General features: G+C 48.6%; 20 protein-coding genes and 3 non-coding genes across 29 annotated transcripts; 11 read left to right on the top strand and 12 right to left on the bottom strand.

Annotated features, from left to right (window-relative positions):
- Positions 1-5,952: 5,952 nt before the first annotated feature.
- COPS7B (COP9 signalosome subunit 7B) lies at positions 5,953-15,563 on the bottom strand. Of its 2 annotated transcripts, none has more exons than XM_058812259.1 (7): positions 15,491-15,563; positions 13,445-13,620; positions 12,197-12,272; positions 10,578-10,666; positions 9,790-9,992; positions 8,436-8,541; positions 5,953-7,155 (listed from the first exon to the last, which is right to left on the bottom strand). In XM_058812259.1, exons 2-7 carry the CDS (start codon positions 13,604-13,606, stop codon positions 6,997-6,999), a joined length of 795 nt encoding a protein of 264 aa, XP_058668242.1. In that variant the 5' UTR covers positions 13,607-13,620; positions 15,491-15,563; the 3' UTR covers positions 5,953-6,996. The 2 variants fall into 2 exon arrangements, with proteins under 2 accessions (XP_058668242.1, XP_058668243.1); XM_058812260.1 differs by lacking the exon at positions 15,491-15,563 and adding an exon at positions 12,651-12,804 and having other exon boundaries at positions 13,445-13,483.
- Positions 15,564-20,134: 4,571 nt separating this feature from the next.
- Positions 20,135-54,671, top strand: PDE6D (phosphodiesterase 6D). The gene is made up of 5 exons (XM_058812307.1): positions 20,135-20,325; positions 47,463-47,551; positions 50,716-50,841; positions 51,627-51,732; positions 54,051-54,671. Exons 1-5 carry the CDS (start codon positions 20,276-20,278, stop codon positions 54,130-54,132), a joined length of 453 nt encoding a protein of 150 aa, XP_058668290.1. The 5' UTR covers positions 20,135-20,275; the 3' UTR covers positions 54,133-54,671.
- A 10,509-nt stretch (positions 54,672-65,180) lies between these two features.
- PTMA (prothymosin alpha) lies at positions 65,181-74,188 on the bottom strand. 4 transcript variants are annotated; one of them, XM_058812010.1, is made up of 5 exons: positions 73,953-74,188; positions 69,873-69,944; positions 69,095-69,191; positions 66,508-66,581; positions 65,181-66,052 (listed from the first exon to the last, which is right to left on the bottom strand). In XM_058812010.1, the coding sequence occupies exons 1-5, from the start codon at positions 73,995-73,997 to the stop codon at positions 66,005-66,007; spliced, it is 336 nt and encodes a 111-aa protein (XP_058667993.1). In that variant the 5' UTR covers positions 73,998-74,188; the 3' UTR covers positions 65,181-66,004. The 4 variants fall into 4 exon arrangements, with proteins under 4 accessions (XP_058667993.1, XP_058667995.1, XP_058667994.1 ...); XM_058812012.1 differs by having other exon boundaries at positions 69,101-69,191; XM_058812011.1 differs by having other exon boundaries at positions 69,095-69,188; positions 73,953-74,109.
- A 62,090-nt stretch (positions 74,189-136,278) lies between these two features.
- NMUR1 (neuromedin U receptor 1) lies at positions 136,279-139,401 on the top strand. Its single transcript, XM_058812568.1, has 3 exons — positions 136,279-136,452; positions 136,893-137,789; positions 139,010-139,401. Exons 2-3 carry the CDS (start codon positions 136,895-136,897, stop codon positions 139,399-139,401), a joined length of 1,287 nt encoding a protein of 428 aa, XP_058668551.1. The 5' UTR covers positions 136,279-136,452; positions 136,893-136,894.
- Positions 139,402-157,427: 18,026 nt separating this feature from the next.
- On the top strand, positions 157,428-164,874 carry NCL (nucleolin). The gene is made up of 15 exons (XM_058812082.1): positions 157,428-157,657; positions 158,355-158,462; positions 159,047-159,317; positions 159,645-159,800; positions 160,176-160,367; positions 160,508-160,591; positions 160,839-160,974; positions 161,210-161,346; positions 161,685-161,811; positions 162,027-162,160; positions 162,506-162,629; positions 162,736-162,881; positions 163,364-163,490; positions 163,937-164,157; positions 164,395-164,874. Exons 1-15 carry the CDS (start codon positions 157,640-157,642, stop codon positions 164,475-164,477), a joined length of 2,064 nt encoding a protein of 687 aa, XP_058668065.1. The 5' UTR covers positions 157,428-157,639; the 3' UTR covers positions 164,478-164,874.
- On the top strand, positions 160,690-160,759 carry LOC131562805 (small nucleolar RNA SNORD82). Its single transcript, XR_009275210.1, has one exon. It is a non-coding gene; the product is annotated as a small nucleolar RNA SNORD82 (small nucleolar RNA).
- Positions 162,980-163,056, top strand: LOC131562807 (small nucleolar RNA SNORD20). Its single transcript, XR_009275212.1, has one exon. It is a non-coding gene; the product is annotated as a small nucleolar RNA SNORD20 (small nucleolar RNA).
- On the top strand, positions 163,674-163,814 carry LOC131562802 (small nucleolar RNA SNORA75). Its single transcript, XR_009275208.1, has one exon. It is a non-coding gene; the product is annotated as a small nucleolar RNA SNORA75 (small nucleolar RNA).
- A 4,158-nt stretch (positions 164,875-169,032) lies between the features above and the next one.
- On the bottom strand, positions 169,033-174,504 carry B3GNT7 (UDP-GlcNAc:betaGal beta-1,3-N-acetylglucosaminyltransferase 7). Its single transcript, XM_058812463.1, has 2 exons — positions 174,358-174,504; positions 169,033-170,233 (listed from the first exon to the last, which is right to left on the bottom strand). Exons 1-2 carry the CDS (start codon positions 174,366-174,368, stop codon positions 169,033-169,035), a joined length of 1,212 nt encoding a protein of 403 aa, XP_058668446.1. The 5' UTR covers positions 174,369-174,504.
- A 17,133-nt stretch (positions 174,505-191,637) lies between these two features.
- ARMC9 (armadillo repeat containing 9) lies at positions 191,638-250,683 on the bottom strand. Its single transcript, XM_058812041.1, has 26 exons — positions 250,476-250,683; positions 249,839-249,926; positions 249,204-249,323; positions 248,553-248,723; positions 247,385-247,540; positions 245,613-245,705; positions 244,960-244,984; positions 240,081-240,238; positions 238,160-238,258; positions 231,693-231,728; positions 226,599-226,633; positions 225,353-225,464; positions 224,339-224,431; positions 223,087-223,177; positions 222,056-222,179; positions 220,405-220,544; positions 219,544-219,620; positions 218,578-218,652; positions 217,435-217,525; positions 216,062-216,120; positions 211,333-211,437; positions 210,167-210,282; positions 205,789-205,913; positions 202,294-202,417; positions 198,709-198,878; positions 191,638-194,689 (listed from the first exon to the last, which is right to left on the bottom strand). The coding sequence occupies exons 2-26, from the start codon at positions 249,887-249,889 to the stop codon at positions 194,667-194,669; spliced, it is 2,469 nt and encodes an 822-aa protein (XP_058668024.1). The 5' UTR covers positions 249,890-249,926; positions 250,476-250,683; the 3' UTR covers positions 191,638-194,666.
- Positions 250,684-255,651: 4,968 nt separating this feature from the next.
- On the bottom strand, positions 255,652-321,720 carry PSMD1 (proteasome 26S subunit, non-ATPase 1). Its single transcript, XM_058812635.1, has 25 exons — positions 321,593-321,720; positions 319,511-319,554; positions 318,446-318,519; positions 318,030-318,199; positions 316,987-317,192; positions 315,605-315,748; positions 314,648-314,874; positions 313,191-313,254; positions 311,732-311,860; positions 310,631-310,719; positions 309,937-310,015; positions 309,448-309,621; positions 308,482-308,593; positions 307,677-307,873; positions 306,991-307,086; positions 306,425-306,489; positions 278,686-278,800; positions 276,723-276,839; positions 268,562-268,664; positions 264,448-264,617; positions 263,243-263,335; positions 262,131-262,223; positions 259,097-259,243; positions 257,115-257,269; positions 255,652-256,312 (listed from the first exon to the last, which is right to left on the bottom strand). The coding sequence occupies exons 1-24, from the start codon at positions 321,606-321,608 to the stop codon at positions 257,123-257,125; spliced, it is 2,871 nt and encodes a 956-aa protein (XP_058668618.1). The 5' UTR covers positions 321,609-321,720; the 3' UTR covers positions 255,652-256,312; positions 257,115-257,122.
- Positions 287,438-296,935, top strand: HTR2B (5-hydroxytryptamine receptor 2B). Its single transcript, XM_058812636.1, has 3 exons — positions 287,438-287,747; positions 293,798-293,998; positions 296,055-296,935. Exons 1-3 carry the CDS (start codon positions 287,438-287,440, stop codon positions 296,933-296,935), a joined length of 1,392 nt encoding a protein of 463 aa, XP_058668619.1.
- Positions 321,721-324,298: 2,578 nt separating the features above from the next.
- Positions 324,299-329,022, bottom strand: C11H2orf72 (chromosome 11 C2orf72 homolog). Its single transcript, XM_058812551.1, has 3 exons — positions 328,494-329,022; positions 325,966-326,082; positions 324,299-324,750 (listed from the first exon to the last, which is right to left on the bottom strand). The coding sequence occupies exons 1-3, from the start codon at positions 329,020-329,022 to the stop codon at positions 324,659-324,661; spliced, it is 738 nt and encodes a 245-aa protein (XP_058668534.1). The 3' UTR covers positions 324,299-324,658.
- Positions 329,023-337,199: 8,177 nt separating this feature from the next.
- Positions 337,200-341,076, bottom strand: RPL35A (ribosomal protein L35a). The gene is made up of 5 exons (XM_058812407.1): positions 340,934-341,076; positions 340,562-340,604; positions 339,052-339,204; positions 338,070-338,214; positions 337,200-337,258 (listed from the first exon to the last, which is right to left on the bottom strand). The coding sequence occupies exons 2-5, from the start codon at positions 340,570-340,572 to the stop codon at positions 337,235-337,237; spliced, it is 333 nt and encodes a 110-aa protein (XP_058668390.1). The 5' UTR covers positions 340,573-340,604; positions 340,934-341,076; the 3' UTR covers positions 337,200-337,234.
- A 116-nt stretch (positions 341,077-341,192) lies between these two features.
- IQCG (IQ motif containing G) lies at positions 341,193-362,366 on the top strand. Its single transcript, XM_058812563.1, has 10 exons — positions 341,193-341,242; positions 345,056-345,203; positions 348,605-348,810; positions 349,845-349,973; positions 351,888-351,969; positions 357,954-358,115; positions 358,708-358,782; positions 360,243-360,374; positions 361,552-361,653; positions 362,129-362,366. The coding sequence occupies exons 1-10, from the start codon at positions 341,220-341,222 to the stop codon at positions 362,264-362,266; spliced, it is 1,197 nt and encodes a 398-aa protein (XP_058668546.1). The 5' UTR covers positions 341,193-341,219; the 3' UTR covers positions 362,267-362,366.
- Positions 362,367-367,296: 4,930 nt separating this feature from the next.
- Positions 367,297-424,223, bottom strand: LRCH3 (leucine rich repeats and calponin homology domain containing 3). Its single transcript, XM_058812207.1, has 23 exons — positions 424,010-424,223; positions 399,913-400,057; positions 399,431-399,557; positions 398,798-398,903; positions 398,477-398,613; positions 397,406-397,515; positions 393,163-393,256; positions 392,174-392,294; positions 389,576-389,724; positions 388,163-388,239; positions 385,413-385,505; positions 384,949-385,000; positions 384,678-384,818; positions 383,397-383,444; positions 382,348-382,401; positions 379,255-379,335; positions 377,902-377,973; positions 376,991-377,039; positions 376,382-376,495; positions 375,669-375,787; positions 374,050-374,187; positions 371,884-371,961; positions 367,297-369,613 (listed from the first exon to the last, which is right to left on the bottom strand). The coding sequence occupies exons 1-23, from the start codon at positions 424,218-424,220 to the stop codon at positions 369,413-369,415; spliced, it is 2,517 nt and encodes an 838-aa protein (XP_058668190.1). The 5' UTR covers positions 424,221-424,223; the 3' UTR covers positions 367,297-369,412.
- Positions 424,224-425,277: 1,054 nt separating this feature from the next.
- FYTTD1 (forty-two-three domain containing 1) lies at positions 425,278-439,375 on the bottom strand. The gene is made up of 9 exons (XM_058812004.1): positions 439,242-439,375; positions 436,129-436,260; positions 433,025-433,170; positions 432,154-432,266; positions 431,103-431,199; positions 430,145-430,206; positions 429,223-429,297; positions 428,290-428,416; positions 425,278-427,220 (listed from the first exon to the last, which is right to left on the bottom strand). Exons 1-9 carry the CDS (start codon positions 439,342-439,344, stop codon positions 427,125-427,127), a joined length of 951 nt encoding a protein of 316 aa, XP_058667987.1. The 5' UTR covers positions 439,345-439,375; the 3' UTR covers positions 425,278-427,124.
- Positions 439,376-443,328: 3,953 nt separating this feature from the next.
- RUBCN (rubicon autophagy regulator) lies at positions 443,329-469,023 on the top strand. Its single transcript, XM_058812163.1, has 22 exons — positions 443,329-443,385; positions 449,496-449,649; positions 451,445-451,528; positions 452,474-452,633; positions 452,807-452,913; positions 453,460-453,600; positions 453,801-453,957; positions 454,176-454,727; positions 457,181-457,276; positions 457,449-457,564; positions 458,067-458,268; positions 458,628-458,729; positions 459,499-459,573; positions 462,182-462,242; positions 462,803-462,935; positions 463,262-463,407; positions 463,708-463,772; positions 464,289-464,527; positions 464,930-464,991; positions 465,176-465,329; positions 465,700-465,793; positions 466,561-469,023. The coding sequence occupies exons 1-22, from the start codon at positions 443,348-443,350 to the stop codon at positions 466,722-466,724; spliced, it is 3,102 nt and encodes a 1,033-aa protein (XP_058668146.1). The 5' UTR covers positions 443,329-443,347; the 3' UTR covers positions 466,725-469,023.
- A 433-nt stretch (positions 469,024-469,456) lies between these two features.
- On the bottom strand, positions 469,457-472,967 carry LOC131562650 (deoxyribodipyrimidine photo-lyase-like). Its single transcript, XM_058812474.1, has 10 exons — positions 472,929-472,967; positions 472,499-472,761; positions 472,191-472,336; positions 471,868-472,050; positions 471,562-471,720; positions 471,039-471,237; positions 470,797-470,949; positions 470,422-470,543; positions 470,162-470,321; positions 469,457-469,985 (listed from the first exon to the last, which is right to left on the bottom strand). The coding sequence occupies exons 2-10, from the start codon at positions 472,728-472,730 to the stop codon at positions 469,834-469,836; spliced, it is 1,506 nt and encodes a 501-aa protein (XP_058668457.1). The 5' UTR covers positions 472,731-472,761; positions 472,929-472,967; the 3' UTR covers positions 469,457-469,833.
- Positions 472,968-473,139: 172 nt separating this feature from the next.
- LOC131562691 (mucin-2-like) lies at positions 473,140-479,595 on the top strand. The gene is made up of 6 exons (XM_058812524.1): positions 473,140-473,373; positions 474,523-475,218; positions 477,804-478,187; positions 478,404-478,523; positions 478,824-478,909; positions 479,126-479,595. Exons 1-6 carry the CDS (start codon positions 473,307-473,309, stop codon positions 479,198-479,200), a joined length of 1,428 nt encoding a protein of 475 aa, XP_058668507.1. The 5' UTR covers positions 473,140-473,306; the 3' UTR covers positions 479,201-479,595.
- Positions 479,596-483,659: 4,064 nt separating this feature from the next.
- Positions 483,660-496,491, top strand: LOC131562576 (mucin-4-like). 2 transcript variants are annotated; one of them, XM_058812388.1, is made up of 12 exons: positions 483,660-483,831; positions 485,701-490,038; positions 491,302-491,441; positions 491,732-491,896; positions 492,193-492,348; positions 492,838-492,968; positions 493,837-493,925; positions 494,323-494,506; positions 494,924-495,072; positions 495,270-495,389; positions 495,694-495,735; positions 495,859-496,491. In XM_058812388.1, exons 1-12 carry the CDS (start codon positions 483,771-483,773, stop codon positions 495,873-495,875), a joined length of 5,592 nt encoding a protein of 1,863 aa, XP_058668371.1. In that variant the 5' UTR covers positions 483,660-483,770; the 3' UTR covers positions 495,876-496,491. The 2 variants fall into 2 exon arrangements, with proteins under 2 accessions (XP_058668371.1, XP_058668372.1); XM_058812389.1 differs by lacking the exons at positions 483,660-483,831; positions 485,701-490,038 and adding an exon at positions 490,086-490,662.
- A 696-nt stretch (positions 496,492-497,187) lies between these two features.
- On the bottom strand, positions 497,188-511,057 carry MUC4 (mucin 4, cell surface associated). The gene is made up of 30 exons (XM_058811859.1): positions 510,940-511,057; positions 510,574-510,780; positions 508,209-510,332; positions 507,213-507,791; positions 506,760-506,899; positions 506,401-506,565; positions 506,167-506,322; positions 505,913-506,043; positions 505,592-505,680; positions 505,119-505,295; positions 504,881-505,024; positions 504,664-504,783; positions 504,259-504,461; positions 503,473-503,551; positions 503,057-503,227; positions 502,780-502,881; positions 502,339-502,575; positions 501,818-501,952; positions 501,550-501,728; positions 501,261-501,420; positions 501,084-501,182; positions 500,340-500,522; positions 500,174-500,247; positions 499,791-499,855; positions 499,304-499,506; positions 498,907-499,075; positions 498,644-498,823; positions 497,805-497,842; positions 497,630-497,721; positions 497,188-497,418 (listed from the first exon to the last, which is right to left on the bottom strand). The coding sequence occupies exons 1-30, from the start codon at positions 511,055-511,057 to the stop codon at positions 497,362-497,364; spliced, it is 6,576 nt and encodes a 2,191-aa protein (XP_058667842.1). The 3' UTR covers positions 497,188-497,361.
- A 1,890-nt stretch (positions 511,058-512,947) lies between these two features.
- Positions 512,948-553,384, bottom strand: TNK2 (tyrosine kinase non receptor 2). 2 transcript variants are annotated; one of them, XM_058812422.1, is made up of 34 exons: positions 553,240-553,384; positions 549,923-549,993; positions 547,716-547,929; positions 546,906-547,125; positions 546,574-546,717; positions 545,721-545,814; positions 545,225-545,347; positions 543,918-544,010; positions 543,635-543,774; positions 543,106-543,275; positions 542,683-542,802; positions 541,970-542,055; positions 541,793-541,856; positions 541,388-541,455; positions 540,966-541,033; positions 540,502-540,583; positions 539,640-539,864; positions 539,040-539,180; positions 538,567-538,773; positions 523,876-524,053; positions 523,661-523,731; positions 522,263-522,475; positions 522,020-522,172; positions 521,547-521,824; positions 521,345-521,471; positions 521,107-521,253; positions 520,662-520,756; positions 517,685-517,879; positions 516,159-516,250; positions 515,601-515,645; positions 514,069-515,384; positions 513,564-513,659; positions 513,347-513,474; positions 512,948-513,240 (listed from the first exon to the last, which is right to left on the bottom strand). In XM_058812422.1, exons 2-34 carry the CDS (start codon positions 549,953-549,955, stop codon positions 513,234-513,236), a joined length of 5,433 nt encoding a protein of 1,810 aa, XP_058668405.1. In that variant the 5' UTR covers positions 549,956-549,993; positions 553,240-553,384; the 3' UTR covers positions 512,948-513,233. The 2 variants fall into 2 exon arrangements, with proteins under 2 accessions (XP_058668405.1, XP_058668406.1); XM_058812423.1 differs by lacking the exons at positions 538,567-538,773; positions 539,040-539,180; positions 539,640-539,864; ... (14 more) ...; positions 549,923-549,993; positions 553,240-553,384 and adding an exon at positions 533,249-533,597.
- Positions 553,385-564,691: the final 11,307 nt, after the last annotated feature.

Raw genomic sequence — 564,691 nt, 5'->3', positions numbered from 1 at the left:
TCATGAGACCTACACATTTCCTGCACCACCAGCTGGATGAGCAGTAGCCAATTTAGCTTCCAAATGGGAACACTTGTGATGTGATGTAGGAACAGCCTTGATTTCTCCTCTCCAGGAGCAATTCCTAGCAGGAGTTGAGCCATCAGCCCCCAGCCTGAAAAGGCACACAGCTCTCTAGTGGAAAAGGAAAAAGAGCTCTCTCCAGTGCTGCAGTACAAGTGCCTGGCAAAGCCCAAACAGGCTGGAGCAGACCTTGGAGCACTCACAACAGGGACACTGTTACCTTCTCATGTGTGGGAAACCTGTTCTGTTCCCCCAGCCCATATTCCACGCTTTTCCCTGGTACCATTCATGCAATTCTTCCCAGGTACTTATTGCTGAAGGGCTACAAAGCCCAGCTCTGGTGAGAGCAAATCCCAAAGCAATGAAGAAAAAGAGATGCCCAGAGTCCCAGAGCAGGAGAGCAAAGGAATTTTCCATCTGGAAAGGGACTTGAGGCATGGAGCAGGGACTGCCAGGGGCAGCAACAAACATGCCCCTGCCACTTGCTCCAGGACTTCTCCAAGCATGGGCTGCTTCCCTCAGAATGCAGAAAAACAAAAGGGAAGGGATCACAGGGCAACTTCCAGAGGGAGCCTGCACCTGACACAAGCGTGAGTTAAAAACAAGAAGGGAATTGGATCCAGGCCCCTTCCTGTCAGTCAGCAACTAACCTTGTCAGGAGGGATGGCAGCACTAACTGAATCAGGCAATTCATTAGGTTGGGGCACACAGCAAAAGCCCACGCTCCCTGGAGCAGAACTACAGTGAAAATCCAGGGTAATGAGTTGCAAACTGCCTTTGTAAATGACACTTCTGCAGCGACTCTGGCAGGATGGAAAAAGAGCTAATAGGAAAATCATTAGGTGGCATCCCTTTGATATTGTTGAAAACTGCACAGGCTATTTTTCCTGCCCCCTCCATAATTAACCTGGTACATTACCCATAATAGTCCAGGCTGAGAGTCCCACAACGGACCACCTTATCTGCATCAGGGGAAAAGAAAGGTATGCTACTTAAAAGGAAGACGACTCCTGGAAAAGCTTAAAAGGTGCTTAGATTTCCCCCCTACTGCACACACTCATCTTCTTCAACTCCATCAGCAACCAAGCTCTGCCCAGCCAGACCAAAACCCTGTCACAGTCAGCAGGAAGGAGCAAGGCTGTCCTGGGAAATGCAGCTGCAGAGGAACTGATCTGCCCAAGGTTGCTCTCTGCAGCTGCAGCAGGAAGAGGACACAGTTCTGTGCTTTGCCCCTTATTTACAACACTGTCCTTGGCCTTGATTTCCTTTGTGCTAAGCCAGGCTACAGCCTGTGCCTCCTGAGATGCAGAACAGCTCTGAGGAGCAATGCCTACCCACCTGGCCTGTCTGCCAGCAAGGAGAGGTGTCATCTCAGAGTCGTGATGTAAAAGGTACAGCACCACAGCTGGCAGGTGATCCTGAAGGAGCTGGTGCTCTCTAACAGCTGTGAAGGTGACAATGAAACACCGAGACGTTACTGACTGCATCAGCACAGAGCAGCCTTAGGACTGTGCTAATCATGAGACACTGAGTGAACCACGAGGGCTAGCGAGATAAACAGCATCTTTGGGAAGAATCTGAAGGGCAAGAGAACACTACTTCCAAACCTCATACCCATGAAAATACAGCCTATGGTCAGACAAGCTCCAAATACCACAAAGAGGCTGATCCCTGATGGAGCAAGGCTCTGCTTACCCACCCCAATCAGCTCTTCTGGAAACACAGAGCCTTCATGTGTGACTAGGGCATTTCAAAAACACCCTAATGATACAGATCCCAAAGGCTCTTTGGAGATCAGGAGATGTGGAAGTGTGTGCATCTTCTACTAGAATTAGAGCAAGCAAGGACTACTGGCACAAATTATTTTGTGCTTTGCGGGGAAGCATGTATTTCAGGATTGTTAAATGACCTTATGGCATCCCATTATTGCCTGGAATTTCCAGTGTGTAAGTATGCACATTCACTAGAGCAGGGACATGTCTTCTTATCAACAAGAAAAAACTGTGGTCAAGCTACCACACTCAGGCAGTGGGGCATGTCATGAGATGTGCACACTGCACAAAGGAGCCTCCGTGCCTGTGGATTCACTGCCAGGGAGCAAAGTGCTGCCCTGCCCATTCCTTTGCCTGGCTGACCAATGGGAGAGGGGAGTAGCACCCCGGGGATGCTGAGAGGCAGGGTCAGCCCAGCCTGGGGGGTAAACACACACTCTCTTTACAGTCACTTACCTCTGGGAGCTCTGAGGGAGGGCCAAACTTGAGGAACTATCAGCAAAATGTCAACAGTCCCTGAGAGACACGGACCTTCTTCATGGAGCAGAATGAAACAATGACATATTCCTAAAAACTCTGCTGAGAAATTCGATCACACTGTCAGGCTAAAATTCCAAATTAACAGTACAAGCTTGAGGTTACAAGGAGGAACTGAGATCTCTCTAAACTTTAATTTACCTTTCTTGATGCCCCTGGGTTACTCTCTTTCAGATTACACAAAAATATGCTATGCAGACTCAGGTTTTGGTTCCCTTGCATTAGGTCAGGTGTTATAGAGGACTTAGTGGGGTGGAAAAAAAACAACAGGAAACTTTGTGACCAGGTGCCTGAGATAGGGCTATCTGGGTCTATTGTGTTTGTTGGGCAGGCTCTTAATTTCCCCATTATTTAGAATAATAAAGAGCAAGGTTGTTTTTCTGCATTGCAGTTTGCAACAGGCTCAGACCAAAAATAGTAATCCCCAGCACAACAGCCCCATGAATGCACAAGTTTGGGCTGCTTTATTGTGCAGGGGTGGGCTGTGTGTGGTTTCTAGCTTAGCTGAACTCATATAACCCTGTACAGAACTGAAAGTTTAGGAAAAGTCTGGTTTGCCCATGCAATTTATGTTCTAATACAGCTATCAGAGATAAGGGCACTGTTTCTTCTGTCTTCCCTGAAGTGAGTAAGCACAAGTCTGCTTGGCATACAGGGACCAATGCATTTTGCCCTCATAGGATAAGAACACTAAAACCAAAACCACCCTCTGGGGTCTGCATCCTTTTACATTCTTTCAGGAACTGAAAGATGTTCAGCAAAATTCACTTTGCAGGGCTGGTGGAAAAATTGCCACTTCTTTTGACCACTGTCTTCTGTAAGGAACAAAAGCTTCACTTTCTGCCCAAAAGCTTCACTCTGGAGAGCAGCTCTGCAGGTCCTACTCCTTTACATGATCCATGGAGAGAGACCTGCAAGCCTGAGAGCAGCTCCACAAGCATCCATAAGATTTCTTAGGGCTGCACAAGATTGATTGCAGATCAGGTCTCAAATCTGAAGACAGAAGGATCTGTCAGAATCACTGATTTTCCCTCCTGCTCTCAACACAAGAGTAAGTTAGCATTCAACTTAGCTAAGAAGGTGAGGAGGGAAGTAAAAGAAGAAGAGATTTTAATCCAAAACTTTTTTTTTCTTCTTTTAGAGACTGACATCAGTACTGCTTTATTGTGTTCCAGAACTGTCTGATGTTAGCTGGTATCAAGCGAGTCTCGGCAGGAGTGCCAGGGACATTTGTTAGCATGAGGCACAGCTTTAGGGCCAGGGCAGCCTACCAGCACTGCAATCAGCTGAGATCCTCTCTTCCATTTTCCAGCTCACTGCTCAATTCCATATTAAACAAGCACTAGTACAAGTGGAGCTGCAGAACACAAAGCTAGACAATAAAGCCCTGAAGAGCAGAGGGAAGGCAGTTTCCATCCACTTTCTTTCCCTCTGGGTGGAAAAGGCAAACAGAAGTTCAATAGCTCAGTCTGTCCTGCTGCAATCTCTGCAGCTGGAGCATCCCATTGCTGCCATAAACCAAAGCAGGGCAGGATGCTCACCCTGCACCAGGGAGCAGCTCCAGCAGGGCTCAGACAAGCTGTGTTGGCTGCCTCCAGCAGGCACAGGCAATCCATGGGAGTTTGCATCAAATCTGCCTCTGCTTCCCCCTCCCTCTCGTCCCCATAGCAGTTCAGCTCCCTGGGCACTCCCCACATTCAGCCCCTAATTCACACAACTCTGCTCTGAGTTGCTGCCTCTCCTGTAGTCAACAGGACTCAACACAGTCTTTGTCTGTTGTTGTTCTCAAAGAGCACAGCACCTCCTGCATCCTTTCCCGTTAACAACTCTGCCTTCTGCTTCATTTCTGGAATAGCTTCTAACTCTTTCCTTCAAGCCAGATTCATTAACCAGCTGCTGCAGAGCTGTTTGCCTCCCCCAGGTACTCTGTGCATGTCATTTGTTAATGACTCATCTCAGCCTGGGCTCATTGCAGACATGCCCCTCCTTTTGCAGCACCAAGCCCTTTGCTGGCACACTAGGAAAGCCAAGCATGCAAACAGCTCCATCCCCTCCAACACACCAGTCCCTTCCCTGTCCTCTGTCACCAAAAGACATGGTACAGCTCTTTATTCAAAGTGCTATTTCCTCTCTTGCTGCTTTGCTGATCAAAGGCAATGTGAACCAAAGTGTAAATAAGATCCTCACCCCCAGCCAGACTTTGAAATCAGCAAAACCACAAGAACAAACTCAAAAACTTCCAACCACAAAAGAAGCTTCAGTAAACTAATGTGACTCCTGAAATTGGCAGGGAATAAATATCAAGGGCACCAAACTCACATCTACCTCCCCAGCAGACTGTGGCTTGATGAGGAGCTAAAATGATTCCCAAAGGCATTTGTATTCCCCCTGCCACTTTGCAGGACTGATATGGAAAAATGGAAAGAGGACCATAGAGCCTCACTGCTCAAATCCAGTGAGGAAATGGACGACCAGCACATGGCAGCTGTCCACACAGCAGGCTAGAAACAGACACAGTCCATCTCCATCACAGACTTGGGAACACAAGCTCCACCTGCACCTCCTGAGATGATGTCAGCTGAACACTGTGAGAAGCTGAGACAGGAGCTAATCCTGCCACTGCTTGGGAAACAGTTCCATTGAGTTACTGGTGAAGGCTTCATGCTCTGGGCTTATCCACTTAACATCCTTGTTGCATTTCTAGGGGGAGAGAGAGCTGGTAAAGAATCAGAAGCCTGACCAGAATCAGAAGTGTCTGGGATTTGACTCAGAGGAAGCTGGAGGGAGAGTATTTTGATCCTCCTCTCCAGACTGAAAGCTGGTGTGCCTGCACTGCAGGAGAAGAAAAGGAGAAGGATTTATTTTCACAAGTGAGCAAGTCCTGTGACTGAGGACTGCAAACACACAGATGGCAGAGAGTCCTGGTAGCAATAAGAGGAAGGCACATGCATTGCACGAGCAAATGCAGGTGACAGCTGGCTGCAGGACTGGAGCATTGTCACACTCCTCTGCTTAAACAGCTCCCCTGCCTGCCCAGGAAAAGAGCTTCTCTTTACAGAAGTGAAATGTAGGAGCCAAACTACAAAGCAGCACTCTGCTAGATGCAAAGGAAGGAACTGACTGGCCTAAGAGCACAACTCTGAACCTTCCACAACCAGGCATCAAAGCTGTTTAGGCTCAGGACACAGGGCTCAGCTACCAGCTTTGCCACACATCCTTCTGCACAAACCTGGACAAAGATGAACGACTGACAAAACGTGAAGAGGCTTCCCTGTCTCCCAGATGCATCAGAGAGATCAGTCAGACTTCAGTCAACATACACCAAGAATCAAATATGCTCAAGTGAACAAGTGCCATTGGACAACAAGCCTAAAACAGCCTCCAAGTCAAGACTCCAGACTCTGACATTAAATCACCATCCAGACTCTGACATTAAATCACCATTTTTAATTTTTTTTCTAAAATGTACTTTTTTATGAATTGCTGTTCCAATGCTTCCCCCTTAAAAAAACCCCACACCGTGCCAAACTAGGTGCAAATCACCTGAAGTTAGTTTGTAACAAATAAAAAAAAAAACCCCACAAAACAAAGGCTGAAATGCTTTAGAATTACAACAATGTACAAAAAAAACCCCAAAAAAAGGAGGAAAATACAACCTGAAAGTGTTCAAAATTCAGAAAGACTCATCAAGTCCATTGCTTCAGCAAGGGGATGCTGCTGCGACCCCTGCCAGTGGGTCCTGGGCCACCAGCCTGCCTCCATGCCAAACAGGCTCCTCTCCCACTGCCAGCATCCAAGGAAGAGAGAATGCATTACCCTTTGAAGGTATCAATGGGGGAAACAACTCACAAGCAGCTCTGGGAGGTCACATCACATTCAGGAGGAATAGTTTCTAGCATGCCCCTAACCACCTGCAAGGTCTGTGTGAAAGAGCAGCCTGCTTCCTCCTTATTGTACTGATGCCTCAGAGATGCAGAACAGTGCTTTACATCTGTGAGAGATTAAAGGGCTTAGTAAGGGCAGTAAACAGACAGTTAAGTAAACAGCCCAGCACTGGAACTCATCTTCACAGAGCGAGGTAGTGTGAATTTCACCCCAGTTTAAAATAGACAGGGGTAGTGGAAAGGCTGAAGGCTTCCATGTAAAGCAGTTCCTGGCCTAGAAACCTTCCTGTGCTCCCTTTGGGAATGAAAAGATCTGTGCTGATGGCTTCCTCACTCCCAGCCTGGCTTTGGTAGCCACACTTCAATGGGATTCACATGCTTGCTAGAGAAGCTCTCCCATGATCTGATTCAGTAGAGCAGCTTCCTCAAGGTTAAGCAGCAATGAACTGGCTGGGAGGGAGCAAAACGGCCCACAGATATTTTGGTTTTTTCCTGCCCCTTTTGGTTAGTCCCTCTCTTTAAAAGTCCCTCTTGACAGGACCACAGCAGGGACACCCTGAAAACTCATAGGAGCTGCACAGTGTAACTTAGCCAGGTGCTGCTAACTGGGAGCTATTCAAACAGGGCTTTTACTTGCCAGCTGGGAAGGGACTGGCCCAGAACCCACTGAAAAAGGAGACGCAGGCCCTTTTCGCTCCTCCTGTTGTCATTCCTGACTGAATGACATTAGATGGCATGTTCTAGTGACGGCTGGAGACCAGCCCTTTGACTTTGGACATCTTCTTTGTGGGCTGCCTTTGTTCTGTGTGTGGAGGGCACTCTCGCTCTACCAGCTGCTGTTCCATCTCCTGTGCCGACGACGAGGCTGTAGCTTTTAATGTTTTCTTTATGTTTGTGACCTGGCCAAGAAGAGACAGTGAATCAGCACCTGCTTCTTCCTCCCCTCACAGCAGACACTCTGTTTGTTCATAAACATATTGAAAAACCCCTGGAGTATAAGAATGGAGATTATAGAAGAGACTCTCCCAGCAGTAACATGCTCTCCATTTGAGTTTAATAAAGGTAATGTTTCATCCTCATTTACAGACAGAGCTGATAGTATTTCCAGTCTGGAATAACTAGGGATTACTTTTTTCCTAAGAGACAGTGGTACAATATTGTACCACCCTTCTATCTGGCTGGAGAGACGTACTACTGCCTTGGTGGAGAAGGAGCTACCCTACCATTCTGTCAGCCAGAAGCAGGAAGGGGAAAGGAGACCATGAAGGAAAAATTTACTCTCAGGACAGAACTCAAAAAGCAAAAATGCCATTTGGCCTACCTGACTACCTGAGACACAGGTATTTGCTCAGAAGCAGGAAAAGAAATGGGTTTTGTGGGAAGTGGCAGTAATGTTTCTGCTACTCTGGCTGAAAAGGAGAGATACAGCACTAAGCACCATCCTTGATTCCCTGGAACTCTGCAGGACTCACCACAAATACAGTGAGCAAACCTTCAAAAAACCCCCAAGGTTTGGAAGTCAGGTGTGCCAACTCCAAGCCAAAGGCATGTGGCAAACCAAAAGTGCTATGGATACGGATAAGGCCTCCAAGCAGGTGCAAACATAAACCCGCAGGGCTGATAATCTCTGATGCAGCGCCATCCCCGCCTCCCCAGCGGCCGGGGCCGAGGTTCAGGGCCGGAGCGCGGACTCGTGCTGCCACCTAGCGGCGGGAGCGCGCAGGGCCGGCCAGACGCGGGGGAGCCGCCGCGGGCACCTCCTCCAAGAGCAGTTCAGACTCCGGAGATTTTTAACTACACTTCCACGTTTTACAGAGAAGTGGCTTTTACCCCCTGCCTGCCTTGTACGAAGGGAATAGAGTTGCAATGAAGATTTGTGGTAAAATCATAGTTTTCCTAATGAATCAATACAGGAAACCACAATTAGTGCAGTCACCTAGCCTAAATTTATAAAAATTTATCAATAAAAGGTCCACCCTGCTGGATGCCTGATGTTTGTGGTCATACTAGCACTCAGAAGCAGATGTGTTTTCTTTCTACCCCATGCCTGATTTGCATGATTGTCAGCCTTCTTCTGAGAGCTGTGACCATCAACCAGGTGTTTATTATAGAGTTTATTTCCTTCAGCAAGCAAACATTTATCCAACAGCATAGAGGCCTGAGATGACTCTGTACCCACCTCCATCTCTACCTGCTGCTGAGTTCGGTGGTGGTTCTCTTTGTACTGGTTGGCTCTAAGTACTTGCTGCTCAATTCCTAAAAGAACTGCTTCACAGCCATCACACCTGCAAGATACAAATTATGTCAAACAGTGTTTACAAATTCTCCCTGGAGCAGCTCAATCAGGCAATCTGAAAAGTCACGCTCATCTAAAAGTTTAAGAGATTATTAAATTTATACTTCCTGCTTAGAGTTGCAAAAAGCTGGCAAGAAAAAGCTTTGCTGTGTACTTGATGCATTTCTCAGCACTCTCTAGAGAGTGTTACCCTTACCATCAGAGAGTACCTGCAGGTTCAATGCACTTTCACTTTCCTTTTCAGAGAGAATTACAGCTTAAACAGGATGCAACACAGTATTCAAACACAAAATTTTAAATTATAGAAAAAAGTAATATTGATATAATCCTCCTGCCTGTTAAGTGTTCAAATGACAAGAGCACTCAGCATGGAACTCGGAACTGGAAAAGACAAAAAGGGAATTGGCAGTGGGTTCACTGTTACCTTCCAAACAATCCTGCAAGGTCCTGGAAGCTGTCAGAGCCCTCCCACCGTGATGGGACTGAGGGAGTTGGAGCAGAGAAGCAAAAAACCTGCCCCCACCACAGGACAGCATATTTGCCCAGCAGTTTAATTACTTTTTATGCACTCATTACCATAGCAACTAGGAAGCAATTCCCAGTCAGCTCAGGACCTGCAATGGGCTCCACAGTCTATGCAGGAATGTCTTTAGGTGGGAAGGGAATCCTACACAAAGATGAGAAACAGCTTCCTGGCAAAGGTACAAAGAGATAATGCCACAGTCCCACTACAGCTGCAGACAGGCTGCATTTGCAGGAGCAAAGAGAAGACAAAGCCACCTGAAACTTCAAACTTGAAGAAAGAAACATCCCATCCAAAGAGCTGTGATTCTTGAGAATTTGCCCACATAGTTCTCAAAAGAGTGAAAAAGGCTGAAAAGTAACAGCTCTGCCCTCATTATTAAGTGCTGCAGCTCCCACCACAGAACCATGAGTCCAGTTTGGCACCTCGTTCTGCAAAGTCCTTGACTCATCACTGGGGCTCTGCCATGTAAAAGCTACAGTGAGAGCAGAAGCTCACAGTGTGGTAGAGTTTGGCTTGATACATAATACAAACTGAATCCCAGATGGGATCTTGGAAAACTTGCCCAACAGACTCCTCCTCCAGGTGCCTACTTATAGCACAAGACTCCTGATTAATGGAACATGGTGAAATTGAGCCAGCACTTGAAACTGTGAGGGGGAAAACAGGACAAGCTATGTACAAGAAATAAGGAGGGTGGAGAGACTGCCTCACCATTCCTGGAGTGTTTTGACAATGTTACTGATGTCCTTCTTCTGAATGTCTCTGCCAATACAAAAATCCACCTCTAACACCTGGTTTCGCTGATCCAACTTCCCCTGGATAATATCTGTGTAAACTGCTTCAATAATGAGATCTTCCAGCTCCCTCAGATTCCTCATATCCAGGTCCTTCAGCAACACAGAATAGGGAATGCACTAAAAACAGCAAGATCAAGAGTAAGTTAACAGTCCTAGAGCAAAATTAATGGCTAAGTCTCAAAAGGTTGAGACTCAAATGTTTATTGTATCCTACACTTTGACCTACAGGTGCAGCAGTGACTGATCATGGCAGAACAAATGCTTGCCAGGCTGTGAAATATTCTGACACAACTTTGGTAATTCCTGAAGCTTTGGTATAGTATAGCACATTCTAGAAGAAAAAAGGTAAATGGGATTGTAGAAGAAATTAAGAGTGTTGCATAATTTTCTCCATAACAAAAAGTCAGTGTTTTAAAGAATCATTCTCCATCTCCAGCAGTGAAAAAAGCCATACAAAGTTCCCAGACTTTCCTCACCAATCTGCATGTCAGTTCAGACACCCCCACACTTCACCCATGGAAGTCCACTAAGTCAATATCCCAAATGCACAAGGAGAGAACACTGTACCCTACATGTACCTTCACAGTACAGAATTTTTTGTGAGTACCCATGCAGTCTGATACAACTTCAGTGCTCTGGAATGGATGCCATTTTCTAAAACAAAACCAAGAGACAACAGCTGTCAAACCCCACACGCTTTACCTTCATTCGGGAAGCCAGGCTCACGATCGTCAAGTGCTTCAGCTTGTTTTTCTGAGTCACTGTTAATTCAGGCAGGTTATCTTTGTTTGCTGTTAATGTCAAAAAAAACAAGATTCAGGACTTCACTTTGAAAATTGCATAATCCAGGCTGCAGAACTCCAGGCTAGTTATGCTACACTACACCCTGAAATACTGAACACCTCCAGCTAATGTGGGTGCTGGCTGGTGAGCAGAACGTGCTGCTGCAGAAAAACTGGCACAAACAGGGAGAGAAGGGGAAAAGTTAAGAACAACTTGGCAATTCCATTCTTATCTGCTTCTTTAGTAATTCTGGTTCTGGAATTATAAGGTAATTCATAACTGGTGCCCTGCTGAAACAGTTGGTCAATGGCTTTGTTGCTACCAAGTCATTTTTGTTTCATTAACAAGCTGACAGAAAAAAAATCTTCCCCCTTTGCTGATGTGGTTGCAAATACAGCTGGTTTTATTTTTCTGAAGAGCTGCAGAATCTAAACTGCAAAGTACCAAGCTGAGGAAGAGAGCAGAAATCATTAATCTAGATGGCCACACTGTCACTGTATTATATCCATGTGCCTCATGAATATTTAAAAAGAGAAAGGAAACTGGCAGCCCTCCAAAGCCAAGAAACTCTTTAAAACATCTACTTTAATGGAAATTAGTGTTTCAGGGCCACTCAAGTTCTCCCATCCATCCCACCTCATCCAATGCTCTTCATTTTGACTGCTTTTCCCCCTTCCTCTTTCTTCACTAGAAAAGGAAGAATGAACTGTGCTGTCACACAGTGACACAAGAGCATGGACAGCAAGCACATCCTCTAATCAGTCACAGAATTCATGAGGCTCATGTTGCTCCACAGACACTGGAATTTCCAGTCCTTGCACTTACAGATGCCACTGCTCCTTACAGGAACTAGATAGCTCATCCACCACCCTGAGAAACAGCACTATGACAGAATTATTTGTCACACTCTGTAATGGTGTGGATGAGGCTGCTACCCACAAATGAAGCATTAAATTGTAGCAGAATGGAAGCATAAGCACTAGAGATAAAAGCACATTTCAACAGATACAAAGATGATTCACACATAGTCTTTCTAAAGCTGTATAAAAGTCATTATTTCAACTTGTATTCTAGCTAAGAAATTATTCACTTTGTTTCAGCAATGCCGTCACAGAATAAAAGGTTATCTCACAAACCATATAGGTTTTTATAAATAATGCAGAACAATTTTGTCTAAGTTTTCTGCGGTTTCCATAACTGGTATTATCTAAATTTCCATAGAGATGTCTGAAATTTCCCTCTTCAGAGGTAAGTGGCCTGTGAGTGAATTCTGCTGCAGATGAATTCAACCCAGCACTGCAGTCCCATCCAAAGCAGCAGCACCCCGGAGTCTCTAACCCTTCCTTTCATTTTTAGCAAGGAAAAAGCACACATGACCCAGACCCCCTACAGACAATTCTCCTCCTAAGCAACTCCTGTTCCTGGATGCTTTCACCCAGCCACACTACACCAGGCATGTAAGGAAGCCAAGAATTGCCTCTGACAGTCCTAAAGGGCAGCCCAGTCCCAGCCTCACCAAAGGGGCAGCAGTCTCTTACCCACATAGTCCCGGTAGGTTCCGTATGCAAACAGGTTCAGCAGCTGGAAATAAGCAGCATTAGAGCCCTCAGCAAGCTGGATGGGGAGAAAAGAAACATCACATAAAATGGGCAACACAACCCTGAAAGGCACCTTCTCCAGAGAATGGCTGAAGTCTGCACAGGACTTAAGCAGAAAAGCAATTATAATCCCAAGCTGGACCCTTCCCTCTTAAGGCCTCAAGAGCAGCAAATTTCAGGAGTTTTAGAGTCAAGGTGATCCAGCCATTTCTATGCACTGGAACTTAACTCCAGTTTGGACTGTCAATGCTTTGTGTGGCAACTTGGGAGGTAAAAGAAAAAAGCAAATCTTAACCCAGCTGACAACCTACAGGGCCACTCCTCTTATCAGGTGATAAGCAAGCAGGTGATGGTGATGGCTGGTGAGGATCCTGTGAAAGCTGGGACAGTTTACCTGCAGAGCCACCACAGCTTCAAGCAAAGCAAGCTGGGACACTGCACTGGAGTGAACTTGGAGGTAACAGCTCCTCTCTTGCTGCAAACACTTCACTGGAATAATGGCAGCACCAAGCAGTGATTTTTATTGATTGGGTTTTTAATACCATTACCTGCACACAAACCCAGGAAAAAGCCAGCATTTGTCATTTGATACTGAATAACCATTGAGGTGCTTTTGTGCATATTTAAGGGCCTGTTTGGAAAGCCAAACTTGCTGTGCACTGTGTTACTCCAGCTGCAGAGACACTCAGCTTAGATTCCTTCATTGTAGAAGAGGCAGGGGCTGGCAAAGCACTCTCAGCAAGAGCTCTGGAACTTGCTTTCCACCTTGGTTTGCAATGGTTTGGATTTGGTTACCACCCAGGCCTGATACACTAGACATCTGTTCACAAAGACTTTTGGAGAGCACTGAAGTTCTGCTTTCCAGGACAGTAAAGAAGTAGAAAGGGATTTTTTCCTTGTTGGCTGCCAAAGTGCCTTCTTAAAACTCCTACTGTGCTGCTGCCAGGTTTTTGCTGTGCTAGCAATTGCCTTAAGGTAGCAAAGCTTTCTATAGGTGTTCTTTAACACCTAACATATAAAGGCAAAAGCAAGGTCAGTCTCTTATTCAAAAACATCTCTCAACCCAGGTAAATTGCAACAGGCCTTCCTGGCACAGAAATTTCATCCACAGGCTGCCTGTGGAAACTTCTGGAGATCCCTTATGCCAGTAGTGCAGAAGGGGAAATAGAATAAAAACTCAACTCTTACCTCTTTCACATTTGTTAACTCCAACAGCTCTCCAAAGACATAAACCCCAGGAGCTTCCAGCACTTGATTTATAAGAGCAGTCAGAGCTGAGCCACTTGTTCCTTTGGCTAGTAAAATGAACTGCTCTAGAAGATTGCAGGATGGCTTCTGTTCTCCTGCCATTCTAGGTTTTCAATCTGTCAGTAAAAGAACATAATATTAACACATCCTTTCTCCTCTGCCGGGCTCTGCCTGCCAGGGGATCAGGAGAAGCTCAGCACAGCAACATTTCAGCTGCCAGCCTTTTCTTCAGCATTCAGGGGGCAGGCCAAAACCCAGCAGGTTCAACTGCTGATTTAGCTGGGGAGCAAGGATGAGTCCTACAATTTCTAAGCAAAATTTCTGTCTGAGCAGTTCCCTAAAACTTATAACACAAGAGTTTAGATTTCATGCTGTTTTCAGACTTTTTCTTCTAGTGATGCTGCCAAACAATGCCAACTGTAAAGATGCTTATTGCTACACTTGACTGACTTCCTCCTTCCTCATCCTCCAAAGCAGCAACGAACAGAACTCCCTGTGAGGGACTGATGCACTCTGCATGCCCACACACCCACCTTTTCCCTTGACTCTGCCTATTGATACAGTGTGAATTCCACAGAATTCCCATTGCTTCCTGAGCCCAAAAGGCAAAAACAACTGTGAGGGGCCTGTAAGCAGCTCCCCTGTCTGCACTGGGCAGTTCAAGTGTTTGGGGTTAACTGGGAAGCTTCAGTGACAAAAATTTCCTTTCTACAAAGGCTCTATTTTAGTCCCTGTAAAGAGAATCTTTGTCTTCTGCTGCTGCCTGACATTTCTGGTGTGCATGCTGTCTCCCAGCACCAACATGATGCTTTTGAAATGTAAACCACTATTTATTAACAAGTTTCACAAAATGAGCTGTTTGTTTATAAACAACCAAGACAAAACTTCCCAAGCATGTTATTCAGAGACCAAACAAAGCACTGAGCAGATAAGGGAGGTTTTGTGTTCTGTTTGTATGGGATAATTATCAAGCAGAGGGCACAACCTTGATGAAACCCAAACAGCAGAGAACCTGTCTGGCTCTGTGTGACCCACGTGGGCTGGGCCCACACCCACCCTTGTGGGGGCAGCACAGTCACACGGGGGCTTTGCTGTTCCACCAGGCCTAACCAAATTAAGGCTTGTGAAGGCATCACAGCTTCCTGTGTTAGTCAACTTCTAAAAATACACTTCACTTTGTTCTATTGCACCTGCAGGTACAAACGGTCTGAGCTTTAGAGGGCAGCCTTTAACACTCTCCACACTGAGACATCTCAGCCCCCCAAGTCTCTCTGGGGTTGTCTCCACCAGGGGCACACGTGCAGCCTGGCTGAACAGCACCTCAGCTCTGCCAGAAATCCCTGCACTACACAACAGTCAGTCTGCCTGCCTGACACATCAGCGTGCTCCCTCTGCTCACAGAGAGGACAATTTCCTCACGAGACAATATGGATTGACTGTGCTGGGAATGAGATTCAGATTTCACAGTTCTTTTGTCCTCCCTCATAGGTGATCAGACCACACGCTGGTGGGTGAGGTTACAAAAGACTGCCTGGCTGTATCCATGCCCTAGTAGGGAAGAGATGCCAATTCTCTGCCCCTTTCCAAATAAATGTTCAAACAACTGCAGTGTTATTGCAAGCTGTGTGCACACCCGTGTCACAGGGAACACCTCGCTGCTTCCAAAGCCCATTCACCCCGGGGAGAAGTGACTGAAATACAGCACACCCTCCAACGTAGCTGTCCAAAGGCTACAACAACCCAAGCAGAGGGACAAGCCGGGCTTCTCTCGCGGCCAGGCCTTTCTCAGGTAGCTCAAGGAGTTTCAGGGCGGGAAGCGGCCCGCAGACCCTGCAGCAGGAGGGCGGGGGTTTCCCGGCCCTGCCGTTCTCCAGACCCCTGGCAGAGCCCTCGGGCCCCACCGGGCCCCGCCGCAGGGTGTAATTTACCGGGGGTCCCCCACGGCCGCCCCTGTTCCCGGGAGGCCTCTCCCAGCCCCGGCATTACCTCTCCGCTCCCGGCCTCCCGTCCCGCCGCTCCCGGCGCCGAACCCGCCGCGCCTCACGCCGCCATGATGGCGGCGCCGGTGTCCGCGCGCGGCTCCTTCCCCCCGGAACGCGCGGGCCGCGCCGAACGTTCCGGCCCATCCCGGCGGCCGCGAGCAGCGGGGACCGCGGCCCGGCATCCCCGGGGGACCGGGATGGGGACCGGGATGGCGGTGCTGGCACCGACACGGCCGTGCTCCAGCAGCCACGGAGCAAACTTCATGAGCTTATGCTGCAACAGCTGCTCCGCTGCGTCCCAGCAGCTGTTCCAGCATAAGCAATAAAATTCCTGCATCTCTTTTAGGGGACGCGAGGTCCTGTGGCAGCATCACAGGGGTTTGCACCCCAAAATAACCTGTGCAAAGGGCTGCTGTTGTAAGGCCACTTCGCTATTAGAAGTGGGGCCATTATTAGATTGGATGGAACAGACTCCCCAGGGAAGTGATCACAGCCCCAAGGCTGGCAGAGCCCAAGGAGTGTTTGGACAGCACCCTCAGGCACAACGTGGGATTCCTGGGGCTGTCCTGGGCAAGGACAGGAGTTGGGCTCGATGACCCTTGTGAGTCCCTTCCCACTCAGGATATTCTATGATTCTACCAGCTGAGCCTCTCAGGCCAGTCCTCCTGGGAAATGGCAAGAGATGGAGTGAAGATAGAACTGATTTTGAACTCCATAGAAAAATGGTCCATACAAATATAAACCAAAGGGCAGAGCTCTGGCTGTGACACGGGGGTGCAGGGAGGGAACTGGAAGGGTTAAGATCCTCCCCAGGGGAGAAATCAGGAGCCAAAAGATGCTTGAAAGGGTATCACAATAAGGGTGGAAACAAAAGGGAATTGGGGACTGTTAACCTCCCCAAGGTTTGTAGGCTCATCCATGCCATGTTGTGAACAAAATGTTAAAAATCCTTCAGCTGAGAGCAAAGTGCTTCTGCCTTTCAGTCAGCAAGTCCCTGAAGATCATCAAATCATGGACCAGCATGGTCAGGAGGGGGGAACTTTCAAGGAATGAACATCAGAAACTATTAGGGAAACTGATGGGGCTTAGCCTGTGTCTCAGAGCCATCTCCAGCAGGTCCCTGGGGTCCCATCACCCAGCAGAGAAGGGGTGTCAGACAAGGGCAGAGATGCAGGTGTTGGAATGCTGTTGTGACACTCTGGGCTTCAGAGCAAATTGGATGTAAAAAACCAAGCCCTGCACAACAAGGGAACTCAGCCAGGGCTATAACAAGCCAGCCAGTAATTTACTTAAGCCACACTTAGCCCTCATCTGCACAGGGAGGGAGAATTACCTCTTTAATCACATCCTAACCAGGCCCATGGTTCATCCTGCAGACAGACTGGAACAGTTGCCTTGGACAAGCAATGTGTGGCCTCCTTTTTCCCAACACTCACCACAGCTCGAATTCCAGGCTGAAACAGAAATGGAAATATATGATTGTGAGCTATTTTCCATGGATTCTGCAACCTTTTTCCAGAGCCTGAGGGTAAAAATCATCTGTTAGCCCCATGTAGGTCAGCCAGGAGTCCCTGTCCTGATACCTCCCAACTGCTGCCAGCCAGCCTGGCTGACCTGGACTTTGGAGGACAGCATCAGCTAAGCTCAGCTTTTGGGATGGATTTTTGTTTTTAAGAGGAAAAATATCAGGATGTCCAGCTGTCTCAGTCCCTTTTAAACAGCTATTGCAACCTCTTGCTCCACCCACACAGCTCTGTGTGTGCCAGGAGATGTTAATCCATTTTATCTTTTAATGTTGGCATTATCTCTTGACTCACCCCACCTCTTCCCCTTGTGATTCTGCAGTCCAGGTCCCTTTTAGGCAGCACATAATTCATTATTTCCCTGCACTGCCACAGTAATGTCCCCATACAGTGGGGTCCTGGACCCCCAGAGTCTGAGGACACCTGAGCTCCCCAAGGAGAGGGCCAACAGTGAAAACACTTCTGTGTTTCTTGTATTTTCCCTTGTATTTCATTGCTCACCTTGTGGGCTTCCACGACCCTTCATCCATTCATCCCCATTCCCTGCAGCTGCCAGCACACAACTCCAGAGCATGGTGAGGGGGAGCTCCCAGGCCCTGCTGAAAAGTTTCCAACCTCTCTTTATTTCCCAGGATGCAGGGACTAAGCTGCTTGCTGGACTCTCATCTCAGCCAGGCAAGGAGTGATGTCTGGCTGGCTGCAGATGTGAAGTTGTACAACCTCTCCCATCAGGTGTGGGGAGGGATGAAGCCCCAGCTGGGGCTCTGAACTATCTCCCAGTTACTCTGCTCTGCAGAAACACCAAAGGAACTCCTTTACCTGCACCTTGAGAACAGCTGCTGCAGAAGCAGAGAGCAGGCTGGAGGCATCTTCTCACCTGCAGTGGTAGCTCAGAAGCTGCCACACCTGCCAGAGATGTGAAGGAAAGGTTTTCAGTTCCAAGTGGCACCAAAAGACAGAGGGATTTGCAGCAACTTTCTTGCAAGGAGGTTTTTAAGATGATGTGCTCAAGAGTGTTGTTTGTATTAATGCAGCCCAAGGACTGTGATAGATCCCAGGGTTTTGTCACCCTGAGTTGTGCTGCCACGTGTTCCACAGCTGCCTGGCCCTGCACTAGTGACAGGAGCCTCACACTTCAGCTGTGAGCTCTTCTGTGATGTTCAGGAGCTCCTGAATGAGAGGCCTGTGCCTCCCAGCACAGCAAGGTGACCTTGGGAATTCTGAGACTTGGCCAGGAAATGCAAAGGCTCCAACTTGAAACTCCACAAACATCCCTATCCCTGTGCTAGAGAAGCCCTTCAAAGCTGCAAGAGTTCCCTTCTATGAGATCCACTTGGTCTCTGGCTCCTTCATCTCTGAGGAACCTGAACAAAGACAGGATAGAGTTTCTTATGACTTCTGTAAACCAGCATGTCCTACTTCCACCTGGCAGGCTCATTTCCTACATACAACCAATTGTTTCTGCCTTTTCCAGGTCTGCTTTTGTCTTGCTTGCCTTTTCTCCTTGTCACTCTTTTCTCCTCAGTGATCTTTAGTCCCTCCTGTTTAGAAAGCATGCAATTCCACAGCCTAGCTAAAACCCAGGATGGACTCTTAACAAAATATAGACATATATTGGCACAGCTCACCCCTGGCACTCTGCCCAGACTCAAAATGACCCCTCCATACACTTAAACTGATAGTGGGAAATTGAGCATGGATCACATACATCAGGAAAAGAAATGCTGCCTATTTTTATTATTAAGATCTCTTGTCAGTGATGCTGGCAGTGGCCTTGCCCTTATGCATTAAATGGAGCCTTTATTAACACTCAGTCTCCACTTTTGCACAGTGGGTGATTTGGAGGCAAGTGGAGCCATGAGTGAGTGCATTGATGGCACCCTGACTGTTCACTGGTCCTCGTTTGAGGACTGGGTTACAACTGCTGGCTTTATTTTATCCATGACTTAATGCTTTTATCAGTTGCACTCAGATTGTTAAGAGAAGGGTTAATTAGCTCAAGTTAAAGAGCAGACTGGCTCCTGAAATGTGCTAACAAATCTGAGACTTTCCCCTCCACAATCAACTCTGCTACACAAACATAAAGGCTATAAAGATTATTAGAGGGCTGGAGCACCTCTCTGATGAGGAAAGACTGAAAGAATTTCCATTGTTCAGCCTGGAGAAGGTTCCAGGGTGACATCATGCAGGCCTTTCTGTACCTGAAGGCGTCCTACAAGAAAGCTGGAGAGGGACTTTTAACAAGGCAATAGAGTTCTAGTGATAGAACAAGGGGCATGGCTTCAAAATGACAGAAGGCAGATATAGGTTAGATATTCGGATGGAATTCTTTCCTGTGAGGATGCTTAGGCACTGACAGGTTGCCTGGCAAAGCTGTGGATGGCCCATCCCTGGATGTGTTCAAGGCCAGTCTGGATGGTCTTTAAGTCCCTTTCAACTCCAACTGATCTGTGATTCAAATTTCTGCAGCACAAAGAAGGCTGCCTTTGTTCCAGGGGTAGCACACTATTTATCTTTAACCTGCTCCACAATGCTGGTGCTGTTGGCTCCGGCCTCGGAACACGCAGAACCTCAGAACGGCGAGGTTTGGGAGGGAGCTCTGGCGATCAGCCAGTCCAACCCCTGCCAAGGCAGGGTCACTTGGAGCAGATGACACAGAACTGGTCCAGGTGGGCTCTGAAGGTCTCCGGCAGAAGCCGCTCTGGGGCTGAGCACCCGGGTCCCCACATCACCCGAGCTCACGGGCGGAGCTCCGCGAGCAGCCCCAGAGACGGAACCTCGGGACCCCCACTGCTCGGGAGAAGCGCCAGCCCAGCTCCAGCGGCTCGGGGCCGCTCGGCCGCCGCTGACGAGGCCCGGGGCGGCTTCTCACCCCCTCGATTGCTCCCCGCTGAGGCCTCCCGGCCCGGGGACCGCCCGCTCCCCCTGCCCGGTCATCCTGCGGCGCCTCCATCGCGGCCACGTCAGGCCCAACCGAACAGTCTCGGCGACCGCTGCGCACCCACCCTTGAATGAGGGAGAGCGTTGCCTGATTGGTCAGTAGCGCTGTCATTCCTGCGCCAGAAGGCGGGGCGAGGAGGGGACGGCAGCGGCTGATTGGTCGGCGCTGCGGCGGGCGGCCACTGGCGGCCGCTGGGGTTGGTTGCGCCGGGCAGTGGCGGGTGCGCGGGAGGGAGGGGCGGGGGGTCCTGAGGCTCCGCTGTCACCGCCGCGCTCCCGCCAGGCCCGGCCCAGCCCCGTCCGCCCGCCCGCGGCGCGGCAGGACCATGTCGGCCACGGACGAGCGGGCCAAGGAGATCCTCCGCGGCTTCAAGCTGTATCCTCCGTGCGGGGGCCGTGAGGCGGCGCGGGGGGCGCGGGAATCGCCGCCCCGCTGTGGCGAGGCCCCTGGGGCGGGAGGGGGGTTGTCATGGCAACGCGGGTCTCCATGGCGTCCTTACCCCGGCGGTGGCGGGAGGGTCCCTCGGGGCTGGCACCGGCCCTGCGCCGGCCGGGGCGGGGGCACGGGGAGGGAGGCCCGTCACGCCGGGCCGGGGTCCCGTCCCTGCCCTGCGGGTGAGGGGTCCCCGCGGGCAAAGCCCTCAGCCGGGTGGCGGCGACCACCGCCCCTGCGGCCCCTGCCCGGCGCTGGGAGCGGCTGGGCCGGGGGCGGCGGCCCGGGCAGCAGGAGCCCCCCGCCCGCAGCGAGGACAGCTTACAGAGGGCAGGTGAAGTAGCTCTGCGCCAGGAGGATCTGATCCCCTTCCCTCCGGCCTGCGCTTAAGCACCTCTGCTTGGAAAGGAAATACCTGGTGCTCAGGTCCAGGAGCTGCTAAACACCTTGTTCCTTGTCATACCGTGAGGTACTGGCACATGTCTTGGTCGTGCAGTGTCTTTTATTGCTGACGTATTCTGCGTGTAAATGCCTTTCTGTGCAGCTCGTTTAAAAACTTTTCATGTTGTGGCTTTCCAAAAGCACTTCTGATTTTATGCCTGTGGTACCTGGATGTGAAGTTAAAGCTGATGAAATGAGATAGATCTGAGCTCGGAAGAGAGGCGAGAGCCTTTGTGCACCAATTCCAACCCAGCATTTCAGCAAAGTAGAGAAAGACTCGACCTAAAGGCCCACGTTCAAACTAAGGGTGTGAGAAATAGTGTAGCTTTATTTTACATGTGGAATATTTTACTGAAGTAAATTCTTCTAAGCTTAGAAGGCAATTGCAAGCTTGCTGTCTTGCCCTTTAGACATCAGAATATTGTGAGTTGGTTTATATTTCTCTTTTTATAATAAAAAGGACAGAAGTGAAGGAAATATCCTCTTGATCAAAACCTATTATTTCTAAACAGGGTGGTGGGGCTTTTTGTTCTGTGAGATGTTCATAATCTCTATGCCAGCTGTAGCAGGATCTGATTTTCTAGGTTGGATTTAGACAGATAGCTTTTGTCAAACTATAAGCAGATGTTTTTCTTAACTTTTTTATAGAATCATTGCAGTCTCCCCCAGCTGTTAGTACTGCATCTGGTTCCTTTGCCTCTGTGCTGGCACTATTGACAGTTCTTTGTATCTATGAAGATGTAGAATTTTAGCTGTCAAAACATAAATTAAAAACCTTTTGTGCTGGCAATTAGAAGAATAAGCTTCTGACAAGACCGGACTAAGCTGTTGGTAGAAGTGAGGAGTGCCTTGACAGTTAAGCCTAGGGAGCAAACTTTTAAGTGCTTTTTGCATGTGTTTGTACATAGTCTTTATTGGATAGCAGAATTTACATAAAGGTCTTTGTCCAACTCTGAATGAAATAATATTTTTGTTGTTTGCTGTCTTAAAGAGAAAATGCTTTTTGCTCTTTGAGAGGAAGGATGTCAGACAACAAACTATGATCTCAAGCAGCCATAGCATGGACAGAAATTTTATTAGAAGCACTCTGCAGTCTGTGTTGAAGTCCTCAAGTCTAGTCTTCCTTTTTTGTCCTTGAAAAAAAAAAAAAAAAAGTTAATTTACTTCTGGCAGGACAGCTTAAGTCAAAATCTGGACCACACTTCTCCAAAAACATGCTAGAGTACCTTGATAGCTGCCACAGGGGCTGTGTGGTGCAAAGTCTGACAAACAGGAAAGTCTGGAGAAGCATTTCATAACTGAAACTCTTAGCAAGTTGAAATAGTTGAGAAACATCTCTGTTGCCTTTAGTAAACCAGAAGAGAGGCTGAGCAGACATTCCTCATTTGTGAGGAAGCCTTGAGACACCACACCATCCCCACAGGAAACTGCTCATGCCCAGCTGTGACCACGCTCCCTGCAAGGGAGACATCAGCTCCATTTCCCTTCCCTGTCCAAGGGCAGGGTCTGTTCCAGGGACAGTTGCAGTTTAGAGATGCTTTATCTCCCAGCCACCCTATTGTACTCATTTCATTAACAGAAAGGAAGAGAGAAATGTGTTCTGAAAAACTGTTCAGTTTATACTTTGAGCACCTGAAAACTTTCTCCTCTGCTCCCACAAGGGAGGGAGTTGAGCTCCACCACCTTAAGCACATCTGCAGCCTTGGCACTTCAAACTGAACTTGCTTTTAGCACAAGAGAGGAGCATGGCATTGCCCCCAGGGGCAGTGTGCAAGGGATTCCTTGGGAGGCAGGAACAGTTGCTAGGGCCAGAAGCATCACTGAGGAGAAGCAGGCTTCCAAAATAATCCCTGATTTTAACACAACAGCAGACACTCTAGCTAGAAGTCCAGTTCACATTGAGTAATCAGAGTTTCCTCCAACAATTGTGTTTACTTGTGGTTCCTGAAAAGGAGTTAATTACAAGCTTTCCAACTCATTGGGGCATGCTGGATGATTGGGGCATGTGGAAATTAAATTATAGACTCAATCCACCCTCTAATTTCAATTGAAAGATAGGTTTTCCTTCCTCTATGACACCAGTGCAGAAACATGTTGTGACTAATGTCCCAAAATCCAAGCCAGGAACATTTATTCCCTCTTCTCATGGATTTTACTATTTTAAAAATATTAAAACCAAGGGAAATATATTTGATGCTTGCAGGAAAATGAGAATATTATACGTTATTGGACTTATCCTAAGAATTTCTGTGGCACCAGTGAATATTGAACATTAACAGTCCAATAAATATGCGGCAGAAAAATTTTGAAAGCAGACAACAAACAGAGCTCGTCACTTGTTCAGGGACAATATTTGCTAACAGAGCTTGTAAGTGTATTTATCAACAAACTGCTCTGAAGGCACTGCTGTTCTGAACAGCAGTTGTTACACCCAACACAATAGCTACAGGTAGTTTAGTGCTGTGAAAATGCACTTGTTTGGCTACAAGCAGCATCAGTCCAGTTGGTGACTGAAGATCCATTTGTGAGAAGTATTAGCCAAGTCTTATTTCTGCAAGTATTTATGCCCCTCTGGTCCTGTGATCTCAAATGTATGAAATTCAATTATGCCTTGTATTTTTTTTCTCTGGAAGATGGGAGAGTTACTCTGTCAAGCTACAGAAGGGCATTTTACTTGGCCCTCACTCAGCCTTTCAACACATTCTTCAGATCTTGTTCTGTCATTTTATCTTCAGTGTGTACTATTAAATGCATACATTTAGCATCCTTTATCAAAAGAAAGTAACACCAGTGATGTACTTCCCCAGCAGTTAAAGTTCAGGATTGTTTTATTTTGATGGCTCCCCTTTAACCATTTGTGGGTTGCCTCTTTACCTTTGTTCTGAGATCAACTAGCACAGAATTATTTTTTCAAAATGTGGTAGAATAAGGACCCTGTAGATAGTTAGTTACTCTGTTTAGTTTGGTTTGGTTTGCCAGCATTTGGAAAGCATCCATGCTGTAGATTAGAAATGTCCAGTCATGGTTTGCAGCAGCAGATTCACATCCAGCTCTTGAGGGACCTCAGTCCAACTTCCTGAAGCAGTTCTTTCTGTGAGGTTTCAGTCAGAGCAGAAAGGAGGAGAAAACCCCAATGAGTTGGTTGATTCTCACAGGATTGTTAAAGTGCCATGTCTTGCCTCTCCACACAGGAGTAAGGACATCTTTCTATCTTAAATCTTACAAGTCAAACAAGATATCACCTTTTATTTGCTTCTGTACAGAGAAGTCATATCAAAATCTCTGTAGGATTAATTGTCCTGTGGCTGTTTATCAGTTTAGGATATGTTTTTCCATGAACTTCATTTTAAGGCTGTGTAGTGGCCTGTTCTTCAGAAGTCTCCTGAAACAAGGCAATACAGTGAACATAAGCAAGAAGAGAATATTAACTGACAGTATTAACTCCAGAACAATTACAGAGTTATGAAACTGAGTTTGTGGTCAGTGTAAATATACACCTGTAGCTCAAGCACTCCAAACTTGCAGGCAAAACTCTCATGTCAAAGCCTGGCCTACTTTCCTACAGTCCTCAAGTTCCCTGTGCAGCATCTTCCCAGCTCCCAGAGCTTTTTCCAGCTTTATTCTCACCATTGTTTTTCTTCCTAGGAAGTCTTTCTCTTTGAAAGATGGGTAGAGCTGTAGTGAAAATACAGTTACACTAGAATCACTAGGAATATCTATGAGCTTTTATATTATTCTGCAGACAGGGAAACTTCCAACTTCATCCTGGTCTGCTGTACACACAGGAACTGAAGTTAATGACAGTCTTGTCCATCAGTTCCTAGAACAGTCACTGTTCACTGAATAGTTTGATGCAGCATTCCAAAGTTGAGCAATCTAATTAGAAGCAACATTGAAATAAGTTTCCAGTTTCATTGTTAGGCTGGTAGGTGTTAGGCAGGTTATTCATTTGAATTTCTTACCTGCTCCTGTGTTTACAAAACTAACAAGGGAGCAGCTTTAATTGGCTTAAAGATTCCCTTTGGTTTTGAGGTTTCCTTTGTGCTTCCTCAATTCTCACTTTGTATAAATTCCTTGCATTGGAATAGAAAGACAAACCATCAATTTCATGGGTTAAAAGGAGACACTGGCCAGCCAGAGATGGAGCAGGAGTTGCCAGAAGCTGGGACATGTACTCTGTGGAAACCCAAAGCAGAACTCACATGTAGCTTGCTCTAATGCAATTTTAAAACACCCTGGAAACCATGAGTTTGTTCCCTCTCATCCATATTTCTGGTTTTTTGAACCCTCTTACTTTCTACAGAACTTAAAGTACTTTACAAGCAAGAGTTGTCCACATTCCCAGTTAGTCTGACTGGAACAAATTCCCACCCTGGCAGCATTGAGAGATCTTTGTTTCAGAGACCAGAGTTTCACCCAGAAGCTTTAGGCTGGTTGTAGTTGGTAGTTGAATGTCATGGTAGCCAAGGTACCTTTATCATATCAGAATTATTTCCAGCATTTGCAGAAGTTCTACACTATGCAATGATCTCTAATTCTGGCATACTGGACACAGAGTCATCATGTTTCTTATGACTGAGTCATGAGGCACATCTGCAAATAAAGCAAGAGCAATTTTACCAGGTTTGGTTTTGCCTGATTCCTGAGTGAACACCAAAAACTTCATGTCCTCCCCTTGTTAACTCTCATTGAAAAAAGTGTAAATATTTAACTGTGCCTAACCTGTGATTTGCATTAACTTGATATCTGAGCTACAGTCAGTTGTCTACTTGTCACATTTAATGCAGTCCCTGTGTAGTGTTGGAAGTGGGGGTTTGTGCCCATGACAGTGGGAGGGACATCACAGGATACAAATGAGCTGCCAGGTGCCACAGAGAACATGTCTGGCATCAACTTCAAAGTGGAGGTTGACACTGGAGTTCAGGTTTTTCTTTTTAATCTTCAATATTGCTTTAGCACTTTGTAGTTACAAATTTATACCTAAGATTTATCCTTTGATCTCTCCAAAGCCTACCCATCCAGCATTTTACTGGAATTATGGTTTCAGTATTTTTAATTGCTTGCTTAGTGCCAACCTAATGAAGTACTTAAAATAATGCAGGTGTCATTAGCAAAATTATTTTCCCTTGTTTCCTTTGTATCATATTAAGATATCAGTTACTCTTTGCATCTTTGGAAGTCGTTGGTGCCTTATTCTTCAGCTGTTGTTACAGTATTTGAATTTCCACAGAGCAGAAGATAGTAATTTAATCCATCAAGTGAGAACTGGTAGAGCTTCTTTCCCCCCACCCCCTGCATTTTCACAGCCAACATACAGGATAAAAGCCAAGCTTACACACATACAGAGAAGTAGGGGAGATATCCAAAAATCCTCAAATTAAACAGATAATGTTCAGAGGAGGGTTTTTTAATATAGATATCTGATGTGGTTCTTGTGTCTCTGGCAAAAAGAGTTTTCTCTTACCTAAAGCAGCCTTAGTGTGGAAGCTGATTTGACTTGTTCTAAGGTGTTTATCTCTGAATTTAGGCTGATCCCAGAAATAAAGTTGAGTCAAAATTTTACTTGAAATTTGTAAGATAGAGGCTACTATATATCTTACATTTATGTAAAAAAGCCTCTTCTGTTTCTCTAAGCTGGGAAGTTAAGGCAACTTCAAATTTGAGCTCAGAGTCTGTTAAAGATAAACCAGTGCTTTGCTTACATCCAACAGTCAATGTTTGTGTAGAAATAGGAGGTTGCTGCATTCCCAGGTACAGGGAACAAGCAGAAAGCATCATGATCTATTAAGGTCCACATGGCAACATTGAATTTTGTCCTTTTTTCCCTGCATATTAGTATCACAGAGTTTATAAAATTTAGTTATTTAAAAGGTGATTTTTGCACATCTGTTGCTCTCACATCTTAAGGAGCACATCATATGTTTATTCTAGATATGCAATAAACTGCAGTAGCCAGCACAAAATGTGTAAAGCTTTTCTCAAGTGCTGCCTTTTTGTGCTGAGAATAATCATAATCAGGAGCCCTCACAGAAGCAGGTTTGTCATCTGTGTAGCCTCACTCCCTGAGCAGTTTGAGGGAGTATCCCCATGCACTCATTGGGCATTGCTGTGAGGTTCCAAAGCCATTCAGCCTCATGCCCAAGCAGACACTGCAGGACTATTGGGAGGCTCTGTCCAGAAGACACCTGACAGCAACCAGGGTTCTCATAGGAACCAGATCTCAACTGCACATTGCTAAATTCTAGTTGGCAGCGAGGATTTTCAGCTGTGATTATGAACTCAAGATTCCATTGTCATATTTCTCCTGAGCAGAGTTCTCATTGTGACAGAAATGTTATGTGTAGAGAAGACTTAAGGGAAACAGTATCAGATTAATTCAGTCATGAGTGAGTCTTTGAGTTGATTGTGTTCATGACTAGAATTTCAGGCAACATTCTTCTGGAAGAATGGCAGGCTTAGGTAAAAGGAGGAAGGAAAATACATTGGTTTTTTATTTCAGTCAGCATTTGGGATAGCAGTGCACATAAGAATATTACTAAATTTATCCTGTATTGAAAGAATTGTCTAATTAGGAGCAATAGTTTTCCATTAGAGATTGAGAGTGCAGGGCCTTATACTCAGTAATTCTACAGAGGACTGTTTATATGGGTTGGTCTGTATGCTACACTGTACCTAAGCTTCAGCTACTCTGTAGCAAGTCAGAAGCTTATTTGGTCCTTGGGACAGCTAATTATATCCATCTTTTCTTATTTATCAGGAAAGCAGGGAAGATCATACACTTTACTCACCAGTGAAAGCAGATTGCCTGCAGGCCTCTTTCCTCCTCTTCACATGACCTAATTTAAGCCTTTTGAGAAGGAAGGCTACACATTCTGGGAATCAAGAGTTCATCTGATGTTTTAAGTGTCAGAAACTTCTGATCAGGGACAGCCTGCTGAGGAAGAAGAGAGTTAATGTCAGGTCACTTTGGTTTGGAAGATCAAAGGAAATTGTATTTCAGGAGGCAGTGGAAAAGCTGGCTATTTGCATGACTTTAAATAAAAATTTATGTTTGGGAAAATTCTTAGAGAAACCCTCACTAAGGGGGACCCAGTTTTGATTCAAGTATTGGCATGAACTGTTGCTAACTCTGCTTAAGGGAGTTCTGCAACACCCTCAACTGCTCTTGAAGGAAGTTTTGCAGAGAGAGAAGGTAGAGGAACAACCATTGTCCCCATTAATGTACTGCCATGTGGTGAAATGCCAACCCATCTGGAAACTGGACACCAAGAAATACCTACCAGCTTTAGCACAGGTGTACCTTCTGAAGGTACTTTAGACATTTCACTTCCAGTTTAACTCTTTAAAGTAGATTTGAGTGCATTAGAATACTGGCCTGTCAGAGTCCAGCTTAAGATTTCACTGTTTCTCTAGTAAAGTTACTTTCTTTCCCAGAAGCTGCAATAAAGAGGGGAAAAGTCCTTCTGTTTGTTACTTTGCTTGAACCTTAGTTCAAGCCTTAAAGTGAAATTTAAAAACAGCTCAGTCCAGGAAGTGGCATCCTGCTTCTGAGCAAAGAGACATCCAAAAATACCTGCTCTTGCATTCTTCCTGCCCCATGCTTCTGTCACAGCAGCTGTACAGAGCCTGGGTTGCCATCCCCAGCCACTTGTTGCCTCATTTTCAGAGTCACCAGCCAGGCTGCTCAGATGAGCCCTGCAGCTTCCTGCATGGAGGCTTTAAACAACCTCAGCAACAGGCTGAGGAGCAGGAGCTGTGCTGATGGCAGTTCTACCAACTGCTCAGCTGTTCAGCTTGAGGGAGAAATGAAGCAGCAGCTGGGAAGGGCTGTAAGCAGAGTCCTCTCCAGGCACTGCTGCTGCTGGGTGTTATCCCCACAGGCTCAGATCAGATCACTCAGTGCAGCCTCGTGCTGGGTTCTCCAGCTCTCAGCACCACCTTACCTGAGGAGGCTTCTCACACACCATTTTAGTTATCCAGCACCAATTCTAAAAACCTAGCTTACCATTATTTTAGTTTTAATTTCATTTAAGAGAAATGCATTTGAGGTGACCTCAGTAAGGTAGTTATTTTCTCTTTGCCCTTGACCTGTGCAAGAAATCCTTAGCATTACTGTGCTGTGTGAGCAGTTCCTGCCTGGTCACCAGGCAAAGTCACAAGCAGGGTCTGGAACCATGCAGCAAGTGCCATTAGAGGCTCTATTCTGTGCAGCTCTCAATGGACCAGACAGAGGAAAACATTGGCTAAAAGCCCCATGCAGCCTTGGAGAGCAAATGCTTGTTGTTTTTAAATGCTCTTTCCAGGAAGAGACAGAGAAGCCAGTACATTTCTCAATCCCATTTGGGCTGCTCATTTATGGAACCCTCATTAATCCACAAGGCATTGTTACAGTTGTATTGTTGCCATTAAAACACAGTATTTAAACAGCTCCAGAAAGGAATTCTTCTTTGTGTTTTCTCCCATAATTCCTTCAAAGGGAACTGCATTATTCTACTGCCACATTGACCTGAAGGGTTGGCTTCACAAGAAGGAAAAAACACTGGTTCCCTGGTTTTCCAAGCATCTTCCATTCTACCACTAGAATGTTCCTTTCCTCTCACCACTGGCAATCCCTCCATGACCACCTTCTCCCCATCCACACAAATGACAGGGGAGGCATTAACCAGCTGTAGCACAAACCTCTGCTGCTGATTCCTCCAGCCATGCTTTAAGGTTTTCTTTAAGGTTCTCTTTCTCATATAACTACAGCCCTGCCCGTGGCCAGCTGAAAAAGTTTCACAGTTCGTGATGGTCTCTTGCGTTTGTTTGCACTGATAAAACAGTACCTTGTTTTCCTGCTTAGTAACATTGTCTACATCATCCCTAGTGTTGCCTGTTCTGAAATAGTAAATGCAGTGAATGAGGCAGTAGAATGAATGGAGAGGTGCAAATTCAAATAAAAAAGGACTATATTTTAATGTAGGCACACCTGTAAAGAGTGCAGATAATGGCAGTTCTCCAGCTTTTTCTGTCTAACTTCTCCATATTAGCATTCGCCTTAACATGAATGCTAATGAATGAATGCTTATGAAGTCCACACTTTGAAACGCCAAAATAATATTTCATAAACATGACATTTGTATTCTCTGTAAGTCTAGCTTTCCAATAAGTAAATTTTTATTTTCTTGTTATTAATACCTATATTGAAAGAATCAGCTTGTGAATTACAGCTGATTGTATTTATACATTCTGTCCTTTTTCACAGCAGAAATAAGATATTCCATTGCTTTAGCTGAAAAATATATTAATATATTTTTACTGAAATTGCAAAAATCTGATTTAATGTATTCTCAAAATTTAACATACAGCAACAAGCATGTTAAAATAATAAAATTTAAACCTTAGTATAAACATGACTGTAGATTTTATTGACAGTGAAAGCTGTAAGAGCTGCTTGGAAGCAGAATAGAGTAATAGAGGTCATTGCCTTTTTCGTTGTTTCAGTGGAAGTTTCATTACTCTGTCTCCACAATAATGTTGTTTTTTCCTTTTTTCTGAATTCCAATGCATGCTAAAATAGAGATGCTGGTTTGGGCACAGACCCTCCATCTTCCAGATCATGGTGGTCCTGGTGACATGCTCAGAGGTTCACATCAGTGTAGGTCATGTTACTGGAGCTGTAGAAGTTGATCAAAGTACAGCATTCAGAACAAAATAATTTTGGAGAGGAGGTATTTTACCTCCTCTCAGCTGATTTGAAGCTGAATTGTTTCCTTGTACTTTCCCTGTTTTGCTGTAGTGCTTTTCCAAATAACTCTCTCTCTTTTCAGACTGCCATACTGTTGAACACTGTAAAATGTTGGGATGGTTAAATTGTCAAATCACTAGTCCACACTGCCAATTGAAGCTCTTCTCATATTCTGGACATTCCTAAAAAAGCACAGTGGTTCTGATATGAAGTCCTTGTTTTTTGGAAAGTTCTGCTTCAATCTGTATAAATCCCCATTTATTCTTCCTCTTTACATCCACTTTGAGCAGCCTCTGGTCCATTTACAAGGTTAGTTTCCTCCTGCAACTGCCAATCATTCCCTCCTGACTATATTTTCATTTTGCTTTCATTCTCTACATGGTCTGTACGCTCTTAAGTTTTCCTCCCTTCCTCAGAAGAGACAAGATAATGAACTTGTTTTCCTTGAATAATCATAGTCCTGTCAGTTTTAAGTGAAAAACCAAAAATTGTTTGAGCTGTATTTGCAGCATGGGATCCTGCCACATAGTACTCCAGAGGTAAAACCACTTTAGTGTCTCAGATCCATGACTTTTCTTTCTCTTACACATTAAATTATTATATCTGATTCTCACTTTGGTCTTGTCCTCTGAGTCTAGAGGGCCACTGACATCCACCTAAGTATTCACATCCTTACTGACTCCCTCAGCTTGGTATTGAGGTGTTCATAATCATTTGCTGCCCATTTGTGCCTGGAAAAACAGGGTAACTGGCAGTGAGGGTGCTGTTTTGTTTAGTCAACTCTTCTGGCTGTGAGGGTTGTACAGTTTGCAAGGCCAAAGCCTGCCCACTTCTCATGCAGACACAGTCCAAGTTAAAAAAACAACAATCAAAACTGAAGTATTTGTAGCTCCAGTGACATTCAGGCCAATACTCTCCACAGAGACTGTATATCCAAGGAACCATTTGAGCTAATGCCAGGAAAAGTGTGGCTTGTTCCTCTGCTGTGCTGTGTCAGCAAATAGGAGATTGGCATTTGTCATTGTGGACTTCATGAAAGTGCTTGTTGTAGCTGTTTCTCTGGCTGATTTGAATTTTTATTTTGTTTATTAGATGTAGAGTGTGAGTACCAGGGCTAAATGCTGTTTTATAAAAAATCTCAATAAGATTAAATCCCCTTGCCATTCTGTAATTAATTTCAAGGATATTGTGTTGTTTTCCCAGAGAATTTGTGGTGGTCTCTAGATGCATTCCTGGTTACAGAACAATTCTGGACTGAAACAGTGAGGGATGTGCTCTGTGTGACATACTGTGGGGCAGTTAAAGGTTGCAGAGATTCAAAAAAAGCATGAAGTGCTTTGAGTAAACCACCTTTAGGAGAACTGAGTGACTTCTGCTCTGCCAGCTCCAGCATCACATTCCTGCCTGCACAGGTTCCACTGGGCACAGCTGGGAGACTGAACAAAGCAGCAGTTCTGTGCTCAGCCAGTATTGCTTCTGCTGCAATAGTTAGTTTTCACTCCTGTCATTAACAGAAACCCTTCCAGACTAATTACCAGATGTACTGCAGCAGTAGCACTTGTCCCCTGAAGGCTGCAATTGGCATTTGCTTTCAAAGCTGTGTAAAGAGGATCTTTTTGGGATACCGTTCATTTTTGTCTTTTTCCAGCATTGCTTGTGAGAAAGGGCAAATGAGCCCACCTGGAAAAGGAAGTTCAGTTGTCTGACCTATTTTTGAGTAGCACACAGAGCTGTAATCTCACCTTGAGGGAATACACACCATCTTTATGCCAACTGGCTTGGGCAATATGGAATTTGCTGGTGCCAGGAGTTCTTGAACAGATGTAGCTCCACAGTGTAAATGTACTGCACTGGATAAAGCACTGTCTGTACTTTTCTTCCCAGTGTCAAAGAAAAAGTGCCAATGTTGGAAAAAGCTCTACTCTAGGCAAAACCACATTGTTCATATGCTTAAAATTTACCCCAGTTTAACCATTTCTGCTTGATTTCCCCCCTGTAGATACCTTTATCCCAGTTCCAAGTCACTTCAAAGCTTTGGAATTGGATTCTCTTGGTGGAGAATAAAAACATTCAGGCAAAGGTTAAATAAGGGATGGTCAGCTCAACTCTAAATTCACTTTGTGCATTAATCTGGATTGACTCGACTGGAGTGACAAATTCCCTGTTAATTCAACTGCCAGAGAAAGGTACTGTTTAAAAATTAACATTGTGTTCAAAAGGTGATCAGTAAGGGGAGTTCAGACAGAATCAGTGTGGGAATGTGAGAGAAATCCAGTGCTTGACCTTCTGTTCCTGCTTTCTCCTGAGAGTGCCAGCAAGAATCTCTTTAAGTGCTCCCTTTACAGCTGATTTTGGTGGTGTGAACACCTGCCTTTTAACAATTAGGATAAAACTCACAGGCTCATTTCCTGGAAGGCAGGAGCTATCAGACCTAATGACTGCAGGCTTTATTGATCTGATGGGGAGGATTTGGAGTGCTGACACACAGCCTGAAGTTTCCATGGCCCAATAAAAATCTCTGGGTCCCTGAAGTCCTTTGCACAAATGAATTCTTCCTCTTTTACAGACCTCTCTGAAATTGAGACCTGTCTGTCTGAAGACTGAGCTACAGATTTTCCCTAAATGTTTTTACAAAGTCTTTTTCAATAGTGATTTTTTTGCTTTGTTCTGTATAGGTGGAAACACTACTTGACAGCAACACTGAAATCTCCCCTGGCCTAGTTTCTGTCCTCAGCAGCACAACTTAAAGCACACTCTCAAACACAGTTTTATTTCTGCTCTTTCCTGATTCCCTGGAAGACCAAACAAAAGCAACTTTATATCAGAAATGTAAAAAGTCAAGGGCAGAACTCTCTCTGTAGGGACAACTCTCTGTCCTTCCTATGAAAGACACCATTGAACACCTCTTGGTAGGAAGATGCCTCCTTTCATGTACCAAACATTCACCAGTTATATAAGATTGCTGGAGAACAGCAGAGTGTCATTTGAATCCCTTAAAATGATGGCTCTTGAGGACTTCTGTGGTAGCTGCAGTTGCTTATATATCCTGTGCATGGAGGGGTGTTTTAAGGACAGCTCAGAACGGGATCTCTCCCCAGTAACAGTGCAATGTTCTTGTAGCCTCTTCCAGCCTTTGAGCAGTTAACATGAAGTAAGAAGTCTTTCAAATGTACAAAATCCTTGATTCTGCCCTGGCCAGTCTTTTGCTGAATAATATTTTTAAAAATCACAATTCCTCCTGGTTGCTAAATTTGATGTTCAAGGACCTCTGTCAGAGTCCTTGCCAATGCAGCTCTAACTGTTGAATTGTCATGTCTTATACACTAAATCTGGGGGATTGTTTGCTTGGGTTTTGTTTCATGAAGACTGAGAAAAAGAATTCCATTAAAAGATGGAATATGTATTTGTTCTTTGTGGAATATTTTTTGCCAACAGAAATTACAATCAAATTCTTGAGTAAACAGTATCCACCTGAGAGGTAACCAAGCTAGCAGGGCTGTTGACTGCTGACACACTAATCACCTACTTAATGTTAATATGCAGCAGTACAGGAATGATTAATAGGAGGCTTTACAAGCATAGGTGTCTGGGTAGTGCATGCATCCTGTGTGTGTGCAGGACGTGCTGCTGATCTCTGGCATGGGCTGCAGGCCAGAGGAGCAGCAGGAAGAGCCTGATGCTGCTGACCTGCTGGACATGCAGTGGTGCTGCTGTACTGTGCCTTTTTTATCCTTGGAAATGGAACAAATAAAGGCTCTTTACAAAGAGGAAGCCTGGTTGAGTTGCTTGGAATTCAGGCACAAAGAATCCAGAAGAATTTTTGCACTATTGAGAATGGCAGCCTGGTAAAATAGTGGGTTTTGAAATAGAACTCTTTTGGATTAATAAGGGAAGCCTTTATGCAAAGTATTACTGTAATTGCAGCTCATGTTCTGATTGCCTTATCAGGGGAGATGCATCCTCAATGGCATCTTTGTTTGTCTTACAATGAAAAGAGATAGAAAATAAGCAATTAAAGCAGACTTATTGAAATACCATAAATCTGAGCATTCAGCTATGCACTTCTAGCTAAGATTGTTGGTTAGTTTTTGTATTTAAAAAAAAATAATAAATTATTGCTGTGGTCTGTACTTGCTTTGTAGTATGGCCAGACTACTGACAAAGAAAAATTTTCTTTTTTTGTTTCAGCTGTGATCTTTTCTCTCTTCCTGCTTCTCACCCTAAAGCAGTCTTTATAAATGTGCACATAGAAATTTGAGGTTAATTAACTGTTGTATATTTGGGATCCTTGTTACTGCAATGAACCTTGTAAAGAAATACTACAGAATCTGACAGTGGTAATTTTGAAAATAGATGGACTTCACTCTGATTGTGTATCAGCTGATATTTGAGTAATGAATAGTGTATTTTTATTGCACTTTATGAAAATGAACAACAAACCCCTTGCTCGCTGTTTTGTGGTCTAGTGCCACCTAGACATGGGCAAGTCCAACATTAAATTTATTTCTTCCAGGAACAGAAGATTCCCAGGGAAAATTCAGCAGACATCTTTTATATAGTGATAAACAAATATATTTTCAGAAAAAAATGGCCTGGGTTTATCCTGTAATATCTCATAAGAGCAGTCTAATATTAGTAGAAGATTAATATTGTTCAGTCATTTAAATGTGAAATCTTTATGGCATAGATTTTGAGTTAAATCTCAAAGACTCTTGCTTTCTAGTTGTGTGTGTGTGTCTGTGTGTTGCTTAATCTCCCTGGCCAGTGCAGGGGATGTTGTGATCTCCTCGTTAAAGACGTCACACTGAGAAGATTGGAGTAGAGGAATAAATAGAACAAGTGCTAGAAAGCCAAGCAGCTCATCCTGGTTGAACTAAAATGCACTCCACACAAACCATCTTCCCCATAGATTTGTTTCTCCTAACTAAAACTCAGTTCCCATTTTGTACAGTATGAAACCAGCTCATTTGAGGCTCTGCTATGTTGCATGGGTTTCTGAAATGTTGCTTCACCTAACTGTGCTACTCAGTAGCCAGTATGTTTTACAGGTTACTCCTCTGGTGGAGAAAGCAGACAAGGGCAATAGCTCCCAGAGGGCAGAGAGGCTCAGAATTGGGCTGGTGAGGTTCAGTACAGAGCTTGAGCACTTAAAGGTCTGCTGTATCTGAGCTGGCTGTGTGCAGCCCCATCTCATTATCATTAGCCTGTTTTCCTGACCTGTGCACCAAAATTAATCTGGGCAGGGGCTGCCAGACCTGTCCAGGCTGACTCTGTCTCTCCAGGTGCCAGGGGTGCAGTCAGAGTGTGTGTCCCTGAGACAGGTCTGCTGCTTCTCCTTGGAGCTGGCCTGTGTGGAGCAGCAGGGCTCTCAGATGTTCAGACGCCCTTCAAAAGTGACAGGTAGATAGCTAAGAATTGAAGGATGTCCCACTGAAATGTTTTAATTGTTTGTGATAATAAATTGCATTAAAAGAATTGTGCATTGCACAAGAATAAGTGGAAAATGAATCCTTGCCCATGCTCAGCAGGATCTGGTGAGGCTGGAACTACTGGCAAGTTTTTCAAGCAAAGTTAGGTTAGGAAAAGCTTGCTGCTGGAAATTACTGCTTTTTTCCAGAAGTTTTTTTATTCCAGCACTGTGCTTAGTCTTTGTCCTCCTCTGATCCCAATAGATTCTGAAAGAATATAATGAAAAAAGGAAACAAGGCAGGATGCAACAGCATGGACATTTCCACACAGTCACTGCTTGCAATCCAGCTCTGGGAAACTTTGGTGGATGTGGAAACAACAAATCCCAAAGTGTAATTCCCTTACAGTGCAAGGGAATATCTCAGTGTCACAGGGCCATCTGTGGATCCTTGTAGAGCTGCTTGGACATTTGTTCTGAAAGCACAGCTGCCTAGCACGGAGTTTATTTTTAGTATTTTAACCAAACAGCTTCAAGAGTTGGAAATTTCTCTAAAATTTAATTACTCAGCCACTGTCATTCTGTGTTCAAGGAGTCTGACTTGAGGCTGACAATGGAGTAACACTGTTTGGACTTACTTAACCAAAATGTGTTTACATTGGTTCCTCTCTAGGAGTTCTTTAGACTCATAGTCCTCTCTGGATGTCATTCTGTGCAAAATTGATGATCTCTTTGTACAAAATGGAGCCTGCCTGTCCCTGCCAGCAGTGAACAGCCACAGAATTTGTCCCAAGACTTTGTCCTTTCAGATTTACTGCTGGCTGCCTTTTGCAAAATTGTGCTGCAGTTCCTGGAGCTGGCATTTGTGAGGACAATTTGAATACAGGGAAAAGTGCTGTGTTTCCACCCATTCACTGGGCCCTCTTTTACACCTCATGAGCTGTGGAAGGAAACCTTGTCTGTTAAAGCACGTTAGAAACTTTGTATCAGGGGCATCACTAGTTTTTAGAGTAGTGATTTTTAAGCTTATGTGGCTGCTTGCCTTAAATCAGCAAAAAGAACTTGTGGTGCTGAGCGTGACGTATACGCTGAATTCATTGGAGCACTTTGAGTTCATAATATACTTGAGTGTCCAGACTTAGAAAAGAAAAAGGAAAGAAATTTTTCATAGGAGCTCTAGTTGAATTAATATGAACTAAGGCAGGAACAAATGCTATATTTTCCCCCGTGACTTTCCTGTTTTGTATTTCTGGTGTTTATTTAAGTTGTCTTAAAAAAAATATATTATTGATAATATTATTGATAAGTTTCAAAGGCTTACACATGTTTCTAGTTAGAACCATTTTGCTTCTGTTGGTCAGAGGCAATACAGCCATTTTGCTGTCCTGCTTTAATATGGCATTTTAGACACTTAAAAATCCTTCTAATTCTGCAAGCAGTCTTCTTTATTTCCTTCCTTCTCCCCACTTCCATTAGTAATCCTTGGCAGTGATTCAGAACCACCCTGCATTTGAGATAAGGGTGACTGAGAAACCAACAAAAGCAAGAGAAACAGAGTGAAGGAAACCACTGGCACCCACCCCACAGCATGATGGCAGCAATCTGTGCTCCTGCAGCACTCCAAGGTACAAGAAGAGTTTCCATCAGCCAGCAGGCACAGTTCCTGGCTGCCTAAAGAGAGAGGCAGTATTGTCTGTTGAAGCACAAGTCTTGAAGCCAAACACCTCCTGAGATGTCTTTGCTCCTCTCTTACTGATTCCTTGTGTGGCTGTGGGCAAGTCTCCATGCTCATTTCCCAGTCTCTGCAGCAGGCACTTATTAAAAAGCTACTTTGAGAACATGAGTTGAAGTTTTTGAAGCACAGTGTAGTACTAGGTAAGGTTGAAGTTATTGATCAGTGAGCTGTGCTGTATTACCTGTTCAGTGGGGTGTCCTGTCTCTCCTGTTAATTGCTGAGGTTTGCCTCTTGTCTGGGGTGGCACTTGCTAGATGACAGTGACAATGACAATGTGAAGCTGTGCACACTGATAGCACAGCTCACGCCAAAGCCAAATCTCTCACCAATTTCCAATCTGCATATCTGTTCTTAGGAGTACATGATATATTGGTGTCTCCAGTAAATTACATATTCTTTTCTAATATGTGGAACTGATAAATCTGGACTATCAGAAGCAGTCTTTGGAGCTCAATAGGCTGGTGTGCTGGAGAGCTCTGTATGAAGAGATGAAGGAGAAAAATGAAGGTGAAATGAAGGAGAGAAAAAAGAAATTAAAGACCAATGAGGGGGAAAAAAAAGCACATAGTCCCTACATAAGCACAGGCAGTTGGAAATCATGGAGGCTTTTTGTGTTGTCAGTTGCTTATTTTACCAGGGGACACTTTCAGCCCAGGATGCTGCTTGGAGTTGGATGGATGACGGGAGCAGCAGGGGGACCTGCTGATGCTCAGCTTTGCCATTCTCAATAAACATCACTTTGCTCAATAGAGAAGTTATTGCAGAGGCCTTCAAGGAACAAAGGCATTGACTGGCCACAAGCAGTGCTGATAAAACTGCCTCTTTAGAGCCTTTTAGGTTTGCTTTTTCTCCACTTTTCACACAAGGCTACAGGTCATTCAAGTGAAACTGTATGAAAATGCCAGCTAAGCAGCCATGTTTATCCCTTTTAAAAATTTGGTCAAAGAAGTCATTGTTCCTCTGCTCAGGTCTGTGCCCTTTCAATATGAAGAAGTGTGAAGATCCTTTTAGACATAAAAAATCCAATCCTCCAGTGTTGCAAAAATGACATGAAATCAATCCAAGCTTTCTTTTATAAGCTAGCCAATATATTGCATATTTTAAAGCAGCTGAATAATTGTATAAAATAAAGAGGCATATTGAAGTTTAAAATGCCTCATTCCATTAAAGCTGATTTTGTTGCATGACTGTCGTGACATTGGCTCTGCAAAGAACAATAGTCCATAACAATTTGCAGGGAGATAAATTCCTGTGAGGGTGTCTAGCTGCAACCTTATCTATGAAAATGAAGTTAAGCACCAGAACCCCTTGATAGATTGTTTCCATGAAACTCCCTCTCATTCACTTATTGCTGAGAACCTTGAAATGTTACCATAATAGTTTAGCTGGGAAGAAATTTTTGTTTTGAAGTAGTTAAGACAAAATAAAGTTATTTCAATTGCTGAATCACTTTCAGTGTTCACTTGCAGAGAGGAAAATTGTTTGATGTGCTAAAATTAAAAAGTGGACAAACAGATTCCAATTTTTGGGGGTTTAAAGAATTTAACATAATTTTAAGCATTCTGGATGTGGCTCCTCAGTCTGTTCTGTAACCTGTCTTACCTTTTGATGTAGGCCAGGCATCTTCTCTAAGAAGTTCCAGTGTTTTAATTGTATTTTTAGTTTCTCTTGTATACATGGTGTCTCTGTTAGCTTTCTCTGTACTTACATTCAGTTTTGTTCTGAGCTACAAGGAACCCACTTTAAAATTATGTTCTGATAAAGCCCTATGGATTTTAAAGGTCACATTCTTTTCTTGGATGAATACATCATTCCCATTGACTCACCTGCTGTTCTTAAAAACTCGGAGTATTACTGATGACATTAATTATGTTAATATTCAAAGGGTTCTTAGCACAAGCTCAGGCTTTTCTAACATGCTAATTTGTGAGATGTATTTAAAATGCAGGGAAGATGGGAGGAGTTGGGTGTTACTGCACTGGAAAAGAGAAAACAATTTTCTTTGTGCAGTTCCTGGTCCTGCAAGGAATTATGAGTTTTTCCAAGTTATTGATTGTTTTACTATCTAGACTGTAAAGCAATCTCCAAATGTGATCACATGTTGTTTTTCCTGCTGAGGCATTGGTAAAGGAATTCTGTCAAGGCTATTGAGATAAGCCAAAGAAAAGCTTAAAAAACACAGGCAGCAGAAAACAGCAGAAAGCCTCTACATTGCTTCAGCTGCTTTTGTTTTGGCACTGTTTTCTGGTTCTAGGAACCATTTTAACTTCTGTCTCTAGAGGAAACAAAGCACATTTTTAATAGTATCAAACAGATCAGGCACAGAAGGCAGCTTGCTTGCTCTGACAGGGGAATCTGCCCCCCAAGACAGTGATGTGTGTATAGATTTAATTTGGAGCTTTCCCCCACTTTGAACAACATTATATTCATTGTACCACAAGTATATTTTGGGTTTTACTTAAATTTTTTTGTTGGGGATATCAAATCTTAGGGTATTGGGTTTGGGTTGGGATTAGAAGTGGTTTGGTCTCCCTGGATTGAGTTTAGTTCCCAGAGAAGTGCCTGGCATGCTCTCCAAGAGCCTTTTCTTGCAGGCTTTGCTGGTGTGCCAGGGTAACAGGGCAGTCCCTCCACCTGCTGCAGGTAGGAGCTGTTCAGGAGTGTCACACGTTGTTGCTTTTGTCTGAAGAAATCAAAAGTTACTTGCAAATGCCTAAATCAGTTTCTGTTGCTCAGCAGTGACAAAAATTGCTGGAGTTTCTAAGAGTTAAGCTTCTTCAAACTAGACTTGTCTGAACTTCATCTGACTCATCCTGAAGCAATAGTGTCTACATCCCTGATCAGCTGCTTGCAAACCACTATAATTTATTCCTTTTTCCCTTTTTCCCTCCTGATGACCCTTAGCTTCATCTTCAGTAGGTCTGTGACTCTTTCCTTTATATTGTACATCCATTTGTTTCTTGCTCCTTTGGTTTTAGAGAGAGAGGCAGAGTAAGTGAAATGGAAGTTTGGCTTGGTTGGCAATTCTTGTGGGTATTACCAAAGAAACAAAACATTCTCTCACTCTGCCTGCCCATGCTGGACACTTCTCCTCCCAGAGTCTAGCAGCTCTCCATCTTCATTGTTTTATTACATGTACCTGCTTTTGTTAAGACTACTATAAGTGTCACTAATTCTGATTTAAATATTTAAGATTTGGGGAGATTTCACTGAATTTTTTCAGACAGTTAATTGCCAACAGTGAAAATTAAACATTAATTTAAATTTCAACTCTGCCTTATTTTGCTACCTGATGTCACTAGGATGCTGTGGCGTAGAGATGAATGTTAGTTGTTAATTTTGATGAAAGTGTTGAATAATATTTTTGTCTTTCAACCTAAAGTGTTTGAAAACACAGATTTTTAACTGGATAAAATTTTTATTAGCAAATGCTGGAAGTAGGTTTACTTCATTTCCAGTGTTTGTAGAGGTAAACAGGTTCTGTACTTGTCTATTGGCATCCCATTGCAGCTGATCTGGTTGTGAACAGACCTAGGCTGCATTTTTGTTGCAGACTTCTGCATTGTGCCTCAACATGAGCCCTGCTAAATTGAAATGAATTCAGAGATTCAAGCAGGAAATACTTGGTGTGGACATAGCTCAGCTTCAAGATGGTCACCCAAGGTGCAGGGAGGATGTGACAGAGCAGGGAGCACTGGAGCTCCACTGCCCCGTGGGAATGGTCAGAGCTCTGTCTGCTTTACACAATAGAAGGGAGCAATAATAATTTCTACTCTCTTAGCATGATCTGTTGCAGCCAAGGTAAGGTTGGCATGGTGTGCAGTAACTTGTGTAACTGTCTTTCCAATATGGGCCAAGAGCAGCTTAATCCAGAGCTGTCTGATGGATGTTAGATGGAAATTCATGGTGTGATACCAGATCTGTGCACAGACACACAAAGATGTAAGGCAGAAAGTTTAAAGGGAAGTACAAAGTATACAAGTATATGGTATTGTGTTGATCTTTTCGCTGTGATGCTGTAGCTGTTAAATATATCCCTCTGATTACATAATTTGCTGTGAAATTCCTTTGTTGGTTGCTGAGGATTTTTGCTGCATTTTGTCATGTGGTTCACATTAATCTGTGGATCTCCCTGGCTTCTGTTGTACAGCAATTTGTTTTGTACAGGAGACTTTAAAAGCAGGCTCTTTTACAGCAAGTGAAGGAGTGCCAGGAGTGCTTTGAAGGGATAATTGGCTTCCTTCCATTTAAGGATTTAATATAGCACCTTTCCAGCACCTCCCATCATTTTGTGAGCACAGTAACCTGTATCTTGTGCATCACTCTAGGAAAGTTGGTTTATAATAGATGAGTTTTTTAAAAGTTCTGCCCCTGTAAGAACTGTCACAGCATGTTTTCTGTCTAATCAGGAACTCAGCAAAGTGTGCTGCTTTCTGAAAGCAGAAGTTGACAGTACTATACTCCAAGGCTCCAGTAATGCTTGAGGAATAACTTCCAGTTTTTGTGTTTTGGTATTCCTGTACACAGAATGGATGGATGCTCATTCAGTAGATAGGATATTGCTCTGAGTTTCATCCTTAGGCTGGGAGGAACACTGCCAGCCTGTGTTCTTGTGGCTTATTAAACAGCAGACAGCAGCATTTCTCATGAGTGTGAACAGAGTGAATTCAAGGACCTGAATCAGCAGAACATCTGTGCATATGCTTAAATTGAAGCACACAATTAGGAGTTCTGTGGAAGAGTGATTTGGGAATTGTAATAAAAAGTGGGAGTAGAGATGGCATAAATTACAGCATGAATGGCATGAGTGGAGGAGAAGTGAGTGTAAGGCCATTTAGGTGATCTGCTTTGTAGTCCTGTGGTTTGGTAGTTACTTTGCATAATTTATATTGGTCCTTATTACTCAAACTGGATTGAAACAAGTGAGATGAAAATGTACTTCTGGGAAAATATATCTGATATAAATATAATCCCTAAAGTCTGATCTTTACTTCCCTGTAAGGTAACCTGCTTTCCCATGCCATGGCTGCCTGGTTGTGTCTGCTGTTCACAACAGACCATGTAAAATCAGGAGTGAAGGTTGGTGAGTCCTGATCAGAAGCTTTTCTGGGTCTGCAGCAGAGATTGTTGTCTGAATTGTTCAGGGCTTTCAGCTCCACCTTCTCCCAGAGGACAGGTCTCATTAACATGCTATTGTTGAGATGTTGTTTGCACCTGGCAGGTAGGGAACTGTTTTAATGTTGCATTTCATGTGGAAAAGAAAAAAAAAGCTGGCAGGGATGATGAAAGACCTTCCTTCTAGGAGTGGTTATGAACATTAGCCTTGTTTTTATTATGAAATGTAAGAGTACAGCAGTTCCTGAGGTTTTAGAATGGTGTAGACATAGACAGCAAGGAATAAAATGAAAAATTGATCATTTTAACAAGAGAAACAATATATACTGTTAGGCACTGCCTTTGAGATATTCAAGAAGTGCTAAAAATTACAACATACAAATAATAGTCAGGGAGATGGAGGCAGAACTTCTTTTAACTCCATACTACTTTAATGAGAAATTTTGTTCGTACTCATTCTCTTCCTCAAGGCTACTCTTAATTACAAGTGTGGTAATGCAAGACAATCTTTTGCAATGCTAATACACTGAAAGATAAAGGATGTACATTTTGATTTGTTTGAACCAAGTGATCTCTCTGACAGATATAAAAAAGAAAGAACTCCTGACATCAGAGGTATTAAAGAAAGCAAAATTTGAATTTAGAAATGCACAAACCATTTCCCTTCATCAGGCTAAGCAAAACAGGTCTGTGAGGGAGCTACTTCATGTAATGTATATAAAGCAAGTCAAGTTCCAGCTACTACAAAGCTTTTATGTAAGGCTTTGCTGACCCAATAGGTGGTGGAATATAAATAGATCAACATACACTCTTCCTTCTGCTGTTCTACCTAATCCTTTCTTGCCTTCAGGATTGAAGAGTATTTGATCTATTGAGTCTTAAATCAGATATCATTTCCAAAAAAACCCCACCCCAAGCCTCCAAAATACAAATGAATGAAAATGTAATGGTGTAAGATGAGAAACTGTATTACGAATACACTAATGTTTTTCCTTCCCCCCCATACAAACTTCACACAGCTGGAACTGCCTGGATTCCTACTTGCTGTTAGCCCTGTTAAATGGCTTTGCATGAACCTCTTCAAAAAGAGTAATTGTATCAGACCAATATGAATTTTCCTTCTCCTTTTCAATAATGCTTAAAATGCCCTGCTCATTCTGCCTGCAGGTCTCCACTGCTGCTCAGGAGGTGGAGCACTCTTTATTTTTAGTAACAATGTCTCTCCTGCTGGGGTGGAAGAATCTTAAACCAATTAAACACATTAGAAGATAATAGTGTGTGGGGGTTTGGTTCAAGATCTCAATTTTCTTCACTCTGGGGTATGTGTGTTACTAGCCTTCCTATCCAAGCTGACAGAAATAGTGTTGATAAGCTGCTAACTAGGTAAGCAGTGCAGCTGCTGCTTTGTCAGGTATTCCTGTGTCAAGAAATCACTTGTGATGGGGTTTGCCTCTTTTTTTTTTAATTTCATTAGAGTTTTATACTTTATCTCAGTTTTGACTAAAACTTTTTTCAGATGCCTGCTTATTTTTAAACATTTATTATTTTTAAAATAACTAACCTCTTGTCCCTGAAGTGTTTTGTTTTTTTTCCAATAGAAAGAGATTGTGTGTGTGTCTGTGCTTTTAAGATCTGATTATTTGTTCTTCCCTTTTAATAATGTTTAGTTACTGGGAAAAAACTTGTAAACTGGCTAGTGTATTCTGAACCCTTCAAATATGTCTGGGTCCACAAATTTTTCCTCTTTGTATACACTCTGACTAGCAGGTTGATTTTGTTTCTTCATTTGCAGAAGTTGGAGAAGCATGCCCTGAACCAGCACAGGGACTTGTCAAAGTCAGAAAGCCTTTGACTACACTGACATTAAACCTTTATTTATTTGATAAGGAATTTACACAGGCTAGCAATGTTCAAGTTGTTTAAATACAAGATATTTTCTAGGAACTGTGGCATGCATTGCTGATGCATGGTCTCATCAGCAGGGGTAGAGCCTTGAGCTTTTTATTTATTCTTCCTCTTGAATTTGACAGTCATAATACAAAGCATGGGACAGGCTGTCCTGCATGGATTTCCTTTTACAGTGGAACATCCATAAACAAAATAAAGCCAGATAGCACTTTAGAGATGTCCAACACCCCAAATGTTAACATACATTTTAAATGTTAACATTGTTCAGCTCAGCAGCATAATTTGTATCACCTTTCTTGGACTGGACTGAGACAATCCTGATAGGAAGAAGTTACAGAGGTCAGTAGTGTACAGTGGTGTTTTCTCTCACCAGAAATAGCAGGTCACTAACACTATAACTGTGTATTTCAAGTAAGGATCATAATTAAGTTTCAGGCTACTTCTCACTGAAGGGCGCTTTTAATACTTTTGAAACTGGTGAATGTGATTTTAGAGTGCTCCAAAAATTGACAAGGGAAGAGGGATGGGAAGGCAAGGCAAGTCATGGCAAGGAAAAGGAATGGCCCATTAGTTAGAGTACTGAGAGGCTGGCTCAGTTCCTTTACAGTGCTGGCTTTGCTGTCCTGGTCAGTGTTTCATTTCCAGTTCAGAGGAACTCAGCTGGTGCTCAGTTTGGCACCACACAGCCTGTGGCCAAACCTGGGAGCTCATAACTCTGACTGATATTGATAGTGAACAAACAGCAAATAAATACTTGTGAGAGGACCATTTTTTAAAGGTAGTACAAGTTTTTGATAATCAAGTGCCCAATTTATTAAATTACTGTTCAGCTAATAGTTAAGAGTGTTTGTGTGGCAGAATGTTGGGAAGATAAATGAGTGTGTCAGTGAGATGCTCAGATTGTCCCATTTGTTATTTTCCCCTTGTACCTGGCATTTGATAGATGGCACACTGCTTTCTATGCAAATAGCCTCACCCTGGCTAATTTGTATGTCTGTGTGGGGGAAGATGTATGGAAAAATCGTGGATTTTTTTGGCATTTGAAATTACTCTTGGGGCAGTTCCATCCTGCATGTTGTGTTGGCTGAGGACTTGGAGTTTTTCAGCCAGCACCACATGAAATGCCCAGCTCTGCTGCACATTCTTCTTCCCATTCTGCTGTTCATTTTCTCTCTCTGACTTCCCTGCCAGTCCCTGTATCCCTTGGGTTGCTGGCTGGGGAGAGCTGCACTTTGCAGCTTCCTGCTAGGATATGGAGGTGCCAAATGGAGCCCTCAGAGGATGCTTTTCATCTTCTGCCCCTTTCTCATTTGCCTTAATCCCAGAACAAGTGGTAGATACATTGTGTTTGGAACAAGCCTAGAAGGACATGAGCAGGCTGCCCTGTGTTCCCTCTTTCCATTCTCTAAGCTTTATGTGAACAGACCCTGTGCACACATTTTCTTTGTCTTTTCAGTGGGGCGTGGAAAGTCTGACCAGCCTTCAGCAAGGGAAAGAATCCTCACATCTCTGCTGAAGCAGCCATCTTCCCTTCCCCTCCTCCACACACAGAATTTTAAAACAAATGTTCGTCTGTGATGCAAAATTTGCTAAAGCATCTGTTTCTTCCTGGGAGCTCTGGAAAAATGTGATCAGTGTGATGAGTTTGTGTGAGTCTGCCTGGAAACTGTGTGTGTTAGAGGATGAGTTCAATATGCAAATCTCCAACAGCTCCTATTTATACCCATGTCAGGGCCCATATTGTCCCTCTTCTGTCTGCAGCTCCCCAGGCAGTTCCCTGAGCAGTTGTTGTAGGCAGTCCTGACTGAGAAGGGTGTGCTGCCATAAAGCAGCCAAAGGCAGCTCCTGGAAAGGCTCTGGTTTGTGTGGGCTCACCCCACAGATCCTGCTCTGTTCAGCCTCTGGTGTTGAACTGGTGAATCCTCAGAGCGACCCTGAGGAGCTGCAGAGCAGGAGGGCCTGAGGCCTGTGGATGGCTGTGTCCCTGTTCAGGATGGCATCATGCAGGTGTGCAGGCTCCTTGTTCTGAGCTGTCAGTGGCTGAGTTACCCTGGGACAGAGATTTTGCAAAGGTGTACTTAAGATCATTATTAACTGTCCCTTTGGAAATATGAATATTTCCTACTTGCCTATAGATTTATTGACTGATTCACTGATCAGGCTGGCACAGCCTCACTTGCTGAGAGTGAAAAGAGAAGATCTCTCTTTGCTTAGCACTCAGCAGCTGAAGAATTCCCATGAATGGCAGTTACGAGGTCAACAGCAATAGAACTACCCTTGATACTAATATTTTGTAAGCTAAGAAAACAAGCTGGATTGGATGCTATTCTTTTTCTCATGTTATGTAGAAAGGACTCCTTTTCCTAGCCATTTTCAAATACTAGAGAAGAGCAATTGTTTGTGTAACAATCTGTTATTGTTAGCAATGTTCTTGCTTCTCCACAGCACAGTGACACTGCCTTTATCCTTTAGAAGCAGTGGAAAATGATAAATGAGGTTAACAAGCTCCAGTCTAAAGTGAAAACGAAATCTGTGGCTATATAACTCTTGTTGCATTCATTCTGGTCAGGGGTTGGTTTGTTTATTTATTCTCAAGGAAAAAGCATCTCTTTTCCTTGGCCTCTTGAGAATGAGAAACCATGACTGAAACTCAGCTGGAGTAGCCTATTTCAGAGCTCAGCAAAGAATACTACCCACAGCATTTAGGGATAGAGATAGCTTGTTTTCCTTATTTGCTTCCCAATCAGAAATTGGATGAACCTTCGGGATGCAGAAACAGGGAAAATCCTCTGGCAAGGAACAGAAGATCTGTCTGTCCCTGGAGTGGAGCATGAAGGTACTGTGTGACTGCATTGTGCATTTGGACTGGGTGGTGCTGCATGTCTGGGTCACCTGAGTTGCAAACATAGCCCTGCTTTGAAGGACAGATGTCACTTTTGTCACTTGGGCAAATCATATCACCCCACTGTGCCTCAGATTTTCATTGCAAATAAAACAAGAACTGTCATCTCCATCAGAGGAACTTGGGGAATTAATTAAAACATCCTCTGGCCTGAGATTAATGCCCATTGTACAAGGAATAGTTAAGATCCTATCTGGTACACAGTTCACTCATCCATCTAGAAGATGGATGCCTGCAAACTGGCAGATGCAGAGGAGAGCTATTAGGAGAAGCCACTGAAAAGATTACTGATGGGAGGATGCTCTTCCTTGGGAGAAGAGGCAAAAAAAGCAGTTCTTGTATGTCTTAGCTAGAAAAGAAATCTGAGGTAGATGGGTCATGCTTAATAAATAGGCTGAGAAGGGGGGAGACATCCAACAAAGCAGGGTAATCTGATGGTGAATTAAAAGGTGTGGGGAAATGCAGTTCTGCTACAGTCCTGCAGCAGAAGCAGTGAGGACAAACAGAATAATTGCTCTAAAATTAAATCCATATGTGTCCTAAAATCATTCTATAGTACTGGTGTGTGTGTATGTTCTGTGGCCATTCAGGGCAAATCACAGTCTAGACACAGCAAATGAAGAACCAAATACATAGCAGAGTGAATAAAATACATTTTCTTTAAACAGGACTTCTATTTGCTTTTTAAACATGACTTCTATTTTATTTAAGTACAAGTTTCTTTATAAAATGAACTCTTAAGTTTCAAATCATGGTACTGTATTACTACCTTAATTTACTATCACCACTCAGATGAAATAAAAACAATATTAATGTGGTATTAGATTGCTGCCAAAGTCTGAGCATTAAACTGCCTTAAGTAGTAAAAAACACAGCCTGAACACCTGAAACTAGAATTAATCATCTAAACCAGCATCTGACAGCAGGAGCTTTTCCTGTCATCTCTGTTCAGTGACAGGGCATTTGAAACTGGGAGGCAATTTGGAAGATGCAAATCTGTAAAGTTTGGTTTCTTCCAATATACAAGCAAATCTTGGGCTAAGCCACTGAGGTGTAGCTCTTACAGAATCCCCACAGCCAGCTTTCATTCAAGACATACAAATTGTCCTTTCATTATCTAAGAAAAGGTGTAGTTTAAAATGTAAAATCAGTTTGGCTAAGATAACTTGCTTTCTTCAATGTCCCAAATATTTAAGGTAACTTTATTTAAATGAAATGAAAACATAATTATATGAATATTTAAATTGAATTTCAGTTTCTAACTAAATGGTTGGACCCAAAATTACCTGTAAGTAAATAAGATATGTGTCATTCAACACTTTCTAATCTAATCATCATTAAGCATCTGACTAAATGTATGTTAACCATGGAAGTGCCTAAATAAATGTGCAGGTATAGTACATACTCAAGTTAACAAAAAGCACTAGTAAATTTAGGATTAAGTCTATGCTTATCTGCATCCCAGTATGTTTTAAAATGGATTTAACTGATGAGAATCAAACTCCCTTCTTTTCTATTTTAATTGAAAAAAAAAGAGAGAAATAAAAGTAAAATGAGCTTAAAATAAATAATTGCAATTAAAATTTTTTCTTGATGGTATAAATGTAAATTAAAATGTCTTAAATCAGATGTTTAAAGACAACACAGTCCTACTTTTATTAAAAGTAACTATTTATTGGTAGTTTTACAATGTTAAAGCAAACATTCTCAGCACTCTGTCTTCGGGATGAAAGAAATGAAATTACTAAATCGCAGAAGAGTTTTAACGAGTCATTTTACACTTAACTGCAAAGGGATGTTTATCCACAATGGTGTAGTCTGTACTGGTGAGGGCAGTAAAGGATGGTGCCATGCAGGTTTCCATGGTGCAAAAAATCCCATTAAAATAATTAGAGAACTTTTACATTTAAAACTCTTGCCTTACACTTCTAATTTTCTTTTTAATATTTTTTTTTAATTTTAGGGTTTTTTTTAATCAGGCTGTGTACTTCTCCTTGGGGTAGGATGTTGGCTTACATTCCCTAAGCCTCCAGCTCTGGAGATTGATGTTGTATCAAGGTCTTACTCCATAGAACTGTTCTACATTAGATAGATTTGCCTGGGGTTTGGGAGACTCCTGCATTTATTAAACACCAGCCTGCTCCCTGCTCATGGATGTCTTAATGTGCCGTCCATTTTGGAAGAGTTTGGCTCATAAAGCACATGCCAGCTGTCTTCCCTCCCCTCTTTATTTCTAAAAAAATTCACGTGAAACATTCTCTAATATGCAGGAAGGAATTATGCACAATCACACCACTGAAGTGTGACAGGCTTGGGAGATTTTTACTGATTTGCCTTCCCCCTCATGCTCTCCTGATCAGGACCCTAAATCAGTGCTCTCTAGCTGTCCCTTCTCTTACTCCTCCACCTCTAAAAAAAAATTAATCTTGTGAAATATCTACCAGGTACAGTTTGCCACTTGCTCTTGGTGTCTCAGCCATTGCAAGAGCCCAGAAACCTGGACTGTCAAATTGCTCTCTTGAACCTTCCAGTGTGGTTCTGGCTTTACAGCCTGGGCAGGTCCCAGCATTAAGGGAATGGCATTTACTTCCCAGAGCTCTGAGATGGCTCAGGAAGTGCTGCTGGGCTGAGAAACACACATTTGTGGTTTGCTCTGGGGATGCACAGTCTGAAAGGGAAGGAAAAGTGAGAAGGGCTAAGGAGCTTGGTGTGCTAAGCAGCCCTTTGGCTGCCAGTCATCTTCAGCACAATTCTTAAAGCAAAAATTAAAGTTGCATCATATATTTTCAACTTGAAAAATTACTAGTAACAAACAACTAAGAACCAGGAGTCTGGTTCTGAGAGATCAGTTTTGTATCCCTGGTTCTGTCATAAATTTCATTCTTGGCTGTGGGCAGGGTACTTAAGGTATTTGCATCTTGGATTTCACTCTTGCAAATGTAAAAACAAATGTAAAAACAAAGTCCTTTGTGTTTGTATTTTTCCTGCTGCTATGATCTTGTATTAGTCCTAATCATTATTTCCAAGTATAGAATAATAGTACCTGCAGAAGCTGGATTTTATTGTGTCCAAATAATGCTTCTTTATCTGTTTCACAGCTCGAGTTCCTAAAAAAATCCTGAAATGTAAAGCAGTATCCCGGGAGTTAAACTTTTCCTCAGCAGAACAAATGGAAAAATTCCGTCTGGAACAGAAAGTTTATTTCAAAGGGCAGTGTCTAGAAGGTATGGATGTGCTCTGTGTGCTGCAGCACAGGGACTGACCCCCAGCAGGGCGGGGATTAGAGAGACTAAAATGGGTTGAATGTGGTGATTTTAATTTTTCAGAGTAGCTCTGAAGCACTCATCTTGTCAGGACTAATGGGCCACAGTATTAAGGATGGCATTTCATAAGTGTATTAACACTTTGTTATGTAAGCAAAAAAGCTGGGTAATCATGCCTGAGGGCATAAATCCACCCCAGGCTGCCTGAGGCAAGGAAACAGGCTATTTCAAAGTCAGCTATTACAGGAATTCCTGGGTGTTCCTCAGAGTGCCAGGCTGGAGCCTCTGGTTTGCCTGGTTTCAGCAGTGCCAGTGACCCCACAACTGCACCTCTGACCCCCCTCAGTGCAGTGCTGCTCTTAGTCTGGGCAGGAGGGGCAGATAAAACACTGAGCTCCGCGTCTTTTGGGCAACCACCTGCAACTTAACCTCAGCTGGATCCCAGGATGTCTGCAGGAGGAGGAGGGTGGTTTCCTGTTCCCAATTAGGTGTGTCAGAAATTTTCACCCAATGCCACGGAAGTGGTGTGACCTTATCAGTGCCATCAGCTATTTTAGAAAGGGAGGATCTGCTCTGAGAGGAGGGTTCAGTGCAGTTTAAGCTGTACAAAGTAATTTAAATGTAAAATGTTGGCAGCCCAGCACGACAGTTTAGGGAGTTCCCCAGCCTATCAGGTGAAAAGGGCCATTTGTGAATTTCCTTCTTTCAAATGCCTCTGGATCTCTTTTTTTTCTTTTACTTTGCAGAATGGTTCTTTGAATTTGGTTTTGTGATTCCTAACTCCACAAACACTTGGCAGTCCTTGATAGAGGCAGCACCTGAATCACAGATGATGCCAGCTAACGTTTTAACGTGAGTGCCTTGGGCTTGCAGAGGCTGAGAGCAGGCAGAGCAAAAGCAGTGCATGGCATTTCCTTGGTGGGCAGGAGAAGAGGGAGCTGCTACCAACTCTGAAACACCTCACTACTCTTAGTCGTTGAGACATAAAAGGGGTTAAGCCAACCTCATTACCTTCCTTCCCACAGGTCCAATTTGCATTAATATAGCAATAAAGGTTTGGAGAAAGTGAAACTGATTCTTTAATAAAGTTGCTTAATTTTTTTGGAAGGTGAATCGTGAAAGGATTTTAAAATGTTTTACAACTTAATGCCTGTTATATCCAGGGAAGAAAAAACCCAGCAGATTTTTGGGCCATTTTTAAATCAGCTATTGATCATTGATTCTTGCCCAAAGTAGTTCAGTTGATGCGATATATCACCTGTAGCAGCTGCTCTGGTGTTTGTTTCATCACTGTAATACTTTGCTGAGCTTTGGGTCTTTAACATTGGCCTGTACAGATTTAGTGTATAGGCATACATACACATTTATGTACACTGTGCACAGAGTTGTATCTGGGGCTAAAGTACTTTAACAGGTAGGAGTCAGTCATTTTACAGTCACCTGCAGGAAGATTCACACAGCCTCCCCACAAAGTCTGCTTCTGGCTCTGTGTGCACAAGGGCTCCTGAGCAGGGCAGGGATGCCTCAGATGTGTGACAGTGACACGTGGTGTGGGCTCCAGCTTGGGGGGATGATGGAAAAGGCTCCTGGAGGGAGGCCTTGGGAAGGGTAACCATCCTCCCTGCAGTGCTGGATGGGTGCTGGCAAGCACACAAGGAGAGCAGTGCCAGACACAGAAGGGTTTGGGAACCCTGCTGCCAGCAGGAGGCAGGCAGGGAGCAGCAAGGTCACTGTGTCCTCTGGAAGATCTCCCTCTCCAGCATTTTCCCTCTCATTCCCTGTCTGGAGCAAAGCCAGTCACACAGAGAAGGCACTGGGATGGGAGCTACCATCACTGATTGCCATTCACAGCACGTTTCAAAGAGAATGGGCTTGGAGGAGAGCACCAGTGTTCCAACAGTGCTCCTGGCACAGCCTGCTCAGAACCTTGGAGGTGCTGCACACACCTCAGCTCCCAGAGCTGGGCACTGTCAGTACAGGAGGAGCCAGATTTGGGAACCAGAATAAAGAAACAAAGACATCTGACAAGTTGCTTTTGATCATCTCAGGAATTCAAGATGTTTTCAGGACTGGGAATCAAGAGAAGTTAGTTTTCAAATGACCTTGAGTATTTTCCAATGTCCCATTTGTTCCCTGCAGTGGGGAGCCCAGATCTCTCTCTCCTGTTTATAGAGGTATCCTAAAGTCATTCTTGAGGCTTTTCAGTAGAATGCCCCAGCCCAAAGAAATCCAAAGGGAAACTTGTGGCCCAAAGAAGTCATTTTACAGCTGCCAAGATTTGGAGACCCCCCCTCATTTTTTAATATTCCCAAAGACCTCAGGTTTGTCTTGGTGTTTCCAAACCAGGAGAGAATGGAGATGTGATCCTTGGTGCTAACCAAGGCACTGTGCATGAAGAGTTCCCAAGATGAGCAAGTATCAGATTGAGGACATTACCTGACATTTTCAGTTCAAGCATTGTCCACACCACAACAAAACCTTACACTCTTAGCAGGTCCAGTGTTACAGACACCAAGAGCCACAGTGGAGGTAGAACTGCTGCTTTGCTTTTCAAGGTCCAGGTTGTTTAGATAAGGTCAGATCACACTGCTTAGGTGTCCAGGTGTTATAATGGTCCCAGAGTTCTAATTTTATGTACCAAAATCTCAGAAGTCAGCAAGTTAAATCTCCAGAGCTTCTTTCACACCCAAATCCACATTTCCATTGCTGTATAAAATATGCTTGTGCCTTTGCATTTAAGCACTTCTTCAGGGAAATGACATGTTGGTTGATGTAGCTTGCTCAGCACTAGAGGACAGAGAAGGAGAATAAAAAAAGAATTCCCATTGGTTTTCACAATTCCTGCAGGAGGCAGGGTCCTAAAGGTGCTGGGACTGCTGGTTTATTTTTAGCAGTGGGAGTGAGCAGGAGTTTGCTGTCTGAGCACTCTGCAGGGTGAGCAGTACCTGAGTACTCAGAGTGCTCGGACAGGGGAGGGATGGGTGGAACATTCCACACAGGAATGTGTTTGGAAGATCCCTGAATCCTGACCAACCCTGACCAGTGCTCCAAACCAGAGAAATGAGGTTGTGGGGTGGTCAGGGTGTGAGCCCAGGCTTGTGAGAGCGTGGAGAGGAGCAATCACTGTCCATGCATCCTTCTAACACCTTTCTCCTCCTTTCCTCCTGCAGTGGTAATGTTATTATAGAAACCAAATTCTATGATGACGATCTTCTCGTAAGCACTTCCAGAGTGAGACTTTTCTACGTTTGAGATGGGGCTTTTTGGAGCTGTTTTAGTTTTCCTCCATACAGTTCTTGGTGCAGAACCCCCCCGACTATCCAGTGGAAGACACTCCTGTAGGCAGTGACCCTGGGGACCAGCTCAGCGTGGGTTGTGACCTTTGCCCATCAGTTCTTTTGCTTTCTTCTCTGACAAGACCAGACCAAATCCTCAGAGACGGGGCCAGCTGCATAGCGATGCCCTCAGGAAGAGAGGCTGTCTCTGAACACAGGCAAACGGTGGTCATGCAGAACAATACTGTAAATTTGTGTTAGTCTCATCCTTTCTACTTCTCTGGACCCTGGTGTAATCTCCCATTTCCACTCACACCAAACTCTCAATGCTTTTATTTTGGGGTTAAGTTAACCTTTTCATTTTTCTCATGTTGTAGATTTTTATCCTTTCGCTGGATTTCTGTGTAACTGGTCCACACATCCTCTTACCCCAAACTTGTAAAATAGACTGTGATATCACCTAATGTAATTAAAACAAATTTCTCAATTAAAACATTCCTACCGTCCAAAGAAGGGAAGAAATGTCAGTTCTGTGTGTTTTCCTTTCTGTTACAAAAATGTACCTCAGCAGGCACAAACTCCCATCACTCAAGCCAGCAGCAGAACAGGGCTTTCCACTGCTCTGCCCCTTCCACAACCCCCCCTCTCTGTGCTCTTCCTCCAGCTGGCTTCATCAGAAAGGTGTCCTGACTTCTCTGACCAAGGCTTCTCCTTGGCCTCCCCTCTGTTAATCCCTTGGGGCCAATTGTCCCCTTGTCACCAGTTTCTCAAGCAGCACTGCACACTATTGTGCTTTTCCAAGTGCCTGGGGACACTCAAGCCCTTCTGGAAAACTCAGGTTCCCCTGAGCCCACAGCACCACTCCCGTGCTGGGCTGGGCTCCCTGGAGCTCCACTGACACCAACACTCCCCACGTGGGGAGGCTTCAGTGACAGCAGCACTTTTTCTGTGACACATTTCTCCAGCCCTGCTGCCACTTTTCCCTGCAGTTTGTAATCAGCTCTTGCACGTGGACATTGTGGGAAGGGGCATCTCCAGCTGCTGCTCCTGAACATCACAGGCAGCTGTGTAATCACTCAGTGCCTTGGTCAGCCTGTCCTGTTGCTGGGCTGGAGATCCTCAGAGCCACAGGGAAATGAAAGGCATCATTTCACATCCTGGATTCAGCCACTGGGTGTGTGTGGGAGGGATACAGAGTAAATATTGTTTAGGGGATTTGAAGTTGGACCATTAATCCCCATTAGCCATGACAGCAACTCTCACTAGACCTCACTGAAGGATCCCAGCCTGGAGCACCTGCAGGGCAGTGTCTTGTCAGCACTGTGACCATCCCAGGCCAGCCTTCAAACAGAGACACCAACCAAAACTGCACCCAGCACAAACCACAGCCCCTGAGCGTGGGACTCTGTCCAAGGGGAGACACAAAGGTATCCAAAAAGGAAAAGTGAAAAAGGTTGAGGGTCTTGAGAGCAGCTGTCTGTGTTGTAGGGCAGACACCCTGCTAGACGCACAGAGGAGGGGTCCAGCAGAGACAGGGAGCAGGCACCACCTCTGCCAAGCTCAGCTACAACCAAGGACTGACCCAGAGCACAGGGACAGATGCTCCCAGTGGGTCTGAGTCTACCCTGCTGCCTTTTCCTTCTCGTATCCTGGGCAGCATCCAAGGCAGCACAGCCAGCAGGTCAAGGGAGATGATTTTCCCCCTCTACCCCACTCTTGTGAGACCCTACCTGGAGTGTTGCATCCAGCCCTGAGGTGTCAGTACAGGAAAGACATGGACCTGATGGAGGAGGTCCAGAGAAGGCCCCAAAAATGATCAGAGGGAAGGGTGGGCTTGCTAGTGAAGATAGGCTGAGACAGCTGTGGTTGTTCAGCCTGGAGAAGGCTCCAGAGAGACCTTTCTGCAGCCTTCCAGTACTTGTAGGGGACTGTAAGAGACAGGAACAGATTCTTTAGTAGGGCCCATAGCTATAGGACAAGGGGTGATGGCTTTAAAGGAGGGTCAGTTTAGAATAGATATAAGGAAGGAATTTTTTAGGGTGAGAGTGGTAAAACACGGGAACAGGTTGCCCCATTTCAGGTCAAGTCAGAGCATCAGCACCTGACCCGGTTCTGATCAGGTGCTGATCCACTGATCCTGACCTGGTTCAGATGTCCCTGCTCCTGGCAGGGGGGTTGGACTAGGTGACCTTTAAAAGTCCTTTCCAACCCACATCATTCTGTGAGACAAACTGGGAATTCCCACACCCACTTACCCTCCCCGGCTCCCTGCGGGGCCGCTCACGCTGGAGGCTCCGCGGGGCTCCAAGCGGCCACCGACCCGCGTGGCCGAGGCTCCCGCCGGGCGAGCAGCGCTGGAAGAGGGTCCAGGAGGGACGCGGGGCCTGAGACGGCCCGGGGGGGCCTCCGGAGCCCCTTCCCCCCGCGCCCGCCCTGCCCGGGCTGGCCCAGTCTGCCCAGCTCGCCCAGTTTGCCCGGCCGGAGCCGGCGGGCCCCGCTATGGTGGGTCACTGCCGCCCTCCAGTGGCTCCGTGCGGAACAGCCGGAGCAGCTCACCCGCTCCTGGTCCCGAACCGCCTCTCCCGGGCCGGGCCGGGCAGGGCCGCAGGGCAGGGTGACACTGGGAATGAGCAGCCACCACCCAAACCCAGGCAAAGGGCCCCAGGGTGTCCCGAGCAGGAGCCCGTTCTTGGCCCAGGCACCCTGCCCTGTGGGGCTGATGGGATTTGGCAGTCGTGGGAGAAGGGGCAAGAGACACGGGCATGTCCCGTGCCCAGGGCCCAAGCATGGCACAGTCAGATCTTGGCTCCCTTGCATGGGACAGCAAAGGTGCCAGTGAAGGGAAAAGTGGGGCTAGAAAGCGAGAGAGGGGAGCAGGAAGTCAGGGATGCATATGTCACCACTGCCACCAACCACTCATGTCCCTGTGGCAGCTCTGGCTGCAACCTGAGGGCATCCTCATGCCACCCTCTGCAAAGTCTGGGGGTCACAAGTGAGTGCAAGGACCAACACAGTGATTCCCTCTCTTACTTACCAAATCAGTTCCCATCTGGAAGTTCACAGGCTTGGCAGGCAGCTCTGGGCCACAAAGTACCCCCATGCCATCTACACAAGCAGGGCTCTGCATGAGGGAAAAGCTCCGTGGTGGAAGAGAGGCAACTTTGGCAAGGACAGGACCTGGCTAAGGCCCCTGAGGAGTCTCTCACTAGGCAGGGCCTTGCCCAAAGCTCAGGCCACTCACAGAGCCCTGGCTCGCTTGGAGCTGCTGCCTCAGGTGCCTGCTGGAGCCTTTGGCACGGCCCGGCCGGGTGTGGCAGCCACTGCTGCTGTGGTGACTCGCGGCCGGCAGCCGCGGCCTTCCCGGGGTGTTCAGCCTCGATGGCTCCCACAGCAGGCACTGGTGCCTCCCAGCCGGGGCATTTCTTTCTAGAGCCTCGGGGAGAGAACGTGCTCCTGCCAACTGGAAATCGCCGCAGGGGTCTCGACCCCACCTCGAGAGGGCCGTGAGCCGCCCTGGCAGCCTTGGAAACCCGGCGGTGAGAGCAGAGCCCGGCACGCAGTCAGGGCCCACGGAGGCACATCAGGAACTGGAGAGAGCTGAGCACAGTTCGGGGGGCTGGCACACAGACATTGGGGTGAAGCTCCATCCTCACCACCCTCCAGCCATGGCTTGGCCTGGGAGCACTCCAAGCTGGGCTGTTGCTCAGCAGCGAGGGAGGAGGGTGATGCACAAAAGCCTTTTGGCTTCATGGGAGTTCCCTGCATAGTTCTGGGGTCCATCACACCATAAGGGTCCCTGAAGCACGGCTGATGGCAATGGGACCACCCCACGATAGGCTGCAGGGCTGGCTGTGGAGCAGGGCCCTGCACTGGGTGTGAGTGACCCTTCCCTGTGTGCTGCCATCAAGGTGAGGAGAACTGGGCCGGCTCTCCACGGCACTCACCAGGCTCTCACACCCCCAGCGCCCATGGCCAGCAGCTCTCCAGGCTGTCACTCACCCTGAGGGCTGCTCTGGGAGCCCTCAGCTGCCTGCCCGCCCGGCAAAGCCACCGGGCCTCCTGGCCCGTGCCCCAAATCTGCCCCGCCCAAACAAGGCTCAGGCGGGGCGGCAGAGCCATCCTAATGCGCTTAATGAGCTGATTCATGAGAGCTGCTGCCGAACAAAAGGCGCACAAACAGCCCAGGGCCACGTTATGTTCGGTGTCTGCTTTGCTACTCTTACCTTCCCGCAGGTGCCGGTGGCGCGGGCAGAGCAAGGGGACAGCGGGCACAGAGCGGTGACAACGGGGTCAGCAACATCTCGTCCCATCGCACCCAGTGCCATCCAGTTCAGCAGCACTGGGAGGAGACAGGAGGCCTAGGGAAGGTCTGAGTCCTCTGCTCCTTTTTGGGAGCACAGATCCCACCCCTGAGTTGCCAAATCAGAGTAGGCAGAGCCCCAGGCAGGCACTCATCCACTCAGACACAGGGATTTCACTGCCAAGTGACCTGAGCACAGTTCCATCTCTCTCCAATGACAGGAGGAGGGCAGCTGGAGCAAATACAGGATTCAAAGCACCCTTTTTTTCAGTGCAAGGTGGCAATTCCTCCTGCCCTAGGGAGCCTCTGCCCACCAGCCCTCAGTGCTACAGGACCTGGCTGCAATCCCTGTTGGGCTCAGCAGCTGCCTCACCCCACTGCAGGTCAGGTCTGACAGCCACATCTGCAGTGCTCCAAGAGAGGGGCCAACCATCACCACAGCCCCTTTGGAAGAGCATTCCATTCTTATGGCATCCAGCTCTGAGCCAAAATCCTTCTTGCACCACCCCCCCCACACCAGAATCCTGCCTGCTCCCCCAGCACCTCAGTGCCAGGCAGGGTGTGGAGAGTGGCAGGCACCCAGAAGGAGTGACAGGCTGAGACAAGCAGGGGACACAGAGCAAGGGGATGAGAGGACCCTGTAATGGTGCTGGGATCCTGGTGTCCCCAAAGCCAGGCTGGAAAGGTCTGACATTGCCCTGCATGTGGGAAAGGGGAACAGTGACAAGCTGTGGGAAGGAATCACAGTCTCACCAGGTATGGAAGATGGGCCCCAAGAAACTGCAGGGGATGCAGGAGCGACATGAAGGCCCCGAGGGTGAGGCACTGACAGAGCTGGAGCCACCTGGCTGATAGAGAAGCAAGTGTTCCAAGGAGAGGGCAGAGGCCCAATTTCCATGGGAGGAGGTGGCAAACCCGGCAGCTGAGCCCAGATACATTTGGCTCAGGAACTGGGAACGTCTGCGCCCCTCGACGTTTACCGGAATCCTTGCAGGAAATTCCCTGGCACAGAGCAGGAGCTCAGGGGAGGCAGTTCCGGCTGCCCCGGGCCAGCAGCCACGCTGTGCCGCCTGTTCATCCCCGTCACCACCAACCTGGCCGGCTCTCCTGGCAGGTTGGCCTTGGCAGCGCCACCCAGGGCGGGGGACAGCCACGGCGGCTCCGGGGGCAGCGGGGCCGTGCCCATCCCGCAGCGCTAGATGGAGCTGCGAGACAGCGCTGATGCTGCCGCTGCTGCCGGGCCGGGAGAGCGCTGCGGCCGCGGTCACCGCCTCGCCCGGAGCCGGGAGAGCCCCCGAGGTGCTGGCGGGACACCCGGGATGGGACGTGCCACCAGCCGTGCCCCACGACAGGAGCGACCGCACCTCTGGGCTGGACACGGAGTTCCCGCGGCCAGCCCGGAGCTGGGATGAGGTGTCCCAGCATCTCCACAGGCACCGACACCTCCGTGCCTCACGCCTGCCCTCATCCCTCCTTCGACCACGTTCCTGCCAAGCTGGGGATGTGCAAGTCCCCAGACAGGCCGGTGGGGCTCCCCAAGGCCACACACAGTCCCCTGCCTTTGCTGGGAACCGACCAGCTCTGAGGGGTGCCCACGGCCATCCCACGGAGCTGCACAGAGTGCAGGAAGCACCTGCTCCAGTCCCTGCTTGGTGTCCCATGCTCATCTCTTCCCATGGCAGAGTCCCACAGTCCTGCCCTGCCTGCTGCTCTCTTCCCCAGACGCTGCTCCAGAGCTGCAGCCTTGTTCCACAGCCCATCCTGGGGATGGAGCTTTGGGCTGGGGGTGTCCCCAGGGAAGCAGCACATCCTCACCCTGGGAGTGGGGATAAGGGGGATTTGCCCCAAACCAGCCAGCCCCTGTAATTGCTGCGGTTTGGTTCAACCAGAATTGGCTCTGCAGCCTGCACTGCTCCATCCCTGCAGGGGCTGCACCCCACAGCAGCTGCTCTGAGCCCTTGTGAGCCCTCAGGGCCTCGCTTGGTGTCCAGCCCCATGCAGGACCACACTCCCTGCCACTCCAGCCAGGGTATTTAGAGCCACATCCCTCCTCTGCCTGTAGATCCTGTGCCTGGAGGACCCACATCCCACCCAACAGCCAGGCAGAGCCCCTCATCTTCAGGCCTCTGTCTGAATGGGAAAGGACACATGTAAAGATTCATCCCTGTGGGTTCTCCAAGAGCAAATCAGCCTGTGCTTTCTCAACCCCCAGCTGTTCCACTTGCACTGTGCTTTCTTAGAAAAGGAATGCAGGATCCTCTCCAGGTCCACATCTGCTCTGAAGGACAGCACTGGACACTTACTCCAAGGTCTCCTCCTGGCCCACACCCAGCACAGCACTGTGGAGTGGGTCTGAGCCCACCAACCCCTGCCTGTCCACCACCCCTCCCTCTGGGGCTCCCCAGCCAGCCCTGAACAGGAGCCACAGCCCTCAGCAGGGTTTGCAAAGCTGAGGGGCTGTCTCAGCCTTTTGGAGAGGACCAGCTCAGCCAGAGAAGGTGGAGCAGCCATGGGCACAAGGATGGAGGATTCACAGGATCTGCACAGGAGGAGCTCCAGGCAGCCCAGCTCTGCTCCCTCTCCAAGGCTCCCACCCCCAGAGGGGGAAAGGATTGAGTTGGTGGCCCCAAGAAGATCTGGCAGTGGGGGCCAACATCCAGCTGGGTTTCAGAGCTCAAGGACCTCTACTGGGCTGGGGACAGCCTGGTCCCTCCAACAGCCACCTCAGGGCTCAGGGACAGAGCTGCCCTGGCTCACTGAAGGGGACAGGCTGTGGGGACACAGCAGCCAGGGATGAGACAGCAATGAGATGTCCCACTTCTGCTCTCCAGCCTGGGCTGGTCTTTCCTGCCCACACCAGACAGCTCTTAAGGCAAGTGCACAAACATTCCTGAGCCATTGAGGAGGCACATACAGTCATACCAGGCATGACTGGCCAAGGCCCTGGGCTTCCACAGCCCACTCCTGAGGGGTCTATTCCAATGGGACACCTCACATCCTGAGCCAGGTGGCAATTGCTCCACCACAGGAACAGCTCTTTGTGCCTATTCTCAACAGCAACCACTCAAAATTGCTTCTGTGTTTGTGAGTTTGAGGAATCACACCTGGGAGGCAGTTTCACTCGTCAGTCTCTTAAGCTGATGCCAATTATTTGCCCAGACACAAACTGCAGCAGTAACCAACCCCAGCCTGTGTCTTGCCTGCAGTCCAAGCCCTGCATCCTCCACAGGCAGGTTCTCTACCGAGCCCCCAAGGTGCTCCAAATTTCATGAGGGTTGTCAAGATGGAACAAGAAGTTTTGGATGAGGCTAACCAAAAGCTACAGCTGGTGCAGGACAACAAACCCACCATGGGCAGGTCAGGATGGAGGCAGCTGTGCCAGGCCAGGCTCAGTCCAGCTGTCCACAGGGCATGGGCTCAGCCCCAGTGGTTCTGCTGGCCATGACCCATGGCAGGACACCTCCTCTGGAGTGATGTGCATCAGGCCAACCATGTGGGAGCTGCTCTCAGTCCACCTGGTTGTTGAGCCACACAAAATGGCTTCAGCTGAGGTCTGGAGACAGCAGAATCCTCAGAAGGGCTGCCCTTGGTTTCAGTGGCCACTGGAGCACATGGGCACAGCCTGGGTCCCTCCTGGTGCATACGAGGCTCTCCTGACGCTCCCTCCTGCAGCTCTCCCGATAGTTCCTGTGGGAGCCACCTCACCCATCTTCAGAGGTAAGCATCCACCTGAGGACAGCTCCATCCACTTGCCTCCACAGTCTCCAGGAGCAGCGTGATCAGCAGCTCAGCAGGGTTCAGATCCCTCACAACCAACACGAGGTGTCTGCAGGTGACGGGCGGCACTGGCACTTGTGCCCTGCAGGTCCCAGCTGAACGTGTGACCTGTGACACCTCTGGGTGAGGGCCCCAGCACTGCTCCCGCCTGAAGGCACACCATGGCTGCGGGCTCTTCACCTTCTGCCCTGCGTCATCAGCCCCCACAGAGCCCAGCTCGGGCCTCCAGGCAGAGCTGGGATCATCTCCTGAACATTGAGGCAGGTGGGACTCTCCAGCTCTCAGTGGGCAGACCCTGGCACAAGGCTGACTCCTCAGGAAAACATCTCCAAGATCTTCACAGGCACCTTCAGCTGGCACGACTCCTGCAAGCCTTCTCCTGCTGGGGGGACCTGCTGCTCCTGGCCCCTGTCCCAAGACATTACCCAGGCGGGCAGTCCCTCGAGCATTTTGGATTCACTCAGCCCCCGTGGCATTGGGCACCACAAAACCACCGCGTTCCACCTACATCCTCCCAGGACCCTACAGGTGGGAGCCTTTTCCAAAACGACCACAGGTCCCCCATCCTGGAATGACCCCGACTGCTGGGACAGCCCGGAGCTGAAGGGCTTTTATAGCTCCTGGCAGGGTGTGGCTGCCCCTGATTAGCCAGGCCAGAGGCAGGCAGCAGCTTCTGATTGGCTCAATGCAGCCCCCCTCGCACTGTGATTGGTGGGTGGCTGCTGCAGGGGTGAGGCAGCAGCAGAGACAAGTGGCAGCACGTGGTTGGCTGTGGCATAGTGCTAGGTGGCAGCACATGATTGGTCAGATCAGAGTGTTGCTTGGTTGTGATTGGTGGAGACAGCATGAGTGAGGAAGGGCCAGGTGGCAGCACAGGATTGGCTAGTGGGCTGAGCTGCCACGTGGGGATTGGCTGGGGCTGGGATGCCTGCGAGGATCCGTGCACGGAGCTGTGCCTCAGCTCAGCCCTGCCCTGGCACTGCCAGAGCACCCCCAGGCCATGGGGCAGCAGGGGCAGCCAGAGCCACTGGGGTTGAGCCACGAGGGGTGGAGATGGGGTGCAGAAACACCAGGGCACGTGGGGGGAGGAACTGGGGTTTGCCCTCTCCATCCCCGCTGGCTGCAGGGCTCACAGCTGCCGGGTGTAGGGCAGGGGCTGTGGGGCTGGGAGTCACTCTGACCTGCCCCCACACCCCTGGCTGCTCCATGCGCTACCCGACATTAGTGTGCCCACCTGGGAGGCTGGGGCAGTCTCCAGTTTTACCCCACACCAAAATGGACCCTATGACCCAAGACCACCAGGGTTTTGTGGGGCTGCAGAGCAGACAAGTCCTTCTGTGCAATGGGGACTGTAAGGCCACTGCTCCCCCTCTCCACCCCTGGGCCCTCACACCAGTTTTGTGTGTGCAGAGTCCCCACATTTCAGGGACACCTGGAGCCAGCTCTTCTCTACGCAGCTGCAGAAGCTTATTTGAATAATTTGCCTTGCAAATCTACAAGTACCAGCTTGAGTCTTGCACCGTGAGCACTCATCCCCTCACGATGCAGGAGCCACACATGGGGCAGCCGTGGTGAGGACCCGAGGATGTGGACGCGACTCCCAGCACTGCACACCAAAGCCCGACCCAGCAGCACGGTGACATGAGCAGCACCGTTTGTCACTCCCAGAATGTCCCATTCCATGGGAGGACTGGAATACCAAACCTAGTGCTGCCTCCAGCCCTGCCACAGCTCCCCTCACCCCGCAGGGCTGGAAGGGGCCTGTGCATAGAGGCAGTAAATCTGATAAGCAATCAGGCAGCACCACCATTCACTGGATAATTAAGGTGTAAGTGCAGAGGAAATGACCTGGCTGCTCCTGGTGATCAGGAGAGGCTGTGACCCTTGCAGCCAGTGCATTAAATGCACACTGGTTCCTCTTTTAAAAAATAAAAAAGAAACTAAAAGATGAATCATGTCCCAGCATCTGAACACTGACTGCTGGGCTTGCAGCGTGAGAGGAGGAAATGAGACCATCTGGTGAGGCTCTGGCACAGCCTGGATCAGCAGGGAAAGGGGACTCCCTGGAGCCAGGGCGAGGGTTTGGGAGCACAGATACAGAGCAGGTTCTTGCAAACGAACTCCACACACCTGGCAGAGCAGGCTGAGCTTTTCCAAGCTCCAACACCCTGGAGGAGGGAGGAAAAATGAGTTGGAGGAAGGTTAGGAGCAAAGCAGCAGAGGCTAAGGCTTAAGGCCATTTTGGTATGTTAGAGCACACAGACAACCCTGACCTATCTACCCCGAGTCCCACTACCAAAACCTTGAACTTGGCACCCCAGAAATTGCTGGGTGACCAGTGCAGGCTGGAGCATCTCCCAGGACCAGCTCTATCTGAATCCAATCCCTGCTGACACTGACTCCTGCCCCACTGCCAGCAATACTCAAGCCCCAAGGGAGGGAAGGCATTTACGTGGCCGGAGCTCTCCCCACCCCACAACCAGGGGTCCATCACCTGCAGCAGATACTGCAAGGAAGGATTTTGGGGATGGGTTTCTCATCCCCACTACACAAGGCAAACAATCCCCAACAAATTTGGCTGCAGACAGAATTGCTGAGCAAACCAGACCCAGGCCCCCACACTCCCTGTCCACGTTTCCCAATCTAACCCATCCCTACCCTCTTGCCAAGGGCAGCCAGAGCATGCAGGATCATGCAGAGGCCATGCTGGGGACACTGGTGCAGCTCTCCACAGGAATACAGCCATGGAAAGACCCTGCCTCCCCTACCACCACAGCCACAAGGGGACAGCACAGCCCCCAGACTTCCCCATCAACACTCTGCAGCCCTCTCTCTCTTCCCAGCCCACGTCCAAAGCAAAGAAAGAAAGGAGATAAAGAAGGGAAGAAAGAAATAAAAAACTAAAACAAATAAAAACTAAAACAAAAAGCAGCAGTTGGGAGGCAGCCTTGTTAGGACAACTCAGCAAAATAAAATTCCGGTTTATTGTTGGACAACATTGTTTCACACATACATCAAACAGGCCAAAAAAAAAAGAAGAAAAAATAAAAATAAACAGCAACTTCATAGACAGAAAAAAAAAGAAAACCTTTTTATCTTTGGCCTTGCCACCTCATACAAACCACGATCTATGTTACAGCTAAAGTACATACACAAAAAAAGTTACTGGAATGCTCAAATAAGATTGTAATTTTTTTTTTTTTTTTGCATTTTTGTCTTTTTTAATTTTTTTTACAAGGTTTTGCTTTATTCTCCTTTGAGATAATGGTTTGGGCCTGGTCACACCACAAGTAAAGTCAGAGATAGGTAACAAGAGAGATATACACTTCAAAGCCCCCCTTTTGGTCAATCCGAGATCACTTAAAAATGGCGGACCTCCTAACAATATGTACAAAAATATAAAATGTAAATAAAAAATACAAACAAATTCTCCTTTAAAGTACTTTTAAGAAAGAAAGCAGGGCCTTGAAGTTTTGGTGCTCGGGGGGGAGAGGGTTTGTGGGGAAGGGGGGTTTTCTCTCCCCGCTAACGGGCGAATCATTTCCATGTTCGTTGAGTGGCAGCGCCGCGCCGGGGGGCGGGGACGGGGTTCACTCTACTTGGTGAGGATGACCACGGCGGAGGGGGGAGGAAGGGCTGTGTGAGGGAAAGGGGGCTGCAACAGGGGTCCCCAGGGGAGACCCAAGGGTGAAGAGGACGCGCTGGCCTTTTTTGTTGGTTTGTTTTCCTCCTTATTAAAAAAAAAAAAAAAAAAAAAAAAAAAAATTGCTGCCTAGTCATCTTCATCGGTTTTCTGCTTCTTGGGATCGACGTCGTCATCCTAGGGGGAAAGCAAAGCTGTCAGGAGAGGGGATGGGGACTGGGGCTGCTGGTGGCAGGCAGGAGTCACCCCCAGGCAGGGAGTGAGGCTGGGGAGTTTGGGGTCCCTCTCCTGCCTCAGGGACAAGGTCTGAGCACCACAAGTGTTTCCCTCCCTCAGGCAAAATCCTCTCTTCTCAGGGAGCCCCTGAGTGCCCCCACCCAGGCCTGCCATGAGCATTCCAGGTCTCCCCAGCCCAGGGCCAGGGCTCGGCTGGGCGGGAGCAGACACCCCCCCTAACCAGGCCAGTGTATAAACAGAACTGGGCTGTGTCCCTGGAGAGACATGGGGAGCACACAGGCAAAGCATTCCAGCCCCAGAGTTAAGCCCAGCCCCTCTAGCCCCACTGACACTCTCCCCCATCCCAAGCCCTCTGGGGACATGTGTGGCTCTAAGGGGCTGCCTACTCTTCCCACCTCATCATCCTCAGCTGCCCGTTTGCCTGTGGCTCCCTCAGCTTCGTCATCGTCATCACCATCCTCTTCCTCACCTGCATGGAGTACAAAGGGAGGAAATGTGAGACCCTCTGGGAGAGCTCCAGTACCACCTCAAATATCTCCCCTCTGGGTTTAATCCTGGCACACCCCCACACTGTGATGGCATGCCCCCATCTACCCAGGTGGCACAGACTCTGCTCAGGACAAGAGGTGACAGAGGACACTGTGGCTTTCTGGTAGGTCAGGTCATTTGGGGGATGCCCAAAGGGAAAATAAGGATTGGCAGCCTCAAGTTTGGTTCACACTGCATTTGTATCACAGACAGTGAGATGGCAAAACCACCACCTACCGTAAGTGCCGAAATCACGGCAAAACGGTGGAAAAAAAGAGCGAGGAAAAAACTCTTTCTAGTGGCTGCTCTGCCTAACCACTCCAGATTACTTCTGCTTCCCTTCGCAGCTATTAGTCCATCTTTAATGAGTTAAGAGAGCCAGAACGCATTAGTTCTGAGTCAGAACACTTTCTAATTATCAGAACAGCAAACAAATGCTTCCAACTTATCTTACAGCCAGCCAGGAGGATGAGCAGTGAGCTCTGGGCTTTGACCCACTTTGAGCTCAAATAGGCCAGTGGATCAGAACAACGGAGTCAATCACCTTTGGCCAGTTTTGGGGGCTCAGGGGCAAGCCCAGAGGCGGAACAGCTTCTCAGCTGCCGAGACAAGTCTCTTGTGTAACAGGAGACCCTACTATAACTTAGAGAGTTAAGGCCAGTAAGCTGGCTTTAAACCACCGCCATGAGCCACACGTATGGCCAGCCTGGACAGCCGGGGGGATTAAGGTCAGCCCATCCTCCCCTCTCCTCTCCTGACGTGTGCCCAGCTGCGGTGTGGCCCATGCAGCAGGAAGGGCCAAGATTAGCTCCCAGCGATGGATCAACACCCCAGCAGCCATCACATGCACTGGGCTGGCCGGCAGGTCAGGTGACAGTGCCAAGCTGATTGGGAGCATTTTTAGTTCTTTGAGCTGCTTTAAGCAAAGCAAATAATGAGATGGGATGGAGAGATGCGAGAGGAAAATATACCCTCAAGCTCTCCTCTGCTGTCAAACCCCAGGAGTCTGGCTGCAAGTCTTGGCTAAAAAAGCTGATGCAAGCTGGACTTGCTGCCTTTAAATCTCTCTCCTGCAGTGCTCAGGTGCAGCTCTCAGGCAGGGATCGCCCAAGGGCAGCAAGCATGGACAGAGCCCGTGCCAGCAGTCAGAGCCTTTGCCGGATCCCCGCGAGGCACCGGGTGCCAAATCGTGCCTGTGCTCGGTGAGCTGGGAAAGCAGGGCTGGCACTGCGGGACCAAAGCTCCCCGGGTTTGTCACAGCAGTATCCAAGCAACACTTCCACCCCACACACGCGCCTGCAGCACACGCATCCTCCTCCCTGCTCCTGCCCAAGGGAAGGGAGAGCCAAGTGTGCCCCATCTCACCCACCCTAAAGTAATGCTGGGGGTAAATGGGCTCAGGACAGCACACAGCTGTGCTGCATCTGTCCTCAGGGGTTAAAGCCACAAGGTAAAGAGGATCATAATTCCCAGTTGTTCCTAGTGAGCCAATTCCTACTGAAGGGCACAGCAGGCTGCTCAGACGAGTGCTACCCCAAAGGAGGTGGCTTTCCCAGCTCACACTTTCAGAATGAGCACTGGTTTAATGGTCATTAAATTTTCAGCCCTGTCCCTATCCCCCAAAACAAGCCAGCAGGTTAGTAGGTCAGCACGTAAACCAAAAATTCACAGGGGATTAACCTAGTAACAGATAATCAGGGGCCCTGAGTTCATCTCAGCATAACAAGAAAGGTTTTCTCCCAGCCTTAACAAGTGATAAAAATAAACAATGTTATTCATCCAAGCAGATCTTGGGAAAAAAATAATAGCAGGGAGGGTGAGAAGTGATTCGGCAAGTCACTGCTGCCAGAACCCATTTCTAGGCTGGGTCAGGTCAGGAAGACACAGGACACTGCAGCCATAGAAAATTCAAAGCAAGGCTATCTACTCCAGATGGAGGATCAGGTAAGAGCCACAGGTTCCTCTGCTCATTTCCACATGGCATCCAGCCTGGGAAAGAGGGCTGTACGGGCCTCTCAGGAGGCTGCTCCATGAACAAGCAGGGTGACACACCCTCTGTGCCTGGGCCAAGGCAAGGCCACCCAGGGCTGTCCCTGTCCCAGTGGCCAGTGCTGGTGTGTGCAGCAGTGACTGCGCTCCCAGGAGTCAAGGGCAGACTTTACTACTCGCACGGAAGGCTAATGCGCTTATTGAGCGCCGTGGTAAGGTGCCGTCTGGCCCGAGGGAGGGAGGAAGGAATCTGCCCTCAACCTGCTGGAAGGGATTCAAGGCTGACTTCACTCCCAGCAGCGGCGGCCCAGGCAAGCAAGGAAGGAGCGAGCCTGGCTGGCGGGAGCGCTCTGCCCACAGCCACGAGGGGGAGATGCTGCTCTCTGCTCGCCTTCGCTTGCCGGGAGCCTGCTGTCCAGAGCAGGACACCGCCGTGGGATGGGGCTGGGGAACAAACAAAGTTACCATCACCCTCTTCCTCCTCGTCCTCTTCTTCACCGCCTTCCTCCTCCTCTTCGTCTACTTCGTTGTCAGCCTCCTGCTCTCCGTTTTCTTCGTTCTCCTTGGCAAGACAAAACATCACTTAAAAAAATGCACCGGGAAAGGGAGAAGGTGGAAGTGACATTCAGCACAATGGGTGTTCCCACCTTTCCTGCCGACAGCAAAGCACCAGCCCACCGGAGCCCTGGGCGCACATCCCACCCTCTGTCTGCCTCCACACAACCCAGACTGCCCAGGCACAAAGGATCAAGCCCACAGTAACTTGTGGCTGGCTGCAGCTTTGAGACAAAGCCTGTAATGGCTCTCATGACACATTGAAATGTGGCACAGTGATTTCCCCCCAGCACCTCAAAAGAGGAAACCAACCAGTTTACTTGTACATGATGTATTTCCCAGCTGAACTGGTTGTAACATTGTAAATCCTAGTGGGTTTTAAGTTTTTTTTCCTCTTTATCCTTGCCTAGGGAAGGGTTGGTACTGGACAGCCTCACACAGCTGTCAGGGAGGGAATCCAAGCCCAGCCCTTCTCTTCTGCACACACATGAACAGCCCACAGGCTGGGAGTGTCCACATAACGTGAAGCACCAAAGGCTGAAGGGCTTTGCAGGGCTCAGGGCTGCCGTTCACAGGGATCCCCTCTCAACAGTGCTAGGGACAAACTTGGAGCAAAAGCAAGAAGAGGAGAAGAAAAAAGCCGTTAGTGTACAGACTGCCTCTCCCAGCAGATTGCAGCCATACTCACAGCATTGCCGTTGGCTGGTGCATCTCTGCCATTTTCTGTTTCTTCAACAACTTCCTTCTTCTCTTTTAGATCCTGGAAGGAGCAGAAAAGCAGAGAAGTCACCCCGATTCCAGGTGTCTGGGTCAGAGAAGCTGCAGATCAGGTGTGAAAAACACAGTCTGAGAGCAAGAGCAGGCGCTGGTTTCTCTTCATACAGATTTGTTCTGTGATTTGGTCGCCACGTTCTGGCTCCTCCTTGGGAACGGGAAAACACGGGGGCGAATCTCAATCCAAGTCAGCCTTGCCAGAGCAGCCCTCTAAAAAAGAGACTGCTCTGTTTCACCTCTGAGCTCCCAAACAGACAGAGCTGGCTGCCTGCATATATGCTCAACAGCAGCAGAGCTGGCCGATTGCCCATCTTAGCACAGTCCACACAAGCTCCTGCAATGCCACGGAGAGCCGGCAGCCCTGTCCAGAGGATGGGCACCCACGGCTGCTCAGAGCCTCCCCAGCAGGAACAGATCCCAGGCACTCATCAGCAGAGGCTGTGCTCCCTGCCCAGCGAAAATCATACGGCAAACATTACATGCCTGGTCTTTCTCACAGCAGCAGAGAGGAGGCTCCAGCATCCAGCTCACAGCCTGAAGTGTAACAGGATGGGGTGGGGGAAGAAGTCTATTTTTACACTGCTCCAAGAGCCGTGCCTGGCTAGTTTGGTTCAAGCCTCCACCGCGAGCAGAGCGGGAGCTCGTGTGTTTTTGCTATTGATCACTGTCAAAATGTCATGCCAAGTCGCTCAGCAAACAGGCTGAAAGGATCCAACTTTATGTTCCCGCATTAAGAACACTTGGATTTAACACTGGCATCTCTGCTTGCATCCTCCTCCCCTTCTGTTCCTCCATCAGCTGGAGCGAGATCCTTCAGCACAGTGAGCGCTACCCCAGCCAAGGAAAGCAGGGAGGCCCTTCCCCAGGGCCAGCAGCACAGCCACAGCGGCTTCAGCAGCGACCACGAGGTGTTTAAAAGTTGCTGGAAGCTCCTGCTCCACTGCGGTGGCTTCTCCCCCTCCTGCCCACCCTCTGCAGCTGGCGGTGCCGCGGGCACCGTCACCCCCGGCAGGGAGCCGCGGCCTGGCGGGAACACGGAGGGAAGAGCACAGCCCTGGCCCTGCTAGGGCGATCACTGCTCCCTTCTGGGAGGGTTTCTACAGCCCTGCAGACTGCGCTGGGGAGGCAGCACAGGCATTTTAGACCACCAGGTTACTTAAATAGATGCCATTTCCAGAGGCACCCACAGACTGCCAGTGCATGGAGGAAAGACTTTCCCTGGAAGAAAGCTTTAGGGGGGACAACACCTGTTGATCAAACCTCACCTAAACAAACCAACCCATGAGTCTGGAGTAAAACAAACATGCAAGATCCCTCCTCCTTTCACTGCTTACATACAAATCCCAGGCCACCTCCTCCACACTGCCCAGTTCCACTACAGTTTTACACTGTCAGTGGCTTCCACTGCCCTGTTCCCTGGAGACTGATCACAACCATTTGGCCTCTTATGCATCACTGGGCTACAGCTGCTGCATCACACCAGGCACATGGGCAACAAAGCAGTACCCAAGTTAAACACAGAACAAGTCAAGCAGTCAGAATTTCCACCTCTCAATGTGCCCAACAGTCCCTTTAAAAACAGTTGTTCACAAAATGCAAGCAATTCTCCCAGTGAAGGAACAACTCATTCTTGGGCATTTCAGCTGGACAGATCTACAGCCCTGACCTTTCCTGCATCACTGAAAATGCTCTCAGCTTAACCACCATCACGATGCCAGGTCATGAAATTTGTGCTAGCAACAGGGTTGCAGAGAGCATCAGATTCCCCCTCTTCCCTCCCCAGTCCAACACAAACAGATATGTGCAGGAGTGTCCAGACCAAGGGCTGGTGCAGGCAGCAGGGCTGCTCCGGCGCCAAGACTGAGACACAGCCTCTAATTATAGGTGTGTCAGGGCTGTTTGTCTGTGGAATGAATAGCAGCGGTGTAGAGGCACATACCAGCGGCCCGGAAAGCTCTACCTTGTCCCCGGCCCTGCCCTGGGCAGGATCCCTGTGGGAAGCGGGGGACATCAGGGCCGCAGCCCGCGCCTCCCGCCGCCAGGGGGCTCCCCCGCGCCGCCACGCGCGCGGCCGCCATTCAAACCGCGCGCCACTCTCCGCGTCCCGCTGATTGGCCGGCGGCCAGCGCGGCGCCCCGCGGGCTGCCGGGAGCTGTAGTCCCGGCGGGGGCGGCGCGGCGGACTCCGGCTCCCAGGCCCGCACGTGGTGGGCGCCCCGCGGCACCGGCCGGGGGCGGCGCCGAGGCGGGGCGGGAACCCCCTCCCCCTCCATCCCCGCCTCCCGGGAGCGTTCCGGACGGCGAGGCGGGACGAGAGCGAGCGGCCCCGGTGCCTCCGCGCTTCTCTGAGGTGTGGGGGGGTCACCTTGCCGCCGTGCGCGCCTCCCCCCGCCCTGCAGCGAGGACCCTTGTCCGCTCCCAGGAGAGTGAGCCAGAGACGAGGCCCCTTCCCGCACGCGGTAAAAAGGGCAGAGGAAGGTTAACGGCAAACTTGGCCCCGTTCCCCCGGGGAAGGATGGGGATCGACCCGCCTCGCCGCTTCCCGGCAGCGGGAGAGCCGGAGGCGGCGGGGACCAAGCCGCGGCCCCGGAACGGAGGCTGGGCAGGCGGGATGGGGGCATGGCTGCGGGAGCGGGAAACAGAAGTGAAATCGAAATCTGCCAGAAACGGCGTTTTGTTGGTTGTTTTTTATAAACCCTCCTCCCGGTCGGATTTTTTTTTTTCCCCTCCAGTCGCGCTTCCCCCGGGAGCGGCGCGACCCCGGGCCAGCCGGGGCGCAGGGTGAGGAGGTTACCGGGCACGTCCCCCGCCGCCTTCCCACGCACTGGCCCGGCTCGGTCCCCTCGCAACTTTTCCGGCCGTGGCCCCGGGCTCAACGGGGCGCACCGCGGCCGCTCGGGGAGCGCAGTCCCCGCGGGGGACGCTCCGCCGCGGCTCGCAGACAAAGGCGTGCGCCGGGAGCCGCAGCGGGGACTCCCGGGAGAGCCTCTCCCGGCTGGTACCGGCGCTCCCCAGCCGCTTCCCATCGTTTCCAGCAGCGTCTCGCAAACTTATCCTGGTTGCGAGGAGCTCGGGCCAGGGCCGGCACCCTCAGCCCCGCCGCCCTAGCGCATCGGGGCATCTCCTTCTGTGGAGGTGCCCCCATCGGGGTAACTCCAAAAATAACAAAACCCCCCCCGGGACAACTTCGGATCACCCCCTACTCCCCCTCACCTCCGAAATAGTAACTCCCAATACGGGGCACTACCTAAACCGCAAATCCCCCCCCCCCCCCTGTCCTTCCGGGGGGTAACGCCAAAGAAACAACTGTCCCCCCCCACACTCCAGGGGTAACACCGCCACAGCAGACGCCCCTCCCGCATCAACCGGGCGCAACTCCGAAATAGCAACCACCCGCCCACCCCGCTTTTCGGCAGCAACTCCACAACAGACACTGCCCCCCCCCCACCCGTGCATGTTCCGGAGCGCTTCCCCCCACATCCCCCCGCAGGGACGGGGCCGAGCGGAACACAAGTTTGACGGGGCTGTCAAGCTCCCGCACCGCGGATTGAATGAGCGAGCGCTGCCGGGTGCCGAGGCACCGCCGTGCGTTTACCCCCCCCGGCTCCTCGAGCCCCTCCGCAGCGGGATGACCAGCTACTGTCCCAAGGAAAGGCGGGAGGGAGCGGGACGTGGAGCGGCGGGGCTCGGCAGCACCGGCAAAGGCGGCGAGCACGTTTCCCGCACGCTGTAGACAAAGGAACGGCGCTGGCAGCCCCGCACGGCGAGCGCGGCGGCACCGGCTCCGCACCGCGCCTCCAACTTCAACGCGAAGGACGGAGGGGGAAGGGGGAGAAATGAGGGGGCGGGACGGGCAGGGGAAAAAAAAAAAAATTCCGATGAAAAAACATAAAAAGGAAAAAAAAAGCCAGAAATCGCACGGAAAAAAATTTTAAATGGGGGGGGGGGAGGGGGAAAAAGCTGTGGAGCAGAGCGCGAGGCGGCGGGTCCCTCACCTTGGCGGAGATTTCAGCGCTGGTGTCCACGGCCGCGTCGGACATGGCGGGGGCGTGCGGGGCTGTGTCGCGCGGGGCTGCGGCGGCGCGGGCGGGCGGGCAGAACAATGCCAAGATGGCTTTGCGCGAGCCAGTGGGAACTCACGCGGCGCCGTCGGCCCTCTTATAGAGCCGGGGGGCGGCGCGCGCGCTGCCCCGCGCCGCGCCCCATTGGCCGCGCGCGCCGCGGCCGCCGGGCGCCCATTGGCCGCGGTGCAAACAATGGGGCACGGCCGCTTAAAGGAGCCGGCGAGCGCCGCCACTGCGGCGATGAGTTGTGCTCGGTCTCAGCGCGGCGGGCGCAGAGAGGAGCAGAGCCACGCCCCCCCCGCGCTACCTCCGCCCCCGCCACCTCCGCCCCGCCCCTCCCGCCGTGTGAGGCGGCGGGCGGGAGTGAGGGGGGGGAAGCTCCCGCCGCGCCTGCGGAGGGGCGGAGGGGAAATAATAAGAGTTAAAAATAAGAATAATAACAGTAATGCGGGAGAGCCGGCGCTGCCCTCCCCCAGCCGCGCTCCTACGGGGCCGGCGGTGGTCCCGGGGCAGCCCCGTCCCTTCGGTACCCCGCTAGCCCCCCTCGCTCCCTGCGTTTTCGGCGCCCCGCGGAAACTTTGGCCACAACAACCGCGGCCGCCTCTGGGGGGAGCGGGGAGGGGCGGCCCGCCCAGCCTGCCGCGCAGAAATGCGGGATTCCCACCCGTTTGCTTATTCTACAGTAAAAAAACGTACCAAGCTGTTGCTACTCCCCCCCCCCCGCCCCCTCCCAACCTTCTGCGAGTTCACGGTTTAAAGCGCACCAGGAGCTACCCTACGCTCCCCATCCGCAGCTCCCCGTTATATACGGCCGTGCCCCTCGCGCCGCGCCCGCGGGCACCGCGACCGCATCGGTCCCCCCTCACACCGCGGGGTAACAGGGCACCGACGCAACGAGCGAGGGGGCTCAGCCACACTCAAGATGGCGCCGAGAGCCCTTCGTGGGGCAACCACACGGTGTTACCATCCCCTGGGAGCCGCTCCGCCGCCCACAACGGCCCCGGGGGTGAGACAGAGCCGCGCGTAAATGGTCCCCGGTGTGGAAAGCGCGAATCAAGGGGTGAAGGAGTGGGAAAAACGCCCCTCCATATGGAGCACAGCGGGCCTGCCACACTCAACATGGCCGCCAGACCGAGGCAGAACTTGTCCTCGGAGGGCGGGATATAGGCATCGAACGGTGTGGATTGGTCAGCAGCGCCAGGCGAACGCTGTACTGACGCTTTGCGGCTTCCTATTAGCTGAGTTGCCTGTCTGTCTACGGCCAAGTGGTTTTGAAAACCCGGAGGCGGCTCGGGGCGGAGCTGTGGAGCGGAGTTGACGCCGGCCGGCTGGGGGCCCGGAGTGGGGGCTCCCGCGGGCGGTGGCCGCTGATCCTGGCTACTAGGGGCCGCGCTGACCCGGGATTCTTCTCTCTACGGCTTCAGGAGAGCTGTGGAGAAGCCATGGTAGTCCCCACACCGCCTGGCACCAGGCGTCGCGGCACGAGGCGTCATGGCGCCGGGGTCCGTTGCCCCATCCCCACACGCGCCCGGCGGCTGGACACAGACACGGGGCCCCGTTTCCAGGACAAAATGTCCCTCCCACTCAGCGCGGTAGCACCGCAAACAGGCTGGTGTGTGCCTGGGCGCACCATGCAGCGCTTTTCTCCTCAGCCTCTGCATCCTGCCCCTCGTGGGAGCAGCACTGAGGAGATGGTGGCGTGGGGACGGGGATCAGGGCCGCGGGGCGGGAGCGGGAAGCACCGGCACGGCCGAGCCCTCACGGCGGCCGCTGACCCTCGGAGTGACCTCGTACCGGGGCCAGCCACTCCCTGCCCTGGCCGTCCCCCGGCCCCAGGGGCTGTGACCCCACCAGCAACTCTCACGTTGGATCACGGGCGCTGTCGACACAGCAGTGCCCCGCTCACGAAGGTCGGGCACTGCTGGCGTTTTGTCAGCAGGGACCTTTTGGGACGATGGATTTCTCGCGTTGGGACCTTTTGGGGATGATGGATTCCCCACGTCGGATGTCCCGCTCTGACCTGGCGGCAGGACTGGGCGTGAGCAGGGCGAGAGCTTCTCCATGCACTCAGGGGAAGGAGAGGGCTGTGGAAACCGGGATTTCTGGTTGCTTCTGGCTACGCCTCCCGCTTGGAGTGTTCGAGACAAGGGCAGCTGCTATTCCCGGAGACAGGACTCAGTGGGTTTGGGGCAGGTTGCTCGCAGTGCTGGAGGCTGGAGCGCCCTCTGCCACAGCCCAGCCGGGAGCTGCCGGCGAGTCTCGAAATGTGTCCGAAAGAGGAAAGAGAAAAAAAACCACCCAAGCTCAGATCCCTCAAAAAATCACTTCTGCTATAGCTTGTCTTTCATGCGTGCCTTCTGCTCAAACTAGGGATGTTCCTTCGGGCTTGGGGTTCCCACGTTTCAGGAAGAGTTAAAAAAAGAAAATGAGATGTGGGATATTTCAGGAAGAAAATTCGGAATTTAGGAATCCTCAAGGGATGGTCACACCAGGATCTCACAGAGGACAGGGGGCGGGGGGGTGGTGGTGGGAGGGCTGGAGATAAAAAAAAACACCCAAGCCTGCAGTGGTAACAAAACTGCCTTAAACCACTCCGCGTCGGAAATCCATGTATAGCCCTTGGTGCCGTCCCTCTGTGCAGCGGGATAACCGGCTGGCGAGTGCCTGTGAGCGTAAGGCAGGGACAAGCAGGCTCAGCTCGGCGCTTTATGCCTCAGTAGTCCAAAAAGAAGCAACAGGAACTGTAGCCTGTAAAAGGCAGCTGCTGCTTTACCTCCTCTCCACCCCTCCGGACTGCCGGAGGAGCGGCTCCTCAGGGAGAAGAGACAGGAGGAGGAGGGTGGAAAGGGACTTTGCAAAAGTGCCCGAGCATCGGGGACAGAAGTTTCCAGGGCTGAGCTCTCTGCCTGGGACCTCGCTCCGTCTGCGGCAGGCGATTGCTCTGGCAAATGAGCCGAGGTGCCGGAGGAGGAGGTAGGACTTTTCCCTCCTCACCGGCCGTTTCCCTAGCTCAGCAAGTAGCAGCCTCTCTAATCCCCGGCGAAGATCATGCTGCTCGGGCGATTATTTCATCGCGGCAAGCTGCTCCTCGGAGGAAATTCTCATTACGCTCTTCGGAGAGGCAAGGGAGGGGCGACTGTCACTCAGCTGCTCTGGAAAAAACAGGGATGAGCCTGCAGCATCCCCGGGCTCCGGCGCACGAGACGTGGTAGTGTTTCTAGGTCAGGCTGGTGATGCGGGACGTGAAGCCGGCAGAGATGACATCCTGGCTGTGTCACCTTCTGTTCGTCGGGCAGGGGTTGCACACGGGGGCCAGGTTTTCTCTGGAACAGCAGTACTGGGGGGTGGGGAGGAGTGGGGGTGTGAAGGGCGATGGGGAGGTGGGAAGGAGCTTCATGTGCACTCACAGGTGGGAGGGGAGATGTGTAGAGAACTGGAATCAGCTCATGGTTCCAAAAAGTGTCTTTGAGAGACCGTGGGGTCAAGGCTGAGACCTGGCTGCTGGAGCCAGAGACTGTTTGAGAGCACCGGCTGCCCCAGCCCAGGGAAGGGCTGATGAGGCCGCCCTGCTCCCCGTGTCCCGGGCTGCTGCTCCTCTGTCCATCCCCAGGAACCACGTAAACAGGCAGGAGCAGGGCCCTGTGGCACACTTTAATTAAGGGATGGAGACTGACTTTGCCTTTCCCCAGAGGATTGCAAAAGGCCCAGGCGGGCCCCACACTGCAGCTCACGGCCATCCCTGCTCCAACACGCGCTCTGCCCCCCATGTTACAACATAGGGCTCTGACTCACCCCTGTTCCCAGCCCGCTGCTTCCAGGCCTGTAGACATCGCAGGGATCCCTCAGATGGATGTAGGGAGTCTGTCTCCTCTGCACTCCACTGGATGGAGCTGGATGTGGAAGGCAGGACATGGCACAGTCCTTGGGCCTCTGCATAGAGCCCCAGAGTGAGGACAGTATTCTGGAGGAGCCATCCCCTGTTACTGGAGGGTGTGGGAAAGGGAGTGTGACCTCTCCAGATCTTCTGACACCAGCAGGCAATGACACCATGGTCCCTTGATGCTCACTGGCTTCTCTGTGGCTCTGGGAAGCCACTGCCCTATCTGGCTGAGATGTGGGGCCAAGGCAGTCCCTTTTCTGCTGCACATGGGTGCTGTCAGGAGCCAGGGCCAGGTGGAGTGGGGCAATATACCTCAGCACTGCTGCTAATCCTGCACCTGGCTATAGGAAGAGTGGGGACATGGTGGGGGGACCAGGGAAGCCTCCAGGTTGGGATGCTGGCTGTTCCAGGGAGCCCACAACATCAGGAATGGATCCAGCATCTCCTCCTGGCTGCCAAGGGCCAGCACTGCTGATGTCGTGACCCAGGCACCAGTACTCACATCCCTGTCTTTCCTTGGCTGTGTTTGGAACAACCTCAACTCATCCCTGACAGACAGCCAGAGCCCCATGGCAAGGTTTAAAGGCAGGAAAGCTAATTATTGCCTTTCTCTCAAGGGACGGGTGAGCAGGCCATTGGGGCAACATGCTCCTTGGGCCAGGGGAACAGACCTATGTTCTAGGGTGTGGGCTCTGTGAAGCTGGAAATCAGTTGCTTCTCTCTCATTAATGTTTTCTGGTTTTCCCCTGGTTTGAAGGCTGGTTGTGGCTACGAGCTGTGGATCAGACCCAGAGAAGGGCCTATGGCATGGAGTTTACACACCCACATCCTGCCCCAGGCCTGGGCCTTCGGCCAGAGACGAGGTTTCGCTCCTCAGGGCTCCCATCCCACTGCTCAAATAATGCATGGAAGAGATTTAAAAGGAGAGAGGAAGGTGGGAGGAAGGAGGCGAGTCAAGATTCTCTTCCCTCCCTCCCTCTTCTCAGCACTTTACAAACACGGGATCTTTGCAATGTCTGCTGGAGGAGGGACAACACCTCCTGCACGTGCCCAAGGCTGGGTATGTGTTTGGGCAGGGATTGCCCCATGGCGTTAACCAGCCCCAGGCACGTGACCCTGCTTGTGCCCTACTCTCTGTCCCCCTTCCTCATGCTGTCCTCAGCAGGACACCACCCAGCGCCACCCCACAGAAGTCCCCACCCAGTCAGGGCCACCTGTCTGCCCCAAGCTGGCCCTGAAGTGTCAATGGCTACCATCCTGCAGGGACAGCTGTGGAGAGCCAGCACTCCCTCGTCTCATCCCTCCTTGGTGCCTTAGCACACCTGGGAGAAGACGGACACCAAATGCGCACGCACACACTCAAAAACCAACCCCAAATCTGGATCAGTATCAGAGAGAATTAATTACTGGCTCATGCATATTCAGATTAGAAACTCAGCTGAACCTGGCGGCGCCTTGGGCGGCCCTGCAAAGGAGAATTCCTCTGGAGAGATATAAATCACCGCTCCCTTCTATTGCTTTCCCCATGGAGCGCTACCTCCTGGGGAAGAACTGAACCTTGATTTCCTTTTTTCCCCTCCTTCTTCTTCGTTTTCAATCTGCGCGGGGCCCCTGTAATTACAATGGGCTGCTTTAGGGCTTGAGTTATTTATTGGGTAACAGGGACACACCTACCCGGCTCCAGCCGCCCGCCTGCCCGCGTGTCACAGCTTGTCCTGCCTACCCAGCTGCGCCTGCCGTGCCGTGCCGTGCTGTGCCGTGCTATGCTGTGCTGTGCTGTGCCATGCCGTGCCGTGCTGCTTTAGCTTGACGCAGCAGCAGCAAATGGGGACCACCAGCCTTATGTAATCCACTAAAGGCACATTGGTGGTGTAGCCCCTGCGAGCAGGATGAGAGTCACACTCTTGCTTATTGCAAAACGCTGTCTTGCACGCACGTTTGGGATGCCACTGGAGCTCACATCACTTGTGAAATCCTTGGCCCTATTTTATAGGTGGGTAAAGTGAGGCATGGAGCAGGGAGGTGCTTTCCTCTGGGTCATCCCCAGGGATCAGAAAAAGAACCCATCCCTCTAACCAGTGGGTTGATGGGAAAGAAGGTCCAGCTCAAGACTGGCTGGTGGGACCTGTCCCCTGTGGCTCTGCTTTGCTTCCCAGTGGGAATCCTCTGCCCAGCCCCTGCTCTGCATCCCCCTGCCCAAGCCCTTTCCCCCCGTAAGCAGGCCTGTGCGCTCAGAGACGACGAGTACTCGGGGCTAGAGACCACATGGCTGGAGGGAATTAAATAATTGATGGACCAGAAGTCTTAAGCAGATACCGAATCACCAGGGGCAGCATTCGAGAGGCAAAGCAGAGCCCCGGACAAGACCCTTCTCTCTGATGTCATGCCAACATATCTCATTCCTGCCTGGGGCTCCTGGTGGGCTGAAGATGTGGGGTGCTGGGGATAGGAGTGATCCTCCACTCATCTCCCAGCTTGCCCTGGTGCTGCTGGAGCTCTGGAGGGACTGGCCACCTTCCAGCGCAGCAGGGAGGAGCCAGGGAAGGGAGGCTGCTGCTTTCAGGCTGAAACCCTCCTGCTTGGGGTGGTTCCCATTGAACAACACCTTTGGAAAGAGTGGGCTGAGCAGGGAAGAGGAAAGAAGTCTGCCAAATCAAGGTGGGTGCTTGGCTCTTCCCTGTACAAGAACGTGGGGCCAGATAGCAGCAAGCTCCACTCCAGTGAAAGGGAGAGCTCTCCTGTCACAGCTGAGCTGTGGCCTCCTTGCTGTGGGAGCATGGAAAATGGCTTAAAAAATTACAGGCAAAAAGCAACTGGATAAGTTCAGCAGAGAAATTGGAAGAAGTTAAATCCAGTGGTCCCATTTTCTGTTTTGGAGGTCCCTCACTGCCAAAGCCCCAGTGTCTGGGAGAGGGTCACTGCCCAACAGTCCCTCTCCTGCTTCCTGCCCTCAGCCTCATGGCAGAGGTGCTGGTGACCCACTGCTGGCCCAGCCACGATGGACATCAGTGGGTCACAAGGTGAAAGGACTCCACATGCAATAGCCATGGATCCCAGGCATCAGCCCTACAGGGTGCAGTGGCAAGAGGAACAGGTTTTCCCACCCAAAGCACTGATCAGGAGCTGCAATGGGATTTGCCAGCTGCAGCATGAAGCATCTCTCTGCATTAGACATATTTGTCGATATTTTATCCACCAATAAAAGCAGTGCATGACCAAATTGAATATTTAATTTAATATACGCTAACCAGGAGCTGGTTGGCATTGCACCCAATGGAAAATATTTGCCTGCCCTCTCATTTTTAGCAGATTTTTCATAAAAAGTTGTTGCTTTTTTTGCTTGCAATTTTTTTTTTCCCTTTAGGTAATAACAATATGATCTGAAAATAATAATTTTTATTTACCAGCTCAGGATTTTAATGAACAAGCTGTTTCAATAACCATTTGGACAACTATTGGAAAAAAAAAAAAGGGGAGAGAAGAATGCATTTGAAATCCTCAAAATAGCTCCCCCCTCCACCAACTTCAGTAATTTACAGAAGAGCAGTTCCTTAATTTTTTTTCCCCCAGCATACTAGATGAAACATTTGAGAGTGTTTGAAGCTGGCAAGAACTGCATTTCTAGCTACTGATGTCATGAAAATATAAATTGGCAGATTTTCCACGCTGGGTCAATGTGTAGTGATAAGCACAATGCCATACCTTTAGGAGCAGTGTTTGTTGGTAAACAGAGGGGAGCAGCCCATAATGTCCATAGTCAATAACACACAGCCAGTGTGCAGTGCCAGGGTGGCTGTCAGAGCCATAAATTGATGATCTTCCTGGTAGAGCCTGGGCCATCCTGGGCTGTCACTGTCGAGCCTGTTGTGAGGAAAATACACAATGTGGAGAATCACAATGAATAATTTAAGAGAATGTCCTTGTTCGACGTTCTTCAACTGCCCATTGACTCATTTCTGCTGCTCCCGTTTCAAGCAACTGGAGGAATCCTTCCTATTTTCCATGCCAAATATAGCAGTTTTTCCAGAAATGCTCAAACACACAAGCCAGGAAGTTTCCCTTCTCTGGGTGAGTCACTGGAAGTTCAGGCTGCATTTTCATGATTGCTTCAAGCCGATCGAAATCTGTGCTGCTGCCAAAGGAGCCGTCCAGCCCTGCCGGTGTGCGGCCTCCCTCACTGCTTGTGCAACAAGAGGAAATCAGGGGATGGACTCTGCCTTTTTTCCTTTTTTTTATTTTATTTTCAGCCAGTTTATTTGGCCCACTTGTCTCATGGCTGTGCAGGCTTTAGGGGAGTTTGTCTGGTCTGGGAGATATAAGAATGCTTCTTACACCAGTGGCTAAAAGCAAAGGGGATATGGGGGAAAAGCCATGCCCATGGGGTCACAGTGTCACTCAGCTCAGCTGCAGAGCTTATGGGGTCTGTGTTCACGCTCCTAGCCCCAGGATGGGAACACAGGGAAGATCCCTGCCAAGAGATTTTCTTAGGTGGCATTTCTGGGATTCTAGACAAGGATTGGGGACATGGTGAGAAATCTGTATCTCAGGACTGTCCCCCACTTGTTAAGGATGCTCAGGAATCCTACTTCAGTGGAGACACCTGTGACAGGCAGGATTTTGGAGAGAAGAGATATTTTAGAAGGATCATTCTCTTCCTACTTCTTTCCTTTACATCTTCCTGCATCCCTTAGCATTTATTTTAGCAACCGTCCACATTGGTTTCCAAAGAAAAGGAGCCTTTCTCCCATTTTTGCTGCTCATTCCTTTCAAATTGCTGTGAACCCATGGGACCAATTTTAAACAAATTTGGTGGTGATGTGAGGTGGAGATTCTAGATCTTCTTGCAATGTCCTGGAAACAAGTGGCTCAGCAGATGGGGGACACTCACTAGAACCCACTCCAAGGGACCTGCCAGTGCAGATGCACTGTGTTCTATTAGTCAGCAGAGAATCCTCACCCAACACCATGTCTGAAGCATGGCTTTGAAACTGCAATGTCCCCAGTGCTGCCCAGGGGTGCACCTCAGCTTCACTGGGTCCCCTCCTGCTCACTCCTTAGTGGGTGTGGGACAAGCATTGATCTTGCAACACCGTGCCCTGGGCTTTTGGGTGTACAGTTCATTTATTGGGGCTCCCATGAGGGTAAACAAGCCTGGTTTGTGTTTCCAGTGCTCTTGGGAGCTGCAGCTTTTGTGGCTGGGGGATCCCCATGGCTCCGTGGCTGCTTTTAAGGAAGAGTAACTGAGGCCAGGAAGTGTCTTGCCAGGTGGTGTGGGTTTGCTACAAAGGAACTCGCATCTCTGGTGGGATATTTTTGGAGATCAGCAAAGCAGAACAGGTTGCAAATCTCTGCTCTAGAAACCAGCATTATTTTTTTCTTCCTCACAATGTTTGTGCTGTTGTTTTTTAGAGATGGTGCTCACCTCTTTGCAGAGAAGCCTTGCTAACAGGCAATTCCTCTTCCTGCTTTGGAAAGGCATCTCTGCTTGCCTCTGGTTTCTCCCTCCCTCCTCTGATGGAGCCTCATGACCAGAGTTTGCTCTCACTGGCCCTGATCCAGGCAGGCACTTACACAGGTCACTGCTGCAACTCGAAAGCCAGTGGATCACTCCAAGGCTGCCCTGGGGACTGACAGGTTTTCCTGCTCTATCTCCTGAAGAAGCTGGGGAAGGAAGGGAGTGTCCAAGCTAGGCCAGAGCTGGCTCTGGTGTGTGTCTCTGGGTGAGCTGTTGGAAGTGCTGGGGTAGTTACTGGCTACCCTATGTGGCACTGCTGTCCCCAGGCACTGGCACTGCAGGGTAGCAAAGCCACCAGCATGGGACATGGCAGCTCCTGGCCAGTCCAGGCTGGGAGGGTGCCCACAGACAGCAGCAGACAACTGGGCAGCACCAGGGTTGGATGTCACATCTCCATCATGGACTGCTGGCTGCTACTAAGGAAAATTCTTCCTTCTAATGGCTTTGCTTCCTATCTTCCTTATTTCTGCCAGGGAAGACTGGAGCCAGGACTCCTTGCTATGAAAGCCTCCAGGCAGGACCCTCCTCCAGGCAGGTGCCACCATCCCTGCTTGCCCTCCTCCTCCCCAGGGTCCCGAGGGGATATGATGAAGGACAGCCACCATTAAACTGTGACTCCCTTGGGTCCCTACAGCTTCTGCCCCACCTTGTGTGTACCTCCCCATGCAGAGCCTGGCAGGCTTTGGGACACTGATAGTCCCTCCCCATGTCCAGGTGACTCAGGGGATGGGGACAGAGTTTGAGGAGGACAGTGCTCACCTGCAGCAGCTCAGCCCAAGCACTTTGGCCGCCCTGGTGCAATGGGGATCCTGGCTTCTTCTGTCCCACAGTGGGGGCCTGGCTGAGGTGCATGAAGCACTCAGGCTGGACACCCAAAATCCACAGCTGAGAGCTGCCACAGGCTGGGCCGTGGGTGCTGCAGGATGCAGCAGACATGAGGCAGCCAAGCCCCTGTGGATCTGCTGTTTATCTCCACTCACACACCCTTGGTCAGGCTCTGGAAGTGTAAATCATCCTGGCTCTCCCCAGAGATGCCATGTCCACTCTGGCTGGGACAATGGGGTCCCCACCAGTGCTTTCTGCACCCCACACATCCTGCAGCAAGCATGCCCTAACTGAGGTCTGCTCCTTCAGCACAGCCAGGACTCTGCTCCCATTCCCCACTGAACTGCACAGGCTTTGCCCCAGGATGTGAATTTGGGTGCTGGAATTTATCCGCGGCTGTTTTGGCTGTGGTTGAACTCCACCTCCGGGCAATGACATGTTGTTTCCATAGTAGCTAATGGACTGGAGATGGAAGGGGGAAACACATAGCTGCGCTAAAAAGGGACTCGTGAGTAATGTGGTTTCTCCCAGCGCAGAGTAGGAACAACTTTCTAGCACTCGAGGAGCCCCTCCTTCGCCCCTCCTTCGCCCCTCCTTCGCCGGCGCCTGTGAAGTGTCAAGAGGAGAGAGGGGGTGTGTGTGTGTGTGTGTGTGTGTGTGTGTGTGTGTGTGTGTGTGTGTGTGTGTGTCTGTGTGTGTGTGTGTGTGTCTGTGTGTGTGTGTCTGTGTGTGTGTCTGTGTGTGTGTCTGTGTGTGTGTCTGTGTGTGTGTGTGTGTGTGTGTGTCTGTGTGTGTGTGTCTGTGTGTGTCTGTGTGTCTGTGTGTGTGTGTGGTGTGTCTGTGTGTGTGTGTGTGTCTGTGTGTGTGTGTCTGTGTGTGTCTGTGTCTGTGTGTGTGTGTGTGTGTGTGTGCAGAGCCGTGCATGGGCAGGAGGACAAGGGGGTTCTTGTGGGTGCCTCTGGGGCTTGGGGGCCACATGGCGGCTGTGCAGGGGCAGCCTGTGCGAGGAGAGGGGACACATGGCAAGCGTAAGAGCCTGTGGGGAGGGTGCAGCACAAATGCTGGGGACACATAAGGAAAGCACGTGTCTGTGAGGGTGTCCACACCCTGTTGTGTGCAGAGGGCAGTTCCTGGAGGAAGGCGGGAGCAGCCTGGGGCAGCCTGGCATGGTGGTGATCTGCTGGAGCTGAGGCTGTCACAGGCAGCAGTGTGGCTGTGGTGAGCCAGACCGTGGGTGTGTGAGGGCCCTGCTCACCCATGGGATAATAAAGAGTGACAAGGACAAAATCTGGAAGATGCAAAGTGGCAGTGGGAGAGATCAGGACTCTTTGTCTCTGCTGCACCCGTTTTACAGGCACTGGTGGGTCTTGGTGTAGAGCAGGGGGTCAGTCCTGGCTCTGCTGCCAACCCACTGACAGCCTTCCACCATCCCTGAGTCCAATACCTCTCCAGGAGCAGGGAGAACTGGATTTTCCTCTGTGCCACAGCCCTGGGCTTCCCCCTGGCCAGTCGGGCACAGAACCATGGGGCCTCCACCCTTTGACATTTCCATGGACCAGATCTACCCTTGGCAGGAACACCTCCACGTGCAAACAGAGGGCAGGTCCTGGGGACATCCTTGTGCCCATCTGTGGCTGGCAGCCCTGCCAGATCCCTGCACCCTGGCTGCTGTTCCAGCATTTTTCTTCCCCTTGCACGTTCCCCAGCTTGTTCGGTTGTGTAGCTCCCGCCGTGTCCGGCTCTTTGTGTTGTTTGCTGTTAAGTAAATCACTGGCAGCTCCCCAGAGTGCTGGGTAATGGCAGGATAATTCCCAGCAAGACCCTGGTAATTCACTTGAAGGAAAGCAGAGCAGAGGAAAACAGCACTATTAGCCATTATCCTGGCCTCTCAAAGGCCTCCTCGCCTGCAGAAACGCCGCATGGTGCAGCAGGCATGCCTGCCACAGCTCCCAGACACTGTGGGCCGTGGGAGGGCCAGCAGCAGCAGAGAATGCCAGGATTCAGCTTTCCTTTGCCATCCTGGATGAGCTGATGAAATGTAGTTGAGTGCCTCCACCTGCCATGGCTACAAGGAGGCTGATGTCAGTCCTGGGAGAAGCACCGCAAGGACAGGAGTCAGGTGATGCAGAAGTGCCCATCAGATGGTGCAGACCACAGGATGCTCCAGCTTTGGGTCTCCCACCAAGAGCACAGGATGCATGGCTGAAGTTGCAGGAGTGGCCCTTCAGCCAGGAGTCACCAGGCACCTGCCTTGCTGCTGGCCGGGGCCCGGTAGCCAGAATATGGGGGAAGACAGTCACAGTACTCTGGCTTCCATAGCCCCTGGCAGCTTCTCTGGAGCTGGCGGGGCTTTGCCACCTGCATCAGCAAAGAGCATGTCCCTTCCAGATGGCCTCAGCACCTTTCACACCTCCCTGTTGTTGGAAACCCCCGATCCTGGCTGGGGTTCAGTGGAAACCAAGAGCATGGCTTCTGCTGGGGCCTTGCCAGTGGTAGCTCAAGCACCAACCCTGCCCCACTCTGCACCCACAGGATCCGCATCCATGTGCACATGTTCACCAGGGCTCTCCAAAAAGCTCCAGCAGTGTTTCTGAGTTGCACAGGCAGGTGTGTGGCACAGTGGGGGCAGACCCTCCAAAGAGCCTGGAGGAGGCCTCGAGGTGACAGGCTCCCTGCAGAAGCCACTTGCTTCCTTCCAGCTCTGCAAAGGGGCACTGAGCTCCTCTGCAGACCTGCCCCTGAAGTGGCTGTCGGCATTTCTGTGAGAGGCCTCTGTTTGCAGAACTGCTGACTTCCCCCTGAGCCTCCCAGCAGCGGGAGGGAGCCTGGAGCCGCTGGCTGCCCCTGCCTGGCTCCCCCAGCAGCAGCGGGAGGGCGAAGTGAGCTCCTGCCCCACCCAAACCCACGCTCGGAGCCCTTGGCATGCGCACACAGCCAGGCACCCACACACCGAGGAATGCACACAAAGGTGCACCAGGCTGATCTGCGTGCATGCAGGTTTTCCCATTGGCTGGCTCGAGAGCAAAGTCCTGGCTTTGCCGGCAGCAATAAAGGCTTCCAGGCCAGGTTAGTCGTAAAAGTAGTAAACTTTAAGGGGAAAGGCTTTTCTGGCTGTTTCTGCAGTGCTGCTTGCCGCTGTTGCCTGACAAAGGCTTTCCCTCTGTTCACTTTATGCACATTTGGTGCTCATTAAGCGTGTGGGGCTGCAGCTCCAAGCGCATGGGGCAGCTCTGCTCCCAAGCACTACAGACTGACCCACCCCCACCTTGCACTCCTGCTCCCATCCAGGTTCCCCTGCCTGGCAGCCAAGTGGGATCTGAGAGACCTTCCCCAATGTGCTATGGCTTTGGTTTCATTCCCATGTGCTCACCAGGAGTGGCAAGTCCATGGAGTCATGTTTGATAGTCCAAATCTGCCCATGTTTCCCAGCAATGCCCCTTGCTCTGTGCATGTGTGGCAGGAAATGAATGACCACAGAAACAGAGACAGTTTCAGGGAGATTGGGAGCAGCCTGTCCCTCTTGGAGAAGTTGGTTGCAGCATTTGGACTGTCTCCCGAAGAGGTCCCAGAAGAGGCATAATGGTTGTCCTCAAATGTTGACTATACACACATCATGGAGCACCCAAAGACAAGGAGAGCTTGAACTCACTTCTGTAAAGATATCAGAAGTATATCCTATCAAGTCAAGAGCTTGCATCCATTTCAAAGATTCAACAATCATTTCCAGATCAGCATTGAGGGCAAAGCATTGACCCTTATCAGCCTCTGTGACCTCCAACCCAGAGATGCTGTATGGAAAGCATAGGACATACTGGAGATAAATATGGCAAAGCTGTGTGCTCTCTCCTGTCTCCTCAGGGCAAAACTCCCTATGCCCAGAGTGCTGTGCTTTGAGGGCAGCCAGAAATGATGGTGGGAAATGAAGGAGATGCCAGAGATGTGGCCATGTCCAGAAGGGCAAGATGAAATCTGCCAGCTGGAGCAAAGCTTTATGAGGTATGGATCAAGGTGAGAACAGAAGATGAGATTTTACTACTCCTCAGACACCCATCCATTACTGGGATGCCTGCTATCATCAAGCAGGAGGGAGAACCACCATCAGTGCACAGTTCATCCTCCCACCTTTTACCCATCTCATCGGGTTAGTGACGTTCCACCAAGTAACAAGGAAAATGAGGCTCTCTGTGTCCAGAGGTACCTCTCAGTTGGTGAGATATCTCAAGACAACCTTTTGGGTTGCATCTGAGAGGACAATGCTGGCATAGCTGCCGTAAGGCACAGAACAGCACATTCTAATGGAATTTCCCTTCAGGACCATGACCAGCCTCGGGCTGAGGTTGAGGATTTGATTGGGAGCAAGTTCTCCAAGTTGTGACCTCCAAGGAAGGCTCTGTTTGGTCTTTTGGGTTGGTGACAGTTCCAGACACGTGTCAAAGATTTATGTTATCAGAGAGCCTCCCAGGCCTTTGGTGACTCTGGGCTGGGGTTAGCCACACTTTGGCTCTCTGCCCTTCACTGCTTTACACACATATCAAGGGATCCCTTGAAGGCAGAGAGGAGGGCAGGCTGGATGAGCTGTCTCTCCAACCCTGATATCAGGGAGCCAATTTGCTCACCTCAGGGTCTTGGTGAAGCAGGTGGAGTGCATTGCTTTTGGGAGGATTAGACCAGAAAAAATGGCCACCCCTCCCATGTGGCTTCCTTTACACCGCAGGCCCTTGTATTTTGCCCACTTACTGCTGCAATGGATGCCAAAGCAAACACCTCTTCCAGGAGGGAACCAAGTTTTGATCTGAAGATAAACCCATAGAGTCTCATTAGCTGGTTGGTTCTGGTGATTAATCATGCATCTTGTGGAGGAAGCCTAATAATTTCTCATGTGAGTTTACCCTGGCTTTAGAATTTGGCCTTTGGTTTGTTGCCTATATGAAAGCATTTAGCATTGAAATGGAGATAATTAGGTTCCTGAGGGAATTTTAATTTAAAAAACTTTAACTCCTAGTTAAGGGTTTTGTCAGCATAAAGAAAAGGGTCAAAGGACCCCAGATGAAGAAGATGGTGCACAATTTTGTTAATGGAGCAATAAAATGATGAATCTCTTGATGTGTAAAGGTGCTAGATTAAAATGGGCGTAGAAGGAGCAATAAGAATATTTTAGCATTGCCTGTTCTCATAAGACGTTAACAAAGTCAGGCTGTATGAACATCACCTTCCTTAAGACACTTGTGAGATCAAGCACCGATAACGATACGCAAAGTGGCCCTAATGCTTCGGCTAACGAGGAACTGATAGGAGTGTGAAGTTAGCCAGCAGAGCGAGGTATCCGAGGTATGTGCTGTGGGATACCTGCTCGGAGTAGGCTGAGATGAATATGTACGTTTGGATTGCTGTAGGGGATCAAAGGGCGTGTCTGAGGGTTTTGTTTCCCAGGGTGAGGTCTCCAAAACCTGTGGTGGATCTTTTCTCTGCCAAGCCAGAGAGATTGGGAACATGATGAGAAAAGGCTGGAGGTTTAACTTTGATAGAACGCACCCCTCATGTCGGCAGCAGGCTGAGGAGTTTGTCTTGTCGGTTTCTCCTCTGTAAATGTTTGGTGTTGTCTACAACAACTGAAATTAGCTTTCCCGTGGCCTTAGGAAAGCACTCATACACCTCTTAATCTCTGTTTCATTTAGATAACCAGACTAGGCATGTGTGCTCTCGCTCTCTCCCATGCTCAGGCTCCCTTGCAGTGATTCTTTTCTGCTTCTTCTCCCATGTTTCATCTCCATTAAAAACAAAACAAAACAAAATTGAACTGAACTGAACTAAAAACCATAGACATGACTTGCATCAGCCATGTCATTACTCTCCATTCAAACACCCAAAACAAACCTGTGCTACTCCTTGCACTCCCATATCACAGCAGGAGCTCTGCTTGAGTTGTTTGCTCTGACCATCTCCATCCATCTTCATTTCCATCCTCCCACTTGGTAACTCAAGTCCACACTTTGCTGTTTCCTCCTTGCATTTGACTTGCTAAGATGTTTTGTTTGAACGGGTTGAGTTCACCAAAGTAACAAACCACTGAGCAGGACTGTGATGTCCTTATCTCACCACCCATCCTTCCGCCATGCGCCAGCCGTGAGAAGGTTCAGGAGCATCCTTCTATCTGTGGGGAAGATTCCCATGTATCAACAGAGGTCATCTCTTCCTGAGGCTCACCTGTAGCTAACTCTTGCAGGAAATACTTTATCCTATTGCATCTCAGAGTTCTCAGTCAAAATGTTCACGAGAACAATGTTGTGGTCACGCAGTGACCTTCACACACCAAACCCAAACATCGTTGCCACAAAACTTGGGCAATTCATTATTTATATTCTGTTAGCTCTGTGTTGGCTATTGCTCAGATTTTCTTCCACTCTTTTGCATGATGCCAGGTTAACAGGTCTGATTTATCCAGTGATCTCATTTGCCTTTTTTAGAAATTCTGGCAAAACATTAGCATTTCTCTGATCTTCTTGCAAATAAGGATTAGTAGGGCAGGACACCTCTGCCAGCTCTCCAAGGACTCCTCTGGGCTTGTGAGTTTACTCCTGTATGTGTTCTAATATCTCTTAAACTCTAAGAATTCCAGTGGTCTGTTTGATATCTCATCTGATACAAGTATATCCCCTCCTGGAATTACTTACTGAGCACATCAGCTTTTATGTATCACTGTCAGTTTTACCATCTCCATGATGTTAGGTGGAGACTGTATCAATGCTGTTGCTTCTTCTCCGTTTACCTGCTCTTCTCTTCTGTTGTCCTCACCCTGGCCCTGTATGGACTTTTTTGCTTGTTTTATTTTAGCATTTGTAATCAACATCTTGAATTTCCATTTTATTGACTGATTTTTAGTCAGTCCTTCTTCCCTTCCACTTGTCATCTGTAGCTCTTTGGTTTCCAATGTACCACTGAATCAGAATGGGCCTGTAGCCAGACCCATTTCCTCTCTGTTTGCACTGTGACATGCCACATATGAAAAACTCTTTCTGAAGAGCTCACAATATTTTCTCACATTTTTTCTAAATTATTCCTCCCAATCTGAATTCCTCTTCTCCTTTCATCTTTGGAAAAATTAACCCTATGGAGCATCACACTTAAATGAGCCAGAACAGCTTTTTTTTTTTTTTTTTTTTTTTTTTTTGCCCAGAACAAGCAGAATCAGGTCAACCAATCAGGACAACCCCTGCCTTCCAGCCCAGCAATTAATTCAACTGTATCTGTCATAACGAGGTCCAAAGTCACTTTATTTTGTGTCCTGTATGGTTCCTTTCATGTCAGATTATTATCTACAGTTTCATTCTTTGTTTTTTTTAACTAGTGGATGTTCCAGACCTTCAGGATGGTCTTCACCCTGGTGTAATTTCTCTGAACAATCCACTAGATTGTTCACCATTCTGCTGTGTGTTAACATGAACAAAGACTTACCAGACAACTTCAAATTTCCACCTGGCCTCACAACTACATCCCCAGCAGTATGTCCTATAACTCCAGGGCTATTTAAGCATCTCTGTTCAATTTTTAGCTCTCAGTCCCAGACTTTAATTCTCCTTCTATAAAGTATAATCTTTCTTCTCCAAGTGCCTGTGGCACCATTTGTCTGAGTGCCCAGAGGGTCCCAAATCCATGAGGTCCCCAGGTGTCTCAGTGCTGGATATGACGCCCTGGGCATCATGTGGCACAGGGAGCAGGAAATGTGTGTAGTGTTTAACACCCAGCTGGCAGGACTGTGGGGCAAGAAAAGGGACAAGAAAAAAGTGTAACTTCCAGGAGAAATCACTCAGCTGGCAAAGGATGTGTGGGAACCTCATAGCCCTGCAGCCAAGAGGCCAAGGTGATGGGCTGTCAGCCAGAGGGATAAAGGCTAGGGAGAGGAAAAGCCCAGAGCATCTCCTGGCAGCTCAGGGAGGCCAGGGGAGCACAGAGAGGAGAGAAGCAGCATCCTCCCCTCTTCCCTTGTGTGCAGGCAGTCAGGAAGCTGTTGTGATTTAGATCCCAGCCTGGCTAGGCTCAGTGTGCCATGGCTTGTCAGGAAGGCTGGCAGCCCAGGGCTGAGGGTTGTCTTCTGCAAACAGAGATGGCAGTTTGGGGCTCTAGAGTCCACATGTGGGACAGTCTGCTTGTCCTTCTACGGGATCCTTCTGCTTTGGGGTCTGACAGCCCTCCCTACCCCCTCCAGTGTGTCCCCAAGGACTTTTGCAAAGTTTCCTGTACAGAAAAATTTTCTGACAGCAGTAGTGTAAGGAAAACCACAACAAATATTTTCTGTGTCCCAGCCCTGGGAGGGGGACAGGAGGATGAAGAGGGTCACAGAGGTGAGAGGGCTCTTGTCTGGGGAGACACACAACCTGCATTCGAGTGTGCCACTCCCTCACTGTGACTGTGACACCAGTCCTTGTCCTCCCAAGCGCTGCCTTCTGCAAAGTGGCTTTTCCCATGGTGTCCTCTGTCACCTCAGTGCTGTCCCCAGGAGACCTTTTTCATTCCTGAGCAATGCTGGTAAGTCCTGGCCATCAGGCTGCCAGCCAAAGGCTTGCCAGGCTGCCTGGGCACTCAGGTGAGGGTGGTTTAGCATGATGCTTTTTCTCTCCCTGCACTATGCACTTCATTGCTGGGGAAGGTGAGAAACACAATGCAGAGCCAGCAAAGCCAGGCTGGAAACAACTGCATCCATAAAAGCTGGCAGCCAAGTGTACCAGCCCCCCCCAGGCAGCCCTGCACGGGCACCAGGCTGCACTGTGGCATTAGAGGAGAGATCAAGCTGCTGGTAATCAGCTCAGGGCTCAGGCCATCAGGATCAGGACAGAGTCTGAGGGCACAGTGCCAGCTCCTCATCCTCTTGTTTTGGTTCCTTCCCCAGTGTTTCCTCCCCGTAGCCAGCAGGGACTGGTGGCATCGGACACGGCAGGAGCAGCTCTGAGGGGCTGCTGGAGGGTACCATGCCATGATGCCAATCCATCTCTCTACAATCTGCAGCTAATTCTTAGTCTGGCCCTGAGCTTTGGGGATTTCCCAGCGCTGACACACTCTACAATTGCAGGAGCATCTGAATTACAGCACGGATCATTCCTCTGCACGAGCACAGCCTCTGTCCCTGCAGCAGAAGGAGGTGGTTTATAGCCTAGATCCTATGTCACAGGCCGCCCCTAAATCCACCTCCTTTGTGTATCCCAGCTTCCCAGAGAGCTTCAGCTGGAGGCAGTTATTTTTATGGTCTATTTCTTGGTCCTTTGCTCATGCAATGAAAATGAGCAACTTGGAAGCCAGATGGGACAGGTATTCCTGGGTAGGGGCAACTGCTTTCTTTTAGGAACAACAACAAAAACAAACAAACAAACAAAAAAAAAAAAAAAAAAAAAGAAACATCAAACCAAACAAAAAAAATTCCAAAAAATCATATTAGCTTCTAATTTTTCTTGCTCCAGACTGAGCAAGAAGGGAAGCAGTACAGGCCAGATATCTGTCTCCATCACTGCCCCATGGTTGCCAGCCTGGATGTCTCTCAGATGTGCAGGGAGCAGTGCAGGAGCAGGAACCACAGGATGGACCGTGGCCCTCTCATCTCTGACACCTCTCAGCACAGGGGTGTCTGAGCTTTTGTATCTAACAGACTTCCATGGATTTTTCTTCTTGCTGTGGGCAATCCTATAGGGAGTCCTTGAGTGACCTACACATTTTGCTTCTCCACCTTCAGTCTTCATTTGCTGCCCCAATGGCTTTTCTGTTGGAGGCAGCAGGAACTGTCACCCTTCCTCACCTTTTCCCTGACACTTGGGATAGTAGCTTAACCTTCTATCATCTCCCCTTGGTGTCTCTTCATCCACGTGGACATCACAGCTGTTCCCTCCACAGAACATCCTTGAAGTGCCACTCCGAGCCTCATCCAGCTCTGGAGGATCCTTAGGAAATATGAAGGCTGGAGTGGCAGGGGCAGGACCTGCCAAGGGCAGGGATGCAAGCTGCAAACTACTTTGTCCTTCATGGGGCAGGGATGCGGGGAAGCAAGGATGCAAGCTGCCAGCCACCTCACCCTTTACGGGGCAGGGATGCAGAGATGGACACAGGGAAGCAGGGATGCAGGAATGCACACCACCTCACCCTTTACGGGGCAGTGGCAGGTCTTCTGTCTCGGGAGACTGTGGGGTTTGCTGTGGGCTTTGGGAACCGGCCCCCTGTCCCTGTCCCCTGTCCCTGTCCCTGTCCCCCCGCCCCGTGCCGCCACTCTGAAGCGTGGAGCGGGGCGCCCTCTGCCGCGAGAGAGCGGCACTGCGGGCAGCGGGGCGGGGGCGATGCGGCCACCCCGTAGCCTCTCACCCCGCTCTCGGCAGCCCCGTCACGACAGCAGGGTAGGCAGCAAGGCAGAATCTCCCATTCCCTGCACTTGGAAAGTCTGGATCTCACTTCTCCTGCTCACCCCCAGCCTCCCATTCCCAGCCGAGGATGCTGTGACAAGCCCCCCAGTTAGTGTCCTCCTCCATGCAGGGCGCAGCACCCTGCTGAGGAGCGGGAGCTTTCCCTCCAGGGCAAGGAGGAGAAACGTGTTTGTGCTCCCCAGCTTTTCCTCAAAGGCTCTTTTCAAGCAGCGGCTCCCAAGTGAGAGGTGCTTTGCGGCGTGTCTGGGCTCGTGGGTTTGGCTGCCGAGGACTTTTCCAAGTGCTTTTTGTCTTTGTGGCTCCTTCCCCTGCACCCCGCTGCCTCCCGACTCTCCTGCAGTCCCAGTCTCTTTCTGGTCCTTTCTCAGAGGAAGTCGTGCCTCCTTCCAAGCATTCCCAAGCTGCTTTAGGCACCCTTTTTGGCAAAGTGGCTCCAGCAAAGCTGGCAGTGGTGAGCTGAAACATCACAGCATCCAGCTGGCTGTTCTCCTCTGCTGCCGGAGGGTCTTGCCTGTCCCTTGTGTGTCCCTGGTCTCTTTTTTGAACCTGAACGTGGCCGTGGATTTGTACTCAGGCCCCAAGCTCCAAACCTGGCCTTGAAGAAACATCCCCTGCGGCTGCCTCTGCTTCCCCAGGGGAGCGTCTGGCAGAGCCGGCACCAGCCAGGGGCTGATTTATGCCGCCGCCTGAAATAAAGCGTTGCCCGTCCTGCTCTTCACGCTGGGTGAGCCAAGCCCGTTTAAAAACCAGTTTCAGGACGAAACTTCTGTGATCCCTTGGTGTGAACCAGGCCTAGGCAGACAGGTACGGGGGAACGCTGCACCCCTGGGCAGGGCATGGGAGAGGTGTTCACAGCGTGGGCACCACAGGGATGGGGGCAGCTGTGGGGGCACATGCCCTGATTCTGCAAGGGACCATGGCCAGGGGCTCCCTGGGACTGGCTTAGAAGAAGGGGAGCAAAGGGGTTTTTAGTAAATCCTCACAATCTGGGCAGATGTGGGGTCACCACTCCAGCGGTGCAGCACCCCATGGCACCCTGTGGGAAGTGGCACAGGACAGTAGCTCCCCTGTTCATGCCACACACTGGGTGCTTGGAGCAGGGACCCATCTGCCCCAAATCACAGCCAGGACTTGCGTGTCTGTCCCCTTTGTGCTCACAGCCCCAGAGTGATGTCCACTGTCCCCGCAGCCATCTCCTGCCCTTTCCCCGCCCCCGCCCCAGCTCCAACATGCCCTTTGGGGAAGGAGGCGGTGGTCTTTGTGTCCGTTTAAGACGCGGCGATGCTTTGCCAACGCCAGCTGCTCCCCAGCCACACACGCTCCCCTACAATGCCCTTTTCATGCGCAGCGGCCGTCTGAGCAGTGAAATGCCCCTTCAGAGCCGCGCCGTGCCCGTGCCAGCTGTGACTCTCGCAATGCGGGCGCTCTCTCAGCATGGCACAGCGTCCTTGCCAGCTCCGGCGAGAGCGATGCCAGCGAGTGCCCCCGGCCCGCGGCAGCTCCCTCGGGGCAAACACGGCTCCGGCAGAAGCCGCTGGGCAGCGCAGCTGTCCCGGCCCTCCCGGCATCCCCAGGGATGCGGGTGCTGCTCTCTCTTCCCCGGCACTGAATACCCGATTCTACTCCAGGTCACCCGGCAGCGCTGCAGTCATAAATCCTGGCCACCTGCCCTCAAGGGCCAGCACAAATGCTGCCTCGTTAGGTTTAGCTAATAAAGCAATAACAACAGGAGAAACAAGCGAGCTAATCCCCGAGTGCTGGCGCTGGGCTTTGAGGTGCCATATTGCACCAGGGAGAAGCAGCGAGGCAGCCGGGCAGCGGGGAGCCCAGAGCCATATGGAACCGACCTCGGGTCTGCTGGGAACTACAGCAGGGATATTTCCAGGGAGAAAGGCGGTGTCCCGGGGCTGGCTGGTTTATTTGCAGAATGAAACCTCCAGAGAGGCAAGGCAGCACATCCCCAAGTGCAGGGAAGAGGAAGGAATGGGTTCAGGAAGAGAAGCAGCATCACAGGAGATGCCCGTGGGGTTGGAGGGGTGGGTGTGAGCCCCCTCTGCTTGCTGCTGTGGGCAGAAGGGTGTAAAACCAAGAGCAGGGCATCTCTAAGGGCACCTCTCAAAATGTAGAGTGTGCCTGTCCTTAATGCCTCACAACCCAATTTTTCCCCATTAGAATCCCTCTGTAGCCCAAATGCCAGAGCATATCCAGCCTGACACACCCCAGCCCAGCTCTCCTCCCAGCCACAGTCCCTCTGCAGTGTGGTGGCATCATGCCAAGTGCCACAGTGAGTGGATTGTCCCATGGAGCATGCAACTGCCTTGCTTCCCAAGGGGTTCCTGCAGTGGTGGGGAGCAGGTCCCACGGTAATCCTGCTGTCACACCACTGTGCCTTGCTGCCCTGACCATGGCTCCCCCAGACAGCTGGGCTGAAGTCCATGTGAATGTTGCACCCCACTGGAACAGGGTCAGTTCCCAGAGAAACCCCAGCTGGCCAGGGATGGGTTCTCCCGGTGCACTGGTTGCTTGGACATTTCAGGAGGAAGGTCCCTTCCTTAGTATCCTCTCCAAAGTCTTCCAGATGTGATCAGCCCTGGGACTGCACCCATCCCGGCTGGGACTTCTACACTGAATGTCACCCAACGTGAAGCCATGTCCTGATCATATGCCCCTGCCATCCTCTCTGTCACCATTACGTCACCCTGGGCAATCATGATGGGGCCCACACCCCTTGCTGCCGAGTGCTGTGCTCATGTCCAGGCTAGGAAGCAGAACATCCTTAACTTGTTGGTCAAGGTGGAGTCACAGATGTTTTTGAAAAGGACTGGGGTGTCCCAGCAAAGAAAAGCCCTTAGAGAGACCAGTCCTGGGCAGAAACACTCCCTGGTACAATGTGACAGTGGCTGCTGGGACTCCCGGGCCACTCTTTGGTGCCCTGAGCACCAGTGGATGTGGGCACAAAAAGCCAGAGGGAGGCTGGTATGTTGTGACTGCCTAGCAGGGTGTTTGTTGGTGTGTGCTCACCACTTTCTCCTGAGCTGCAGCTCAGGCTGGGCATGAATAATGTATCACATAACAGGCGATCGATGTGTCTCACCTGGATGGACTCCTCTCCCCCAGCCCTCCCCCAGAGCCTCTCTCATTCTGCATGGCTGGACCTGTGCCCCTTGTCACTCCTCTGCTGGTGGCTGGACCTGTGCCCCTTGTCACTCCTCTGCTGGTGGCATCACGCATGGACAGTTGGGACCCAGCCTAGCAGAGGAGTGTGGTCAGAGGCACCAGCAGTGATAGCCAGGCACAGGACTAGTTCATATCACATTTCCAGGGAAAAATTTGGCAGGTACAGGATCTTCCTCCCCACCAGGGATTTCTCTGTGAGGCAGAGCCCAACAGCAGCAATCAGTAACTCTCCCCTCCACAGCAGCAGAGCAGGGATGGGAATCTCATATCCAGTGACCTCAGCTGGAGGGAATATTGACCTGGGGATGCACGACCAGTTCCTGAGAAAGAGAAGGTAGAGTCAGCCCATGAGGAGCTGCATGTATTTTGTGGATGGAAGAGCAGTTTCTTGCCATTTGCTATGGGCACAAAGGAGTGATTTTTATTGCATGCACTCCTTGAATGCTGTGTCACTTGCCAGAGCTCCCCAGTTGGTGAGAATGGGGCACAACCCTTCTCAAAAGCCTCCTGAGAGGATGCTGCTGAAGCCTAATGAAATTTGAAGCTAAGGGAGTTGAGCCAGGAGCAGGAGTAAGGGCTGAGACAACCTTGAGCAAAGGGGGATTGGCAGAGGTAGATGCAGATAAGGAATGGCTGCTCTTGGTGGGGTGTGTCTGAGCACACATGCCTGGTATTTGCAAATCCAGACTGATTTATCCTGCCTCCAGGACTTTGGCCAAATCACATCTTGGCAGGAATTTCTTGGTAAGATGTAGAGACAGCTCTGGCCTTGGCAAGGCCAACAGTGAACTTTTCAGAGAAACCAGGACCAAGAAAGTCTCTGATCACTTACACTTCCAGTGGGGTGCAGGCACCAGGGCTCCAAGCATCCTCCTCCTGTCCTGCAGCATCAAATTCGTGGGCCTCCCCCAGCACCTCTGAGGTAGCTCCCAGCCGGTGAGAAGAGCAGCTGGATGCTCCTAAGCCTTAGACTGCTGCACTTCAGCCGGTTCCCATTGCATTTCCAGGTCACTCTGGGACAGTGTCACCTCTGTCAATCACCCACATAGCCTTCACTGAATTACAGGTTCACCTGGATGCTGTCAGATCTCCCATCCCCTTTTGTCTTCTCCAGGAGCACAGCATCTGGCTCAGCATCTCAAGTTCTCTGTTCCTGAAATGTTTTGGGATCACACCATTACCAGCAGGGCCAAGACTTGATCTCTTGGCAACACTGGAGATTAGCTCCAAGGCCTTGAATTGGCAGCAGAAAGAGAGGCAGAGGCTGCTCGGAACTGTTTCCAACTGGGCCAGGCACACAGTCGGCAGAGGATGTAATCCCTCCCCAGGGATGCCACTGTGATCACAGAAAAATTATGGATTGACAAACCTCACAAGCTCCAGGGGTGAGAGCCAGTTCTCAGGACATCACAGCCACATAAGCTGACCATGCCAGTGACAAGGCACCATAGAGCCAAGTTTGGGCAGCCACACTGAGCTGTCACTCCTAAACACTTCCTGTTGTTCCCAGGTGCCCAATGACAATCCCATAACCCCACTGATTCAGAGCCAGGATCAAAACCCATTGCCTCACTCCTTCCCAGGGACTCTCCTGCCTCATCCCATTATGCCTGCACAACTTAACCCACTGTCTGCTCTTCCCAGCTGATGCTGCTTTGCTTCATGTTTCTGAGGGCCTTGGCTCCCTCCCTCTCCTTCTTCTCTCTCGGGGGAAAGTAGTTCCCAAGGTGCTCAGAGCAGCGAGGCCAGAAAACCAGGGCACTTCTCCAGCTCACCTAATTGTTGATTACTGTCCCTCTCCCTCAGTGCCTAATTAAGTGGAGCAGGAGGAAAGCCCAGGAGAAGCCACTGAAGGCACAGGAACACGTGTGCACATTACAGAGAGGCTGGTGAGTGTCCTCATGCACACTGCTTCAAAAACAACAGGAGGAGATGATGCCAGGGATCAAGCAGGAGCAGGGACTGGGCCTTGTGTCTAGACCTGGATGCAACCTGTGATGTGACAAATGCTTCACACATGCTTGTTGCTGAGTGATCTGCAGACAGCTGTCAGGTTTAGAGCAGAGAAGAGAGTTCATCCCAGAGGGCCTGCACTAGGGATGAGCAGGACCAGGGCTGGTGGCCAGGCTCCCTCCTGGGCTCCAGCTCTTGCTTATCTCCCACCCCAAACGTCAAATCCCCCCATTTATATTAAATTTTTGTCATGAATTCTTGAACCCAGTCCCTGGAGTGCATGGGACATGAAAGACCATCTTGAAACTGATTTCCTGGCTGCCTCAGCCTTGTAATCCCTTAGAACAGTGGGTGGAGTTGGATGCTGGTCCAGGGTCTGACTGAAAATCTTTGATCAGACCTGACTCTTTCTCCCATAGTTTAGGAAGAATTTCAGAGGAGCTATTTCAGCTTTGAATCCTTGCATCAAATTTATTGCAAGCCAGGGCTCCCTGAACAAGCACCTGGCTGCGGTGTGTTGAAGGGAGGAATCTCACTCCATCAGTGCAACATCTGCCAAGCTGCAGTCCCTGGGACAACGTCACTGCAGGCAGAGGAGGAGCTGAGCTGCTCCTAGAGAGGAGCCTGTCCCAAACTCGATGCCAGCCCTGCTCCTTGGTGTGACACCGCATTCCTGTGCTCCAGCAGCTCTGGTTCAGCTCCTGCTCTCAGCTGAGGACAAGCAGCCAGTCTGCTGGATTCACCTGTGGTGTCCCGATGGAGGCAGGGCACATGTGTGTGGCACTGTGCAGGGGAGCCTTGCCCAACACATGCCCAAGCCCAGGAGGGCACTGCAGGCAGGACCCCGAGCACCAGCAGCACGTGGTGCTGGCATGCTGGAGCCACGTCTGCCCCATGCTTGGCTGTAGCCTTTGGCTCTCCTCCTGCTGCCTGCCCGTGCATTCCTCCCGATGACAAACAGTCCCTCGGTGTCACCAAGGATCATGATGCTTCTTTCTTGCTGAAAGAGGCAAAAAGGGCTGGGGTGGGGTCAGACCTTCCTGGCTCCACATCTCCCTCCTGCAGCCAGCCTGGCCCCGCAGGGCTGCTCAGATGGGCAGTGGAGCAAACTGGCCAGGACCCTGTTTAATAAAATAGGGGGCTAACAGGAAAACTGGAACCAACACTAGCAGGGCGTTTGCTTTGCCAGGATGCTCCAGCCAGCTCCAGGCAAAAAGTTGGAGCAGCCAAACTTTTCCTGCTCAATATTTGTGTTTGTTTTGTCCCCGTTGCCTGGGCTGTAGTGAGAGATTTGTCTCCAAGAGAGAAAAGGCAGCTGGATTTGGTGGCATATGTCTCCTTTGGGATCCAGCCCACTGTGGGCCATGCATGGCTAAGGTGAACTTAACGTGCATGGCCTGAGCTGAGCGACTTCCAACAGCCTTGGGAGGGTTTAAGCAGAAGGTGAGCCCTGGGGAAGGACAGAGCATCCCAAATCAACATGGCATCCTTCCCTGCCTGCATGCCTACCCAAGCAGAGCCCAGGACCCTTCAAACACCCAGTGCCCACCATGCCTTGTCCCACTTGTGCCAGTGCTGGCAGCCTGGAGACCTGTGTAGCCACAATGAGTTCTCAGGTGCACTTCTGAGCAGTTCTGGTTGCACACATGGGCACTGTGACAGGGCTGTGTGGGTTTAAATACCCAGCAATCTCGTTAAAGTCTGGGTTTTAACAAGTTGTGAGCACAATGCTGTGTCATCATTAGCACTGTCTGTCGAGGAGCCTCGAGCACTGCTAACCCAGACTGTTCAGCTCTGGGGTTATTTCCAAAGCCAGCCAGCCACAATCCCTCTATGGTTTTACCTACCTGCAAAGGAACTGCAGAAATCCAGAGTCAGGTCAGGTTTCATATAAGAAAAGAAAAGACAAATCAAAGAAACCAAGCCTGGATGCAGCCTGTGTCTGATGGAGCCTTATTTTTTTTCTATATACCCACTGATCTTCAAGATGGACTTGCCACAGCTGGGTCTGCCCTCTATGAAGAGCCTCAGGAGCCAGCCTGCCCTTGGTGTGGTCCCTCACAGTGTGCAGATGAGCCCTTTGGAAACCAGTACAGGGGCTGGAGGGCAAGAGCAGTGCTGAGGCATAGGTGCCAGCCTGACTTCTGTGCCTCAGTTTCCCCCTCCTCCCCTGCCAGAAGATACCAGCAGCCCAGGCAGAGTCAGACAATTCCAGGAGAAGATGTGTGGAGAGGGGAAGAGGCCACAGCATCCAACTCCATATCCGTTGGCATTGCCAGGGGAAATTCTTCCTGAGGGCATGAGATGGCAGCCACAGTGCCCAGCTTTGAGAGTGGAGTCACCGAGTTAATTTGGCTTTCCAATTAACAACAAGAAAGGTCATTACTGAGCTGCTCGTGGCTCTCTGTCCTGACACATTGCTGCCCAGGGCCTGGAGCTTGGCAGTGGAGCAAAGAGGACGGGCTGGAGGCCCAGGTGAGGCATTCACCCCCTGCCCTGTGAACAAAGCCCAGAGAAAGAGAAATTCACAGCACACGAGGGGATTGGGATTGGTGTTCCCAGAGGCACTCACCCTCCTGCCTGTGCCAGGACCCCTCACTTCCCCACTGGGTCCTCCCCTCCCTACAGCCATCCCCAGAGCATCCATGCTGTCTGAGCAGGGCCGTGGAGCTGCCCTGCATCTGCACAATTCCCAGCTGCACATGGACACTGCTTGCTGTCCCACCCCTGTAGCTTTGTTCCTGACAGAAGGTGTACCCAGCCCTAAGGGGTGATGCTTCACATGCAAACCCCAAAATTTATTACAAGAAAACTGGTCAGGAACACTTTGGACTCAAGCGTAGGACAGCAAAGTGCCAAGGCTGAAGCATGATGAGGCTGGAATTTTTTCCTATCAGGGTGGGATTTAGCAAGGTTTTTCTCTCTGTAGCTGGGTCAATCCCATGCCCAGAGCCTGTGAAGGCATGATAACCCTGGGCCAAACATGCAGCTACTGAAAAGGTGTGACACACTACTGTGAGCATCCCTGTCCTGACATCCTAAACACTAAATGTGCTCCATCAGAGCCACAAGCCCCAGAATATCCCCCTTCTACCAGTGCCCTTTGGAGCAGCTTTGGTGGGGCTGGAAACACCTTCCCGCGGCTGGGACAGGTTGAAGAGAATTGTTCCCTCACCCACCACCCTGTGGGGTGCAGCCAACAGCAGCTCCCCACGCCGTGCCAGTGTGGTGTCAGCAAAGGCAGGTGGTCCTCCAGCCTCGGGGGCGGGCAGCTCTCGGGGGCCCGGCCTGTCTGCAACCCCGAGCAGGACGGGATGGGGTGGGATGGGATGGGGATGGGGGCCAGCATCCCGGGCGAAAGAGCTGGATTATTCGGTACAAGCATACCCCCTGCCGACGAGCTGGAAAAACACAGCTCTCCGGACAACACACCCTCCCCCCGAAAAAACCAACCAAACCCAAACCAGCTACAACCATGGGATGGAACCGGGCGGGAGGGGGCTGGGGCAGCCCGGAGGTGAAGCCCGGCGGCTGGAGAAGGGCCGGGCCCCGGCAAGGGGTTGGAGCCGGGAGTCGCCCACAACAGGAGTGAAACACCCGCCCAGCCCGCCTCGCCAGGCCCGGCATTTACAAATTTTTTCCTCAGGAGGTTTGCGGTTTCCAGCCTTTCCCACCCGGCCCCTCCGCGCAGCAGCCGGGACCCCTCTGAGCGCCTCCAGCCCCGCAGGCGGGGCCGTGCCCGGGGCATCCCGGGGCTGTTTTTTTCCGATGCTTGCGGCTGGATTGCCCTTTCCCCTCCGCTGTTTGCTTTTCTTTTTTTTTTTTTTTTTTTTTTTTTTTTTTTTTTGAATTCTGCTCCCCCCGCTGCGCGGCTCCCCCCGCAGTGCTGCCCGCCCCGCCAATCCGGGCCCTGCGGGGCTGGGGGGCTCCTGCAGCGCCTTTAAAAGCGGAGCCCTTTGTGCGCCGGAGCCCCGCACCGGCAGCTGCCGGGCCGGACCGGGATGTGCCGTGCCGTGCCGGGATATACCGTGCCGTGCCGTGCCGGGATGTGCCGTGCCGTGCCGGGATATACTGTGCCGTGCCGCCGCCGCCGGGAGGAGCCCTGGACCTCGCTGCACCGGTAGCCCCGGGACCCGAGCATCCCCCTCGGCAGGTATTTCATCCTCCCCCCCTGCACCCCAATAAACGTGCCTGGCTTGCCCCGCTCGCCGATTTGCCGGGTCTGGCTTGGTCGGCTTTTATTATTTATTTACTTCTTTTTTTATTTCCGTTTTTTTTCCTATACCCGTCTTCCTTCTCCCCTCCCTCGCACCCGCTGGGTTGGGATGGTGGGGCTGAGGGTGCTGCGCTGGTGGCACTGGAGCAGGCTGAGGTGACAGGGCTGCTGGAGCCGGGATGCTGCCCGCTGGTGGATGTGTCGGGGCTCGTTGGGGACAGCTCAGTGTCACTGCTGCTGAGGGTGGGGTGAGCACGGAGCGGCTCCGCGGAGTCTGGCATTGTACGGTCTCTCGAGGGGGTGGGATCAGCACTACGGGTTGCTGCTGCCCCGCACTGGGTGCTCTGTGGGCACCTCCAGACTCTCTTCCCAGTGCCTATGGGCAGACTTTTCCCAAACCCTTTGAAATGTGGCCCTAAACAGGCTTACGGCTCAGCTACCAGCTTTAGGGGGACACCAAACTGGCCTGGGATGTCCCTGCAGCTGCCTTGTCACCAAGTAGTACCACGAGCAGTGGCCGCAGGCAGCGACTGCAGCCGTGCCCTGTCCCCAGGCAGCCCTGCTGAGATGGGACCTGCCTGCATCCCTGCAGCCCCAGCTCAGCCCTGCCCCACCTCTGCACTTTGGTGAAAGCTGTGCTGTGGTCCCAAAGCTGTGGGAGCAGAAAGGTTGGAAGCAGAAAGGCTCCTCCTGGGCTGAGCAGTGGAGGCTGGAGCCGGCTAACAGCACCACAGGCACTGGATCTGGGCTGCCATTTCCTGTCCTTGTCCCTGACTCCCCGGCCCCCGGGTTGGGGGGATGCACTGGTGGCTCAGGCAGGAGCTGGGAGACTGGAGAGTGGGCTCAGGGATGTGGTGGTGAGCTATCCCCCCTGGTCTTGCTCTTTGCTCCTGGGTTCATCAGGCTTGACTGGGAAGCGCGAGGGGCCTGGACCTTTGCCCCGTGGGAAGTCACCCAGCGAACGTTGGTGAACTTGGATGCCATCACAGCACTGCTGTGCCAAAGCTACCAGCCCTGCACGAGCACAGGATGGAGAAGACATCGGTCACAGCCACCCACGGAGCCACCGTCCCTCACCCCTGTCGTTAGAGGGACGCTGCTGCCCGGATTGCTGCCTGGAGTGTGACCGAGCAGCCGCACAGCGCCAGGCACTCCGGCTGGCCGTGCAGTCCCCCGCGGTGCTTGGGACGGGGACCAGCCCTGAGCCCTGGCTGGGGACCAAGGGCGGGCCTCGGCAGCCCCCACGTGCAGGCAGGAGCCGTTGGTGCAGTTATTTGCATGAGCAGGAGCGAGAGCTGGGGCTGACCGCAGGAACCCGCGGCTGCCGCAGGGGCCCGGCTGCTGGGGGGTCCCGTGGCCCCAGGAACAGCTGAGGGACTGTTATGCAAATTTAGAGGAGCCAGGAAACCAGTTAGGGGGCAGAGGAGTCTGAATTTCTCCTCTCTGCTCTGAGTCACCAGGGCTGACTTCCCTGGCTCCAAGATGCTGTGGTGGTGCCTGATGAGAGCCTTGGCTGGGATACTCCCAACATGGCATTGCTCTGGCACCTGGCACTGGCTGCTCCTTGTCCCCATATCTGGGCAGGGCTGGGCACTGAGTATGTCCCTGCTCCCAGGCTTGTCCCCCAGGAATGGCACAGCCTCGTGGTCTCCACCCTGGTTCTGCAACCTCTGTCAGCACAGCCACGACCTACGGCTGTTCTGGGAAGGGCTGGGAGCAAAGTGCAATGGTGACTGGGGGGGCTGGTGGTGGGACAGAGCAGGTGCACTTTTGGGGAAGGACCAATACTGGCTGTTCTAAGCTCAGTCTCTGTCCCCAGGGTCCTTCCATGTAAGGCTTCATAACAGCTTCAAGGGACAGTGGGACTGCTGCAGGGCCTGGATGGAGAGAAATCCCCTCTGCCCTGGAAAAGTGGCACTGGCTGCAAGCATGAAATGAGTAAGGATGTGGCACTGGTGTGGTCTCCTGAAAGTCATCCTGGTACCTTCCTTATGGCACATGCCTGGGGGTTAGCAGTGGGTTTGGGATCCCTGCCATCCCCAGGAGGGCAGGGGCTGGTTCGCTCTGCTCTGTCCCCTCTTGCACACTGTCCTTTGTCACAGCCCCTTGGCAGCAGCAGAGGATGATATCCTAGCCTGCCCAGGAGTGCCAGAGAAGCAGCATAGCCCCACACATCCCCCAGGTACCATCACAGCCACACTCTGCCCTGCTTTTTGCACTCTGGTGACCCAAGCAGTGGGCACAGGCAGTGGCTGTCCCCAGGGAATCAGGTGCTGTGGACCCTCTGATTGCACATACCAGTGGCCAGGCTGGAGTAGCAGCCTCCTGTCAGATGCAATAGGAGGAACGTGTGTGTGTGTGTGAGCAAGAGAGGCCAGCACCCCTGGGCAAAGCACACCCGAGCTTCTGCCACTGCCTCGCTCCACAGGAGGGACATGGGGAGTGACAGCTCTGAGGGACAGCCACCACCAAGCACAGCAGTGTGGCCAGCCCAGCAGCATGTCTCCTTCCTGCAGACCAAGCCACAGGTGAGTGGGATGTCACCTACCCAACACAGGAGCAGAGCCCAGCCCTCAGAGCAGTCTCTGGTATGGTGAGAGGGGACAAACCTGGCCAGAGCCTGGCATGGGGAAGAAAATTGGTCACAGCAGCTGAAGGTCCCCATCACCACACACTCTGCCCCAGTGCCAGCTGGAAATTCCCTGGCAGGCAGATTCCCTCTGGCACAAGCAAAGCACCAGGGGGTAAATGCCCTTGTGCCAGGAAGATGGGAATCCCAGCAGGATGGGATGTGAACAGGATAAATGGCCTGTAATGATCCTGAAAGCACCTTTGGGTGACAGAGGCCAGGTGCCTGTGACACTGACTGGCAAAACATTGTTCCAGTGGCACACAGTAACTGTTTCTGCTCCTCCAGTATGGTGCAAAGGCTGATCCCCCCTGCCCCTCTGGGCCCTGGCTCCTGCTGCTGCCATTTGTCCCTGTGCCCTCCTTCCCAGCTGCAGAGCACAGCTGAAAATTCACCTACTGTGTTCCCCTTCCTGCCTGTTTGCTTCTTCTCCTCCTGCCTTTGCCTTTCAGTGCAGCTTCCCAAGAAAATAAAGGTCACAGCCTCACACTTTGCCTATACACACACACACAAACACACACACACATGTGTTTGGCTGGGATCCTTCTAATAAACTTTGACCACATTTCCATCCCTGTGGACAGAGGGGCCGCAACCTGCAAACATGCTGAGGTCAATGGGGCTGGCAAAAATGTGCAGCTGCAGGAGGGAGAGAGAGGCTTTCCCTTCCTTTAGCACAGTCAGGCTGCTCCACTGCTCAAGCCCTTAATGGACAGGGGAGAAGCCACACATGGTGCCCCCAGCACATCCCTCCTGCAGGAAGGGCTTTGATCGGGGTTCACACCTGAGCTGTGCTGCTGGGGGAGCTCCCTGGGGACCCAGGGCATGACTGCCAGCCCCCTCACCTGGGGTGGGTCCTGACAGACTCATTGCACAGCCATGGGGCTCCCAGTGCTGTGCTTAAAGCCACAGGCTGGCCCCTGAACCCCTGTCAGCCACAGCCTGCACTCCACACACCCCAGAGAAGCCAAATTCCAGAGGCAGCAAGGTGACACCAAATGTGCTCATCTCACAGCTCCCCCCCTCCATTTTCCCTCCAAAAAAGTCACAACTGCCCAAAACTTCCAGCAGAATCCACCTATCAGAATTTAGGCTGAGAACACAGGGGTTGGAATGATTTATCTGACAGTTTTCCTGAAAGCTCCCTTCTGGCCATGGTGTTGTCATTGTGTTTCTATGTTCTCTCAGCAGTGGGGTGCCTGGGGTGATGGGGGCTCCAGCTGGAGCTGCCCACAGGCTGGGGACAATGAGTGGGTAACTCACAGTGCCTTGTGGGATGCTCTTCCTTCACTTTGTTCAGTCTAAAATGTAGTTTAATTATTAAAATACACTTTGGGAAGAGCTTCAGGTTGAGCAGGCCAAGGACAGAATCCTCCCAGGCTCTATGGCAGTGGGGGACTCAAAGCACCTTCAGTGCTTGGTGAAGATGTGACTCGTGGACAAGTGTCCCTTTCTGTCCCCAGGCTGCAGGCAGTGCTCTGGGGGGAGCACAGAGGCACTCGATGGGGATCAAGCTCACCTTCCTGACATGTAATTCCTCTGGGGCAGTGGCATCTACTTGTGGGCAAGCAAGGGCTGCAGGGCACAGGGGGATGCTCCCCCAAACTCGCTGCTCCACAGGGCAGGCATGGGGCCGGCAGCAGCCACCCAGCACGAGTCAGCCATCCCTCCGCCCTTCCTTCCCTGCTGTCTCTCGGGCTCCAAATGGGGTTTATTGTGTCCTGGTTTGCAGGGCTGGGCCGTGGCAGGGCTCTGGGGGCCGTGTCCCCCCAGCCCGGCGGGGCTGAGCCGGGGCAGGGGCAGGCACAGCTCTGCCCGCTCGCAGCTTTGGCCGCCGGCCCTTAACGCTGGGGGTTTCTGCTCCTTATCGCCAGGACGTGGTTTATTCCCAGGAAGGAAGCCAGGCAAAAGCACGCTATTAAAATGCTCCGGTGGCCTTTGCAACGGGAAGCCCTCGGGCTTTGCCAAGCAGATGCCTCAAATTAGGGTAGGGGGATGCACGGATCGGCCTTTGAGCGCCGGGAGGCTGCCCCAGTGCCCCACTTCGCCTCCCTCCCCTCTCAGCCAGCCCGGGGGGGTCCCTGGGCGGAGCAGAGGGGAGCGGGGGGCCCGGTTGTGTGGAGGAGGCAGGAAGGGCAGATTGAGTTATCTCCGTGCCGGGGGCTGAGGGCGGCGCTGCGCTGGCACCCGGCCCGCGGCAATTACTGCAGCAGCATCGCTCCGTGCGCGGCGATGATGCCACGCTGCAGGAATGGCAGGGGTGGCTCGCCTCTGTCCCCGGGACTCCCGCGAGCCGCCAGGCTGGGACCGGGCTCAGTCAGCCGTGCCCTGTGTCCGGTTCACCCGGCCCCGTGGGGGGTCCCGAACCTTCCCGGCGGTGCGCCCCGGGATCGTGCTGGTGCTGCTCGGGATGTTCGCCCTCCCGGCTGCGGACAGGGAGCTTCTGCCTTGGAGTAAGCGTGGGGACATTGCTGTGACCTGGTGTCCTGGTCCCTTGCAGGCTTTGTGCTCGTGAGCAGGATCGAGCTCTCATTTCCACCACACACTGCACGTTCCTGGTCTTTGCGGTCACAGAGGGAAGCCTGAAAATGGACCTGAAGGTGAAAACAACTCCCTTGCCTACCCCTCTCCCAGGGGATTGTAGACAGCTTTAGTGTGGGATGTGGTGTGGCACTTTCCAGCCTCTCCTCAACCAGAATTCACTTCTCTTTCCCCAACTATAATATTTATTTCTCTTCAAAAAATACCATTCCTGCCATTGTCCTGTTCTGTGAAACCCAGGCAGCAGAACACAGTCCCTGCCACACTGTGACAGCTATTTCATCCCACTGCCCTCACTCTGTCCTGCCACCCAGTTGCCCTGGGCTCCCAGTTGCCCTGGTGGATACTGAGATTGCAGCTTTTGGTGAGCTTCCCTCCCTCACAGCCCAGGGTGCTGCTCGGACTCCCAAAGCTGGGATGCTCACACATCTCTGTCACCAAGGCTCTTCTCCAGCCTTGCCTCTGGGTCAGGGTTTGCTGTTGCTCTGCTTCACAGAAGGACCCTCAAACCCCAGCACTCATCCAGCACTCAGGGCTGCCCCCTCAATCATATTTCTCTCCTTGCAGACACTCATTAGCTCTGCTGTCTGCTGACCATCCCATGGGATCTCCACAGGGGGACAGCCACCCGCCACCCAGCCTGCTTCTGCTGCAGCCTGCAGGGAGCTCCCACTGCCCTCAAGTGACCTTGTTTGGGGCCTGATGGCTATTAATCCATGCTCAACAGGCCACTGGGTGAACAGGCCAGCTGCTGCTTGAGGGGTGGAGAGGCATGAGGATAGTCAAGAGGGAGCTGCTCCTGGACAGATTCAAACCAGGGCTAGAGATGCAGGGACAGCTGAAGCCTGTATTGCAGCATAGCAGAGCAGCTGGAGAGCGAGGAAGGTGACCCTGGTCCCCAGGGCCAGCACCCGGCCGTGCGCTGGGGATGTGGCTCTCCCCTCCCGTGCTCCCAGGCGCTGCTGCAGGAGGCAGCACGGCCCAGACACATCCCAGCAGTGCAGGGCACGGGCAGGCCAGCGGGTTCATTGCCATGCTGAGCTCCTGCGCAGGCAGGGGATCAGAATGGAACTGAATATTTAATGCCGACAAAGTGCCTTGATGCTGGTGGCTGAAAGGCGCCAGGGAGGGCCGGGAGCCGTGATCAGGGTACTGCTCACTGTGCACAGCTCACGCAGGGCAGGGCGGCACCAGCGCATTCTGTGTCTTGGTGTTTTGTACCCTCAGCTGATGAAAGCGGATTTGTGGGTAGACAGCCCTGACTGGTACCCAGTAAGAGCACCACGGGGTAGGGTAGTGGGGCACAACAGGGGCTGGGGGCTCATGCTGAGGATGGCACCAGGCACTGGTCCCAGACTGTTTGCAGGTGAGCTGTGCCCTCCACTGCTGCTTGGATTGGTTTCCCCTTGGAAGGATATGGCAGGGAGGGGGGGCAATGCAAGCCCTATGCAAGGGGAGATGTTTTGGTTGCACCCAGCTTAAAGAATGAGTGGTGCCCAAAGCCAGGGTGAGCTAGGAATGACTGGTGTGTAGTGGGAAGTGGAAGAGACAGGGTTGTCATTGCTAGGACAAGACAAACCTGAAAGGGGGGACAGAATAAAAACCAGGTGGAATATGAGGGAAGGAGTCAGGAATGCCATGGGCTTCAGAGGACAGGATGAGGCCTTTGCATGGGATCTGTGGCAAGGAGGGCTGGGCAGGGCCAGGAAGCAGCATCCCAACCACCTCCTGCATTCCCAGCCACACATGCCTTCCAGTGCCACCATTCCCTCCATTTCCCCTCCCTGGGGCACTTGGGGCCATACCCATGAGCACAGGGGACAGGACAGGGCAGTAGGGACCCCAAGCTCTCCCCTCAGCCCTGATGTTGGCTTCAGTGTGACCAGTGATTGGGGCACAGCTGGAACTGAACTACTGGGGAGAGGAAGAAGAGCAGAACCGCTCTGTCTGGGGACCCTACTGCTGGTGCCCATGGGGGTCTGGTCCAGCCTGCCTGCGAGCTGGGGCTGTGCCCTGTGCTGTGCACCACAGTGCCTTCTGCTTGTCCCCTTATTCACTCTTCTGCCCTCACACTGAGGGAAAAAATGGGGAACACAGCCTGGATGTACAATGTGGGTGCCAGATGTGTGTGCCCCCATATGCACACTGACACCCCCCTGAGCCACACACAGGTCCCACGTACACCCCCTTGGTGCTGATATGCGCACTTGCACACACTCCTGCTGTCACACCCCCACAGCCATGCCAGCACACACAGTGCCACATGTGCAGAGACACACCTGCACTGTCACACCCGGGCACATGGCCACCTGTGCCAGCTGTCCTGCCACACCGCACCCACAGCCCTTCACATGTGCCATGTGCTCTCCCATGTGCACAGACTGCGACAGCGGTGCCCCACTCTGTGCACACGTGGGCACACCGGCACACAGCAGTGCACACACAGTCCCTCCCCGAGCCTCCCTTGAAGGTGGCTGAGCCCCGGACACGGGAGGTGCTGCTTCTACCGGGCTGAGACCGCCACAAACTCATCACACGTGGATTCGGGACAGGTCTGAAATGACGCCGCTCGTCAGACACAGCCCGGCATGGCGGGGGTGCCCGCGGTGCGGTGGGACCGAGGAACACGCGTGGCCGGCCGCGGGGCACAGGCGGACGGGAGCTCTTTGTTCCTGCCTCCGCCGGTCCTCCATGATGTGGAGAGGGCGCGGGTGAGGCCGGCGCTGCGAAATGGCGGCCGGGGGGGCGGGATAGGGGAGGAGAAGGAGGAGGGGGAAGGGGAAGGCCGGGCGCCCTCCCCGCGCTCGGCGCCGCGCACACAAAAGGCTGCAGGGAAAACACGGAGGGCAGCGGGGGGTGCGGAGTGGCCTCGCCGGGGAGCTCCTGCCCGTCCCGGCCCTCACAGCTCTGTGTGACCCGCTGCCCGCACACGCTCCGCGGGTCCCCGTGCCCCGCAGCCCCGTGTCCCGCATCGTGCCCGCGGGCCCGTCCCAGTTCGGGGGGCAGTCGGGGTGCGCACCAGTGCCGGCGCGTCGGGACGGCTCCGTTGTGCTCAGCACAGCCCAGCTCACGGCACAACCGAGCTCAGCCGTGACAGGATGTCGCTGGTACCGGGACTCCCGGCCGTGCGTGTCCCGGGATTTCCCAGGCAGGGCCGTGCTGCGGCGGGCGGGAGCACGCGGTGAGGCCGAGGACAGGGCGGTGTGTGCCGGGCTCTTTGTGTGAGTGAAGGGGTGACAGGGCCGAGCACTGGCACCCACGGCCGGTGCCTCCCGGGCAGCGAGACCCTTTCCCAGCCGCGGGTCAGGAGCACGCGTGACCCCGCTGGGCCTGCTCCCCTGGCCTGTGGGGATGGGGCCGTCCCTGGGGCAGAGGCAGGCGCAGGGGGGGGACCCGCCGAGGCTCCCCAGCCGGTCTGGGCTCCTCGGCCGGTAGAGCCGGTTTGGAGGAGCTGCGGGCCAGGGGAGGCTCCCGATCCTCCCGCCCGGCCTGATGGCAGCCCCCCGGGGCACACAGGACCCACGGGGAGCTGGTGGGGGGAGCCTGGGAGTGACCCATGCACATGGCGCAGACCGGCAGGAGGTGTGGGGACAGAAGCCCATGGAGCTGGGAGAGGGATGGACCAGAAATTGCGGCTCCCTCTTTTCAATCTTCCCTCTCATCTCTGCCGCGGCTGCGTGTGGTGAGTTTGGTCGGGTCTCAGCCTCACTAAGTGATGGTGGGGACACGCTGCAGCCCCCACCCCACACCTGCAGGTGTGACTCGAGCATCTCATTCTGGGCAGGTTTATGGTTGCTGCAGGCAGGGGACCACTGACACCAAAAAATGTGCGGACACAACAGGGGAGGGAGGAGCTGCCCACCCACCCAAATCATACACAGACCCTGCAGCTTCTCCAATCTGTGCCTGCTTCCCTGCCACCAGCCCACCCCCTGCAGCAAAGCCCCCTCCTCCAGTGCCACCAAGGTGCTGATCCACCCCCTTCTCCAAGAAAGCGTTGGCACAGGCAGGTGTCACCATGGCTGTCACTCTCCGCTGGCTATGGTGGGGAGCTCTGCCTGGCACAGAGGGAGGTGTCCCCTCATGAACCCCCCCATGTCCTTGTGCAGGGAGCAGGTTTGCGTCCCCAAAAGGTGACACGGAGGCAGGGCACCATCTGCTGGTGCCTGGGCACAGCACACGCCAGCCCACACGAGTGCTGCCCACCCACACTCACTCCCAGTGAGGCCCCATGCGCTGTGCACACACGTGTGTGTACCCCAGTGCCCAGAACTCGTGTGTGTGTGTGCACACACGTACACACAATCCCACATGTTAACGCACACCTCCGTGTTTGCACATGCGCTCGCCCGCGCAGGCTGCAGACACAGGTGGATGCCCAGCTGAGCCACGGGTGCCCAGGTGAGCCCACTGGTGCTGGCACAGCCCTGGGGCAAGTGTGAGGCTCGGTGGGCCACCTGTGCCATGTCTGAGCACACACACACAGGCAGGTGACGTGTGTGCGCACAGGTGAGCGGCACTGTGCCCTCTGAGTTTCAGCTAGGCAGACAGCACTGAGAAGGCGAGCACAGGGCATGCCTGCTGGATTCCCTGCTCCTCTGGGGCAGCAGGGCTGGACTGGCTTTTATTGCTCCCTCCTTGAGCCTGGGGACTCATTTTCAGCTCTGACCCAAATTCCCTGGCAGAACCTTGGGCCTGTGAACCCTTCCCACCTGCCCGGGGCACAGGCTGAGGTGAGCACAGGTGTGAGACATGGCATGGGGAGCAAGCACAGGGCACAGGTGTGAGACATGGCATGGGGAGCAAGCACGGGGCACGGGTGTGACACATGGCATGGGGAGCGAGCACGGGGCACAGGTGTGACACATGGCACGGGGAGCGAGCACAGGGCACAGGTGTGAGACATGGCATGGGGAGCGAGCACGGGGCACAGGTGTGACACATGGCACGGGGAGCGAGCGAGCCCGCCGAGGCAGCGGCCGCTCTCCAAGGGGCATGTTCGGCTGCAGAGGTTTTGGCCGCCAGCCCGGCTCGCACAGCTGGAGAGGGAAGAGCTAAATTTGAAGGTGTCGGAGGGCGCGGGTGAGGCTGCCTGGCGCGGGGCTTCTCCCTGGCCGCCTGCTCGGGAGGCACGGGCATGTTTTCACCGCCACACCCTTTCTTTCACCAGGGAGGCCTGACGGGGAGCAGCGCTGGTTTCATCAGCAGGAAATGAGGGTGAGGACTGAGCTTGAGCGGTGCCATGTGCCCCAGCAGGGACATCCCTGCCCCAGCACAGCCCTGACCTGTTGCATGCAAGCTCCCCCAGACCCACACACTGTCTGCGTGTACTGCTCACACCCAGCCAGACACACGCACACAGCTGGACACACTGACACCCCCCAGGCTTCTTCACCTGGGGCCTGCCCCTCCCACATGCACCCCACAGCCCTGATCCTTCATCCCCATGCCATTTTTGGGTAATAAAATTACTATTTGAGGGTGTTTACAACTTTTATTTAAAAATCCCTTTCCCAGATAATTTTCAGGGCTGTAAGCCAGGCACGAGGTGTGTGTGTGAGCCTCTTGCAGGCAGGATGGAGGTTTAAGGAAACCAGCAGCAGGAAAGTAGGGGCTCCATCAGGCCCTGAAGAGTGCTTTTGACTGCACTGGCCCCCAGGATCAGGGAGAGCACCCAAATTTTGGGGAGCAGGGAGGCATCAAGCCAGTGGGCTGTCTGTGATGCCACCCATCACCTGCAGGAACTTAGGCAGCTACATGGGTGCTCCCACCCCCCAAGCACCAGACTCGAGACCCGGCAGGCGCCAAGCAGACTTGGGAGTTTGCTAAAATGAAAATAGAAAAGAAGCCTGGGACATCATCCAAAACTGCCGAGTGTTAATTAATTCGTCCCTGCGATGTGATCTGCCCTCGGCCCCAGAACATCCTAACATAGTCACAGCCACAGCCACCCACCCCAGCCTCCCTGCTGGCCACGGCTTTATTTTAGGGAAGAGGTGGTGCAGCTGTTCTCCCAGCCCTTGAACACCCGTGGGTGCTGAGGGCCCTGAGATGTGGGTCGTGGAAGGAGGGCAGCCATGCCATGTGTGTGGCTTTGACTATGGGGCCACAGCCACATCTGCCCTACAGCAGCCTGCCAGTTCCACAGAAAAACAGCCCAAAATTTCCATGGGAGCTGGGACAGCGCAGCAGTGGGACACCCCATCACCCCTGGGAGATGGGATGGGGTCCCACTCATCCCTTGTTCCCCCCCAAAGTGAAATAAGAGCATCAATATCCTGGGTCTGGCAGGAGTTGGGTGCTGACACCTCCCCTGAGGGTCAGGCAGAGCTGCCTCATTCTCCATGTCCCACCACCACTGACCCCAAAACTCCTGCTCCTACACCCCATTCTCCTTCCATGGGTCAAGGGGGCCAGGCACAGCACCCCAGCCTGGCCCTTGACACAGAGTGCAAAGCAGCTCCTGCCTCTGCCTATTCCTGTCTGACTTTTTGTCCCTGAGGTCTGGGGTCATGCTGGAGACCGCTCAGGGTCTGACTCTGCAGTGGGCACATCCCGATGTCATAGGGTTGGGGACAGTGATGCCACCTTGCAGAGTTTTCTCCGCAAATCCCCATCTCTTGAAGTCCTGAGATGGGGGTGCATGAAGCCAACTTGGGAGAGGCAATACCCTATAAGTGAGAGTGGGGCTGGCTTGGGGGGCACCTGCTCCTGCTTTAGGGGCTGGGGGTGGGCAGGAGGGAGGGGGAGGCAGGGGTGAGGGGAGCAGGCAGTGCTGTGACTCAGCCGGGGGTGGCAGCAGGTGAGCTGTTTGTGTTTAGTTTCTAACGTTACGGTTTCCACAGTGCCGGGAAGCAGCCCTGGGGGGCCATGGGGACCCGGCGACACCGAGGGTGGGATGGGGCAGCAGCTGGACGGGGAGGCTGTTCTGTAGCTAAGGCCACAATAGCTAAAAATACTGCGGGCCATTGTCACCAGCAACAAAGCCACTGGCATATTTTCAGCATTATCTCAGTTGCCATCAACTCTGCCGCCCTCCTGGGAAGTGCTGTGCCCACTCCACCCGGGCACTGCTCTCCAAAGAGTTGGACAGGGCCACCTGCCCCCCGGTGCAGCCACTGTGCCTCAGTTTCCCTCCTGCACACTGTTCTGTGGTGCCACCACCCATCCCACCGCTGTCATCCACCTTCTTTCACTCCACAAAAAGCCCTGAGCTGCCATACTCGTCCCCTTCACATCCACAGTGTCCCCTGCCCCTGATGACTGCTTGGGGACACATGGCTCACAGGACAGCCATCTCCAGCCAGGCAGCTCCAGCCCAGCCCAGGCAGCTGAAAGGGAACAGCAGAGACGGGAAGCAGTGAGTTGGCCAAGTGTCACCAGGAGATTGGTGACAGCCCCTCCTCCCTGCTGGGGCACCAGCCCTCCTCCTCAGCTCATTCCAGCAGGCAAAGCCAAGAGGCTGCTGGGCTGCCCAGTCCAGCCATGCTCAGCAGGGAGCTGTCAGTGCTCGCCCTGGGTGAAGCGAGTTGGCGCGGTCTCAGCACAGAGACCGGGTGGCCAGGGAGGGCTGTGCCAGGCTGTGCAGGCACTGCCAGCAGCTGGGCACTGCCCCAGCCCCAAACCACCAGGATAACGCTGGATTTGTGCAGATTTCCCCACTAAAACAGGCAGTGAGGGGGGATTAACTTGCCTTTTCCCTGCCAGAGCAGCTTGGCTTCCCTTCCAGCGAGTCGTTCTCCACCACAGGGAGAGCAGATCAGCATCAGCTCGTCTGCAGCAGCTCGGGGCAGGGACAGGGGGGTGGCAGTGACCCAGAACGGGGCTCAGGAGGTGGGTGGCCAGAGACAGGTTGGATCTGCGGGTGGCCCATGGCTGCCCATGGGCGCTTTGCTGGGCAGGGGGCACAGCCAAGGCAAGCAAAGAGTCCGTGTGGTGCTGCTCGGATTTCTCAGCACAGCCCTAAGCTAGGACTGCTGTGGCCCTGCTAGGATCCCTCCCCAGCCAGTTGGCTGCATCCCTCCATCACTGTATGGGAAGTTTAGGACCAGGGCCAAGCAGGAGGGACTGGTCACCCCTTCCCGGTGCTCCTCAAGTACCTGCTGAACCTGAACCTCCCTGTCCTCATAACATCCCCATCACGTCCCATGGTGCACACTGGGAGACCCTTTTGGTTTGCATGGGGGGTGGCTCTGCACCCCTCTCCCCTGCCCCATGCCCCCTTGACATCCTACCTCACTCTCATCTTGGGGTCTTGCTTGTTCCAGCTGCAGATCCTTGAACAGAGCAACCTCTCCCCACAGCACAGATGGTCTTATGGCAAGGGGAAAGGGAGGTGAGACCAGCTTTGAGAGAGGCAGGGAGCCCCACTTCCCTGAGGGAAAACACACGGCTAGAGCTCAGTCCATGCTGTGACTGAGTGCTGCTGCTGGGGCATCTGTGGCTGGGGGTGGGGGGTGGAGGTCCATCACCTACACCCCAGAAATGGGAGAGCTGTGGGCCACCCCACCAGCAGCACCCCTGGAAGCAAAGATTGAGGAGTGGGTGGAAGAAAGGGGTCTGCTAAGAGCAGAACTCTGCACGTAGGTGGAGGGGGATGCTGGGGAGCAGAGACCAGGAGCACGGGAGACGAGACGGCATTGTTGTGGGGGGAGCTGTGGGGGCCAGGCAGAGCTTGCAGGAGCAGATATTTGGGGCGGGGAGCGGGGGAGACCTGCAGCGAAGTGGGGTGTGTGAGCCCAGATCCGCCACTGCAGTAGGGATTGAAGGGCGGGGGGAACCGGGGTCCCTCCTCAGCCTCAGTCCCGGTCCCGGTTCCCCGGCAGCGGGGCGGGGAGCGCGCAGCCCCCCCGGCCGGGCCCCGCGGTGGCGGCCCGGGGGAGCGGGAGGCAGCGGCGCGGGGCGGGGAGGAGCGGAGGAGAGCGGCGGCACCGAGACCGGTCCCGGCGGCCAGGGCACCGCGCTGGGTCGGTACCGGCGGGCTCCGGCGGCCCCGGCTCCGCGGCGGCTCCGCGCCCGGGCAGCTCGGCACCTCCCGTACCCGCGGGCGGCTCCGGTACCGCTGGAAGGCTCCGCTGCCCCGTGGTGGCTGCGCACCCCGGCGGCTCCGGTGTCTCGGCTCCGGGCACAGGCGAAGGAGGCAGCAGCCGCAGCCAGGCAAGCGGGCGGGGGCGGCCGGGCCCGAGCTCAGCCCCCCGAGGGCCGGGACCCTCGCCCGCGCCCCCTCCGAGGGCAGAGGGGCACCCAGGGAGGATTGGCTGTGGGGTGAATCCGGGAGGGCAGGGGGATATACAGCCCCCGTGCCGAGAGCAGGCCGGATCCGGGATTTGCGCAGAACAAAGGACCATGAAGGGTGTGTATGGAAAAGTACCGGCGGGAGGGGATCGGTGATCGTCTGCAAACTGGGCTGGGGGCGACGGTGCGTGGTGCGAGGGCTGGGTGTGCCAGGGCAGCATTTCCCCCCCTCCCCGGGCTGGGGGCTGCTCAGGGGGCTCTGCAGGGAACAGGGATTGCAGCCATCCCCATATCCGGGGGGTTTCTGCCCCCCCAGTCATCCTGCCGCAGGTTTAATGGTACAGACGGGCTGCAGGATTTGCATCTGGGTCAAGGGGGTGCAGAGTGCCCGGAGAGCAGCAGGAAGGGGTGAATGTGTAGGTGGGGCATGGGGGTCTCATGCAGGGCATTTGTGGTCCTGTACGAGGTGGGCTTAGGGGTGTTGTGCTTGTAAAGGAGGTTTGGGGGTGGCTGAGGGGCAGAGGGAGATCCGTGGCGCTGGCATTTGCCACTCTCTGTGCTGGTGGCAGAAATGCCGCCTGTGCTTGCCCACATGATCCGCACACTGCCGTGCCAGCCACCTCTGGGCTCTGCACCCCAGTGCCCTGGCCATGAACCAGGACACGGGGGGACTCCAGGGGCTGTGCAGGCACCGAGGCTCCGAGACCTGCAGGAGGGCAGCGCTTCCCCTTACGTGATCTCGGCTGCGTGACCGGGTCTCGCAAGGGGAGATATTTATAGCACTGCTCCACTAGCCCGGGGTTTGCACGGCCTGGAACGGGGCTGGCAGCTGCTGCCCCCCGCCCAGAAACCTCTGGATGCAGCTGAGCCGTTTGGGTGGGTGGGAGCCCGCGGGGCTGAATGGGCTGCATGGAACATGCTGGGGCTCGCTGCCAGCTTACAGGCTCCTGCGTGTTCTGTTGCCTGCAGCGCTGCCTGCAGTGCTGCCTGCAGTGCTGTGTGCAATGCTACCTGCAGTGCTGCCTGCAGTGCTGCCTGCAGTGCTGCCTGCAGTGCTGTGTGCAGTGCTGCCTGCATGCTGGGTGCTGCGGAGGCCTCACAGGGAGGGTGCAGGGAGCAGCTTTTGCTTTGGCTTGGGCCAGCCAGGCTCTGGCAAAGGAGTACACCACTGTGCAGGGATGGGGACCAGAGGGAGAGTTCGTGTTTTGACTTTGCCGTGAGAGACAGATTGGCCAGAGCTATTGCGGGGGAAGGTGAGAAGGCAGGTGGGGCTGCATATCCAGGAGTGTTTTCCACATGCTTTGTCCTTGTGATTCCAACCACCACGTGTTCGCAGACCCCGGTAAAGGGAAATGAGAGGTCAGGGAAGTGCCCCGAGTCAATGCACACTGCTCCATACTCTGTGCATGGAGCAGCCTTCTTATGGGTCCTGCTGAAGCCACCAGCACGTGGTGACAGCCAGTGCCGGAGCCATGTTCCCTCTTTGTGTCAGATGGTCCCACAGACGTGGTCCTATCCTGACCAGACATCTGCTCTGCTGATGTCTCCAGGCTCTGGCTTCCCTGGCACAAAGCCTCGCAGTGTGTGGGGACGCCTCTGTGCGTGCCCCGTCTCCTCTCCCAGGCTCCTGATCCTCACAGTTCGCACGTGCCATCCAGATGCCATTGCTGTGCTGCTGTCACCACCCCATTCCAGATCCCCTTTCCATCTTTTTTACCCCCTCCACCCAGAAATGCCAGCACCAGGCCAGCAGCTGTGTTGTGCCCTCCTGCCATGCTCACAGGGTGCCTGGCATCTTCTCACTGCTGGGTGGGGGGAAGGAGTAGGGCAGGGAGAGGCAGGAGTGGGAGATCAGGGTGAGGGATAAAGCCAGGCCTATTTTTACACTGCAAAGTAATTACCAGAGCTTTCCAATCCTTAATCTGCTGAGAGCACCCTGGTGCGATTGGATCCTTCCCCAAGCCTGGCAACAATTCCCCCATCACACATCTCCTGCGTCAAAGCCCCGTAAACTCCCACACTTGGGCTCACACTGGGATACATGTGCTGCAGAGCTGCCAGCTCCTCTGCCCCCCACTTCCAGCAGCTCCTGGCCCAGGAACAGGGATGGGGACCCTGGCTGGGACCCTGGTTTACAGCTGGGAGGGTCTCACTGCCGAGCCAGTGGGGGAGGATGCAGCCTTGGCCACCTGGCTCAGCTGCTGGCTAGATTTGGGTTCCAGCACTGTGAACACGCTAAATCCATGTTTTCCCCATCAGCTGCCTTCCAGGGGGTTTGGTCGAGATTAGTGGCCCACACAGCACCCTCCAGCACCATCCAGCTTGGCTTCCCCTGGCACAGACGGGGTTTGGGGTGCGTCTTTCCCGATGGCGCGCAGGGCGGTTCTGGGTGGCAGTGCCAAGTCTCGGCTGGCTCCTTTCCCGGCCTCTCCCTGTCCTGTCCCCGTGCCCGGGGGCTGCTGAAGAACCTGTTCCATAGCTCCTGCCATGGAGGAGGAAATGACGGGTGATGTTTGCGGGAACACCTTTCATCCTGGGGCTGGGGGGCTGCTTTGCCTCTGCCTCTGTGCAGCTGGCTCCAGGGTAGAGCGTGGAATCTCAACAGCCCAGGGATGGAGGTGAGGATTCACCTTCCTCCACCTGCCCTGTGCCCACCAGCTCTCCAACACCTCACCCCAAAGTCTGACTGGGCTCTTCAGCTCTGTTCCATGACAGGGAAAGGGGCTTTTTTGTGCTACAATTCTTCCACTGTGGAGTTTGCAACACTCTTGCCAAGTATTTGGGACTAGCCCTCGCTCCATCTGTCTCAGTGCACGGCAGCAGGCACACTTGGAAGTGTACAGGATGCAGTGCCCCCACAAACGCTGCTGTTCTCCACAAGGAGCCAGTGCCAGGGATTGCCTGGGTGAGCCGCCTCAGGGCATCCCCAGGTGACCCCACCAGTGTCCCTTCCCCCTGCCTGGCAGGGACCGGCGCCCTGCCTCAGGCAATGGCCATAAAAGGCCCTGAAATGGAGAAGATGGGCGGGGGGGGGGCCGGGCTACTTCTCCAGCCTGAAAGGGATCTTCCCGTCTGCCCACGCAGGTCAGGCTTGCCGGGAAGTGGGAACGGGAGGCTGGATGGAGGAGAGCAGCTCCAGCAGCGTGGAGTGGGTTCAGGAGGCTGGGGCACACCGTGCTCCCCTCCACCTCCCCCTGCTCCCCTGGGGGGGCATGCTTGGACCATGGCCCGGCATGCTGGGGATCTGCATCACCTCCCACCAGGGGGATAAAGCTGCCTTTCCATCGACACCTGAGCTGTGGGGCAGTGGGGGCTGGGGGCGAGGGGCACTCAGCAGGCCCCCACTGCCTCCCCCTGACAATGGCCACCCTTTGTTGGGGTTTTATGCGTCCAGCCCCCTTCCCCGTGGCCCAGCTGGTGACATTTTACCACCTCCACATTCCCATGGGGATTCAAAGGGCACAGATGCATCGTGAAACCACAAAGCACAGCCTCCCCCAAAGCTCCCCCTCCCCTGTGCCTCAACATCCCCAGGGAAGCAGAGCCGGGATGCGCAGAGGGGATGCTCCCACTGGGATCCTTCCTTTGGAGCTATTTCAAGGGTGACCTGCCAGCCCTTGGGAGTTCCCTCCATCTTCCTGCCCTTCCCTTGTCATCAGTTCTCCAGTCCTTTGTGGCTCTTGAGTCACCTCTCTGTCCCAAAAGGGCTTGGCATGCCAGACCCCCACTGATGGGAGATGAAGGGAGGCAGCGTGGGCACCATTTCCAGGCTGGTGACACTTGGCCTTTTGGAGCTGGAGCCGTGTGGGTGGTACCCACCCAGCTGCCAGGGCCATGCCAGGCAGGGCTGGTGGTGGCAGACCTGGCGTTGCCCTGGGCTCCTGGGTGTAGCCAGTTTGTGGGTGTAGCCAGGCTGTGGGATACACAGTGGCCTCTGTCCCTTGGAGAGAGGTCCCAGCCTGTAGGCGTCCAGCCCCTGCCCATCCCTCCTGCTCCCAGACTTCTGGGGGCTTTCCCTCAAGGATCTGGGCAAATAGCCCAGTTCCTCCCAACCAGTCATTGCCTCCGCAGGGACCTTGGGAAAACAGCCTGTAAACAGGCAGATGGAGAGCGTGAGTCACAGTGACCGGGAGGGAAATAAATGCAGGAGGGGAATTTGCAGCATGCCCTGGGTCATGGGGCTGAATCCAGCGTCTCCCAGGGATGGTGAGTGGCTGGCACGTAGGTGCTCTCCTGTGGAGCCAGCTGTCCCAGGAAGGGGTGTTTATCCCTCTGACGGGAATGTGTCCAGACAACGTGTCCAGACGAGCTGCAAAACAGCTCCGATCCTCTTCCCCCACCAAAAGCATCCCCTGATCCTTGCCACTTTCATCCCGAGGGATGAGCAGTCGCTGCCCTGGAGGCAGCAGCATTTCAGCACGCAGCACTCTGCCCGTAGAGCCGTGCAGATCATTTCCCCGCTCAAAGTCACCCTGCCGTGGTTATTTTTGGCTGCCGGCGGGGCCGGAGGAGCTGGCGCTCTCCCAGCTGCTGCAGCGCGTCCCGTTTGGAATTGCGTCTCGCGTGGTGGGCAGCGCTTGGGTGAGCAGGCTCCTCCAGCATCCCCTCCTGCTGCCAAGGACCTGCAGCTCCCTCGCCCTGCGCAAAGCAAGAGTGCAATCTAGTGGCTAATCCCGCTGGGGACACCGCTGGCGCTGGGGATTAACTTCTGCAAAGGTCTCCGCTGACACCGGGCGCCTCTCTGAGGGTCACCTCACCGTCCCAGCTCGGGGATTGGTAGCCCAGGGTGGCCCGAGGTTTATCGAGGGTCCATAAACGCTGTTCTTTTCCCTGGCCTCGCTTGAGGCTGGACATCCAGGACTGAGAGCCACGGCAGAGTGTGCAGGGCCTGGGGGTGTGTTTGCCGGGGTGAGAGGTGCCCGCGGTGGGGTGGGGGAAGGATGCAGCTCCGGGGATGAGGGATGCCCCTGGGTTTACCTGGGGCAGCAAGCAGCTCACTCCCGGTGCTTCGCCCAGGACGTGCACTCAGCCGCTCCCCCCGGGAGCTCCCAGCCCAAACCTTTCCGTGCTTCTCCATCAGGAGCCGCTATTGCCGTGTCCCCCGCGGTGCATCAGCTCCGGCCCCTGCCCAGCGAGGGGGGGACCCGGGGTTGGTGTTCCCGGGCGGGGTTGAGGTGCTGCTGAGCGACGCTGAGAGTTTCGGGGGTGAGAGATTTGCGTTACCTCATTTTGCCCCCCGAGACCCCCGTGAGGTCCGGCTGGGGCTCATTTCCCGTTCTGCCCCCCCCGCCGTTGGCTGCCCTGGGGGTGACGTCCCTAAGATATGCTGATTTATTCACATTAACCCTTTTCCCGCGGGGCTTGGGGGACCTCGGGGAGGCGGCAGCAATGGGACGGGGGGACCCCTTCTCTGCCCCGGCCCCTCCAGCCCGGGTCCCCCCGCGAACGGCCCCTGCCTCCGTCCCTGCCCCGCGGGTTGCCGTGGGAACCGCACCGGGCTCTGATGTCACCGGGGCTGTTGCTACGCGACCGCTCCGCTCGCCCATCCCCGCGTGAGGTCACTGTCGCCATGGCGACGGCCGGTGCGGCGGGGGGGTGCGGGGCCTCCCCCGGGGCCGGGGGGCGGGCCCGGGGCCGCGGAGCTCCCCCCGCGCACCCCCGGGCGGGAGGCGGGCACGGAGGCGGCGAGGGTGGTGTCCTCCCGGGGGAACGGCGGAAGCTTCGCATTAAAAGAGCGAAAAAAGGAAAATAAAGTGTTTTTTTTTTTTTTTTTTTTTTTTTTTGGCTTGTCCCGAGATTTTATTTTTAGAAATCCTGGCGGAAAAGCTGCCTGTGTCGGGAACGTCCTCTCGTTCCACGGGAAACGCGCCTCCCCGTGGAAACAGCGGTGGGGCTGGGCTCCGTGGGGAGGGGGCACGGGAGGGAAGGGGGGGATCGGGGGGCTCAGCCACCTCCCCGGGCTGCAGCCCATTTTCCTCTCTGCTCCCAGGCCCCGCGGTGACTCGGAGGCCGTGGGGTTTACATCTCCCCAGCTTGCATTCCCGCTAGAGGCGGTTTATTCCTAAACCCTGACATCTGCTCCTTGGAAATCGGTGGGGCTGCTCCTTCCGAGGCACAAATCCCTGCTCCTGTCCTGCCATCGGCTCTGGGACCCGAGCCAGGCCGGGCACCATCACAGCCAGTGGCTTTGCTCATGCTCCTGTGGGCATGTCCCTCACTGTCCCTTTTCCCTGGGGACCCGCCCCATCCCTCCCCCTGCCACCCCCAGGGCTGCTGCCCTCCCCGGCGATCCCGCTGGCCATGAAGCCACGGGGATCAGCAGCTTCCTCTGGACGGGGATTTAGCCGAAGCCACCAGAGCCGCAGGGGGCAGGCAGCAGCCAGCTGGGTTGGAGAGAGGGAGCTGGGGAAAGCCGGGACACGCGGCCTGAGCCCTCCTAAGGATGTGAGAAGGGAAGGAGCTTTCCCGGGGTTAATAGCTCAGCAGCTCACGGTGGAACCCTGGGTTTGGCCATGTGTCCTGCGGTGTCTTCCCTTGCCCCGGTGAGCCTCAGCCTCTGTGTTATTTCCAAAGCTTTGTGGAGACCTGTGAGCCAAAGTCCACTCTGTGCAGGCGGCTGGAGAGGACAGAGGGAGGGAAGGGGCAGGCGCCGCTCACACGGCGCTGCCAGCCACGATGTGGGACAGGAGCCGGCAGATGGAGGCGGGCACACAGAGGAGAGTGAGGCTGCAGCCCGACGCTCCTTGCTGTGACGGGATCTTGGCTCGCTGCTGGCTCAACAGCTGCTGAGCTTCCCGGGGCCCGGGCTGCGGGACTCCGGAGGGACAGACAGAGCATGGGGAGCTGGGGCGGCTCCCCAGGGAAAGGAGCAGCTGGGGAAAGAGCAGGCAAAGGCTTTCTGCTGGAGCTGGGGAGATGAGGGGTCTGGCTGGAGCTGTGCCTGGGGGATGGAGCCGGGGGAGGGGGCTCACAGCCCCATCTGGGACACGTTCCTGTCCTGCTGATGGCACGGGGACCTCCATGTGCACTCCCGCTCCGTTGGACCTCCTGGATCGCTGCAGAGACCACAAGGAAGGAAAACTCCACACCCAGCCTGTGTAAAACTTTGGAGCGGGTGAAGCTGCCCCCACCCACCCTGCCACAGCACATGGGCAAAGCAGGAGCTCCATCTGAGGGACCCTGGGCCTGCTCTGGGCTCTTCAAAGTCCCCTCTGGTGGCCTTATCCTCTGCTAACAGGGTTCTCTGGTACCTTATGGGCAGAAGCTCAGGGGGAAATCTGGCTGCAATGAGGGGATAGGAAGGATATCCTGTTTCCCTGGGGAAGAGGTCATCAGGTAAAGCAGCCAAGGGAATCCTGTCCTGCAGCAGCCAGACCAGAGCAAAGGCTGCCCTGGGGACTGAGGAGAGCCTGACTGGCCACTGGGAGGTTTGGGGTGTGTCCTGCTGGCACTGAGCCTGTGCAGGCCCCTCACAGAGCCTGGGTTTTAACCCAGGGATTTGCAGGGTCACCATTGTCACAGTCCTTATGCTCCCAGGCCCTCTGTGGTGGCTCCAGCCTGGCTCCTGCTCCTCACCCAGACTATTATGGGACAGCACAGGGTGGTCAAAGCCCTCATCTGCCAGACCTCGGGCAAGGAATCCTGGTCCCCCCTGAGCAGCCCCCAGGCACTCTGTCAGCTGCTGGAGGACAAGGCAGGACCCCCAAGCTCCAGCTCCCTTGCACCCACCTCTTCCACCCAGTGTCCCCCTCTTTCCCAGGGGAGGGGGCTGTGGTTTGTCCAGAGGGCAGAGAGGTGGGAAGCTCTGTCCCTGTCAGAGAATCCCTGACTGAGACAGGGCAGCTCTGTGCACACCTGAGCTAGGTGAGGCTTTTAGAGAGAAGGCAGAAGATGAAACCGCGGCATGAAGCAGAGAAACACGGATCAAGTTTGAGACATCTCTCCCCTGTTTGACACCTGGAGCAAAAGCAGGAACATCCAAAGCTGGAGGGATGCTGAGAGGAGCTGCTGGCAGGGACCTGCTGCACAGCTCCTACCCTCGAGTGGGGCACAGCCAAAACAGCTCCCGGATGAAGGATCACGCAGCTCTAGGGCTCGGGGACAGGGTCCTGCCATGCCACCGTGGCTGGGGACACTGCTCCGGGTCTGGTGCCATCGTGTGGACACACGACACTTGCAGGAACGCTTTGTCCCTTTCCCTGCTGCAGAGACCAGGCTTGGCAGCTCAGCTCCCCCAGGCTGTACCGAGAACCAGAGGGTTTTTGTCCCATTCCCACCACCCCAAGTCCCCCAAAGTCTTACCCACTGGATCTGGATCTCCCGCTCAGCCGTCAGTGCTGCACCTTCCCTCTCCAACCCATCAACCCCATGGCTGTACCCCACCTGCTCTGGCCACCCCCAGATTGTGACTACATTCAGGGGTCAGGTACCAGCTGATCTGGGAGGGGAATCCCCCAAGCCCCCTGGGCAATGGAAAGGGGGAAAATAAATGACCACAAGTGGCCAGACATGGAAAGATATGATGGGACTGGGGGGAACCTGCTCTGCTCCTCAAGTCTTGAGAGAGGCTCTCTGCCGCATGTAAAGTTTCTCTCCAGATTGAATGCTCCTTCTTATACATTTTCCAGGAAATCCCGCACACCTCTCCATGGACAGCCCCAGATGTGCTCCAGGTCCCCCTTTTCCCCGGGGGTCACCAGGGCAGCGCATCCCCAGGGTGCTCCATCACCGCGCCCCGCCCGGAGGATCCCGGCCGCCGCCTGCCCGGCCCGGGGGCCCCGGCCCGGTGCTGGCCCGGGGCGGCCGGAGCTGCCGGAGCTCCCAGCAGAGGGAGCCCAAAGGACGCGGATGGTGGGCGCGGCCGGGGGCGAGCGGGACTGGCACTGTCACCGGGACTGGCACTGTCACCCCTCCGAGCGGGACTTGTCACCCCTCTGAGCAGGAACTGTCACCCCTCCGAGCAGGGACTGTCACTGTAACCCCTCCGTGCGGGGACTGTCACCCCTCCGAGTGGGGACTGTTACCCTTGCAAGCAGGACTGTCACCCTCTGAGTGTCACTGTCACCCTTCCGAGCGGGGACTGTCACCTCTCCAAGTGGAGACTGTCACCCCTCTGAGTGGGGAATGCCACTCCTCCGAGCGGAGACTGTCACTGTCACCCCTCTGAGCGGTTTGCAAATGCCCCCAAAGCTCCTTCCAGCCCCCACACACCCCGGACAGAAATCCCGTGTGGCTGTCCCTCCGTGAACCACCCCTGTCGGGGGCTTCATCCCTTGCCAGAGCTCCCCTCCAGCCCAGGCTCCTGTGCAGGGAGTTTGGGGCCGGAATTTGAGGCCGGACACATCAGGAAGCAGCAGCTGTGGCAGCAGAGGGTGTTCCCAGACTCAGGGCAGCCCCAACAATCGCTCTGACAAATGGATTTCCCCCAGTTGAAGCCACCACTCGACACCACGTCCAAACTCAGAGCACGGTGAAGCATCCCTGCTCTGATCCTTTATGGTGGGTGTAGTTGGCCTAAATCAATGCAGAAGCAGAGCAGCAGAAAGGGAGGGTTTGAAATGAAGCTCCTGGTGCTTTTGGAACGTCCTTGGCTCGTGGCACCACACCAGAAGATTTCCCGTTCACACCTCGTCGTTCCACAGGTTTGGGCACTGTTGGACACACTGTTGGTGGGAAAAGGGAGCAGGATGGAAATAACCTGCCAGATGGGGATGGGAGATGGGTGGAGGGAGAGTCACAGAAGAAATATTGCAGTCAATGCTTCATGATGTCAGAGCAAAGTCCCTCCCACTTGCCCAGCATTTGCTGGTTTATTTAAAGCCCATCATTAGTGGCAGCCATGTGTAAGGGGATTAAAAGCAGGCCTGAGTGAATTAGGTGCCACATTTTGACCATGTGTCTAATCTACCAAAGTCCTCTCCAAATCCTCCTTTCCACTGAAAACTGCTGCTTTCTGCAGCAGCCAGGAGGTCGGGGGGCTCCAGCCCTTCCCCTGCACGAGGGAAATTTTGGGCACAGGAGAGGCTGGGGCTGAAAGCAGGAGGCTGCCACAGTGTCAACAAGAAGTGGAGAGGCTGTGGGCCAGGAAAAATCATGGAATAAATGGGATCTGGGCCAAATCCAGGCAGACAGTGCCAGGCTGCTACTCAGAACTGCTGCCAGAGCAGTCTGGCACAGACAAGGAGAGGAAATCCCAGCCAGACCTGGAATTTAATCCTGACTTCCTGGAGAAGTGGCTGAAAATGTTCAACTCTTGGGCACTTCAGGGCACAGGAGCAATGAGAGGCCAAGACACTTGAGGGAGGCCATCAAGCCTGGCTGGAAACCCCAGCATGGCCATCAGGAGGAGAACATTTCTGTGGGTTGGCTTTGTGCCCCAGACTCTTCACAGCAGCCCCAGAGATGCTGGGAGCAGGGTGTGCATGTCCCCAGCCTTGTGGTGAGACTGCTGAGATGGGGAAAGCTGCCTGTCTATCTGGGGAACACCTCAAGGAGGGAAGAGAGGAGAAAACAGGAATTTCCTTAGAACTGCTGTGGCAGGCAGGAACACACAGGGAAACTGAGGCATAGCAGAGTGCACTGGTGGGATGGGGTGGGACAGGGCACTTGAAATGTGTGGGTGCAGAGCTGTCCCCAACTCTCTCCTCTAGAGCTGCTGGTGAGGGTGGCATTAGGTGCTGGCAAGGGTAGGGTTAACCCTGCCCAGCCTGGCCCAGGTGGTGCCAGGACTATGAAAGGGCTGGGGCAAGCTGCAGGAAGGGCTGGTGGGGCAGAAGGGAGAGGCTGCTGGCTCCAAAGGTGGTGGCAGCAGAGCTGTGCTGCCCCACCAGGGCCTGTTCCCTGCCCTGGGAGCTGCTGTGCTGCACAGCACTGGGAGCCTTCCTGGGGCATGGCTGTGCCAGCCTGGTGGCTTCCACCCACTCACCACCACCCTGCTAGAGAGGGGAACTGGACTGGCTGGACCTGTTGTGCTTGTGAGATGTGGCTTTGGGATTATCCTTAGTGGGTGCAGATGGGATGGTTAATTTTTCCTTTCAGTTTCCTTCAGAGTGTGAAAATCAGGCTGAGAGTCTCTCCACTTAGAGAAGAACTTCATGCTGGAGTTTCCATATTCTTATCTCTGAGAGCTCATGATGTTCTTTGAGCTTTAATTCTCTCTATATGCAGCATAAACTTTTTGATGGACAAAATGAAAGTCTGCACCTGTCCCAAAAGTTCCAACAACCAGTATAAGATGCTCCCATCCTCCCCAGCTGCAGCACTGCAGAGAACAGAGCAATGAGGAAAATTGTGGTGTCATTAATGTGATGGTTAAATTGGCATCTGGAGGTGTCAGCATGAAGAACAAGGCTCTCACATCCTCATCCCTGCCACCCCATGGTCCTGCCCCTGTCCCATGCCAGACCTGGGAGATGCTTGTTCACAAATCAATTCATAAATAAAGCGCTGCAGGTCCTGTGATGAGTGTCCCTCTCCATCCTGCATCTCTATTTGCTGCCATGCCTGTGCTTCATTGGGATGTTGTTGTGGCTGATTGGGGTTTCTTTATGACTGGAGGTTTTGATCTTGGCTTGCAGAGTGAGTCACTGCATGGCAAATGGGATCCCATCCCAGGGATGTCATTTCCTCACCCGGTGTTCTTTGCAAATGAGGTTTTGCAGGGCTTGAGCAGCTGTTTTTCCTTCCAGCTGAAAGCCTCTTCCCAGGCACACTTACAGATGTGAACTGGGTGCTGAGAGCTGTGCATGGGCAGGGAATGAATATCTCCCATGGCCCAGTGGGAGATGTAACAAATTCTGGCAATCAATCCTGGGAGGCCTGGGGGCCACCATAAATCACACTGTGAGTGCCAAGAGGCTCTGAACCAAGGGCAGGGGAGAGAGGCCATCCCTGTGCTGTGCCATGTCGTTACACAGGTTTGATAACTCAAAAAGGAGGAGACTTGGAAAGTAGCAAATAAAGCCATGAAGTGACTTCTTGGTTCCTGGTAAAATGCTCTAGACCCAGGCTCCATTTAAATATATTTTGGAGATGTACTTGCTGTAGATGAGGGGTCCCAAGCTCATTATGTGTTGGCCAGGATGATTTCAGCTGGCAAAATGCTCCTTTGGGGGTCCCCTGGCTTGGCTGTGCTGCTGAGGGACAGCAGGGCAGCTTTGGCTGAGAGTGCCACAGCTCTGACATGAGATCTCAGCCAGGCTGAGGGATTTCCATCACAGCTTGCTGCTGCTCCTGGGGCTGGCACAGCACTGTGCTGCAGCCCTGGGACCTGCCCTGGGCCACCTCTCATCCTCCCCAGGCTTGGCTTTTTCAGATTAAGGAAAATGTGGTGGTGGCTCTGCCTGTAGTGCGGGACCAAGGCCCACAAGACACCCCCTCCTTGCACTGCATCTGTCACCTCCAGGCACAAAATACCACCTCCACCACTGGTGGCAATCCCAGCCTTGGCTCTGCCACCTCTGATGACCCTGCATGGTGCCATGGAGCAGCATCAAGCAGGAGCCAAAAGAGGGGGAGACAGGAAAACAATGTGTTATAACAGACACATCCACAGCTTGGGGTGAAATAATCTGACCCTGTTTTGATCTCGGGTGATTCATTCTGACCTCGGTAAAGAAACATGGTCCCAACCTGGTGCTGAATGGAGGGCACAGAGCTGGAACTGTGCAGATCCTTGGCCTGCAGCCAGCCCCCATCCAATTCCATCAGTGCCCAGGGACACGGCCAAGGCAGCAGCCCTGGCTAACGCAGCCTAATGGCCAAAGCCCGGTGCTCCTGCCAGGTGAAAAAGCACTTCAAGCCTGTGTCGGCCCTGATTAGCAAACTATGGTTGCCATGGAGCCTGAATACCTGCTAATAGCATGCCTGCCTCCCCTGTCCCCTCTGCAAACCCAGGGGACATCAGCTGTGGAGCAGAGGCCAATTTTGCCGTTCCTCAGAGGGCTGATTGCTTTCATCCCAGCGAATATTGAAATGGTCTCTATTTTCTTTTTTCTTTCCTTCTTTCAGTCTCGTTAGGGGTAGAGGAGAAACGTCCCTCCCCATCCCTCAGATGATCTGTGGGGCTCTGGGTGCAGACCTTGCAGGGAGAAATGCCAGGCTGTGAGCAGGGCACCAGCCCAGGGCTGCTGTCCCAGGGGAGCAAAAGCTCCCTGCTGTTCCTTTCCCAGATGCCTGCACTCTGGAAAAGGTGCTGGCCAGTTTTTGACCAGCTCAGAAAAAGGGATTTGGAGATCTAGAAAAAACTGCCACTATTGTGAGAGGTTAAGATGTCACTGCTTAGGCTGTGTGAGAGGGGAAGAGAAGGCAAAAATGCTGAGGTGAGATTTTTGGGACTGGGCACAGCTGTGACACAGTGAAAAAGGCCTCTGGAGAGTTAGTGAGTGGAGATGCACAGGAGAGTGATGGCTAAAACATTATTACGGGAGGGTGTCCCACACAGACAAGGATGGGTGGGTGGGCTCTGATGGGTAAAACAGCAGGGCTGCTTTGAAAAGGCCACCCCATTAACCTGTCTATGCAAAATTACCCATATCTGGGCCTGTTTGATGCTCTGTGGGTCTGTGTGGCCTTTCCTGGCCTTGAGGTCTAAAAAAAGCTTCCTCCTGCTCTCTGAAGTGCATCCTCTAGGCTTGTCATCTGCAGGTGACCAAAGAGGGGCAGCTTTGATTGGCAGCTTCCAGCAGAGAGAGAAGCCCCTTTTACATCCTCATGGCCAAAAGATTTGCTTTCTCTCCAAGGGGAGGGGGCTCATTCTTGCCCAAAAGCTTCACGACCCTGTTCTGTCTGTGCTGGCTATCCCTGCCCTGGAAATTTTGCTGCAGCACTTCCCTGGGAAGGGGCTGCTCCTCTGCTTCCTTCTGTGGCTCAGAATGCAACCCAGGGGGCTCTTGCCTGCTTCAGGAGAGCATGGAGGGGATGAGGGACTGTCTGTGGCTCAGTTTCCCTCTTGGATGCAATGTTACTGGGTGGCTTGGTGGCTTTTTGTGTTCAGAGCCAGAGGGTGTTAATTAAATCTGCAAAGTGCAGGAAGAAATGTGGATGGAGCACAGACAGCTCCACAAGGCTGCCCTGCAATCACTGGGTGATGCCCTCTGGAAAGGAGCCACCAGTGGGTGCAGTGGGTTATTAGGGCTGTGCCTCTGGAGCTCTGAAACTGAGGTTTGCTTTCTCTTTTGGCTTCTTGATTCTCCTGGCACAGCTGCAGAGCTGGGCCTTGCTCAGCTCCTGTGTGGCAGCTTTAACCCCCTGGTGCCAGCAGGGGCAGGCTCTGCCCTGGGCTTACAAAGGGAGCCTCACGGTGCCCTGCTTGTCTTCTTCCAGCCTAACCCAGAGGTGCTCTGGCCATGGACAGGGCTGGGCTGTGGCAGACCATGAGCAGGAGCAGGTTTTGGTGTGCAGCTTTTGGTGGCCATCCTCCCTGCCACCTCCCCAGGCAGGGTTAATATAATAAAATCCCTGATCAGAGGAATAGGCTGAAGGATCAAGCTCCAAAGTGCAGTTTACCCTTTTTTCAGCAGTGGGGGAGAAGTAGAGGAAGAGGGGTTGTCACCTCCTGGTTGTTTTGTTTATCGGAAAATTAAAACAGAGAATGGATCATTCTAAAGGACTGTTAGATTTGTGAGGACTTAGAGGTGGGATGCAGGAAGAAGGAGACCCAAGAGAAAGAAGTGATAAGCAGTCAGTCCCTGAGAGCTGCCAACTCTTCCCAGAGAGATATGACAGCAGGCAGGGTGGGAGCAGCTATTGGGGCCACAGTTGTGTGGGATGCTCCAACAGGCTGATGTGGGTGATGAGGGAAACGAGGAGGCAAAGGGAGAAGGATCCCAATGTCCTGTGGTTCTGGTGTCCCACAAAAACTGGGGCTGCAAACGGGGCAGAGATCTGCCACCACCTGGAATTCTGGATCTGGCAGCCTGGTGGGGATGGAGGGACTCGTGGGTCATTTTGGAGAGAACCAAGCTTTGTCTTGTCCTTGCTCCTTGCAAACCTTCCTTCCCACATCCCTGTTGTCCTCAGGAAGGAAAGGAGGGTTCAGAGAAGCAGATGTTGAAGTTTATCAAGAGCTCAGCAATGTCTCCACTGCTTTGTTCCAATCCAAGCAACCTCCAAACACGCTGGTGACTGCAGATATCCCCTCATCCTCCTGGGAGTGCAGGACATGTGGGCTCCTGCAGGGACAGGGACAGAGAGCAGAGCTCAGGGGGCTCCCCAAGGGCTGCCTTGAGGCAAAGCCTGGACAGAGATGAGGAACAAGAGGGTTGAAGGAATTGTGTCTGTGTGCAGGGAACAGCCTCTGCCCCAAGGATGGGGAGGTGGCTGTGTAACAGTGCCCAGAGCTCGGGGAGCACCTGGGACTGTGCTGGAAGCTGTGTGTCACTGTGCCCAGAGCTGTGTGTGACTGTGCTCAGCACCTGGGACTGTGCTGGGAGCTGTGTGTCACTGTGCCCAGAGGTGTGTGTGACTGTGCTCAGCACCTGGGACTGTGCTGGGAGCTGTGTGTCACTGTGCTCTGGGAGCTGGCTGTGTGTCACTGTCCTCATCGGGGCAGTCAGAAAACAGAGGAGGAATGGAAGGGAGCAGAATGCTTCTTTCCATGCTGTAATCCCTGAAGTGGGCTCATGCTGAGGCTCCTTGTGCCTCTGCACTGGCACAGATCTGTTCCCTGCCTCAGGCATCCCCCAGGGAAAGCAGCCTGTGCACAGTCTGGAGGCAGGGGAAGAAATCCCTGCCTCATCACTTACTTCTTGTAGCTCTGCCACCCAGGGGCTGTGACCTGACATGTACCACTTCCCTGGCATTGTCACCCATCCTGGCATCTGCAGAAACAGCCCTGCTGAGCTCTTGCCAGCATCATCCTGCTGCTGTCCCTGTGTCCTGTCCCAGCTGTCACCAGCACTGTGCCATAACCCTGTTTTACCGTGTCTCCATCCCCAGAGGGGATGAAGTTTCATTTCCTCACTTCCATAGAAGCAGGCAGCAACTCTTCTCCCTCTCCCTCCCAGTTTCAGACACTGTTTCCAGTTTGTTGATTTCTTCCTTTGAGTAATGTCTTGTTTACACTCATTTACCCTCCAGGCCTTTGGCTTCAGCAGTTCCTCTCCTCTGGGGGAAGAGATGGTTTCCTGAGGAAAGTCAAGGCTCAGAGCAGCCACAGACCCTCTGTGCCTTTGGAGTGTTTGCTCTGCCAGCTCCCCTCTGATTGATGCTTTTGTGCTGCAGGGAGCAGAGATAGGGCCAGCCCAGGGCTTTGCTGGCCTTGTCCTGTGATCCCTCACCTGCTCTGGAATTTCTTTGAGCAAAGTCAGGGGGAGGGAGCGGGGCTGCTCCACCTGCTGTGTGCTCTGCATCAGGAGGAGCACTGGGCTGTGCAGGACCCAGGGGCTGTGTCCTGGTGCTGGAGGCCCCCAGATCCAGGGATCTCCTCACATCCTGGCACAAGCACCAGGCAGGGCAGTGCAGCCGCTGTGCAGGGCTCAGCCGTGTGGGGCTGGCAGCAGGGCTCTCCTGGCAGGGCTCTCCAGGTTCCTTCTCCAGATCCCTGGGGGAGAGCCCTGCTGGGGCTCCTTCAGCTCAGCCTCTGAGCAGGTGGGATGTGCTGGGACAGGCAGAAGGAGGCAAGTCCCGGGATGTCCCCCCTGGGGGGGACGGGGTCCAGCTGTGCCCTGCCACCCTCGGGGGGATGGAGGGGCCGGTGCATGTCCCTGTGCCCAGGGGCGCCTCCCGGTCCCGCGGGGCGGCAGTGCCACCAGTGGAACGACCCCGCATTCCCCGCATCCCCTCCCCAGCTGCGGGGCTGGGGCTGGAGAGCCGGAGCCGCGGAGCCCCCACCCCGCAGGCGGAGCGGGAGCCCGGGGGCTTCTCGGGGCTCGGACCGGGCCAGCGCGTCCAGCACGTCCCGTGGAGGAGAGAGGAGCCGCGGGCGGAGCGGTGACACGCAGCCTTGACACGTGTCCCTGGGGCTCAGGAACCGTGAGTGGGTCCGTGTGTGTGCGACAGGTCCGTGTGTGTGCGACAGGTCCGTGTGTGTGCGACAGGTCCGTGTGTGCGCGGGTCTGGAGCTCCCTGGCACGGGGGTGTCCGCACGGAGGGCAGCGGGAGCGGACACACACCGGGCTCAGGGAGGACAGGAGGGAAGGGACAGACACCGGGCACGGGATGGACAGACGGGAGCAGACAGACAGACACCGGGCACGGGGAGGACAGACGGGAAGGGACAGACACCGGGCACGGGATGGACAAACGGGAGCGGACGGACAGACACCGGGCTCAGGGAGGACAGACGGGAAGGGACAGACACCGGGCACGGGGAGGGCAGGAGGGAAAGGACAGACAGACACCGGGCACGGGGAGGGCGCTGAGCGGAGCACGGGGCGATGCTGCGAGCGCAGCAATTTCCTGGCACCCAGGCGTGCCGGGAGTCGCTGGAGGCACCGGCTCCACGGGCCAGTGATTCGGGTGACCCAGGGATGGCGCATCTGGAAGTCGGAGACCTCGGGAAGCCGCTGGGTCCATCCGCACGTCCCCGGGATGAGCCCGGACAAGCGGGCGCTGCACAGGCTCCCGTGCCGGGGCTGATCGATGCTTCACTCACCAGCGAGGCCACGCCGATGACAAATGCCGGCGTTGTGACGGCTGCCGGAGGGGCAGGAGACGTCTGTGCCGCCCTCTCCTGGGACTCTCAGAGTCGATGGAGTTTATTACCTTAACGTTATTTCCTCTCTCTGAAGGGCAGCTTTTGGGCAGCGCTGCCTTGCAGATAAGGAGCCAGCCCCTGTCAGGGGCAGGGTGTCGGCACCGCGATTTCTTTGGCCAGCGGTGGGAAGGGAACCCCTGGCACAGCCCCCAGGCTCTCAGCTGACAGCGGACCAGAGGCAGAAGGTGGATACGGGCAGGCGGCTTCTCCGAGCTGAGCTCCGAGGGGAAACCAGCGGCAGGATTTCGTTTGCCTGCCTCTTAAGGCAGTGAAGTCTCCATCCCCTCCCACGTTCCCTCCCCAGCCCTGACCCTGTCCGGCGCAGGGGTGGTGGGACCTCAGCGTTCATCTGGAGTTTCCCAACTAGCCGTAAGTCTTTATCATGTTGGAAAATCAATTTTCCCTCTGGCTGTTTTATTGGTTGCCCTGCCAGCCCTTCTACATATCCGGTAGAATTGCTGCCAGGAGAGATTTTTGGGGCTGTATGCCGCTCTGCTTACAGAGCAGGCAAAGTGGACAGCCCTGCTGGCATTCCCCTGATGGGGCAATGGGGCTGAGGTGGACTGGGGAGCTGCCAGGGGTGTTTTTGGATGGGAAACGGGGCAGGAAGCACTTGGGAAGCCTGAGGGAGTTTAGGTGGAAGTTTTGTGTGGTTTTGCAAAGGAAAGGCGGTGTCTGGGGCAGGATGGGTGTGGGAGTGCAGAGCCCTGGTGATCAGCACCCTGACACCAGTGGGGAGAGGGACAATGGGAGCAGGGGGAGCAGAGAAGTTGGGAAAGCATCCCAGAAACCTCTCCATCTCTCCACAGCCATGAATCCCTATGTCAACTGCTCTAGTTCCGAGTTCCCCCTGCCTCAGCAAGACTTCTCTGTGGACCCCATCAGCCCTGATCTCAGCAACAGGACTCACCCAGAGACCTTTTTCGACCCTAAGGATGCCAACTTGACAGAGGAGCAGCTGCGGGATAAGTACCTGGGACCTCGACGGTCCAACTTCTTTGTCCCAGTCTGTGTCATTTACCTGCTGATCTTCTTGGTGGGGGCTGTGGGCAACACGCTCACCTGCATCGTCATCCTGCGGCACCGCTTCATGAGGACACCCACCAACTACTACCTGTTCAGCCTGGCCGTGTCTGACCTGCTGGTGCTGCTGCTGGGGATGCCTCTGGAGCTCTATGACATGTGGAGCAATTACCCCTTCCTGCTGGGGGCCAGTGGCTGCTACTTCAAGACGCTGCTCTTCGAGGCCGTCTGCTTCGCCTCCATCCTCAACGTCACGGCCCTGAGCGTGGAGCGCTACATCGCTGTGGTGCACCCGCTCAAAGCCAAGTACGTGGTGACCAGGAACCACGCCAAGAGGGTCATTGTCACCATCTGGGTCTTGTCAGTCATCTGCTCCATCCCCAACACCAGCCTCCATGGGCTGCAGCCTCTCTACGTGCCAGGACGGGGGCGGGTGCCCGATTCAGAGATCTGCACCCTGGTGAAACCACGCTTGACCTACAATCTCATCATCCAGGTCACCACCATCCTCTTCTTCTTCCTGCCCATGGGGACCATCAGTGTCCTGTACCTTCTTATTGGGCTGCAGCTCAAGAAAGAAAAGATGCTGGAAACCTTGGGAGCCAAGAACGGCAGCAGCCGCAACTGCCACAGCCGCCAGGGTCAGAAGAAGGTCAAGAGGAGGCAGGTCACAAAGATGCTGTGTGAGTCTGGGCAGGGCAGAGCCAGGGACTGCCTCCCAAGGCTGCATTGGGAGGGTGCTGGGGGGAAACTGAGTCATGGGCAGTCCAGAGCACCATGGCTGGGTCATCCCAAAGGAAAGTTGTGGGTTTGGCTTGTGGGGTCCTGGGGCAAAGGCAGATCTGGTGATTCTAGTCCAGCAGTAAGGACTGCCCAGCTCCCTCCAATCTATACTATATCCCCTCCTTGAGGGAAGTGCAGGGTGAGAAAGAGAAAGGAGGTGGGTTGGGATGGGGAAACCCACTCCCCATCCCTCCACCCAGACCTCAGATGCTGGTGGCTGTGGTGGGGTTTCCCAGAAGGGCAGCACTTCTGCCCAGCCCCACAGCCTCTGTGACTCTAATGGGACAATGACCCAAGGCTGATTGAAACATCCTCTTTCCCACTGCTCTTCACTCTTGCTCCCTCTCCACCATGGTTCCCAGAGCCCCTGGTCCCTTTCCAGGAGTGGGAGCTGCCTGCCTTTGGGTAGCTCCTCCACACGCTCCCAGTCCCGTGGTGGCACAGCCGTGGCAGATTGCCCAGCCCAGTCCAACAGCACGGCCGAGCTGCTTCTCTGCCACCTCCCAGACAAGGGGTAACTCTGCTTTCCAGTGCTCCTGGGCTGGGGACAAAGGGGGACCTGCCCTGCATGCCACAGAGATGCATTGTGGCATGGGTATGGCAGAGGACCCCAGGACTACCTGTACATGTACATACCTACACCCTTTCCTTTCCATCAGCAGAACTGGGTTACAAAACAAAACAAAACAAAACAAAAAAAAACCAACCAAAATCAAAACCAGAGCACAAGGAAAAGTCTCAAATAGCTTGTGCTCCTTGGACTTTGCTGGTGAAGGTGGCAGGTTTCTGGAGGCTGGATGCTAACTGGGGAGTGAGTTCCCCAGCTGTGCTGCATGGCTGTGACAGGCCCAGCTGCCTGCCAGTGGGGAATGGAGAAGTGCAGCACAGAAGTAGCACTGGCAGGAGATGGAGGGAGGAGATTCTGTCCAGACCTCCAGCCCTTCCATGACAAGTCCAGAAGGCACTGAGGGGACCTTTCCCCTCTTCTTCTTCCTCTCTCTCGTGCTTCTCTGCTGTGGCCAAATCTGAAATGGGGCAGTGCTTGGCCAGGGGCTAGAGATCTCTGTGGGGTTGGCAATCCCCATGCCCCCAGTAACACCAGCTCCTTGTCTCCCCACAGTCGTGCTGGTGGTGGTGTTTGGCATCTGCTGGGCTCCCTTCCACACCGACCGCCTCGTCTGGAGTTTTGTATCCACCTGGACCAGCAGCATGCTCCACATGTTCCAGTACGTCCACATCATCTCGGGCGTCTTCTTCTACCTGAGCTCGGCCGCCAACCCCATCCTGTACAACCTGATGTCCAGCCGCTTCCGGGAGATGTTCCGGGAGGCGCTGTGCCGGCCCGGGCGCCGCCCGCCCTGGGGACACTCGCCCAGCGTCACCCGCACCGCCAGCCGCAGCACCGAGTGCGAGCCCGCGCCCGGCGCGCTGCCCCTCGCCCACGCCGAGGAGTACGAGCTGCAGGACGTGCAGGGGGGCCAGGCCAGCAGGCACGCACTGTCCCTCTGCTGAAGAGTGGGAGGACAGGGACTCTGGGGCCAGCTTTCCTCACTGCTGGCTTCCATCTGACTGTGGCACTCAGGCTGTGGTGGGGAGCACGGCAGGAGCAAGGGGGGTCCCTGCCTCTCTGTGCTGTCCCACCAGGGACATGCTGGCAGTGACCTCGCTGTGCCCTGGATGCACAGAAATGCATCCTCAGCACCAGGCCTGGGCATCCCTTGTGGTGTGGGGACACTGACTTCTGTCAGGGACATGTCAGCAGTCCCTAAAAATATTCCATCCCTCCTGGCCCAGTGGGGTGAACCCACAGGTATTGGAGATGGGGGCTTAGGCATCCCAGGCTCTTTTGGGACACAGGGATGGATGGGTGCCCCCAGAGGTGCCTGCACCTGGCCAGAGATCCCAGAGGTCTGCATGGGATTGTGGAAAAACCCCATTAATGGGGGAAAAATGGTATGTGGGTGTCTTCTCCCTTGAGACTCTTCAGAGCTGTCTGGCACCAGTGTAACCCTGATTTTGTGGCACATCTCCTCAGTGGTGCCAGCTGGTGCCTGGCTGCAGGGTGCTGGTACAGCTCTTTGCTCCCAGCCTTTCCATGCCCTGCATTCCCACCCTTTGAGGGCAAGGGAAGGAGCACGGCTGCTCCCTCCAGAGATGGAGTCCAGGGGGGACAATATGGGACAAAGGGATCTCCAGGCTGTCTGTAGTGCCAAGGCAGAGCTCCATAACTGTCTGTGTCACATGAATATGCTCCCCTCTCCCCTCCCTGACCAGCATGTGCTGGGTGCCAATCTCTTCTTCCTCTGCCCACCGTGGTCACCTGAACTTGTGGGGAATGTGGGGAGCCTTCCTCCATCCCTGCCCTGCATGGGCTGAGCCTCACTGAGAATTAAAAAAGCCACTGGCCTGATTTGTGCCCTGCTTGTGTCTCTGAGCTCCCAGCTGTGGTCCCAGCATGGGACTGAGCCCAGGCCATGCTCCTGGGCAGGGTGGTGGGTGAGCCATGTGCAGGGTGATGGACACCAGGGCTGCTTCACCCGATCTCCCTGGGGCTCTGCTGCTCTGCTGGGTCTGCAGGTCCAGGGACACTGAGGGCATGGCAGGGAGGGCACAAATGGGATACCTGCACCCTTTCTGAGCTCTCAGCTGAGCTGGGGCTGGGGCCTGTGCAGAGGGACAGCTGCCTCTGGACCTGTGGCCATCAGTCCTTGCCCAGACACTCGGATTGGGAAATGTCACGAAAATGCCAGGGAGCGTGGGCTGGCTGGTCATGCTCCCCAGGCTGGAAGGACCCATTGATTTCCTGCCTGAGATCAATGCTGCTGCCTTCCCTGTGCACACCAGCTCCTGCAGGATGAAATATTGAGGATCTGAAATGGGAGCTGAGGGACCACCCAAGCAGTTTGAGCTCTTGTTGTGCACTACTTGTGGAACCCCAACTCCCTCACAGCCAGCTCTGGAGGCTCCCCTGGCTCAGCATCACATGGCCATGCCTCTGGTCAGCATGGGCTTGCCTGGGGCTTGCTTGAGCAGAAATACTGGATGGGCAAGCCCCGGCAGAGCAGTGCCAGCTGCTGCTCTGCTTCCAGCCCCTCCTAAACACATTGCATGGGACCACAGCTGAGAAGAGGCAGGGTCTGGGGCTTACACACTCTCTCCTGCCCCATCTACCCAGTGTCTAGTTCAGAGGCAGTGCAGCTGGCTTCCCCTGCTCCCCATCCCACAGCCAGGTCTGCCATGGGCAAAGCCCTTCCTTGGCCCTTGAGGGGTCCTGGTGGGTGCTGCAGGGTGAGGGTGGGTGTTGGGCTGCAGTAACTTCATGTTTCAGGGTCCTGCTGACTGCTTGCAGCCTCTGGAGGAGGTCAGTGTGACCGAGGGCACTGAGATCTGTCTGTTTCATCCTCTGTCTCTCTCCTGTTGGTGATGGTCCTGGCAGGGCACAGCACCCTGGCAACCCTGTGGGTAGATGTGACTGATGCCTCCTTGATGGCCATTACTGCCCTGTCTCACTTCACCCAGCTGCTTCCTCAGCCACACATCTCCAGGGAATGGCTTTTTAATAGGCAGTCAATAGTATTTTATAACACAGTGACAGACGCCCGTGTGTTTTGGATCCCTTGTGCTGCACGAGGGCAAATTTGTCCTGCTGTCCCTGAGCAGGCAGGCTGTGCAGGGATACAGCTGCAGCTCCAGTGCCTTGGCCAGTGTCAGACTGTGTCAGAGTGTGTGTTCCCAGGGCTTTTCTACAGGAACCTTGGTTGTGGCACACCTGGGATGGGGTTCAGAGCAGCCACAAAGGTGAGGCACTGCCTTGGTCTTTTCCCAGCCTTGTGTTCCCAGCTGCCAGAACCTGGCACTCCCCACCCTCCTTGGTGACCCCAAATTCAGACATCTCCTGACCTGGGACTCCCCATCCTCCTTGGTGTCCCCAAATTCTCCTCTCTGAGACACACAAGGGGAATATGCAGAACAAGCCCTGATATATTGGGTGGTGGTGCCCCACCATGCACTCCACGTGCACAGCTGGGCCAGGATCACCCTGCAAAGCATCCCAAACCTTGTCAGACATGTAGCTGCAGCATGGCTGGTGGCAATTCCTGGGTGGAGATGTATTTGCTCCCCTGGCTGGGTTTTGATGACTTCCTGGGTACCAATGCCAGCCGGGCTCCCAAGAGATCCTGGACTCAAAGGCTGCTGGGCAAGTCCTTTAATCCTGTAATTAATGAATGCATGAAACCTAATAAAGAAGGAACTGATCTCCTCAGGGAGAATGGTTTCATGAAGAGCATTTTACACCTCTCCACCACTGGGAAGGCAGTGGTTGAGGAGTCCTTCCTGCCTCAGGCTCACTGCAGCCCCTAAGAAGGGAATTAGGGAGCTTCAAGAACAATGCTCCCCACTGCCCTGAGCCCTCAGGGCCAGCCTGACCCTGCCACCTTCCCAGTATAAATGAGAGGGATTATCCCTCCCAGGGAGGTGATTTAGAAGCAAAGGGCCCTGTGGGATGGGGAAGGAAAGGATGGGCAAGCTGTTCCCACTGCTCCCACCCCTGTAACTGGCCTAGGGGAGTGACTGGTGCTTCAGGATGGCTGGGCAGAAGGAGCATTCCAAAACACTGCCTGGGAGTCCAGTAAATATTTCAGAGCCCAAGGGACCCCAGATGGGCCAGAGTAGAGGTAAATTGAGGGGCCAGGAGATGCAGGGAGTGTGTGCATGCCATTGCTCTGTGTCTTTGCTCAGAGCAGGGAGAAGCATCTCTCTGTCCCTGCAATATGGAGCACGTGGTCAGGTTGGGCTCCTTGCCACCATCTCCTCTCCAAACCCTTTGCTTCTGAAGAGCTGTTCCCCAAAACTTGCCCATCTGTCCTCCCAGACTTGCAGCAGCTTCTGTCCCACTGCCAGCTGCTGCCCAATCACCTGCTCCTGGAGCAGGAGCCCTCCTGCCCCCCGTGCCAGCTCAGCTCCCAGAGCTGTTCCCCCGATGCTGCTGCATGCCCTGAGTGACACCGTGTCTCCAGAGCTCCCAGGGAAAAGATTTATCACCAGAGCTTTGGGGATTAAAAAGCAATTCATCTATGAGGCTGCCCCAGCCTTGTAAGGCTTTTTTTTGTGCTGTGATTATTTGCAACAAGCATGGGGTGGGATTTTTTTTCCTTTGCACAGCCAAACTCAAGTTTTACAGCAATTGCCTTGTATATTTGTAGCCGTGATAAATGGTTCCAGAGTGTGCCAGAGGATTTTTTGCTGCCCCTTTTCAAGGGAAAATGGTTTCAAGGGAAGAGTTGTTTTTCCTTTCCTTCACATAGCCATGGGATGGGGAAAACTGCTGCAGTGTGAGTTTGGCAAAGCCCTTGTGAGCCTGGGAATGAGCAGTCCTTGTCTGGGGCTGTGCAGGGGGGCAGGTTTGGGCTGCCCAGCCACGGATGCAGCACAGCAGCCTCTCCCAGCAAGATCCCAGCCTTTGTTAGGGGAGGAGGGAAGCAGGAAAATGTAGGTGTCAGGAAATTGTGCTGGGTTTGAGCTTAGGCTGCTTTTTGAACCATATTTCATTTGTTCCCCTTATTCCAGGCTGGTGGTGGTGGTGAAAAGCCAACACATAGTGCCTGCAGATGGTGATGGGCAGCACAAGATGGGCAGGGACACAAACAGACAGCAAGAAATCACAGAATCATGGAGTAGTTCAGGTTGGGAGGGACCTCTGAATGTTTTTTAGTTCAGCCCCTGGTGTGTATATATAGAATTTGATTCTGCTCCTCAGGGACACCTTTGGGCTCAGTTTTTAGGCCCAGATCAGAGGCAGCCCCTCTTCCTGGCTGGCTCCTCAGTGGATTCTCACAGCAGTCTCTCAGCTCCCAGGCAGGCCCTGCAGGAGGCTGGGCAGGGCAGGGTGGGGAGCACAGCCCAGCCCAGGGCCCTGGAGGAGCTCAGGTGCAGCTCTGGGAGCTCAGGCTGGCTCAGCAGTGCTGCACTGGGGCTGCCACCTGCACCAGGGACAGTGTCCTCCATGTCCCAGCAAACCCAAGAGCCCTGCAGGGGTGAGGCCACGGGCAGGGAAGTGGTGGGGCCCTTGCACCCCACCTCTCTTGGGGCACACGGGGTGGGAAACACCAGAGCCAGAGGGACAAAGGGCATCTCCAAGAAGTGAAGGACTGTGTATGGTCCTGTGTAAGAAACCCCACTGGATTTTCCACCTGCCAGTCCTGCTGGCAGGGTGGGGGGAAGGGCACTGTGCATGGCACCACTGCCCTTCCCACAGGCCAGCAGGGACAATTAAAGCCACTGGGCACCTTCACAGTGGGCAGGGTTAAAACCCCACCTCATTGGGTTAGAAGAGAGAGAGGGATTAGCCCACATCTTCTCCTGTAGCAACTGTGGTTGCTAAAGATGGCAGGATTTATGTCAGAGAAGCCTGTGTGATGCTTAATTTTGTTCATGGGGACACTTTGGTTAAAAAATGAAAGTGAGGAAAGATAATTAGCCTGGCAGTAAGTGGACTGAAGCCGGCTGGATGGCTGAGCTCCGGGGCAAGGGGCGCTGCTCACAGCTGGCTGTGAGTGCTGGCAGGACTGAGGGATTGGGCTCAGGGCACTGACCCTGAGGACAGCAGTCTGCAAGGGCTTTCCTACAGCCCCACAGGCCGTGCTCAGGGCCCCAGCACACACAGCCCAGGAGCTGCCCGGTGCCCTGGCTGGGATGTGGTGGATGAGGGGGCATCAGCCCTCCAGCTCTCTTTGGGGTGCAGCAAATTCCAGAGTGAAGAGGAAGGCTGGGAAGGCCAGACTGGAAAAAGTTAGCTTTTATCTGGTGTTCTGTATATTCAGGACCAGTGAAAGTGGTCCCTGACCAGTCCCTGTTGTCTCTGCCCAGGCTTCTGAGGACAAGGTTGTATTACCTCAAGGGGAAATGCCTCCTTATGAACCTTGTGCTTTTCTATAAGGTCAGATCCTCTTCAAATATGGTTCTGAGTGTGTTTACTTCTGCAAAGGACTCCTCTGTGTTACAGCCAGGAAGGGAACAGCAGCCACTCCTGGCTCCTGCACTGCTGCATGCCCAGATGGCATTGCCCTCCCTCCTGGCACTCAGCAGTGCTTGGGCTGAGTCTCTCCAAAGTAAGTTTGAATGAAAACAAGTAAAACCCAAGGTATGGACCCAGGCTCAGGGTAGGCTCCAGCTGTCTCTGCTGCAATGTTATTGCAGTGGCAGACTTTAATTACGTGGGTTTATCACTCTTTGTGCTTATCAGGGCAGTCAGGGCGAGTTTGTCTTCTCAGCTCAGGACTGTTTAATGTGGCACATTGGAGAAAGCTGTCTGAGACGACTGGGAGGCCAAACTCATCTTTCTTGTTATCTTTCCTGGGCGGGTGGAGTGACTGTGTCACATTAATGACCATCTCACATTGAGGATGCTGAGACTGAGCCTGAGACATCCCATCTTGCCCACCCCTGAGCCTGCACCAGGCACAGGATGGCTCCAGCTGGCCCTGGGGCTACCAGCCAGGTCAAAAGCTGTATTTCACACAGCAATCAGCCTGGGGCTGCAGGATGGGAGCACACAGGTTCCCAGCAGGTATTTGGCAGAGACTGATGGACTGGCTCTCCAAGATTGTCTCCATGCCCTGGCAGTGCCTCAGGGCCAAGAGCTGACAACAGGTGGCAGAAAATGGAGACACAGATCTGTTTGTCCTCAGTTCCTGTGCCTGGCCTCTTCCAGGACAGCTGATAAAAAATCCTTGCTGCCTGAGACCTGCTTGTATCAGCTTGCAGAGAAGCTCAGCAGCACTGTCCTCCTTCATCCCCAGGCAGGGAATGTTCCTTGGAGGGGGAATCCCTGAGGGGCTCCCATGTGTCCTCTTGCATGGCAGCAGCCTCAGCACACACAGGACTGTCCCCTCTCCAGACAGACCTGACTGTGGCAGGCACCTGCTTTTCAGTGTCCTGCTTGCAGGGAGAAGCACGAGCCCTGAGCCCATTTCTCCCTTCCTGGCATTTCCAACCACCCCCATGACCCCATCCCCATCCCCATCCCCATCTCCATCCTCATCCCCATCTCCATCTCCATCTCCATCTCCATCTCCATCTCCATCTCCATCTCCATCTCCATCTCCATCCCCATCCCCATCCCCATCCCCATGACCCCATCCCCATCCCATTCCCCCTCCTTGTCCATCTCTGGCCCAAAGCACCCCCTCCCCTGCACACCAACCCCTCCAGCACTTGGCTCATTTAATTCCTTTTAATTTCTCATCCCCTGCTCAGAGCAGCTGGGGCCAATTTGCTGCTGCTGTCACCAGAAAGAAATCAAGTTAATGACAAGAAAGACATGATAATTTAGGAGACCCATCAAGCCTCAGTGCTGTATTAATAAGGAGCAGGAGGATATTGCTGCTGCCTGCTCTGCTCTTATCTCCCACACCTCCAGCCCCCAGCCATCCTGGGAGCCAGCCAGCAATGCCAGGCTCAGGATGACTTTTTGCCCCTCTGGTGTTTTCCAGTGATTTCTGCTCTAGCTAAAGGAAGATCCACATCTCTCTACAGCTCTTCACTTCTCCAAACTTATCCTGGCATCAGCTCCAAACCTCTCTGTATTTCAACAACCGCCCTGCACAGATGGAAAAGCAAATGGCTGAAACTGGGTTTGGTTCCTATTTTTCCGTGGCAATCCCGGCCGACAGGTGGTGAGTCCATCTGGCAGGACCCTGAAACACAGCAGCAAGTGCTGTGCTTCAGCATCATCTGCAAGATGAGGGCTGGGTGAGGACTCCTTCAGCCCTTCCCATGGAGCAAGGGAGATAGATAAGATGCATTTCTACTGATTCAGTCAAGGATGGTTGAATTAGATGTACAGCAGCAAAAAGCTAAAAGAAATAAACACAGTAAGAGGTAATAATAGGGCTGAAAAGCACCCATTTGCACCCAGTGGGGTGGGGTGAGTGTGACACGAGGATTTAAAGGTTTTTCTCTCTAGTGCGATTTTTGTCTCTGTGCTGATTGTCTCTGGGCAGACATAGCCAGGAGATATAACAGTTTAACCCTATTTCAAAAGCCAGTGGTTGCAGTAGGAAACCACCTACCCTTGGAACTGAGATTGCTCTGGAGGGGGAGCATCTCCTATCTTATCTATCTGTATCTGTGAGCATCTCCTCAGTTGCTGGGAGAAATTCTCTGTCTCCTCTTGCTGCCCCTCCCAGTTCCTGGCCTGCTTCCTTGCCCCAGGAGTTCAACATCTCCCCAGACCAGCAGCTACAGAGCTGAACAGGTCCTCTGGCCAACACTGGTACAATTTTATTCTGCAGGTGTGGGAGAGGCTGGGGTCAGCAGTGAGGCATCCTCTGCATCATCCATGGTTTTCTCTCCAAACCTCCTAGAAACAGGTTTGGGGGTCTTCAGCCCCATTCAGGATGTCCCAACACTCAGCTTTTCTGTCACAGTGATGATTTTGGTCACTGTGCTCGAGCCAGGAATTGGGAGAACAATTTAAAACAACAGGAGAGACCAGGCCAAGCAATCTGGGATCCTTTTGATTTAATAGCCAGAGGGAGCCAGAGCATGTCCAAGCACAGACATGGTCCCACTGCAGTCCTGCTCTGCTCCAGCTGTGTCCCCTCCCCGCTGCTGAGGGCAGGTCCCCTCCTGTGCTGCAGCACCAGAGGGGATGATTCATTCTGACCTGTGACCTGAGCTCACAGGTCACCCCACAGCAGCTGCCTTTGGTACCTGGGACACTCATGAGTGTGCTGTGGCCAGAGGGCACTGTTGGCATCCTCAGGACCTTCTGCTCTAATTGTCCCCCCTCCAAGAGGCTGCTCTGTGCCCTGCAAAAGCAAGCTTATCCCACAAGTGAAGGATTTAAGTTTTTTTCCCATAAAACCTTAAGGCATTTTGCTGTGAGCCCCAGGTAGCTGCTGTACCTCTGACCCCCCCTGTTCACTGCCTTCACCCCAGAGCAGTGGTGGCAGGAGCAGGATCTCCTTTCTGCAGGTGAGAGCAGCAGAGGTCAAAAGATGGATCCTGATTTTGTGCCCCTTTGGTCTGAGGCACTGGGCAAAAGAGAGGTGGCTCAGTATGAGTGAGCAAAGTGTGACTATTCCTGCTCGGTGCATTTCTGCACCCTCCAGTCATTTCTGTGCTAAATGCACCTTTCAGTACCAAGAGGGTTGAAGCTCAGGCTGCACAAACCCTGCAGTCATGACACAGTGTGGTGGGGCCAAAGAAAACCCATTAAAACAGAGAAATCTGGCACCATTGTGGCTGGAAATGTTTGGACTTTCCCTTAAATTTCCCATTTTTCTTCTGGACCTTTCTCCCAGTGAGATCTCCTTTTGCAAACAGGTTTGCTCCCTCCCAGGCTGTGGCTGATTCACTTGGGATCTTTTATCACCTTCAGGGTCTGGAGGAGGCTGGCCCTGCAGCAGGAATCACTTTGTGTGGAGCAGCTCAGTTTCCCTGGGAGTGATACCCAGAGCAGGGTGAGATCAGGCTCAGGATGAGCCCCAGCAGGTGGCAGGGCCAGTTTGGGCACTCCCCAGCCCAAAGGCACAGGGTGATGCCACCTGCACCAATTTCAGCAGGTTTAGGCACAACGCTGTGAGGCTCCAGCCCAGAGGGTGAGGGTTTGGCACCCATAGTGGGGAGGATTCATTCTGATCCTGAAAATGGGTGCAGAGCAAGCCCTGCTCCACAGCACAGCCCCCAAGCTCTGCCCATCACTGCACAGGCACATCCCAAAGCCTCAGAGCAAAGCACTGGAGACAGCAATGTGTTCCCTTGCCCTCACAGCATCCTCAGGAAATGCTTCTTTCCTAATAACCCAACAACAATCCCTTACTGAGGCTGCTGTACACACATATGTACCAACATAAGTGTGTATTGTCAGTCTCAGAGAGGCTTTTCTAGAGGAAATGCAGCAGCTCACCCAGCCAGGGCTGCCTCACCTGGGGAGGTGGGACACTGGGAGCACCAGTGCTCCTTCTCCCCAGGCTCAGCTGTATCCAAGCACCAGAGGCACCTTCTTCCTCATCCCTGAGGCTGTAAAAAAAGCACCTTCCCTTCTTTCTTTCTTTCCAGACTTATTTTTCTTAAGACTCTGTAAAGAAATATACTTAGAGAGGTTCAATTTCAAGCCATGAATCAAATGTCTGGGAGAATTGCAACCTCACGAAAATAAATCAAGCTACAAACAGTGCTCAGAGGTTATTTACCCCACTGACAATGACTGTAAAATCCACCTTTTCCAGTCGGCAGTGTACCCAGGAGCCCGCCCTCCCAGACAAGGCAGGAGGTGCCAACTACTTGTAAATTATATTCCTGGACCTTTTATTGGGCAGATGCTGCATTATTGGACTATGGCACAGGGCAGAGAAAGTAATGAAGGCAAATGGAGCAGAGCCACCAGAAAAACAAATCAAATAAGGATTTGACAGCATGATCTGTACTTGGATTTGCTCAGAGAAAATTGCAAGTGCTTTTGGTTTTCATGCTGCAGGTCAGGAAGGGTTGTGTGGGCTCCCCTTATCCTTGGGCAGGGGGTTGTTGACACGGGTTGGAGAGCTTAGGTGGAAATTTTGCCTCTGGTGGCTTTTTAGGCCATGTCTGTGTCCCTGTGGTGGCTGCAGGTGGGGAAACCCAGCGTGCCATGGCTGGAGGGACAATGCCTCGATCTTGGGGAGGTGGAGAAGAACTCAGCAGAGGATGGTCTTGAGAAGGGTTGCTCTCCTTGTGATGCTGCAGGTCCTTCCTTCCTTCCTTCCTCCATCCTCTATAAATGGCCCTCGAGCATCCCCCCTGTCCACGGGAATGGGATTCTTGGCCTGTGCTGGGCTCTGAGGTCCCTGCAGGTGGGAGGCAGTGCAGCCTCCATCCTTCACTGGTGACGCCTCCCCTGGGGAAGGGCACTGTACCCACCAGCACAGCACGTTCTGAGGGCTGACTCTGCCTCTCCCAGCAAGCAAATCAGCCTCTCCAGCTTGGAGCAGTGCTCACTCAGCTCACTTTCATGTGCTTAGTGCCAGGCAATGTGTAGGCTCTGCCCTGTGCTCCACATCATGTGCATAATAAACAGGCTAAAGCAGACGGCCAATTACCGGGAATGGAGAGCCCGGCAGGAGGCGGGCAGATGTTCTCTGCCTTTGCCATGGCTTGTTATCAAAGGCTTGTACTGCTCAGATTCATCTTCCTGATCCCATGGCTGACAACACCCCGGAGCTGTGCTGGGGGCAGCACTGATGCTCAGACTCCCCTCCCACTGCCATGGCCGGGGCATTTCCCTGGGGTAGGGGCTGCCCCCTCCTCCACGGTCCTTCTGGCCCTTCCCTGCTCCCTGGGATGACTCTCACTCCTGAGGCTGTCACGGCACTAACTCAGTCCCTGAGGTTTCTCACTGTTGCTCCCATCCCATGTAACTCTGGTGCTCCTCAGGAGCAGCTCGTGCCCCTTCCCAGCCATGATATAAGTGATTATTAATGCATTAGTGTTGGGCTGCTGAACCATAATGTCGTTATAGTCAATAGCATTAAGCATTTAATTACCCAGCGGGATGAATCGATGGGCTGCTTTCTTTGCTCTACAATTAAAACTGAGCAGGAGAGATGCAGTGCAATTCTCAGTGTAATTTTCAGTCTGCTTTAAACTTCCTCTGCCTTTTTGTACACAGGGAGATGAGCTGATGGCTTGCACAGGATGGGAAGGAGAGGACTTTTCCCCAAGAAACCATGTTCTTGCCTCCCTCCCAGGATGCAGACATCATGATCACAGCTTGCCCAGCTACATGAAACACCACTGGATCATTCAGGACTAGGTTTTTCAGGTCTGAGGCACCAACAGTGGGGAAATTATTGCTCTGAGTCTTATTTTTAACTTGGTAATAGGAAGTTTCAAAGCAATGGTTTCATCTCACATCCTGCAAGTGGGAATTTCTGTGGTGAGAGCTGGTAAGTGAAACAGCCCAGTGTGCTGCTGGGATGAGGCACAAACAGTCTCAGAGTGGTCTGGGCTGGAAAAGCACTTTCAGCAATTACTTTTGACCTCCTTTTGATGGAGCTTGCTGCAGGGGGGCAGAGGGATGGTGAGATCTGGATGGGCTCAGTCTCCCCAGCTCCCAGGCTCTGACCTCCCCCAGGCTCACAGGTGCTCTGTACACCTTGACACCTGCCCAGGTCCCTCAGCTCTGCAGGCACAGTCAAGTGCAAAGTAACCCTTTCCAAAAAGCTCAGCCCATGGCTGGACCATGGAACCATGAGAGTCCTTGGGGTGGCTGCTCCCTCCCAGCAGGAAGCTGGGACAGGGCCTTTGCAAATTCCGTGGATGAGGCTCAGTGGGAAACTTTAGCTGGGAGAGCACAGGACAGAAGCTCTCAGGGGGAATGATAGAACATTTTCCACTGAGCTTAAGAAGCCAGCCAGCATTTCCCATTGGCACTGATGCCTGTTTCCTAGAGTAGTTTTGGCTCTTGCTCCCTGGCAGAGGCTGGGACATGCTATCCGGGGACATGTGTGTGTTTGTGTGTGTGGCTCTGCTCTCCCTGATGTTATTTGGCTCTGTTCTGGGGCTAGAGGTGAGCACATGGGGCAGCCCCAGATTCACCATGCCATGCTGCCCACTGCCTTTGCTGAGGATGGCTCCCAAGCAGGGATGAGCTCACCCCCTCACTCAGATACAAACACAAAGATAAACTGATATCACAGAACCTTCTGAGTTGGAAAGGACCCAGAAGAATCATTGAGTTCAGTTGTTAAGTAAATGGTCTATATGGGGATCAATCTGGTGCCCTTATACGGGGAGTGAGGAGAGACTCCTGCTTTTCCAGTTTGAACTCAACAAAGATATTCCATTTTTTTTCTTTTTTTGATTGAGAAGGGAAGAAAAGGAAAAAAAATCCCCTGGTTTGGGTTTGTTCCAGGCAGACCGTCTGCCTTGCACTGGCCTTGTGCCCAGGAGCTGCCGTGAAATGGAAATAGCCCAACACAGGCCTGGGAGCAGAGGGAGCTTCCAGCAGGTAAAACGGGAACAGAGACAAAGCCCCAGGTCACTGCTCCGTGGGGCTGTGCCACGGGGCAGATGTGCTGAGCCACAAGAGTGTGCAGATGTTTTACCTGAATGCCTTGACAGCCATCCCTGGAGACCCAGTGCTTGTCTGGGTTCTATTCCCTATTGCCCCAGCTCTGGGAGATGAATAGGATGCACAGAAATGCCCATGCAAAGAGGAGCTTCCTCCTCTGGGCTGTCTCCACAGAGGTCCTGGAAAGCCTTTCCAGATGCTGCAGGGCAATGCAGGAAGAGTTGCATGGAAGTGTGATGTGTTCTGGCTGCTGGCCTGGCATTGCTGAACTGGGATCACCTGTAGCTTCCCTCCAGATTGACCTCCCCTGGCTTATAAAGGATTTGCATGCATTGCTTTGAATGCCTGCCCATTCCCATCTCTCTGACTTTCTCCACTTGGAGTTTCTCTACTCCAACGGAGAGAGAAGGGTGCTCCCAAGGTCTCCTCTCACCACCCAAATTACTCCACATTTCCCTGGTTTGTCTTTATCTCACACCTACTGCAAGTCCTCTTCTGGTCCCACTTTTCCCTCACACATCCTTTTTTCCAGGGCTGCACTTGTCTCCTGCTGAGCAGATCCAGAGGGGAGCCCACCTGGCTGGGGGGCTCTGGGTGGCTCTGTGGCCTTGCTGGGGGCTCACAGGAGGACCACACGATCCTGCTGCCAGCTCCAGGCAAGGGGTGTTGGGGAGAGGAACTGCCCTGCCAGAAGGGAAATCTTAGGGGAATTGGCTCCTTCTGGAAATAAACACCTCCTTTTCAGTGAACCAGAAATTATCACTACAGGGAATACTTGGAGGTCACGTGGAGACTAAATCTGCATGGACAAAACTCCCTGTGGGAGTCACCTGTGGGCTTCCTCGTCCATGAACCCCAGGAAATGGCACAGTTATCACCCAGCATCTGCCAGAGTGACAATGGGCATGCCTGGCTCCAGGGGCCCATGCCAGTTCCTGTAGCATCCCACCTCAAGAAAGGACACTTCCCAGAGAAGAAATCCCATGCTCTGCCAGGCACTGCTGACTTTCATCTCTGCAGGCCAGCGTGTCCCAAGCTGCCCATTTCAAGGCAGAGGACATGCACTTGTCTGTGACTACTCGAATTAAGTGCCATTTGTCACAGCAAGCCCTGCACCCACTTCATACTCATCATCCTTGAGGACTCTTCTCTTGGCACAGATGGGGATAATGAAGAAAATACTTAATTAGACTGCTACACAGCCCCATCTCATTTTCTGCCCTGCATTAATCAGGGCCTGGGGAACTGTGCAGTTGGGAAGAGAAAGGCCAACTCTGAGTGCTGGTGCTGCTGTGTCACCATCCATCAGCTGTGGTACCTGCTGGCATAGGAGCACCATGGTGGGGTGAGGTGGGCACCAAGAGGAGAAAAGGATCTGCCACTGGAACATGGGGCTGTTCAAGAGGTTTTTGAGAAGCACCCAGACCTGGGATTTGTAAATTTGCTTTTATAGTGGGTTTTGGTGGTTTTTTGGTTTGGTTTTTTTTTGTTTGTTTGTTTGTTTGGTTGGTTTTTAATATTTTTTTTAACCTTTGCCGTGCCAACAGATCAGGGCACTGCTCAGACCACATAGCAGGTAATGTCAGGTTGGGGTGCTCAGGGACAAGTTTCATTGGTTTTCTCGCTGGTTTCCCCTTCTCTGAGCACCCTCTGGGTGTTTGCTGGTGACAATTTTTTGGCAGCAGACGCCTGCACCAGCCACAGGTAAAACTTTTCCCCTCCCGCCTGCCCTTGGCTGCTGCTCACACCAAACGCACCCCGGGATGTCCCGGCAGGTTCGGAGGAGGCAGGGCGGGCTGTCCCGCTCCGCTGCGCCCCGGGATGCGCTGGGGGAGCCGGGTGTCCCCGGGTTCTCACTGGGGACACGCAGCCTTTTGTCACCATCTAGTGGGGACACGCAGCCGCGGCCGGCCACAGGCTGGGCAGGGCGTTTGGGACTCACCTCATCGGTGACTCCTGCGGGGCTCCCCCTCGGGCTGCCCACCCAGCTCTCCTGGCTTTGGGGGCCGCGTGTGCCCCGCAGCCCCAGCCCTCGGCAGCAGCAGCAGCCGGGTAAGGCGCTCCCAGCGCTGCAAGGCTCGGGAAAAGCACGGGGTGAGCGTCTGCCATGCCAGAAACTGAGAATCCACAGCAAATCCCTCCTGGGGTCTCCACTGAACCAGCTAAATTCTCTTTAACTGTGGAATTTTGTCAACACTCCCAAGCCACTGACATGCAACAACAAGAGACGGCCATAAAAGGACCTGAAGTATATTTACTGCACAAATAGAGCTGTCAAACCTGCTCTTTTGGCCAAATTACCCTTCTCACTGATGCTCCTCTGTGAGACTCCCCTCGGCCTTGAAATTCCCGGAGCTGCCTGCAGAGGAGCTGGGCTGTGCAGTGTAGAGAGCCCTGCAATGTGGTGTGTCCCAGAAAAAGGCTGGCCTTGCTCCACTCTGGCATCATCCTGCCCAGTGCTAGGGCTGAAAAATCCTGGCCACACGTGGGATACAGGGAACAGCCCAGCCTAAATCTGGCATCTGCAAAGTCCTGGCTGCTTTCCTCTCTGCAGTATCCTGGGCCCTTTTTGGCCATAACAGCAGCTGGCAGGGCTGGGCCATATCCAGACCTGCTCAGTGGTGTGTGGATAACAGTGCATGGATTGACATGGAGCATGGATTGATGCAGTGCATGGATTGATACAGAGTATGGATTGACACATTGCATGGATTGACACAGAACATGGATTGATATGCAGCATGGATTGATATGGAGCATGGATTAATCCAGAGCATGGATTAGCACAGTGCATGGATCAACACAGATTATGGATTGACACAGTGCATGGACTGACACAGATTATGGATTGATCCAGAACATGGATTGATCCAGAGCATGGATTAGCACAGCCCCGAGGGCAGTGCTGGTTCTCACTCTGCACAGGGTGCTGTGCTCCTTCCCCCAAACCCTGGGTTCTGCTGCAGCCTCAGAGATGCCAGAGGCAAGGAGAACCTTCCAACACACTGCTGGGGAAAGGCACAGAACACAGGCCATGCTGAGAAATCCCCTGCCAGGTTTGGGAACCAAGACTGGCCAGCTGCCAGCCCAGCCCTGTGCAGATCCCACTGCTGGCACTGCTACTGGACACATGCAGTGTCCAAGCTGCCAAAACTGTTCCTGGCTAAAGCAAAGCAACAGTTGTACCTTTCTCATGACAAACCAGCCTCCCACAGCACGTGGAGGAACCAAGGCCAGCCCCAGCACAGGCAGCAAAGCTGTTCAGGCAGTCATGGTACAGATTTTGTTGCACTACATGCATGGTGAGGAGAGTGCAATCAGCTCTTGCTTCAGACAGTTAAAAATCACTTTCAGGTCTCTCTGTCTTCCATTCCATCCCTCTGCATTCCCTGGGGCCACACCTGGTCTGTGTCACTGCTTCCCCCATGCAGGGTCCCCACCTGGGGACAGCTCCTGCAGCACACAGTGGGACAGGAGCCAGGCATTGCTGTTTCACAGGCAGGGCCCAGCTGCCCTACACCAGGGGTTTTCCCAGGTGGGATCCCCATCTCCTGCATGCCTGTGACCAGGGCTGGAACAGGGCACTATCCCCCTCCATTCCAGCTCCTCCCTCCCCATACTGGCTGATGGTGGCAGGCTCTCCACAGGCTTGGCTTACTCCTGGAGAGGCTGATTGATCCCATCACCTCTCAGTGAGGTGCCCTTAGCTCAGCTTGCCTGGAAACTGCCTCTCTTACCCAGCAGAGGAGAAAGAGGCACCAGAACAGCCTAGGGCCAGGGATGTTGCCTCACCCACAGTGTGTCCCTTGCTTCAGGTGGCACTGAACAATCCTGGGGTGTGCCCTCAAGGACAGCATTCATTGAGAGTCTGCATTTTTATTCTAGGGCTCACCAGGACCTCATGTTCCCCAAGTCAGGTGCTTATCTCAAGTAGGCCTTGGAAGAGCAAACTGCTCGAGTCACCCCTGGCTGAGTCAGCAGCCCCCAGGAGCTGGCTGGGTGCCCAATCTGAAGTGGTAGGGGAGGTAAGGCACTGGGGAAACCCCAGCAATGGAGGTTGCTCTGTGTCAGGCAGGGGCAAGGCAGCACCCAGCCCTGCCAACAGTGACAAGTGAAACAGGGGTACCAGTTCTGCCCTGGGGCCATTTCCATCCCGACTTTATAAGCACTGGGAAAAATTTCACGGGGAGAAAGGTGGTGTCTTGCAGTGACTGAATTCGAAAGCATCCATCAGGCAAGCACAGGCTTATTTTTTTCTACCACTTTGGGCCTTTTCTCCCAGCCTGAAGCAGCGCAGGCTGGCAACTGCAGAGCGCTCCTGTGCCAACTGCAACCTCAGCCGCAGCAGCGGCAGCAGCACACTGACACTGACCGGCTCCTGCGGACGCTTCTTTGAGCAGTCCACGGCGGCTCAGGGCCCAAGGGTCGGGGAGGGGACGCGGGGCCAGGCGGAATGGGTGGCAAGCAGAAAGGGACAGCACCGGGACAGAGACAGCGCCGGGGAGAATCCAGTCCCAAAGCGGAAAGCAAAAGCGTGCCCGGGCACAGTTGCACGCCAGATGCCGAGCTGCCGCAGGGCCGGCCGGGGCAGCCGGGACTGCCGGGGAATGGCAGCGTCTCTGCCGGCGCCGGGACCCGGCAGAACCCCCGGGACCCGTCACACTCCCGGGTCTCTGCCCGGCTCTCGGGACCCTTCACACCCCCGGTCCCTGCCGGCCCCCGGGACCCGTCACACCCCCGGTCTCTCCCGGACCCCAGGACCCGTCACACCCCCGGTCTCTCCCGGACCCCAGGACCCGTCACACCCCCGGTCCCTGCCGGACCCCGGGACCCGTCACACCCCCGGTCCCTGCCGGACCCCGGGACCCGTCACACCCCCGGTCCCTGCCGGACCCCAGGACCCGTCACACCCCCGGTCCCTGCCGGACCCCAGGACCCGTCACACCCCCGGTCTCTCCCGGACCCCGGGACCCGTCACACCCCCGGTCCCTGCCGGACCCCGGGACCCGTCACACCCCCGGTCCCTGCCGGACCCCGGGACCCGTCACACCCCCGGTCTCTCCCGGACCCCAGGACCCGTCACACCCCCGGTCCCTGCCGGACCCCAGGACCCGTCACACCCCCGGTCTCTCCCGGACCCCAGGACCCGTCACACCCCCGGTCTCTCCCGGACCCCGGGACCCCCACCCGGCCCCACCACGTGGCCGCCGCCCGCCACGTGCTCGCCCTTGGCCCGGCCACGCCGCCCAATCAGCGCGCAGGCGCCGAGCTGCCTCCGTCCCATTGGCTGCGGCCGAGTCTTCCCGGGCGGGCGCTGCGTCCCCCCGTGCTCGCCCCCCGCCGCACGGCCCCGGGGCTGGAAGGCGCCCTCCGGTTGGCCGATCGCAGGGCGCCGGCCATTGGCGCGGCGGCTCGAGGGGCGGGGGCTGCCATTGGCCGGGCGGCGCGGCGCGCGCGGCGATTGGTCGGGGCGGGGGCGGTGGGGGCGGAGCCTGGCGTGGGGCTAGCAAAGGGGGCGGAAGGGGCGCGCGCTCGCTCTTTCGTGTCAGTGCCCGGCCCGGTCGCCCGCGCGTCCCCGCCGCTCCCGCCGCCTGCCCGCGGCCCGATCCCCCCGCGCCACCGCCGCGCCGGACGCGCCCTCCCCGCTCCCGACACAGCTCGGCCGCCGCCCCTGCGCCGCCAGGCACCGCCGCCATCATGGTGAAGATTACCAAGGTGAGGGCGTGGGGCGGGGGGGCGCAGCCGCCGGGCGGGCAGCGGGCGGACGCCGCCATGACGAAGCGGGCGGGTGCGGACGGCGGCGGATCGGGGAGGGAGCCGGGCCGCCTTCTCGCCGCCGTGCGCTCGGGCCGCGCGGTGGCTCCAGGCCTGCTTTCGCTCGCCGTGAAGATGGCGGCGAGGGGAGGGGCCGCGGGCCCGGAGGCAGCGGATTCAAACACCCCCTTGTCCCGCTGTGCTCCGTGCGCCGGCTACGGGCGGGGGCGCGGGACGGGAGGGGAGCGGGCGGCGGGCAGTGGGGAGCGGGGTCCGGGGTTCCGGCGTGTGAGGGGCGCGGGTGGGCCCCGCGTGTGAGCGCGCGCGGATGGGGGGGCGGGGCTACGTCACAGAGCGGCCACGTGGGGCGCGGGAACAGCGAGCACGTGGGAGCGCGCCCTGCTCCCGGGAAGGGCCCCGCGCTCCCGGGAAGGGCCCCGCGCTCCCGGGAAGGGCCCCGCGCTCCCGGGAAAGGCCCCGCGCTCCCGGGAAGGGCCCCGCGCTCCCGGGAAGGGCCCCGCACACTGGCCGGCGCCACCCCGCAACCACCGGGCGGCCCCCTGAGCGCCGCGGGGGCCGGAGGGCGGCCACGTGGTGGGGACAATTGCCCGCCGGCGTGAGCACGGGAGCTAAACTTGCTGCTCCCGCTCTCTTTCAGACCCCGAAGAATCAGATCAAACAGAAAAAAATGGCTCCTCCCCCGAAAAAGTTCGAGGAAAGTGAGGAAGAGGAGTCCTCTGACCTAGAGGAGAGCAGCGGAGAAGAGGTGATTAATCTAGAGATTGAGTCAAAAGGATGCACGTGTTACAGAAGTGTCGTGGGGGTTGTGGGTTACACTGTAACAGGGTATCAGTAAACTGTCCGTGTTCCTCACTAAACTGTGGCTAAAGAATAAACTGGACTTCTTAAGGCTAAAGCTGCGTGAGGAAAAATAGTTCAACTGCTAAGTCTGTACTTCCAGGCTTTTGGAAGTACTGGTGGGGTCTTAAAACTGTCCTAAAGCAGTAAGCAAGTGGGTACCTAATTACCCTAGTAATGAGCAGTATGATATTTGTCACATGTGGTTAATGTGCAAGTGTAAAAGTTCCAAGATGCTGAAGGCTAATATGCACCACTGGTCTTGGTTCAGGACCAGGGAATTTAGAGGTGCTTTGATGTTCCCTAAGTGGGCTCCTGAAAGCATGAGAAAGTTGAGTTTGAGCTTTATTGATTCATCAGCGTGGGCATTTGAGTTAACTTAAACTGGCAAAAGGATATTCTTTAGATTTTACTGGCTGTATGTTTGTCTCATAGTGAAGTAATGGTAGATTAAACAGGCCAGCATGAGTTTTACATTAATGTGTCTTTCAGATGATCCCCCAGAAGAAACCACAGAAAGTTGCTGTTACCCCAGCCAAGAAGGCTGCAACTCCTGTCAAGAAAGTTGCTACTCCTGCAAAAAAGGCAGTTACACCTGCAAAGAAGGCTGTGGCTACTCCACAGCCCAAAAAGGCTGTTACTCCAACTCCTAAAAAGGCTGCTGTCCTAACCAAAGGAGCAAAAAATGGAAAGAATGCCAAGAAGGAGGAGAGTGAAGAAGAAGATGATGAAGATGAGGAGGAGGAGGATGAAGAAGATTCTGGTAAGTTATCTTTGAAATACACATGGACTAAATATGGTTCAATCAAGTCATTAAATATGAGTACCTTAAAAATTTAAAGATTTGTTTGATTTAATACTTGAGGGGGTGTTCAGTGATTAAAGAGGGGTTATGAAGGAGAGGTGGGCAATTGGTGAAGTTTGGAGGAGAGCTTGGGCTGCAGCTGCCTTACACACAGCCTGTAAAACATCTCCTAGTTTCTTGATTGCTCTTTCCTGAACTTTTGGACAAAATTTGGGGAATCTCTCAGTAGTTTTTACCTGATTCATTGCACCTTAGTAGTAATGACTTGTGGTACTGTTGGTGCAGATGAGGAGGAGGAACCACCGATGCCTGTGAAGCCTGCAGCCAAAAAGCCTGCAGCAGTACCAGCCAAAAAGCCTGCACCTGTGCCAGCAAAGCAGCAGGAGTCTGAGGAGGAGGATGAGGATGAAGAGGATGATGAGGACGATGAAGAAGAAGATGGTATAAGATGTTTATTATTAAACACAGGGACCTGGGTGAGGGAGGAAGCTCAAAGGATTGTGGGAGTGATGCAGTGTGTGCTCAGCTGGTTTTAGGTGGTTGCTGTTGTCCATGTTGCTGAATGGGTGTTAATTTCCCTGTTGTCAGTAAAACTTTTTACTATTGGTGAACGGGTTTTGTTTGGATTTTTTAATGCAGTAAAATCCAAGGGAAAGAGACATCTTTTGTAAAAATCAAGTGTATTAAACTTTTTTTCCTAAGAGCATACAAATTTCAGGAGGCATGAGAACATTTGGCTCAGCAGCATTTTGTTATCTTAATTTCAAAAGGCACTTAATGTGGAACTGTCTAAATACTGTGCTCATCTTGTTTCAGAGTCTGAAGATGAAGCCATGGACACAGCCCCTGTTCCAGTGAAGAAAACCACTCCAGCCAAGGCTGTGCCAGTGAAAGCCAAGGCAGCAGAATCTGAAGATGACGAAGATGAGGAGGAGGAGGAGGATGATGAGGATGACGATGAAGAGGAGGAGGATGAAGAGGATGCTGAGGAGGAAAGTGAAGATGAAAGTGAGTTAAAGTTTAAAATCTTACAGCTGCTGAGTAACAGGACGTTTTTTGTATGACTGGTGTAAAGATTAATGCTCCTGTGTTGATTCAGTTTAGGAAAAGTTCTGTATTTTTCAGTTGTGTTTTGTTTTGTGGCACAGAACCTGTCAAGGAAGCACCTGGAAAGAGGAAGAAAGAAATGACCAATAAAAGTGCACCAGAGCCCAAGAAAAAGAAAACAGATGGTAAGTGGTGTGGGATCATCAAATGATGTGTGTTTATTGGACTGTGTTGCATAGGAATGTAACTGTGAAGGTCCAGGATGTCAGGGGTGGGGTTTCTCAGCACAAATGATGATTATAAGGGACTTAATACTGAGATATGATGTTACTTCTGAGCAAAAACTGATGTGCTAAGGCTGTCTAGACTCTGGCTCTCAGTTTTAAAAACCGCCTTTAAAAAAATTCCACTTTACTGTCTTTTCATTTAAAGGGCCCACATCAGCTTTCTCTGTATTTGTTGGAAATTTGGTCTGCACCAAGGAGTTTGAGGAGCTGAAGACTGGACTCAGAGAATTCTTTGGGAAGAAGAATATTGAAGTTGTAGATGTCAGAATCGGTGCTTCCAAGTGAGTTCATGAGTAGAATTTTGCTGCTAATTTTCTTTTATTTGGCACTAATTTGTTCATGGGGTCTAAGTGTGCTGGTTCTGGTTCCCCTCAGGATGCTGGGATGGTTGCTTGGTAGTGGTGAGGGTTTAACTTGCCTGGAACCTGACCAGCCAGGACCTCTCTGGTGTTAGGTTTGTGTTTGTGGTCTGCTGCCAGAGATGGAGCAGAGACCTCAAGGATGCTGTTCTTTCAGGCGGTTTGGCTATGTGGACTTTTCATCTGCTGAGGATCTGGATAAAGCTCTCCAGTTGAATGGAAAGAAATTTATGGGTTTGGAAGTCAAATTGGAAAAAGCAAAGAGCAGGGAAGCTATGAAAGAAGACAAGAAAGGTATGACCCAATTAAGAGTTTCTAAAACGCTTACATACAGATGTACAAGTTCAGACTGGAATATCTGCAAATGTGATCCCAAGAAATGGTGTGTATTGGGAAAGCTGAGGAAGAAATAGGTTTCTTTCTGAAACTTTAGGACCTGTTTTTTGAACTTGATGCCCTTAAGAGAAGCTCAGCAGTTTCATTAACTTTTGTTACAGTTGCTTTTGCGGCTTCTGAAAATGGGAATGCTTGCTGTTAATTTCTGCTGGATCAACTTCCTGAGTCTCACTGAACTGGCAGTGTAGATGAGGATGGATTTTTAGCTGATAACCAAAAGTAACTTGCCTTTGCAGTGAGAGATGCCAGAACGCTGTTTTTGAAGAACCTGCCCTACCGCATAACCGAGGATGCCATCAGGGAGGTGTTTGAAAATGCAGTGGAGGTCCGGATAGTGATGAACAAGGATGGGAGCAGCAAAGGGTGGGTAGCTGAGAGGCCTGTTCTGTGTTTGCTGTTCCTCTAGCTCTTGGCATATTCTGATAAGCTTACATGTCCTTTGGCTACCTTAAGGAACCTGCTGCAATAGCTGTCCTACTTTTTGCAGCATTTTTCTTTTACATCTTCCCCCCCCCTCATTTGCATACTTTGTTGTTCTTTGAAGGAGGCATTTGCTTACATTCTTTTCTGTGTTGCAGGATGGCCTACATTGAATTTAAAACAGAAGCTGAGGCAAACAAAGCTCTGGAGGAGAAGCAGGGCACAGAAATTGAGGGTCGTGCCGTGGTCATTGACTTCACTGGTGAGAAGAGCCAGCAAGAACATCAGAAAGGTACTTTCCATACTGATACCATGCATACGGATGGCATTCAGGATTTATTTCCACTTGCTTCACAAGTTCCTGGGGGTATGCCAACTTAAAACACTGCAAGAAGATTAAGATACCAGATCTTTTGCCTCACTTGTGCTCTGCATCCTATGCACTTTGTCTCTACTGCATGTTTCAGGCAAGGGGGGCAACTGGTCTTGGTGAATAAAACAGGGTTAGATTTTGCTTTGGGCCTCACCTTGAGGTGAGGAAAGGGCAACAAGTATTCTTAATCTCTTGTCAGAGTCTAGAGAACAAGAGCTCTCTCTCTCCAAACCTGCACTTAACAGCATTGACTTTTCCCCATAGGAGAGTCGAAGACCCTAATTGTCAACAACCTCTCGTATGCTGCTACAGAAATAACTCTCCAAGAAGTGTTTAAGAAAGCTTCTTCCATCAAGGTGCCACAGAACAACCAGGGCAGGCCTAAAGGGTAGGTTGTGCCTTCCACCTGACCCACAGGCTGGCATTGCAAGTGACTTGCCTCCAAGGTGTCCCTTGTTGTTCCCAGGCTGACTGGAATCTTCTTCTCCACACAGGTATGCATTTGTAGATTTTGCCACAACTGAGGATGCCAGAGAGGCATTCAATTCCTATAACAACACAGAGATTGAAGGCAGAACAATCAGACTGGAATTCAGTGCGCAGAAAGGGAACGCAAACGCACGAGGAGGAGGATTCGGTCGTAAGTGTTTCATGTTTGATCTCCAGCTGTGGCAGCATCCAGGGAAATCTGGGGCTGCTTCAGAAAAAAAATATGCCAAACATTGTAAGCAAATGTGCTGGATATGATGACTGATTATCTGAAATGCTGATGAAACTATTGTTAAATTCCTCTAGATAGTCAAGTGCTGATCCAGCAGTGTCTGTACAGTTGGTTGTTGTCATTGCTGATAAGGTCCAAGCATCTATTTTTAAAAAAGGAGTGGGGCAAACTTAATTTGGCAATATCAGGTTGGCTGATGGAAATCCTTTGATGTCAGGCTCTAACTACAGTCCTAAAAAAGTTTCCATGGACTCCAGGTGCTTGAGCTGTTCCTTGAAAACAATCCCTTTATCCCTGAGAGCTGTTCTGGGAGCCAGTAATGCAAGCTGGATGTGATGTTATGAAGCTGAAGGCTGCCTTTCTCAGGCTGAATGAATTCTGAATGTGCTCCCTTTTCACAGAGCAAAGCAAAACATTGTTTGTCAGAGGCCTTTCTGAGGACACCACAGAGGAGACGTTAAGAGAATCGTTTGAAGGTTCAATAAGCGCAAGAATAGTCACAGACAGGGACACTGGATCATCTAAAGGGTGGGTTAAACATCACCTGGGCTGGCTGCAGGTGCTACAGAGCACCTCACTTTAGCTGATCTCTGCAATACAGGGTGTTTCTCATGTTCATGTGGGTGGTTCTATGGAGCTGGTAAATGGGGTGGGAGCAGAGAGCACAGCTTTGGGTCCACTGGTGGAGGGCAGCACGTGCTCACTTCTCACCTCTTCTCAATGAGCTCCTCCCTGCCAACAAACCTCTGTGGCAGCTGATGGATTCGCACGAGAAGAAAATTACCTGTACAGTACTGGCAAACTCACAGTGGGGCTCCATCGATTGTGATTAGCCACTGCTGTCCTACAAGTGACACATCTGTGGGATGCAGAAGTGCTGGTGTTTGATTCCAAAAAGATTTCTGTCAGGAGCCTGCAGGTGGTGCTGCAGCTCGTGAAATGTGACTGACTTGGTCTTGCAACCGGTTTCCTAGGTTTGGGTTTGTGGACTTCAGCTCTGCAGAAGATGCCAAAGCAGCTAAGGAAGCCATGGAAGATGGAGAGATAGATGGAAACAAAGTGACCCTTGATTTTGCTAAGCCAAAGGGTGACTTCCAGCGTGGCGGTGGATTTGGTGGGCGTGGTGGCAGAGGAGGTGGCCGAGGAGGAAGAGGTGGATTTGGTGGCAGAGGTGGTGGCAGAGGTGGATTTGGAGGTAAGAGGAAGCCAATGCTGCTGTTTGGGGGGGGTGTGCTCCAAAATGAACCCAAAGCCATTCTTGGGGTTATGGTGTAGAGCTACTAGGGAATATTGAATGTGAATTTATTTTCTGTCCTGTGCCAGGATGGGTTTGGAAGGGCAGTGGTATAGATATACCACTGCAATATATTTGTGTGCATTTAATATAAATACTGTAGTGGTAACTCTGCTTTTTGCAATAATTTCTTTCTAGGTAGAGGAGGAGGTGGCTTCCGAGGAGGCAGAGGAGGAGGTGGAGATCACAAGCCGCAAGGGAAGAAGATCAAGTTTGAATAAACTTCCCCTTTCCTTTCCCCTTTCCTGCTCTCCGAGACTATCTGAAAGGACTCCGGGGGTTTTTATTCTCCTTTGATCTTGGCGGAGCCTTCGGAGGACATTCCAAGAAGCGAAGCAGTACTGTGAGCCACTTGGAAGATAAAATTCTCATTTCAAGGAAGAGAGAGCAAGCCATTTTGACTGCTTGCCTGTTCAAACGAACTTTTTAAAACAAAGAGTGATAGATGTGGGAATTTACTCCTTGTCTGTGAGTTGTCTTGAATTTATAATGTTTTACCCATGTAAAAATTTTTTTTTTCCTATAAACTTCTGTAGCATTTTTGCTGTAAAAATGCAGAATGTTTTATCATTTGTGCTTTAGCACCCTGTCTTGGACAGATTAAAGGACCTAAACTGGTTCGTGTTACTTCTGTGCCACTAAATGAAGCCAGGCTGTGAGAAACAGGCAGTCTGTAGCCTTCCCTCTTTTGGGTTAAGGTCATTGGTGTCACAGCAGCAGCTTCTGTCCTGCTCTGCTCCAGCAGTGTATGCATGCTGTTAGCAGGAAGTAGGGGAAAGGATTATGATGGCCAAGGTAAGCTCTGTAACCACTTTTTTTTTTTTTTAACTGAAGATGCTGTGATGGTGCTTGCTAGCCAGTTGCTTTTCTACTTTCTTTTTAAACAAAGTAAATCAGATCTTGTACTAAGGCCCTGCAGTTCAGTTGCTCTCTCCTACAAGTATTTTGTGCTTCATTTCAAATTGTCTCTTCTTGCCCCTAAGTGTGAGCAGGAGTTTGGGCTGAGTGGCTGCCTTGTTGTAACCAAATTCAGGCCTCCTTTGCTTCCTCATGCCAAGGTCTGCAGTGTGGGGATGACGGGCCTCAGTCCTGTGGCATGGTCACTGGCTGGTTTTTCTAGCCAGGCACAGCGTGCTGCCCTGCAGTGGCAGCTGTTGAGTTTTACATGGTTTTCCCAGAGTGCTGGTTGCAGAAAACAAGCCCAGAAAGTGGGGCTGTGTACCTGAGCCTTCCTGGGCATGAGGTCCCTTGATGTCCTCTACTCCTGCCCTGGCATTTGGTCCGTGCCAGCTCCAGCCGTGGTCAGCCTGTTCCACCCTCCTGGCACACGGCCGCTGCTGTGACCTTCCCTGCCCTGTCCAGCCGCTCATGCTGCTGTGGCCATTTCTCTCTGGCTTCCCAACATCGAGCCCTGCCAAAGGCCATTCCCTGTGGTCAAAACTAACCCAGTGGAGTCTGGGGTCGTTTCAGCTGGTGAGCTGTGCGGTTTGCGTGCCGTGTGTCATCCCCCCCCACCCCCTTGCCCAGTCTCTCCCGGCCCTTCGCCATCGGCCATTTTGGAGCCGCACCCGCGCCCCGGCGGCAAATGGTCGGAGGGGCGGGCGCGGCCGCCAGGGGGCAGCACCGGCCCGCGCTCCGCTTCCTTCCCGCCCTGCGTGAGGGGGCAGCTCTGAGGACGCTGCCGGGGAGCCCCGGGAGCAGCTCTGAGGGCGCTGCCGGGGAGCCCCGGCCGGAGCCGCCTCCACACCGCTCATGGGCCCTGCTCCTACCGCCGGACACGTGGCACACGGTGGCATATGACAGCGTGCAGTCCCACTGGAGAGAGAATGGGCAGGAGTGTCCATGAGTGCCTCCACTGAGCGCTTGTGTTTTGTCCATGTGTATTAAATTTTTGGTGCCCTGGGGAAGCCAGGCCCAGTGAGATGGCCCAGCCTGCCAATACAGTGTGTCCTGGTCCCCTTTGCTGACCTCTCTGCTCCCCAGCACCAGGAGTGTCCAAGCTGGGTGCCAGCTCTGGAAACAGCCCCTCAGTGCCCAAAGGCCAGAGTGAAGACCCATGGGTTCACCTGTGGCTTTCCTGCTCTTCACCCCAGCCAGGCTGGAATCTCATGACCAGGGGCTGTGTTACCCCATGGTGCTGCTTGGGCTGTGGAAGTAAGGTCCTGCTGTGGGGAGGGTAGCAGGGACAGGAGTGCCCATCTCCTTCTGCACAAGGAGAGGATGCTCAACAAAGCCAGTGAGTTCCCAGCCCTGCTGAGGTGGCTTTTGCCACAGAGGTTGACATGAGAAGCTCCTCCCTGCAGGGCACCAGGAGGATCTGAAGTTTAGTTTGACATGAAGGTGGAGGAGTGCATGAAAGAGAAAAAATACCCACCAGCCTCGTTACCGTGCCCGGCTCCACAAGCAAGCTGTGCCAAAAACTGGAACAGGGCAGCTTCAGTCCCAGTTGCCCATTCCAAGAAGTCAGTTTTGTCAGTGTAGCACTTTGCTAGGGTTTTTTCCCAGCAGAAACTCACTAGTAATGACATGAGGTGAAGGCTTTTAGGATTTTTTTATTCTTTTAACCTTTATTTAGAAACTAGAATATTTACCAAACTCTACAAGGTTTCTCTGTACAGGTCCCACCAGATGAAGAACACTGAGAGATGTCTGGACACAGCCCTGGCTCACCATGTACATTGCTACAGAGAGCAAGAGCTGACCCTGCATCCAGGATAAATGTACAGCCTAAAGTACTGTACTTGACATAAATTATGGAGGTATCAATTTGGAAAGTGTTTCTGAACTCACTCCTGTTGGAAAGAGGGAGGAGAAGGGAAAAGTAAAGAGTTGTGTGCTGCCTAAGCCCAGTGAGTACCAAAAATGCCCTCAGGACTCTGCTGAGGGACCTGGTGCATTGTACATCCAGTTTCACAGTATCACCACCAGCTGAGCCCTGGGCAGCACTGGCTCTTTCTCTTCCTTCTCTTCAAATCTGCATCTCATCTGAACAGGACCATTTTAAGAGTGGTGTGGCTTGGCGTGTGGGTGCCATTTTTGACTGGTTTATGCTCTTTTAGATTTTCTAACCTGGGAAATGTATTTGGAGTAAATGAAACAGGCCTGTTTCCAAAACGCATTAAGAAAATAAGAGAAAGGGAAAAAAAAAAAAGGCACTGCACAGGGGGACCTCTGAGGTAGTAAAATATTTTTCCTTTCAATGTCCGGCACCAGAGAGGGAGAGAGAGAGTAAGGGCGTCTGTGCTCGTGTTTCGCTGTGCGTGGTCAGGGCCATGGGTGTGGCTGTGTGTGTCCAGCCCCTGCAGGGACATCTGGGCATGCCAGCCCTACACACAGGGACATCTGTGCGTGTGGAGCCTGTGCCTGGGAGCACGTGTGTGAGCATGTGTGGCTTTGCACATTCCTGTGGCCTTTGCTCATGCCTGCAGTCAGTGGCTGGAGAGCATCCGTGGCCCTTGTGTGGCCACATGTCTCTGTGTTGGGTGGTTTCCACCAAAGCAACTAGCCCAGGGCTCCCCTTGAGAGCTCGTGGCCCTTTCAGCCCGAAGAAAAAAGGCAATGTCTTGTGACCCCATTTCCTGTCATGCTCCAATCTCAGCCTGTAGAATAAATACTGCAACAACCCTGAGAGGAGCAGACTTGTGAAACACCAGCTTTTCTTCACTTTGTCCCTTTGAACCCTGCTTCTCATGCCGGAGCAGAGCCAATTTCTCCAGCCTACCCTGGAGCATCACAGTTGCTGACAAACCAGGCTGAGCCCAAAGCAGCCACACACAGAGCCTTTGGGGCTGTTCTTCCCCTGCAAGGCAAAGCCATGAAGGCAGCTGTGCAGCACGGAGAGGGTCTCCCACAGCACCCCCTGGGCTGCCCAGGAAGTTGGGTCCCAGAAGTGACAAATGCCCCCCTGGGGAACTCCAAGGGGGATCACCGCTTTTCTCCACCTCTTCCTTGGCCACAGGCAAGGGCAGCTGGCCTAGTCTCTTTCCTGCCAGGAGGAACAAATCCCTGAGGAATTTCAGCTGGGTGCATTCCTCTGAGGACACATGCAGTAAGGCTGCAGAGGGGCTGGGGAGCCAGGCACAGCCCAAGCTGGTGCTGGGAGCCACCACTGCCTGGGACACTATGACGGGGACAAGGACCCCAGGTCCCCACCTGCCAGGCTGAAACCCTAACGGGGACTCAGGGCTGTTGAGGGCCAGCCTCGGAGAAGAGCCCCTTTCCCCAGCTGCATATGGGGACACACAGGACTTTGGTGGGGTGAACCCAATGCACACAGGGTCAATGTTACCAAGACCTTACATAGAGGAGAAATTTGAGATAACAAAATCCCATGATTTTTGAGTCCGGGGTGGTCGATGCTCTTGTAATTGGCTGAACTCCCTTGGAGCAGCTTCCCTGGATAGCCAGACCCTGAACATCTCCAAAAAATGCCAGTGCCACATCCCTCCCTGCCTCCCTCCACTCCTCATGCTGCTGTGGAGGAGGTACCTAAAGCAGAGCACAAACCTCTTTGCCCTCTCTCCATTTTGTGCTAGACTTGTCATGTTTTGTTGTTTTTTTTTCTCTTTTTCAGCAACCCCCAACCCAGCTGGAGATACGTGAACCACAATACAGTACAGGAACAAACCCTGCCCGTGAGTGCAGTGTCTCTGCCCCCCTCACCCTGGAGGGCATTGCCCCTGAAGGATTTATGTGCCCCAGCGGAGGCTCACCCCACCCCAGAGCAGGGATCGGTTGTCCCAGCCCCTGCAGTCCCAGCTCTCCAGAGAGACTGAGCTAAAGGACATTGAGTTTTCTTGAGCATGTCAAGTTACTGTGGACCAAGTCCCACATTTGGAGCAACTCTGGAGGCAGCAGTTTATGAACCACCAACATACTCCGGTAAAAACATGGCTCCTTGTTCATCTTGCTGTTCTTGTTTTTCACAATACCAAAAGTCTTGAAGCCCTCGTGCCCAACAGGTGACACTTTAAGGACCTCTAAGCACATCCCTAGGAAGACATCATCGATGGGGTACAGCTCCAGTGTCTCTGAGGCCTTATGCAGCCTCTTGGCCAGAGCTCCATCCATGATGAAGCCCCCACCCCCTGCGTAGGGTGGGTAGATGTTTTTGTTGTAGAGGGCACTGGGGATGTAGTACTTGTTCTCCTTCTTACGGATTGGCCTGGCCCTGTGGAGGACATCCCCCACAAAGAGGTCCTCTCCCTCCTTCTTGTCCTCCAGGAACTCCAGGATATTGCTGGGACTCACAAACACATCGTCGTCGCCTTTGAAGATGAAGTGGACATTGTCACAGTAGATGTCGACCCACTTCAGGAAATGGACCTCTTTGAGGGTGAGGTTGAAGAAGCTGTCCAGGAAATCCCACTGCAAGATGTCCCCATAGATGTGGTTCTCATAATCCAGCAGTTTCTGGTGGTTGGCTCTCTCCTCCTCCTTGGAGGCGGTGCCCAGCAAGAACAGCGTCCTGATCCTCTTGCCCTCCACCTCCTTCTCTTGGCCCCAGGTCCTGCGGATGGCCTCGCGGCGGTCGTGCTGTGTGATGATGGACTTGACCACGATGAGCAGGTAGACATCCCCACTGCACTTCTCTGGGTGGTTGATCAGCATGGGGAAGTAGCGGCAGTGCCGATAGAGCAGGAACTGCTGGAAGTTGGGCTCCAGCCCTTTGAACCAATCCACCTTGCTGAAGTTCTGGTTGGCTGAGCAGTTGGTAGTGGTGACATCCCAGGATTTTGTTTGCTTTGCCGTCACGCTCTCCTCCTTCACAGGAGCTTTCTCCTTCTTGGTCTTCCAGAAGCTGTTGCTGATGGAGAAGGCGTTGTCTCTCTTCTGTGATTTCAAGGGCTCTGAAGGGGGCAGTTCTTTCTGCTGCTGGCCCTGCATGAACTGGTTCGGGGCCATTCCACGCTGCAGCACCGTTACTGTAATGATCAGCAAGAAGGAGAGACAAACTGTTTTGTAGATGGTCTTCTTCCTAAAGGGAAGAGACAAGGGGTTAAGGAGAAGAATATACAGGCTTAAAGAGGCTTGTCTGCAAAAGCACTTTCTTGAGAAGTCATGGGATGCTCATAATCTGTGTTCCGTCACCTTTTGAGGAGTAAAAACCTTGTGGGAAGAGCTGCAGGACACCTCAATGCATACTCTTCCCAGGTGTATCCTGCTTGTGGGGTGGCTTTGGGGCCACACTTAATTGTAGGGACAGGCACAAGGTATGTGGGGGTGATTGCAGTGTCCTCTGGTAACCCCAGTACGAAGATCAGGGAAGGTTTACAGAAGAAATTAAAATGGGCTGAGAGAGAGAGAAGTCAGGATGAGAGTTTCAGCAAGGCAGCTGTTTCAGGAGAAAATCCCAAGAGAAACTGCTGTTTCAGCCATCTGAAAATTGTAGTTTAGGACAAGAGCAGGAGGGAATTATCTTTTCCATAAAAGCCTTAGCTGCAAGACAGACATACTGTCCATGGCCTAGACTGGCATCACAGGTTACACAGCACTGAGAAACCAGAGCTGGGAAGACCATAAGAGTCAACAGGAAACTAGCATTGCTATTTAATTTCAAAATGGCACATCAGGACGAAAAAAGAAAGCCATTTGAGTAAAATTTCATGGTTCAGTGGGAAAAAGACATCCCTAACCCTACAACCACCTTGGGAACCAGTATTTCTGGGGGCACTCCTGGGCATTTGGGCAGCTCTTGGGTCCCATTGCTTCCTTTGTGGTGATAAGGAGCAGTGGATGGAGGGCAGATTGGGTGGGCAGATTTTCCCAGCCTGTGACAATCCAGGTGTCTGCATGTCCAGGGTGTGCAGGGCATGAGTAGATCAAACCCAGCTCTTCCTGGGGCCATCCTGCTGCTCTCCTCTGCTGCAGACCTATAGCCCTGGGAAGCTGCTGGCTCGGACAAGCCCTGCATGGAGGTCATGGGGAGCTTAAGCAGGATCCTCCTGAGGTCCTTGGGACTGCAGGAAGGCTGGACTTGGAGATTATTGATGCACAGTTCCTCCCCAGCCAGCTTTTCCATTCAGCTAAAGGTGGGTTTCTCATCCCCCTGGCACAGAGGAGGGGAACTGCTCTCTCTGCTCAGCTGCACAAAGTAGCTCCTGAGCACTCAGCTTCTCTCCACAGCTTGCACACTGCACCAGCTTCCTCCTGCCTCAGTCCTGCGTGTTCCAGCTGCCTTGGGCCATCTCCCTGGGGCAGATGAGCTCCTTGTCTCTACTCCTAACAGCTTCCCAAGGGCAGCCCCATCTCTGTCTGCTCTGACACAAGGTGCTTGGCAGTCCCTGAACACCCTTTTCCTGCCACTGCATTGTGGAGCTGATGGAGACAGATATGGCACTGGTCTTGGGATGCCCCTGTGCCTGTCCTCTTCATGTCAGAAGCACATCCCAGCCTAGGTGACACCCACTGGGGAGACCCCTCAGCCCCCTCTCCTGTCAGAGCCAGAAAAATCCAGAATCATCTCTAGCAGGCAGATGGCACCTTTACTTCAGGAGACACAGAGAAGGAGCTTGGGGCTGCAATCTGAAACATTTAACCCAAGTATTTTCCAGATAGACAAAAAAATCCCAAAAAGCCGAAAACTCTCCTAGACTGGATTGTGATCAGAACCACCATGAAGCTGCTGGAGTTTTCCTCAGGCTGCACCAAAACACCTATGGGACACCCCATAGGTGATCAGACTCCCCAGGATAGGAGACAACACTGTGCTAGGGGATTCCACTCACCCTGAAATGCAGAAATCCCAGAAGGGAACCAGGAGCTCCTGTCTCTGGCTTCGCTCTGAAGCACAAAGAACTTTTGAGCTCAAAGTTGTCGTGGGAAAACTGTGATCACTAGTGTGGACTGTGGGAGCCAGCGTGGAAATAAGTAATTAAGGATAAATGGATAGATATTCCTCATCTGGTTTTGTATGTGGCCACTCATCTGAGACTGATGAGGGAGCAGTTCTGATTAGATCTCACCATTCCCTTAACCCACTCCAGCCCTGCCTGCACAGCTCTGAGCTTATTCTTACAAACCCTTCAGTTCTAATACAACTTTACTCCAAGCACAGCCAAGCAATGCTTAAAACCTCTCATCTATACCCGGCAAGAAAATGCTGCAGAATTTCTGCTGCAGAAATAACCCCTGTCACCCTGTATAGTAATTTTATTTGCATCAATCCCATCCCATCCTGTCCTGTCCCACCACATTCTTACACTCCCCACCATCCAAGGACAACAAGTGATAAAATACTCAGCCTGAAGGATGGTCAAAAGTTACCTAGAAGCCAAAAGACAAGGAACTACTGATACAAATTTTAACAATTTGCATAGGTAGGGCCGTCACTAACTGACATAGACGGTCCCAGCCTTGGCAGACTCTGCCTGACAGTGTATGGGTGCACTGACGCCCATTACTCTCCTTGGGACAGAAGGTTCTGACCCAGGGCTGAGGGGACAACTCCAGCTTTTATTAAAAGGTGGAGTGTTAAGTGGCCTGGGTATGTTTATAGGTGAGGTGTTGCACAACAGCACAGAAATTTATTCCTCCTTCCTTCAGTGCACCCTGTTTCCTAGTTCTCACCAGTTCAATTTCTTTTTTGTTACAAGAACCTATTTGGGATTTTTCTTACTGGTCTGACTGCAGACCACAGGGTCCCACCAGGTCCAGCAGGAACCAGGAGACCCACAGCCACCTCTGCCCTGCAGAAACCCTGTCCCTGCACTGCCAGGAACGCGGCGGGGACTGGGAGGACCCTGAGCCACAACCGCAGGCAATTCCCATATCAAACCAAGGATTTGGGGGGGCTGCCATCGGTGCCAGTCAGATCTGTCTGCCCCAGCTGCTGGTGTTGGTGCCATCAACAGAGCTTTGAAAAGGTCTTAACACCCTCCTTCTCTTCCCTTCTATCCAGCAAGGAAACTTCAAAAGCCTCCTTGTGAGGTGGCTTTGCCACCAGGCAGTTAAACATAAACTCCAAATTAGAGGTGGGCAGTACCCCTTTCAGGTATTGATGCTCGAGGGCAGATGAGGCCCCGGGAGACAGGGGCTCCCTATCCCTATCCCTATCCCTATCCCTATCCCTATCCCTATCCCTATCCCTATCCCTATCCCTATCCCTATCCCTATCCCTATCCCATTCACTTCGGATTCGCGTGAAAACCTTTTGGATCCGCCAGCGCTATATATTTATGTGATAGGGGCTTTTGCTGGCCCCTCAGTTAGACCCAGTCACTGGAGGCACCGCCAGTATAGAGTCCTGTCTGTTGGCAGCGCCAAGGATCTTATAAAGGGGCAGATGCTGGGCAGGAAGAACCCAAATGTCCCCAGAAGCAGCCTGTGCAATAGCTGGGGACAAGCACCAAGCGGGGCCGCAGCTCGCCATGCGGGTGCCCGGACATGCGTCCCCTCCTCATAAAAGTCTGGTTTAAATACAAGACCGTAAAACCACGCTTCTGGGGAAGGGGCAAGAGCCGAAACCCCGAGTACTGCCCTGGACGAGGACATCTGCCCCCAGGCTGGCGTTGTTGTGGGACGGGACCCCACCGGGCAGGGCTGGAGGCCCTGCTGCCCCCGGCCCCTCCACACAAACCAGCTCTTCTCAGGGAAAAGCTGGGAAAGGCATCCCCAGGGATTGGGGGGCACCAACCGGCCGCCCCTGCCCGTTGCCCTCGTCCTGCCTCCCGCCGGGCCGGAGCTCCGGTGGCCCGGGATGGAGAGAAATTCGCGTCGGGAGCGGACCCGCAGGGAGCCTTCTCCGGGGTACCGCGGCCAGCGAGACCCGGCCTGGGAGCCCCGCGGAGCCGCGGCGGTCGCTCCAGGGATGGGGACAGACGGACAGGGGACAAATGACACACTCCGCTCTTAGTCGCTTCCGCATGCCCACCGTCCCCACCAGAGCTGTCCTTCCCCGGCCGGCCACCCCCGGGGCGACGAGAGAGAGGGAGCCGGTGGGGAGGGACCCTCGCAGTCCCCCGGCTCCGGGCAGCGCCGGGACGGCAGCGCCGGGCAGCGGGAGCGGAGGGCACGGGACGGCGGAGCCAGGGATACCGGGACTCGGTGCGGGAGCGGCGCAGGAGCGGGGCTCGGGCTCCGCGCTCCCCGGAGATCACTCACCACTGGAACATGCTGGGAGTGGGACGGGGCGGCCGCTCCGCTGCTGGCCGGGCTGCCCGCGGTCCGGGCGCTTCTCTCTGCACTCTTCCTCCTCCTCCTCCTCTTCTTTTTTCTTACTTTTTTTTTTTCCCCTACTTTTTCTCTTTTCCCTCCCCTCTCTCTCCGAGGTGGAGCCTAGAGATGGATGGCAGAGCAGGTAGGTTAACTCTTGCCCTGCCCCTCTGTCCCGTCGCCCCCGCCCGCCCCCGCAGGCAGACAGACAGACAGACACCTCCCCAGTGCTCCCAGGGCAAGGAGTTTAAGGGTGACACCCCACACGTCCCCCTGAGGACCCTCCCCACTGCTGATGGCACTCTCACCAGGATCTGGGGCGTCCTAGCCCGGCTCCTGGTGTACTGTGCCCTCTCTGGGGTGCATTAGCTCTGCCCCAGAGTCTTTAATGCGCCTCCCGGGATACCCACCTCTCCTGAGACCCACCCTTCCCCTACGACGCACATCTCACTCAAGGTCCACACCTTGTCAAGGGCCAATACTCTGTCCAGGACTCCAGTCTCACCCAGACATCCATGCTCTGCCCAGCACTCACACATTTTCTAGGAACCACAGCACACCTGGGGGTGTAGGGAGTTGGCAGGGAGTTGCTGCAGCAGGAAGATTCCTGCTCAGCATACTGGGACCTCTCATGGGTCAAATTTCCAACAGCATCACAGCCAGGTGAGGGGTCCTTTCAAGCTGTTCCTTCAGCCCTTGTTCAGATGCATTTTCACCAGCATTCCTGCTAGAGCCGAATCAGTATGGGACACCCCATTGCCCATTAAGAAGCAGATTAAAGACCTTATTTTCCTTTTAAATGTAACATTTCAGTTGCAGGTGTTTTTCAGCCATAAAAATCAGTCCTTCTGATTTCTGATATCTCCCTTTTTTGTCATCCTTCCAATCCCACCAGCTGCTCATGTTTGCCATGAAGCCAGGCTGGGAAGCCTGCAGGAAATTTGCAATATTTCCTTTCCTGTCCAGCAGAGATATCCCAGCCCCTTTCTGAACAGTTCCTCTGCATTTTTCATGATGAGGGTCAGGGTCTCCTACAGCTCTCACAACCCCCTGGACACACTGAGCTTCTTATGGGAAAGGCTCTTCTTTCAAAGACTGGACATGTAGAGGGACCCACAACCTCTGCTACTGAAACAGCACCAAGAAAAATCCACGTCCAACTCAGTTTTGGGAGGAAGATTGCGCTGCTTTCTCCAGATCTCTTTCTCTCTCCTTATCTCAGCTTATCGCTTTCCCAGGTGCCCTGCAGCTGTGTCCTGGGGCCTGTGAAAGCTCCCCAGGAAACATTGCCCAAACAGGCTGCACCAGCTCTACAGCATCCCATGTCCTTATCATCACCAAAAGTCCATACATACCTTTCCTGATTCCTTTTTAGCCTGTTCCCAGTGCCTATAGGAAAAACTGTATTTGTTGCATTCATGGCCCCAAGAAAACCATGGCCATGAGATTCACTGAGCATCAGCTTGACCAGAATAGGCTGTGAGAAGGACCCTCCTCATCCCTGTAGCACAAGGGATGGTTTGGTGCATGCTCGCCCTTGGCTGGGAATTCACCCCGCTCTGCAAGGAGGGGCTCACAGTGGAGGAGGACCCCACTGGAGGATGGCCCTTGCACAAAGGGATGTGAACAGGAAAGTCCTGAGAGCACAACAACCATTTCACCCCTGCAATTTGCCCCGGGACCATGATGTGGACAGGGATGGCAGCATCCACTCGTGGGGAGCTGCAGGAAATCCCAAACCACAGCCTGGGGTGACTGCTGCCCCCCTGGGCACCCTGTGCTGTGGGTGTGCTGCAGTCTCCCAGGGCGCTGTGGATGCCCCAGCAGCAGCACATCCAGCCCGTGCTGCAGCCTGCAGGCTGTGCTGTGCTGCTCCAGCATGGAAGGGGCACTGCTGCAGGGTGAGGAGGGCTCCTGGCAGCCTGGGGCAGGGAGCGGTGCCAGCCCTGTGTCCCGCCTCTCCAACGGCTGCCTCTGTGCAGGAAAGCTGTAGGGCTGCAAGCATAGCACTTCCCGGATGATTCCATGCTGCTGTGCAGGGTTTTGGTTCAAATAACCCCCTACTTCCCGCTGTGAGGGAAAAAGATGCACATCCCACTGCATGGGTGTGAGGGCTGCACAAAGCTTTACCTCTGATAATCATTAAAGGCTCAAATCCTGACAGGTCTTGGGCTTCTGATGCCTGGGATAAACACAGAACCGGGCATCCCTGGCACCACCAGCTCCTGTTTCAAGGATGAACCCAAAAATGAAGCAGAATTTTTTATTATTTTTTTCATCATTACATAAAAAAGTTTAGGATGGAACCAAGTTTTCAGCTCTTCAGATTCACCCTGGGAAAGCAGAAAAGCAGCAGGAAGAACAAAATCCAACTAAAAGGATATTTCTTTTAAAAAGTCTTACTCCACACACATTCCCTTTATCTCTTTCCAGCACCCAGCAAGAACAGGTTTCACATGAGCAGCTACAACCACTCTGCTGAGAATGAAACAGGAAAAAGAGAAACCTGAATATTTTTATTCACCCCAGCAGACTCAGCCAGCAGCATATCCCTGCCATTCCTGCCCAGCCCTGCCTTCAGCAAAGCAGCTGAACCTGTAGCCTTGCCCCTCCTCTGCAGCACCCATCATCTGTATTTCTTAGGTCTCAGCCATTAGACTGAAATTTGGAGGCACTAGGTGCCTTTTTGGCACTGTGGGCAGAGCTGCAGATTTCTGGATTAGTGCTCTTGGGTGGCAGGTGCTGCTTGAACATGCAAAAGCCGAGTTCCTCTTCCTTGCACAACACCAGTGACATTGAGGTGTGCCAGGCCACTGCAGCCCTGGGAGAGCTGGCAGGGCACCTGTGAGGAGCAGCACTTGGACACGCTGGGTGCATTGGATGAGGATGTAGAGGGGAAGGCAATGCATGGATCTTCCTGGGTGACACCCGAGTGACAGCCAGGGTGACACCAGTTCCTGCTGGCAGCAGCCATCTCCACATCTGATGGCTCCTGTGACCCATTTGGAGAGAGCCAGCCCCAGTGCTACACACTCACTCGCCACCCAAGCATTATCCCAGCTGGTGGCACTCCAGAGATGGGGAGGGTGACCTGTAGGGACAACAAGGCTTTGGAGCTGGCATCAAACAGGGCTCCAGGACATTGTCTGGGTTAAGGGAAAGGACAAGGACTGGGGTGATACCCAAGTGGCTTATTTAGATGTTCTCAAAGCTAACCACAATGGTTTTTTTTTGTTGTTGTTTCAAGAATCTTCTTTCAATTTCAAAGTGGACCTGAACTAAAATGTTTTATTTTTAAAAATAGTACAAAAAAATAACTGAGCTTTTTTTATTAAGTTTATGTAATCCCAGAAGACTGGCTAGTGGCATATTGACCTAGCCAGTGTTTTCCCACTGATGGTTTGGAATTTGTTTCACTGGGGAAAGCTGCACTGGTTTCTTTGATATGGTTTTTTTTGTGTGTGTGTGTGAGTGTTGTTTTCTGATTTATTTTCATTCCAGCAAATTATACATACACAGAAAAAAACTCTCACTTCTTCTTCCAGGAATTCTCACACCTCCTGACCACTTGTGCCAACACTGTGGTCCCTGGGCTGGGTTTCCCACACAAGCCAAGGTCCCGTTGCCCTGTGGAGACACACAAACCAGCCCTCTCTTCCCCAGACCTCTGAGTGCCTGGAGCAGCACCAAGGGCTCAGCCTGACCCGAGAGCAGCTGCACAGGGTGGTCACACTTTTAGGTTTTTCTTTGTTAAACCACTCACCTGTGGTGTACCCTGGAGCAGGGAGGGAGGTCAAGGCTGCAATTTGTTTGGCTGAGCCAAACTCGCACCACATCAAGACTTTGCACACACTCAGGAGCAAACATCCTGGATGTGATAGGACAGGGAATGTTCCTTTCTCCTTCCATGTTTGTTTTATAAGCACCTTTCATGATGCTGTGGTAAAGAGCAGCCCTGTGAGACTCACCCATCATTGTGGCTCTCACATGGAGTGCTGGGAGCTGGGAGCGGGACTGGCTCTGCCTCAGTCCCAGGGAAGGTTCCCCAGGCAGTTGGGATTAATTATTTACCTGATTTATTGCTGCGTCTTGGAAGGTGAAGCAGACGTCACGGGCTGACCAGTCTGACGTGGGACACTGGGAAAGACATCCACCCCCGCAGAAAGCTCCCTCTGTTTGCCCATGCTAACAGAGCCATAAACCAGACCCCAGGCAGGGTGAGTTATTTTACTCATTAACCCCAGTGCCCCGTGGCTGTTTCCATCCCAGTGCCTCTGTCAGAGCAGGACCATGCTGGCATCCAGGATGCAGGAGGAGGTTTTATGCCTATCCACAGCCAACTGCTCCATCCCACTCCATTGGCCTCAGCACCTCACACACTGAAACACTGAGGGCTGCAGAAACACCTTGAGCCACAGCTGAAAGCCACACCCTCTGTCCTGCCTGGAATCAAACACTCTGGGATTTGCATGATTTCTTCCAAAAAGAGGGGAAGAGTGTAAGCTGCTTTGCAGGGTGATGGCTGGGCCAGCCCCCGTGCTCTGGGGTCCCCAGGCTGCTGTTGCCCTTTGCAGACCCAACTGTGGGATGCAGCTGGGGCTGGTGGGAAGTGCTCTCCTGGTCACTGTGCCAGTAGCCACAGGAGCAGGGCAGAGGGAAGCACTCTGCAAACCTGGGTGAGCAAATCCCAAACCCAGACCCACCCAAGAGTTTCTGCCCTTGGGCTGCCCCTTTCTCATTTTCCCCAGTGAAAAGGCCCCCTCCAGCCTCAGGGCTGCTGCCCAGTGAGGATGCTGTCTTCTCTTCCCACGGGATTTAAACCCCTGGCACACCTGGGTGTCCTGGGAGCCCTGTGTGGCTGTGCTGTTGCTTTAAAGCAGCAGCTGGATCCAGCTGTGACTGCAAGTAACCCTCACCGCAGCCTTGCCCAGGCCCTTTATGCATTTTCCAGTGGTTCCAGAGGCGCTTGGCGGCAGCCACAGGGGAAACCGGACTCACTGGCTGCTGGCGAGCAGAATGGGAGGGGAAAGGGAAAACATTTCCCTTCCCAGAGGAGCAGGGGGAGCCCAGAGCTGCAGCTTGGGCAGCAGGCACAGAGGGGGCAGGCTCTGGGGCATGATGCAAACAGCCTGAGGCTGGGCACAGTGAGCCACAGGCCCTGGCTTTGTCTCTCCCAGCTCAGTGTGCCCCAGTGAGAGGTGCTGACCCCAGAGTGCCTCAGTTTCCCTTTTGCAGGAAGCCCCAGGGTCTGGGTTTTTCCTGATAACCTGTGGTAGCATGGCATCCAGGCACTGAAACAAACAAGCCCATGAGGACATAAGATGGAGAAATCTTAGGGGACATGAATGTGGGGTTTGAGGTGGGAGACACTCTCATGCTGCCCAAATGCAGTAAGGAAGGAGGAGGATGGGGTGCTTGGCCTTGGGAAGGGAAAGACCTGTCCTGGTGCTGAAAGAGAGTCATTTCCATCCTGGACCCTCCAAAGAGGTGGAGAAGAGGAAATCAGGAGTGTTAGGAAAGCAGTGTCATGCCAGCAGTGAAATCAGGAGCCCTGCCTGTAGAGATGCTCCTGCCCATCGCAGGGACCATGGGCCTGTCCTGCCCAGCCCTTGCCACCCTGCCTTTTCTGCCACACCATCTGTGGGCACAGCCTGAAGGTAAAGCCCTGGCTGGGCATCATCTCATGGAGCCGCTCTCCCAGCTCCAGCCTGGGAAGAGCTGGGCTCCAGGTGCCAGCACAGCCCTGGGAAGCTGTGCTGCCTGGGGACTGGCACGGGCCCAGAAGCCATGAGCTGCAAGGAGACAGGAGACGTGTTTTCCGTTGGGCAGCAGAGCACTCGCGACGTCTCTCATGAGTCAGATGGAAAGGACGGCTCAGGAGTCACCTGAGCCCGGCGGCTGCCTGCCCACGGCCCCTCTCCAGCCCAAGTGGAAAAACATACAGCCCCATCCATGCCTGCTGAGACCCTGAGCTCTGGCCGAGCCCCCTCCTAGGCTGGCAGATGCAGAAATGCTCACATTAGCCTTTTTTGGCCAGATTGGTTTAGGAGAGAGGCAGAGACAACTCAGAAGTCCCTGGCTCTGTGGCTCTGCTCAGCATTAATCATCACTCTGCTGCTGCTCAGCGCCAAAACCTGGGCTCTGCTACAGCCACTGGTGGATCTGTCTCCAGCAAGAGATGGAGAGAGGGAGAAGGAGGGCATGTGGAGTGCAGACTTCCCCTCTTTGGCTGGGGCTACTGGACTGGAGCCACAGCAAAACTCCCTGCAAGCGCACGAAGGGAGGGCAGCGCACGCGGTGCCACCCCCAGGCAGGCACCCCCCGGGCACAGGGGATGACCCTTGCATGGGCACTGCTCCCCACCCCAGCTCAGAGAGCTGGTGGGAGAGGTGACAACAGCAATTTGCTAGCCTGGGAGTAGCTGAGACATAAGAGAGCCCTCTGGAGAGGAGAAGAGAGTCGGCACACCCAGACGCATTCCTGAGGTTTGGTTTCCATGGTGGGATGTTCACCCGACGGTGAAGTCATTCTATGCTGTGAGCTGAGATGGCCAGTGAGTTAATGCATGGATCCAGCTCCTTCCCTGATTCACAGCAGGCGCAGCCACAGCCACAGCCCCTGCCATCCCTTGGGCTGACGGCTCTCACGTGGCTCTGGCATTTCCAGTGGCTCGGTGCAGGGAGGCTCCAGACACTGCTGCTGGGTTGATCCCTGCCTCACCATGGGAAAACAGTTCCTGCACAGGGTGGAGGACAAACCGATGGCTCTCCTGGGTCCTTCCAGCCCATTTGTATCATCACCCTGTGCTCCCCATCGTGGTTTACTTTCCCTTCATCCTCCTGCTGTCACTGGTGACTACAGGACAGAAATGCACCACCCTAAGAGGTCATTCCTGCAGGGCCAAAGCTTTGAGGATCTGCCCAACACTAGAGAGAGGTTGGGAAGGATGGACAACTGGGCATCATGGAAGGAGCAGGATGGAAAGCCCATCAGTGCTTGGGGCGAGGAGGCAGGGACACTCCCTGGCACAAGCAGTTCATGGTGCCAACACCGAGCACGGGGGTGCAGAGTTCAGCCAAGGGGCTCCACAGATCAACAAACCAGAGGTGTGATGGGTGAACTAGCCCTGAAATGTCAGCCAGCAAGTTGATAGGATTATTCCCAGCCTCTGGGGTGGTTTTCTGCAGGTCTGCAGGCACAGGGATGTGGCCAGGCTGCCCAGAGCCATCAGCTGCCATTTGATCCCTCTGCTTTGGGCCACGGCTATTTGTGCAAAAGGGAAATATCTCTCTGACTTTTCATCAAAGTTCTACTCCCTCACAGTCCAGTCAGCTAAATCCCATTAAAAAGCATATCCCTTTAGGATGCATCTCCTGATCAACCACCACTGCAAGGGCCTTTTGCACACCCTCTGCACCACTGGTCCCCTCCTGCTCTCCCCAGCAGATGTGGGCTCCAGGACAGGGGAAAGCTGAACTCCAAGGGTTCTTCTTGCTGGTGTCTTACACGAGCACATGATGCCTCTGGAAGACAGCAGGACATGCCTAATCCTGAGATACATGATGGGGGACCTCTCTGGGTGGTAGCACCACCATGTGCAGAGCTGTTTGCTTTTGAGATAAAACCAGACGTTCCCATAAACGCTTGCATCTAATCTAAACCAGAAATCCCTCCGTGCTTCTCATCTCACATGCAGCCAGGCACAGAGGTCCTAACTGGGACCACCAGGAAGCCACTGTCCCTTTGGGGCTGCCCAGAGCTATGAGCAATGTTGCCTGCTCCAGGAAGTGACAAACCTCCTGGCTCTGCCCCTGCAGGTGACATCCCTGGGGCCCAGGAGCTGATACTGGGATGTGTAAGGTGCTGGCACAGCCCGGCAGCTGCCTGGGTGTGTGTCAGGCAGAGCGGGAAGTGCAAACTGAGCCAAAGCAAACCGGCACTCCAGGGATGTTTTACACCAGCCAGGATGGAGCCCCAGCCCTGCAAGCCAGTGCTCGGGGCACCAAAATGTGACACAAGCCAGCTCCATAGCCCAAGGACCCCAAGGATCTTCCCAGGGCTTTCCCAGCCCTTGCCCAGGCTTTGACTCCCAAGGTCACATCAAAGTCCAGTGATGGATGCAGACAGACCCAGCCTCCACTGCCCCTTCCCGTTCTCATCCCCGACCCCTGGCAGACACCCAGGTGTGGTGCAAGGCTCCTCAATCCCTCCTGAGCCACCACCTCAGCCTCCCTCCTTGCTCGGGCCCTTTGCCTGCACTCCGCGCTAATGAGCTCCATTTCTCCTCCTTTCCCGGGCAGCCGGCCCCTCCTGCGGCAGCTCTGCTGCTCCTCCCGGCTCCCAGCTGCCCTCCGGCCGGGCTGACTCACGCTCGGCGCACACTGGGCCCTTTCAGAGCCCTGGGCCCCGAACACTGGCCCAGTCTTCCCGCGCCGCCGGGCCCGGCTCCCGGCCAAGGGGAGCCATCCCCGCCCTCAGAGAGCGCCTTTCACCGCCGGGAGCCAGAGCGCTGCCCCGGGAGATCGGGGCCAGGATGGGGCACAGGCGGGAGCTCCACCGAAAGGGATGGACACACAGACCGGGTCGCTTTGAGCAACGGCCAGCAGTTAAAAAAATAAACAGATGTGTTTGAGAAGAAAGAGGTTTACAAGCTTCTAATGTGACCATTCTTGGCTTGGACAGATGAAACCTGTCAGGAATCTTTTCCTCCTTTCTGCCTTGCCCAAATTTCCTCCGACCAACAGCGGGGCTCTGTCTGTGCGGGGATGGGGCCGGAGAAGGGGCTTCTCTGTTCCCAGCTCCCAAACCAGCAGGGGCGTGGGCACCGCCATCCAAACCGCCCCTCACCTGAAAACCGTGCAGGATCCTCCATCTGAGGAGCTGCTGGAAAAGCCACTTGCACGTTCTCAGAGCTTGGGCTGTGCAGAGTGGGCTGGAGCCACTCTGTCTGCAGGGCAGCACCAACCCCTGGGCCCTGCTTGTGCAAGGGGACATGCTGGCCCTCCCCAGAGTTGTGTCTGATGGCCAGGGGTGCTCGAACCTGGGAAAGCCCATGCATGGAGTTGTAGGGGAGGGTGGTGCTCAGGTGTACCCCAAAAGGAGCCTTACCAACCTGCCACAGCCTAACACCAGGGCTTTTCAGCTGCCAGGGCCTCTCCAGCAAGGCGTGCATGCCTCAGGGGACACAGAGAGCAAGGTGAACTCTTGTGACCCTGGGTGACACAGCGGGGATGTGCACGGACACAGCAGCAACCTCCGGGCATGAGACAGCACAAGTATCTTCTGCCTCTTTCCTTCCTGCCTCTTGCTGTGGTTTTCACCTGCCATTTTCTGCTCAGTTTGCCAGAATGCCCAAAATACCTGACAAAACAGATTCCTCTGTCTGTCCAGGGAGATCACCTTTACCACAGCTCTCAGTGCAGATGACACAAAGGGGACAAAGGTGTGTCACTCACCCTCACACCGTGGGCAGTGTGGCAGGGTCACCAGTGCAGCTGAAGCTGTGCTGATTTACACCTGTAGAGCATTTGGACCTGCACCAAGCTCAGCCCTGGGCTTGGGAACCCTGCAACCCTGCCTGTGCTACATGCAAGAGGCAGCTGAACAGGCTCAAGGGGAATCTCCCCCAGGAGTTTGCTACTGACTGCCTGACAAACCTCTGCTCTTGCCCAGGCATTTCTCCTTGGAGGGTTTGTTTGTCCTCTTCCACAAGTAGGGCCAGAGAGAGGAAATCTCAAAATCTTGGTGGGAGGAATGCAGTAGCTGAAGGGCTGAGATGTGCATCAGAGCCACCCTCCCCTCTGGGCACTCGCCAGGTTTCGGTTGCAGTGAAGTCCCTCTTCAGCTCCTGAAATGAAACTGCAAATTAAACCACCACAATAAACAAGTGAGTTTTATAAGCCTGGAAAGAGGCATGAGGTTTTGCAAGCTGTGCTTAACCTGTGAAAGGTCACCTGGGAGCTGCACTCGTGGCGGTGTGGGGTGACGCTGTGTGTGTGGACAGCAGCAGCTGCCCAAGGGGAGGGACGTGTCCTGTGCACGATGCTGTGGTGAGACAGCCCACAGGCTCAAACTGCCTTGGAGCAGAGAGAAGTGCTGCTGCATCAGGCTGCAGAAACCTTTTCCTCTCCTTCTCTCCTCAGTTGTCCTTCCAACATTGCCTGGTTTGGTTAAGAAGGAGGGGGATGGATCCTGTGGACTCCTTAGCACAGCCCAAGGACTGTGTGGGGAGGACAAGACCCAGCTTTCAGGGAATGGTAGCTGTGCCAGATGTTGCGATGCTGAAGGATGGTGATGGCAGCCACAGGGGACAGCTCATGGATGATGTTTGAACATATACAGAGCCCTGGGATTCCTAGAGCCCAGAGGAACCCCATTTCCCAGGCCTAGTGTTGCTGGAGTGGAGGAAGGGCCAGTGAGCATTTCCCACGCCCAAGCCCTGCAGGGGCAGGGCATTGTGTGCTGGGGTCAGCAGGGAAGGAGGGGAGCCCTGCCCCTGCAGGCAGCTCTGTTTTGGGCTGCAATCTGCTCACAGGGCTGACACAAATATCTCCCCTGCTCCTGCTGGCCTTGGGATCACCCATCCAGAGGCAGAGCCGTGGGCCAAGCCATAGCTCTGCCAGCAACATTATCTCCACTGCTTGCAAAGGGAGAACCAACACATTGCACACCCAGGAAACACAGAGATTCTTTTCTCAATAATCTGCGAAAGCAATTGATATATGTGTGGAGGAAGGGGAGAGGCAGAATAACGTATTTATGGAGCTTTATTCGTCACTGGTTCCTGCACGGCCAGGCTGGACAGCTCTAACCTGCTCCAACCTGCTCCTTTGTGGCAGAACACATTGTTTGAGTAAAACCCAATACCAGCAAACTCACTGATGCAACAGAAACCTGACCAGATGCTGCCTACACAAAACAATGCAACTGGAAAGAGTAAAATTTAGGCTCAGAGGGAAAGGAACAGTGCATGAGGAGATGTGTAGCACTGGTATTTTGCACCCCATTAACTGGGGTGGCAGAGCAAATGAAAACCTGGGCTGGGCGTGCACAGCCCCAGTCTTTGGCCTTTGGTGGGGTTGCACGTTCGGTGGATGTGGAGAAAAAGTCAGATCCCACATAACAGCTTTTAGCTGATGTAGGCAGAGCATGGGCTAAGTTTAAGCAGAAGCAGGATCAAAACTGTTTCAATTTCACTGTGAAGTTAATAGTATGTAGGAGCTTCCCTCCTGAACCACACCAGTGGGGGAGAAATGAGGCTGTCCAGACAAACACCGTCTATTTCTCACCCTCAGGGTCATGCACGTTAGCTTCAAACTGTGCCTGGAAAAGAAAATAAGAAGAAGCCAGTACTGATCATGTTGACATTTTAAGTCTCCAGACAATCTCAGCAGCCCCCATAAACACAACACTGCTGCTGTTCCCCAGCTGCAGCCTCCCTATTCACAGAGCAGTTCTTGCATCCTCACCCTGCCCAAATAATTTCACTTTGCTGCAAGAACACAGGAGACAGCACTAAGGGATCATAGGAATCACCCCTACCACCAAGAAATGGGACCCCCAGGTTAAACAATAAGGATTAAAACAGGACCCTTCCTAAAACTCACCCTCTGCCTTTTTGGGCTGCTGGGCCCCGCAGCCTCCCAGCCCCGCTGCCCACACTCCATGGAGGCTCAGGGGGCAGCCCCACATCTTCCCTGCTTTTCTCTCCCAGTCTCCCATCTCCCCTGCAGCAGATGCAAAGCTCTCTCTTGCTTGAAGGAGTTAAAATAAAGAGACACTTTTAAACTATTACATTTGCATTTGAGACAACGACCCACCACAAAGGTTTTCTTCAACTTCTTTGTGATGTGCAAGTTCTGAAAGTAGGTGTGGTGGTGGTGGTAAAGTTTCCATTCTGGAATCTTTACAGGCACAGCTTCAATTTCATAGTGATTCAGCCTTTACTGCACCAAGCCTATTGTATGACCTTCTCCATGGTTAAGCCCAATACAAACTGATTGGTATATCCACACCTGAACGCTGGTCAAACTCCAGGTTTGAGCTGCTGTAAGAGAATCCTGAATTCAAATAGCTCTAAATAATAACCCAGGCTGAAATGCAGCTCGATTGTTGATTTGGTGCTACTTTAGCAAACCAGAGGTTTTAGCTTCTTTTCTCTCCCCTTCTTTTTGCTTCAGAGCCCGGGGCTGCACAGAAAGCCAGGCACAGCAGCAGCTGTTTGGGGCAGTTACAGATTATGCATCAGTTCATGATGAGACACAGAAGAAAAGGTCTTAGTGATTAAAAAACTGATATCCTGATCCATGGGCTGAAAAGGAGCCTGCAACAGCTCTGGCACAGTCAGGCAGTGACAGCCTCACTTGGAAAAGCTGCTGCAGTAGCTTGAACCTTTCCTGAAGTGGTGAAAAGCAGCAGCTCCCAGTTCAGGATTGATTTCTTCCCTGCTGTCCAGCTGGGGGTTTAAAGGTCCCTGCCAGCAACTCCCTGGAGATGGAGCAGATGATCAAGAGTCTCCTTTCAGGGTTGTATGCCACATCTCAAACACTCCCCAAAAGTGTTCAGAAAAACCCAGTTTCTACTCTCTAACCAGTTTGTGTCCAGTAACGGGGTGCCAGCCCTGCTGCCACCACCCAGTGCCATGCAAAGCACCACAAGAAGAGCCCCCTGCCCTGCCTGGGGCCAGGCCAGAGCTCCTTCTCTCTCGAGCAGCTGCTGTGGGGCTGTGTTTTGGATCTGGGAGCAAAGCAGAGCTGATAAGGCAGGGGTGTTTTAGCTGTTGCTTACACAGCACAAGGCCAGCTCTGTTTCCCACGCTGCCCCAGCACTGAGCAGCCTGGGGGACACAGAACAATGAGGAGGGACAGAGCACAGAGTCCAGCTGGTCAAAGGGACAGCCCAGACCAGGTGCCAAAGTGCTCAGCAATAAAACCTGGGAGAAAGAAGGAGATGTCTGTATTCCCAAATAAGAGTCATGCAGGATGGAGTGACTGTTCTGGCTTTCCCAGAATGGCTGAACACCTGCCTGCCCGTGGGAAGCAGGCATGAATTCCTTATTTTGCTTTGCTGGTGCACACAGTTTTTGCTGTACCTATTGAACTACCTTTATCTCAATCCACAGATTTTCTCACTTTTGCCCTTCTGTTGCTTTCCCCCATTGCTCTGGCGAGGGGGAAGCAGATGAGGCTGTGTGGGGCTGAGCTGATCCCCAGGGTTAACTCACCACACACCCCAAAGGTTGAGCTGGTAACACCCCCTCCATCATCTCCCACATGCCTAAGCAAGAACATGTTTCCCCAGGAGCTGATTTCCTAGCAAGGACAGGGTATTCCCAGCACAAACCACACTCATAGCCCAGAGAAAATTAATTCAAGGCAGCACGTGGGTCACACCAGAACCTGTGCCAAGCTGCAGGACCAGTCAGCCCTGCAGAAGATAAGGAAGCTTGAGAGTTTACTTCTCTGCCCAGGACAGCTGTCTGTGTTGGGAGAAAGAAGCAAAATATGCCAGCTCATGTGTCCTGACACTGTCCTGTTCCTGCTGCCCAGAAATGTTTGAGGGGTGTCTCAGGAAGACCAAGGTCTCACCTCTGGACAGGTGACACTGCAGGGCTGAGTTGTCCTGAACTTTTCTTACTAGGGAATGGCTTTGCATAAAGTCCTGACGTTAGCAGGTAATGAGAGATTTTAATCAGCCCCAGCACAAAAGGAAGGGAACTCCTGCTAATACCAGAGACTCTAATTTGGGATCTTTTTGGATCAGGTCTGTTTGCAGGAAGAGGCTGTGGCACAGATGAAAGGGGCTACAACCAGCAAGCACCAAACACCCAGCCAGTTCTCACAGAATTCCAGCTTGAGACAAGCATCTTTCAAAGCCTCCTTTGCCTCTGTAGTGCATGAACATGATCCTGCTCCATGGAATAATTCCCATTGCAGGAAAAAATAAGGCAACCCCCACTTCAAACAAAACAAAAAGAGAGAGGGAAGGAAGCAGAGACAGGAAAGTGCAAGGACACTCTTCAGAGAGGCCACTGCTGCAGGATAAAGGGACAGAATTTAATGAATGTACTGAGGTTCCCTCTGAAACTTACTTTAGGCACCTGAACAAAACTTACCAGCTTTGTGCAGGAGTTTAAACAATCCCCTGCTGCCAGCAAGGAGCAAGTGCTTGTAGAAAAGTAGCTGCTTCCTCAGAGCTGCCTGGGGGAAGCTGGTCGGGGTTGAAACACAGGAGATGTTTCCATCTCACTAGGAACAAATAATGAAACAATGAGATGCAGAGCAAGAAAATCTCTTTTTCGGATTGGGCTTGCCAGACACAAATGCGTTACTGCCACCAGAAAGGTGTCAGATCACCTGGGTTGGTTTTGGTTAAGAAGCCTTGGTCTCTGCCCTGTTTATGGACGTGACCCAGGAGCCAAATCACTCGAGATGAAATTGGTTCTCACTGCTTCTCACTTTCTGGGTGACTTAAGCAGTGACACAATTGCTGACACTGCTTTAGTTGCTGTAATTGAGGTTTCAGGGAACCTTAGGAGCCCCAGCATGGTCTGAGATTTGTGGAAGTTTACAGTCCTGCAATGCTGGCATGGAGCTTTTGGTACAGTTAGGGTGGAAATTCTGGCTGTTTCAAACAGCCCAGTTTCCACAGGCCTTGAGGGTGGCAGGGGCTTTATCGAAACAGAACGGTTTTCCTCAAGTCCCAGAGCTGCCACATTCCATTGCCCAGCTGCTCACTTGGATGAGGAAGAAATAGAAAGGAGCCAGTTTCATGGAAAATCATGGTAGGCCACAATCTGCAGAATTAACAAAGAGATGTCATCTGCTTACCAGGAGCCAGTCCCCTACAATACTGCAAATTTGATCCTGGGGGAAGGCTGCTGGAGAAAAGAGTAAAAATTTCAGGGAGACTGTGCTGCTTGACAAAGAATTCATTTGGTGCTAATGGTTCTGCTTCTTGCAACAACATGAACCACGCTCCCAAAAGGCAGTGCATGAGCAGCCAGGAACAATAAAGTGATTTGTTCTCAGGAAGGATTCAACCTCTGCCAGCAGGCAGCCGGATCCAGGCAAGGGCTCGGACACAGGCCGGCACACGGCAGCCCAAATGAGGAACTCTATCACTTGGCACACAGCTGCTATTTCCAGCTCTTTCATCCCATCCTCACTCCAGCTCGACTTTTTCACTCTTCAGAGGAGGAGAACTAAATCTGGATCTACAAAGGACAGAATTTTTCCTTGAGATCAGGAGAAGGTGTCCTTGAACTCCTAAAATCCCTCTGCAGGTGGTCTGATCCTCAAACGGCCTCAGCATTTGTAGCTGTCAGTTACAGCCCAATGTAAAAGGCACCTTAAACATTTACAGAATAAACCTTATTGTTTCAGGTATTCACTGCTTTTATTTGTCCTGTTTATTTGGTTCCTCAGAAGAATTAGCTCTCAGCATTATTAAAGGAAAAACAAATAAAATGAAGTAACACTTTAAAAGTCTTTTAAGATGAAAGCCAGCAAGGCATATTGAAAACCATTTTTGAAATTAAAAGCAGTCCTAGGTCACTCACATGCAGAGTGAACAAAATAATTGACACTCCCAAATCTGTTGCCTTAAAATTATATTAGAATAGCATTTCCCATACTTGAAGATAAGAACAAAACATTAAAGTTGTCACCTGGATTTCTTACTGCTTATGTGAAGCATTCTCGCTTTCACTGCCATCAATTACTGCCCTAGTTTTTGGAAACTTGGACCATATGCCAAGGGCTGCTGACAGAACTTGTACCAAAAGGAGGACATGTTCCAGAAAGTTATTAGATGTCCTAGGGTGTGCCACTGAGCCTGCTGCTCAGAGAGCACCAGGTCCTCAAAAAGTGGAAATTTGGATTATGATGCTGTTACTGAATACAATGTCACTGCAGGGCAGAAAGGAACCTGGAGCTGGGAGGAAATCTGCTTTGAAATGTCGGATCCCAACTCCTGACAAGATGTCAGGCTACAGAATTACAGGTCTGGTTACAGTAGGACAATGTTCTACCTTCTGCATTCAGAAGTTGGTTTCTTTTTAAAATCCATTAGCAGCAGATTGCCATAGCTTGGCCACAACAGTCTGGTCTTAGTCTCTTGTGTTTGTCTTGAAACATCTTGCTATTTTCCACCTGTCAATAAACTCTCAAGAGTCTCCTCCTTTCACAATTTCTATGGATAGGTTGGGAAAGTGCAGCCCATCCCAGAGAAGTCCACCTGGCTCAGTCACAGAGGTAATTTGGCACAGGGTTCCCACAGGATCAGTGGAGGTTTGCAAGGCTGTATTATAGAGAAATCCTCTATTATAGAGAAATTATATAGATATAATAGATATCCTGCGTGCTTGCCATGCCCACACCCCTCCTCGGGCTCACAGAGCACAGGAGGTGCCCAGGGTGCCTGGCAGGGCTCACACACTCCTTCCTTACATTCAAGCAAGGAGCACTCCCCAAGCTCTCCCACATTTCCTCTCATTGGAAAGTGCTTGTTCCAATATTCAGTCAGACTGCAAGCAAGTGTGAGGATGGTCCAAACTGCCAGGAGGTTCTGTCTCAAAGATAAACTCAAGCCCCCAGCTAAAAGTAAGTCTGATATACTTAAACACCTGTAAGGAAGGCAACATGTTTGGGTTTTGGCTACCACCACACCAAGATGTGCATGAATACCATGCAGAGCTCCTTATCTCAGCACTGCCATCTCCCCCATGATTTATAAAGATTAGTGAAACTTTGTTTAAAGAGACAACTCAAAGCCAAACCAAACCACTGTCCCTTCCCATCACAGCAATATTTTCCTTCCAGAGAACTTCCTTGCTTGTCCTCCCTTACACACTTAAATTGTACAACAAATAATCCTTCTGACAGCAACCCAGTGTGGCTGGTGGCATCCCACATGCCTGGGCTCTCCTCATGAGAGACCACAAACAATGAGTGGTTCATGGCTGCTTTGCAACACTTCTGAGTAAACACCATTACCTGTGCAGAGGCAGGCCAGGCTGAACTGAAGGCAGCTCAGTTTCCCATCAGATATAGATAAAAACTGCTGGGGACAGAATTTATCAATAATAAACCAGAATGAAATGTAAAGAAATTCATACAAAAAAAGATGTATGACCCCCAAACCAAATATATCAGAAAGAAGAAAAAAAAAAACACTTTAGGAGCATTTTTATTTAGTCATGGAAAGATAGTACAGAATGGGCCCTCTATGCAAACTTCAGTAGCCTTACAGAGACTCAAATAACACTCTGCATAAAGAAAATTACATTGAATATACAGCAGTTACATCCCAAAGGCATGGTAGCATCACTTGGGACTTTGGTCCCAGAAAAACTTTCCTTGCAGATCTGTGGGTCGTTTGCAATAATTTTATTTGCTCTTTGTGAAAGAAATTACAGCCACTCTGAGTGCAATCACACCCCTCCCACAGGGGCAGCAATTTCCACTGCTCCTGTTATGAATTTCCCAGGAAGGTGTTGAATCTTGCAGCTACCTCTTCATGGCACATGCAAAAGACACCCAGCAACTTTTCAGAGTGAGGTGCTGAATTTGCTATGTGTGTGCTACTGACCTCCATTCAGGGACCTTCCCACCCCAAAGAGTGCAGTTCTATGAACAAAGGCAGAATTGACATTTTTTATTAGCTTCAAATCTCCTGACTGCCATCACAGGGGCTTTTTTTGTGAAGACAGAGGAAAGGAGGACATGTTACTTCCTCAGCTTCTCAAATTACTGTTCAGCTGATAACTTATTTCTAAGCACATCTATAGTTTTTCTCAGGTATTTGGAAAATCAGGATTCTCATGCATTAATATAAAAATAGTCTTGGATTTCAAGCTCCATACTCTCACAGCTAAGAGAACATGGGGAAATATAGAGTTCTGCAATGCAGCAGGCCTGAGCAAGAAACACTCGAGCACACACACTTCAGTTGGTTCCTTTCAGTCCAACTCAGCAAGGTGCATTTTGGTTTTCATGAATCTTGATCTGCTGGAGCAGCTGCCACACCTACCAACCACCTTGGGGTGTCTGGCAAGGGGTGGTGAAGTTTTACCTCAACTCACAAAATCAGTGAGGTTTTGGGTTTGTTGTTCCCCACCACCCCAAAAAAATTAGTCTGCTCTCAGCACTTTTCAAAAGCTGCTCTCCATCTTACATGATCAGATCTATCATGAACACAGCACAGATCCAACATGAAACTCAGCACTGCTGTAAATAAAAGGTAAATAAAACTCAGCTGCTGGAGCATTCTGTTATTCATGTATGCAAATGAACTGCCCAGCACTTCATTCACAACTTGGCTGTTGATACTACAGTGCTGGAAGAAAAACAATTTCAGAGGAAATTCTGCCTACCCTGGAAAGCCAGAGGTGAACTTTTATGGCTGTTTTCCATTACTGCCTTTTTGTGAACCAGAGGACATTTTCCCATTAGTTGTGTTTATCAGCTCTGAGAGGAGGCAGATGACTCTAAGCAGAGTCAGAGATTTTCTGTGACTCCTTTGTCTGGCAGGGGGATCTGTGTGACAGAGGCTAGCAAGTGTCTGGAGTCACTTCATGTCCTGAGCAGTCTGGGAGCTAAAGCAACACCCATACTCTGCCTGCTTGGTGTTACTGAGTAGTAAATGGTTAACTTCCACATGAATTGACCGGATTTCAAGCTACAGGTCTTCTCCTACAAAACACCCCCATTCTGATTTAATGTCTATCCAAAGGGGTTTCCTGAACCTGTGTGTGGGAAACACAACTTTCTGCAAACATTTGACACAGCCCACTGATCTCAGTGGGTCTGAAGCAATTATATCAGTGGCCTTGGCTCTCCAGTTGCCACCACAGAGCAAGAGGCCCAATTCAATGTCTTGTCAGAAGCACAAAGCTTTCTTCTGGCTCTACAGAAATGGCTTTACAACTCTTTACTTTAGGGGAAGGCACTGTCACTACAGGAGTTGCTTTACCTTTCAGGCTGTGTTCCACCTGCTTGCTCTCCAAAACCAAAGCCTCACCTTCCCCTTTTTCATACTCATTCAAACATTTGTTTCTGAAGTGTGACTATGGCAAATACACTGCCAGCTTTTGCACATCTCTGCCTCAGCAGGAGCCAAGTCCCAGTGTAAACTGCATTTATGTGTCCTAGCAGCTGTGACATGAAGGGGTGTTACTCAAAAGCCAACCCCCAGTGAAGACTTCAGTGTTTCCTGGTCACTGTTACTGTTGAGAGAAAGAACAACAAACAGCACTGGCCTTGTAATTCACTGGCAGAACTAACTGCTGCTTTTTATTTAGTGGAAGGATTCCTGATATCTCTTGTCTAGCCAGCACTTCACATGCACCAAAGAACAGCACAAATTCCATAAAGACATAAACAGTCATTGCTCTGAAGTGAGGAACTTAAAAAAGCCAACAAACACCAAAGATGATGGAGCACAGTTACATGTAAAGAGAAAGTTGCTTCTGATCTGTTCACATTCTCATGGTTTCTTCTATGAATGAAGAAGCAAAGCTCTTAATTCCAGGGAAAAAAAGGAGATTTTTCATCCCACAGATGTTAAACAAAAAAATACAGAAAGAAGTAATAGGAGTAATTGCTGCAGATAAAGAGCTCAGAGGTGAGCATGGATGGTGCCTTGGGCACTGTAACAGTGTTTTTCATCTGCTACAGGTCAACCAGAAGCTGATAAAATACCTCCTCTTCAGGGTCAGGAAGATCTCACCCCACACAGGAGTGCTCTGGGCTGCAAGGCTCTGCACATGTGGCAGACACTGTCCCTCTTCACACAGATCCTTTGGACACAGACACCTCCCAACCCAGTCACACAGGCAAAATTTTAAAAAAGCAATTGGCAGGCTGCTTCAGCAAGCAATAAGTAAAAAATACAATTTCTTGGTAAGAATCCTGGGCTGAGCCTACATTCTGTTTCCAAAGACATTTACACTGACACAGAAGGCAGAGAGCAAGAGTTCCTTCTCAAGGTGGCAATGTCACTTTAGAGCAAACAATCAGAAAATATCCATGTCCTCTGTCAGTCCTGGGCTGCTGCTGAGACTCAAATTCGAATAACAAGGCCCTTGTCTTAGGCAGTTTTAGAGGCCACATCCCATCAGATAATCCCCAGTCCCTGTGCAAGGCCTGCAGTGCCAACAGCCTCACTCTCCTCTGCAGGTCACCAGTGAAGCTCATTACAGGAAGCTGGCTCTGTCCTTCAGCAATGTGACAGGTGATTCTCGAGGAAAGGAACTGTTCTCACTTCCTGTAGGACTGGCTGCCTGCAGAAAAACATCCAGAAAGGGTCTGTCAGCTGAGAGCAGGATTTATTTACAAGACAGAAGCTGCCTGAGGGCAATGCTTGTTCAACTTGTACAGGCACACAAACATCACAAAAAACATGCAGAGAGGCACTTTAACTCCTTTAACTCCTGATGCTGCAACTCAGAACTGCAGAATGCATTTATGGCAGCCCCTTTTCAGGGGATACTGAAAGAACTGAAAGGCATCACCAGGGCCCAGTTACACTCCTAACAAAAAACATTCCCCATTCTTCTGGTAGAGATTTTTGTACTGCCCTAGCTGCAATGTGCCTTGGTACACTGCAAACAGCTTCAGCACACCCATGCTGAGCTGCCTGGAACAGACAGAGAATGAGGATCAGAGTGGATTAAACCACACAACCATGTTCACATGGAACACAGTTGAAAAGGTCTACATTTGGAGGTACCTGTGCTCCCTGTGGAATTCTATTTTGCAGCCATGCTGTCAGTGTCATCCCTGTACCAGCCTGGAAGTGGAAATCACAGAGGATCTCAACATAGCTGATTTTATTTCGTATTTATTATATGAAGAGCTTGCTTTTGCTCTAGAGTTCAGCTAACAGCAGGGGCTGCATCTCAGGCAGGAATCTGGCCCCAGGCCTGTAGCTGCACTAAGTACCTGGGCTTCCTCTGCATTCCTCAGGCATTCCACACACTCCATGCTCCAAGAGGAGCAGTCCAGCTGGTTCAGGTAGGTTTACATAAAATCAACTTGTTCCCAGAAAACACACCTGTAATAAACACTAAAATCAAGCTAAAAATGTGTCTCTAAAATAAGTGAATGCAGCGAGTAAAATCAGAAAGTCATCTTTTTCTCATCATGTCCATCAGCTATAAAAACTTGCATTTCTTCAGAAATACTAAGAAATCCACAAATTAGTCTTCCACTGGAACAGAGTCTCTTGAGATGTAAAATTCTACATAGCTATGCAGCAGGCAAAAGGGAGGCAGCAACTGCTGGAATCTACTGATTGCTGATATCTGTGCATCTGATACCATTTTTGACCTACAGATGAGTCAGCTAGGAAATTAAAGGAGCAGTAAGCACAGAGCTTTACTGGGGAAACATTAGGGGCTCACTTGCTTCAGATCTCTTCCATGCATCTCTAAGTAACAGCTGAAAATTACCTTTGAGAAACTCAAGTTTCAGTGTGAGTGCTTAAAACCCTTTTTAGTCCTTAAAAAATCTGGTCCTTACAACCTTCATGTAACTCTTCCCACCTATAAACACCTGTGAGAAAGTTCCTGCAGGAAGGACAAGAACTAATTGGTGCTCTGTGACAAGAAGGCTGGACACATGTACACAGAGTGAGTGGAAGATTAGTTGTTTGCAAAATAATTTATTTGCTATTTTTAGCAGGAAGAGCTTAACATTTAATTGCTGACACTGTCTCGTGGCACATGTGGACAGATAGAAAATGATAGCCTGGATTCCCCAGCAAAAAACTGGGAGAAATGGTAAATGGACCATAGCAAGTTGGAATGCTTGCTATACATTCAGCATACATTCCCAGCAAAGAGGTATAGTGTAAAACAAATAAAACAATAAAAGTTAGAAGAGCTCAAGTATCTGGACTAACAGATCACATATACTGAATCCACAGAGGACTCCAAGTGATCTACTTTAGAGCAATTTAAAAATAAGATATATTTAACACTGTGCCCCTGGAAAAGGATCTTGCTCCAGAGCCTCCTGAAAGCAACACTGGTCTGTCACATCTTTCCTAGGACACTCTCCCCAGGAGTGCAAAGCTGCCCTGAGAAACCAGAACATGCAGAAGATTTTTTTGTACACACACACACACACACACACACACTCTGTACTTTTCCTGCCCTCACTAGGGCTTTCTTTTCCATGGGCCAATGCTTTTGGAAATGAACCGAAACAGGAACCAGGGACAGACTCCTGGGTGTTAACACCAATTCCAGTCAGGGCAGAACAGTGCTGCTGTCACGGGAAACAGAGAGCACTCGTGTCAGAGGTAAAACCCAGGGCACATGCAGCAAAGGTAAAGCTGAAAGAGCTGCATTACCTCAGCACAGGAGTGTTGAAGCAAGGAGCCTCCAGGTCAAAACCTCCTTTCGCCACCGAGAACATTCCCTTCCAATGCCTCACCTGTACTCCCTGAACGAAACCACACCACTTCTCTGCATGTGCAACTGTGTGGAACAATGAATGAGCAACACAGAAGGCTCAGCATGCTCTTTCCAGCTCTGTTACTGGTTTACTGGGTTATTTAAACTCTCTTCATTTCATTTTCTCTATCTGTAATGAGTAGCTAATGATATACACACATTTCGAGTATCTTGGGAAGGTATTGACTTACTATGGTTTTGTCAAATGTTTCAAGGTAACAGTTACAGCTAAAGAATAGAGCTAATGTTGCATTGTGATCAAATAATCATCACTAAACTTGTTATGATGCCACGTTCCTGCCATTTTCACTGATGATGGACACAGAGTTGTATTGGAATCCAGTTTTTCCTATCCACACACCTGAGAAAAAGTTTGTTCATTACTGAAGAATGCACTTTTCTTCCCCCTCCACCCCAAAAAACTCCACAGCTGACACTCCACACATGTTTACTGATGTGTGAGCATCCAAGATCCATTTTTCCTCTCTACTGGGCATGTGTTGCCTGGCTCAAAGCAAGAGTCCATCATTTTCCTCCATCCTCACGTCGAAGCCACCCTCTCCTCTGAACCCCCCACAGATGAAGTCCTTCTTATAAACTTCTGCAGGCCACAGCATGGCCACATGGCTCTGGAGTACCAGTCTCCAGCAGAAAGGAGACTGCCAGAAGCAGCACACTGTGCTTTGCACCCTGCTTACCAAGCTGCCCTGAGCCATCTCCTGGGCTGCCTGACATCTGCTCTACATTCAGCTGCAGTGCAGACACACCCAGGGATCCAACTTCAAGTTACACCCTAACCCTAACCCTGACCCTAACCCTAACCCTAACCCTAGGCAGGTAAAGCAGCCTAGGGATAGGGATGGTCCCAAGGAAAAAGCTTGGAATAGGGCTTTGTGAGATTTAATGACCAGTCTGCAAATCCAGAAGACACAAAAAACCTGAAGAAAAAAATTCTAGATTTCTTAAATGAGAAATTTTTAATCACAGTCTTGAAGTTCAGCTGCTACTAACCAGCTTCTCATCTTATTACTGTATTTGCTCATGCATCTTGTTCACATCAGCATTAATTTAAAGATTTAGACAGTGTTATGCCACCATCCCTTCTATCTCTACAGGAATAAACTTGAAATACTTCTATGAATTGGTTCAAGCCTTGAAGCAGGTTCTGTTACAATTCCTGTCTGGGTACCCTGAAATAAGTTTGGAACACTGTACTTGATGATCTGTGTTAGCTGGTTAAAGTCACAAGTGTCACACCAATGTGCTTAGAGGGAAAATGTGGCCTACTTGTGATTGCCAACTGAAAATGTCCTGACTCATATGTGGAAATTTCACTCTTGCAAGTAAAAGGGCACTTCTACTGCACTGATTGATCTCTAGGTGTTACTGCCACAGAAAATATCTGCTCAACTTTGCCAATGGTAAAACTTGCCATAGAACTGCACTTGGAGGATGCCCATAGGCAGAGCAATGACAGATTCAGGTCCATTCAGTGGGATGAACAAGTGTCTAAAGTAAAGGAAAAACTCTGATGACATCTAGAGAAGGTCTAATCTGAGACTCATAAGCTTCCCCAAAAACTTCTGAGAATTTGAGGCACTTTTCTCCACCCAGAGACAGGAAAAAGCATGTCTTTTAACTGCTCACATGACAGCCTGGAAATAGGAGCAGTGTTCAGCAGGATATAATTACATGGTTGTACATCCTGCAGACGACAAGCACGATGTCATATACTCCTGGCACATTTGTAGTCTACCACTTCTTTCCTGAGGAGTTTCTACAGCGCTCCCTCCTTTCCCACCCAAGGAATGACAAACAGAATGATGGCATTTTCCACTTACTCTGTCTACTCCTTGCAGATCCTGAGGAGCTTGGATGGCTTGCTTGTTGGGGTCCAGACTGAGAGAACTGGGGGGCAATGGCCGGGACCTTTCCCTTCCTGGGGCTGCTGCTCTGCCCGTCAGGAGTGCGCGGGATCTTGGGTTTGCTGGTGAAGGCCAGGGCAAAGTCACTGGAGGAGGAGAGGGAAAGGGTCAGCAATGCATGGAGAAACACATCTGCATAGTGAGGCTGCAACCAAGTGAAACCTACAGTACGTGCTGGGACAGCCTGGCAGGTGCTCAAAGCTCAGGGAGGCTGCAAATGGAAAGGAGCATGGCACCCTGGGCACTGCCTGGGCCCTGTGCTCACTGCACAGCCTCCAGCCTGGCTCTTGACCTCTCCATCCTGCCCAAACCTCACTCTGCACAACAGGAGGGAACACGGGCACTTACATTCCCTGCAAACCAGGAACTGAGCTTCAGCTTGTTTTCTGTTGTGTTTATCACATCCAGTGACTCGTTCTGGGGTGCAAAAAATACACAGATATGCTACAGCACAGGAACACATCCTTTTAGGGCACAGACACCAGGATTTCTTCCAGTTACAGGGCAGTCTTGGCAGACATAGGCAGCCTCCCTGGCTCCTGTCTGAGATAAGATTTGTAGAACGCCCTGAAGGCTTTGTCAAGAGAGCAAAAAGCTGTGATGGCATCTCTAAAATAAATTCCTTAAACACACAGGTTCCTTGCTGACACTGAGAACATAAAGCAGGTGCTGCTATTTCACAGTCTGCAAAAATACCATTCTTTAAAATTTTGTCAATAACTGTGTGAGGATACACTGCCCTTCCTTGCCCCCAGCATAAATATAGCTTTTCACAGTTAAAAAAATGTAGGCTACCAGGAAATAGCAAGTCTCTAAAATAATTCTGAATCTAAATTATTGTTTGCACTAGTGAGTCGATTTTCTCTTAAAAGGAGAAAAGGTTAAACTAAAGTAACTGCTACATGAAAACTTCACCATATTTAAAAACGGAAATAATAGAGCCAAAGGCAGGACATGGAAAGGTGCTGTCTAAAAATCGGCGATTCAAAAAGAAAGTCCCCGTGTTATTAGCTCCATCAAAAGAACCCTTTGTGACCATCAGAAGGGGTGATTAGGGAGATTTTCAAGATATTTGATCTCCCCTCCTCCCCTGGGAATGCTGCTGAGTCAGTATTGATTAGCCCTTCCATAGCCCTGCTTCACCTTGCAGGGAGATTTGAGCAAGTGTTCCTTTTGTATTTTAAATAGCATCATTGTCTGTATTTCGCATATGTATATGCTGCTGTTGAGGGCAGAGAAGTGCTAATTGCTCTGCTAAAACCATCTCTGCAGCCCTCTGCCTATGACTATTACAAGTGTTAATACTTGTCTCAGCTTCAAAGGAGGAGGTGGCAGATGGCAGCAGAAACAGATTGGTAAAACAACCAAAAAATAAGACTGCCTAGATAAAACCTCAAGGCGTGGACCACGGAGATATTTAAACATCTTTAGCTCCATAGAGCAGTGTCATTGTTATTGCTTATTTTGTCATTTAACTCAGTTTGACCTGCATCAGTTGGAACAATCATTTGTTCCAGTGAAAATAAAACAGCTGCAGCAGAAATGTCACTACTAAGATCTCATTCTTCTCTCCAATTGATTTTGCATCCTTTCACTCAACTCTGTGGAGTTAAGTTCCCAATTTACACTGCTAAGGAAGAGGGGAAAGAGAAGTGACCACTTCCACAGCCCGACTCAGCCCTCCTTTTCTCATACATACCTCTTCTAGGAAGGTCTTGGTATTTGCCAAACAGGTATTTGCCTCCAGGAAGGAGGCAATTCTTACAGTGGACAAAACTATGAGCAAAGAAGTGATTTATTAGTCCTATTTGTTTTGCAAACAAATTATAGTCTGCGTCCAGGAGTGAAAGAATGAAAAGGCAGGTCTAGTTGCAGGTATTGCAACACCAACATATTAACAAAAGACCCTTGACACAGAAAACCCTGTGCTCTCTTCAACTGAGAATGGCTGCATTCCTGTATCTGTAACTCAAGGCTGTGTTTGGAAATCCAAATTACTGCATGCATGCTGAGGAAACACAGGGTGAAAAGATATGATCTTCCTCTGCAGGACACTGCACCTGTGCCTTCACTCCTATAAATTCCCTCCTGAGATTTATACATATGATTGTGAACAAATATTAAAAATTACTGGGAACACACCTTTTAAATAACAGGTTATGTAGAGAAGCAAAGCATCTCACTAAGGTGGGGGACAAGATGCTGCCAATTTTACTTGCTTCCTGGAAACAAAGCCTGAAAAAGAATATCCCTATCTCCACCACAAAGCAAACAATTTGGTCATAAATTTGTATGGTCTATTTGTACTTCTATTATGTGCTTAGCTACTGTTACAAGAGACAACAGAAAAAAAAAGAAAAACAAACCAGCAATGCTGGCCCAAAGGTATGACTCCTAATCACTTCAGCTGAAAACAGTATCAGTTTGTTGACAATGTATAATTGCTCAGATCTCCCCATGGAAACAGTACAACTGGGGAAAAAAACCCAACCAAACAACCAGAGCCCCACCAGTCCCCCCAGAACCCCCAAACCACACACTGGCATCTGTAGGCATGAAGGAAACAAAGTTCTAGACACACAATCTTTCTGAAGTGCTAGAGCTGTAATTGACACAAATAACCAAGCACTTCTGAAAAATCAGATGCATAAAGAGCTTTAACACATCTCCACCCATTCTGTGTTTTAGTTCTGGAACATATTTGCTTTTAAAATTTGTCTACACTATTTAAAACTTGGCCCAATCTAATTAGCTATAGGAAAAAGCTGTTAATGTCTGAAGGACAAATGCAGGCTCTGAAAACTTTGGTAGACTTTAGTCCAATTGCTAATTAATTCCTTGTTCTCATCCAAGATATAACATCACAGCTGTACACGTGACAAAGGCTTCACAGAGGGCCTGAGGTGAACAGGATAAGCAGGATAAGGAAAGCAAGACCTTTCATTTTACAGGAATGATTTCAAGGAAGAGTTGAAACCCATTGCTGGGTGACCTCATAACTTTGCCTCCTTTGCTATACCCATCTAGTGGATAAATGAAGGACTCTGGTGAGCAGTGCTAGCAACTCAGCATGTTTAAGCACTCTTCACCCACTTAAATGCTTCGTTTTTCTTCCTTCTGCATGTTAATTCCTGTCCTGTCCCCACAGTCCTCCCTATTTCTTTACTAATAAATGATTTTCATGGACTACTGTTGAGTCATATAAGGAAGCAATCAGGAAGTTTTATTTTCAGAAGGCTGCATTGAGCATACATGTGAAGTTCATTAATAATGTCTTGCTTGAGACTTCTCTCATTCTGAACCAGATGCTTAGAAATTGAGCAGCTGCCTCTGGCACAGCAAAGGGTATTTTGTTTGGCAAGCACAACCACAGCTGTCTCAGGCCAGACTACATCACACATCAAGTAACTTCACAGATTGTCTTTACAGCAGCATGGAATTAGCTGGTAAACCCTGTCAGACTCCTCTCACAATTTTAGGGATTCTCTGGATAGATCATACCTGTGTGATGGACCATTTACTTTGTCCTCAGTGAAGCCAGCAGATTGAGAAGATAAAGGATCTGGGATGCGTTTGTCCATTCTATGGCCTGATGCAAATGCTTCAGATGACTTCATTTCAACTGCTGCTTAAAAAAGAAACACAGTTCAGTGAGGAGTTGTCCCCTTACAGTTTTATTAGAAATACAATCAAGTCTCAACTCCTGCTGTATGAAGGAAACTTTGAGGTTTTGGCAGGCTACTGAGCTTGTGTGGCAGAGTGTATTAGGGCTCATCACCTGAGCAAAACAGCTGCAAGTGTGGCAATTTAAGCCCTCTGCAGTTGGAAAATAAAACTGGCTGCACTGTGCACTTGCAATGGGATAGGAGCATGCAGACCTGCAGTTAACACCCATCAGCTACATCCAATACCCCATTAAAGCCACAGGAACACAACCCCTTGCAGTTGTCTGTACATATCCACAGTAACGGGGCCACTGCAGGCAAAAAGAAATGTTTTACACTTCTGTCAGACTCAATTTCTGCCTTACACTAATGGGGAAGTGAAGGACACTCAGTTTGCTTAGAACCACAAGGCTACAAAGATGTGCAAGTTCAATGAAAGTTTAGGGAAAATCCCTAGCTCCATTCCTGCCATGCTCAGGACAGGCTGCTGTCCTGGTTTGCTCTCTCATGCTGATAAGAATGCAGATCAGGTCACTCTCAGACAGGCCTTTTGCTGCCCAACACATGTTCTGTCTGGCATTCAGCATAGTAAGTATAGGAAGATGACCAGAGCTCATCCTTGGTCCACAAGTTTTTCTGCCCACAGGAGACAAAAAAGAAAAGAGTGCAAGAATTATTGATTCTTAACAAAGGATAAAGGGGGAGAGGATGGACCCAGACAAAATCAGACCAATTCAAGAACAACCAAATATTTCTAGGAGGACATTAAAGAACGATGGTCATTTTTGGTAAACAAAAGAGGATCAAGGTTCCTTGAGGCTAAACTTAGCCTCCTTGAGATAGCCCCTTGAGGATGCTAATTGTTCACATGAAGTTTTATTCTGTTTTTTTCACTCATTGTCTCTTACTATTAATTTCATGACTTGGCTGCATGAAACTCTGAGTCCCAAGGTACTCATGTGATGCTGGGAAACAAATATTCTGAAATAAGCAGGCTCCTGGTACTGCAGAATGACCATCAGACCAAGATCAGAAGTCAATAAACAGCGTATTTATTGCACAGCAGAGATGTTTGGCAGAGCATCATGAAAGCCTCTAGAAGCAGTACCATTATTTTTACACATTTCTGTTCCCTACTGTATCTTAGAAGGCAACAGAAGAGAAAGGGCTTATTTTCCATTGTCTTCAATTAAAGCCTTTTTAATTTAAATATTACAATCCCCAATGCCTTTTGGAAATGTGGAGATGTTCAAAGACCCAGCTCAATTATCATCCTGCAGAATTAAGTCCTGTCACTGACATAACAACCAGGGGCTCCAGCAGTGCAGTCTCTCTTTTCTCTTCTTTTTTTCTTCCACCTCATTTCTAAATCTCAAAAGATAAGAAAGACAAGCACATATGTCACTGCTACTTGGAAAGACCCAAAACAAACCTCAGGCCATCTTTCAAGCAGCTCAGTGTTATTTAATAGCCTGGATTAATGCTAGAAAAAATTTCCTCTGTCACAAACAAAAAATTATTTGTGTTTTTACATGTATAATGCATATAAAACTAGCAATATGTTGTATATTCTGACCTCAAAGATTTTTCTACAGGAAAATAATAAAATCTAGTAGTCTTATTAGTAGCCACCTGCATATAATTTTGACTGAAAGCAGCTAACAGAATGTTTTAAACAGAGGCTACAAGCAAAGTTCTGACAAAATGAAACATTTAAGTCGGCAGAAATATCTTCATCATGAACACTTTAAATCAATATTAACAAAAACTAACAACATTTGCTTTGCTGACTGATCCAGGCTGCCTGTTTAAACCTCTTCACAAATCTCTACAAAACAAACTATCAGACAGCATCAGTAGCACAGCAAAAGTGACAAAGGTGAGTGCATGCATCTCACTGGAAAGAGATCAAAATCTGTTCACTTGGGCTCTGGATGGCTGCAAAATGCCTCAGGAACTGCATCCAGTTACACTTTAAAACACCAAATAGGAGCACCCTTGATAACTACTTGGCTTAATTTCCTTTACAAAGCACAGGTATGTTCTTTTTTTCCTTCTCTGCAGGAGCACTGCCAAGTCAGTATGCTTTCACTTGGTTTACAGCCTTTGCTGGTGTGAGTTGCTGACCAAGGGCAGCCAAACCCCCTGAGCTGTACTCAAGGTGTTACTGTGCACAGTGAGGCTGAGAACAGCAGCTCCCATTGCTGCACAACAGCAAGAACCCAAGAGCCCATCGTGGACAGGAGCTTCTCCTGCTCCTGTCCTCCTCTCCTTCAGCATGTTACATTTATCAGCTCTGGGCATTACGCAAGTGAATTCCTGTCTGCAAGACCTTGGTTACTTTTCTCAGAATCCTTTTCATTTCCTTTAGGAAATTTAAAAAAATAGAAGAGAAAGTAAAAAGTATGCTATTCCTTTACTGCTTCAAAGCATATTTTTCAGAAAAGAAAAGGCACACTTTGCCTGAACTTATTAATAATTCTGTTCCGGATATGCTGCAAGATCCTTTATCTATGACTGCTGAGCAAATTGCCTTAGATCTGTAATTGCAAATGTTAATGAATCCCTGCAGGAAGGTTGAAATTCTAACATCCAAAGGTGCAGGATCTCGTGGATATCAGAAGTTTAGCAATTGAGTATTTCAGAAGGCTATAACCTTTTAAATTCCATCACATGTTTCTGAGCTCTCAGGCCCAGCTGAGTTTGCATTCATTTCTGCTGAAGCTGCAAGGGCAGAATCTTTAGCAGCATTACCCACAATGCAGCCACACAGCACCAGGCTGCCCATCCTCCACAGCCCTGGATGGTCTGAATGCAGTTGCAAATCTCAGCAGATAACTGCAGCTGCCTTCGGCTCTAACACTGAGATCCAGCCAACAGAGCCCGCAGGTGCCAGCAGACAGTGATTCATTTAGATCCAAACAAGGGATATTTGATCAAGCCAGGGCCTTTGCCTGTTGGGAAGCGCACTGCCTCTGGCTGCAGCTCCTTCCCTGGGCAGGGGACACTGCAGAGAATCCTTCACACAGCGGAAGCCCTGGGTCTGATCCTTGGCACTCCCACAGGAAGCAAGATGGAGCGAGGTAAGTGACACCATTGGTGTTTGCTGGCCACACGTTCGTTCCCTTCTGTGGCCATTCTTCAGCTGGAGCTGGAGCCTGCTGGGTGCCCCAAGGCCCTGCACACTGACCCAGGCTCTATAAACAGAGGGCCACTTCCACACTACACTAAGAGAATCCCCAATCTACAACACACAGTCCAGGCCCCCCACACCTGCCCCAGTCAAGGAAGATGTCAGCAATTAAGAACAGCACCCACAGGCCATCCTTACATGAGGGGGAAATGCAGAAGTCAGAAATGCTGGACTGTCTCCCACCACAAGTGGAAGAGGCACCACTTGCTGGAGACTGCAGCTTCTCATCCCTGTTGTGACAGGAACTGGAACCGTTTTCTGGCCTGGAGGAGAAAGGAGAATGCAAGGTGAAATAAAAAGTACAATATAAAAAGTTTACTCAGAGTAAATTCTAATTTCTTCTAATTGCCTGTAATGACATAGTACACATTGAAGTTATTTTAATTTCATATTGCAAACCAATATTAAGGATGTAATTAAACTGTTTGACTGTAGTTCCCCCAAACCAGCTGACATCAAACATATCTGAAATTAACATTTTTTCCTACTGCAATAAAAGAACTGAGGAAAGGAAACCATAACTCCCTACAGTCTGAAGACCCAAAATACCACCATGACACTTACAGAAAAAGACTGTAAAATGGGCCTGAAAGATCTTCAATACTCAGCTTTTTCAAAGATTTAAGATTTGCTTCTGAATGTTCCAAGGATTTCACTTTAAAGAGCAATATGCAACACTGACTTAAAGTAGGCAACAAACAGAACTTTTGATTTCACAAGCGAAGTGGATCAGTGGGAAACTGAAGCAGCTGAAGGACAGAACAGGGACACAATTGCTTACTAGTAAGCCATAAAACACAGCACAAGTGAAAGGGTGTGAAAAGTGTGTGAAAAGAAGAAAGAAGTTGGCAGACATGGAAAGTTTCCCTGCCCAGGTTAAGGTAACTAAACCACATTTCTAGTAAAAAAGATGCAGTCCAAGGAGGCAGTTAATGATTCCACAGCTAAGGAAATAGCTAGCAGAATATTAAGTAGTTCAGGCCCCCTTGAGTGATCTCAGCCAGCGAGTCTTTAAAGAAGGAGGGAAAAATGAAAAAAAAGAAAAAGAAGGCAGCTTTCCAGTATTTCCTGACTCCCTCAGCTCCATACAGCAAGAGCTTGTCCATACAGGGATCCCATGACAATTCATCTGAAGTAACTAGAGCCTTGTCTGCACTGGGAAGTCATAGAAAAATTAGCATGAAATGGCTGCTTCATGTGCAGTGGCTATTCTGCATTAATTTTCTGTGTGAATACTTCTATTCAGCACTAAAGATCTTCACCCCCCTCCCTTTTTGGAGGTATGAACCAACAACTCAAAGAGACACGTTATAGTATCTCCTCAACTGCTTCCTCTTTCATGATGTTTTTAAATGGAATAGATTACATTGAGTCTCACATGAAGAACTTCAAACAAGTTATATTCACTTCAATTTTGAATGGCAGCATTTACAAAACTTTTTAATGCAGTTTAACCACTGTGCCGAATACGAGACTCCAGATAATTCAGATGAACTGTCCTGGATTGTATCTGGTAGACAAGCTGTGTCCAGGGCAAAAGTGTCTAACATTTTTCATGAGATTTCACATGATACAAGCCACTTAAATTACTTAAACTACAAAATACATCCAGTTCAGATATTGCTTTCAAATTAAGGCAGCTAAGTTTTTATTGTCTTCCTCCTGCAATAATTTCCAAGTGAGTATTTCCTTATTTTGGTAAATGAATTTGTACTAAAATTAGAACAGCATAAAAACCATCAAAGCTTGTCGTTTTTTGCTGCAAAATGTAGTTTGAGGATGTCTTCATCTACTCACTGCAGTTTCCTGCACACAAATTAGTTAGGTACAAAGGACAAACTTCTCATTCAGGGTGGTACTGCTTGTTTCCTGTTTAAAACATAGAAGCATCAAACACTCATAGTATTTTCACCATTTGGGCAGAGCAGGAGGGAAATTAATTTTCACGTATTTTCACAGTGTTGGATTTCTGCTGTTTATATTTCTCCTCTGTAGTCTGCATAGTGAGGCAATCTGTAAAGGCTGCTTCACACCATCAAACTAACACTTCTCTTAGACCAAGAGCTACTAGAACCAGCATGATAGAAATGTGGTTTTAATTTGTATCCAGCAGTGACCTGCAGCCATCTTGCAGAAGCACAAGCTGCGCAACTGAGAGGATTCAAGTTGTGCCAAATCCAAGACTCGAGTCACTCCAGGATCCTGGGACATTTAAGTAAACACCCTGCCTGGGTAGATGGTGCTAAAGAGAGGCAACAATCACTTCCAGAGATTATTTCTGATGCAAAAATTGCAGTGCAGTACACGACATAGGGAAATAAAAGGCACTCCCATGGGTTTGACACAATTTTTTTGTGTTCATTTTCACAAGCTTGGTTTTATCTCCACTTACAAAGCAAGAATGCAAAGTTTAGACACTCCAGTGATAATGATGAATTATTCCTGAAAATATACTTTCTAAATAGGCTGTAAGGCTGCCTGTTAGGGACTAAAATGGTTCATGCCTTAAACATTGTGAGGAAGGAGTTTTGCCCTATAGCAAAAACAGTTTAAAGACCTTCCCCCCCCCCCCCCCCCTTGAAGATGCCTGGCTGGAACTTTGAACCCTGAGTTAAGTCACCTAGATAAGATAAAGAGATGTTCAATCATCTCAGATCTAGGGAGAAGCAAACAAGGCTGAGAGCAAGGAATGCATTCACAAGAAAGCCAAATGCAGCAGAGAATCATCCCTGGCTGGGTTTGGGGTGAAGGAGACCACAGCCCACAGAGGCCAGGTTTACAGACTCCCCTGAAACGAGAGGGATAGTGGTTTTGGGTGTAGCCTCTGGTCAGAGGCACTGAGCACCCATCCTCACTTACACAGACTGTAAAACCCCACAGGCCACATCCATGGGACACTGATGTGGGAGGCAGCTGAGGGGTGTCATAATTCATCCAAGACCCCCAAAGCATTCCTCAGACTCATTCCTAAGGCCTTGCACCACAGGACTGCACGTGAGGCAAAGTGATGCAACAGCCACAGAGCCTGCTGCAAGAGACTGAGTCTAAGTGTCACCCCAGGGGAGGTACCTGGGCATTCCCACCTGGCCTGGCCATGTCCTCAACCATTGCATTCCGAGCTTTTTGGGGCACCCTAAGCACCAGAGCTGGAGAGGATCAACAGAACGTCCTTGGGATCCATGGAGTGGTGAGACTTTCTTTAATCTGCCACTCTCTTTCTGTACTCCCACCTCTTTTCTGTTTCTTTCTCTTCCTTCTTCTCCCTCTCTCTCTTATATTTATTATCAAATAAAATGCACAATATTGACTTTGGCATATTGGCTCATTAGCACATTAATTTAGGCAGAGGAATTTCTAGTAACTTTAAAGACTGGACTATAACACTGCCCTAACAGCCAACTCCAGAGAATCAGTCCAGGTCTCCAAGCCCACCATAGGTAAAAGTGGGGAAGTGGGACCTTGAACTCTAACACTAACCCCACAGTAAAGTGGCAATGTCTATTTAGGCATAGATAGCCAGTGTATGTATATTTAGGCATAGATTAACCAGTCTAGATTTTTAAGGCCTGCGGTTCTTTTGGAGAACTGCATGAAAATTATTCGGTAATCACTATTTTACTAACATATTAATTAATTGCTGCTTTCTTCTGACACACAAACACACCTATTTAATATATATGGGGAGAAGTCTTGCATAAACTGTGGATGTTGTGGTGGTGCAAAAAGTTGGCCCCCGTAAGAAAGGACCCAAAATCAGAACTCCAAATCCACACGATAAACATGCCTGTATCATAGCTACCTGGACTTGATCAAATCCAAAACTATGCAACTGAAAGTTAAAAAATAATTTAAATTTGGGATCTCATTGGCATTTTACTTCCTCAGTCAGGACAGTGAACAGAACAAATCTCATCTCAGAAATTAAGATATACTTGTTCTAACAGAAAGCAGAGAATATTCAAGGAGCTCTACATGGTAAGATTCCTCAATTCCATTTACAATAAGCCTTCTACTCTGACCCAAATCACACCAAGAGCAAAGTGCCATACACACTTCTGATGGAAAATGTATTTCTTCCAAAGCAGGGAAACACAACATAACAAGATTTTTATCCTATCCATTTTCTTTTTCATCTGTCCTTTAACAAACCAGCTCAGAGCAAATACACTTTGTTGCTTGTGAAGTGGAAGATCCCAGGCATTGTAGATGTTCGGTGCAACTTTCCAATAGAATATTTTACAGAAGATGCAAGAACACATGGGATATAATCTAAATTCAAATCAACCTGATCAGTATATATTAATTGAACTATTTTAAGAATGTGACCTCAGCCAGTGGACCTTTCTCTGTGTTTTGCACCTTTTTTTGAAATTATCCACAATGAATGACAATGGCAATGCACTTTTAGATAGAGAGGGTTTAGCTATTAGGCATTGTTATGGGCTTCTTTTCATTGTTGTTATGCTTTCTAAAAGAGCTTAGAAAACCCAACGTGGTCTCATTTGTTTGGACTTACATTAGATATGCAGGTCTGTGATAACCTGGTGTCACAGGTCTCTGGAGTGGCTCATCTATACTCTGATGGACACCAGCAAATTGCTTCTTCTTAGTTTTTGGAGTGTGAGTCATTATCTGATATACAGGAAATGAAGAAAAAAAATAATGCAGTGCAAAACCAAAAACATGGTATTTGAAGCCATAGAGAAAATTCTATAGAAACACTGCAGCAGAAACTTAATTGCATTCTGGTGTCACTGCATAAAACTTCCTGGAATCACTGAAAGCTCTTTCATAACATCTTCTCTCAGGTCACTTTTCCATTGCCAGGATTCTGGACTCTTGGATCCAGAAGGTGCACATTTATAATAGAATGGGTTGGGTTGGAAAGGTTCATAAAGACCATCCAGTTCCAAGCCCCCTGCAATGAGACACTTGTCACTACATCAGGTTGCTCAGGGAAGAATTTTCTCCTTATACATAATCTAACCTACCCTCTTTCAGTTCAAAGCCATTCTCCCTTGTCCTATCACTACATGTTCTTGTGAAAAAGATCCTCCCCAGCTTTCTTGTAGACCCTTTTAGGACTGAAAGCCCACAATAAACTCTCCCTGGAGCCTTCTCTTCTCCAGGCTGAATAACACCGCTCTCTAAGCCTGCTTTCACAGGAGAGGTGCTCCAGCCCTCTGAATATCTCAAATTAGTCACAGCACACTAAATGGCATTCATACATACTTTATGCTTTTTTACTTAATAGCTTTTTGCTGCTTGAAGTAAGGCAGACAATACTTGATCCGGCACAACGCCTGCAGGAGCAGTTGACTTTTCAACTTTTCTTTTTTCTAAAATAATTTCAGACCAGCAGAATGTTCCAGTTATTAACCTGCTCAGTACTTTGCTTTGTGTGCTCAGAGTCACTGGTGTAGCACCAGAACCCTAAGGCTGCCTGTAGCTTATTATTAAGCCACAGCCTGACCACCCCCTGTGAAAGGGTAGCTCCTTCCTCACACTGCTTCTGCCTCTCCTGAGCAGCAGCTCATACACAGACTGTGAAAGATCCACACTGCTCTGCAAGTAGCACCTGCCTCTTCAAGCAACAAACTGAATTAAGTGGTGAAACTACTGAAATGAAACCCTTAACCCAGGAATTTAATTTATTTTAAGATTCTAAGGAGTGGTACTCACTCCCAAGTACTCCGTTGTTAGCAGCTTCTCTCCGGAAAGCTCCCCCAGCTGAGGCAGCAAAACCTCATCTTTGTCCAGATCAGGCTCCAGGATGTCATTGTCCTCCTGCAAGGCAACAAGAAACTCACGTGTGCAAGGAAGCTTTAAAGCTGGTAATTTAAAAAAAAAAAACCCAAAAGCTGGTACAAAAAGCTTGGAATCAGTATTTCAGGATAAAAAGATCATACAACAAGGCAACAGCCCTCTGTTGATTTTATTCCAAAAACCCAAATGTAACCAACTTCAAGTAAAAACTACCAAGAATTCACTCTCTGGTGCCTATTTCTAGAATAGCTATGGGTGATTCATCTTTCATGGCAGCTCTGCAGCTTCTACACATCAAAAAAGCCAGGAAATTTTGAAGCTTGAGGGATTCCTCCAGCAAGCCAAAACCAGTAGTACAAGGACAAGACAGTATTTTTGCTTGTGTTTTGCTACTAGAAAGAATCCTCTTCTGTCCTGCACACGATATCCTAAGACAGACCCACTCCAGATGAAGAAAATGTTCTTTGCTTTTGAAACCTGTTGTGACAGTAAATGTAAATGACCGTCAAAACCAGTAAACGAGAAAAAGTAAAGGAATAATTATAAAAAGGTATATTGCATAGTTATGTAGAGAGTCTGGTATAAATTCCACTAAAAACAATGTGCACTGGACTCTGGTGAACTCCAGAGCACAATGAAAATGAAAAGCAGTTTTACTTTTGTGAGATTGAGACTCAGTTTTAAATAGTCACAATCAGCTCTTCATTACCTGGCAAGCTGTGTGAAAAATAACACAGATGATGGCAAAAGGACAAACACTTGTAGACTAGGCAACAATCGCCTGTACCAAGCAAAAAACAACCCATCACCTGCCACCCCCCACCAAGAAACCACACTCCAAAGTCCACAATATGGTGTATTTTTAGGGGAGGGGGGAAGTTGCAAAGATAAGCTCTATAAATAGGTCTGGGGGATTTTTTTTTTTTTTACAAGGTTTGTTAATGCAGCCAATCCTGCTCCCTGACATTATTTAACCTGCCAGGTAACCGAGCCTGAAAGTGTCCCCCTGTCCTCTGCCTCCTTGTACAAAATAAGGACTTTGCCCATGTGCCATCACTCTGCTGCTGAAATAACACAATTGGTGCCCTGTTCCCCACTGCTCACAGGCTGCAGCAGATGTTGGAAGCCAAGCCCTTCAGGGTAATGGCTGGAAGCCCTGTGATTAAGCCCTTTCTTTTGATGTGCTCTGTGGCTGAAGTGGATTTTCACACACAGCTCTCTGATTTTATTGCCAGGTGCTGAGTGACAGCGGATCAGAGGGTGTCTGATAAATCCTCACTGTACAGGCACCTCACACAGCTCCAGCTTGTAACCAAGCTTTGGATAACAGCTACAATATCACATATTCACTTTAACAAGCAGCTTTTCAAGATGGTCCAAGTCAAATAAAAAAACAAATGCAAAGATCAAATATTGAAGATAAATTAAGTTAGTATTTAACAGACCAGTCAAGAGAATGTTGAGCACCAGGAAATACACACTGTGACTGTGGGTGTCAACACACCCCAGAAGGTTGACATCTCAGGTCTGGGTATGTACTCCAGGAGCCAGTATATCTTAAGCTCTACACTAGTTAATTTAAAGCTTACCAGCCAAACACAAAAGCCAATTTATTTCTGAATAACAGCACACACAGAGACATTTTTTACATGGTTATATGCTCCAGCGTTACACAGTACACAGAATCTTAATTTTCTGAACATATGATGCCCTTAGAAATCCTAGAATTTTCCTCTAACAGGCTCAACTGCATCTTAGCTACAGTGTTTAGGAGAAAGTAGTCATTACCACAAGATCTGCTCAAAGCCAGGAGAGAATTCATCAACTCTAAATTAAACACAGATAAAAGCAAAAAACCCCCATGAAAGGTAATAGTAACAGCACTGGGAACATTTGCAGGCTCTTGTAAACAATTAAAGCTGGAGCAAAACCTCCAAATTAAGGCTGCATGAGAGTGTTTTTGTTGTTTCTTGAGTTCTAAAGGTATAAATAAAGGTATTGAGCAACAAATTCTAACATCAGTAAGCAGTCTGAAAGCATGTCACTAAATTGACAACATTGGCAATATATGGACATATACTGAAATGTATTCAGTCTGTAGTGGTTTAAAAGTTACATAAAAGCAAGATTTTGGATAAAATTTTTCAAAACTTTCTGTTGCCAGATCACATCAGATGTTATCACAGAACACCATTGAAAACAATAACTCACTGCAATTTTAAAATACAAAAGAGTTCCAATTATTGAGGCAGTGAGTCAACAAATCTTTGTTTATTTAACAAAGTAACAACATTATGCATTACTGCCATGATATTTGTAAACTATATTTTCTAAACTGAGGGACTAAGAAACCAGATGTCCTTGTAGCAGAACAGAATTATAGTTCCCAGCAGCAATAAGGATTCAGAATGTGTTGCAATTAATGTTACACTAAAAACAGTTTCAAATTTGGCTTTTCTTTTTAATATAATGGCAAAGCTAATGAAAAACTGGAATTGGACACAAAAGCCTGCTGTTGGTTTTTTGAGTCAAATAATAAGAAATGCCAGAAGTCCATCTTAATCACATGATGGTCCAGTGGCAAAAATACATTTCAAAAGGATCTGACCTAGAGCCTTTGCTGGGACTGTAAGCAGCAGCAACTCATTTAGGGGGTAGGACTGAACAGGAGAATTCACCTTCCTTTCATTCCCAGGAGCAGGTGACGTGATGGAAGTGTTGAACATTATCATGCAATTCAATACCACACCTTTCAGGAAGGAGCTCCTTATCCATGTGTTTTCACAACAAAACACAGTATCCTTTAAAAAACTATACTGAAGTTCAGGCAATGGTATTGTCACCTTGGATTCTCACCATACACCCAAGACACTCAAATCCTTGAAATGTCAGTTAAAAGGAATTAAGCAGAATTTTAAGCAAAGGGAAGTTTTAATGATTAATCTCCAGGAAGCCCATCTTGCACCACAAGCATTGATTTTCAGTTGGAGGGGTGGAAAGATTATAAAAAACAGACTTCAGGATTGCAGGAGGTGAAACAATTACAATAATCTAATCCTACAAGAAAAGAAAAGTTTACTGTATTCCCTTAGAATTAACTTAGAACTCTCCCCTTAGAATAAAAATGGGAGAGTTGATTGTCAAATAAAACTTATTTTCTAGCTCTAAACTTAGAATTTCCACATAGCTCTAACTTTAGGGAAAGGGATTATTAGTTTACCACCTATTGTGCCACAACACAAAAGGTATACACAACACAACACAAAAAATGAATAAATAATGCAACCAGTGCAAGGCTTCCCTGGATACTGGCAGGCAAAAGCTGCATCCTGCATGATGCTGCACCTCATAGCAACTGAGAGCACACCACACCTGTTGCAGTCAGGATATTTGCATTTTTATCTGCTCCCACAACAGGAAAAGGTCAATGTGCACTAGAAAATCCATTCTGTCACACTGCAGTAACAGGAAAAATTTTAGATTTGGTTTTCCTCAGTCATTGTCATTCTCATTAATGTGCAATGAGCTACTAGAATGTGGACACAACTACGTTTTATCTGTCTTATTCTCCATTGGTTCAGGACAAAAAACTTATATTTAGTCTAAAAGCATGGTTTTCAGTGAATCTGTTCTGCAGTAACACTTCTAATACAAGAACATTTTGCAGTTCACTCACTCTCCATGTCACTGACTTGTTCAGGGCCCAACACATGCTATGAATGTATTTATTTGCACACATACACACACCGAAGCATGCACAAATACTGTTTCCAGGACATCTACTACAGCTGTTCTTTTAAATTTCTCAAGCAAGGCTTCTGAATAAAATAAAAATGCAGAGGGGTAGATTTCCTCAAGATAAAACTCCCACATAACTGCTGACACTGTATTTTCAAGCTTCCACTGTGCACTTATGGCAATGCAGAAATGGCAACACCACAAGTGAAAACTGGGTATAACATTTCCCTCACAAGATTTACATATTGCTTTAATTTAGGTGATCCAGTATGTTGTGTTGTCTACACCCATGGCTCTATGAAGACAGCTTCTTAAAAGATATTGAAATACTGGTGTAGAATACATTTATTAGCAGAGAAGGAAATGCAAAGCTGATCAGCTTATATTTACTATGATATAGTTTCTCATGCTTATTTTATTTTATTTTCTCACGGGACTTATTTGTAATAACCTTTTCCCTTTCTTACATTCCAGCAATTTACTAAATACATTTCATAGTTTGTAAACAACAAATAAAGTCACACCCTGAATAGATAATGATACCTTAAGAAAAAGTGATAACCTGTTTATAAACTATTCTGGTAATATACTTTTTTTTAACTGCATCCAATAGATCTGCTTGAAAGCAAGATTCCTACTTCTACAGTAACTCCTCATCTCTTCACTTACGTCCAGTCAATCCTTTAATTATCACAGAGGTGGTGAGTTACTAAAATAAAAGAGTAGGACTTCAAATGAAAAAAAGGTAATGGAAAGAGATCCAATTTTCTTGTTAATGCAAGAATAATTAAGCAAACGTAAAAACCAAAACCAAAACCAGAAAACAATGTCTGGTTTATTGACACAAATATTTTCTTTCTAGAAGATTAAGGATTTTTCTAAAAGGTGCCAGAAAGCTTTTACTTACTTCCTCATACTCCTCTTCCTCATCATCATCAGACACAATATTGTCATTGAATGGCTCTTCTAGAAAGAAGCAAAACAAAATGGTGTCAGATAAGTTGCACATGTACACCTTGACAGAATCTCATTATTTCTTCAGTTTTACAGGAGCAAGATTTAACCTGCTTCTCATACAGACATGTCTTTTTCAGGACAGCTATTGTAATAATTTGATCCTAAAAGCATTCTACTAGAAATCACTGAATTCAATTCATATTTTGGAAAATGGCAGAAACAGAAACACTCTGGAATAGTTACTTTCTCAGAAAATCCACAGTGACACCTCACTGTATTTACTGACAAGACTTGAATGAAAGTGTGTACACTTGCAAGTTTGTCTATTTTTCAAATATTTTTGAATAAGAGACTCTACTTCTCCCTAAAAGTACTTTAATATTATACTGCTTTTGTACATAAAAAGTTAGTACTCCTGCAGAATACTCATTGTAAGTTTTGGACAAAATTATTTCCTCAGGAAAAGAGTGGCCAGGCTTATACTGGAAATCTGAATCATCAATGACTCAGACAAAAGCTCTTAAAAATGCCATTTTCAGGTAGAAGAGGAGTGGTTCAAGAACAAAACCGTCAAGAACAAATACTGTATAGTGGCAATACAGTACTTAAATATTTTATTTGTTCTTTTACAAGGCAGAATTAGTAAAAGTTCTAGCTTGTAAAAGAACAAAAAAAAAATATGACAGGCTCTGTTCTTTCCAAAAGCCAAACAGAGCAGTTCAACTTGTTCTATGTTTACTGTACAGAAAGATTCAATCACAACTAATCTCCTTTTCATTATTTGTTTTATCTTTTTTCAGTCTTCCTTTCAGTCACAGGCAACAGAAAATGGAATTCCACCTTTTCAGTCTGTATTAACAGCATCTACCACTCTGATAACCTATCAACATCCTCTCCAAAAAGGATGGTCTCTGCTCCCTATTCAGGATAAGCCATTTCACATAAAGCTACACCTCAATACAGCAAGAGACAGATCTAGTTCCTAAATCCTATTTTACAAATTTCTATTGCATTTTTGCAGCTGGCAGCAGTCTCTCATTACTATCAGACCACTGCCATGAAAGAAAACAGCAAAGGTAATTTTATTTATGATCCCCAAACTTTGGAATTGTGTCTTACTCAGCCTTTTATTTCTTCTTTATTACTAGAACATAAAGGAAAATTTAAAATACATTACTTTAAAATCCTGACTTTCATTATTCACCCTCTCTCAGACCATCACACTATTTTTATTCTTTGAGGTTTCCAATGCCAAGTAAAAACATGAGTTTTTTATGGTTTTTGTGAAAGATTTAAAGCTCTGATAGCTGCCTGTGTTCTGACCTGAATTGAGTTGCTTGATAACAAATTCCATCTGTCGAACCATCTCTTCATTTCTTTCCTTGATAAAGCAGCGCAGAATTTCTTCCATCCCCTGGATGTAGCAGAAAACATTGGAAGATCAGTGTTTCATGTCACCACAGTGACAGAGATTTGTTAGCTAAAATTTTTTTTTTTTTTTTGGTTAGGGAAGACAGAGTCAGTGCGAAGCAAACCACAGTGTCCAGCTCCAAGTGTTGCACAAACAAAAAAAAAAATGTTTTCTACATTGCTTTGAGGCTTAAACAGAGACACGTCCATGATGAACAGCAAAATTTTACAACAGATCTGTTGCTTTTGCCTTCTGAATTCAGTACACAATAGTCATCAGAACAGGGTAAAATTTACATCCACAGAGACAACAGTGCAAGGTTCAGAGAAAGGAAGCAGAAAACAGAACCAGCTTTAACTTTAAACTTGGTTTCTCTCTTTATGGCTCCTTATAGCCTTGATGTTGTGTCTTTATGCATTTATGATCACTTGCAATCCTCTGTGAGATAGAACATCTGATAACAATTATGTCTCCATAACTCTCTGGGTTAGTTCTTAAGATACAAAGACATGCTGCTATCCCAGGAACAGCTTCCTCAAACACAGAAGTTGAAACACAGTCATTACCATTAGACTAACTTTCACAGGAAATCAGTTCCTAGTTCTGATACCTTCCTCCTGCTCCTTCCCCAGATAACCATGTCTACAACAGGCAGAAGGAAAAGCAGCAAGAAGTCCTTTCAGTGGCTACTCACTGGTGCAGAATAAGGGGAAGAAGTAGCAGGTGAGATGAAAGCATCTCCTGGGACCACAAGGAGTCTACAAAATGCTAGAAGGACACACAATTCTAAAAGAACACCTTTAATTTATAATTCAGACTGAATCCTTCACTCTACTGGGGCTCCACTCCTGGGAAAAAGACCTGGAAATTTGGCAGAAGTGTTTGAGAAATAATTCATACTTCCCTGAGGATCAAAGGGGAAGGGCCTCTTGTGGGTTCCCTTCTCAAAATGCTCCCACTTCACAGCCCTGCTGTGCCCTGCTCAGCAGGTCCCTGTCTGGGCCATCTCTGGTAGAGATGTTGATTTTCATGCTCTGCAAAGCAGCACTCCTTACCATTTCTCTGGCTTCTTCTCGGACAGAAGGGATGGCCAGAATACTGTACAGTACTCCATTCACATATGACTGGACCTAAGAGGAAGAAATAATAATACCATGAAGAAAAACTCTTCCATTCCTCCTAGCTGACTATCAAAATATAAAACCAAAAGTATAAAATTACTATACTTCAAAGAGTTTAACCAGGCTAGACTGGACTTGCAAAAATTCCCACATGGGAAGCAGAGAACTTTTAGGATGCAAATATACTGTGATATGGTTGATCTAAACCAATGTGCTGCATGCCAATTTCCCAAACAACCCCTCTGTATCTGATAATGTATTCTTGCAAATTGACCTAGGCATAAGAAAGAAAAAAAAATAAGAAAAAGAAAGAGAGACAAGCAGAAAAAAGGTTAATTTCTGACAAACACTAATAGCAGTACAAAAAACAGGACAAAGAACAGGGAAAAGTCTCTGCCAGCATGAACTCAAGACAGACTTCAAGCATTGTAGCCTCAGGCAGGATGATAAAGCCAAAGCAGCTTCATGAATGTCACAAGTCTTCTACTTTCTTACAGCATTCCTTAAAACCACAGCAAATGTGTTCCCCTGCACCTGATGTTTTGCATCACACATTGTTCATCTCATGAACAGTCAAGCTTGAGATGAATTGGTGTATGACATTCAAGCAGCATCAGAAACTGCAATCAAGGCACATGGACTGCATGGTAACTGCATCCAAAGCTGCCATTCTTAGCTGCCAATGTTTGTTAAAGCAAGACGTGCTTCTGTCTAGAAAGATCTCTGCTCACCAAAATAAAATATACGCATTTGTGAATTTTAGGCAAAATTCATGCAACTTAATTTACAAGGATCTAATAAAGGAAACAAAACCCATTTACTTTTTACATTTTTTCCTTTCTTATTTTTTAAATTTTTCTTTCCACCTTTTCATTAACCCAAAGTTTGATGTACAAATACCTTAGGATTCTCGTGGTCAAGAAGACCAGAAAGAACTCTGAGCATGGCGTTTGGGATACTTGCACATATTTTCTTCCCTGCAAAGGCAGAACACATAAATATGCTTGAAAAACAGAACAGATAAGAGCAAGTTTCTTTTTTATTTTTTAGAATCAGTATTGAATATAGTTTGCACAGAGCAATATTGTTTCTTGTTCCTGACAAATGCTGTTCAGCATAACTGAGTTCAAATCACTGAAATTACTCTGGATTTATGCAGTTGTAGTCTTGGACAGGATGCAACACAAAGGGGATTTAAAAATTTACCAAAGGCATTTTTTTGCTTACAAGAAGCAGATGATTTTTCACCCTTACCTTACTTTCCTTTTCAAAAGGAAATTTAATTTATGCTCTTTTTAAGTCTCTTGGACACAGAGAGGATCTTATTTTCTTGGGGGGAATGTCTGCTTTGTAGAAGTCAAAGCAAGGTGAAGGTTAAGCTCCTCACTCTTAAGCTCCTCAACCCAGTTCTGTCTGTTTACAAAGAAATCTCTAACACAGAGTCTGTAAGTGGACACAAACAAAGTGTCCTTTGAAAAGTGGGCCTGAATGTAGCAATGGCAGCCTTCACATGCTAATATAAAAAAAAAAATCAAATCTTAAAAGGGTGCCATTGCTTAATTCTTTAGAATTCCCATAGCTGGAATTCTTGGGAAAGGAGATTTGCTCAAAAGCATTGGTTATAACACTCAAATATCTCTGGTTGTTGTTCCTGCTGCTGTTTGTAGCCACTTGAAAGACTCCTGGTAAAACAGGAGAAAAAGATTCACAATCTTCTCTATCTATTTCTTGGAATAAGGTTGTATTCAAAATGTAAGACACCTGCACTCCTCAGACAAAGATTCATGAGCAAGGCAGCACAATACTCCAGGTTGTAATCAGACAGGCAATCTGGGTCTATTAGAACATCAACCAGCCAGAAAATGAGCCCATCCTGGATCATTGCTGACTGCAGTGTGCGCCTAGGATTAAAAAACAAAAACAGATGAAAAATCACAAATGTCAGATCCCAACATAAATAGTTTTCATATACATTTATAGCCAGTACAAGCACATTAAAAATACAATAGCCTGTCCAAAAAAAAAGAAAATCCCTAAACTACCTGTTTTGGCAGAATCACTAAACCAAGTAATTAACAAAGCCTGAAGAAACTGAAGATGGAGATTCCCATATGGTTATAGGACTAAAACATTGTTGGATAGATTGGGAGGTTTTGTCTTTTGTTTTATTTTGTTCTTTTTAAACCTGTGAACTGCTGAGGTAAATTTCTTCATTGTTTTCTAGGGCTTCATACTCCAGCTAAAATGGCATTTTCAATTGTCTTTTTTAATTGGTTTAAAAAGGCAGTTACACACAACAGATCCATAAAACAAATTAATTACTTCTTCTGTCACAGGCAGCCATAGCACTGTAGCACTTTTGTACTGCCAATTTGACAAATGATGTTTTTTGCTTGAATCTATTTGCACTTTTCTCTAGAGATTCTTAAATCTCATGCTCTTTTAACTCAACTTGTAGTTGCCCTCAGAGACTATGGTGAATAAAATGCCAGGTGGCCAACCATGGTCTACAATAAAAATTCTACACCTTACAATACAAAAAAAGAAGTATGTACTGGTAGAAAAGTCTTACTGAAGAACAGAATTTTTCATAACATTGTTTCCAAGAGGCATTATATTTAAATTGCAAAGATCAAAGCAGGTGCTTTCCTGGCTTTGGTCCTGAAAGTTCATATGTTTCTTAGTGCTGGATATTGCAGCAGGTCTGTGGCATGGACTAAGCAAAAGAAGGGAGCATGTGACCACATACTAAAAAGTTTCCCTTATGTCAAGTATCTGGAATTAACCTTCTATAAGATTGTTACTTTTTAGAAAATAAAAAACTTTCACATTTTCAATATTCTTCCTGCCTGCTGGGAAAACAGAGCTCCTAAGATCATACTTATTTGATAACTAGAGCACACCCTTTACTGCTTTTGTGTATTTCTTTTGGGGTGGGCACTTGAGTCAGACTGCTAATATAAAAGTAAGAAACAAGACAGCCTGTGCATAGACAGCTCCAGGAAAGGGGGTCAACAGGATAAAGATGAAATCCCTGAAAAATGTTTGCAGAAAGGATAATGAAAACCTTATGCTTTGGAATGTAACACAACTCTTTTTTCCGTGTACAATTGTCAGAGCTTTCTACATTAAGATTTTCACTTTCTTCAGTTAAGGAACACATACAAAGCACACAAGGCTGTGGCAGGAGATGCATATTTACTTGGGCCTTGACAGCTGGTAGGGAGTCAGGTTAATTCGGTCAGCAAAACTGAATTCACCTCCATAATAAGTGACATTGCTTTCATCAGCCATCAGAGGTTCTGATGATTGTTATGGGAAAATCAGGTGCTCTTCTTTCCTCCCTGAACAGAGCCTAACTAGCCTGCATTTCCTCCCCTGCTGTCACCACCACACGCTGTACTTTCATCACCTGAGGCTGAATTTCTGCAGAGCCCCCAGAACATTCTCCCATGTAAGGGAATCCTTGTCTTCAGCTTTCAGTCTGTCCTCCAGCATTTGCAGCAATGTTGGGTTCTGAGAAAGGTAGGCACGACCTGGTGCAAAAAGCGATGAAAGAACAGATGCTGAGATAGCAGCTATGACAGAAAACCTCCCTCTCTTTGGAAAAGGTAAGCAGGATTGACCTCAGTTTCCTCTTGACAAGCCACAAACTTGTGCCAAGATCCAAACAAACCTGCACAAAGTTGTGTAGCAGACCAGTTGCATTCAATCCAGACACTTGGGGTATTAGAGGTCCACAATTGCAAATCAGTACCACACAGAACCCACTTTCAGTATATGCTTTCTGATCTAGCAGTTTTGTACAATCAAGAAAAAGAACAGAAATGTCCAAAGAGCTTGGGAAAGTCAGGTGCCCTCCTGCTACTGACTTCAAATGAGATTTCAGCACCTAGTAATACTTAGCTCCAAAAATAGCAGTAAACCAAGAGCTAATTTGGGACAGGCAGAGATACAAAGCTGGATATATATGCAGCTGGATTGTTAGCAGTGATGCACAAAGATTTATTCAGGTGAGGACCAGGAAAATGCAGGAGCCACAGTAGTTACTATTGCACAACCTGGTAGCAGGTCTGCCCACGGGAAACCTAAATAATGGGGGAAAATTAATGGAAAAGAAATCCCCTGATTAATGGGGATTTTTCGCTTTAACCCTCATGGAGAAACTGAAGACTATATTAAAGGCAGTATCTGAGTAAGTTCCCACACAGATCACAAATCATCAAAACAAGTCAGAAATACTGAATATAGAGTGTCAAAATGAAAACATTCCAGATACTGAAAAGCTGTTTTGAATGCATGCTACAAAAGATAGTGAATCACTAGAAAAAGGGTGCAAATAAGGCTCTAAATTACCACATGCACTGACATGCACTTGTAAAGCACCAATAAGAAAGCATTATATGAAAATATTATCTTATTTTTTTGCAGTGAATCATTTACCTTCTATCAGTGAAGCAAAAGCATTGATGAGCCTTGCCATATACTGTCTGACTACCTCACTTTTAGAATGTAATAATTGGAGGACACTTCTCTGAAAAAGAAAGCAGATGTTAATAAATGGCAAAGAAGGAAAACACAAAAGTTTGTCTTCTATAATGTTTTAAAAGCTTCATTAAACTTACACAGGAAAAAACCAAACCCTTTGAATGCATACTGATTTGTCAATATGATGTACAGTTTCTTTTTTTATTGGCAGGGGGCTGAAGGAGAGATGGAAAATGAACAAATAGGCAAATTACAGCTTCTCATCTGAGTCTGTTAAAACTCCATTAAACTTTATGGTGTAGAGTAGAAGTTATATTGAGCCAACATAGTCCAGTTAAAGCTGGTACCTAAAATTAATATTCAGTCAGTGACAAAAAAAAAACCCACAAACCAAACAACTTAGCTTTGTTGATAAACTTAAATGCAGTAACATTATCTGAACAGGAATGCTTTTCTTTGACAATGAAGAGTGTGGCAAGCAGCTCAGTAACTTACCAAAACCACCACATTGAAATTATTTCTTATCTGTTTTATTTCAGGCTTTACATATAACTTCCCTCTTACAGAAATTCAGAGGGAGGAAAAATTGATTGTTGATTTAATAATCCTTTACATTTCCTAGTGGTACAAGAAACTGTTGCAAAGACAATAAAGCCACAATAAACCAAGTAGGCTCAGTGCCTCAAACCCCTGGGAAACTCAATTATGCACAGAAGCCACTAAAACCAATGAAAGAAGTTGTGCTTTTCTTAACTCTGGCTTATCAGGGACTGAAACAACTTTCCAAAATCAACACACCAAAATTCCCCTTTCTAAAGAAAGGTGTCAATCCACCTCAAATTCACAGAAACACAGTTGATCACTGCAGTTGCACAATGACACATTCCATGGCGGCATTGGGACTGAAGTCCTAATTTAGTTCTTATCTTTGATCAGTGAAATGAATTGAGTGTATTATTTAACAATACACAATCACTCAAAAAGAGGCACAGCATCTGATAAGCAAGACTTAGAGGGCCTCAGGCTTTGGTTCAACTCACAGAAGTGAAGCACAGGGAGCTAAATGTGTCACCCAATTTTGGCACTACTACCTTTTTTTCCTTCTCCTCTTCCAGAGAACAATAAAATTTTATGATTAGCACTTCATATACCCAAGTGAGCAATATCACACAGAAGTTGGACAACTGACAACTCAGTTTCACCTGACCTGACAGTTGCTGTGGCAGTCCAGGAGGTCATTATTGATGTAGGCTTGCATGATAGTGTCTCTCTGTTCACCAGGATATGACGTTGTCAAGCGCTAAAACAAATAACAACATAAGTAAACAAGTCAAGAACATAAAAAGCCAAAACTATGGATTGATGACCCCTGGAGATTTTAAAGGTGTTGATACTCTATAGCTGAGAACCTCTTTCATGGGGAGCAGTAATTCAACCTCAGTGACATAAGGGAAAGAGATGAAACGAACTGACCTGACCTCAGCTCTGTGATCCAGTACAAAATTGTTACTTGGGAGCTGTCATGATGTCCATACAGGAAAGACACAGAATTACTTCCCATTAAGTTAAAAAAGCCCCTCTATTAGTTACAGATGTGATGCTTTTCTTAATCATTAGAGACAGAGCATTGGGCAAGAAGTACTTTTGGTTAAAACAAACAGATTGTTTTTATGTGAAAACGGACAGTGAAACTTGATCAGAATTTCACTGTTATCAACTTTCATGACTGTCACTTTGAAGACATCAGCTTCCTTTTCAGCAGGAAAATGTAACTTCCTGTTGTCACCTGTAATTTTTCTTAAATGTCATTACATGACACAAGTCAACCAAAAGGTAGGTTTCTGTAAAATATTGATTATAAAGGAAAACTGGTGATTAGAGTCAGGTATGTCTTGGATACAGCAGTATTTATATAAATATAAACCAAAATGATATGTGGAAAAGGGAACTGCATAAAACAACAATTTATTTGAAAGCACATCAGAAATTATTTCCTCTGAATATCCCAGAAATCTGGGAAATCCTTGTGTGAGAAATCTGTCTCTCCCCAGACGAGAAGGACACTGCTACAGTACAAATAAACCTGCCTGGGGTGCCTTCATCATCTCAACAGCCTTAGAAAGCTTCACCAACAGGAATTTGCCTGTCATGTTGAACTCATCACCAGAACAACCATCTTGTTTGCTAAATGGATCTTAGTTTGGGTGCCTCCTGTCCTTACCCAGCGCAGAGCCTGCAGTAGGAGGGCCTTGAGACGATCACTGCCTGTAATCAAATCTTTCTTCAGCTTCTCATAATCCAGAGAGGGCAGCAATGGCACATCCTGCACCTTCCTAAAGGAAAAGACATTCATCAAAACTCTCTCTCCTCATTCAGTGCAGCTGATGTTACTGAGGTGAGAAGAGCCAAAACAGGAAGTCTGCTTCAGGAAAAGAACTTCCACATTTTCACACTTTTATTACTTTTGTTACCATTATAGTGTTAGAACAACAGACTTGTTGAATTTGGGGTTATTTCTTTCTTATGCATGCAGCTTGCTTACCATCATAACTTGCAGACAGTAAACTGACAACAAGACAGCTGATGATCTGAGATTTTTACAAAACAGTACAGTAATACCCTTTTTCCCCTTCTCTACTGGGCCACAAGGGCATGAGGACAGTTAGATGCAGTAAAAAGCTGCAGCTCCATCTCCACCTCCAAGCCCTTATGCACACAGAAATGTCTTCTCAAAGGCAAAGGTGGTGTGGGCTGAGTGGGTTTTTATAGCCTGGAGTATGCTGACTTAATATGAGACTTAATACTGGACTACTTCCTATGCATCAATACTATCTTGCTATTTTGAAATTTAACACTGCAATAGAAGTTTCTCTTAAGAAAACTGCTTCTAGTCAAGTGTTTCAATCTTAATATTTAAATATAATCCACTAAAATGTTTTAGTATCTTCCCATCCTACCACTTTTCAAAACAAATTTTATGTCCTATGCATAATTGCCCATTATCTTGTAAACAGGATAAAAAGTGTCTCAAAAATTTAATAGAACTTCACCTTGAATATACAATTTCTATTCAGTATTACAAGACAAAATTAATTAAGTCAGACACAAAAAAAATTAAGTTAAGGCACCCAAAAATCCATATTAGTGATTCCCCCTTTTCCTGGATTTGTGAGAATCAAACCAATTACAACAATAGGACTGAAATATGTGGAAACACTAAAAATACAGCAACAACCTCACATGTGTGGAATGGCAGATTTACTGGATTAACAACATTCTGCTGAAATTAGAACGTTACTGAAGCTGCTCAGCAGAAGAACACAGATCACACAATATTTGCATCAATGTTCACTGAGGTCAGAGGCAGCACAGAGGAGAAGTCCCACTTGAGGACAACTGGCAATGTGTACTTCAGTTTACAAACCCTTCTCTACAGACAGAAATGGAGCTCAACAACAAATACTTACATAGAGGATAAAGATGCTCTTAACAGTGTGGAAGCCTGAATCACAAAAAGAAAGAAAAAAGGAAATTACAGCATGTAAGTCCAAATTTCACATGTTATTAATGAGGTCCAAAGTGAATTCTTTCACTAAGATTCTGCAGTTCTTTTCCTATAAAAACCTGTGCTGTAAACCAGAAACACAGCTGAAGAAAGAGCACTTCAGTGTTTATCTTTCTTTTCCCTAAAGTGTTTTACAGGTCAAAATCTCTTTTGTTATGATTTGGCTACATTACCCTCACCCACATAGTCCAAAAATACTTTGAAACATTTTAAAAAATAATAATAAATAAATTAATAGAAACTACTATCTGAGCCCACTGAGGAAGATGAAGAACTTGCTAAGCACATTCACTGACTTCATAAATTGTCATCTCTTTAAAATTGCAATAATATTTCATTGGAGACCCAGCATGCATTCCTGCATATAAATTTATTGTAATTCTTTGCTCCAACACTAATGTTATCAAGTGTCTGCTGCTACCAAAATATATCCCTATATATAATTATTAATATGTAAAGACAGGATTATGTATTCTAGTATGGATAAAACCAATATGAAATAGTGTGCCATTTCTTAGTGGTTCTGCCTAAGATATTATAATTAAATCCTGGATATTTCTGCTCTGATGCAGGGTGACACAGTGCCAGTGCAGTACCACTGTGCAACAAGGAACACCAACACCACACAAAAGTTCCACATGAAAGTTGTCTACGTCAGTGAGCATTTTTTGCTAGATTTAATTGTAGGTAAGCAAAGAAGCAGCAATTCTGGCATAAGAATGCTTCATGTCATGCATTCTGATGTCAACTACATGCTGTATTTGCAGAATATTCAATGTCATTTCCTTGTGCTGATCTCTCAGCTAAAAATCTCTCATTACCACTTATGCCTGTAAAACTGGTCTTGTCTCCTAACTGAGCCTCTTTCAATGGGAACTATATAATCAATGTCTATTGTCAGATTTAAAACTGGGATTTAGGAGACAAAAAGCATGAAATACCATAGAGAATATTGAATTACACCAGCTGACATATTCCTGAAAACAACCTCGTGGGTATCCTTGTAATACAAGGAACTGCTCTATTAGATGTGAAATGAGCTTATGTGCACAGTGGAAAGCATTTTATATTATGTCAATGAATGATTTACAAGTCATACACCTCAAAAGTAAACTGTCTGGACCAGCACTTCTCACATCACAGTTTATCTTACACAATACAAAATTCTTTCTAAGTATCATATCTGCCCCTAGACTGTTTTGCCCTCGTTCATTTTCCTTAGCATTTTCAAAATGTATAAAGAGTTAATTTTATCTAAACAAAACTGTTTTCCCAGTCAAAACCTAAAACCTTGTAGCTGCATGTGCAAAGAAATCACAAATCACTTTTGTTGCCTCTGTCAGCACCTTTCTCCTTTGTCCATTAGGGGAAATGGAAGAAAGTGACTACAGCACTTAAATGCAAAAGAAATTGCAGAGCCCTTGGAGATGGAAGGTCAAACAGAGAATAGCAATGTGGAAAGAAACAGAGCAGGGCACTAGGGCTATATAGATGCATATAAAGATTCTATGCTTCTCAATAAAGGGTTTTTTTATGAACTTCTTTGCTGTCTTAGAAAGAAAAATGTGCTCCAACCAAAATCTAACCAGAGGATTACTGGTTAAGATGCACATATCTCTCTTCTACACAAATAAAACTTTTTGGCAAGTGTAGGATTTTGCAAGCTTCTATAAAATTTCAAACTACAGAAAATTCAACTGGAAAACATTCAGATCAAATGGGACAATTCCCATATTAATTCCCAAATTATTTTTTAAGCCAGCAGATGGAGCACAGCAAGGTATTTAGTATGGTTTCCTTCTGTATTCTTCCTACACCAAAAAGGCACCAGAGAGTGAGGCAGGCCCTGCACTGGGGCTCTGAGGGCAGAACCACTGAGCTGGAAAAAATTCTGGTGATTTTGCTGATCAGACCCAGTTTATCAGTCTAGAACCTGCATAGGAAGAAGGAAGTTCTTTCAGGCTTTTGGTGTTTCTGGGAAAGCAGCAAGGATAAAGTTCATATTATATCAGGTTCAATTGTCCAGGCTAAACAGGAATGAAGAAAGTTTTGGGGGGCTAGTTTGTTCTTCACTGCACTGTCATTTCTCAATCTGACAATGGTCAGCACCACTGATAAGCAGAAAGAATGCAAGCATGTTACAGGCAGAGGTTTCCTTTCTTCCTTTTCATCTGCATGATTGCAATTACTCATAAATAAGCTAATCTGTATCTGTGGCATGCTGAGTAAGGCATTGGCTCAGGACATACACTCCTAGTCCAGATTCAGACACCAACTGCAGACAGAATCCAAACACATCATTCCATGTCTGTGGGCCTCAATTTTTTAATCTGAAAAGCAGATATATGCATCAATCTCTTTAACAAGCTGGGTTTTGAGATCTACCAATGAATGGCAGAGTGCAAGAGCTAAAAGTTATTATTTTGCTATTAAACAATTGAATGCTTATAGCACAGCCACCATAAAAAGAAATTATTTAGTTGCTTCTCTTCTCATTTTTCTTAGATTACAACATTTATTTCCTCAGCATTTGCTCCCAAGCCCTTCCCCCAGTCTTTCCTGGAACAGGTTAACCATTGATTTTAACCTTTTGAGTGACAGTATACCTTAGATAGCCAATGAAAGGCAGAGTGTGAAGAACCTGTGGCAAGGTCCTACGTCCCAACACTCATAGACTTCATCTTGAATAAAATACATTTCATGCAAAACCTATCTTGAGGGAGGATCATTTGTCATGAATGAAAGACATGCAGAAGCTCAGTGTCTTAAGGAAAGAAAAAGAAACACAAGAAAAACAGCCCAAGCATAGCTCATTCTGGTACGATCATGGGTATGACTTATGTTTGTGTTGGTTCTTGCCAAAGCCAAGCCAGGTGCCACATTAAGTCAAATAATTCTGTCACAATGCACATTAGACACAGATGGCATCCCTCTATTTTTGAACAAAGACAGGCATGAATATGAACAGCATGGAATAAACCAAAGAAGTTCAAAGGGGAAAAAAAATCAGTATTTATAAAAGAAAGCAGATGCACTTCATGTGCAAGCCAAAACCACAACTGATTTTATCGAATACTGCAGACCTATATTCAAACCATATCCCCTTTGCTGTTTGATGTATATATTCATAATATGCTGAAGGCAAAGCTGAAAGTCAGATTCTGTCCTCAGTTCCCACTCTGAAAATGTACTGCAAGAATTTAGTGCAAATTCAATGCAGATTCAGAATTAATAATCAAAGATACGTGACGAATATGTGAAGAGTAAAACCAAAATTTGAGCAGATTTCTACAAATCATCAGAACTCACAAATCTATGTTGAGTTCATTTGTTACAAACTAATAACAAGAAGACTGTTCCACACAGCCTGTGAGGGTTTGACCCCGAGCTTGTGTAACCTGGAAGGTCTACTGGGGATATGCAAAGTATTATTTCATAAGTAGATCTGCAAATGTTTTAAATTATTTTTTTTCCTACTTATACTAGAGATATGCTGTTATGAAAACTTCCCACTTGCCATATAAAACAGGTTCTCTAAGACATCTGATGTGTACATTAAAAAGTCACACAGCAATACTGTGTGATAATGTAATGACAACACAAATGTCAGAAAGAAGTATAAAATACAATACATAAACAGTGAGGGGAGCTGAAAGCTACCCACATATTCAAGAAATATTTCAGAATCAGAGTCAGACAGCTTTGCAAAAATTTTATAAACAACTCTGCACACTAAGCTATTACATTCTACATTGTATAAAGTTACATTTAACTAATGCTTTATACTAATCTGTATAAGCAAAAAGTTTTTCTTTAGCAAAAATAAGTTGATTCATCTGTCATGAACCTTTCTCAATCTCAAAACAGAGAATTATATGAAGGAACAAAATGCTTAACATCAAGCAAAAAGTGTCCATTATGAACATTCATGTCACCAGTGGGAACAGGTTGATTGATACCGGTGATCTTCCACCATAGGTGGATGTGGGTTGTGTTCTCTACATCAAGATAAAAATAAGTATGTAAGGAATAGTCCATTGCATTAAATATTTTTATGACTATTTCTCAAAATAAAATGTTGTTCTAAATGGAAAGTTGAATGCCCACAAGAGTTTACTTCAATTAGAGGTGATATATATGTTTGAAATTTGGGCAGCTTTTCTTGAAAAACAAAATCTAGTTTTACCTAAAGAAAGTGATAAAAATATAAATAAGTATTATTTGAAATTGACTGGCATCTTTCAGAATTGGTGTCAATCACTTTTATGAATTGATTACATACTGAGTTACTTAGAAGTAGACTCATTTCCTTTCTTCACAAAGAATGCACTGACTACAGGCAAAATTAGATACTTATGGTGTACTTGTAGTATTGCCAGAATACAAACTTCCATCTGGGTTACAGAAGTCACAGGCAGTACAGAGAATATAATTTTGTGTTTTCAGTGAAAGAGGATCATTTTAACTGTGTGAAAGAATTTCATAATCTTTACGACAAAAAGGAAGTTTGACTTTAGGAACAAAAAATACAAATATGCAGAATACAACACCCCTCTGCAAAACATGAATCAACTTGCTGAATTATCTTGAGCAATAATATTTATTTGCTTTGTCAAAGGTGTTGTGGGGTCAGCTGGTTTTGGCACACTTCAGAGAGAATGTATACTATACACAGATGATCCCATGGAAGAAACAATTGCTTTCTGCATGCTGTAAGAAGCTGAGTTTCATGTGAAAGTTGTGGACAAAGCTGCTGTTATGTTGACATGCTGTGTTAAGTGCATTATGAAGCCATAAGGTTACCCAGAACATCTATTCCATTCCCCATGCAGAATTCCCAAGCCCTGTACATTTTCTGGATCTTCATAAACCACACAGTTAGTGTCATGACAAGTTAAAATGCAGGGAAAATTGCTGCATGTTGTGAAATAAAGAGAAATACAGACTGTGACAGACTGAGCAGGCAACGTGAAAGGAAATAAAGATAGACACTTACATATCCGTCATCACAAGGGCTCATAGAGTAATATCCCTTTATAGGCAAACAGACACACATTAAAATAAAGAAGATTAAAAAAATAAGTTAACAGAAATAAATCACAGAGAAATGCACAGTTCAAAAAAAAAAAAAAAAAAACAACCAATAGAAATCAGCTAAAAATTAACAGACCTTTGAAAAGAAAAGTATAAACATGTTCTCCCAATCCTCATACTTGTATGTCATAGAACTGAAATTGCTGTGACTCTCTTGTGATATATTTGGAAGTTCGCTTCTCAACACGTGGCAAATACACCTCGTCTGCACATTGTTCCACACTGTCAGAGTCAGAACATCTACACACAAAGCACTGACAAACTGACAGGAATATATGACCTGTGCTGCTCACTCTGCTGAGGCAGCCAAGAGAGAAATCCTGAACATGGCCTGGATCAAAGACCTCAGCTCCTGAGAAAGCCCCTGCCACTATTCTCCACACTTGCTTTGACTGGAGTTTCTGACCAGCACATAACAAAGACTGACAGAGACAATTTAAGGTGTTTCAGCAATGTTATCAATTCTTCATGCTAAAAGGTTCCAGGGATAAACTAAGAAAGTCGCTGGAAGGAAACCTAGTATGTAGTTACTAAAATAAAGAATGGTGCTAATTCATGGTTTGAGTAGTTTAGTACAAAAGATGCCATGTTCTCCTTAATTAGACTAAAATACTTAGAACAGCTTGGTATCTAAAAAGAACAGTCTTAATTAAAAATAAAGGTACACAGTTAACACAATGAAATAAGACCAACATTAATTATTTGCCTTTTTGTGCAAACCTGCCAGTACTTACTTCAGAGGACATATTTGTACAGATGAATAAGCACATAAACACTCTATTTAGCAGGCTGCTCTTTAACAGACATATACAGCCTTACACAGAAGACATAAGAAACTTGCCACTCTTCACTATGAGCAGAAAATAAAGTTCTTTTTATTCTTTAACAAATTTTAAAAATCTGACATTCTTCTTTTTACTACTATGATACTTAAAATTCCCTGATGCGAATGATTATTTTAATTTTCATGGTGCTATACACACATACAGAGAGTTCCTGGCAAAGACAACTTAAAATTAAATTTAAGACAAAAGATGACATCAGTAGAGACCAATAATGAGCACAAGAAACCAGGAGATAAACTGCATCATGATGAGAGACATTTCAACACATGCACGACCTGAGCCACTGAAAAAGGATGTAGGCATCAAGACAAAAGATGACATTAAAGTTTTAACATTAAAGGAAATCACAAAAGGTTGGACCAGACAACCTTTCAAAGTCCCTTCCAAACTGGGCTATTCTATGATTTGAGGACAGTAACAAGAAAAGCTTGTGGAAATCCCTACTGAAGGCAATACCTTACCCTTAAAGAGTTCATGTAAACAAAAAACCTTGCAGTGAAAAGGGCATTATATACTGTATCAGCAGGAAAATATGAACTTCTCCTTGCTTACATGAAGAGGTAGGCTTGTTTCTTCTTTTCCATACATAAATGGGAACATATAAAATAATCCCAGGGACAGAGATGTAGAAAACTGATTATGCCATCCAAAGAAAAGTTCACTTAGGATAGATGCTGTTTGCTGCAATGAGCACTTTATTTTTAAATGAAAGAGCAAACATCTGCATAATAATGCCTGGTGAATCCACTCTGAATGGTTTAGAGAGTGATTAAAAAAAACAAAATACAAACCTTCTGTTACCCTAATCTTAGATTTCATGTGGTCTGCTGGTGCAGAAATTTCATAAGTAAGAAATGGAATACTTGCCACCAAGTATTACAGCTTGATGGCAAGTGTACAGTTGCAGTAAAAACCATGTTTGAGGAAAAAAGCAAAGAGCACAAGAAAAATAGGAGCCCACAGTAGTCATTACAACTATCCCAAAAATAAAATTTAAAAAATCTTTCTTGTTCATAGTTTGTAAGTGACAGTTTAACTTTCCAGATGAGCTGGTAATTCTGTCCAGTGACAGAACTTAAAAAAACCACCCCACTAGTTTTCCACAGCTTCAAGAGTGGTAGAGACCCACCCGAAGAGACCCAAAATTTGCAAGGGACATTAATTCACCTAATTGCAGCTGCAGGTAAATATAATCAGAATGAATAGCAGCAAAAACATAATGGGCATTTATTCTATTCCATTACACAGGTGCAATACATGCAAACAGTTTTAGAGTTTTCAGGTCACAGAAAGATTCTCCAGTGGTTTACACCCATCTCTATTACTGACAGAAAATGCACATCTGAAGAAGCAGTTCCTGTTCTGCCTGTAATCCAAAACTCAGAGAACCTTATTACCTTATCCCTAATTCAAAATATTCCAGGAAGGTGTACACCTTACTTCAATAAAAAAAAACTGGTTTTGGGTTTCAGACCTGAGCCTGTGCTACTTTTGGTGGAGTGTGAATGCACTGTGTTTGTGATAAAAAACCAGAATCCTCTTGGCTTCATGATGTGTATTGAACAGAAAACTGCAGGCATCAAAAACTACAAACTCTGCTTCTTATCCACCAGACAAATCAAGACTAGAAAAGGAAAATGGCAAAAAAAAATTAAAACTTGACTTATCTCAAGAGTGTTAAAATATAAGGAACTGTGATAGTGATGTAATAGATTACTGTATTTGAAAGTATACTTTTCAAATTTACCATTACCCACATCAGCTCCCTATCCAAAGGAACACTAAAAAGTCAAGAATCTATTAACTCCTCAAATAAATGTTTTCTTCAGCTTGTCAGACCTGACCTTCTATTCTTAAATCCCCACCTTCTGCTCTGACAATTCTCTCAGGTTTCTTATCTCCCGATTCAGGACCACACATGTCAAATGACATGATGGAAGGTGGAGATAACATTCAACTGCAGCTAAGAGAAAAACCTTGGGGTGAAACAGAGCTTTAGAGGCCTTGCAAACATCTCCCAGCTGTAACAGTAGTGTGACCTCTCTCCCACTGCATGCAGCAGATGCATCCTGTTCATGGATTGTACATCAGGCTCACAAGCTGACCCAGAAGTCACAGAGCAGGCAAGAGACATGGAGCTGTTCTGCAAAAGAATGAGATCCAATCCAGCCCACCAGAGAACACAGAGCTGACACTAGAAGTCCTTGCTAAGTAAGATTTCAGGGCATGATTACAATGGAAAACTCTTTTGGCTGTCATTGCCTCAGGTCTTAAAGCCAGCTAGTAAGACTTGCCTCTGGGATTTTTCTCCTGATCCAAATTTCTTCCAGTTTGAAAGGCCAGGCCTTCAGCCATGGGGGAGGGCAGGCCAGGAATGATGTTTGCACATCAACAACTGATACAGGTCACCTTTATTGTAATTTCAAAGCCTGAGACGTCACAGCTTTCTACTACACAATATGACTTTCTTCAACATTAAAAGTTGAGCAATGTACTGGGAACAAAATCAACTCTGCATACAAATAATGCTACCTAGGATATAATCCAAGGTATACTCCTTAATTTCCTTGGACAATACTTCATTTTGGTTACAGTACTAACATAATCCTCCTTCCCAGTGTAACTAAAAATTACCAGTGTAGCTGATTTAACAAAATATACTCTAAAGCTCAAGTACAATTCTCAGAGAATGATGCAGTTTTAGCATTTTCTGCTCTCAGAACCTGACCCAAAACCTGGACTGCCCCCTGAGCTGCATCAGTACAACTGGCTGTGAACTCAACCACCTCCTCTTTCCAAACTATGTAATGCATCACTCACACCTTAAATAACAGTGGTGAAAATTTAAGGCTGCATGACAGCACAAAAAAAAAAAAAAGTAATTTCCTTGCTAATGATTCCTTTTTTCTGCTCATTTATGTAAAGATATTGATCCAGCAGAAGCAAATGTATTTCACGGCCTTGTCCTGACATTGGTGATGTCAGTGGCACAGGATCATCCTGAACACTCAAGGTGAAGTGGGGGGAAAAAACCTAACAACCAACAAACCACCATATTTAATGCCTGATAAATCTCTTTAGACAATGGCTGTTTTTTAAGCTTCTCATTCATCTCTCCTACAGAATGAGGTAAGATGATGGTAAGGTAAGGATGAACAAAGTAGCTGCCCCTCTGCTAGTCTCTTCTCTCTGTAATTATGCAGCTGGCTGCCCCTTACAGCAGGAGGTTTGTGAAATGGAGTAGCTGGAAAGACCACACTCTAGTGACTCCAAGTAGTTATGGGCAAAATGTGAATGAATCTTGCAACACAAATCCAGCACAAATGCTGTGAACTCATGCTGCTACTTAGTCTGGGTCACGGTGCCTCCAGCTTTATTCCAAAACTTATGCAAAAACCTGAAACCACTTAAGGGTAGAACAATAACATCTGAGTGTATAACAATGAAGTACTTGAATCCTTGAAGAAAAAGTAATGGCATGCCTGAGTGGCCTATGGCAAATAGTCAGAATTTTAGTTCATCTCATCTGGCTTCCTGTATCAACAAAGCCAGGGAGTGGTCAGAAATATTCTGGGATGAGAAAAGAATCTCATTTTTCCTTTCATAAGAAAATATCTATTTTTTCTTCTAACATTTATTTGTGTTTCTACATGTTTGCTATTAATATAAAACCAGAACCCTTTACGTGGGAAATAAACAAGAAAATATGATCAAGAGGGGACAAAAGGATAAGATGAGGAAACCTGATAATGATGCAGTTAATGTCTATTTGCAAAGACTGTAATTAGCCCTCCAAAACTTGGCTAATGCCTCAGAGAGCCTCTGTGGATCTGCTTATAGAAACAACATGAGAGTTCAACCACAGTAGCTGCTAGAAGCTCAGTGTCAAGGCATGACCTAAACCAGTCTAGAAACCCTTAATCTAAACAGTCTCAGGGCTATAATTGGACTGGTCCTTCACTAGAGAGCTTGGCTCTCACAGCACCTACCTCAAACAGTGTGGATAAATGAGCCACAAAGTCACACAGAAATAGTTCTGCTAGCAAAGCCTAGTACAAAAATAGATACAACTGGGCCAGGAAAACACAGCTTTGCTCAGGTTAACCTAGTTAAGGGAGACAAAAATGTACTTCCAGCAGGGAAAAAAAATCCACCACCAACATATCCTCTTTCTCTAACCTATCTGCATCGGTGGAGATTGTGACAAAGTGGCCATAGTGCCATAAGTCTAATGGCAAAGGTGCTTTTGGAGCAGAAATGCTTTTAGAGACACTTTCAGGGAAGCAGAAATCAGAACCTTGCTTAAAAATGACACTTCCCTCTGCCCCTTTCCTAAAAGGGTTCAAGAGACTGGAGGATCAATGTATGATAAAAAGAATAGAAATAATAAGCAAAACCCTGGGCAAATGGAGCACCTTGAAAGCACAGGAGAAAAAGAGAAGTCTTGATGCAAGCAGAGAGCAGGAGCAGAGAGAAGAGGGCACATGGCTGTACAGAATGGGTGATCTCAGTACAGGGAAGAGAAACACACACAACCTCAACATCAGATGGCAACAATACAGAAGACTACTGAGGTACCTAAAGCATTATCTCAAAAAGCCACTGTCAAAGAAAGAGCAAAGACATCTGAAAGTTGTTGGTTAGAAGAAAGATGGGGTGGGAGGAGGGACATTACAGAATAGGAGATAAGCTATGGATATGATATCAATCTGAAGAGAGGGGAGCAGCAGACAGCACCTAATACTGAGGTAACAGACAAACAGATGTTGGTTCCTTCCTGAAACCCTGAAATAGCAGCTTTTGGAGGCTGCATAAGAGTGCACCTCCTAAACTCATGGCAGGTCAGAGAAAGGAGTTCTGACCATTAACAGGAAAGTGGGGGTATTTAGATCAGCCTGAAGAGCAATGAGGAATAATACTTATCTCTGAAAATACCAGCACATAGAAAAGAAAAGGAAGCATTTATACCATCTCCTTATCTCTCTGTAGCAAATTTTCAAGAAGAACAAAATGTACCCATACCATCATTGTTATTAAAGACCTTGGCTAGAATAAGAAGCAAGAATTTTATTTTTTTCTGCTTTTCCTTTGACACTTCACTAAGTTCTCCTGCTACAAAGTTAAGTACACATGAATGCCTGCCATGGCAAAAACAATAAGAACAGTTCATGATTTTGGCTTGTCTTTGTACAACAGTGGTATACAATATTTTCTTACTAAAACATTTTGATGAACTTTTATGATTAATGTTTATTTAAAGCATTTTGTTAGCATTTTAACAGACACAAATTTTACTGTCCTCACAATAACAGAAGTAACCATACTTACACAGCTATAACTACACAATCAGGTCATTGACCAGCATCTGAGATCAACAAAACAACGTACTGCCATATTCTTCTACAAGCTTGAACATATTATGTTTTGTCTTTCCCAGTACAGAACATTTATTGTTCTATATGTAGCTTAAGTAGTATTGTCATTTGAGACAGTTACTGTAAAAATCCCAAACATTTATACTTACAGTTCCAGGCCTTGTGAAGTCAATGTTGTGTGTTACAGATTGTTTCAAATGATTGCTAAACAAGCAAGCACAAACATTTTGAATATATTCTGGTGTAATCTAAAAATTAGGAAACAAAATGAGAACAGGATTACAAAAAACTTACACTCTCTACCAGACAAGTGTTTCTATATTAAAGGCTGTTTGTTTGGGTTTTTTTTTAAAGTAAGAAATCACACACCTGAGGCTCACTGACACAAGCACAAGGTATATACTGCAACTACCATTCTGTACAGAAATTTAAAAACTGTAAATTCTCTTTATCTAGGAATGGTTATGCTATTCACAAGACTAGTGCTAAACACTTTCAGAGGGTCTAGGAGAAAAACAGATTTTTTCACACCTCTTTTTGCATACAGATTTTTGTAAATCAAAAGGTTCAAAATCCAATCAATTTAAAAAATGAAGCAGTTTTGAGCTTGAAACAATGCTGACATGTTGTTTACCTAAGGAGTAGAACTTACACAACTGTCTTGTAGAGCATAGAGAATAAATATGAATTACACAGTACAGAACTTTATTTTTCAATGTAAAACATCTCAGTGGGTTTAGTGGTTTTGTTTTGGGAAATCTACAGTTCAACAGAACAGCTTAATTTTAGGAGAGTTAATACCTTCCCCAAAAGAGAGATGAGAGGACCGAGATTATAGAAATTCAACTGGGGACACTTCCCAGACCTTCAGCAGGACAATGAACCCCTTCAAATTCAGAACGCTGTAAGTTCAATATCACTTTATTCAGTACCCAGCTGCACCTTGGATTCAGAACTGCCAGAATCCAGGATCCCTAACAGAAGAGCACCCTCAGCTGGACACACCTGCGAAGCACCAAAGGAGTGCCCCACTCAAGGCTCACAAAGGGAACTGAACAACATCCGCGACAGAAGAGCCAGCGTCCGGCTCCCGACCACGGAGGGGAATTGGATATCGCTGGAGGGCACGGAGGTGTAAATGGGAGGCAGCAAATGAATGACTGTTATTTTATTGTTGAGCAGATACCTTCCCTAATCTGCTGTAAAGCATAATCCACCCAAAAGCAAATTCTTCCCGGCAGTAACAGCAGCAGTGATCCCAGAGCAGAGTAACAAACCATAGGGTGTTCATGCTGGTGACAGCAGGAAGGTAGATATTGACTTTTCAGCAGGCTGCCCAGGAAATGCCAGGTCATTCTCCCTGCTAACAATTCACAGTTCCTTTAAAAGCACCTAGAGGCCACTAACATCTGCTATAGGAACAACCTTCAGATTACACAGAACTCATGCTTCCAGAGGTGCACAACACTTGAAAAAGACAATCAACTTCACACAAAAAATACTCGTAAGAAAGTTGTACCTTCTCCACTTACATACATGTGGCTCATTCCACATGATGAATAACTCATTCACTCCTATCTCCCTGTTCCCTTTATCAATTAAATTAACAAGTCCAGTTTAGCAGAACAGAGAGCAAATCTTTTCCTCACCAAAATTTTGGATAAGAAGATTGTTTCCACTACCATGGAATTTAAAACATACCTGACTGAATTTTTAAATACACAACAATTGTTGATGGGCTGGACTGCAATCAGTAATCACCAAAATGCCCTTCAATAACTGCTGCTGCCAAAGCTCAAAAGGGGACTTGCACAAGAGATCTGAGATGTCTTGTGATATGGTGATAATTTTTTCAAGATTTCTAAGCCAGCACAATTCAACCCACTTTTTGCATTTTTTTCATCCTCCTTCACCAGGGCAATGAGAGAACAGCTCACCCAAAGTGCTGTGCTTCATTAGTAAAGGGCCACAGCTCTAACAGAAATGCTCATAACTATGAAGCTTAATCCACCCTTTGGTCTCCATTTTCTGGGGGTGTGGAAGCAAGTGCACATCTGGGTCATCTCTTACCATCTTGCCAGTGACTGTGGCCTCCAAAGAATCCACCAGCTCTGCAGTGACTTCAAGGAGACCACGGTAGTCCATCTGCAACTTGCGCAGTCGTTTCAGGTTGGTCATGTACCTGTGCTCACGCTTCACTAACTGCTGATGAAGGTGTTGCATCATTTCTGTCAAGAGAATAATAAAGAAAGAAATAGCATCACCTATTCAAACAAAAGGACAAAAGAACCCACAAGCCTTTTTACTGCTCTGAAGGGACAACCTCAATTTCTGAGGTGTGGAATTTGCCTACAAGGATAATTTCATGCCTCTAGCAAGATTCCATTTCATTGGAACACCTACCAGTATTTATTAAGCCTTAATTGCCCAAAGAACCAACTGCTTCACAGTTACAGTAGCAACACAACTATAAGGCAGTAAACATCACTGAACACATTTGTGAAGGGGATGATCCATTACTCAGTGATTAATGGTAAACTCTATAGCTTATTTTTATTATCCTAAGTTTCTGAAAATTTGTGAAGAGGATGATCCATTACTCAGTGGTTAATGGTAAACTCTACAGTTTATTTTTAATATCCTAAGTTTCTGAAAATTTGTTTTTCATTTCTATCTGAATAATAAAAAAGTTACATTTCTGATACACTTTGTTCCTTCGGGTTCAATTCCTTTCGAGACAAAAGCAAACTGAGTACCAGAATGTGTGTACTCCACCCCAGTCTCAGACCTAGCCAAGCCAGTGTTCTGCATGGAACTGGGCACTGAATCTGGAGCTGCAGTCCACAGTGCAGATTTCTGTGACCAGACAAAACCATGAAGGAGGCACAATAATTCTGTTGTTACAGCTGATGCTGTGTATTTTGCTAGAACATTATGTTTTAAATTAGTTTGCTGAGAAGCCAGCACTGCTTCAGTGCTGTGAAAGTGGCATTGGGCCCATCTGCAAACAGATACAATATTTACCATAGGAGGTTTTGTTAAACAGTGGGAAGGAAAGAGCTTGACTGTGGAGTTTCAGACAAAAGTAGGATTCCCTCTCACAGATTGAGAATCTTTCTGGGTTTAAGTGAACTGTTCTAAACAGCCCAATATGACACAGTTTATCTTACTGATGAACAATAAGCCACAGATCCTGTTCAAATCCAGCCAAATGCACTTAAAAAACTCCCAGACCAATTAAAAAACCACCACTAGAACAGTAAGATTAAGCAATCCTGCTAAGCTTTTTACAATTCTGGAAGCTGTTACACTAATCTCAATTTCAATCAATATTAACTCAAAAATTGTAGAATTAAGATGACTTCCAAAGACAACCAAATTATTCAGCCTTGATGATAATAATTCAACTTTGATTTTGTTTTTATTTCACAGCCATTACTGTTAAACTGCTACCACAGCTTTAATATGATACAGCTTCAAAACAAGAACATTTTCTAAACTAAAAAAAGATTCTGAGAGCAACCACTGCACAAAACTAGCTACTCCAGCACTTTATTCTGTTGCCTAGATGAGCAAATGGGAATATATTTTTATTTAACTGTGACATAACACATTCAATTCGTAAATTTCCAATGGACGTATCTAGAGCATGACTTTCACTCAGAGGAAAGTTGGAAGCACCAAATCACAAAGCATAAACCTTCTCAGAGTTTGCTTACTTTTCATAGCCCAGTGGGTAAAATTTCCAGTGATGAAAATATGTGTTCCAACTTCAGTCAGCAGGAAAAAACTACATAACCAAAACTCAATGCAGCTCATGAACACTAGTCTTGGAAATTCAGAAATAGGGTCCAATTTTACCTCTTGGCTGTTAAATGCAGGGATTGTCAATAATAAACTGAGAAAAGGGTGTCAGAAAGGAATCACAAAGTCTTGGCATCTCTTGCAATTTTGTATCACTATCTTCTCACACATAAGTAATTTTACTGAAAAGGGGAAAGCCTTTCATGACAGCTTCTCCTGCTGAAGATCAGGAAGCTCTCATCACTGTACAGCAGCAAGAAGCTGTTCCAAGTTCAGACAGCTGCTGGAAGAGCTGGTCCTGTGCTGCCCCATTCCCTCATTGCACTCTTGCCATATCCCTCTAACAGCATTCATTTAGACAAATCAGGGAGCTACCAGCTAAAAATTAGTATTAAATTCCTTGTTTAAAAAGTTAAATCATTATCATTCCAGTCCAGATTTGGTAAAAGAAAATGGTACCTTTCAGAGGCATTTCAGCGGACATTTATGTCATCTTGCAGCAGTGATCCAACTGCACCATTACAGGAATCAGAGTAACACTGTGGCTTCTCTCTTTCCCAGACACAACTCCCAGCACTGACAAATGCTTTGTACATATGATAAGCTTATCAAGGAGGAAAAAAAAGCTCTGGACCAAACACCTACTGGAAACATTATTCATATGTCGATGAAAAGAGGAGAAAATACAGCACAGAAGACTTAACTTCCTGGTGTAGGAAGATACAAGGTACAGTAAAGCTTGTGACTCTGCCAAATGAAGATGCTGGCACTGGGTATCATCTTTACTGCATGTTTCTACCAGAATTCTTGCCTGCCCTCTCATGTGTGTAATTGTCAAGTCTTCTAACTCCAGTTCCTACAAGCAGCCAAGAGTTACACATATGCACTTAATTACCTGATAACCTTTTCTCTCTAAGTGAGAGATTCCTTTACACTTACCTACACTGAAACACTTGTTTCCTGAACTTGTGCTTGCTCTGTCTCTTTCTGTCTAATCTTAGCCCACCTTCACATACTTGTCCAGAAGCACTGACTCCAACCAGCTGAGTTACTGCACAAAGCAGAGCTCTGAGCAGAGGAGCTGCAGGTCTCAGGAGCTGCTGTTGGACACTGAATCTTTCTCTCAGGACAAGCAGGAGTCTCCTTCTTGCTTAAAAATGACTACCCATACTCTAAACTGACATTTTCCCACATAAATAGTCAGGCTTTAGCAAATCCTCACAGACAGGTAGGTCACACTCCACCTTCTCTGGTGTAGGAGCCTGACACACTTCCACCACTCTCCCCCTACCCAAAACAGTGGAAGAGTGGCTGTGAACTCATCCATAGGTTTGTAATGAGGCAGTGAAGGGAACTGCAGCTGAACACACTCCCAAATACCTCATCCCCTCAGTTCCTGTTAGCAGAGAGGCCACAAAGAAGGTCTGAAGCTCTCTGTGCAAGATGCCAACCATTCTGCAATTTTTTCCTTTCCAGCCAAACTGAAAACATATGGGAGAACTGTAAGTTAAGCACAACTGCCACCCAAATAGCTTTGGAAGTCATACAGGAACTGAAATTTTTTAGCAAACAAGTAAGAAGCCAGGTAAAGGCTGGTAAAGGCCAGGTAAAGTTTACTGTAGCAGGTAAAGCAGGCAAGGTAAACACTATGAACACTTCAGGCCACCCTCAAAAGCATTTACACCACCCCACCCAAACTTGAAGTATTTCAGCATGTCAGACTGATGATTGGCAACTATTTAAAAAAGGTGTTTTCAGGATTCTGCCATACTGTTCTTCATTCATGTGTTGCCTATAGATTTCCTTTGCATTTCCCCTTCACTGATAAAGTAAATATTCTCCAGCAGCGAGTAAGTGCTGTGGATCCCATGTGATGTGAGCAGGATACTGCAAAAATAACCTCTTGGATAGAAAACCTTCATATAAGACAGCCCTCAAGTAACCTTTATGAAAAATCCAGAGTGACTCAACCTCCAAGGCACATAACAGATCTGCAAATTCAGGCTAACCTGCATGAATTGAATTCCATTACAGTCCCTGCACAAAGCACAGAACCTGCCCAAATTAAAACTAATTAGGGCCCAAATAAGTCAGGTACAATTGGGTAGTTATTTCTTTTTAATAAGAACATGGGATTATTGCCTTCAGGAAAGTCCTCCACAAGGAAGAAGTGTAACTTCTGGAAAATAAAAATCCAAGAGACCTTTCTATTATTTAGTGAAAGTCTGATGCATAAAACAAAGCACAAAACAACAAAGAAAACACATGGAACTCACACTGGGAGAATACTTAACTTTCTGCCTAATTCAATCTACAAAAAGTAAATCTTCAGAATAAATCTACAGATAAAATAACTCAAGAGGAACAGTAGTTTTAAGAGTCCAACTGGTCTCATATAAATCCCTTACTAGAAAGTATATGCAGAAAGTGAAAAAAATCAATGAAAGGTAGTTGGAAATCCTAAATTCTGTTTATTGAACTGATTTTTGAAATGCACATGTTTCGAGTGTGACCACCATCTAACAGGATTCTGAGCTGAAATTATTATTTCTAAAGGACCACAAGTCACACACACACATTAATGTGTGTACAAGCAGCTCACCTCAAAATGCAACACATCAGTCAATCACACTTAAATGAACACATTCTTATTCAGGATATACTAATATGCACTATTTTAGGAGGTGCTATTTAAACAAAATGAGTAAATAGGAACAAAAATCAACTTTGTCTAAGATCATCAGACAGTCATCAAAATAGCTGAATGAGACATAAAACCTGGAAGCAAGGGAAAGGAATCTGAGGCAACTTACCTTCATCAGAACTAGAAAAGGAAAGCAGGTATGCACTTTGTATGGAGTTCTCCACTTGTTTTTACCATGTTTCAGAACAGAATAATGTTTAATACAAATCCCACTACTAGGTCCTTTCCCATTTCTAGTCCATACTTATTGATACTTATTGACTGCTTGAACCTTACTGAGCTTGGAAAGCTACAAATAGCCATCACCAAAGCTGGGACCTGGACTTCCAAGGACTTTCTGCTATGCATCACTGGTTTCCCCACCCCTGTAGGTACATCTCCCACTACCTTCACAGCCCCTGACAATTTTACAGAACATCCTTACCACAGCCCAGTATTTACCTTTGTTGCACTGTCCACTCTCCTTCTGTTGCACGAGTAAAAGCAGATCAGGAAAATGTGCACCTTTTCAGTGTTTGTTCTAGAGACTCAGAATGAGAACCTCAACCAAGCCAGGTATTCCTACTATCCCAGCAAACTGGAAGTGCCTGATGCTCTACAGAATACATAATCAACAATAAATACATAAAATCTCATAAGTGCACAACTGCAATGTTGCTTGGGGACTTGAGATCTTTCGCTGACCTATGAGTGATGAAATAATTTCCCCTGGATAATTTGCTCCAAATAAAAGCCCTGGAAAACTTTCAGCTAGTCTCTGAAATAGCTAATTTAAAAGACTAACAGCTTTAGAAATGCTAAGGAAGAAGTCAGGTCAGGTTGGTGCCTTTGGGTATCCTGTATTTATACACGGAAACAAAGAATGATCACATAATAAGCGTGGAGGTTCATATGGATCTGGACATGGTCTTTATATGACCTTTTCAAAAGTTTGTTTTTGAATGTGGAATATAAACATTTCCTGTCATAAAAACACTGAACTGCAATGTTACTGCAATTCTGCAATAAATCTTATCAGCACACTCTTGCAATAAATTATACTGTCTCTTTACAGTATTTCTAATTATCTGCAAAGTGTGTTCTTAGAAGGATACAAATATAGTGAGAAGCCGAGGAGTCTGTCTGGCTTTGAGGGCCAGAGACAGGAACGTTTCCAATCTTGTCCTTAAATCCAGTGTCCAAGAATCCTTGAAAAGAAAAACAAAGAATGACAGTTGTTCACCAAATATGTACACTCTGCAGAAAGTACTGCTTGAATCACAGCAACTTCCCACAAGGCAAAACAAGGCAGCCAATACCGGATTTAAAAGATTTTCCCTTCACTGTTACTGATGTGAATGTGTTTGCTCAGTCCCCATGAAAGCATACAGAAGCCAGAGGGGAGTTCAGATATTATTATTAAGAACTCTTATTCCTAGATAAGAGTTCTAGAAACACAATGTATCTTTATTTAAAGTACAAAACTGTCACATTGTGTTGGTGGCTTATATACACACACAACAACTGCCCTGAACTGCCCTGAAAGTAAAAGCACCTTTAAAGAACAAGCAACCTGAGAAAAGTATAAAAAAATATTTTCACATGTATTGAATAGAGTACAAAATTCGTAATTTTGCACTGCTCAGCTTTCATTTGTTGCTCCTAACAAGATCTGGCAATTGTAAGTTTGTCAATAACTACTGCAAGCATCATGACATGACACTGGTGGGTACTAAATGTTTCAAAAATAAGGATTTGGAGAAAAACAGCCAATGCAGAAAAAATAGACCAGCAGAACAGACTCAGAGCACTAACTGGAATGCTGTCCTCTGCCTGACGTAGTGTCTCATACTGACAAGGAAATAACAGTTAAGGGAAAAAGTCAAACTGCACCTAGGAATCCACCAAATACTCATGCCTTCTATTTCAAGCTTCAGTGAAGCTGGTTTCTGCTTGAGGAAAAGCCAGCCAATGAAAAAACTTGTCGTCCAACAAGTACCAGGAGCTCCCTAAATTTACTGCTGTATATATATGTTGCAAGCTGTTCTCACAGCTCAGATTTGCCCTTATTTCACCATGCTGGAGAGTGTACAGAATTTACTTGCTGCATTTACCAACCCAGTATCCAGACAGTGGTGTACCACAGGACACTGTATATTACCAAAGGAACCTTGTCTCCTGCAGAGAAGAGTGCATATGATTTTTCAAGATGTATTACACAAACTATCAGGAACTCCAGCTATATAAAGCATCAGATGCCTGAGAAAAATATATGCCATAAGAACTCTGCTTTGTAAGCTAGTGACTCACAGCTGCTCTTTCTCAAACATAAAACAATCTGTGTTTCAACACTAATATGGAATGAGTTGAACAATTCCCACAAGAAAATATGAGTGAGTGTGGACTAAGAGCTTGGGCCCTGGGTTACTCAGAATAAACCTGAGGATCTCATCTTAGATAACACATTTTAAAAAAATGCTGTTAAGTACAATTAAAAAAGAGTAGTCATATTCCATCTCTGAGGTCAACCATCTATCTCATTATTTATAGCTAGTCCCAAAGGAAAATAGCAGGATATGCCTTTTTTTGGTGTTAAACTGGAGCTCCTCAACAGCTGGTACATCCAAAGCCAGCCCTAGGGCAAGTATCACTTAAGCTTTGATTTGGTATCAAAAGCAGGGTGGCAGCAATGCAGGCTGAAGACATCTCCTGGCACCAGAGTGGCTGCCCACAGCTGCTCAGCCAGGCAGCACAACTGGCCACATGGTCAGGGAAGCATTCAGAGCAAGTAACTCTAAAAAATACCAAAACATGCTTTACAAACAAATTTGTGTAGGTATGTCAGTGTAAGTCACCACAAAACCATCTCTGCCACACAGATACTTACCTGGAAAAGTTCTTTAAAGGAAGGATGTACCATGGGGTTTGGAACAAATGGCAAAGCATAGAAGGGAAGAAACTCTGTAGTCTGGCTCAGTGCAGCTCCTTTTGTTTCTAGGTATGCCTTGAAATAAGAAATCCTTTCATCAAGTTCAGCTTTGTCCTAGGAAATAAAGCAGCATTTTTAATTTAGACAACTACCATTCTAAATGCACTGTAAAGCTGGCAAATTAAAGAGACCCAAGTATATTAAAACCAAATTTGAAATTCCAGTATATTTGTTATCTAAAAATCAGTATTTATTTAACTAGAGAACATACTGCATGTTTTCACCAGTCGTAAAGGAAAATGTAAATTAATGCTGTTGTTTCTCTCATCCAGATCCAAAGAAAGAAGAGACATACAATTGCTTTTGGCATGTAAATTATTCCTGTTCACTTCAGGCTAGACTTTTAAAGAAAAATGCCATTGCTACACTCAGGACAGAGAGAAAACACACTTTAGAGATGCTTTATTTCAGTGGTAAGAGCAGAAACAAAAAAATCCACTTGCACAGCAGTGAGAAGTGGAGCTGGTACACAGAAAAGAACAAAAGCTCCTTAGAGGCTGGAAAACAGACTGCAGGCATCCAAATACTCCTGAAGCAGCTGACAGGTGAAGGCCAGGAGCTATTAAGCCCTGGCTCATCTGGCTGAATCCAGGCTACTTAAATGTCTCTTCATCATAAAAGCCCCATGTAACAGAGATTTTGCTTTATAACATCTTGGGATTTATATTTCTCAGCATGATATATTGAGCTGGTCAAAACTGAGCTTTGCCATTTAATCAGAAATTACTGTATTTCAGCTCACAGTTCCAGTCCAAACTCCAAGCAAAATAAATGTTTTAAGAATCTGTTATGATCTACAATCACAAGTGTGAAAGTATTGCCATTTTGGTATTTTCTGAGTTGAAATACTTCAGGAACTTTGGGATAAGGACAGCTCCAACTTCCATCTCTGTACTCCACAATACAAAGGATCTGGCTGAACTAAAATGCAGACTGTGGCCAAAACTGGATACATATTCTTGGAATAATTCTTAGAAAACATCCCATCCTCATCCACACTAAAGACAAATAAATGAAGTAAAACAAACAACAGCAAACAGAGGTTCGAATTGTGAACTAAACTTACAGGCTTTCCCATAGTTTGTTTCAAGAGGAAGGTGGCAAAGTAGATGTGGAGATAAAACTCGAGGTTCTGAGCAGCTGGATCACTGTCATGGAGTGAAGACAAAATATGCTCCTCCCAGAGCTGGAAGAAAACTTTCTGATCACCATCTTCAAATGCTGTAAGCATTTCTTCCTGTGAAAGGGAAAAGCATCATGAAAATCCAAACACAGAAAAGCCACATATTCTTAGCACCAGGTTAGTGAATGAAGAGTTCCAGTGCCATCTGAACACTTCCAATTAAAAGTTTTATTCACAAATGTCCCACCTTTCAATGACCACCCAAATATTCTTTCTTCACTTATCTTTAGTAACTTTGAGAGCCTGAATCAACCATCAATACAAGAAGTAAAGCCCATATATTCAAGCATATCAGTAAAAACTTAAAAGTAGTGTAAATCAAAACTAGTGCCTTGAGTTCAAAATGACTGCAGTTGTGAAAAAAAAAATAACCCCAACCCCAAACTTGAGGGTTCTTGTGCTGGAAGAAGACTAACAGGAGATTTATTCAAATAATCAAGAATCTGTTCAGACAATTCACTGGTAATAACTCATGGGGTGGATAGAGACCTCAGTTTTCATTCTTACTCAAAGTAAGTGCAAATTCTGTATTACCTGAACAGGCAATGAATCTTCTGAGGAAACATTTCCTGGTTTAGGTAGTGGCTTCCCTTTTATTTTACATTCCTTTTTAAATACTTTCACTGTTTCTTGAAATCCAGCAAAATCCAAGTACTGCAAGATAAAAACATAGAGGAACAACATTTGTTAGATGATTATTGCTTCAGTAAATGATTAATCCTTTTTTAAGTGATTAATACTTCAATGAATGGCCCATGAAATGCCAAAGTTTCTCTGCAGGATGGTTCACAAATGCCAAAGACTGCAAAGTGATAAACCAAGAACTGATACTTCATGGCAGGAAAACACCATCTCTCAATTTCCTTCTGCATCCTAGAGACAACTGAAACACCATCTCTCAAAGAATGATGTCTCTTGCTTTAGCCAGTAATTTCATTCAACCAAAGAAGAAAATTTATTGCTGCATTTAATGGACATTGAGCCTTTTGAACTGACAGGGCATGACAGAAGTCAGCACAATTTCAGAGTGTAGCAACACTCAACCAGATAAATAGCTCCAGAATTTAGGCCTCAATTACAATGCCTGGCTCTGAATGCAAACACTGAGAAATCTTGCATTGCAAGAATCATTAAAAAAAACCCAAAAGAAATAAAGAGAGAAAACCAACCTCTTTCACTAGTCCAAGTAACTCGGCCTCATATGCTAAAACATCACCCATTTCTAATGGCTGCTGCTACTTCTCATCGCTGATAAAGCTGGAAAACGGCAAAAAAAGGGTGTTAGTGCAGAGCACAGGGCTCACACAGCGCAGCCCATCAGCCACGGCACCTCCAGAGGGCATGAGGAGAGACACAGACAGACAGACAGACATGACAGACATACACAGGAGCCCACGGTCAACCTGCCCCACTCTCACCTGCACCACATCCCACTGCCTCCCATCCTCCGTGTCCCAGCCCCTCCTGCCCCACATTCTGCCTTGCCCCAGTCCCACCCCTCCCACATTCCCACCCCAATCCACCCTGTCCCTCAACTTCCCCTGCCACAATCCCCCAATCCCCCACTCCCACCCGCCCATTCCCACGTGTCCAATTACTCCCTCTCCTCCATTCCTCCCTGTTCCCCATTCCCCCTGTCCCCCATCCCCAGGTGTCCCATTCCCCCCGTCCCCCATTCCCACGTGTCCCATTCCCCCCGTTCCTCATTCCTACGTGTCCAATCCCTCTTGTCCCCCATTCCCAGGTGTCCCATTCCCCCCGTCCCCCATTCCCCCTGTCCCCCATTCCCACCTGTCCCAATCTCACCTCAGCCGCCGCCGGTGTCGCCCCGGCAACCGTGGCCCCGCCCCCCGCGCCGCGTCCCGCGCACGTGACCGCTCTCAGCCAATCGCCACCCGGGACTGGCGCGTCACGCGGCGGGGGCGTGCCCGCGGCGGTGGAGCGGACAGCGCCCCCTGTGGCGCGGCGGCGGAGCTGCAGCGGCGGCCTGAGGTGGCTGCGGGGGCTCTGGGGGCGGTTCGGGTTTGGAAATGACGAACGGCCTCAACCGGGGCTCTTGTCGCCCCGCTCCGCCTTGGGCCGGGAAAAGCCTTCCCGCTTGGAAGTTTCGTCTGAAGGAGATGTCGGGAGAGGAGGGCGGAGCTTTGCAGAGAGCGAGCGGAACGGGAGGAGGCTGAGCCCGGCTGTGGCGCTGTGCGATGAGCCGGAGCCGCGCTGTCTGTCAAGTCCTTGCCTGATGGAAGCCCCGCCAAAGCAAAGAGGAGGATTGGCCAAGCTCCTTATCGAGTCTTTGTGCCTTTTCAATGAACAGTGCTAATGAACTTTTCCCCACTAACATCAGGTTTTACCCACACACATCAGGTAGCTGCGCGCTGTAAGACGGCGTTGTATGATCAGTTAGGTGCTGCCCGGGTGTGAGAGAGCTGCTTTCCAGTCACAGCAAGGCAATCCAGCCCAAAATGGGAGAAAGGAAGAGCTAGAGATGCTCCATTAGAAAAAAAGAATATGGACAAAATAGTCTGGGAACTGGTTGCACAGAAACAGCAGGGCAGAGAGCTTCATCATCAGGAGAAACATCCCCAGTCTGGTCTCACTGCCCTCATCACACCAGCATAGCTTTGGTGCTGCCACTGACACAGGCCAATGGCCTGCCCAGCCACTCAGGAGGAAACTGCAAAACCTCCAGGCCTGCAAGAGAAGCAAGCATCAGATTTCATCTCTGAAGGAGCCCATGAACTCTGCTGTCCAATGCAGATGTTTCCAGCAAATTCTTTTCAGCTGCTTCTTGTCCACCCTTGAACCCCAGATTTCATGCTTAAGCTAAAAATAAAAAGGACCTTGATGTGAGGTTAAATTAAACAGAGAATTTGCCCAGCCCTGCAGGAGCTATCTCAGTTCCTCTTCTGGGAGGGCATGGTGGGGAGACAAAAAGTTAATCCATCTTGGTTCTCATTGACACAGAATGGAAAAAAACAATGAAATGGGAGAGCCACCCTAAAACTGAGAACAAAGACACTGCACCAATATTTCAGGCCCTTTTTCCTTCACTCTGAAGGGGAAAAATTTGTTCATGCTTCATCCCTTGCAGGTTATCTTGGGAGGAGCAATGTCCCCATAATTTGTGCTGACAATTAACTTTGCCTGTGCAGCCATTCTTCCCTGGGTCACCAGAGCAGCTATTTATACCCTTGGCCAGGGATGCTGTTGCCACCAAACCACTGTCCTTCCCCTTGGCCAACCCTGCACCCAGGCAGCGGGCAGCGAGCCTAGGGTGTCCCCCTAAGCACTCTGCCCTGCTCCCCAGGACCTGCTTCACCTGGACCCTTACTGGGTAGACCCTCCTGTGCCCATTTTCTGCTCATGCTCTGCAAACACAAAGAAAAAAACCCAGACATACACATTGCTGAACCAAACCCTGTCGGGCAGCAGGGCCCATCAGAATAAGTGCACTGGGCAGAGATGTCTGGGATTATGGTCTTGAGTCACCTCTCTGCTATATGTGGGTGACACTGATTCCCCAGTGGCAAAGACACTGATGGCTCACCTGAGCACCTGCACAGGTATTTCTTCTAAGCAAAACGCAAAGCTTTAGCTGTGCAACCAATGCCAGAAACTGGAGTATAGAGCTCAAAACTAAACTCCAGATCTGGGCTGCTGCCAGCTGGAACATTTGCCCACAGAACAGGATTTCAGAGGCCAAGTCAAGCCAGTTCCTAAGGCTGGGGCAGCATCTCCTCCCAAGACACACAGCATGGGCCAGGCTAATCCCACAAGTGCTGGAGGAACACATTGAACCGGGTCTGCCCCAGCAGTTTCTTTCACTGAGGGAGCAAAGACCCTTGCTTCCACATAAAACCACCTGGGCAAAGATCAGCGCCCTTGGTTGAGGGCCTTCAGGCCCATTGGTCCCATCAGAGGTTACAAGCAAACCACACAAGGCTTTCACAGTTCTGAAATGTTCACGATTACCAGCTCTCCCATCCTGCCACTGCTGCAGGCTCAAGGTGGCCCATAGCTGGGCTGAAAACCCAACCCATCACCAATGCCAAGAGCAGCAAGCAAGGGAAGAGCCTGGGGCTGGCTGGCATCTGGCAGGGTTGAGGGTGGAGCTGCCAGGATGCAGGAGATAAATGGCCAACATCATCATTATTATCAGCAGCGCCCACCCTTCTCTCTGAAAGGAGGAAGAGCTTTTCCTGGCCCTGGAAGGGGAAGGAAGGGGAGAGATAAGGGAGGGTGATGGGGAGAGGTGAGAGGATGAGGCCACTGAATGCCTGCAGGGGAGGAACAGCAATGCTGGGGGGCTTGGGGCTCTCAGCCCCCTCCTTGAAGACCTCTTGCGTTGGGAGCTTTACCTCCAACATCTCCACCACCACTTCAGTCCCAGCATGGTGCCAAGCAGGGGGCTTGCCCGAGTTAAGGAGTGGAAAAGGGAGGCTAAGGAAATGTCCAGGGCCTCCTGGAGGGACTCTGGGATCTGTCAGAGCAGCATGCTTTAGAAGTGATTTAATTTGCACTAGGGTTAATTGAGATGAAACCCATTAGTCAGGAGGGACAGAAGCAGCTTCCTGACAGCCCCGCCTCTCCCTCTGGCAAAGTCAGGAGTGTTTAGGTCCAATTAGCCCCTGACAAACAATCAGGGTGGGTCCCTCTGCAGCATCCCCAGACAGGCCCAGGAGAGCAGCACTTCCTCAGCACTAATGAGTCACTGAAACAAATGACTTATTCAAAGCACTGAGCCAGTCCCGCTGTTATTGGCTTTCATCTGCCTGAGAGAAACTGGTCAGACCCCTTAGCACGAGGGCAGGATCCCACAGGATTCCAGAGCCTTCTCAGAGGTTTTCTAGCACCTTTCCAGAAGATTTCTGGAGATTGACTGGCCATTTCATTGATACTGCTCTAGTCTTTCTGGAGGTTTCCTGTTGTATCTCCAGTACATTCCTAGACTCTTCCTAGAGATTTACTAAAACCCCCTTAGGGTTATATAAGCCTCTTTGTATTGTTTTCAACTCTCACAGGTTGACCATTTCCAAATTTCCCAAGTGGCACCCTGGAAATTGAGCAAAGCTCAGCACCTCATTCAGGCACCACACAACCTCAGGTGGTCACAGAGCAGCACCCTCAGCAGCCTGATCAGTAAACTGAGGGATTATGTAGAAATTTAAAAAAAAAAAATTGCATGTGTGGGATCCTTCTATAATCTGGACATGTTTTGTAACACAAACTCTCAAAAGAACTCTGTAGGAGCATTTCTAGTCCTGTCTGGAGTCTTTTGAGCACTGTCCTGTAAGGAAACAGCCTGAGTTACACACGTGTCTCATGAGACACAGACCAGCATCTTCCTGTCCCAGGAGGAAAAAACAGCAGCTGAAGGAGAAAACAAAAACAGTGGATGCTTTTCTATGAGTGCTCTCAATCCTTTACACAGTGAGAGAAGAAACCACAGAGTGACAGAGATGGGGAATGAGGACAGGCCAATTCCCAGTTCCCTCCTGCTGTCCCCAGTCTGGCACACATGGCCTTTTCCTTCCACAGTCACCAAAATCTCCTCTAAAAATCTGTGTGTGTAACCTTACCTCATGGCCCCAGAACAGCAGCTCAGAAATCAGTCTGGGACTGAGGTTTTGACATTTGCTTATCCTAAGGGAGCTCTGGGGAAACATCACTGCCAGAGCAGTAGGGATCTTACAGGCACAAGAGAATAATTTAGCAAGAATCAGGAGTCCTCCTCCATGGTGCCCCAAGCATACCCAGTGCCATGGTGGGAGCTGCTCTGCACACACAGATTTACACAGCCTCACTGACGACCTGCAGCAAGCATCAGGTATGTTTGGATTACCCTGAAAAATGTGTTGCAATTAGAAAAGTGTGGCCAAAAGTAAAAGTCCCATGAAAAGCAGCATTGTTCACAGCTTGGCCAAAGCACCAATGCAGGACTTTAGGTCCTTCTGAGCCAGATGTTCCCAGCATTTCTACTTGGACCATAGAAATCCTGTAGCAATATCTGGCCTCTGGCAGGTTGCTGAACAGCCTGAAATGAGGAGTTTTCTCCTCCCAGTGTCTTTCTCTCTCCACAGTATTTTACAACACAAGGCATTACTAACAAATTACCTGAAAGACACCACACACCATTATTGGTTGGCATTGGCAGAACATGCTGGAGTAAGGGATACAGGTATCCATTCAAATGGAAGGAATTGCAGCACCAGAAGACTCACCAATGTACATTTGTCCAGCTTCTGTTTCTTACACCACAATACCAAGTCTTTGACCACAGGATTGAAGCAGTGGTTCCCTCTTTGTTTCCAGGTTTACTGACAGTAACATTGTCTGTAGCCATTTCAGGTTCTTGGCTCCATTCCTGGCTCCACTCCATTGGAGAACAGATCTGGATGATGCTGAGAACTGCAAGCTCTAACCAGTAACCTGAGATATTTCAACTTGAGGAACTTCTGCCTGAAGCCTAGGATGCAAAAATGGCTTTCAGTCCCACATCTCTGCTCAGTATTCCTTAGCTTTGCAGAGAACAAAGGCAGACTATCCCATTGCTATAGTAGCTTTCAAAAAAAATATGCCATCTGCTGGAGAAGCTCCCAAGCACTACATGCAAGATTTATCTTCCATTATTAGCAATACATGTGAGATGGTGGTATGTTCATGTGGATAAAATACTCTCCCCACACACAGATACAATAAAAACCTCATTTCATTTACATGCTGTTTCCAATAATGGAGCTTCACCCAGCATTTGCTGGCAGCAGACCAGGGCTTGCTGCTGAGACACCCTTTGCAGTGTTACAGCCCAAAAGGTGAAGGGCCAGCTGGATAGTGAATGGTGGAGCACCATTCCTTCCTTCTGACTGCTCCTCATTCCATATCCTTGACTAAAATTCCCCCTTAGCTAATGAAACACATCAGTGTGACAAGTTACATGTCTGGGTCCACTCCATCTAGGCCTGCAATGTAACCTGCTATATCAGCTGTTTTGCTCATATTTGAGCTGTTTGCTCAAAGCACACACACAAAAGAAAAGGGTTTCTGTGAAACAAGGAGAAACATGCCCCTCTTTCCCCATCATTAACACCCAGAGCCCTTCTGTCAGCCCCACAACATCACATGAATACCAGGATAAGCAAGGGGGAAGATCACAGAGGGAATCTGGAAGCAAACCTCATCTGTGCAGCTGCTGGCAAGCAGAGACCTGCCCTCTGTGGCATCAGTGCTATGGCTGGGCCAGGCTGCAGTTGTGACCTTGCTCATCCTCAACAAGTGCAGAGGTGTGCACAGATCCTGATAATTGTACAGAGGAGTCAATCAAGCTCTGCTGGACAAAGATGCACAACTTGAGTTTAGTTTTTAACATTTGGGGAGAGCAAAAGTTGTTAGCTTCTCTTTTTTTTTTTTTTTTTTTGGTTTAAGCAAGTTTTATGTCAAGAGCTTTTAATATATTTATTTGAAAACAAGGTTTTGTGAAAGAGTACACTAAATAGCATATATCTGTTCTTCAGCCATAAAACACGGACTATCAGCTTCAGCTCAGCACAGATTGGGGCTGCATGCACTGAACATCAGATCTCAATAGGAAGGTCTTCATGCCTGTCTTTCTGATCTCAAGCATAGTGTCTTCTTTAGATGACATGACCCTGGAGGAGGGAGAGAGAGAAACCAGAAAATCAAATGCATTTAATTAAGGCTTCTTGTGGTGGGTCACACACACTCACCCGAGCCTGTCACTGACACAACATTTATAGTTTTTAGCAAGGAGTTTGTTTCCCTACCCATCCACCAATTCAAGTGCATAATCTCTGCTCCTGGGAGCCCTGAGACATGCCAGCCCATATTTGGAAATAAAGCAACTGGATTTCTGCCTCTCAGTGAGAAACTTGCACATCCATTCAGGCAGTTTAACCAAGGAACCTGAGAACTGCACCATTTATTGCCTGAAACAGATCTACTACTAGCATTCAGAGCCCATGACTGAAGTGTCTTTAAATTCTGCTAAGAACTGCTGGGGAGACAAGGCAACTCCAGGAAGCAGAACAGTAGTTCTCTTTTGACAAATCCTGGCACCCTGAGGTCAAGTAGATGTCAACTTTGTTATGTAAACTATTTGCCCCTCTGGGACCATCTTTCAGAAGCTGACTTGTCCCTGTGACCCCTGCACTGCTCTCTGCCCAGCCAGGCCCTACTCAAGAGCAGTTAAGCCTGCCAGATTAGAGAGCAGATCCAGTACAACTGGGTCAGGCCTGAGCAAAAAGAATGAATTTGTGGATTTCTAAGCTGTCAAACTCTTAGAATTAGGACAGAGCTTTTTTCTAAATCTGCCACAGAAGCTGTCAAAGAGCTAAACCAAGAGTGCTGAGTGCTGGTAACTGCTTCAGTTGGTACAAAGACGCTTTTCCTTCATTGGGATTTAAAAAGGAGACTCTACACACTACACTATACCTCAGGCCTTAATCATCAATGTACTCAAAGGGCTCTGGTGGTTCAGGTTCTTGCTCCTCTTCCTCAATCTTCGGACCATGAGCTGCCACAGGTTCAACCAGCTCCTCCATATCCTCACTGGTGTCCTTCAGGATGATGATGCCTCCAATGGAAAGCTGCAAGACAAGTGCCATGAGCATTTAGAGCTGCTTGCCTCTGCCTCATGGTGGAGTGTTTGTGGCCACAGAGTCTATCCTAGGCCATACGAGACTCCTCAGCAGGAATGAGTTTCAGAGAGCAAAGCATCTGACACTCACCTGGATCTCTGTCTGATCAGGACATGGAACAGGCAGAGTCTATCCAGGCTACTTTTTATATTTCTTCTATATAGGTATTAGTTCAACAGAAAGTGACATCTGAATTCACAGCTTTACCCCATTTCCAGTCTGGGGCTTTCCACATGAAAACTAATTGAACTGTAATTGCTTTATAAGGCTCATTTTTTCAGGTTTACAATACTTAGTGAAGCCTCTCTGTGTAGCTGCCTCCCAGGAGATTCTCTGAAACAGAGACTAATCTGATCACTAGTTTCCACAGAATGATGAATCCTATTAGCAGAACGTCACAAAACCAAAGGGGAATTAATTACAAAGATCACAATCAAACACGTGGGCAGGCTGCAGCACCTCCGGGAGTGAAACACGAGGCGAAAGAGGCAGTGCTGTGTCACGCCTGGCTGGGACCAGGGCTTTGGCCACAGCAGGATTCTGGGCTATAAACAGCATTTCAAAGAGGTCTTTTACTCTGGCCTTCCCCAAAGCAGAGCAAAGGTCCAGAACGGTTCCATTCCAAGAGGCTTCTTGGTTACACACCCTAATTTCAGCAAAAACTGCACTGTTCTCTTCTCTTCAAAACCTATTTATGGGGCTTGAAGGCAGGAAACTGAACTCCCTCACCAAGGACTCAGCTTCTTTTGAAATTGAAGCAAACAGACACATTTCAGTGAGTGGACACTTATTGGAACACACAGCAGATCTTCCCCATCCAAACCTCAGTTGGGTCACCTCATTTTAAAGGGCAGAAACTAAAAAATCCTCCCACTGCTTTGCTAAAGGAGATGTTTTAAAAGCGAACAGCACAGAGAATTCTAATGTGCTGATGGAATTCCAGGAAATCCATTTATTAAAAACATTACTATTTTCCAGGAAAAAGTATTACTACTACTAAACACCATTTTCCCATGTGTAATCCTGGAAATGAGGTTAAATCAAGCATGTTATTTCTTGAACAAAAAATAAAGGGCAGAAGACTTTGACTCAGGAGATTTACAGTTCAGGAGCCAGCTTATCAGATTTGCAATATATCTGAGCATCTCACAGAAGTTAGTTACCCCTTGGGCTGAGTGCTAAAAGACCTTTTTCATTCTCCATCTGACAATCCCATGCTCTCTCTTCTCTGTTTATAGGAGCTGAAGGAACTTTTCTAAAGCCAGATGTAACTCAATAGTAAGTACATTCAATGAAAAAAGCCCTCCAGGTGTAAATCCCACTGCAGGGTAATAAAGCTCCAGCACAAGTCCTGATGTATTTCACTGCTTTGACACTGAACCTGTACAACTTCTCAGCCCAATTTAAAGATCATAGCTCAGTCATGATGTTTCAAAATTGTTTCCAACAATGTCATTAATACACAGAGTATGTCTGATTTTCATGCTGCACATTTGACACAGGTGCAAGGAGGAAGAAAAATAAAGCAGCATTGGCATGGTGAAATGGTTTGCAGCAGCTGTGATGTTCTCCCAACTAGAACTGCCTGTGACCATTTGCAAAGAGGGACATTAAAAAAGGAAATATGTCAACAGCAAAGCTGAAAATCTCTGCAACACATTACAGTGCTGCACCAGCTGTGAGTTCTCACATACACACAGAACTTCTGGGCCTTACACACAAGCCCAGCCCTGGGAATGCTCTGCCAAGCACATGGACTGGGAAGGTGACACTTACTGGTTTGAAAGGCTGGTACCGGCAGCTCTCTGTCATAGTGAGAACTTTGAGCTGAGCAGGCATGACTCTGGCTGGGTTGTCCAAAAGCTGGAAGTTGGGTTCAGGCTCTTTTTTCTTTTCTTTTTCATCCTTCTTTTCATTCTCATCCTGTGGAGGGAGAAGAGAAGATCAATATGATTTCAGCAGCGGCCTCTAACCTTTCACAGTTCAGCAGGGCAATGTACAGTCAGGCAGCAATCCACAGTGTGGTGAGAAACCATTCTTTTGCTAAGGAACATGCTAATATTTATCTATCAGCTGGCACAGAAAATGCCAGCGTGGATCTAAGTGCTCTTGACAAGGCAATGCCTCACTCTCAGCTGCAGATGAAAGCAAGTTCAGTGAGAGGTAGCAGTGGAACAGTTTAACCTCTGCTTTCCCTTTCTCCTACCTTTTCTGTAAACTCACTCACCACTTTTTGTCACAATTGAAGATTCTTTAATATCATTACTGAGCATATGAAAATTGCCAAAAGTTGCCCTTGTATTTTTGCAGCTATAAAGCTGTCACTGACATTTCACAGTACTGGCAGTGACAGCAGTTCACCCAAAATGACTTGACCTCAGCAACTCACTAGGGAATTACAGTGAATCCCTCCCTTATCAATGACTCAGCAGCTAGAGGCAAAAAGCAGAAGGAAAAAACCACTATCCTTTACATACTTCAAAAGGTGGGTCATTTATTCCCTCTTGCTCAGAAGAGCTACATTTGAGTAGCAAACAAAAAAAAAAAAAACAAAACAGAAAAGATGGGAACAACCAACATGAAACTATTGGGAACACCACTGAATGCATGGCATGTCCTGTAACAGCAGACAGGACTTTCTCTGGCACAGCAGCTGCTCATTGCTCTGCAGATCCCTTGGAAGCTATGGATTACTAGTCACATAACAGGAATAAGAGGGAAACATGAAAGCAATGATACCTCTAAAACATTAGGACAGTGGCAAAACACTCAACTCAAACACAGCAGGTGGCAGCAAGCTCCCTGTTTACAATCCTTGCTTTTCTGCTCGATTCAGCCAAATAAACTTTTCAAAAATCTGGCCACACACAGACACAACATGTCTAATATACTGCTTCCTCTCAATACCTGCACTTAAATGTAAGTTGTAGCAATTTTAGAAGAAATATGCATCTCTTCAGCACATTTTGCTTACTACATAGAACTGTAAGAATAATTCAAAGAAAAGGCAATGTTTGGTGACAAGGAAACTTGACAAAGGAGAACAAAACCAAAACCCAGAGATAATATCTTGTATGTGTGAGATAACGAATTTTCTGGGCCAGCTGCATGACATTCAGTGCCTACAATGTGATCACACCTATGTAGGTCTGGGAAGGTTATTTTACATACAAACATTTGATCTAATGCCACATTAGATGTGGGGTTTGTTAGACTAAAATTTAAATTAAAGAGGCCAAAAGGGAAAGCACCTGGGGGTTGCCAGTGGCTGAACATGGGGCAGCATGTGCTAGGTGGCCAAGAAAATCAATGGCATTGTGGGTTGTGTCAGCAGCAGTGTGCACAGCAGGACCAGGGCAGGGACTGTCCCTGTGCTTGGGACCGGTGAGGTCACACCTTGAACCCTGTGTCCAGTTTTGTGCCCCTCACTACAAGACAGACATTGAGGTGCTGGAGTATGTCCAGAAAAGGGCAACAGAACTGGGGCACCAGACCTGTGAGGAGCATCTGAAGGAGCTGGAGGGGCTCAGCCTGGAGAAGAGAAGGCTCAATGGGGATCTTATCACTGTCTGACTCCCTGACAGGGGGTGGAGATAAGTGGGGGTCATTCCCCCTGGTAACAAGACACAGGACAAGAAGAAATGACCTCAGGTTGTGCCAGGGGAGGTTTAGGTGGGATATTAACAAGAATTTCTTCTTCAAAAAGGTTGTCAAGCACTTGAAGAGGCTGCCCAGGGGAGTGGTGGAGTCACTATCTTTGGTGGTATTTAGAAGATGTGTAGATATGACTCTTGGGGACATGGTTTGGTGGTGACCTTGGCATTTCTGGGGTCAAGTTGGACTTAGAGATCTTTCAAACCTAAAGAATTCTATGGGTTCACAATGCACTTTCAGCTTACAGTTGTCCTTGGAATATTTCCATTTATGAGCAGGGCACAATTGAAAGGGTCTTTTGTCAGTACTACAAGAATTTTAGCTGCCGTATGTTTTCCGAAATACAGCAACCACCAAAAATTCATTTCTCCATTACTCAGCTTGCTCCAGGATAACACACTATTCACAGATGAGGATGACAACTTCCTGTGTCAGGTCTGTGAGCTGAAAGAAATCATTAGAGGACCAAAGCAATCACCATAACTACTGAGCAGCTTATGGAACCTGTGCTCAAACCTCAGCTGGTTCTGAGCTGGGTGTGGATAAATGTTTGGCATTTTGATGGATGGGCAAAGCATATAAGAGACTGCTGCCAAAAAGGTGAATGTTTCAGAATAGGAGGTTAAGCATGTGGAAAACCAGAATGTTTAAACTCTTCAGTGCTCTCAAGGTGAATTAGACACAATCAAGTAACTGCTACAACACTCCTTTTTAAAAAGTCAGAGGTCCCAAGGATGCAAAATTACTAAGCCTTTTCTGCATTAGTAAGAAAATTACTTGGATAAGAGAGAAGATTCCTCTGAGTCTAAAACCAGCAGTTCATGAAATAATACTCATAAGGTTTATGCAGTTAAAGGCACATAAACCTGTCAAAACAAGCCTCTGCCATTCAGGAAGTCAGTTACTTAACAACACTGAGGAAGATTTATTTGTCAGAAATAACAGATTCAAAATTAATAGCACCTCTTGCTTTTAACAGTGCACACACAGACTAAAGGTGCTCACCAGTGTCTGCAGCAATGTGTGTCAGTGCTTTGCTCATAACACAGGTTGCAAGAGGACAGAGATAAGTGTGTGTCAACTTTCCAACCTTCCACATTTATATGGGTGGGGGGGAGGGGGAAGAAGACATTTAAAATTCAATGTGTGCACTCACCACTTCCATCTTTTCCTCTTCTTTCTTCTCTTTCTCCTTTTCCTTCTCCTTCTTCTTGGCTTTTGCAGTGATGGACAGCACAGCAGTGGAAACCTGGATATGGCAACAGATGAGGCATTCAGTGTGACCCAACACAGTATACTGAGTTTCAGCCCACCAGGTTGGAGTCTTTTGGGAACAAATGGCAGAAACTTTCTCAGAGGGTCAGGAAGCAAGCATTTGTCATGTTGCTGGTGAGAATAAATGTGGGCTCTTAGCACATTTTAACTTTTGGCCAGGGAAGTTTAAAGAGAAAAGATTTGTCCAATTCACATTCTATTCAAAGGCAAGAAAACAGCTATAAGCAGTGAGCTTTGCCTTTCATCAGGGTTAATTTCTGGATTCCTTGGTGGCCTGGAAATCTGTCCTGTCCAGCAGTCAGTTCTGGTAAGATGTTTTACAGTTTTCACACCATGCTGTTCATCAGCATGACATGCCTGAGGTCTCCATTGCTCCACAATTGTTCCCTAAGGGCTGCTCTGCCTGCTGCCGTGCTCTGCTCAACAGCTTTTACCATCCTGTTCCAGGAGACAAATTGCTTCCACTATTGTCCCACTTGTGACCCCACAGGTCTCATCTTCTCCTTTTCAATACCGAGATATTCTCAGTGCCACACTCACCTTTTTGCATCATGGAGCTGACAGCAATTATTCTAGCACATGGGCCCACTGCTCCTTCCATATGGGACTATTTGAGAAATGTCTCACCTAATATTTTCAACGGTTGCACTGGAGCAGCAGTTTGGAGCTCAAGTCACAGAACAGACCCTGCTGTGCTGGGTGCTGCACATACAAGTCCGTAGGGGATGGAAAGCAGTTTTTTTATTCAATACTTCTGCTTGACCACTTCAGACAAGGGAGGTTGCAGCAATTCAGTAGCAAAGCACTTGTATGCCACAATCATCAACAGTCCCAGGCACAGCAGGAAAATTTACCTAGAATTCTCTTTTGGAGACTACAGCACCTGCCAATTTTTCCTTTGCTCTTTAGATTCCCTAGTAGTACCACCAAAGTCAATGTTTATACTAGGAGGGAGAAGAGGTTAGTCTTTACACAGAAAGCCAGCTCAAATACCTTTTCTTTCTCCTTTTCCTTTGGTACCTCAAGAGGTGGGGGGTAGGCAAATGTGGACGGCTTACAGTTGGACTTGTACTGGACTTTTGGCATCTAAGACAAAGAGTTTAAAACAATGTTAGAAACTAGAAAAGCAGGGGGAAAATCCACAGCAGAATAATTACTTTAGCTTCATTTTCCTTCCAGCAGAGACAAACACAGATCCACTAAAGAATACAAGCTTCCCCTTCTCCCTCTCCGGAAGCTGAGAAACTGTTATCAGTGGCAGTGGTTCAACTAGAACAATGTTATTTAATTATTCTATAATTTGACTCTGGCAAGCTCTCCTAGCCCTCTCCATACACTCTATCCTATTCACACCATGCTTTATTTTCATTGCTTCAAAGCTTTTGTGGTTTTGATGTTGTTGCTGTGTTTGTGTGTATAAACACAAAATTGGTTTAAGATCTAAGTGAAGATCTGCTCTGTCAATGCACACGAGGGCAAACCAAGCACTGACGCTCCCTGCCAAAGGACTGTACATTTGGGGGTCAGTTACCAGGGACACACATTCTCTTACTCTTGGCTACTTAAGCAAGGGTAGAAAGCATCTTCTGATAGCCAATCCAAGTTCTTAAACACCCCCATGCTGTTACACCCAGAAGTTTTTTTCTGGAACTTCCTAGCTTAGTTCTTCAGCACAGGAGACCCAGCATGGTACACAGCTTTACAGGGGCTGTGCCACAGCTGAAGAACAGATGCACAAGAAAAGTGCAGTGCCCATGGCTGCTCAGTTCAATGTTTAGTCCCCAAGGAATCCAAACAAATCCTCTTTTCCCACTGCTAGCTTTCCTAGGGGAGAACATCACATAATTTATCTGGGAGGCCAGGGAGGGCAACACACTTTTAAAAAAATAACCCTGACCTTCAAGAGTGATAATGGGGTGGTCTCTGCCAAAATACTCTAAATAGAGTTCCTTTCTTTTTAAGCTACTTTGAAGTAAAGAGGTCAGTGTCTGCTCTCTACATTTTTCTTGTTCCCATTCCCACCACCAGCTCTGCAATTTAAGCCTGCTTTTCAGATTTCTTCCAGTTAGTTTGTGCCTTTTCTGGCACAAACAAGTCAAAAACATGCAAAGAAAACCAATAAATCCATAGCCACGCCTTGTAGACCACTCGAATATTCCAAGCAACTTTTCAGTCTCTTCTCCCTTCTCATTACATACCTTAAGATCCTTGTTAAGGCCAATGACACAGGTTGGGGTGAACGCCAGTGACAGAAAGTGTGACAGAGGGAACCAGAACCAGAACTGGGTGAAGACCAGAACCCCCACCACAGAAGGCATGTGTGTATGTCCTGTCCTCGACTGCAGTGAAATGGTTACATTATGGCCCCCTGTAAGGAATCATGAAAGTCAGTGAATTATTGATTCCTGGGTACTCCACAAAGATCCTTGAGCAATGAATGTCCAACAGCTGCTGTCAAAGGCCTGCACAGGCCACAGTGCTGCCAGTTTCCTCCTCTGGAACATATCTCCCTCTTTATTGTGAGCTCAGCTCACTCAGTAAAGAAGATGTACAGCACAGCGACCACACTGCTCCAAAGTACCCAAACAATCAGGGAATACAGCTCTTCTTCCATGCTCATTTTGCCAGAATACAGGTTAGACAAAAGTACAGGCAGTGAGAGGGAGAGGAAAAGACAAACTTTGCCATAAACAGTTTTAAAACATGGCATATAAATGATCCCCAAGATGAGGCTCAAGAGGAACACAGTACATATACAGCTGAGCACATAGAAACTTTTCTTTCTGTGACTGCCTCCCTGAACTATCAGTTATTGAGAAGAGATATGCCTAGGTTTTTATCTTACACCATCTCAGTAGAAAAAAAAAATTAAACAGCAGCAACTTCAGAAGTTGTTTCTAGACATTATCAATCTAAGCTGCACAGAGACAAGCTCCTGCAGCCTTTGCAGAAAAATTACATCTCTGCCAGACAACCAAGTCCTAGATTTGTACTTGCAAAGCAGAGACCCAAACAACTCCCTATGTTGATGTAGTGCAGAAACATCGAGCTAGAAACAAAATTGAAAGACTAGACTTGCAGACAGAGTGAGAAAGTGTTAATCTGATCTTCTGTCTGCTGATAAGCACAGTGCATTGAGCTGAAGAGGGCACCAGGCAAGTCCATTACTGCTGACAAGAGCTGGTGCACAGAGGTTAACTTTGTTAAAACACCAACACCCATTCCTCAGGCCACTTTATAGCTGAAAAATCCCAAACTGCAGTAGCTTTTCCCAGGCTTGCACAAACAGCCACCTCGGGCAGGGCCAGACAGCAATGGAGCTGAGCTTTAAAGACAAACAGAATTCTCTTCTGCTGCCAAAACTAATGAAAGCCCCAGCTGAAGCAGTACTGTCATCCTGGGCATCTGTCAGGGTCAGTCCAGCAGAGGCAGTGCAAGGTGGGACATTTTGATGCCCTCCTGTAGGATGTTCTGCCTACATTCTATCTCCTTCCTCTTCCTTTTGTGTAGCAATAGATCTCCTGCTGTTTGACAGAAAAACTCCCTCCTGCTAGGTCTTGAAGAAAGACAAAGATATGGCCCTGTATTTTTCTATGCTATGTCTGCTCTGCTGCTTAGTATTTTCTCTGATAACAATCTCTTGCCTTTTCATCTGAATTTGCCACAGGGCTGTGGGGGGACTGCCTGAGGTCTTGTGCTATCCTTAAACATGTCAAGCAGAGCACACTCAAATTTCTGGTGTTCTCCTCCATCTTCACTTTGAACTTTATTTTACTGCATCACTGTGGTTATCAGCAGATATTCTGAATCAAGCAGCCCAGTGAATGTTGCACAAGCAGCTTAATTGGACTTTATCAAACTTTTGCACTTTAATTTTCAGAATTTTAACTTATAATTCAGATAAAACATAGAATTACCCAATCTCTGGAATTTCCTGAATGAGCAACAGATTTAATGTTCAAAAGATGCTGTCATGCTACTTTTTTCTGCTGTTTTATACCCACGAACAGTCCACCCTCACTCCCAGGAATTTGCAGGGAGCAGGAAAGGTGGGGAGACATAATACTGCACAATTGTGATTTATCTTCATGATTAAATAGCAGCCCTGACTGCCTGGAAGGGAACACATTCCAGATCTTTGGCTGGATGAATAAAAGTTGTAACATGATGCCTGGAAAAAAACATTTAAAAAACACTAAAGAAAAAATAGTACAAGGGATCCTTGTACTATAAGGTCCATCCCCCAAAATTCACACTGCCACTGGGGCAAGGGGGGGTTTGGGGAAAAACCCCAAGCAATAAGCTAAATTTAGTAAATTTATTGTCTACTTTTTTCTTGTTTTATTAAAGAAAAATGTTGCTGCTGGGGCTTATCAATGCCCCAGCAATGGCAAAGACCAAATTCTTCATTTCCACTTCAGTGCTCCCAAGGTACCCCACTCATTCCATTAAATTACCAGCCTACATGGCTGCCTCATGTCAGAGCAAAAATCCCACCTCCAGCTCATTTCCCAGGCATACACTGGAAATCCTGCACTTCTAATCCAACCCTGTCATTGGAAAAAAATTGGGCTTTTCTCCTCACTCCACAAAAAAAAAGATACAAAACTAAATTCAATTGCCCCAGCTGTGGCAGATAACACAAAGAATATTTTCCTCCTGGTAATAATTAAATTCTGTAACTCATTGTTTCAGATAAGCACTTCCAGTTGTATAGGAAGGATAAAAAGAATTTGTTCTTTTAGGAGGCTCTAATGAAATTGGCAATAGGTTAAGAAAAGGAGTTCATAGCCTTCCGTGAGTCTCTCAGCAAGAAAAAGAGGTTAAGGTTGGCAGAAATTCCCATAAAGTTTATTAAAACAGGACATTTCTGGTTTCCAAATCATTATACAATACATGGGTGACACAGGAGGCAAATAAGGCTTTAGTTGTATTTTTATGATTTAATCTTAAGGGTCAGAATTCAAAACAGGTTTGTACTGCTGAGAGAAAAATCCCAGAGCCAGCTAGTCCCTGACTTCCCAGGAACTGAGTGTGAGTATGGGAACGACCAAAATTATTCTGAGAGTCTCATCCAAGAACATTACTCAGCCTGAGCTCCAGGAGGGGCACCAGGAGGCAGGAAGGTGGTGCCTGTTACTGAGCAGGCCTGGTCCTCTGTGACACAGCAGCCTGACATGGCCAGCAGGGAAGCTTTTTAAACCTCATTCCATGCAGAAAGGAGCAGGCAGCACCACGTTCTTCTCCCCCCCATGGCACAGCCTGGAGGTGCAGGGATTTCACACAGACTCTGCACCCACTGCAGGCTGCTGTGCCTGAGCCACAGCACAGAGACAAATTCTGAGGCTCCTTTGCTTGCGGACTTCAGGACTAATCTTGATCTCAAAAACACAGCAAAAATCAGCTTGTTTCTGCCTATTACACGGGATAAAGAGGTGCATGGCAAGAGAAGGCCTCAGCACAAGAGACCAGACGGGAGAAATTGTGTTTGGAAACTTGCAAAAGAAGTGCCACTGACAGACACAGCACTGTACAAATGCTACCTCAGCAGAAGGAAAAATTCAAAACATTGTCTGTCCTCTTTGCTTACAGAAACTGTCCTTAACAGGCCCTGTAACTCAGCCCTTGTGAAATCATGATGGCCTTAGAGAATCCTCTTCCTGACTCAACACTGAGTCATTAACATTCATGAAATGATGTTTTCTTTGCTAGAAAATGGTAGCAGTAGTCTGTGAAACTAACTGGGTCTTTTGAAAAAACACTCATGCAGTTAACTGTGCTTCCTCCTTTGTGCAACCTCTTTTAATAATCATGAAAGTAGCAAAAACTAGTTATTAAAGACATATATATATATATAAACTTATATAAGATTTTTAAAACTGGTTATGAAAAGTTTTAACAGAAAAAGAAAAATATGAAGACTGGATACCACATGATTTCTGAATTTCTGGAGCAGATGATGATTTAGAAAAATAAAGCAGCAACTTACCATGCTATAATAAATCAACATTCAGGGTGACAAAACAGACTTAGAGAAGAAATATTGTATTTGTCCAGACTTCTGGACATAAATTCAGCCCAAATGACTGGCCTGAGTCTCTCCTAGCAGAAACATGCTGACATAAGCTGAAACTACAAAACAAGGTTATTTCTTTAATTAGCTAAAATTCCTTGAAAACTGAGATTTCTTGCTACTATGACATGACAGGCATAAAACCAGCATCTCATCTCCCAAATTAAATTTGCTGTTACCATGATTGCAACCAAACAAGTTTAAGAAATGTTAGCAGCTTTAAATGTTTGAGGAATTACCTGCATCCAAAATGCCTTGTGCCAGGATTGCTCCAAACTTTGCCATAACATCATCGTGCTTATCATTGATCACTTTGGAATAGAGCTGCCTGAACTGGCTGACCTGGTTAACAATAATAAAAAAGAAAAAGAAAAAGAAAAAGAAATTATAAAACTGACCGCACGAGTCAAATTGTCCATCTTTAGTAGAGCGTTGTCAATTTTGCACCCTACAATGACATTTGCATTTTCAACAACTTTAGTCACTGGTATTACAAGTCACTCCATTAATAATTAATTACAGAGATTTTCTCCACTTGAAGATATCCATATACTGATTTTAAAATATTCAGGATGGATGTGCATTTCCAAATCCCATTTTGCAAACCTTATAGGAATACCCTTAGAATCTCTAGGGTGTCACTGGAATAAAAGACCAATTGATGAGTTTGTAGTAAGAACTATTCTATGTTCGTATGTGACTGGCACTGCACTTTAATAAAATTACTCAATTTCCTATTGCTGAAAACCTACAACTTTTTCCATTATTCCTACACAATATTTCTGCTGTACCAATAATGCCCCTATGATGCATCATCAGCAACTTTTGCTATTTCACTCCCACCTTTTAAGTGAGAATCATTAAAGAAAATATTTAATAAAGTAACAGTTTATGCCATTATATGTTCACCGCAATATCTTAAGTACACAGTAAAGGAAATTGGTAAATCTTTGCTTATGTTATCATTATGCCCTTGAACGGTTTCATCTTTCACTTTACCAAGTATTGAAGAGACAGAACAGTATCACATCCAGCAATATCTAAGGCTTTACCATAAATTAATAACTTATGTCTTTTAATCTATGCAATGGAGCAACGATTTAGCTTGAGTATAATTTTTCTAGCTGAAAAAACAGACCAGAAAATCCCAGTCTGCAATCCAGTCAAAACCTGGGAAGCCACATCACACCCACAGAACATCTGGAAGAGTATTTATCTCTTTTTAAAATTAATTTTAATCCAGATACTCATGTGACATTTTGTCTTCCTTTTTTTTCTTTTTTCTTTTTACATACTAAGCCTTCGTTTGACAGTCTCAAAAGCAAAGGAGACATTTTTGAATAGAATTCTTCCAAGATGTCTTTAACAAGCTTCTCCCCATTACTACGGGCCCATTTTGTTCCTGGTATTCTAAATTCTCTATCTACATCTGCAGCCACAAAAGAGAGGACAAACTTCTAGCTCAAGGCAGTAGGGCCAGAGACACTGAGCAGTTTTGATAATTTCAAACACAGTTGAAGTTTCCAAGCATAAAGCCTTAATTCCAGACACGGCTCACATCCATAGAGCGTGTGCTCTCCAGGGTCACCAGTGAGCTTTGCTCAGTGACAAGTGTCCTACGAGGCCAAGCTTCAACACGACCACTAGGAAGGGGCTTTGGCACAGCCTCTGATGTTCCCGGAGCCTAAATGTACCTGGGATAGAGGCTTAAACACTGACCAAGAACTCAGGACAGCACCCAGCAAACTGCTGGTCCCCATCCATGCAGGACACTGAGCTCCAGAGCTGTGCCAAGGAGGGTCAGCACAGGGCACCAGGAGCAGCCTTCAGGCATCACTCCCATCACATGTGGCCTGCCTGGGGAATCTCAAGCTTTGCAGAAAGCTTTCACACCTGTGACAAACATCCATTCATACAACTGAGTCAGTGACACGAGAACTGTGCTTGAGAATAACATTTTCTTAAACTGGGATTCATCAATGTAAAAAATAAATATTGAAACAGAACGAAGAGCTGTCTGAGGGGATGAATCACACTGCAGGGGTTTCTCAGCAAGGCACAAGATCAGATTCCCCTCTAAAAGCACATCTGAGCCACGAGGTAATCCTGCAGCCAAGGCAATGCTAGCAGTGCATTTCACATGAGAATTTTTGACCAGTGGCAGTAAGAAGTTGAGCCCAGACCTTTGAGATATTATGTCCAATATCTGGGGTGGAAACAAAAGACAGAGACCATCTCTCCAACCCATGAGCATTATACCCAAGAGCTGCAGCAGTGCTTGGCAGCCCTGCACACCCTGCACAGTTCAGAGTGAGACCACGCTTTCTGCAAAAGAGTTTTCAGTGCAGGGTACCTCATCACATCACTTAAAACACAGGTGTCCTAAATGAACAGACACTCTCTAGGTGACATCTTCCCTGCCTTCACTCCTACAGCCAGTAACCCAGTGATACTACTTGTCACCTCAACTCACTCAGCACTGATGGCATCTAACCTGATTGAGCCACTTTGTGATACCAGAAGACATTAACGTTCATACAAGCAAGTCCTGTCCTGCTAAATAGGACTGCATTAAAATGGCTGTTTCACACCAATGGACAGTCTCATTACCATGAAGCACCAGAGCAACAGCTGAACAAAACAATTCTCTGGAAGAGCAGCATGCATTTATTAGAACTGTCAGGGGAAAACAGCAGCTATTTCCTTTTTTCCACCGAAGTCCAAACTTCTAATTTGTGTGCTAATATTAGTTCTCTACTCACCAATTCCTTTTTGCATTAAAATGTTTTTAGTTATTTTGCAATTATTAAAAGTAAGAAAAATGAGCAACATAAATTATCAGGGCAGTCAGACAGATGTGTGGCAGGGAGATACTGCACACACAATGCAGGGTTTATTCTGGGTATTCAGATCAAACTCTGCTCTTGCTTCCCTCCATTTATGCTTTTTCAAGCTCTCATGATTTTTATTTAGAAAAGCTTACACTGAGGTTTACATGTTCAATGAAAATGGTTTGCTTCTTACATCTGACCTCTTTGTACACTGGAAAAACACCTTAGTTTGCATTTGCAGCTTGGAACAGGGCCTCAAAGGCAGCCACATGCAGACCAGGTGAACCTAAGCCTTCAGGTATTGTTTGAAACAGACACACTGGGAAACAGAAGTAACAGGTGAAACTATTTGTTAAGCTGAGCAGCAGAATTCCAGTGCCTCTGTTTAGAGCACACCATTCCCTTGACTCTGGGCTCAGCCTCTGGGTTTGGAATATTTATGAAAACAGATGTATGTTACAAAGCTCATTTGGTGGACTGTAATCCAGAATTTACACTGTAATCAAATCTGCAGAGAACTAAAGCCTGGGTGGAGTGAGAAGGCATTCAGCAGAACTGCTGATGTTCACACTGGTGTCTGAACTGACAGAGCAGCCTTGGAACAGAGGGCAGGAAGCCCTCACTTGGGAAGGTGAGAGGGAGGGCTAGAAAGGGAAACCATCCACCTCCCTGGTCAAGGGGCACTGTGAGCACCCTTTCTAATACACCTTCCTCAGCTCCTACTCATGTGTGCATTAACAGAGCATGTGAACAAAACACCCAGGCAACAAGCCCACCAGGAACCTGCCAGCTTTGGCAGCAGGACCCCATGCAGGGCAGAGAGGTGTCTGAGACACTGACAAGGGACCAAGGACAGAAACCTGGCTGCTCCACCCTGCCACCTCTCCAGGTGACAGGGACAGGTTACAGCAGATCAGCTGAGAACACGCATTCAGTGAATAAGCACTGAATAGCTGCAGTAGGAAACAGTCCTTACACCATCTATAATAAAAATACAAAATATGTAATTCCATCTCAAGAGTACTCTGTGTTCATATCAGTTCTACATACCTGTGCATTGTGAGCCATGGGTCACTGCCAGGCCTGGAAAATGCACTAAGTGTACCCTTTTCAGAGTTTAAAGTCAATGGAAGCAAAATTGTTCTATGAAAGGGTGACAGACTATCCAGACTGAGGGGCCAGGACAACCCAGCCCAAGGATTGAGACCAAGGTCTCGACACTCAAATGCATAATAGGCCCACATGCTTGTTCAGGCTGTTCCTACAAAGCAAATGCTTTACAGGAATGGGAATTTTGACTGGATCAGCTCCCAGCTGAAAACATTCCTTGCTGCAGGGGAAAGCCTGCTTTGGCAGCTCTGGCTGCAGCAGTTCAGGAAGGTATAAACCTCACATGGAGCCAATGCTTCTCTCTTGGGAGAAGGTGCTGGGGCACTCACCTCCTACAAAATGGACCAAGACGTCAACAGCCAGCCATTTCTTAAGCTGTTGAGGCAAAACCTGCCAGAATTTGTCTAGTAAAGCCCTTTTATCTGCTATTATTCTTCCTTCAAACCACAGCAACAAGCACAACCCAAACTACTGTGTAAGTTTATTTAATATGCTATGAAATTCACAAGCTTTGTTTCTCCCTTGAAATCTTCAAGCACTTCAAAAATTCTACAGCATTTGGAAATGCTACCTAGAAATTTATCTGGGCAGCTTCCAGGAGGAACACTAAAATATAGACAATGACTCATTTCATCTTTCTAACAAAACACACACCCCATTCTGATAACTAGTGCTGGCCAAAATGACATGGCAGTGAGTTCAAATGAAGTCAAACAAAGAACCTTGGAAACACTGAGGAAACAACAGAGACTTTGAGATTAGAGAACCATACAGCACCATTTCCTACCACCAAGGGCTGTCATTTATCAGGCTATTTATCACTTCTCCCTCCACCAGTCACTATTCATGCACATGAAGCCCAGGAGATTGTCAAGAACAAGATTTTATAAACAGTTTATTACAGGAAATATTGGCAGGTGATTTGCACGATGCTTCTGGCAAATGCAAGCTCTTAAGGACAAAAGCATTAATAAAATCTAATAAAATAGGTTTTAAACTGTTTGCATGTTGAGTCTGTCTTCTTCAAAAGATGAAGTTATTCTGCATACACTTGCCCTCTTGAAGGAGTGTGCAGAAGCATCTCACAGCAGAGGGCTTCCATAAAGTAAAGGTGCTCCCAGAATATTGCAAAATCATTCTTGCACCCTAGCAAGACCTAGCATTTCATCTAAATGGGAGGAAAATCCCAACAGCAATCTGGTCCTGGTTTCTTCACATCTTAAAGACAACAGGCCAATATTATTGAAGGAAGATGGAGAAAAAGGCTTGACCTTGTTTATTATTTTCTCATTTTGCCAAGATGACTATCTTAACACAAAACCAGAATTAAATTAATTTTTTCAAGTAGTTCAGCACCTAGTTTGTCTCCAAAACTGCTGACTTCATTGCCCTGCAGGTCACAAACATATCCTGAATTTGTCATTGATTTCTCTTATGATGACCTCATCACATCTGTAACTTTGAATTCCATTTCATAAAATAAACTTCTTAATATTTTATATCTGGTACTAATATGGTTCTTAAATCTACCAACAGAGGTCAGGAAAAATCATGTTGGCTGCACATGGAGGAATTGTCTCAATTCCAAAGAGACCAAACCACCTTTACTCAACACCTGCTATGCCTTTTTGGCCCTTAAGCAACTTGCAAGTTCAAGGAGTTAATGTAATTATAATTCTTTATTTCACAATCCTTTATTTAAACTATTTAAATTTAAATTTTTTTGAATTATTCATTTAAACAAAAATTGAGCACAACAAAGAGGAGGACAAACACAAAGGGAAGATCACAATGAAGTTAATTCAAAGGCATACATCTACCCTTTTCTCACAATAAAAATGGCTTTTTTTAAAACCAAAATACTTTGATTCTTAAATCTCTGTTTATTCCTGGCATTTTGGTGTTGCAATGCTCAGCTCTCAAAACTCTGACAACATTTTATTCCCAAAAACATCCTGAACTATTTAAGGAAGATTTTTTGCTACCATCTTCCCCAAATGATCAGCAGAGAACTGAAAGTATTTCTAACCCAAAGCTCATTAATAATAAGTTAACTAAAAAAATATATCAAATCCCAGAAGAGACAAAACTGAGCAGCAATGACAGGAAGCTGGCCAGGCTCTATGACACAGTCTTTTTTAAAATCACCATCTCTCACATGCAAAGCATCACCAGGTATTGAGAAACAGTGAGATGATGATATTTAAACTTTAGCTTCTCTGTAGTCCCATCAAGACTCTACAGCCTGTGGGATACAAAAATCACCACACTGCTCTTCCTACGTGCCTATTCAGCAATGCAAATGCCCACATCCATCAAGTCACACCCTTTGGCACACAGTGTCCAGTGTGTCACTCAGGAATCTAATCAGATCAAAATATGTCCTGGCAATCTAAAAATGGCTCCTTTTCTGAAGAACTCCATCACTTCACATCAGAGTTAAGTAATTTTTTTTCAGATTGGCAGAGATCTCCAAAAAGTTTCCCATGAATAATAAATAACTTAATTGGAAGCATATCCCTCAAAATATTTACTTTTGAGCAAGAAACAATAATGGTTATAACCAACTTTTGGGGTATTTATAAAAAGCAAAATTTGTGTATTCCGTGTTTAGTTCCTGAACAGGCAGAATATTTCAGGTATTTTTTATTAATTTTTAATCTGGAACTTTGTTTCTGTTTGATTTTTAATATCTGTAGAGCTTCTATGACCAGAAAATTAATTGCCTTCTGTATCTATATCAGACAATAATTTGGCATTAAGGTGTTTCAATTTCTGGCCCCATTTTTAAACAAGCCATTGACTCCCAAACTATACATCTCCTCCTGTATTTGCTGGCCAACTATTTTAACCACCCTTTTATCAGGCAGAAGTATCACACGTGATTTGAAAGACAAGGTTTTCAGGCCTCTTTGGGAAAAGAGATCTGCCTTATTACACACCTCAAACAATCCATGTTTTCACTAGATATTTTCCTACCCACATTTTTCTTTAGGACAAACAGAGTCTTTCATCTATCATCTCAAAAAGCCAGAAACTCCAACAGGCAGACTCATCAAGTGATTAATGTTTTAGGAAGGCTGACTGATTCAGAGCAGACTGCAATTCCCATCCCAAGAGGATTAGGGTGCTTTGCAAACCAAAATGAATTGATCCTCATAATGTCCTTTGATATATAAGTCATTAATTCTTTCTGCTGGGAAACTGAGGAACATTAATTCTTTCTGCTGGGAAACTGAGGCACAGGAGAGCTATATAATTTTTCAGTACTAGAGCAACACAGAATGATTAAACCTGATCTCCTATATTGAGGCCTGGCATTCCAGTCACCTGACCAAGGAACAAACAATAAAAACAACAATTAATTTCTTTCCACAGAGAGATAATTCAACTTCATATTACAGAAACTTTGTATCTTGGAGGACAGGGGGATCTAACAAAAGTCTAGTGTTCTCCAATGGCTTATTTAAGTGAACTACTATTCTTGGCTTATTCACTTGAACTACAATTCCGATAATATAAACAACATTCCCAGATTCTGCTCAGTGAAAACTAACATTTTTCTTTCTTTTTAAAAAAAAATAATTCAAAGGAACAAACTGTCTGCCAGCAAATTTTCATGTTCCGTGACTTAGAAATACCCAAACACCTGCATTTGTAGATCTCCTTCTCTGACTTTCCCAAGTAAAATCTTTCACTGGACAGCTTTTTTCCTTCTTCTCATCCAAATGCAGTAAAAAGGTGTCTGTTTTTATCACAGTTCAGTTTCTAAAATCACATCAATAAAAGCAACCAATATGCAGCAGATGAGTAGCAAAGTACCAGCTACTGCTCTGCCTCAGCATTCACCAGAGCAGGTGGAATGTGGAACCTCAAAGCTTCTCCAATGTGGACTTTTAGCCTGTACAAATGTTTGCATATCATCACCTGTCACACACTCACAGGGAACCTACTTTTAAAAGCTAAACACAACATATGCAACCCCTTTCACCTTATGAGCAGAAAACTCCATTAAAATATAGAGTATTTGTTATAAACTCAGTAAGCCTGTTCTGAAAGTTCTGACGTTGTTTCATGTGAACAATGAACTACAAAGGAAACACTGCTCTTACAGAACCTCTCTGCATGGTGACCACATCCAAAACTAAGCTTACTACCATCAAAACCAATGTCTTTACAGTCACTTTCCTATCATTACAAGATGCTTTGAGAGCTTTTAAGGAAGAGCATTTATTCTTGTAGTGCCTAGGGTTAGAATGCTGCCATCATGGTCCCATCATTCAGAGCACATACTCTGATCCAAGCAGGAGCTTCCCACCGTACATTCAGCTCTGCTCTTTACCAGACATGTTCAGCCTCTTGCCAGTGCTTACATGCAGTGCCAGGCACTAAAGATTTGGCATCCAAGACAATTTCCCACCAAAGAGGCACGTGAGGTATGTGAGGTGTGACATGCTACCTTTGGGCAGGTGATCTCAGTCTGCTGGATCATGATAAGGGCAGATGCAATCAGAGCTCCTTGACGCACGTAGTTCACAGGATCATTTGTCATGGGCTCAAGCAAATTGATTGCTTCCTAAAAGAAATGAAGAAATACACAGGCACAGAGTTAATACTACTATTTTTAGAATGCCAGGATTCAATTCTCCAATGGAAGGTTATCGGATTCATGCTATCAGATATACTTTAAAAAATGTTTTGCCTGTTCTTGGCAAATGAAGCAGAAATCTGTATCACTGTAGATTTTAATCTAAAAATTGTGATGAAAAAGAAAAGAAACACTAAAAACAAGTGATTGGCAGATGGAACAAGATCTCCCTGCAGAAACAGGGCAACAGTCAACAGGTATATGCAACAGATGCATTCATCACATTAGCTTCCATATTCTTGGCCTTACAATTTATTGTTAGAACCTGTAGCATTTAGCATCTTTTAAGTAATCTCTTGTTCAGAGTATCCTTCTGTCCATACTTAAACTGAGGATGAGCAAATGTAGCTGAGTGCAGAGTGCAAGAGATTCCCAGTTCAGACCACTTTTGGTGTTACTTCCATTAGGTGAAGCTTTTAAAAACAAGTTAATTTTATACAGAACATTGTTTCAAAGAACCACTTCTAGAATAACATCATGCCTTCATTAAGACTGCTTTTGCCATCTGAGCTATGTTGGAGGCTGTACTTCTTCACCTGAAGGTGACTCATTCACTCTTTGGCAAGCATTCAGTACCATGGATGAAACACCCACTATGACAAAAAGCTGAACTTTCTGATCTCCAAAATTGAATCTATTTGGGCCTTCAAAACCTACTAATAGAAACTCTGGAAGACATGTCTCTGTGTAATCAGATGGTTTAGGTCATCATACAATGAATCTGGAAATAAGACTCATTCTTGCGACTAAAAGCATTTCCACTTAAATTAACTTGTCAGATGCAGCAGGTTAAAAATAACTAACTCCTTGATTCCACCTTCCACTTGAGAATAAAGCGACCTGGATAAAAATAGGACTCTGAGATCTGCTTTCAAATTTGCATGCTTGAGCTACTAAAGATGGCAGGCAGTGCACGTCAGCATTCTGTGCTTTTGGCAGCACAGCGACACTCGGGAGCGCTCACGCAAGAGCCACACACCAAACGTTTAATACAGGGAGAGATGAGACAGATAAGCAAGAGATTTATCAAAGACTCAGAAGCATGACATATTGCTTTGTCTGTGCACCTGTTCTGAAACTGCGTTTCTGTACCACTACAGATTATTATACACATGTGGGAGAAGCAGAGGGAGGTTATTCCCAAGTTTACTTGCTGCTTGTTCCAATGAGTGCTCACTTCCCTCAGCAGAAGCAGGAATCCTACTATAAATGGTCTGTTACCAGCCATGAGAATTAACCCTCACTGATACTTATAAAGTGAGAATACATAAAATGTACTGGTTGTTAATTACACTCCTGAAACAACAATATATTTAATTAAATTTCATTTCACTTGGCTTTACTACATGGATCTTCTATGAATCATGTATCACTGGAAAGATGAAAAGAGCTAGAAGTTAAGCAAAACACCTGCTCTCTTCCTGTCACTGCCACTCAAAGGGCAAAGCAGTATTGATTTTGGAATACTGAACATACATTTAAAGTTCAGTGGGAACTTGACAGTAAGAAAACTCTAAGAAAAGTTTTGAAGACAAAATTCCAAGAATGTGGCAGTAACGTATAAAAAAATCTAATTTATCTATTCTGTACAAGCAGGAAAAGAAACTCTATACCCAGAAAAGTTAAAGAATTTAAAGTAGTGCTGTACTCCTGCTGGCTGGTAGTATATATGTGTGAGAAATCCATCTGCATGTATGATGTCTGCACACAATGTGTCTGTCACAGGAGGGAGCAGGAACAGTCTTGGCCACAGATGCTTCTTTGTGGCCCTCACCTTGTTTCCAGTGCCTGCACAGCAGATCCCCAAAGCCATGGCAGCCCCATAACGCACGTGGGGATTGTAGCTCTCTGACAGCAAAGAAACCACACTCGGACACTGCTCTGGAGTCCTAGAGAAAGGCAAAAACAGAATATTGTTTATTATTAGTGTTCTTCAAAATATGGTATTGTGCTTTAAAATATGGTTACTTCACTCTGTTCATACCTGAAAATTTCAAATTGTTCTTCCACACTGTATGTTTTTTCATTTCTCAAAACTTAACCAGAGGGGAGGAACAAATGGGCTAAGAGAAAAGATTAATAAACACATTCATAAACTTCCCTATCACTGCAGATAATCACACACAGTTCCCACTACTGAAGCCTTCCTTAATGGTTATTTTCTGCCTTTAAAAGATCACCCAGCAGAATGATGCATCTATTGAGGCTGAAGTCTTTATTTCCAGAAATCATGCCTTTTTGACAGGCTTTCCATTTGCAGAGGTTTACCCTCCACAAGACACACAGTACTAAATTTCCCATCAGCAGACACAAAACTCACCTCCAGCATACAATCAACCTTCAAGGCTGGTGGGTCCCAAACTCCCTTTTGCAATCATGGTTTCTGCCAACTCCTCCTCACACCCACCTACTGCTGTAAATCACAGCACGGGAGGAAATGCTGATACAACACACACTTCCAATCAGTTTATGAGCAATGTCTACTGCTGCCTCCTTACAGTGTCATGCTGGGACTGTTGCTGCTTTTAAGAGATCTGAAATGAGTATATATGCTCTGTGCCTCACCAGCTGGGAGCCAGTGTCCTTCTGGTCACTACAGCAACAAAACTTCCAGCCCAGTGCTGGAAGATGAGAGAGAGCCTTAATTTCCCACAGTCAGAAGCATATGTTGCTCATGCAAGCAGCTTTGTAAATATTGAGTATTTCTGAAATAGTGCAGAACTCATGGGTGTTAATATATTGATTTCCTACCTGTCTTCATGGTCATATTTATCCCTGGTTTAATTTCAATGCCACACAAACCACTCCATAATATCAAATACTGCCAGTTTCAGCATACTGAGTCTCATGGCACAATGAACAGAAGAGCAATGCAGGGATGCAGTTGGAACGTAAAAGCTCATGAAGAAGAAAGATGTAAAACTATAAATTGTAAGTGATTTCATTATATCTGTTTATAGAGTGAACATCATCTGGCTCTTTATGCTATCTCACTGTGTCTTGCAGCCCAGACTAGCATTTTAACTCACATTCACAATCCTATAAGCAGTCTTGCAAGCCATTTACTTCTGCTGTAAACTGATTTCAGACTAAAGTGTACCTAGGAAGAAGGCAAGAGCACCTTTGTTTTAGCTTCCTTTCTTACATTTGCTACACTGAAAGATGGAGGGTGGAGGGTGGCAGCAGAACCTGTCAAGGCACTCAACAACTCAAGAGAGAGAGAGAAACCATAGAATATACTCCAGCATGGGTTTTATTTAAATGAATAGCTGAATCATAGGAAATAGTAATGAAAAAGACTTTGAGCAATAATTTAGTTCATTCTCTTCTTTCATTGTGATGGGGGACCGAAAACGTGTTCATATAATGACACACTCATACTTCAGTTATACTCTACACACATAATCAATTAATTTCCAATCTATCTATTCCCATTTCAACACTTTCCCATGGTCTCCTCTAACAACTGGTCCTGAACTCCTCTTTGCACTCCTCTCTTCTACCCCAGCTGACCAGACAGGCAGCAGCACCACACAGGCTCCAGTGGTTACTCATAAGGACACGGCTCAGCAGCAATGGCAGCAAGCACCCACATCTCCCCCCCACCCACCACTTCCATCTGAGTCTTCCCAAAGCATCCACATGGGGAAAGAATCCCACCTACCAACATCACCTTACAGCCCCCCTGGCCTTCAACAGCAGCAAAAAAAAAAGCAAACCCACAAGAGAGAAGGAAACACCAAGCTGCTGGAAACTGCTGCCTCTAAGATGAAGCCATGATGACAAATGTTAAGAAAGGGAGAAAAGCTGGGCAACAGAACAATTCTGTCATGCCCTATGAGTGAAGACAACAAACTAAAAGACACATTTAAAAATAGCTATCAGTCTCTTGCTCAAATAACAGCTTAGACAATGTTTTTTTTAAAAATGAGCTGATGTGGAGACCAGGAGACACATATCCTATAATAAATGAAGCCAACATTCAGCTGCACAGAAGACTTCAGCTCTTGCACAAAGACCCTTAACACCTTTGTGTTTGCCTTACTTCAGATAATGTTAAACAGGCAGATTGTGAGCCAAAGAAGAGAAAAACATTTTCTGGCAAAGATGTGATTATGCACTCTGAGGCATTAATCATTAAATTCCTGTTCAGAAAACTGGATTTTATAGAATCACTAACTTGGACACATATTTGTGTCTGCAGGCTCAGAGGTTCTAACACAGTTTTTATTATAAAATCAGGATTAATGTACACTAATTGTTTTTTGAATTCTTGGTCAGACTTAATTTATTTGTGGTGATTATTTGAAGTACTTTTATCTCAAATCTATCCATAAAACAGTCAAAAATTTTGACAGGAGGCCTTCCATAAATCCACTCTGGGAGTTGCAGCAATTTAATGGGTTCCACCACTTTCCTCAGTTTTCTCAAAACCTTAATCTTCAAAAAATGTCTTTTCACTTAAGAGAGATCTAGAAGGCAGATCAAAGTGAGAAAGAGTCTTGCAAAAGTGTGTATTGGAGGAGCAGGACCTCAGTGCACAAGAGCATTGTTGACATCAACGCTTAAGCAGTAATATTTGTTTACTCCTTTAGTGCTGAGATGTTTGTAATTACAAAGTCCTACACAGTGCTGCCTAAGGTCAGCCCATATAAACCCTAACCCACACTCCATAAAATTTATAAAACCCAAAACAATTCTGTCAAGTGATCAAAAGAAAAGTTTAAAAGCCCTCATAAGCAGTCCCAGGCTGCAACTGTGCTCCCATGGGTATTACTTCCATCTGGTAATCCAGTTGGGGATTATTTTTAAAAAATGGCCATGTTCTCCTTCCCCTGGCCCTTCACTGGGAGCACACACTGGTGGGAGATGGACAGAAATAATGAAGAGTGTAAGAAATCTTAATAACACTCCTAAAAAAGACAAATGGTTTGTCACAACTCACACTCAACAACTCGCTACTCCTACTCAGTCCTAATGCAGATATCTGTCATTACTGCAAGTTAAACACAGAAAATAACATTACATGAAATACCAGAATAACATTTGGAGATTCAGTGGGTGGACATTTTATCTCCAGACACAAATTTTTTCTCTCCTCTTTAAAGTCACAGTAAAAATTCTAGGCCTGGAGTAGATTTAATATATTTTGAGGACAGAAGCAATGTACCATAGTCCTCTAGCATGACCTTCCCATAACATAGTCCAGTAATTTCATCTTAAAATTCCTACATTAAAGCCTAAGGCATGTCATAAAACTGGACTGTGTATATTAAAAGATAGGCAATGTCTATTTTTGAAAACCAAATTATCTTTAATGCACTGGTTCCTTCCTTTTTTCCTAACACTGGTTTTACTCAAGCAGTGTGCTTTTGCAATTACATTTTACTACAACAGCAAAATGATGACAAAAAAATGGCCCAATTATTTCCTTCATTTTATCTGAAAATTGCTCAGCTGCTCCTACATAAGCCATGAAACCACAGACGTCAGTGAACCCAGACCTGTACACAAAAAAAACCAACATCATAACTAGCTTCAACTTTGTTCTGTTACTAGGAAACTAAACAAATAAAGAAGCCAAAAATCTCAAGAAGTTTCTTCCATGGAACTTCAACGGTGTAGTAAGCTACAGTTTTGCTTCCACCCTACATCAGGATCAGTTTTACTGCTGTGATAAATGGGCTGCAGATGAAGGACTTCCTCCGAGATCCATCTTGGTTTGTTTCAGAAGTCAAACAAAATCATAAAGAAAAATAAAGATGTACCAAGACAGCAATAAGAGATTCTCAGCAAAACATAACAGCTAGCATTTTATTAGTTTTACTCACCAACTGGTTGCTCTTAAAACCTCTGCAAGAAACAAACACCCCACACTATGGATTTTGAATCTTCCCAGAAACTAGAACCAGTGAAAACACAGAGGAGCTGCCTGACTCCAGCCCAACTGCCTTAGCCTCAATTCTGAACTCCTTTCTGGGGCTGTTATTTCTTGCATATATATAAGGACATATATATATATAAAAAAATAAATGTCATATTCTTTCCATAAAAAGCTTTATTTTGAGAAACTATGGTTTCTCAGAAATTGTAGGCTACTTACAAGCTAAGATAATTTTGAATTCTTCATTACTTTCAAAGAGAGATGAAAGAAAACTTTTCTTAAGCCTCCAGTGCAAAAATCCACAGAATGAAAACCAGGATGTTGATTGTTTAGACAGGCTAATATGAAAAAAACCCTCCCAGGTCAGCTGGACACAGAAGGTGGTCAGATTCCTTTTGGTGTTGACCTAAACTGTTTTTTTTTCTGAAAGTCTTCACAATTGCAACATCTGCAGATATCGTAGTTCTCACTAGGCTTTGCCTTCAAGAGCCCTATTGGGCTACTGAAAGTTGAGGATCACAGTGAGTCACATTGGCTCTTAACAATCCACTGTAATATTTTTTCCCCAGGAGGCATGCAACAAGATAAACTAAAAGCTCAGACTGCCATAACTTGGAGCACATTCCACTTGAAGTGTCTTAGATCACAGATCTGTTAAAACCCCATCCTTTGAGTAGCTTGTCTCCAATCCTGTAAGCTGCACATCTTCAAGGTTAATGCATTACTGCCACTTTTCTTTATATTTCAGCAATTTTTAAACATGAAATTATATATATGTAAGTATATGGTAGCATCAGTAAGTAAAGATACAGAATACTGAAAAAACCCATCACACTGGTCTCATGATTGAGACTAAAACTGGAAGCATCTGAAGCATCACTAACATGCACTTACATTTTAGTCTAAATATTTAAGGACTATACAACTCATTGAAAAATGAAACATCAGAGAATTGAAGAGCAATGTCAAATATATCTTCTAAATTCCTCATTAAGGTCCTCAGTCATATTTCAAAAGATTCTAAATATTTATAACTTTTTTAAACTATTGGTCATGAATTAATCATTTTATACAGAACTATTTCCACAAGTTGTTTTAGTAGTGTAGAGGCAATTATAAAAAAAAAAAAAAAAAAAAAAAAGCTTAACAGAAGTTTCATTTCATCCATGAATGAGTTAACAAAGTAGAAATGCAGATACTAACTGCACAGTTTGTGGTCATTCCTGAAGGAGGGAATGTGCAACAGAAAGGGAAATATATAGAAAACAGAAAACTTGCAGAGAAAAAATGCAACAAACTGCTATATTCAGTGTAGACTAAACATTCAGTCTCTCTCTCTGGACAAAAATGATCCCAGCTATTCCCAAACCAGGAATTTCCTGCAACTATCTCATGTACAGCACAACAAGTGAACTTGAATGATATGTACTGACTGAACAGCACTCACCAGAGACAGCTTATATCTGATGGGGACATGGCTCTATAAAATCACACTGGCAGCTTGAAAACAGAAGTAACAGCAAGGGATGTGAAATAAAAATAATATCTATTTATGGTTCAAATATTCAGTTTACACTGGACCAGGAGTGGGGTCTAGCAAGATTTAAAGTTTACCATCATTAACACATCTGGATATGGGGCAGGACAGTGGCCTGCACAAAAAGCCTGCCCAGAAGACACAGTGAAGAACCTGCTGCAGGTCTGTAACAGATATAGAGCAGGATGTGTTTCTCAACTGATTCAAACCTGGTAAAGTTCAGAAAACATCATAAAGGGCAGGTATGTTTTTCATCTCTCTGAAATTAAACAATGCACCAAAGAGGTAAAAATGCTTGCAAGCCAATCTACCACTAAACTTGTATCATCTTCCGCAAGTTCCTAAGATAATTGGTTTTATCTGTATTTTAAGAATAATTTCCTTTTCAATTAGATAAAAATGTATTCATTAGCTTTCATCAGAACAATCTGCAGTAAAACTTCAAGTACAGCTAGATTAATGTCAGGATATCCTTCAAGATTTTTAAAATATAAACCAGAACTTGATTAGACATAGTGGAGCTTAAGAAAAACTGGATCCAAATGCCCATTAACCAAATAAGGTATTGTCCTGTCTCAATTTCCACTTTTCATATGCTTTCATGTGCTCTGCTCTCTCAGTACGGTCAGTGGTGACAATAGAGAGGTGGCCAGCTAAGGAAACAGTATTACCATAGCTGGATTAATTTTTATTTTTGTAATATATACTTTTCTGATGAATAAAGAAATCAGCTCTCAAATGTAAATGAATACAGCATGGAATCTTATTGACAGTTTCCTTTAAACAGGAAAAGTAAGGAACAAGTAAAAGCTACTGAAAATTGTATTGTATGATCTCAATATACTAAGTATTTCTGTTAATTTCTGACAACAGCTTTCTCTCTTTGGCCCCACATTACCTGCATTCCAGAAACAATTTTTTTTTTTATTTTTAAAAGAAATATGAATTGATGCACAGTTCACTGAGGACCTGATTTCCAGCTCAAGGCTGGTAAGCACTAGCAATTCATGGAATGTAATGGCTGGTGTCATACAGAGGGTCAAACCATGATCTCATGGTCTCTTCTGGCCTTAGTCAAGGACTTATTACCCAATTTTGCAGCTAATGTCCTTGGAAGTGAACTCTATTTCCATTTTAATGCAAAACTATAAGATGACACCGAGGCTATACACACATCTGACTGAAAGTTGGAAGGTAACAAAAGAGAACACTCAGGATAATAAAAAGCAGCTGCAGAAGGAAAGTTTTAAAGTAACAGCACACAGACTTAAAGTAACTGTGCTAGACAATAGTTTTATAAAGTTAGGCAAGGAAAAACCTGGAGTGTTTACAGGGCTGCAGAACTTTTTAGGGTTAACTGTGCTTCCACCCAGAAAGCAAGTGAGCAAGAGAGCCTAGAGAGCGAGCAGCAGACAGACAGACAGACAGACAGACAGACACGCTGCGGTGCACAGACAGAATGCTGCAGTGTGAAGGGTCATTTCCAGGACCTGCACATGCTGATCCAGCTCCAGGGAGCACACACTCTAGTGCTGCAGCAGTGAATCAATTAACCCTCACTGTCCCATTTCCAGCCAAACCCCCCACCCACTCCCTTCCCTGCTTTCCAAACACTGGAGCTGGATACACTGGAAGGAGTCACTCAAGGAACAAGGGTAGCAGCAAACCGCGAGCTTTACTTGTGAGCAAAGAGAGAACTGCACACAGACTCTGCTGATCATCTCAGTACAATCAGCAAAGAATGGAAGTTAAAGGACAGCAAAAGTGAACACAACTTTATTTCTATCCTTTTTTACATGTGGTAAGAATTATTATTTTCCTCCATTTCAGAGTTGGAGAAAATACCTGGATGAAAAGAAATATAGTCTTCCCAAAATAGAAATTTTTAATCTTCGTGATAGAAGAAATGTGTTACAAAAGAAAGCACACAAAGAGACAAGCTTCAGAAATATTATAGAAGCCAAAAGCAAATGAACAACTTGTTTTCCAGAAAGTAGTGAAAAATCTCAACTTCCACCGTATGACGAAAAAGAAAATTATAAAGGATCTTCCTGGATGCAAAGTGAATTCTACTAAAATGCAAGAGAAAGAGGTAAGGCTTTCTTCACCTGAAAACTGCAACACATCAAATCTCAGTAACTGAGCATCTGTTCAGCTTAATGTGGGGACAGCTGTTTGAGTCTCTGCTTGAAGGGGGAAATGCAAGCCTTAATTCTTTAGCAGAGTTGACAGAGACAGAGAAAAACAGGAGCGAACGGGCTGTGCTTAATAAAAGCCTTGCTCAGATTACAAAAACAAGCATTTTACTCACCCCGACCCCTTCAAGTAAGGAGTAAATTTAGATGTCTCAGTTCGATAAATCTCTATGGTCCCCTTGAGACTGTCAGCAGTGTTTTATTGTCTGCAGCTTCCTGACCCTCACCTGATAAATTAGGAAGTGCTGAGATTAAAACGGAAACCTCATACATAATTTCTGAAGATATTTTTGGGGTTACCCTCTGAGGAGAAATAGGATTCTTAATAAGGGGAAATATGGGAACTGCTGTCTGCCTACGCACATGCTGCTGGAGACGAGACACTCGGGAGAGGAGGAGTTGCACATACACAACTCGAGCATCTGCCTCTGCATCAGTTTGTACTCAGAAGGAGCAAATCTACATAGACTGCACCTAAAGGGAATTGTTTTGCATTCAGATTCATCTATCACTCTTTACTGCTGCAGAAAAAAAAAAAAAAAAAAAGAAAAAAAAGAGGAAGCTAATGCACTGCTTATTTTTGACAGCTACTGATTTTTTCCTTTTAATCTTCTGAAATCGCTATAAAGGGGAGACCAGAGCCCTGAACCCCACCAACCAGAGATGGACACAAGACAGGACTTGCATTTTTAAAACTCTTTCGCACCCAGCAAGGCAAAGAATAAAAAAACTGGATACCAGCTCGGACATGGTAACAATATCTCAAAATAGCAGATGACCAGTTCACTATACTGACCATGCTGGCCTATCTTCAGGACCATCCTGGACCAGAGAGGAACAGAGAACTCTTACACCGTACGCAACTCCTGCGCAAAACACAGCCCCTGAAGACATTCCTCTGCACACAAAAATGTCCCATCCTTTACACTCCCTGAACGGACCTGGAGCTGGCAATGGATCTCTGTCGCCTCTCTCAGTAACAGGAGCACCCAAGCAGGACTACCCAAGTGAGGAACAAGGAAACAAAGTGCACTGGGCAGCACTGCTGATCCTCCTGCTGATAATCCCCACCATTGGGGGGAACATACTTGTCATTCTGGCAGTGTCCCTGGAGAAGAAGTTGCAATATGCTACCAACTACTTTCTGACATCCTTGGCGGTGGCAGATTTGCTCGTGGGTCTGTTTGTGATGCCAATTGCCCTTCTCATGATATTATTTGGTAAGTGCAGCGTGTTTCTTTTATCAGGTTTGCATATGGGGTACAATTTTGGGAGGTCTAATTTAAACAGAAAAGTTGTTTGCTTTCCAGCATTACAATTTTAAAAGTCACTTGGATGGGGGATGCTAAATCTTTTCTTCCTCTCACCTTAATACAGCCTAATGTCTTTATGGGAAGTACAACTATGTGGATATTCCTTCCTATGAAACAAACCATTCAAAAATCATCCAGGACTTAAAAATATTCAAATATGAGCTGAAGCACAGGGAATTTGTACAGTGTAATATAATTTTTAACAACATTAGCACAATGCTGGTATTTGTTATATTATATTACACTAACTGCAGACAGTATTCTCTTAAAAAACTTGAAATCTGGGCTAGGTATCTGTTTAGCCCACTGAAGAGGTATTTTTTGAACTGTCTATGAGTAATGTATCTGATTTTACCTGAGTATTGACTCCATGAGCAGTCACATATTTACAAGGTCAGTCAGAGTTGGTCCCTGGCACTGTCAGTGACAACAAACTTTATCAGCACTGCTTTCAGAGAAACTGATTTCCTCCCACCCTGGGGAAAGCCACAGGTTCATAAGACATCACAAGTAAATCATCTGTCAAGCCAAGGAAGCCTCAATCCATGTATCTAATGTTTGAGATACGTATTTGTCATTTAGTCTGCTTCATATGAAATAAAATAGGTCTTTTTCACATGAACAAACATTGGATGTGACATTTTCTTTCTCATTAGTCTTTACAGAACAAGCATGATTTTTCCACAGCCCCTCACACACAGCTTTATTTCAGATACTGCTTCTGACAACTAATTAGAGGCAACTCCATGGGAAAGTCTCTCTCTTTAACTGCTAAAATTTCTTTAAGAAAACATTTTAATTTGTTTCTTTTCATATCATAAATGGAAAAAAATCAGTGAGACAGGTTTTTCAAGAAACTTAATGATTTATAGAATTACCTTTAAGATACACTGGGTCCTAAGAAAGGCTGCAGGAGTTCATTTTTCCTAGGCTAGACTCTAAGAGTTGCCTAAGCAACAGGCAAACACAATCAAACTATATTTCAGAAAGGCCATCAGTAATTTCTGTACAGAAAACTGGTATCACTTTATTAACAAATCTGTTTATTCATTCATTAAATGCCTTGAGAATTTCTGTGTGTTACGGACTTCTTTTCCCTAAACAGAATTGTGAACAGGAGGTCAGAATTCAGCATTGAGATCACAGAAAAGGGATTTTTTTTCCCAAAGTAATAGTTTCTAAAAAGAAAACTGAATGTACATAACTGAGACAGTGATTTCTAACTCCAAAAAAAATCAGTGACTTATAGAAAACATGTATGTGCACAGGAGTGGGAGGCAAGCAGCAGATATGCATTTCCATACTTACACATGGATGCTCTAACTGCTTAGTGCCTGCCACAGGTCTCATCACTAACAACAATAAAGCTACCAGACATAAAAACTACTAGTATTTACTAGCAATCAATATAAAGGGAAGGCAAATCCTGGATTTTGTGGAGTAGGTTTTTGGTAGTGGTGGAGTTTTCTTGTTTTGGATTTTATTATTATTTTCATTCTGCTAGACTAACAAATCTTTCCTTTATAACTTCATAAGGACTCTATTGCTCCTTAATCTCTCAATTAATCCACTGCTAAACCCTGGTTACAACAGTTTAAAGCATGCTAGGAATCTTAATTCAAAAGTCAAACAAAAATGTCTTTCATGGTGCAGGAAATTTATCAGAAAGTAGTAAAATCAATTATATTTAATTAAGACCACAACCCGCCTTCCACACAACAGTGGTTAAAACTGAAATTTCTTGCACACAAGTCTCTCTTTGGCAGCCAACCAGAAAAACTGCTTTGCCTCTTCACCAACTGGGAGAAGATGCTGAGGTGTTTACAGAACTTCAAAGCATGAGCAAAACATGAGGAGTTACTGGAATGAAGACAGAACTGGCATTAAATACATAACAAGTTCAAATCTTGAAGCTACATTAGCCAGACAACTACGTGAACAAAGAAGTCATTGACAGCCAGACAGCAAACTAAATCCAGCCTCCTGGCACCTCCACACAGGAATGTTTCCATAATAATGAAAGAGCTGGGTGCAGCTTCTAGATACAGAGTACAAATATTATGCTTCCAATTGGGGATTGATATCTAATTATGCGGAGAAGATTTGAAGGAAAAGGTGTGAACAGAAGCACAGTCACATTAAGATCCTGACTGTACAAACTAATGTGGCACTGGGTGTTCAAAATCAAAATCTGCTACAGGCATTGGCTCCGCACCCTGACAGAACCCTCACAAAAAAATCTTCAGAAATGGACTGTATCTATAATAAAGAGCTGCCCCTTTTAAAAATAGGTAAATAAATGAATCTGTAAACTCACTTGCAGGTGTAATGCCATGAGCAGTACTTTATTTATTCTCAGCAGAACAACCAAAATGTACTCTGGTACAAGCATACACAACAATTTTAATTTTGGAATGTGAGTGTCAGAACACATAAACATTTCATAGCTTTTATAGCTTGCTAAATATTTCTCATTTCTTAAAAAAAAAAAGAGGGCCCATTAGGAGATGACTGCATTCTCTAAAATCTAGCTTTCAAAACAGTTACCCAAATTTCTAACACTCAGAACTACTGAAATTCACTGAATAGTGAAACTGGCAAACAAACTTGAAAGATTCTCCCATTTGCAAGGCCTGCAGCAGGAAGAAGTCTGGTGTCCACAGCTTGGTGGCCAACGGGCTACTTGAAGACAACACATGTACCATTTTTTAAAATACAGTCTCTCCTCCTAATAATCATCCACTTAAAATCAGAAAGCAATGTTCATTATCCTAGGTTGCAAACCATTATTTTAATCAATCACAAGCAACCAGTCCGAATCTTCCCCCATTACTGATGATAACCACAACAAATTTTCCTTCTTGCTTTTGCAAACTGCCAGAGAAAACTTTAATTGGGGACTACTCTCCACAATCTCAAATCCAAAGACATCAAGTGTTTATCAGAAAGTAAGCCTAATTGAAAAAACCACTTTGATTAAAAATCCTAGAGAACAGCCTGGAGACATCAGGCCTTGGCAGCCCACGGAGCCAAGCACACGAGGGTGAGCACTGCTCATGCAGCTGCAGACACACACACCAGGGTGAAGATTGAAGCTTAGGCTTAAAGGAGATGGTGACTGAAAATATTTCCATTTCCATCTCAGCAAAAGCATCATTATATAACAACAAGAAGGCCCTTTACAGGTAACATATTTCTGCAGCCCTTAGAACAGAAGAATAAATGGTTTCCAAGTTTATTTAAAGACTTCTCTCAATCATACATGTTCACAAGCTGTGCTTTCTCTTAAGCTTTCTGAAAACATTTTGGCTTACGGCAAGAGCAGCTCTTCTATACTGTACTTTGTTTTAAGGATTACACATTTCTAAGGTATTTCCTATAAATAAAACTTTTCTTAAATAAAGATTAATCAAGGGCAGACAGTTGCAGTAAAAGTTCATTTTACTACTCTAAAGGTGCAAGACAAATTTTAAAGCATGTATTTGGTCTTATTTTGAGTCAAAATATGCAAAATCTTTGACAGCGGCACTGCTGTAGTGCTGGGAGGATCTGAGGCAAGGTCTGTAGGTAGAAGGAATTTCTTTTTAACTTATACTACCTGACAGCTGGAGAAACCAGACAAATTTTCAGGCAGGCATCTTTGTCAGGTAACTGAGGCATTAAAAAAAAAAAAATCCAATTTCTATTAGCTCCCAAGAAAAATGGGAGAATCTCTACCCTGTAAATGCTCTGGTCTGCTTCCACAATGTAGATCTATACTAGGAGAATCAGAACAGTTTAAACTGAGCATGACCTGCTAATGGCTTTGTAACACTACTTGGCAGGACATACTCGTTTTACATTCTGAATTATAAAGCAGGACAGCAACCAAGCAGATCACCATCACATTCAAGGGTCAGAGATGCTTTCTGAGCCATGAAAGGAAATTAATATGCCATTATTTCCCTAATCCTAAATGAACAGAATAAGCCAACAGTGATAGACAGCACCACCATCATCAGAAAAGCACAAGAACTCAGCCCAGAGCATTGCCTCAAACAATGGACACAGCTTCTAGCTTCGATTGTAGGACGTAACCTACAAATTAAAGTAACTTATAGCAAAATACACCACAGAATAAATCCTAGATAACTGTGTGACTCTTCTGGACTTTAAAGTATCGGTTTTGTGATATTTGTTTCATTTAAATAATAACCATAATCCTCCGTTCTTATCCGTTATTGCATTTAAAGTTTACTTTGATTTTGTTGGACAAAAACCAGCATCTCGTACACATGAATAAATACAGCAGAAGATAATGCTCTAATCATGAATGTGATAACCTACTGCCTTCTGCACCCTGCACAAAAATAGACAAAAATAAAGAAAATTGAAAGCTTTCTCTGTTCAGTTCCACTTGTAAACTCACAAAAGCTCTTACAAGTAAAAAATATACAAGACTGCTTTGTATCAGATCAGTGTTTAAATGTATCTTTATTTCAAAGAAGCAAAAGGGCCTTTTGTTGCAAAGTATTTTCTTCCACTAACAGTAAATTAACTAAAAAAGGAAAGATTTCTTACACTGGGATCCTCCAGAACTCAAAGCAGTTATAATCCAGGGAATGGCATGCGAGTACTATCCAAAAGAAGCATTAGCTGTTCACTTGAAATCCAGCTGTGTTATCTGCAATCCTTCAAGTTGTAGAACACACTTTCTATTGTTCATGTTTTACCTGAACTAATCCTTCATTACAAAGTCAAAAGAAGCTGTCAGTTTTCTGGAGTGAGCAAAAACATTTCAAGGCATCAAATCAGTTACTTCTTTTAACTGTTTTTTTTTTAATTACAGCTGGCTACATAAGCCACAATTCATTTTGTTTTTTCTTTTTAAAGGAAATCTGTTTCAGAAATGCATGGTACCTTGCTGCCAGCTAAAAGTCTAGGCATGAAAACTAAAGATGAGTAAATGTTTGATAATTTACTAATTACAACTTTCTCATACCTGTCTGATAGACTAAGCTTTTTGAAGCATAATTTCAATGATAAAATCTATTTCAGGAAATAATGATGGTAGATACTAAAATTTTCTGGTTAATAAATTGAAAGCAGACTGCCTCTTCCCCTTCTGCCTCACTGCCTATGTCATCCTCACCTAGAGTGGTCTGCTTTGGGGATGGCTGAGGTTCAGTTCAGGGCTCTATCCATCCATTCTCTTTGTTTAACACAGAAGGTTTCCCAGCATAGGTAAGAGTGCAGACAAGTACTTGCTATGTTTGTTTTCATAAAATTTTCCATCCACTGGAGTTTATAATTCAAGTCAAAGCAGCACTGTTATCATCTCCATCTATCAGTCACGTTACGAAAAAATGTTTTAAATCTCAAATGACTGCAATGTTACTACACTGATAAGACTGAACATTACAAAAGTCCAGCTCATTTTGTGTTCTCAGCACACAGGTCTATTTATGCTGACCAAGGAAATTAAAACCAATAAATTTCTGATTTATTAGAAATGCAATTTTCCCCCCCAATCGTCATTCAACAAAGAACTGATTTCCCTGGCAATACTAATAATGTACTTACTGATTGAGTACAGCAGAATTTTCCAAGGGAGGAAAATATATTTAATATATCAACTTCTACCATGAGAAACAGCTGAAAATAATCATTTAATAGTAGGCTCACAAGAACCAGTCATGGTCCATTTTAAATAAACTTTTAAATCCAGAGTCCTTGCCACAAAAGGACAAAAAGACAGGGAAAGGTTTATAGCACACCAGTAGCCTGATGAATATGATGGCAACAACCATACCAGTTAGGAGCTAATTACAATATAAGACAGAACCCATCTGAGGCAGTGACAAAGCTCAGTTCCTGTAGTACTATGAACTTTTCAAACATACTGATGCCACAGGAAAATGACACACTGAAAGTTCTCAAAAAGCTTAGATTCTAATGAGTTTTTTGTTCTCTTTCAGACAATACCTGGCCTTTACCAACTGCCTTGTGTCCTATCTGGCTGTTCCTTGATGTCCTCTTTTCCACAGCTTCCATCATGCACCTCTGTGCCATCTCCCTGGACCGCTACATTGCCATAAAAAAGCCAATCCAGGCCAGCCAGTACAATTCATGGGCTACAACAATCATCAAAATCATCGTGGTTTGGCTCATCTCAATAGGTATGTGGGACCTGGAGACTGGAAAAGGAACACAGAAGCTTTTCATGTCCAAAACAATAGGGGAAATGTGGAGAAAATGGAAAATTTGGCCAAGTACTATTGATTGGAGGACCATAACACTCAGGCTGGTCAAAGTCCACCTCTTGGATCATACATAGCTACATCATAAAATTTTGCCTGAACCACTGCTCCTTATTAGGCTCACCAGAAAGGCCAAGGATTGAGTCAGAGTATTAATCATCACTCCTCTTCATGGTCCTGAAAGCGCAAAAATCAGAAAACAATATCTGCATGCACAGTATTAGTATGCACATAGTGCATGCACATGTCTCCTGGGAAAGCAAGATTTCATGCTCCCATGGTGCTATATTTTGTCCCAAACACAACTTTAAGCCTTGAACAGATGTTGGTAAAATTCTGCATAAAGGAAGTACAAAAGGGTTAATTATTTATAGCAAAGATATGACTCAGTGGCTGGTAACATCCAGGCTAACACTGAAGGCTAAGACAGCATATAGAAAGGCTAATGTCTAACAAAAAACCCCAAACAATCAAAACAACAAACCCTCAACAGTTTAAATGAAGAAGTTTATACCAACATACAAACTTCTATGATATCAGTGTCTCTGTGATGTGCATGTAGCATGTCATCTGTCTTTAATGCTTAAAAAATGAATCTGTTAAATGAGCTAAGGAAGTGAAAACATTTAATTCAAATAATTTAATACATGCTCCAGACAGCCTTAGTGCTGTATGCTCTGTGTGCAAGACCAAACAAAATTATTCTGGATTATTAAGTCCAGTGATGCATAGGAGAATGGGTACAGCCACCTTCTTGGCTAAGGCAAACTCCAAATTTGAGTTGAAAAAAAATCTGGAAGAGCTGTGATGATAGGAGAAAAGATGCTATCTCTATTCTATCACCAACCCACCCCCCTCCACCCCAAAAAAAAACTTAGCATGACAAGACACTCACAAGTTGACCTTTTAATGTGTGATTTATTGCCATTAAACAGCACTGTACTTTTCAATTTCTTTTTATCTAACATAAAACTAGTCTGCAGTTGAGCTAGGTTCTCCAAATCAAAGGTTAATTTGGTTCAATCTTTATTTTAAATGCTTTCTGTATCTGAATGTGTGCTTCTAATTAGAAAAGGATCAAGTTGCTGAAGGGAAACCCATTTTGCTCTTGCTGCTTTAAACCAACTTCAGTAAGCCTAGTAGCAGAGGAATACAGTAAATCCCTATATCTCATTAAGTGGTATCAGAAAACTGCACAAATCACCTTCACCAGACAGCAAGGAACCTGTTGTTTTTGTTGTAATGTCAGACTGCTGGCAAATGAAGTGCTGACTGTAATTTAGTGGTTATAAAAAATTCATTTAAAAGACAAGACTGTTAACATTTTTTTAAACCAGTGGTGAATTACAGAGCTAGCCAGACTCATTTAAACACTCCTAAATATGCAGGAGACTTTAAACAACAAATCCATCTCAAACACACACTGCATAATTCTGGCAACTATTTAGCTACTTGTATATATGAAAGAGTCGAGCAGGGTGAAAAAAATCAGCTGTCTGTGTCCAGTCACTTGATGTGGTTAACAGAAGAGGGAAAGACAAGATTTATGTATTTACAAAATTGCCCTTCAAAGAGTGCAAAGGTTACTCTGGGGAAGAGAAAAAAAAAGGGGGAGATGGCATTAGAGAAACATATTTCACTAGAGGAAAAGCCATACTAATTCTAATAACCAGAGTCAAAGCAATTCATGTGTTTTACACTTGAAAAGTTGGCAACTTCATACTGCTTTCTCAATCTCTACGAGTTAGGCCCAATCTCCTTAGAAAGGGCACTCTGTTAAAGCTCAGCCTGCCAAGTCTTACAAAGTACTGTTTGCCCAATTACCCACGTGATGCTCTCCACACTTCATGTTGTGTTCCCGTGCCTGCTCCAGAGCTCAGGAATTACCTTTCTTTAGAAAGCCCGAGGCTTCAGACTCAGTGAAGCGATTGCAAGCGATTACCCTCTGCTGAAACACTTGTTTGTTCTCCTACAGGCATTGCAATTCCTGTCCCTATCAGGGGCATTGAGGATGGAAATGGCAACTCTACAAACATCACATGTTTCCTGACGCCTGATCGTTTTCATGACTTCATTCTGTATGGATCAGTGGCTTCCTTCTTCATTCCCCTCGCTATCATGATCGTCACTTATTTACTGACCATCCAAGTGCTGCGCAAAAAGGCCTATTTGATCAACAAGCCGCCCCAGCGCTTCACCTGGTCAGCAGTGTCCACAGTCTTTCAGCGTGACACAACACCTGCCTCCTCACCAGAAAAGGTGGCCATGCTAAACGGCTCCAGAAAGGACCAGACTTTGTCCAGTGACATGCCTATCAGCAGGACATCCACCATTGGGAGGAAGTCCATGCAAACGATAACCAATGAACAAAGGGCGTCAAAAGTTCTGGGGATTGTGTTTTTTCTTTTCTTGCTGATGTGGTGCCCATTCTTCATAACAAACATCAGCTCAGTTCTGTGCAACTCCTGCAACCAGGAGGTTTTTCAAAAGCTTTTGGAGATATTTGTTTGGATAGGGTATGTGTCCTCAGGAGTGAACCCTCTTGTATATACACTCTTCAACAAAACATTTAGGGAGGCTTTCAGCAGGTACATCACTTGCAACTATCGGACCACAAAGCCTATCAAGGCCCTTCGGCAGCGCTCCAGCAGGATCTCTTTCAGAAGCTCTGTAGCAGAAAATTCCAAGCTGTTTGTCATGAATGGGATGAGAAATGGGATTAACCCCATTATGTACCAGAGCCCAATGAGGCTGAGGAGCTCACCCATCCAAGCATCATCGGCCATTCTGCTGGATACGTTGCTGCTCACCGAGAATGAGGTTGATAAAACAGAAGAACAAGTCAGCTATGTATAATGGAATGGAAGCCATGTCCCTACAGCATTACTGTATGTATTATTCTAGATAACTGCACTGTAAAAGGGTATAAATACTATTGTTTTCTGTTATTTATGCAAGCAATATCTTATAAATTTATATTAATTCCCCTCCTCCAAAGTCTCCTCTACTTTAACCCCAACCCCCTGGTGGCAACCACAACTTCATTCCATGGCAAATGACTCATGCAGAACTGTAGCCTAAGGAAGAGGGAAATAAATAAAAGCTAAATCAGCTTAAGCATCTGACTTCAGTTCTCACCACCTTCAGTCTCTTCAAAGTACATCTTTATAAGAAAACCATTTCTGTACAAACACTACACTAAGATTTGCTCTGGCAAGAAGACAAAACTTTGTAGGTTGATGCTCTACAATGGAAGCAGCAGAAGGATACAAGCTCCCTGGTTTCAATTTAAATGTCTGCAAACAGAGCAGCACACAAGCTCACTGCATTCCCTCCTACAGACACATTCCTCTGCTGAGACTGAGTATCCACATAGGAACTTTCCTTGCTCTCTAAGGGTGTGTAAAACACAAGCAGAATTGCTCACTCTGGAGACCAATGTACAAGCCTATTCCATAAGGCATAATTAAAAATTCCATGTAAGGAAATTATCCCTTTACTGTAGGGATGGGCAGAATTTCACCCACTTGAATTTCATCGCCATTACATATGCATAAGCTCAGTGTTGCCAGATTATTCACTGAAAACTGCCCTTTCTTCTTTTCATACTAAGAAAATGAATTATTTAATCAAAATAACACAACACAAAATCAATGATCATAAGAAAAACAGGATACACAATGCCTGGAACATCCCTATAATTTATATGACAAGCCTCCTTTTTAATGACAATGGAAACTTCAGTGAAAGCCTCCCCTCATCCAATGTAGTTCACAGGAAGCAGAGAAATCACAGACAGAACAGCTACTTCACAAGAAAATAAGAGCAAATATTTAAGAGACAGCAGAGACAACAGTACTGGCTACACCTGCACATATTCACAGTTTAGCTGAGCTCAAAATGATTTAATTGGACTAATGGCCAATTACAGGTCCCAATTTGCGCTCTCTCAAACATGCTCAAGACTTTAGTATGAGCACAAAATTAATAGAAAAAATTGGTCCTCACAATGCCCAAAAGCCACCAGAGTCTGTTATTTGGGAAATCAGAAACTTCTGACAGCTCCAGACTCTTTGGGAAAAGAAATCTGATTTCCTCAAAGTACTCGAGTTCTTACATCAAGCAGCCAGCTCACCATTTTTTCCATAGTTTCCATTTACAGTAAAATTTTCAGCTTGGGCTTTGTTTTCATTTTTAATATTTTCAGCATTCTTCGGTTACACTAAAATTATGTACAGCAAAAGGCTTAGGTTTTTTTCATCTGCAGAACAGAAAGTACTAAAGCTAACGTGTCCCTCCAAAATTTATTTTTATATATTTAATTTAAAACATATGCAAATTCAAAACAGAGCTTAGTGTAACAACTGCCAGAGATTTTCAGGCAAAAGCATTAAAAATACATCTGTAGTACTTGAAGTAAGTTGTCTTCCCAATTTTGGTGATAATCACTAGCCACTTAAATCAGAGTAAATTCTAACTGCTCTCCCTCCTCTTCACTTAATCAAAATTTGTTTAGGAGGATTCTGTAGTTAAAAGCCAGAATGAATGGACTGTGGTAGCTGTAAAAGACGCCTTCATGAGCAGTAACACCAAAAGGCAACCACCATTCCTGAGGGGTTATTGTCCAGCAGTCAGAAAGCAAGAAACAGTCATCTTTGAAAACTCTCTTGATACTTAAATAAATCCATAATAATTAAACAAAAAAAAAAGTTTATATAGCAGGCAGGAATCACCTACTTTGAGCAGCAACTTATATTTTCCCTTTCCAGCAGAAACATCACAGCTGCCTCACAGCACATAGAAAAACTGAGAGGTAACTCAGCTCTTTTCTGACTCTGTTCTTGTGTAGCTGTCAAGTCTGCAATCTGTCTTACACGAGGAGTAATTTGCCCTAAATGTCCCACAGAGAAAGATTCCAAGGCCTCTTTGCAATCAGTGCTTAGACCTCTACAAACTGGAAATCATCCTTGAGAAAGTCTCACCCAACAGAGATGTATTTTCTCAAGCCAGTATACAGGTTTCTCAGTTTTAGTAACTGTAAACAGAAGCTCAGCATGTTCCAGTTACTGATTTCAGTCAGCAACAACAAACCTCCATCTAAAGGACTAGTGACTAATAAAAAATCCAGTCTTTCTACAGGCAAAGAAAACTTCTCCATAGACAGAAACACATCGGCCAAGAAAGCATGCACATTCCATGCTTCCACTTTCCAAGTGGAAAACATTCCACTTAATATGCTAAGTGCAAGAAGATATTGCTCAGAGCTTGTCCACTTGCAAAGCAAACAAGCTGAGAATTCAGGTAACAGCTTGGAAAAAGTAGGACAGAGCAAGAAAAAAAATGAAGATACAGAACTATGAAGCAAGAAAACATAATGGACAGTGGAGTTCTTGTTTTAGCAACTGTATCTACAAGAACAGCTCTGAACAAAGACATCACCTTCATTAGTAAGACATGATGGAAGAGTCACTGCAAGCTCCTGCAAGAAAGCACCAGTTTGTTGTATGGTAACTACAGACAACACTGCTCTTGTGGCATCAACAAGCAAAACAGGAGGCTCAGGACTACATCCATAAGTATTGCCTTTAGGTAACACAAATGGATAAAATATACTTTTATATGATCTCTGCAAAGTGAGAGTATTTTCATAGCATTATAATTTTTCAGGTTTTTTTTCATAAAGATAGCAGTATAATAACTGATAAAGCTTTGCAGTCAGTTTGCTGTAGAAAACAAGACATTTTTACAGAAGGAAGGGGTCATGCACTTTCCCCTTAACACACACAAACAAAAAAAGGGATTCCTTTCTCTGGAGCAAAATGCTGCCAGTTCTTTCCTAACCTGACCCACACCAAATCAGCCACCTGGCCAGGCTCTAAAGTCTCAATACAGTAATAACTCCAAGTTATCACTGTAGAGGCAATAAAATAACAAAATAATAAAGTCCATAAAAATAATAACTTAGAGATACCTAGTTCAACTTCTATCATTATCACGAAGATCTTTATATGGCATATTTAATTTCTTTTTAAACTACTGAAAAGCAAGATAAGTCAAAGATTATCTGCAACCCAAGCACTATAGGAAGAACATTTTAAAAGAACAATGGACAAGTATGGTGATTGTTTTGTTGTTTAATTATTTAAAATACGTTAGGAGACATTCAGTCAATGTTCTGTCTGCCTATCTAATTAAAAATTACAGCACAGACATGCACATAAGGACTCAGCAGTCTTGCAGAGAGGAAAATAACGGAGTTAGCAGCCTAACAGAATAAGTGCCTTGAAATGCAAATAAAGGCATTACTTTACAAAAAACTAAACAAAACAGCCACAAAATACACATGAAACAGACAAAGCCAGAAAAAAAACAAAACAAAACAAAAAAATATCCTAACCTTTAAATCACTCAGAAATGGAGAAGCAAGAAATTCAGCTAATCCCAGCTATGATGTAAAATGCATTTTGTGAAGCCAGTCCTAAACCATCTATAAGCTGCAGGCTTTTAGCTGTCAGGAAACCTACAGGCAGCTAGAAAAACTACTCAGTTATCTTATATCCTTCAAGTATAAAACTCTTCCTGACTATATCACACTAGGCCATACTAGCATCAATTTTCAAATGCAAGTACAGTTAAAAGCAAGTGTTAAGCACAAGGCACTGAGAAGAGAGGCTGATGCTACCAGCTGCTGCTGTATCACCTGCACACAAGAGACACATAGGATTTTTTTAGTGTTTCACAGAAAGTGCAGCTTTTCTACACCATTTCCATCCTGTGGAAACATCCACATCACTGCAAGCTGATAAAGAAAACAAACACATAACTCCCCTGAATCTTTTTCTAGGTTGCTGTATGTAACATCAGACTTAAAAAGTAAAGCAGTGTAAGCAGAGTAAACATGGTAAAGGCATGCTGAACAACCTGGGACATTGGAACCCAGGGAGGCAGAACATTGCCAGAGCTCTTCTGGCTTTTTACCTTGCAAGCTGCAGCCAAGAGTTCCAGAGTTCTGGCCAGTTCTCAGCACTGAGTTAATATTACCATGAAGCTTTAGACTTTTTTCCTCACATTGATAAAGATGTCTATGTACAACTGCTCAGAAACCCTCCTTTGTTTCACTTCCCCTTTGGCTCTCTATTAACATGGCAAAAACAACAGGCAGGAGAGGCGTAACTTCCATAATTTTGTCTTTGGCATAACAACATGGTGTTTACTATCAGTGTCCATTCCCAGGAGAAACAATGTTTTCTCCACTGGAAAAGGAAGACTTTTGCTCTGCAGAGGAGAGGAAGACCTTTCATTTTACAATGGGAAGCTAGGTACAAAAATAGGAAAGATGGCTTGCTAAAAGTGTCCATTTTTTAATAATTCATGTCAACACTGTTTGTTAAGTCACAGCTACAATTCCCAGCATGCAGGTATTCAGGTCCTTTCCAACCTCTGAAAAGCAACATCACACTCTTAAAAATTAAGAGCTTTTTACTCTCTAAAGGATCCTCTTTACAAATTCTCCACACAGGTAATGGCAAATCATTTTCAAATTCATTAAACCCTGCACAACTTCAGTGAAAGTCTAAGGCTTCTTCTGATTATAGTAAGATTTCTGCTTCTATTTCTTTGAAAGGGACCTTCATTCTCCTCTACCAGGAAGACTGAATATGACAAGATAAAATGTGTTGGATTGTAAACAAAACCCTTTTAATCTTTCCTATGCAAGAATTAACAAGCAGATTTATTTCACTAAATTCCTCTTCACATTTAAAACATTGAAAAAGCCACTGGTGCAGATCACATTAGAGTGACTGTCAGCCTCACACTCAATTACCCAGATCATCTGCTATCTGCCTTCTGGATAAAGGTAGGTTACAAGATATAAAAAAACACACTGTCCCAGTCTTCCTGGAATAAAATCCAAGTATCTGATCTGTTTGCCTTATAACAAATACATAGCCTTAAAATACCTTAAAAAGGCTATGTAAACACAAAGCATACAAAAGCAGGAAACATTACTATTTCACTTGCATTATCCTAAAATGAAAAATTGAACAGAAGCCATGCAGAGTTCTTCATGTTTGGGTAGCCTACACTTATCAGCTGAGACTACATCTTCCCTTTGGGACTCTCTAGAGGCTGCATTGTTCCCTCTCCTGCCCTCAGCTTTTTCCCAACAGGATTGCATGAAGGCAAAAGCAGCATCCTACAACTCAAGTCCCACTTCCCCAAAAGTCTCATTCCTCTGGATTTAACAACTGCTATGAGAGCACTAAACGTTTTTAATTCATGCTTGCAAGCACTGTTCCATCCCACATTGAAGCTTTTTACCAATCAGATTTCTTCTATCCATAAAACATCTATCTCCTCATTTTGTACATAAAGTGTTTAGATACTCTGCAGCACTGCTCTAACAATGTAAAAATAAGGCTGGCTACATAATCCAATCACATCTCACTCTGCAATACAAACAAAGAATTCATGATCTAAAGTGGTAAAAATTATGATAAAAATAAGTCTTTCCATTTTTAAAAAGCAAAACACTTTATATCGATCATGTTTTCCATTGCATTACAATAATTTTAAAAAGCTGACCAAAAGTCACAGGTGATTTAAATGCTGTTTCCAGCAATCATAAATATTTTATAAACCACTTCAGCACAAAGAACCACCAGTATGTAAACATCAACAATTAGATGAGTTTGCTATCTGTGATCAATGGCAAAAGGAGCAGAACTGGGAAAACAGAGACACCTTACAGCAGCCAACTCAATACATCATTTCTCTTCTTCCTATTTCACAACACAGCTTCTTGTTCAGCCCTGCATCCACACTGCAAGCTCCAAACATCCCAAGCTTCATTAGTGCCTCTGTATCACTTTACAATAACGTTTTACTTTGAAGTGCTTCCTGTAAGAGGTGGCCATTTTTAAAAAGAGAGAAGATGTAAAGTCTCAGCTTTTTGCTCCACACAATTTTGCCTGGTATTTTTAGACGGCAAAAGGAAGAAGAGAGGAGGCAATTTTGAAACAATTCTCTTGCACCAGAACATTTTCTCATCATTTAATATAGTGGTATGAAAATGATCTGCTCCAAAATCCATAACTAGTGTCTAATTTTTGTATGGGGCTAAGCCAAGAAGGGAAAAAAGCCACACCAAGTCCTACAGCCAGCAAGCTGTGCTTTCCATCCCCAGCCTGAACCTATGGACTGCTTCTAAACAGTCAGCAAAACCAGAATTAACAGCAGCAACTCTGCTGATCAAGTTTTAATTCTACACACAGGGTCCCCTGGAAAGCTTTGGGGAGCCCAGGAATCGGACAAGGAAGATTTTGTGCTATATGAATATGACCTGCAACATATTCTGCACTCAAGCAATGTGATTGATGCTGCTCTGCTCACTTGGGTGACTGCAGACATTCCCACAGCCAGGCAAGTGTGCATCCAACATCCCAGAGTGAAACTGTAACAGCAGCACTAACCCCTGCTCCCCCAGTCCTCCAGGGATTGTAACTGGGTGATTTATTGTCTTTCACAACACACCAGAAATTTTAATCTTGCAATTCTTAGGTAAAACTTAAGAACCTAGACTAGAATATTCTATCTAAACCTTGATTCATGAATTCTGAATAATGAAAAAGGCCACATACATTCTTTTGAATATTTTTCCAGTAATTCAAAAGCCCAATGAAAAAAAACCAAACTATGCTTAAAAAATATAAAAGAGGTAATCTTCAAGTTCAAGCAAAACCTTATTGCTCTAAAAATTAAATGCCATGTTTTATTGCATTATGTTCTATCACATTTTGCTTCGATACTCTGCTGTTTTCATAATCAACAATAAAAGTCAAGATGGGCTGTTGAGTGAGTGTAGGCAGGGTTGTATAAATGTGATAGCAAGGAAGGCTCACAGAGGAAACCAAGGACAGCAAAGCCTCACAGAATGTTCTGTTATGCAGATGCATTACCTAAAATTAGCAGTTTTGTGATGTTTACGACACTTTTAGTTCAAATCCAAGAGGAAGAACATTTATTCATAGATAGTTGTAACAACAGGAGAAAACAAACTGGATATTTATGACACGATGTGAGTTTGTGGGCTGTAGTTCTGTCATGTTCAAGCAATGGTGCTTTTAAGGAAATTATCATCCTCTGACTGGGTAACCTCCACCCTTATATGGATTTTACTATTCCTATAGGAGGAACAGAGAGAAGCACAAGTCTGAGGCTGCTGAAGTGTACAACCCAGCAGACAAACTCACACCTCTAGCACACTCAACCTCATTAATGCCATGAATTCCCCAAGAAAAATGTAGACTGCATTAAACAAATGTATTTTCTTACTTCAATCCTGATTTCACAGTTCCCTATCTGCAACCACATACAAAGAATTCAATGAGAACTCTTTTCATGAGACCTTCAGTCATGTTTCCTTCACTTAAAATGAGATTAATTTCTGGGATTTAGCCCACTGTGTCTCAGACCTTCTCACCTCCAAAACACTTCATTCAAAAGCTCTGTATACCCACCAGCTGACAAATCACTGACTCTTGCCAGTATTCAATGCTGTGTTAGCAGCCCTTACAAGTAAATCCAGTTAGACTACAAAAAACAATAGTCCTAAGAAAGAAATGTCATTTTAGCCATGAAATCTGACAAACTCACAACTCATTTGGTCTCTGTACACTGGCATTGTTCAGCTGGGGCAGAGCACACAACCAGTTATCAAGTGAAAAGTGTTGGCAACTACCACAGCCTAACAAAAACCTTTTGCCTCCAGGAGCCAGTGCTAATCAGCTAAAAAGTGTTAGTCCTTGACTACCAAGGACTACCAAGAAAGGTGGACACTAGAATTTACAAGCAAATGCTCCTCCTTATTGCACAAGTAAGTTCTGGACAGCAAGTATCTCCAGAAAGGGAGAGGAAGAGGCAGGATAACATCTGAACCACAGTACAGCAGGTGAAAGAGTCAAAGATGGTGTCACTCATTCCTCACTGCTGGATATGGAGAGAACAGGCCCTGAACTATGTTGTTCCAGCAAGATGCCAGCACATAGTAAAAGGTTTAGTTCAGAGCCTTGAAGGTTTCTCATTTTGGCAAGAGATATCCATGTCCAATTGTGCTTTGCATTTGTTGAAAAGAGAAATTACACTGAAATCTGAGCTCAAAAGGGCTTTGTCACAACCTGTTTTGAAAAAAGATGCCTGAAACTATGGAAGGCATGCATGGAATTTTTGTTCTGTACACAGATACAGAAATCAGCTAAACAGATCCCTTGGCGTCAGGAGAGGCAGAGATCCCTAAGCAGCAAGGAAGGAGCTGTGCTGCTTGGAAGTAACAGAGCAGAAGCACTTGAGAGACACCTGCTGCCCACTGAGAGAATCTGTCCTCTTTGCAACCCTCTTTGCAATTCAATTATCCTTCAGATAGGGCAGAACAGTGCAGAGTCACTTCCATGTGGGGAACAATTTGGTACAGAAAAGCTCACTGCTCACATCAGTAACCCAAGTTTTAATCCCATCTTTAAGAACCTCCCATCCTGCTTTTAAGGACAGCTACCAACCCAAAAGAAGATGTGAAGAACAATTTTAAAATTACAATTATGCACCCAAGCATGCATCAACTTCTCTCAGACACACTCAAAGGCTGCAGTTTGGCTCAGCACTCAGGTAACACAGATTATTGTATTAACAGAACACAGATTACTGTATTAACAGATGCAGGTGCAGTCCTTGGGGAGCCTCCTAATTCCCCAACCACCTCTTAGCCAAGGGACCTGCAGGGCACTACAAAACACCATTTCAGCAATAGGCTTCACCTTAGACAACAAAGGAAACATTGTGACAATTCCGTGATGGGTGCATGTTACAATGTAAGCCCAGGAACTTTTCATGGTTTTACAGTGGATCCTTAAGAAACAAAGACTATTTCAAGGTCTTTTTTTCAGTTGTTTTTGCTTAATCAAAGTCACAACATTTTAGACAGTCATTAGGCAGATATATTTGTCTGGGTACTGCTGCCCTTAAGAGGCTTGGCACAAGCACGGTATATTTAATTTTTAATTAACTCTCAATTATACAAATATTAATTTTTCATTCTATTTGTCAACTTCATCAAGCTCTGTTCAGACAATTAAGCCACAAATCCAGAAACCTACAGAAAGACTCATTAAACATCTGCTGGACATTAGGGAAGGCTTCTAATCCTAAACCAGTCTCTCAGTTTTTTAACTTTTCAGAATTGATTCAGTTAGCAGTTGAGTCACTTTGTGAAAGCAGTCGCATACTCATTTTTTAAAAAAGTAACAGACATTAAATTGAAGGCTGCAGGAATGACCAAGGAAGACACTTTACCTGAACAGAATGAAACCAAGTGACTCCACAGCTGCCCGCCTCACGTCATCATTCACATCACTCACCTACAAAAGGAAAAACAGGATATTCAGAATACAGTTAAAACACTTGAGGACCATGTTTCAGACCAGAAGACAGGATTATAGAGAAAACTAGTTAAAATAATGTTCAGCCTTAGCCCAAACAGCCTCACCCATGCTTGCACACCAACTGCAAGATGATCAAAGGACAGACCTCATCCTTTACAGCTTAATTTATTTTTTCTCCAGTCCATCATTACACAGACTATTCACTGCAAAGCTGTTAGCTGGGTAGTTTAGGTTCAGATTTTAATTTTTAATAGGTGCCTTCTCTGTGATACCAGGTTGAAAGTCTCAAAGTCTCTTTACCCTAATGAAAGAAGGCCCTGTTAGTTCCACTCATAATACTAAATAAAGCTTTCATCACTTCACAATCTCTGATTTGGACCAGAATATAACAGTGCAGACACAAAGCCTGACAAGGTGATGTGCTTGCTTTCTGACCAAAAATTCCCTCCTATGTGCTGCTGAGGCCACAGTACTTACAGCCACATGCAGCAGGCGCCTGATAGCCTTGTTGTTCCCTGAGCCACAGTATGCCATAGCCACGGTGTACATGCCAGAACGACGGAGAATTGGATCCTGGAAGAGAAAGCATCAATATCTCACATCCATCCAAGCAGTGACTCAGTAATTCTAACTTTAAATCTGTTCCACTCTTGTGTCTTGAACCTGCTAACAGGTCACATGTCAGCCTCATTGCTTAGCTGTTTATTTGGGACAAGTAACAGGACAATGACCAAAGCAGGGTTGTCATTACCAAGTTCAGGGGGACAGAGAGCCTGCTATGCTGCAGGCTACCCAAGAGTACAGGGCAGAGGTGTCATTCTGCTTCTTGCTTGCAATCTGCAATGATCACTACCAGAGCCTTGAGATGACCCACTTACAGCTAGTTTGTCCTTTTTTTAAGCACTGCATCCTGATCTACTCCCTGCTGCTGCTCACATGACTATGAAAACCAACTATAAGGCTAAAGAAATACAGAGCTAAGCAGTATTGTTCTTGTATTTTTGATCAGAGCCCAGCAATTTGTGAAACAGTCCTACTTCAGACCCATGTAAGAACTTCTCTGGTTCAAAAGAGCTAACTCACCACAGCTGGAGATTCACAAATGGACAGGAAGGTCAGCCATGTAACACAAGAGTCAGGGATTAAGTCACAGCTCAATTTACCTTATCTCTGCAGAGACTCTCAATGAGAGCATCAGCCTCTTCCATCCTCCCATACATGACCAGAGCGATTCCAACCGCGAGGCCTCGCAGGATCTTTTCATGCTGGGTTTCCTGTGCATAGCCAACCATGTCCTCAATAGCCTGGGCATTTTTAGATCCTAACATAACCAACCCCAGTGCCAGGCCAGCTGCCTCACCTGAAAATCACAGAAAAGCAAAAAAGTCAACTCTGTTCCCAAAGTAATAAATACTGTGTCTAGAGAATCACACCAGATGTAGGCCAATAGATCCTTTCTGGGCATCACCACGCCTAACAACTCCATTATTCATGGCAAAATGTGTTTGTAACCACAATTTAGTACTTTTCTCTACTAAGTTCAATTATCCCTTCCTTGGACCAAGAGCTGCTGAAATCACTTTCCTATGAGCCCCACCAATGCAGCAGTAATTCCCACAAGCTTCTCCAAGCCTGTCACTCAGCTCAAAAAAGCACATGGCTTTGGAAAACAGCCACACTAAAGAAAAAGCATATGACAAAGAAATGAACAGAGCAAAAAAGGAGCTGTTTAAAGACCTAGTGTGTCTTATTAAAACTTGCCACAGTGCCAGTCATGACAGGATCTCTGAACATTACTGACACATAACTAAAGAACCATAATGATCAGGAAAAGATCAGTAAGTAAAACACAGCTAGAAACAATCTATGCTGCTAACAGAAAACCTGAGGGGAAAATAACATTATCAAAAACCCCAGGTGCCTGATAAGGCCTCAGATGGTTATTTGCTTTGAAAGCAGAACATTTACCTGTCACTGCATCATCCTGGTAGAGATTTGTTTTCAGCAGATCATACACATCCTGACGTGCTGTCCCCATGGCAGCCAGCCCCAAGCCCAGGCTGCCACCATGTCGCACAATCTAGAGAAGCACATGCAATTTCAGTCATAAAGCAGGGAACAGTATGGCTTCAACTGAAGCAGACATCTTTCCATCAATATTAAATATAAGAAAAACAGTTCAAAAGCCCATAAACAGTAAGTAACAGAAGCTTAACACATAGCACAGAAGATTTTCTAGTAACTTCAAACTCTTTTCCCCCACTGAGTGATTTATGTAAAACCATAAATCTGTGCCATGTGTAAAAACCTAGCTAGTAATAAGTTCTAAATAAAAAGGTTAAAAGGTACCCACTTAAAAACAGTCGTAAACTCTTTTATTCTAACAATAGATACATTTGCAGAAAGACTAATAGGATCTGTTCATGGAATTAAAAAAAAAAAGTGATTAGATTCCACAAGGAGAAAAAGGCAACATGCTGAGACAATGACCTATTCCCAACTTAAAAAGATATTTTTCTAGAGGTCTACAAACACTAAGTGCAGAAGTAAAACACTTCTTATTGTGCAAGATGCATTAAAACTACAGGTCATGCCAGTAGAAACATTTTGTGGCTTATTCCCTTGACAACTAAGCTGTACACAATAACAGTGCCTGAATGCTGCAGGTCCACTAGCAAAACAAAGCAGATATAACAAGTAGTAAATATGATGAAGCTACAGTCACTGTCAAGTACATAAGAAATTCCTAAAAATCTTACCTAAACCTTAAGCAACAGGTTGTTAAAACCAACCTTTAACCAATCTTTAAAATCCAGAGGAAGTTTAAGTACCACACTGGTGCTTAATTACCTCTACTCCCCACTACTAAACCACCCAGCCCCCTCCTGCATATTCCCAACAAAGCAAAGGCTCACTGCAGAGCCCAGTACACACATCATTACTGGCATTCTTCAGCTGGTTCAGCAAGTAGTCAATGATGTCCCCGCCGTGGTTGGCATGGATGAGACCCAAGGCATAGAGGCCTCCTCCCTCCTGGTAGGCTGAGCCTGGAGAGGTGTCCTTGGGCAGGTAGGTTGCCATTAGCTGTAATGCTTCTTTCTCATGACCCTGGATGTCCAGTGACCAGCCGGAAGGGAAGACAGTGGGACGTGAAATGGGAAAAAACAGCAAAGTAATATTTAAACATGTGTTATAGCCATTATTTTCTCCACTAAAATCAGTATTTCAGTGCCACACATCACTGTTCAAACTTACTGAGAGTTTCTACAGTAAGGAACTTTATAGTGTAAAGACACAAAATATGTTATAGCTATGCCAGGTACACTGGAGTGCAGGCACTATCCAGAATCCCCCACTTCCACACTTTCACTGTTCACAAGTCAAGCATTTACACTGTGCAGAAGGAAATGAATGCAATGTTACCTTGTGTATAACACCCAAGCTGGCAGTAGCAGTAAACTTAGCCCAGTTAGTGGCCCTGGCCAGCCACTCCAAATTGTCTCTAGAAGATTAAAAAAAAAAGGTTAAACAAAGTTTCTCATACAGCCTGTTCCTAATCCTGCAAACAGGGTTTAAGAGCACTGAAGACTTCTTTCCAACTAAAAAGCAGCTCCAGAAGGGAAGGCAGCTAAATACATTTCCACTTTACAGTTCTCTCCCCTTCATCAGTCCTGATTTTTGCCTGGCTGTAGTCAAGCTTCTAGACATGGGTGATATCAGTGAAAGACAGAGAACTGCTCAATATGCAGCCCACCAATTTTCTGGGAGAAGCTTTAGTAGAGTTTCTGCAGATTTCTTTAAGTCCCTTGTAAGGTCAGCCCTAGTATTTCTCCTACAAGATCATTCAGTACTGTCAGTCTCTACCATATGAAGATACATCTCAGAAACTCTCTAACTAGTAAACAAAGAGAAAAGAAATTCCAGATCTTCACCCTCCAAGTTGCTCATACAGTTAACAGTCAAACAAAGCCAGTTTGTGAGGATAGAGAAAAGGAAACAATTCTCTAACACCATTAGAGTTCTGCAGTTACCACTCTGGATGTATCCAGTTAAGGAGGGCAACAACGTTGTTCAAACACCTCTAAATGACATTGCAGCTTCCTTGCCATAGATTTACCTAAGGAACTGGTCACTGGTTGTCCCACAGTGCATAAAGGAGTTTGCTATAACAGTTGCAGTATGACACACAGAATTCCTCACTGCATCCTGAAAGAACAAGAACAATCAGTAGCATCACTCAGCAAAAGATCTGCCCAAGGTCACTTAACAAGCTTGCCAGTACAGCAGAAAAATGGACTGTAATGATCCTCAATTTAACCAGCAATTTCCCTGTAATCAGCTAATAGATTGCTAATACACTCTAACATATCCTCTAGCCATCTTTCCCATGAAAATGATCCTTTATGTGAGTTTCTTTCAGAGATGTGATTACTCCAATTGCCACTTAACTGGAGAACCACCCTGCTCTGCTTCCCAGAACTGAGCACTCACAGCGAGTGCTGCTGACGTTCCCAAGCTGTTCCCAGAACTCCACTGCAGAATCCTGAACACTTTACCAGCAGATGGAAAAGATTTTCCAATACATTTAAATGTCATCTGAAATAAATGAACCCACTAACAAGCAACCCCTACTACTTTTACTGACAATGTACATCTTATTTCACAAATAAAAAACTTCTCCTATAGTTTCTAGTAAGCTTTTAAGATTCTAGTTTACTTGTAATTTTTCATTTGCCCACCCTTGAGTAACACCTTCCAAAACAAAACCAGTTACTCCATTCACTAACTTTGTCTACATTATAGTATCTGATTGGTTTTGTCTCCAACATGGAAATACTGGTTTTTTACTACATACCAGGATTCCCTTGCCAAGCTGAAGGGCTTACCTAACACCTCAACCAAGACACCAACATACTGTAACCTACAGTCCTGGCTGACTCCTCCCTTCCCATTAAGCAGCATTTGCATTGGATCTGGCATGGAGCTGGAGGGTAAATTTTGCCCATCTTACTGAACAGATGAAAAACAAACCCACCCACCCAAAAAGGTGAGAAAAAGATGAGTTGCTATGACCAATAAAAAAAAAACCAAACAAACCTAATTCAAATATCAACATCCTACTAGCATCCTATAATCAAAAACAACAGCAGCATGGTCAAAACCAACACAGGATGAATGAGATGAATCAAAGAGAATCATATTTAACAAAGTCTCTTACCTTTGTGTTTTTGAGGATCATGAGATCTGTATTGTTGTTTCGTATTAAAAACTGCAGATGTAACTCAATGGCCATTTCGCCACTTAAAATTTTAATCATTTTTGAGATCTGGTCCTTAGGCTCTGGGTTCTTCACATACAAGCAAAAAGGAAAAAAAAATCCATGAGAACCCAACTATGACTCTGCTAAAATAGAATTCATGAGAAACCACTCTGGTATGTTGCCATCACCATATTCCAAAAGCTATCGGGTTTTAGGACTAAGAAGACATTGTTTCTGTCCTTGGTGCACAAGCCCAAACCTCCCAGAAATCAAAGCTTTTTGTGCTTTCACCTGTGCAGTGCAGGTGAAAAAAGAGACTTTTCAAAAAGAAATGTATTCTTTCATAGAAAGCAAAAGAATATGGGTGACATCTGACACTCTGCAAGCTGCTGTTTGGCATTACAGAGACAGTAAGATTCCTGCCAGAGGCAAACCTTCTCATAAATGAACCTGTACTTCCATGGAAGCTTTCACAGACAGGGCCACAAAGCTACAATACTTTGCATGAGCCTGTGCTGAGCTGCAGCACCATTCTTGTGAGCTACAAGCTTTATTTAGAACAACAGCTTGTAGAACTAGGAAACAGATACATTCATCCTCAAGAGCTCTTTGAGAAAAGTCTCCTTCCTCCTGATGGAACAGTTGAAAATGGATCTGTAGAAGCAGAAGTTCATTCTGAACAGGGTGAAAAGTACAGTGCAGCTCTTTGTCCTGACATTTAGCTGGTCACAGACCAGTCAAGCATGAGTAGTTCAGCCCTTAAACTAATTCTCTCAATTATTTCTTTGTAGTCAGCATTCTTAATTGTGGAAGATTAAGCTAAAGAACATTTCTGGCCACACAGATTGTTTTGGTGTACTTGGCACAATCAGCAAAACCAATGCAGCAAAAACTGATTCAAGACACCTTTCCTGTACAAAAGCACTGTCAAGGTTCCTTGCTGAGGCAAGAAACTCAATCCCTTTTGTTTTCTGTGCAAAGTATAACTTGAAGGAAATGCTCCTGTTTCCCCTTAATTAATTTTTAAATTATATGCAAGAATCTTTCAAATATTCCCAAGTTTTGTTTGCAAATATTTACCATGGGGAAAAAGAAGAAAAACAAAAAACAACTTGTCTTGGGTTTTACCTTCCTCTCTGGTAACACTCCTTGTATGCAGCATTGGAAATGTCAAAACTGCATTAGCTATTCTACATGCTGAATTGCAACTGTATGTGCATGTCAGAAGTGAACTCACTTTCTCCAATACTTGGGAAAAGAAACTAAACAAAAAAATTCCAACCAACTAGCCCAGCAACACAGCACCATGTAGGCCTAAAGTAACTTCACACCTTCAAGCCAAACCAATTTAGAAATCCTAGACACCCAAAGAGAATATGTAAGAAAAACTAAGGTCTGTTTCAGAAATAGCACTCACAATTTCTGCAGACCTCCCTGCTGCACAAGTGCTTCCTGGTTTCTCTTCTGCTTCCATAGCATCACTGAAATAAAACAGAAATGAAAAATGCATCACTTGCAACAAGTGAAAAACTGTAATTATGGCTGAACATTGTCCTGAAGGAGCAGTGTAGGATTTGGAGATGATGACTGGAAAAGAGGACTTTGATAGAACAAGGGCTGACCATCTGGAGCTTACTGCTGAGCAGAAAACTCCCCCTCCACTCAATTTTCAACTTGAAGACAAAGGCCTGAAAACCCTATTCTCTTATTCCACCTACAGAGACAAAAAATGAAGATGCTTGTAGGGAAGCAACACACACAGGTGAGAAAACAAGGTCAACAAACAAGGCATCAAGGATAATTATATCCTCCCCTAGAAGCCTTATGCTTGTCACTATTAGCATGGATCCTAGAGTGTTGACAAGGAAATTAAACATATTAAGCTGTTGTTAGCACCTTGTTCTAATGCTTCACAGGCTGACATAAATTACTCTGTGTCTTTCCTTTTATTTCCCTGGAAAAAAAGAGAGGAAGAGGAAAATGCTTGCCGTGACTGTGTCACTTTATACTTTCAAGTATAAAGCATTTATACTTTATTCAAAAGTATAAATACTCAGCTCCACAGCTGGATAAACCCCTATACTCAACCAGCTTGGATCTATGTGGGATTCCCTACCACACACTATCAAAGAGTGCTGGGAGCAGGTTGTGCACAGACATGAGAGCTCTGGTGAAAGTACCAGTAAGCATTCTATGGTGATTACACAGCAGTTGGAGAATAAACTTCTTCCATGCTGCCCCTAAGCTGGGCAGCAACTTTAGCACAGATTGGCCAGTTCTCCTGTAAGTCACCAAAAGAAGAAATAAAGATGATAGAATGGTTAGGGCCAATTTGGATTTTTCTAAACACCAGATTCCTGCAGTTAAAATTTGTGATACTGACCATATTTTTAAAAACTCAAAGTAGATTTGAGTAGCTCTTCTGAACTGCAAGTACAAAAGGGTCTGTTGACACCACAGTACCATCTAAGCTCACTCTTCCCACAAGCTGTTATATGAAACCCAACTTGCACATAGCTGTCATGAGCTTTTTCCCTGAACTCCCCCCTTCCTTAGCTCTGCAAGTTGCTGCCAAGACCACATAGAATCAGCATTCCCAAGCAACTCATGCTGCAGCTTAATGAATTACTGCTCATTAGCTGAACCCCAGTATAACAGCTCTGTGCTTATCTCAACTGCAAAGAAAAATCCCCTTAAAAAAACAGTAGATTTTGGTAATACACAATTTTGTTTTGAGCAAATAGCACGTCTTGCCTATACTTAAGTAAGGGGGAGTAACTTGACAGCTTGTAAAAAGCATCCACACATATGAGGCTGCCTTAGAGCAGGACTGGAGCCAAAGAACTCCACCACCTCTCCAGTCAATCTCCTCACCTGTCTTTCTCTGATCCAGGGACAGTGCCAGTGTTGGTGGATCCAGGCACAGAGGCAACGGGAGTTCCAACCGTGCGCAGATTCTGGATGACAGAAGACAGGAACTGCTGACTCGCGCTTTCATACAGGTCAAAGCAAATTTGGTAGGCCATGAGAAGGTTATCATCCTTCACCAATTTTTCCAAGATGTCACTCACAGCCTGTGGGTCATCCAGGAATATCAGGCACTGAGCAGGAGAAAGGGAAGAACAGAAAAAAAATTAGGAGAAGACATTAGATACCTCAGAATGAGAAAGCAGAACTACCCAAGGCTGCACTCCAATTCCCTCATTTGCTGCTCCACAGAACATTCCCTCCAAAGAAAGAAAACTTTCCTCTTTTTCAGTGAAAACAATAGAAAACTCAGGAGAGTTTTCACAGAAAAACAAGACTTGTCCTACTGGACACAGAAATTCAAAAGCACATTGAAGAAGCACCAGTCATTCTGTAGGGATGTCTCAGCTGAAATGAAACAGGCATAATACTGAGTCATGTGTACATGGCATACCAAGACTGGCAAAGATCTGAGAACATCTGAGTAACTTCACAACTGGTTGTCTAAACACTTTCAGACAATGGCTTACCAAAAAAACAAAGCACTGGAAATGTTCTTGTGCAGAATAAATAAAATTCCAAGCTGTGAACCTACCATGTGATACTCCCTACATAGGCTTAAAATATTCTGTCACCCTCAAACTGCCTTTGAGTGGATTTCTTTCTCTATAAATTGACCAAATATGTAATCTTTACATCTCTTTTTCAAGTTGGTCTCACTCTGATATATGTTAGAAGGACGCAACCAGGAAAATATATTTCATTTAACTGAATAAAAGACAGAGAACAGGTAGATGTCATGCCAAATATACCTACAGAAGTACAACTTTTTATTATCCTTAAAGATGACTTTAAAAAGTTTACCTGGCACACATTGATGAAGTCTGGTTTCTCCAGATTCATGTAGATTTTAACTAGAACTCTCAAGACTTTGTTACGAAACTGTTTATTCTGCATCAAAGACATACAGAGCTTCAAGCTGTAGGCCAGCATCCCAGGAACATCATTCTAAAATAAAATTCAGGGATATCAAACATCAGACTGACAAGAAGGATTTAGAGAGGAAAATAAAGCAATACTTTTTCTATTTTAAAAAGCAGACCAAATGTGCATATATATCTTCAGTTTCCTTTCCTATTTTCAGGAAAGTTTATATACAGGTGTATTGCAGTTTAAAGAAAAAACACTATCAAAATCATGCAGGACAAATATTTAATTCTGAAGTTAAAACATACAAAATATTAACTTAAAAGTACAATACCTATCTTCCCTTCACGCTTCTTGTTCAAACAATCAGTTTTGAATGCAGTGAAATTCACTGTACTAACATAAAATATTAGCAAAACAAACCATGCACCAAGAAAATATCAAGTTTGAGAAGCTGATTTGGTTACTAGACCTCAGAAAGGTAATTCAAAATGAGGGATTTATAATGGGCAAGTTATTAATTGCATAGGACAACAAAGAGAATAATGAAAGCAAGATGGATGCCTTATGATTATCACTCATACACAGAAATGGGAAACATCCAAGCATACATAAAAGTTGTAAACTGAAAAGCTGTAAAATTTAAAGGATTCAAGCTATATGTCTGGGATATGATTGAGATACTATAGCATAACAAAATTGCACACTGCTGAGCTGCTGCAGATGACTATAGGCCTGCTTATCTTACTGACACTAACAGTAACATGACTTACCTTAAAGCCTCAGTGAAAGATTTTAAAGCCAAGGTGCACCGTCTTTGAGTCAGGGCAGGCCAAGACTGCACAGAGTCACTGAAAATTACAGCAGCTCACCCACCTACTGGAGTTTTTTCTTTTGCTTGCCATTAATAATCACTTATCCAGCCCTAAGGATTCCTTCCCATGGTGAATTACAGCAGTTGATAGACTGTATGGTAAATAAAAGGGCTGTTCTTACATTATACCAGTATTGTATCTCTGCCAGTAGCTGACAGGGAATACCTTAACAAGAGGGCACATAGCCAAGCTTCCTGGGAATATTGTCCCATAAATTTGTGGCTCAAGGATTTCCTAAAGGTAGGGGGGGATCTTCCTACATTTGACATTCCTGAGTGGCTCTGCTTTCCATGAACACACTGAACTGAACACCCCTGAGTTTAATCTTTTGTTCTCTTCATACATAACAGGGCAAGTTCCACAGCAACATGGATCTTGCACTTGATTTCTGGATCCCTAGCTGGAAAAGCCCATCTACAGGCACCTCCTGCCTCCTGCACATACCGACTCAAGGATGGTTTTCTCAAAGATGTCCAGCCTGCGTGTCTCCAGAGCGATGCCAATGGCCTGCTTGTACTTGTGGTCATCCAAGCAGCGCTGGAACATTTTGTTCACAATCCCCTCCAGCCTCTCATCCACGGGCTTCTTCTCCCCTTCTGGCAGCTCTGCGTTCTCCACACACTGCTTGGTGTAGTGGTCGATGCATTTTGCTGAAGAGATATGAACAAATATGGGGGGAAAAGTCAAGTTCTCAGATTTTTGCAGTTTTGTGCAGGTGAAGAGACCAGCATGTGCATGAACATGCTCTAGCAGCAAGTACAGTATGGGAAATTACACATTTGTGTAGTCATATACAGATAATAGTGGAAAACACTTCTCAGATTTTAGTGCTGAAATCAAGTAGGTATTTTAAAAATTAAACCAAGAATATGATCTTTTCTCAATTGTCATGTTAAATAAATGAGAAATCAGCAATGGGAGACTTCCTAGCTCCACTGCAAACACCAGCTGGGGAGACTGTAGGCCAGCCCAGATCCATCATATCCTGTAAAATATGATGTAAAAAGCAAGTGACTCCAGAAGATGAGATTTTTAAAAGGCATTCACATTATACCTGCAGTCAACTGCTGAATTGCCACCTTATTGTGGCAAGTCAGCAGTGAATAAACACAACTGTCCCTCTCAATTAAACGTCCAGCTACACTTAGCAGTCAATTATTTCCAAAGTCATGCTGAAATTGATAACATCAGCACACAAATGAGAAAGGACAATAAACAACCAAAGCAATTTTCTTATTAGGAATTCACTATAGAATAAAGGTTAAGAATAGGAAAAGAACTCCAGAACTCCAAAGTCAGTTCCATTACAGAATCCCAAAACATAAGAAAGTACAAATAAACTGGTTAAAATTAACTACAGCATTGGTTTAAATGAACACAAAGACAGCCAGAAGAGTACAGAGAAAAAAGCTAAACTAAGTAAAATTTCAAAGTTACAGCAGTGTTGACAACACAAGAGCTTTTCCTTTGCAGCAACAGTTCCTTACCAATGATGGTCTCCACATATTCCGAGTTGTCGTTGACATTGAAGAGGTCACCAGCTCCCAGGGCATAGTTCAGGGATTCCTCAAAGGCTCCCAGGTGGTAAAACACTTTGGAAGCAACCAGAGCAGCAAACTGGCGGCTCCGAAAACCTTCGTCTTCATAGAGAACTTCACTGCAGAGGAGGGAGAGAAGAGCATCAGCTCTGAGTGCTCAGATCTCCTTAAGGCCACATGACTCAAGTACAAGCTTGACTGAACTTGCATCTTTGGGACCACAGCTCTAACTCCACAACCACACACATCAGAGCTTTCTAGGTAATATGGAGCTACATGTTATGTTAACCATTGTCAAGAAACCAGAATTACATCCACTTCATATCTCATGTTCTTTTTAAGCAGTATTAAGTGTCTTCTCTTACATTTTGTCCACTGACTCAGAGATTTCTGCCCAGAAGTCATTGACAACAGCATTCAACTTGTGAAGAGCAAACTCCTAAAAAAGAAAAAGGTAAAGTTATATTATATTAAAAATGCATTCACCACCTTTCCCCAGAAAAAATGAAGTACATTCTAGGATGAGTATCATCAACACTGACCCATTTCAACAGCAAATTCTATTTTAAAAGATCTTTGCAAGCATTCACTACTCTTTGCAAGTCCTTTGCAAACAAAGCTGTTCACATCATAGGTAAGAGAACTCCAGCATTCCTTTCCATGGCCTCTCTCTGATGAATGATTGGCTGATGTGTCTAACAGACAAAATTGTGACAATCTTTGTGTAGCACATGGAATCATCCTGTGGCCTACAGCAGCCAACTCTATTTATCTATATGGACACAGTACTTCAGATGATAAACAAACCACAATCAGCCCACTTGTAGTCAGCTCACAGCAAAATCAGGGATCATTCAGATCCAATACTACCTATGTGTGTATCCAAGAAAAACAATTAGGGAATTACAAATATTGATAAGTGCATGTTCCATAACACATCACCATTCTGAGTGTTGGTGCTCTGTGAATTCATACCCTCTGTGCCCTGGAAAGTTTCTGTTGCTGTTTTCTTCTTGTTGTACTATTACTGTGATTTTTTTTCCAAATGAAAACTGTAACTGTGGTTTTGTTCTACATTGGTTAAATTATTCTAAAAACCTGAGCTGCTCTTCAACTTTGTATTTTACATAGTCAAATGCAGCCTCTGGAACAATTTTAAGTAACAAAGCTCCATTACCACCAGAGAGAAGGGAGCTTTCATGAATAGAGATTTTTGCATTTGAAGCTCCTGCTAGATCCATGCTCCAAACAAGGAAGTTTTCAATGTGTTATCATTTATTTAAGCCCTTTCTTTTAGCTTCCAGGCTAGATACAATTTGGTGCCCACCAGCTGCTGTCCAACCAGAAATTACTGAGATCTGCTCCTTTTTGATTTTAAGCTCTCCACATAATCCATTTGCTGTTATTTGCTCTCAGATGTAAGAGCTTACCTTGAGCTGTGGCTCTTCTTCATCCAGAAGAGAGATAATTCCAGCTGCAAAACAAGATCATAGTTACTTTTGGTTTCTCTGTATCAGAAGTAAGCTTGTCATTTAGTTCAAAACCAACAGAACAGGAAAGAAGGCTGTCTCTGGAATACTGATTTTAAATCTCCAGTATAAAACTTCAAAGATCAGATTCAAGTTTGTATTAAATATAACATAAAATAACTCAGAATTTATTAGTGAAAATGTACATTATTTATAAAAGGGGAAAACAAGGATCCTTCCTAGGGGAAAACAAAGAATTTTTCCATGCCAAGGAAACTGGCCTCATGGATAAGAGGAGATGTACCTCACAGCTTTATGCTTTTGACTGCCGATCCTGTCCCAGAACATTTGTACAGTTACAGAAATATTGTTTAACTGGCATGACTGAGAGGTTCACAGGAGCTAATGTGAAGAACAGGGATAGGTGGTTTCATTGCCAGACTGCAAAGATGCAACAGAAAGGGTTGGAATATGATCTGATCAAAGTCCAACACAATGCACTGCTTTCACTCTTTACTCTGTTGTACAGCTTGACAACTTCTTTAAATCTGAAAAAACACATGAAACTGGAAAGACCAGCAAGCCTTTGGAGGGCTGAACTGGGCTCCCAAAAGATCTTGACAAATCTAAAAGAAGGATGTGCAGGTCCAAACCAAAATGTACAAATATAGAATCTGAACAGTACAGAGGCTTATTTAAAATATGATCAATAATATCATTTGGCTGCAGTGGGAGGCAGAGATCCCAAACCTCACACAGATGTGTAAGTGAGAGCAGTTCTTGGCAGATCCATGGGGCACCTTCCCTTCCCTTGGCACCCACTGGGCAGAGCCTGTGCCCAGTGCTGGGCACCACGTTTGAGTCAGGAGCAAACCAGGGTGCTGGGAACAGGAGTTCTGGCAGGCAGCTCCTCAAGGGGGACTGGAGGCTCCTCACTGGTTCCTCTACAGACATCTGGGAAGGGTGCAGCATTCAGGGCAGCTGCCAGCAGGAAGGCAGTAACACCAAACATTAGCGAAGCCTCGAAGAATGAGGTCTGATGATCTGAAAAGTTTTCTCACAAGAACACATTTATTCCTTTGCCTAATGAAGTTGCAGATCCTGCATTATCAGGTATTGTTCTTAAAGACCAGGTTAGACACATTCATCAGTAACAGGAACTGAAGGAACACCAACATGGCTCTTAGGCAAAGAAGGCAGATTCGGCAGCCATCCCACTTCCAGCTCCTCCCAGCTGTCTCCTGCATCTCTGCACCAAATGTTTGCTTTGGGTTTTTATTATTATCATTATTATTATTTAAAATAAGTCCCTGCATTTACTTGGTCTGTCAGGAGAACGCAATCTCACTCCCACACACCACCTACATACTCGCTGCCACGTACCATTTTCACATTTTTAAAATGCCTCCAAAATTAATTCCTACTTCTCCTCAATAAAAATAAAGACTTCAACAAAGCAAAGGGTTCAGGAAGAGAAAGCTCCCTGGACGCTGTCACTCTCTGCACTGTTTTTCTCGCTAAGCCACAACCAGCCGCATGTTAATTCCAGGCCTGAGTATTTCTGGGAATACTTCCCGTGTTTTTTACACTATCAATTCCCACCAGCGGCACAAACACCGCGTAACATCCAACCCCTCACACGCTTCATTATCCCGCATCCTCGGACCGACCCTTCCTGTGCAAGGGGTTTGCGTTTCTGAACTCCCAACTCCTTCCTCCTCCTGCCCCTCTCACTCCCGCTGCGCTCCCGAGCGCGCTCCGCTCTCACACCCAAACTGCGCCGTTCGCCCCGAGCAGCGGAACCCGCCCGCTCCCACCGCGGGACCCCGGGAGGCACCGGCGGGAGACGGACACGGCACCGGGCTGCAGGAGCCGCTCGTGCCGGACCGCCGGGCACCGGGGTGGGCTCCCTCTGCCGTCCGGGGCTGTTCGGGCCGGGGGAGCCCCGGGACGGGCGGCCCCGCGGAGCCGCGGCGGTGCTCAGTCACGGCCCTGACTCAGCGAAACTCCGGCGGACAACGCCGCCCCGCGCTGCTGCCTCACCGGCCGAGGTGATCATGGTGCCGCCCGGCTGCCCTCGGAAGGGAGGTCGGGGAGGTCCGAAGGGTCCGGGGGGGGGGCGGGTCGGGTCCGGTCCGGCCCAACCGCGGTTCCGCCGCCGCTGCCCGGCCCGGAAGTGCAGCCAAGGGCCTCTTCCGGCGGCTCCGCGCTGCGCCGGGAGGGGTGCCCGTGCGATCGCCTGCGCGGGACGGCGGAGGAACAGGCAGGCAGGAGCGGGGCAGCCCTGCACCGGGGGCCTCGTAGCGCCCGCCGCCCCTCACGGACGCCCCGGCACCCCCGAGACCCCCCGGGGCTCCCTCACAGCCCCCACGGGCTCCCCACGGGCTCCCGCAGACCCAGCACCGCTGCCTGAGCGAGACCTGCGAGCTCCCCACGAGTGACCCCGCCGGTGCCCGCGTTTGTGCCGTGCCCAGAGCAGCGGCTGCTTCCCCCGCCGGGACAGGCCGGCCGCGCCGGGCGCGCATCGGGAGGGGCGCGGCGTGTCCCAGGGCAGTGCGAGGATCAGCGATTTTATCCCATGGGTTTAACGCGTGCCGGCCGCCTCTGCGGCACAAGACAGATGGGATACCCAGGCTGGGGGATTTGCGGCAGGGAAAGTTCAGCTCAGGAGCAGCGATGCTACACACAAGGGACAGAAGTGCCCAGACCTCGGCAGCATTAATTTCTTCTTGATGCTACTGAATAGGAGGAAATACCCTGTGAAGGGCTTGAATTCCTTGAGGATGCATAATGGTGTCAGTTAGTGAAAGTTATTAATGAAAGTTCCTAATGAAAGCTTATCAGACCCCTACCTAAAATGCCAAGAGGGGCTGCCCCGCTCTTGGACAACTGGGAAGAGGTCCAGCCTTCTCCATTGCCCCACCTGGGCTGCACTCAGTTCTGATCTTCTGCATTTCAGACACTGGGGTCACTTCCATTCCATCTCTATATCCAGTTTTTTCAAGCCAAGATGAATATGAGTTAAGCTATACATAATGCTACTTTAAGAATAACACTGGCAAACAGATAAGCACATTCCAATTTGGAAATTAAGTGTCTTTATTCAACAAGCATGTAATAGTGCCCTTAAATTATTCAATCAATTAAACATGTAAAACTATCTGCTTACACCTCCAAGTGCACAGATAGTGAACAGAGAAAAGCTAAAAAAAAAAAAGAAGTAATTCAAGTCACTTTTATTCTTCGGTCAAAGAAAAATAATACTTTTGGTCAAATATATTCTCACTCACACCCCCTAAGGCCCAGGCAGTTCATCCACTTCCACCAGTCTCTTGCAGGGATAAACTTGCATTATTTACCTAAAAATTACCAGTAAATAAATCCAGTGGATTTGCAGCACCAAGGGAGGTTTAATTGCCAGTCTGTGCTCTTGGGCCACCTCTTCATTGGAGAATGCTTAGCAGCAAAGGCTAAATGCTGCAAGAAAATAAAGATTGCTCCTGGTGAGTCCTGCTTGACCCACCCAACCAAGGGCTTAACTGGGAAATACAGACCTGGGCTGTGCAGGGATGGAGCAGGAGGGAACCTTGATTTCACCAAGATGCACTGAGTGCTCAGTGCTGAAATGTGGGGCTGGTAACACAGCCACCCCCACCAAGTCATTTGGTTACATTTGTGTTTTGCACAGGTCATAAGCACAGAAATCCTGCAGGCTGGAAGGAGAATGGGTCAGTGCCCTCTGTGCAGAGCAGCATCCCCTGCTCCAGGTAAGAGCTAGAGGGATGCCAAAGGCAGAGTACTGGAGGCCAGAGCTGGCAGGACTCCAGAAACTTCTGCTGCCAGTGGGGGAAAAAGGAGCCAGAGAGAGGACAGACATGCACAGAGGATGCATTTTGGCAACTAACCCAAAGCAGAGGTAGGCAGGTTGAAATTTCTGATCTGAGCTGAAGGAAACTCCTAAAGGAAAGCCAGCCCCAAGCTTGTGCTCAAAATAAAACAAGACCTCTTTTATGTTGCATAAAGAATTTAAAAGATATTCTTAGCATTAGAGTAATACGCCTTGTAAACCAAGGACTTCTACTTTGTGGTGTGGCCCCACAGGTTACAGGCAACCCTTTGGAACTACTTAAATAGATAATTTTTATATTTTTATGTTTATTTATGAAACAGCCACCTCTTGTGCTGCAGGCACCTCCAAGATGTGCCACCATGCCTGTGGAGATCTCCCAGGTAAGGTGGCCCTCTCCTGTAGCCCCATCTAGCAGCAGCCACCCCTTAGTGCCCCCCTGCCACCCTCCAACCCAGGCATCCCTCAGTCTATGAGCACCAGGACAGGCCAGAGGGATAGATCCTGCTCCAAAGCCCACTCTGATCTAGGTGCCAGTACCGTCAGTAAATATCCTTCGTGTTACTCCTGTTCCTCAAGCTGGGCTGTTATTGCATTGTTTATGTTACACTGTTACATTCAAGCCTTTTCAGTAGCTGGTAGACCCCAGAGCTTACACTTAGTCCCACTCCACTGCAGTCTCCAAGCCACTGGTGTTACTTGGTTGGGGTTTTTTTTGTTTGTTTGTTTGTGGTTTTTTTTTGTTTTTTGTTTTTGTTTTTTTTTGTTTTTTTTTTTTTTTTTGTTCTGTTTTGGTTTGATTTGGTTTTTGATCACAAGGAGGGTGGGAACTTCCAAGCACCAATAAAGTAGGAAAACAAGGCAGCAGAATCAGTCTGCAAGGGAGGCCAGCCCCAGCAACCTCAGCAGGGAACTTTGCTCAGAATTAGAAAACATTTCTCATTCTTCAAACAGGTGGCTGCATTTCACACTCAAAGTCCCAAAGTCATATTGCCCAGGATGTGGTGTTCATCCCAAAGGGCTTCTCAGTAGCCCAGTGTCCAGCAGCAGCTCCAAGTGCCCCTGGGCAGCAGGGAATGGCTCTCTGGCACAGACCCTCTGTGCTGGTGGCAAGTAAAAAAACTCTGATGAGTTCAGCCAAGCAGCTTTTCCCTGGAGCTGTGGGTCCTTGGAAGAGAGGGGCCTGCACCAGCTCCTGCTCCCATTGCTCCAAATCCACTGGGCAGGTCTGGGATGTGGACTCTGTTGGATGCCCAGCAGCTCTAGGTGCCTGTGCCTCCAGCAGCTTCTTCACAGGTTCCATTGGGGGAAAGGCTGGCCAGAGCCACTTCTTCCTCTGGATCCTGCAGGTCATCTGCAGGGAGCAGAGAGAGGTCAAGGCAGACCTGAATGGAAAACCCCTCTTCCCAGAAAATGCAGCTTAAGATGAAAAAAAAGCATGGGCTGAAACAATTGATATATACTCACAACCTAAGCACAGCTGATTTTTTCATTTTGTTTTACAAACTTAACATTGCTTCAGCAAATAGAGCAAAGGAGCACAGGGCCTGGCTCCTGGTCTCCTGAAGTCTGAGCAATCTCAAAATAAGTTGCATGGCTACAGGGTGTTGCCTGCCTGGCACTGACAGCAAGATCAGACACTTCCATTTTCTGACCGTGGAGAGTGGGTCTCACAAGCCTCATATGTCTCACATGTCTCAAAGCTCCATAAACTGGGCATTCATTTCAGTTGTTTTGTCTGACTCTTATGCTCTTTAAGTATTTTATATATTTAAGAGGCATTTGGACAAGGCCCTTAATAACATCCTTTGAAATCTGGTGAGCCCTGAAGTGGTCAGGCAGTTGGGCTAGATGATTATTGCAGGTCCCTTTCAAGTGAAAATATAACATTCTATTCTAGTCTAGTCTTTCTTTTTACACTGAAGGAGCTTTCCCTCCTCTTTGTGCTTCATAGTACAACTTGGATCTCCACAGCACAAGCCTTGTAGCCTCCTGCATGAGGCCCTCCTGCAGAAATGAAGTCACTGCTGGGAAGTGCAAGCCAAAGTGCCAGCCATGCACAAAGGCTGAATGCTATGCTATGTGCTACCTGAACAATTTCTTTTAGGATCAGGGAGCCCACGGCTGACTGCCCTCTCCCTTCTCTCTGCCAGCCCTAAAAGCAAATGTTTTGGGAGCACTCCTTCCACCCATGTTTGCAGAAAACATCACACAATATCAGGGTGCTTCCAATTCATTGATTAGACAGAGTAGTTCTGCTTCCAGACATTCAAACAAGATGCAGCTGAGTTCAGCAATGCTTCCAGGGATGTGTTTGGGCACCAGACTCAGTGTGATTTTGTTTAGACAAGCAAAAGGTCAGGAAACAAGGAAATGACAACAAAGCAGACATATGTGCTGGTTGTCTTCAGGTTTGGGCTAAACCACAGCCAGGGAAGCAAGGTCAGCTGCAGAGCTGGAAGTAGCTGGAAGAGGCTACCAGCAAGGGGCTTGGGCACCAGAACCACCAGGGAATCATGAGGAGCTTCTGACAATCACAACAGAGTACAAGGGAGGGAGCTGGGCATACCTTCATGAATGTTGTTTTCAGCTTTTGCTTTGTAATCTTTTCTCCAGCTCCTCTGGTTCCAAGAAATGCACTGCAGGAAGGATGGCAGCCTCCACCTCTCCCTGTCTTTCATGTCTTCTGAATAAACCAGAGAAGATGAGTTCAGACTGGCAGCAGGTCAGCCCTGCTGCTTCTTCACATCTCCCTCCATGAGCCTGGCAACAAAACTAGGCCCAAAACCAGGTCCATAAAGCCCACCACTGGAAAGCACAGAGGAAATCCTGGCATCCCTTATTTTTGACTTCTCTTCTACCCTGGAAGTTTGTCCCTGATGTCAGTTTGTACTTTGCCACCTTGCTGCCAAAACCAGTCTGGATGTGGCAGCCGAGAGTGAGCAGGAAACCTGGCAGCAGCTCAGCTGGCACACATGGTGAGGCTGGGGACTGACAGCCACAGTTAGAGAATTCCCACAGAAGGAAGTTTTCCTTTTGCATTGTCACACAGCTTCTACCACATCAACCTGTTTACTGCTCCCTGCTTTATTAAGCAATTCCTCCCTCCCATGGACACCTGCTGGACCCTGGGTCTTGCAGCAGCTGAAACTGTTTACAAATTGCAGGGAGCATGTAGTCAATGTATGGTAATTTTTCTAGAAGACAACAAGGTTACTACAGACTTTCCAACCATTTTAGTAAAACACTACAGCAACCTGTAAAATACTACAGCAGCATAATTTTATATGATCTCCAACAGCAGCAGTTCAGTATTCTCATTGAAATATCATCCAGCCTGTCACCTCCTAACCAGATAATAAATGATAAACCACTTCAGTGTCCTTCACTTTATTGAGCCATTACGACACTAAAGGGCTCAGTGTCTTTCTGGCAGTCAACAAACAAAAAACTCCAGTGCACAGCCTGGGGTGCACTGCCTGAAGTGTTCAACTGCTCTTTGGAGGCACAGCTACGCTTGGGATCCCTCTGTCCAGGTGGAGATTTTTGAAGGCAAAGCTCACAGAAGCATGGAAAAGGAGTTATCCCTGCCTAAGGTTGAAGCCTGAAGGTGATGAGTGTCCTCATTACACACACTGGGGCACTTACATGACTCAGAGCACCAGGCAGAGCATCAGAAGTGAGTGAGCACACACAAACAGGCTATAACACCCAAGCCAGCTCCTGCTTCTCGTTCTCCACAGCCAGCCACAAAAATACATATACTGAGCCAAGCACCAGCAAAGTGCCAAGGCAGAAAAAGGTATGCAGGGATGTTTTTCTGCCTCTGCAGCTGCTGTCCTACCAGACTGCTGCAACCAGAACTGGAGGATTCACAGATGTCTGGGAGCACACCAGAAATTCTTGCAGCAGGAACAACGTGAGGAAGACAAAAGCATATGAAAGGAGAGAAGCTGGAAAGAGCTGTGGGCCTCAGTAGAGAGGTGGCAGAGGACAGCCCTGTGCCCTCAGCACCAGTCACCTCAAAGCTCCTCAACATTCAGGTCCAGGCTTCTGGGCTGAGCTGATAGAAAGAAGCACCTGCACTGCAGCAAATCATCCCCATGTCCCAGGGATCCCAGGAGACCCTGTCAACCCTGTGGTGCTGAGGGCAAGAGGCGGGATCCCTCAAGGTAAAGCCAGCAAAACACCCAAGCCCCTGGAAATCCTGGGGAGCAAGGTAAAAGTGGGAAAAAATGAAAGAAGGGAGGAGCAAAGGGAAACAGCCCAAGACAAGCAGTGCCAAAGATTAAAGTGTTTTATGTGGCAGCTGCAAGAGCAGAGCCTGCCCAGCTGCCCATCACCCTGCACTGACACACAAACCCAACTCCCCTTCCACCCCAGGGCAAATGCTGCTCCTCAGGCCTGGCTGACACCCAGCTTTCATCCTGACATATTGTTCTACATGCAAACGACAACTTGCTTTTGTTACTTATTCATTATGCAAAATCAGCGCAAGCATCTTCCTCCTGCAGGAAGGTCAGGTTCTGCCTGCACCCTGTGGCACAGGCCACATCCCAGTCCTGCTTCCCCCAAAACCACACATCCAATAAGCATGGAAACATTGTGGTCATGGATGGCCACAATGTCATGGCTGTCAGCTGCCATATCCCTGTTATCCATGAGTTGCTCTAGTGTTTCCCAAACTGCTGGGAAGTTTGTCTGCCCTGGCTGCCAGGTCTGGGAACCGCACCAGAAAGAGGCAGATCCCACTGGAAAGGCTCTGATCCCACCAGCATGAAAAAGATTGCATTGGGAAAAGGCGGATCGGATTGTGTGTGTGTAAAAATCCCATCAGTAGTGAGTGGTCCAATTCCAATGGGAAAAGCCAGATCTCATTGGGTCAGAGGAAGCTCCCATCAGAAATTGTTAGATCCTAATGTTAAAAACCTGACCGCATTGTAGGGGAGATCCCATGAGGAGAGATCAGAACCCATTAGGATGGGGTAGATCCCACTGAGAAGGGGAAAATCCCACAGGAAAACAGAGCAAATCCCACGTAAAAACCGGGCCCCGGGTGAGGGAGGGAGGAAGGAAGGGCTCTCCCGACCCTGGTACCTGCGGGGTGCTGCAGGGCAGCCCGCAGAGCGCGGCAGGCGGCGGCACGGCAATCGCCGGGGCTGCCCGGGCTGTACCGGGCCGCCTGCACCGTGCCGGGCGCCGGGAAGTGCCGCCGCAGGGCCGCGTCCAGCACCGCCGCGTCCTCTCCGTCCCCGCCGGGCAGCAGGACACCCACGACGGCGGGCGGCGGCCCCGCGGGCAGGCGGCCGCGCACGTCCCGCACCACCTCCCGCAGGCGAGTCCGCGCCCCGCGGTCCCGCGCCGCCCCGCCACCGCACAGCACCAGCAGCAGCCGCGCTCCCAGCGCCCGGCCCCCGGCGCCCGGCGAGCGCCGCGCCCGGCACCCCGGCACCGGCCCCGGGCGCGCTGAGCGCGGCGCCTCGTCGTCCAGGAGGTCGCGGGCGAAGGCGGCCAGGGCGGGCGCCGCCGGGGCCCCCTCCGCCACCTCGGCCACCAGCAGTACTGCCCGCCGGCCGCCCGCCCGCTCCACCAGCGTCCGCAGCTCCTGCAGGTCCGCCGCCGCCATCCCCCGCCCTGCTCCCTGTCCGGTCCGCATCCGCCTGTTCCCCGGCCCCCGGCTCCGCACCGCCCACTGGCCCGCACCCGCCCCGGCACCCTGCACCAGCCCGGGGCACCAGCCCCGGCCCCGCGCAGAGCAACACCCCGGGGCAGCGGGGCGAGAGGGTATCAAGGATCCCCCCCGCTTCCAGCCCCGTCCCGGACCTGCGCAATCCAGCGGGGTGAACAGCCCCTGCCTGCTGCCCGGTGGGCGCAGCAGAGAGGCTAGTAAAGAGCCCCCGGATCTGCCAAACGACCAGACTCAGAACCCTTGCACAGGCTGGTCTTCTTGCCGATGAGGAGTTGATAAAATTCAGGCAAAAAACTGTGTTGTGGAGGGGCTTGAAATGTGAGAGGGGATGAGGAGAGGCCGTGATGGCTGCAAAATGGGACACACACTGAAAACTGCAGCTGTAACAGCTTGCAAATTGCAGAGAGCCTGTACTTAATGACAGAGGAGCAGCTGATCATGCAATCATGATCATCATCCCCAGGGTGTCCCCTATGGTGTGGCATCTCATACCCCAGAGCAGCAATGGGGTGGTCTCTCTGGCATCATGTGCACTATGCTGCTGCACAGCCTGGCCAGGCTATAGCCACCCCTGAAAACGATTCCTGCTTGGGAAACAATTATGCCCTCAAAGGACACACCCACCCCACTGCTCACAAGTGCATACCTCAGCTGCAGCCCCCACACCACACGCTGCATCTCTGAGTCCCTTCCCAAGCCAGAGCCCTTTGACTTCCCCTCTGCCATCTCCATGCAAAACAGAGCCTGCAGTCACAGGCCCACAAGCATCAACATCACTACATCCCATCAAAGCACTAATGTTTCCAGGGATGTGTGTGGAGCTTTAGTCAGGGCTTCAGTGCTGGCACTCTGTTACACAGATCTCTGCCATCCAACAGTGAATGAAAGCCATTGTGCCCAGCCCTGACACTTGCATGGGGAAGTTCCAATCCATGGCATGCAGTAAGTACTTCCCCTATGCCATATCAGAACAGGCTCCTCCAAACCAATAACGTCTTATCGCAAGAACCTGGGAAGGGATAAACAGCTCAAAGGTGTAAACGGCCAGAGTCACCTTGGCCAATTGCTCTCTGAGGAGTTTTGGAGCCAAACCATCTCTTGTGGGATGAGTGGAGGAGTCTCTGAGTGTACTGGGTGTGAAAGCAGAACCAAAATCCATGTGTCTGTCCTGGATTGGTGATTGCCAACATGGGTGTTCAGATACACTCAGCCACAAATGTGGCTGAGCCATCGTGCCTGCTGCCTGCCCATACTCATGACCATGTGTCCCCAAAGCCAAGCAGATCAGGAGCCACAGTAGAAAGGATGCACCACAGGCTGATCCCCAGGCACAACAGCAGTGTGGCAGCTCGGGAAGGTCACAATGTGGTACCAATTTTAATCCAAGGAAAATATTTTCCCCAGTACGGAAGGCTGAGCAAACACTGCCCCAGGCTAGTATCATGGATGAGGGCTTCAAGAGAGACTTTCTGCCCTGGGTCCTAGCAAAAGTAATTTACTCATGGACAAATGCTGACAAGCAAATGGGACATGGCAAAAAGAGGAAGGTAAAACAGAAAGATTAGGCTCCTCTTCCAAAGATCAGGGTGTCCAAGAGCCTGTGCCCCCATGCCAGTGTGGTAGCCCTGAGAGTAGCTGTCAACATGGGAGGGCTACAAAGTCAGACGTAATTCAGTAGGCTGTTGTGGCCTTAGTGTTGCCCAGATTTTGTATTTACAAGGATTTTTTCATCTGTTCAGAAGCCTGTTCATGGTCCCATGGACAAAAGTCCAGGGTATAATCAGCGTTATGACTTGTGTCAGCAGCAGGAGGGGACAGGAACACTATGCTAGTCCCCAGAAGTCCTCATCTCTCTGGAAAACTGCCAAGAGATCCACAGAGTGTTTTCACTCCTCATGAGCTGCCAGCACAGCCTGTGGTGTGGTGGTACTGGTTAAGCACTGACTGATGTGCAGACTATTACAGCACGGCTCTCACGGAGCTCTTCCAGAGCAGCACTATGCCAGTGACTTGCCTAGAGATGCCAAGATGCCTCAGGCACTGGGAAGCTGGCTTTCTAGTTGGCAATTCCCCACATTTATGAAGATAATTCTTGCAGAGAAGGTATATAAAAAATTGGAGTTTTCTTCCTAACTCAGGTACACCACTGGCTACTTCTCTGCAGTGGCCTCGATGTTCAAACTGCCAGCACAGCCACTAAAAACTAATATTTGGGACCACGTAGAGCTGTTCTTCATGGCCACTGCAATTCTTTAGTTTATGTTGGGTACACATGTAACACTGTCAGCACAGGCTGGTTGGAAAGGTGAATGTCACCCACAATACCCAAACAACCTTGTTTACATTTCTTTACTCATTAACAGGGGTAAGATCCAACACATACAACTCCCTTTGTGTTACTTAAAGAGGTACAACTCAAACAGTTCAGAGGCAGTCATGAGCTCAGCTGCATTTGTAGTCCTCCATAAAATGTCTTCAGAGCCCTGTCAGGAATCTGAGCAAGAACTCAGACATATTTAGAAAATCTGACACTCCATCAAACATCCATCTGACAGTCACAGTTGCAGAGAATCACTATAGACAGCCCTAAGTGAGGGTCATCACATCTCTTACATACGTCCAGAGAAGACAAAACATCTCTTCATTTCTGACTTCAAAAAAGGAGTGAAGTGTATCAGTAATGCCTTGAAGCCTAAACAACAAAAAAAGGTCTACTGCATTAGAGCCTGCATTTGCCAAGATTAACCTTTCTTCTGAAGAGAGTAAAAAGAGGACAGGGATAAAGGATTCTTGTGCCAGTTTTGATGATAGAAGAGCAAAGAGACTGAATGAGCAAGAAGGAATCTGTAGGAGCTGTTCTGAGCCCGATGTCTGATGACCCAGCCCAGCTCCATAAATTCTTCCTTTCAGTAGCTTTGGTGCTCACAGGGACACTTGGAAAAGCCTCTGAGCCAGGTAGGAGCTGGAACTGGCTGCAGTTCCAGCTCCTAAGCTAAGCCTCAGCAGACCTTTGTACATTTGCTCTTCCACTGATTTGTTCTCCAAACTTGCTTCAATTATTACTTTGAAAAACACATCCTTACTAGATGCTGGAAAGCACGTGCTTTACTTGTGTAGCACTACCAGTTGTTTCCAGGGCATTGCTGCAAGGCACCAGCACTCACTGAGCTCCTCATCCATGGAGACCTCCTTGGGTTGCCCAAAGAAGTAGCAGAGGAGGTAATTGTGAGAGAAGAAAATACCCCAAACCCCACTCCTGCCCCCAACATCCCAGTCCCACTGATTCCCTTCTAGCCTGCCTCCTGTTCACTCCTCCATGGCTCTTCCTATTTCTTCCACATCATCTCAATCTTTCTGGCCCCTGAACCCAAACATCTTCCCACTTTTCAACCATTGCAGCTCGAACTTTGTATCAAACCAGACATGAACCTCTTCTGTGATGAGTTCAGTCACAACTGAATCCAAACTGGATGGTCACACTGTTCTGACCCAGGTCCCTCACCACAGATCTAGCCACCTCCAGGGCCAGCTGAGGCAGCCCCACTTTTGGTCCCAAGGCAGCCTGGACCAGCTCAGCCCTGGCCCAGATCCATCCAAGTCATCACAGCCCTCTGGGCTCCACTCGGGGAGGTTACACACCATAAGCAAATAAAGTTGGGAAGTCCCTGGCACTCCACGTCTGGGACACAGCCTGGCTTCCTGATGGGGAACCTCAAACTTTTTTCTTGTCTCTTTTCTCCAAAATTCTGTTCCCTCTAAAAGTTGCCCATCTCTGCAGTTGTCCTAAGTTTCCTTATGTTTCCTTGAGTCACTGTCCCCTTCTGGATGGCAGAGGGGCATAGGAGGGTATGGCTGAAGAGGAGGACGGAAACCTGGCACAGGGCCATGTGCAGAGAGCCCAAAGTGTTGGTCAGTCCTGGCCACACATTCCTGTGGGTACATCACTTGCCCTTGCAGGGCATTCCTGTGCTCCCAAGCTCTGGCCAGGACTTCAGCCGCATCTCAGAGTTTCTTCCCTGTTTCATCTTGACAGTGCCCCACATCACCCTGCACAGAAGCTCCTGGACAAAGTACAAACGTGCTGCCAGAGGAAAAACTTGAGAGCTGCATGGACTACGCCTGGATTTGGATGGTTATCTGTGTGTTTCAGATGCTACAGGAAATAACAGAGACACAGGACCTCATTGTGGCTTCTTGCTTTAAGGATATCCTAGTATGCTGATCTTTTAAAGCTGAACTTTCTTCACTCACAAACAGCCTGAACATGTACATGTCTTACTTTGACTCAAGAGAACTATTTCTTCATTAGGCTGACCAAAAACCAGTGTTTTCAGTAATGAAAGGCAGAATTCATCTTGTGGAAATGCTCGTGGAAAGTCTCCTCCACAAGACAACAACTGGGTTGCCTCATTCCAAAAGTCTGCCAAGCACCAGCACCACCCAAACACTTAAGAGCACGGTTGTTTTGCTTCATAAAGCCACATCCTTAAGGATCTGGAAAGAATCTTGAATTTCAAAAATAACCTGGAGAATCCTTTCTCTGACAAATACTGGTTTACAGGATCTGTACTGCCCTCAAATCTCACCCCTTCTGTACCATACTGCACAAACTGGCAGCTTCAGCAAGTTTTGCAGTCTTAGATAAAAGCTTTAAAGCTTATAGATACACACAGACACAGAGAAATGAGATAAATATCAGGTGTTTAATCCTTTTTTTGATGACATTGAAGATCTTAGGATGACAAAAGATCTACAAAAAACACCAGAGAAAAAATACATATAAACTCCCAATGCAAAAGAAGTGTAGCTATCTATAGTGCTTTGCCATGCCCAGAGAGGATGGGAAATTAATTCAGCTATTATGTGGGTAATTGGACTTAAAAATATTCTACTGCTCCCACAGTTCCTCCCATCCAAAATAACCCATCCCAGAAACTCAATCTGCTAGATGTGTACATGCTTGTATGGAAAGTCAACCCCCTGCTACAAAGAACCTGGGAGGGTTTCAGGAGCTTTGTTCCTGATGAGAACTAAGTACTAAAAACTCCTCCATCCAGGTTCTCCTGGGAAAACACGGTCTGAGGCCTTAGTCTTGATTTTCTCTCACGATTTCAGTTTTGGGACAGTTTCAAATCTAGAGGCTCCTGGCCTGCTCTGATTCCCTTTCTGCTGACAGCTTTCTTAGGGACATTTTGATAAACAAGGCATTTAATGCAAAGCAGAAACCCAGTGATTTTTGATAAAAGTTTCCCGGGGCAGATTGTTCAGCCAATTCAGCAAAGAACTCTGAGCTTTGTGGCAAGGACAGTGCGATGCTGAGGGCACACTGTCCCCTTCTGCCAGCAGCCACACACTGAATCTCATCCATGCAGAAGGTCTGGGCAGACAAGCAAGTGAGCAGGAAGGAAGTGTTCTGCAATGGGACATCCAGCAGGACAGTGCTAAAACCAACCTGACAGGTTCGGCTGCCCAAGGGAATTCATTCTCCATCTGTCTTTGATATCTTCTCTTGCCTACGTTCAGGCAGAACTCGACAGTATCTGAGCTCCGGGAGTGAAATAACAAATGGCTCTTGGGAGTCGACTTCTAGGGGAAGAAACACAAATGATAGAACACCTGACACCATCCTCTCTAAGCTAAGGTCTGTGGCCACCCAAAAAAGGGTGGCACATCCCTCCAATGAAGAACTCAATGTCAGTGGGGCTGTGGAGCAGTTAACATCATCACAGAAAGCTCCAGCAGAGTCAGAACTGCAGTTCTTACAGTGAGCAGCCATTTCCACTGCCATGTGTGTTTTGGGGCAAGGTAAACCCAACACTATCTGACGTGGAAGAGGGAACACACTTAGCTTGGACACATTGTCCATCCCCACCCCAGCATGTAAACCCTTATTCTCATTTCTGGCTCATGTTACCTGCAAGGTCCAGCTTGTCTTCCCTCTTGTATCTGAATCCAGTCAACAAGCACCACTTCCATCTACACTGTCCCTCAGGCTCTGCCCTGAGCTTGTTTTTGTGTCCCACACCCCTGTGTCACCCAGTTACCTTCATGGCAGTTCAAGGCTTCTCTCAGTGCCCTACAGGCAGCTTTCTTTGCCTCCAGGACACCTCCAGGCTGGCCTGGGCTGTAAATTGCAGTCTCTACAGTCAGTTGCAGGGCCCCATCCAGCACACACTGCATTCTCCTCAGCGCTCTCACTGCCTGGTCCAGCTGCTCCTGGGAGTCAGGACGGATCATCACAAGCACCAGCACATTTGGCAGGCAGGGGAGGAGGCTCCTCACATCCCGGACAGCTTCCTCCAGGTGATCCCACTGCATGAGCCTTTTCAACACACTGGCTTGCCATAGCATAAAAATCAGGTGTGGGGGAACCAGGTCCTCCTCTTCCTTTCCCTCATTCTCTGCCTGCTGTGGTTTGTGCTTGATGTCCCCTGTGCCGCACAGGTCCCGGGTAAAATCCACCAGCAATGAGGGAGCTCTTGACTCAGCATGGTCCACCTCCATCACACCCACTCGTCCATTCCGGCTCCCCAGCATGTCCAGTAGGTTGAGGAAATCCCAGGTGGTTCTGTCCACAAAGGAGGCTGACTCCTTGGATGCCATAGCTTCCTCTCACACGTCAGTTTACTGTGCTGCTGGGGAAAGCAGTGGAAGTAGCAAAGGCAATTGCACAGCACAGGCTCAAAACAGGCAACAGCTGCTGCTCTGAGCAGCCAAGGCTGGGTTGGGTGGGACCAAATGAATGTGAAAATAGCAGTTTTGATACAAAGATTCACAAATTGCAGCCATGTGCTTCCTGGGGTTGGACCTCCCAGAAAAAGGCTTTGTACCTTGGCAGTCTGGTACAACAGAAACAAGTTACAGGGGAAAGAAAAGGGATGATTATGTGTATTTGGGCATCTTGTATCAAACTCAGAACTTACTCCCTTCTCATCAGCAAAACCCAACTATATGATAGTGACCACAGGCCTACTAACCTGTTGTTACAGTTCACTTTGCTCATTATGTTTCTGCCTCCTTCCTCTGTAATGCCTAAAGCTGGAAATCCCATCCATCCTTCTTTGAATCCAACATGTCCAACCCATTGGTAGTTGTGGAAGACTAAAAGCCCTGCCTGACCTGGTCCCATATCCCATAAACTGCAATTTCTCTACACAGATTAAAAAAAGGCAGTTTTCCATGGCAAAGGCTCTCCTGCTGTGAAGGACAGCACTGGCAGCAGGCTTAGGTCTTTAAGCCCAGCAAAATAATTTCTATACCAGAGCTGAGTAGTTGGGTCAAGTTTTTAATTCCAGTTCACAGTAATGTTTATGATTTACCCAACAATATATTCTGCACACACAACTACTCCACCTCTTTCAGCAAGAAGAGGATTAGCTGTGAAATACCAGCCCACTGCAGACTTGCAAAGCCAACAACTCAGAGGGCTCCATGACACACACTGGCAGCAGGCCCAGGCAGGGAGAAGGAAGCTCTCATGCCCTGGGAAGGAGGGACTGCACTGGAGTGGGCTCAAGGTGTGGTTGAGCCAACAGACTCACCTGCCCGACCAACCAGGATGCATTGAAAATGATGGAACTACTTGGTGTATGTGGAACAGCTCTCACAGGGTATCCACAGGTCATTGTGGGACTGTGACATCAGCAGCAGCCATGACAACCTGTACTCACCTCAAACTGCCCTTTGAACCACCCAGTATTTTGGGAGCATTTTCAGAGATAAGAAACTGAGCCTTGCACTTCACAACTGTAAGTTCATTTTTTCACCACCGTATTGTTCAGCAAAATGAAAAGAACTAAGGAAGTGCAGGTAGATGCTCACTGCCCTACATGACAAGCTGGGATAAGGGTGGCCAAGAAAACAGCATTAACACCTGGGCACTACAGAGCTGTGCAATGAAAATGTGTTTAAATTATTTACACAAAGCAGACCCTACAGGCACACGTGCTGCCCATGAACATGTGCGCTCATTATCAGGGATTCTACCAGAACTACTACTGTGAGATGTGAGAGAGGCTTTGCACCTGCCAGGATTTAGTGTCTCTGTCTGTACCCTACTGAGAAAGAGGTCTCTCAAAATTGGTGGAGGCAATAAAACCAGAAATATACAAAAGTTAAAGAGATTCTCCATTTTATTTTGAATAAAAATTTAGATCCTAGATGGATACAGCATCTGTAAAACACAAAACCAGAGAATCATGTTAGAAATCTTGTATTCAAACACACGTTTTGCAGTTACAATCTAGACCATGTTCAACTGCTATTAAAGCAATCCCCAGTTTATGCAGAAGAGTGTGAGAATGACTTGCAGGAGCACTTTGCTGGTGGCACAGACTCTGTGGCAGCCAGCCCTCCTGTGCACCAACAAGAGCTCCCATGGCTCTGGATTTCAGGAATTATCTGTGCTGCTCCTACTGTGCTTTTTCTAAGGCACAGGAGAATGACAGAAAGGACGGACTGCACCCCTCTTATACTCCTTTTGACAGCATCACTATGAAAATATTACATCACAACTCTGGGTGAGAGACCTGAAAAGGACAGTTCCACTGAAGCCCTGTGGCTAAAATGCCAACAGTGGGGACAGGTGGAAGTGGCCACGACAGAAGAGCACTGCCCTCAGTTAAAACATTTGGGACGCAAGAAAAAAATCAAAAGGTGGAGTAGAAGGGTGCAAAAATACACAGAACAGATTGGTGGAAAAGAAATCAAGGCAGCTTCAGAAAGGAGTTGAGTCCTGGAACTTGAAGAGCCTTTCCAGACAACCTGAGCAAGCACACAAACCTGACAAAGAGACAAACCCCCTCAGCATATGAAGCCAGGAAAAAGCCTCTCTAGGCTCCAAAATAAACAGTCACCGAGCCATGCTGAACACCCAGCAGCAACACAACAAAACCAGAATTCAAATGTTCCCTCATACTGTGTGGAATTAAAAGGCACCCCAAGACCTGCCAATAAATATCTTGCTGCTAACCACGTCCACTTACCACCCGGATTCTGTGTCCAATGGCCTTGGCAGGAAGGTTGGAGCGGAACTTGGCGCGCACCATGCCACTGTTCCCATGGGCGCGCGTCACCTTCCCCCAGATCACGCGGGTCCTGTTGGGTTTGCCTCCGGGGGTTACCGTGTTGCTGGGGGAAAGGAGGCACAGAACAGCTCAGCAGGGCAGTCACAGCTCTGCTGTCACCAGCAGTGACAACTGAGGTGCCTTAGGTTCCTCTAAGGCACCTCAATAATTTAGCTCCCTAGCCATCTTTAACTAGAGCAACATCCACTTTTATTTAGCTGTGAAATTTTCCTGGCCTGGGATTTTCACTGTACCTTTCAAAGGCATAATTACACCTTGTAATTGATCAGAAGTTCCACTGGACAAGTATTAACAGCTTACAAAGCTCAAAAATTTGGAAAACACTTTTGCTAACAGGATGAGACTGAAAAATCAACAATATGAAATTGCCAACACCTTATTTCTCCAGACACACTGAAGGCAGGAGAATAGGCCATTGCAATAGATAGCAGAAATCACCCTAAATGAAGAGCCACGGACCATGCTGGAAATGATGGTTACCAGTTTGATCCATTTTATTCAAGGTTAATTCTGACAGTACTCAAGAAAAAAAAAAAAAGAAGTGGAAGCAATAAGCAGCTGATCCCATGGTGTCTACCAATGGCAGCAGAGCAGAAGTGACAGACATTGCTCAGACACACAAAAGTCAGAATACAAATTCATCCAGGCTTCACAAAATCACTTTACTGTTTAAGTAACTCAACAGTTTAAAGTATTTAACACAAATTCACCCATCTCAATTTACTCCATCGGCCCACCTTCAGTTTTTGCCAAGCTTAGGCAAAACTTGTTTCTCATCACACTTGCTCTCTAATGTCTCATGTAATATCATTGTCTCCTAGCATTTACAAAGCCAATACAGGAACTGGCTAATTCAGCACAAGAATGAAACATCACTTACTTTTTAGCTTTGTACACATAGGCACACCTCTTGCCCAGGTAGAAGTCTGTCTCCTGACGGGCATAAACACCTTCAATTTTCAGAAGGGCCGTGTGCTCCCGCTGGTTTCGGAGGCCACGTTTGTAGCCAGCAAAAATGGCCTTGCACCACAGCCTAAAGACATGGAAAACATCTGTGAATTATGAATCACTCCAAAGTAACAAAAATAAAAACAAATCACAGGCTGCTTCAGCAGAAACAAATTCCACACCAGTAGAAATCAGCAGAGGAAACAGCCAACTTTTACAAATCACTGCAAATACTTATGTTCAATGAAAAGAGGAAAGCTGAGTATATGGAACATGAAGTATTTGAGAGAATTTTGCATTTTCTGCTTGTCATAAACTCCTGGCACAACAATACTGGCTTCATACTAAGTTTCAAATGCTGCAGCATTAGCAGATATTGTTCCTAAGTATCTACTAACAACGAGTAAACATTGCTTTTTTTCTATACACCACAGCAACTCTCCTGTGTTGCAGTAACTGCTATAGAAGGCATGAGCTGCCCCTGATTTGTAGCTTTAAAGGAGTGAACAGCCAGAGCAACAGCCTGACATCCACTGGACACCGGCACTGCACAAACCCCTCAGTAATTCTTCAGGACAATTCTTCAGGCACTGCCCACGTAAAGTCATTCTAAGACTTGTCCCACGCACCGAGCAGACAGCACATCTGGCCCAAGGACATCCAGCACCTGCCCCGGGATCCAGCAGGATCCAAGTGAGATACCCAGTTCTACCTGCCACACGTGTAACAGGACAAACTCCAGAGATAATAAAGCTGTGATTCACAGAACCATCGAATGGTTTGGGCTGGAGAGGACATTTAAGACCATCCAGTTCTGACTCCCCTGCCAACTCAATCCCTACGGTGGCACAACAGAAAATTCACCCATGAGAAAAACACAATACCCTGTTTACTCAAGGAAAAAGTCCATCCCAAAGCTCTACTGTACAATGGAGATTAACAAACCCACAAATGTCACACTGATATTTACTGACAGGCCAGGGGGAGCGCAGCACATCGGAACAGCACCTACAACCAGCTCAAGAGACTTCAGAACAGGGATACAGCTGTGGGCGTTCAACAGGGCCCGGCAGGACACCGGGCAGGGGAGCACCGGGCAGGGGAGCACCGGGCAGGGGAGCACCGGGCAGGGGAGCACCGGGCAGGGGAGCACCGGGCAGGGGAGCACCGGGCAGGGGAGCACCGGGCAGGGGAGCACCGGGCAGGGGAGCACCGGGCAGGGGAGCACCGGGCAGGGGAGCACCGGGCAGGGGAACACCGGGCAGGGGAACACCGGGCAGGGGAGCACCGGGCAGGGGAACACCGGGCAGGGGAACACCGGGCAGGGGAACACCGGGAAGGGGAACACCGGGCAGGGGAACACCGGGCAGGGGAACACCGCTTCAACAAACGCTCTCAGGAACGTTGCAACAGCACCGAGCCGAGAGCCAGCACTCACTCACCTCCCGGTCATGGTGTCCTCCCGCAGACCCGGTCCCGGCAGGCCTGCAAACGACACACAGCCATGAGCCCCGGGCCGGCAGCTCCACCCGGCCCGGCGAGCGGGACCCCGAACACCCGGGGGCTGCCCGGGAGCCACCCGGAGCTCCGGGAGCTTCCGCTGCCCCCCAGAGCAGCCGCCTCAGCTCCGCTCCAGCCGAGGGCCCCAACCCGCGACTGGGACCATCCGCCGCGCATCGGCGCCATCCCGCCTTGTCTCCGCCCCGGATCGCGCCATCCACCGCGCCCCGGGAGCCCCGCGCCCGCCGGAGGCCCCACAGCGGGGGCAGCACCCCCCAGCCCCGCTCCCGGCCCGCGGCCCCGCTCCTCCTCACCCGCAGCGCCCCAAGATGGCGGCGAAAGAGACCCGCGCCCCGCTGCCTGCCGGGAAATGCGCCACGAGGACCCGAGCGGCCAGCCCGAGCTGCCGGAGTGAGCAGCACCCAGTAAGGAAGGTACCGCCCGTCCCGTGTCCCCTGTCCTGTGTCCCGTGTCCCCTGTCCTGTGCACGCGTGCTCCAGGGCGATCCCCGCAAGATCGATCCCAGGAGGGACAGCCCCAGCCCCGCTACTCAGGCACCCGCCGGGCAGCCCCGCGAGGCCCCCGAGCGTGGTGGTTGCCATGGAGACGGGCGGCGCATCCCGGTGAGGGCGGGAGCGGGACCGGGAGCGGGGAAATGGGGGCAGATCCCGGTTAGAGGTCGAGGGGAGCGCGGGCCGCTCTGGGCAGGGCGAATGAAAATGGGCCGCGGCGGTGGAAGGAACCGAGGGGCCCGAAGAGAGGCAGCGCGGGGGGAGAGAGCAGCCCTCGGTGTTCGCGGTGGGCTCCGGGCCCTGCTCGTCGTCCGGTGTTCTCACCCTCAGTCAGTGAATCATCTCCACATTTATTTTACTTCTGATATCGCCTTGGAGGCAGAAAACATATTTTCGACACCGAAATCCCTGTAACACATTCCTTTATTTTCCAAAATAAGATCTGGAAGCATGTACTTACCCATTTGCTCACGTCAGGGTTATTCACTCCCGATTTCTGCCACTTTCCTCACACTGCCAGAAATCCAGGTGCATTTTCACAGCACTTGAAGTGATTTAGGGGAAGGGAAGTGAAGGGAAGGGAAACCTTGAGGAACCTTGATGGTCCCTTTCCCTTTCCTTCTCTTCCCATCCCTTTCTTTCCCTTCCTCTTCCTCTCTCCATTCCTCCTCTTTCCTCTCTTTTCCTTGCCCCTTCTCCCTCCCCCCTTATTATTTTTTTTAAATGAGCACCTTGCTGTCCTAGTATTTCAAGCAGGAAGCAGAGCTGTGTAAGGTAAGGCCACACCTATTTTACTTTTTCAAGAGACCTTTCTTTGGTAAAAATGAAGTTATTTGTGATTTCTGGCTCAGCTGCTGCTCCTGTGGATATTCAGAACCTCTCTTTGCCAATCATTTGCCAAACGGATCTAAAGAGGATTCTCATTCTCAGCTATGCATTTTATCACTGGAATTCACTGGAGTCTCTTCTCTTGACTACAAGGAATGCTGCACAAAATGCTGCTCTTGTATCCATTTTCCTTTATCAGGCAGCAGGGTGGGAGAAATGAACATCCAGGACTCTCACACAGCAGAGGGAGCTGCAATCCCCGAAGGAGCAGGAGGCCAGACCTTTTATACAGTTGCTTTAAAAATTATTACTTGATATGTTTTTCTTTCCCTTTATATCAGCAGGGAAAGAATGTAATCCAAAAGTCACAGGGGAATACTTTTTTTTTTTTTAATTATTATTAATAAAGTTTAATGAGGGATTTCAGCAAATAAAACAGTGCAGGGTGATGCCAGTGGATGGTCTGAGGGGCACTGTGCTGACACTGAAATCCAGAGCAAGCAGCTCATATCTGTAGAGTTTGCTAATTCACAGACAGTGGTTTCCTTCTCAAGTCCAACTGAACACAAGCCCAGACCCTGCTGGCTTGGCACATGGATGTGCTGAGCAAGGATGGGGATGTAAGAGAAGATACACAGGAGGAGCAAAGCAGCAAAGGGCCTTTAGAGAAACATTCCAGCTGCCAGCTGTCTTGAAACATATTAATATCCTGAATTAATCCTCTCCTGGTCAGAAGCTGCTAATGGAAAAGAGGAAAAGCTGCTGCATCCTCCTTTGTTTCCAAATAAGTCACTTTTTCCTATGAGAGCTGCATGTGTTATTTTTTTTTTTCCAAAAATGCTGCTGTAATCATCTGTCACAGCTATCTCCCAACACATCTTTTTTCACCATATTTTTAGCATTATGACTCCACATGTAATAGATTATTCTTAGGTTGTTTAGACTCAAAATATGGATCATGGATTTCTGAAAAAGATAAAAATGAGTAAAACATAGAAAATATTTTATTAGTGTCTGTTGACTGAAGATCTGCTTTTCTTGATGAAAAAATGCTGCATCTCCAGTTCTATAATTGATTCCAAGGTTGACAAGAAAAGTGATCGGTTTAGTGTATTATACAGATCATTTGCCAGTTTTTTTTTGTTAATACTTTTATCAGATTCCTATCTCAAGTTGTTATAATTAAGATAAAAGAGAGAAAAAATCTCAGAAGCAAAGGGATGAAATCACTTCCTTCTTTGTCCTAGGTGACCATCAAAAGCCCTGCTCAGAGGAATTAGATGTAAGTGGTTACAAACAATACAAGTGTAGTGAACATACTGATAATATTCAGAATTGTTACTTTGCTGTTATCTTTTCCTGCCATGATTTAGACAACCTTCTTGAAATAAATCAGGATGCCTCTGCCATTACCTTGGCTGAAAGGCTGTTCTGTATCTTCATCCATTCAGGAGTTAGAAACCTTATCACAATGGCCTGGCTTAGGGGAATTTACTCTCCCTTGACCCAGAGCAGTATTATCCTTTACCTTAAATACCTCTGTCTCTCCCTGGTCTCTGCCCTTCCTATGGATTTACTGAGAGCAATCCCAGTCACTGCCCTGTGCACACTTTCTAATCTCATCCCCAGGGAGAGCCCTGTCCTCTTCCAGCACATTTCAACAAGTGTTGCATTAAACAACTTCCTGCAACAGACAGGGATGTCAGGAAATAGATGTGTGAAATCTGAGTTTGTTTTGAGTTTGAATCTTTTGTTTGTTTTACCTATTCTGTACTAACAGACATCAAATAAACCTGCACTGAAAAGTGGCTCTTCTTTTCTGCCAAGTGAAATTAACTTCATGATCCACCTCTAAATTACGTACTTTCTTCAAAAAAACAACAAAAAAGGAGGAGGACAAATGATAACTGCTACAGAAATGTTATAGCAAGTATGAATATTTTTAAACACTTGCTTATGAAATATCACTGATTCCCAGTGATGCAGAGCAAAGCTGCCTCCAAACCTCTTTAATTTTCACAGAATATGGCCATGTCCTATGCTAACAGGGACTGCCTGATGTGTTTCCTTGGCATGCTTACAGGTTGGGCTGTAATATTTTGCAGGCTTAGGATATGTTTATGCAAGGGTTTTACAGATGGCACAAATCCAGTTGTAGGTAGAGCAGCCAAATTAAGATTTTGTTAGTGGCTGTTGATACTTCCATTGCAATGACATTCAGGATCTCAGCCACCTCGGACTGCAGTTGTGCTACATGTTGTACAAGAAATACCTGCTTTGTATGTACAGGCTTTGGAGGGATTGTCCAATGGCATATCAAAACATTACCATTCTCAGAGAATTTCCCCATTGTTGTGCAGGTGCTTTCTTAGGTATTTTTGGATTAATAGTGAATTTTCACTTTTCCTTAGAGATGCTTTCACAATATTACATCTGTAGGCAAGTCAGAGGGTGCTTAAGTGTATATCAGAGCAGTTTCATGTTTGAATTGCAAGTTAAAATAAAATAATGCAGAAAGTTAACGATTGTTTACTCAGTCCAGATATTGGTTCTTATTTAACTTTCAGCATCTTAAGATGGTAACAGTTCCTGCTGAGAGGGGACTGGGATCATAAAAGTGTGAAGGCTACACAGTAATATTGAGGAATGATTAGAGCATGAATGTTCACCCTCTGACACTTTAAAGGATATGGATTTATGTTTTTCTTATGAAAAGGCACCTTTCTTCTGTCATTTCCCAAAGTCCACTATGATCCACTGCCCCCCCCTGAACTGAATAATGAGGCACCTCACCCAGTTTGTGCCCTCCATACCCATTCCCTTCTCAGCCTGTCTACCCAGATCTGCTGGAGGAGGGACCAGGACTTCTTTGTTTTGTGAAAGCTAAACATTCCCACTGTCCCTGAATGCAGCCATTAGCAGAGCCCAGCTCCTCTTATAAACAGTGTATGGAAGGTTATAAACAAAGCCAGGGAAGTATATGTAAGGCTGCAATAAGGCTATTTTGGGTCTACCTTTAGTTTAAACTACTCTTGCTGACATTACTAACACCACAGCATTTTTCTGATTGGTATCTTTTATCTTTGTTCCTCCTAGCAAGAACACAGAGACTAAACAAATGGAAAAAATCACTCATGTGGAAGCTCTGATGTTTGGTGCTGTGCTGGAGAGCTGTGTGGATCAGCTTACAATTATTGGATACATCATGCCAGTTCCACCTTCAGACAAGGCAGACATCAACCTTGTATGTGCCACTGCTTTAAAAGATGTATATCATATATTTTTTTTCCTTTGTCTTGGTTTTATATCTTTTACCAGCATTACAAAAAAATTAACTCAAATATATTTTCTGTGATTCTATGACTCTTGGGTGAAGAAACACAATAAAAGTTACCTAATTTAAATATTTATATTGCAGCATCACTGAGAAGCCTTAGTCAAGAATTTGTGCAAAGGACTCTTCTGATCCAAGATGAAGTTTCTAAGATTATGATTTTAAAATCTCTGTGGTTAGACAATAAGCAAAGAACTGGGGGAAAGGAAGCAAAACATATGTAGGTTCTTCTGTAGATACAGAGCTATTTTAAAAGTAGAAATGTATAGGTTATTTCAAAGTACTCAAAAACCAGGTTAATTCTATTCCTCTCCAGGTCCATGCCAAAGATCCTTTTGTTCCCACAATGTATTAAGAAAGATGCATTTCAAAATATATTAGTAACTGCCCTTTCTCAGTGCTCATTAATTATTAGTTGATTTCTAACAGGCATCATAGCTAAGATGGTTGGGCAGAGATGTGGAGAACAGAGAATTCCTAATGCTCAGGCAGGGGTTTGTTGCTGTGGAGGAAGTGGTGTGACATTTCTGTTAGACATAGGAGTCAGGATGGGACTGTCCTGAGGGGTCAGTGGCTCTAAGTACTGTGCTCTATAAGTGACACAGCAGGCTCTTTCCAGTGCTAGCAGGTTTGAAACCTTTTTAAGATGAACTCAAGAAAAAAATTCACAACCAGGATGGAAATAAAAACCGGGATCTGAGTTTTGACATCTAATGATGTTCACTCTGTCTAATGTACCACTTAAGAATGCCAGAGGAAGTTAAATCAAATTTTTCTACGTGCTTCCTTTCCATATTACCTTTTCCAAAAAGCCATGGCAAAGGTGCAGCAGCAGCTGGAGTTACACTGATTTTCAGGGCGGGAACGATGCTGAGTCTGTGCCATAGAGGGCACTGCTCCCCTGAAAGACTCCTGGGAGCGGCCTCAACTGCTCCCAGAGGATGCTTCTCCCTCTCTCATGTGCCAGCAGCAAAAGGCAGAGAAAGAGCAAATCTCTGGGACAGCAGGAATTGTCCTCTTCAGACACACAGACTCAGGTTGATAGATCTACTGAAGGGACATGTAAATTACAGAGAAAACACCTTTGCTTTTCTCTTCAATCACAGATGCTCATTTTCACCAAGTCACATCTTAGAACACAACTTTCTCACAGGTTAGACACCCTACTTGTGTACTTAAAGATTTCAAAACAATTTGAGGAGGAAACAATTTAGAAACAAGAAAATGGCTTAGGGAAGCTACTTGCTAACTTTGGTGCTCTGTAATTTGCTACTCCTCCCTGTTTCTCAGATTACATTTGGCTGTTTTCATTGTATTTGTACAAGATCTGTATTTGCAAAATACCCTGGAGTTCTATCAGGCAGACAAAGCAATGGCATTTTCAAAGACTGACATCTGAATTTCAGTTGATGACATTTTTGAGAGGATTAATCACAGTGTGGGCCAGCACCTCACTGATTTTCCAGATTGGATGCTCTTGCACATTGCTTCACACAGTGCATGCCCCAGAGGAAGGCAGCCTTTCTATTTGCTGGATTTTGGGCAACACACAAGCACTTAGGAGACTACACAGATGTAACACATGCAGTTTATAAAGTTCTTGCTTTTACATAGTTATTTGTTGATTATTAGCGTGTAACTACCTACTGTTTACAGACAACTCAGTTATTGCCTGCCTTGAACTTTCCTAGACATTAAAAAACATCAGAACATTCATAAAATCTACATTATATTAAAGCAGTTTGTTTACCAAAATTAGTTCTTTCTGAAGTGCAGTTGTCACCAACCAGCTATTTAAGCCCTTTTTTTTTTTTCTAATTAACAATGCAATTTTCATTGGACAGTGTATGTTTTGTATATGATTAATTGAATGTAAATTTAACAGTCCAAAAATTAAGCACATAGTCACTTATCCTCCTTCTGTAGTCACTGATGAGTCAGGCACTGCCAGAGGCTGATCCATCCCAACCAGAGCTGTCCAAAACACTCAGCATGAAGCAGTTCCTTGCAGTGCCCTCACAGACTGCAGCAGCAGCTCCAGCCTCTGACAGAGCCTTGCCTGACTTGCCTGACAAGTAACTTTTGCAAGTGCTCCTGGCATCCACAGCTGCTGCCCTGACCACTTGTTTTCTCTGCTCTGCTGGCACAAATGTGTGTGTGGTTGTGGAAGGATCTGGACTGAGAACTAGTGTTGCTAAAAATAACTTTTTTTTTTTTTCCTTTTTGCTGGAAAATGTTTCATCACAGTGAATTCTCTGTCTGCTTCCCCAAGCAGGCGGGGTGGGGAGCAGGCAGCTGTGCACAGGGATGGGGCTGGCAGAGACTGTGTTAGCTGCAGTCAGCAGTGCTGTTAGGAAGTGTTCAGCCACAGAAATGCTGGTAGGCAAGCAACAAAATGTTCTCTTTTAATGTCTCAGTGTATACACCTGCATTTTATCCATAACACATAAAGCAGAGAATTTCCTAGAAGCAAGAGCTTAGCTGATTTTAAAGTGTACCTTTGCATTTTTGGGGGCTTTTCCTCTTTTAATGAAATTGTACTCAATCACAAGATACCTTTCCATGAAGGAGAGAGATGCCAATATTTTGAATTTATCCTTTGAATTCAGCTGTTACTCTCAAAAAACCTGCTAAGCAGATAGCAGACAGAAAGTCTATTGCAATTATTTCCACACAGCTCTAGTTATAACAATTATTTTGTAGGGAAAGTTTCTGGTGACAGGCAGTGGGAAATGTCTAAGATGGAGAGAAGGAGGAGGAGAAACAGGCTAACAGTTTGTAAAAACTGCTGCAAAAAAGGAGGGAACAACTTGTTCTCTGTGCCTAGAGACCAGGACAACAAGCCAGGAGTTAAAATACTGTTGAGGAGAAAAAACTTTATTATGGTAAAGAAAATTGTGAGGTGCTGGCAATGACAGGAGTGTGTGTAGTCTGCACTGCTGGAGGCCATTAAGAACATGTCAGATTAAGAACAGTCTGAACCATCATCTCTTGGAGTGAATGATTTCACCTTTTTAGGCCTTTTCTAGTCCTGTCATTTTAGGACTTTTGAGCCCATAAACTTCAATGAGCTACACTGTGTGCTCAAAACTAACCAACAGAAATGTTTCTGATCTTCCACTCTTGGCAAAATGTAACATGCACTATCAGCTGTTCTCAGTATAGCTTCATTCTAGTTAATTACTAATTTTCCTTCCTATCACATAATGTTGCAGAGGGTTTAGTTCTGCTGTGCAATGTGCAAACAGGTCTCTCTTATTCCCTTTTCCCTCATTCTCTTATTTCCCTTATCCCCTTTCATTCCCATCCAGGAAACGAAAGCAGTGATCCAGGAGGAGCTGGGTATCAACTTCCCAGAGCTTATGGCAGCAAAGCAAGAGAGTGGGCAAACAGTCCTGGAAAACACCGAACAAGAGCAGCAGCAGGGGAAAACTGAAGATCACAAAAGATCTTCCAAAACCCCCAAGAAACACATCACTCGGGCTCTAGAGAAGCTCAAAAAAATCTATGCTGACAGGTGAGTGAAGGACCTGTGAGGGATGCTCAGAGCTGTAAAGTTCTCAGTCTATCTTTTGAAAGCAAAAAAAAAATCGTTGCTCTCCCACTGCCAGAGTACATCAGTCTCTGTCTGAAAGGAGTTCCTGTAGGGATAGGAGTGGTATCCTTCCTAGACCATTTAGTTCCAGCCTTTGCTTGCCTCTGGATGCTACCTAATGACCAGGAGTTTATTTTGAATGGAGCTGTAAAACATCACCCCGTTGATAATGGTTGCCTGGGCAGAAATCATGCCAGGCACTAATCAGTGCTCATGTTTGGGTACCTGGATTCAGGTGCCTTTAGCTGATCCCACATGCAAAGGGAGATCTGAGCCTTGTTTTTGAACTCGGTCATTCTGCAGGGCACACAGAGCTTCTGTGGCAGTTATAGCCACTATAGAAAAGGTAATGTATATAAAAACTAAAGATTTTCTTTCTTTTTTTAAACAAACTTTATTCCTGCACCTAAACCAGTGTCCTGATTTGCAGAAATACCAACAGCCTTTGGTTTGAATGAGATTATGCAGCTGAATGCTCAGTATGCACTTTTCTGCATCCTGGCTTCTGTAATTTAATGTCATTTCAACAATGGGTTTAAGGAAGATTCTAACACAAATGAGGGAAATGCAGCTAAAATGTAAATGCCACATGCATCATGATATTCCAAGGCCATCTATTACATGGCCAGGTCTCATTTTCCAAGATCCACCTGCCATCACTGCTGCAGGCCTTCTTAATGGCAACACAGTCTGGCACAGCATGGATATGTTTGAGCCTCTTTGCAATTTCCCAGAGTAGCATGCTGGGCAGCATTTTAAATTATAAATTTCCAGCAGCTCATAATACTGAGTTCTCCAGATGTACAATAAACAGATACCATGGGAGAAGCACTCCTGGGTTTGATAGGACATAAGACCAGAAAAGGGATATTTTATTTCCCTACATTTTACTGTAAACAGTAATGGATACTACCAGCACCTGTAAAGTATTGTTGTGTTCCTTTTCTTCCTGGCAGGCAGTATGCAAGTGATGTAATCACAGTCACTATTAAAAAGATGGAGGAATTGGGAACATTTAGTAGCCTAACAGATGCTAACGAGAGAGAGAAGGCAAGAAAGGGCAAGTTTTATGACATCCTCATCAGGTCAGTGTTGTGTTCAGTTCTTCCCTGTTTAAATGCTGAAAACCATTCCCACTCAGTACATGCTGAAAAGGAAATAAAACCCAATAAAACTAAAATACAGAAGGGATACCTTTTAAAACTTGAATTATTCTCTTTGCTTTGCAAACTGCAAATTTTCCCCTTTGGAAAGAAACAGTGGATGGGTCTGATACTCATCTGACCTAGGAATTGCCTGAGCTTTGACCACAGTGGACACCAGTGGCTGAATTAGTGCAAATGCCTCATTTCAATTAAAACATAATGTGATGTAGGAGCTCCTTGATCTTTAACTTCTGTCCCCAGTGAAAGCCAGAGCAGCAGAGGATCTGTTCAAATCAGGGCCAGCAACATATGGCCTTTAGGTTGTCTGATGCCCAGGAGAATCTGCTCTGACCCATATGCTAATGGGCTCCCTTTTCCCAGCAGCAGTGAGGGGTTAGCACAGATGGTGAAAGAGGGGTTGTATTTAAGGCTAATCCACGAGCCACTGTGCTGTGATTCTCTTCTCTCCCAAATCTTCCAGGGTACACATTTGTTATAATCTCAGCTCAAACTGGTGATTTCTCAGCTCAAACTTCTGAGCCTAAAGGTGGTTTTTTTTTGGTTTTTTTTTTCCCCCCCTTTTTTTTTTTTTAGGGATGCAAACCTCTGGTTCAATCCCAAACTGTCAGAGAGAATTGCAGACAAATATTTCACCACTTTAAAGCTACCTCAGTGTAGCAGCTCAGGCCCCTCACTGAGGGTGCACAGCACAACTGCTCTCAGTCATGATTTGCCAGGAGTCCAACCTACTGGAACTGCTCTTGTGGTGACTCAGGGATCTGCCTCCAGGGCAAATCCCCCGCTCAGTGCAATGTGTGACTTCAAGCATGAAACCCAACTCTTCCACTTCCATTGTCTAAAACCAAGGGATTTATTGTTTATCCATGGAAGGGACAGAAAGCAAGAATGAGATTAGCAATTGGCTGTGGAGTAACTATCCAATACTGACAGGTAGAAAAGAGCAGACAAATTATAATCAGAAAGGACATAATCCTTTTTATCCCCTTCTGTCAATCATATCTAGCCATGTTGTACTATACATTCTTTTCATGGAATGAACTTGATCTGTCCTTCAAGATAATAAATACTTGCCTCATTTTGTGTAAATACACTGTTCTGAAAGCCACCTGCAGTGAGATGATGGGAGACTCCTTATCAGGAGCTTTTGTTCATCAGTCACCCAGATAAGGACTCTGAAAATGAAATGCATGTGTGATTGTAATGTTGGAATAGGATACAAAATTTCAGGGACCAATGGTAGTATTTACTGGTTTTAAAACTAATCATAAACATAAAATCTAAGAGAAGCACTCTGAGGAAACAAGATAATAATACCTAGAATATTTACTGCATCTGTTTTATTTTAGACAGATGAACACTTCCTTCAGGTCCCTTCATGATCTCAGAACCTGAGGCAGTGCTTTTTGGAAGATTCTAGGTCTGATATGAAAGAAACAACATTCTCACGCACCTAATAACACAATTTGGCACTCTCTGCTGCTCAGGCTTGCTATTGTATAGAATCTCAGGCATTTTTTGCCTAAATGTAGAAACTGTGACTCAATGACAGCCATCTTCCATCTCCACTATAATAATTGCATCATCCTCAAATCCATTCCAGGCCTTCAATAAGAGCATCCCCTGTTTTTTTTTGCTTGTTCTCCCTTTTGTTCCCATCTGCCTTGCTCAGTCTATGCACCTCTTCTTTCAGGATTTACTGAACAAGTCAGTAGTTTTGGTGAGAAGTCTTTGTTTATCTTACCTCAATGTATCAGGAGACAGGAAGTTCCTCTTCTAGGTAAACAGCTCTTGTCTTTTTTGATATATTCAAGTGATTGTATTTTCCCACCTCAGGGAGGAAAAAGGAAAGAAGGACATAAAGGCACTCCAGAAACAGCTGCAAGAAGTCAAGAAACAAACTGGTCAAGACCTTCAGGTGAGAGCACTTAGCACTGGGCATCTTGCCAGGGGGAAGCCTGTTAGGAAGCTGGCCTCTGCTGCCCAGCACTCAGGGGGGCCATGGCCATACACAATTGAGCCACCACTTAGGAGTACTGGAGCAGAATAATTACAATAAAGATTTGTACTTGGAACAATCCCACTAATGACTTCAAGAGCAGCATCTGATGGTTTTCAAATGGGAGCTCAAAATGCTCATAATCATGAGAGACCATGGTCAAATTAGAATATCCCAAAAACTCTGCTGGGAGTGACAAAGCACAGATAGTGCAATCAGTAAGAAAGAGGTTATCTGCAGATAACAGTATCTAAGGTCCTGTCATACTCAGTCATGACAGATCATTTGGCACAGAAGGAAGTGTGCCAAAGGGAGTGAGATAGACACCTATCATAGGGGCAGGCCATTTTTCTACCTACATTTTCATCTGGGGAAAGTGTCATTCTATTAATCTGTTTTTCTAGGCTTCCAGACATCAGAAAATCCCAAACATGCCCACACAAGGGCAGATCAATGTTATTGCACATATGCTGTCAACTTAATCTTTCTGGAAAGCTTCAGCCCTTCTGTCTGCATCGTGCAAAGGTTGTGTGCATGCACAATAAATATGGGGCATTCTGGAAATATAAAACTTGCTACACTAATGCAGATCAATTGAATGGCTTATCACTGGTCACTTTGATGTTCACCAGACAACTCAGACTGGATGCTCATTCAACATGGAAATGTAACCTGGCCCTGCTGAGGCAGATGTGTGATAGCAAACAAGCAGAAGGGAAGCTGGGGCAGAGCTGTACAGGGGCTGGGGGAAGGAACTAGAATCTGACACTTGGTTCCGTGGTGAGCAAGAGGATAGCAAGGGCATCTGAGGAAAGAATTGGTGTCACTGAGTTTTGTCTTTGGATAAAAGTGTGGAGAGTAATCAAGCCAGGATATAGTTGACTATAGAGAGGAATTTTAAGCTCCAGACATGCTGGTGAAGTTTGGTTTGTAGAACACAAAGGTTTTGTGCTGGCAGCCTGGATGCATACACAGTGGAAAGTTTAATTGTAAATACAGGGGAGACATATTTGCTTCTCACACTGTCCCTTCTCAGTCAGACTCTGATGGCTCCTGGGAAGTTCCTGCTCTCCCACTCCCCAGGCTGGTGAATGTTATAAGGTATTTCTCCATCTGTGTAGTGCTCTGCAAACCTCACCATGTCCATGCACACAATATACATACCCAGTCCTGGTTTAATGCCTTCCCAGGGGCTGTAATCATCCTGTCTTGTACCAGCAGCAATGTCCTGGCCCTCCACAGTCAGGGGGCCTCTTCTCTGTGTCCTGCCCTGCACCTCTCCTACCTCCTGCAGTCATAAAAATGTGTGTAGCTCCCGTGCTGAGAGGGGGGGGATCTTCTTGTCCTTTCTAATTCAGTTCTTGGGTTTTGCCTCATCAAGTGGGATTTGGACTTATATGGGATTTTTAAAAAAAATATTTCAAGCTTAAAAGTCTTTTTCTGAGCTCCCTTATAGTTTCAGCTTTGATAAATCAAAGACAAGACTACTTTAAAGTACTGCTTTCCTGCTGTGCCAAAAATAATGGTGTCTCACTGTGTCTCCCAAGGGAGAATAATTTCTATTTGCTTCATATGGGATTTTCCCATAGGCAGTTTTACAGACACTTGCATGATTTGTCACCTTGCCAACTAATTAAAAATAAAAATACAGCTTCACTGACTTTGGAGTACTTTGAACAGCAGTAATAATGCACAGACCTGTAGACAAAAGCCTACATGGCTGAGAAAACAAAAGCGAGCAATTCTCATCCTGGAACCAGAAAAACACGGCCTTTGTCTCACTCATGTTGCTGTGAATTTGTATTTTCAGCCTTTCTACCTCTTAATAAGATGCTAATTAATAGTGTATTAACCTGCTCAACTAATTTTTCTTTCTAATGGAACACAAATCTAATGCTAAATGTTCTGTATTTTGTTTTCTCTTGGAAAGCACTGATGTCTCTAAAAGAGCTGAAATGGTGCATCTGGTTTTGCTCTTACGTCTCTGTGCAGGAGCAGCACTGGTAGCTCAGGTTTGGCTGCAGGGGGTCTGTTTGCTGCTGCTCTGTTCATTTCATAGTTTCTATGAAAATACTTTCTCTGGTTTCCTGGACAAGTAACAGCAGCCTGTGCAGCTTTTGAAACATATTAATATATCATACAGGATTATGCAGCATAAGATAAAAATTTAGGAATGTAAAATTTAGCATTCCTGCATTGTTCTTCACCCAAAGACTTTTTATGTCCTGTAGGTTTTGTGGTGTACTCCTGTTATACGTGTGTGCAGGTAGTGGTGTCATTTTGTAACAAGCAGTAATGTTACAGCTACCAAACAGACAGAAAGCCAAGCCGCTGCACCACAGGACCAGTGAAAACAGATCTGTAACTTTAATTCTTTGTCAGTTCTCATAACACACCCAGACCCACTGTATCAGTGCATCACTCAGTCATGCTTTTAGTAGCAAGATTAAAACCCATGTTTCTTCCCTTTTCCTCTCCCAGGAGGACAAATGCATCAACAGAGTGTTCTGTGGAATGTTTTAAACACATACACACACCCACTGCTGCATGTTTCTACTGGAGATATGCACAGGATGATTATAGCAGAAGGCACAGGTTTTGTGATGGTCCTGAGCTTCCCTGCTGGCAGAGCCCCAAGGATCACTGCAGGACCTGGGGCTGGTGCACGAGATCCAGAGGGGCAGGGTTTTCCATAGGAGTGCTGCTGCCAACAGGTCTGCTCCCTCTGCCAGCAAAGTGCCCCTCCAGGGGCTCTCCTGCAGCTGCTGGCATTGCTGCTGAGCTGGCCAAGGGCTGCAGAAACGTTCTGTCCATGCCCTGCTGTCCCTGGGGCACAGACATTCCCCGAGGGTGGTGTGGAGCTGGGACAGTGATGCAGGCAGAGCCCTACTGAAGTGCCTGCAGGGCTGCTGCTCCCCTGTTGTGGTTTCAGGGGAGTGAGCCCAGGCTGCAGCAGCTGTGTGGATCCAAGCTCATCTCCAGGCCCTGCAAGCTGAGATGCCACAGCTGCCAGGAAGAGCTTTGAGCTCTGAGCATTTGGTGTGGGAGCAAGGCAGAGCAGGGCCTCTGTCAGCACAGAGCACAGCACTCCTTCCCCTGCCAAATGGGCAGCATTGCACTGCTGCAGAATTCCTCAGACTGTTTACTCCTGGGGGCTATTTTTGTAACCAGCTGTATTTTATGACTGTAAACACTAATTGCTGTGGAAGAGCTTGGTGGCACTTACAAGAGAGATAAATCAAAGCAAATGAAAACATAGGAGTGTGGATAAGGTTTCCAGCTAAGTGCAGCTGCTTTTGCAGCCAAATAGCATCTGTGGGGATGACTCCAGTGGCACCAGGTGACAGCAGACAGGCCCCTGAGCTGATGTCTGTGAGCTGAGAGATCAGAGAAAATCAGCTTGTTTACCTGCTTGTGAAGCAGTCTGGCTCCTGACAATTATTTCCTGGGTTTTGATTTTGGTCTCTGCCAGTTTTCTGACAGTTTTGGATACGAGGGACGATTTGGTTTGGCAGATTCAACGCTGAAGTCATCCCCAATAAGCAGCCCAGAGATTTACTGCATCAGCTATGAAAGCATTCCATGTCCTGGCATGGACCTTTGCTATGATAAACCAGAATGAATAAATATTAACTCATTTTCCCAGTTATTGTCCCTGAAGTTTGGGGAACAGCACACTCTGCAGATGGTACCCACAGCTAGTGGGCATTTACTGCTGCATTTACAGCCTTGAGCTAAATCCCAAAGGTGCCCCAGCTCTGCAGGTCCTGCAGCAGGAGCTGCCCTCACACCCGCAGCCCGCATTCCTTGGCCAGGCAGATGCTGCTGTAAACCACCCGTGGGTTTTGCATTTCACTTCCTGTCTGCTTTGGATTGTGTAACCAAGCCCCCAGACTCCCCACCTCTAACCAGTGTGTTTTACAACACTGCAGACCAAATCCAAACCACAGACATGCCATTCACCAGAGAAAACAACAGAGCAGATAGGCCCCCATCCCGGCTGAGGCCTGGGAATCAAAAGCACTTTTTTTCTTTAATAAATGTGAAATGAAAAAGAAAATAACCTGGTGAGAAGTTCATGCTCTGCCCCAACTCTCTGAGTGCTTTGTAACCTAGGCTGAACCCTTATTTTCTGGCAAGTTTGCAGATCATGAGCAGATAGCAGTAACATACTGACATCAGCAGTGTTTGACTTCCCTGAGCCTCTGCGCCACAAAAAGTTGTGGGTTTTTTAAAATTAGCATCTCCTCAGTCTCTCTGCTGGTTCTTCAGTTTGGACATCATTCCACTAAGACCCAGGAAGACAATCTCAAAATAGAGTGGTACACTCACATCCCCTGTCTACTGACCAGGAACACAACTCCTCCCAATGGCTACCAAAGTTCCATGCCAGGGAAAATGAAGGCCATGACCAGAAACCTTAATGAGGCACAAACAGCTCATGTCTGTAGCTGTCTGCAGTCATATGATGATATGGCCATAAAAATAGTATCTGATGTTTGAAACATTGAAAAACACGTGAACATCTTTGAACCCACAAAACAGCATCAGCCAAGGCCCCAATTATCCTGAGCCTCATAAATGTACTCTACTCTTCCTATGCATGACAAGGGGTGCAGAAGGAAGGACTTTCCTTTTAACTGTTCCAGACTCTTCTTATAAGGAGACTTTTTCCAAATGAGTCATGCTGCAAGGGCTTTCAAACACAGCACTATTGAGCTGGCTTCTTTTAGTGGCGTTTTTCCATGTTTACACAGCTAAGGAATGCGAGGTGCTTCAGAGACAAGATATGTGGGCTTCAAAAAATGTCAGCACTTTGGTATTTCATCTTCAGCTGTGGAGGTTTGGCTGATGAATATCAAACCCACCACAGCATGGCAGGGAAGCAAAGAGAAAGGCTGTAATGGAGCAGTTGGGTGCATTCACATTGATCTTGCATAATTACACAGGAAGCTTTGATGACCTTTTTAACTCAATAAAGTCTTCATTTTACAGGCATTTGTCCCAAGTTCCAACCCCAGGGTAATGAACCTTTATCTGCTATTCAAATAAATTAATTAAAAAGGAGTAAAGAGAACAGCAATCCCAAATCAAGCAAATGCACTTTGCTTCCTAAGCATGCTCCAAAAGCTGGACAAACCACTCAGGATTCTGCTGTATGGGAGAACTCTAGGGAACAGAAAACTGAGCTTTCTGCCTCAGGAAAGCTCAGCTCCATTGCAGAGCAAGGCATGGGGAGAGGCTGGGACCTCATAGGCAGATTTTCTTTGACACTGCTTCCTTGCCCTGGGTGTGTTTTCATAATGAAGTGGGCACCATCTACCTGGTAAGATTTCAACAAAGAACTGTTTGAAAATACGAGCAAGTCAGCATTAGATTTGCACTTGTTCCTAAGGCTGTGTTTATACAGTTGCTGCATAACTAGAAAAAAAAAAATCCAGGGAATAGAGTATACTTTAGGATAACAAACTTTGGCTTTTGTGGGGCTGAGACATTATCCTCCTCTTAAGAGGCTCACTCACTGAGATAGTCTAATGCAAGGTGTTAGTAACAGTAAAGCCTAACTTTAAGTGGTTAAAATTATTTGGCTTTTATTAATGTTTATCTTAAGCATGACTGAATCAATTCCTTGACCAGAGAGCAGGCCTGCCTTCTTGTCCCACTCTGTTCCTCAGTCTGCTGTTTCCAGAGGCAATCACTCCTTGCTGATGGGTTTGTTGCTGCCTATATGGGTTACAGCTAAAACTAACCTTTGAAATGCTCCTTGAAATGGAGCAACATTCAAGTGAAAGTGAAGCCCATAGCTTTGTCTCTTCTTACTTTATCAGGGAGTGGAGAGATTAAGGAAGGTGAGCTGAACTCAGTTTCCAGGCTTGCTTTTGTGCTGCTTTTGTCTCCACTAGAGACGAGAAAAAGTTATTGATGGCCTTAAAGATAAGCTTCAAGAGATCACGGCCAAAGTGGACACAGAGAGCAACTACCTGAAGAAAAACTCAGATCTCCAGATCCAACTAACCCAGAAAAAGTGCAGCAGTGCAGAGAATGCCCTGGAGAAGGAAATCCAGGTAAGTCCTTCCCCATGGCCCATACTGAAAGGCCTCTCCATCTATTAAGGGAAAAGCCCTCCCTTGCTCCCCAGATGCCCTCTCTGTTCTCCATTGCAGTCACCAGCACAGCTGTTTGAGCTGGATGAGAAAACTCACTGGGGATAGACACCTTTATCTCTTCTATTGTTTTTCTGTATAATGCTGCAAACAGCAACAACAAGGATGGCATGGCTGTAGGAGACAGGGAATGCTTCAAGCAATGCCATGGCCAGAAAACCAGACCCAGAAGTGTATCCAAAGGTATTGGCAACCTGAGCTCCCAGCAGTGCCCCCAGCAGATTATACACATAGAGCTGCTTCTGTGGCCATAAGGACTAGAAAATGGTCTGGTTTTGCAAGCATCTTTTTTTGACTGATCAAGGTCAGATCTAATTGTCCTTTTTTCATGGATGGCCTGGGAGCAAGGACTGCCTTGGCTGATTTTATCACTGGGCAAAATGTCTGTGGACTACACAGAGCTCCAGCACTTGTTACTCAGCTTTCAGCAGCAGTGTGTGCACACACACACACCAACAGTGTCTCACACATGTTCTGTCTGCTCTGATCACAGAATTTGAAGAGCAAAATTGATGAGGAGATTCAGCTTCACACAGAGACTGAAGATTTCCTCATGCAAGAGTATCAGGTATGTGTGACTGTCAGCCAATGCTTAAAATAGCAACCTATAAACACCATATAATCGATTAGTGCCCAAAGGAAAACAGTTATTGCTCCATCAAATGTACCAGGTTCATGACTGCTGCAGTTTGAATGATTACTTGTCCTCAAATCTTAATTAACCTAGCTCTCCAAGGCTTGGGATTTGCTACATACAGATATATTTCCTTAAAATTAGGGTTCATGTACTGAATTTCATTGTTTATTCAGGTGTTATGGATTTTTCCTCTCTCAGATAGTTGTATTTGGCTAACTGGAATTTTATTTAGACCCTACTTAGCTGTCACTGGGGCTCCCAGCACCCCCAGTGAAGAGCCCAAAGTAAGGGCTGTGCAGAGGGGAGGGACACTGGGGAGGGAATGACACAAACTGCCAGTCCAGCCTTATTGAGGAAGAATTGGGGTTGGATCATTGCTAACCACAACTACTGTACACATTTTCAGCAGCATGAATGTCCTTGTGGTGTTGATTCAGAGGTTCAGAGCATTCCTGTTACTAACAGTGAATAACTTGACAGTGAATAATGCTGCAAAGCCTCTCATAAATGGTATGATGAGAAGAAAACCTGGACTGCTGCAGGGTGCCTGAGGTCACTGCCAGTACAGAATTTAATAGGAGATAATACCTTTTTAAAAATGTAATTTGAGTGCAAAGCAGTGGTGTATCTTGTGAGCAGTTGGACAGTGTGCTCTGCACCCCAGAGCTTTGGTGTGATCAATGCTCCCAGCGAGGGGACAGCCCCAGCACATGCTGAGCCTGGCTGAGCTCCAGCAGCCAGCCCAGCAGCAGCCCCTCAGTGCTCAGACAGCAGCTGCTGCCTTTGCAGGGGCTGCAGACAGGAGCATGGCCATGCCCTCCATCCCCCTTGTGTGTCCAGCTGTGATGCTGTAATGAGATTGATGCTTTTCCTCAGATTATTTTTCCATGGAAGCAATCACGGTGGTTGCTATGGAGAAGTTATTGGTGAATAGGAGGAAGTCATCTGGGTGCCTGTTTCAGAAACACCTGCCCTATTCATGAACACAAAGCCAAGTTCACAACCTGAAATAGTGTGAAGTGCTGTCCCCTGGGACCTTATTCCTGGTGTGCTGAGCTTAATTCAGAAAGCAGGGAGGGAGTCAGGCAGAGGATAAAAGCTCTCCCACTGACAAACTGTGCTTTTTAAACCCTCCCCTCCTTCTGTATATACACACAACAAATGGCTTCTGGCTGTCACTTGCTTCATCAGAACTGACTGCACAAAGTAACTGCCCTGCAGTAATTTATGAGCAGTCTTAGGGGTTTGATGCTTTCAAGATGAGAAGGAAACACTGACCATGCACAATTGACAGGACTCTCACCCCCATCCTGAAAGCAGGCCATGTAATAGCAAACCTCTCACCTGTGCCCTCTTTTTGCACCATGCTGAGCACCACTCTCTCCATGCAGAAGGTGAAAGAGAGGCTGGATTACTGGATAGACAAGTATCAAAAAGACACTGCTGCAAAAGATGAAGAACTGGATGATATAAGAGCATTAAAAGCAGAGAACTTGGAAACAATGCAGAGATTTGCCAAGGAGGTAAGACATCAGCATCTCAATGTTTAGCCATGCAAAATTGCATTGGGCTTTTTCCTACACTCATTTGGATAAGAAACGAGGACCACAGGAAAAAATCAGTAATTTTGAGGCATATGCTGTGATTATGGCACTTGTGTTGGGAAGACAGGGGCTGAGATGTCATCTTCTATTTGCCACCTGTGACATCAAGGAGGGATGATGATGCTATTTTCAAATACCAGCAAGTAATGAGAAAGCTACTGACAGCCTGTGTGAGGGGCAGAGGTACTGTCCCATCCCATCAGCATGCCTCACCTTACTTTGCTGCCTGAGTCTGAACAAATCTGCTCCTTCTAGGAAGATCAGGATAACACAGCTGAGACTGGAAGCTCATCCCTTCCTGCAGATACACATTCTCAGCTGAACAGAGCTCTGTGATCAGGGAGCTGATTCTGGGTACAACCATTCCTGCCCCACTGGGTTCTTGGTTAACTGCTGAGCTCTGATCACAGCAGAACAGCAGCACAGAACAGAGAAAAGCATCTAGAAAAATGTGTGCTTTAAAACCAGAAGGAATTTACTTGTAAACATTCCTTACCGTCCATGGCTTGGAAGTGATGGGATGGAGCTGGATGTTTTCCTGCTTGTGAGCTCATTTTTCACTCTGCACACTGTCATCTCAGGGTCCCAAGTGTGTTTGTAGATCATCTGCTGCTTGGCCTGGGGGACCAAGTGTCCTCCCCACCACCAGCTGCTGCCTGGGAAGCATCAGGCAGCCATTTTACAGCACAGGATCAGGGCTTAATCACATCCAGGCCGTGAGAGGTTTCACTTTGGCAGCAGCTCCAAGTGCCTGAGGACTGACGGTGGTAATGAGCAACATTTGCCATCTGGATTTAGGAAAGATCAAATAATGGAGGTGGGGAGGAAAGTCCCCACTCACACATTATCCCTGGGCTGCCCTGGAGCTCCCTGCTGCAGAGACACCACAACCATGGGCCTGAGCTGTCCTGGCAGGGCTGTGGGAAGTGTGTAGCAAGGATGAGACCTGTAGGCAGCAGAGGGAAAGAATCTTTGCACCAGGGTCCGGGTGAGGCCTGCCCTGGCACATGGCTGGGCACAGTGAGCCCTGAAGGCTGGCTGTGCAGTTTAGGGGATGTGTTTTCATGGCTTTTGCCATCCCTGTGCTTTCCTGCAGTGCCTGACGTTCCAGACAACCATCATCATTGACCGGACAGACAAGGAGACCAAGAAGAAACAAAGAGAGCGGGAAGCCCTGGAGCTGAGGAGTGCTGTGAAGGTAAAGGGGAGCAAAGCTGAGGCACTGCTGCTCCAGCAGCAGCTGGGAGTTAATAATCTGTGCCCCAGGCTTTGTCCAGGCAGAAAACAGCCCAAGAAAGATGGCTGGTGTGTGGTGGCACAAGCGAAGGACAAAGCCTGTTCCTTTTGCTGGGGCACACTCAGCCAGCAGCTGGCTGCAGGTTTGAGAAGGGAAATGAAAGGGGAGCAGCCAGTCTCCTGCAAATATCACTGCACAGGTGATACAGGGAAGGTGACAGGGTAGTGCCCCTGCTTTTCCCTGGCCACCAGCAACAGGTGCCCTCAGCCCAGCTATGGATGCCTTTGGCACAACCAGCACAGGCCCAAAGGCTGCTGCATGGGCTGGGGGCTCCCTTCTGTGGCTGGGGAGCACAGGAAAGACTCTCCAGGCATTGAGCTGTACCAGGTACCCCAGCAGTGATTTCCCCTCAGGCCTCTCTCTCCCTCACTTGCAGGTGCAGGCCTGGTGGAAAGGTACAATGGTCCGCAGATTCCTCGGCCCCTACCAGAAGCTTGAGAAGTATTTGAAGGGAATAGGAGAGAAGGAAACAGGCAAGGAAAAATCTGGAGCAAAGAAGAAAAAAGCTAAGTAAAGAAAGTGGCCACAGATGTGCTCCAGGACTGCTGCTGGGCAGGGCACTGTGGTATGTCTGACAGGACAAAATAAACCATGTAACAGAGCTTAGGCAATTTTGAAGAATGCAGTTCCTGCAGACACACTTATGGTGAAGCTGCACTAAAGATCTTAAAGCTGCCCTTGTTCAGCCTTTTTTCCCCAGCAGAAAGGGGATTTGTATCAAAGTAGTGAGAAACACTATATCCCCTGCAAAGAGCTTTATGGAAACAAGACAGTGGGAGGCAATCTGTTACCAGCCCAGTAACTCAGCAGTGTGGGATGCTCTGCACCCAGAACCTCCTCTGCTGCCCCCAAAGCACTGGCTGTGGCTCTGTGTTAGGTGGAGAGGCTGAGGCAGCCCCAGCTGGGCTCTCTCTCTGCTCTCCATGCCTCCAGCTCTGGCATCAGGTCAGCAGGGAGAACATGGGCAAGTCTGCAGTGTAAACACAAGTGCAGTCAGAGCATGCAGGTTTCCATTGCCACAGTCCTGCACAGTGTCAGTGCACAGACAGAACAGCTCCATGTACCTTCTGACCAAGGAAAAAACAAGGAGCTGTGGATATATGAGCAAAGGATTCTGTACAAAATCAGTCTCTGGGAAGGCTAAAAATACCTAAGAAAAACCTTCTGATGTGGCTGCAAAATATGTGTAAAAATACTGTGATTTTCCTGTCCTGGTTAACGATGAAAAAGAGAAAATCAAAGCAGGTCCATCTAATGCGAACTGGGATGATGTGAAAGGGGAATAAACACCTGACACAGAGGATGGGACATTCCTTGGTGCAAGAGAAAAACAGCAAGAAGAAATACTGCAATTCATGTAAGTTTTAAAACTTTATTTCAAATACCCATGGTTTCCTTTTATATTACCAATGTGCTAGAAGTTCACACTACTGGCAGAATACAGGCAATTTAAAATATACAATATTCAGACACATTTATATGTAACAGAAATGATGGAATGTATTTACAGACATACAGCATGGGATGTAGCTTTAAAATCCTTTACTCTGTTACTTACACGTTTACACTGTTTTCAGAAGTAACAAAATTAGATCACTTTGTAGAACATCACAATATCTATACAAAAGAATTTTCTGATGTCCAAATTCACCTTACAAGTCCTCTGTTTCTAAAACAGTTTTTCAAAGAACCATTTATAGTCATAAAGGGGTAAGAATACCATTTGCCATCCTGCTGCTACCAAGAACAAGAGACGTGCCCTGGTGCTGTGCAGAGTTGTCCCTGGTGGATTTAAGCAGGGGGCAGGGCCTTTACAAAAGCCTTTCCTTCTAAGGGGAACCCCCAGCTGCTCTGCCCTGGCCCCCCAGTGCCATCAGGGGCTCCTGAGTGCCTGGGCTGCTCCACCTGGAGTGTGTGACCTTGCAGAGCCTCAGGCAGTGCCCAGGGCTCGTCAGGTTTGAGGATGGAGTGTGGCACCATGGAGTCAGTGCAGGAACACCAGCAGCACAGAACACTGAGGTGGATCCCTCCCACATCCTCCAGCACAAATGCCCCAAAGAGGAAAGAGCATCTCTTCTTTGCTTTAACACACAGAATAGAACTTTATACATGTTTTCTTTCAAATACTCTTTTCATGGGCTACAACAAAAATTGCACGTAACTACACTGAAAAATCCCAACCCATTCTGCAAGAGAGAACTGAAGTGGGTTTGGTATAACACATTAAATAAACTGCATGATGAAACTTCAGGTTTGGATTTTTGTCCTAAGCATCTGGACAAGGTTTAGTGCTTGCCATCCTGAAAACCTAAGATTACAAATGTCAAACTAACACAATTACCTACACTGAAACTCCAGAGTGAATGTTGCTCACAACAAAGTCCCTGGTGCCAGGGACCTTCTGCCTGCCTGGCCTCAGCCACAGGTGGCCATGAGCCACACATGGCAATAGGAAATGGCTCTTTCTTGCAGGCCACACTCAAGCCCTCACCCCAATAAAAACTACTGTTAATTAAATGACAAAATTTCCACCAACCTGAATACTGTTAAGTTTCACTTTCCTTAAGTGCTGGAGCAATCACCACACCTTTGCAGTTCATGAAGGGAATGGTTTTCTTCAAACAGGGGTATTTAAACAGCCCATGATGGGTGTGCTGGTAAATGCAACTGTCCCTGTAACAACAGGTGACCCAATGCTGGACACCAAGATGAAGTCAGTGCCTCCCTCCCTCTCAAATTACGTGCAGAGACAAACACACCAGGAACACTCTGACTGAGTCTGTGGTGTTGCCTGTGAGTGGCAGCATCTTCCTCCCAGCAAACAGCAGCAACTTCAGACACCTCTGTGTAACCCTGTGGGAATGACCAAGGTTCCTCACCAATGGCATCAAGTGAAACACAAAAACCACTTAAGGGGGTGAGAATGCCCGTGTGGAGCTGCTCTTCCTGTGGGTACTGCGAGTTCCTGGCACCTCCATTCCCTGCAGGGCACAGGGTGCTGCATTTGCCCAGCATGAGGAAGTTTCTCTTTGCAGCTGGGCACTCTTAAACACCTCCCAGGTGTTCTTCACTTGAAATGTTACCAACCAATGCCAGTAAGAAGCAACTGGAATAATTATGAGAAATAGGGGAGTCAGCAATCACCACAACAGCCCTTGAAAGAAATACATGAAGCAAAACAAAATGGAAACAAAACTGCAACTCAAAAGGGAAAATGCAGCTAAGACCAGTCCTTGGCACTCCCACAGCAGGTTTTACTTCTACAAAAATGACTTCTAGCTAATTTGTTTCCATTTCTTCTTCCTTTATCTGCATAAAATCCTCTCAGTGTACTCTGCTTCAAATATATGCCAGACAGAATATGGCTGATGCCTGGAGTTGCTTTCAGACCATGTACCATGTATTAGTAGCATTATGTTCAGGGACAAAGGAACCACATAGGTGGAAACTGGATTTTCTGAGGCCTTCTGGGGGGGCAAGGGGGAAAAGAATTGTTAACTGGTCTGGTAGCGAGCTTGGCCTTGTCACTAGGACCAGAGCACAGAGACCTGTCTTTATTTTGCACATCAGCTTTCCAGGAAAATGCAAAATTTGTCAGCTGCCTCTCCCACTTCTGTACTGTGAATTTCCATTATTATCTTATGGAAAGAGGAATCAAGTAACAGCAGTTCTGTAAAACCAGCACATCTCTGTACATAAACTCCAACTAATAAAGGGCTTTATTGAAAGCCTTGCCTAACCCTTCAGAGCTGCCTTAGCACAGAGCTGCTCTGACAACAGCCAGCCCACCTGGGGAACTTGAGAACTGTGCTCTTAACATGATCCATGCTGTGCCTGCAGGGGATGCTTCAGCCCCTCGTAAATGTGTTAGCTGGGAGACTTCTAATGACCAGCAGGGCAGGCTGGCACTGTTCCCACTGCAGGGAAATGCACGGGATTCTGGTGATCCCACAAAACCACCAGAAGGGGATGTGAGGACAGGGGAACCTCCCTCCATTGCTGTTGGAAAAGAGTTCAGATAAAGACATGTTAAAACCCAAACAGAAAGTGAACCCAGCAAGAATGCTGATGGGATTAATCCCATTTGAACAGATCTGACTTAGTATCTTTTACTAAGGTGTTTCTGGCAGAAAAAACATGCAGTAATTTTTCCACTGGAGAAAAATTACTTGGGGAAAAGGAAAGTGTTTTTTTTCTTCAACTTTTAGTGATGAGGACCTACCAAGGCAAGTGACAGCTGTGTGAAGTTTGACCGTGTTATCAAACACTGCAGGTTAAGATTGTGTGATGCAATTTAAAAAATATTATAATAGAAATAGCCATTCTTTCTTTGGAGGCAAAGAAACTCCATTTCTTTGCACCCTGTGGATAAGGAAATAATTTAATTCCCTGTGTGCCCACTACAGCAACACCTTTTCTTTTTTCTTTTTACAAATTCCCCTGGGAATTGCTTTCCAGACTCTAAACCCATTTCTTCATCCTGCAAGGTCCATTTCTACAGCTGGCTCCAACAGCCAGCCACTAGAATTCCCTGCCCTCCTCCCAATGACCTCTCATTTTTTAAATAAGGGGCAAAAATATTGGTAATAAAAATGTTCCTGGAAACTGTTGTGATCTCCAAAAAAAATGGAGAAATGAAGTAAAACATTCCTGTCAGGAATCACGGAAACTCATTTCCTTAGAACAGAGCTCTGTGTGTTTGGATGCACTGCATGGGCAGTAAAGTCTTCAGGTCCTTCTGCTTAGCCAAGGTAACCCAAAAGGTCCCGGAGGTCTCTACACAGCAGACAAGTGGTGCAGTGGCTGCTGCTTTGGGGGTGCCAGCTCCAGGAGCGCCTGCACAGTCACAGCTACCTGTGTCAAACCCTTCTCTTCTAAAATATGCAGAGGCAAACATAATTGCTCCTGAATGGGGAACAAAACAAAGACAAAAAACAAAATGGATGAAAACCACTCAACTGAAAAGAAAAAAAAAATTAAGCAAAAAGTGACTGAAATATGAAATGTTATGGACAGGCAGCACACACACATAGGGGTAGGACATGAGATTTCTGCTTGTGACAAAGGAACCATGACCTTGACTACTCAAGAAAGGTGGCCTTGGGCTAATCTCTTGTGTTCTTTTAATAAAAAACTCTATAAATAAGAATTTGAAAAAGGATTGTGGGAGGAAAGGGGAATAGCAAATTGTCCTCCATCTCTGCCCACATTGAGATGGCAGCAGTTTATGAAACCAAAGTAGATGGACTTCACGAGGGGGTTGCTTCAATATGATCAATGTGCTATAACACAGCAGGAGAGGAACCACAGCTTCCTTCCCAAATCACCTTCTGGAGAGAGCCCTGCTGGGTCAAGCCTGTTCAGCTACAGCCCTGAGGGAAGCCCTGATGAGGGAAATGAGCCACTGTCACTCACTCACCTCCCCAAAGTGCCCCCCAAAATCATCCTGAGGAGTAACAGTAACACACAACATGCAAAAAGAGGTTTCAAAGTGTTTATTAACAGTTGTGCTATTCTCAGTCTAAGATGTATTTAAAGCCTCATCCTACAGAAGGTCCTTGGCACCTCCTGGCCATCCTCACTCCACAACAGTCAGGATACATGTCCAACAGTTCTCTGTATCCGCAGAAAATAACCCAAGTGTGTCCTTCCTATACAGCTACAGAGACTATTTTTCATGTGTCATTTCCACATCAACTGGCATTTCTCCACTCCTTGAGTCTTTACTGATTTTTGAGGTTAAAGAAATCCTTCAGCACAAACAGTGGCAGCCAACACTCCTCCCTCAAAGCTCCGAGCAGAGAGAAAACAAGTGAGCCCCGACTGCAATTCTCAGAGAAAGCCATATGCTCAGGCTAAAATACATTTTTCTTCCAGCAAACAGATATTACTTTGAAAAAAGTGTGCTTTTTGAGAAAATACTTGTAAACTTGAGTAAATATGCCTTATCTTTTTCTTATGTATGCAAACAGATAAGGGGGGAAAAGCTTTGGAATGACTCCATACTGCAGACAGTAATGACAAAATTTAAAAACTGGAAGGCACTGTTAGTGTAAAACCCCTTGTAGCTTTTATCACAGTGTTCATTAGAGGTTAAAAAACACAGGAACTGAGTTCATTTTAGTTCATACCAGTAAGCAGTGCAAAAATAGCTTACTTAAAAGTAAAACAATCTCCCCCTGTCAAAAGTCCCTTCTTTACTCAGTGATATTTGGCTTGGACAGAACACTTTGTGTGACTTGGACAGAAGGCAGCAGCTCTTACTTGCTCCTTTGATAAAAACTCACTTCATGGTACAAAAGCTTGTGAGACCCACATACACATAACACATTTTTACTGGTAGTGACCACATTTGCAACTGAACTCCTGTGTACCTTAAACTGTGCTTCAGAGGTGTTCCAGGATATGGCTGGAATACCAACACCACTTGCACTGGGCTTCCAAGCCATTTACTGCACTTGCAGATATAACAAAATTTATTGAAGACAGATTTGGAACAGCCATTTCCTGAACACTTACCTGTGACTGGTGTCTGAGCAGAGCTCCCTGAATGGATCCCCACTCTGAGGAGACATGGTCTGTTACACACATGGGGAGTGCCCTGAAGTTCTGAGGTGTCCCTGAGACATTAAAGCATTAAAGCACCAGGGTGCTTTCCCTGGGGAGGGAAAGGCTGTGAAGCTTTATGGAAGACTACCTGAGTTTTGTAAAACAGTGAAGAGTGCTTGTGCAGCTGGGCCTTATGTTTGTGCAATTGCACGATACAAGTGTTTCTGAAAATGACAGGATAAGAGGAAGAAGGGAATAAGCATGGAACAAGCTTGGGTTGGAGTGCCCAAGATCAAGGGAAAATTCAACAAGTTTTTGGTCTTATCCAGATCACAGTAAAATGCTGTGACATTCTGTAGCACCTGACAGGATCATAAAGATTTTTCTTTCTCTGACAGAAAACTTTTCTCTTAAAGCTGTTGAAGAGCTTAATTTCTCTGAAATTGTTCTGCTTGAAACTGTTATAATGTTCAAGTAGCTCAGGATTCATTGACAGTTGTTTTGAAAATCCTGAATCGAAGTAATACAGTAGAGTCTATAAATTTGAGAAATCAAATGCTCTTAGAAGTAGGATAAAGGACTGGGGGTAAAAAAAACAAACCAGTTTGAAAGTTCTGTGGATGACACCAGACCATGTCTCCTAAGACTGTGAGATCACATCAAGAACATTGACATTGAAAAAAATACTTCACATTGTTTAACATTTTTCATCAGATAATCCTCAAGCAGTTTACCAAAGTGGTTGCATTTCCCATTACACAGATGGGGGAACAGAGGCACAAACTGACACTGCAGTTTTCACTACACCACTGGTCAGCAGACTCCAGCATGCACCACATGTCCTGCCCTCAGCCCTTGCTGGAGCCCAGGGACAGCAGCTCCTCCCTCCCTTGGAAGGCATTTCATCTGCTCAACGTGCCACAGCAAATACCAATGGGAATTGGGTCACGGACAGTGCTGTGGGTGCACCAACGTGTTTGTACTTTGTACTTGTCACCTCTGTCCCCTCCGTGGGAAACAAAGCACTTCATACACACAGGCTTGGCAAAGCCCACAATCTGTTCCCAAGCACTGGAGTGATGGAGGGAGGAAGCAGCACCACTATCCTTCACTAGAGGAAAAAGACCCAGCGATAGAACATACAGAGCGTTAGCATTAGAGTACAGTAAAACACCACAAAGCCCCAGAGCTGAACGGAAAGGGACACAAGACTGGATTCTTCTGAATCTGTCCCCAGGGAAAGAAGAGTCTCAACTGTTCTTTTAACGCTGAGGTTTAGCTGGAGAATGTCAGAAGGGGAACAAAGATTGTCCTGTCCAGAGTGTGTGAGCAGGAAGGGAAAACAGACAGAAAAAAAAGGTCAGTCAGTTAGCCATAGCAACATCCACGAAGCAGTTATCAGACATCTCAAATACAACCTACACATTTGAGAAGCACATCACAGCTGGTTAATTCTCACACAGAAATCTGCAGGACTCCCATTGCAAAGAACTCAATGTCAGTGTTTAGTGTGCAGTGAGGTGCCTGTCACCTCTCCAGCGCTCCCACATGTAATTATTCCTTGTTAAAAACAGCAGTTTACACAAGCCTTAGAGAAACCCACTTTTCTCTGGAAGTGAAGAGGTTACAGGTATCTGAGATGCTGCTGGCATTGAGTACTCACCACAGTTCAGCCTCCACATGTAACTTAATGAAAACAGCAGGACAAGGAATAATTTATGTGTAACTGATGCCTGAATGCAGCATCCTGCAGAAATATCTATTACTAATTAGAGTTTAAGAGTTCTGTAAGTATTCCCATTGTGTGTCTCTCGTCTCCCTTTCCCACAGGTAACTGCTAATAATCAGTGAAATCTAGATGCATGGATCAACCTGTTCAGCTGAGGGTTTCCTTTGATCCAAGGGCTTTAAAACCACCAAAGTCCTAAGGAAATTGCTGCTCTGCTGTGGTGCCTGTAATTAGCCCTTTCTGAAAGTAGCCTTCCCCTTAAAAGGCAAGTATTTGTCCACGGATCCATGCTTTCAGAAAGCCTATTATTTTTGTGATTAGAATGGAAATGAAATGAAAAACCTTCAAGTAACTTTTCAAGAAAAACATACCAGGCTGCCATGCCATTCTGGTACCATACAGGTATCTTATGTTCACAACTCAGCAGAGATGTAATACAGACATGTGAGAGCAGCTCCGGGTTCAAGGAGGGTATTTTACTAAGTTTTCCCAGGGAGAACTCCTTGAACTCTTTCAGATTAAAACAAGATATATGAGAAAAACAGGAGGGCCCTGCACAGCAGGGGTAGCAGATGGAGCAGCCTGGGTTTACAGGGGACTTTTTCTTGATTGGCCTTTGTGTTTGTTTGGTTTTGATTGTGGGTCATTCCAGTGATGTTCTTTGTACTGCAATCCCATAAAAATGACATCTTCATGCTTGAGGGAGCTATAAATAGGGAAGCTGGGATGGAATTGCACAATGCCCCAGATGAATTTATATTGTGCAGTTCTGCTGGGATTGAAAGTCCAAAGGTTTTTAGGGGACAAAGCAGTGCAGGATCTCCCAGCATTAAGGATCACTTACAACTCCCAAGCCCCTTCTAACACAATTCACCACTGAGTCATGTGAAACTGCCAGGCAGCTCAATAAATAAGTCATCCTAAAATCCCAGTGGCTCAAATGTCTGCAAGTGATCTGAAAACACCAGAAAATCCTGCATGACTGACTCAAGAACTGACTTTAGATGTAGCTGGGAATTGAGTCATGGGGTCTACTTCTCTCTCTCAGAATATAAAAGAAACCAGCACCTACAACAGAAACACCAATGCTCAGCAATGTAAAATCCCAAATTGATTAGTGCACTGGAAGGGAAATAAGGAAAAATATATTAAAACTATTTGTATTGAGAGAGCTGCTGAATAAGACAAAGTGCAAAGGACAGGACAGCATAAAACAGGATAACTGGGACCAACAGGATAAGATGGACTATTTATTATGTGTCCACCTCCTAGATCTTACCAGTTTCAAAAGGGGGACAAGGAAGACAGACTTCTACCATTGGTACATAACAAAAGTAGGAACTATGCAAGACAGCTACCATCAGAGAAAGGCCAATAATTCTGTGACTTGATGGTAAGACAGTAAAGACATTTATGTAAGAGAATTATTGGGAAGGAACATGAAAAGCTTTGGGATTAAAAAAAAGACATGCAAACCATCATCCAGATTTTATCCTACTTTTAAGCTGTCACATACCTAATATTGAGAAAATGTAACTGGTTTTATAGAACCTGCCAGTTCTAAAGGCAGACTCAAAGTCCATCAGCTGTTATGAATTTGATGTACAGTATTTAAGTGAATCTATATTGAAATATAAAATCTATATACTACACTCTGATAAACTGTACCTGGCTTCATTTTGCTCTGGAAGACCATGCAAGGTAAGTCTGATCTATACTGCAGGACAGCTTGTTCCTGAACCTTTTAAACTTTTAATTATTTTGTTTTAATCCAATATTCCAAAGAAAGTTTTATTTTCTGAAGCACCAGCAAAAATGCATCTAAAACATATCAGGACATCAGAAATACATACCTGAGGCACTCCAATCCTTCTGCAAGCTTCCAAGAAATTCTCTACGTTTCGTCTGCATTTTGCCATTGTAAGTTTAGGCTGCAAAAAAGCAAAGGCATACAGTGTTCTTAACTGGCAAGGTTTTAAAAGATTTTACATTTTATTTAAATAAAACTCTTAATAAATCTCTTTGCCAAAAACACTGCGCTGACATAAGCTCGTCTAATTCAAAGCAGGCTCTGCTGAAGTTTGCTTTTCTTAGAAAACCATCCCAGTTTTCAAAACTGTTTTATGAAAAGCTAAGTTATGAATGCTGGATGATTTTTAAAAAAGGACAGTTCTAAGCCCTGCAATATTTATATACACAGTGTTATATAAAACTGGCTAACACTTTTAGTGACTACATTATAATCATTTTAAAAATGCCTTTTGATGAAATGCACATCCATGGCTTGCATGCTGTGATTTCAGACCAATTTCATGACATAAAGCAATCTAGAATCTGTTTTGGATTACTATAATGCAAAACTATATAAATATCAAACCATATTTCAATTAACAAAGAGGTAAAAAAATAAAGGCTAGAGGAAATAAAAAAATAATGCCAGAAAACTGGAAGTGAAGCTTGCTGCTTGTCAGTCTGTTGTAGATTTATTTAATGGAGCAGTCTGAATTGCACTCACTGGCATTTTTTCAACTGAGGTTTTTTTCTGCAGTCAGTTTTCACACCTCTTCAGACATACCACAGCACAGGCTCTGTCTTGTTCCTGCTCTCAAAGCTTATTCTCTTCTGGTTCAAGAGACACAAGGTCCCTGCTCCTATGAACATGCTTTGGAGCAGCAGGCAGTAGCCTCCAGGTGTTCAACCCTTCTCTAAGTGATGGGGTTTCCTCTGTCCCCTTCCTGTGCTGTGCTCCCCACCAAGGAAGCAGGTTAAAGCCAGCACTGGCTTCTTTCTCCCAAAGGACCAAGTGAGCACAAAGATCACCCTGTGCCTGGGCATGATGTGATGCCTCTTCTGCTCCTGGAGCCACGAGACTCCAGGCTGCCTCTTCTTTGGGATTCACATGACAAAGCCACAATTTAATTCCTAACACAGAACATTCAGCTGCACATCAAACCAGGCCATTGAAAAGATCTCACTGATGCAAGTCTCCTGAGCAGTGGGCTCCCTGCCTTTGCTTAGAATGATCCCACAATCTGCCTAAAGTGTTGGTGTGTCCAGCTCAGTTGTTCTCAAAATAACAGGGCCATCTGCCTGGTCACATTGAGTCTCAGGGACACAATGACACACTTGGTAGCCCTGAAAGTGCCAGTTCAGATTCCAATCAACATGAAGACTCACTCCAAAAGAAGGATAAGTGAAGACTATGTGCATGTTTCAACTTCTTCCCCAAGGAACAATCTCTGTTTTTTTTTTTCCTTATACATACAATTTTAAAGGTGCACAACAAGCAATCTGCCTGTCCATATTACCTTCAAGTAGCTGATCCTAAATATTTTCACTGAACTTTCTGACTTCCACAAACACAAACTGGATAAATAATCTGTTGGTATCTCACAGATTTTGACCTTTCTCTAATTCTGTGCTTTCCCTACCAAACAGACTGCAATACTTCCCTGCTCTCAACAGTCCCCTGACAAAGCCACTTTTTTTCCTGTTATCACAAAGGTATGACAGGATTCGTTTTGTTCCAGGAGATGCTGTTCTCCAAGTATCCTGACTGTGTTCTGCTAAAATTCCTAAGCACAGGAATTTGTAGTGCTGTGGACACAAGACTCAACTTGGTCTCTGCCTGGTTTCACTGTCTTGTGTAGTGGGATCCTACTTGTTGTTATGTTTTCCTGAACTTCTCAGTCATTTTGATCTTTTAAAATATCCTATTTTAGTTTTCATGCCCAATTGTCTCGTGTTTCACTAATTTTGAAGTTCATGTGCTTCAGGAGCACATGAAAATGTTAACATTTGCTTACAAGCTGTTACAAGTAATTTCCTTTAAATGAAACAAACCCAAACAGAGTTTCATTTAGTGACACTACAGACCTTTTTTAAACAGCACAGATGGTTATTTTTTGTCACGTACATTCACCGAGGAGAATGCTGACTTTAGTGCCTGTCGGGATGACAGGGCTTTGCAGGCTATCCCTGTGGGCAGCCATAAAGCAGAGTCACTGCTGCACACTTACAACTGCAGGCGAGGGCACGTGGATGCTGGGGACAGAGCGGGGCCGCACGTGGTTGGCCAAGTGGCACAGGACGACGCCGTCGGTGAGAGCCGCGCCGAGGTCGCTGGGCAGGGACACCTTCAGCCGCGACTCGATGTTCTGTGGGACACCAACAGGGACACACAGGGGGCTCAGAGCTCCTGCAGGAACTCTGCACAGTTCCTGCATCACAACTCTGTCTGTCCTCATGGCACTGCCAACCAGCTGGCTGAATAACCCCAAGGAAAGCCTGTGCATTACTGTGGCCAGGGCTGGCCGCAGCCTGGGAGCAACTGAGTTCAACGAAGAACAGCTTTCATTGTACAGCACGGTGGACTAATGCAACCATTATGCAAAAATAATGGAAATCAGGCTCTAGGAACAGTATTTTTAACCATACATATTCTCACAGAATGGTTTTGCCAAAGGAAGTGAAAATAATTGTCTGTGGGCTGGAGGACAACACAATTAACAAAAGTCAAGACAATATTTTAGCCTTTAAAGTAAAAACTGAACTATTTGGCATAAGCAGTCCTTTAAAAATAAAATAGTTAGCATTTGTTTAAGAGAATGAATAAAAATTCAATTTAGGCTTTCAAACTAATTTTAAATGCTGTGTGAATATCACCAACTTGTAATACTGTACAAAATTTAAGTATTAAAAAAAATATTAAGCTTACCTGGGGAGCAGAACAAGAGACAGACTACATAGAAAGCAATCTGAGATAACATAAGAGAGGGTCTGCAAACACCACCAAGTTTTATCTAAGGTAGTTACCTTTCTCCTTTAGAGAAAGGAGACTGTCTTTACTTCAAATCTTCCCCCCAAAGAGAATTTTTTTTTCTATCTGGAATGCTTATGGCTTTTAAGATTAATTTCAGCAAATATATTCTTATTTATTGGGAAAATTTAACAATTAATTACAGCACCACAAGAAATCCCTTCATGCTCTGCAGAAATAAGTCTGCGGCAAAGCAGGGCAGTACCTTAATGCCCTGTGGCATTGCCAATATCCCTGTTTATTGTCATTGCACCTGGGCACAAACCAGGAGTGTGGTGCCCTGGGCAGACAAAAAGCATAAATATTAGAAACATTAGTGGCTCAAGCGTTCTGCACTTAACTAAGGATAAGGCAACAATCAACAGACAGATCTAGAGCACATGAGGAAACCAAGATGGCAGCATGACTGGCAGCAGTCTCTGCACTCCATCTGCTCATCTGTCAGCTTTATAGCAAAAAGAATTTTAAAAAAGGCATTAACAGGAGACAGTAAAGGCAACTTTCCAGGGAGCTCCTTACAAGTGTGAAAGCTGATAAGGAAGAAAGGAAACACACATAAAAGCAGAGTTCACCAGACAGAAGACCTGACATAATTTATTATATAGAATTTGAAGCTGACTCTACCTACCACAAACAACCAAGTGAACACCACTGCACCCATCTGAAAGAAGTGCACAGACTGTACCACACCATTTCATTTTGTTCAACTGTGCCCTGTACTGGTTCAGTGAAACTTGTCCATAAGACAAAGGCAGATTTAGCAGGGTCACAAAGTGCATTTCCTGCTATGTTCACATTCTGGCTCCTGGCAGCACTGACCTTGCGTAGCTGCTCTATCAGCTCCAGCTCCTCCTCCCGCTGCTTGGAGTTCTGTCTCACTCGAGGGTCTGCAGAATCATTAGCAGGAGACAAGGCACAGGTAGAGGATGAAGCAACAGCTAAAACAGCAGCATGAAGGAAAGAAAATCACTAAGCACAGTTTGGCTTTGTGTTGTTTGCTACTGCACTGCACACAAAGTTCCAGAATGGGTACGTTACATTCCTTTTCACAAATCTCCTTCTTACCTTTGATAATTAATCAATTAATGGTCTACCAACCTAAATGAGGGATGTCAACACATGATGATGTCAACACAATTCCCTCACTGTTTAGATTCTGATCTTTCTGTTGACAACAAAGTTCTGCCACATGTTGAAACAGTTCTGTCTTTCTCCAGAAATTGCAATTCTGTTACAGGCTACTGGGCAATGCAAGAATTATCAAGTTGTAGAAGGCTTGTGTGGCAAAGGTTTAAGTGCAGACCAGGATGAGCAAATTCTCACACTTGTACAGGTATGACAAAAGAATATTGGGCAGCTCCAAATAAAACCCTGTTTGTTCACAGCATATCTGATGTCATCTGTCTACAAATGGAATTCTAGAAGTAGTTCGATGATAAAGACCTGGGGTAACAAAACACTGCAAGCCCCAGGTAATGCAGATGTCAACATAATGTAGCAAAACTAGCTGATTTCTGAGCTATATAACCTACCTTTCTTGGCTCCATCCCTGACAGCTGCTCGGAAAAGGAAACTCTCGGGTCGCTGGGAAGGGTTTCTATAGGAAGGCGGGGCTGCATGGCCAGGATATGGAGGGGAAAGGTGGACTAAACAAATGTGGAAAGGCACAGGAAAGGAAGGAGGAAGAAGGAAATGGTTAGAGTTAAATAGGAAATGGGTACAGCAATGTGGTAATTAAAAGAACAAACCAAAAATTTTAATGTAATGATGACAAAATAAATTACAGCCATGCATGATAAAAGCAGAGCAGGAAAAGGCACTTCCAAGGACACTTGCATGCAAAGCACATTCCACATACCAATTCCAACAACTGTTCTCACTCTTGCTGAATGCATCTGTGTGCCAAAGTCTCTATGAAGGCCAAAACCAGCCAAACCCTGTGCTCTGCCTAAGGACATACTTCATACCTTTTGTCTCTTCCCTTGTGTTTTTCTAAGGAGACCCAAGTAACTGGGTAAATTCTCACACAGAGCAGTGCCACAGACAGAGGTGGGAACAGATGCTCCCCTTTCTTCATAGGACAAATAAGCAAGCAGGCATTTTGATCTTATTTTTCAGAATTTTTTTCCTGTCCCTGTTACCTGTCTGAGCAGTAGGTGAGCCAGGGGAGATGGTAGATCTGTCATCACTCTGTGAACAAAAAAGCAGAAGAGCATGAGTGATCCTAATCTGGAAAAGCTTTGACTACATTTTAATTTGCTGTGTTTTAAGAAAAGCTCCATCCATCTAAAATGTGTTTCAGAAAAATAACCAGAAATAAGAAAAACCACTGTATGTTGTTTTCCAAGTCTCATCTTTGCAAAGACAAAGTTTTTTTCTTTTACAGAAATGATACAAATGCTCTTTTTCCTTAGGAAAAGGAATGATGAAACAGCCCTGACTATGCAATGACAGATCATTGTTAACTTTTCCTTCCAACTCAAACTGAGAAGTGCTCTTTGCAAAGGGGACAGCAAAAAACAGGAATTAAACAACATGCAGAACTGGCAATACAGCACCCCTGACAAGGACACTCCTCTTTGACACCTTGCTGATGCAGTACTGCTATTTACTGAACATCTGTCCCCAGTGAAACAAACACACTGTGGTTTCATCACAGTGCTTACACAGACTAATGAATTCTTCTGAGGAATGAATTCAGCACAGCAGTTTCCACAGAAAAGAAAGAAACCTGCAAAGAATACAAGTGTACTTTTGATGAACTCAACTTGATCAAGAGTAAATGATCTTGTACAGAAAAAGCAACATCAAAGACAACTAAGAACCCCTTGGAGCAGAGATTGGTTACCATGTTTTATGGATCAGGCCTCCTGTAGACACAGCCTAAAGCTAAGATGAGGTAATACACACTACAGTTTAATCAGGGGAATCAGGTTCATGCCCTACCTGAACTTTTGATTAGATGCGGACAGACTAACACCTGTTTAAACCGATGTGCGGATCCAAGATTTTTTTGTTGGCTCTAGTGGTGAATGATAATAGCAAGAGATACCTTGACAGGACTGAAGGTAGAGGCACTAGGCAGGGTAGTAGCACAGCTTTCTTGGTTCAACCCTGAGAGTGACTGAATGCAGAAAGAAAGAGAAGGCAGTAGCAGAGTTAGTGAGTAGCTGACAGGTACATAAAGGTGGAAGTAAAAATGAAGAGGTGATCACAATCACATTCTTAGAAACACTCAACAAGCAGCACATCAATACTTGCTGAATTATACTTAAAGCCTTCCTATCCTCCTGAACTTTCTGGGAGGTATAGTACTTCTTTTACATATAATCCAGTGACATTAAAAACAGAGTTAAGAACAGTCAGTGAGGCAAAAGCTTCTTTAGTAACATCTACGCCATCAGAAAAAAAAGAAATTTTACCCTACAATGATCCATTCTAGGCAATCACTAAAAATAAACAGCTTCCTCTTTAGTGTTTTGAGGATGTTATGCATGTCTGAAAAATCAGGGAAACCCATGTACAAGAGGCTCAGTAATACACAGTTTATATCTGCCACAAACACTAACAACTGGTCCTTGTGATTACCCACGAAGTAGATGAGGTTCTGTGGGTAGAATCTCACTCTTGGGGAAGATGTCAGTGTCAGGATTTACAGTGTTGCCATAAATAAAGTGCAGTCACATTTCAATTATGACCAGTGTCAAACCCAGCCAAATAAATAACTTTTCCTGTTTAAAGAACAGAGGCTGTAGTTGTGCCCATCTGTCACTGACAGGCAGATCTAGGAGGCCAAATCCTGTGTCTCACTGAAAGCACCATCAGAATTTCAACATTTGAGGACTGAATAGCTCACTATGCTTTCTGAAACAGCATTCAAATAGCAAAGTGACAGTTCAGCACAGGAAAGAACATCAAATGACACCTGGAAACTCTACACGTAGGGAAAGATACATTTGGGAGTTAGTTTTTAAAACATTTGCAACTTTTCTGCCACTTCAGACCAGCACAGCCAGAAGGACTAGAAGGGAAGGTTTACACTCAGGGCAAGCCTTAAACACAAATGTTTTTAGCCCCTGTAGAGACTTACAGCTGATCCTCAAGATTGCCTCTTTGTCCAGAACAGGGCAGAGCCAAAATGGTGGGATTTTTTTTAAGAGTTTCAAGTATCACTTGTCTTAGACAACACATTAGCTAGCACATGAGAACATTAAAATAAATCAGAACTAGGTGCTCTGTATCATCAAGGTATCTGCTTATTCCTGTATGAACAGAGCAGGGCAAGCTTGACACAGATTAAGAAGAAGGGGTCACCATGCACACAGGCAGCAGTGGGCACAGGGAAGGGGACACAGCACAGCACAGGAGGGACAATCACAACACCAACACACCGCATGCTCTTCACCTGTTTGCGAGTGCCTGGCCTCCTTTTAATGGTATTGGTGTTATTGTCAATCTCAAACACAAAGAGAGGCTCAAAGCCATTCTGTCAGGGACAGTGAGGAAAGAGAGAGGGAAGAAAGGAAGAAGTGATGCAAAGAATGACTGTGAGAAAAGGCAGCCACAACACCAAAGGAGTTAGGAGGCTGCAGCTCAGACTTACACCACCCTCTGCACATGCTGCACGCAGTCTTTAGGCCTAGCACTGAAGTCACAAAAATTTCCCTGTGCCAGAAACAACTGCAGATACAGGGAGTGCCAAAGGAGAGCCCAACCAGAACTCTGCATGAACCAAATAAGGATATTTTAAGAGAATTCAGTTATTAAACATTTGAATACACAAATGAATGCAAAGGTCTGAGAGAAAACTCCATGGTACAAGTCTGCCTAAGTCAAGTCCTGCTTACTTTACCCATAACCATTATTATTTGTAACACCCTGTTGCTTAACTTAAATGCAGTCTTAACTTCAGATGTTTCAGAGATCCTATGTGCTAACAGTAATGTGACAGACTCAGGCTACATTTGAGACCACAACAATAAAACAACTCAAGGAAGGGAGCATAAGGCAGCAATGACACAAAGGTTGTGAGAGGATGAGGTCACAGCAGCTGCCTGATGCTTCTCAAGCACCTTGTGGGCTTCACAACAGAGAAACTGAGCAGCAGTTTGAGAGGTTGTTTTGGGGTTTTTTCCCCTTTTGACAGCAGTAATATTGTAAAGGACAGTGTAGGAGAAAACAAGAAACTATTTGGAGGAAAATGAGATTTAGAAGCAATGAAGGCTGAAACCAAGTCATTAGCCAAGTCTGAAAGCTTAACACCAGCTCTGAAAGTAATATCCATTGTAACAAATGGAACTATCCTTGTGAGAACAGCAAGAGGTTCTGACTAACATAAAACTTGTATTTTTTCAGAGAGGCCAGTGATTACACTTCTTTAACAACATTTTAGTCTGGTTATCCATCACAGGTCAACCCAAAGAAATCCACAGTGTGCAATGAAGTTCTACAGACAGACTCACTTCAAATCACAGGTATGCAGGAGGAACTACAACTAAAGGGAACCATTAACACCCACACAAGGTATGGGCAATCATTCTGGGACTTCAAACCAACTGTCCTGACATTGTTTATAAACAGAAAGAAATGGTCAGAGTAACCTGTGCAACATGAATACATTTTAATTTTAATTAGTGATTAAAGACAACAAAAAGATGACCAAAAGAAATACCAAAGATTTTAAAAAGGAGATTCACAACTGTAATTTTTTGTTAAAGCAGTAACAATGTCAGAAGAGTAAAGTAGTAAAATAGAAGTTCTGCTTTTAATTGCTTTTTACTTGTTTTCTAGCTACGTATTAGATTTAGTACTTTTAAAAGCTTTTCCTTATGGCCTCAGAAATTAGACCTAGCTAAAATTCAAACATATAAGGACAGGGGAAATTTCAAATGAAACATAACAGAATATAAAAAGGTAAAAACAATGTAAACTCTAATAATTTTTTAAAGCAATCTGACGACCATTTTCTTGTTGTTTTCACCTTTACACAAAAAATGGAACAAATTCATGAGCCAGTATGGGCCTAATGTTTCAGTTACAGTAATAGCCACAAACAGCTGCCCTGGCATAAGTGATTATCAGGTGGATTTCCACCACAGAAGACAGCTACAGATCACAAACCCCTGCATTTCATATACTATTATAATTTAGTGCTGCTGAAAAATATGAGGAACCAAAAGAAAAATGAGCAGAGAAATTATTGCTTTCAATCCTTCCCTGCCAGCCTGGTCACTCTTTTTGTGAAGTAAAAGGATGTAACTTGGTTAAAGACAAGAAAGGAAACAAACAGCAATGTTTGTTTCAATGTAGGAAGCCAGTTTCAATGTAGTTTCTGAAAATTCAGTATCTTAATTTACAACAAAGGTCATGTGATCACAAAATCAAATAGAAATGGGGTTTCTAGAGGCATCTTCAAATATGTTCCAAAGACAAATTCACTGACAAAAGAGAACCATCTCAATCCAAACTACTGCTGTTCTACTGCTTTTTATGACTTAACTATGAAAGTACATTTTAATATGCTCATTGATAGTGATTTCTCTAAACAGCCATATGATTATTAAATTTCTCTCTAACATTTTAAGCTTTCTTCCTCACCCACAAAGTACTAGTCTTACAAAAGCAGAAAACCCAAAAAGTCTGAATAAAGACACAGTAAATACCTTGACCAACACATTCAGGAGAGAGACACTCTAACCAAGAGCACTGCCTAAAGAAAATTTAGGCTGATAATGCAAGCACATAAATCAAGAAAATAAATTCTAGGCATGCAGTCATGCAACAGCAGGCGAATCAGGTGTATTTTTAATTTTCTAGACACGGATTATGACATTAATTAGATTTTTTAGTTGCTACATTGCTAAGATGCCACAAAGGAAGTAATAGCATAAAACATGAAATATGTGCACACTTGTTTTTATTTTTGATAAGCCTTCAAAATAGATTATTTTTAAGACATTTTCCCTAATAAACAATAAAACTGGATGAGGAGTATTTAATGATTTGTAGCATTCATAAGTAGAACACTTTTTTTCTTGTGCCAAGTATTTCTAACCCCCATGTGCAGGACACAGACAAGTTAAAGCAGAAGGCTGTACTAAGCATTAAAACTGCTTCCTTGCCACTGAAGAGCACATCAATTAGGAAGCAAGCTGAATGGCAAAGAAATCGAACCAGAACAACTAGAGATGAATTCTTCATTTTAGAAACTGTTCTTTACTATCAGTAATTGTCTTCTGCTCTCAAACAAAATATAAACTTTAATTATTTTGTGGAAAAACATCATTGTATTATTAGCAAATGTCTGACAGCGAAAGTGTCAACACATTCGTAACATCGTAGTTCACAGCTAAGCTACTTTTCAAAGGAGGTGGTCATGTTTTATGCTATTTAGATTAGCTCTAAAAGAGTTGGTCTAATCTGAGACAATCATTACATGTTGTCATTTCTATGCTCTAGAATCTGCCACAGAAAAAGGCCATTACGTGCAGGATCTTACCACTAACAAGGCACTATCATCAGTATGCTGAGACCTTCTGGATGGAAAGGGACACTGGGAGGTGGGAGAGATGGAGCAATGTCAGAAACACACACAATGTCAGAAACACATGGTATGTGAACAGACAGACATTTTGGAACATGTACTGCTTGCTTATAGCACCGTGAGGCTCTTTAAAACAATCCCTGAAGTGTCTGTAACTGTAGGAACACACAGCCTCGTGACCCAGGAACTACAGAGCAGTCACATTACTTAAGGAATCAATTATTCTGCTTTCTGTGTTGTGTCAAGCAAATACAGAACACTATGCATTCACAGTGCTGACTCTGGTAGAACAAAGGACCTTTTAAAAGAATAAATTAAGAACAGAAAAACATTAAGAAGAAAAAGGAGCAAAAAACTATTTCAATTACCCCATGTTTTGCTAATTTTCTAACAAAAAGAGTTAGCTGCAAAACATTGCTAAAGAACTATTATATTTGTTATAATATTAAAAGTTTTGATCTAATTAACACTACCAAGTGACTTTATAATCAAAAATCACAACATGATTTTGATTATAAATACTACATTATTGTAAAACTATAAAAAACTTATAAAAATATTTATTCCTTTTTCTGACAACCCTCAAAATTCTAAAGCTTAATATTTCTGGGACAACTGGTGATCTAATAACAGGAAACTGGGAGAAAACTGATTTGTGAAGGATGACTATAACACTGTAACCTGACTGAACACTCCTGTTAGAACATAAACTGCCCTGCTCACAAGGAGCAGGTTAGAATAGAATATGAAATATATTTTCTGCAGAGAACATAGGAAAACATACAAAAATAATAAAGCAACACACTTGGACAGGCAATCTACACAAACAGAAGAAAATTCTAGGCCGAGCCCATTTAAAAAACCCCAACCCAAGGCTTAATAGTATGTGAAAAAACTATGCTATAACCCAATTTTGAGGTATTTTCCACAATAAGGATAACTCTGATGGAGAGCTAGGAATTTAAGTGCTGACATCCATACTAGTGCTCTTACTGGACTCTTACCTCACTATCCATTGGGCTTTGTTTCTGAGGACTTAAGGAGGCTTTATGCTACACAGAAAAAGAAAAAATAAAACTTAAAATAATGTCACAGAGAAACAAAAGCACACAAGCAAGCAGCGTAACTTAAAAGTGTTTGAAAACAGAGGTCTCACTTTTTAAAACAGAATGTGCACTGGGTTCACTGAGCTGAAACTTCCCCAATATTAGTAAAAAATCAGCCTTTATTTCACATTCAAACAAACAAAAATTTAAAATTATGCATATGAAAGATGCACAATAAACCCAAAATATAACTCATGTGAGGAATTTAACTGCTGAGAATAAAGTGGTCATGAACAACAAAGGAAACAGAAGAAAAATACCCAAAAACCAAACCCAACCCAAAAACCCCAGGAGACTCATCAAAGAACAACATGCATCCTATAAGCTTAATCTTTAACTAAAACACTGAGCTGAATCTTTAATAAGCAGCTTTACTACAAAATAGTGCCAGAGGCCTAAGAATAGTTGTTGCTAATGAAAAGCCTGGTTTTAGGCAGCTAAGACCTTTTTCTAGACTAACTTTATACATTAAATATAAGCAATAAACCATGCTTTGCCTCTCTGCAGACCACTCTAAACACAAAATAAATATTAACTGTAATATTTCTTAAATTTGTGATGGTAAATGTCAGGTAAGTGACCAGAGCAGCAAACAGTAAACCAAATTTAAATCAACTATCATATAAAAAAACTGGCATGCTAAACAGAAGACATGAATGCAGAGATAGAGACAGTGAAGACACAGTGCTCAGAGTGAGTGCCTGATGTACCACAGGTCTGCACCCACACTTTACCCAGAACAAACTTATTTTTTTATCACAAAACAGCAAAATAGATCAGGCAGCATTAAATTTTTGTGTGTATGATTATTTCCTCCCTGCCAAATATGTCTTCAAAATTAAACTGCCTCTATGCCTTCTCAGAGAAAGGCCTCTTCTTTCTTAAACCAATGCCATTGCATCTATGCAAATGAAAATTGAAAGTATGAGGTGAAATATGCAAAAATCAGAATTCTTTGCAACAATCACATTTTGGATAAATCTTCCATCTTCTTCCTCAGTTCTAGCTTTTCCTGTATTAAGCTACAGCACCAACACTTAATGGACTTAAATGGTATTTGTCCAAATTCTTTATGAAGTGCCAGGAGTATAACATACAAGCAGTAACTATCATGGCAATTAGTTATAATTAAGGGATTTAGAAAAGATAAAATATGAAGTAGGTACTGAAAGGAGGCACCTTAACAAAGTCAAGGACAGCTTCTCTCTGGATCTGCTTGGTTCTCATCCTCTCCTCCTCGTACTGCAGGGCTGCCAGCTGTGCCTCGCGGCGTGTGCGCTCGATGTGCCGGCGCTGCAGCTCCGAGTCCGCGCTGGGCACCTGCAACCAAACAGGCACCAGGGGCTGTGAGGCTGCAGATGGGCTGTGGAGAAGCTGCCCACGTCTCATGGGGACACCACTTTGGTTTCACATCAAACCCATTCAAAACTAATTGAATTCTATGTCTTACCTGGGTGTGGTGACTTGATAGCGAGAGAAAATAAGGTGAATCAGGCAGGGGTCTGACAAATGCAAAAACAGAGAGTAAGTAGACTTTTAATCTTAAATCCAAAAATTCTGCATACATGAATTGTCAGTGACACACAAGTAGCTGATGAAATCAGAAGAGTAACTGTCTACTAACAGCTGTGATGATGATTTAACACTGTGAATGACAGATTTTGTGAGTCATTTCTATTTCTTCTCCTGAATTGTAATAACATTTTTTTACAGCACAAGATGTACCAGTGGGGTTGTACACTTGGCCTACTACATTGACATACTCAGTACTTTATACCCATTCTCTAAGAGTAACCAAACCAGGAATTTTTCACATGATCCTCATTTAGAGGAACAACTGCATAGTATGATTATTTGAGGGAGGGGAAAGCAATAAAATGAATCAGCAGAAACACTCAATTTCTTTTTCCCTACCTCTCTGTCCTGTCCACATAACTCCTTAGTATTTGATGCTCTCTGTCTTGCATCAAATTTAGAGTTTCAGGTCTTCGTAATTCATCTGTATCCCTGCAGGTAAGAGACCAGGTGGAAGGGGATTTGGCCACTGATGCATATAGACTACTGTCAGATTAATTCCACTTTAGATCACAACTGTTAGATCACAACTGCAAGTCAGATCACAACTGCAGTTCATAATTAAAACACAACTTGCTGAATTAACAATGATTTAAAATGCACAAAGATGGATTCTCTCTTTTAAGACAATATTTGGGTTATTGCAGGCCTTATTCTGCTCTGGAAAGAGCAGAATTATTTTAAACATCAGGAACCCTGGGTATTTTCAGCACAAATCTGCTCACCTCACCAATCAGGTGACTGCCAGTGACACAAGACCTCAAAGTCACAAGGTAAACAAAAACCCATCTGGCTCTTATCCATCATATCAACAATAAGAGAGAAATTCTGCAGTCAGTTCTTTGCCAGAAGGCAGCTGTAAGCACTGAAACAATTCCCAAGGTCCACAGCCTACAGCATGTACCCTGACATGTTGCTGCCTACAAACAAAGTTGATGGAAATCAAGGAGCTTCCTCTTGACAGCCTAAACTCTGTGACCTTGGCTCCTGGGGCAGCCATGGAACACAGACACACTTCACCATGCATTTCCAAAAAATGTCAGTCCAGCTGGCTGTGTGCACACTTAGGGCCTTTTCCTCATGGAGATGAGACGTGGAAGACCCAGATGTTACAGGTCTCTTCTGTTACTTAAATTAGCACTGAAGCACATGAGAAACCCATTACTTAGAGCTGTTTTGAACAGACACGACTGGGTTCAGCTCAGTGCCAAGGAGTGTGTTCAGAGCAGAGTACACACAGCTTTGGTGCATCAGGAATGCACCACAGTTTGTCCAGAGGCATAAACTGTATTTATTTAATTGAATCAACTAATATAAGTACTCTTGAGATGAAGTCTGTGTTACATCCAACTTTCAGTTTTAATGGCTCCAGCATGCTAAAGAAAAAAAAAAAAAAAAAGAAGAGGCTGGCTGCCAAGGCATTTGCACAGAATTACTGGGGAAGCCCTTTACAGCTTGTGGTTGCCACAAAATAAAATATTTGACTAATACAAGCTTAAAATACAAAAAATTACTCATTGTCATATGGCTGTTTTTACACAATTTTGAAGGCAGTAACAACATGATCTGGTTTTAGTGCCTTCATCATTTCACTCTGCTGCAGCATAGTAAACTACAATTCATTCAGATTGCTGATTAACTACTTCAGCATGGAGATCTCCTGCTATCCTCAAGTTAAATTTTGAAATCACTGGATAGCTTACTGAGCTACAACTTCCTTTATCATTAACATCTGTCTATGTAAACAGCAGCTCTCCCCAGCTAACCAGCCTTCTCCAATTTCCTTCAGATTTATCATGGAAACCAGGGTTTGCAAGGTTTAATTATTTCCATGTTGACCACAAACGTTCAAATAAAAAAAAAAGAAGTAAACAAACAAGCAAAAAGTCAATTTTTCAAACGAAGAGCACTCTTTTTTTGGGGGAGAGCATGGCAGAATTGCTATATCAGTTTATACCTGACCTGTGGACAGGATAAGGACTGCGGACATATGCTGAAATAGCTACCCTCCCTTATATCAGTACAGCTACTGTATCTGCACATTTTCTGCACATTTCAGAATGCCTATTAAAATGTTGCCAAAACTCTGGAAAAATTTATACACTAATCTTGGTTTCATTTGCTCTTTCAATACCATTTCAGAATCCATTAAAAATTGGTTTCTACTGACAGTATAAGTAATGACCTACTTAGCACTAGCAGTTGTCTTTTCCACCACTCCCCCACCCCCCAAACATTCCAAGTACAACTGGGCTGGTTTTCTGTGGAGTCCCTGCAAATTCACTTTCAGAAATGCTTCAATAGCATAATAAAGGCTCTATCAATGTTCATTTGCAAGAATTGTTTTTTATCATTTATTTGCTTATCTTTTTTTTTTTTAACTAGACATCCAAAATTCTTTTCAGAAACCTAACCACCCCTCACTGATACTCTGTCAAATTCTGACCTTTATATAACAGATAAGCATTCTCTCCAATAATCATTAAAGTAATCAATTAAGAGTAATCATTAAAGAGCATGGGCATACTTCATCAAAATAAACAACTTGTTTTCAGAATTGATTACCATTCTATCCCTTCTGCTGATGTAGGCTCATGATTATGGCCCAGAAAGGTACTTTTTAAAATAAATTAATCTTCCACAATACCAAAACCAGCAGGAGACAACCAAGAATGTGTCCTCACAGCACATCAGATACTCCATGCTATCTCCATCCTTCCTGCAAGTACCTTTATCCCTTTTGTCCTCTTTGCACTACAGCTTAAATCAACTATTCAATCAAAGCACAAATTAAATCACAAAAAGCAGATATTAAATCAGTATAAAAATATGCATTTTAATTATGCAGATTTCTTTAACCAACTGATTTTAAGTCAAGTATTGGCAGAGAACAGCTATGCCTTTTGCTCACTGCCATTATTAGAATTCCAATTCCTAATTTGGAGCAGTAACTTATCAAAAAAGTGCCATACACACTTCTGGCAAAGCAACAGGAAACAATGCCATTTTCTAAAAATGTTCAGTAAATACATGCTCTGTATTCATCACAAAATTCTGGACAAAATTATTGTTGCCATAGTAATTCTTACCTGTTTTGATGTAAATGTCTTCTTGAATCCTCTGTTCTCTGAAAGTCTCTGATGGATACAGGCTTTACTGGTGAGCTCTAAGCAAAAAACCACAAAAGACTAAGCTAGCAATTTATTCAGAAAACTGTACATTAATGCCAAACAATCTCTCTGTAGAGCTCCATCTGTAACTACTGGTATTTAAAACACCTGACAGCAAAGCACAAAACACAAGTCAGGGATGTTCGTTTCCAACCAAGAAAGCTCACTCTTATTTTTTTCTCCAATTTAAATAAATAATAGTTTCAAGATTAAATATGCTGGTAACTTTGGGAGTTTAAAACCTCCAGTATTAAGAATCATGCAGAGAAGTTCAGGTAGGTATAAAATTTGTATTGAAATGGAAATACATTCTTTGGAGTTTAGCTCTACAAGTGCAGAGTAGTGAAGATTGGATTCTCAGAAATATAGAATAAAGAAGCTGATGGTCCTTTACAACATTCTAAAGACAGGTCCCAGAAAGACTAAGAAAGCAAAACATGGGATTAATAAGAAGACTCTCGATTTAATTTCAGCAATGAAATAATTTATCCTATTGGGAACAGGGACATATTGCCTTTGGTGTTATTTAAAAACTTCCACTGCTACCCATTAATATAAGAAAATAGAAACTTAGAAGAAGTTAGAAGAAACTTTTCAAGATAAACGTGTCAATTTTCACTCATGCCTGCATGCATGCTGCTAATGCAGTCAGCCTTCCTAAGCAGTCTTTTTAGAGAAACTACTCCTTCAGCTAAAAAGCAGTTTAATTTGTATGACTAGACAGACCCTGAGGAATAGCTGCTGTGATGCTGACCAATGCCTTTTCCCTATCTACAGCAAGGAGTCCTGGGGTTGCATTGCCTAGAGTTGACTTAGGAAAGTTTTGCTCTTGCGTCTGTGCTTCAGCTTCTGTGATCTGATATTAAATTTATGAGCTTTGTAAAATGAATGCATCTCTCATATCTGTGTGACTGATTTTAAACAGTAATAAAAGGTTCACAAGATAGGGACCAAGCTCCTACATAAAAGCTAAAGCTCCCCTTTTTTTTCTTTCTTTCTTGACATAGCAAATATCTTTCTGTTTCAAAACACACAGAACTTGGAAAGGACACATCTGAATCACAGCACCACAGTTACTGTTTAAGCAGAGCAGCCACAAAGATTTTTTCAGACAAGTTATTCATGTAGTCTGTACAGTGAGCCACTGAACTGTGTAATTGTGTACATTGGTATTAAGAACATAGAAGGAAATATGATGTGGCTAAAAATCTGTTTCTATAGGTTCAGTTTCTGAGGACTCTCTCCAGAAGGGTAACATCCAAATGACTTAACAGGGAAGAGTTTTCCCAAGGGCTGTGCTGTGAACTGAGTGAACACAAGGGAAGGCCCCACCTCGTTGGAGATGCGCCGCTGGTCGATGTAGGCCATGAACTGGGAGCTGAGGCTGTCTGTGTCCTGGCACTTGGGCTGCCTCACCTCCTCCTCCTCCTCCTCTGTGGCACAGCTGTCAATGTAGTCAATCTGATCCAGATCGTGTTCCACTTTACAAACACACACAGAGAAAACAGCCACTGTTAGATAACCCATGAGAGAGGACAAAACCCAGCAATGCAGCACGGTCAGGAGCTAAGGCCCTGCTTTTTCTACCATCTGGGAAAGCTCAGCCTGAAAGCTCCCGGATTTTGTCAGGCCCGCTAACATTAGATCAACAAATTTTGAAATAATTGTAAAATTTATGCCTTTTAAAAAGCAACAAGGAACATGTATGAAGGAGGTAGTTTTATACTGCTGGCTGCAAATACTTTTGCAGTGACTGAAAAAGTAAATAATGTGATTTCCTTTTCAAAACCAAAAACTACATATCCAAGTATTTCAGCTAATATCAAGATTGTACAATGACCTGTGTATATTTTGGAATAATTTCTCTTGGTTCTCTGTCAGAAAAATCAGAATGCATATGACAGATCCTTCTACTAGTGTTACTACTACAACAAAAAAGAGAGCAGCATGTCTAAGTTATCTGGATGCAAATACAAGAAATATAAGAAGTGTATGTGGAAATAATGAACAACACTACAGAAAACAACAAAATTCCTCTAAAACAATATAAGGCATCTACAATTTTATTTTAAAAGAAGAATGAAAAAGAAACTAGGAATCACTGAAATGAGAGCAAGAAACAGCACAGTGTGGCTGGTATTGATTTTTCTTTGTGTGGGAGATACTAAGTAGGGCAATTTTTTCACTTGTCACTGCTTTTCCACATTCTGCCCAGGGATTCTGAGAGTCATGACATTGAGCAAACGCCCCTGGTGAAAAATATTGCACTGGGGATGCAGGGGAAAGTATAAGTTCCTTTTCAGAGCACTAGAGATTTCTTTTTTCTTAAAACTCTCCCCAAACTTGCTCCAGACTCTTGCAGACATTCTTCTTTACTCCCCCGCCCCTTTCCTGCTTGTCTAAAACAGACTTCTCTTTGCCTCACCACACAATCTAGCAACTGTTACTGCCAAAGCCACCCCCTCTGCTACTACAACCATCCAAAACTACATTCCTATATACTGTGGCTTCATTAAATTTCCATCTCAGTTTCAAATCTTAAAAAAACCCAAAAAACCCAAACTTCCCTTCTTTCCAGGCTTGCTTATTAAATAATGATGATGATAATAACAACAACAATAGAGAAAAAGGTGAAAGACAATAGTAGTTGTGTTAGGAACTGTAAAACTGCTAAGCATCTGGATCTCTGACAGTCACATGCTATGGTTTGTGCCCCTCCCAGGTACACCTACTCATGAACTGATCATGCTCCAGCTTAAAAGTCTGCTATAGGCATTTTGAAATCCCTGGTGTGCAAAAGCCAAAGAACAAAATAAAGTTAGTCTTGGAGGCAGAGCTGGCAGCACTACCTCTTATTAAGGCTGCCCAACACTCCCTATGACACCATATCTTCAATTCTTCTAACTGCCAGAATGTAACTGTTTGAAATTAATTTCTTCCCCATTAATGTGTGAAAGACCTTGAGTTAAATAAAAAGTTTCAAAATATTTCTAGAAGGCGGCAAAGAAAACAGAATATTGTTTGCACAGAAGACTAAGACCAAGAAAAGAAGATGGCAAAAGATAAAGATGAGAAGAGGAGAGAAGTGAGGACATCAGATGTAGCTGGGAAGAGTAACACTTAGAGAAAATAAACTGTAGCTATCAGGGAAAATGAAAACCAGGGAGCAGCTGACAAAGAAGAAGAAGATCAAAGTATATGCAGATGAGATCTAATAAGTACTGCAGAACAATGGAGAAGAAGGAATGATTGAGAAAACAAACCTGAAGCACTGTTAAAATTAAGGCATATAAACAAAAGGAGACACTGGTAGCAGATTGCTGGAAGTTAAAATGAAAGAGGACTGGAGATCAAAAAACATGGAAAGCACAACCACCTCTTGAACAACTGTGAAAGTGATCCTGTGAGACTGAGAAAGCACAACAAAGCACTGCCACTCAGAACTACCAGCCCCTCCTGGATGATATTAAAGCTTGGATTAAAACCCAAAACTGGAATGAGACACTAGTACCAGTCAGAAATATGAAATTCCCTGACAAAATTGCTCATCCTGTTCTCACAACAGTTGGCACAGAGCACTGACAATGTACTGCTGTAGTAAATTTTCCCCAGAAGCTCAAACAGCAAAACTCTATGCACTGAAATTCAGTATTCCAAAATAACATTTGAAGCAGTTGAGACTTTAATATAGGACACAGCCAAAAGCTGACAAAGTTTTCAAGAAAATACCAATTCTGCTGCTATTTGATTTTGCCTTTAACATCCTTAAAACAATAGAATTTTTACAGTTTTCACAACACTGTTTTTGTGTAATTCCACCTAGACCTTTCTGATTTTTTTCCTCTTTAAACAAGCTACTATCTGTAGGAAACATGCTGGAACTTTAATAATGATAACAATAAATACTGTTAGCCAAAAGTCACTACTTACCTCCACCATTAATTACAACTGCACTCCCTCTGTTTTCTTGGTACTGACTTTCTCTTCTCAGTCTCTGCTCTTTGGTGAACTCTGCCACACGTAATGGGAGATCTGAGAACTCATCTGTTGGCTTTGGAAAACAAACAGTGAAGTCTGGAAATATTTCTCTTCAGAAACATAATTTTGTAATCTACTACTTCTTTATTTGTCCTTGATTTGTATTTCAATTGCCCTGCTTTACAACCACAAAACATTGATTTAAAGCAAAAGACAGCCATAATGTATTGTTTTAAAAAAACATAGAGTTGAGCTTTCTTTAGAAACCAGCTACCTACAGTTTTGATTGCAGTACCTGCATGTGACTGAAAACATCTGAGGATGGAAAATCCTAGCACCTTCTCTAAAATCAAGTTAGGAGTGCAAGTATGGAGTATAGCTCACTGTGGCACTTTAGGTCTTGGCTATTTTCTGGATGTAACAAGAGGAAAAGGGAACTTCTTCCTGGCAATAATAATTTACAGTCTTTTGGCGAAGAGATCCTATTTTCCTCCTTGTAAATAGCAAACAGATTTTAATGTTTTAAACAAAGGAAGAAGACAAATTTCCATCTGATTTCCAGAGCTGAATTTTCAGGTTCAGATTTATTTTATTGAAACATCTTTTCATGAAAAATTAGAGTTGACTCAGCATTGTAATTTGATACTGTTACAAAGTCTTTAAAATGAAGAACCCTATTTTTCTCACTTTTTATGCTTCAGTAAATTAACCTCTCATGCACTGTTTTACACATTGCTGTTAATATTTCCAACTTGGGGTCTATCCCATATAAAATTAACCTTGCTTTTTCTCCAATAAACAACTAACAAGTAATATTGGCTCAAGGCAACCTGCACACCAGGACATGCATGTTACCCATGGAATGTGCTTCCAGATGCATACAATTATTTATCTTTACTGTACAGTACTGCAGTCAACAAAAATAAAGCTGCAACACTTACTTCATTCCCTGACCATCTTTTGTCTCCGCTGTCCACACTATTGAAGCCAGAATCGAGTGCTCCATATGGACGACTGGAATAGAGCTCCTCATGGCTGTCAAACACACAGTTTTAATTACTGTGATGGAAACACCACCAAAAGCTTCTCAGCCATTACACAGAATAAGCCACTCAGCAGCAGAATAAGCCACCAAGCACACTTGCAGTGTGTTCACAAGCTCAGCATGTCTGAAAATCTCACTCTGCACTTGCTACCATAGAGCAGGAGGCAGGTGCTGACAGCTCACCATCCCTGTCAGTCAGCTGTCACCTGCCACTGCCTGGCCCTCTGAGCTGAGCTGATTCAAAGGACAGATCCACTCTTCTTTTTCCCAAAGAGGAACTGTGACAAAGCAAACTGCAAACTGGTCTCATATTTCTCTGTTTTGCAAGTCAAACTTTCATTTTCTACTACTCAGATGTTTTGGTTGAAAACCACTGTCAAACAAACCTTGACATAAATATGTACAAAAGTACAAAATCACTGAAATTACAGAATATACTACTTTTACTCAAAACTATGCAGCATGTATTACATAAATGTCTTCTGTGATGTAATTACATAAGAAACTGCAGTAAGTTTCAGTACTTCAGATGCATCATAATACAATAACTGTAGAAGTACAGTTCTCATTTACAGAGCTGTGTCAATGACATGTCTAGACAAAGGCATTAGACATGTGCCCAGTGGTACAATACATACAACCAAACAGGCATACAGTTCTTTAAATTTCTGGGCTTAGGAACTACGTAATTCAGCATATAGCCATCACAGATGTCAACTCTGGCAACTGCTGCAGATAGCTACAGTAAAAGAGACAATGGGACTTGTCTGATCCACTGCAGATGGCATTTCACAATGGCTCAACTGTCCTATTGGCACTCGATGCCCCAGGGAGAACTGCAGCAGTAATTACTACATAATGCACAAGGAAGAATGGATTTCAGGAAGCTAATTGCATCAGCCCATCCTAACTAAATTGCAGGTCATTTTCTCACTGGCACTGCTCTCAAGTTGCTGCTCCCTCTGAAATTCTAGTTTCAGGAAATACTTATTTTCAAATTATTACTATTATTATCTTAATAGAAGACCAACAGACTACTCTCAAGGCCTATTTTAGTTTTCAGATAGACATGAAATAGCAAAGAAGGGATCCTTCCAGGAGAGATGGAGGCTACAGATGAGACACATTAAGCCATGCATCTGTTTCTATGCAGATGCAGACTAAAAGACAAGCTCTTGCATCTGCATGGAGTTTTGATTAACTCAAATCCACTTTTAGGGCCCTGTATTTGAACAGAAAGATCATCTGCACAATAAACCATCAGAAAGAAAAAAGCCAAAGAAAAAACCAACTCCCTTTTTCTGGTGGGAGGAAAAAAGAATGAAGTCACCCAATGTAGTTAGAGAGTTACTAATTTGAGTAACTGACAATAGAACCATAATTATACCAACAGTTCACAGAACTTACATATATTTTAAAAACATGGGTCAAAGAAATATCCATCTGCAGTAGGATCCTATTTTAAATGAATCAATATTTTCAGCATCTCCTGAGTGCCTTGCTGTAAACTAAACAATTATTACAAATTAATGAGCTCAAAAATGAGGAAGTTTTGATACAAATTTTCTTTTAGCCTCCCTTTTCAATTGGAGAATTTGTAAAGCTTTACATTTAACAATGAAGTTAGCTGGAAGCTCAAAAATACATAAACACTGTGCCCAGGACTTCTCCTTTTAAACAACAAAGCTCCTATCTGTCTTCCCAGCTCTCACAACTAAACCCACCTATCCAATACTACACACGTTACACATTTATAATCATACAGCAGCCATCCTGAAATCAGCTGAGACTTGAGATTTTTATTCCTCCCCAACCAACAAGCCACAAGGAACAATCATTAGGCATTTGGAGAGATCACACCATTGTGGGGTAACTACAGCTTAAAGGAAGCTGTGTAAAGCTTGAAATCAAAGGATGAGAAGCCAAATGCCTGCTAAGACCACCAATGACAGACAGTACTTGCTGCCATTTCCAGGTCACACTAAAAGCTGTATCTTTACCTCCTGTAAGCAAGAACAGTTGCCCCCGTCCCAGAATATTCACTACACTGGCTCACCCATGAGTACTTGGTGTTTTAAAACCTAGCTCCAGACTGTGCCAATCTGCCAACAAATGCTACACAGCTTTGACAGTTCTGCCTCCTCTCAACCTCATTCCCTCCAGCACCAACCTGAGCTGCTCTGAGTTTCACTGCCGCAAATGAGACTGGCTTGCTGCAGCTGAACAAAACTTGCTACAAGATAAATTTCACATAGCTTATGTTTAGAAGATGACTATCATTTAGAAAAGGACCACTGTTAACACTCTGGTTAAACAGTCTGATAGAATTTGACAAGGCTAAAACAATCAATTAGCTGTGCTAGAAGCTCCAACCCACGTCCTGCTATGGTGTTTCAGAGCATCTTGTTTTATTAGCAGTATCAACAGCCTTGCTATTAAAAATGTTTGACAAATGTGAACTGACAGCATGACACAGATTTCCTTAACTTTAAGAGTTTCTACCACTCAGACTCTCAACTTGAACTTGCATGGTATTACACCAAGCTGATCAGATAAACCAGCAACCAAGTCTAGTTGGACTGACTGATAGCGTATTTCTATTGGTCACCTTTGAAGATAACAAACACAAAGCTCTTGTGCTTTGCCTGGAAATATTAATTGCATCACAGCTGAAGGATTTTATTTCTTTCATCCTAAATTACATAAAAATATAATAACTAGGGATTTTCTCTTTCACAGGATCATTCCACAATTTTCTCCTAATATGTGCTCTGCTCCACTGACAGTTCTTCCATAGCTACATGAAGATGGAAGGAATCACCTGCAACACTAAATGCCCTAAACAGCCCAGTAACAACAAATAATTCTACCACCACCTCTTATCTCCTCTTAGGTACAGAAATACAGCAACGCCAGTTGAAGCTCATTTCATACTGCTGAGTCTGCTCTAGGTAAAAATCCTAGAGAAAAGTTCTGCCCTTGTTTTTACATTTACAATTTCAAGCTATGATTAAAATATATTAATTCTTTTCATTTCACAAAAGCAATTTATGAAAATTTCCAGAGCAATACACAGCTACAGACAACAATTAATCAGTAAACCTACAGCCCACCTGATTTTGAATTTCTCTTAAAAATTAACAAACTATGCTAGAGCTAAACAGATCATGACACTTTCTAATTTAGAGTCTTTTCCTTTCAGAGAAAGGACAGTATCCTTAGTATTATGCAGAAACCAGCTGGACCAGCTTGTATTGGAAATCGATTAACCCTTGACATGTTCATATGCTGACCTCATCTAGAACAGTAACTTATGACATTCTGTGCTGATGAGGAATCACTGTCAGTTCCTCATGCGAATTCTTCTTCATAAATCTGACTCATGATGATTTACTGTGAAGCCCCCTGATTTGTGTTTTATTGCTGCTAAGGCAGCAGTATATCCTTCAGCAACTCACTCCTCCACACATTATTACTACCTTCAAAGATGACTGAAGTAATTTTTATATATATTCACTTTCATACTTCACTGACTGCCTTTCTTCTGGATCACATAACAGAAATAAATCTCAACTCCTGCTTTTTGCTAGACATCTTAATTTAGCAGCTGATATGGCTGACTGTTCCAATATTTGTGTTACAATGCCAAGCAGCAGTGCCAAGTGACAGCTTGCCAGAAATAACAGTTTACTAACGGGGTGGAGATCAGCATTTACACCTGCGGTTTGAGCACAGCCGTTATAAAATTCTGTACAAAAGGTTAAAAATCACAGCTGGGATATCATTCAGTAAATCTGTGGAAAATATTAAAATCTTGTAAACTGAACACAGATGTTAACAACACAGGAGCATACCCCCTGTATTGTTTATTATTATTCTCTTTTTACTGCATATCAGCTCTGACACTGCCTTCCCTATGACACTGCCCAGGTCATCTCCTGAACCACTTCTCAGTTTTTACAGCTTACTAGAATGCAACATGAAATACCATAAACAGTATTTTTCAAAACCTCCTCAATGCACTTACCACTTACCAAAGAACAATCCTTGATCTGTTTTTTTAAAATAAACTCAAGGTGGACTGACAAAATTTTCGTGAATGCCATTAAAACTGGGAGCATGGTTTGTGCAAAACTTACCATGATCCAAATCCCATGGGTCTCCTATCATAATCAGGCAAGTCTGGAGCTATCTTGCATGCTTCTATATTCAGGTATTTAAATATATGAATTTTTCCTTTTATACATATCTTAAAAAAAAATTTAAAAATCAAGTAAGTATAATTTGACAATATATTTTCAAAATACACTACAGACATTCAAGATGCAGTTGAGAATAATAATAAATGAGCACATTTACATCAATCAATATATCTTTTATTCTAGTATCACTGCATTTTAGAGGAACACCTATAGGGGAGCATCATGGGATGCCTGTGGTAGACAAATGGAAGCTGTCCTCCAAGTACATCTGGTCTGCAAGCAATTCTGTCAGTTGGATGCTGAAATTTCATCATGCAAACAAGACATGAGCATTCACAAGTACCAGAATTTATACCCTTGGCATCAGAACAGATGCATCCCACCCATGCCCATATTTGAATGGCAGTGGCAGACTGCCAAAGCCAGCTCAAATTTATAGTCAATGAAGGCAGTAACAGCTGTCTCTGCTTTCACAAGGAAAGCAAAACCCTACTGAAACTACAAGTTACAGCAAGTGCCCCTCTTGACTCTGATGCAGCAGCTCACAGTAGAACCTGTAATACTCAGGGGCTCCTATACCCACACTGGAAATCAAATTAGTCATTAACAATACTGCAGTTTCTATCTCAAAGGCCAATTTGAGTACTCTGCTGCAAAGTGGATCAGCAAACTGCAGCACTGAGGCCTCAGTCAAAATTTTGACATTTGAGTGACAGAAAATGAGTCTTGCCTAACAGAGTTTCCTCTCTCCTCTGCTGAAAGCAGAAATATTCAAGCCAACATTAGTGAATTTTTTTGTAATATTCCACAGCAGAGACTATTAATACAGTAAAAAGAAGAAAAGGGATTTTTCAAGCTGTGCTACATATTTAATACTTGTAGACAACAGAATGTATTTAAAGTTCTCTTGTTCTTAAGTAACAAATATGTAATATAATCCTTCAATTTATAACTTAGTTCTGCCCAATTCAGCTGAACTTGTCATCTGATTTTATAGCTGCAGTTTACCTGTGCAGGGGGGGACTGGAGAGGGTTGTTTTCTAACATGATGGACTGAAGATGTCTGAGGTTCCTATAACAAACTGGTATTGCTGTTATTTTATTGCAGGAGAAATCTAATCGAATCAAAGGCAACTCAGCAAGCTCTGGAGATAGAAAACAAACATACAATTCAGAAGATTAAAAGAGGATAAGGAAAAAAACCAAGGGTATGAAAATATGTGTTTCAGAAAACAATTAAGCTGCTTCTAGCTCTCAGGGGAAGAAAAAGGGACTGAAAACAGAAGTGTTTGAAGTTTCAGCTCTTAGAGTGGAGGACCATTTTCTCACCTTCAGGTAAACGCACCAAATTATTTCTTCTGACATTTAGGTCTCGCAAGGACTCCAAACTGCCAATCTGTGGAGGTATTGTCTGTATTTCATTACAGCTCACATCCTACAAAGAAGAAGAAAGAATGAGTTATCACTGTCTAAGTCTCTGTTGACCAAAATATGCAGGTGTATTTAGAAAAAAGACAGCTATTTATACAACAACTCAGATCTGTATATTCATTCAATCACACTGCTGACATGGGGCATGTTCTCATTTTAAACACAGAGGGAAATAAAAGCTTTAAAAAACAAAGCATTCAGATGTAGAAACTTATTTCAAGTTACTCCATAGTATATCAGGTAGCACAATTTGCTACATAAAAGCTTTCTGTCAGAAATAAACATAGCAAGAATTCTAATTCCACCAGGTCTTCCTTTCTAGAATAGGGAAGACATTTAAACTGACACGGATCAGTTGCTCTCCAGTGCATCTTCCCCTCACATAAAATTCTTCTAAAATCTCAAAGTATTTAAAACTCTTTTCTAACACCTCTATATAAATTCAAACACAGTTAGAGACACTGTGGCAGACACAGATCATCCTTAGCCAAGAGCAGAATAGTAATAGTTGGAAATCAAGTGTATACTCACAAGCTCTGTCAGCTGTCTGAGCCGTCCAATTTCTTCAGGTATTGAAACCAGCTTATTATTACTTGCTATCAAAACTTTTAGTGGTAGACTGCAGAGGTGTACTGGCAATGTTGAAAGCTGGTTTCGACTTTTGGACAGAAAGAAAACAAAATAATCATAAGTCTAATGAGAAATATTCATGCAATAAAAGACACAAAAAGCACACTCCACTTAGATGATCAAATCAGTTTTTATGTAATTGCTACAAAAGTGTTTCCATGAGACTGTCCTTCATTACTTGCTTTATCTAGTTATGTGTGAACAAAATCTGAATATCAAGGCTGATCAGAGGCTTTTGAACTCAGTGTGAAGCACTGTGAGGTTTTTGTGCCCTTTCAGGGGCTCTGATAAGTGACCATGCTCTGTCACAAAGGAGTGTGTTTGGGCTGAGTGCAAAAGCTTTCCTCATGCTAAAGCACAATTGGTAAGACAACTGATATTACCTGATATTTAGAAATGTTAGAGACTGTAAGTTCAGAACAGCCTCTGGGATATATCGAATGCAGTTCTGGTACAGATTCAGAGTCTCCAGGGAGACAAAGTGGCAGGCCTCTGCTGGGAGCTCCGACAGCCTGTTCCGGGACAAGTCTGCAGGGAGGGAAACCAGAAAGAGTCAGTAAAGCTGCCTTAGAACTTCACTAAGTTCCTTGCTTGGCAAGGTTGTTTTGGTTAAACTTCTCTAACCAAAACACCTACCAAATTGTTACACTTGAAGAATCTGTATGTTTCCTTGGACGGTTCCAATTTCCAGTCTATGGGCACAAAATATCCATGAGCATTATTCTCCTTCCCAAACTGTATTGTTATAAATAATACAGTTGGCAAAGGATTCTTTTTTCTTTAAAGGTCAAGGAAAGCTGCTGCTTATAAATTCCAAAGGGCAGTTCCCACAGACACACACCTACAGGCCCCATTTCCTGACACACCCAGCTCTGAGTTCTCATAGAAGCATTATCCAACCTCCAGGTATGCCAAAAGCTCACTACAGCAGGGGCTGGGATGGATATAAGGTTCAGCAGGGTGCACACAGGTAAGAAAGCATGAAAGTCATGGAAACTTCTAATCCACCAATACAAAAAGTTAATGGGGAACATAATGAAACCCCTTGTCCGTTCACCAATAAAAATTTAAAAAAATAAATAAATTAAAAATCACTCCCCGGCCAATACACAAACACCAAGTACTTCTTTCCAGCTGGTATCAGGCTCAAACATGACCTCAGCTTCAACTTGTCCAAACTTGATTTTGAAAAATCAACACTTTAAATGAATGTTTCCGACAGCTCTAATAGTGGGAGTTAAAACTACAAAATTATAGAAGGCAGCAATAAGTTTGCATTGCATATCTAGAATAGTTTTATTATTTTATGACAGAAAGCAGTTTGAGATCTTTGCCCTATTTTTCTACTTTTTGTGAAAAAGAAAAACATTTTTCCCTTTTATCCCTTTCTTCCAAGAGTGAAGAAAAACTTGCACTTACAGATTGCTAAAGACAGGCTCTATAAACATCCTGATCTTACCATTTGCTAATCCAGATAAAATATCAGATAAATGCATCAATGCAAAGAAATATCATTCTGATGGATCCTTCTTCCTGCTACTGCCAAAGCAGAATTTCCCTACCTCTACAGCTTGTCCCAGATGCTTTGCATTGCCAGAGTGTGTGAGAGAAACTGATGAGAAACTGATCAGAAATACAGTGGTTTTCTGATCACCTCTCCCAAAAACCCTATACCAGAACCAGGGAAAAATCTTGGTGCAGGCAGAAGAATCCCTACTTTGGTGGCAGAGACTATTCTTGGCATTTTAAAGCACTCACTGAAGTCCAATTTAAGTGGAAGCAGCAAATTAATTGGACTGATCACAACCTGCTCAAGAATCTGTAGGTAACAAAGGAGTCAATAAAGTAATTGTATATATCCTGCAGAACAGAGCACACACTTTCAAGAATTTATGCAATGGATGCTGATTTTGCACCAGCCATCTCCCAGAGTGCTCTAGTATGTCCTAAAGTCCCTTCTGCTTCACTTCCACAGTTTAATTCTAATTTAGGATTTAGTGACAATGACAGCACACTCCAGCCCTCCCCTCCAAGTTGCAGAGCTGCAGATTTAAAGCAGAGTTTAGTGCTGTGCTACAGTGTGGTGTCCAAAACTGTGACATTCCTAGTGGGATCTGTGTGCCAACACTGCTGTACAACATAACAGGAGAAGTTTTCAATCATACTGTTCCAACATAAGTCATGTATCCTGAGACATTTCTACCAAGTGCAGCTAACCACACTGGAATTACCTACCATCCACACAACTTGCTATGAGGTTTCACAATATAATTGTGTATTACCATGAAAGAAAGAGAGAAAAATGCAAATTATTTCAGAGTAGACAAGAAACAAGCAAGAGTAATTTAGAGAAAATACTTATTTTCCACATTGACTGGATGTTTAACCATCTATTTGAAGAATTATTACAACACTGGTTTACGTATAAGGTGTAAATTTTCTGAATTCCACCACTTCTCTCTCAACATAAGAGCATCCTTCAGCTCACAGCTTTATCCCTCCTTCCCACAGCTGTGCTTCCAAAGGCAGCTTGAATTCTACCCATTTCAACAGAGAAACAGGCATCCCAAGTAGTGAGCCCTATTTTCTGGCAGAAAAGTCACAAAAAGTTTCTTTCTACTCTGTTTTGGAAAGGGTTTAACCACAAATATGAGAATTCTCAATTGTTTTTTGTTTCACTTTACCTTACCAAAGAACATCTAAAAACTATTTTTTACACATTGTGCAGACCATAAGGCATGAATTAGTCAGAACTTCACATGCTGTGAACTATGATTTAGTACTGCTACAGAAATAACTCCATGCAAAAATAACACTAGGTATGAAGAAATGAAAATACACTCTTTTATGCAACAAATGAGCTCAGAGTGTGATAGGAAAGAGACACCAAAGCTGGTTAGCACCAATGAATAAGTTTTCTAGACTTCTCTCAATCTACAGTGATTTTTAAAACTTGGCATTCCTATTTAGCAGTAGATATTCAGTGGGAAATGGATTAAATCAGCTGAATTTTGATGCTGCAGTATAGTCTCTTAAATAATTCAAAATGGGTCTATCCCTAACAAGTTTGGGTAACAAATTCAGAGCATTTTTACTCATTATGGCCATGAGAATGCTGTCTTGTACACAGCCTCTGTGATTTCATGTGCCCAAAGGGGGAGCCAAGAGTGAGGGTTGGCCAGGACCATAAAAACAGACAAGCAGTAGGAAAACAACAACTAAGCTAAAAAGAGAGTTGAGAATTGAGTTGAGAATTACACAGAAGCAACATATGACAAAATAGTGTGAATTCTGAACCTGCAAATTCAAGAACTGCTTTTGGTTATTTGCAATCCTTGCTTTGTCCCCCATAAACCTTCAATAAGTATTTAAATTTCCTCAAGTTCAGAACACAGCATCCCTAAGATACAGTGACATTTTTTATTTTGTTCAATTTCTCTGGAATCCTTTCCCATGCCAGAAAAGACCCTAAATGTGACCAGAAATAGGGCAGAGTGCAGCAGTTACTGCATGAAACAATTCAGCAATTCCATCCTCTCCCCCACCACCTTCCTCAGAACACCTGAATGAGAGGCACAGCTACAACAAAACCAGATAACAAAATCATCCCAGTGATTGGTTATATATTCACATGTTTGCTGCCCAGCAGCACAGCACTAGCTGGTGTTTTTCTCAAAAGAGAAAGTATAAGTGATATTTACTCTGTAAACTAAAATTTCTGCAAAGATTTCTATTTCTCAGAGAAAATAACAGGTGTTGTAGTGAGGTATTATTTAAATTTTCATATTTTTTAACAGGCAAGAAGAAATCAATGCGATGCAGGTTATTTTCTTTAACAAGTAGGTGTACACCATTGCTGCTTCTCCTACCTTAAACTGCAAAAAATCAAATTACTAATTCCCCCATAAAAGCACAAATACTGAATTTCACTATGAATAATCATATGAATGAAATATAGCTGTTCTAATTTGAACTAGGATTAACTCATTTGTGTCCACATTTCATGGGTTAAAATCACTGTTAGCAGAAATCTTCTTTAAAAAAAAAAGGCTCTCCTAGTTTACTAAAAATGGATGTGTTTCCTTGAAGGCAAGATCATGTGGAATTTTGGCAAAGAGGAAGCATTCTTTGGAACTAAGCTCTTCGAGAAAGATAAAAAAGCCAACAGTACAGATACAAAATGAAATCTCAGAGCAGAGTCAGAGCACTGACCTTTTCCATCTTAATTAGAATTCTGTGGAGACAGCCAGCAAATCCAATGTTAAATGTGACTAGAGATACACTGTGCTTCAAATTGCATCATTTGGCATTAAATGCAAACTCCTCCTGCTCAAAGAATGTTCCTCTAACATCAAACATTAGCAGGTCTGTGTTCACATATTTTTAGTTTCAGCTGTAACACAAATTTTGTCTCCAAAGGACAATGAGTGATGCACAAAGATGCACTGTTCAACACATGGGGTACCCACTATCCACACTACAAAGAGAGGGAGCTGCAGCTCAACTGTGGCTGGCACTCAGACCAGCTGGGTGGGGGTGAATTCCAGTTCGTCACCAGATGCTGATGGGATCAGTCCATAATCCTGTTGTGTTGGGAATATGGCTTCTGCTCTCATTCCAATTAACTACCACAAAGACAGACACTCTAGACCTGGGCTTAGATACAAAATTTTGTTAGTAAAAGTCTGCCTTTTGTCATCAGAGACACCACACACTTTAAATTTTTATTTTTTAAAATTTCAACCAGCAAAGCCCAGATTTTGGCTGTCTACTCAAACCCAAATGTCTGCAACCACCACAACACCTGCTGGCAACACTGATGTAAGAGAGGCTGTGCCACTGCCAGCACTGTCAGCTCCCTCCCATGATGTAACACAGCTCCAGAACAGCCCCTCTGCAGCTGTGGGATGGCAGCCATGAACTTGCTGCAGTGATGCAACAACCCTGGCACCTGTGAATTCATCTGAATCCCAATGCTGACACTGGTGGCTACAGACTGCCCTCAGCTAGAATGACTCCATTTCTATGGCAAGCAAATGTTCTTTTTTCCCAAAAACTATGAGACACGTACTGTAGCTAGAAATCACATTCATGGTTTCCTTTAATAACAGACAAATCTAAGACATATGAGCTTTCAGCTGACAGAAGAAAATATGTTTTCTTATGAATAATTAAAGAAGCCAATCAATGACAAGAAGACTGACAGGCAATATAGGGACAGAAGGCAAAAGGCAGCACTAACTGCTTTAGGAGGAGAAGGTGCAGCTGTTTAAGAAGAAATACCAAAATCTGGAACTGTGTAAACAGCCCTTTTTTTTTTCTTTTTCCCACATACACAACTTAAAGATCAGAAGCAAACTCCACACTTTCACACTGATAACAACAAAACCACCATGGCACTGGAGAATATCCTTGAATGGGGTGATGTAGCCTTGATGACAGGGAAAGCAGCTCACTGGAACAGCTCATTCACAGCTCCTGCTCCCTGGAAAGTGACTGCTTAGGTACAGCCACCTCTCAGATAATGTCACTAAAACCATCTTTTGAGGAACTTGATGTCATCTGATTGCTCAATGCTGACACTTAGAATCAACTCTATTAGAACAACAACATTTCCAAATGGATTTGAGGCACATTGTTATACAAACCTCAGCTCCACCTTTAGCTTGTCATTCTTTTAGCCAAATAAATGCATGCATCTTTATCCTGGTTTTATGATTTTTTTTTTCACTTCTCAAACACTTCAGAACTTGATAACCTAGGAGCAACAATCCTTGTGATTCTGCTGACTTTTAGGAAACACTCCCATAAAGCTATTAAGAGAAAATTAATATAATGAAAGCATAGCCCCAAGCAGATGAGGTACTGGTATTATGGTACTGACTTTTCTTGCACAAGGAAACCAGAAATCATCATAAGGGAATACCTCTGTGATATACTTCTGATGATGTTGCTCCCTGTACTCAGTTACTGGGAGTGTTTTTCTTTCCAAACACTGAAAATGTTGGCATCCTTCAAGCTTCATTTCACACCTGGAGGATTTCCTGACACAGGAGGGGTGACTTTACCTCTTCCTGCCTGCTGTGATACAAGACTACCACTTTTGCCATACCCTAATTTAAAACAAACCTCAAAAATGTCATCTCCTGACTCACCTTCTACCTGCCAGCCCTGTCAAACCTGAACCTTTCCCAATTATTTCCCCAGGCATCAAGATAATCTTCATGTAAACCAATTAAGGTAAGGTAGCATTTGCTGAACCAAAATGCATTTGTTCCTTCTGTGTTTTCCCCAGGTAAAGTGTCAAGGACAGCCCCACTGCCCAAGCCAGATACCCACAGAACAGATGTAACAAAGACTGTTTTCACCTGCATTATTTCTGTAGCCCTGTAATGAAATATAGAATTTCCAGTTTCAATTTCCAGCATTTCATGAAGGAAGATTAAGTTCAGATGTGATCCATCCTTGATACACTTATCACATTTCAATTCTCAGCAGATCCATGTTTGATATGCATGATCACATTCCTGCTTAGCAGCAGCAGAGCAGCATTAAACTGCACTTTAACCATTTCCATGACTAACAGTTTGTAACTGAGAATCTCCAACCTGCTGCTTTTGGCACCATGCACAGGCTGTGATTTCTGCAGTTGCAGAAAACAAGGCAAAGGTTAGTGGTTTCTTCATTTGGAATGCAGAGTGACCATCAAAACTTGCTCCACCAACCAGAGAATTCACTGCATGACATGAAACACAAATAGAAGATTACACATCACACTGACACGGGCCCTCAGGATTGCCTTGAGTGCTAAAGACAAGGTTTGTAGCTTTTAACCAAGGCTGCTGAACTGTCCTTTATAAAACCTGCTTCAAATCACTGCCAAATCATTGTCAAGTTCCACATGTCTGAATCAAAGTTTCACAGATGCTATTTCCTCTGGCTACAGTTTTATTTTGGAATATTCAATACAAATAACAAAGCTTCTTGCCAAAGCTTTTAAAAAACAAGAAAACCCCTCACTTCTCTGAAGAACTCCCACAAATCCCTTGCTGGAAGCAGGTTTAATGAAGTGAGAACTATGGCCAAGGCCTTTACCTTTTTTTTCCTCCTTCAACACCCAGATTACCCATGAAACCTGGCTGGCTTTTTTGTTTTCTAATTCAGAAGCATCCTAAGAACAGTCACACAAGGGAGATTTGCAGAATCTGGCTTCTGAGTTACTTGAACTACACTGGGCTTTTTAGCAACTCTTTTCTGTTAAAACAGACCATATTAACAAAAAAAAAAAAGAAAAAATTAAGCAAGTACAACCCTCTTACCTGGCCTAGTCTCTGCAACATTCACCACTTGCTCTTGAGACTAGAAAAATCCATAGACAAAGATCTGTAAGAACTTTAATTATACTAAGTAAGAAAACTCAATCATACCTTGGATCAAAGAGGAAAACAGAAGATTCTAAACACCAGCTCCTATTCTCCTTCCCTTTTTTCTCTTCACATGATTTTAATGCATATTTGCTGTAGTTTAGCTTTCTCTTTGACATATGAAGGAAAACCTCACAGGTGCCACCATAAAATCACTGACTAAACACAAACACATCTTACAGTCCTGCCCTTAATGTAAGCTGCTGCATGACCACTGACAAGAAAGCACATTTCCAAGGAAAGCATGATGTCTTGCTAGAGCAGAACCACCACAGCAAGAAGAGGATAAACATTCTAACAAGAGTAACTTGGAATACAATGCCACTTCCCCTGCAAAATGATTTCATTTTCCTTTTGCAAGGAAAAATATTGTTTGTTTATTAAAAACAAAAAACCAGTGACAACTATAGAACACCATTACATAGTTGTTCTTGTGTGGCTATTGGAGAGCAGGCAAGAGTGACAAACTCCAGTCCCTGCAGGAACTGAAAACTCTTCTATTCCAACAATTCCAGTTGCTTTTCCTCTAATTGGCTCTAGAGCAGAAAAATCTGTAGCCTGAATGGATCAAACTGTTACATCAACTACTGTTTATTCACTATTCAATGCAGACCCTGCCATCAGTCAGCCACATGAAGCCTCAGAGCAATTCCTTACTGGCCACGTGTTCCCATGCTCTCCCTTGCACCAGCCTGTGCAGCCACACTGCCAGTTGGGTCTCATTACTGAGAACAAATCCTGAAAAAAACCAAAGCCACAAAAAGTCTTCAGCCCTTCTGAGGCATGGTCCAGTTCCTGCTGCAGTTGAGTAATCTCTAACATCAACATAAGGGAGAGGACAAGAATGTGGCTTTGTGAGTATTGAAGAACAAGATTAGGACTTCTGGCAGTACCTGGGATTTGGACTAGCTGGTTAATAACAACCATGAAACCGCTCTTTTGTTTTTTGTTTTGTTTTGATTCCTTAACTCACAAACACTTCTAATAAAACAGGTCTTTTCAGAGTAGCAAATACAGGAATGTGATCAGGGATTTACACCCAAGTTCTGCTCATTATGGATACATACCTCAGTACAAAGCATGTATGTCCTTCTGTACACATCATGGGATTTTAGGGATGGCACACACTGGAGCTAAGCCAACACTCTGAGAGTGAGATGAAACCACTGTTCAGATGAGCAGGGGCAGATTTTCAGTAGCTTTAAAAGGCAGGCAGAAGGAAGTCAGGTGACCTGCCCAGCTGGGCCTTATGACTGACCAGTAAACAACAGGACAGATTTCAGACAGAATACAAACTGCAACTCATGTACTGCTACAGCAGAGATGATGCAAAGTTGAACTGTTTATCCATGTCTGAAAACAGGAATTAATTCCAACCCCTTCACATGCGGTTTGTGGTTAAAGAAATTTTCACATGTGCTCTACTTCCAACTTCCCAGTGACAGCCCCCCAGCCTTCTCTCTTTTAGCAATTTCATTCCCTTTCCTCACTGAACTTGGCACTCACCCAACAGCATAATCATGCTTCTCTTTCAAACAGCTCTAAAGCTAATTGGAAGTTGGAGAAGTAACTTTGCAGAAGATCTCTCACTGAGTGAATGAACTGGAGTCTCCAGCTCAGCAGGGCCAGTTAAATGAAGGAAGCTCAGTTCCTCACTGTCCAGCTGCAGTGCAGCCCCTCTGCTTTTTTAATGCAGAACATACACAGACACAGTATTTATTTCCAAGGAAAGCAGCCTTTGGACTACACCTACAAAGCTGGTATGGCAGCCTACACCCCTCCATTGATAAAACTGGTTTGAAAGAAGCTGGCTGGGTTTGGCCCAAACATACTCCTTGTTGATTTAAAACTAAAAAAGAAAAACAAAAAAGTCAAATGATAGCATGAAGCCCTCATGTCTAGCCTTTTATACAGTATAACAAAGACAGTTTAAGCACATCTGAAAGCTTTGGAGATCCCCACCCTCTGGGATCCAACTTTACTGGTTTAAAATTACCCCCTCTCCTGGGTCCTCCCTACCAGCCCTTTGCTGTAAGCTACTAATTCTGCAATGCTTGTGTGAGCATTTCCCAACTCACATCAGGCAGAAAACTGTCAAGTTAGCTCACATGATTTTTGAAGCTGTTTAAACTTCTCTTGCAAATTTTGCCTGAAGCTAACTTGGGGAGGACTTACATGAACTGTCTCTCTAGTGGATATATGAGGGCAGCGACTTCCTTTGGCAGCACAGTTTCCTTAAATTTGCTGTTATCAGCACATTGACAAATAAGCTGAAGTCTTGCCTTAACAAAGAATTGAGAAAAGGAGAAGTAAGAAAACAACTTCTGAAAGAAAATCTTTCATCAGGATTTTCTAAGTTGACGTTACTTTGAATTGAGTAAGATCAAAGTCTTCATTACTTAAGCATTCCATTTTCTTGTAGCATTATGCAACCATCTTGGCTAAAACAAAGGAGACTAATCTTGTTTTGAAAATGTCTCACTGCAACACAATCACTTAAAATCATTACATGGTTCAGATTTGCTGTTTTGATTCCCAGCATACAAAAACCAAAATTTACCTCTTCTGTATTTCTTCATCATCTGTTTTTATCTAGGACATCTGCTTTTCTCAGTTCTCCCACTCAGGACCATGGAGAATAAATACCAGTATATGAACATACTCCTACCAAAAACATCAACATATCTCCCTTCTATGGACTCTCCCAATCAAAACAATTCCTCGTTTTCTTTGACATCATCTCTTCACTTTCCCATGAACACTTCAAGACAGCTGATGGCTCAAGACTTGAGTATAACTTATCATGTCCACAGAGGCAGAACTAACCTGGCTGTCAGTTCATAACTTACAGCAACTTGTTCTTAGTGATCTGGCTTGTGCAGAGGGGAGCTGAGCTGCCATGCAGAAACAGCACCAAATGTGGCAAAGGGCTGTAAAAAGTTCAGCTGAAGACATTGTTTTGGAGGCCTGAGATGAAATGTTGAATTTGAAAGTCAAGTCACTTTATACATATTTTTATCTTGTTCTTAATTAAAAGCTTGCTAATGTTGTTATGCTTGTCCTCACGTTGTGGTAAGTTGTATTCAAAACTAAACTTCACTACAGGACACAGTGCAGGATTCCACCTCCAGAGCAAGGGCTGAGCAGGGGAACAGGGAGATGTCTGCTCTCAGCAAGAGGAGAGAGAAGGCTCTGTGCTCTATGGGGCAACTTTACTTCTACAAGTTAAAAGTACCACATTTTTCTCATGGTCCAGAGACTGATCAGTAAGCACTCAGAAGGCTTCAAGGTCTCCACACATTATTGTCTCCTCAAACCCATTTCTCCCTCTTTTCCAATTTTACATGGAAAACATGGGGCACACAGTATGAACAAAGACTATGCACAGAAGCAGATATGGAAAATAGAAAAGACTCCTGCCAAGGAACTATGCTGCACATACAGCTTCTCCCAAAACAGATGGAAATCAAGAATATGATAAATATTAGCTCCTCCATTTCACTATAAGACTTCAGTTACTATGCTAGGTACCACAGTCTGTAGTGTAAAATCCACAGCCAAACTTCAGGTATTCATAAAAGGGAGGGGAAGGAAGGGTCAGATAACCAGGACAAAGCAAAATCACAGGTTAATATAAAATCTAATGCAGAGCATGCATTAGATTTGGTAATGACACTGGTGACAGAAGAGTGTCAAGGACCTCTAGAAGGACTGAGCCAGGCTAGAAAAACCCTGCAAGGCAGCACAGTGCATTCTGAGTACAGTTACACTGTTCAAGGTGGTCCTTCCAGCTCAGGCATCCCAGGGACATGGACCACATTGATAAACAACCCTCAACAATCTGTTCATGGCTACAGAGTCACACCTGGAGAGATCACGAGTGAGGAAGACTGTGTGGTACTGTCACTTTGCTGGATGTTCTGCCCTGGCTTCCATCTCAATCAGTAAAATACCTCATATATCCAGCCATTCTAACAGCTTTGTGAGTAAACTGGAACTTGGGGAAGGACAACCTGGCATGGAATAAAAGCAGGAGGAATGTGTCACTCAGGAGGGCTGGAAACATAAAATGCAACTAACAAAGACTTCTTATTTCTACTGTTCATCTATTTATTTTACTAAAAGCTTCAATTTATCTTAATACTGGACATAAAATTCTCCATCTAGAAGCATTTTCACATATAAATGTCAGTTAATATAACAGCTGCTATTTACCTATTGCCACATTAATTCTGCATATTCTCTCCATATATTTCACCAATCAGTTCAAAATGTATTACTAAAGTCCTTTTTTCCCACAACAGTTTAAATGGACTGATAGAATAAAGTCTGCAATAGATAGACAGACAATAAAGAAAAACTGCTAGCTGCAATTACATTTCAAAATGTCTTAAGGGAAGAGTTAGAAACAAACCAGAACTGAAAATTCAAAGGTCCTAAAAAGCAAAGCGAGTAATTTCACATAAAAAGGCCAATTACTTTCAGAGAAAGGCAAGCATTTCTATAAAATTTTATGCCTCTTATTACTGCATTTCTCTGACATTCTTAATAGAGTGCCTCTGTATTTATGGCACTGAGATACAGATTCTTCAGACTGCACAGTAAAGGCAACAAATACATCTCATACCACTGCAGACACTGATCCATCTTCAGCAGAACTGTATTTTACTGAGGAGAAAAGTCAATAACAGTCAAAAGTCCTATGTTCTTTTAATGGCTCCTTGAGGCCATCTCTCATACTGACATCATCCCAAACAAAAAAAGCCTGTTACACTTAACACAAGCAGTGCTTCAATTTCAATAGGACAATTATTGCCAGAATTCTAGAGAGAGAGCTGGAGTCTTACAAAGTCATCTGTGCAGTACAAGCCACTTTAGTGTCAAGGAATAAAACACAGTATAGGATGTGCATGAAAAATATCCCTTATCAGAGGGAACAGCCAAACGAGGAGATAAATGGCAGCAATTGCCAAAATATATGTGTAAAATATGAAATAAATTTTGAATAGGAAACCATAAAAGTCACCTTCAGTCAAAACCACACCATGCAGACATTACCAGGCATCAAGGGCTACAGGACTGGGGGCCACCATTTCATTCATCCTCACTTTTTAAAAAAAAACCCTAAGCCTTCTAAAAACTAGTAGCGAGGTTATAAAAACGATTCCTACATTCTCCAGTCAGCATTTGAGGTGAACTGCATGCACTTATTTTCACAAAATAAAATTAACATTATGAATGCTGGAAGCAAACATGTTTTATAAAACAAAATCCAAACTCATCTGACCACAAATGATTTTTTTTTTCAAATCCAAACCAAACCATTCCTCTTCAGGGAAATGCTTAAGTTGAGGTTTAACAGTAAACATTGCTCTTAGGAAGCTGTCATGAAAATGAATCTCAAACTGCAGCAGTCACTTTGAAAATTTTTGGCTAGTTGGTTCTATCATTCCATGTCCTTCAGTGAAACAGTTTTCTACATGTGAAAACTTTTATCTATAGCAGCTCAGTGCAAACTGAGCAAAATGAAAGCTTTTTTTGCCTTGCTAGGAGAATTCCTGACAAACACTGAGCCTCAGAAGAGAAGCTGTGCAGCCACTGCCCACACTGCACAACAACGATGAGAATTCCACTTCCAGAGATCTCCATTATTCCATTTCATAATGACTATTTCAACTGCTGCTATTTTTAGCTGTACATGTATATAAAACTGTAATATAAAAAGTGTTCATTTGAAAGCATGTAAGAATTTCAGGTGGAAAAATCCCCAAGTAACAGAGAAAGTGCCTCACCCCTGCTAAGAGAGGGCCACAGGCAGACACTGGAGATGTGTGAGAGCACTCAGAGCTCCTGGAACACGACCCTGCCTTCTGCCCCTGCTCCTGAAATACTTGACTGACTTCCAGCAGAGCAGGGTTTCATTTTCCAACACTGCTTCACAAAGTTAGCACTGAGGGGAAGTGTGCAGTAAATGAACTCATCCCCCCAGCCCTTTAGATAAAGTTCCTTCAAGTACAAAAGGAATTACCCAAGTAAAAAAAAAAAAAATCTACTTTTTCAACTTCAAAAAAATCAGCTTTTTCAACTCCAAAAAGCAAGACACACTTAAAAAGCTTTGAAAATTAAAAAAGCTTTGAAAATTGAGCTGAAAGTATTGCCAGACTGTAAGTCTGTGTGCAAACCTCTGGATCCATCTATTATTTTTTCCTATCAAAAATTATGAGTGTTGTTAAAACATACATTTGATATTTATTAAATCCACTCACTTTTCCCAAAACTTCTCTAGGATAACAGGCTTTGGTATGAAGAGGGTCAACAGCCTCCAACTTGTGTGAACATGAGGCAAATGAATAGTCAGAAACTGCAAAAAAATCCCAAAGAAATCCAACCCCAAACAACAGAAATAGTCCCAATGCAAAAATCACTCCCTGGATTTTAGTCAACAGATTTAATGGAAATAATTTGGCTTTAACAACTTCTTAAAGTCTACACAGGCTGTGGGGATATAAGAGAGAAGGGCTTTGATGCAGCAAAGAAACTACAGATTTGATATTCACTGAATGGCAAATGAGCAGACTGGAAGGGCTGATTACACACTAAAAATCCTTGGCCCTGATATGCAATATTTGAACAATATCATAAAAATGACACAGTATTAAAAGATTCATCTAACTTCAGCATAAATATGGAAGTGATAAGCAAAAAAAAAAATTAAGAGTAGGAAAATGTGAGTCAACCAGGACATTTGAAGTAATATAAAAAAAAGTTATGATAAAGCACAAACAACAGTGGCAGTACAGAATATTTCTCTTGCCCTGAAACTAATATTGAGTTTATTATTGTAAGCACAACACGATGAATAAAATCTATCCTGAAATCATCAGAGGCACAGAAATGCATCTCTACTTCTAACAGAAGTAAAATAAAACTCCCTGGCAAGAATGAGAAGCTTGTGAAAAGTCTCACCACAAACTATATTTGAAAATAAAACTATTTTAGTTTGTATTTCTCCTGATAGTATATAACAAACAATATTTTTTTATTTAAACAGCACCTACAGCAAAGAAGAAAAACTGTTGTAACTGTGACAAGAAATATTAAGTAAAAGAAATGGAGAGTTCTGCATTTCACTGGTACAGAGTAAGACAGCATGAGTGGCAGGACCATAAGACAAGTGGCCATAAACTGACAAAAAATTTTGGTAATGAAAGTTTGCCACTGGATTTTGACATTGCTTTTAAAAATTAATACCAACATTTCACCAAAAATGACTCTTCTGCACAACATGCAATTTTATGATATTATGTAGTCACAGAGCTTCAAATCATCTGGCATGGAAATGAAATACAAAGGCATATGAAAAACCTGTTTCAATGAATTCACTTATGTGCCACACAAAACTTGAAATGAGATTAAAAAGAAGTCCCCCACATAAGGTATATATTATAATTTCTTTTTTTCCTCCTTTCTTCATGGAGCACAAACTATACTTTCCAGCTTTAAAATGTCATGCTTTTGCCTGAGAAGTAAAACAATACACCAAACAAGTTCTTCTCTAAATGCTTCTCCAAATTCTCTGACATAAGGATGTCGTGGTGCACACAGGAAGGAAGCAGAATGTACCACACATAACAGAAAGCAAGATACAAAGAGTTGGGAAATGCAATGATAGGAGGATTTCTTTATGGTCCAGAATAGAAACAGAACAGGCCAATCTAGAAAGCAGACTATAAATATGAACACACTTTCTTCTAATAGGATATAAAACCAGAAACCAGTGCTCAGCAGACTGAAACACCTCCAGCTGAGGAAAACAGAAGTCCAAAGTGCTTCTCCAAGGGTGAAGTGGGGCAGCCCACAGAGTGCAGAACAGAAAATCTCAGGGCTCTCCTCAGCTCTGTTTGTTTGCTTTTGTTATCCCTAACAACTGCCAGGTACCAGCCACATTTCTCCTTCCTATACTGAGAAAGCCCCAGGGACAGGTGCTGTAGACATTCACTGGAAGATGAAACCTCCTCCCCAAACCAGAAAGAACAACACCTCATTTGAGTTATCCCACAATCTGCTCACACAGCCTGCAATGCATGCTCCTAAAAACCCTTCTATTTCTATTTGTAACATTTTCAGCATGGTTAAGAATTGAAAAGAACTGTATCATATGGCAAGAGTACAGCCAAAGTTAGTTAAAAAAAAAATTTTAAAAAATCACATTTCTGTCTGAAAATCTAATTAGACAGAAATAATTATAGTCATTATTAAAAGTGTTAAAAGTTTTTCTTCCATTTATATACTGCAAATCTGGCAGCAATGGAACAACAACTGCATTATTAATGAAAATCTGTATTTTTGCCTGTTGTTTTATGCATCCAAAGAAGAAAAATGTGTTTTAAGTGAAAGGAATATGAACTGAATAACATTTAATTTTATTTATATGTGGAAAGCCACTTAAGCAGTCTGGTTTCAAACTGATAATGTGTTTTTCAAATGGAATTTCCACAGACTTATTTCTTAACCACTACAGGGCAATACAGGGGCTGTGAACAGAAACTGAAATGCAATAATGCTGATAAAAGAACCTAAGAGATGCATTTCTCATTTCACCATATCTGTGAAAGCAGAATGACAGATGTTTAAAATATCACATCTGCATTACTCAGTTACATAATTCACAGCCAAATCACGAGCACCAGAAATGTGTTTGTGATTTCCTTCACCATGCCCAGAACAACAGCACCAGCTCTGAGCTAATCACCAGCAAAGGTTTGATGGCTGCTACCAACAGTGAAGCTCCTGGGATTTCCACACTAACATTTAATGGTAATTATAACAATTTTCTGACACACAGCCATCCCTGAATGATGTGACACAATTTGCACCCAGCAGAACAGAGCCATGAATATTTAACATCTGAATATTTGCAGTAAGTTCACAGCTCCAATGGATGACCTGCTGTTTTAGCATAGATGGGTTCCAAAGATAATTTTTTACCTTGCTAAGCACAAATCTCCCCAGTCCTTTGCAAGCCAGCAGAATGAAAAGAAACAGCAGATTTTATGGCTCACAACCACATTCAGTTGTGGCCCTCTACAAAAACATTTATTCCATAGCTGAGCTGGGGACCAGTGTAATGACAAGCTCCTGATTGTCCTGCTATTATTGTGCTCAGTGACTCCCAGTCCCTGAGAACAGCGTGACTGACACCAGCTCAAAGACCAGCAGAAGCCTTGGTCTATGACTGAACTAAAAGATAATTAATATATGTGACCATAAATAATAGTAATCATGAGTTAAGCTCATGTTCAAATGATTACTTGTCTCATCAGCATCCTAAAATTAATATTCTGATTTGATTTAAAAGATATTTCCTACCAAATTTAAGATACCAGTTATTCCTCTTTATCTCATGCTAACAACTTGGGTGAGAAGACTGGAGTTGGTGATGAGAGAGGTGTTTGAGACCAGGCAAGATTAACAAGAAAAGAAGGAAGTGCTAAGACATGGAAGTTGGGATAAAGGAGATGAAAAAACCATGGGCAGAAGAGACAGAACTGAGGTAACAAACATTGCTGGGAACAAGATGTGTGACATGAACACAGGGAGGAACCCGTGTAGAACAGGATCCAAACAGAACCAAAGATCTGATCAAACCATCACCTCTGCCCTCAGACATTTGTACAACTTGGAAGTACAGATGCCACCCTACAAACAGGTTCCAGGGAATGACAAACTCCTGCTCTCTTGCTGGCTCACCTCAGGGAAATGTAAAGGTTTGAACTGTCCTGAGGAGTCACACAGATTCCAGCTTTATTCCACTTGACTGTTCTAGAGAATTCAGACTGCATCTCTGACTAAAACCCACCCTGAATTTAGAATTCAGCATCAGGAAAGCAACCTGGCAAACACACTGATACTTTGTAAAGAGAACACTCAGTTAAAAACATAGGTAACATGGCCAAATCAAACACAAGGATGATGAAGTTATCATCAGAGATACCCACAGAACTTTAATTGCTCGTTTCCTGTGCATACCTACTGTCCCCACGTCTTTCATTAAAAACCACATACCACTTTTCATTCTTCTTCCAATTTTTTCTGTTCTAATAGACTTTTTGAATCAGGACTGATCACAGTCAAAGTCTTATAGGAGTGTTGTTGAAAAACCATGAGGGAAAAAACCCAGGGAATTACACAAAGAAAAAGGAATGGTTAATCTGAAAGTAGGGAAGGCTGCTCTGGAAAAATAGATTGCATACTGTCAGTGCCACATATTTCCTTCATAGTACTAAGCAAATTTTCTAAACTAATCTTTCAAAAAGACATCAATTAATCACATTTTTTTCTAGTTGTTGGGCTTGATTCCCAGTATTTCTAAGGAGATACCAAGGCATCTGAACTTATTAAAAGCTACATTTTAAAATAATGCCTGTAAGTTCAGGCACTAAGTATTTTAAAATTTGGTACTCCAAATCAAAAGATGCTTTCAAACTTTGTACCATTCCAAGCTTCATACATAAAAAATGCAGTAACATTACCATGCTTCACTGCACAGAGATTACATGAAAAATAGTGTTTGAAAACTTTTCAATAGTCTGGAGCACTACCCAAAAGCCCAAGGCAACAATAACACATTTCTGTATTCAAAGCTAAGTTTCAACAATAAGCTGAATAAAGAGACTAAAATTCACATGGGTCACTGAACAATGTGGGCATGGTGGCTGGAACTGAATAGATGCTCCCTAATCCTCCTGCCCTGTGCACAGAGCACATTATGGTCACAAACCATATGTTCCAGCAGCCAACACCTGGGCTGCACAGCAAACTGGGGGGTTTCAGGATGTTCTCCTTTTGGAGTGCCTGAAGCTCACTGGGAGAAGGCTATGAGTGTAAATGCTTTAACTTTCAAATCAGGAACACGATCAGCTAGAAGAGAACAAAGACACTGAGCTGCCAGTGGAAGCAGCAGTTTGTAGTGCAGGATGGAGGCTGAAGCCAAGGACTACTGGGACAGTTTTGGGGACTTCAAGTGAAAAGACAAGACCACAATGTTGTACCCTTTGCATCCTCTCTAAGTATCTGTAATTCAGGGAATTATGGCAATATTTTTAACCCTGATGCTCTGATAAATCAAACCACAAGACATTTCTAACATGAATGGATTTCCACCCCTCCACTTTGGAGAGGGGGCCACAGGAGATGAAGAAGAAAGCAGCCTGCACAGCCCATGGCTTCAGATGAATACACAACTGCAATTCATTCAAGCTGTTTGGCCAGCATCAGAAACCATGAGATCCAAGCCTGATTAGTTATTACAGAGAGAACCCTTGAATTGAGTTACAGCCTTTTTGTTAGCTACCATGTAATTTTATTTTTAACACGTGCTACATAATTTGTAGTGTTTGCTGTAGCTAATTCTTTACTGCTGGTTCTTCTGCTGACAAAACTAATTACATCTACAGCATTCTAAACCTGAACCATCAGTTTAAAACTACTTACATAAAACAATGTATTTTGCCAAATGGAGGCACGAGAGCCAAACCTATCAGGAGTAAAGTTTCACTGAATGAAATTCAACTCTATAAGCCATATTGTAGAATAAAAATTTCTTATGCTCATTGAGTCAAAGATTGTTTGGAAGAAAATGATTAGCAAATTTACAGCGGGTCAGTGATAAAAGGTTACAAAACAGAGTCAAGGTGTAATTTCACAATTGGTGAGAGTCAGTTTAAACTTACACATCTGCCAAAACAGATCTTCTCACTCCCACCATCCATGCAGTGCTTCCATCCTTTCCATTTGCTGGCATTCACATGCACGTGAAACCCAGTGAGCTGACAAGGATTTGATGCACAGAGTTACTGGCTGGATTTTCAGCCAGGTCAGTATGAAACAGCTTGCTGGAAGGCACCAGGATTGCTGCTGTTGACTGTGTAGCAGGAGATGAAGACAGAACGTTCTCCCCTTTTGGCATCAGCACAGAACTTGGATCACATTGGGCTGTGTATGTATGACAGTCTTCAGGGAGTATTTACCCAGCATAAATTTCCTACCTCCAAGCACAGGTATAACCACAGGAGAACACAGCTGGAAACATCATGAAAGAAACATTGACATTTTATTTTTTCCCTAAATTCTAATTTGTCCTTCATGTGACTACAGGCCTCAATATATTCAACTATTAATCCCTACCCTCTTTATATAGGTACAGTTATCTCCAAAAATATAACCACAAGGGCATATGCAGTCAGGACAGTATTAAAAAAATTAAATCTGATCATGGTGGAGTCAAGGAAGGGGAAGACAGGGGAAGTAACTAGAAACACATGTAATACTACTGAGCACCATTTACAAGAATTCACTGGCAGTAAAATTTGATGGTAGGACTTTATTGTTTGTTTTAAAAGATAAACTCACTAAACAAAGGCATTCTGCATGTCACGTATTGCTTTTATTGCCACAAGGATTAGAAGCCACAAGCTCAGATTGCATTTTCCCAGTTGCCATAAAACGTGAGGCAAAAAGATTTCCTGTGGGCAAAGAGCAGCTGAGCATTACTGCAGTCCTCAGGTCTCCATCCAATCCCAACACATCCAACAAAAATGAACTGTAAACTACCAGAGTCTACTGATCTCTGGGTTTTCATGGTAACAAAAAAAAAGCCAGAGAACTGACCTCAATTTAGCAATTGACCAAAGCACCACTCTCAGACAACTCCATTAGGCCAAAAATTGCCAGGATTTATACACAGACCACATGAGATCAAGACTTCCTAATACCAGACACACAACAAGAACAAAACCAAAAGGGAGCAATAATCAAATTAAATAAGGACTGACAGAAGTAGGAGCTAAGATCAAAAAATGCAGCTGAATGGAAAAAGCTGGATTACTGTCCAAAGTCAAGGGAAGGGTTGTGATCCTCTCTCCTTCCCACTCCTACAGCTACTAGAACCTCTGCACAGGGCATTTCTCTTTGGGTTTTGGTAAGGGTAGAGACAAAAACACAAATGCAATCCCAAGAATCTGAATGACCCTACTGACATATTAGGTTTTGGGTTTTAATACTGAAACTTTAGATGATCTAAGTATTAAAATGGTACACTCTGCTAGCAAATAGTCTGAGATTTGAACAAACAATAATCCCAATTCCTTCCCAGTTACCTTAAGGATCACAATAAATTTACATTCAAAATACAGTAACCCAAAGAGATTAAAAAAAATTACTTTTAGGCTGGTTTTGACTGTGCTGTTGTGGCTTTAAGAACAAATGTTTGGCTAACAAGGCCAGTGCTATCTGAGCCATTTTACATTTCATTAGGCACTATCAACTGAACTTGCAGCAGGAATGAAAACACCAGTGAGACCCTTTAGTGCAGAACACTCACTGCAATCCTTCCAGATGCAAGCAAGCACTTGGCATATAGAAAATTTACTGACACTATGGACAGGTTTTACCATTTCTGTGGAGAACTAGTAAGAATAAAACTACAGGGATGGCTTATTGGCAAAGCCATTGAAAAGGCACAGCAGAGCATTTTATTCTCCCTGTTCAGAGTCCTTCTATCCTTCTTTACTACTAATATATTCCAGAAATGAGACATAGTGAGCTGCATGTAATTATCTTACTCAATTTCCATACAACAGACATTTCTTTTATTGCATAAACCCACATATTCCCATCTTCTCCTTTAAAAATGGAGACAGTGAGTGATTTAAGCAATTACAGCTGTCATGGAGGTTTGACAAATAACTTTTCTGCTCAATCTATGCTTTAGGCCACTGGGAAAGCTGTCAAATAATGACATCACAATCTACATTAGTGCTGGCAAAATGCAACTGTGCTTTCTTTCACATTTAACTCAGGTGGTTCAGGGCCCTTCTTTTTACTATTCTGTGGTCAAGAACATGAGTGGGATGAACAAATGGGTTGTAACTCAGATAAAATGGGGAGAGATAATGAATGTTCAATGAAAGCATGAAAGAAAACAAGTATGAAAGCATATCCTTCATTTGATAATGAAGAAGCTTGCTCATTCTTCACCATCAATGAGCTTTGTAAACCTGCTCACTTTCTAAAAGTCCAATTAAGCTGTTAGGGAGGAACAGAAAGGAATGAGATACTCTTTCAATATCTAAGTTATTAGTTATTACTGCACTGCATTTCTTGCACATCCCTCACATAGGAGAGCACAAGATGTGTGACTGCATCACACACTGCAGAGTCACCTTCCTGCTAATCCATGCCAAAGCTCTCCAGACTATCCCATCTTCAGTTTGATTTTATAGGGGATCTGAATTCCTGTCAAAGCACAAAACAACTAGAAACCCACTCGTGCTTTCCTGCCTGCTGAAGCTACATGCTCAGTTGTGAGAGTACCCCGAGCACTGATCTCGGTTTGAAAAGTCCCATGTGGGTTTCCATCATCTGAAGACAGCAGTGCCAGAAGCAGCCAAGGCTCTGACATGACCAGAGAATCCACTTCCCAGTGAAAAGTTTACGCACTGAAGAAAATGATTAATGACAAACTTAACTTTTCCACCTAAAAGAAATACTGTATTATAAAGTTCAAAAATAAAATGCACAAACCTGACCTGGTTTTGCTGCTCTGGTGACAGTTTAGTGAGTGGTTAAGAATGGTACCTAGAAGCTATTACAGCTTGAGCACCGGGGTTACTATTAGTCAAATCTGAACCCATACAGGGTCCAAAAAAATGTGATCTTCCTGTTGATTTAACATCTGGAAATGCATGTTATGGCTGACATCACCCACCATCAACCTCAAAATCCGCACAGAGCACCCAGCTAGACCTGATCAAACCCCTGATCTCCAACACCCCGTTCCTGCTGACCCGCTGTGCTGGCTCACCTGTGTTCAGAGCAGCTGCCAGGGAGATCCTGGTTTCTGGCAGAGCAGTTATGTCACCGAGGGATGTGATTCATCCCCATCCATGTGCTCACACTGACATGCAGTTACTTTTATTGCTCCAAGAATGGGAATGAGCTGTATCAGTACATGATTCAACCAGAGAGGTGTCTGCTCAGGCACATGAGGAGGAAGGTTGGCACATCGTTGTTTTGTCTGCAGTTTTGTAACTGAATTTGTAATTTGGGAGCAATTCCAGACATTTTCATGAAACACAGACACGCAGCACCTCACGTGCTTGGAGTCTGTGGCACAGCATATAGGAAGGCTCTTGGGAGTCTACAGGGTGGGGTGTTGTTTAAAGTGTTTACTTTAGGTGTTTATAACACCTAGCACACAAATACATTGTATCATGTTATTTGTGGCTAGTCCCGTATAAAAGAATTTTAAGCCTCCCATGAACAAATCTCTGCCCAGCATTATTCCAAACAAAAATGAAAAAGTCAACAGACCACGCTAAAAAAAGACAGAAGATGAAGTTATTCATAGCAGCCTTCAAAACAGAGAATTTAAACATAATGTGTGTCCCCACACACACTCAATAAGCTTTGCTTTTTACAACTTAAGAACAGCTTCTAGCTTTTTTCTGAGGTTCATTGTGATGATAAAAGCACGAAAGTGTATGGCATGCACTGCTGCTTATTAGCATTTAATGCTTCTTGAACAACTACAATGCAAATATTCTTCACAATAGATGGGAACCTTGGTGGGAACAAGAATTCCCACAAATTGTTTAAGAGTACAGTAAATGAATAGTGTTATAAACAAAAAGCCCAAACCCCTCACAAATGTGTATGCTGTGTTGGCTTACAGATTAGTCCACTACACATGCATTGTGCAACTGCACTTGTACAAAAGAAACAAAAAACACCTCAAAAATTTATATCCCAACAAGAAGTGTTTTCTATGTATAGCTGTGTTCAAGACAAGCAAACCAGTGCTGTCTCAAGGTTTGAGTTTTCATGAGTGTTTCTTTTGTTAGTGACAGATTTTTGCATAAGTAGCATGTGACAGGACAGAGTATGAAGTCAAGAGAATTTTAAAGAAGGTTCCATTTTGAATCACTTCACAACAGTGTAAGCAGCACTTACAAACACGATAACTTGAAAAAAGTGATGTTGGAAGCTTATTTCTAAGCTTTCCAGCTACAACAATACTAAAAAGTCTACATTTCAAAGCTTCAAACAGATGGCATGCTGACACCTTTTAAAGTTACCTTGACTTCACTTATACAAACACAATCAAAATAAACTAAATCTAATCTACATAAGTATTAAGAAGACTTCTACATCTGCACAAACTCTCATTTCCCAATTCTCAGCTCTCTAACTCGTACAGTAATATGCAAACACACATGTGTTTTCACTCGTGATCAAGGTACTTACAGTCAAAGTACAGTTTTTGAGTCTATTCTTATGAATACATTTAAGGAATAGAGAGAACAAAAGCCCTAATGCTTACTGTACCTTGTAAAGTAATTAACAATCTTTAATATCCTTAAGTCCATGCTATACAGGGGAAAAAAAGCAAAGGCTGTGATTATATTCATGGTATCTTTCATATCTTCTTATGGCTGTTTGAAATTGCAATAATAGAAGCATAAGAGCTTATAGAGTTTATAAAGAACAGTTTCTTTAGCATACACACCTGACAGCCCTTCTTGGGAAGTTGGTTTCCCGTGTCAGCAGGACAAGATGAGAGATTGTGAGGGGGTACACAAATGTGTATATACACACATTCACACACAGACGTATCAGAGCAAGAACAAGACTAGCTAAAATCACAGCAGCGAGCAGCAATACCGAGAAAAACCTCACAACGCTCTTTAAAACAGTTCCCCATAAAGGGAAACATTTTACAGCAGAGATGATAAAGTAAAAAAACCCCTTCAATGAGAGAGATCTCATCAGACGGGCAAAGGAAGAACCCTGCCAGAGCTCCTCCAACACGCCTCGAGAGCCGAGGAGAGGAAGGGCGGAGAGCGAAGGGAAGAGGCGAAACCAGCTTCAATTTAACGAAGACAGCAAATTGGTCACCTCAGACTCAGGCCCGAGCGAGGGGCTGGTAAGGCAGCCAGGACGGCCAGAGTCCCCGAGAGCCCCCGCTCCCATTCCCCCCTCACGCCCTGTCCCTCACCAGCCTGGGTGGTGTCGCTGAGATCGTGGTTGGCGGCGCTGGCCCGCGGATAGTCCCGGAGCTTCCTGCCGCTCAAACTGAGGGTCCCGCTGATCGCCGCTTCTTCCAGGGCTCGGTCCAAGGAGCGGCTCCACGAGCCGGGAGCCGAGGGACCGGGCGGAGCGGGACAAGCCGCGGGCATCGCGGCAGAGCCGCCCTCCGGCGCCGCCATTTCCCCGCCACAGCCCGGCCGGACAGCGCATGCCAGAGCGCGCGGCACGGGCGCATGCGCGGCCGCCGCCCGGCGGCTCCGGGACCGCGCGGGCACCGCGTCCGTCCGAGCCGCCTCAGCCGGGCCGGGCTGAGCCGGGCCAGCCGCTCCTCGGGGCCGCGTCTTCCCGCCCGCGTGCAAGGGGATCGACTCTCCGGACACGCCTGGACACCTGCTGGAACTGTTAAAAATTATAGCTTTCCCGCCAATGTGGGATGTCACAGGATGGTTTCTGGGTGAGCATCGCTCACAGCTGCTGGGTGTCGGGCCCGTGCCAGCAGCAAAACAAGGGCAGAGCGCACAGATCTCCGCCAAGTGGGAAATGCAAAACTGCTTCACGCTTTTTAACTTAAGGATTGATTACATTAAAAGACCACACCCTTTGCTACATCTTAATAAATTCCATTTTCCCCTGCTGCTTCCTTCCACTGAACCCACCTGATGCTGCAGCCAACACACGCGAGCTGATAATGAAGAACAAAGGCTGTCAATAATCAAGTAGCAAGACAACCACAATATTTAACACCTTACCAGATTTATTTGCAGGCAGTATTTAGTCCTGCCCTGACAACTGATAGCAGCATTGCCAGTGCTTTGTGCCTCCTGCTGGCACAGCACTCGCACAGAGCCGGGAAGGGCTCGGGCTGCTCCTGCAGCACAAGGTGTTGATGACAGCGATTCTCGCTATCAGACATGTCACAGCAGCAATCGCTGACACATCGGGCACTCTCACCACAGCAAATCACTGAGTTAGGAAGTGCTACTGAAACATTAATTAGTAGCTGGCACATTCAAATGGAAGTGAGCCTCCACAGCGCCGCTCCAGTAAGTGCTCCCTTGTCAGAGTATTAAGGTGGGCAAGGAGTGTGAACCCTCTTTTAAGTTAGGTTGCTTTCTGCTGTTTTTTTTTCAGAATATTTACTAAGAATTTGATTAATAAGAACCCCTTGCAAGCTATCAGAAAATTCATATAACCAGTATATTGCCCAGGTGGTTATAACAGGAACAAGACAATATAAAACCTGTAACTTTTTATTAAAAAAAAAATTAACAGCTTCAGAATAGATCAAATGTAATAACTTCTCCAAAAAATACCAAAAGGTACAGTGTAAAGCATCTTCTCATTAAATACAAACTAGCACTTTTGATGCACTGCATCAATGTTTTGCATCTAGGCTGATGCAAAAGAATTTTTTTGTTGCATCCTGGCACATGAAAAATGTATACACTGAAACAGGATGACTGACTACTCTTCACCTAGTCAAATTCTAACAGTGGGACATTTATTAAACAAAAAATCTTACTAGTAGTTGAGAAAGAAACCTTAACACCATTACATTTAGTTTGCCTCTGCTAAGGTATATTTTCCAACATTAAAAACAAGGGTTTAAGTCCTATTTAGCATCAGAGTGCATTCTGACTTCAAAACAACACCAAAAAAAAGCCCTTCTGCTGTCAAGTGCTCTTCAAGGTTGAAGTTGCCAGTATATGCTAGTTAACTTGGAATTTGAGATAAAAATGCAAGGAAACCAACTCTGTCAAATATAAATTCTTCAAGAATGTGAAAAGGAGTTAGACCTGCTTCAAACACCATAAACACTCCTGGATGCAGCAAGCCAGCCCCTCTTGTACCTGACTGTACCTCCTCACCAAAAAGCAGTGCCAAGATCATCAATGCCTGGTCTGGAAGCAATTCTGAAGAGGTGCCTCAGTTTTAGACATTATATAAATACAGATTGAGGATGCCCCACTTGTTACTATCCTGCAGATTCTGATGCACAGAGCTATGCTTAAAGCAGGTGGCTATATGCTCCTGCCTAATGCCTTACACATGCTGGCAAAGTGAGGGCTTTCCTCCAGGAACGTTCCTCAGTTTCAGACAATTTCCAGATGTCTGACCACTTTGGATCAGCTTCACATCTTACCTCTCTTTGGTATAAACAAACAAGTGCCACAAAATTGCTTGCCTCTAGCTATTTTTAAGTTAGAGAAAACACTCTGGGGCAAAATATGCAGGATGAGAATCCTGTATCTGGGAGGGCAAGAAACTCTACCATACTGCTGACTTCCTTGTGAAGGAAGGCTGTATTTTTCCTATCAAATTATTCAAAAACATGAAGTTATTGCATTTAGTTTGTGAAAAACATTTCAAAAAGAAATAAAAATCAGAAATATAAGAAGAAAAGGACATGGATAAACTCCATTTACAGAGGAGAATGATGAAGTTGAGCTATTTGGAATACAAAGGATACTCACACTGCCTCTGCAGTAATCCAGTATGTATATGATCTGGACCACTTTTAAGGATAAGAGTAGAATAGTCTCCATCCCAGTTACAAATTTTGGGTCTCAGCTAACAGCTTTATTTGTGAATGTGAGGATGCAAAACAGTTTTCAAGAAAGGAAAAAAAATGGAACTTTAAAAGCACAAAGAAGTACAGAACCAATGCTCCCATGAAAAATGCCGCTACATCACTACCAAAGTATCCACGGACTGAGGCTCTGTGCTAAACTGGTCTCTGAAAGAGCTCAAAGGCAGTCCCTAAAAAACCCTAAAATGGGGTTTGTAATTAAACACTTAAACAATCTTTACCATAACAGAGGGGTCAAAGAACTCAGCTGGGCAACAGAATCTTTTCCAACCAGGTGATGGTGCAACTACGTCAGATCAGTTTCTTTCCACTTTTCTCCCTCAGGGCATTAAAGTCTTTTACCATTCCAAGTAAAAGTAATAAAGAGAGATAGCTCTGCCACCATCTTAGCAAGATGTCTGGAGAATTCTAGTGACATATGCTGTATTCTTCTGCCCACTTCTATTTCAGGGGCTTAGGTAGGTGGGCTCAGTGCCCAAGTCCATCTGCCACGTTAGCCCACTGTTACAAAACGGCTTCCTTTGTTCTGAGACAGCGCTGTCCTCTGCTCCTTCAGGATCCCAAATCGCTCGTTCAACGTCATCCCTGTCTGAAAAACAAAGTAATTTAACCAAAACTTTAAAGGTGTTGGGTTAATTTAATCAAAGTAATGGAGACAGAACAGTTTCTTCTTCAGTCTGTATCATCACTCGACTCCTTAGTTGCCTCACTTGGATTTTTTGTCACTTCCCACAACATTTAAAAATCAGATTGTCTACAGATCAAGAGCTTGCATTTTCAAAATTCATTAAGAATACTTGGTATGTAATGTCAATACTCAAAGCCTACTCAAAATGTTGTAAGTTAAACTGAGGACAAACAGACTGAAAAATGGAACTTCTAGTACACACTTCCCCACATAGATTCTCTGCAATTTCAACAAATGCAACATTTTCACCATTTTAATGCAGGTTGCCTTCAGTTCACTCAGCTAAGGATGCAAGCTGGAGTCTAATCCGGAAGTTTGATTAATTTTACACTACCTTAGTAGACTTTCTGACATATTCTTATTCCTCGATGGAACAAATGCAGATCAATGCCTTGACTCCATGTAGATTTCTACAGCTGGCACTAAGGAGCTGATTAAAAGAACAGTGTCTAACTTTGTCACCCTGTAAGAATCCCTTCAATGACAGCATTAGGATTGCTACCCAAATCGCCTGTCTGCATGAAAGTTGTGAAAAATTGCTCATCTTTCAAGCCCTTAAATGCTCACATTTAGTTTTTTTTTTTTTTTCCCTAGATGGACAGCAAAAGTTGCCTTACAAATTTGGCTGCCAGAGTTCCAGGCAGGTCACACAGCTGAAAGCAGCTCATTCCTGAATTATTCACAGTTGCTGATGCAAGCAGAGCAGAAAAACCTTTTAGAAATATTCAACATTTTAAATCCCATTTAAATCATGTGGGCATGCAAGGCATGAACTAGAAGAACAGGAACAGTGAGTTTAGCTACTTGCTTGAAGTTACACAGCGAGTTAGCGGAAAGCCTGGAAGTGGAAACGAGAAGTAGTCACCAGTTCTCTCTTTCTGTCACTTGGTAGTCTAGGAGCAAAGTGCCTCACTGGCTTTTACTGGTCTTGAAACAACTTTCAGAGTTATGAGAGGAAAATTGCATTTACCTGTTTTCCAACACTGTTTATATCAAACTGCAATGGAACCCCTTTTGGAATCTTCTTCTCTTCAGATTGGTCCCTCTTCATCAGAAACGATGGCACAGGACTACGAGTTAATCGTAATTTCTGAGACCTGTGAAAGAAGAACGTTACAAAGAACATGATGAACATGTGTTTTATGCAAGAAAGCCTTAATGCTGATAGAGGTATGAATTTTTCATCAAACCATTTGACCAGGCTGGCTAAAAAGCTGGAGGGCACAAATTCAAGAAGGTAAGTCAGGCAGAACTAAAAAAGGGACCATTTGTTATTGTTATCAGACACAAAGAGTCCCAGCAGGAAACCATCTTATTTTTTATCTGCAATTCTACTGACAAATGTGTAATTTGTGGTTAATTAATCCTATAAATACAAAAAAATAAATATTGCTACAGTCTTCCTTACTGATAAAACACTACCAAGGAAATGCTAATCAAGATATTTTTAAAATGTAACACTTTAACAACGGTACCATCAGCTTCCCAAACACAAATACAGCAATGCTGTCTTTAAGCACCAGTCCAGCAGTATTTTTATGAATCAGGAAGTAACTGCTACCATTACATATCAAGTAGGTGCTCATTTATTTCCACTACAAGGTGGAAAACAGCTGTGACGTGGCCTGATTTGGAAGGGACAGACAAAGTGAAAATCTACCAGCCCACCACTCTTCCACTCTATACACCACATCAAGCTCCTAACTGGGAGCTGACATGTGAGATCCAGCTGTGATATTATTCAAACAGAATAATATCAGAAAGGGGCCAGGCTTAAAAGCCTTCACAAGAAGCTATGACTTTGAGGTCATCTGAAACAATACCTGCAAGGAATGCACTAAACGGTTCAAAGCAGCAATTTCATTTATGTTCAGAACATTTCACAACTTAATTGAAAACTCACGCTGGGCTTATGATTGCTCCTGGGTTGTCAATAGACACAGTCAGGATCCCTCCACTTGTGGTAGAAGTTCGCCATCTAGTTTGAAAAGACAAAAATCATTTACAAAAATGGTGCAGAGAATTCAGTCAGGGTATCTTTAAAGGTATGTTCAAAATATTGGCCAGCAAGAATGTGCAAGATTTCAGAATGTTGGCCAGTACAAAGATCATATGCTATTGACACTTGGCTATTGATTCTTGCACATTTTACATTACCTACACCTATTCAGGAGAACACTAAATCACAGGCTGTTGAGGTACACCAGAACTACAGCCCTGACCCAAGAGTTTACTTTTGTAAAACATTCAGTTTCTTTGCCACAGATGGGGCCAAAATGGCCCACATAGCAAATTCAAGAGGTGACAGACTCCACTCTCTGGCACCTGCTGCTTTCCTGAGCCTTTTGTGTTCCCAAGAAACACCCTGCAAAGAGCCCAGCAAGCACAGATTAGTATGAGAAGAGTATATGGGGGAAGAGCCAAGTGGCCTCATTGGGCTCTGCCTTTTTCATTTCTAAACTGCTTCACAGGCTGATATGGATATTAAATAAAAGGAAAATTACAACAAGAGCTCAGGATAACATTGACATTTGAATTTTTCTTCTAGTCTACGCAGTATTCATGAGTACTAGAGATCAGCCTGATCCTCTTACCATGTTCCCCCTCATTCCTGCAAATGTCTTAGGCAAACCAACTCCTCCTGGTTAAATTAGAAGATAATTTAGGAAATAATTGAGAATAGGGGGAGGATCACTGTCACTCAGGTTGATGTGCCTAGAGGGGGAAAAAATCCACCCCCTTTCTATTATCATATCTGGGAAGTCTGAGCTAAAATGAGACTCTTATGTGCTACAAAGCTGAAGATTTCCAAATTAGATACTTACTGACGAGTTCTCTTTACTGTCTGATTATCAAGATCATCTGCTGACTGCACTTGGGCCTGTACCTGAAAACACATCAGTACAGACACCAGATTTGAATATTGTTTCAATTCCTATTGTAGCAGCTGGAAATAGAGAAGTTCAAAAAGAGAAGTTTAAAGTTCTTAGTACATGCTGCACAAACAGGGTTGTACTTTCAGAGGGACTTCAAAGATAAGAATCCTATTAAGTTCATAAGACCTTGAAAAGAAATTACTTTAAGAACACAAAATGATTTAAACTAAACTGCCCATAGAGCAATGGCAACATTTTGGAGGACTATGTCAGCCTAAGATCAAAATGTTACTACAGTAGCAAGAAAAGTCTGTCTAGTTGCTGATCTTGTCTGTAATTTTGCAAACCATCTGGAAGGAAGACAACAGCTACTTACAGTCACAACAATGGCAGATGTAGAATGAAGGCACAAATAAAAACCAAACCCACCACTTTGTGCAATGTCTAATCTCTCCATCCGACTAAAAATAACTAAAAAATCCTTAAGTAACTAAAATAAATGAAATAAATAACCCCAAAATAATTAAAAAAGCAAACCAAACCATAATCAGATTCTAAAATGGGTTTCTGCTTTATTATTCACCTGAAGATGACTTTTAAAAGCTGGACAGATCTTTCTGCCATTAACTTTTGAAAGGAAAAATTAATACCTTGACACTACCCTCAAACACTGACAAGTTCCATGCCCCTCAGAATTGCTCAATTACACTGGAATGTGAGGCAAGACTCAGTAGATTAGAGTAACTAGAGAATGAGTGCACTTCCCTAGAACCTGTGGCTATTTCCCAGTGCACCTGAAGTTTCTACTCAGATCTGATATTTGAAGTTGATTCATTAATATCAGTGTTACAGGTTAGCTTAGAATCTATAGCCCAGCTGGCTTGTTCTTTTAAAAAATTGTACTTACCTTCAGGCCCCTTCTAAACAGGAAAGTTGCTTGACGAGTATCTTTCTGTTGATTCAGTTTGTTTCCAATTCTGACAAACGTAGATGTCATGTTATTCCTGTAATATTTATTAAAAAATATAGTTATAAGAAGCTCCACAGGAAACACCCTAGAGACACTACTATGGAAGTCAAAAAAGTGCCCATCCATAAGGACATCTTTAGTGCTGCCTCTTTGAGGCTGAATGCTTCAGCTGGGATAAGCTCCTCATTCACTAGGAATGAAACATATTGCTCATAAATGGAGAAATCACTGCTGGTACATAGAAGCCTAATGTTCATACATCACAGAACAATATGGTCATTAATTCTGCTTTTCACTTTGCTCAGCATCCTCCAGCACTTTAAGCATTGCTGGTTAGAAGGAAAAAAAATAAAAAATTAAAATTAAAATTTTCTTTAAAAAATAAAGAAAGTTTGTTTACAGTTTTCACAATATAGTCACAGAGTGAACCCTTTTATCATGGAGACCATTTCCATTGCAGTTTAAAACACATGGTAATTCCATCACAAATAAAACATGCAATGGCCTTCCTGAAGCTGCAGATGGCACCAGCTTCCACAAAGGCATTTAGAAAGTTCACTAAACCATAGCTAACCCTTCTGAGCTATCAAAATCCACAGCAGCCATTTCCAAACAGAATCATGAAACACAGAATGGTTTGGGCTGGAAGGAACCCCTAGATTCAACCCCCATGTGACAGGCAGAGGCACCTTCCACAAGATCAGGTTGCTCAAATATAGGCTGCCTGTGATTGAACTGAAGGCAGAATACCAGGGGCTCACCCATAGAGGCACTTCCTGAGTGCTCTACATCATACAAACATCTGGCTTTGTATCCAGCCCATGTTTGGCACATTCTTGGCTTGCAGATTTGTAGAACTTCACACACAATGTCTTGACCATATTGCTACTCCAGTACCTACTGTCTACTCTTAGCCTCAGTCCTGTCAAACAAGATTCACTATGGGAAGTTGCCAAGTAGTGTTCAGAAAGCAGGCTTGGTAATTTACCTCCTGTTTAGCAGGGCAGACCTCCTGAGGGCAGGAGCTTGTTTTCTCTGCATTTCAGATTGTCTCTGCAGGTTTGTTTTCCTTTTCAAGACTGGGTAATTCCGCTGTGCATTCTTAAAAAACAATAAATATATTCAGCATAATGTATGCTGTACACACACACCAACATTTTTCTTTCAGCTTCCATTTACAAACTGTGATTAGAATACACTTGGCTTTGCCTACCTTTCACAATCTGGTATAGTTTGAAAACACCTTCTACAATTTCATGAATTCTATATTCTCCACATCCTCAGGAGAAAACAAAAAGCAACATACCTTAGCAATTATTTTTTCATTACCATATCTCCCTAAACTGACAAAAATCCATGCTGTATCTTAAAATTAGTCTTTGTCAGAAATCCAAAGGCAATACCAATTCTACAATACTGAATGAGACGAAGCAGGCAACAATGCACTGGAGCAGTGCAGAGAAGGGAGCCTATTGATGGAGTTTAGTATTCTGCAAAAACTTGCATTTTTGTAACAGCACAAGTTTAGCACCAGCAGGTTGGATGAATTATTGGTCTGTAAAAAAACCAATTTTCCTTGTAAAAATACAAGTAACTCCCTCCATACTCACACAGAATATACTTCTGTACTTCAACTCTCATGACTTGCAACTCAATTAGGTGTTAGAAACTATTTTCACACCTAGTCATTATCCAGCCCACTCAAAACAAACAAGACCAAAGCTAACACATTCCCAATTTGATAAAAGCTTGTACCATTTGTCTCCATTTTATATTTCAGTAACACTTTTCTGAAGCACTCGTGTTTCATTTTTTAACCTGTTCTGACACGAATCACCAGGGTTGCATTGATGAATTACCTTTTCACTCAATGGCTGTCTGTTCAGAGGACTGATTCCTTTGTGTGAACCCAGAGCTTTCTTGGCTGCCAGGCCAGTTATGACTCCATAAGAACGCTTCTTCCCTGCTATCTTCTTTCTGCGCCCCAAACGATTCTTTCCATAACCTGCAACAAGCACAGAAAGCTCAACAATTCTTCCTGAAAGGAAAAGGTTCATGCTTTAAGATGCCTTGCAGGCAGCACAAGTTATTTGGCTGCACACTTCAAGCCTTAGAGCAGAGGCCACCACTACACTTGAAGACAATTTGGTCACTCAGTTGTTTGGCAGGTCTGGCCCAAGCCCCAGCACAGCAATGATCAGTTTCTCACACAGAGCACAGTTTTACTGTAGTTCATTGCATTGATTTCTGCTGAAAATTTCTTATTTCACATGTTTGCAGGGAGAACTTAAAAAGTCTTCTAGCCCAGAAAAATACCAAAATACTCTGAAATGGAACTTCACCAAGTACTGAACAATATAAAACCAAACCAGAGTCCCTCAGCTTCCTACCCATTCAGCAAACTTCAAATTATTAGTTTAATTTAAAAGGAAAAAAAAAGCCGAAACAGCTTCAAAGATTATTTATTTAAATCAGTGGTTCCCAAGACATGACTTGGGAAGGAAAGAACATTAAACAGCAGATGAATTATATCACATTTGAAGTGTTTTCAATTAGAAGTCTGCATGGCAGAGCAGCCAAACTGAGGGCTGAAAGCAGCTTTTGAATATAAAAGGCTTGCACGTCTGAGGTCTGTAGTTCCTCCAGTGACCAGGGTTTGATTAACCCAGTCTGCAGTCATTCAGCTTCATGCTGTGAATACAGACCATGCTCCAATTTTGTTCTCAAGTACCCTTGCCTCTAGAACCTCAGACTGCAAAACAAATTTCAGACTGAGGAGTCAGCTCTCTAGCAACAGACACATTTAGTTTTAACATATCTGATTTATCAGCAGTGATAATAAATCTGTGCTTTCTCACAAGACAGGAGCCATGACATGAGGCAAGCCACTGGTCAGAATCCAGCCCAGATCAATTTGCCATGGAGAACTCCTGTGTACACACATTTTGTGTCTGGTTAGCAAATGCTCTTCTTTTCCAAGAGAAAAGCTGAGAAACAGGGTTGCCTAGGCTGAAAGGGACCTCACAAGCTCTATAAACCAACCTCTGCTCAAATAAATGAAAACCTCAGAGTTAGCTCAGGCTGCACAGGGCTTTGTGCAGTTGCATTCTGTGTATCACCAAGGACAACTTTTATTTAAATGAACAATGCTCATCTCTCTGCTTTTAACCCCAAAAGCTGAACAGAATCCAGCTCAAATTCCTCACTTCTTTCCAGAAAGTTTGGCAGCCACTTCTAAAACCACAAGAACTGAACACTGTTGATCATTTGTGGTTTCTGCAGTTGTCCACAGAGGCTTTGCTACTTATTAGGGGGGTAACTTCAATAGCATCAGAGTAGCAATAAATTTACTGCTAAGCTACTAATAACTAGAATGCTCACAAGAACTATTTAATGACACCTTCTGCTTAAAAACAATACAAGAGATTTGTTTTCACTGGGAGAAAATGTGCCCAGCTGTATAGGAGGGAGCAGTTGAAACTATTCACAATGTTTCAAGATGTTATGAATCTGGCAATTTTGCCAAGAAATTGTTTGCTTTTTTCCTAGAACACAGGCAGAGAAGCTGGTAAGGTTCCAGTAGAGAAAAGTAACTGCCTAAGACAGTAGTATTTAGAGTTTCAAGTTCATAGATCAAGTTTCTCCTAAAATTCTAAATCCTAATACTTGTTTCTTTTGTGGTCTTTTGATGATAAACAATTGCACTTGACAACTGCAGTTATAAACAGAGCCTACATGTTTGATAATCTACAACTTAAATTCACTTACTCTTCACCCACACAAATATCCTCACACCTGGGCTGAGAGATGTAAATTTTTCTTCAGTCCTGTCACCAATTTATTAGAGATGTACAAGTGACACAGTTGTGTGGGTCTGCATAGAAACCAAAACTCCTCTGAGCCCTGAGTAACACAAATAACACTGATCCCTAAAGACATTTGTGTCTAAGACACAAAGGAGGAGCTGCTGCTACAACAAACACTAAGCAAGACAAAGATAACACAGGGATCTGTGAGTACACCAGACAGATGTGTCTTTGTTTTAAAGGAATGCTACTAAACAAGAAATTGCATGTATTAACTTAAATACCTAATCAGCTCATGGTGGTAAGCTTTCTTATCAGACAGTATTCTTCCATATTTTGATCATCCTGTACTAAATAGATACTTTTCAAAACTAATTGCAAGCAAAACCAGCCTGCACTTCAAGCAGGAGCTCTCCATGTACTGAGCTAAAGCCTGGGAATAATTTCCAAACTTGTCCTGTTTATCAAAAAAAAGTGAGTTACTCAGGGGAACCTACAGCAAAGGTGTTATTGTGCACTTTTCCTCTCCTCACTCCCTGCCTATCTGACTTTTTCCCCCTTTTGTATTCCACTGTAAGAACACTGGCTTAAGAAGGCTGACACAGTTCTTCCTTTGCATCTCAAGCTCTTACAAGAAAAGCCAACTCACACTGTGCACTCTCCATTTAAATATTCCCAAGCCAGAATCACAGTCTATAGTGACAGATAATTTGGGGAGGCCTGTAAAGAGAATTCTACCCAGCAAATATGAATTTGCTTTTCTTTGGAACAAAGCTCCAGCAAGGCCTCCACATCTCCCAGCACAAAGGCTTTGGCATAAGCACTTGTTCTGTCCATCTCTGAGAAGGGGCAAGGCATCATCACAATTTCCAAAATTAAAATAAATTGAAGAATCAGAAAGCAAGCCAATTCTTCCTTGAGTCAAAGACAGTCCTTCAAGCATCCAAGCTCCCTGGTGGCCAAACATGTCAACTACTTTCTCACACTGAATCAGAAACAAAACCAAGTATAAATAGATTAAAAATACCCCTGAATTTCAATCAAAGACATTATTTGAAAGACAAGTGAAATGACCATGTCAATCCACACATTTCATTATTTTATCTTTCAGCTCAAGAAAGATAATTTGGAATCTGTGCTCTGTTTGGCACACACACCTTTCTGCTGTTGCATTCCCCACTTGGAGCCTTGTGAACTGAACTGCTGAGCTCGATTCTGCTGAAGCCCTCTTTTTATTTTGGGAGAATATTGCTTTCTCTCTTCTTTCTTGTTCAGCTTGATGATATCATCTACAAAAAGAAAAGAGAAAATTTGACATACTGTATAAAATACTGAATAAAAACCCCAAAGAGCCTGGAGTCACAGGAGACAGACCAGTCAATCCTGCAAAGGCAGCACATACAAGTTAAGGTTCCAGAAACATCAGCACTCTAAACATCCAGTCCCTGTTATGTCTTACAGAAGTTACTTTATAATCCAATGCCCCAGCAGAAGGGAAGCAGTTGCATACATTCAGAAAATGTGAGACACATGTAAGATCAATGTAAGATCATGGCATTCAGCCCAGCATTAAATTTTAATTTGAGTGACTCCATTAGTTTTTGTACATGGTGAAAAAAAATGAAATTCCAATCTCATGCCCAGACTTTGCAGAGACCAGGTAAAATGTCAATTCCAGCCTTAGTTCTTTCATCCTAAGCTACTTAAGAAAGATCACACAGACACAACTCAAGCCATCAGTTATCTTCAGGTGTTCACCAGGACTGAAATGATGGGGAAAAAGGCAAGCAAGACATCTCTCCCCAGGAATCTACAATCCAAAATTATCTATTGTCCAGGGAAACAATCCCAGACAAGCTATTAACCAGTTCAAAAATATGTGTAAGAAACAAGCTGCTGAAAAGCAAACAGCAGGTCTGTCCAGTGCAAATTATGCTACACCAGCTTGATTTCCTTCACTGACCTGGTAGCCAGCTCAGGAGAGAAGAGTAAAGAGGTGTGGCAGCTTTTATCTGACTGCCAGTTTGTTTACAAGAACATCTTAAAGGAAACTGCCAAGCTGTGTTTACTGCATCTTTATCATGAGAGCACAACTGATAAAAATGTCATGTCTCAATAGGGAGCCTCCCCAAATAGCTGGACAGTCTTTTTCCAGTCAGGGAAAGATGGAAATGGGGTTATTGTGTTTGTGGCTGAGTTCAAATGGACTCATAAGGGGCAGAACAGAAAAAACAGTGTAAAAACATAAACAACAAAAATCACAACACTATTATCCAATGGTTTGCATGGTGTCAAAAGAAAGCTAAGAGAACATGAATTCACTTTGCTGCAAAAATCTACCAGGACAAGAATACTGATACAGGTCACTCAGGGATTGATACCTACACAAATTCTTTACCAAATGGGGTGTCCCTGGAACAAGGATTCCAAACTATCCTTTTATACACAAAGAAAACCAAAGCCACTTCAAACATGGATTCATGCTTCACAGCTCATCTGCTTCATCTTGAATAAAATTTTTTCAAGTTGCTGCACACAAGGTTACAACTTTTTAGACTTAAGATTCAGCTATTCTCTTATTTGGGTAAATGAAGGACATTTGGGACTTCATGCATTTGTTACAGGAGCCACACTGAAGCAGTCTCCTATCCTGCATGAGATGAGAGACCACAACTACAGCTAGAACAGAGTTATCTGGGAGCACTATCAAACTGGAAGCTCAGCTGCACATAACACAAGCAAAACATGTTTAATCTTTATCACTATATGAGAATTTACTCAACATCATGATCTCAATCTTAAGACTTCCTAGATTATGGTCATGTCAGTTTCTCTGATATCACACTAGATGTGCGACTGCATCTTCCTTGTGGCTACACCTGACACAGAGCTTTCACTTGGGGACAGCAGCTGGGGTGACAACGTTCTCACACACCCAAAGAAGCACCCACTTCCCAACACCACCACTTTAAACAACATCCTCATGACACTGCAACAGCCCTTTGCAGTCTGTTAGGACAGGACATGTAGCAATGACTGCCTGAAAGGTTAATTCAGCCAGGAAAGAGTAGAATATGTGAAAATACAAGCCACAATCAACAACTCTATTAGCAACCCCGAAAACAAAGATTGTGTGCAATGGGTAAAAACAGATTTAGTTTTCTATGCATGCTGTAGCACTACTCTACCTTCAGACAAACTCTAAACATCATTTCACAAGTTATCTCCACTGCCCAAAGAACTCCACTGAATTATTTACAGAGGGAAAAATTGTACATATCTTCTTATTTTATGGTGGCCCACAAAGAGACCAAGTCCACCATTAATAATTTCAGTTCACACTATGAATCTGCTTTTTGAAGGAAGTCTCCTGGTAGCACTAATCTATCATGCTCTGGTACTATCACAAAGCAGTATTGGAGTGTAGAAAATCAATTAAATTTTCTTTTTTTTCCTGATGAAAGTAAACTGGAAGATGCAGCCCACGAACACACCAAACTGCCCCTGAGTGTTAAGGGGACTCAGTACACAGCACCAGAACAGAACTTCTCTGAGGTACCTCACCAAGTATGTACAGTGTGGGTGTCAGTTTCTCAGACACAGCTCTGCAGGTCTGTTACGAGTCTGTGCAAGTTCCTAACACACACACACCCTGCAATGGGAGGGCAGGGGACAACGGGGCACATTGTCACAGCAAACTACGCGGTACAGGTGACGTCATGCTCGGTCTCATCCTGCAAAGAGGTTACACGGGAGACTCGCCACTGCTGATTTCCAAACCTGAGAATAAAAAGGCCAGGCCAGCTGAGAGACCACCAAACCTCACCCATCCCTGTGATGCGAGCGCCAGGCGAGGCCCTGGGACGCTCCCCGAGCCCGCCCAGCCTAAGGCCCGAGTACTGCGGGCCTCACCGGGCCAAAAGCAGGCAGAGCCCCGCTCTGCGGCCTGCTCACACCGCCAAGCGACACAAAGGGGTCCCGGCTCTTCCCCGCCAAGGATCGCGCCCCCGGGTCCCCGCTGCTCCCGGTGGCACGCCCGGGACTCGCCGCCGTGCCCAGCCCCCGGCGCCACCCTCGCCCCCCCTGCGCTCCCGCTGTGGGAGGGTCCCGTCCTTTCCCCTCCCCACCCCCCGCCCTAGTTGGTTCCGCCCGAGCCGGTGCCCGGCACAGCCCCGTTGGTTCGTTCCGCCCCTCCCCGTCCCCAGCACTTGGTTCAGCCCGAGCCCCCCGCCCTGTCGCCTACAGCGGCCGCCCCGGCCCCGCTCCTCACCCAGAGACATGTCGATCTTCTCCACGCTCTCGCCGCCGCCGTGCCGGGCCCCCGCCGCGGCCGAGGAGCCCGGGAGCGGTGCCGCAGCCCCGAACGCGTTCATGGCCGCCTCCGTCACACCGGACCGCCCCCAGCCGGGCCCGCGCATGCGCATCAGCTTCGCCCAGCCCAGAACACAGCCGCCCGCGCCGGGGAGCGGCGCAGCGCCCCTCTGGTAGCGCGCCTCCTGGCGGCCGGGAGGAGCAGGTACAGCGCCGGGGGGCGATGGCGGGGGGCGATGGCGGGGGGCGATGGCGGGGGGCGATGGCGGGGGGCGATGGCGGGGGGCGATGGCGGGGGGCGATGGCGGGGGGCGATGGCGGGGGGCGATGGCGGGGGGCGATGGCGGGGGGCGATGGCGGGGATACGGGTCTCGCTGTGTGCTGGCTTCCAGAAGCGGCGTCTCCAGGGACAGTGTCCTTGGGAGGAGTGAGTGGCACACTCACTGGCCCGGGGGGTGGCGGGGGAAGGACAGGACAGTTCTGCCGTAGGACACGGAGTCCTGGGCGGGCTGCAGACTGCTGGGGGCTGAGGGGGTCACGGAGGTGGCTGGATGCATGGAGCACCTCTCTACGAAGACAGGCTGAAAGATTTGGGGGTTTTCAGCCTGGAGAAGAGAAGGCTCCGGGAGATCTCATTACAGGCTTTCTGTACTTGAAGGGGCTCTAGGAAAGATGGGGACAGATTTTTGTGCAGGGTTTGTTGCGATATGACAAGGGGTGATGGCTTTAACCCAAAAGAAGGTCGATTTAGACTGGATATAAAGAAGAATTGTTTTACAATGAGAGGGGTAGAACAGTGGCACAGATTTCCAGGGAGGTGGTGGATGCCCTACCTCTGGAAACAATCAAGGTCAGGTTGGATGGGGCTCTGAGCAGCCTGATCGATTTGAAAATGTCAGACCACATGACCTCTAAATGTCCCCTCCAATCCAACCATTCTGTGTTGCAGGGCAGGGAAGGGTGTTCAGCTGAGAAGTTGACTATGAGATGCCTTTGCCTGTGACCCCCCATGCAGTTGAGAGAAATAATCTGTTCTGTGAACAACAAAACCAATGCAGGGTGGTTTTGAGCACAATTATGTTTTCAAATGTCAAACAGCAGAGTTCAAACTAAGTTCTTATTTCAAAATACCATGTGAAGCTTAAAATTACTACTTAAACCCAGAACAGTGTGTCCATAGTTTGTTCTCTTTGGGTTCTTTTCAGAGTTGTTATCTTTGCTAGTTTTTGGTCAGAATCATGTGATTGAGAAATTCAGAAGAGAAATTGTTTTTTTTAACAAGGAATCTAGCAAAACCTTTCCCTGCTGCCTGTACATTTGCATTCCTTGGAGCTGTGGTATTGGTGGGTCAGCAGTATACATGTGCCTAGTGGCTAAACAAGTTACATATAAAAGTATAAAAGGGCTTTTTTACACAACAGCACCTCCTTCATTTGACATTCTATTACAATTAAGGGATAGTAATTATCTCTGGAATTTCTACATCTTGCTCGTGGTTGGTTGAAATTGGTCACTGAGTTCCAGAGACAGAAAAGGAAGGAGCAGATGGACTGACAGGGTGATCTCAGAGGACGAACTTCCTGCAGAAGCTAGGAAGTAAATGCTGAAAAGAAAACCCACATCTGTTTCCTCTGATCACAATGGTCACCTGGCATTACTGTCCACACCTCCCTGAGTTTTCTGTGGGAGCTGAGCTGAGGCTGCTGTCCTAAAGGTGGCATGCCCAAAGGACAGCTTGTTTCAGGGTCTGCCTGCTTGCCTCCAGAGGGGGAGCTCCATACCAGACTGCAGGGACTGTATCCCAAATGCCCTTGGGTCGGGATAATTCCGTACATGACCTTGGACACACCTCCTTGCAGCAGGAACACTCCCACATTTCTTTCATTGCCCACATATTCCATTTGTGCATTTGCTAAAATAAACACTCTGTGGCGAGGGCAATATCCTGAGTACCTGACACACAACGAGCTCCCGCGCCTGTAATCCCTGTCACAGCTCTGTGCTCTGTGCTGGCAGCTACCTGCACTGAAATACTCTGCAGGACTTAAGGACGGGAGATCTTTCCAGGAGTGTTACCATGAAAGGCAAGAACCAGAGCAGTGAGTTAAGGCTTCCTGTCCTCAGCTGTGTCCTGTTCTACAGACTGGTGACAAGGCTTTGCTCTCTCCATTTACACTCTTTATCCATCTCTTTTTAATTAAGGCCAAAAATGTGTTTCTGAATGTTCCTCTTGCTGCTTCCTATTGTCTACAACAGAATGGCTCAGTTACTGTCACAGGACACCTCCAGCTGGTGAAAGATTTTCCCTTCAGGCAGGAGAAACTTGTGACCACAGAGCTGGAGGCTGACAGTTCCACCCTGTTTTCTTCTCTGTGTTCTCCATGGGGTGCAGAAGTTCAGACATGGAGTTTTGGACCCACAGATTGAAAAACTTTTGATAACATTTTCCCCCAGGTGAGATTGGATGACAAGTGATTGATGATGAGTAGGAGGTTCTTACAATCAGGCTATATTTCTAAAGCAAATATGCTATTGCTAGATTAGCACAAACTACTAAAAATAGAGGTGCCAAAAGATGAATTTTTGAAAAAGCATTAAGTCAAATTCCCATGAGGCTGTAGGGTCCAGCTCCATCTGGGCACTGTGTCACGCCAATAAACAAATGCTCTGTTTACCCCAAACACACACATGAACTGCAAAGGTGGCAGATACTACCTGTCCTCGTGACAAGTGGAAATCAGACAAAATCCGGATTTTACCATATCCACAAGTTGTGTTTGTTATACAAACAGGATGCCAGCTGTCTGCTGCTCAGCACAACAGAGAACCAGGCACAAGTTGTGATCCTGAAGAGTATTTTCTTTCTGTGTTCAGAATGGCTGGGGATCACGAAGGCAACCATGCCAACATCAGCTCTTGGTTTGCTGTGTGGATCTCAGGAGTGTGTCAGCATCCAGCCAAATGACAAAGCTTCCACGTGGCACTGAGAGCTACAAAGAACTAAATTAGATCTGTTAGTTTTATCTGCATGCTCTATTTCACCAGGCATGATCATCTAACAATCACAGTAGTCCGGATGACTTGATTTCCTCCAATATGTTTACTGTGGGAGTCAGCACAGTCTGATGCCCTGAGACCTAACATGCCAGGCAGTGGTTTCAATCAGTGCAGTGGGCTCCAAGAGAGGAATTTCTGCCTGACAAATGGACTCAAGTTGTTGTTCCAGTTTTCTATGCAATTATGATGCATGAGGAGTCCCGGTCTCATTATTAAGCACCTTCTGAAAAATACGTTATTGTTGTTAGTATCAAGAACAGCAGTACAGAACCTTTTATCCCTATGTACTGTAGAAGTACTGTACTGGTAAAATAAACCACATAGAAAATGTCAAGGGGTGCTTTTTCGTGTATGCAGCATATAGTTATAATTCCAAGTAACAGTTATAGGGAATTTCCATTTTACAATGCCTGGCTTTGGTTTCTGAGGCATCAGACAACTCCAGAGACATATCTAGGTTTTATCTCTGGTGCTAATTTGTCATTGACTGTTCTCAGTCGAAAGACAGCAGCATCACTTTTTCCTTTTTGAAGCTTCATTTCACAGCTTTTCGGTGGAAGGCACATCTCACTGGGCTGTGTTTTTCACATCCTCCTCACAGTGGGCGGCAGAGCAGAGCCCTCTGTCTCTGCAGGTGTCATCAGCGATGAGCTGTCCCTATGGGATACGTTGTTTGTTTTTGTCCCCTTGCCATCGCATTTTCCTCATCACGTCCAAGGCAGGATTTGGTGAGGGTTATTTCAGCAATCATCGTGCTTTTTCCCAGCGCTTTGAACACGGGGGACACCGAAACCTCCGGCGCAGAGGAGGCTGCAGCGGACCGCCCGTCACGGCGCCCGAGCGCCGCGGTGCACGCTGGGAGCTGTAGTCCGCGCGGCACTGGCTGCGCCGCGGAGGCGCGGTGCGCGCCGGGAGCTGTAGTCCGTGGGTGCGGCGGGGCGTGGCGGGCGCTCGCCCCTCCCGCACGACGGTGTCGCGGTGGCGGCGGCGGGGCCGCGCGCGCCCGGGATGGACATCGGGCCCCACGCGGGGCACGCGGAGAGCCGGTGGGGCCGCGCGCGGCGGGACACGCGCGGCGGGGTGGCGGGCGCGGGTGTCGCGGGGGCCCGGCCCGCGGGGGCGCCCGTGGGAGGCGGGACACGGGGCGCGGGTGTGGGGCTCGGCGGCAGCGCCGGGCGGCGTGGGTGCGCCTGGGGGCGGCCCGGTGCTGCGTGTGCACGCCTGGGGGGGCCGCACTCCCGCGTGTGTGTGAGTGTGTATGTGGGATGCGGCGCGGGATGTGCGGTGGCAGCAGTGCCAGCAGTAGGGATGGATGCGCGGGGGATGCTCCTGGAGAGCTCGCGTCCTGCGTGGGTGTGTGGGGATACCTGCGGACGAGCAGGCAATGAATAAACCTCTCGCGAGTGGGATCGCTGCTTGCAGAGCGTGACGCTGCCCCCGGCTCGGTGCCTCGTGGGAGGGAGCGCACAGAGGCCGGGCTGTCAGAGCCGTCACCCACCCGCGGCCGCACATCTCTGCTCACTGCCGTGGGAAGGAGCCTTGGCCGCTGGAGGGGCGGTGATGGCCGCGGATGTGACACCTCAGTACCGGTGCTCTGTCCCCACTGTGTCCCCCGTCAGCCGTGGCCAGCACAGCAGCTGCCAGGTCTCTGCTTCACACCCTTGAGCTTAAGGGTGAAACCACCCCGCCCTGACGCCGTGCTGCCACCCTTCGGGTGGCTCTGCAGCTCGCTGCTCGGGGATCCGGTCTCCTGTCCTTCCTGGCTGCATCCCCTGTTCTAGGTGCTGAACAGAAATTCCTTTATTTATCTCTTTATTCCTGAAGGCGAGGCCCTGTGCCTGCACATGGCTGGTGGTGAGCACGGTGACCTCGGCTGTGTGGTCTCATATGTGCTTCAGGCCTGGTTTTTTGTTGGCATTTATGAGCAGCAGAGGCTGTTCCCCTGGGGGTGTTTTGGTGGCAAGTCCTATTTACTTCACATTTTTACAGGTGCATTGGTTTTGCCCTGGCACTCACAAGCACAGGGTGAATGTTGGATGGAAATTGGAGGTGTTGGCTGGGGAGGAAGGAGCAGCTGAAACTTGATATGGGAGAGAAGCATTCCTTATCTGAGGGGCTCAGCCAGTCACTCTATTCCTGCTTGCCATATCAGCTCGGAAATGCTACCAGTGCTTTTAAAGCTATAGCACAGGTTTGGGGTGCCTTCTGATCTGCACAGTTCGAGCTGTTCTCGCTCTTTGCTAGTGCTTCAGACTCAGCAGGTTCCAAAAGGTAAAAGGAATTGACTGCATTCACTGCTTTGTCTTTCCAGGCTCATCTTTGTGCATTTTCTTGCCTTTGCAAGCACAAGTCCTGCACTACCAGACTCTGCCATCGTGTGACTAATAGGGCTGGGGTGGTGCCACCCCCAGCACTCCCCCAGGGACAAGGAGGGCATCATCCCCCGCTGGTGCTGGCACAGGCAGGAGCCTGCTTGTTCTCCTGGCTGGCACTGATCCCTGGGGAGGATCCAGCATGGGCCTTACACTGCCTTGTCCTTTGTGTGATGTGGTTAGCATTTTTATTGCCAGTGAGGTGCCATTTCACACTGGATTGTGGCTGTTACTGATAGGAGATCACTGGATCCATCTTCTTGTGCATTACAGAAACTGCAGAGGCAAAAGTTATTTTGCTGAAGTCCATCCTTGAGCCGGCACAGGAGAGGACAATGAGGATCCTGTGCTGGATTTTTCCTCCTAGGAGCAGGTCTGAAATGCATCAAGTGGCAGGGCTATAATGCTGATATCCAGGGGGCACATTGTCCTTGGAGGCAGGAAGGCCAGTGCTGTCCTGCTGGGCAGAGAGCAGGGCTCTGGGGTGGTGCAGAGGACACAGCAGTCCCAGGGGGAGCAGATGGGCCAGTGGTCAGCTGGGCAGGTTAGCAAGGAGCTGCCACCTTTGTCTCTGGCACCAGCAATACCATCAGGGACAGCAGGGCTAGAGGAGAGGGTTCCTGAAGGGAACCTGTGCTGTGAGCAGTGGAAGGATGTGAGCAGCTGCTCTCAGGGGGGTGGGCTGCTGTGGGGATCTGCTCTGCCTGTCACTGCCTCTGGCTGCCTGCATGCTCATCACAGGCAGGTTCTGTGCAGATTGAAGCCCAATGGACAGTACCCTGTGTCCATAGGTTGTGGTGATCTGCTTGTGAGAGACTTAGCCAGATGGGCAGGTAAAGCTATCTGCCATGGGAAGGTTAAAAAACACCTCGAATCCCTATTTTCTTTCCTCATCCTTTGCCGGTGCAGAGCAGGAATGCATCAGCCAGCAGCTCCTCTGGGCTGTGTTTGCTGGGGGCACCTTTTGTGGCTGTGCCCCCGTTTTCCATCAGTGCCAGCTTTCAGCATGGATGCGAGCTCCCCTGCGTGTCCCTTTTCCAGGCAGCCCGCTCAGCTATTCCTGCCCATCCCTGCTGGGCTGGCAGAGCTCTCCTGGCTTCTTCTGCCTGTCAGCCACTCCCGCCGCTGCAGATGGATTGCACGGAGCCTGCCTTCCTTTAATCCCTGTTCCCAGCAGTGCCGAGCCCCGAGGAGCAGGCGGGGGAGCGCAGGGAAGGGGCTGCTGGTTGTCTGGGAGATCCGGGGACAGCGAGGCGGAGCAGGCTCTGCGCAGGGCGGCTTGGTGGAGCCTTGCAGGAGGAGCTGACAGCCAGCACGGGAATGAGTGTCCTTGGAGATTTGTCAGAAGTCCCTCCATAACCTCAGCATCCCTAGCACAACCTCTTTAGTGTGCTAAGAAGGATCAAGAGAGTCTTCCAGGCGGAGGTCAGGATTCAAGCAGGCATTGCTGGATGCTTCCTGCAGAGCACAGGAGATACACAGCAGGTGATGGTTGCGAGAAAGATGAGCTTCATTGTGATTTTTCAGTTTTGACCACTGGCTACCTGTGTGATTCTGTTTTGGAAAGTAATCAAGGTTTGGTTTTATTTTAAGCTAAGAAGTCAGCAGCATGGCTCCCTGCCTCTGCTGTGAGTCACGTTTGCTGACTCGGACCAAGAGAAGTTCCTACCCTTGCTGGCATGGAGGGCCTGAGGAAACCTTGGAAGAGCAAGCAGCATTTCCTGTTGTCAGCAGTGACAGCATTAAGCCATTTTTTGCTACAAGGCTAGCAAAAAATATTCTGTGTTTATTTATATTCTGTATTCTGTGTTTTATCACTCCAGTGCAAGAGGTTCAGTTATGTTTGGGACAGTTCCCACTGACAGGTTGATGTTGCTGTACTTGAAGATGAAGTTTGTTGTAGTAAAGAAAGGAGACCCAGTGCCAGTTTTGTGGGGCTGGTGGTTGAAATTGGAGGCAGGATCAGAGGTTGTCTTTAAGGGAGAAGAGGGATGCAGCTGAGATCTCTCTGCTGCTCCATGGCCCCTGCAAGTACCCTTGGCCCTTCTGGCTGGGGGAACCAAGCTCTGCTGGATCAGGAGAGCAGAACCGTGTGTGGTTCTTGCAGGGGAAGCTCTGGGCTTGTTCTGTGACCCTCTGGGGTATTGCTCACTTTGCCGTTATTATAAGGGCAATGATGTAATATGAATTGTTATGATGTAATATGAATTGTTATGATGTAATATGAATTGTTATGATGTAATATGAATTGGCCTTACCCCATGCCAGGCTTTCTATAGCACTAGCAAAGGAGAGTCCTCCTCGTTCAGGAAAAAAAGCAGATTTCTTAGTAATGCTCTGAATACCAGCAGAAAAGGGAACTTGGCTTTCTCCATCCCTCCTGGCATCTGAAACCAAGGCTCTGTCAGTGGGAGGGGAGAAACCCTGCTGCTAATTCAGGGTTACCCCAGAGTCCAGTCAAAGCTGAAATGTGATTAGCTGTGCTCTCTCAGTTTCCCTGCCACCTGCAGCCAACTATGTGGGTCCTCATGTCTTTAGCCTTGTGTCCCTGTGTGCTTTTCAGTGTTCCAGCCCAGAAACAGATGGGGTTTGGGTATCAAAAGGTCTTGTGTGTCTAACTTGTGAACTGCTTTGGGCCAACAAGTCCCATAGGATACTTACTGTCCTACCAGGACTTAATTCACTTTTGGTGGATTCAAGATCACCTCTGAAAGGGTGCTTTAATTATGTGGCTTATTCTCTATGTGCTTCTGTGTTCAATGTTTTAACATCCTGAGATTATTTTGTTCAAGGATTGCTTACCCTTAGTTTCCCCATGCTAGAAAAGAGCCATGGATCCTGGTTTCTACCTCTTGAGATGCACAAGTCCTTTAATGAGAGCAACCATTTGGAAAGGCACATCCCTGTGTGTGCTACCCTCACATCCTTGTGTGCATCACCTGTTTTTTATAGCCTGAAATAACATGGGAGGGAGTTCCCCTGACTCACTGACTGCAATATCAGTGGTGTGGCTGAGCTTTCACTTGCATTTCCTAATTCTGAGTGTTGGAAATACCTTAGGGAGGAGCTGCTGGTGCTCTGAGCTCAGTGGCTGCAGGTGCTCTTTGACCAGGGACTGCTGATTCCTCTCTGGGCATCCACAGCCAAAGAACATTTGCATTGCTTGGGGCAGGGATGGGAAAAGCACATAAATTCAGCAGAGCTGGGTCATTTTTGGTGTCCTCCCAAGCTGTATCTCCTTCAGGAACCTGCCTGTGATTTACATCTGTGCATTTTTCTTCAGTCTCTTCTGAGATAAGCCCATGCCTGTTAGTTTAAGTACAACATGAACATACACATGCTGCTAGAGGCACTGCAGGTCACAGCTTTAGAGCTGTGGTGCTGTCAGGGTGGCAGGCTTTGCTGCTGGGATGGGTTGGCTCCAGTCTGGTTTAAGCTTAGGTGGGCACTGGAAGTGGTGATGTTTCCCTCATGAGGAAGTGAAGTGAATGGGCAGCTTGAACTAGAGCTTATAGTTAATGATTAATTAATCTGCTTGTTCAACTAATCAGTTTGGCAGTAGTGAACAAGTCTCAAAAAGAATATTGGTGAGAAAAACTTTGTTTTAATTACCAGGAGTATGTGGCCCACACTTTGATCCCCAAGGGATGAAAATGAGAGCAGTTTAAAATAATGTTATTTATTTATTTTCCTTCTTTTTCCCCTTTTTGTTTTGGAAATCCAGTTCAGTTTTGGCTGTGGGAAGGACTAACTTCTGAAACACCGTCTTGTTTCTTGCCAGTTGAAAACTTGAACTTTCATGCTAGGGTGTGAGTTAGGGTGCTTTTGTTACAAACCTTGCAGAGACCTTTGGTTTTTTTGGTTATTTACCCTCCTAACTGTACCTTTCAACATTCCTGTTCTTCTGAGAGAGTGGCTCCTATTTGAATATGTGTTTTTGACAGCTGCTGTTCATTTGGCAACAAGGTCAGGCAGCTTGAGTGGGAACCTCAGTCACCCAAAGCTTCCTTCCCCAAAGCTGCTTTTCTATAGTCAAATGATGTTACCTCTCTACTCCATTGCTCTTGCTTTGTGGTAGATAATGGTGATTTCTTGCTGTGTGCAGGGCAGCCAAAGGGGATGATACTGATGAGCTGTTGTGCATACTCTAGAGCTCACCAGCAGTTTGCTAATCTCTGTCCATAAGGTGATAATGTCTTTGCAGGTTGTGCCTACAGCAGGTGAGGGCCAAGAGAGCAGCTGTACAGCTGGAGGTGCAGATGAAGTGTCCCCTCCCTGGGAGAGGAGCACCTCTGCATCCTGACAGGACTGGAGCTCTCAATGTGATGTGCATTGCTCAGGGAGTGCTGCTCTGTAAGCACAGGGCCTGCTTGGTGTGGTGGCCCTCACACCCTTCCATGCAGCTGCTGGGCTCCTGAGGGGCTGCTGCTCTCTTAGGGAGAACATGTCACTGGAGCAAGAGCCTGCTAGAAAGTTAATCCCCAGGTTTTTTTGGCCCAGACTGGGCATGTGGTGCATTGCAGGAGCCATCAGTCTGTTCTGTGTATCTCCTGGAGGTGGCTACCACTCATCAGAAGAATCATTGCACTGTGGCCTGTTGTCCACAAACCATGTATGGGACACCACAGGGATGCACCAAGTGCTTCAGCTCACCTTTGCTGGTTTCTGGATCACCAAAGGTTTCAGCCTGAGCAGAGTTTCCTTTGAGAGAGTGCAATACCATGTTCCTGTTGTGAAATTCCTCTTGGTGTAGCTCTGATGTATCTTGCTGTGTTCCTGTGCAGGAAAGAGCACTGGAAGCTCCTTGGCAACTTGAAGACCACAGTGGAAGGTTTGGTGTCCATCAGCAACCCAAATGTCTGGTCCAAGTATGGTGGCTTGGAACGGCTCTGCAGAGACATGCACAGCATCCTCTACCATGGGCTCATCCATGACAAGGTATGGCTCTGTCCTGACAGCACGACTGTCTGTCTGTCTGTCACAGCTTCAGAGCCTGTCATAAGCAGGTGCTGCAGCTCACTTCTGTGCTCATAGCAGAGCGGGCACAGTGCTTGTAACAGGCTGGGAAGTGATCCAAGCAGGGGCTGAGCTTGCCTGGTAAATGCTGTGGCTGTCAGAGGGACCTGAGTGCACATTCTTTCTATCTCATCTACTTCCAATATGGTTTTTCTAAGTACTTGTGCCCCCTGTGCTGAGGCCAGCCCCTCTCTCCTTTCTTTCTGCTGCAGCCAAGTGATTAAATTGCATTTGCAGTGAGTCAGCCCCATATCATCTGCACTTGGATAAGTCCCCAGCGAGGGCTGGCAGGAGAAACTTGCATCTTCCCTGTTTCTGCTTAGCTGTGTCAGTAACAGGAGCTGGCAGCCAGCCCTGCGCTCTGCGTGAATGGGATCACTCTTTCCAGGCTCTTGTTGTGCCTGCAGTTGCTCACCCAGCCTTCCCCCTTCCATGGCTGCCTGGAGGAATTTCTCTTTCCCACTTGTGTGCAGAGGCTTAAAGATCTCCCCTTCAGCTTGCAATTACCAGCACAATTTATTTGCAGTGGAAGGCTGAACAAGGCTGTAGGGCTTGCCTGGGGACAGGCATCCCATCAGTGGCTCTGCCACCCAGAGAGAAGAGAACAGCACAGAGGAGCTCCAGGCAGCTTGCATGGGCCAGCTGGGTGCCAGATCAGGAAACTGCACCTTTGCAGTGCTGAACCCAAGCTTAAAAGCCTCCAGGAAGAGCCAGACTGGCAGGTTGTCTGAGCAGGGACCTTGGCTCTCTGGATTTATTAAGTTTGCAGACAGCATTAGTTGAGGTGCTGCTCTGTTGCTGTTGGTCCCCAGCTGCTTGGACCAGGGACCTGCCCTGGAAGATGGACAGAGAGGGGAGCTGCCTTGTCCATGTGAGGAGTGCAGTGCTCCCTTCTGACAGACCTGCTATTCACAGGCTTCAGGGAGTGAGGTTTAAATGATTTATGCTGGTCTGTCTGTTGGTAGCAGTTCATGCCAGACATGCAAAGCAGGGTGGTGTGTTACCTTCCTCAGTGCTTTTACTGTAGGCAAAGACAGCTCTTCCTCTCAGGAATGTCTCCTCTGATCAGGCATGTGTGACACCAATCAAGCTGTAGGAGTTGCAAAAAGAGGCCCATAAAAATCCATCTTTCTAACAGCAGTTGGCTCATAGTTGCTCCAGCAAAACATTTCCGTTTACTTTTTATTTTCTTGGCAAGCTTTTTGCCTACAGTTGGGAATTGGAAAAAAAAAAGGTAAAAAATCCATATGTACACATTAAGAATACTAGGGTAAGAGGTTTTTAAACTTCTGAGTTAATTTTAATTAATTTGTTTGTTCAGAAAACCAAATTCAGTCTAGAAAACTAAAATTGCCGTGTTATGTTTTTAGTCTTATAAAACAAACTACTCCCCCACCAAACCAAATAAACCACTAAAACAGAAGCCGTTTCTCTGTCACTTGTGAAAGAGGAAATAGGGATGGAAGTAAAAAGTAAAAATAATTAGCTTTTTGGTGAAGAGACACTTTTTTGGTCTATGCTTACAACCAAGAGGGTGGAGAGGAAAACAGAAACTCTGTTGCAGTTCCTCTCTAAGAGGAAGAATAACTAAGAGAACCCCTCATTGTCTGAATAAAGCTGAGGCAAACAGCATGGCCTGTGTCAGCAAGGGGCTAACGGGGCTGTGCTCACTGAACTGGCACCTGGGAGGTGGCACCTGACTGTGCTGTCCTGGCAGGTGTGCTGCAGACAGAAGGATTACTGGCACTTTGTGAAGGACATTCGCTGGCTGAGCCCGGGCTCTGCTCATCACCTGGAGAAGGTGGGTTCTGGGGGTGGCCTTGTGTGCCCACTGGGAGGGGACAGGGCAGCTGGGCTGGAGCCTCACCCGTGGGACAGTGCTGCCTGGGCTGTTGTGGGTAAAGCTGCTCCATGGCTTGTGGAGGCTGACACAGCCGTGGTTTTGGGTACAAACTGTGTCCTGGGAACTCAGTGTGGCTTGGGCTGAGACAATTGGCTGCTTATGCTGCCGGGCTGGGTGCAGCAGGCATCACCAAGGGAACTGGCACAAGCAGTGCTTGTGTGTGCACAGGGGTAATTCATGTTTCTGTGCAGATCTCTAAGGGTCTGGGCTGTCCCATTTCTGGATTTTGGCTTCACCATGCATTTATTCTCCCATTCCTGACTTGTGCCAGCCACTGGCATGTGGCAGCTTCTGGTCCTCAGCTGCCCCGTGCTGACATCCATGGTTCCCGCCATGGATGGGCACCAAGGGCTGGCCATTTATGCCAGCCCCTTTGGACACAGCAGTGGCCAGCCGGCTGCTGGGGGAATGGGGGTGTACCTTCAGTCCAGCTCTGCAAGCTGCAGCAGCTCAGGCATTGCCACAGCCTTTTCCAGTTAATGTGTCAGCAGGAAAATGACCCTCACCAGCAGGGTCAGATTGGATTTGGAAGCGTGGGGTTGCTCCAGGTCAGGGACAATGGTCATGGGTGGGAGAGTGTGCAAGAGAAATTCATTGTGCTGGTGGCTGTCAGAGGACTTTGGTCACTGGCTGACCTTTGAAGCATTGTTCCTGCCTGGTGCTTTTGTCTCCCTGGTGGCTGAGGAGCTGCTGGGACATGCCCTCTTTCCTGCTGACAGTGACTGGCATGTGAAAGCTGCTGTTTTCAAGGGGACCAAAGCCATGCGGTGGAACAAGCTCTGTTCCCCTTCTTGTCTCTCTTGTCTCTGCCTGCCTTAACCTGTGCTTGATGTCCCTTTCCAGTTCATCAGCCTGCAGGAGAGTGGCCAGCGTGACCCTGAGGGCCCAGGGGACCAGGCCATTGCCCAGCTGTGGCTGCAGCACAGCCTGCAGTGCCACTGCCTGTCAGCTCAGCTCAGGCCGCTCCTGGGGAACAGGCAGTACATTAGGAAGTTCTACACAGGTAAGGAGAAATGGGCCTTTTCCTTCTTACTAGGAAAATATCTAGCTGGTGACATTTCTAAGCTGTGTGGGAGTGGGGGAGGACAGCAGAAAAATTGATTTGCATGTGAGCAACTGGTGTGTCAAACTGTGTGGGTGAGAGGGACTCCCCTGAGCAGCATTTTTTCTCCTCAGATACTGCCTTCCTGCTCAGTGACGCCCACGTCACGGCCATGCTGCAGTGCCTGGAAGCTGTTGAGCAGAACAACCCCAGGCTTCTGGCTCAGATCGACACCTCCATGGTGAGTTGGGGTCCCAGATTTTACATCTGGCTCTCCCCAGATGCCAACTGGCTGTGGCTGCTCCCTCAAGGTCACCCTCAGGGTATATGGAGCCCTTGGATAAGGAGATGGACTTGGAACTAGTAAAAGTTGCTCCAAGAGGGGAGGACAGTAGGGAACTGGTCCTTGTTCTGCCTGTGCGACCTGTAAGGGGTCAGGGTGGGGGAGATGGCTGTGTGGAGCCTGTAGTGGAGCACCTTGGTTCAGGCTCGCATTAAGGATTTGAGTAGAGGACCTGAGGACCAGTTCCTTGTAATCCAATAGTCCTAGGCTTCAGGGCCAGCATGCAGAGCTGCTTGGTCATGAGGGACAGTCATGCTCTTGAGGGGATGGGCAACGCCCCAGGACACCTGGGTGCCAACTCGTGCTCATGCCAGTGACCCCTGTGCAGCCCTGCACTAGCTGCCCCTCTGCAGAGAACAGAAACAGCAGCTGCCTTCTTTGCACAGAGTCCCCAAAAGAGAGCAATTAGTGAGGCTTTGTTAAATGGGGGCTGTGTTCTTTCAGCTGGCTGGCACATCACTGCCATCCCTGTGCGCGTCAGAGCCTTCTGCTGGGACAAGGGACATGTGTGAGCACAGTGCTGAGGGACACCAGAGCCGTCTGCCAGGAGCACTGGGCTGCTTGGATCATTTCACTGAGAGCCTGGTAATTTCCCAGTGGGAATCTGTCCTGCAGCTGTGAGCAAAGAGCTGCTTCCCTTCTGTGCTGCCGTGTTTTTCCCTCCCCACCCTCGTGTTCGCATCGTTTGTGGTTGGTGACCTGGCATTTGCAGGTTGATCCCTTTCTGTTGCTGCTACATGTAGCCCAATAGATGCTGATTCATTGATGATGCCACCTCTCTTCAGCTTACCAGGAAAAGTGACAATCCATCTCCAGTGACCAAGAGTCAGAGCCTGACTGCCCTCCCTGCATCCCCGTGTGTCCCTGCTGCCCCCTGCACTCAGCAGCGCTGCTTTGGGTCCTTCTCCAGCCTCCAGCATCCAGCCTCATCTGGCCTCTCAGGTAGGGTAGGCTGGGGAGCTCAGGGTAGACCCAGGAAAGACTATCTTTTTTATCTGCCTACATGGGTGGATGAGTATGGAAGATTTCTGCCCATGATGGGAGGGAGGGATTTGCCTGTGGTGGGTGGGCATGTTGGTGTGAAGCCACAAGCTTATAGCATAGGATATAGGGGACATCCTTGTGCCAGTGTGTGAAATCATTCTCCTGCTTCTATCCAGACAGGAGACCAGCGAGTTCCTGTAGCAGCTCCAACTCCAGCCAGCCCCAGGAGCGCTGCCCATCCACCCGCTCCTCCTCCTTCAGCGAGGGCAGGTCCCCTCTGGAGCAGCCCAGCTCTGTCTCTCGCTTCCACGTCCCCTCACACAAAGACCCCTTCTCTCCAGCCAGTGAGATGAGCTCCAGCACCACCAGCCAGAGCGAGGATACTTGGACAGGGAGTCAGGATGATCCACAGAGTGACGTCAATGACGGGCCAGAGTACCTGGCCATTGGGAACCTGGGCCGCCGGGGCCGGGCGTGCAGCAGCAGCAGCAGCAGCAGCACCAAGAGCAGCAGCAGCTCTAAACTCTTCTCCTCCAGCAGCTCCCAGAAGCTGGACTCAGTCTCGTCCCTGGGGGAGCAGGGGGCGAGCGGAGGTGGCAGCAGGAGCCTGAGCCTCTTGCGCCGGTCCAGCTTCTCGGAGGGACAGTCCTCAGCTCCACAGGGCACCCTCAAGAAGAGCCACGTGCGTTCACACTCTGACACCAATGTGACTTCTGGGAAGTTGCACGGTAATGGGACACCTTTTCTGGGATGGCTTCTGGGTGTGGGAGTCCCTGGTACCAGAAGGCTGGTGCTGGCCACCCCCTTGATTCCACGGATCACGTTGGAGAGAGGGACAGTGGGCAAGTGGTTGGTCTTTTCCCTTAGCTTTTCAACTCTGCACTGGAATGATGGGATGACATCTTGCTTCCCAGAATGCCCTGGGCTGGAACTGTTACTGGTGTTGCCAGCTTTTACTAAAATCTTAGAAAATGGCAGCAATGCTGTAGCATCGGCTGTTCTTCTCCACTGGGCTTGCTTGGCTGGGATATGGGACTGGGGCCTGGGCTCATCCTGCTGGTAGGATGTCATCCCACTGGTAACCTGCTGGGTTCTCCTGTGGTCTTGAATGAGTGAGTACATGGGGATGGAGAGAGTGCGGTGTGAGGGGACAACCAGTTTGTGAGAGTTTGTCCTGATGCTGCCTTCATTGGAGGAGTGGAGGACCTTGCTGAGTAGTAACCAGTCTGTCTCTGTTTTCTCTCCCTTAACGCTGCCCTTCTCCTCTGTCTGCCCAGGAGGCCTCAGGGATATCACCATTATAATAGAAGATCCAGTGGCAGGTTTGGGAGCCAGTATAACAGCCCTTCATTAGTGATCATTGCATCAAGTTCAAGACTGACATCAATCCATTAGTGTTCATTTAGAAAACAAAAAAAAAAAATCTTTCTTTGCTGTGTCCCAGCTGATGCTTCGAAGTGTGGTCTGGTTTATGCATGTGGCCTGACTGAAGCTCCCAGCTTGGTTTGTGGAAGCAGTGGCCCAGACCCAGAAGTATTTCCAGCTGCCCTGCATGGCGTTAGGGAGTGCTGGCCACCAAGTCTCTGAGCTGCATCCCCTGCTCTTCCCTCCACCCACTGCCTCAGAAGCCAGGAGAGGTTTCCTCTCTTACCTAGTGAATAAGGGCTCTCAGCTAACCAGACATAGGCTTGGACATCTAATTTCTCCTTTTATTTCATGGATCTGTGGCAAAGGGAGGTTTGATGTTGACTGATTTCCAGTGTATGTACCCACAGCTGAGACTCTGGATGATCTTTTGGGCTCAGGGCAGGTTTTACCCCAAGCAGAAATGATGGGGTGTTGCCATCCCTTTGGCCCATGTGCAGAAAAAGTCAGCAGCTGAACAACAGAATGGGCTGTTTTGTTTTGCATCCAATGAACAGTGCCACTGGGTTTGACCAGCTCACATCTGGGTGCTGAGGGTTCTGTGTCTGGCAAGGCTCCTCCCTGGTGCTGTTGGGTGTTCAGAGAGATGTGTCCAGCCCTGTGTCCTGCTCCAACAGATGATGCTGAGCACTGCCTCGCTTTACCTTTCAGCAGTAGGCTCTGTTGTATGTGACATCCCCAGGCATCAACCCCATGAGGTGGTTTCTGTGTTGAGGTGGCTGCAGGGCACCCTGTCAGGCTGCAGTGAGTAGCTGTGAGAGTATCCTACCCTGACAAGTCTCTTCTCTCCCAACCTGTGGGGTAGGTTGATCCCAGGCTCCATCCTGGTGACTGCTGCTTCATGGCCTTGACAGGGAGAGGCTGATTTTGGTGGGCTCAGAGACCTCCAGCCATAGCAGTCATGGCACAAAGCTGGGAGCAAAAGTGAGTGGGAGGTTGAAGGGACATGGTTGCCCTTCTGTTATGCTCAGGATCGTCAGCTGGCACCTGCCCTGTATGCAGAGCTGTGTGCTCCTCCCTCTCTGGCAGGGTGTTTCAGTCTCCTTCAGCAGTCCTCTGTCTCCCAGGCACTCTGTCCAGGTGCTCCCTGGGGCCATGGCTCTCTGTAGAGCACCACCTGTCCTTGGGCTGTGCTCAGGCCAGCTCCTGGCGGTCTGCACTGGCTCAGTCTGGCAGGAGCTGCACCACAGAGCGTGTGAGGGGCAGAGCCCTGCCCACAGCCCGTGGAGGTCACCTTGAGCACTGCTCCCAGGCTCCAGCGCTGTGTGGGGAGGCTGGGTACAGTGGAGCAGGAGCATGTCCTTCAAATGCCTCCTTACACTGGTGTCCAGGCTGCTTTGCAGGGCAGGGTCCCCCACAGATCCTTTGGTGGTTTCCTTGTGTCTCCTGTTCTCTGTTCTGGGGATAACTCTGCCCTCAGAATGCTCCCTCAGGAAGAAAGGGCTGGCAAGAGGTACTTGCTGGAGCCTGTTATGTCCCCCAACTCAGCTCTGGGGTAAACAGAGGAAGGCTCAGGATGTGACTGTTCCATGTCTCTCATGATCTTCTCTCCTTCATTCCCCTTCTCCTGCCTGAAATGCCTTTCTGGTTTTGTCTCCTCCTGGGCTTGCCCTCAGCTGTGGCATGGAGCAGGAAGATGTCTCTATTTCCATCCATTGTGCCTGTGTGTGATGCCAAGCCCCTTTCATTTCACCCTGTGCAGTGGCAGGGCACCTCTGAGGTACTGACGTGTGCCTGGTGTCATCTTCCCTTGCAGAGTCCCACGGTGATCCCAGTGGAGGGAGAGGGCCGGTCTGTGCTTCCACGCAGAGCAGTGAACTGAGCACACCCAGCTCCCTCTACATGGAGTATGGTGAGTACAGCCAGCCCCAGGGGGACGCTCAGTCCTGGTCAGCTTCCTCCATGGGCTGCAGTGTCCTCAAGTGCTGGCACCTGCTTGTGGGATGCTGGCAGGGTGCTGGCAGGACTTGGTGGCACGGAGATAGCAGATCCTTCCCTCATACCTGTGTCTCTTGCATTTCTAGACTCTGGGCAGTACCTGAGCTCGGGGGAAGGGATGTTCAGGAGACCTTCTGAAGGGCAGTCCCTCATCAGCTACCTCTCTGAGCAGGACTTTGGCAGCTGTGCAGACCTGGAGAAGGTGAGGGAAGCAGCAGCAGCCTGTGTGCATTGGGGAATGTATCTTACTGCAGGTTCAGGGATACTTCCTGCCATGGAGAGGATAATGCCATGGTATTGCCTGTTGTAGAGCTGTGCACAAAACTGCAGGGCTGAGCTCCTCGTTGGGTCTGGTGGCTGGGATCTGTCCATCTGTCATATACATGACATCTTTGCATGTTAGGGCCCCTCAGGGCTGTGTGCTGAACCCTCAGAGTGGATGTGTTGCACATCCTCTTTGTAAGATGCCCCTTGTATTTTGCTTCTTGTATTTTATGACTATTCTATCAGTACCTAGAAAAATAAAGCCAAGAAGACTTTGTTTTCTAGGTACTGACAGAAGAGTCATATTTTGACAGAGATTAACATCTTTCTGCCACCATCCATGAGTAATAAGCTCTTTCCTGGCATAGGTGGGGAACAAAATTTTACCAAGTCTTCCTAGTTTGTCCAAGGCATAGCCTTGAATGCTTTTTCTCTTGCAGGAGAATGCCCACTTCAGCATCTCAGAGTCCCTGATTGCTGCCATTGAGCTGATGAAATGCAACATGATGAGCCGGCAGCTGGAGGAGGAGGAGGAAGACAGTGACAAGGAGATCCAGGAGCTTAAACAAAAGATTCGCATTCGGCGCCAGCAGATCCGCACCAGGCACCTGTTCCCTGCCTGCCAGGAGCTGGGCTCAGACAGTGGGTGATGTGTTTTGGGCTCATCAGCTAGTGGGATGTGGGTTTTCTGTCCATTACCTATCCTAGAGCTGCCTGCCTTCCTGCCCATTCCTTGGAAGCAGTTCAGTTGCTACCAAGGTGGTGCCAAGATGTGTGAAACTGCTGCTATTAAAGACCATAATGTGATAGATACCATCCATTGATAACACTGCTGGCACTGAGTGATGGAATGTCATTTCATTCTGAACCCGTAGTGTTTTCCATCCTTGAGCTCCATCCCTCCTTTCCTGGCCATACCTGGCTATCCCCATCTCCCACAGCTGTCAGTGCCCCTTTGGAGCACTTCCACTGGTGACCTGGCTGTGATGCCTTCCTCACAGGTCTCATGGCAACAGACAGTGGGTCCCAGTTCAGCTCCCACGGCTCCATGCGCCTCTCTGACTCTGGCTCTGCCGAGGATGTGGAAGAGTATGAGATCCGAGGTAGGAGGGAAGGGCTGTCTTGGCTTCTTCCATAGAAACAGACTTCTGGTGTGGTTGTGCTGGGGTCAATCCTGCTGAAAAAGGCTCTGTCCCTCTGGCCTTCAAGATGGCTTTTCCCAAACAAATATATAAGCAGAGCACACAGAGCAATCTGTTTCCTTCATGTGGTGGCATGACTTTCCTTCAAAATCTTCTGTAACCCTGTAACATTCTGTGCCTCTGGCTGGTAGGTGGTTTCCATTTCATTGCCTGGTACACATAACTGTGGTCACAGCTAGAGAGGTGGGAGAGCTGCCATCCTCTCTTCTCCTCCCCAGGCAGAAGGAACCATAGTTCTGACCAGTTACCTCTGGGATGGTGGGTATTGGTCACATCCCGACCTGCATTACCTGTAATCTCTGCTCCTGGCAGCTTGGGTGGCTGAGCTTATCACCCACAGGAGACCAGCCCAAGTCCCTGGCCTTCAGAGCCTTGTTCATCCTCTGAAGTGGATGACTTCTCAGCAGTACCTCCATCTCTCTTACTTTAAAAAGAAGATGGAGTTGTCCAGTCTTCAGCTTTAAACTTCTTGTCTCCTCACTATTGACAGCAACCTCTCCTTTCAGTCCATGAGGGTGAGGTTTTGAGCTCAGTTTTGTAACCCAGGGAGGAGTGTGTGAATTCAGTTCTGGGCTCTCCTCGTGTGAGTGCTGCTCTTGTTTTATGCCCTTTCTCTGTGGCCTGGCTGAAGCACTGAAGTCAACTGTTTTGTCATCACCATGTCATACAGATGGTAACGATGGATCTAACCTGATTCAAATGTCCAAGAACGGCCTCTCAGTGTCAATGGCTTCCTTGTTCTCAGGTACCCTGCAGTGCTCCTGGCACGCGCGCGTGTGTGCGAGGTGTGTGTGTGTGTGCAGGGCACACTTCTTCCAAACCTGCCTGGTTCACAACTGGGAATTACTTACAGTATCATCCAGATGTCAGCAAGAAAATCTGTGGAGGATTGAATAGAGTGGACTCAGAGGACTTCTGCTGTGGGCTCCATCCCCCAGGGCATTTTGCCATGCAGTGTTTTGGATATGTCAAAATGCCTGCTCTGTGAAGACCTCTCTTGCCTGGGGTAGGACTTCACAGGACAGTGAAGTTCTGTAGATTTTGAAGGCTGAGCCTGGGCTGAATGAGAGCAGAGTCCTCTTCAATGGGGGACCAGGTCTCCATCCCAAGTGCCTTGGACAGGATTATCCTGCTGTACTTGGCGGAGCTGGAATGCCATAGCTTTGATCTGAAGCACAGCCTTCCTGTTCTGCTCAGACTTGACTTGAAGTGGAATCCTTCTAGAAAGGAGTTCTGGAGGGAGAAGAAGTGAGATCAGACAGGGCACAGGCAGTTTGTTCATACTGGAGGTTTTGGTTGCTGGGATCACATGCAGCTTAGTGTTTCTGTTGTTTACAGTAGTACTAGGTCTGGTCTGCTGGCGGTGTTTAAATAACCTTCATGTGCTCCCTGTTTGCTTTAGCAAGGGAACAGTCTGCTGGGCTGCTGCTGAGCTCCACTGTCAGGTGTTCAGCACCAGCACGTTGCTCCTGCTGGGTTTGCTGCTGCTCAGATGTTTTCCTGTCAGCCCTGTTGTGTTCACAGACCAGGCTGTGATCCTGGCTGAAGCTGGCACAGAGGTGTGGGGTGATGTCCTTAGATTTGGGGGCTGTTCACAAACTTCCTGGGGACTATCCCACTTGATAGCATTGGCAGCAGAAGTGTTTTGGGTAGCTAATGAGGATTTGGGGAGTGTTTACAGTTAATGTTGGGAAGCAAGCAGTGTCAGGATCCCAGTGTTAGTTCCCCTGGAAGCCTAGAGTCAGATCTGGCTCCCTCTGCCCTTTCTGAGACCATGTCAATGCCTGAGTGTGCTTGCTCTGCCTCCCCATAGCACCTGGCCCACTCTGTGCTGTGTGTACCCCCATGTGCTGCATCGTGGTCTAGGACCATGCAGGACCTTTCTGTGCAGAGCAGAGGGCACCAGAGCATGGCAGGTGTGTCTGGCTGGTGCCCTACAAGGTTGTGAGGCTGTTTGCCTGAGTTTCCTGTTTTCTGCAGCTAGAATTCAGTTTGCATGATATAGATATGTGGAATCCTTAACATTAGGATGCTTTCCTTTGCCTGTTTTAGCAATGGATGTCAAACAATGAAGGTCAAATGTCCAAGCTAAATTCCAGTAGTGTGAGTCTGTAAATTAGCAGGACTTGTCCCTTTGTTGCTAGGGCAGTCCTGCTCTCTGTAGAGAGGCTTGGGGCAGGGGGACACTCTGCTCAGGCTGTGATTCCCTTGCATCACAGGCTCTGATTCCCTTGGCCTCAGTGTGCAGGCCTGGGGCCTGGCTGGGATCCTGTGGGCTCTCTGCAGATTTGTGTGAGTCAGCCTGCCTGGGGTACAGGAGCAGGGACCCTGAGCTGTGCCTCCCCATGACAGGCACTGGGGAAGCTACAGACTTTTGTTTGAGGGTGGTGTGGTCACTGCAGACCATTCCTGGAGCTCCCCAGAGGTACAAACCAGCACACCTACTGGGATGAAGGTTGTGGCTTTGGCCTTGGCCTGTAGTACTTTCCCCTTACATACCTTCTTCCCTTTTCTGGGAACCTTATCTGCCATGAAGCAGGTTTCTACCTGCTTCTCTCTGTGTTGTACGACTGGAATTGTCCTGACATAGGGATTTTCTACCATTGAGATGGATTCCCTGTTAGGGTTTAACCTGCTGGAGTGAGAGAATGATTGAGTGGTGAAGGTTCCACTAGTTACTGCCTGGTACCTGAGCTGTGGGGCAGCCCAGGGCTCTTTGGGAGTTGATTGAAGGGTCCTGCACCTTACCTTGGACCCTCCCTCCTCAGGAGATGAGTCTGTGACCTGTGCAGAGGGCTGGCCCCATGGCTGCTGGCCCTTTCTCTGCAGGGTGCTGCTGTGTCTGGGCAGTGCTGGGCACAGGCTGCCAGCCCTGGCCGTGCAGTCACTGACAAACTGTGCCATGGCCAATGTCTGATCTCACAGGTTACAGTCAAATAGAGAGAAGGGCTCTACAATCCATTGCTAATCCCTTCCAGCATGTATACTGTGTGTAGAGAGCTACTAAACCTTCTTGCTAACCCTGCAGTCCTGCTCTCCAGGTTCCTGTGTTCTGTGTGTGTTCTGTTTCAGGCCATGTTACTGCTAGGACTTGCTGTGTGACCTGTACCAGCAGCCACTTGTCTCCCCCAAACTTCAGGCTGCTCACAGCACCCCACCATGCCTTTCCCTGATAGTTCTGACAGCTGATTAGACTGCACCCCTCCTTGCTGCTCTGTGCAACTGGTAGAAGTTGATGCTGTAGTTCTTGTGCTTTTGAACAGCTTGATGAGTTTTACCTTGAAGCTTTGGTTTGAAGTGAGTGCATCCCTGGCCCTGTCCCATCTGTTCCACCTTGTCTGTTTGTGATTCAGATGCAGACATCAAGAGGAACCCAGACTCCAGCAGGAAGTCCTTTCTCTCCTCGGACTCCATGTACGTCTTCAGCCTCATGGTGACGCATCTTGGTACCATGGTCTCTTTCCTGCCTAGCTCTGCTCTTCCATGTGCATCAGTTTCTGTTTTGCACTGGAGTACATATCCCTCCCTCCCTCCCTCCCTCCCTCCCTCCCTCCCTCCCTCCCTCCCTCCCTCCCTCCCTCTGTGGGGACCCCTTTGCTTTCTGTGGTGAAGTACAAAGCTGTGTCCATGGTTGGCAGCGGCTTGGGTAGGTACATACTGGGAGAGCAGTTGTTTATGGCTTACACAGGCACTGGCTGTCACTTTGCTGCTACCCCTGTGAACAGGAGTAGGTTTTGCCAAGTGAGTTAAGTTTTGGTTGCTCTTCTGAACAGTTGTTGTGGTGCCATTAGCCAGCTTTGCTTGGGCACATTTGCAAAGACAGAAATCAATTGTGTGTATTAATTTTAAACCTGTGTAGCAGTGCAGAATTAAGGTACCAGAGTAGAAGGGAGGATCTTTGACTTGGGACTGGCATGGGACTGCAAGGAGGGCACAGCTTGACATCCAGTACTAACAATTCCTTTGCTGTCTAGATCCCACTCCTTCCTCAATTCAAACTCGGCAGAGGCAGTGGCCATGGGCTTGCTGAAGCAGTTTGAGGGCATGCAGCTCCCAGCTGCCTCTGAATTGGAGTGGCTGGTCCCTGAGCATGATGCCCCACAGAAGGTAAGGCTGTGAGTTCCTGTCACTGATTGCATTTGATCTTCCCTGAATCCCTGGCTTCAGGGCATTGCTGAGGGGTCTTTGCTTGTCCCAGTGCTCTCTTTGTGGAGCTTGAGGAAGGGGTTTATCCGGGCTTTGGAGATGGATGCAGGCTCCTACAGCAGTGTCCAGGACCCTGGGGGACAGCCCTTCTTCAGCCCCCAATTCAGCTGAGGGGCAGCTTGGTGCCTGGCAGTTTTCTGGAGGGCTGCGGTTGCAGGTTTCTGGCAGTCCAGCCAGGTGCACTGCCTACAAGATGGGGATCTGACCCTCTTGCCTGCCTCTCCCAGCTGCTGCCCATCCCTGACTCTCTGCCTATCTCTCCTGACGATGGAGAGCACGCTGACATCTACAAGCTGAGGATTCGGGTGCGTGGAAACCTGGAGTGGGCCCCGCCGCGGCCGCAGATCATCTTCAATGTTCACCTGGCCCCAGCGTAAGGACCCGTGTGCCTGGGGGCTCTCAGGGGACCTGCCCTTCCCATCCCTTCCCCATCCACACCAAGGGTGCTTATCCTCTGGTTGCTGGGGTTTCCCTGCTCTGAGCCTGGTAAATCCACGGTGGTCACCACTGTGAGATGGAGGCAGTGCCTGGGGTTAGAGCCTTTGGGACATAGTGGGGCTTTTTCCCCCGTGTGTTGTGCATATAAACCTCCCAGGCCTGTGCTGGTACCTATCTTCTGGTGCCAGGTACCACCAGGGCTGGGTCATGCATGTTGTCTTCTGTGTCTGGGCAGGAGAAAGGTGGCTGTGGCCAAGCAGAATTACCGGTGTGCAGGCTGTGGCATCCGGACTGATCCTGGTGAGTGCTGGGAGCCTGACCTGAGCTGGAGTGTGGTGGGGAACTGCAAACAAGTGGGAAAATGCTGAGTGAGTGGGTGATGGTAGAGCACAATATAAGGTCCCTGGAACAGTACTATATTGCCTTTGCCAGCTCTGCCAGAACATTGGTGTGCACCATCCACATAGGAGCCTTCTCTTCTAGGAGGTCACAGAGCTGGTGGAGGCAAAGAGCAGTCAGTTTGTCCTTCAGAGGGCATTTCAGATATTGACGCTTGTAAGAGTGTAAGATGTTGGGTCCTCAAGCTCCCAGCTAGTTCTGCAGCTGCAGAGCTCTTCCCTGAATATGTAGGTAGATGTGGTTGCACGAGACTGGACTATTGGTCCCAAAGGCTTTTGCAGTCAGAGGGTGCTTGCAGACCCCAGTACTGAGCACTCTGGTACACTTTCCTTGCTTGTGGGAAATGCTGAGCAGTGTTGGGAGTGCAGCAGAGGCCGTGCCTGGGCTGACCCTGCCTGTCTGCCTGCGTTTGGCCAGATTACATCAAGCGGCTGCGGTACTGCGAGTACCTGGGCAAGTACTTCTGCCAGTGCTGCCACGAGAACGCCCAGACCGTCATCCCCAGCCGCATCCTGCGCAAGTGGGACTTCAGCAAGTACTACGTGAGCAACTTCTCCAAAGACCTGCTGAGCAAGATCTGGAGTGACCCACTCTTCAACGTGCAAGCTATCAACCCTGCCCTGTACCAGAAAGTGAAGGCTCTCAACCAAGTGAGGGTAAGACCCTTTCTGTGCCTTCCTGAGTGGAGTTTGGGTGAGGTGGATGGCAGCCAACTGTAAACTGTATTTCAGGGAAGCTGGGGAAAAGCAGATATTTCAGTTTTAGAGGCTTAAAATCTCATCACCGTGTCTTTCTATTCACGTTTTCTGATTTCTTCAGTGGCATAGGAATGTCAAATTCATAGGAAAATCAAATAGGAATTTCTGGCTGGTATCCAGCTGGGCTTCAGTTTATCTCCTGGAGCACATGATGGTGGTTGTGCTCACCTTGCCCTGTGTGATGTAAACACTTTGGAAACAGGAGAGCAGCAGCTGAGGAGCAGCACAAGGAATGGGGCAGACCTGCCTGGGCGAGGACCATGCTCTGTTTACTGATTCTTTGTGCCCCTTCCTCTCCAGCTGCTGCGAATCCAGCTTTTCCACATGAAGAACATGTTCAAGACCTGCCGGCTGGCTAAAGAGTGAGTGCTGGGCTGCTCTGCTGTCCTGGTTCTGTCTCAGGCAACTTGCACTGGGAGTCTGTGCAGCTTGTGCATTGAGCTCTGGGGAGAGGGGGGCCTGGAGGGGGAGAGAAAGCATAAGGAGTGAAGGGAGAATCTTACTTGAGTCACTTTGCTCTGAGCTCTGGTTTCTCTGTCCTTGCAGCCTCCTGGACTCCTTTGACACAGTGCCTGGCCACTTGACAGAGGATTTGCACCTCTACTCGCTGAGTGACTTCAGTGCCATCAAGAAAGGGGACCTGATGCCTCGCCTGACAGAGCTCCTGAAGGCAGGCAGCCTGCACATTGACAAGTGCATGGTAAGGCCTCCTCTCCTGCCTCCTGCATGGCTCTGGACCCTTGGGAGCAGGCTTTGCTGCAAAGATAACTGATGGGGAGGCTTTGGTGTGCAGAGCAGCCACCAAATTAACTGATTCAATGCTAACTGTTCCTGCCTGCTTTACAGAGCTCCTACCCAGCACAAATGGGATATTTGCTACCCTGTTTTGGTTCTCCCTCACCCCTGACACAGGTTGATTCAGCCTTCTTGTGCTCCATGCTGGGGAAGGGCTGTCCCACATGGTTAGAGCAGGGCCCTGTGGCCTGCTGTCCTGCTCTACTCTGCCTTCTGTCCTACTTGCCAGGGAGATGAGCATTTAGCTGCTTTTTCTTCGTTGTTTTTCCTTCCAGCTGTGCCAAGCCAAAGGCTTCATCTGTGAGTTCTGCCAGAATGAGGACGACATCATCTTTCCCTTTGAGCTCAACAAATGCAAGACGTGTGAAGGTGAGATACTGGGGAAAAACAGGGAGGGGACAGACCCTGGGGCCACCAAGGTTTTCTTCCAGTTAGAGTGGAATTTGTGTTAGCAAGAGGTACAGAGCTGTAGCCAGCCAGACCAGAGTGCCCCTATGCATGGCCTGTGTCTGCAATGTTACAACAGCAGCAGATAATCCTTGTCACAGTTATTGATGGCATGGTAAAGCATGTAGGTCCCCTCCTGACCACGCTCTCTGCTGCCTGCCCTGGCAGCTGTGGGCATTTGGGCTGTCACTGCAGGGAGTGGGTGTCTGGGAGTCCTGGCTTCCCTCCTGCTGCAGTTACAGGACAGGCTGCAGCCTGCACGCAGCTCCCCTGCCCTGCTTGGATGGCTGGAGCTGAGCTTGCAGAGCAGAGAGAGCCTGAAGGCTTTATCTCTGTGCCCTTCCTGCCTGCTGAGAAATCCCTAGGCCCCTTCAGGGGGCATCCTTGATAATGCCGAGTATTAATGGCTGAGTAGAGCATGGCCCTACATCTTGGGACCAGCCTCTGAACTGGCATAAAATGGCTCCTGACAACATGCAAGCCCTGGTTTTAGGTGCAGTGCCAGAGAAAACTTGGGACCAAGTCACTGTTTCCTTGGAGTATCAGGAAGGCTTGGGGAGGGACCTTGTGCAGAGCAGAAATCCTCCCTCCTGTGCTTCCAAAGCTCATGAGCTAGTGAGGGACCCGGGGTGTGGAGTGTCAGGCAGTCTGTCAGCCTGTCCAGCACTCAGCCATGCTCTCCCTCACAGAGTGCAAGGCCTGCTACCACAAGTCGTGCTTCAAGAGCAGCCGCTGTCCGCGGTGCGAGCGGCTCCAGGCACGCAGGGAGCGGCTGGACAGGCAGCGCACGGAGCCCGACAGCTCGGACTGCGAGGGGGAGCTGCAGCTGCCAGAGCCAGGGCCAGCCACGTGAGCACGAGCAGCCAAGGAGCAGATCATGGCTTTGTTATGTGCATGGCCTTCATCACCAGAGACTGAGCCACACGGCCACACGGACTGGGGATGAGGACTGCTGGGAGGCCTGGAGCACTGTCCTGAAGGGATTTCTTTTAACAGTTCTGCTGGGCTGCGAAAGGAGCATATTCCACCAAGTGGATCTGCTCCAGGTACTGCTCCCACTCCCTGATGCCTTTGCTTGCTCCTGCCTGTCCTACAGGCAGAACAGGGACCTTTTCCTAGCAGTTGTTCATGCTGGACCCAGCAGGGCTGTGCTGTCCATCCCTGTGGGTCCCCTGAAGGGTCAGCACTCGCTGCTCATCAGCTGTATACTAGGAAGCTCTGGTCACATCTGCTCCTTGGAGGAGGGAATCAGGTCTCAGTCCTGTGATCCTCCACTCTGCTGCTGGGGGTTGTGTGCATGGAGGGAGGGTTGGGTTTGGGGTTGGTTGTGTATTTAACAGCTCCTTTTCTCAAATGTGCTGTGGGACACTGTTGGAGAGCAGTTGCTCTCACTCCAGAATCAGAGCAGAGGACGTGGCAACGATGAAAATGCCAGATTTCCCTGTGCTGCAGAGAGACATTGCCCCTGGAGCAGCTGCACAAGTGAATGTGCTGATGGACTTTTGGCAGGCAGATCCCCATGGCTCCATAGAAATCTGCCTCCATGGGACATGGTGAGGCTTCTGACGCTACTTCCTCCTCATGCTGCCAGTTTGTCCTACCAGGGAGATACGTCCTCCTTTAAGGATGACATGGGACCTCACTCTGGTGGCACCAGAACCTGCCTTGTGTGGAGCTGCCTCTCTGCCTTTGACCTGTCAGGATGCAGGTGAAGGCTCATCCCTCCAGCTGCATCCCCAAGCCTCTGTTTAGCTGTGTGTTTTTCTTTTTTTAATCTGCTGGACTTGGTTTTATTTTTTTTATGTGGTTGTTTGTATTTTTAACTGTGTGTTCCCCTCAAGGAGGTGCTGCTTGAAATGCCTTCTTAGGGGGCATGTGATTGCTTGGGACTGACCAGGGCTCTCCTGCTCCTGGTTCCTCACCCCTGGATGGAGCTGGTCCTCTCTCCCAGCAGGATCTCCTGCTTCCCTTGGGGCAGGAAGGGTCCCTGAGCCAGGCAAAGCTTTGAAGCTTCCCAGCTGTGCTGTGGTGGGATGGTCAGGCAGCCTGATTGCAGTGGGGATACCCAGGGGAGAGGGGTTTGGCACTGGGGTGCTGCCAAGGACTGGTTCCTCACTGATGCACTAGTATCACCTGGCACAAGTGACAGCTCTGCAGGGTCAGGGTCAGACCCAGTGGGACAAGGTGAGCTCTGTGCCCAGCTGAGGAGGTGCCTCTGCATCGTGGGGGGATGCTTTGGCCATGGCATGTGCAGCACCACCTGAGCACAGGTGGGATGTGGGGTGTTAGGAAGGATGGTGTGGCCTGTGTATGTGCAAGGAGGGTGTTGAGGGACCAGAGAGCAATGCACTGGCAGGAGGCCTCAGGGGGCAGTGGCTCTTTCAGCACATGCCCTGATTCGAGGCTGGGATGTGGCTTACAGGCTCTCCCTGTGGGGGTGGCAGGGTTGGGGAGAGGGGAAGAGGCTGGGTCCAGGAGATGTGGCTGCAGCCTTGCTGCTGAGGGCTGGGCTGCTGCATCTCTCCCCTGCCTGCAGCATCCTGACCAAGTCCTAAAAGCAGGGTTCAGCTCCCCACTGGCTCCCCTGGGGTTTTTACTGCCTTGTGTCTTGCTTCTGCTTTTTTTCCCCAGAAGAGCAGCTGCTCTTCTGTCTCTGCAAGCCCTGGGGCTGCCAGATGCTGGTCTGCCTTGGTCTTGCCTGTCCCCAAGCCCAAGCCAAGCCCTCCTGCAGCTGCTTGGATCTGAGACCCTCTTCCCTGGAATTGCCTCAGCAGCACACCTCCATCCACCCTTTTTTGTTTGAAGCACTTTAACGTCATGGGACAGCAGCTGAGAGGCTGCCCAGATCCCTTTCTAAAAGCACTGAGTACTTTTTGAGAAGAGGGAAGGAATTCTGGCTTAGTTATGGTTTCCACCCTCCACCATGGACTGTGTGGAAGCAGCAGGACCCCCAAACCTGGCACAGGTCTCCAGGGCAAGCCTGTGCCCAGCACTGACACTGCTGCCCAGCACTGACCACTACAGCTAACACTGGAACTGGCCACGACAGGGAGCTCTGGGAGGGAGAGCTGGGGGCTGCCCTGGCCCTCACCTGGAGCCCTTACAACGGGATTGTTATTGCACAGCACAGCAATTAAATGCCGTCCTTAATAAACGACGTTAATAAGGAGTCTGGTTGTGTTGTGATGTTGTTTCAGGTGGGGTAATGGTGTGTATCCCACCTGGAGGTGATGGGGCAGGCAGGGAGTGCTGCTGAGCAGTGGAAGGGACAGCTCATGTAGCTGGTGATGCAGTCACTGGGAGGGGATTATTGTTACTACCCCTTGACTGATTAATTTGGTTTGTGGCCTGCCCCTGCAAACTGCCCACTGGATTCAGGGCAGGAGGTGCAAGGCACTGAGTGAAGGGCTCTCTGTAATGTCTGTCCCCTTCCAGAGCCTGCTTTTGCTGCTGGCAGAGGGGCAGAGGGGCCTGGCTTTGGCTGCCCTGTCCATGCTTGCATCCCTATTCCAGGCCACCCAGCTCTCCCTTCACAGCGGTGTTGTGCACCTCCCCATAAACACCATCAACACAGGTGATAAAAACTGTAAACTTTAAAACTGTTAAAAAATGAGAGACCAGCACTGGCTCCATAAAGAGCCTCTTCCTGGGGGCTTTTCCCTAGAAACACTCTGCTCAGCCCAAATCTCAGCTGTGGTTACCAGCAGCAATGATGACCTGGGCTACTCCTGAGGCCTTGGTTGTAGAAAGGTTTCTGGCAGGCACAGGCATGCTGAGGATGGGCTCTCACAGCTGCCAGCAACCTTGTGCCAGCAGAAGGGCTCCAGCAACTCGAGTGGGTGATGGCAAAGACCTGCAAAACCCTGGAGCGTGCTGCTGCTACAGGGAGCCCTTCGATATCCCAGGGTGAGCCCTGCAAGCTGGCAGCTGGGCCAAGGCACATCTGCCCAGCCCAGAGGGTGTCACTGGGAGTGTGTGGGGCTGTAGCGACGCTCGAACTGCTCCACGTCGAACTTGCGCTTGCAGCCAGCGTAGTTCATGTAGCGAATCTTCCCAAAGATCGGCCGCTCCGCCCAGCCCTGGTCGTGAATGCCACAGATGGACCACAGGCAGCCTGCCGGGCACAGGGACACCGGTGTTAGCTCTCCCCCTTGCTCAGGGGCACCCAGAGAGCAAGGGGGATCTGAGTGCAAGGTAGGACGGGCTGGAGTTGCCTGCAGAGAGCCCCCACTGCAGCCCTGGCCACCCGAGCTACGGCCTCCCAGCCTGTGCCCCCAGCCTGCAGCTTGCCTACGTATCCATTGGGGTCCCTCCCGTCCAGCTCGTAGCGGTCGTTGAGGTAGATGGCAAACTGCAGGGCCTCCTCAGGGGAGTGCGTCCACTCCAGGATCTTCTTGGCCCAGTACATCCGCAGGAAGCCGTGCATCTTGCCCTCCTGGACCATCTGCAGCTGCAGGGATGGAGACAGCCATGAGGGTCAGGCCATGGCAGGTCACCTCCATGCCTCAGAAAAAAGCTCAGTATTTTGTGGGGAAGATGTAGGGCAGTACCTGGGCAGCATTCCAGAGTGGGTCATGTGTGGTCCCCTGCTCCAGCTCCTGCAGACTGTACAGATAAGGCCTCTTGTCTTTGGCATGGACCTTCAGGGTGGTTTGTGCCCAGTCATAGGCACCTGTGAGCAAGAGATGAAGGGCAACACTGAGCAACCTGTTCTGCAGGGTGCTGAGAACCACTCTACTGAGGCCACTGTGCCCTGGAGGCACCAGTCTTGAAGAGGGCACTCGTCAGCTTCTGTCCTACCTCCAGAAGAGACCAAATGATGGGACATTAGTGGCCCCACAGCCCTTCTCCTAGCAGAACTAGGATTGCCAAGTTGGAGTGAGCAGCTGGGCACCCAGCATGGCCCACGTGACCCAGGATGTTACCCTGCACACTGTCGTAGTTCTCATTGTAGTAGCAGAAGTTTTCAGCCAGCTCCCGCCGCACCACAGCCTCCTCCACAAACGCATCCACCGAGTCCTTGTAACTGCGCCGCTGCTTCTGCACTTCCAGGATGGCTCTTTGGGTGGAAACCTGGCCTGGGGACACGGGGAAGCATCAAGTCAGGCTGCTGGACCCAGCCACAATGCTCAGTCCTGCTGCAGAGTGGGAAGCCTGGGACACTCACCGAAGTGAAGCCATGGGGAGAGGTTGCTGAGAGCTGCCTTGTTGGGATCATTCCTGTGGCTGCTGAAGGATTTCAGTCGCTCTGCAATGAAGGACTTGAGCACAGCCATCCCTGCAGCTGTGCCAGGGGTTGCCCACTCCACCTCCTTCACGGTGTGGTCCACCTGCAAGCTGGAATAACAGGCCTCCCAAGCGATGGGCTGGGCGGCAACCAAGCAGTGAGTGCATCTGCAGAATCTCTTCAGTGAGGGCTGCCCTGAATGTTATGTCCCCAACCAGCAAAGTCCCCAGTCCATGCCAGCCTCTTCCTTTTAACTAGCCCTCTGCATGGCAGAGATGTGGGAACTGAATGAATGAGGTGGGAACCTCCCATCCCCAGGGCATCCTCATCTCCACACCATCTGTGTGTGACCTCAGGCAGGCCACTGTCCTCATTCCCTGCCAACCCCTCCCAGGATCACAAAGGACTTATGAAACACTCTGAGACCTGCCCATGAATGGGTTTGAGTGTCTCCTACTGGTACCTCTGCTGGGCAGGAGGGCGGATGTGGGTGACGAACAACAGGGGGAAACTCGGTGAGGAACTCGGGGAGCTGAGCGTGGATCTTGCCCCGGATGGTCCTGGCGCTGTACTCCTGCTTGGGGGAGGCAACCCAGCAGGGCACGATGTTGTGGGCATCAACCTGGCAGCAAAGCAGAGGAGAAGGGTGTGAGAAGCAAACAATCCTGGCAACATGACACACATGCTCTCTGCTCAAGTCAGACACAGGAGACAAGTTTGTCCCACATCTCACCAGCCAGTTTTCCATTTCCAGAGTGCTGGCACCCACCTGTGCAAATGGCACATCCTCTGGCAAGCGTTCCCTGACGTCCTCTACCCACTGCCGGGGGAGGCGGAGGGGGCTGAAGTCTGTCACCAGCCCACCCACGCCATGCTCCGTCACAAACGCGGGCAGCACATCCTTGGCATAGCCCAGCAGCAAGTGGAAGGGGATGTTCAGCTCTGCACACTCCTGCAGCGACACGGAAATGGCTGTGGGACAGTTCATGGCTCTGCAAACCCCACCCAAGCAGCATCTGCTGAAGGGATGGATCTGCCTCCCCTTTCCCCATTTGCCCTGTCCCACCCAGCACGGACATCCCGTGGCTGTACCTCTGCTACCTCCTGCAGACCCCTCAGCATGAACCTGTAGTGGCGGATGGTGGCCTCCAGAAATTTGGGCACCAAGCAGAAGCAGACATGCAGAGGCAGCTCCTGTTTGAAGGCCAGGCGCTGGGCGTAGAGGAAAGCCCAATTATCTGGGGAAAATACACAGGGCAGCGTCAGGATGGGGATGGGGCCTTTATAGGAAGTTTCCCCCCAGACCCCCCTATAGAGAGTGGGGCCAGCACCAAAGTTATCGAAGGAGGGACCAGCGCTTTTACTACCCCTGGGAGCCCCTTCCACCAGCCGGTTCTCACCTTGCACTCGCTGATCCCGGCACATCCAGTAAAGGATGCACCGAGCATCATCCTTCAGGTCCGAGACCTGCGAGACAAGGCGAACCCGCTTTTTGTTGTACTTGAACTCTCGAACGGACGGGGCCGCCCTCCGACGGGCCTCCTGTATCGCCTCCTCTCCCTCCGTCCTCCTCCGATTCACGCACGGCACCTCCGTGGCCTCGGCCTTCCGCTTCCCCCGTGCCCGCCGCATCCTCAGCGCCGCCCGGAGCAGCGTGGCTGCGCTGCCAGAGGAACACAGGCCGGACTGATTCCCGCGCTTCCCGGGAATCCCGGCCCCGGCCTGCCCCCAGAGCCCGGGGGATGCCGGTCCCCAGCCCGTGCTGCTCCTCGGGAACCGGGTAATAACGGTGTTACGGTCCCCGGCCCGATCCGCTCCTGGTGTCCATACCTGGGCTCCGGGTGCCGGTGCCGATGCCGATCGCCGCTGGCAGCCACGCGGCCCGAGTGTTACACAAGCCGGGGCGGGCGCTGAGGGCGTGCCCACAGGCGAGGCCATCCCGAGGGGCGCGGCTCCGCCACCGGCACCGCCCCCACGCAGGGGCGCAGGTGCTGCTCCCATGGCCCCGGCGCGCCCAGGGCGCTGCACCTGCCCCGGGAGGGGTGTCCGTGCCCGCTGGTGCCTCCCCTCCGTCCGCCCGGGAACAAGGAAGCAGCACCAGCTACCTCCAGCCATCACTCGGCAGCGTAGTTCCCTGCTGGCGCCTTCCCCACGCCCTGTGCCCTCGGGTCCCTCACCTTGCAAGGCCTTGGGGCGCTGCCTTTGGACATGACTCGGGGCACGGCAGGGCTGCCCCTGCTGCTGCTGAGCCTCGCTGTGCTGGATCTCTCACTGGGTAAGGGCTCAGCGGTGTGTGGAGATATCCATGGGGTGGGGGGGTGAAGGAGGAGCGTCGTACTCCAGGGTGGTGGGTGGCCCTGGGGTGACTTTGCCCACTGAGGTGAAACACTTTGGATGCTGTTTGCTCTCCGACATCCCTGTCCTAGTGAGCAAACGCGGCAGTGCTTTATAGAACACAAGCAACAAGCTCTATTTCTTTGCCTCTGATGTGGGTCTCCATCTGGGAAGAGAAGACCTTAGGCTCAGCTGGACCCCTTGCTGAGCCTTGGTCCTTGCTGGGCTCATTGCTTCTGCTACAATCTGCCCAGTAGGCCCTGCCCAAATGGCAACCTCACTGGGAGGTACTAGGCCTGGAGACCTTCAAATGCCATCCCAACATTTGCACTTGATGCAAAGTAAGAGCAGTGTTGAGTGGAGCACTGGGAATAAACCTGCAGCTTGTACCTCCTGAGAGCCTTGACCTGCAGCTATAGATCCCCTCCTGCTGCACCCCTCAACCCCCTCCCAGAGCTTTTGTGGGTTGCAACAGGTCCCTCATGGACATGCCCTGAGCTGCAAGCTGGGGTTTGTTCCTTTGTGGGGCTAGTTCCACAAAGCACTTCCCCATTGCCATTATTTACACCCACTGCTATCAGTTCCTGACTATCTGCAGCACAGAGGGTTTGTTTAAACTGCTGCTGCTGCACTTCCAGACTGTCTCAGGTCACCAGTTCCTGCTTGGCTCTTCCTGCCAGACGGGTTTGTCTGACTTCCTCCAGGGATGGGTGAAGATGGGGGAATGGGTCTGAGGACTGGTGCTCAGAGGAGTTTCTGCCCTGAAACCAGCAATGGCCATGGCTTGTTCCTGCTTTGTCAGGCTGGGGATTTATGTGGTCAGCCTGGCTGATTGTCACGTTCCTGTTCAGGAAATCCACGTGCTTGGTCCATGTAGGACAGGGAATCCCCACTCCTGATGATCCATGGCTGAGGCAAGACTTGGGCAGTTCATGGTGGTGGTAATATTGCACCATTCCCAGCACAGCCATGGTCCCAGCCTTTCACTGCCAGCCCTTGTGTGCTGTCTCCCACCTCTTTGCAGGGACCACTGTCAAAGATATGACAAACCCTACATCTCTCACTCTCCCAACCTCCTTGACACCCACAGAGACCACAGCACCACTGTCCAACAGCAGCTCAAGCACTGCAGCCACCTTCCCTTCCTCTCATCCTGCAACCTCCACCCCAGAGCTGCCAATGGATGCCTTCACACCCAGTGCTTCTACAGCTCAGCAGAGCAGCCTGGCAGCCTCCAACATCACCACACCACAGGCAAGGGGCAGCAGAGCTGACAGCACTCCTGGGTCACCTGGGCTGGCACCCAGCACCAGCAGTACCCCAGCAGTGCTGGGGCTCACTACCACCAGCACCACCCCAGCAGGGCTGGGGCTCACCACCACCAGCAAGCCACCTCCAACCTCCACGGCCATGACACCCAGCTATGACAAGAGTACCACTGTCACATCTGTGGGGACCAGCACAGCCCTGGCTGCCAGCTCATTTGGAGTTGAAACGAGCATGCTGCCTCCCTCCACCTCTGCTCTTCTCTCCTCCACTGGGCTGGGCACCACGCTTGCCACCAGCCCCCACCAAGAGCCAGCCATGACCACGCTGCTTGGCAGCCCATCCCCAGGGACCAGCACCACCTCTGCTTCCACCACCCCAGAAGTGACAGACACTTCAGATGGGCCCTTGACGACCCCATCAGACACCATGACCTCCCGTGGTACCACCACAGACGTCCCTGGGACCGCCCCTGGTACTTCCACCCCAACAGAGCCAGAGACCCCCAGTGACACTGCAGGTGAGTGCAGCCTCCGGGCACCCGGAGAGTAGGATCAGGGTGGTAAATCCCCACAGGATCTCCCATCTTGCTCAGCCAAGCACTTGGCTTCTTCCCCCAGGGGCCACCTGGTCTTCATGCTCTTCAGGGCAGTGGCTGGGTGCCAGGCTGGGGACCTGTGCTGTGGTGTGACAGTACTGCCATGTGGCCGTGCCCCCAGCACTGAGCCTGTGTGTATACACCCCCATGTGAACAATCTGTGTACCCTGTACCCCGAGAAGTGTGATGTACCCCTGAAGTCCCCCAGGGAGCTGTGCCCTGGCAGTGCAGCTTTCTGGGCACCTGTGTCCTGTCACTGTGGCTGTGTCCTGGTGGCTGTTGCAGGAGCCTTTATCCTGGCACTGCAGATGTACTCTGGTGACAGCTCACCCCGTGCACCTCAACCAGGACAGGGACACTGTACCCTGCCCCAGTACCCCTTGCCATGCACATATTCCTGGTGTCCCTGTACCCCAGCAGAGCCCCTGTATCCTCACAGAGTACAGGCAGCACCCTGGCCCTGTGCCTGTGCAGTGAGAGCACCTCATCAGAGTGCCAGCACCCTGGTGGTGGGCTCTGTGTGCCTGTGCCCTGGCAGTGCCCCCATGCAGCTGCTCAGCAGCAGGGTGGCCATGCCCTGACAGTCCTCCAGCATGCCTGCCTGCCTGTGGAATGCCATACCTGGCCCAGGGCCTGCTCTTGTCCCTGAGCCCAGAAGGAGGAAGCAGCCCCAGCAGTGCTCCTGGGCCGTGCTGTGACACGGGGAAGTGATGCCTGCACAGACAGCCCAGGGGACAAACCCTCAGCCTGGGGCACGCCCTTCCTGAGCTGTGTGCCTGTTCCCTGGCCGGCTCCTCGGCTCACACAGAGCTGGCTGTTGTCTCCTGAGGGTGTTGGTGCCGGGAGCCAGCACCAAACATCACCCCCGTGGCGGAGCGCGGGGTTCCGGGCAGCCTGGAGCATTCCTGGGCTCTTTCCCGTTGTCACCCTCCCCTCAGCAGGCAGAGGACGGCCACAGGAGCCAGGTCTGTAGTAGTGGTGGCCTTGGTGGCCTGTCCTGCCCACTTTTTGTGGCTGTTGTGGGTCCAGCCGTGCAGTTGATGTTTGCTGGGCACTGCAGCAGTCCCTGGGAGTGTTCGTGCCGGGTGGAAGCCGCTGCCTCGCTGCCAGCACCTGGAGGGTGAAAGGACCCAGCTGGATGCTCCTGCTCTGCTGGGTGAAGGAGACCTGGAAAACCCAGTGCTGGGGCTGTGGGGAGCACTCAGAGCAGTGCCTGTGGGGGTTTGTCAGCTCCTGCTCACCTGGACATGGCTGGGCAGAGAGGAGGGCTGGCCCTGCCCCTGCTCTGGCCCCTGCTGCTGCTGCTGCTGCTGAGCCTCACCTGCCTCTCCGTGCTGCACCTGGCTCTGGGTAAGGGCTCAGTGGGCTGCAGTGCTCTCTGCTGGGTGGGTGGTGAGTGGGGAGCATCATTCCCAGCGTGGAGGGGTGGCACCTCTGGGGTGCAGGGTGCTGGGATGCTGTGGGGCTGTTTCCTGCTTCTTAAATGGGAAGCAGAGGTGGACTTGCTGCTTCTCCCTTTGTGAGGGTGAGGCCCTGCTGTGCAGATGCTCACCTGGCGTGGGCTAGGGTCAGACCTTTGCCCTTCTCTGTATTTTTATTTACCCAGCTGCTGTGTGCAGAGAGGGCCTGGCTGCCAGGGGCTTTGGAAGTTTCTGGCTGGCTTAGCTGAAAGCAGATGGTAGCTTGTGTTTCGGTTTCGCATTCTCACGCAAGCAGAGCCCCAGACTCACTGGGTTTGTGCTGGGATCACTGGGGAATCCAGTCTGGTATCCCAAAGCCACCACCTGACAGACACCCCTGGACAAAGGTCCAGGTAGCCAGGCTGTCCTGCCTGTCCTGTGGAGAGGGTTACAGATCCCTGGGCTTTTCTGGGGACAGCACATTGCTCTGGTACAGTCCACAGTGGAAGAGAGGACAATTCCTCCTGTGCCCCACCCCCTCCCTCCCTCCCAGAGCTTTTGTGGGTCACAGCACGTCTGCTCATCCTGAGCTGCAGGCTGGGATCTGTTCCTTTGTGGGGCTGCTTCCCCCCTGCCATTATTTACACCCACTGCTATCAGTTCCTGACTATCTGCAGCACAGAGGGTTTGTTTAAACTGCTGCTGCTGCACTTCCAGACTGTCTCAGGTCACCAGTTCCTGCTTGGCTCTTCCTGCCAGACGGGTTTGTCTGACTTCCTCCAGGGATGGGTGAAGATGGGGGAATGGGTCTGAGGACTGGTGCTCAGAGGAGTTTCTGCCCTGAAACCAGCAATGGCCATGGCTTGTTCCTGCTTTGTCAGGCTGGGGATTTATGTGGTCAGCCTGGCTGATACCCATTGAAGAGATCTGTGTGTTTGATCCATGCAGGACAGTGAGCTCCCCCTCCCAGTGCTCCATGGCTGATGCAGCTCTTGAGTTCCTGGGGGAGCTCACTGTGCTGGTGATGCTGCACCATGCCCAGCACAGCCATGGACCCAGCCCTTCACCACAAACCCTTGTGCATCTCATTGTCCCCACTCTTTGCAGAGACCACTGCCCTGGGTGTGACAGCAACTGTGTCCCCAGCTCTCCCTACCTCCTCAGCACCCATGGAGAGCTCAACACTGCTGCCTACCACTGACTCCAGCACCACAGCCACCCTCCTTTCCTCCAGCCCTGAAACAGAAGCCTCCACCCCAGAGGAGTCCAGCACATCCACAGAGACTGAAAACACCTCACCTCCCACTGTGCTTTCTCCCACCACAACTACAGAAGATTCATCTGAATCTACAGAAGAGACCTTGGCAACCCTGGCAGACACCACAGCCAGCCCTGTTATCAGCACATCTGACCCCATGGGCACTCCCTCTTCCAGCTACCCAGACAGGACCACTCCTGACATCTTCCCCTCAACTGTGGAGTCAACTCCAGGTACCCTGACAGTGTCTGGGACCCCCAGTGCAGCTGGGTGGGTTCAGCTGGGGGGCACCTGAAGGCAGGGAGGTGGTCAGGGTGACAAATCCCCATAGGAATTTCATGTACTTGGGTGGCTTCACACAGGTGGCTTCACCCAGGCCTGTGCCCAGCTGCAGGAGCATCCTGTACCCCTGCACGCAGACAGCACTAACCTATCATTGCTTTGCCCAGGCACTGAGCCCTCTTCCCCTGCCTCCAGCTCAGCCCAGACCTCAGAGGCTGCTGCCCTCAGCACACCTACAGCCCTGCCAACGCTGCTGCCAACCTGCCCCTCTGCCTCACCCAACACCAGTAAGTGCAGTGCCCGTGGGCATCACCACCCTTGGGCAGCATCAGTGCTTGGGGCCATGCAGGGGGCCCTGGAGCCCCACTGTTCTTGCTGTGCTCTCAGTGTGGGGTGCTGGTGCTTTGGGGTACATGGGGTTGCTCTACAGTGAGAGGCTTGTTCTGGCAGTGCAGTGTGTCCATGACACAATTTACCTGGGAGGAAGTTCCATGTCTGTGCCAGCAACCCTGGGGAGAGACCCCCAGGTCCTCTGGCCCAGCCCAGAGTTCAAGGGCAATAACCAGGGTCCTGTTTTTAACCCCCAGATGCATCTCACCTGTTTCTGTCCCTGAGGCTGACCACCCCTCTGGACCTGGGGAACACCACGGTGCAGGAGCTGCTGTTGTCCAAGGTGAGGTGTGCAGGAGGAGATCCTGCATCTGCCAGCTGTGGTTCCCCCAGTCAGGGAGGGGAATGGCTGCATCTTGCATGGAATGTCAGCCAGAGCCCTTTCAGGTGAAGGGGAGACCCTCCTTTGGCTGCCACAGTCCAGGATCAGGCCCTTTGTCTGTGGGGACAGGGGGAGGGAGATGTCTGGCACAGTTTGATGGCTGTTCTTTCCCCCCAGCTCCGTGAGGACCTGCAGACAGCATTCCCATGTGCTGGCCTGTCACTGGCATGGCGAGGGAAGAGGAGGACTTGACTGCTGCCTCTCACCTGGACTGCCACGCACCTGCTGCCAGCTCCTCACTCCATGGTGGTGAAGGCCCCTGGGGAATCCCATACAGCTCCTCTTGAACCTGGGGCTTCCTGTCCTTCACTCTGTACCCCCAGTCCCCTCCTGACCCTTCCCACAGCCTGTCTGAAGAGCCTGAGCCCTCCCACCACCCTGCTCCAGACCTGATTCCTCCTCCAACTCTGCTGGGGGCTGGGAGAAGGGGACCCTATGGAACTGGGCTTTTACATCTGGGACTGAGCTGCCTCAGCCATCAAAGCCACCCTGGGGACAGAGGAATGAGAGGAAGGAGACCTGAAGCCCCCAGTACTGCTGTGCCCAAGGCTCACCTGTGGCATTGCTGACAGAGGATGACACCCATGCCGGGCAGTAAATAGAAATTCCATGTTTTCTGTGTTGAAGTGATGACTTCTTTATTTTCCAAGTTGTCTTTCCCAATTTTCAGCTTTGCCATCTATTGGAGGTACCGGTGATGAAAACTGAGTCCCCAGAGCTTTGTGTGGAGAGACGGGCTCAGTGCTGTCCCCTCCCACCAGGGGCTGCTGCAGACATTCCCAAGGATGGCTCAGCACCCTGGCAGACTGGTGGTCTCTGCTCTGGAGCTCTCTGCCCCAAAACACCCCACAGCTGCAGGGGCAGCACTGTGGGGCTGTGGAAATCCCGTGGGCTGTGCTCCCTCCCTGTTTTTTCCAGTCCCCAACTAAGGAGACACTGTAACATCTGACCCCCTGCAGCAAAGTCATTTATTAACTGATTAATTAGCCAGATAAAATCCAACTGAAGCAATTATTAGCCTTAGCAAGCCACCTCTCCTGGAGATGGAAAACTGAAATAATTAGCAAAATAGCCTCGTTGCGTGTCAGGGGTTGTTTTTGGCTGATCCCTGCTCCTCCCTGGCAGCCCTCACTGCTCAGGGAGGGCTGGGAGGGGGCGTGTGGGGCTGTGGGATTCCTAACCTGGGGACTTCTCTCAGGCTGCCTGGATTGTCAGCTGGCTGGGAAGGAGCCAGCAGCTGGACAGGATGGGGAGAGACACCGTGGGGTCACCCAGCTGCCTGCCAGTTCACAGGGCCTGGGAGAGGCTGTGCCCAGGCAGCTTGTCAGGATGCTCCCATTTGGGGTGCCCCTTGCGTCCCAGGGTGGCCCCTTTGCTCTTTAGGATGCTGCCTGGCTTTTGTGGGCTCCTTGGACCTTTTGAGGCTGAGAGAGGTCCCTTGGCAGCTGGGCAAGGAGCTGGGGAGCAGGGCAAAGCCTGCTGGAAGGAGTCCCCGTGCTGGCTGCCTGGTGGGGTGCTGGGAAAGAAATCCTTGTGGTCTGCCTACGCCTTGGAGCCGGGCCAGGAGTCCTCCCACGGCGCGTCCCACTGGGCTGTTTGCTCCGGCTGCTGAATCCATAACTTCAGACCCCAGGACATGGCCGAGTGCCAGGGCCGGGGTAATGGAGCCAAACTGCGTCACAAAGGGAGGAAAAGGTCCTGAAGTGCTGGGATGAAAAGGTGACCAGGGTACTCACTGTTCCCTGCTGGCACAGCCGCCTTCCACCGCGGTCGTGGGGGGAGGAGATGCTCTGGATCCCCTGTCACCAGCCTGGGAGGGAGTAGAGGGGCACAGAGGGAAGATGTGGCTCCCTTGGAGGGGTGTCCCTGCCCTGGCAGTGGTGGCACAGAGCTCTGACAAGCCCCTGACACTGCCCTTACTCTCTGTGCCTGCTGTCCTTGAGGTGCCACCCTCACCCCATGGCTGCTGGCCTGGCACAGACTGTTGCCCAGAGGGGCTTGGGAGGCTGGATCCAAGTCCTGCTGCTTTCCCAGTCCACAACAGAGTTCTCAGCCTCTTTACATTGCAATCTCTCAGCATTGTCCAAAGGAACAAATCTTGTGCCCAACATGATGTCACCTTCAGAGGGCCTGGCAGAATCATGGGACGTGTCTCAGGACCCTTGTGACTCAGGTGTCCCTTCCAGTGTCCCCCTTCCCTTCACCCCTGCTGATGGCTGTAGCCCAGCTCCCACTCTTTGGCAGGAGGGTGTTGCAACACACCCAGCATGCCAAGTCATCCAGAACCTGTGGGGTTGATGGATAACCTGGTTTCCCCCATTGCCACCCCTGAGCCCTCTCCCAGTGCCCTTGCCAGGAGGCTGGAGGGGAGCCAGTGGGAGATGCTGTGTTCTCCACAGGACTGGAACAACCAGCCCATTAATTCCAGGAAAGCTGATAAGGCACTGTGCTGGGCCATGCTCTGCCATGCTGCATGGGGCAGAGCCCCTGGCTGCTGGGATTCATGGAATTGTCCCCTGGCCACAGGCTCCTGAAGGGCTCCAGTGCCCACATGACGCTTTGTCTTTGGTAACAGGGGATTAATGACTTTTACAGGAACCAGCACTTTTCCAGGACCTTGGTTTCAGATACAGCAAAAGGATCAATAAGAAGCCCCTTCCCAGAGTGGTAACAGGGTACTGTCCTCAAGATGAGACATCCCTTGGTGGCTCTGGGCTTTCTTGGGAGGGTGTGCCAATGCCTGAGCAGAGGGATGAGTTTTGTTTGTCAGCCCTGTCACTCTGCTGGGAGATGGGCATTTCTGGGGCACAGCATGGGCAGCAGTAGCAGGCACAAGGGTCTCCAGGCAGTGCTGGCCTCTGTGGAGCACAGAGAGGAGCTTGCAGGCACAAGGGTCTCCAGGCAGTGCTGGACTCTGTGGAGCACAGAGAGGAGCTTGCAGGCACAAGGGTCTCCAGGCAGTGCTGGCCTCTGTGGAGCACGGACAGGAACTTGCGGGCAGGCTGGGGCCAGCCCTTGCTTCAGCTGAGTTGTTTTCCTCTATGCTGAGCAGCATGTTTGCAACAATCCCTGTGGTTCCCACCACATTTTGCACCTCAAACACCATCTGCAGCAACACTCCCCAGCGTCAGCATGTATTCCCCATTGGGGTTGCTCTCCAAAGTGATCCAGCATCGTCAGCACGGGCAGGAGCCACTCTCCCACGGCAGGTTTACACCTCTCAAATCCTCCATCAGCCCTGGTGTGCTCATTGCTCAGGTGGTCCCGGATGGGTCAGTCGCCCCCAGACCTGCAGGGCTGGTTGTCAGACCCCAGTGCAGTGTCCCCCCGGTGCACACCCGCGGTGGTATTTGGGTGGGCGGGTGTTCGGTTCCAGGTGAGCGAGTTCCCGGTTTATGGTCTGTGCGCGGTTCCCCTGCCGGGGGTGCTGCGGGGGTTTCACAGGACGGGTTTGCTCAGCCGTGACCCGGCCTCCCCCGGCGTTTCCCCATCCGCAGTGCCCGCTGCAGGCTCCGGGTGTCACTTGAGTGCTGCCTGCCCGGCTCCAGCGGGACACCGTGTACCGCCTAACACCCCTCATAACACTTTGCAGGAGCTGCCCGGGGGCATTTCTGGTTAAGAAGTGTTTAATTGACTACAAAACCATGTAGTGGTGGGAGTTTGCATAATGCTGTTCACAGGGGAGCTGGCAGCAGTGTTCAAGGGGGCGTGCAGGAATTGCTGCTCCAGGAGGATGAGGGGGGTGAGACAGAGGGGTGAATGACTCAGAGGATCCCCACAGCAGGGAAGGGGGTCTGGGTCTGCTCCTTTTCTGCTCCATCCCCTGAGGATGCTGGTCCAACCTTGCAGAGAAGCTTCCCTGGACCATTTACCCCCTCCCAGCACCCCAGCACTGCTGTGCCCAGCCTGAGGTGCAGTTTTCAAACCCCACTGGGGTGTGCTGGGGCTCTCAAGAGGGATCCCCAGGGCTCCCAGTTGCAGCTGAGCACTGTGGAGCTCAACTGACACCCCAGGGCCTCGCCCCAGCCATGCTTTTCCCTGCTTCATAACCTGCCTCTGCCCTCGGGGAGCCAGGTGGAGACCTGTGTCCTGCCTTGTTCTGGGCTGAGACATGGCTCAGCTGGTGATTTTAGTGTCCATGGTGTCCTCACAGACATGGTGACACCAGCTGGCACTGCCCTGTCACCACCACACACTGCTCTGTGGCACCATACCCTGCATGTGGAGCAGGGTCTGTGGGGTCTGTGGGGTGACTGCCATGGGGAACAGGCTGTGTGGGATCAGTGGAGTGACTGCCATGGGGAACAGGCTGTGTGGGGTCTGTGGGGTGACTGCCATGCCCCTGTTTGCAGTGCCGCACACAGCTTTGGGCTCAGCTTCACCTCCTGGTGCTGGCAGCCCAGGGAGTTGCACCAGGCTGAGCCCAGGTCCCTGGGGAGATGTGGGTCCCTGCAGGGTGGGCTTTGGGTACCCCCAGCCTATGCCCAGCTGAGCAGGGCATCCAGCCCCTGGGCAGGGGAGGGCTCCACTGGAAGGGAAGGGTGACAGGGACGTTGGAGGGAAGGGACCGGGGGCGGGAGAGGACGTCCCCAACCTGCCTCCTCCTGCCATCCCTATAAATGGGAGGGAGCAGGAGCGGGAGCACCTGTGGGACTCCAGCTCTGCAGGACAGGCAGGCAGGGAGGGACGGAGGGAGCTGCTCCCTGCTGCTCTCTCCTCCCTTTGAGCTTCCTGGTGCTCTGCCTGTGTGGAGGCCTGAGGCATGGGGACCAGGGCATGGACGCTCTCCACGCTGCTGGGATGCTGCGCATGGATTCTGCACGGTATGTCCTGTATTCTTCTGCTAGCCCATGTGCTCCCTGAGCCCTGCCACGGTGCAGCAGGTACTCTGTGAGATGCTTTTCTCTCCTGGCTGTACTGGAAACTCCTCTTAGGACCAGTCCTTGCAAGGTATTGCAGCCAAAGAGCTGGAAAAGCATTTTACAGGGCAGGCATCACCCTGAGGTGATGCCCGATGGGGCCGTGGGAGAGATGAGAGCCCAGCCCCGAAGCCTGCAGGCAGCTCTGTGCCCCTCCAGCAAAGGAGCCAAGGGAAGGCAGCTGGCAGAGCAGGACCCAGGGATGCTCCCATCCCTCCCACGTCCCAGGGAAGAGCAAATGCTGGTGCTCCATGCTGGGGCCCCCTCTTGCACAAACTTCCCATGAATGGGTGTGTGGGGTAGATGGCGTTTCCTGCTCCATATTGAAGAATTAATATAAAACAATGATTTACCAGGGCGAGTGGGCCGAACTAAACTGGGGTGACTTGACTGATTTACTTTGTTTTCCCTGAGATCGGGAGGGAAGCTGCTGAGCTCCTTTGGCTGAGGGGGCTGCTACAAAGAGCCTTTTCCAGCCAGGGAAGATGACACTGAAGCAGCCTGCCAGGAAAGGGAATGTGGGTCTAGCAGAGGATGGACCCCTGGAGGACTGCTCTGGCACAGGAGCTGTGCTCATTAATGACCCTGCACAAGCTATCTGGGAGCTAACGAGCTGAGCCTGCGGTGAGGCTGGAGGCACCTCTGCTGCAGGGAGATCTGGTAGCCTGTCAGGGGGAACCTGATGAACTGGAGCACCAGGATTGGGAACAGGCTGGGGCTATCAGGCTGTGGCAGAGCCCTGCTGGATCTTGCCATCGGGGTGCCCTTGGTCTCCCCTAATTGGAGCTCCCTAAAGCCAAGCGTCAGCAGATCCAGCCGGCTCCTCACGGAGCCAGCGGCAGCACCTTGGTCACCCCAGAGCCTGTGTCCCTGTCCTGAAAATGAGACCGTGTGAAACATCACCCATGGGTGCCCACAGGTTCTGGGAGACACGTCTGGGATGTGGGCAGGTGTTTCTTCCTTTCTGCAGAGCTCCTGGATGTGGGGCTAGGATTTTGGCAGCAGGAGGAGACAACTGTAAGAAGGGCTTGGTCCTGGGAGCTTGCAAATATTCCTCCATGGGTGGGGAACCCCTGGTGCCTTCACTCAGCTGGAGGCAAGAGGGATGGGGGCAGGAGCAGGCAGGCGCCCAGCCCCGGAGAGTTTTATTGAACCTGCTTGAAGTGCAGCAGATCAGAATCCATCTGCAGTCAGGGAAGGTGTCCCTAAGCCTTGGCTTTCCTGTCTGACAAAGGGCTTTGTGTAAAGTCATTTAAATGTCCCTCAGACACTCAAAAGGTGAAAAAACACAGAACCCCCCAGGCTCTGCAGAAGCCACTGTGCTCAGAGCTGTCCCTGCAGTGATGGAAAGAGGGCTGAGGGCTGCCCTGGGGTGGCAGAGCTCCACAGACACCCCCAGGGCTATCAACCAGACTTACTGGGCTCCAGCTCTAGCCAGTGGCCAGGCATCCCAGTACCACCCCCAGCACGACTGGACTGGATTTCAGCAGCTGGTTTTCCTCCAGGCTTGCACCAGTGTCTCCCTCTGAGCTGCCATGAGTTGTGTCCAGCCTCAGCTGCCAGCTGCTGATGCTGAGGATGCAACGTGCAGGGCTGTACCTAAGGCAGCCCAGACTGCACTCCTTGGCTTTTAAATCAGGGCCTTGTGAGGCTGTGGGATGAGACAGAAGAGGTTTAAGAAATGGTGGAAGCTTTGAGATTCTCACAGAGAGGTGTCTGAGCTGGCAGGCTGCCAGCTCCCACTGTAACACTCCCCTTTGTGCTTCTCTGCAGGGCTTGGGGCTGTTACTGCTGTCCCCGTCACCACCGATGGGTCCTTCACTGTGGGGACAGCCTTCCCCATGACAACAGAGGACGACTGGACCCAAACCACAGAGAGGAGTGTCACAGCAGCTGATGCTGAGACCTTCCCTCCCTGGACTGAGATGGACCCGGTGATGGCAAAGAGCGAGTACAGCCCTTCAGTGCCAGCTTTGGGGAATGAGACCAAGGCTCTGAACACGACTCAGAGTAATGAGGGAAGATCTGCTGCTCCCAATATGGCCACAACTGCTGCTGCCATCACTGCACAGCACCCCGCTGTCACCCCAGAAGTAGTGCAAGATGAACCAGAGGTCCCTCCTGATGTCCCTCTCGGGACCACCCCTGTCCTTGAGGATGTGAAGGAGGGCATCACTACAGACCCCAGTCCTGGCACTGCATCCCTGCACAGCACCCCTCCCCTGGCAGTCACCTGGGTGCCACAGCCAACTGCTGGTGTCACTGTGCTGCCCGGCCAAGGGGTGAGCACTGCCCAGGGAGCAGTGCAGGAAGGTGAGATCCTGCCTGAAGATATCCAAAGTGAAGCCAGTGCCAGCTCCTTGGGCTCCAGTCCTGGCACTGGGGAGCTGCTTCCAGCCCAGCAGGATGGAGCAGTTGGTGGGGATGAGGGCATTAACCCAGAGCCAGCAGGAGAAACGGCCCCAGCTGGTGAGGAAAGTCCCTTGCCTTCAGAATCTGGAGATCCAGGAGATGCAATAAATGGTGAACTCAGCACAGCCAGCTCATCCCACCTACCTGCAGAGAGCCCAGTGCTGTCAGGAGCAGTGGAAAGCCCTGGGAAGTCCTCCCTCCTCCCCGGCCCGGTCACTTCGCTGGCACCATCCGATGGTGGGGATGGGGATGGGGATGGGCAGGGAGTTCCCGGGATGCCATCAGACGCTCCTGGTTCAGCCTCGCCGCCTGCAGCCAGCAGGGCACCAGCGGCGCCCGAGGAAACAGAGGACGCTGCCACCTCCGTGCCGGCACCAGGGGCTCCCACTGAGGCACAGAGCGACACCAATCTCCCGGTCTCGGCCGCTGCCCTGCCCGCAGGGGATGTGGGAGCTGTGGATCTGCCCAGTCCATCGCTCCAGCCTGCCCCATGGCAGACCCCCACTGGAGAGCAGCCACTGCTGCTTCCTGATGCTCTGACACCCCCCACAGACACCCCCAGTGCTCCTGGGGATGCTCACCCAGCCCCAGAGGCTGGAGCCAGCGCCCTGCCTGACGCTGATGCTGCAGCACAGACACCAGCAAGTCCTGACCTCGCTGTTGCCCCAGAAGTAGCTGTGTCTCCATCTCCTGGGGAGTCACAGCCAGCTGGAGCTCCCCAGGATGCTGATGGACTTGGCACTGGCTTGAGTTCAGATTCAGGTACCCCCAGCTCAGCACCTTTTGTACCTGATGGACTGGCCTGGCCCAGTGCTGGGATCCAGGGCCAGGGAGCTGAGGGGACGGGGGACATGGCACTGGCAGAAGGGTCAGGGGATGCCAGTCCCTATGAAGATACCCAGAGTGACACGAGTCCTCCAGCCCTTCAGCCCTCAGGATCGCCTGCTGATAATGGAGAGCTGTTGACCGGAGGATCAGAAGACTTGGCAAATGCTGAACTTTCCCCTCCATCAGCACTTGGGGATGGAACAGAAACAGCAACAGGAGGAGCCCCAGCACTGGGACAAGTGTCCTCATCTAGTTCTGCACCTCCCAGCAATGCTGGAATGGAGTCTGATCTCTCAGGGCCTGAAGGACCAGGGGACCTGCCCAGTGAATCTGCCAGTGCTCCTGGGGCTGTGTCCCCAGCCCTGGGGTCTGTCGCTGGCCCCATGTCTGAGGCAGAGACACCAGTGATCCCTGACCTCAGTGCTGCCCAGGGAGCACCTGGGTCTCCATCCTTTGGAGGGTCAGAGCTATGGGGAGCAGCAGCTGGTGCTCCTGGGGCAGCAGGACTCCCTGGGGTCCAAGGGCCAGACACCGACTCCACTTCAGCGTGGGGTACCCCCAGCTCAGCAGCTCATGAACCAGTGGGACCCCCCTCACCTGGCCTTGGGGACCAGCCTGGCACAGATGTGGAGCTGCCAGCAGCAGAAGGGCAAGGAGCCAGCGTGGCAGAGCCAGCAGTGGAAGGAGCAGGCAGTGGGATTGAGTCTGAGCCATCCCTGAGCTCCACTGCAGGGAGTGGAGCAGCAGCAGCTGGGAGGGATCAAGTGCCCAGGGCTGGTTCCCCAACTGGTATTACCTCTCCCAATGATGTGGCAGCACCTTCTGTGTCAAGGGGTGATGAAGCAGAACCCATCTCATCTGCAGCCCCTGGCCCTGACAGTCTGTCCCCAGCCTCTCCAGAAGGTGAAACTGGCCCAGGGCTTGGTCTGGTGCAGGGGGCTGAGAGTGCATGGGATGTAGCACAGGCAGAAAACCCAGAGAGTGAAAATCCCAACATGGAGACAAGTCCTTCAGCTGTCAGCCCTCAGCAGGACCTCAGTAACACTGGAGAGCTGCCAGCAGAAGAAACCGGGGATGTTGTGCCTGCTGAACTTTCCCCTCCATCAGCACTTGGGGATGGAACAGAAACAGCAACAGGAGGAGCCCCGGCTCTGGGACAAATGTCCTCATCTAGTTCTGCACCTCCCAGCAATGCTGGAATGGAGTCTGATCTCTCAGGGCCTGAAGGACCAGGGGACCTGCCCAGTGAATCTGCCAGTGCTCCTGGGGCTGTGTCCCCAGCCCTGGGGTCTGTCGCTGGCCCCGTGTCTGAGGCAGAGACACCAGTGATCCCTGACCTCAGTGCTGCCCAGGGAGCACCTGGGTCTCCATCCTTTGGAGGGTCAGAGCTATGGGGAGCAGCAGCTGGTGCTCCTGGGGCAGCAGGACTCCCTGGGGTCCAAGGGCCAGACACCGACTCCACTTCAGCGTGGGGTACCCCCAGCTCAGCAGCTCATGAACCAGTGGGACCCCCCTCACCTGGCCTTGGGGACCAGCCTGGCACAGATGTGGAGCTGCCAGCAGCAGAAGGGCAAGGAGCCAGCGTGGCAGAGCCAGCAGTGGAAGGAGCAGGCAGTGGGATTGAGTCTGAGCCATCCCTGAGCTCCACTGCAGGGAGTGGAGCAGCAGCAGCTGGGAGGGATCAAGTGCCCAGGGCTGGTTCCCCAACTGGTATTACCTCTCCCAATGATGTGGCAGCACCTTCTGTGTCAAGGGGTGATGAAGCAGAACCCATCTCATCTGCAGCCCCTGGCCCTGACAGTCTGTCCCCAGCCTCTCCAGAAGGTGAAACTGGCCCAGGGCTTGGTCTGGTGCAGGGGGCTGAGAGTGCATGGGATGTAGCACAGGCAGAAAACCCAGAGAGTGGAAATCCCAACATGGAGACAAGTCCTTCAGCTGTCAGCCCTCAGCAGGGTGAAGTGCCTGGTGCAGGTTCCTCACCTGGTCCAGCCTCTCCCAGTGGTGATGTCGCAGCATCCTCTGTTTCAGATCCATCCAGCCTGGGTGCACTGGGAGACACAGACAGTGCTGCTGGAGGTGTTCAGCCTGCCCTGGGTGCTGGCACTGGTGTCCTTCCTGCTGCAGAAGGGGCAAGTGAAGGGGCTGGTGTTGTAGGGTCCACAGGGCAGTCCCAGGCTCCTCCTGGAATGGGACCAGCTGGTTCAGAGAGCCTTGATGGAGAAACGGGAGGTGTGTTGCAGTCTGCATCTTCTTCCTCATCTAGAGAGGGGTCTTCATCACTTGGGAGGATGGGCGAGGCTGCTGATGAAAAAGGCCTTCCTGGAGCTACTGCAGCTGGTGCTGGCTTGAACACAGGCCTGGGGGCTGCTGGCCCTCGGGAAGCCTCTGTGTCTGCCCCTGGATCCCAAAGTGGTGCCAATACTGAACTTTCCAATGGAAAACTGAGCGAGGTCGATGTGGTGGAGGTGCCTGGAGGAGCCTCAGTGAATGGGGGACCTTCCCCTGGTGCCAGCCTGGTCCCAGTGGCTCCAGACAACAGCGGTGTTTCCAGTGGCATGATCACCTCAGTGCCTGGCTCTGTGCCTCTCCCTGGACAGGGGCTGAGCTCGGGGCTGGCACCCAACTCTGCCCCAAGCACCCAGAGTGGGAGCAGCCCCCTGCTGCCAGGGTCACCAGGGGAGCTGCCAGAAGCAGCTGGTGGTGCTCAGTCGTGGTCTCTTGAAGATGAGGTGGCCTCAGGCATGCCGGCACCTTTGGGAGAAGCGTCCCCTCGTGCTCCCACATCCCCCAACGCTGCCCCAGCACCGCCTTCTGCTCCACAGAGAGGGAATTCTGCAGAGGAGGTGTCTGCCAGCCCTGGGCCTCTGGCACGTGAGTCCATAGTGGGGTCCTCTGCCGGGGGAGAGGGAGAGCTGTGGGCTGCTGTGCCAGGGGGAGCTGCCTTGCTCCTGCCTCCCCAGCAGCTGGGAAGCCCTGGAGGCCCCTCTGGGGATGCTGACAGCCCTGCTCCTGGAGAAGGGAGTGCTGTGCTCCAGGGAACCAGGACAGGACAGGGGGATGTAACCCATCTCCTTCCCGGGGCACAGATGGAGGCTCACTCCCCACCTGGGCTCCCTGGCCTTCCTCCCTCTGGGATCACTGCTGGCAGTCCCGGAGCACAAACCCTGGGGCCAGGACCTGCTGGTGGCTCATCACCCACTGCCCTGCAGCCACCCCTGGGCAGGGAGCTGACCACCAGCCTGGCAAACAGAGCCCCTGCTGCCACCCCTGGGTCAAGCTTTGCTGGAGCCTCCCCAGGCCGGGGGGGATCCCAGGGCGGGTCTCCAGGCACATCCTGCAGCCCGGCCCCAGCCCCAGCAGCCCCCCTGCCCAGAGGCAAGGAGGTGCTTCCCAGGCCAGGAGCAGCCACTGCCACCTCCCGTGCATCGTCCCCTGTGGTTCCAGCTCCACCAGGAGTGCCAGCAGCTGCCCCAACCCTGCTGCCCAGTCCCGCAGGTACGTGATGCTCACAGAGCAGCCTGGTGGGACTAACTAATGTGACCATCCTCAGGGACATTCAGTGCCCAGAAAATAGGGGATCTATTTGAAGGCAGGATCCTGGGGGAGACACGGCCTGAGGAGCCCCTGCACGTGAGCTTGCAATGTTGGCAGGCTGAGACTGCTTTCAATACAGTCCCATCAGCTGGAAAACCCATCCCCTCCAAATGTTTTTTTTTTCAGACATAAATAGGGAGCTGGAGGCTGTAGAAGTCTCTAGAAAGAGCTGTGGGTGTTTAATTCTGTGCTGTCCTCTGCCACAGTCCTTGTACAATGTCCTTCCCCTCCTAATGGCAGTCATTCAGTGTCCCAACAGGGCTGGTTGGAGCAGGGGACAGTGACCACAAAGGCCATCACAGGAGGTTTAGGGCAGCTGTGTTTGTGTAAGGCTGTGAAAGGGGGGGGGAACAAGCTCCTGCAAGGGAAGGTGACATGCAGAGTGTCCCTGGAGGCTTTAAGCAGTGTCCCCCCATCCTTCTGCTGCCCAGGTTCTGTCCCAGTAGAAGCAAGATAATTTCAGCCCTTTTAAATTTTTGATACAAACCAAAAGCTTTGCTGTAAATGTGGTTTGGTTTTATTGTTTGTTTTCTTTCCCAGTTCCAGCTGTGCCCCTCTATGCATATGGAGCAAGGGAAAATGATCAGGAGTACGTGGAAAGGAAAGTGGATTTTAATTCTCCACTTTTCAAGCCCGAGACTGGATTCCCATTTGGGAGAACTCTGCGCAGCTCTCTCTACGTGAGTCCACTTGGGCTTGACTCATTGGGCAATTGGCCATCACCTGAACCCCTGGGAGAGGCACCAGGGACCAGGTGCCTGGGATGGGACTGTTGTGGGGCTGCAGCTGTTGGGATGCTGCTGGGCTCTGTTTGCAGCAGAAGGTGACTTTGTGGCCATTTCAGCAGCGGCAGGTGGTGGCTTTCCTTGGGCATTCTCAAAATGGACCTGGAAATGGGAGGGCTGCCACCCCCATGCCTGGGAGTGCTGCTGGTCCTGACCTCACCTGATGGAGGGATCCCTCTGCTCAGTTCACAGACAATGGACAGATCATTTTCCCAGCCTCGGACAACAATGTCCTCACGTACCCCAACCCTCCTGCCAGTGGCTTCAATGGCCACGAAGAGGTCCCCATGATCGCTGTGTTTTGGGACAACGCTGACTTCTCCAGAGGTGTTGGCACCACCTTTTACCAGGTGAGTGGAGCCACCTGGGAGCGCGATTGCACCAACACCTTTTGATTATAAGCTCATCACTTATTTTGTGGATGCCTCTTGAGATGTGTAATTAATGGACCTTAATGTTTTTTCCCTTTTCTGAGCCAAACCTAAGAGCTGTTGGTGCTATGTCACCTCTTGAGCCATCCAAATCCCATCCAGCACTTTGGCTACAGGGCACTGAGTGTGACCCCAGCCTAGGCCCCCTGGGAGCTGTGACCCCAGCCTTTTGTCCCCCTGGGAGCTGACACAGACGTTGGTGTTCCCAACACCAGGAGTTCTCCACCCTCAACACGGCCAAGCCGCCCTTTGTCCGTGACGTGGAAGTGAAGGTCCGGCGCTACCTGAGGTCCTCCTACTCTGCAGCCTGGACCCTGAAAATCACCTGGGAGAAGGCACCTGTGCACTCAGCACGGACTGACACCCGGAAGGTAAGGGCTGATGGAACACAGGCACTGTTGAATTGTCAAAAAACACCAAGACCCGCAGGCAATGACCTTCTCTGTGCCTGAATATAAGGGCCAGTTTTGTGACAAAGGCCAGTCTTCAAGAATTTTGCCCAAAAGGACTGGGCTGTGCCCATTTTTTGGTGGTTTCCAGGGTTTTTGAGGGACACCTTTAGTTGAACTTCCCCCATTCCATAAAACCTTTCTCTTTAAGGTGGTGGGAGTTTATTATGCACCAGAAATGCTGTTTTTTGGAGGCATAAAATTGGGTGAATTTGAAGCTTGTCATGGAACAGTTTCAAAGTAAAGCCATCACATTTTCCATGTGAAATGTGAACCAGGCCTAGCTGTGTTTGCCTTGTTTCCCTCCAGACCTCAGTCTGGCCATTCCCCAGCAAGCACTGCCCCACACCCTGAATTTTAAACCCCACATCTTCACTCACTTTCTTACCTGTCTGCAACCCTTCTCCCCAGACTATCACATACCAGGCTGTCCTGACCACTGATGGCTTCAGGTCCTACATCCTGATGCTGTACCAGGACGGAGGCATGCAGTGGGATTACACCAGGCTCCCTTCCACCAATGTGCTCATCGGCTACACCAGGTACAGCAGCTCAGCACCCCATCCCTGCCTCCTCTGGCACTGGGATGCATCCCTCCCACAGCTCCCACTGGTCAAATCCTTCCCCCATATCCCAGGGAGTGCCCTACAAGGATGAGGGCAGCCCAGATGTGGTCTGCATGCCTATACATTCTAACATATAGGGGCCTCACAAACAAATTCACCCCATTAGGGACTGAATCATGCTGCAGCACGCTGTCTTGCTGGGCTGTGCTTGCTGTAAGATCCACAAATCCCTCTGGAGTGCTGGGCCCCCAGCATCCTGGTGGTTTGGGTGGAAGGAGTGGGAAACAGGGGATGTTTGCTGAACTTTGCACCAGTCGAGGGAAGGGATTTCCGTGCTTGGCCGGAGCAGTTGCTTCCTGCCTCCTTGCATTACGTCTCTCCCTGTTCACGCTGTCTCCAGGGCTTTCTCATTAGCTGCCTGCTGCAGCTGGGTAAGGAAAAGGTGGCCTGGATGGGAAGCACAGGCAGCACAGGCATGTGTGTGCGTGTGTGTGTGCCTGTGTGTGAGTGATCACTCGTGGGTTTCTCCTCCAAATCGCCTGGCAAAATGCTGGAAACCATGGAAGCTGCTCGTGGGGGTCTCCAGATGCCTGTGGGCTCAGCCCCTGGTGCAGCAGGAGTGTTTGCAGCACCCAAAAAGAGCTGTACCCCACAGAGAGGAGGAAGCAGGCTGGGGCAGCTCATGCCTTTGCCCTCCTGTCCCAAGAGCTGTCATGTGGGTGCTGCAATTCCACTGGCACGGGGTCAGGATGGCTGGAGGGCAGGCTGGGGCTGGGGCTGGGGCTGGGATAATCCCACCCAGGAAGAGCAACCCTTGATTTTTCCTTTTTTTCTCTTCACTCAGTGGGGATGGATTTTACCACAATGATGACTTGACTAAGAGACCTCCAGCTGCCAAATATCGCCCTGACCAGTTCAGGGGCTACAACACAGGTAGTGCCACACAGCTGGGGTGGGTTCACAAGGAGGGGAATATTCCCAGGCAATGAAATCTAGCCTGCCACTGTGGCAAGGCCCTCACTGAGTTCTCAAGCCCAGGCTTTCCCCCTGAAGCACATTTCCCCTGGGTACCTGCTATGCCCTAAGGCTGAAACATCCCTGCTGTGCCCATGGTCACTTTCTGTGCCAATGGCTCTGTCCCAAGGCTTTCTTTTTGACAAGAGCCTCTCCGCCTGTTTCCCTTCTGTTGAGTGGCTGTTCAACATACAGTGGAGGTCAATGTGGGTTTAGCTTCCAGCATCAGCACTGCATGACTCTCACCTTGAGACAGAGCAGCCCCTGTGGTCCCCTTGGCCAGAGGTGACAGCTCGTGCTTTCTCTCCCTGCTCAGACCTCCGTGGGTTGTGGATTTACAAACTGGAGAGCCGCGTGGGCATCAACTACCGGCTGAAGTGCCTGGCATGGACGGGGCAGCAGCAGGAGCCCCGGGCATGGAGCCAGGGCCTGCCCACCTGCCCCTGCTCCCTGCAGCAAGGGCAGCAGGACCCACGCTTCAAGAGCAGCCGTGGAGGCAAGTGGACATGCTGCTACCTCACCATCCCCATCCCCAGGCTGTCCTTCCCCACCTTTCCTGCAGGGGTGGCTGGGGTCCCACCTTGCAGGGCGGGCAGGTGACCCTAAGGAAAAGGAGAGAGGGACTGGCCTACCCTTCAGAGACAGGAAAAGCGAGGAGGATTGAGAGCTGACCTCTTCTTGTCTTATTAGACTGGCCAGAGTTGGTCTGACCTGCATGGGGATGCTGGGGACCAGGGTCTCCCCCTGGGGACCACTCGAATGGTCTCCATCAGTTCCCCCAAACCCCTGTAGCACTGTGGGTGATGTGGTGGCAGTGCTGGATAACGAGGAGCCAGCTCTGGCCCAGCCCTTGCCCTGAGGCAGGCGTGCTGGCTGGGCAGAGCTGTCTGAGGCTCCCTGGTGCCCCTTTCAGGCAGGTGGGGTGCCCGTGTCTCCATGCTGCACTCGGCCTCCCCCAACCAGCACGGCGCCGGCGTGCGCTGCCTGTACGACAGCCAGGACCAGCTCATCGAGGGCAGGCAGGAGAGGTACTGGAGGAACTCCAGGCAGGCGTCACCCTACCGTGGTAAGCACAGCCTGCCTTGACATCCCCTGCCCGAGGCTGGCATTGTTTAGCCTGTAAATAATTTTAATCTCTGTGCCAACCTGTTTCTTGACATGCTGTTTCCCTTGGAGGGAGTGTGGAGCTGCCAAAAGCCTCGCCTGGAACCAGCCCATCTCCCTCCCCTTCCCTTCAGCCCCTCACTGTCCTTTTTGTCCCAGACCAGGAGCTGAAGCTGTATGACTGGTGCTGTAATCGGGCGGGCAGTGCCCACCTCTGCGCCCGCTACAGCGAGAAGAGGCCGAAGATTGGCTGTGATGGATACCAGTCCCCCAGCACGGGTGGGTCTGCAGCTCATGTGCACTGGCGTGGTGCTGTCTTGGTGCCCAGGGCTGGGAGGGGAGTGGGAATGTCCCAGCCTCCCTGTGGTTAAGGCAGCAAGAGCCCTGAGCAGATGGGGAAGGGTTTTGGGGTGCTCATATGCAGGCTGTAACATGCCCTGGGCTGTGGGGGTTGTGGAGGCATCTCCCTCAGCACAGAACCACCAGCACGGTCTGGAGGTAATGGCACTGGGAGGTCATTCGGGCCACAGCAAATGTGGTTATGGTGTAAGCTGACATGGGGCTTTCTTGCAATCCTTAACAGATTCCTCTGAGGAGGCAGAGAATGACTCAGATGAGCAGATAGGTAAGCAGGACTGTGGGGTCTCCTTTCCCTCTCTCCCTGTGCCCCTGCAAGAAAATGTCCTGGGGCTCCCAGCTTGCCCCTCAGGGAGAAGGTGGCTGAGCAAATCTCATTTCTTCTTTGCAGATGGAGAGGACAAGTAACTGGGAGGTTTTTGCACACCTGCAGCACGTTCTGGGCCATGGCTGATCCTCAAGCCCTTTGATCTGCTCTTCCCCCGTGTCCCCCACAGAACCCATCACCCCTGGCCACCACACAGGGCAGCTCACTTGGCAGTGCCTGCAGTTGCCTGCCCTGGCACAAGCTCACATTTCTAACCCAGACTTGTCCCAGGGATTCAGTTGCTTTAGTTGTCCTTTCCCCCACTGCACACACCACCTTGTCCTTCCCACATCCCACTGTGCTCCCATGCTGCAGGGTGAGGCTGGACCCCTGGGAAAGGGTTAAACACCACCCATGGGTTGACTGTGGCCAAGCCCTTAAATGCCAGGGTGCACCAGGCTTGTCATGTGAGCCTGTCCTGTCTTGTCCCCCACTTCTGTTTCCCAGCCATCCCTCCCTGAGTGGTCCCTGGGCCCTGTCTCTCCTTCAGGAGAAGGGACTATCCTCCAGATCAAGCCAGAATCAGATCAATGCATCTGCTGGGTGTGTGAGGGCAAAATGCAACCCCATGATCAGAAATGTTGGCAGAAAAATCATTTTTTTGTGTAATAGAGCATCTTCCTTTCTTAAAAAAAAATTAAATCATTGTCAAATCTTGTTTGTTCAATAAGACCTTGGAAGGGTTTGGGCATCAGTGATCCTGCAGCAGCCATGTCCTCTCCAAACTGGGGTGGGAAGCAGTCCTCTCCAAACTGGAGCAGACTTGGAGCAGCAGGATTACAGGATATTTCTGTTCCTGGCTTTGGTACTGGAGATGCAGCTCAGCTAGGGTCTAGGGCAGTGAATGGGGTGAGAGTTGGGGATCTGATGGGGTCTGATAATCCCTCCTTGGGTCAGCATCTCCCACTCACCAGGGCTGAAGGGCTGTGGGATGTTTGTAGGGGTCAAAGCCTGACCAGAGTGATCTGAGCCACTGCAAGCAGGGTCAGGAGACTTGCAGGTGTGTAGGGAAAATGAGGGGATGAAGCCACCAAAAATTTACATCCATTTTCACTTTGGCTCTGTGGAACAAGCAGAAAGCAAGGACTTGAGGGCTCAATGATAGTGAAGCAGAGACCCTTGAGGTGCAGACAATTTAACAGCAAGCCAACATTTTTGGTTTATTCTATTTGGTTCCTAAGGGATTACAATCACTGCATTGCCCCACCTGACCCTGATCTCAGGGGATCTGCAGGGTCTGTTATATTGCACTAGCACATTCCCCTGGTGCAGGCACATTCAAGGATGATCCCAGGTGTCTCTGCAGGTCCTCAGGAAAGGTGAAATCCTCCTGCTCTGGTCACCCAACATAAACACACATTCAAAAAAGCACCTCCTCCAGAATCCTCCCAGAACTCAAAAGGCAGCTGTCTGTCCTTGCTTCCATGTGTTGCTGCTGCTGGAGACCTCGAGAGCGAGCAGCGGAGCAGGCAGCAGTGTCTGGCTCCCCTGTGAGCCTGGAGGTGCCAGAAAAGGACTGGTGCCAGGTTAGGGCTGCTGGGGGGGCTGGCTGGGAGGCACAACGTGGGGTCTCTGGATTCTGATCTGTAAAGGAGGAGCAGGCCATGCTGTCAGTGTGGCCCTGGCTCTGTGCTTTGTGACGCTGGTGTGGATCCCAGTGCTGGCCAAAGCACCGGTGATGCTTCAGGGTGAGGCACAGCTCCTGAGCTCCCCTGAGGCACAGGGCCAGGATTCAGAGCCCAGCCCAAAGTTCCCAGCCCCAACACCCCATGGAAACAATAACCTGAGGACAGACCTGGACTGAGGGGTCAATGGCCTGGAGCTGCAGTTTCCAATGCCTTTCCAGGGACTGGGTGGGCTCTGCTTGTTCTCCTGCCATCATTAAAGCTGGAGCAGGGAAGATGAGTGGAGCTTGAGGACTGGGGTGAAGCAGAGCCTTAGTGGGGGGAGTTTTATAGGCATGTACTCACAGGAGAAGGGCCGTGTCCTCCACAAGGTCTCCTTGGCCCTGAGAGGGGGGAACAGAATAGGGAGAACATGTCAGCAGAGAGAGAACCCCTGCCTGCAGCTGGTGTCTGGGTCAGATGGCAGAGGGGAGCAGTGACTGACTGATGGGGCTGTAAGAGGAGGAAAAACCCCAGTTGTGCACACACAATTTCTTGCCCTGCCACAAATGCAAATGAACCAAGGAACTCCCCAGAAACCCTGGCTCCAGGGCTGGCAGGGAGCTGGGAGCAGGGGCAGGACACAGCCCCAACCAGAGCCAGGGAGATCCCCTGGGTGTGGATGCCTCTGCAGAACCAAGGACTGGGGAGTGGGGAAGGAGATGCTGGTTCTTCTACCCCAGCCTTGCACTTTGCCATTGTTCTGTTAACTCCCTGTTCTGCAGAAGAGCAAGGTCCAATTCTCAAACGACTTCTCCCTGCTCCAGACCAGCTCTTTCCAGACCCATGTGAATTGAAGTGGAAATCATTTGGCTGGTATGCAAATTAAAATTAAATAGAAAGCCCATCTGTAACCAAGTATTGGGTGGGATGAGGAAGAAATACAAACACTCCCTAACGAGGGGAAAAAGGAAAGCTAACATTCAACCCACTGATGCTATTGCACCCCTGAGCAAGAGATGTCTGGAAAAGGGGCTGGAAGATATTAAAAGGTCACCCAACCACTCTCCCAGGGCAGGGTCCCCCTGCCCAAACCAGATGAGTTCTACCAGTGGTGGATCTTTCAAAGGAGGATTTTGGATCAGTTTTTCCCTCTTACACTCATGCCCAGCCCCAGCCCTGTGCAGGCCCAGCCCATGGCTCACCCCCGGCGCCGGCAGTGCTGGCGGTGCTGGCGGCAGAGGCGCAGGGCCAGGCAGGCCATGGCAAACAGGAGGCAGAGCAGGGCCAGGGCTCCCAGCAGGATGCCGAGGAAGGCAGCCAGGCTGATGGCCAGCCACTCACACCGGGGGCCGGCCGGAGAGTAGATGGAGAAGGGCAGGCAGCTGTGGGTGGGGAGGGAGGAGCTGTGATGCTGCAGGAGAAGCGGCTGAGCAGGGCGGCCTTGTCCAGCCCAGGGTGCTGCTACCTGCACATGGGCCCCTCGGGCAGGTGCTGGCATTGGCCACCGTGCTGGCAGTAGCCCATCTTGCAGGGGGAGATGCAGATGAAGCCGATGGTCCCCATGTAGTGGAGCTGGTAGCCTTTGTAGCCATACAGAGAGCAGGGGAAGTAGTCCCTCAGCTCATCCACTGTCACTGGGGAGGGAAAGCAGCAACACCTCTGGGTGTTGTGGGGCCATGGCGTTCGGCCTTGCAGCCGCACCCCTCGATGCTTCCCCGAGCCTCCCCCAGCTGGATCCATGCCTGAGGTTGGGAGGCTGCCCACCCATCTCCCCATGGGTGTGAGCCAATCCCCGGGGCACTCAGGGTTATGGGGACAATGGGGACAGGGGTACTCCCCAGCTGAGAGCCAGGAGCACTCACGCTTCACCAGGTCGGTGATGTTGTCGCGGTGCAGGCGCTGGAAGAGCAGCCCCGGGCCCGCCTCCCGCCGCCGCCGCCGCCGCCCGTTGAAGGCGCCGGTGATGGCCGCGGGCAGCTCCTCGTTCAGGAAGCGGATGACGGTGCCCCGGCTGTCATAGGCGAACTCGGACACCACCACGAATGTGAAGCCATCGCTGTCTGTCCTGCAGGGAAAAGAGGGCGGCTGGTGGAGCTGCTGCTGCCTCTCAGAGTGACTGAGCCTCACTGTGCCTCAGTATTCCCATTTGGGCGATGGCAAGGAAGGGATGAGACAGGAGGGGAAGGTGCCAACAGACTTGTGTCTCCAAGGGTTTGCCAGCATCAGGGCTGGAAATAGACTCTGAGCTGGGGGGAAATGCTCTTGGTGCACCAAACCCTCTGGCCCTACGCTCAGCCCTGCCCCACCTGATCCTTGGAGTGGTCACAGGCTGCTTCACATCTGACTCACATCTGGGTGATGTTGGTGTTGCTCTGGAAAGCCTTTACCTCCAGGGAGTCCAGGATGGCTGAGACCTGCAGCAGGGGGAGCAGGAAGGGATTAGGGGAAGGCAGAATGGCACCAGCATGGGGAAAGGTTGAAGAGTGATGCAGGCATTGTGGCCAAGCCCCAGGGGCTGCTCTGGCCTTTAGTTCATTTGCTGGGGATTTGGTACAGGGCCACAGCTGCAGCCATCATCATGCAATTGGTGCTTCCTCCCTCTGGGCTTGTGGATCTGCTGGAGCCCCAGAGATCCCATGGGAGGGCACACAGAGGCATGCCCACCCCCAGGTGCCATGCTGCCAGTGTGCCAGTGTGTGCCCTGCTCTGAGCCCACCCCTCCAGTGACATACAGTGCTGTTCACTTCCTCAGCAGTGGCGTTTTGCAGTGTCCTGATCCTCATCTGGATGCTTCTCCGAGGGAGACCTGCTGGGGGAGAGGCACAGTGGTGGCTCTCGCACCCCAGGAGCAGGGTGAGTGGGGCTGGGTTTCACCCCATGCTGGGCACAGGTACCCACCTGAGCTGGGCAGGGGCTGAAAATCCCCCCCTGCCACCAGGCAGCGCTGGTCGGTGAAAGCCGGAGGGCAGGAGCAGGTAGGGGCACAAGTGATGGGGTGAAGGTGGCAGTGTCCCCCGTTGCTGCAGTAGCCCTCAGGGCAGGAGTGGTAGCCACAGGCTGAGCCACAACCTGGCCTCTCACCTGTGGGATGGAGAGCATGGCAGAGGCATGAACCTGGCTGCAGAGCAGAGCCCCAATCTCTGAGCCATCCTCAGCTGCTCCATAAGGCCTTTCTCCCAAGTTTTGTTTTGTTTTTCTTTTATGTGTTAGGAATTTTAGTAATAATTTAAGGAAAAGCCCCACTCCCCCTCCTTCCAGCTGGAGCCATTTGCCCTTCTTAAATCTCAGCATTAGAACAAGAGCAAAAGCCATCAACTCAACCCCACCAAAGCACTCTGAAAATAGGGCTTGATTTAGCCCCCAACCTCCGCATGTGCATTTGAACTTTGCTGGGATGAGAATTTTTTTCTCAAGGAGAAAAATTGCATGGGAAAAATTTCTCTTCCCAGAGGATTAGTGAGATCAACAGCCTGGGAACACAAGTGGTGGCTGGACTCTGGTCCCTTCTGTGAACGACACCAAGGGCTTGGGCACAGAGCTTGAGCAGCTCCCCCTTCTCTCCTCTCTGGCTCAGGAATTCTCTTCCACAGAGCCTGGGGTGATGGGGACAAGGACCATGCCTGCCAGGGACCCCGTACTCACTCTGCTCACTGGCCAGGCAGGAGCAGATGTAGCTGCCCACAGTGTTGGTGCAGGTGCTGTTCCCTGGGCACTCCGTCCCCTGCGTGCACTCATCGATATCTGCTGAGACACCTCACCATGGCACCGGGACAAACAGCCTGGCTGGGGCCCCAGGGCCACACTGTGAGCCCTTGTCACCTGAGCAGTGCTCTCCATCCCCTGTCAGGCCAGCTGGGCAGGGGCCACAGCCACTGGAAGGGTCACATCCCACGCCAGGGAAGCATCCCTGGGAGCAGCGGTCCGGAGGGGTCTGGCAGAGGGCACCTGAGTAGCCGCTCTCGCATCTGCAGGCGGCCAGCTGGGAAAGGGATAGTGACACTGGCTGAGGGACCGTGAGGAGGATGGGGGGACAGAGAAGACAGCCAGCACAGCTGGCATGGGGACAGGCTCAGTGTCCATACCACCAAGGAGCTTTCTGGTACACTACCTGCAGGGAAGATTCCCTGAGAGTGACAGTGTTGCTGTAGTCACAGTCCTGGCTCCTGCTGCATCTGCAAAGGGTGAAGCGGAGCTGGAGGAGTGCAGAGACGTTGTTGGAGCCAACAGCCTCTAGGTTGATGGTGAATGGGGCTGTCCTATGGGGCTCCCATACGAGGGTGCCATTCTCTGCCAGGAGGAGAGGTAGCAGTTAGAGGTGGCAGAGGAATTCTGTCCCATTCCTTCCCATCCCAGCTGCTCCATCTCCCCTTCCTTACCCGATATGTTGAGCTCTGGTGAGAGATGGGGAATGAAGCGTGCACCCTCCCCCACGGCACGGTACTGCCTTGTGACCTTCTGTGTCCTGAAGGCTGTGATGGATGCATCACCGGTGATGACAGGAGGGAAGGCATCTGAGGAAAAAGCAGCCCAGCACACATGTGGCCTTGTCACCCCTTGGCTCTGACTCCCTCCTGGTGAGGATGGGACCCCAGGCAGATGCTGTCACAGCTGCCCACCAACAAGGCCCTTATGTTGCACAGCATGGTGGCATCTCCCAGGTTTGGAGAGAAGCCAGAAATGCAGTTCCAGGAAATGCAATTGCAAAACCTTGATGGCAACTGTCCTGCTGGTGGCATCTCCCAAGACTGGAGACAAGCCAGCTGGGCAGTGCAAATCCAAGACCTTGGTGACTTCTCTTCTGTCTCATATGAAGCAAGAGAGCCCAGGAAAGGAGCAGGGCACTGCCCAGTCACATCCAAGCCATGCCCTCTCAGAGGTGAGGATGTGCTCCACTTACTGAGTGCTGTCTTCCTCTGCTGGAAGTCGGCTGCAAGGCTCTGGGTGGCCAGGCCCAGGGCCAGGTTCCCTGTACTCAGTGAATCAAAGATGCACTCCTTGCTGCCATGACACTGAGAGGCCACCAGCTCGTACTGGCTTTCATTCTCCTGCCGCAGCCGAGACAAGAAGAAGGGCGTGAAGTTCAGTGCTGGTGAGTCCAGAGGCTGAGTGAACAGGCTGTGCTCCCCAACAGCCCCTGCAAGAGAGCACGCCATGGGTACAGGCCATTTTAAGGCTTTTTGTATTTTAGAGTTCCTTTTCACAGAGCAATGAGGACACCAAACACCTTCCCTTGACATTGCTTTTGCTCAGGCAAATGTTTAAATATCTCAAGCCAAAGCACGGCCAGAAGGTGCAGGAAGCAGAGGATCATCAAGAGGGATCCTAATCCTGGACTTACAGGTCATCCCATAGCTGTAGATCTCCTCCTCACTGCTGTTCACAGGGATGCTGGTACCATTTGGCATCTGGAAGTCATCTGCAGGGTCATGGTCCCACACACCTGGTGGAGCATCACCAGAGTGCTGAAGTCCCCCATGCCAGGGCTGACCTCCTCTCTGGTGCTGGCCAGTGTTTAGTTTATACCCAGGTGTCCCTGCCCTCACAAGCACAATGCCCCAGTTTTCCACTTTAGAGTGGGAGGAGAATTTGCACCCCAGCTCTGGCAGAGCCCTCACCCAGGAGGCCGCTGGTGCTGTTGCGGTACCAGTCGGGCAGGCTGCACACCACACTGAGGATCCCAGAGGTGGCAGACACAGAGACAGCCACGCTCCCATCGAGGACAGCCGTGACAGAGGAGGAGTTGACCAGCAGGACACCAGGGCTGTAGTACACCTCGTCACCCAGGTCTGCAAGAGAAAGAGAACACAGAGGGATAGTCCGTGTAAGGCTGGCAACTGAAATGGCAGCCATGGATTTCTGGAGGGGAGTGCTCCCCATCTACCCCACCCAGACCAGAGATAGGCGCAGGTGAGAGACATTTAATGGATCTCAGGATGGCTGCCCTAGCACTGGGCAGGGCTGGTCCCAGGGGATGGGGACATTTCTGGTTCCCCCCACATATATTTAGCGTTTAACAATAGATCCTGCTCACCTTGGGAATAAGAAAACTGAATGGTTTCGTTGTTCAGGAGGACATGGATGTCATCCTGGCTCCCCAAGGTCCACTCAACCTGAAAATCATGGTGGATGTCCCAGTCAGCCGCTCTGCTTGTCCCTTCCTGCTGTCCCTCCATGCTGGGAACAATTCTTAACTCTGTCCTCCTCCAGCCCAGGAAGAGAGGCCCAGCCCTGGGGCCTGTGTTGGTGTGCTCTCCACCCCAGCAGACACACAGTGCAGCAGCTTTGATGTTTGCACAGAAGAGGACAGAGAGCTGCCTGTCACCTTGGCAAGGGGCACACCCAGGCCGCCACCACTGCTCAGCTGGCCTTGACATCATGGAGAGCTGTGCTGGGGGGCTCCCAGCTCTGAGCCCCCTCCTCATGCTATTCAATGCCTGTTCCTGGTGACACCAGGACATTCTGATTAGTGAAGCTAAATGAGTGTAGGGAGCCATGCTGCAAAGTCAGGAGAGCAGTCACTTGTGCTAAAGTGTCAGGACAAAGAGTGTGCAATGGAAAAGGTGAAGCAGACCATGTTCCTCCAGAGTCTCCAGCCCTTGCTGGCATGTTTGCAGGAGGTGTTAGACCTCTGCCTGGTGAATATTAGTCCATTTCCCCATAACAGTACTTTGTTGGAATGGTGGGAGGTGGCAGGAGAAGGAGAGGGGTTGCCTCTTGGGTCCCACCCACTTGTAGGTGATGTAGAGGTTATTCCCAACTTGCCAGAGAGGTCTCCCCCATTAGAGGATCAAACTCATCCCAGGGCACTCCTACTCACTGTTGTGGTGGTCTTGGAGATGTACTGGGCAGCAAAGGCCACAAAGTTGGTGGCCTGGGCCATGCCAGTCTGTGCTGTGCGCCCATGCAAAATGAAGCTGGTCCGGGCATCACTGGCCAGCAGCAGGACAAAGTCCCCAAGCCCATTGAAGGTGTAGGTGAGTCCATCCAGGGTGGTGATGTGAGGGTCCCCAAAGGCACTAGCTGGTGTCCAAAGGAGATGGAGACATTTAGGGCAGAGGAAGAAGAGCAAATGCTGGTGTCATTTCAGGGAGGAGAGCAGCCCCAGAGCTGCTCAGTGGTGGCTCAGCTGTCCCCACTGGCATGGTGCAAAGTGTGGCTAAAGCATGGGGTCCATGCCCAGCTCAGTGCCCTGGCACAGCAGAGGCAGAGCCCGGGCACTCACCAGGGGTGGGTGGCACATATCCTTCACAGTCAACCCTCGGTCTCTTCTCAGCAAACCTGGCACAGAACAGGGGCTTCCCCACACGCCGGCAGCACCAGTCGAACGCTTCCAGCTCCGTGTCTGGGGAGGAATGTGATGGGGTGTGTCAGGGCTCTTGCTCTGCCTATGCTTGATTCTTGGGGTATTTTAGGGTGAGGGAATGCCAGTTCCCACTTACCAGTGGCAGTGTGGAAGGGGGGGCTCCATGCTCTCTCCTGCCAGCCTTCAAGCAAGCTCCCACCTTGGTACAGACACCGTACCCCAGCTCCAGCTGGGCTGGGGGCCGCAGTGCGCAGCATCCTCACAGAGGTGTCTGCTGGGCCTGAAATAGTGTGTTGGGGGGTCACAGCTGCCCCCAGAGCAGGAGGGGACCATCCCCCCACCCTGCAGCTGGCCCTGGGGGCTGTCCTTGGCACCTCTGCTCCAGCGGTAGCGGGGATCCAGCTCTGCCTGGGGCCGGGAGCAGGGGCAGGGTGGCAGCTGGCTGTTCCAGGTGGCCGGCGCTGGCTCCGTGTCCAGCCACGCCAAGCACTGCAGCCTGTAATTCACCCGGGAGCGACTGTCCAGCCTGTAAATCCACAGCCCACGCACATCTGGGGGAGCAACCACAGAGCAACACAGCTCAGCCAGGGTGTCTGCCTGTGCTGAGGGATCCCGTGGGACAGCTGTTCCTGGCCACTGACCTCACACGAGGTCTCCAGGCTCCCTCTAGAGCCAGCGGGGCTGTGGCAAGACACAGGAGGATATGGGACACTAACAGTCTGCTCTGGGTGGCCAGCTCTTGGCCAGTGGCTTTGCTGGCCCAGGGATGGGTGTGGGGACATGCTCCTGGCACAGAGCACACAGCTCCTTCCATCCCCGCCTGCCCCAAGGACCCCCGGTGCCGTACCAGTGCCGCTGCTGCTGTGCTGGTCTGGTCGGTACTTGACAGCTGGTGACTCCTTAGTGAGTTCGTTGTTTTGGGCATAGCCATTGCCACTGTGTGGAGAGAGGAGGTTTGAGGTCATCCTTCAACACAACCCTCCTCCTCTCCCCACAGAGCAGCTGGGGTGGGAACTGCTGCGTTTTTGCAAGAGAAGGGGTTTAAATGGGGCAGGATTGCTCCAGGAGTGGGAGCTGGGCTCTCCTGGGAGTAATGCCTCCGACAGCCTTAACACAGTGCTGGGACAAATCTCTGCTGTCCCCGAAGGCAGTGAGAGGCGTGCAGCACCTGGAGAAGCCGATGAGCACGTTGGCTGCAGCCAGACTGCTGTAGTCCCAGCGCATCCCCCCGTCCTGGTAGAGCAGCAGGGCGAAGGAGCGGCTCCCGTCGGTGCTGAGCACTGCCTGGTAGGTGCTCGTCTGGAGAAACCCAGGGCACCCCCTCAGTGCTCCCAGAGCCTCCCCTGCTCTCCCTGCAGAGCAGACTGAGGCTTGAAACAGCCACCAGCACTCCCCTCTGTCACCTGGTGTGTGACTGCTCACCTGAGTGTCATCCCTCCGGGATGGGTACGCTGGAGCTTTCTCCCACGTCACCTTCAAGGTCCATTTTGCTACATAGGGGATTTTTAGGTATTTCTCAATCTTTGCTTCCACATCTCGGACAACGGGGTCTTGAGTAGGGCTGAGTGTAGAGTACTCCTGCCACATGGCAAGAGAGAGAATTAAATGAGTGAGCTGGGAACTGGATTCTGCCAGAAGACCTCTGGTGGCCCTCACCTGGTACCAAGTGGTGCCAACACCCTTGGAGAAGTCTGCATCATCCCAAAAGGCAGCCACCATTGGCAAGCTCTCCCGTCCAGTGAAGCCCCGGGGCGGGGGGTTGGGGTTGGTTGGGACATAGTTGTCCGTGGATGGAAAAATGATCTGTCCGTTATCTGTAAACTAACCAAAAGAACTTGTTATTTGCTGACTGGGATAGCTTTTAGCCTCCATGGGTGAGCAGAAACCAGCCATTTTAAATGTTAAAAAAATATAGATTCCAATTTGAAATTTGGTTTCTGTTCTATTTCAATGTTAAGGTTTTTTTACCAAAAAGGCAGCACATCCATTATGTGCTCACCAAAGGGGGCACTCACATAGAGAACATCTCGCAGTGACTTCCCAAAGGGAAATCCAATTTCTGGCTTGAACAGGGGTGAGTTAAAATCCACCATCCTCCGGACGTACTCTTGATCCCCTGCTTCCACGCCAAAGGGGTAGAGTGAAGTCGCTGGCTCTGCCACGGGCAGGAGATCAATGAAAAAAGTGTGAAATCATTATTGTCTACTTTATCCATCCTGCACCCAGGACAAACCCACCTGCTTGCCAGGATGCTGTGCCTGTGCTCTGATGGATTGTAACCCAATTTTCAACCCACTTTTGGGATGCTCTCAAATGTCCTACTTTGCCTTTTTCTATTAATCTGGCAGCCCAATGTGCAATAAAGATGAGACACCCCAGACCAGGCCGTACCCTCATCCATCCCAATGCTTGACTGGCTGAAAACCCCTTTCCTACTCCTGTCCTTGGGAAAAAGAAAATGTACTTACTGATAAGCTCATGGGTGGGTTTGGGCTCAGGTGCAGGAGTTCTGTGCCCAGTGGTGGTGTGGGCAGATGTGCTCAGTTCGGTGGATGGTCCTCTCTGTGTCCCAAAGGCTTGGGACAGGGTGGTGGCAGGGCTGGTGGTGGCTGGTGGTGTCACTGGTGCCGTGGTGCCTCGGAGACTCCCTGCCTCCTTGGCTGGGCTCACTGGGGCTGTGGATGCAATAGCTGTGGTGCCTCCTGCAGTGGTGGCAGTGGTGGCTGTGGTGGCAGAGATGTTCCCTGTAGTGATGGCCTTGGTGCTGCCTGCAGTCAAGACAGTGGTGGCAATGGTGTTCCCTGCAGTGGTGGCAGTGGTGCTGCCTGTGGTGCTGGCCATGGTGTTCCCTGCAGTGGTGGCAGTGGTGGCAGTGCTGTGTCCTGCAGTGGTGGCAGTGCTGTGTCCTGCAGTGGTGGCAGTGGTGGCAGTGCTGTGTCCTGCAGTGGTGGCAGTGCTGTGTCCTGCAGTGGTAGCAGTGCTGTTCCCTGCAGGAGTGGCAGTGTTGGCAGTGCTGCGTCCTGCAGTGGTGGCAGTGCTGTGTCCTGCAGTGGTGGCAGTGCTGCTGCCTGTGGTGCTGGCCATGGTGCTCCCTGCAGCAGTGGCTGTGGTGCTGCCTGTGCTGTTGGCTGTTTTCTCCTTCCAGGCAGGTGCCCCTGGAGATGTCTGGAAAGCAGGAGGTGACGTGCTCGCTGCTTGTCCCATGTCCTGGTAGCTGATGGGTGCAGGGGAAGTGGTGTCTGTAGCTGACTCGGTGGCAGTCTGTCCAGCTGCTGCCACCCCAGTTGCACCAACACCAAGCAGGGACAAGGGGGCTGTTGTTGCCTCCTCTGCTGGGCTGTGCAGGCTGGGGAGGGGAGAACTGGACACTGCAGCAGCAGTGCTGGGACCAGGGATGCCCCAGGGTCCAAGAGTTGTCTCCAGCACGGGGGTTCGTGCTGCTGGGGATGGGACAGGCTGCCCACCTCCGCTTGCCTCGCTGTGTGTCACAGCAAGGGATGGGGCACTGCTGGTGCTGGTGGCCCGTGCTGTGGCAGATGGCATGGCTGTGGTGACACTGGTCACAAAGGTGTCCCAGCCTGTGGAGGTGGTTGGCAGGTTAGCATTGCTGGTGAACGTACTGGTGGATGGTGTGGTGGCTGGCGTGGTGGCCATGCTTGTGCCACTGGCGTTGGAGTCAGGGACAGAGGTGCTGCTGCTGCTGGCTGAGGGTGCTGCAGCCTCGGTGCCGCCCTCAGAGCTGGTGGTGTCCACATGGGCAGTGGTGCCTGCGGCACCTGTCTGGGGTGCGGCTGTAGCCTCCCACACATTTGTGTGGCCAGCAGCCAGGGAGGTGATCCCAGCGGTGGGCTTGTTCTCAGTGTCAGGTGGCTCCGGTGATGGCCTGGCAGTGACAATCGCGTGGCTGGGAGCTGGCCCTGCTGCACTGACACCTGGGCTCTCCTCCGTGCTCACCTCCAGGAACCCCATGCCCGTTGCTTGCCCTGTGGTGCTGCCATTGGGCTGGGGGTCACCTGAAGCCCCCATTGCTTGCAGTGGGGCAGTCAGGGACAGTGGAGATGTGACTGCTGCCATGTCTTGGGGGATGCTGGTTGGGGACATCTCCAGAGCCATCCCTACATTGGCTCTGCCTTCCAGGAGAGGGGAGACGTCCGCTTGTGATGCCATGGGGACAGTGACTGCTCTGGGTCCCCCAGGGGTATCTGATACAGCTCTGCCGGTGCCTGGTGCAGTGTTGGGTGATGGCATCTCTGTCCCTGGAGCTTCCACAATCTGGGACCCAGCCCAGAGCACTGGGGTTAGTGCAGATCTGGGTGTGACACCAGTTCCTGGGGTTGTTGAGCCTGCTGTGGGCCCTGGCTGGCTGTGGCTGGGATGTGCATCAGGCACAGGCAGGGTGGCTTCTGTGTCCCCCAGCATTGTGGTGGCACTGCCACTGGCCGGTGATGCTGATCCCATCCCTGCTTCACTACTTGGAGAGTAGCTAACAGAGGAGGATGGATGGGTGGCTGGCACAGTCCCGATGCCAAATGCAGCGATGGAAGGTGGTGGTGCAGCAGCAGCTCGAGGGGCCCTGTCTGGCTTTGCTCCAGTGGTGCCCGTGAGGGATGAAGGCATGGCCGTGCTGGGAGTGGCTGAAGGAGATCTGCCTGCAGCTGCCTCTGCTGTGGTGGTCCCAAGGCCTGCTGAGAGGGACTGAGGGAGCAGAGAGCCCATGGACTGTGGAAAGGGCCTTGGAGAGGGACCATCAGGGTCTCTGAGAGCTGCATGGGGGGACACACTCATGCTGAGCCCCCCTGGTGTGTCCTTGGTTTCTGGGATGGCAGTGCCTGTTGTGGCTTTGGTACTGGCCTCATTCCTGATGGACACCAGCTCAGTAGTGGTGCTTCCCAGAGGTGGGATGTGCTCTCCAGCTGTGACATCCATCACTGTAGCTGGTGTGCCCACAGCTTGTGTGGTGGCCTGGGGCTGGTGGGCAGCGTTGTCTGCAGGCAGCCCATGTCCAGCAGTGCCCAGGGTGGTGCTGAGGCTGGGGGGAAGCGTCTCCCCTGTGCCCAGCACAGCCTTACCAGGAAGCTGGGGCAAAAGGACTGCAGGCAGCTGAGTGGGGATCCCAGGAAGGTCCTGTGAGGCACTGTGGCCAGCGTTGGGTAAGGCACGTGTCCCTGGCTCTGCAGCCTTGCTGGTGCCAGTGGTAGTAGAAGAAAAGGCTCCTTCTGTGGCTGTGTCAGGGGGACTGGCTGTGGCTGCTGCCATCTTCATGGGGCTGGCCCTGTCCTTAGAGATGCTGGCAGCTGTGGCCAGAGGTGAGGTGGCCTCATCCAGCCCTGGTATGACCTCCTGGGACAGCAGCATGGCAGTACTACATGGCTCAGCAGAGCTCCTGCTCATGCTGGGGGATGATGTCACTGTGCTGTGCTCATCCTGGGGCAGCAATGGCTCTGTGGTCCCTGCTGTCACTGGTGTCTGCTCCACGGTGACAGCACCCAGGGCATGACCCACTGTGTGCCCCGCTGGCTTGAAGGACAGAGGCTGCGTGTCCCAACTGGTGGTGGTGGGAGCTGGAGGGACGCTGGTTGGGGCAGCACCTGCAGAGGAGACCCCAGCCCCTGACCCTGCCTGGGGGCTGCCTTGCGTTGCTGGGCCCCCAGAGAGGGCTGCCGGGCCGGGAGGTCCCTCCTGCTCAGCACTACTCCCAGCTGGGAGCAGCCCTGTCTCTGTTGCCGGTGGCACCGCGATGCCTGTGGAGCGAGACAAAGCAGCTCCAGCTGGATCAGCCGCGGCGCCAGCAGGCACGAACCTGCCCGCGGCCAGCCCTGCCGGCCTTACCTGAGCTCGGGCTGCCCGGGGGGGCGGCGGGGCCGGCGGGCCAGGGCAGCTCTGCCCGTGCGGCTGCGGCTCCGGGGAGCTCCCGGCTCATGCCCGGCTCTGAGGGCAGCTCGGCGCTGGTGCTGGTGCTCTCGGCCACATGGGAGATGCTGCCCGACTCGCATGGGTCCAGCGTGGGGACAAGGAGTTGCCCCTTCATCTCCCCGGCTTGTGCAGAAGGCAGGTGAGGGCAGGTGAGGAAAAAGCCAGCCCGGAGTCGCCATCACCCCCACCCCTTCTCCCTTCTGCGGGAGGACCAACACCAAAACCAGGACAGGGACATTCCCCGAGTGTGCGTCTCTCCATTTGATCCACAATTCCCGCCACCTTCCCCTGCTGCAGGTGGGGACCGTGACAAAGCGTTGGCACCCGCGGAAACAGGGAAAACCCCGGCCGGGCACTCGGGCTCGACCTTGCAGGGTTGTTTGCAGCCCATCACCCGCATGGTGTCAGGCACCTGGTCAGCCCGGCAGCATGCGAGGGACCCTGGCACTTACCTGGCAGCAGCCAGCACCCCCACAGCACCCAGCTCCAGAGCGGCCACGGGCCCCGGCACCCCATAGTGCCCCTTCGGTGTCAGGGAGGAAGGCGACGCGGCTGCAGCTCTCACTCTCTCAAGGGAGCGTGCCAAGGGTGACTCCAGCGGCGAGCACTCCTCCAGGTGGGGGGGACAGGGACACCACGTGCCCTGCCTGGGGCACTGACGTCTCCGTGTCCTCGCAGCCCGCGCTGAGGTGGCAGCGTCCCAGTTCTGGGCACCCACTGATGCTGGGGGTCACACCCATTGTGCCATGGAAAGCTTTAAGGTCCTTCCCAGGCCGACCCCACTGTTGGCAGCCCGTGGATGGGGTCCCCAACCGCTGGGGAGCCACCCCGGGGGGTTCAAAGTCACTTGGCCTGAAGACACTGGGACGGCAGGTGGGGACAGGGGTCCCAAACATCTCTGGGAGGGGTGGGTCAGCCCTGGGCTCTGCACCCCCATCCACCCTCCTGATTGCTGTCAGGTCCCTCCACACTTGGCTGCATGTCCGATAACCCCTGGCAGGGCTTGGCTTGTCACCAAGGAGGAAGAAGGAAGGAGCAGGCTAGCGCTGATGCCTTGGGGTCCCACGTCTTGACCCTGCCCTGTCCCCCCCTTGGGCACTGCCGGTGCCAGGCGTTATCTGCACATCGCGGCAAACGCCCACACACACCCGGATGGAGGGGAGGGAAGGTTGTTCTTGCATAGGTGGCGGGGCCAGGCATTGCCCTGGGTTGCAGGTCACCTTCCACCAGCAACAGAGGCTGGATGGACCTTGCTGCATGAACAGATCCACTGCAGCAAATGTGTTTGCTTCTTCACAAGGTCTCACGCATCTCCAGGATCACTTAAGGAGAGGGAAGGAAGGCAGTGATGGTGTTTTGCCTTCCTCGCTTCACTGACACCCTGCCATGGCGGCTGCATCTCACACAGGAACTCAGAAGCACAGAGTCCCAAGCAGCGAGGTGTGACTGTGCTCACAGCAGCACCAGCTCCCAGTCCCCAAGCTCAGGGAGGGCCAGGGGACCCGAGCAGAGGGAGCTGTGGGTGCACAGGATGTGGCCAGGTCCCATCTGCCACAGGGGTGGATCCATGGTCATGCCAAGGCAGCCCTTCCTCACTGTGTAGAACAGGGTCTCTCCTCTGGAGCAGAGTATCCTGGGGAGCAGGGACCACCACTAAATGGACCTGGCAGGTTTGGGCACCAAGATCTCTTCCTGATGCTGCTACAAGGCAGCACTGCAGGAAACCCAGCTAAGGGGCTCTGATACCCACCTGGAGGGGGAAGTGAGCACCGACACCGGCTCTGGGACCCCGCAGGAGCCACCTCTCCGCTCCCTCACCTGCTCCCAGAGGCATGCTGCTGCCCGGGCATGAGTCAGGTGGGAGCCTCGGGCAAGGGGGCCCGGCTGCAGGGGCTCCCCTGCAGGCAAACACGGCCCACTCAGAGCAGGCACAACCATGCCTAGCCCTCCAGCGTTGGGCCTGGGGCTGGGATATACTGTGACTAACTCCAGCAGCTGAGGATGGGGAGAATTTTGCACCCTAAAGCAGCCTGGGAGGACTCAGCAGGAGGTTTTATAGGTGCACATGTCACACAGCTTCCTGGGGATCCCTAAGAGTCTGTGCATTCCTTCCCGAGCTTCATCCCACAGTCACAGCCTTGTGAGAATCCCACATCCCACCCTTGGGGATCCCAAGGGTCACAGTCCCAGCTGCCTGCAGGGAGGAACCAGCACCCATGGATGTGTGGCCTGTCCCTGTGTATTGGTAGGGATAAACCTGGGAGACGGCCATAGGTACCCTCAGCCTCTCCATAGAATATTTTTATATATATACATAATATATATATTAAAATTACATTTCTCTTTACAAAAACAATTCAACAAGGGGCCAGGGGATGGAGCCCATTGCCAAGGCCAGGGCACAAACATCCTGGAAAGTTTGTGGCACTAGGCAGGGTTCCTTTTGGGGTGTCTCCACCCTCAAGTGGGGACTCAGTCCAGAGTCCTGCAGCAGGTTGTATGGGTGGAGGCGGTGGGACTGGCCCCATGGCGAGATGCCTGCTCTGGATCCAACACAGCTCGCCCTGTCCCCGCTGTCACCACCTGTAAGGAGAAGACAGGACATGAACTCAGGGGGGGCGATAGTGCCAGTCTGCCCAGAGCAGTGTGGCACAGAGAACTACCCCCCCAAAAACATGGATGTCCCTACTTCTGGCGGGTGGCGCTGTAGGGACCGAGGAGGTGGGAGCTGGCCTGTGCCAGGTTCCAGTTGAACTTCTCCAGCACCTGCTGGCACTCACCACGGGACTTCAGCCCCAGGCAGAAGAGCTGCTCCACCTGCAAGGGGACAGGGCATGGCCAGAGGGGTGACAGGGGTGCCACCACTCTTGATGGAGCTGGGACAAGGGAACAGGGGTGTGCTGTACCTTCAGGTACTGGATAGCCCGTTGGACGTTCCAGCCATGGCTCTGAAGGGCTGCCTGGCATTCCTCGGTGGTCACACCATGCACCATGTCCTGCACCTGGGGGGGAGCTCGTGGTCACTGTCTGCTGCCACCCCTGGGCAGCAAGAAGCCTGTGACTGAAACAGGAGACCACTGGGGCTGCCCCCGTCCCTGGTTCTGTCTTCAGGGAGTACTATCAGCCTGGAGCTGGGATCAGGCTCGTCTCTGGGATCTTAAACTTCCCTGGGTCTGGGTGGGCCACAATATCCCCATCCCTAAGGAGACCATAGCAGCAGCCACCTTCCTCCTCCCCAGGGCCTTCAATTCCCATTTTGGCATTGCAGTGACATTTATGTCCTCCTGAATATCTGGGGCTTTCTTGTAGCCAATCCCCTGGGCCTGGACTTGTGGAAACCGAGGCACAGGGTGGGCAAAGCTCTTGCCTGTGTAAGCCCACTTCTCATGGATGCTGGGAGATGACACTTACCAGCCGGATCTTGTCAGCAGGACGGCAAACATCCGGCCCATCGTACACGATCTTCTGGAGGCTGCAGGAGGCTTTCACCAGGCACTTGGGCCCAGGGTTGCTGTTGTTGGAGGAAAAGTTGCCCTTGCAGTCTGACAGTGGCTGCTGCACCATGGGACGGACGGTGGCTGTGGTGACCTGGCGGGATGCTGCCACCTCCTCAGGGCTTTTAGCCTCCTTGAAAAATTTCTCATACTTGTCCAGGTAGGCTGGGCGCTCGGGCAGCAGGTAGTAGTGGGTGCTGCTGACCTTCTGCCCATCCTTCACAATGGGCAGGATGCAGGGCCCCTTGGAGCAGTCCTTGCCCTGCGCCTGGATGACCTTGGGGGTGGCGTACTTAGGGTCGAGGGCGAAGCTCTGTGTGGTGGGCATGGGCTTCCCTGGTGAGGTGGAGAGGCAGGAGCAGAGGGCAGCACGCTGCTGGGGGGAGCCCACCTGCAGAGCCATGGGGCTGGGTGTCCGGGAGGTGGGCCGGGACAGCGGGTCCCGCGGGGGGATCTGGGGCGGCCGGTCCTCCTCGCCCCCCGAAGCTGGGGAGAGGTCCCCTGACCAGCGCCCAGGCTCATTGCGGCGAAGGGGCCGGGGCGGGATTGGGACGCGGGGAGGGATCTGGGGCTTGTCGTCAGCTGGTGCAGCCGGTCCCAGAGGGACGTTGAGCCTCTTCATGCACTCCTGCTGCAGCTCCTCGAAGAGCTCGGTGGTCTGTGTCATGCTGGGCTGCTTGGTCTCCTTGGGGGGCAGGAAGAGGTTGTCCTCCAGTGCCGGTCCCCGCTCACCCTCATCCACAAAGCCATAGTTGGTCTTTCCCCGCCGGCTCGAGGGGCTGGTGATGGAGCAGACCTCAATATCGTCCTCATCCTGTGCCACATCATCATAGGCAGGCGGTGGGGGCAAGGGCCGGGCATCCCAGTCCACCACCGGCGTGGGGTGCAGAGGCCGAGGCAGAGCCCGCGTGGGGCTCTGTGGTGGGGTCTTGTCCAGCAAAGAGAAGGCCTCCATGGCCAGCTCGGCTAATGATAGGGCTGTCAGCTCTCCCACTGGAGAGGGGCTACCCTGGGGAACTTCCTCCCCAAAGTCAATGAGAGTCACCTCGCTGCTTGCTGTCCCCTCGCTTGCCAGCCGTCTGGGTTGCCGCTCGCCCACCTTGGTGCCCGGGACTCGTGCTGATGGCTTGACTGGTCGCAGACCCTTCCCTGTGCCTGGCTTCTTCAGGCAGAGCTTCCGGAGACCCCCTGGCAGACCCTCGTCCTCCTCACTAACTGGGTCGTAGCAAGGCTCTAGAAGGGGGCAAAGAGAGATGGTGAGGGTCCCAGCACCCATCCCTAGGGTGCAAGAAGGGGCATCTACATCTCCAAGCCCCCAAACCACCCCTTAATTTCAGCCCTCTTTGCTCCCAAGCCATATTAGGGCACCTGCCCCAGACCACCCAGGTAAGAGAGAAAAGAAAGGGGACATTAAGAAGGGAAAGCAGCACTCAAAGAAGCCCAACTTACTGGTGAGCAGGACGGTAGGCTGAGGTGGGCGTGGAGGAGGTTGCCCTGCAGAAGACAGAACCCAAGAGAAGGGGAAGCGTAGGGTGAACACAGAAGCGGCAGCCAGGGTGCTTGTTAATGGGGTGCATGCTTTGTTGTGTTGCCCTTCACTGGTGGGGCATGGGGAGGATGCTGGTGGGAAGCCCCCCCAAGGAAAAGCTGTAGGTTTAGGATTGGGGCATACGCACAGCATCTGAGTTCCCTCCCCGTGGCAGCTCCGCTGAGATCCCCCGTGCTGGGGAGCCCACCTGTGGGAGGCCAGGAGGGGACAAGGGACTCGGACAAAGGGCAGCAGGGCAGAGTCCAGCCAGGCAGAGCCACCAGCTGCCCATGCTGCTGACAGTGGTGTATGGCCAGGTGACAACATGCCCCATCACCCCAGCTCCCCCTGCTCTGCAAAAAGCAAGTGCCAGCACAGAGACAGAAAGGAGAGGGTCCAGCCCATCACCCTGGCAGCAGGGTACAGGGATGGAGGCTTCGCGCAGCTGATGGGCAGGAGGAAGGAGAAAAGCTACTCACTTTTAGCCCTCCCTGGAAGCTGTGTAGGTCTGGCAGCAGTTTGGTCCACACCTAAAATATCAGGAGGGTCCAAGGGATTTCCCAGGTACAGCCTGTGGGGAGAGAGGAGAGTGCCTGGGAGTCAGCAGGGGCCATGTGGGACCCCTCGCTCACCAGGCTTGTGCCTTGGGACACCCCACAGCTCCTCCACCACACAACCACACCTGGCGAGTACCTGTGAGTGCTGGGCAACACACCCCATAGGCTTCCAGCGCTACAGCACAGAGCCTGGTACCATCCCAGTGCCACCCCAGTGCCATCCCACCTATCTCCGGCTCCACGTGCATCTGTGGCTGCCTGCACTGTGCCCAGGGGGCTGCAAGCAGGGCACTGCGCGCAGGGTACCTGTGCAGTGTGCGGTGCCCAGGACACCCCTGCAGCCCCGGGGCGATGCTGTGCCCCAGGCAGGATGCCCCGGTCCCGCGTGCCGGTGGGTGCTGGGAGGCCCGGGCGAGCCGTCGCAAGCCAGGGAGCCGGCGGGAGCCGGCGCAGCCCCAAGGCTTGGGCGTGTGCCGAGCTCAGGGCGTTCTCTCTCGCAGCCCGGGCAGCACGTACCCAGCGCCCGTGCCCACGCAGTGGGGCGCGGGGAGGCCTGCCGGGGCACGAGCCCGATCTGCGCGCACGGCGCCGCGGCTCAGCCCTCCCGGGGCCGCCGGGACAGCCCGTGACACGGGGAGCTGCCGAGGGTCAGGCTGGGACTGAGGGAACCGGCAGAGCTGTCCCAGGCCTGGGATAACAAACAGCAGTCGGGATATCCCAGGGGATGGACTGAGCCTAGCGTAGGAGCCGGCCCTACACACCAGGAGCTCTCCAGTTTTTGAAATCCTATCCTGTCCCCCACCACAGTGACCTCCCACATCCCTCCAGCCCAGTGCTGGGAGAGACCCCCACATGCTCCTTGCCAAGGTGCTCCTGGTCACTGTCGCACAACCAGTCCCACCTGGCAGAGAGCACGTGGAACACTGGAGCACAAGCACCCAGCCCCCCTTCCCCACATCACAGTCCAGCCAGGTGTTTTCTGATAGAGCAGGGTGGAGAAAAAAATCATTTCAGTGGATTTTTTTCATGTTTTGCTTTTCAAAAAGAATCATGCTGTTAGAAGCGTGGGGACAGGCTGCAAGCCACGCACATTTAGCAGCCCTGGGACACCCCGAAAGTGTTTTGGGATAATGTGGCCACCTCTGGGGTGGTGCTTACTGATGTCTCCCTGCCCCAGGACAGCCACAAAAGTCTTCCCCCCTAGGACAGCCACAAGCACAGCAGCCCCCCATGTCCCCTAAACCCATTAGTAGGAAGAGGCAAGGAAGTTAGTCCAGCTGCAGGGACCCTACCCAGAGGCACCATTCCCAACACAGCAGGGGCAGAAAGAGATGCTTCACGGGCAAAAGGGGGGCAGTAGCCAAGCCGCGTCTTGCTCCCGAGCCCAGTGGGCAGCGGGGAAGGGAGGGAGCAGGCAGAGGATGCAGAGAAGACAAAAAGTTTCTTACTCATCAATTTTATCGGGAAACCCCCAGCAGTGCTGCGGGTTGGTGTCTCCATGGCCTGTGTGGATGAAGCTGTTTTTAAGTGGCTGGCTGATGTCATGGGCTGACAGCCCTGCCACCGAGGTCACCGTGTTTCGGGGAAATTGGCCCACTTTTAGGGTCCGTTTATTCTGACCCCGCCACCAGTAATTCTCGGCCCTAAGGAATAAAAAGGACCTCGTTACTGATGAGGGGATGGGAGGGTGACACGCGCCTGCTCCAGTGATGGGGAGGAGGGAAGATGACTTGTCCAAGTGCATGAAGGCATGACGAGACACAAGGGGGAAGGGACTCTGGGTGCCCAGGATCCCAACCCTACACGGCACTACACTTTGGCTCCCACCCCACGTGGACCCTGCACCTGGTGGTGCAGTAGTGCAGAATGCAAGTAGTGGGGAACAAAGCTCCATGCTTGTGTCCCAAAAGATATGCCCCTTCCTCCTCCTTACTGCCTCAAGGTACACAGGAACCTTGGGGCGATGCCTGCACCAAGCTCTTTGTCACCAATCCCTCTGTGCCCCACATACTAAAGGATAGCACATGGAACACGCTTGGCATCTGATGGGGGGCCCATATGGGGGACTGTGGGGTCCCATATAAGGGACTATGGGGTCTTCCTCCCCCCCATATGGAGAGGGGAACCCACGGCTCTCCATTCCTACTTTACCAATGAGCCTTGTGCAGGCTCGTGCAGGCAGGGGGAGATGGGCAAAAGGCAGGCTCAGGCTGTCAGTCTTCCTGAAGCCACCTGCGTGGCCCAGGCCACCCTGGGGTACTGGTCCCCAGTGTGTCCCCAAGAAGTTGTCCAGGACACAGCCACTTCTGGGGAGAATGAGGTGGTCATCTAACCCAGAGGGACTGGTGGGGGGAACAGGGATGGGGCAGGGGAAGGCATCCCAAGTGGTGTACCCCACCCAGCACCATGCCAAATAAAATGTGGGGCTGCTCCGACCCTAAGCTACCCCCCTGCCTGTCACGGTCCTCCACTCCCCATGGGCAGGGTGTGTGCCGTGGGCAGGGGGCAGTGGCAGTGTGGGTGCCAGCCTGGTGAGGCTGGCACAGGCCCCACAGTTTCCTGGAGTCACCTGTGAGTCACCCTCGGCCACCAGCTCAGCCCTTTTCCTGTTTACCTTCCCGCAGCCGCCAGCCAGCCGCCTTACTCAGCGTGGGGACCCCTCAGCAGAGCTCCGGCAGAGCCCAGCCGGTACCGGGCATCCTCCCTCGCCGCGGCAGGCTGGGGGAGCCGGGGGAACAGCTCCCCTCCCTGGGAGCTCTCCTCCACCCGCCCTCCCTGCGCCCCTCGCTGCCACATCCCGACCAAAGGATGCTACAGCCGGGCCATCCCTCCGCTCTCCCCGCTCCCAGCCTCGGTCCCACCGACCCCGAGCTCGGACCCCCGGCACAAACCCGCTCCGGTGCTGCCCTGGCTCCTCTCCCCGCGACAGCCCCCTCCCACGAGCGGCTGGGTCCCCGGGGGGCTTTCAGGGAGGTCCCTGCCTCTGCCCACACACACGTACGCACAGCCGGCGCCCGCCGAACGACAGGCAGCGGCTTGAAAAGGGGTGGGGGGTGTTTACGGTGCCCCGGGCAGCTTCGGCAGGGCCGGATGCAGCCCCCGGCAGGAGGCCGCCCCCCTTCCCCCCGCCACCTCTGCCCGAGCATCCCCACAAGCAGCGCGGTGGGGGTGCCTGCTGCCGGGGAAACTGAGGCACGGAGAGGGGGCTCCCCTCCGGGAGTACCGGCAGTCGGCGCGGCTTCTGCGAGCCCTCGGCTGCTGAACCCACCGCGTGTGCCCTGAGTCCGCACCCCCAAAACCTACCCACGGGGGTCACCAAGGACCGGCGTCCCTCGGGGAAACTGAGGCAAGGGAAGCTGCGCCCCGGCTGTACTCCACTCCCGGCGATTCCCGCCCGACGGGGAACCTCCGGCCCCTCTTCCCGCTCTACCCTTCCCTGCGCGGCTCACCTGGGGCCGGCGGCGGGGCGGGGGGCGCGGAGCCGCAGCCCGGCCGCGATGCGGCGGCAGGGACGATGTAGGCGCTCTGGCACGGCCGCACCGCCCTCCGCCGCTCCTTCCCTCCCTCCGCCGACGCTGCTTCCCCTCCCCTTCCCTCCCTTCAATTAAGCCGCCAGACCCTGGGCAGGAGTCATCCCCGCGGCGGCGGACCGGGAGCAGCCGGTCCCTGCAGACACACAAACCAGGCCTGATTCACCCCGGGTTGTGACTAAAGCGCGGGGAGCCGGCCCGGGGCGGGGGACAGGGAGGGACGGGGACAGAGCCCTCCTCCTCCTCCCCTCGGGGTTGGGAGGCCGCCTCTAGTGCGGGCGCACAGAACTCCTCTTTGAGGTCCCCACTCTCGCCCAGCTGGAAGGTGACAGGCACATCCTGGCATGGCGATGCAGGGACAAAAGGGTCCCCTACTCCAGTCCGAGGTCCCTGGGGCGGTGGAGGGGTAGCTGTGCCCTGGCATGGTCAGCAGGGACCAAGGAGCCCACAGCGGGTTCTGCCAGCATCTACCAAGCCCCACGGTGCCTCTCCCAGGCCGATGACAGTAGCACTGTCCGGGTGCTGGCGGCACGGTCCCCATCACTATCAGCAGGGAGGGGCCCTGGGGTGTGCAGTTTCCCTGGGCAAACCCACGGGCACCGTGGGCTGAGTCAGCAGGGGTGGTGTGGGCAGGACTGTGGGCAGTGTAGGCAGGGCTGTGCCCCCCACACCGGGGTGGCCCCACCATGCTGTGCTGCCTGGGGAACCACAAACATACCAGCTCTGCCCACCCGTGGGGTACACGGCCAGGGGTGCTGGGGACAGAGCCCATCCCTTCCCCTCCCGGCTTCCCACAGCTCTGCCAGTGCTCACAGGGTCCCCATTCCCTATCCCGATGCAAGCTGGCAGGCAGTGCATCCCGCTCTCCAACAGCTGCCACCCTCCCATGCAGTACCTGCCCTCAATGACCGTGATGATGTCGTTCATCTGAATGTGCAGCTTGTCTGGTTCCTCAAAGTCCTGCAGTGCTCTCATGTCGGTGGGCTGAGCCTGAGGGAGAAGTGGGTGACAATAGGGGATGCAGCCCCTCATGTCCAGCCTCTTCTGAGGCCAGGCCCAGCCCCAAGGAGGGCAGGGAGGCCCCAAAAATAGACCAGAGACAGCATCACCACGAGCCCCTCCTCAGCTGTCACATCCCTGGGGTGTGTGATGGCAAGGCAGAAACCAGGAGCTTCCTGCTGTGACCATGTCACCACCCTCCACCTCCCAGCCTGCAGGGCTGCCTGGCCTGAGCTCCCCATGTCACCTCCCACCTTGGCAATACTCTTAGCTCTATCCATGCTTGAACAGAGCTGGCAGCATAAGGTGTTCGGGCTCTGTCCCCCTCCCTGTTCACCCACCTCCACCAAGAAGTCTCGCAAGGCCACGAAGGTGGGTCGGTCCTCGGGTTTGTGTGCCCAGCACTGCAACATGACGTTGTAGATGTCCTGGGGACAGTCCTCAGGCCGTGGCAGCCGCTCACCCTCCTTGTCTATCTTGTGCAGGATCTGTGGGACAGGGTGTGCAGTCAGGGTGTCCCAGATCGCCCTCAGCACAAGCAGGGTGAGGTGAGGGGGCAGGTCCCTGCTGTACACCTACCTGGCTGCCATTGAGGCCAATCCAAGGCTCCTGGCCATAGGTGAACATTTCCCAGAGGGTCACTCCGAACATCCAGGTGTCACTGGCGTGGGAGAAGGTGCGTGTCTTCAGGCTCTCAGGAGCACACCTACAGGGGGAAGGACATGAGCCTCAGAAGGCCATGTGTGCTGCCCCTCCAGGTCTCCCCCTCCCCAAGGCTCACCAGGCAAAGGGAACCTTGCGGTGCTCCTGCATCACATAGTGATCATCATTTTTGGGCAGTGCCCGCATCAGACCAAAGTCCCCAATCTTGACGAGCTCATTGGAGGCCAGCAGGATATTGCGGGCAGCGAGGTCGCGGTGGATGAAGCGCTTGGACTCCAGGTAGGCCATGCCCTTGGCCACCTGGATGGCATACTGGCACAGGGTGGAGATGAGGAAATGGCCCTGGTTCTTCCGCAGGCGGTCCAGCAGGGAGCCCAGTGGGGCCAGCTCTGTCACCTGGGTCATGGGATGAGGACAGCAAGTAAGTCCAAGGCCACCCTGGCTGGGCTGGTTTCCAGCCTTCTTATGCCCCACTGGGAATGCCAGCAGAGAGCTTGGGGTACAGACCCAGCCTGGCTTGGCTCATGCCATCATGTGGGACCTCCTCCCCATAGGGGTGTCACTGGGGTGGGCCCCATTCCCCCCACTCACCATCTTCATGGGGTGGGAGAGCACCACGCCATAGAGGCGGATGAGGTTCCTGTGGTCCAGGGAGTGCATGGCATTCACCTCCCGGATGAAGTCATCCAGCGCCTCCGGCTGGCTCAGCACATCTGTCTTGAGGCACTTCACTGCCACATTCAGCTACAGCCAAAGCAGGGATGAGTTCTGAAGTGTCTTCCCCTGTGCGTGGTCCCACTGCCTGGCCCCCCACCCCCCAGAGCAGCCCCTCACCGTCTTGCCAGCAGGTGTGCACCACTCGCCACGACGTACGACCCCAAAGGAGCCATCACCCAGCTTCTCAAAGATTGAGAGGTCCCGCTCCCGCACGAGGCAGGTGAGGGAGTGCTGGCCCCCAGCTTCGGGGGGTGGTGGTGTGGGAGGCTTGCGGAAGGTGCTCTGGGGCTGGGGCGGCAGCTCTGACTCTGGGCGCTTCCCACTGAACACCTGTGGAACATGGAGGAGGGTGAAACGTGGGCATGGAAACACCCCAAGCCCTTGGGTCTGTAAGTGAGAAGTTCTGGCACAAACTCCTTGCCTCAGCTGTACACACTGGAACGTAGTGATGACCCATAACTGGACTCATAACCCAGAGAAGGCTGGTTGTGGGAGAGGGCTCTGTTCCTCCGGCTGCCCGCACACTGAGCTGTGATTCTCGTGGAGGGAAGAGCTTGTTTCTCTTGCAGCAGTTCCCCAGCAGCCACAGCAAAACAGGCCAGTAGCCAGAGAGCCCTGGGCACTCCTTGGCCAGGCTGAGGCCACACAATGTGCCTGGGCACAAAGCCAAGGGAAACCTCCAGCTTGGGTTGAGCCTGGTGACACATCCCTGCAGCAATGTGGGCTTTGCAATGCGTGCTGGCTATCCCCACTCAGAAGGGGTGGGCCCTCCTTCCAGCTCCCTCAGCTGGGATGGATGATGTGCCCCATGAACAGGGTCCATCCCAGTCTTGAGGCAAAGTGCGCGGGGGCTGGGCCCAGCATGTGTCTGGGGTGGGAGGTGGCATTTCTGTTATTTGTTCTTTAATAGAAGTAGCCTTCTATTAAAAGCCTATCCTCATCATGTCCCAGCACAGACAAATCACGCAGGGGAGAGGCCATGGCCCAGTGCCCAGCTGGCAAACTGGGCTCTGCCAAACTCTGCTTCTGGGTGCCAGGTGCCATAGCGTGCCAGCAGTACCAGCTTTGGGTGGGATGGTATCAGGGCATATGAGAGCATCCCAAGGTCCCCTGTCACAGTGTGCCCCAGCCTGCAGGTACAAGGCTTTGCCCCCTCACTGTCCTGGGCACCACTGCTGTCCATAGAGCTCTCTGGAGCAAGGCTCTCTGGCTCACTTGCTGCAAACAAGTTTCCTGACAAAGAGGCAAATAACACAAGGGGAATGAATTTTCCAAGTGCTGGGGTAGCAGGGCTATCCTTTGATGGGAAGTGACCCAGGAGCCTGAGGGGCATTGGGAGGCACACTGGCAGGGTCACACACAGGCAGGGAATGGATGGCAGCAGCTTCTGCCCATTTCCCTGTCAGCCTCCAGGGATGTGGGGGAGCCAGGCACCCTGAATGGATATAGGGAGGGATCCAGATCTTCCTGTCTGCCTCAGTTTCTCTGCCACACCTGTCCCTCTCCCATCCCTACCTTGCTCATCCAGGATTTCCGCTTGCACATGGCTTTCCTCCGCTTCACTGCCTCCCACAGCCGCCGCTGGCCTGCAGGACACAGGGACACAGTGACTGTCACAGGCCAGTTGGGGTAGGGGTCCCCTCCAGCCCCATATGCTCCTGTGGGCTTCCCAAAAGATGCTGCACATGCAGCCAGGGGTAAGGGGAGAGGTTTGGGGGCGATGTACACACCGGGGCGTCCCATGCCAATCTTCTCCAGATCCTCATTTTTGACGTACTCAAAGTGGGAGAGGCGTGTGACGTTGAGCTCGTCTCGGATGCGCAGGAAGTACTGCTGCAGCTGCAGCTCAGTGAGCAGCTCCAGCAGCCAGTCCGTGCCCTCCTCTGCCTGCATGCTACAGCTCAGCCTCTGTTGGGACACAACAGCGGGTTAGGGGCACCCTGCTCCACTCCCCTCTGCTCTATCCCCACTGGGGAGTCACCCAGAGGAGCTCAGGACCAAGGCTGGGGTGCTGCTGTGAGGGATATGAGTGGAGTCATCTCCTGAGCCTGTCACCACCTCTCTGGGTGAGGCCAGCACAGGCACACCAATCAGCAGGACCCCAAGAGATAGGAAGGGTGACCCAGTCTGCCCTGTCCTGCCCACAGAAATACCAGCTCACCCCTCCATTCCAGCACAGGCTATCCCCCGGTCAGGAGTGCCAAGGACACAGGAGGAGGCAGAATCTCAGGACAGATGTGCCTTCCCAATTCTCTCTGCTCAGCTGGAAGGGCTGAGCAGGGAGGTGACAGCTGTCCCCAGCAGGGACAGCCACCCTGGTCCCCCGGCATGCTGGCACACTTGGCTGAGCTGTAGTACAGACTCACAGTGGGTCTCCTCTGCTATGGGTGGTGGCGGCACCTCACTGGGCAGACACAGGGAGGGGGCAGACAGGAACATCTGGCCTCTGGAGGGTCCTGTTGCTCCACTGCTGAGGTACAGGACACCCCAGTGCTACTGGCATCAGCCCCCAGCTGTGCCAGGACACAGAGAGGAAGGGCTGGAGCCCCATCCTCCCCTCCCAACTCCCCATCCCTGCCTGTTGTCCTGGCTCTTCCCCACGTTAACCACCATCGTTCTGCAAAGAGATACGGCTCTGCCTCCTCCTGCTGAGGGCGGGAGGGAGGCTGGGACTCGCCATCGCAGCTCCACAGCGCGGCAGCCCCCTCCATCCTCTCCTCTACCCTGGGAGACGACATGGCCCCTGGCGTCTTCACCCGCTGTGCTCGGCTCCCTCGGCCGCGTCAGCGCAATTACAACCCTCGGCACCGGGCTAAAAATACGGCGGGCGCGGCGAGCAGCTGGGCACGGGGGCGCATGGGGGCATGCAGGGCCACACGGGGCCAAGGGAGCTGCGGCTCCCCTGCCCGCGGGGGACGGGGCCAGAGCCGGGTGTGTCCAGCGCAGGGTCCGCACGGGGCGAGGGTCGGCACTTACTCGGTAAAGGCGGAAGCGGGTGAGGAAGGGGAAGGATCGGTGCAAAGCCTGGAAGCGTCGCATCCTGCCTGGCTCCAGCCCCTGGCACCGCTGATGTCCCTTCCCCGGAGCCGGCGTCCCACGGCGGAGCCCGCTCACTGCAGCCGGGGCACCCGCGGCCCCTTCATGTGCGCTACAGAGATGTCCCCTGGGCTCGACCGCCCACAGACCCCCCCAGGAGCGGGCAGGGGGTTCGGGCTGTCCGTCGGCCGGACGCGGGCTGTGGCTCTGCCCCTCCTTCCATCCGGCTCCCGATCCTCTGGCCGGCCGGCCCTCCCCTTCCCCAACGCAACGGGGCCGGGGCGGGGGGTGGCGGCGGCAGGGCTGGGGGTCACTCCCCTGGCTGGAGCCGCTTCCTGGGGACCCCTCGCTGGCAGCGGGGTTCGGTCCCGGCCGCCTGCCCGCAGCGCTGCCCAGGAGGGTTATTTTCAGCCGGGCTGGGACGCGCGCCCAAGGGGCCGGGCTCCCATCAATGTCCCGCTTTCTCCCTTGTTCGGCGGTTGCCGGCAGCTGGGAGCCCGGACCCCCTCTCCCATTGCCATGGAAACTCGCCCCGGCCTTGGGAAACGCTCCCAGGCCTCAGTTTCCCCCCTAGGAAGCAGGGAGGGAGGGAGACAGAAGAGACATCCGGCTCTCTGCTCCCCAACCGAGGCCACAGGCATGATGCCAGGGCGATGGGCACTGCGGGGGGAGTTTCTGGCTCGGCAAACATATCCGCTGCCCAGCTGCCAGCCCCCACGGGGCTCTGCCGTGGGGCGCCACCAGCACCCCGGGGCTCGCTCCCCATCCCTGGTGGGGCTGGCATCCAACCCCAGCAGCGCTGTCCGCCCCGGGCTCCCGAGGGAGAACAGCTGGCCACGCCGGCAGCCGCAGCGTGAGAGAGGAAGGACCCACAGCAACCTCTTGCCACAGCCCCCGCCTGCCTGGCCCCCCAAACCGCGGCCATTGCTGTTCCACGGGGGCAGCTGAGAGGGAATTAAGTGCATCCCCAGGAGGAGTCTCCACTGGGGCTTCCACTGCTGCTGGGATCCCAGCTGGCACCCAGCAGCAGAAGCACCGGGCACAACAAGCCCATTGACTGGGGACAACTGGGCACAGTGCCCTCGGCACCAACCTCTGCCACGCGCCAGCTTCCCCCGTCCCAGCTCGGGGCACACCGGGGGTGGGGGGTGTCCTGCCTTGACAGAGCATCCCCCTCATCACGCAGAAATGGCACCCACCGGGACTGGCACCGAGTGCACTGCCTGCTGCACCCCCAAATCCCAGGTGAGGCTGCCCAGTTCAGTGCTCACATCGGGTGTACAGGTTCCCAAAAGAGAAAGGGGAACCCAGCTTTGCCCACCATGCCAGGGGAAGTTCCGTGCCTCAACTTCCCCCTCTGCAATAGACCCGCACGTACAGAGAGTGATCCTGCAACTTCCACTCTGAGCGGGGCAAGGCATCCTGCCAGCAAACTCCCACCCTGAGCTGGGGAAGTCACAAATCCCCTCGCCCCGCCGCACAGGTGCTGCTCGGCCCTCGGTGCCCTGCACGCCCCTGCCACGCACACCCATCCCTGCAGCGCCAGGGATGCACCCACCCTACGTGCGCCCAGGCTCATGCACGGTGCAGGACCACACAGGAGCAATCCCCCCGCGTGCCTCCCGCCACCTGCACAACCGCAGCCGCCCCCCACGCACGTCCCCTGCGCGCAGCCCCGGCCGCCGCCCTGCCCGGCCGCACGTGTGCAAACACCGCGGCACCGCCGCCGGCACCGGCCCGCTCCCGCCTCCGCCCGCCGCGCACCTGGTGCCGCCGGCCCCCTGCGCGCCCACGGTGCCCACCCCCGATGTGGCGCGTTCGTCGCCTCCGTGCTCGCCTGGCAGCGCACACACCCGTGCGAGCTGGCACGTGGGGGGTCAGTCCTCCCCCATCACACCTATCCCAAATGACACCACAACACCTGTCCTACACCTCAAGCCCCTGCATCTACACATTCCCCACATCCATGCAACGCCTGACATCCCCCAGGGACGCTCCATTGCGGGGATGGCAGCCTGCAGGGCCACCGTCTGGTTGCAGCGCTGCAGCTGGGGGATGGCATCCTGTGCTGGACACCGTGCTCCCCCCTCCACGAGCTGTGCCAGGCTTAGCTGAGCCTCACTGCCTCAACACCATCCCCCCATGCCTCAGTTTCCCCAGCAAGAAGCAGCAGGCAGCCCCCTTCTCGTGGGTCAGGATGCCAGCACAGCCGAGCAAGGGGGAAATGTCATGCTGCCCCGGATGCTGCGGGGGGTACAGCACATTGCAGAGGGGAGATGCCATGCAGGGACTCCCTGTCAGCTGCCAACCCATGCCCATCCTGGGGCCATCAAGCTCAGCCAGGTGCCCCCGCTGCTCCCCTCTACCGAAATCCCCCCACTGACCCGCCGGCACGGCATGCCCGGGGCGGTGTCCTGCCGGGAGGGCGGCGTGGGGCGCCTGCTGCCCAGCCGCAGGACCCGCTGCCCGGTGCTGTCCGAGAAGCTGTGGGGCAGGGGCCCGTGCACTTCCTCCTCCTCCTCGGCGCTGCTCAAGCGCTGGTAGTCGCATCTCTCGCCCATGGCTGAGGCGGCGGCTGCGGCGCAGCGGCGAGTGGGGGGCTCTGCGGAGACGCCCGCGTCTGCTTGGGGGCGGCGAGGGCTGGAGCCGGGTTTGGGATCACATGGCAGAAAGTTGCTGCAGTTCCGGAAAACAGCGAGAGGGTGAAGGTGACCGCGACAGCAATGGTGGGGGTTGGGGGGGTGGAGGATGGATGGAGGGATGCAGACGAAAAGGGAAAAGGGAGGCAGCCCCTGGAGCGCTTGCCCTCAGCCCAATCCCATCCTGACACCACTGTGCTCCTCCCGGCGCAGCAGCCCAACCGCCCACCTTCTGTCCCTGCTCCGGCTCCTGAGTGCAGAGGTGGTGGCATCGCCGCCCGCGCCGCGCTCGCAGCCCCCTTCTCCCCGCACCCCGGCACGGTGCACCAGGCAGGCAGGCGGAGGAGGAGGATGAGGGGGGACCATCGTCAAGCAGCCGGGGCTCTACAGCAGGCAGGATGGGTAGGGAAGCACCTGCAGAGGGACGGGGGGGCTCTGGCGCTGGCAGTATCCCCAGCATCCCGCCCGCTTCCCTGCGCAGGCAGAGGGGGATGGGATGCACCGGGAAGATGGCTGCTCCGCAGCGACCGGCAGCGCTGGCGCAAGCACGGCAGGGTTGGCACGGCAGCCAGGCCCCGGGGGTGCCGCTGGGATGGGGGGCCGAAGGCCACGCCAGGATCAGTCCCTTCCCTCCACCCCCTCGGAGGGGGCTGGGGGTCTCCTGGACCTCTGCCAGACGCTGCCGCAGCTGGCACAGCCCCCAGCAGGAAGCCACCTCCCTGGATGGGGAACCCCCACACCTGCACATGGGGGCCGGCCTGTACCCGAACCCCCACACCCGCACATGGGGACCGGCCTGTACCCCAGCGCTGCCCAGCCACAGTCCCTCACACAGCCCCGGACCACAGCCACAAGCAGGTTGAAGTCGGTGGGGGGGGGTGTGGGCCTGCAGCCCCCCCAAAGTCCCCTGTGACCTGCCTGTCCTTTGGGGCACAGTAGAGGCCCCAGGGACCAGTTTGCCCCTCAAGCCAATGCCACCGGGAATGATGCCCCATGGATCTGACCCCCAGGACCCATCACTGTTCCCCCACAGAGCCCTGACAACCCGGTGTGGCCAAAGCAGTGACACCAGGCTGTCACCGTGCCAAGGCAGGGGGCAAGAGCGTGTCCTGCCCCCCCCGCTTCCCCTCTCTCCGCTCCGGAGAAACAAACACCCGCAACCCCGGGGGGAATCTGCCCTGGCTGAGGGGCCGGGCGGAGCAGCCCCTTGGCGGCTCCTCCTGCCATACCACGGAGGTGAGCTCAGCCGCGGAGCCGAGGCGGGCCGGGCCTGCGGCGTGGGAGCAGCGAGCCGCCCCCGCGCACGGCCCGCCGGCGTCACCGCGCTGGCACGCCGCGGCACGGTGACTGATGCACGTGCTATGCCACCTTCCCTCCCGGGACAGCCGCCCTGTGCCACCCCAAAACCCTCACCAGCCTGCCCGGGGAAAGCGATGCTGTGCGGGATGAGCAGGGACAGCCCCTGTCCCCACAGCCTTGGGCATGGATTTGGGTCACACCCCCTCCACTCGTCGGCGTCCTGGCTTGCCCAGGCTTAACTGACACCAAAATGATTAGGTACCGTACAAGGGGACAAATGGCATTGTGCCCTGCCAGCCTTGACTCACCTCCCTGTAATTCCCACCCTCAGGGGGGTCCCACCACAATGATAACCACTGGATAGGCAGCACTGTCTTCTACCCTCCAGGGTGTGACAGCAATACTGAACACAAGGTGTCCCTCCCCTTTGTGGGGACACTGGCGTTCCTCAGCCCTATGGGACACCACACTTGGCCCCACATCCCTGGGACCAGTACCACAGCGTCCCCTACGCCCACTACCCCATACTGAGGGTCCCAGAAAGTGGTGGGTCCCCGAAACAAGCTCCCAGAGGGGGACAGGCTCCCCCACTCACCTCCATCACATCACCCCGCTCACTGTCACAGCCCGCCTGCCACCTTCCTGCCGCCTTCCTGGCAGCTGTGTCGCCTGGAAGTGATCTCACTGACTGCGGCGGCAGCAGGGCAGCCGCACCGTCACCCCGGGCTGGCTTGTTCAGCCCTGGCAGGGCCCCGAGGGCGGCCCCAAATTGTGGTGACACACTCGCCAGCCCGGCTGCCACGGCGCAGGTGTACACACACACACACACATCCACGCGTACAAACACAGCCCGCTCCCACCACAGGCAGGGCTGCCGCCGGCATCCTGCCCACCTGAGGGATGCTGCTGCCACCCAGCTCCCCGGGGACCGCCCCCAGCCCCTCACTGCACCGTGCCACCCCACGTACCCCCATATCAGCGGGTGCTTTACCTCCCTCGGTGCAGGCACCTGATGCTGCTTGGTTGGCTGGATGGAGCAAGCAGGAGGTCTTGGGGGGCCAGCACGGAGGGCTGGTGACCCCTGTGGCAGGGGGGGCCGGGGAGGCCGAGGTGCCAGGTTCCTCCTCGCTGCCATCTCTGGGCTCCCAGAGCCTGGCCCCATGGCCTGACCCTGTCCCCCAGCACAGAGCATCCCCTGCTTGCTCTGAGCCCCTGCCTGCAGCAGTGGATGTGTGGGAAGGAAAGACACAGGCACGTGGGGGGCCCCCCCAGCCCGGCACAGCCCCAATCCCCTCCCTAAGCCTCTTTCCTCTGCTAAATCCGCTCTGCAGGTCGAGCTGGGGCGGGCTTAGCTTCCCTTGCACCTCCCAGCTCACTGGCATGGGCAGCAATTGCTGACCCCATAACTGATCCTCACCTCAGCCCCAGCTCTCCTACCAAGGCAGGGTCACAGTGGTGTTTTGGGGGACAAACACGCAAAGCAAGAGTCCCTGGCAACCTCATTGCTGGGGAGGTGGAGAGGCAGCAGGCTTGGCACCACTGAGCCCTGGTGTCACTCACTGTAGGGACACTGTCACCCTGCCCTGATGCAAGGCTGGTCAGTGCCTGCCAGCCCCCCACACTGATCTCACCTGGGCCACAGGACAGCACAGGGGGATCCCTTAGCAGTGCCAGCCGGTGTCACAGAGAACTGGGCAGTGTGAGAGGCAGCAAAACGTCAGGGCTCAGGTGACACCGGTCACAGGGTCCCCCTGGGGCAAAGTGGGAGAACTCAGAATGGGCATCCCTGCCTGGCACCCCCATCTGTCCACCCCAGACACTCCAGACTTCCTGGAGGTTAAAGTATGGGGAGTGTCTCTGCATCCAGAGTCATGACCCGCTCTGCCAAGGCAGTTGGAAGAGCCTTTGTGGACCTGGCCCCCAGGAGAGCTTTGCCCCCGTCCTGCCAGGGAAGGGGGGCACCAGGATGCACCCTGAGCCCTGGTGCAACCTGCTCCTCCACCCCGGGGGTGCTGCCAGCAGTACCCTCATCTCCACCCCAGCACAGGATGTGTCCTTGGGCCAGGCTGCAGCTGGCACAAAACAAGTTTGTCAGGTCTCAGGCCAGATTGGCACAAAGCCACATCCACACTGCAGTATCTTCCCTTCGGGCTGAGAGCAGGCAAGCTGGGACCCCTAGAGCTCGAAGAGGGGAATGAAGGCTCAGTCCCTGCAGTTCCCCAGCACCAGAGCAGCGCAGCTTCCTAGCCAGAGCATTCAGTATTTGCCAGTCATTAGCACTAATTGACAGCACCCGAATTAGCCAGGCTGCAGTGGGAGCAATGGCCCTCCCCCAGGGCTGCTCAGCAAAGGGATGTAACAAGACTTTCTCCTAAGTCTTCCTATCCTGGCACGGTCTGTGTATGAAGCAGAGCCTCCTCCTGTCCCCAAAACCCATACAAGTGGGCAATGCCCCCCAGGATGCTTTGCCCCTGACAGCTATCATCCCTCATGGACACAATTGAAGTCAAAACCCAGGTGGCTCCATGGGCAGGATGGGACTTCTCAGGGGGAAACTGAGGCATGGTGTAAAGTCTAGCCTGCAGTTGGTTAGGACAGGGCTCGGCTACAAACTCACAGTAGTTCATGGTCCTGTGGGGGCTGCTCCTCTGCTTATGAGGAGCCCCCCTTGCCCCGGGGAGGCTGAGTCACAGTGGGACAGCAGGCTGGCAGCTGCCTGAGGAGGAGGAAGGCATTGCTAGCCCCCCCAGCCATACCCACCACACCCCACCCTGCTCTAACAAATACCTGGCTGAGGAGGCTCCGGTAGCTCCAGGGGCTGGTAACAGGTTGCACAGCTCCCATCCTGCACCCCCAGGCCTCGGCGTGCCCGGCGGGGGATGCGGAAGCTGCTTCAACCCCCCACTCCCTGCAGCACCTGTGGGCTCAGGGCTGGAAGTGGGAGCAGGGCTGCAGCTGAGCCTGGGCGTGCAGCACCCAGGGTCTGTCCTGGGCCCTCTCCCTAAAGAGGTACCTGGTAGCACAGACCTGCTCAAAGACACTTCATGAGGCAGGTCCTGTTTTTAGGAGACTTTTGCAAAGCCCATAGCCCATAGCCCAGAAATTTTGTTTACAGCTTTTCCCTGAGCCAGCTCAATGAACAGCTGAGTAAGAGGGGGAATGCACAACCTCCAGAGCCCACAGCACCTGGCAGAGGGACACCCTTTGCAAGGTGTTGAGCCGGTGCCGGAGCCCAGCAGCACCGGGACACCCCGGTGTAGCCGCTGCACCCAGCGGCCCCAGGGAGCTGAGGGTGTGGGGAAGTGCCAGCGCCAGGCTCTGCCCCAGCCTGTCTTGCCCAGACAGCCCAGCCCCAGTACTGCTGCCAGAGACACTGTCCCTGCCCGGGCTCCTCTGGCCACTCCAAACCTCCTTCCCAGCTGCTCAGACTGGGCAAGGGGTCTAATCATGCTGTGAGAAGCTGAGCAGGATTTGCCCGGCATGGTGGGATCCTTGTCTGGACTGTCAGCACCACCTTACCAAGTTTAACTTAAAACTTTTATTTACAAAAGCAAAACAACAAAGATCAAAGTACCAAGCACTCCTGAACTGTTCAGAGAAAAATTGCCACAACACGGCTGGACACAGCCACAATGCTGCATGCTGGGCCAGAGGTCAGAGGCTCCCGGCACCTCACTGCTGCCCAGGGTTTCGGCCGCAGTACAACAGCCCGAGGAGCGGGGCTGGCCCCGGAGGACAAGGATCCTCTGTTCAGTGCCACAGCTCCCACGAGCCCAGGGAAGAGGAAGAGCAAAGCTGCCTTTTCTCCAGGGAAAAAAAAAACAAAAAACTTCCCCCAGCTTCCGCTGTGATTTAGGAGAGTTCAAGGGCACCAGGCACCCACTCACAGCAGACCCTGCTGCCTGCTCTGCCCTGGCAGCTGGAGCAGGAGCTGGGGCCGGCTGCCGGCCGGGACTGAGCAGTCCCGCAGCTTGGGCACGAGGGGAGCACCGCAGCTCGCAGTGCTGCGGGGCACGGTGCCAACACACCGGCACACTCAGCCGTCAACCGGGCAGCAGCACAGTGCTAAGCCCTGAACCCCCAGCCCCTCGCAGCACCCCCAGCCACGGGGTCGCGCCTCGTTCCTTACCTGTGCGCTCACCGCCACTGCCACCGCATCCTGCGCCGAGTCTGCAGCGTCACCGGAGGGCGAGGACGGGCACGGCGGCACTCCAGACAGCCGGCATGCCAGGCGAGACGAGCCCGCACACCTGCCGGGGCGGGGTGCGACGATCGACGCCGGGGACGTCCGGGACGCGGCTGGGATCAGCCCCGGGGCAGCGGGCAGCGGGCACCGGGCACGGGCTGCGGCCTCACACCCGGGCGGACCTCCTGCGGCTCAGGCGGTGCGCAGGGGTCCGGGTACCGGGGTTGCCGCCGGGGTGCTCCTGCTCCCCCGGGTAGAGCTCGCCCTCCTCCTGCACTCCGCCCCGGGCCTCTCCCTCCTCCTGCCGGCCCCGCCGCACCCACCAGCGGGCGCGGGCCGGGGGGCTCGCCGTGTCCCGCCGCCCCCCGCCGCGCTCCTGCTGCGCCCGCCGGGCCAGGCCCTGCTCCTGCCGGACCTTGGGGCCGTGCTCCTGCACGCCCCGCACCGCGCCCCGCGCCCGCCGCGCCCCGGGGCTGCCGCCCGCCGCCGCCTCCTCCGCGCCCCGCGCCCGCCGCCGCGCCCGCGCCGCCCCCCGCTCCCGGGGCCGCCGCGGCTCCGCGCCCGGCTTGGGGCTGCCGAAGGCGGTGACGGGCCCGGGCCCGGGCCGCTCGCCCCACTCCTGCAGGCTCGTCCGCTCGCCCAGCGGCACCCAGTGCCACCGGCCCGGCCCCCAGCCGCCCCTCGGCTCCCCGCCGCCGGCCACCAGCTCCTGGCCGCGGGGCAGCGCCCCCAGCCCCGCCTCCTGCACGCCGCGAGTGAAGCCGCCCTGCTCCTGCACCCCCGGGGCCACCCCGCCGCCCTCCGGCACCGCCGGGCTCAACCCGCCGCCCTCCGGCACCCCCGGCGCCCCGCTCGCCCCCTGCCCCCGGATGGTGCACGCGGTGCGGGCCCCACCCCGGCCCCGCACGCTGGGGAAGCCCCCCCGCGCCGCGCCCCTGGAGCTCCGGCTCCGCCACCCCTTCCTCCCCTCCTGCCCCCCCGCCTCCTCCTGCCGCCGCCGCCGGGAGCCCGGACGGCCCCCGACCCGCCCCCGGCCCTGCTCTTAAAGGCGCCGCCCCGCCGCTTTACGTAACGGCGGGGGTGAGGACGGACAGACGGACAGATGAATGGATGGGCACGGGGATGGACGCGCGGACAGACAGACTCACCGCGGGGCAGCGCCAGGCCCCGGGACCGATCCGCTGCACCGGGGACGCGGGCTGCCCTGCGCTGCCAAAATCCCTGCTCCCAGGTGAGTTGGAAGGGGCTGCTCCCCGTTCCCTCTGCCCCGGCGGGGCTGGCGCTGCCCGGCCGCAGGAGCCTCTCCGGACACTTTGCAGAGTTACCGCAGGGAGAGAGCTCTGCCAGGCGCGGGCAGGAGCTGCGGGAAACGACGTCCTTCCAACAAGTAAATCATCCCCGGGGGAAGAGGAGGGACCAGAGCTACGCCGGGACAGCCCATAAAGCTCGAGCTGGGATCCTGGAGAAGCTGCCGCTCACCCAAATAGTGGGACTTCTAGAGATGCGGTGCTTGTAAAGCAGAAGGTGAGACCCGCCTAAGGGATTGAGGAAGACAGCAGAGAGAAACTGAACTTATTTAAATGCAGAGCCCCAAACCCATGCAGTCTCACCTGAGCAGGCCTCTGGGGCTGAGGAGGCTGCTCCTGCCCGCCCAGAGCTGCCCTGGGCTCTAAGCAGTATCCACACTTGCATATGTACCTTGCCCCATGGGACCTCCAGGATGATGAAGGGCAGGAACAAGGCAGGAGCAAGTGCTGGGTTTCTGGGACACAGCCACCCACAGGCTCCTCCAGACACCTTCTCCTGCAAGGCCATGGCCAGGGGAAACCTGACATTTCATCCTCCTCCCATCATTCACCCATACAGCACAGGCTTTTCAGAGTCAATGTTGTGATGGAGAGGCAGGAGGTAGGACATAAAAGGAGGGGGAAGGTCTGGGGGTTTGCATACAGTTGTGCTCCTGCACCTCATTGCAGTTGTCTGTGACAAGGGAGGACTCAGCTGAGCAGCACCATGAAGTTCAGATTTGCTACTGCACATCAACCAAGTGATACTGGAGCTGCTGCACAGCAGCCCTGATAGAACAGGACAACAGCCTCCCTGCAGCTGCCCAATGGCCAGGGCCACAATGCCACAAAAGCACCATGGCTTTGCAAGAAGTCACAAGAGAAGGTGAGTGTTCAAGCTTCAACATCTTTATTAAAGCAGACAGCAGGTAATCCAGAACCCCACAAGAGAAACTGAGTGTTCAAGCTTCAAAAACACTTTATTCAAGCAAACAGCAGGTAAATCCAGAAACAGTTTAGCACCCCACAGCAGTCAGATGCCAGCAGTGAGCAAGGCATCCCAACATCCCAGTAGTCACAGCTGTGCTGCCTAGCCAGGAGACATGCTTTGTCTTTTGTCTCTCTCTGCTGGCTGTAAAGCACAAGATTGACATCAAGATGCATGCAAACACCACAGTGAGGACTCCCAGACAGCAGCTCTTAGATGCCATCCAGAGAAACGTCACTAGAAACTAGAATGTCAGAGAAAACATTAACACACACAGGGCTGTAGGAAGTTAGAGAGTTAAGAGAAGTTAAGGAAGAACAACAAGTTCCACAAGCCTGGGCATCAGGTTTCTAGATACCGATGAAAATACAGCCCTCCAAGCTGGTGAGCACTGAGCTCAGTAACTAGGCTGGGGGCCAGTCCCTGCCCTTTCCTTGCAGAGCTCCAGCCGAACAGTGTTCCTTCCCTCAAGGACTACTGCTGGGCCTCAGGTCACTCGCTCAGGTTAGGTTTAAATGCCAGATCAAACTGCAGAGTTTAGGTTAAAACTAAGCTGTGGGTTAGATTTAAATGCCAAATCAAACTGAAAAGAACAACCAACAGGCCCTGGGAACAGGCAGTGCAGTTTAGCAGATGCGTTAGCAGGTGTCACACATCAGCAGTGCTCAGCTTCAGGTCACACAGCAGAGTGGCACCATTAGAGAGCTGACACTGATTTTCCTCCCTCCATTCAACACCCAAGGGAGCAAGACTGGAATTTCCAGCCACAACTGGAGTGAGCAGCCCATGCCCACACACCAGCACCCTCCCAGTGCCACAGTAGGCCAGCCTCTCTAAGTGCTACATGTACCCATCCAGAGCAGTGACCAGAACCCTCCAGACAGCTATCAGCCCCAAGCCCTGCATTCACCTTTAATTCCTCAGGTCTTTGTAACTAATTTGAAGGAAATTTACAACACCACAGAGCACACAATCTTACTTGACTAGTTTCCACTAAACACTCAAGCACCACTCTTGTGACTGAAGGCAGGAAGCCAATTCAAGACAGCACAGCTATTTGAAACGGTTCAGCCTATGGAGGAGGAAGTGTCTAAGGATGTACATAACAGACTGAAGATTGTATCTGCATCACCACAGGAGAGTGAAAAAATAGGACTGCAGGAAATTAATCCATGTTAGATACTAACCATCAAGCTTCGCAGATGACATTGCGTGATAAGCATAGAACAATTATGGGAAACACTGTCCCCGATAATTAAGTACACCCATAGTGCAACATATGGAGGTCACTGCCTCCGATATAACACTGTGGTAGGCAAAAACTACCTTGTTCTTTACACATTATGGGAGACACTGCCCCCGATAATGTCAGTTAGGTTTCATGATACATAAGGTACTGGAAGTTTGCAGGAAGCTGCCTTTTGAAAATTGTGCCAATGCCTAATCTGACGTACAGGGAGTTTCTGTGTGTTGCCACAGGTGGAACTAGGGCTACACAGCAAGGCCCTCTGCTGGGACCAGGGCCAGGAAGGAAGCTGTGCTCCCTGTGAGAGCACACAGCATCCAGAAACGGGAGCAGGGAGAAGTCTGAAGCCCACAGAGGGGCACAGACCCTGCAAGGAAGACAAATTTCTGGTATTGGAATTTCCACCCAGATTATCAGCATTTCAAGGATTACTTTGGAGTGCAACCTGGATACTCGCTACCAGGTTTGCACCTTCAAGTTTCTTCCAGAGGGGTGTTTTCGCCACAGAAAGCTTAATTTCTAGTTTTCCAAAACTTTTTGAGGGTCTTGTTTTGATTATTTTAAATGCAAAGTTCCAGTATCATGTTTGATTGTAATAGCAGATGCTGCTTTATTCAAAAACGACAGTATAACTGTCATAATTATGGAAGGCACTGCTTCCGATAATTATCTTCTATAAAAAAAACACACCATTTATAGTGAACACTGTCACTGATAAATAAATAAAGAAATAAATATCTCAGTGCCAAACAAGAGCCAACCTGCAAAATGACATCAGTCAAACAGAGTTTGGCCAGCAAGAGACTTGATTTCACACAAGGCCCCTGAAGCAGCAAGGTCTGAAGTGCCAGTCTAAAGACATTTCTGCTGCAGGACTTGCTGAGGTGCCAGCCGAGGATATCAAGGGGACATTGAATAATCTTTGGGTCATTTTCCCTGGGTATTGATACCTGCCTTGGCAGAAGCAAGCCTGCAAGATGTCACTGGGACCTTGCTGTTGAGTAAAGGCCGGCAGGCACTTCAGAGCTTGCTGATAATCCAGCACTTGTGGGCAATTACTACTACATTGTTTAATTTTTGAACTGCAGCTCCCTGCTAGAGAAGGGACCCTTGTTAACAAATGTTCAGAGGAATCCATTCCCTGTTTTGTCACTAGGTTTAGGTGGCCAACAATTACAAGCCTGAATAGATGAGGTACCTCCCCACTCAAGGTACCAGTTCAGGAAACACCTGAGTTCTTAGTTTTAAGTACACTGGAGCAGCTGTACATAACCAGTTTGGACTGAGGTTAGGTGGGAGCCTGGTGAGAGACTTCATGGTAATCTTACTACTGCTTTTAAACTGCCTCCTGTGAATTTGTCAAGGTGAGATTTAAATTTTATGCTCAACTTTGGTCAAAAATGTTTTGCTGCCAGAACATGGCATTACTCCAGGAAAGTAATGCCATGTTAGGGAGTGGGTTTCACTTACATTTCAGGGGGTTTGGTTAGGTTTTACGATATATAAGGTACTGGAAATCTGCAAGAAGCTGCCATTTAAAAATCATGCCAATGCCTAATCTGAGGTACAGGGAGTTTGTGTGTGTTGCTATAGGTGGAACTAGATCTACACAGCAAGGGACCAGGGCCAGGAAGGAAGCTGTGCTCCCTGTAAGAGCACACAGCTCTCCTGTACCTTAGACGGGTAATCCAGGTGTTTGCTGTGTCTAGATTTCATTGTCTGTATTCCAGATATCACCCACCAAAGCATTGGCAGCCCCTTTAATGGTCCAGGTCGCCAGGGCCATCTGCTCTTTCAGCTCATTCACATCCACGCTGGTCTGGTTGGCTGCCAGCTGCTCCAGGTTCTCCAGCAGACTCTTCAAGGTATGGCTGCCTCTGCCGAAGAAGATGTGGCGGAAGGGAGCATCTTTTGGTGAGAGGTATGGAGAGAGGAAGTCGTATTCCACCTGAGCAGAGGTGCAAATAGAGGGTTATATTCTCACCTCCTAAGCTTTTCTTTCCTGATCTGCCCATCTCTGATCCCCACTCAGCCCTTTCCCACAGCAGCTCTGCAAGGGCCAGACCCTCTCTCATGAGCAAGCCATCACGTTGCCACTAAGCAAGTGGAAGAGACACCAGTCTGCACAGTGTCCATGGCCCCTTAGGGAAAGGCCCATCCCAGCCAGCACTCTCTTCCTTTGTGAAGGAAGAAAAACCAGTTGAAGATACCCACCTTCATCATCCTGTCATTCAGGGCTCTGCGGACAATCCTGTTTTCCCTGTCGCTGTTTTCAATGTCTCTTCTCAGTGCATGTGCAGCTCGCTGGAAGTCTCCACGAGCAAAATACAGCCAGTTCAAGGTCAGCCCCAGTTCCTGCAAGGGAGGAGCTGTTAGCAAACCTGATTTTCTTCTTTTGCTGCCTCTTACCAAAAGAAAGTGTTGGGTTTTTTTTTTTTTTCTTGGCAGTTTAGCCAAGTAGCAGAACAAGTTCCTGGCAGGCTCTTCTGAGGTCACTCCCTACCCACAGTTTCTTGTAGATTTTCAGCAAAGGTGCAAATGAGATGGAAAGCTGCACTATGCTGTGAATGATAACCAGAGAAGAAACTGTTCATTTCCTCAAGAGCTCAGGACATCCAGATCAGCTAAATCTGTCTGCCACAGCTACTCTGCCTGCACAGCTCTATAAGGAACATCTATTCTGGCCACACTTCACTACCCTTTTATGTCTACAGGGGAAAGGTGTCCATCCTGCTGTATCCACTGGCACAGAACCTTATTAGCACATAGGCCCCATAATCATCAGGGATTTGGTGAACTCAGAGTCCTTCTCACCTTCACATCATCTTTGAAATGCCAAAGCTTCTCCTGGAATGACAGCAATTCGTCACTGTATCTATCCAAGTCCAGGAAAAGCTCATGGTCATGGGTCATCCTGAGAGCTATTTGTCCAGCAACTTCTGCAGCAGTACACATGAGATGATACAAGTTGACAGCCCTCCTTTTCAGGTTAGCCAAAGTGTCCTCAGTAGTGCCCAAAAAGGCATACTCGTCACCTTCCTGCAAGAAAGAAGGTATTGAAGTTAGCCAAGAATGCTTTTCCACTTAGACTTTTTTCATCCCCCACCAAAGGTTGCTTGTTACCTCCCCCCCATCCCATCTCCCTGCACTGCTAAGGAGCAAAGACTCAAGTGGCAAAACTCCAAAGCACTGGGAAGGGCATGGAGTTCTTGTATCTCATCCCTGACAGCTTTCAGTGACCAGCAGGCTGTTCTGCTCAATACTTGCTCAGGGCAATGATATCACTTCCACAATGCCCTCTGCTTGCTGACCAGCAGGCTGTAGAACAGTTTTTCACTGATGCAGCAACAGATCGACATCTTTCTATTGCTTTCAGCTTCCAATTCATTGACATCTGAATCTCCAGAAAAGCAAGTGACCCCTCTCCCCAAAAACCTGCAAGTATTCAGTACTTTGGAACAGAGGCTGTAAGGCCAGCCTTGTCCCAGGAGCAGTCTTGACAGCAAGTACTGCCACAGCCACCAGGTCCAGAGGCTGCACCTCCTCCCTCTAAGAGGCTCTTGCAAGGACATTGAGCATAGACAGCACCTTTTGCCCTGCCACCAACTTTTGCTCTAAGATATCCTTACAGCACTCTGCATGGAATGAGCACACCAGGCAAGCACAAATTACTTACATCATAGAAACCAAAGGAAACCACTGGGATTCCTGAGTAGGCCAGAAAAGGGAACGCTGCATTATCCAGATCAAGGGGAACGCTGCAGAAAATAAGCACTGAGCAGTTACCAACTGGTTTGGGCACCCCAGGAGAAAAGCTACAAGCTCTACAATTGAAGCTCTGAGACAACAGAACTCTAGACAAGACTGAAGGAGTTCCAACCAAATCCATGGTCCTTCCTGTCCATTCCCTGCCACTGGACTTGGTACAAGGCTGTTCTTGTCCTGCAGGAAGGTGGCTGGGCTGCCTCAGGCAGCTTGGGGCAGCACAGTTAGTGCTGTACTATTAACACTTGCCTAACCCCATGTCAGAAGGTAGAGCCTATCCAGACAACAGTATGGCACTCCAGCAGAATCCATACTGTTTGCTCCTTTATGGAGATCTGCTTTCTCCAGATGAAAGAGATGAATGACAGTACTTACACTTTCTTTATCCAGTCACTGCCTAATCTGCTATCCAGGAAACGCGCCTCGTTTGCAGGGTCCTTTACCTGCACAGAGATGAGAATCACTGCACTTGTTCTGACATCTGCTTGGGCTTCTAGCTCCATCCTGGAGCTCACACTGATGTGTAGATGCCAGAGTAAGGTGTGCTCCCCTGACCTTTCTCCACACTGGCACATCTGCCACTGAACTGTGGCATTTGCTGATTTTAGATTCTGCATGTGTCAACTGCAATTCCCAGAGCCCAGTTGATTTCAGACAGGGCCCCTTCAGAATCACAGGTTTTTCTCCTAAATGGGTCTTTCTCCTGTCAGGTGGGCAAAGTGACCCAGCACAGCTCTGCTTTCAGTTCCCCCTTAAAACCACAGTCACCTTGATCAGATCAATGCCCTTTAACTCACCCTCTTCATAGTTGTCTCCAGCAAAGAGTACAGCAATGGGCTAGCAGAAATCTTGATATCTGAGGAGCCTGCAAAAAATGAAAGGGTATTTGACATACTGCCACCATCAACCACTACTGCTAGAGCTGCCCACCTCTGATCTGCAGCTACAGTTGCCAAAGGACCTTCAACAGACACAGGACAGTCTACTGGGATTTAGCAGAGTTGACTCCTCATGGCTTAGGCTGTACCAGCCTCCCAGCTTCAATGACAGCAGGAGAATAAATGGAGTCATGCCAGTCTTCAGCCAAACACCCACCAGCCACCTCGTGGCACAGCCCCCATTCCTAGAGGTTAAGGGATGTCTGTTCAAGCTATTCTAGTCTCACCCAATTTTAAGAAGTACTTGAAATAGTAGCAGGTTACCCAGGACTGCAGTATCCAAGTTGATATAAGTGAAGGCTTTGGCATGCAGCGTGGTAGAGTACCCCTAGAACAAAACAAGTATTTTAATAATGAGAAGTAGCAGTCCAACACCAGAATGTTTAATCCACAGGAACAACTGCACAGCCATCCTGCAGAACTCTATTGAACAACCAATACCTCCAGCCACTCGGTAGCACCCACGGCTCCGTACTCTCCCGCACTCCAGCTAGCAAAGATAATGCTGCGCCGTGGCTTGTAGTCATCTGTAAAGAGAGAGAGACTCAGAGGTCTGCCTTTTCCCCATGGAGATGCAGATTAGCACTGCAGGCCTGGGATGATGAATTGCCTGCTCCTCAGACAGCGCTGCTGCAGAGAAATGTGCCTGTCGCACGGACACTGCACCCTGCCCCCACATGCTGCAGGACTGTGCAGGAGAACAATGCTGTCTGCATTTCCACTCTGTTTTGTTTAGCTGCCTGAGCCCAAAATTAACCCTGGAGACAAGTGTGCTCACACTAACTGCCACCATGCAGTCCCCACTGTTACCAGCTGGTTAGACACTTCAGAGTTTTCCCACTGGTTAGACACTTCAGAGTTTTCCCACTTTGGGCCTGGCTGTCCAAGAGACAGCTCAAGTTTAAGGCTTGCATCCTGTGTTATCCAAAGACACACTGGTAATTGAGACATGCCAGATACAGGCAGGCAGTCCCTTGGAAGTGAATGCTCATTGCAGACAAGTTGTATTGGACAAGAAACAGCTCATCAGGAAGCTTTGTAAGAGTCCCTACACCTTCTAAAGGACTGCTTTGCAACTGGGCTCTCCAGTGTTAACACAGAGAGCTAGACCTGCATCACCACCCACCCTCGTGCTTTTGTTCACAAATATTTACCATTTTTCACCATGTCTGAGATCACATAGGCAAGTTCCAACAAGATGGCAGTGCCAACTCCAGCCTTGGCTGCTCCTGGCCCCCAGGAGTCTCTCTGCGCTCCGAGCACAACATACCGGTCTGTGAAGGAGACAAGATCAAGACCAGAGCTGCAAGCTTCAGACTGCAAGTACCATTTATGAGAAGAGCAGCTTTCAGCTTCTGTTTCAGGAAAAGAGTCTGCAGTCTGATCCCTGAATCTGGCACACAGAGTGCTCTCATTAGCCTTTCCCTGGCAGCATGGTTCAGATTTCTCCCTGATGCTCAGGGGGAGGCCTTGGTTCTGCTGACAAAGAACTGTCATCTGTCTGGGAGCAGCTGTCCCATTCCAATGGCCACAGAAGGGTTCCTCTCAAGACTGATCCACAATGCAGCTGCTGTTACCTGGTTCTTCAAATCCCTTGATAACACCGAAGATGTTCAGAATCTTCCTATCCACCATGACGTTGTTCACAGTCAGTTTCACTGTCATCTTGCTGCTGCCGCTCACTGTCACCTTACATCCCATGATGTCAACTCTCCACTCATCAAGGCATTTCTCTCCATCCATTTTTCTGAGAGAAAAAGAAGATCCTTTGAACTCATTATCCAGCTCTAACCTTGTTTAGCTCTTGTGTGAAAAATGCACACCTGCAACTGCAGGTGCAACCTTGTTCAGGGCCTGCCTCTGAGAGTTTGCAGTTCTGTGTCACTAATTATGCAGGGAGGGGTAGAATGCAGAGACCAAGAGGAATCCAACACTAGATTAAGTTCAACCTTTAAGGCATGAGACTCTTCTCCAGCCAGTTCCAGAACATGCTCCCTGCCACACACAGCAGAGAGCAGCAGAGAGCTCTGTCTCACAGCACCTCACACCACCCTCAGTCCTGGCAAGAGGCAGCACCTCAGCCAGCATGACAGCAGAAACACTTACCCAAACAGTCTGGCTGCTGCTCCTCTAGAGATAGTTTGGACAGGAATTTGAGGTAGTCCAGAAGATTCCACTGGTGGGAACTGGGTGTGGTTGAAAGAAGGGAAGCCTGGGGTGAAAGGGTCTCCAGTTCCAAGGTGGGCCTGTGAAAAGCAAGAGGAGTCCTCAAGTCTCACCAGAATCCAACAGTTTTCCTCTACACAAGGGCACTGCTGGACTGCTCAGGCTGCAGCCCCCAGCCAGAGAGGTTCTCAAGAATAACCAGGGGAACCAGTTACATACTCACATGTGCAAAGGGGACATAGGAATCTGCCTTGTCATTTGAGGGGCCCGGGTACATCAGGACACCAACTGCTCCTTCCTTTCTGGCATTTGCAACCTGCAGCAAATAGAAACATTGAGTGTACATCTGCACTGCAAGCCAGGGGAGTGCAGGCAAGAACATGGAGTGAAGGTTGTGCTTCTCAGTGCCCAACTCCACAGCAGATTTTAACAGCTACCTGACAGATACACAAGGCAACTGAATCCTAGCAGCTCAGCCCTACTTCCAGGTAAACTGTGTCTAACATCCTTTTGAACTGTCAGGACACATCACAGTGTCTCAGTCTATGATTCTTTCAGCTCATACTTGCTCCTTGGAGCAGCTTAAAATGTAATGTTATTTAATTTTGATTATGCTCCATCCATTTTCCCAAGATGAGATTAGTCTCAAGACAAGCAGCCACTGGAGGCTCATCTTCACACAGAAAATGGTGGCAGAGTGTATTAGCCAGGTCCCTGTTTAACACACCTACAACCCAGCTCTGGTATGCCACTGGTACAAACACTCTTGTACAGCTAGACACCAGTTTGGAAAGTGGGAATGGGATTGGAGAACCAGTGACCACATTTTTTAGAAGCACTTTCTGGCTCTGTCTGTCTCAGATACCTGCAGACAAGGCTGAGTCCAACTGCAAAGGGTCCTGTGCCCCAGCCCCCCCAGGAGCACCCATCTGAAGGGCAGCAGGCAGCTCTGGGTCAGATATGGAACAGGCTTGCATATTGAAACACCTGGATCCTTTAGCCTGCTTGGCTATTTGGTTCTGTTCTCTACAGAGGGAACACTACAGCAGCATGCATGGCCACCAGCTGGACACAGTACCAGCACTGCCATGTGGTCCAGGGAACAGTCAGCAAGGGCCCAAGTGACACACTGCAGCCAAACTTTGAAAGTATCTGGCTACAGCAGTAAGAGATGTCCTGGAGGCAAGGCTGTCCTGCTTCTGGCAGCCTTATGGCTGTGTCTAGAGTGATATTAGCTAGCTCTGCTCCCAGGCTGGCTCCCAGCCCCACTGCTCCAGAGGTCTGGTTGCTCCAGCAAACTGCCTGAGGCCAAGAAGAATTGCACCATGAACAGTAACAAACTCTGCTCAGCCTCAGTGTCCAGACCTGCACGTGGACTTTAGTGCAAACAAGCAAGACCAGGCCTGCAGAACAATCCTACATACAGGAGTTCTACAGACCTAAAACAGACATACCTCTGCACCTCAAAGAGTAGGAAGCATAGCTTCCTGCTGCCAAGTCTAGCCAGGCTTTGGGGCAGACACTGCTTACCTTCTCAGCAAGAGCTATTTCTCCAGCTCTGAAGATGATTATAGCTCCATTCATTGAAACACCCAAATTTCGTATCTTCTGAAAATCTTCTTTCCGTCCATAGTTCGCATAGACGGGTTTGCCCTGCAACAGGAACACTGGTTATGAATGCAGCAGTCCTAAGTCAGTAAGATACCTGAAACAGCTACAGAGTCACTGTAACAGTGACTCCTGTTAAAGCAGGGAGCTGAAGCTCAGCAATGTACACTGATCCAGTGCAAGATGCCTGTTGGAGCAGCACTTCTGCCAAGGCTCCTGTCTGGATTCCAGCAGAGAAGTTTAAAGTTACTCCTGCATCTTGCTGCAGTAAGAATACCATGTGGGCCCATTCCTCTCTCCCCACTCTGACCACCCCACCCAGCTCTCTTAACTCGGAGGGGTTCATACACTCCCTGTCTTAAAGGGATTTATTTTTTAAGTGTACAGACATTTCCAGGATTCTTCTGGAGTCACTTACAGTAACTGTGCCACTCTTGCTGTAAGCCACATATGCATCAGGACTCTCCAACTCTTCTTGACCATCTTCTACAATGAACACTTGGTTCCTGCTGCTGTTAAAGGTAGAGACAGTGTTAAACTTTTTCACACGAGAATTTAATTAGCTCAGTAGTCTGAGTTAGTATTCTGACTGTATTCAGTCTGTGCTCTAACAATTCTGATCAAGTCAATGGAGCCTGAAACAGGCAGATTCATCCCACCAAATACCTTCCATGCAAAAATCTCTGGAGTTGGTCAGAGACATTAATGAAGGCTGATTTCTAAGACTAGTACCAGAAAGAATATCTGCTTCCAAGTCTCTCAGTCACCTCCTAAGAGAAGCTGAGCAAACTAATTTCCCCTGATAAAAAGGGGAAGTAAGACACGAGGGTGTGAGCTGTCAGACAACACAATGCCTCTTGACACCCTCCTGGGCTACAGGAGGAGCCACTGCCAGGTGTGCAGCCCTGTCTAGGTGACAAGACAGAGTCACCTGTGCCAGCAGTTTTAGACACAGGGAATCTGCCTTTCAGCTGAATTTTCACTCAAGTTTGTTTTCTGTCCACTTCCTAAGCATACTTGGAGGAAACAGCTCCCCCAGGAAAGATCCAGAGTGCTGCTTCCAGACCCTTTGGATTTAGAAAGCCTGAGAAGAGGCAGGAGCAGTTATTGCTTTGCTAGATTGAGGCTGACTTGGCAGAGTGGTAACTGGCTCACAATTTTCACATCATTTTAAGCAGAAATCACACGTTTGCTCAAGACTATAGGTATCCATGTACATGTATCCATCCAGGTGCTATATGGACAAGATGTGCACCTATTCTTTAACATACCTGCCTTTATCCTGCAGCCTAACATAGTGCTCATCGTTCCACACGTCATCCATGCCGAAGCTGGTGAACTGGTCGTGAATGTGGCTGGCAGTGCTCTCATCTTCAGTTTTGCCAGCTTCAAAAGAATTCTTACCTTCTCTTTGCCTGTAGGTAACAGATATACATATAGCTTAGGCTACAGCACCAGGCCGCACTGCAGCCTGCAAAGCCATTTAAGCCTGAGTTTAAAACACGCCACCTTGCATAAGGCCCTTGTTCTCCAAATGAGCTCAAGTTCTGCTCACAGGCTGTGTCTCTCTCAAAGCTCTAGGTAAACCTCCTGGAACCCTTACCTCAGGTTGGTCTCAAGACGTCGAATTGACAGTTTAGATGACAACATGTTTCTTAATTCAGGCCAGTATAAGATACGTGGTCCAGGAACCACTTCTTCCTCCATTCCATCATCTGAGAAGTAAGATGCAGTAGGAGTCATCTCGCAGTTGCCACTTCCATCCAGACACCTGTTAACCCTCTGCATGCGTCCACGATAACTCAGGTAGCCGATGAGAAACCCTGTGGAAAGAACAGGAATTTCTCTGTGCTGCAGAAAGATGACTGAGCCTCACCACACAGCTTCAGAGTTGAGATACATCTCTGCTGTCAACATTTTTGATGAGCTGGCTTACCCAAGGACAGACAAATATGCAGCCTGACATTTTGTCTGAGCTGGCATGTTTAAAGGGGCACTGTAAATCTGATCTTGCACTTGGCAGAGTCCCTCCAGCACCACTTGGAAAGGAAAATATTCTCTTTAGGCCAATGGCATTGTTAAAACCTTAAGAGACAAGTACCAAAGGCTTTACTCATCTGTTGACTTATATCTCTACAGAAGTGTTAGGAGTTAATGGAGGAAAAATCAAAACTTTGACATGGATCAGTCTTCTCTTCAGCTAAGTCACAGCTCTCCACAATCAAACTGCACAATTCTTTCTGCCAGTGATGTACCATAAATCTGATCTAGACATAGTTAGTGACAAGAGGCTGTGGCCTGGATCCCAGTTGTTGAATTATCTCCAAAAACAATACAGATTGGAATTTAATAACCTCAGATTACATTCAATACTGGAGTCCACTTCATGCAGTTGCCTCCCACCCTTCCTTACCAATCAAAAGGAGGAGGGCAGCTGCCATGATTACGAAGCAGAGGTTCTTGCCATTCCTCCGTGGAGGAGGCATGCTGGCATGCAGGTGCTCTGGTCTCCCAATTTCCCCTCCTTCCTCCTCATCAGCAGCCAGGTTCATCTCCACGTGGCTGTTGTCTCCGTCCGTTTGCCGGGCAATGCTGAAGCGCGTGTACGATGTTGGCTCGCCACTGAACTGTGAGGAAAGGCAGTCAGGAGATGGAAGAGTTGGCCACACCTGCTACAGTTCTTGCAGTCAGCTGCACCTGTGCTCCACCCCAAACACTGCTGGTCCATCTGCAGCTGCTCCAGTGCAGCGAGCATTTGGGCTGTCAGTAAGTCAAGATGGATGCTTTAAACACAGATAAGACTCAAAGACACTCAGGGTCTCCAGAGTCTATTTAGGTTCCATTTACCCTGCACAAGTTTGGAGCTACACTGATCAGTCTAGCCTGGAGTCTTACAGATATGAAGCAGCCAATGGCATCAGCATTTTCCACGTGACCCCATGGCTGAGGCTGATTCATGCAGAAACTCCTGGTTTTAATCAGCAGAGCACAGATCAGTCTTGACTGTGTACAATATACACTTTGATGAACACAGAGGAAACAGAAAGCAACTATTCATGGGCCTTTGAGCCACATCCACTTTGATGTAAATACTCTCATCCAGCACCTGGATAATTTTGTATTAAACTGCCCTATGGCTACCCTTAAATTACACTATTACACATATGCTAGTATTACAAAGCAGCTAGGCTGAAGAGAGATGACCCCTGGGCATTACGCTAGCTAACATGAAAGCTGAGCCTACACCTCTTGTACCCACCAACAATTGGCACTGTTTGACAGGTTTTTACCAGTGCCCAAGCAGAGCTCTTAGGCTGGAGCCCACTTTTCTAAACAGGTGCAAGGCACAGCCCAGCCTCCCACAGAACAGCAGCCCATGCACAAGGCAGCTGCTCAGATTAACTCAATTCCAGGCTTAGCCAGGCACTGGCAGAACCACTCCTCTTCCATTAGAGATGCTGAAATTGCCTGCAGCCATGGTTCTGCTGGGGAGTAGAGTGAGACTGGCAAAAAGGAATAGCTCTGGGAGCAGCACTCTCCTTTGTACTGGAGAAGCACCTGGTAACAAGCATTCAAGCTCTGTTACAACCTCAGCAGCTCATCCACAGTTCTCAGCTCCCTCTCAAACTGTATGTCAGAGCTGGAAGTGAAGACACCAGATTTCTGCTTGCTTGGGCAAAAGAAACCAGTATCATTTCAGATTTGCAGTTCCACTCTGACCCACACTAACCACAATGAAGTGGCTGCCTGCTCATATTTTGGAAAAGGGCAACACTGCAATCTGTCCTAACACTCCCCCTGCTTAGCTGCTCCACAGCTTGGCTTCCCTCACACCTGAGGCATGTCCTCACACAGAGGACATGCCCCAACCCTACATATCCTCCATTCTTGTTCAGAGACCAAACCACCACACTCTCAGTTCTAGCCTTGGGTCATTTCACAATCCAAGCTCTCTAGGACCAGCAGGCTTGGCTGAACAAGTTCCTGCATATTTGTTTCAAGCACAGGTTGCTTTCAAAAGCTGGACTTGTTGTTGAATTCCCACCCCCCAAGTAACAATAGAACACATGTTGATTGTCCCAGTAGGCATTTGAATGGCTTCCTCAGCAGCACTTCCTTCTGCAACCTTATTCAAGGCCCTCCCCCCCTTCCTTAGCCCTCAGAGACCCAAAACACGATAGCAGCTAACGACAAACCCACCAGCATGAGCTGCTTGAGCCACTTCCTTATCATGGCCAGCTACTTGCAGTGACATTTGGCTCACCACCCATACATCAGCTCCTAATGCTGCTTTGGATTTATCATATTCTCCAATACTGATAAGTAGTGATATTTTTAAAATAAATATAGCTCCCTACTCATGTATGAAATATCTTTCATGCAGTTCCATCAACACAGCCACCTGTTGCACAGTTTAGCAATACTCAATTCTACAACTCATGTATATCCAAATAGACAATGAACTACATGGAAAAATATAAAAATAATAATATACATATTATTATCATTACATATTATATATATATACATATAATCTCATACACAGATGTTGTTGAACCTGTCTTCTGCAGTATCATCAGCCCACCAAGAGACACACAGCACTGGGGTACCATGTCTTACCAAGTTAGAGATTGCTGCTCTGGCATGATCCATTGCCTTCTGGACAAATGCAAACCAACTTCACCAAAGCCCTAGAAGTTCAGAATACAACACGGTTAGGCTGTTCCCTTGCCACTACATTACACACCTGAGATCAGTTACTGCCACTAGTGCACTGCTTGCCCATGGATTTTCTGTGCATACTTCCACCCAAGTCACTACATTAGTGAACCTGCATGAACCTTGAATGCAACCTAGAAGTTCCCATGGCAATGATCAGCTCAAATCAACTCTTTCTGTTGAACTCTGGGCATACTGACAGGCATACAAACAAGGAATGATCTCCAATGGCTAAGTTCAGCCAAGGGTCTTATTAATGGTGGGGACACCTCCATTTAGGGAGTGCTGGCAAGAGGCATTTACTCAACTGCCACCACGGACCCCAGATATCTAGATATCCTGGGCTCTGTCTCAATGACAGGAGGAGTCCAGCTGGAAAAGAGAAGTCACATAAGTCACATAAAGCAGCACAAACTCCAACCCCGACAAAACATCCCTCCTAGACAGCTATGTTCTCTACAACTTTATGAAGGCAATTTCTGTCTTGAAAAATCTCTGAAAATCAATAAGAGCATATTTCCAAAATAATTTCAGCAACTTTTAAAATTCTAAGTTCTCTGCAAACAGCAAACATATCTGAAAGGTAAACTAAAACTGATTTATTTCTCCATTTCTTCCTGAAGAAGGTTTGCAATTTAGCGAGTGACCAGACAGGTGCTGAGGTTGGGAGCAAGCAACCTGAGTATGCCCTCAAGCGCCGCTGCTAATAGGTGCTCTGGTCCTCAGGTGCACGTGGATTAGCTCCACACCTGGGAGCTCTGCAAGGTTTTATTTGGAGATCAAAGGTTAACAGTGGCCATTGCTTATTTCACCTCTTATTTAGGGCAAGAACACGTGGAGGTGAAACCCCGACATATTAGAGAAGCCTTCCCCATGCGACAGCCTGAGGCCGCAGGCTCCTATCAAGGCAAAGTGGACTGAGCATGTGGAGGGTCTGCTAAAAGAAGCAGGGAAGCACAAAGGGCCTGCGGGCATCGCACCTGGCAGGGATGCTGGCCGGGTGCGCGATGCCTCCCCGAGCCCCTCCAGCCAGGCCCCGATGTTCCAGAAATACGGCAACGAGAAGAAAAAGAGCGAGCACGTTTGAGCAGCCACGCCGCGGGGCTGGGCGGCTCCGGTGTGGCGAGCAGGGCCCAGCTGCGGGCTGCCCGATAAGCGGCGGGGCGATAGGCGGGCGGCCGCGGGCACGTCTGCCCCGTGCCCGCCGAGCGGGCTCGTCAAGGTCGCGGGCTCTGCCGCATGCGGCGCGGCCCCCGGCGCCAACAGGGCCCCTGCGCCGCCGCCGCGGCTCCCGCGCGGCCTCCCTTCCTCCCTTTCTCCCTCTGTCCGCCCGTCCGTCCCCGCCTCCTGCCCCGCTCCCTGGCCTTCCACTCCCGCCGCGCCGCGCCTCCGCGCCCGCTCACCCGCAGCAGCTCCAGCGCCGCGCCGGGCTCCTCTGCGGCGCCCGTAGTGCAGTTAACGCGGGCCGGGATTGGCCCAGGCGCGGGCCGGATTCGGAACGCCCCTACCGGGCAGGGCGGGCTCCGCCTCCCCACTGCCCTCAGCACGTCCCCTCATGCGGCTCATGCTGCTGGTGCGGGGCCGCGTCCCGCCGCCCCACAGCCCACCCAAGGGTCGGGCTGCTGTGTGCCCCCCCGGCCTTGCTGCGCACAGGGAACGTAAGGAAGCACAGAACTATAGAGCCGAGCTGCAAGATCATCCAGTCCAACCATGAACCCAGCATCACCCCTGTAACCATTAAACCGTGTGACCCGGCACCTTTTAAGCACTCCAGGGGTCACGATTCTATGGCCTCACTAGAAACCTATTCCAATGCCTGAAACGGTGAAAAATAAATTTCTAATACCTAATCTGAATCTCCCATGTCTCCTAAAGGCCATTTCCTCTAATCCTCTCACTGCAGCCATACTAGAAGAGACTCGTCCCCTCCTCACTACGACCTACTTCCTTTGTAAATGAAGCTGCTTGCTTTATAAATTGCCTTTAGGTGTCCTTGGTACGGTGGAGGAGCCACTGACCAAGGGGCATGTGTTTCACTGGCTGCACACCAAGTCCCAGCTTCCCCCACAGGAAGGGCTGGAAGTGGGGCAGGGAGATGAGGTTAATAACTCTTTGTGGGAAGGCATGCAGTATAAGAAGGAGTGGGTCACAGATTTAGCATTCACATCCTCTGAGCATTTTGAGGAATGAGGGCAGGAGAAATATTTTCCTCCCTGGGTGGTGCAAACAATACACAGGACTTGCTTTGGCTTGGGAGGCTCTCAGCACCCTCAGGTCCCAGCAAGTCTCACATGCTCAGGGCTGCCTTTTTAGATCTGAATGGGCAGGGACACCCGAGGTGCCTTTCCTTTGTGTTGGGCTGCACAGATTGCTATTTTATTTGTACAACAGGAAGCGTGGCAGGTATTATGACTTCCAGCTCCTAAATACAAGAAGTATGGACAGCCTGCATCAGGACACAGGCTGTGGCCCAGCTTGAGAGAAGGTCACTGCTTCCAGCCTCAGTCCTTCAGCTCAGGGCATCCCTCAAAAGCATGTCACAGCTACAGAACACTTCAAGACACTTCCTGTGTGTGCATGTTCTGCAGTGCTGTGCTCATTTGTCCCTTGCTCATTAGAAAAATAAATCAGTAGGCCTGGATTATTGCCTCAAATCCTCTCCCAAGAAAGAAGGACGGGAGCTGAAAGTTTGTAGTTTGGCAGAACACATGATTTGCAAAGAGGATTACGTTTGGTGAAAAGCAATACATTCCTGCGCTGATAAAAGGGGGATTAACTAGACCTGAAATTCGGCACGGAGGACTGGAGACGAGTGTGTAAAGAGTCTCTCAGGCAAAATGTGCTGGCAGACCTGCCAGTTCTGTTTACCAGAGGAGGTCTGAGCTGGGCTCCAGTGCCCAGGCTCTCTCTGCTCTAGATTCATCCCTCACCAGCTGTGATGATGGCAGTCATGGGAGGGAGAACCATTGTCACTCGGCATGTGACTGACACGTGGGATGTGGTGCTGGCTGGTGCCTTGGTGGAAGCCAGAGGTTTAAGAGGGTTCAGAAAGAGTTCAGATCAGTCCTGCAGGCTGGATGCTCTGCTCATTTCTCACCACACCAGCCTGGATGCAGCTGCTGCTCAGGAAAACTCAAGCCGGGGAGAGCAGCCGCAGCCCTGCCCTGGTTTTTATGTTCCTCCTGGGCTCCCCCCACCAAGCCCTCGGCTTCCTTTACCTGTGCACAGCGTGCCAGGCGCAGGGCAGCGCTGGATTCCACGCCGAGCTCCCGCCACAGGAGGGACACCTGCAGGGCGCTCAGGGCCCGGCCGCTCCCCGCAGCAAGGTCGCAGTGCACAAGGAAGGCGGCAATGGGATTTATTCCGCCCCGCGGCTCCGGCTCGCCGCGCCTCCCTTCCGGCACGGCAGGGGAGGTGCCAGCCCGGCCCGCCCTGCACACACTCGCTGCAGGTGTTTTCCGTTCCCCATCGCAGCGTGCGTGTGCTCAGCAGTCAGTTCCCCATTTCTACACGTGCAGGAAAAAGAGAAGAAAGCTGACATTCTAGAAACTCAGGCGTTTTTGCACCTCAGCTGGTTTTGGTGGTAAAATACCTTAAAATGAGGGTTCTTCAAAAGCAGTGTTGTGTACCCCTGAGCAGTGGAGCGCCCGTCACCTTGCAAGGGACTGGGAGCTGGCTGGCCATGGGTGCTTGGTGCTGGTGCCACCTCTCTCAGGGACACCTGCTGTTCACACAGTGATGCCTGTGCTGCTGCCAATACCGAGCCCAGATGCTCAGGCTGCCCAGAACAACCCAAAATCTTTACGAGGAACAGAGAGCAAAAACTGGGAAATAGATGAAGAAGAAAGAGGATGTAGAATTGATTACTGCTGACTTCTGATCTGTCTTCCCAGCATCAGGGTGTTCCCCCTCGTTGTGGTTTGGCAAGCCAACCTATTTGGCAATTTTAGATGTCCATGTGTCCTCTGAACACAAGTCCTCTGACACGACTCAAATGACTCCACATGCTTTTTGTACAATATCTCATGATGGGTCGTGTCCTTCCTCTGGGATGCTGAGAACATGTGATCAAAATATAGTTTCACTTCAGTTTTGCAGCAGGATTTGGTGATGCTTGTTGGTCCCTTCCAACTCAGAATATTCTGTGAAAAGCTGGTTTTCCAGCAGCTTATCACGAACAATGTTGTGAGGTGACTTGAACACTTCTATGGCAAGAAATACTGCAACTAACATGGAAGGGATGGAAAAGCTGAGAACCAAGTTCTGGAGTGTGGTGCTGGATTGGATCTGCTGTTGGGCTGAGGCCAAGGGCTGTGGGACATGCAGTGGTCTGTGGGGTGGGAGGTGGTTATAGGGCTCCCATTGGCTGTGCACTCCATGGAACAGGGGCTGTGTGGCACTCCAGACACCCCAGGGTGCAGGGCCAGAGAGGCAACAGGCTTCTGGAGACAAAAGAAAGACTTTGATCTTCTGCCCTGAATGGTAACTGCTTCCTGGGGATCCCAGCCACTCAGAGGAGTGGCAGTGCCAGCTCCAGCCTTGCTGGGTTTAAGGGGTAGACTGGCTGTGCTCCCATGTCACCTCATGAGCTGCACCTCATGGGTGCAGTCAGCTATTATAGGTCCCAGGAAGCTGAGAAATCTAGTTTTTTTCAGTGTCAGAATCATACTGCTCCCCCTCTACTACCCCAACCTTCCAGGTCAGGTCTGGCAGGTGGGGCTCCCACGAGAGCCTGCCCTCTCTGCTCCTGTCTCACCAAGCCAAGAGAGCAATAGCCAAGAATTTCACAACACCACGAGTATCCCCATCCTCCAGAAGACCACATATTTTGGCTTTTGCTGCTGCGTTTCTCAATTGTGCTGGCAAAAAGTGGGTAAAGTAGTTGGGTATGATCCTCTTAGGAAAGGCCATCATACTGTCTTGGAGAATGTCATTCCATCCTGCTCTCTCCCAGCAATCCAGGCACCCACAGCCATGCTTGGGAGCTGTTGTTCCTTGGCCCTGATACGTGCTGCCATGCAGGCTGAGGAAGGAGAGGGACTGTGATAGGCACTGGCATGTGGGAGAGGATCTGCTGCCTTTTCTTGTCCTGTAGCAAAGAGGCTGTGGAGGAGGTGAGGGAAAAGGCACTTGGGAGAATAAAAGTGCAGTGGATAAAGCTACAGCTGGCCACAGCATTGTTGTCCCTTCAAAAGAACTCTTGTCTTTGCATCCTTCCTGGGGAAGCACCTGGGGCTGGCCTGGCTCTCCAGATTTTCCACAGCTGTCCTGGACAGCAGACAGAGCACCAAGCACCTGGAGGAGAGATGTGGGGCTGAGGACAGTGTGGGCTCTTGCTCCTATAAAGATGCTGACGTGGGATATCCCATGGACCACCCTCTCAAAATCCTCTGGGATTTCTCTTTTTTTTGCCTTCCTGCAATGTGGAGGCTCATCTCCCCATCTGTCCTGTCACACAAGGAGGGATGTGGGTGCAGTGATGCTCATTACTGCTGCTCTGCTTGCCAGGGGCTGGCATGGTGGCCCAGCAGAGAGGCTTGTGCTTGTACACTGCCCCAGTGGTACTAAAACAGTCTGGCTCTTTTAACTGGGCTTCCTTGCTTGCAAAGACTGGGTTTCACTGGGATTTTAACCACCAAGTCGTGGGGAGCGCTCCCTTACCTACAGGGAGGAGGGTGGCCTGTTACCCGCTCTGTGCCTGCCCAGAGGGCACAGAGAGATGAACGACGATCAAAGAGCTTTAGCAGCTTGAGTGTTGCTCGCTGCCTGGCAGTTACCTCTGCTGGCAAGCTGCTGGCCCTCCTAAGGGCAGCTGAGGGGGAGAGCAGCAGTGCCAGGACATCCCTTGGCTGCACTGATACCGCTGCTGCCAAGAGCCCGAGCGCCCCGGCTGCAGCCAGGGCGGTGCAGCTCTGTGGGGCTCGTGTTGACCTGGAGCCCTCACCCTGCAGGGTCGGCCTGGCACAGTCCTGCCTATCTTGGCAGCTGCACCTCGGCCCTGCCGTGTGTCCCTGCTCTGATAGCAGCCCTGCCCCGGCAGCCCCTGCTTTTATCTGCAGGTCAGGGCGGCTGTGGCTGCCTCTGGGGCAGGGGGGCTGCGGGGCCGGGCCCTCCAGCAGTGTACAAACAAGCTCAGGATGTGAACACAATAGCCAAGGACTGGCCGTTGAAAAGCTGGGGGATGCAGCGTGGCCACCCTGGGGCACATCAAAGTCTGTGTCCCTGTGCACTGCTGAAAAAGCCCGTGTGTTTGATGGCTACCCATGGACCGGCCCCGGCACAAGGGACCAAGGGTTTGAGTGAGGGGAAGTGGAAATGGAAAAGAAATCAGCAGGGAGAGAGCACAGGAGCTGGGACACAGTCATATGGGTCTCTTCCTTGAAAACATAGGCCTGTCATGAATTCCCTTGGTCCACTTTGTTGTGGCTCTTGCTGATCTGGAGTGCTGTATCTGGACTGTAGCCCACAGTCCCTCTTTCTCGTTTTTCAGTGCATCTCCAGGCAGGTCACTTTTCCAAAGTGCTTCATGTGCAATTTTGTAAGCCCTTCTCCTGAATCAGCATTTGCCACAGCTCCTCAGCTGTTGGGGTTTTTCCCTTCCAGTCTTGATGGTTAGAATCCTAGAAAACCAGACATACAATGTGGTATTTTGCTCAAGAAGGCCAACAGGAAAGTTACTGTTACTGAGTAGCCTTGGGAACAGCTCTGTGCAATAGCTGGACAGAGCCATGGAAGGACATGAAGATAGGGTGGGAGTGATTTGTTTGGTATGCTGGACATGTGCCTGCCTGGGGGTCCTGCAGTGCCTGCTATACGTCTCTGGCAGGACCTGGTCCTGCAAGAGTCCCTGGCTGCTCACTCCTGTGCTCCCAAAGGGCCTGGAAAGCCCAGGCAAGTTTTGCCTCCGATTTGCTCTGCAGCGTGTGCACACGTTGCTGCTTTTGGATAAAAGACAGCCTGAGCCTGCTCAGTGGGAACCACCCTCTATGATAAGGGCACATGTTGACTTAGAGATTAGAACTGTCCACTACTTTGTTTTTTTATTATGTGCATTTATTGGTGTAAGAGTGGTGCAAAGGACACAGGAAAAGCACGACATGAAAAAGCCAGTACCGTGTGCAGCATTGCAGGCTCTGAGGGAGAAAAGGTGTCCCTAAGAGGGCTGGGAGATGGTTCTGCTCTTGGGGAGAGGCTGCAGCCTGCAGGTGCTGGCCCCAGGCATGTGGGAGCAGCAGGCAAAGCTGGTGCCTCCTCTGTGGATTCGTGATTGAAGGGGTCTCGTGGCCCTTCTTCTCCTGATGCCATTGTCAGGGCAATTAAACGCTCCCAGGCAGGTGCCAGAGCCTTTTGCAAACTGAGAGTTGGCTTTGCCTTGTTGACCTGCTGGGAATACTTTGTTTTATGGTGGATTAATCTTTCATAGCAATATCTGAAAGCAGAGAGGGGGCTTTAATTGGGGTGGGATTAGCACAATTGGGCTGGACAGGGGGAGCAGGAGCTTTCTCACTACCTGCTAATTGCCTCCTCTCTGCATTGGTGGCAGCTGCAACAGGCATCCTTTGGGGTGCAGACATGGCAGGGCTGGGCTCTTGCTCGGTGGGAAAAAAAATCAGTTTGTATTTTTGTCTTGATGTGGCTTGAGAGTCAAAGTCTCTCCTGCAGCTAGAAAAACTCTTAGGTCAAACTAATGGAAACAACTTCCCCTGCCTTCTTCCCCACTCCTCCAGTGAATAGTGGGCTGTGTTTGGTTTTAGCTCCTGACTTTTAGTCATCTGTGGTTTGTAAAGGCATGGTCAGCAGGGTCTGTTTCTAACACCAGCCTCTCCTTTAGCTCCGCTTGGCTCAGTATGTCCATGAGAACTGCCCTGGAGGCTGCTGAGCTCCCTGTGCCAGTGCAGGCTCCCTCCTCAGCCTCATGCCATCACAGAGTTTGCTCACTGCCATTACCCCTCCCTGGAGAAAGCACCTTTCTTTGCCTGTGCTCATCCTGGTGGCTTTCATGGCAGATGTGAATTTGGAGGTTTTATTTATTACTCAGTGATGCAAACATGGCAAAGGGGCCCAGGGTGATGTGCACCTCTCCTAGTGCTGCTCCAGCCCTCCCTTCTCTTCCTCATCATTGGAGACTGGGGCTGAAAGGCCTTGTCCCTGTGCTTTATCCCACAGCAGGGACTTGGGGAAGAAGTGACACCCAGGAGAGAGGCTTGTCCAGGGCTGAGTGTTGCTTGGCTGTCAGCAAGAATTGGTGATGCTGGGCCCCCACCACCTCTGCTTCAGTTCCCTGTGCCCCACAGGGTGCTGTGCTCACAGGTGTGGATACCAGCCAGGTGGACAAACCCATGTCCTACACATGTACATCACAAGTTGAGGCACACACACATGTGCATGCACATGTACACCCCTACCCACACATGTCCCCAACATGAGTGTGCCCACACCTCTCCAGGCATGTCCATCCCCTCCCATCCCTCTGCCCCCTTGCCTGCCAAAGCAGAAGGGAGCAGGCAGCAGGGGGCAGGGCTTGCCCAGCACCTTGGTGTGGATGTGGCACTGGTAGAGGTGACAGGAAAGGAGGGGAAGGTGGTTTTCTTTTTTCCTATTGAGCTGTACTCGGGATGCTTTCCCACCTGCATTGGGAGGCAGAATCACTCAGGGACAGCTAATAAGTCCCACCAAGGGCTGAAGGCTTTCCCCAAGCAGGTGGGACTACTCCCTATGCCTGACTCAGGTGTTTGTGGGTGACCCCATGGGGTGGCCGAGGCTGGTGGGTGAGTGTCACAGAGCTGGGAAGGCTCAGGGTCATCAGGGGAGCAGCACCTCCCTTCCACAAACACAGTGTCTCTACTGTCCATCTGACTTTTTAAAACAGCATTTTCCCCTGTGAGCTTCTTGCAAGACAGACGAGTATGAAAATAAAGCTCCTGACCAAAGAAAACGCTCACAGCCCACTCAGAGGGTGTGTTAAGCTCGTCATTCACCAAAAGCAAACATCAGGAGTGACGTGGTTACTTTAGGTAGCTGTAGCAGAAAAAGGCCCCTCTGTTTTTCAAACAAGGTGCCTTTTCATTCAGAGGTTGGGGGCGGCTCTAAGAAGCCAGTGGCATGTCACTGGGACACCCACTGGAAATGCAGATGTTACCTTGCGGCTTGGATCAGGCAGGAAGCAGCTCCCAGTGCTGACTGTGGTATTTCCGCAGGGTCCCCAGCCAGGCTGGGAGCGCTGGCTGTTTGTTCATCCACTTTGAAGGACACAAAGCCCTCATCACGCTGAGCCCCACAGCTTGGTCACTTCCCTCCTGGCCCAGGGCAGCGCCATCGGACATGGAACTGCTGGGAGGAAAAGCAAACAGAAAGGGGGCCAGAAGGGCTGGACAGAAGACGGGGGTGTTATCAGGTGCCCCATCTGTGAGGCTCTGTTGAAACGGGAGAGGAAGGCTGGGGCCATCAAAGCTACTCTGATGGCCTCGATCCAGATCATAGAAAGGTTTCATCCAGCTTTGGTTGGACTTCTTTCTTCTCATGGGCTCCTCTTCCTTCCAAACCAGGGACAGGCCCCACCATCCTCTTCCTCTTCTCTGTTTGGAGGATGACCTGTGGAATGTTGGCCATTGCAAAGGGCAGCCCCCTGACCTGGGGAGCCCCTTTGGTCACCTGTGGGGTCCCTTGGGTGGGCCAGTACCCCAGGAATGTTTGGAATCATGATTGAGGCTATGGCATGGGCGATAAGCCAGCCTGTGGGGAAGAGTTCCCCACTTGGGGCCACACCCATCTCAGCTGATTGCAGTTTATGTGCACTGTACAAGATCCTAGATAGAATAGAAGGTCACACACACATTTATGGGTGTGTGTGTGTACATTGTGTGTGGCTTTTCTGTGAACACATGCACACGGTCAAATGATCTCAGCAGTTTGGGAAGAGGTGTCTTGCTGACCTGAGCTGCAGCTGGGCTGCTGAGGGTTCCCAAGGTGAGGTGACCCCTTTATGTGCTCTGGGACAGACACGGTGACATCCTGGTTGTGCCAATGTCTCACTTCTCTTCCCAGCCGGGCAGCATGGGAGCCTAGTCAGGCTGGCAGCGTCTGTGGTGGCACCCAGACCTGTATGGGAAGGGACAGGAGGGTCCCTTGAGGGTTTCACCAGGGCTGTGCACAGGAGCTGGTCCCCCAGCTGTGGCAGAGCAGTGTTTCTGAGGGCTGGAGCATGGGGAGATTTTGCCCACACATCCTCTGCAGCACTTCTGTTTCCCAAGAAGGTTAGACATCCGGGACTGGCTTTTTGGTGAAACAGTGAGCTGTTCTGGTTAGCAAAACCCAGCTCTGCCCTGTGCCCCCCTGTGTGCTGCCCTCTGCCACTCTCAAGCCACCATTGCTGCCCCACGGCCACCTCCTGGGAGTGTCCCATCATCCATGGCCAGGCAGGAGATGTGGGGGCTGTGGTCTCTGACAGGAATGATTCTGATTGCCTTGTGCTGGGAAAAGGGGATTTTCCCTGCCTAGAAAGGGAAGCTGCAGCTGGAAGGACTCCCACCCCAAACCTCTCCAAGGCCAGCATCTTTCCTGGTGACCTTGAGGCAGAGACTGAAGGCAGCCAGCTGGCTTCCATGACAGTATCCCCCTCTTCTAAAATGCCAGCTTGGTCTCTAAATAACACCTGGCATGGATCTGTCCCCAGGCACCAGAGCAATGAGAGACAGAGCCCTCTATACTCTCATGCTGCAGGACTCATTTTACAGCTGGGGAAACTGAGGTACAGTGTGGTCCCTGACTCTGCCTTGCAGCAAACTCGTGGTGCAGCCCTGTGGGTTTGCAGGGCATTGGGAAGTGTTTTCCAGTGGCAGAGGGCCGGTCCCCACTGGAAAGGGGAGGATTTGTGGAGGGCTGTTGCCCTGCCAGGGGGTTCACACTTTCTCCCAGCCCAGCTGTGCTGTCAGGGCAGCCCAGGAACCTTCACCTGCCCGGAGGAGGGATCCAGAGGGGTCCAGTGTCTCACACCCCTGCAGCAGCCCCCCTGCCCCCATCCCCCAGTGCCCCCCCTGGCCATATCTCCCAGGAATGGTGGAGCTGCCTCCTGGGGCAATCAGTGGAGAACACATGGGCCTTATCTACAGGCCAGCTGTGGGAAGGGCTCCCTGCCATCCCTATCAGTGGGACAGCTCCAGACCTGGGGCAGAGGGGAGCCAGCCCCACTCCTGCTGTGCTGGGGCCAGGGCTGGGGGCATTGTCACTGCCCACACTGACCATTGCAGGGGATGCTCAGAGTCCTGGGACCCCTCTCCAGCCTGGTGGCCACTGTTGCTGTGACACTGACAGATTTGCAGGGGTCCGGCCAAGGCCATTGAGCTGGACAGTTGTGGATTGTGTTGGAATGTTGGAAGGCAGATGGTGGCAGCAGTCTTGTTATTGCCAGCAAAATCCACATCCCTCATCCACTTCCACCAAACTCTCAGCAGCAATTTCCTCACCGGGGAGATGCTTGCAGGGCTGAGGGGGGCTCAAAAGGACCAGCACCATGGAAAAGGCTTTCCTGCCCTTTCACAAATCTGATAGACCTTTATGTTTTATTTATTTCTGTGGTTGTGCCACCCTCCTGTTCCCAGTGGCTCAGCAGAGTGCTGCTGGAAAATTGCTGGGGTGGGGATGCTGACTCTCTGCTAAACCCCAGAAGTGTGGGAAACAGGGTCATCTCTGGCCATGCAAAGCATGGGCATCCCTTTGAGGAGGTGCTTGTGGAGTGTGGTTTTCCCCAGAGGTGGGTGCCAGCCATCCCCCCACACTGTGAGGTGCCAATGCTCTCAGGGGGCTGGTCCTGCCTGGCACAGGGACTGGGCACAGCATGGAAGGTCCCTTGGGAGAGGGAGCATCCTGGCTGCTCTGTGCCACTGAGCAGGGTCTGTCCCTCTGTGTCCTGTGACAGCAGTGACCATGGACCACCAAAAGCTCAGGGTGCAGATCTTTATTGTCCACTTGTCTGGCTGTGCTAGAGCTGGGCATGCGTTTCTCACTCCCCAGCATCCCAATCATCCACCGTGGCCTCAGGCTCTGGGTGGGAGAGGACAGTATGAGCAGGAATGTGTTTTGGTCTCCTACCAGCTCCTACCAAGGATATAAATGAGTTTTCTTCCCTGCCATGTCTGCTGAGATGGTCAGCCTGGGAGCCTGTGCCACCAAGGTCAGCCCCTCTGGCCATAACCACAGGGAATTAGAGATGGCTGGAAAACTGTCTAAACCCCATACAAATATTTGCATTTTAAGGGCTTTTCCAAGTATTTTGGGGAGTGCTGACATAGCAGCAGTGTGGGAGAGCTGGCATACTGGGAGGGTCTGCTTGGCTTTTTTTTTGAGGGGAGAGGAGAAGCAGGATTCCCATGGTCAAAGAGTTTTGTTTAAAATAAGCAAAAAAAAAAAAAAAAAAAAAAAAAAAAAAAGCTAAATGAGCAAATGGGGAGAATTTCCAGCACTGCTGCAGGTTTCTCTGCCAGCTCCTTGAGGCTAAACAGCCACCCTGATGCTGAGTGGACCACAAACCTTCAAACCACCCCTTGCCCTGGGTTGGTGGGTGTATGGTTCTCATCTCTGTGTTCTTTTTTCCTTCTCTGCTGAAAGCGGTTTTGGCAGGAAAGGGAGTCCCTGTGGCTGCTCTGCCCTGGAGCATCCTGAAGGTCTGGGGCTGAGGTAGAACTGGTGGGAGCCTGACCCATGTGTTGCCCCCCATGCCCATGCCAGGGGATGCTTTTGGCTATGGTAGCAGCCTGTGTGGAGAATCCTGACTGGGGAACAAGGGTGGCCATGGGTCCTGGTGGCTTCAGGATCATACATCCCAGGCACAGACAGGGGCTGGAATAAGGGAGCAGTTGGAGGGACTCTGGGCTCTCCCATCCCACTGCATTCCCCCTCTCCACACCCATTTCTGCCAGCTCCTGGGGCAGGTTGAAGCAAGCAGGGAGCTGGCACGTCCTGTCCTGCTGGTGCAGGGGTGGCTCAGCACCTTGGGCTGCAGGGTGAGAGCCCTCCATGTGCCCCGGGGACAGCTCTGGGGTGGTGGCACCCAGACCCCCAATGACTGTCCACAGCAGGACAGTGTGTGGGTGTGTCCTGGCCCCATGCAGGTGTCTTGGGCATGGTGATGGGGCTGGGGGTCAGTGCAGGTAGGTCAATGCTGTGGGTGTCACTGCTGGGGATGCAGAGGGGAGTGTGTGCAGCAATGGAGCCCTCCTTGCACACTCATGCCGAGCATCAAGGTGTGGGGCTGCCCTCTGCCCTGGGCTTGGGGCCCAGCTGTGTTCTGCATCCCCTCACGGGTTGGCAGGTTGCTCCATGCCCCACAGCTGTACTGGCACCTCGGGGTGTGCTGTGCTTGGGGAACGCAGGGGACCAGGGCTCAGTCAGGCTCAGGTACCACCTGAGAAGCCAGAAGCATCATCATGGTGCTACAGCAGTGAGTCAGGGACAGCCAGACACAGGTGTGGTGGGCAAGGGGACTGGCATGTGCCCCTGTGCAGCGGGCACCCGTGGGTGGTGCTGGCCCTGGGCTATGCCAGGCAGGGGAAGAGGCTCCTGCACGTGTCTGGGCAGTGCAGCACGTGTGGCTGCCTGCTGGGGCTGGGCTCTGCTTCCCTGGGGCCAGGGATACGTGCAGATCATCCCAGTGCTGATGGACCCCGGGGGATGAGCACCAGGTGGATGAGCAGGACAGCAGGACTGCCCTGACAGCCTGCAGGGACTGTCACATAAGGGCCAGCACAGCAGATGTCACAGGAGCTGATGTGTTTCTTCAGCCATAGGCAATGCTGGTGATACAGGGGGGCTGGGTGGGGGCCCCCATTGGTGCCATGCACACTGTGGGGCCAGGAGCAGCCATGGTGAGGGGTCTGCTGGTGCAAGGTGTGGGTAATTGTGTGTGTGAATGTGAGTGCAGAGGGCTGGGTGTGCATCACCAGTGTGTCAGGTTAGGTTACTGCATATAGGGCAGGAAAGAGTATGTACAGTGTGTAGGGACAGGGATACGGGGCTTGGTTAATGGGGCTGGGAGGAGGGGCGGGCCAGGTGTGCACAGAGTCCCCACAGGACTCCCTCCTCCTTCATCCCACTCCCTCCCACTGAAGCATCCACATCCACTCCCTCCTCCCGGCCCCTCCCCACCATCCCATTCCCATGACAACAGCAGCATCCTGCTCCTATAGCAAGGTGCACCCATCTGGGGCCCTGGTGCCACTCTGGCGGCAGCAGAAGCCCCCTGCCAGAGGGGCAAAGGGTGGCGGTTCCAAGGGAACCCAGTGTAAACCAGAATCATTTTCCTTGGTGCATTGGGAGAACGCCTGGAGCTGTGGACACCCCTGGAGCCCATGATGATTCTGGGATCCATCTAAAACCAGGGAACGCTGCTCCCCTGCCTGAGCCCCCAGCTCCCACTCAGATTGTCCCTCCAGCCCCATGGTCCCCTCCCCAGGCCGGGGCTCTGAGCGCTGGCCAGCCCTGCCCTCTAGTGCCCCTGAGCTGCTCCGTGCTGCCTGGAGCTGGGACCCCCGGAGCCCTCGCAGGGCCCACGGAGCAGAGCAGGGGCTGGCACCGCCCCCCACCCCGACACTGCTGCTGAGGGGACATGAGGACACCCATGAGGGGACATGAGCCCACGTCCCGGAGCCTCCAGAGCACCACCAGCTCATGTCCGCG

The sequence above is a fragment of the Ammospiza caudacuta genome, chromosome 11 (assembly GCF_027887145.1).
Source record: "Ammospiza caudacuta isolate bAmmCau1 chromosome 11, bAmmCau1.pri, whole genome shotgun sequence".
Taxonomy (NCBI): Eukaryota; Metazoa; Chordata; class Aves; order Passeriformes; family Passerellidae; genus Ammospiza; species Ammospiza caudacuta.
The sequence above is the reverse complement of the archived record's forward strand: the minus strand, read 5'-3'. Positions and strand labels throughout refer to the sequence as shown.

What these genes read in the sequence shown, in the direction of transcription:
- COPS7B (XM_058812259.1), bottom strand. Translation starts at nt 13,606, where the DNA reads ATGGCAGGAGAACAGAAGCCATCCTGCAATCTTCTAGAGCAGTTCATT. An exon ending in AGTTAACAAATGTGAAAGAG is followed by an intron (nt 12,273 to 13,444) that starts GTAAGAGTTGAG and finishes CTCCCCATCCAG; the next exon opens with CTTGCTGAGGGCTCTAATGC. An exon ending in AACCTACCGGGACTATGTGG is followed by an intron (nt 10,667 to 12,196) that starts GTAAGAGACTGC and finishes TGACATTAACAG; the next exon opens with CAAACAAAGATAACCTGCCT.
- PDE6D (XM_058812307.1), top strand. Translation starts at nt 20,276, where the DNA reads ATGTCGGCCACGGACGAGCGGGCCAAGGAGATCCTCCGCGGCTTCAAG. An exon ending in ATCCTCCGCGGCTTCAAGCT is followed by an intron (nt 20,326 to 47,462) that starts GTATCCTCCGTG and finishes CTTCCCAATCAG; the next exon opens with AAATTGGATGAACCTTCGGG. An exon ending in CAAAGGGCAGTGTCTAGAAG is followed by an intron (nt 50,842 to 51,626) that starts GTATGGATGTGC and finishes TTTACTTTGCAG; the next exon opens with AATGGTTCTTTGAATTTGGT.
- PTMA (XM_058812010.1), bottom strand. Translation starts at nt 73,997, where the DNA reads ATGTCCGACGCGGCCGTGGACACCAGCGCTGAAATCTCCGCCAAG. An exon ending in CACCAGCCAACGGCAATGCT is followed by an intron (nt 69,192 to 69,872) that starts GTGAGTATGGCT and finishes TGTCTTGCCAAG; the next exon opens with GAGAACGAAGAAAACGGAGA. An exon ending in CGAGGAGGAAGAGGGTGATG is followed by an intron (nt 66,582 to 69,094) that starts GTAACTTTGTTT and finishes TACTCCATGCAG; the next exon opens with GTGAGGAAGAGGATGGTGAT.
- NMUR1 (XM_058812568.1), top strand. Translation starts at nt 136,895, where the DNA reads ATGAATCCCTATGTCAACTGCTCTAGTTCCGAGTTCCCCCTGCCTCAG. An exon ending in GCAGGTCACAAAGATGCTGT is followed by an intron (nt 137,790 to 139,009) that starts GTGAGTCTGGGC and finishes GTCTCCCCACAG; the next exon opens with TCGTGCTGGTGGTGGTGTTT.
- NCL (XM_058812082.1), top strand. An exon ending in GGAGGATGAAGAAGATTCTG is followed by an intron (nt 159,318 to 159,644) that starts GTAAGTTATCTT and finishes CTGTTGGTGCAG; the next exon opens with ATGAGGAGGAGGAACCACCG. An exon ending in GGACGATGAAGAAGAAGATG is followed by an intron (nt 159,801 to 160,175) that starts GTATAAGATGTT and finishes ATCTTGTTTCAG; the next exon opens with AGTCTGAAGATGAAGCCATG.
- ARMC9 (XM_058812041.1), bottom strand. Translation starts at nt 249,889, where the DNA reads ATGGGTGATGTTTTAGCATATGAGGCCGAGTTACTTGGACTAGTGAAA. An exon ending in AAGATTCATTGCCTGTTCAG is followed by an intron (nt 248,724 to 249,203) that starts GTAATACAGAAT and finishes TCCCTTTCACAG; the next exon opens with GAAGAAATGCTTACAGCATT. An exon ending in TATCAAGCAACTCAATTCAG is followed by an intron (nt 216,121 to 217,434) that starts GTCAGAACACAG and finishes GCTTCTTTCTAG; the next exon opens with AAGAGCCATTCAATGACAAT.
- HTR2B (XM_058812636.1), top strand. Translation starts at nt 287,438, where the DNA reads ATGTCCCATCCTTTACACTCCCTGAACGGACCTGGAGCTGGCAATGGA. An exon ending in CCTTCTCATGATATTATTTG is followed by an intron (nt 287,748 to 293,797) that starts GTAAGTGCAGCG and finishes GTTCTCTTTCAG; the next exon opens with ACAATACCTGGCCTTTACCA. An exon ending in GGTTTGGCTCATCTCAATAG is followed by an intron (nt 293,999 to 296,054) that starts GTATGTGGGACC and finishes GTTCTCCTACAG; the next exon opens with GCATTGCAATTCCTGTCCCT.
- PSMD1 (XM_058812635.1), bottom strand. An exon ending in GGCGCCTGCTGCATGTGGCT is followed by an intron (nt 306,490 to 306,990) that starts GTAAGTACTGTG and finishes TTCCTTTTGTAG; the next exon opens with GTGAGTGATGTGAATGATGA. An exon ending in AAGAGGAAAAGATGGAAGTG is followed by an intron (nt 259,244 to 262,130) that starts GTGAGTGCACAC and finishes CTCCCTCCACAG; the next exon opens with GATGAGAATGAAAAGAAGGA.
- C11H2orf72 (XM_058812551.1), bottom strand. Translation starts at nt 329,022, where the DNA reads ATGGCGGCGGCGGACCTGCAGGAGCTGCGGACGCTGGTGGAGCGGGCG. An exon ending in TGCCCTGCAGCACCCCGCAG is followed by an intron (nt 326,083 to 328,493) that starts GTACCAGGGTCG and finishes TGGTTTATTCAG; the next exon opens with AAGACATGAAAGACAGGGAG. An exon ending in TGAAAACAACATTCATGAAG is followed by an intron (nt 324,751 to 325,965) that starts GTATGCCCAGCT and finishes TGCTCCCTGCAG; the next exon opens with ATGACCTGCAGGATCCAGAG.
- RPL35A (XM_058812407.1), bottom strand. An exon ending in TATGTGTACAAAGCTAAAAA is followed by an intron (nt 338,215 to 339,051) that starts GTAAGTGATGTT and finishes CCTTTCCCCCAG; the next exon opens with CAACACGGTAACCCCCGGAG. An exon ending in TTGGACACAGAATCCGGGTG is followed by an intron (nt 337,259 to 338,069) that starts GTAAGTGGACGT and finishes TGTGTTTTACAG; the next exon opens with ATGCTGTATCCATCTAGGAT.
- IQCG (XM_058812563.1), top strand. Translation starts at nt 341,220, where the DNA reads ATGGAGACGGGCGGCGCATCCCG. An exon ending in AAACTGGTCAAGACCTTCAG is followed by an intron (nt 351,970 to 357,953) that starts GTGAGAGCACTT and finishes TGTCTCCACTAG; the next exon opens with AGACGAGAAAAAGTTATTGA. An exon ending in TGCAGAGATTTGCCAAGGAG is followed by an intron (nt 360,375 to 361,551) that starts GTAAGACATCAG and finishes GCTTTCCTGCAG; the next exon opens with TGCCTGACGTTCCAGACAAC.
- LRCH3 (XM_058812207.1), bottom strand. Translation starts at nt 424,220, where the DNA reads ATGGCGGCGCCGGAGGGCGGCTCTGCCGCGATGCCCGCGGCTTGTCCC. An exon ending in CAGCGACACCACCCAGGCTG is followed by an intron (nt 400,058 to 424,009) that starts GTGAGGGACAGG and finishes CCCTCCCTGCAG; the next exon opens with ACTTGTCCCGGAACAGGCTG. An exon ending in AGTTGTAATTAATGGTGGAG is followed by an intron (nt 389,725 to 392,173) that starts GTAAGTAGTGAC and finishes GTGTTTGTAAAG; the next exon opens with TGGAACACGATCTGGATCAG.
- FYTTD1 (XM_058812004.1), bottom strand. Translation starts at nt 439,344, where the DNA reads ATGAACGCGTTCGGGGCTGCGGCACCGCTCCCGGGCTCCTCGGCCGCG. An exon ending in GGGAATGCAACAGCAGAAAG is followed by an intron (nt 433,171 to 436,128) that starts GTGTGTGTGCCA and finishes TGCTTGTTGCAG; the next exon opens with GTTATGGAAAGAATCGTTTG. An exon ending in ACAGTAAAGAGAACTCGTCA is followed by an intron (nt 429,298 to 430,144) that starts GTAAGTATCTAA and finishes TTTTCAAACTAG; the next exon opens with ATGGCGAACTTCTACCACAA.
- RUBCN (XM_058812163.1), top strand. Translation starts at nt 443,348, where the DNA reads ATGGACATCGGGCCCCACGCGGGGCACGCGGAGAGCCG. An exon ending in GACTTCTGGGAAGTTGCACG is followed by an intron (nt 454,728 to 457,180) that starts GTAATGGGACAC and finishes CTTCCCTTGCAG; the next exon opens with AGTCCCACGGTGATCCCAGT. An exon ending in CTCCCTCTACATGGAGTATG is followed by an intron (nt 457,277 to 457,448) that starts GTGAGTACAGCC and finishes TTGCATTTCTAG; the next exon opens with ACTCTGGGCAGTACCTGAGC.
- LOC131562650 (XM_058812474.1), bottom strand. Translation starts at nt 472,730, where the DNA reads ATGCGGCGGGCACGGGGGAAGCGGAAGGCCGAGGCCACGGAGGTGCCG. An exon ending in CACTCTGGAATGCTGCCCAG is followed by an intron (nt 470,322 to 470,421) that starts GTACTGCCCTAC and finishes CCATCCCTGCAG; the next exon opens with CTGCAGATGGTCCAGGAGGG. An exon ending in GGACCCCAATGGATACGTAG is followed by an intron (nt 469,986 to 470,161) that starts GCAAGCTGCAGG and finishes TGTGCCCGGCAG; the next exon opens with GCTGCCTGTGGTCCATCTGT.
- LOC131562691 (XM_058812524.1), top strand. Translation starts at nt 473,307, where the DNA reads ATGACTCGGGGCACGGCAGGGCTGCCCCTGCTGCTGCTGAGCCTCGCT. An exon ending in GACCCCCAGTGACACTGCAG is followed by an intron (nt 475,219 to 477,803) that starts GTGAGTGCAGCC and finishes CACTCTTTGCAG; the next exon opens with AGACCACTGCCCTGGGTGTG. An exon ending in AACTGTGGAGTCAACTCCAG is followed by an intron (nt 478,188 to 478,403) that starts GTACCCTGACAG and finishes TGCTTTGCCCAG; the next exon opens with GCACTGAGCCCTCTTCCCCT.
- LOC131562576 (XM_058812388.1), top strand. Translation starts at nt 483,771, where the DNA reads ATGGGGACCAGGGCATGGACGCTCTCCACGCTGCTGGGATGCTGCGCA. An exon ending in CTGCGCATGGATTCTGCACG is followed by an intron (nt 483,832 to 485,700) that starts GTATGTCCTGTA and finishes GCTTCTCTGCAG; the next exon opens with GGCTTGGGGCTGTTACTGCT. An exon ending in GTGCTCATCGGCTACACCAG is followed by an intron (nt 492,969 to 493,836) that starts GTACAGCAGCTC and finishes CTCTTCACTCAG; the next exon opens with TGGGGATGGATTTTACCACA.
- MUC4 (XM_058811859.1), bottom strand. Translation starts at nt 511,057, where the DNA reads ATGCGGGTGATGGGCTGCAAACAACCCTGCAAGGTCGAGCCCGAGTGC. An exon ending in CACTGCGAGATGTTCTCTAT is followed by an intron (nt 506,566 to 506,759) that starts GTGAGTGCCCCC and finishes TCTTTTGGTTAG; the next exon opens with TTTACAGATAACGGACAGAT. An exon ending in GTGCTCATCGGCTTCTCCAG is followed by an intron (nt 505,681 to 505,912) that starts GTGCTGCACGCC and finishes CTCTCCACACAG; the next exon opens with TGGCAATGGCTATGCCCAAA.
- TNK2 (XM_058812422.1), bottom strand. Translation starts at nt 549,955, where the DNA reads ATGGATCATGCCAGAGCAGCAATCTCTAACTTG. An exon ending in GATTGGCATGGGACGCCCCG is followed by an intron (nt 523,732 to 523,875) that starts GTGTGTACATCG and finishes TGTGTCCTGCAG; the next exon opens with GCCAGCGGCGGCTGTGGGAG. An exon ending in TCTCCCACCCCATGAAGATG is followed by an intron (nt 521,825 to 522,019) that starts GTGAGTGGGGGG and finishes CCCATGACCCAG; the next exon opens with GTGACAGAGCTGGCCCCACT.